The sequence below is a fragment of the Esox lucius genome, chromosome 11, assembly GCF_011004845.1.
Source record: "Esox lucius isolate fEsoLuc1 chromosome 11, fEsoLuc1.pri, whole genome shotgun sequence".
NCBI classification, from domain to species: domain Eukaryota; kingdom Metazoa; phylum Chordata; class Actinopteri; order Esociformes; family Esocidae; genus Esox; species Esox lucius.
This window is the reverse complement of record NC_047579.1, coordinates 22,444,890-22,961,168: the sequence shown is the minus strand read 5'-3', so window position 1 is coordinate 22,961,168 and position 516,279 is coordinate 22,444,890. Positions and strand designations below refer to the sequence as shown.

General features: G+C 44.1%; 10 protein-coding genes across 24 annotated transcripts; 3 read left to right on the top strand and 7 right to left on the bottom strand.

Annotated features, from left to right (window-relative positions):
- Positions 1-142,061: 142,061 nt before the first annotated feature.
- LOC105021652 (platelet-derived growth factor subunit A) lies at positions 142,062-165,065 on the bottom strand. 4 transcript variants are annotated; one of them, XM_010889453.3, is made up of 7 exons: positions 164,279-165,065; positions 163,192-163,291; positions 157,579-157,698; positions 155,527-155,714; positions 145,302-145,428; positions 142,973-142,982; positions 142,062-142,742 (listed from the first exon to the last, which is right to left on the bottom strand). In XM_010889453.3, exons 1-7 carry the CDS (start codon positions 164,339-164,341, stop codon positions 142,622-142,624), a joined length of 729 nt encoding a protein of 242 aa, XP_010887755.1. In that variant the 5' UTR covers positions 164,342-165,065; the 3' UTR covers positions 142,062-142,621. The 4 variants fall into 4 exon arrangements, 3 of the variants coding, with proteins under 3 accessions (XP_010887755.1, XP_010887757.1, XP_010887756.1); XM_010889454.4 differs by having other exon boundaries at positions 142,619-142,770; XR_828843.3 differs by adding an exon at positions 143,755-143,886 and having other exon boundaries at positions 142,678-142,982.
- Positions 165,066-182,990: 17,925 nt separating this feature from the next.
- prkar1b (protein kinase, cAMP-dependent, regulatory, type I, beta) lies at positions 182,991-280,506 on the bottom strand. Of its 2 annotated transcripts, XM_010889451.4 has the most exons (11): positions 280,324-280,506; positions 279,000-279,191; positions 260,667-260,837; positions 250,178-250,269; positions 218,716-218,777; positions 211,633-211,679; positions 204,189-204,347; positions 198,776-198,836; positions 193,142-193,263; positions 184,195-184,276; positions 182,991-183,368 (listed from the first exon to the last, which is right to left on the bottom strand). In XM_010889451.4, the coding sequence occupies exons 2-11, from the start codon at positions 279,171-279,173 to the stop codon at positions 183,196-183,198; spliced, it is 1,143 nt and encodes a 380-aa protein (XP_010887753.1). In that variant the 5' UTR covers positions 279,174-279,191; positions 280,324-280,506; the 3' UTR covers positions 182,991-183,195. The 2 variants fall into 2 exon arrangements, with proteins under 2 accessions (XP_010887753.1, XP_010887754.1); XM_010889452.4 differs by lacking the exons at positions 279,000-279,191; positions 280,324-280,506 and adding an exon at positions 262,780-263,377.
- A 1,171-nt stretch (positions 280,507-281,677) lies between these two features.
- LOC105021650 (dynein assembly factor 5, axonemal) lies at positions 281,678-317,343 on the top strand. Its single transcript, XM_010889450.3, has 13 exons — positions 281,678-282,233; positions 282,635-282,819; positions 284,540-284,664; positions 284,793-284,911; positions 288,077-288,309; positions 289,086-289,310; positions 293,775-293,918; positions 296,472-296,640; positions 298,858-299,005; positions 310,659-310,809; positions 314,036-314,192; positions 314,326-314,517; positions 316,612-317,343. Exons 1-13 carry the CDS (start codon positions 281,705-281,707, stop codon positions 316,749-316,751), a joined length of 2,517 nt encoding a protein of 838 aa, XP_010887752.2. The 5' UTR covers positions 281,678-281,704; the 3' UTR covers positions 316,752-317,343.
- A 36-nt stretch (positions 317,344-317,379) lies between these two features.
- Positions 317,380-323,052, top strand: LOC105021649 (glycerophosphodiester phosphodiesterase 1-like). Of its 2 annotated transcripts, none has more exons than XM_010889447.3 (6): positions 317,380-318,046; positions 318,748-318,923; positions 319,729-319,834; positions 320,727-320,819; positions 321,130-321,341; positions 322,490-323,052. In XM_010889447.3, exons 1-6 carry the CDS (start codon positions 317,786-317,788, stop codon positions 322,635-322,637), a joined length of 996 nt encoding a protein of 331 aa, XP_010887749.1. In that variant the 5' UTR covers positions 317,380-317,785; the 3' UTR covers positions 322,638-323,052. The 2 variants fall into 2 exon arrangements, with proteins under 2 accessions (XP_010887749.1, XP_010887751.1); XM_010889449.4 differs by lacking the exon at positions 322,490-323,052 and adding an exon at positions 321,579-321,824 and having other exon boundaries at positions 317,442-318,046.
- Positions 323,053-323,403: 351 nt separating this feature from the next.
- On the top strand, positions 323,404-331,187 carry LOC105021648 (protein FAM195A-like). The gene is given in 5 exon segments (NM_001304145.1): positions 323,404-323,853; positions 324,032-324,101; positions 324,883-325,022; positions 326,268-326,384; positions 330,736-331,187. Coding segments are annotated over 5 exon segments (453 nt in total). The 5' UTR covers positions 323,404-323,798; the 3' UTR covers positions 330,807-331,187.
- A 154-nt stretch (positions 331,188-331,341) lies between these two features.
- Positions 331,342-344,523, bottom strand: trap1 (TNF receptor-associated protein 1). The gene is made up of 18 exons (XM_010889444.4): positions 344,338-344,523; positions 343,595-343,816; positions 343,308-343,390; positions 343,031-343,171; positions 338,442-338,513; positions 338,075-338,235; positions 337,848-337,957; positions 337,522-337,595; positions 337,290-337,445; positions 335,879-335,999; positions 335,641-335,710; positions 335,389-335,536; positions 334,428-334,613; positions 334,137-334,275; positions 333,652-333,737; positions 333,274-333,419; positions 333,013-333,085; positions 331,342-332,276 (listed from the first exon to the last, which is right to left on the bottom strand). The coding sequence occupies exons 1-18, from the start codon at positions 344,456-344,458 to the stop codon at positions 332,175-332,177; spliced, it is 2,211 nt and encodes a 736-aa protein (XP_010887746.2). The 5' UTR covers positions 344,459-344,523; the 3' UTR covers positions 331,342-332,174.
- A 799-nt stretch (positions 344,524-345,322) lies between these two features.
- Positions 345,323-401,944, bottom strand: crebbpb (CREB binding protein b). 5 transcript variants are annotated; one of them, XM_020051050.3, is made up of 31 exons: positions 401,085-401,944; positions 377,839-378,443; positions 374,540-374,677; positions 369,029-369,287; positions 367,815-367,928; positions 365,256-365,516; positions 364,267-364,351; positions 363,799-363,936; positions 363,490-363,607; positions 363,172-363,358; positions 363,005-363,067; positions 362,461-362,582; positions 361,746-361,937; positions 361,317-361,634; positions 359,588-359,764; positions 359,266-359,461; positions 356,712-356,830; positions 355,498-355,737; positions 354,803-354,891; positions 352,738-352,848; positions 352,566-352,622; positions 351,947-352,024; positions 351,755-351,822; positions 351,453-351,603; positions 350,992-351,138; positions 350,757-350,870; positions 350,474-350,639; positions 349,973-350,140; positions 349,631-349,789; positions 349,247-349,528; positions 345,323-348,727 (listed from the first exon to the last, which is right to left on the bottom strand). In XM_020051050.3, the coding sequence occupies exons 1-31, from the start codon at positions 401,170-401,172 to the stop codon at positions 346,382-346,384; spliced, it is 7,356 nt and encodes a 2,451-aa protein (XP_019906609.3). In that variant the 5' UTR covers positions 401,173-401,944; the 3' UTR covers positions 345,323-346,381. The 5 variants fall into 5 exon arrangements, with proteins under 5 accessions (XP_019906609.3, XP_028978968.2, XP_028978967.2 ...); XM_029123135.2 differs by having other exon boundaries at positions 352,738-352,818; XM_029123134.2 differs by having other exon boundaries at positions 359,266-359,458.
- Positions 401,945-402,421: 477 nt separating this feature from the next.
- On the bottom strand, positions 402,422-457,953 carry LOC105021646 (adenylate cyclase type 9). Its single transcript, XM_010889443.4, has 10 exons — positions 454,103-457,953; positions 414,332-414,510; positions 412,421-412,531; positions 411,723-411,985; positions 410,462-410,564; positions 409,515-409,729; positions 409,235-409,394; positions 408,693-408,835; positions 408,321-408,344; positions 402,422-408,099 (listed from the first exon to the last, which is right to left on the bottom strand). The coding sequence occupies exons 1-10, from the start codon at positions 455,952-455,954 to the stop codon at positions 406,479-406,481; spliced, it is 4,671 nt and encodes a 1,556-aa protein (XP_010887745.2). The 5' UTR covers positions 455,955-457,953; the 3' UTR covers positions 402,422-406,478.
- An 8,765-nt stretch (positions 457,954-466,718) lies between these two features.
- On the bottom strand, positions 466,719-491,703 carry srl (sarcalumenin). 4 transcript variants are annotated; one of them, XM_010889440.3, is made up of 7 exons: positions 491,630-491,703; positions 476,051-476,158; positions 472,877-472,972; positions 471,670-471,705; positions 469,476-469,592; positions 469,076-469,309; positions 466,719-468,843 (listed from the first exon to the last, which is right to left on the bottom strand). In XM_010889440.3, the coding sequence occupies exons 1-7, from the start codon at positions 491,685-491,687 to the stop codon at positions 468,029-468,031; spliced, it is 1,464 nt and encodes a 487-aa protein (XP_010887742.1). In that variant the 5' UTR covers positions 491,688-491,703; the 3' UTR covers positions 466,719-468,028. The 4 variants fall into 4 exon arrangements, with proteins under 4 accessions (XP_010887742.1, XP_019906162.1, XP_019906163.1 ...); XM_020050603.2 differs by lacking the exon at positions 491,630-491,703 and adding an exon at positions 490,248-490,310; XM_020050604.2 differs by lacking the exon at positions 491,630-491,703 and adding an exon at positions 488,165-488,229.
- A 5,436-nt stretch (positions 491,704-497,139) lies between these two features.
- Positions 497,140-515,348, bottom strand: tfap4 (transcription factor AP-4 (activating enhancer binding protein 4)). Of its 3 annotated transcripts, none has more exons than XM_010889436.5 (7): positions 514,131-515,348; positions 509,018-509,228; positions 507,580-507,678; positions 504,452-504,640; positions 503,954-504,061; positions 500,151-500,318; positions 497,140-500,001 (listed from the first exon to the last, which is right to left on the bottom strand). In XM_010889436.5, the coding sequence occupies exons 1-7, from the start codon at positions 514,217-514,219 to the stop codon at positions 499,846-499,848; spliced, it is 1,020 nt and encodes a 339-aa protein (XP_010887738.2). In that variant the 5' UTR covers positions 514,220-515,348; the 3' UTR covers positions 497,140-499,845. The 3 variants fall into 3 exon arrangements, with proteins under 3 accessions (XP_010887738.2, XP_010887739.2, XP_010887740.2); XM_010889437.5 differs by having other exon boundaries at positions 509,063-509,228; XM_010889438.5 differs by lacking the exon at positions 503,954-504,061.
- Between the last annotated feature and the right edge of the window lie 931 nt (positions 515,349-516,279).

The following is a 516,279-nucleotide window of genomic DNA, read 5'->3' as shown; positions in this document are numbered from 1 at the left end:
GAAGTTAGGCTAAATAACAGTTATGTTAGCTGACCTTCAAGATGGTGTGACATGTTTTCATTTGCAATAAGGTATTTGAACATTTATGTGAAACAAGGGGGAATTTGATTGTAGTTCCGAGACAACACAATCAGATGTATATAATAAAGTAACTGTGATCTGGTTAGATGGTGAACTGAGAATTGTTCATGAACTACTCTTTGTGAGTGATACTTCAATGTAAGCAAACTATCTTAACAGCTACGAGCGGAGTCAACCCTGGGGTGATGTCTACAGTGATGCCTGGTTCCTGAGCTGGACTAACTCTAGTCCTGACGATTCTGCCATGAGATGGAGAAGGCAACCTCCAACCAAGAGGATGGAGGCGAAGGAATGCTCCCGTTCTGGACGACATTTACGGGGGCGCGGAAAGACCAACTGCACGGCATCATGCCACGCTGATTGGGTCCATACCAGGTACAACTCATCTGCTGTCCAGGTAGCTGAGAGAGGAACCTGGGGTTGACGACACATGCCACAGGAGGGCTTCGATGTTTAAAAGTTAGGCACAGTAAATTGAAGTCACTGAGGGAAAAGTGCATTTTCTGGTGCTAGTAACCATCACTTCAGACCCGGCCTGCAGCTATAGAGTCTTTAGCTAAAACTGGTCATCTTGGCATTCACAAGGGAGAACACACAGATTCTCCTGACCTGGCTCATAAAGCACCTTGGAATATACATCTGACTTTTATGTTCTGCTACACCGGCCTGCCAAAAAATGGTTCATAACTGACTGTCTGACTTTTGGATGAGCAGAACATTTGTGATGACTTTGGAATTACATCTAATTTGAACCATGAGCTCACTTTTCAGTGAATCAAGCAATTGGCATGAGAGGACTTTGTACCAGTGACAAATTGAAGGATGTATTCAGTGATTGGCGTTAATACACCCACGTGTCGATGATACATATCCCATACTTTCAATATATGTGTCACTTGAATTCATTTCCTTTGACCAATGATTTTAACATAAATTGTTTTGCTGTACTATGTTATAATTCTGTATAATGAAAATGTGTGATCTTGGAGTTAATACGAAGGTAGTGGTCTACGAGAATGTAAATGAGGATCCAGACATTTCAGATTTGTTCCGTTCTGTAATCATTAGGGTAATATCGACAGGGTCAGGTTGTTGAAGAGTACTGTTTTGTTGCAGCCTACATCTTAATGAGTAAACTGTTTAAGGATTGATGCCAATCAACTGAAAACCAGGAACTGAAATAGACAACATAATGACTTACAAGAAACAGGTGTGTGTGTGTGTGTGGGTTGCGTTTGACATTGTCTCCAGCCAGCAGTTAGTACACCGGCAAGGTGGAGCACCGTAGAGGGAAAGAGCACACAGCACCATGCGGAGCAACAGACCCAGCTACATGTGTGTGTGGTTAAGTGAATTGTGTGTTGTGTTTTGACAAAATGAGCCCTCTTTTCATGCTTAAGCAATCGAAAAAACACTGTAAAATTTTTCTATGCTCATCTATGTTCAATTCAACTTCTAAAAACTGTTGATTAGTCTTGGAAGCTCCTCCATTATGTGTTAAATGTTTGAAATGATCAGAGTTGCCTTTGGGTGTGCGGCAGTATGTGTTGTAATTTCACATGGGATTAAAGCCTTATTTGCAATGGATGAATGACACCATGCCATGAAAGCACTGTAGTAATATCTGGTTATGATAAATAAGCTTGAAATCAGTTTGTCCCCCCTTGTGTAACATATTGTGCAACATTTGGAATGTGAAAAACATGTTGGCAATTATAAACAGGGAATAGTAAGACTGTGGTGAACAAGGGCGGCATCAGGACTCTTTCACGGGGATTACTATAGGATTCCTTTATAATACCATGCCTGTGAAAAAAAATTTTGTCCTGGGAGGGGGTGTCAAGTTACTCGCTCATTCTGAGCTGTTGCTACAGTACACGATTGTACGGCTATTTATCTGTGAAATAGGGCAAAGAGGAAAAATGCTGATGAATAGGAAAAACAGAAATAGTGTCCATCTGGTCAATGCATTTTTTTTTTAACTTGTACTCTTAAAAAGTTCACAGCACACCAAGAGGACTGGCCACCCCTCCAAGTCTTATTCCACTTTAGGTTTCTCCCTAACTTTCGACCCCTCTTAGGGAGATTTCCTTAACAAACTGCCCTTCAACACTGTTGTTGCTTGCTCCTTGGGGTTTCAGGCTAGGTGTTTTGTAAAAGCACTTTAATACAACTGCTGATGTAAAAAGGGCTTTTTAGATTAATTTGATTGATAGATTGATCTTGAAATGATTTACAGATTCTCTATAATCAACCAGTACATTTTTTGGCTGTTCACAGAGCTCTGTGTCCAAGCAGATTAATAGAGAGGCGAAGGGAAGGAAAAGATGTGGTAGAAAAAGGTGTACAAGCAATAGGGATAACCGCACCATGGACAGCATTGTGAATCAAAACCCATTCAAAAATGTGGGAGAGATTCACAAAGTGTGGACTGCAGCTGGAGTCAGTGCTTCAAGAACCACCACGCACAGACGTATGCATGACATGGGTTTCAGCTGTAGCATTCCTTGTGTCAAGCCACTCTTGAACAAGATACAGTGTCAGAAGCTTCTCGCCTGGGGCTAAAGACAAAAAGGACTGGACTGCTGCTGAGTGGTCCAAAGTTATATTCTTTGATGAAAGTCAATTTTGCATTTGGAAATCAAGGTCCCAGAGTCTGGAGGAAGATAGGAGAGGCACAGAATCCACATTGCTTGAAGTCCAGTTTTAAGTTTCCACAGTCAGTGATGGTTTGGGGTGCCGTGTCATCTGCTGATGTTGGTCCACTGTGTTTTCTGAGGTTCAAGGTCAACGCAGCCGTCTACCAGGAAGTTTTAGAGCACTCAACCGCATCAGCCCAAAACCCACCAACATTTTGCAGAAACGCTGCATTTCAAATTACTCACAACAGAAGTGCTCCAGACCACTAGCTGACCACTAGGTGACCGAACCCCCCTGCCCCTACAGAGGAAGACGAACAAGGCGAGAAATGTTTGCTAACAACGATGGACTGTGCAGTTTCTGATCCAATCTAGACGCATGATTACTGTGCAGGCCAGAATTCCGCAGCCCTGGATATGGCCTTAATATTGGTGAATTAGGAGCAAGCAGGAGAAAATCAGGAGCTTCAAACAAAGCTGGAAAACCTGACAACACAACGCCACTTTCGTGTACAATGGTTTACTGTACATTTGCGACCTACACCCTCCTGGTGGCATACTGGGATCTGATTGAGGTCAGCAGACACCAAGTTAAGAGTCACCAGTGCAAACACGTCCAAGATAAGTGTTCCTTGACCAAAAACATTAAGTGACAACTCCATTGAATACATTACTTTATATGGAATATGTATCATACTGTTATTTTTCCTTCTGTTTAAATCTATTATTCTTCACTTCATTTGTGTTATGGACCTAACCCAATGCAAGGGGAATTTATTGTACTAAAACGTTTTTCTTTTTGTTTAGTCACTCCCACCAATCAATGAGTTTTTCTTGTTGGGTCTGGGTCTGAAACAGAAGGATTTTTTTACATCCACCAGTCAACAGTGATCCTGTTAATCATGTCTTGGGCCAACTTCTTCTACTTCCTGCTTGGCTTAGTATGGATAAGGATCCCCAAAGATAACATCAAAGCCAACATGCCACCCAAGTTCAATGATCTAATTATCTAGACACCAAAGTTGTGATCAACTGCACTGAACTTTGCTGCCAGACACCATCTTCCCTACTCCTGCAAAGTGAGGTGTTTTCTTCACTCTGTACCTTCAAGGGCATGTTGGGAACGTCACCACACGGAGTTGTCACTTTTGTGTCCTCTTTGTATGCTGGTTCTGTGAGTGACAATGAGATTGTTATGCAGCCAGGAATTCTTTCCTTACTTATCCCTGATCATGGCCTTTATGGTGGATGAGGGCTACCTCGTGGATGATCTTGTTCCATGCGGGATATGTCAGCCAGCTTTTCTGCAGAGGCGCCACAGATGCCAGCGCATGAGGTTAGGGAGGCCCTATCCTGTGCCAGGCAAAGGATGCATGTTAAAAGAATGATTCAGAGAGTAAAGGAGCACAAGCTGTTTGACATAGTCATCCCTCTGATTGTCTTAGGAAGCATCAACTAACTATTTGCAGTCGTGCTTGCTGGTCAATCAAAATGGACCTTTGGTCAGAGCATGGACCAAGCTGGTATAAATGTACATTTGTTTTTGCTTTGGGTCACTCTGACCATGCAGGTTCTTTTTTCAAAGATAACCAACTGCATTAAGCAATAGTTACCTATAATTAAATGTTTATTGGATATTCCCAGATTGTGTGCCTACCACAAATCAGGTAAACTTCACAAATGTCAAAATATGAAATGTATAATTTGTGGATTAAATGTATTAATAACTTGTTACACTTCAATGCATATTAGTTGTTTGTGTTGATCTTGTATTGGCCTTAATAAGGAAATTTGTTTTAGTAAGCACCGAACAGAAAAAATGAAAGATTCAACAGCATGTCAATGGAATACAGAAGATTTACATTTATTAATGAATATTAACTATTATTTGTTGAACTGTTGAAATGATACACATTAAAATATTCTTCATACAATCCATAATTTATTTTTCTTTACAGGAACACCAATACTTGTTTTGAAAACTGAGTTTCAACAGGTGCTAAAATATAACAACTTCAAACAAATACTAATTCTTAATATTATTTTGTAATAACTGAACTAGCACCCAAGCAGGGGGACACATTCAGTTGTGAAACAGACTTTTCTGCAAGCAAAAATTTGTGTTCAGCCTTCTCTCTAATAGTGTTTGAAACCTTAAGAACTTTATATATCCTCTCAACTAGAATGTCTTTTATGTGACATCTTGTAGGTTGTCTCTAATGCTTAGTCATGGAGCTGCTCTTGATGAATAAGGATGTAGACACACTGAGAAGATGGAAGCCTGCAGCCATCTAATGGAAGTGGTGGTGTAGAAGGGGCATCAGGTATCTTCACAATTTAATGTATTTTTGCCAGTAGAGGTTGATAAGACACTGCCAGCTTGCACTGGCCCACAGGCAGACTTAATCAGTTGGCTGGCATGTCCACAGTTGTCACACAAGGGGCAGTTAGTGGAGTGAAGTTAGCATATGTTTCTGAGATGTGGAGAAGGTCCATGTCAAGCATTTTTCCATGGAGAGCTTTGTAGAAGGAACTCCTGCAAAACATTTTTAGCATTTTTTGGGGCATAATTGATGGCTTAAATGGGTAAAAGCTCAGTGAACATGAAATAACATGCATTATAACAGATTTACAAACTCCAAATAGAACATTTCTAAAACATCAATTTGAGGTGTATCTAACCTTACCTTATTCTATCAGCACACAAGTTAGTTGGTTTTCTGAACCTCCATGCTATCAACCGGACCAGGCTTCACACCCTAAAGAACAACGAGTAACGATCTTTTGCAACAGACTTACTATTACATAGGATAACTTATGTATGTGCATTGTTTTGGGCACTGTTAAGATTCACAAGTGTTCTTTGCTTGTGCCAACGTTGTTCTGTCTTTGTGCAGCTGTGAGCAGGTGGTGCAGCAAGAGTGTTGAGTAGTGAGAAGTTGAGTAGTGGTAAAGCACATGTAATTTACCACAATGTATCTGGGTTAAGACTGACAAGGTGCACAACTCAGGCCCTCAAGGTAGGCCATAAGGACAACTGGAGCAGGTTAAAGGTTTTGTTCCTTGTTCAACAACCCTCAGTTATGTGAGCTCAAGAGAGTGATACGATAATATAGTGATAAGATGAAAGGTAAACACTGTCTCCTACATATGTTGACCAGAATTAGTGTCCTACAGAATAAGTTCTTAGCAATGTTGCTAGTATCTACAGTATCTATCATCTTTCCCTACTTGCATGCTGTGCGGCTTTAAGCTCTTCCTCAGGGACTTGTGACAGGCAGCCTTCCCTGTCAGTGTACACTCACCTAAAGGATTATTAGGAACACCTGTTAAATTTCTCATTAATGCAATTATCTAATCAACCAATCACATGGCAGTTGCTTCAATGCATTTAGGGGTGTGGTCCTGGTCAAGACAATCTCCTGAACTCCAAACTGAATGTCAGAATGGGAAAGAAAGGTGATTTAAGCAAATTTGAGCGTGGCATGGATGTTGGTGCCAGACGGGCCGGTCTGAGTATTTCACAATCTGCTCAGTTACTGGGATTTTCACGCACAACCATTTCTAGGGTTTACAAAGAATGGTGTGAAAAGGGAAAAACATCCAGTATGCGGAAGTCCTGTGGGCGAAAATGCCTTGTTGATGCTAGAGGTCAGAGGAGAATGGGCAGACTGATTCAAGTTGATAGAAGAGCAACTTTGATTGAAATAACCACTTGTTACAACCGAGGTATGCAGCAAAGCATTTGTGAAGCCACAACACGCATAACCTTGAGGCGGATGGGCTACAACAACAGAAGACCCCACCGGGTTCCACTCATATCCACTACAAATGGGAAAAAGGGGCTACAATTTGCACCAATTTGGACAGTTGAAGACTGGAAGAATGTGTCAGAATTTGGCGTAAACAGAATGAGAACATGGATCCATCATGCCTTGTTACCACTGTGCAGGCTGGTGGTGGTGGTGTAATGGTGTGTGGGATGTTTTCTTGGCACACTTTAGGCCCCTTAGTGCCAATTGGGCATCGTTTAAATGCCACAGCCTACCTGAGCATTGTTTCTGACCATGTCCATCCCTTTATGACCACCATGTACCCATCCTCTGATGGCTACTTCCAGCAGGATAATGCACCATGTCACAAAGCTCGAATCATTTCAAATTGGTTTCTTGAACATGACAATGAGTTCACTGTACTGAAATGGCCCCCACAGTCACCAGATCTCAACCCAATAGAGCATTTTGGGATGTTGTGGAACGGGAGCTTCGTGCCCTGGATGTGCATCCCACAAATCTCCATCAACTGCAAGATGCTATCCTATCATTATGGGCCAACATTTCTAAAGAATGCTTTCAGCACCTTGTTGAATCAATGCCACGTAGAATTAAGGCAGTTCTGAAGGTGAAAGGGGGTCAAACACAGTATTAGTATGGTGTTCCTAATAATTCTTTAGGTGAGTGTATATATGGGTTGGACACTAACTCTAAATCTTCAGTTAACTAACAATGTAGGCTAAATTGATAGTATAGTCTGAGGACCATAAACAAACATTTGGCCTTTTTAATGGCTCACCATAAATGTGTGGAGCTCAGAGCTTCAGGAAGGGGAGTTAACTCGAAGTAGCCTATTACTAAGGGTTTGTAGAATCTGAGCATTAACAATTACAATATGAATGTACGTTTCATTGGAAGTGAATGTGCCTAGATAATGAGAACAACAGAAACACCTCTGTTTAGATTATCTCTCAGTAGGTAGCGCTCTAATGACAGGAATGTTTACGATGGCCATATGGCATGGGGGTTGACTTCTAAAAAGTTAGAAATGCCCTTAATGTATAGGCTAGCTGGTAACCAACATTACAGTGAGAAGAGATTGACTGAGATGAGATTGAGGTTGTGTAAGGAAGACCATGTCCGTAACCTCATGAACAAGACTTTCTAATGCTGCAATAAATAATATACTTTCTCTCTCCCTTGACAAACGGGTATGCTAATTATTACAACCACTATACGAAATGGCCGATTTCTAACATGATGCTGCCGCGACCCGATGGATATGTTTTAACGATTCTGCTGAACTTCGGTTGGAGAGCTTAGGGGCTCGATTTGCAATCATGAGGAAGAAGTTGTTTTCCCGGTTACTGGTTGCTGAAGACAACTGAACAGTGAGACTTAAAACTACGCCATAGAACGAACTGTCAAGATTGCAAAAAAGCTTTAGTTTGTCAAACAAGCCCTATGACGACCCGACTAGGCCGTGATTTTTATTGCGTGGAATCTGTCTGCAGGTGCGGACAGTCCGTCTCAATTTGTTGGGGCGTTGACCGGTGTGCTTCAGGGCTGAACTGTATTCCATGTCGCCATAGTATGATGACACTCCATTTTCCTTTTCGGGATTAGTGTGTGATATTGTATTTTTCGGCAATTATACAGTGACTTGTACAAGTAAAAATATAATGCCGTCCAGTTGTACAAATACAACAAGAGGACTGCAGCCTCTGACGCGCATGATGCGTTCATGTTTAAAAAGCAAGGCGCGAATAGGATATCATCAAGAACGAAAAGGATCAATAACAACGATGCCTGGACTCGAAATGGACAGAAAGAAAAATAAAGTTTTCCGGCTAAACAGGATGGATTCCGAGGAAGTTGTATATGGACAGATGGAGAGTGTGGTACAGACGAAGAGAGAAGACAGAGGAAAGTTAAGATGGCCGAGAATGGACAACAGTCGAAAGGCGCAAAAGGAGACAATCGAAATGGACGAAGATTCATTCTGTTTGACCACCTGGCTGACCGACAGTAGTCTCAAGATGGAGTCTCTCTTATGGGATCCTGGAATCATGGACAATACTAGGAACTGACGTGAGCTTTCATAATCATTGATTCAGAGTTCTTAAATGTTTATTTCCTAAAAATGTATCGTACTTAATCATTAAATGAAGCTGGAACTTATCAAGGAAACCTGATCACCTTCCTCGGTAATAGCCAAGCTTATTTAATTAAATATTACATGTAGTTTGAGAAGCAATTGAATGTTATATAGCATGTTTTAATAGGCATTCGAAATAGCCTGTTTTGTTCTGTCATGCTTGAACATGTTTTAATAGGTATTCAAGGAATAACCTGTTTTGTTGTGCTTTGTCATGTGTACTTATGTAATTTTGAGTCAAACGTATTTACTGCGTTGATGATAATGTTTAAAACCGTAAGGCCTCAAGGGGGGTCTCACGACAATGTAGGTAGGCCTTAATCAAGGCCCACCACGTGGTACTTGTCTGTTGCTTGCTGAGCTGTTCGCTAGCACAAGTGAGTATGTCTGAAACCTATGATGAATTAGGATTTTGTTCAATGATTTTCTAATCTGGTAAAATAGTCTCAAGGTTGTCTTACAAAAAGGTTAACGTATTGTGTTTTCGCTCTCCTTATATATTGTATAAGTTGTAGGATGGAGAATCCACATGGTGATAGAGTTGTACGTTAAGGAAACATGCAGTGTCCCATGAGGACTGAATTTGAATCCAATATAGTCATAGCCTTAAAAAAAAAGGGTAATACAGCTGAAGCGAGTATATTCCCCAACATAACAATTAGATGTATTTTAAATGCTGAATTGAGTTTGGTTAAATAATATAGTTTCTCTTATTTGTATTTACCAACGATAACTGGGATAATGCTTGTTTTCAAAACCAACACCTGATACTCGTTAATGGAGTTCAAATTCTAAAATGGTAAATTGACTAATGAACAAATAGAGTATTGATGTAACCGTGTTTAAGGCCTACATTGAGTTTCCTTTGGATTACTTATTGTACCTTGATTGTAGTGACGTCATACATCTGTTTTCTGTCTGGATTGCCATTCTTAAGAGTTTCTTAATTTCCACCCTAATGTTGAGTTGTTGTATAGATCACATTTTTACAAACTGCGAAAATATTAGATGGGTTGGACACTAAATCAAAATCTCCAGTTAACAAAGGATGTTGGCTAAATTGATAGGATAGTCTGAGGACCATAAACTAACATTTGGCCTTTTTAATGGATTACCATAAATGGGTGGAGCTCATAGTAGCAACCTTTCCCATTACATCAGAGTAGCCTATTACTAAGGGTTAAATTCGAGTGTTCAGTCTGGTCTCATCTATGGTAATTTTATCAACAAAAGCATATACAGTTTTGGGATAAACAAACATTAAGTGAAAGCTAAATATATTTTTCTCTCATTAGCTTTAATGTTGAAATGTATGATTTTGAAACCAACTGAAGTGAGGGTAGAGACCAAAAGTCATCCCCCATTGTTGATGATAGAACAAAGAAAAAGCATAAAGTTGTGATTTAAGGTTTAGCTGACCGCCACTATTTGGAATAAAAATGAATCAAACTTTGCGAATTTCCAAAAATTTAGGAGGTTGCTCAAGACACTGTGTTTTTCACTAGGTAGTTTGGCCATTGCCTATAAAAATTCTAAAGTTGTATGCTGTCGCTATGCTAATACAATTGCCCTGGTGGTTGCAACAGGTAAACCACTGCACATGGGCTGGAGTTTTTCACTCCTACAATTTAGTTACACAGTTCATCCCCTGTGGGCCAAACAATTTATTTAGGCATGTGCCAAGAAACTACAGGATATTATAAATGCATGATAGCCAATTTCACAGACCTGTGTGATGGTACTGTGGCAAAGACACATTTGAGAGCTGTTTAGCTATGTGGTAAAATTTGTTAATGGGTTATATGGTTTATAATTCCTTCGCACAAGCGACCGTGTTGCACATTGATGTCTTTGTATTAGTGAATGTTTGTGTTTTTTAACTTGTTCACTTTGTTTTGATGAATATACAGGATGCAACTCCTTATCGAATTATAGATCCATCCCTACTACCAAATCTCTATTTTTCATGTCTGTCCTGAAAAGATGGCCAGTGTGGGTTCAGGATGGCGCCTCCTGTAGCCTTATTTGTCATTGTTCTGCATTCACTCATGGTGTCATTTTCCATTGACTTAATGAAGTGAAGGCAGGGGGGATGTATGATATGATAATTGATTATGATTGGAAAGAGTTGAGCTTAGGGCTCAAGGCAAATCAAATTGGTATTTATAAGGAGTTTTGTGAAAAAATTAGTTTTTCCTCTTTGCATAGTTATAACGGAGCATTGGCATCTGTTATGTTTTACATTTTCCATTTACAGGATGTTTTTAATTGGTTTATTTGGAAATTGTTTTGTTTGATGTAAGGTCTAAAATTTTAATGGTTGAATAGTATAGATCTAACCATTTCTGATTTGGCTAAGCAAAGTCAAGTCTGACAATTTGATTCCACTGCTAGCTCCTATCGGGCATTAATATAGCACAAGGAGTCATAAAACAACCAAGCCAGTTCTGGATGGGAAAGGAACTTTGACATAAACTTTTATGGAAACTTGTCTGAATAGAGTGTACACTTCACTCTTATGATGGAACTTCTGAGATCCACAAGTTTCCAGGACTGATCTATTGTCTTCATTGTTGGGAGTTGACGGAACCATACCCAGTGGATGAAAGTCCGATGGACTGTTGAACCACACTAATCGTTGTTTTGCAGGTATACTTTCAACAGATCAGGACATCACAACCCCTTTTCTGATGATACATCACGTCACTGACTGGACACAGACAACTGAGTGTGTGAGCACCAGCAACATGTTCAAGAAGGACTTCTACAACCACATTGGTTGAATCTGTTTCGAATTTTCCTGACCACTCACATGGCAGAACGATGCCAGGGTCAGATCACTTGGCTTCACAATCCATTTCTAGTTGAATCATCGACAGCGAGATGAGGAGAATCCACTGGAGTCCTGAAGGACTACACAAACTACAAGTCAGAGTACCACGGGCCAGTTGACTGGAAAGGTCACATGGTCCCAACACAGTGGAAGACACTGTTGTGGTGTTAATCTTGATTAAGTGAAGTGTTGGAAACTCACTGTTCCATTATACACCTACACTGACTTGTTAGGACAACCAGGCAATTTGCTGGGTCCACATCACACTGACTGCAATAACTGATATTGGAACTTTCATCACTGATGCAAGACAAAGACAACTGAAGACAAGAACTGAAGGACACTTGATTGGAAACTAACTTCTTTCCTTACAATTTGAGATTTTCCTAAATAAACTGATATGGTGATTTCATATGTATGAAGGTTTGTTTCTCGCAAGACAGGTGGGAAACTCTGTACGATGACAATCCCAGTATTGGACTTCAGCATATTTTTGATGATGCTTAATGATCTACATTATGATGACTATCATGGTATGTTTGGACAGGGAAGTGTTCCCTATTATAGGTGGTCCCTGTCAAAGGTAGATGTTTTCCCTATTTTATAGGTAGAAATCTGTCACAGGTACAACAGGATATGCATAAGTCTTTTGTATGATTTTGTCGCATGGATCATGATACGGACAAGGGGGGTTTTGATTGTTCAATGGACTTTGGGGGAAATGTTTTAATCATGATGTCATGTTGAGTCTGGTTTTCTGCTGAACACCGTTAACACTGATAATAACCTGTTGATGTCAATGTTTCTTGACCTTTATAATCTGAGGTGGGGACAGGATTGATGACTGTCATACATTGAGTTATGTGTCGGAGTGTGGTGTGTCAATTATCTTGTTTACATTAATTTTCATTTGAGGAACAATATGACCTGATTGGTCAGATACTCCTTCTGTTGTTTCATCTTAGTCATTTGTAAAATAAGTGTATGGGCCTTTTCTTTTCATTAGGAATTGAATTGTACTTGTAATGTTTTATCAAACATGTAATGTTTTTCTTTAAATGTTTGATAGGGGGGACTGTAGAATCTGAGCATTAACAATTACAATATGTATGTACGTTTCATTGGAAGTGAATGTGCCTAGATAATGAGAACAACAGAAACACCTCTGTTTAGATTATCTCTCAGTAGGTAGCGCTCTACAGGAATGTTTACGATGGCCATATGGCATTGACTTCTAAAAAGTTAGAAACGCCCTTAATGTATAGGCTAGCTGGTAACCAACATTACAGTGAGAAGAGATTGACTGAGATGAGATTGAGGTTGTGTAAGGAAGACCAGGTCCGTAACCTCATGAACAAGACTTTCTAATGCTGCAATAAATAATATACTTTCTCTCTCCCTTGACAAACGGGTATGCTAATTATTACAACCACTATACGAAATGGCCGATTTCTAACAGGTTCAATTTGGGTGTTCAGACTGGTCTCATCTATGGTAATTTTACCAGGACAAGCGTATTCAGTTTTGGGATAATCAAACATTAAGTGAAAGCTAAATGCATTTTCCTTTCAATAGGTTTAATGTTAAAATTTATGATTTTGTAATCAATTGTTGTAAGGGTGGAGACCTAGAGTCATCCAACCTTGTTAATTGCTAGAACAATCTTGATGTCTTTGCATGACATCTGCATGAAAGTAGCGATTCTGTTGAGAAAGTTGAGAAAATTCCCTAGACGTTAGGAGGTAAATTGAGTCATGGTGTTTTTTTGGATGACTCTAGGTCTCCACTTAGTTTGGGCATTGCCTGTGGAAATGCACATTTTAATATGCTGATTTGGGCTATAGGTTTTATGGGTTCCTTCACACGAGTGACCGTGTGGCACATTTATTTAATTTTTTTTCATTTGTGGATGTTTTTATCATTTTCAAATTTGTTTTTGTTAGATGTTCAGTTTGCGACTTTTTTACTGAATGAATGTTAGATTCCTCCCAACTATCTATTTTCTTTTCATGTCCGTCCTGTTATGGTTCTGCTTTCACGCTTGGAGTCATTTTCCGTTGACTCTGTTGTGAAGGCAGGGGTGGATTGTATGAAATGATTATCTATATTGAAAATGAGTTGAACTTAGAGTTCAAAGCGTAATAAATAGGTATTTAAAGAGTTACATGAAGAATTTTGTTTTTCTGTTTCCATTGTTATAACAGAAAATTGGCATCTGTTAAAATCAACATCCCTTAAGTGTCCGTTCACAGTGTTTGTCTAATTGGGTTTTTGAAAAGTTTGTTTTATACTAAATCTAACATGATTATGGTTGAGTAGAATACATCTTCCCATTTTAACTTGGTTTAGTTAAGAAATAACTAATTTGATGGGATGACTAAGTGACTATGGGATTGTTACTGTTCAGTATCTTTTGATATTTGATTAGAAGTCATCATATTAAGCTCTTGAATTATGGAAAAAGTAGGTAAAAATGTGCAGGGAGCACATTTTGTTATTCCTTACATGTTTACAAAATTTTGCCATGTTTTAATTGATACTGAGAAAGTAATTCTGCATCACGTTGTATTCTAGAAAACCAAGTTGAGAAGTCTTACATAGTCTAAATTGTAAAGAGAGGAACAGACACCCTGGAGCACTCCACTCACTATGGTGGGGGTGGGGGGGCTGTTTGAGATGGGTTTTTAACTTGTTTGAACTCTTTAGAAGAGAAACAGACATACTGGTGAAATTAGAATTAGAATATCCAATTTTGATAATTTAATTTCTGTCCTAGTAGGCAATCATTGGAATGTTAATGTTAACAGAAGCTTCTTTGAGGTGTAAGGTCGGCTTGCTATTGTCTGGCCTCAAGATAACACCACTCTGTCCTATGAGATTGGATTTATCCTTAGGTTAGTAGACCTTCCCCCACTCCAGGGTGAGCTCTGGGGAGATGGGGGGGGGGGTCATGATTTATGACAGGATTACAGTGTCTTTGATGTGCTAGGATAATAAGAAGAGACTTGGAGAAATTCACACTGAGTTTCATCTTGTAGAGAAGTTAGGCTAAATAACAGTTATGTTAGCTGACCTTCAAGATGGTGTGACATGTTTTCATTTGCAATAAGGTATTTGAACATTTATGTGAAACAAGGGGGAATTTGATTGTAGTTCCGAGACAACACAATCAGATGTATATAATAAAGTAACTGTGATCTGGTTAGATGGTGAACTGAGAATTGTTCATGAACTACTCTTTGTGAGTGATACTTCAATGTAAGCAAACTATCTTAACAGCTACGAGCGGAGTCAACCCTGGGGTGATGTCTACAGTGATGCCTGGTTCCTGAGCTGGACTAACTCTAGTCCTGACGATTCTGCCATGAGATGGAGAAGGCAACCTCCAACCAAGAGGATGGAGGCGAAGGAATGCTCCCGTTCTGGACGACATTTACGGGGGCGCGGAAAGACCAACTGCACGGCATCATGCCACGCTGATTGGGTCCATACCAGGTACAACTCATCTGCTGTCCAGGTAGCTGAGAGAGGAACCTGGGGTTGACGACACATGCCACAGGAGGGCTTCGATGTTTAAAAGTTAGGCACAGTAAATTGAAGTCACTGAGGGAAAAGTGCATTTTCTGGTGCTAGTAACCATCACTTCAGACCCGGCCTGCAGCTATAGAGTCTTTAGCTAAAACTGGTCATCTTGGCATTCACAAGGGAGAACACACAGATTCTCCTGACCTGGCTCATAAAGCACCTTGGAATATACATCTGACTTTTATGTTCTGCTACACCGGCCTGCCAAAAAATGGTTCATAACTGACTGTCTGACTTTTGGATGAGCAGAACATTTGTGATGACTTTGGAATTACATCTAATTTGAACCATGAGCTCACTTTTCAGTGAATCAAGCAATTGGCATGAGAGGACTTTGTACCAGTGACAAATTGAAGGATGTATTCAGTGATTGGCGTTAATACACCCACGTGTCGATGATACATATCCCATACTTTCAATATATGTGTCACTTGAATTCATTTCCTTTGACCAATGATTTTAACATAAATTGTTTTGCTGTACTATGTTATAATTCTGTATAATGAAAATGTGTGATCTTGGAGTTAATACGAAGGTAGTGGTCTACGAGAATGTAAATGAGGATCCAGACATTTCAGATTTGTTCCGTTCTGTAATCATTAGGGTAATATCGACAGGGTCAGGTTGTTGAAGAGTACTGTTTTGTTGCAGCCTACATCTTAATGAGTAAACTGTTTAAGGATTGATGCCAATCAACTGAAAACCAGGAACTGAAATAGACAACATAATGACTTACAAGAAACAGGTGTGTGTGTGTGTGTGGGTTGCGTTTGACATTGTCTCCAGCCAGCAGTTAGTACACCGGCAAGGTGGAGCACCGTAGAGGGAAAGAGCACACAGCACCATGCGGAGCAACAGACCCAGCTACATGTGTGTGTGGTTAAGTGAATTGTGTGTTGTGTTTTGACAAAATGAGCCCTCTTTTCATGCTTAAGCAATCGAAAAAACACTGTAAAATTTTTCTATGCTCATCTATGTTCAATTCAACTTCTAAAAACTGTTGATTAGTCTTGGAAGCTCCTCCATTATGTGTTAAATGTTTGAAATGATCAGAGTTGCCTTTGGGTGTGCGGCAGTATGTGTTGTAATTTCACATGGGATTAAAGCCTTATTTGCAATGGATGAATGACACCATGCCATGAAAGCACTGTAGTAATATCTGGTTATGATAAATAAGCTTGAAATCAGTTTGTCCCCCCTTGTGTAACATATTGTGCAACATTTGGAATGTGAAAAACATGTTGGCAATTATAAACAGGGAATAGTAAGACTGTGGTGAACAAGGGCGGCATCAGGACTCTTTCACGGGGATTACTATAGGATTCCTTTATAATACCATGCCTGTGAAAAAAAATTTTGTCCTGGGAGGGGGTGTCAAGTTACTCGCTCATTCTGAGCTGTTGCTACAGTACACGATTGTACGGCTATTTATCTGTGAAATAGGGCAAAGAGGAAAAATGCTGATGAATAGGAAAAACAGAAATAGTGTCCATCTGGTCAATGCATTTTTTTTTTAACTTGTACTCTTAAAAAGTTCACAGCACACCAAGAGGACTGGCCACCCCTCCAAGTCTTATTCCACTTTAGGTTTCTCCCTAACTTTCGACCCCTCTTAGGGAGATTTCCTTAACAAACTGCCCTTCAACACTGTTGTTGCTTGCTCCTTGGGGTTTCAGGCTAGGTGTTTTGTAAAAGCACTTTAAGACAACTGCTGATGTAAAAAGGGCTTTTTAGATGAATTTGATTGATAGATTGATCTTGAAATGATTTACAGATTCTCTATAATCTACCAGTAAACATTTTATATACAGGTGCTGGTCATATAATTAGAATATAATCAAAAAGTTGATTTATTTCAGTAATTCCATTCAAAAAGTGTAACTTGTATAATGTATACATTTATTCCACACAGACTGATATATTTCAAGTGTTTATTTCTTTAAATGTTGATGATTATAACTGACAACTAATGAAAACCCCAACTTCAGTATCTCTATATCTATTTGAATATTGTGAAAGGGTTCAATATTGAAGACACCTGGTGCCACACTCTAATCAGCTGATTAACTGAAAACACCTGCAAAGGCCTTTTAATGGTCTCCCAGTCTAGTTCTGTAGGCTACACAATCATGGGGAAAACTGCTGACTTGACAGCTGTCCAAAAGACAACCATTGACACCTTGCACAAGGAGGGCAAGACACAAAAGGTCATAGCTAAAGAGGCTGGCTGTTCACAGAGCTCTGTGTCCAAGCACATTAATAGAGAGGTGAAGGGAAGGAAAAGATGTGGTAGAAAAAGGTGTACAAGCAATAGGGATAACTGCACCCTGGACAGGATTGTGAATCAAAACCCATTCAAAAATGTGGGGGAGATTCACAAAGTGTGGACTGCAGCTGGAGTCAGTGCTTCAAGAACCACCACGTGCAGACGTATGCATGACATGGGTTTCAGCTGTAGCATTCCTTGTGTCAAGCCACTCTTGAACAAGATACAGCGTCAGAAGCATCTCGCCTGGGGCTAATGACAAAAAGGACTGGACTGCTGCTGAGTGGTCCAAAGTTATTTTCTTTGATGAAAGTCAATTTTGCATTTCCTTAGGAAATCAAGGTCCCAGAGTCTGGAAGAAGATAGGAGAGGCACAGAATCCACATTGCTTGAAGTCCAGTTTTAAGTTTCCACAGTCAGTGATGGTTTGGGGTGCCATGTCATCTGCTGATGTTGGTCCACTGTGTTTTCTGAGGTTCAAGGTCAACGCAGCCGTCTACCAGGAAGTTTTAGAGCACTCAACCGCATCAGCCCAAAACCCACCAACATTTTGCAGAAACGCTGCATTTCAAATTACTCACAACAGAAGTGCTCCAGACCACTAGGTGACCACTAGGTGACCGAACCCCCCTGCCCCTACAGAGGAAGACGAACAAGGCGAGAAATGTTCGCTAACAACGATGGGCTGTGCAGTTTCTGATCCAATCTAGACGCATGATTACTGTGCAGGCCAGAATTCCGCAGCCCTGGATATGGCCTTAATATTGGTGAATTAGGAGCAACAGGAGAAAATCAGGAGCTTCAAACAAAGCTGGAAAACCTGACAACACAACGCCACTTTCGTGTACAATGGTTTACTGTAGATTTGCGACCTACACCCTCCTGGTGGCATACTGGGATCTGATTGAGGTCAGCAGACACCAAGTTAAGAGTCACCAGTGCAAACACGTCCAAGATAAGTGTTCCTTGACCAAAAACAGTAAGTGACAACTTCATTGAATACATTACTTTATATGGAATATTTATCATACTGTTATTTTTCCTTAAAATCTATTATTCTTCACTTTATTTGTGTTATGGACCTAACCCAATGCAAGGGGAATATATTGTACTAAAACGTTTTTCTTTTTGTTTAGTCACTCCCACCAATCAATGAGTTTTTCTTGTTGGGTCTGGGTCTGACCCAACCAGTCAACAGTGATCCAGATAATCATGTCTTGGGCCAACTTCTTCTACTTCCTGCTTGACTCAGTATGGATATGGATCCCCAAAGATAACATCAAAGCCAACATGCCACCCAAGTTCAACGATCTAATTATCTAGACACCAAAGTTGTGATCAACTGCACTGAACTTTGCTGCCAGACACCATCTTCCCTACTCCTGCAAAGTGAGGTGTTTTCTTCACTCTGTACCTTCAAGGGCATGTTGGGAACGTCACCACATGGAGTTGTCACTTGTGTTTCCTCTTTGTATGCTGGTTCTGTGAATGACAAGGAGATTGTCATGCAGCCAGGAATTCTTTACTTACTTATCCCTGATCATGGCCTTTATGGTGGATGAGGGCTTCCTCGTGGATGATCTTGTTCCATGCGGGATATGTCAGCCAGCTTTTCTGCAGAGGCGCCACAGATGCCAGCGCATGAGGTTAGGGAGGCCCTATCCATTGCCAGGCAAAGGGTGCATGTCAAAAGAATGATTCAGAGAGTAAAGGAGCACAAGCTGTTTGACATAGTCATCCCTCTGATTGTCTTAGGAAGCATCAACTAACTATTTGTAGTCGTGATTGTCCGTTCACAGTGTTTGTCTAATTGGGTTTTTGAAAAGTTTGTTTTATACAAAATCTAACATGATAATGGTTGAGTAGAATACATATTCCCATTTTTACTTGGTTTAGCTAAGAAATAACTAATTTGATGGGATGACTAGGTGACTATGGGATTGTTACTGTTCAGTATCTTTTGATATTTGATTAGAAGTCATCATATTAAGCTCATGTATTATGGAATAAAAATGTGGGTAAAAATGTGCAGGGAGCACATTTTGTTATTTCTTACATGTTTAAAATTTTTTGCCATGTTTTAATTGATACTGAGAAATTAATTCTGCATCACGTTGTATTCTAGAAAACCAAGTTGAGAAGTCTTACATAGTCTAAATTGTAAAGAGAGGAACAGACACCCTGGAGCACTCCACTCACTATGGTGGGGGTGGGGGGGCTGTTTGAGATGGATTTTTAACTTGTTTGAACTCTTTAGAAGAGAAACAGACATACTGGTGAAATTAGAATTAGAATATCCAATTTTGATAATTTAATTTCTGTCCTAGTAGGCAATCATTGGAATGTTAATGGTTTACAGAAGCTTCTTTGAGGTGTAAGGTCGGCTTGCTATTGTCTGGCCTCAAGATAACACCACTCTGTCCTATGAGATTGGATTTATCCTTAGGTTAGTAGACCTTCCCCCACTCCAGGGTGAGCTCTGGGGAGATGGGGGGGGTCATGATTTATGACAGGATTACAGTGTCTTTGATGTGCTAGGATAATAAGAAGAGACTTGGAGAAATTCACACTGAGTTTCATCTTGTAGAGAAGTTAGGCTAAATAACAGTTATGTTAGCTGACCTTCAAGATGGTGTGACATGTTTTCATTTGCAATAAGGTATTTGAACATTTATGTGAAACAAGGGGGAATTTGATTGTAGTTCCGAGACAACACAATCAGATGTATATTAGAAAACAACTGTGATCTGTTTAGATGGTGAACTGAGAATTGTTCATGAACTACTCTTTGAGAGTGATACTTCAATGTAAGCAAACTATCTTAACAGCTACGAGCGGAGTCAACCCTGGGGTGATGTCTACAGTGATGCCTGTAGACATCACCCCAGTCTACAATGATGCCAAGCGGACTGCAGCCCGGGTGGTTGTGGAGGCAAAAACTCGGGCTTGGGAGGAGTTTGGTGAGGCCATGGAGATTCGAAGAGATTCTGGCAAACCGTCCGGCGCCTCAGGAGAGGGAAACAGTGCCCTACCAATGCTGTTTACAGTGGAGGTGGGCAGCTGTTGACCTCAACTGAGGATGTCGTCGGGCGGTGGAAGGAGTACTTCAAGGATCTCCTCAATCTCGCCGTCACGTCCTCCATTGAGAAAGCAGAGGCTGAGGGCTCAGAGGTGGACTCGTCCATCACCCGGGCTGAAGTCACTGAAGTAGTCAAGAAACTCCTCAGTGGCAAGACACCAGGGGTGGATGAGATCCGCCCTGAGTACCTCAAGTCTCTGGATGTTGTGGGGCTGTCTTGATTGACACGCCTCTGCAGCGTCGGGGACAGTGCCTCTGGGATGGCAGACCGGGGTGGTGGTCCCTCTTTTTAAGAAGGGGGACCGGAGGGTGTGTTCCAACTACAGGGGGATCACACTTCTCAGCTTCCCCGGGAAATTCTATGCCAGGGTACTGGAGAGGAGAATATGGCCGATAGTAGAACCTCGGATTCAGGAGGAACAGTGTGGTTTTCGTCCGGGCCGTGGAACACTGGACCAGCTCTATACCCTCTACAGGGTGATGGAGGGTTCATGGGAGTTTGCCCAACCAATCCACATGTGTTTTGTGGATTTGGAGAAGGCATTCGACTGTGTCCCTCGCGGCATCCTGTGGAGGGTGTTTCGAGAGTATGGGGTCCTGGGTCCTTTGCTAAGGGCTGTCAGGTCTCTGTACGACCGAAGCAGGAGCTTGGTTCACATTGCCGGCAGTAAGTCAGACTTGTTCCCGGTACATGTTGGACTCCGGCAGGGCTGCCCTTTGTCACCGGTTCTGTTCGTAATTTTTATGGACAGAATTTCTAGGTGCAGCCAGGGGCCGGAGGGTGTCAGGTTTGGGGACCATACGATTTCGTCTCTGCTCTTTGCGGATGATGTTGTCGTGTTGGCCCCTTCAAACCAGGACCTTCAGCATGCCCTGGGACGGTTTGCAGCCGAGTGTGAAGTGGTCGTGATTAACCTTTTCATGCGTGAGTTTCAAATATGCCTTAACGGCCCCCCAGAGTGAGTTTTTTTGCGCGTGAGTTCAGCACTCACTCAGAGTTCCAGAATTTGATTGTGACGTCACAAAACATTTAATCTGCAGCTTCCCAAAAACACCACGCTGCTTACTAGTTATGCATCTAATTTTTTATTTAAATTATATTAACAAACTTCTACAGGTAGTAAGGTTAAAAATGTATATTGAATAATTATGAACCAATCTTAAAAATGCTGTCCTATTTCTAAAGATCGCGGCGAGAAAGATACTGAAACGCTTCACTTGTATCAATAAAACATACGCAATCTATCAGGCAATAGGTGGTGTGTAAATAGTTTTACGTAATTATTCAGAAGCTCTCAAAAAATTATAGATTCCGATTCTTGCATTTAGTAATGGACAAATGCGATCAGTGAAAAGGTCGATTTTTGAAGATTACGAGCTTTTTTCTCAACAAAAGTAGTGCTGTAATACTGTTTTAGTTTGTGCCATCGGTTTGCTACTAGATCTGCCAATTGAACTATTGTGCGTGAACCCTACCAAAACAAACTGACTGGATTAACCCCACGTTAGCTACATGCATTGAGTGGCGTTCAGACGGTTGACATGAAGTCACTTTGCCAGGTAAGGAACACTAAATACATTGCATTGCAAGCTTCTCTTTTTGACTCAAATTCAAAGAGCTGCAAAGAGCTGGTTTATGTGTAAATGTAGCTAGCTAGCAAACGTCAGCTAACCGCTAGCAAACGTCAGCTAACCGCTAGCTAACAAAGTTTGACCTGTAATGCAGTGCAGCTAAAATGAAGATCATAGTTTTCCCAGGATGGCAAATCTGTCCGAAAGACTGGCAAATGTAAAATGACCATCAGGTCTTAGAGTTACTCACCTTTCTTTATCTTTGATTGATAAAAAGCATAGCAGCACCCTCAACAGGTAACGTAACTTGAAAGTTTTTACACAATGATTTTGACAGGTTGTCAGCTCTTTCAGGAAATGGTTAGATGCTCTATAGTAGTCGCTAATATAATTCGTTTTTGCGTATTATGTTTATTGTAGAAAATCTAACTTCTAGTGTTGGCTACCTGTTGGTACGTAAGTAACACTTTTTTATGCTTGCTACCTGGTTAATAACATAGTGTGGTCTTGAAACAATTACAATCAGGAAATGAAGTTATAAACGCTGTTTGAGCTAAATGTGAGTAAATAACAGCGCGGTCTGACCAGCCATTGTTACGTCACTCGTACCTAGGCGTTCTAATGATGCGTTCTAAACAATACGTTCTAATCACACCGGTGTGATCGTACGCTTCAGGGACCACTCTAGACTGATCACACCGGTGTGATCGTACGCGTCAAAGGGTTAAACTCAGTACCTCCAAAACCGAGGCCATGGTCTTCAGTCGGAAAAGGGTGGCTTACCCACTTCAGGTTGGTGGAGAGTGCCTGCCTCATGTGGAGGAGTTTAAGTATCTAGGGGTCTTGTTCACGAGTGAGGGAAGGATGGAACGGGAGATTGACAGACGGATTGGTGCAGCTTCTGCAGTAATGCGGTCAATGTATCGGTCTGTCGTGGTGAAGAAAGAGCTGAGCCGCAAGGCGAAGCTCTCGATTTACCGGTCAATCTACGTTCCTACTCTCACCTATGGTCATGAGCTTTGGGTCATGACCGAAAGAACAAGATACCGGATACAGGCGGCCGAAATGAGCTTTCTCCGCAGGGTGGCTGGGCGATCCCTTAGAGATAGGGTGAGAAGCTCGGTCACCCGGGAGGAGCTCAGAGTAGAGCTGCTGCTCCTCCACATCGAGAGGGTTCAGCTGAGGTGGCGTGGGCATCTGTTCTGGATGCCTCCTGAACGCCTTCCCAGGAAGGTTTTTCGGGCCCGTCCCACGGGGAGGAGACCCCGGGGAAGACTTAGGACACGCTGGAGGGACTATGTCTCCCGGCTGGCCTGGGAACACCTCGGTGTCCCCCCGGAAGAGCTAGAGGAAGTGTCTAGGGAGAGGGAAGTCTGGGCATCTCTGCTTAGACTGCTGCCCCCGCGACCCGGCCCCGGATAAGCGGAAGAAGATGAATGAATGAATGAATGACTAGGCACCTGCACACAGTGCCAAAACTACCAGTACCTGGTTTAAGGGCCATGGTATCCCTGTTCTTAATTGGCCAGCAAACTCGCCTGACCTTAACCCTATAGAAAATCTATGGGGTATTGTGAAGAGGAAGATGCGATACTCCAGACCCAACAATGCAGAAGAGCTGAAAGCCACTATCAGAGCAACCTGGGCTCTCATAGCAACTGAGCAGTCCCAGAGACTGATCGACTCCATGCCATGCCGCATTGCTGCAGTAATTCAGGCAAAAGGAGCCCCAACTAAGAATTGAGTGCTGTACATGCTCATACTTTTCATGTTCATACTTTTCAGTTGGCCAGCATTTCTAAAAATATTTTTTTTGTATTGGTCTTAAGTAATATTCTACTTTTCAGAGATATCGAATTTGGTATTTTCATTAGTTGTCAGTTAATCATCACAATTAAAAGAAATAAACATTTGAAACATATCAGTATGTGTGCAATGAATTAATATAATGAACACGTTTCACTTTTTGAATGGAAATACTGAAATAAATCAACTTTTTGATGATATTCTATTTATATGACCAGCACCTGTATTAGATGCATGTTTGTTGACATGTTAAACTGAATGATTATGTATAAACAGTGGGAAAACCTGAGCATCCATTGATATTTAACTTAACATTTGTTTAATTGTTAAGGGTATTTTCGTAGCAAGGTCTGACGAAAACCTGAACATTGTATGTGCCATATGCAGTATCTAACAGTGTCAGTAACCACTCAGATAAACATCTACAGATACAACGTTGGACTCTCCAAATTAATTGAAAGACAACTGAATTCAGTAAATGATAAACATACTTTTATTTTATATCGATTCACACAAGTAGCCTTAAAGAAACACAGTGAAACTAAAAAGACAGTTGAAGTGAAAAGACAATTGAACATTTCATTGCATAGTCAGGACAGTTAGTACCACTTGTATGCTCTGGCCATAAGGATAAACCTCTTAACAAAATACAACAATTAGGAAGTCAGGCTTTCACTCAAGTATTTTCTTTGAGGGCTGATTTGCTGATCTAATTCATAGAGTAAGGTGTACGCCATTAGGCACGCCATTCATCGCTCAAAATAATGCTCTACCGATTGATGATGGGAATAAGGGCTGTTACAATATCAGGTTTTCACTCCACGATTATTGTGGACAAAATAATTCACGGTAATGATATTATCGTGGTATCTATAGACATTTTGGAGAAACAAAATGCTATCAGTCAAATTCATCTTCATACAAAAGCATACAAAAAGACCAATTACACTTAATGGTTAGTGAAAAAGTAACCAGATGAACTGATCAACAAGACCTAACACCAAGAGAAGGTTATGGGGAAAAAATAACAATTGGTTTTGAGAATAGGTACCAAGCAATGATTGACTTCCTTCAATAAGAATTTCCATGAGATCTGAGAAAACAAAAAGAAAGGATCCAAAAAAACACTTCATACTAATGTGTTGTGTGGTTTTGCCACCTAGACACTTTTTAGCTAACAACTGAATCCTTTCTCTGAACTATGCATTGTGTGATTGTCTAATGTCTTTGAAAAGTCTTCCAAAGATTTCATCTTTCTGCCCAACCACTGAGTCCACTCAAAAAACAAAGCTGCGGGCTCAGTGCCTTCTCTGTACCATTTGCCCTAAGACGCCACACCTCTTTCTTGTAGCTCTGCCAGGCTCTCTCTGTGTTCTGAGTGTGGCATCCTGTAAGAGGACCTACATAAGGATCACTGTGGTTTACCCTGAAGTATCTTTAACCCTCCTGGGGAAGACATCGAGCATAGGCTTGCCATTCATCATTTAAAATAATGCTCTGCCGCTTGATGATGGGAATTAAGGCTGTCACAATATCAGATTTTCACTACACGATTATCGTGGGCAAAATAATTCACGGTAACGATATTATTGGGGTTTCTATAGCAAATGTAAGAAAAAAAAAAAATGTTTGGCAAATTAATTGCACTAAAAATATGAGTGTATGGAGGAGGAGTGTCCGTAACCATAACTGTAAAATAAAAAAAATTAAAGCATACAAAAATACCAATTACACTTAATAGATAGTGATAAGGAAACCAGATGAACTGTTGAAGAAAAGATTCACAAGGCCTAACGCTTAGAGGAGTTTTTGGGAAAATACAAATATTTTTTGCCTATTGAATAGGCCACGAAAAGGTGTTAACACTAGTGTATAGGTCCAGACTGCACCTGTTTTAACTCGTTACCTGTATAAAAGACACCTGTCTATACACTCAATCAAACAGACTCCAACCTCTCCACAATGGCCAAGACCAGAGAGCTGTGTAAGGACATCAGGGATAAAATTGTAGACCTGCACAAGGCTGGGATGGGCTACAGGAAAATAGGCAAGCAGATTGGTGAGAAGGCAACAACTGTTGGCGCAATTATTAGAAAATGTTCAAGATGACGGTCAATCTCCCTCGGTCTGGGGCTCCATGCAAGATCTCACCTCGTGGGGCATCAATGATCAAGGTGAAGGATCAGCCCAGAACTACATGGCACGTGTGGTCCCAGCTCTCTTCAATTACTTGAAGAGAGCTGGGACCACAGTCTCAAAGAAAACCGTTAGTAACACACTACGCCGTCATGGATTAAAATCCTGCAGCGCACGCAAGGTCCACCTGCTCAAGCCAGCGCATGTCCAGGCCCAATGACCATCTGGATGATCCCGAGGAGGAATGGGAGAAGGTCATGTGGTCTGATGAGACAAAATAGAGCTTTTTGGTCTAAACTCCACTCACCATGTTTGGAGGAAGAAGAAGGATGAGTACAACTCCAAGAACACCATCCCAACCGTGAAGCATGTAGGTGGAAACATCATTCTTTGGGGATGCTTTTCTGCAAAGGGGACAGGACAAGTGCCCCATATTGAGGGGAAGATGGATGGGGCCATGTATCGCGAGATCTTGGCCAACAACCTCCTTCCCTCAGTAAGAGCATTGAAGATGGGTCATGGCTGGGTCTTCCAGCATGACAACGACCCGAAACACCAAGCCAGGGCAACTAAGGAGTGGTTCCGTAAGAAGCATCTCAAGGTCCTGGAGTGGCCTAGCCAGTCTCCAGACCTGAACCCAATAGAAAATCTTTGGAGGGAGTCTGTATTGCCCAGTGACAGCCCCGAAACCTGAAGGATCTGGAGAAGGTCTCTATGGAGGAGTGGGCCAAAATCCCTGCTGCATTGTTTGCAAACCTGGTCAAGAACTACAGAGTTGAAGAGTACCTATGATAAAAATTCTACATGCTTTGTAAGTGGGAAAACCTGCAAAATGGGCATTGTTTCAAATACTTGTTCACCCCCCTGTATGTATGGCCATCCATGCAATATTCCTTTGATCGTCACGAACTGGTTGATGATGTCTGTTATTTTACATTGTATATCATCAAAATGAGAACAAACTGAAAACTAAATTCTATGGATTTATTTTTGAATAATTTAATTGTTGTGTACTTTTCACTTTGTACATTTGTAGGGCCTAACAAACAAATGAAAAAACTATAGCCTGTGTTCTTAGAAATAATCATTAAATGTATTCTTTTTTATTTCTTTCATAATGAACAAACAAATTCTGTAATTCATATTTTTTGTATACTATTCAATGTAGTTTGATGACAGCCCAGTAGATGAACTGATGCTCTGGCTTGATGGTGATGCAGAGGAGAATGTGTATGCTAATAGGGCTGATTCCTATGCTAATGATAAGTGACAGCGTTCGGCTCTGGCTGATACTGTTGGTCTGAAAGGCCTGGCGGTTCTATTGTTAAAAAACTCTGCGGGATGTTTTGGGTTATAGTCCATCTGAAAAAGTGAATCGCTGTCCAATCAACTTCGCTGAATTTGTCTCAATCTGAGCAGACAATAATATCCCTATACCCTTTGTGGAATCTGAGCATTAACAATTACAATGTGAATGTAAGTTTCATTGGAAGTGAAGGTGCCTAGATAATCAGAAAAACATAAACCTCTCTGTTTAGATTCTCATTCTGTAGGTTGCACTCTGATGACCCCAGGAATGTTTACACTGACCATTTGGTATGGGGGTTACTTTCTTGGAAACCTGATCTTTGCTAGGTAGTGTTAGAAATCGGCCGTTTCGTATAGTGGTTGTAATAATTAGCATACCCGTTTGTCAAGGGAGAGAGAAAGTATATTATTTATTGCAGCATTAGAAAGTCTTGTTCATGAGGTTACGGACCTGGTCTTCCTTACACAACCTCAATCTCTTCTCAGTCAATCTCTTCTCACTGTAATGTTGGTTACCAGCTAGCCTATACATTAAGGGCGTTTCTAACTTTTTAGAAGTCAACCCCCATGCCATATGGCCATCGTAAACATTCCTGTCATTAGAGCGCTACCTACTGAGAGATAATCTAAACAGAGAGGTTTCTGTTGTTCTCATTATCTAGGCACATTCACTTCCAATGAAACGTACATTCATATTGTAATTGTTAATGCTCAGATTCTACAGTAGAGACACCCTTCAATGTATATATCAGCTTGTAACCAACATTACAGTGAGAAGATAATGGAACGTTCACCGAATAACATCTGTGCTGCAATTTTCCAATAAACCTGAGCGAACTTCTCCCTCGAATTGATATTCATGAGTCTTAAGTTTGCACCTTGGGGTATTTGCTCTCATGAAGTATTCTCTTCATGGTAGACTTTGATTATGATATGCCTACCTGCTAGAGAATGTTCTTCACTTGGCTGGATGTTTGAAGGGGTTTTTCTTTACCATGGAAAGGATCCTAGGATCATCCACCATTGTTGTCTTCCATGGACTTCCAGGCCTTTTTGTGTTACAGAGCTCACCAGTGTGTTCTTTTTCTCTCAGAATGTAACAAACTGTTGATTTGGCCACTCCTAATGTTCCTGCTGTCTCTCTGATGGATTTATTTTGCAGCCTAGGGATGGCCTGTTTCACTTGCATTGAGCGCTCCAATTACTGCATGTTGTGAGTTCAAAGCAACAGCTTCCAAATGCGAATGCCACACCTGGAATCTAGTCCAGATGTTTTATCTGCTTAATTGATGAAAGATTAACAAAGCAATAGCCCACGCCTGTCCATAAAAGAGCTTTTGAGTCAATTGAAAAAGAGGGGGCTACATATTAAAGAGCTGTAATTCATAAATCCTTCCTCCAATTTGGATTTAAAAACCCTCAAATTCAAGCTGACAGACTGCACTTTAAGCCCATATTCATTATTTTACTGTATATTTTTTTGGCAAACAGCCAAAATAACAAAATATCAGTGTCCAATTATATCCGGGCCTAACTGTATTTAGATGAAAAATGGAGAAGCCCCAAAATTTGCTATTTGGAAGCATGCATTTCAGATATTAGGAAGTGTAACATCTGCTCCGTGTGGCATGGCAGCTCTCCCTCTTCTCCAACTCTCCACCTCGCCGGCGTACTAACCACCGGCTGGAGACTGATGGCAGCCCTGCATCCCAAGGACGTACCTTTTCCCAATCACCATTTTCTTGTGTATGTACGTGTTGTCTCCCCCATGGACTATTGTTTGCCTGTTCGCTTACGTGAGGTGCTGTTTTGCCTTAAAGTAAAACCTGATTGTTATTCCTTGTTTTTCTTTCCTTTCTTTTTTGCCTCACCACTCGTTCCACTCGCACCGTTACAGAATAGTCTGTCAATATCGAGGCACTTTTTCCCTGTCTCGTTCTCTTTTTGTTTTTGATCGTTTTATTTTGGTTTTTTACTTTTTCCCGTCACACCGCACATCCGGGGATGAGCCAGGGCGGGCATGATGGCGAGTCCGGGCTTCCTGGATGTGCCCCAGAGCTCGAGGATAGACTCCATGCCATGGAGGGACAGATCGCCGGATTAGTTACAGCCCTTGGCGAAATTATGTCATACCTGGCAGCACGGCAGAGAGAGGAGAGCCCTTTTGAACTGACCAGTGCGGTGCCTCTTTCCCTGTCTTGTCTGGATTCTAGCTGCGCCCAGGATAGGGAACATCGGAGAGCCCTGCCTGAGTAGTACAATGGCAATCCGAAGGGTTGTTGCGGTTTCCTTATGCAATGTGAATTGTATTTTACATTGCATAAGGAATTATATTTGGGGAAATCTTGATACCAAGCCAAGGTCAGGTAGACAAAGAAAGATTTCAGCAAAAACTGTTAAAAGAATTGTTTGGGATACAAAGAATACCCACAGGTAACCTCAGGAGAAGTACATGCTGTTCTGGAAAACGGTGTGGTTGTTTCAAGGAGCACAATACAATGATACTTGAACAGAAATGAACTGCCAGAAAGAATACAATATGCCCGACAACACTTTGACATGCCTCACAGCTTCTGGCTGTTACGCACGCCTCCCGGAGTGGAGAGCGCAACACCCCGCTACACGTAAAACACCCTATGACTTGACAGAATGGGTATGGGGTCGTGGGTGCGAGAAGGGATGACAGAGACAGGATTACCGTTTTCAGGACTATTTAATGAACGTAACGGTAAATCAGGGAAAAGGGGCTGGACGGAACCAAAGCAAAGAACATAAAGGTAAACCCAAACCCTCTAAACCTACCTTACCTGTCAAACCAAGAACTTACCTAACTAGCACCTCTTGCACCGGTGCTCTAACCAAAATACAGGGGGTGGTCCGCCCAGGTCTTACCTAGTGGTTTTAGACAGGTTAAAGCTATGGGAGGTGTATGCCCCAGGGCCTCTTGCCTAAAGCACAATGGCTTTCCCCTTCCCCCTGGAAACAAATGGAAAAGATTTAAACACAAACAAATGCCACAACACACAATGCACATAAAGTTTGAACACAGACACTTGCCACAACACTCAATCACAAACGTTCCTTCTACCTTACAGATAGCAACACAGATCAAAAGCAACAGCATGTGTCTCTCTTTGAGACACTAGAACTGTGGCTTATAAGCAGGCTAAACCAGCTGTACCCACTGACGAGCTGGCATAGGGGCTATCCAATCAGCCCAAATCCGACCAATCAGCTGCAACCGGCGATCAGGAAGCCAATTAGCCTGCAACCACCACACAGAACACAAAGGGACAAAACCACATACGAACACAGAGCAAAAGAAAGCACTGGGGACGTAACACGCCCAACCCAAAAGATGCAAACCCTAGGTTTGCAACTATAGCAAACATGCACAACACCTACACACAGTGAGTACGCGATAACGTGTCGGCAACCACATTTGTGGAACCCTTCACATAATGGATGCTTAAATTGTACCCTTGTACAATCAGAGCCCACCGCATGAGGCGACGGTTCTGGTTGTACATCTGTCTGAGAAATGTTAACGGGTTATGGTCTGTGAAGACCATAACAGGCACGGCGCTAGAGCCGACATAGACTTCAAAGAACTGTAAAGCCAGTAATAGCGCTAGCGTCTCTTGTTCAATAGTTGAGTACCTTGACTGACACGTATTGAACTTTTTTGAGAAGAAACTGACCGGCCTATCAATTCCCTCTTCATCTTCCTGTAGGAGGACTGCACCCGCCCCTGCCATGCTAGCATCCACCTCCAACTTAAAAGGTTTATCGAAGTTAGGGGCAGCTAGCACTGGGGCATTACAAGCAGCGCTTTAGCTGACTCGAAGGCCGAGTCACATTCTGCTGACCATTTATACGGTACTTTGGGACTAAGCAAGGACGTCAGGGGAGCAACTACCGCCGAGAAGTTCTTGCAGAAGGTGCGATAGTACCCCACCATTCCTAGGAACCGACGCAACTGACGGCGAGTAGTAGGAGCAGGAAAAGTAGTTATCGCTTCCACCTTGCTAGCAATGGGGCGCACCTGACCACCTCCCACCTGCTTCCCCAAATAGGTTACAGTTGCCTTGCCGAACTTACATTTGGCCAAATTAAGGGTTAGCGAGGCCTTAAGGGTCGTGCCAGGCTGCAGCACCACCGCAGCCACGCTGGAGACAGCGGGCTGAACCGGCAGGCTGAGGGAGCTGTCAGTGGAACACCGTGCATGATATGGCTTCAACTTCTCTGGTGTGACTGACAGAAGACTGTCTTGCATCTGGGGCGCGACTCCGCTTTCCCCTTTCTGAGTCTGTATGGGACTTGACACCGTAGACTTAGCAGAAGGACTGTTTGATTTTGGGTCCTCTACCCTAACATGCTCGAATATGGAACCAGACAAATCCACCACGTCACCCAGTTTGCGAGACTGGGCTCTCGTTGGCACACAAGCCGGAAATACCTGGGGAAATGCTTGGATCAAGTTATCATCCGTACTCTCAGGTCTTGGGCTGTCTACCACCTCTAACACTGGAGTCACGTGACCACCAGCGATGTCGTTCCCTAGTAAAAGTGTGACCCCTTTCACTGGTAGGCTATGCACCACACCAACACGGAAACGGCCTGATACCAACTCAGATGTCAAATGAAGCCAGTGTAACGGCACAGACTTTGGCTTGTTCTCTAGGCCTAGTAAGAGGACGTGTGAGCCGCAGTACGTCTCAGCAGACCAGGGCAAACTGTCTGTGAGAATGAGTGACTGCGCTGCACCGGTGTCTCGAAGTATCCGAACGCTTTTCTGATCGGTTGTTTTACCCGTTACCGAAACACAACCGACTGACACAAACGGAGCGTAAACGGGATCTGGCTTAACTGTGTCCACAGAGACAACCGACGTGCCCGGTAAACGACGCACAGTCTGAATGAATCCAACACCTTTCGGTTTAGCGGACGATGGCGGGGACTGTTTCGGTTTGCCTTTTAAAACCGGGCAGTCCGATATTACGTGGCCTATTCGGTGGCAGTAAAAACACTCGCGGGTCTCAGGCGAAGCTTTATTGTCACCGGATGAGAACCGAGGTGAACGAGACGCTGTTGACGTCACTGTTCGGTTTTCAAAGCAAGGCCCGCCAAACACAGTTTTGTGGGTTAAGGAATACTCATCTACCAATACAGCTGCCTGGGACAACGTCGCCACTTTCTGTTCATTTAAATGAACAACAACACGATCAGGAAGGTGGTTTTTAAATTCCTCCAGCAGGATTAATTCCCTAATTTCTCTGACAGATGTAGCTTTGCTGGCTGCACACCAGCGATCAAATAGAGATTCTTTGTCTCTAGCAAATTCTACAAAGGTGCGATTTGAAGTTTTTTTGTAGTTCCTAAAACGCTGCCTATAGGCTTCTGGAACCAATTCATACGCCCTCAGTACTGTTGCCTTTACTAACTCATACTGTAAACTGTCTTCCAGGGAGAGTGCGGCTACCACTTCCTGGGCCTTCCCAGTTAATTTACATTGGAGGAGGTGAGGCCAAACATCCTGTGGCCAATGTAGTGCAGCGGCCACGCGCTCAAAGGCGGAGAAGTAGCTATCCACTTCGGCCTCCCGAAAGGGTGGCACCAAAGCAATATTCTTGCTTACATCAAACTGGGCCTGCTGACGGGAAGGTGACATACTGAAGCCTGCCTCTAACTCCAGCTGTCGAATCCTTATTCTCACCTCTTTGTCAGCTTCAGCCTCTATCTCCTTCTTTCGTATCTCTAATTCAAATTCCATCCGTCTGGCCTGTTCCCTGTCTTTCAGCTCCCTTTCCAACCGGGCTACCCTCACCTTGAGCCTGGCGGTTGCTGAACCAGATCCGGAACCATTCGACTGAGGAGACAACGGGTCAAACTTAGGCAGTGTCAGGGGGGCGCCAATAACTCCCTCCCGTGCACCGTCCTCCGACCGTGCAGGGGAGACAGAAACAGCAGCTCCCTTCTTACCAGCCTCCTCTCCAGAGTCCAAGCCCTCGCTTTCCTCGTCCTTTAAGGTCAGCACGCCTTTTTCCACTAAACCCTGTCTGACTAGTGCCAATAGCTCAGCCTTTAGGGCCTGTTTTGGCACGGAAATATCGTAGTGGCCAGCTATTGCGAAAAGGTCAGCTTTCCGCAGCCCTACCAGTTGGCCAACAGAAGGCGCCTCACAAAACGTAGAGATGACCGAGGTAGCCATGTTACGCACGCTTGCCTACAGACCTAGACCTGGCGAACGACGATACTGAACACCAATCTCACCACCACTGCCGCCACACCACAATCCCACCAAAACCACAGTGGCGCTCAGTGTAGCGAGGTCGTATGGATCGTTTGGATCCCGGACGAGCCCCCACGTATGTTACGCACGCCTCCCGGAGGAGAGAGCGCAACACCCCGCTACACGTAAAACACCCTATGACTTGACAGAATGGGTATGGGGTCGTGGGTGCGAGAAGGGATGACAGAGACAGGATTACCGTTTTCAGGACTATTTAATGAACGTAACGGTAAATCAGGGAAAAGGGGCTGGACGGAACCAAAGCAAAGAACATAAAGGTAAACCCAAACCCTCTAAACCTACCTTACCTGTCAAACCAAGAACTTACCTAACTAGCACCTCTTGCGCCGGTGCTCTAACCAAAATACAGGGGGTGGTCCGCCCAGGTCTTACCTAGTGGTTTTAGACAGGTTAAAGCTATGGGAGGTGTATGCCCCAGGGCCTCTTGCCTAAAGCACAATGGCTTTCCCCTTCCCCCTGGAAACAAATGGAAAAGATTTAAACACAAACAAATGCCACAACACACAATGCACATAAAGTTTGAACACAGACACTTGCCACAACACTCAATCACAAACGTTCCTTCTACCTTACAGATAGCAACACAGATCAAAAGCAACAGCATGTGTCTCTCTTTGAGACACTAGAACTGTGGCTTATAAGCAGGCTAAACCAGCTGTACCCACTGACGAGCTGGCATAGGGGCTATCCAATCAGCCCAAATCCGACCAATCAGCTGCAACCGGTGATCAGGAAGCCAATTAGCCTGCAACCACCACACAGAACACAAAGGGACAAAACCACATACGAACACAGAGCAAAATAAGCACTGGGGACGTAACACTGGCACACTGTAATTTGGAGTGACGAGACCAAAATAGAGCTTTATGCTCACAACCATAAGCGCTATGTTTGGAGTGGGGTCAACAAGGCCTATAGGGAAAAGAATACCATCCCCTCTGTGAAGCATGGTGGTGGCTCACAGATGTTTTGAGGGTGTTTGAGCTCTAAAGGCACTGGGAATCTTATGAAAATTGATGGCAAGATGAATGCAGCATGTTATCATAAAATACTGGCAGACAATTTGCATTCTTCTGCACGAAAGCTGCACAAGGGATGCTCTTGGACTTTCCAGCACAACAATGACCCTAAGCACAAGGCCAAGTTGACTCTCCAGTGGTTCTGGAGAACCAAAAAAGGTTCTGGAGTGGCCATCACAGTCTCCTGACCTTAATATCATCGAGCCACTCTGAGGAGATCTCAAACGTGCAGTTCATGCTAGACAACTGAAGACTTTGCATGACCTGGAGGCATTTTGCCAAGATTAATGTGCAGCTATACCACCTGCAAGAATTCTGGGCCTCATAGACAACTATTACAAAAGACTGCACGCTGTCATTGATGCTAAAGGGGGCAATACACAGTATTAAGTACTAAGGGAATGCAGACTTTTGAACAGAGTTCAGTTCATTTTTTCTTTGTTGTCATGTTCTTTTGTATGATTGTGCCATTCTGTTGTGACCTACAGTTCAATGTGAATCCCATAAGAAATAAAAGATGTGTATGGCCTGCTCACTCAAGTTTTCTTTACAAATGGTACATGTATTATCAATTCTCCAAGTATATGCAAACTTTTGAGCACAACTGTTTGATCTGACTCCATATTGTTTGTAAACCCACATGATCTTAAGTGACCATAATATGTAGGTCGTTCTTAGTGAAGGTAGTGAATCCTTTCGTCACGAGCCTGTCATTAAAATGGCATGTGTTCCTGGGACTACACAGAATGTTACAAAACCTTGACTCAGGGATGACAAGTCTGGTCACTCTGACTTAAGTATATTTGTGTAATTATCAGTAGCCCTATGAACTCGAGTATGAAGATGAACAAGGAATGCTGTTGTAATCTGTATTCCAAAAGTAATACAATTTATTCCCATCAAGTAAAAAAGTTACAATACCAAACTAATTACCTACCAGCAATATTCAACTTCTTGACAAAATGTACCCAAATCCAGTAGTTATAGCATAAATGGAGAGGACGGAGGCTCTGCCTCGTGACTGGGACTAGGAGCAGGAACAGGTGCATGCGATGTCAGCAGGGGCCTCTCGCCCAATTCCACTGAAAAAGATGGCAGGGGCTCGGGACCACTTGGTGGATGCCACGACTCGCCTAGAAGGACCCCATATCTCGGGGTTCCCTCTGGGCTGGTCGCTGGTGTCTCTGCCCGGGTTGTCGCTGGGCTGGATCCAGGGCTGGCCAGCCTTCCTACGGGGGACAGGTCCTCCTCCTCTGAGTCTGAATCAGGCCAATCCGAAGGGTTCTCCTACTGGCCACCTCTACCACCTCTACCTCTGGGACACAGGCGCAGAGGTTCTTAAACAAAGGTTCTTTGATCCAAGTATTAATCAGAGACATGACCATCCCACGAAAACAGAGGCATTGCATGAAACAATGACCAACAAGAAACATTAGGGCAGGAGGATCTTAAATAGGGACTTAGCAAGTGATTAATGAAACCCAGGGGAAACCAGTTATCCTTACATAGTCGACATCCGCGGATCCGCGGACAGTGCTCATTTGCATAAATATTTAAAATATAAATAGAATCGACCTAATCGTCCAATTTCAATGGTATATTATTTGTAGCCACTTTCATGAAGCGTTCCGTGTATAATTTGGGTTGTCCGTGTATAATTTGGGTTGTCCGTGTATTATTTGGGTTGTCTGTGTATTGCTTGGGTTGCTATGGGAACTTTTCACCAGGCAACGACATTGACCATGCGTCTTAGAAAGTCTAATGTGAAGACAAGAATATGGATTACAAGGGTGTACATCACTATATATGATGTTTTGAACCATAATAAATCGTTTGTATTATAAATATGATATAAAAATAAATATTTAGTCAACATAGTATGGGGGTGTTCTTACGTTTTTGGGAAGAAGTTGGTAATTTTTCTGAGTTTATAAATTATATAAGTCCAATAGTAACTAGCGATCTAGTGCTGCCATCTGGTGGTCATTCTGCATCATTACATGAAAAAATAAGTGATATAAGATAATTATCTTTCATTTTATTGTGTTTTATTTCTAGGTAGAAGAACCACATTTTTTGGGGGTGCCTACATTTTTTACCTTCTATTATTTCATTATGTTCAACCCAATACAGTGTAATTTGATAGTAAAGGCATGAAAGTATGAGGAAATACCATTGACACAATTCTTTATAATGCTTTCAAAAAAAAAATCTTTATGCTGAATGGCAGAAATGTTTTCCGAAAAATATTCTTTTTGCCTTTCCAATAGATTAGTTTTTAAAATGGTGACCCAAAAGTCTGTTTTTATGTGTTTTTACTGAAGCCAAGGGGGTTGTGATTACCAGGATACATCATAATAGGTTGTATCTGTTACAGAAATGAATCTAGGACCCAAAATGTCCAAGTAGTGAAATCCGGCCGAAATCCCCATCGACTACTTAGGGATAATGATGAAACTAAACCTAGAAACAGGGAAACTAGAACTAGAAGCAAAGGTTATGCAGGACACCTAATTAACATCACCAAGGAGACTCTCTGTCGAATACTCTTCAGCTCTTCCTCAACAGATATACACTACGTAAGTCATTCAGTAGCAGCGATTGTGTAGTTGACTACGATACCTCAAATGGACTTGGAGCAGATGTCCATTTTGGTCTTTTACGTCAGAGTTCTTCAGTTCTTTCCTCAAGGAACACAAGCCATTCCATGTATTAATTCTATTCCAGAGCTAACACACCTGATTAGACTTTTCAGCTGGGGGCATGGGAGTGTGTTTAAGATGGAGCCCCATGTGCTCCTGGGAACATTCAATGCTTTAGCAATGTTTTCTAACCTTTCCCAGATAATCTCCTCAAAACGGTGAGTTCCTGGTACTTCATTGCATTGATTTTGCTTCGAAATGAAATGTGAAACCTTTTAATATACAGGTGTGTGCCTTTCTAAATCATATCCAACACAACAGAATGTGAATAAGGGGTCAGGATACTTTCCGAAGGCACTGTACACAGAGTTTATTGTAAAACATATCTTTGTAAGGTGTATAGCTGGAGAGTGGGGATTATTTTACAGGCCCAAGGCTGGAGAATGGACACTAAATATACAGAAGGTCACCGTAACAGGTTGGTTCTTTGCATAGTTTAAGTCTTTGTCCGAGGTGTAACAGTAGTGGGCAGCAGAGTTCCATGTTCCACAGAGCATGCTGCCTCTTCCCCTTTCTTTTTAGCAGACCACTTTAAAACACTGCTCACTGGGTCCTCAGTCTCTGGTAGGGATATTACAGTCGGAGTGGTGGCAGATCTGACTGACTGGGTGTTTAGTCCGAAGCTTTTGTGTGTGTGTTAATTCTTTATCCTAATCAGCCTGTCTGGCGAATGCTGTTGGTTCAGAGCTTTGCACCAATCGATGTGTGCAATCACATATAAACACAATAAAAAAAACACCAGCTCCTTATCATTTCACACCCAGCACACTGCAATCTGTACTCAGGCCCGGCTTCATGAAGCAACCACTATGTACCCAGAGGAGCTGAAGGAGAGAGAGGAGGGACGGAGAGAGGTGGGAAGAGGACCACCCAGCAAAGTGCTATGGAATGCAACGGGAGACGAGCAATATCTGTATGTGTGTGTGTGTGTGTGTGTGTGTGTGTGTGTGCGTGTATGTGTTTCTGCCCAATGACTGTCCACTGCTGCTTACAATTTCTCCCACTCTCTCTGCCCCCATATTGACATAAAACAGACAGGCCCAGAAATAACACCAACATGGCCAGTTTGGATTTGCCAGCACAAACGAGAGATTAGTCAGTGTCTGTGATTCGTCTAAACAGCAGGTACCCAAGCAGAAGGGTGCAGACAGACAGGAAATGGCCACAGACCTGTCTCCGTATTACCCAGCAGTTTCCTATTTATCGTATGTGCACGCTTAATAGGCAATCATTATGTTACTCCACCTAAGTAGCGTGTCCTCTAGAATCACAGCACCTGGGAATGAAGAGCATAAAGAACATCATGGTTGGCGTATCTAAGACAAAAAATAAATAATAGTAAAGATAGGTCTGGCTAGGCAGAGAAGAAGACACAGAGGAAGAAAAATAGGGTGTGAGGGTTCTGGCTCTAAATCTGTCCATTCTCAGAACAAGCACTGCAATGGGAAACAGAAAAAGGGACACCAAGAAGACTGAGAGAGAAAGAGGGAGGAAGGTACAGAAAGAGACAGGACTGTATGCTACAGTCATGTCAAGGTGAGGGAGTCCAAGGAGAATACATCAGAATAACAAAGGTTCCACTAATTATTTCAGATTAACGCATTTGTTTTCACCAAAGGAAGGCACCAAGAGAAAGTGGACTGAAATAGGGAGGGAACTACTGAAAGTTGTCCAAGAGAGGGAAAAAACACACAGTCTCCTTGTCCTTTGCAAAGTGTTTTGCTACTACATGCCTTATGAATATGACTCAGCAGCTCTCTCCATCTCCGATGATCACCTTTCCTCAGGCCAGCTGACCAGACCTTTCCATGACCCTGGTCAAGTCAGTGGCGACATCCAGTGACACCCAGCCACGGCTTCCACTGAACAACAACCTCTTTAAGGAGCCACATCTCGTCCAGAGCTCCAAACGGACAGTCAAGGCATTGAGCAGGGGGCTTGCCTGACTCAACTGTCCCCACACGGGTGTAACCCAAAGCCCCAGGTCAGTCCCGACTCACCAGTCCTGTTTGTTTACCTGCCTGTTTACCCTTATTACTCACATGACCACATTACCCAGGAGCCTCAGTGTGTTCCTAACTATATTTATCAGTTGAATAATGCTGAACTCCAGAGGGATTTTTCCTCCCGCGCTGTTTGGCTGATTCAGGACGGTTCAGCAGAAACAAACTTGTGGAAAACAGACTTACTGCCTGAGGGTCAGTGGTCAACCAAAACGTGTTAATGGGAGAATAAATAGCAGATAACATTAAAGAGGCCTGTGGAGGCAACTCTAAAGCCACATGAAGAGAAAGTGGCTTCCACAATGAGAGGACGAGGTGAAGGGTCCAAATAAAGAAATGCATGCGTTGGTATAACGGCGTGTTTTGTTGTCTCGCTGCGTGTTTGTGTCTCGGTCTGCGGCGGGTGACCCACACAGCCTGGAAACACCTGTGTTTGCTCTCGCCTGTGTGTGTGTAACTGTTTAACACGACCGCTTCCTCTGCCAAATTCACTGGGGTCACTGAAAGGTCTCTGTTATAAGAGATATTATATCTGACGTTAGACTCACCTGTTCTGGTCACCTATGACTCATGCCCTTACTGCAGCTCCCCTTAGCTCCTTCAACTAATCACTATTCAAGTGTTATTCATGCAGCTTGATAGCACTTACAGATATATTCAGAGAACAAGCTCAAACATTGTATTTACGGTAAGCGAAAGTGCACACATACTGTACACACACACACACACCCTCACAGATGATGTCATTATTCTGCCAGTGCATTAATGCTGCTATTGTTCATTGTGCCCATTTGTCCTTTATACTCATTTGAAGTCTTTAAACTTCAGTATTGTTTTCACGGGTGGAAGAGAGGATGGAAAGCTCTTAGTTCAGCTCCTGCATTTGTTTTGCTTAGTAGCAATGGATGTAGTGGACAGATGGACAGACACACAGGGACTCAGAGTGTGACGAGACACGAAACTGGGAAGAAACAGAGAAGAAAATGTCAACCCTTTAACTACCAAATCTACCAATGAACACATACATTTCGGGATGCTTTGTAGGCTGGTCTCAGCAGTAGCACACCCATATCTGGGACCAGGTACATTTTACCAGGAGTGACAATTTACAAGAACCAGATAATGTAATTATTGTTTTTATGTCTCAATGAATGGAATACTAACTAGAAGTGTTGATGCTGATCTCAGTATAATTATAGCACTGTTGCTTTCCAAGTTAAACTCCATTACCCAGAGATGAGACAAGGGAGGATGCTCTTAACATAAACAGTCTCCATTATGAATCGGCCGACAGACAATATTTAAACAGTCCATGTCTTTTTCTTCTTTCTGTTTCTCTCGCTCCCTCTCTCACTGTCTCTCTCCATCTCTCTCAATTTTTTCTCTGTGCCATTTGAATTATATTTTTATGGACTACATGTGCAGGGGAAGCATCTACTCGCATTGCCAATGCAATGTGAACAAATGCACATTTAATAAATAACAACAACGACAAAATAAATATGTGACTAAGCAGAAATTACACCAAATGCATTTTCATTTTAATATTAAAAGTTATATTCAGTGTAGTAAAAATTTGCAGATGGATATGAAAAAACATAAATAAAAAGATAAATACTGGTTAGGTTATGTTTATGTTCAATTGGTTGCCAAGCGGGACATTACTTTGTTATGGAAGTTTGAGAGTAGGTTTCTTTAAAATGGGTGTGAAATTGTACTGTTTTTGTCTGGATTTTGATAATTAGGGGGTGAAGTTCCAATTCTGCTTTGTACACATTTGCTTAGAGTTTTGTGTTGTACTCTCTCTTCTGAGCTTTGCCTTGTCTCCTTCTCTATGTCCCTCTACCTGCTTCTCTATTTCTCGGTCGCTTTGCTTGCTTCTCTGTGTCTCTGTGTGTCTTTCTCTCTGTCCCCTCTCTGTGATTGCTACTGACTGGATTTCCGTGTGTAGGTGGATGAAGTGTATCTGTATTTTGGGAAGCTGGTAAACATTCAGCCCTGGCCAAGAAAAGCTTAAGATGTTGAGTGTGGTGTTAAGTTAATTGTAGAGACCGGCTCTATCCCTGAATGTGCAGTTCAGACTTTACTGCATATCCCAGGTCTTTATTGGGTACCAAATGGAAAAAGAAACAGGACTACCTCATTTAAAAAAAATACTAAAATAATTAGTAATTTTATATTTTTTTTAGGCCGTGCGTAGCAGAATGGATTCAATAAAACAGTCCTAAAAGCGCAAACAACTCTCAGGTGTCTGGCAGTCAGGCCCAATTAAACCATATTTGTGAATTAAAAATATGATTTGAACCCAAATTAGAGTGTCTGGGCTCTGGATCGTCTCAGCAGAAGAGTTTCATGAAGGGAAGGATGTTACTGAAAGCTAACCAATTAGCGTGAATCAGTAGGACTGAGCGAGATTTTGATTGAGTTCTTTACAATGTCCTAAAGTTAGTATATCACTGTTAGGCTGTTACCTGGTAACCAAACACCAGCACATTGGTCGCCGAAAGATCCTAGCTTCAAAAACAGGCAATTCTCTTCCCCTCTGTCTTTTTCCCCTCTGTCTTTTCTCTCTGTCCCTCTCTCTGTGAGACCATAAAAGGCCAAGAGGCAGCGGGTGATGGATGGCAGAACAGACCACAGTCTCAAACTTGTCCACAAGCTGTGGAGTTCTGGAGCCACCCGGTATGGTCGATGCAGATCATCCTTTCCCTCCGTGTCTCTCTCACTCCCTCTCTGTCTGAATCTCTCTCCTTTTCCCTTTACATCTCTGTCTCCCATCTCTCTTTCTCTCTCTCGCTCTCTGTCTCTGGGTCTCTTTGCCATTCACGTGCAAAAAGGACAGGATGGGCTTGGAACATCCTACTGAACCATCACTTTTTCCCACATAGTTCTTTCCCTCCCCCGGCCCCGGCCCCGGCCCCCACCCCCAATACCCTGGCCCAGAACCTGCTGTTTGGGTCGGTACCATACACACCAGTCCCTGGCAATCTGTAGGATCTACCAGGCAAGTCCGTTACCTAGATTAGGGACCGTTTATTCATTTCCCACGCTTCAGGTACTGGACTCACATTAGCTTAATGTACTTTCCCCTCTTTCGCTCTTCGAAATAAGCTGTCACTGAAGGGGCGGTCACGGAGACCCCCACTACGCCACAGTCAAGACGGGAAATCCCTCGATGGCCAAGATATGATTTTCCCATTCGCAATACCTTGCAAATACGGTGTTGAGCCCAGTATCCATTTCACATGCTTTTCAAAGGCGATCAACACTAGCCATACCTTACAGCAGAGCACAGGCTTGCAGCCCGCACCCTAAAGATGAAAGTGACGGTTATACTGGTGCTGCTGAGGAGAATGATTTCTGTGCACCACGGTGTGTGAACCAAACAGCCATGGGTATGCAATACCTAAAACAGACGGAGTGTTAATCTGTCCTGTAACCCTCCACTGTCTCAGCACCTGCCTCTGAGCTGGGGATTAAGGCTGGGCCTGGGGGATAACGGACGGTGTGTGTTTCCACACGTAGGGTGATAGGGAAAAGGCTTTCACCATCTCCCATTGACAGGTTAGAAGAGCACACGAAAAAAATCAATCATAGGAAACAGCTTAGGAGCCTTTAAAATCACCTCCACGCTAGCTTTAATTTCAGAGAGGATGCTGTCACTGAAGTCTTAGCCCTGCCTCATGCTGGCACCCACATTTAACGCCAGTAAGGACGTTGTTTTCCTTTGAAAAAAACAAATAGGTTAAATGTCTTAAGAGCAAAGCATCTGCATCCCTCTAACTTTGTAGTGTAATGAAATATGTGTTTTGGAGAGTCTGACATTCTAATGTCACATTTACTTCCTCAAAGGAGCGGATATACAAGGTCGAGGGTCGAAGTAGGTCGACCTGCGCAGACGAACCAGGTGTAATGACGGACAAGCCAACAAAGTAATAAAGTGACATTTGTTGGATTAATTACAGTGTTGTTTGGTCTTTTAATGTTTGTCCCATAAATCCTGTTTGGAATGGATCTCTTTGTTTGAGATAAATAATTAAGTTATACCTTGATCTTGGAGTCTGTTTTTAAGGGATACTCCTACCGCACGTTTGGTGCAGTAGATTGCTTCAGATACTTGTGGTATACCTAATAGACATTTAGACGATTCAGGAGGAAACTGAATATTGCTGGTGTGTAACTAAGTGGTGTAATATGATTTTATTACTTGATTAGAATAAATTGTATTACTGTGAAACAGATTACAACGGCATTCCTGGTTCATCTTCAATTGAGAACCAATTTCCATATTCATGTTTGTAGACCTTCTGATAGTTAGACACACATACATTATGCAACTGATTTAAGGCTCTCAACCTTTACTGTACCCCACCTGCATGTTATGGTTGGTTATGTTAACTTACATACTTACACACATACGTCGAAGAGGCCAGACATTTCATGTACTGGGTTGCTACTTCTGTTGAGTAGCAGCCTATGAGGCATTTTTGTAGCCCTCAGGAACATCACTGTCTCCTCTGTAACGTCACTACCTGTCTCCTCTGTAACGTCACATCCTGTCTCCTCAGTAACGTCACATCACTGTCTCCTCTGTAACGTCACTACCTGTCTCCTCTGTAACGTCACATCCTGTCTCCTCAGTAACGTCACATCCTGTCTCCTCTGTAACGTCACATCCTGTCTCCTCTGTAACGTCACATCCTGTCTCCTCAGTAACGTCACATCCTGTCTCCTCTGTAACGTCACATCCTGTCTCCTCTGTAACGTCACATCCTGTCTCCTCAGTAACGTCACATCCTGTCTCCTCTGTAACGTCACATCCTGTCTCCTCTGTAACGTCACTACCTGTCTCCTCTGTAACGTCACTACCTGTCTCCTCAGTAACGTCACATCCTGTCTCCTCTGTAATGTCACTACCTGTCTCCTCTGTAACGTCACTACCTGTCTCCTCAGTAACATCACATCCTGTCTCCTTTGTAATGTCACTACCTGTCTCCTCTACCTGTCTCCTGCTCATTCACTCTGGGATCAATAGGTTCCATTCCTAAGAGTTTGTATTACATCTGGGTTGAAACACTTCTAACTCACTACTGCTATTTTTCCTGTCTTTTTTTAATATTAAACAAGCAGATAAGTCTGAGTACAGATCATTCTGGGAGTTGACAGCCTGTATTTCCCCAAATGGAAAGTAGTTCCCAACCACAAGTACTGCTGAAAACAAGCTCACACACGCTTTGTACGCAAAGCCTACACAGTCACCTCTGCCTACCAAGTCACCTCTGCCTACCAAGTCACCTCTGCCTACACAGTCACCTCTGCCTACACAGTCACCTCTGCCTACACAGTCACCTCTGCCTACACAGTCACCTCTGCCTACACAGTCACCTCTGCCTACACAGTCACATCTCACAGAAAACAGACACACTGGTAGACAGGCCTCTGGTGCTCCCTCTCTCCTCAGGGTTGTAGGAAAACGTGCAAACCCCTTCCTCACCCCTCCTCAGCTTTCACCTCCTCTCGCCTCCCCTTTCACTGCCCCACCCATATCCCCACATCAATCCCACTTACAGTGTCCTTTATAATTAATGGGACATTAAGCATTTCTTTCTATTTTGGTGCTGTACACCAAAGGTTTGGATTTTAAATCAAACCATTACTACGAGGTTAAAGTATAGATTCTAAGCTTGGTTTGAATGTATTTGTGAGGATATTGGTTTCAATGCACAACCCTGTTTACAAAAAAGTTGTGATGCTGTGTAAAATGTAAATAAAAACAGAATGCAATGACGTGCAAATCATTTAAACCCCGTGTTCAATAGAAAATAGTACTAAGACAACATTTCAAATGTTGAAACTGAGAAATGCTGTTGTTTCTTAGAAAATACATGCTCACTTAGAATTTGATGCCAGCAACTTGTTTCACAAAACTAGGACAGGTGCACCATCAGACTGGAAACATTGCGTAATGCTAAAAATTCAACCTGGTAAAATATCACAAAATGAATCAGGTGAATTGGTAACAGGTCAGTAACATGATTGGGTATTAAATGATCAATCCAGAGTGGATGGGCCTGTCAGACTGCCCATGCAGTCTTTCACAGAGTGGTAAACCCTGCCCCATGTCTCAGTTTTAAGATTTGATATGTTGTCTTTGTCCTGTTTTCTACTGAATGTAGGCTTTACATTTTACACAGTGTCCCAACGTTTTTGGAAATGGGCTTTTATATCTATTTGTACTTTTATATTAAGTCCCTGAAATTCAGGACACCGAAAGTACTGGGACAGTTTAATACACTTTATATAAAGCTTAACGTGTGGTTAGATATCTGTTTGGATGAAATCAGTGACTCATTGACCCCAGACACTGGATATCTCCTCTGGTGATGCTCTGCCTGGATAGAACCATCATCAGTTGATTGTTTTGAGTTTTCTTTTACAGGGTCTCATCTTAAGCAGATTAAAAGCATGTTCCATTTGATTTAAATATGCATATAGACCCATCCAAGTACTAAATATGCACTGAAATACTTCCAAATAAAAGATGAGTATCTATACTTTAAATGCATACTAACTGTTTGATTTCATAGCCAAACTCTGAAACACTGAATACAGCCAAAATGAGAAGAAATGCTGTATGCAACAACTTCCTCAACACGCATTCAAATGCACACACACACAAACTGATTTCAGTACCAATATGTTATTTTTTTTTAAATTAAAGCCCGATTGCATGTTTTGTTTCAATATCAAATTGTTTCTAAGTAAATATGAACTACCTTAATGTGATTTTTTAACTAGTGGGCAGAGATAACTAGATGAGTTGTTTGGAACTAATTTCCTTAGTATTAACCAATGAAATGCTTGAGGATGTCACCAGTCCACGATTCTAACCCACCTGAACATGATTAATTGTGCCAACTATCTTAGAACAGACTTTTACCTTTAGTTCCTTCACTGCCTGGCTGCTTCCCTGCCTCTCTCCCTCCCCAGGAATAATGACACTACTTCTTTCCCTTTTTATTTTCTCTTACTCTTTTCCTCCATTTCCCTCCATGTTGAATGTCATAGTTCATCCTCCCTGATATGCTAGCAGCCTCCCCCTCTCAGAACCTTGGCCAGGCAGTATGGCAGCAATCAGGCAGAGAAAACACTTCTAACACACTCAGGAATCCCCTCACTCCCTTCTCTGCTCAAATTAGGAGATTACCTTACATGATTTCAATGATATTACGTATGAAAGGAAGCCATATGTATCCCAGTGCAGCTCCATGCTCTTTTTGTAGTCTGGCCTAGTCTAGTTTAGTCCCCTGCGGTTGCTGGGCCCCTGTGTGTGTGTGTGTGTGTGTGTGTGTGTGTGTGTGTGTGTGTCAATGGGTGCGTGTGGGTGGTGGGGGTATGTGGTTCCAAGATGTTTAAATGTATACCTTCTAGAATTACCTTTTAATGAAGACCCCGCTGTGGCACTCACCCTGGTACTGAGCCATCACCGGGCTACACAGGCTGATATCGCGACATCACTGGGCTACCCAGGATGATATCACGCCATGACTGGGCTACCCAGGCTGATATCGCGACATCACTGGGCTACCCAGGATGATATCACGCCATGACTGGGCTACCCAGGTTGATATCACGCCATCACTGGGCTAGCCTAGTTGATATCAAGCTATGATCAGGTTTATCCTCGTTGATATTGAGCCATTTCTGGGATTACCTGGTCGATTTCAAGCCATCTCCGGGCTTACCTGGTTGAACACTGAACCCTGGGTTGGTGTTTGCGTGGCAAGGGGACCGAAATTCCCCGCCAAGATGGTAGATGATCATCCCAAGCAAGGTTTTGTTTAGGGAATATTGGATTTCCAGGATTTTGGTTTTTTGGGTTGAAAAACACTATTGGTCATTGTGTTAGAATTTGTGTTGCATTTAGGATTAGGTTTAGCATTAGGGCTAGGGTTAGGACTAGGGTTAGGGCTAGGTTAAGGTATAATGAAGGACAGAAGAATCTGATATGCACTGGCACAGGCAAAGTAAACCTGACAAATGCTCAAACTTTGTATAAAAATACTTAGGTGACTTTTATTTTTAAAAAATCATAAAACACTACAATATAGGCTGAACAGGCTTTTGAAACAAAATCAGGGTTAAAAATGCCAGGCACGGGCTTGGTTAAGTAAAATGAAGAACTGACAGGTCTGATAAGCTTCTTAGAGCTAGGGTTAGGGTTAGAGCTAGGGATATGTTAGGGTTAAGGTTAGGGTTAGCATTAGGGCTAGTGTTAGGGTTAGCATTAGGGCTAGTGTTAGGGTTAGCATTAGGGCTAATGTTAGTGTAAGCATTAGGGCTAGTGTTAGGGTTAGCATTAGGGCTAACGTAAAGTAACAAACAGACAAATCTGGTATGCACTGGCACAGGCAAAAAAACTTTCAAATAAATGGTAAAGCTGTTATACAGTGAGGAGAACAACTATTTGATACACTGCTGATTTTGCAGGTTTTCCCACTTACAAGCATGTAGAAGTCTGTAAAAAAACAAACAGAAAATCACATTGTATGATTTTTAAGTAGTTAATTTGCATTTTATTGCATGGCATAAGTAATTGATACATCAGAAAAGCAGAACTTAATATTTGGTACAGAAACCTTTGTTTGCAATTACAGAGATCATATGTTTTCTGTCTTTCTTGACCAGGTTTGCACACACTGCAGCAAGGATTTTGGCCCACTCCTCCATACAGACCTTCTCCAGATCCTTCAGGTTTCGGGGCTGTCGCTGGGCAATACGAACTTTCAGCACCCTCCAAAGATTTTCTATTGGGTTCAGGTCTGGAGACTGGCTAGGCCACTCCAGGACCTTGAGATGCTTCTCACGGAGCCACTCCTTAGTTGCCCTGGCTGTGTGTTTCGAGTCGTTGTCATGCTGGAAGACCCAGCCATGACCCATCTTCAATGCTCTTACTGAGGGAAGGAGGTTGTTGGCCAAGATCTCGCGATACATGGCCCCATCAATCTTCCCCTCAATATGGTGCACTCGTCCTGTCCCCTTTGCAGAAAAGCATCCCCAAAGAATGATGTTTCCACCTCCATGCTTCATGGTTGGGATGGTGTTCTTGGGGTTGTACTCATCCTTTTCTTTCTCCAAACACGGTGAGTGGAGTTTAGAAGCAAAAAGCTGGACAAGCGCTGGCTTGAGCATGGGGACCTTGCATGCACTGCAGGATTTTAAATCATGACGGCGTAATGTGTTACTAATGGTTTTCTTTGAGACTGTGGTCCCAGCTCTCTTCAGGTCATTGACCAGGTCCTGCCGTGTAGTTCTGGGCTGATCCTTCACCTTCCTCATGATCATTGATGCCCCACGAGGTGAGATCTTGCATGGAGCCCCAGACCGAGGGAGATTGACCGTCATCTTGAACATCTTCCATTTTCTTATTGCGCCAACAGTTGTTGCCTTCTCACCAAGCTGCTTGCCTATTGCCCTGTAGCCCTTCTCAGCCTTGTGCAGGGCTACAATTGTATCCCTGATGACTTACACAGCTCTCTGGTTTTGCCATTGTGGAGAGGTTGGAGTCTGTTTGATTGAGTGTATGGACAGGTGTCTTTTATACAGCTAACGAGTTCAAACAGGTGCAGTTAATACAGGTAATGAGTGGACAACAGGAGGGCTTCTTAAAGAAAAACTAACAGGTCTGTAAGAGCAGGAATTCGTACTGGTTGGTGGGTGATCAAATACTTATGTCATGCAATAAAATGTAAATTAATTATTTAAAAATCATAGAATGTGATTTTCTGGATTTTTTTTTGATTCCGTCTCTCACAGTTGAAGTGTACCTATGATAAAAATCACAGACCTCTACAGGCTTTGTAAGTAGGAAAACCTGCAAAATCAGCAGTGTATCAAATACTTGTTCTCTCCACTGTATATAAACACTTTAGTGACAAAAATAAATCGAAAAGGAGATTTGGGGAAAGGGGGAAACATTTCCAAAAGGCGATCTAATAACAAGATGAAAATTGAGGTTTTATTGGTTTGAGATCAGAGGTTAGGGTTAAAATTGGGCATGAAGGGTTAAGATTAGGGTCTAGGACCAGGGTCAGGGTTTGATTTAGGGCTGGGGTTAGGGGCCAGGAGTTCAGAGCTGGGAGTTAGGGACTGGGGACTGGGAGTTAGGATAAGGAGTAGGGGGTAAGGTTAGCGTAAGGGCAAGGGGTTAAGGTTAGGGATTGCCGGCTAGGGTTAGGGCTAGCATTAGGGCTAGGGTTAGCATAAGGGCTAGGGTTAGGATAGGTTCAGAAGGTTTTTGAGGTTAGTGGTAGGGCTAGGGTAGGGGATAAGTAACAAGTATTTCTGTGTTTTAGGTCTTCAAAGGGATAGAAAACGAAATGTGTGTGTGTGAGTCTATATTAAAAGCAGATAAATGTGATTAATTTAGATGGATTATTTTGATCATAAGGTTCAGACACCAGACATACTGTCTCATACGCTCACACCTGTGCCTGTGCTCCTACACACACAAACAGAGATAAGCTACACTCCTATATTAGATCAGATGATTGTTATATATACAAGAACTAAATAACCTTTAGGATTTTTGACTTAGCCATCCAACATGATTTAATGAGCACAGACGTCCAGAAAAGTTAAGCTGTTGCTTGCTTTCCCGGAGGGCAGGAAGTACCAGATCACACTTACACACACACACACATCTTTGATCTTTGTCTTATTCTCCTCCCATAGTAGTTCACTGCCCCGCCCTGACAGGAGTGATCTACTGCTCTTTGACCTTGCAATGTCCTGGACATTTTGTTCTTCCTCTTCATCCTCCCTCTCCTCTCTCTTAATCATCCTCACCATCCTTAACCTTTCTGGCCTGTCTATTTACTGTACCTTCCTCTATCCCTCCTGTATTCCTCTTTACTGTACTTTCCTCTATCGCTCCTGTATTCCTCTTTACTGTACTTTCCTCTATCCCTCCTGTATTCCTCTTTACTGTACCTTTCTCTATCCCTCCTGTATTCCTCTTTACTGTACTTTCCTCTAATACTCCTGACTTCCTCTTTACTGTAGCTTCCTCTAATACTCCTGACTTGCTCTTTGCTGTACCTTCCTCTAATATTCCTGACTTCCTCTTTACTTTACCTTCCTCTATCCCTCCTGTATTCCTCTTTACTGTACCTTCCTCTATCACTCCCTCTGTATTCCTCTTTATTGTACCTTCCTCTATCGCTCCCTCTGTCTTCCTCTTTACTGTACCTTCCTCTATCCCTCCTGTATTCCTCTTTACTGTACCTTCCTCTATCCCTCCTGTATTCCTCTTTACTGTACCTTCCTCTATCGCTCCCTCCTGTATTCCTCTTTACTGTACCTTCCTCTAATACTCCTGACTTCCTCTTTACTGTACCTTCCTCTATCTCTGTGCTTCCTCTGGACTACAGTTAGGACTATCCGTCCCAGACCCCTACCTCCCCCTTTCCTTTGGCTCCATTTCTCTTTTTCTCTTCCTTGCTCAGGGTTTTTGATATCCCTAAATCTGTCTGTGAGGAATTTTAATTTGTAACTGGGCTCATGTGAGTGTGACGGAGGGTCTGTAAGGAAAAACAGGTGCAGCCGGGTAGGGTTCCCCTCCTGCCCCGCACACAGACAGACTGAATTGATTGCCCCCATCGCCCCATTTTATCTGCCAAATATTTCTGAACAAATTGTCTCACATATGACCCCCAAAAATAAATGACTCTGGACCCTGAGCTGAGCCGTACTTTGTGCCGGGTAGGGAATAAGTGGAGGGCGTGAGAGAGATACAGAGAAAGGGAGGGGGAGATAGAGAAAGATAGATGGAAAGGAAGAATAAAAAAGAACAGAGATATAATGGGTTCCTTTAAGCCAGTTGAATTGAGGGGTAACGGCTGAGGTAGGGATAGAGCGAAAGAACCATTCATTTATGGGTGGTATTCCTCTGTGGTTCTGTGACTGGGACGATGAAGTGCAACAGGCTGGAACTTGAGGTGCATGTAGCCCGTCCCACTGCAGTTTGACAAAGTCAGCTCTTTGACTTCATGGACATGGGAGAGTAATGGGGGGGGGGGGGGGGGGTGTGAAGATATACGAAGGAAGACGTGGAAAACAGGGCGAGGGATAGTGAAAGAATGAGAAAGCTGTAAGATGAGTTAGAAAGAGAGAGAATGACCCAGAACAAGAGAGAAGAGAAGCTGAGAGAGAAAAAAAAGGAAAGAGCGATAAAGCCGGAGGGGCTAAAAAGCTTTGAGTGCCACGCCTGAGTAGGTGGAAATCCCCTTCTCCTCACAGAGCCACAGGGTACATCTAGAGAGAGGTGTTACTCGAAGTGTTTCCTGTTCGGTGTGGCAGCTCCACTGCACCTTTCCCTCCACAATAAAATGAACACTTTCCCTTGACTTCCTGTCAAGAGCTCGTTTCAGCATACTTTCACACGTCCGATTCGAGTTGATGTTGGTCGATAAGAATCAGGACATAATGCAAGAATCAAGAGAAACAAAGATATGGGAAATCATGTTTCTCATCGTACGCATCACCTAGATACGGTCCTAACACTAGCTGTAGAAAGGACATCCATGTGGTGTTAGGACGCCCTCTATGGATGAGTGACACGGTCCCTGCCGGTCCATCTGTTTGTTACGTCCTACAACCCTGACAAGAGATTAAAGGGGCTCTCATTCCAGATGACCCTCTCGAATGTTAACACCCCTTCTTTCACTCTGGCCGGCCCGTCTGCAGTCTGATTTCCTGGGAGGTCACATGGCTGTCAGGCGGATCTGCGTCTGTCAACACATGAACCTCAAATTGGCGGCTTGTCGGATGATCGGGGAGAGGGTTCTCTGTTGGAAGGGGATCGTGTAAGCGGCGGTCTTGGTGCGGGGGGTGGTCCCACCTACGGAGCTAAAGAGTTGAGGGGTGGTGGGGTGACGGGGGAGGTCAGGGATGTTGGGGAGGGTTAAATCAAAGTGAGCGGTGGGGCCATAGTTTGGCGATCTGGACGAGGTAATCCCATATCTTAATGAGTCTGCCCTGAGGCTTCATGCAGTGACAGATTGGAAGGGAAGGAGGAGGGCAGTGACAGGTGAGAAGGGAGGGAGGAGGGCAGTGACTGAGTGAGAAGGGAGGGAGGAGGGCAGTGACAGGTGAGAAGGGAGTGAGGAGGGCAGTGACTGAGTGAGAAGGGAGGGAGGAGGGCAGTGACAGGTGAGAAGGGAGGGAGGAGGGCAGTGACAGGTGAGAAGGGAGGGAGGAGGGCAGTGAGTGAGTGAGAAGGGAGGGAGGAGGGCAGTGACAGGTGAGAAGGGAGGGAGGAGGGCAGTGACAGGTGAGAAGGGAGGGAGGAGGGCAGTGACAGGGGAGAAGGGAGGGAGGAGGGCACTGAGTGAGTGAGAAGGGAGGGAGGAGGGCAGTGACAGGGGAGAAGGGAGGGAGGATGGCAGTGACAGGTGAGAAGGGAGGGAGGAGAGCAATGAGTGAGTGAGAAGGGAGGGAGGAGGGCAGTGACAGGTGAGAAGGGAGGGAGGAGGGCAGTAACAGGTGAGAAGGGAGGGAGGAGGGCAGTGACAGGTGAGAAGGGAGGGAGGAGGGCAGTGAGTGAGTGATGGCTTCTTTTGCCTGCTTTGGGCTGCTGGGCAAACTGAGGTTTCTTTCGTTATGTACTTTATTTAGATGCTAACTGTATTTTGTTGTACTCTACTTGTACTGTCCAATGACAATAATGTTGAATCCAATGTTATCTTTTGCATCAGAACACTGGTCCCATGTTGAAAAACTGCTATGAGGAAGTTTAGGGGAAGACATCGGTTAAGTTCAGGATTACGGTTTGGGTTACTACTAGGGACAGTAGGATGAACTTGTGTTCCACTGGGCCCTGTCAAACAGACAATGAAGAACTTCCCTGGTGTTGTCTGCCCGCTGGCCTCCTCTCCGGGCCTTTCTTGACTGATGGGTTTATTAAAGCTCTCACTGGCCAAACTCCTGGTGAAAAGGAGGAGAGGGGGAGGAGAAGATGGAAGAAAAGAGCTCTCTCTTCTCCACACAAGCTATGTTTAACACAGAAGGGGACATTTTTAAATGTGAATTCAGAAGGGGCCAAAGTGTTCCTCTGACTGGGATACAGCACTTACAGTGCACCTAGATTGCCAGTGTACCTTAGCGATGTGTTTAAGGCCTGAAGTAAGAACTATTCATTCCCTGACCTTTTCCCCTCCCTCCCCCCTTTTCCCCTCCCTCCCCCCTTTTCCCCTCCCACCCTCCTTTCCCCCTCTCTACCTTAATCCCTCCCTCCCTTCGTCCGTTCTGTCGTTAATATTAGAACTGAAAACAACTCCAAAATAATTTATCAAAGCAAAACATAATAAAGTTTGCACTTATGGAACTTTACTGTTGGACATCATCAGCAGACAGCAGATGGATCTGGCACAGTAGCAGCCGCATTTGCTCTCAGAGAAAAAAAAAAGTGTCCAAAAACAAAACCCTGTTTTCATTTATTTGGGGCTTTTTAAAACTTTCCAATTTGCAGTGGTGTGTTTTAGGAAAACTTCTACACGGAGCTGTAAGTCTGTTAACTGTGGAGGGAGTGTCGCAAAGGGAGATCCAACACACACACACACTCACACACTCAGAGGCACACACAAACACATGCACACACACGTACACACACACACAGGGGATCCTCTTTGTGCGTTGTCAGTCTCTAGCGGGACACACCCCTTTCTCACCCTGGCACAGATGAACTGCTGGAGCCACTGGTTAAAATCTTGTACTAGGGTGTACCAGGGTGTGTGTGTGTGTGTGCGTGTAGGCGTGTCAGTGTGCAGCAGACAGTGGACTGTGTGTTTGTGGGAGTATGTCTGTATTTAATTACATTTGTTACAGCTCACATGAGTCTGAACTTAGATACTGTATGTCAACACTGCCTCAGACACTGTAATTACTTTACTGGGCAAAGTCCACTATCACCGTTGTGAAGAGATACTGAGGTACTGGACACTGGGTTGTCTGAGGATAGGGAGAGGTTTTTGGAGAAAAAAACATTCATGTCCCATAGGTGGCGCAAGACAACCAGTTCTGGAGTAATCTTAGTATAAAGCATGTAGTAGTGTGAAGTCTCCTAGACAGAATTATCCACTCATCGTGGGTTTCTCAAATGTGTGTGTGTGTATGTGTCTGTGTGTTTGTGAAAGATTGCACTAGGTTTATGTGTGACCATAGGGGGTTGTATTTTGAATTAAATGACATCATTTCTGGCACCTCTCTGCCGTATTTAATGCGTGTGTGTACAGACTGTCTTGGTGTAACCAAAAATCCCCTCAAGGATAGTAAAATAAAAAACATTTAAGAGACATTTTGCTAGATTTCCTTAAGGAAAAAGAGTCTTGTGGGCTTTGGGGTAAAATATACAATTGGGGTTAAGTTTAGTGGGTGGAGTTAAGGTTAAGTTAGGGTTCAGGTTAAGGGTTCGTGTAACAATGATTTTGAATAGCAATTTCGTATCGGTCCGCTCCATGGGAGCAGTGTTCATCAAGGTAACGTTGTGGGTCAGGCTGACAAATATTTTCAGTGTCTGCATACTGATCCAGGATCAGATCCCTCATGTCCACACAATGACATTCATATTTTTCTAAAAGGCAAAAACGAGATCTCTACTATTCCAAGGGGCTCAAAAATGAATATGCACTCTGGGGTTTCCCTCTGAGGCCTGCAGGGGCTTAACGTGTGCAGGTCCTGAGGAGCTATTTGGTTTTGTTTCCACTGCCCCCATCTCTGAGGTGGGAGATCTTACTGTGGAACTTGAAACAAGCGGAAAACGAAACATGACAGCACCGGAGGGGAAGTGGGAAATATGGGTGAGGGAGAGGGTGAGAAAATGGGGGAGGACAGGGGTCGACAACATGATCCGTCCGTAGCCTCTCCGACTGCTCCCTCCTTCGCCAGGAACGAACGCAACCTTCGAGCTATGCCGGTGTCATCTTCTCCACCACCTCCTCCCCCACCTCTCCCAACCTCCCCCCCTACCTCTCCCAACCTCCCCCAAAACACACCATGCCCTTCAGCTCTACATCAGTATTGGCTGTACCACTGCATCCCTCCCTCCAAACCCTCCGTGTTATTGTGTGGGTGCAGCAGAGTAGCTCAGGCCTGGCTATCTTTAAACCCTGGTAATCAGGCTCTGTGAAGGAGAGCTGCAGTCAGCCACACTGGAGCAGGACCAGCGACTGGCGGTGACTCACCGTGAGGGGGTACGCTTTGCTTTTCAGAATGTCTTGAAGGCTTGAAAGCAGAGTTTGCCACCGACAGTTGACTTAGATCCTGAAAGTAAAGTCAGGCATGAGGAGTGTGTGCTTTGAAACATGCCACATTTGATTATGATTACAGGTGCGAAAATTGTAAACTTGAAAAACGTGTCGAAAACAAACAAAATTGTTAAGCTTTCAAGATCACATATTCCAAAACATCCATAGTTGTGTCTCGAGCCTTCTCTTTCCTTTCCTTCCCTGGGGGATCACCTGTAGGCGAGTTGCCAGGCTTCTTAATTCTCACAAGGCCTCGTGGGCATTTCGGCTAGGTCTGTTTGTAGCCCCAAGTTCCAGGACCTGTAAAACAGTGCCAGGGACAAAACAGGGAGTGAGAGGAGGGTGGACAACATAAGGGAAGTAGACAGAGGCAATCTTTCCAGAGCCGGCAAAACACTTTTCCTCTCCGCCATACTATCACCTTCTAGATGGACTGCTTGGAGCCGTGCCAGAATCCCAGGGCTGTTAAGTCTCATTTTAGCACTAATTTAATACCTCAAACAAATATTTCTTTCAGAAGAAAAGCGGCAGGCGAGAAGGAGGGAGGTGGGGAGAAGGTGAGTTGAGGGAGAACTATGTACACAGAAGCATATCAAAGCCAGTCAGCCAATAACGACACAAGCATCAAAAAGCTCAGGCTTTTGGACGTCACCCAAGAGGAAAATGCACGCAGATATCATGTTTCTTCTTGCGGTGTGTTACACAAGCACCTGAAGTTGACGTTTCTTTTTTTCTCCCTGGATTGGAAAATGTAACAAGGTTCAAAGAGGTTACTTTTGTGGACGTCAACACACCTGCAATGCTCTGAGACTAGTCGGATCAAAATGTACCTCTTGAAGGGAGCTTTACCTTAACTAACCCATTAATGCAGCATTCCACTGCATAAAACAAGGATTCTTAAGGGACAAAACCCAAAGTAGGTCCTTGCTTATGTGAAAGGTGGGTCAGAAACCAAAATAGGTTTGGGTTATGTGAGATGTTTTACAATTTTTTAAGCTCTGCAGTGAAGGAAAAGATGTGTGCAAGAAAGGTTGGATAAGGGTTAAGGTGAGGGTTCTATTTTGGTATTAGTTCTGAGTGTCAGTGGTGTCAGTCTTGAGTGTCAGTGGTGTTGGTTCTGAGTGTCAGTGGTGTTGGTCCTGAGTGTCAGTTGTATCAGTCCTGAGTGTCAGTGGTATCGGTCCTGAGTGTCAGTGGTGTTGGTCCTGAGTGACAATGGTGTCAGTCCTGAGTGTCAGTTGTGTCAGTCCAGAGTGTCCGTTGTGTCAGTCCTGAGTGTCAGTTGTGTCAGTCCTGATTGTCAGTTGTGTTGGTCCTGAGTGTCAGTGGTGTTGGTCCTGAGTGTCAGTGGTGTCAGTCCTGAGTGTCAGTCGTATCAGTCTTGAGTGTCAGTGGTATCGGTCCCGAGTGTCAGTGGTGTTGGTCTTGAGTGTCAGTGGTGTTGGTCCTGAGTGTCAGTGGTGTCAGTCCTGAGTGTCAGTTGTATCAGTCTTGATTGTCAGTGGTGTCGGTCCTGAGTGTCAGTTGTATCAGTCTTGATTGTCAGTGGTGTTGGTCCTGAGTGTCAGTGGTGTCAGTCCTGAGTGTCAGTTGTATCAGTCTTGAGTGTCAGTGGTGTTGGTCTTGAGTGTCAGTGGTGTCAGTCATGAGTGTCAGTGGTGTTGGTCCTGAGTGTCAGTTGTATTAGTCTTGAGTGTCAGTGGTATTGGTCCTGAGTGTCAGTGGTGTTGGTCCTGAGTGTCAGTGGTGTTGGTCCTGAGTGTTAGTGGTGTTGGTCCTGAGTGTCAGTGTTGTCAGTCCTGAGTGTCAGTGGTGTCGGTCCTTAGTGTTAGTGGTGTTGGTCCTGAGTGTCAGTGGTGTTGGTCCTGATTGTCAGTGGTGTCGGTCCTGAGCATCAGTGGTGTCAGTCCTGAGTATCAGTGGTGTTGGTCTTGAGTATCAGTGGTATCATATTATCTCCATACTGACAAAGCCTACTTCTCTTTCTCTTTGAGAGGTCCTGGGAATTAGGATTATGTACATCTGCATAGGAGAAAACTGGCCCATTTCATGACAAAATAAGGTTGAAACCTTGCGTTACACTTTGTTGGATCTGTTTGCGTTGACCATGGAGATCCCATTTCATACACAAACATGTAAACATGTGGACTGTCTGTCATGACTACAATCTTGCCACTTGATCAATCATCCCATATTACCATGTAGATAACCATCCAGAAGTATTGGTACTGTAAAGCCAAAATTGCTATTTTTGCTTTATACTCAATGGAAATGAAAATACGATTAAAAGATAAATATAACGCAAAAGAACTAACTGTCAACTTTTATTTCCACTTATGTTTCACCAACTAAGAAAAAAAGCACTGTCAGACTTCCATCACCCCATTTGATGTGAGTATAAGTATTGGGATATTTGGCTTACATGTGTTTCTAATTGAGCAGGTGTTTCCTGTCGCATTGATAGTTCACACATAAAAGAGCTATGAATGTGTAGTCACAGTTCTATACTTTTTCCTCATATGAATCTTTTAATGTTATGTTCATATGCTTTGAGTGTACATCAAAATTAGAACTCTTGACTTTAATGTGTCAATACTTATGGAGGGCACTGTACATCTCCACAGGAGATATTCTCCCCAATAGCTGCAGGGGAAATCTGAACTAAAAAAGAGGGAGAGAAAAAGATAGAGGGATGAAAGGGACAGAGCAAGAGAGAGGGGGGAGGGAGGGAAAGAGTGGGACAAAGAGGCATAAAAAGGCATCAATCTAGCAATAAATAGCATGAACTATGCATTCAGTGAAACTGCAAAATATATATATTTTTAATAATATCGAATCGAAATAACGGTAACTTTTGCCTTTATTTCTGGGAGAAAGATTTCAGCCAAAACTGTCAGAAAAATTGTTCGGGATACAAAGAAAAACCCACTGGTAAACTCAGGAGAGATACTGGCTGCTCTGGAAAAAGACGGTGTGGTTGTTTCAAGTAGCACAATATGAAGATACTTAAACAAAAATGAGCTGCATGGTCAAGTTGCCAGAAAGAAGTCTTTACTGCCTCAGTGCCACAAAAAAGTCTGGTTACAATATGCCCGACAACACCTGACATGCCTCACAGCTTCTGGCACACTGTAATTTGGAGTGACGAGACCAAAATATAGCTTTATGGTCACAACCATGAGCGCTATGTTTGGAGAGGGGTCAACAAGGCCTATAGTGAACAGAATTCCATCCCCAATGTGAAGCATGGTGGTTGCTCACTGATGTTTTGGGGGTGTGAGCTTTAAAGGCACAGGGAATCTTGTGAACATTGATGGCAAGATGAATGCAGCAAGTTATCAGAAAATACTGGCAGACAATTTCAATCTAGCAATAAATAACATGAAGTATGCATTCAGTGAAACTGCAAAATAACCTTTTTTTTAATAATATCTAACTGAAATAACGGTGACTTTTGCCTTTATTTCTGGGAGACTTGACAGATTCAGACCCGACTCTCAGATCTGCCCAGGGTTCAGTGAGGACTTGGTCCCTGGTGCTTAACTCCTGTCAATGTGATCAGAACACGTTAAACATCTGAGCGATCAGGTTTTGTTCTCTTGTAATAAAACATTCTTTGTCATATGTGGTCACTGAGATCACTGTTTGAACATTGTACCATTGCATATGGAACACTACCTTTTAATGAAAAATACAAACCCTTTAATTTCATTTTTGGATTGTTTTATTTCCATCTGTCCCGCTGTTGAGGTTTTGTTGGTGGTATGGTTATTCCCAAACTTTCTGGTTTTCTCTAGTATTATAGATATAAGGACATGTTGATGCTGTAGGAGGTAAACCATAATTAATTCAAACTGGCTTCTGTGTAACATCAGAACTAGCGAGGAAAGAACACCATTATATAACATGGAGCGTAGCCTTCTCCAAGGTTGCCACCTCAGACCTGTGCTTTTCAATATTTACAGTTTGCATAACCTGGCAGAAATTGTGAAATCTTGGCACTGATTTTGAAAATATGACTGATCATGCACAATTTTTAATTTAATTTAAGGCTAGTGATTAACAAAAATTAGCTATATGGTCAAGTTGCCAGAAAGAAGTCTTTACTGCCCCAGTGCCACAAAAAAGCCTGGTTACAATATGCCTGACAACACCTTGACATGCCTCACAGCTTCTGGCACACTGTAAATGAAGCATGGTGGTGGTTCACTGATGTGTTGGAGGTGTGTCAGCTCTAAAGGCACAGGGAATCTTGTGAAAATTGATGGCAAGATGAATGCAGCAAGTTATCAGAAAATACTGGCAGACAATTTGCAGTCTTCTGCACGAATGCTGCGCATGGGACTCTCTTGGACTTTCCAGCAAGACAATGACCCTAAGCACAAGGCCAAGTTGACCCTCCAGTGGTTACAGCAGAAAAAGGTGAAGTGGCCATTACAGTCTCCTGACCACAGTATCATCGAGCCACTCGAGCCATGTTTTGTTTTATGATTGTGCCATTCTGTTATAACCTACAAATGCCTGCTCTTTGCCGATGACCTGTGTTACCTGCGGCACATGGCCTCCTGGACCTACTAAAACATTAGTGTCAGACATGGGCTGTAGTGGTAAAACCCTAAAAGATCAAAATGTTTGGGTTTAAAAAGAGTGCATGCAGAGCATTCTTCTCCATTAAACTCTAGCTACAATACTTTTCATGTCTTAGAACCAGTTGTACTTGGTTGTAAGGGAGACCACATGCAAAATAAGATTTCAGTTAATGAGACCAGCACCCCATTGATGTGGAGATTTGTAATGGGCGTACATGTCCAGAGCAACATTACAAACACTGCATGTGGGTCGGAATCAGGCCGCTACTCTTTAATGATGCAAATTCACCAATAGAACTTCACTTTTGGAAAAATCTTAAATTCAGTGTCCATATCAATACCAAGAGTTGACAGACAGGCAGTCAGGCAGACAGGGAAATCGTTTTAAAAGAGGAAACGAAAATATAGAAGTGGAAAAAGAAATAGAGAGAGCAATAAGGAGGAAGAGTGTTAGAGCAAGCGAGAGAATATTTAAAAGAACTAATAAAGAGATGAAAATATAAATGTGTTAATCAGCATGTAAGGAAATACGCCAGGGAACGGATGCTGGAGTAAGACATCAGGCCTACTGCCAAGTTGAATGTGAGGAAGACATTTTGACTACTGACTCTAAATAGACACAGTTCTGTATGCATGTTGACATACTAGTAGTGGAACGAAACGCCAAACAAGTCAACACGGAAGGAGCAAACTGAAATGTCAATCTCCGCCGGTGTAAATTTGTGCTCCGGAACTGAGAGGTGCTTAGCTATAAAATCCTCTCAAGCAATTGAACTCAGTGAAATACCCATAGAGTGAATATCATTAGTTATTCATCAGTGTCTCTCTCCCTCGCTCTTCCTTTTCTCTCTTCATGTCTGTGAAGTTGCCTGTGCCGAAGAACCGGGGAGAAAAAAATCCCTGCCTCTAGCTTGGGTCATGTCATTGCATGTTTGAAAAAAAAAAGAGAGTAAGAAAGTAGAAAAACAGCAAAGAGAAAAGCCTAACTGGATCAGGGTACAAGGGTGCCTGATCTGCACCCCTTCCCCACACCCTTCCATGTTTTTCATCTCCTGAATCTGATGAGAAAAGCTTGAAATAACAATGTACTCGCTTTCATCTTATTTCTTCTCTTTCTTTTCTCCAGTTGACACCCATGCAGGTGTACTGGATATGTTGGACTGCTCAGACACACACAGAGACAGACACACACACTATTTCCCATTTGGGGCTTGGTCGAATGGAGTGGGAGGAATGTTGAGATAGGAAGTAATGTGCCAAGTAAAGCAGTGAAGCATGCTGGGTGTTTTTGATCCTTTTGGTGAAAACCTGAAAACACAGAAACCTGAGAATGAAAACGTCCCACTGGTAGACACAGGCCGCTGTTGTCTTCAACTGCAGCAAGTCGGCATTAGACTCAAGCTCTTACTGTCTCAACAACAAGCCCCTCCTTACAAACACACGCGCACACTCACCCACACACACACACACACACACGCAGTCATCTTCCTCTCTCTACCCTTCCTCTTCTCATACTAGGCTCTCCCTCAGAGCACAACGAGAGACACAAGGGGCCATGCGGACGTCTGGATGAGGATGAGGACCCGTCGACACAGTGGAGGTCACGCGCAGGGGCCAGGAGGCTGGCAAAGCTGTGTATGCCTGACGTCTCAGGAATCTGCCCAGCGCCACTCTGCCTGACCTCTGACCCTGTCGCTGTCACCGGCCTCACGACGGAACACGAGGCAGTGCACAAGACTGTTTGACTGTTGGGGGGCAGGCAGACAGATTAGATGAGGTTCAACTTTACTGTCATTGAACAAGTGCCAGTACAGTACAACGAAATGCGGTTAGCATCGAACCAGAAGTGCAAATAGAAGAGGGCAATGTACCAGAATTAAGTGTATGTCAGACGGAGACGGAGAGACAGACAGACAGAGACAGAGAGAGACAGATAGAGAGACAACCCAATATAAGGACAGAGAGACTGACAAAAAGACAGAGAGACAGACAATAAGACAAGCAGAGAGACTGACAAAAAGACAGAGAGACAGACAATAAGACGAGCAGAGAGACAGACAATAAGACAAGCAGAGAGACAGACTGAGAGAGTGTTCCTGCTCATCTAACTAACAGTAGCATTATGAGTGGCTGGATGATTAGTTGTTGCGTAATAACAGTGTAATTGGGCCACTGATAGGCTTTGTACCTGTTTCTACTTGTTTGTTTTTTCAGCATGTACCAGTGTGAATATGAGTGAATGTAATCAGTGTGTGTTAATGTTTTTGAGGATTCATTTGTTGGGAAAATTAAAGCGTTGCCAGTCTGCTTGGGTCTGCAACCCAGGATAGGTCTGGTGCTGTACAGTGGAAACATGAGAAACTGGATTTATTTTAAACTGTACAACAATGTTTATGGCTTCAAGAAATACACTGGATTTGGACGGTAAGCTCACACCCCCCATTTCTCCCCAAACACATGCACAGACAGATAGCTAGCTGGCACGGTGAGAAACAGAATGGTTTATAACTACAAAGAGTAAAACATGGCTCTCGGGCCTTGCTGCCTCACTGAACCGTTTAAATCTTACAGTGAACAAATGTGCACCGTCTGTTTCCGCTGTTTCCCCTGGCCCGCACACTTCTGTCGTACCTGTAATGTGTATAGTTTCTCTGACATCTGTACCAGATATGTAGCAGATGAATGTGAGGTCTGATTTCTAGTCCGTAAGGAGGGAGGGGGAGGGAAATGATGAGAGCCAGCGTGTTTGACGGTGGGACCTGCAGGAACAGGGGATGGGACCACCAAAAGGAAACCACAAACCACACCACACAACATATGACACCTTTTCAGGACACACACACACTTGTGTGTTAGCATTTCTTTATCCTAGTGGGCGATCAAATTATTTCATTATTTCACTTCAGTTAGGATTTCATGGTTGCTTTGGGCAGTTGATTAGGTCACTTCTGCAGGAGCATCAGGTGACCCTAGTTTGGTTTAGCCTGATGCTGAATGATAGCCTGATGCTGATGATGGCCTGATGCTGATGATGGCCTGATGCTGATGATGGCCTGATGCTGATGATGGCCTGATGCTGATGATTGCCTGATGCTGATGATTGCCTGGTGCTGATGATAGCATGATACTGATGATAGCATGATGCTGATGATAGCATGATGCTAGATCAGTGAATGCTTTAGTCAATACGTTTTTACTGTGTGGCTTTGAAGTCAGCTAAAGTGCTCAGATTTGGGACAAAGCTGGCTTATATGTTAGTGTGTGTTTAAGGGTTGTGGTGAAATGCTATAATATTGGATGTTATCTGTTTTGAGTCTTACATTTTCAAAGTGCTTTTAAGGTCATAGTTTAGAGTTTAGGGTTAACATTAGGGTTAAGGTTGAGGTTAAGGTCAGTTCAGGTTTTAAGTTTTGGGTTGGTTGAGGAATAAAAATGTGATTATTGAGGTTATTCCTAGGATAAGTGTTGAGGTTATTGAGGTTAGTGCTAGGATAAGTGTTGAGGTTATTGAGGTTAGTGCTGGGATGTGTGTTGAGGTTGTTGAGGTTAGTGCTAGGATAAGTGTTGAGGTTATTGAGCTTTGTGCTGGGATAAGTGTTGAGGTTATTGAGGTTAGTGCTAGGATATGTGTTGAGGTTATTGAGTTTAGTGCTAGGATAAGTGTTGAGGTTATTGAGCTTTGTGCTGGGATAAGTGTTGATGTTATTGAGGTTAGTGCTAGGATATGTGTTGAGGTTATTGAGTTTAGTGCTAGGATAAGTTTTGAGGTTATTGAGGTTAGTGCTAGGATAAGTGTTGAGGATATTGAGGTTAGTGCTGGGATATGTGTTGAGGTTGTTGAGGTTAGTGCTAGGATATGTGTTGAGGTTATTGAGTTTAGTGCTAGGATAAGTGTTGAGGTTATTGAGGTTAGTGCTGGGATATGTGTTGAGGTTGTTGAGGTTAGTGCTAGGATGTTTTGAGGATATTGAGGTTAGTGCTGTTTGAATGAAAAATCAATGTTAGTCTTACAGAGTTGTGAAAACATTTTGTGTATAAGTACATATTTGTGTATGTAAGTGTGTTTGCCAATATGTGTGTTTGCATGTGCATGTCAGACCCATGATCATCTTTGATGGATATCTACTATAGCTTCAGAGAGCCTAATGTATTCCAGCATTGACTCATGGTCGTTTTGACAGATGAATGGACCAATTTAACTCTGCTTTTGCCACTAGTGCTTCTGTGCGTCTGTGGATGTTCTCACCACTCTCACCATACACTCATTATTCACTGATGCCTGGACTGGAAAAGAAGGGAAGGAGCAGAGGTCTGGAAGAGGAGGAGATAAAATGTCTTCATCCATTAATTACATTCACACAAACATCCAGTATGTGGCAGTCCTGTGAGCGAAAATGCCTTGTTGTTGCTAGAGGTCAGAGGAGAATGGGCCGACTGATTCAAGCTGATAGAAGAGCAACTTTGACTGAAATAACCACTTGTTACAACCGAGGTATGCAGCAAAGCATTTGTGAAGCCACAACACGCACAATCTTGAGCTACAACAGCAGGAGACCCCACCGGGTACAAATAGGAAAAAGAGGCTACAATTTGCACAAGCTCACCAAAATTGGACAGTTGAAGACTGGAAGAATGTTGCCTGGTCTGATGAGTCTCGATTTCTGTTGAGACATTCAGATGGTAGAGTCAGAATTTGGCATAAACAGAATGAGAACATGGATCCATCATATCTTGTTACCACTGTGCAGGCTGGTGGTGGTGATGTAATGGTGTGGGGGATGTTTTCTTGGCACACTTTAGGCCCCTCAGTGCCAATTGGGCATCGTTTAAATGCCATGGCCTACTTGAGCATTGTTTCTGACCATGTCCATCCCTTTATGACCACCATGTACCCATCCTCGGATGGCTACTTCCAGCAGGATAATGCACCATGTCACAAAGCTCGAATCATTTCAAATTGGTTTCTTGAACATGACAATGAGTTCACTGTACTGAAATGGCCCCCATAGTCACCAGATCTCAACCCAATAGAGCATCTTTGGGATGTTGTGGAACGGGAGCTTCATGCCCTGGATGTGCATCCCACAAATCTCCATCAACTGCAAGATGCTATCCTATCAATATGGGACAACATTTCTAAAGAATGCTTTCAGCACCTTGTTGAATCAATGCCATGTAGAATTAAGGCAGTTCTGAAGGCGAAAGGGGGTCAAACACAGTATTAGTATGGTGTTCCTAATAATCCTTTAGGTGAGTGTATTTATCTAACTAGAAGTAGGGAGATACGTTTTGAGGGGTCCCCTTAATCTAGTTAGTTTCTGGGGAAAGAAATTGTTCAGGTGGATGTTTTTGGTCTTGATTGAGCTGTGCTGCCCATTTCTTTAACACCAGTCAGGTTAACAACTTTGGAACAGTGTGTGAATGCTGTTGGAGGGGTCAGCGTGATGTTAACATTTTGCGACCTGACTTTACATTCCAGGTGAAATAAATATTTGTTGTTGTATTCCAGAAACATTTTTGTTGTATTCATAGCAAAAACTAAGTGTTTAAATAATTAAATTTTTTGTATGAATAAAATTATCCAACACGAACCGGTTCTGTATGAAAAAGTGATTTCAGTGACAAATATGTTAAAATAGAGGAAATCAGTAAGGGGGCATAAAACTTTATCACAGCACTGTAGAACAGCAGCATCCATTAGATCGAGGCTGCCCCAATGGACATCAATGGCTGTGTATTAAAGGGTCTGGGCAACACACACAAACACACACACACACACACATGCTGTGTATACTCAAGTATTCACACATATACCTATCTATGCTTCATTCCTGTGATTCCAGGTAAGAAGATCAGACTCACTGCAATTCAGATTGTCTCTCATTCGGACTCGGACATGTTATGTACATTTCCTAACCAACAGCTCAGTACACAGACTGGATACCATCAGAATGACACACTGCATGGCACACTGCCTAGCTGGGAATACGGGCAACGTCATGATGGAGTCTCCAATCACACCGTGCCTCAGATACTATATGAAATCTTTCAAATCCTTTGAGCGTTGCCTTTAATCTGCCTGGAGTGCCATGTCAGAGTGGGTTTGCACATTGGAGATTTTCTCGATAGATTTCACTGCAGTCAAGCTCAACCAAAGCCCCGATAGAATATTATTGGTGGTTATACGACATATTTATTTTAAAAACTCAATAGACGATTACAAACAGGGAGTCGAAGCTACAACTATTGGTGCAGATTTAAATCTGTGGTTTAGGGGTCAACAAGTTCAGATCTTGGGTGGGACTTGAACTCCAGATCGGCCGTCCCCTGAGGCAATAGATTCTTTACCTGTGGAGAGCTTTACCTGGGTTGCCTCATTCCCTTTACAGCTTGACAAACACACTGGGTGTGTGCTCAACGGCAGCCTACCCCCTTTATAGTGCACTACTCCAGAAAAGGCTTCTGTTCTCTGTTCCAAAGCAGTGCACTCCATAGGGAATAGGGTGTCCTTTGTGGCAACACCAACGCCTCTCAAGACACTACGGCCTTTTGATAGTTCAAGGCAACACTTCAAAGACAGAGACACATACCTGAACAGGTAATCTGTACAATATATCCCTAACAGAGACAAACGCAAATGTTGGTTAAGGTTCGACACAGAGGACTTCATTTGAGTAAACCGACTGAATACCTCAGCTAATGCATACTTGAATGAGTCTTGTGGTTACATGTTGTGGTGTATGTAGTCTGTCTTGTAAGTCTCGTGGGCAGGCTACATAAACGTCAGTGGTCCTGTAGATCTGTCACGAAACAACGGTTTGTATGAGGTAATAAGCAGTATTAGTTCCGGTGCCTTTGGCAAATCCCGCACTCTGAGGAGTTTTCATCTTTGGATTTTCCAAATGAGAAGAGAGATCTGCCCCCTAGACTTGCAGGTCATTTTGACCTGATCTAATATCTTAATACGGGTCCAGAACTTAATCAAGCATTTGATGCTGACCAATAACGCAAGACTTTAGTTCTGGGTTAAATATGTGGCTTTATGTGTCTAAACCGAGATAATTATCCTTGTTACATTGTAATCATGCAGGAATACTGATGTAAATGCTAAATAAATGTTCACTGTTCATGAAAAAAATTCCTTGATGCCTCACTAGCTATCATTTCTAGAAAAGCCACATGGACAGATAAAAGTGACCCAGTTCTGCTGTGTAGTGCTGCACCATTTAATTGTGTAAATCAAATACAGATTTTATGTAATTTATATTTTAAGGGTCTTTCCAAGGTACAACATAAATGTGAAGATGCTGGTGACATTGATAATATTGTTTTATCTCTAATTGTTCTTGCATTGCAACAATTCTGAATGCATTGGTAAATACGCAGTTAGATTTTTTTTCTGATACTTTGAACAGATATTAATTTGATTTTAGACCTGGACACATACTTTTTATAGCTATTCCATTGGTTGTAAATGATATTACCAAAGGCTTGTCTAGGAAATTAAATAGTATTGCTCCATTTATTTAGTTATTTTTGATAGATTATTTATTTTTGAAAGATTTGATAATTTCCTTTTGCTGAAGAAACTGACCTCATAATGGATTGTCCATTTGCCTGTCTATTCAGAATTACTTTAGGGAAAGAACTCAGGCTATTGTAATAAATGGGATTAAATATGAATTTAATGTAGTTCACAAGAGTTCCACGTGGCTTATTTTTGGTTATTTTATTTCATTCTGCATATTAATCAAATATCCATTGAGGGGACCTTTCCCTGTATGTTGTCCTGCAACAACTGTGAGAGACACCAGTATGAGAAACAATCTTTGAATACAAATTTTTCAACCCTTCAAATGTTTATTGATGCATTGCATTTGGCCGTTTTTTAAACAGAAGGGTAATTTCCAGGAATTTCCTTTCGAGAGGTGAAAAATGACAACTGTCAAAAGTGCTTGGGCCATTGGTGATCACCTTAATCTTGAAAAAATATGGCGTGTGTGTCTAGAGCAACCTGAGTGTGTGAGGGATGCCTATAGTGTGTGTGTGTGTGTGTGTCAGTGAGACATGAGGATACACACATGACTGAGAGGCCACACACAAGCTTAGACATTCACAAAAGCACTTGTACCCCAGGGCTATAAATTATTGGTTATACACACACACACACACACACACACACACACCACCCTGAAGTACTCCTTTCTATACCATAATATATTCAAATAATTGAAAAATAAACTCAAGGGAAAATATAATTTGGCCAAAATATTGTTAGCTTTAAATTTAAGTACTTACCTACAGTCAGAACGCAGAAAATACCAAAGATTATTATTTTGACTGTCTGTGAACAGCAGCTAAGATAAGCCCAGAAATAAAGCAATATTTAGCTACTGCTGTAAAGAGAAGACAATTAATAAACTATTTTAATTATTAACAAAACAACTTGAGCACACAAGAGACTATCTTGGCCTCATCCATACTCCAGTATTTGTGCCTATTATTCACTTTTCATCATTGTGTGAGTGTTGGACATTTTACTGTATAAGTACTGTCTCCCCTTTTCAGTGGCCTTGACTTAATGGTTGCAGACAATTGTCTTTTAAATTCATATTTTTCAGTGTCAGCAGAAGCCTATAAGCTACCCTGTAATTTATTGTTTAATTAAAAAAACTTCTGCTAATGTCTCGGTCATAAATCTATTAGAATTGCTTGAAAAGTGTTAATTAAAGGCCAAAGATAAAGCCAAGAGACCTACTTGAGTCTACACCATTCACTGAAGAGTTATTTCATGGGGGGAAACAGATTGACTGTTAGCTTTCATGTTTGCCTTGAACATTTACAATACAGTTACCACACATGAAATATAGAGCAAAAATTCAGTAACCAAACAGTCAACGACAGAACGACAAAGGCATTTTCTTCCCCAAACACATATATACAATCGTCTCAGGGCAACATTAAGAGGTGACAGGATACAAAATAACTGGGCCAGTACTTCCTTTGTCCAAGTGACAATAAGTCTGCTTAAATCCCCTCCAGTAGGACCAGCCAGTTGGCCTGCAAACAACATGTTGCAGATGAATATAGTACACTTATAATGTAAGTGAATTACTATACTCATGTGAATGTAATAATTGTTTTATATTTGTTGTCAGTATATGTGTACTGTTCACACTGTGCCACAGACAACATTTCCCCATGGGGACAATACATTTATTAACTGACCTGTTGACTTAAAGGAATGTACTGTGATTTGGCCTGTTAGGATCCCAGACTGACCAAATGACTGAACGACAGACGTGCCGTGGATAAACAGACAGAAAAAAAGAAAAATGTTGCCAAAAAAACTGACATTGGAGTATTACTCTGTCCTAACCTCAAACACCAGTATAATGTACACTACATCCAAAACAACGGAATGACGAATCACGGCTGAGCCGCAGTGATTAGGAAACTAAGGCTCAAGCGTTTGCTTTGCCAGGACGATCCCACCTGGGTATCTTTAGTGATCATGGAACAACGAAATGAAAAAACATCCCTCAAAACACAGCATATTTCCACATTTCCCCCTCCCATTCTGGCTGACATCTACTATTAGAGAGACACCAGACATGTGTGTCTAGGTGTGTTTTCATGAAATAAACCCGACCACCCAGACATGCACACAATCTCCTCAGCAACTTCTTCCCAAGGTTGAATGCCAAACCCCAGTCCAGTTTGGCTGTTTCCCCTGGCCAAACCCACCATCATATATCAAAGACCATCCTCAGCTAGAGGGAGATAACCTCCATGTCACACAGTTCCTCCACATCTGCAATGAAAGCAATACTGCCTCTCTTACACTCTCTGGGTTATTCCTGGCTCAGGTTGGCAAGGTAGTCAGGACACCCATCTCCACACACCCAAATGTAGCTGCCCGCGGAATGCCTGAGTTAAATCATCTCTGCTTGTTTGAGGCAAATACTAAATATTCATTAGTGGTTTGGTTCCGATGCCTCAGATTCCTATTCATTATTTAGTGTTATGTTCTGTAATCTGCAGAGGGCATTTTATCCCTCTCAGTCCCCCAAAATAAGCTCATGAGCTAATATTGACGTGTGCTAAAGACGTGAGCTGCGGTGGCATAGTGGCTTGGAGAGGGTTAGAAGAGGCGAGGGGAGCCAAACCGAAAACCACACAGTTACAGAGAGAACTGAGCAAGACAGCAAGAACAGGGGTGACTGGTCATTAGGGGCAGGTGGGGCATAGCCCCACCTGTTGTAAACAGAAAGAACTGCAACAAAAGTATATTATTTTTATTTCTCAAAGATTACTTCCAGCTTCCTAACTTGCAAATAATTTGTGTTAGGATTTTATTTCATGTTCATTGGTCCCTGTCTTGCTGCATCAGACTGCATTCTGCCGATTCGAGTTCGCAGTAGTAGGCCATTGGCTAAGCGTGAATGTGGGGCTAGCCCCTCTCTCACAATGCAATGTACATTGTATGTGTGAAAATATTAATATGCATGCTCAAAATATTAGTGTGATCAATTTAGATCACACTAATTTGATGCCAAGTGGGGCTGACAGCCGGTAGCCCCACTACAGCGTCATTTTGTATTTCAGACCTGATTGGCTGTCTGTCTGTCTGGCGCCAACATTAGTCAGCAAGAAGAGCGAGGAGGGGTTACAAAGATTTGAAACATCTTTCTGAGAGGATTGCAAAACATGAGAGCAGCGGGAGTCATCTGGACAATGTTGTGAAATTGGGCTTACTTGGAAGGGTAAATGTTGCAGCCCAAGTTGACAGTGCATACAGGCGCTCCATTCAGCAGCATAACAAACATTTGGAGGAAAACAGGTACGTTCTCAGTCGGATCATAACGTATTAAACTGTGCGGAAAATGTGAAACCGCACTGCGGGACTCCCTGAATCCTGGAATATTCAGATGCATTTTCGAGACTATGTGTGAGGGCGATTCAAGACTTCAGAGGCACTATGACGCTCAGCCCATCTTCAAAGGAACATCTAGCACTGTACAAAACAAACTGTTAGATTAGCCAAGCAAGTGGACAATACATCATTTGTTGCCATACAGGCAGATGAGGCAATTGATGTCTCCTGTAAATCAAAAATGGTGGTTGTGTTGCAATACATGTTGCCTGACAATACAGTGACAGAGAGGTTTTTGGAGTTTGTGGAAGTCAATGCTGAGACAAAACAGAGACGCATTCCAAGGCCACCCAGTGAACGATGGAGCTTTAAAAGTAGAACTGTCAATGGAGTTTTGGGAAAACCGCGCCGCGCTGCTCCTGTGTATGGAGGACATACACACACAACCAGGATGGGATGAGGCCACCATAAGTGAGACATACGGCCTGTCAAAAAAACGTATGCCAGAAGTTAATGTTTTATACAACAATCTGCAAAAACGGAGCATCGATGCATCTGGAATTAGCAGTGCACTCACCCGTTTCAAGGAGAATGTCCAGAATATATGGAAGCAAACTGATGAATGGGCTGCCACTGTTTACGATGGAACAGACGAGCTAGGGCGATGAGTAACCAACACAGCGCGGGTGATGAAGGAGGCATGCGACACAGTCATCTCCCAGGTGGAGTAGAGGTTTTCACAAAGAGACCACCTGATCGCTGCCAAGCTGGATGACAGCGCGCTCTTCCCACAATTTGTCCTGTCATTACCTACATCTGAGCTTGACTGTGCGGTGAAACTATGGCCTCTAGGAAACGAGGAAAAGTTGAAGTCTGAGCTGACCACTCTGTACCGCCACACTGAGCTTCACATTGATAAGACGGCCCTGTCTCTGTTAAGATCCATCCATGAGAACAACCTAGAGGAGGCTCTTGCTGAGACTGTCACTTTGTTGAAAATTATCATAACAACACCTATCAGAGAGGAACATTTCCACCTTGAAGAGGGTAAAAACCTTCACTTGCAATACCATGGGATAGCGGCGACTCAACACATTGGCCATGTTGTCCATCAAAAGTCAACTGATTCAGCAGCTACATGACTTAATTCCCAAAGTCATCGAAAACTTTGCCCAGAGGAAGAACTGCCTTTCTCTTCAAGTGAGCCCTCAGCCTTGGTGAGTGAAAGCATATTTTATCATCCTGCCTTTGTGGTGCTGGTCCGTGCATTGGTCATATTTTTGTGCTGGATCGATTGATATAGCTGGTGATGAGTGTCAGTGTGTCCACGCTTATCTATTAAGGTTGTTGTCATCGAATGGATCTGTATCCCTAAAAAGTTGTCTTTCAGCTTCGTTGTGGCCTTCAGTGGTGTTGAGCTCATTGCTGTTCGCATATGGCTGCATTCCTAATTTAGGTTTGTAAATATGACAGGTAATTTTACAAGTCTGTCAGAGAGAAGGAGAGCAATTACACAAGAAGGTCTCCCTCTCTCTCTCTCGCTCTCTCTCTCTCCAGTATGTGTACTACAACACCTGGTAGAAGCAATCTATTCTGTTGTTATAAGTGTTTTGTGGAGCTATGCTGTTTATTGATGTGTTAAATAAACACATCAGTAGCATGAGGGAGTTTTGTAGCTTTACTGGTATGTATCCTATATTCTGAAATGGTTTGTGCCCCACCAATTTTTTACATATAAAAACGCCACTGCCGGGGATCCAACGTTGCATCCAAGACAACCTAACGTCAACTGCTATCCTCCTTCCTTTTCTCTCAATCTGTCTGTCTTGAGACAGTCCATTTTATAAAGATCAATGCCAGAGCAAACAGTTCAGATTTCCATTGGTGGTATCATTTCCTCAAAGCATTTCAGTCTGCCAAAATAAATGAGAACGGCTCCAGAGAGTATGTGTGTGTCCGAGTGTATATGTGACATGTTGGTGTATCATGTTTATCCATGACTGTGCAACATTGAAGAATACAAACACTGTTTCTACTGTATGTGGCCGGTGTGGTGAGGAGTTACCTGGTGGGCAGTCTGAAGAGTCTGATTACCCAGGGGACCTTTCCTTGCAGAGACCTGGCATCTGAGGAGTTACCCAGGGGACATTTCCCTGCAGAGACCTGGCATCTGAAGAGTTACCCAGGGGACATTTCCCTGCAGAGACCTGGCATCTGAGGAGTTACCCAGGGGACATTTCCCTGCAGAGACCTGGCATCTGAAGAGTTACCCAGGGGACATTTCCCTGCAGAGACCTGGCATCTGAGGAGTTACCCAGGGGACATTTCCCTGCAGAGACCTGGCATCTGAGGAGTTATCCAGGGGACATTTCCCTGCAGAGACCTGGCATCTGAAGAGTTACCCACGGGACATGTCCCTGCAGAGACCTGGCATCTGAAGAGTTACCCAGGGGACATCTGCCATCTGGACGCACATTCAGACGGTATGGAAGACCAGACAAGACCATGAACACAGCCCCATGTCACTAAGCCCCTCATCAACAGTCATCTCTGATAGTTCACTTATAACTGACTGCAGGTTATTGCTCCAGTAGAATACTGGGATTATACAGATATGTGTTTTTCTAATTAAGACAAAGTGAACTGTCACGATCAAAATCCAAACAGCCCAAAATACAGTCAAATTGTGAAATCTAATGGTCTTGACGTGGTTTTTATGTGGATTATAAGATTCCAACTCTCCTCACCCCTTTTCTCCATGTTATTTGAATCAGGGCGGATGTCCTCCATCCACTCCTTGACGCTTCCTTAAACCCAATCCCTCAAACCATCTCTGTCCCTCCCTCTCCCTCTCCCTCTCTCCCTCTCTCGCTCTCTCTCTCCTTCTCTCTCCCTCTCAGTTCCCGCACCCCCTTCTGAGAGGGTCACAGGCTGATTGTGATGAACACAACGGTGAAGCCCGACCGTGCCAACATGCAGGTGGCTGTCAATGGGGTTTCAATGACAGTATCTGCAATTCAAAGCATCGTCAAAGCAGAGGAGTGGGGGGACATAGGGGAAGAACGGACGGACCGTCATAATCACACGGCCTCTGCCTTTAAAGGGGCCGAAGGAAAAGAAAAGAAGAATGGGATCTGAGGGAGAAATACAGTACTATGCAGGTGCAGGCTTAGCTAAGTGGCATGGTGTGCTAATGTCAGCCGCAATGTAATGATCTTTAACCTATGGAATGAAGGAGTTTATTGCAAGCTAGGTTATCCTGAACAGAACAGGTTGTGTCTCACAGACTGCCCAGCGCAGGGAATGCAATTCTACCAGCGGGTATTCATGTCATGAGAAGGAATTCTCCTAGACCATGCCTACAAGTAACATTGTTAATTATCCGGGTCGTAACGTTTTATTTGATACCGACTATCGTAATTTTGTTTTACAGCTAAAGTTGCCATGACAACATCCTGTTAATTTTCAAAAGGTCCCGGGAACGTATAGAAACACTGTAGAACAGGGAAAGTGTAAAGGAATGTGTACACGAGAAATCAATAAATGAAATGTATTTAACCTGAAACCCTGTGTCCACATATGAGGACACTATGTTTTTGGCTCCCTGCACCATGTACTTCATTCTGCTTAACTTAAACCTACTGTACTTATTACGTATTAGAGATAGCATCAGGTCCAGCAATCCCAAGTAGCTAAGAGAATTTAAAAAGGCATACAATATAAAAGCTCAGGTCTAAGGAGGTTAATAAAGCCCTTTTTACATCAACAGTTGTACCAAAGTGCCAATACAGGTACCTAGCCTAAACCTCAAAATGCAAACAGTCCGCTTCTGGTTGTGTTGGGTTGTGATGAATATAGTATATGGCCTTTTAACCAAATGTCAAAAATACCTACTCCTAGGGAGTCAAAGTATATGTGAGTTGACTTTTCATTACCAAGTGTTCACAAATAATCATTGGGGTTATAGCAGGTGAAAAAAGGTGTATCCTCTGGGGGAAATGTAAATATTGGTTTTCACAGGCGTTAAGGTTGGCATTAAGGTGTTAAGGATGAAAAAACCGAGTCACGACCCAGTGGGAGGTGGGCAGTGACAGAAGGAGCAGGCAGAGTCTGTATCAGCAACATGACCGAGTGGACTTTGGAAAGGGACAGCTAGAAAACATTGGGCCCGGTAGTCCTGAAACACGGTGGCTCAGGACCTCCTGGAGAGGGAGAGAGACCTAGGAAATTAGACAGTATCTAAGATCCAACAGGATACCAGATTAGACCGGACACTGTAACATATGTGGATTTGTAGGAAATGATCTTTAGTGCAAACATTTTCTCTACCTCCTGGCAAAAGTTTTAATGTAAGGAATTAACCTTTCTCTGCCTAATTGTACATTTAGAAGAATTGCATGAAATTTGTTATTATATGGCAAAATAAATTCTCCACATTTTGAAATGTTTACAATGCAAACTACTTGTGGGAACCTACCCTTAAAACATTGTTTTGTGATCAAATATTTTGCAGTGAAGTGGCCTCCAACACAATCTTGCCTATAGCACCAAAAAACGCAAGGGCCATCCCTGTCCTTGTTTGAGTAGAAATTCTAGGAACAAATGAGTTACCCTGTGTATTGTGACCACCAGAGTACATTTAGATTCAGTTCAGAGGTATAGCGGTATATACTACTAAGTAGTATGCTTAGAATAGGAATGGAGTTACTACGGTCCATCTAGTGATATAACACTAATGACCAGCCTTCTTTAACCTCCTGACACCCTGTGTCCATATGTGTGGACATTTTAGGCTTCCTGCTCCAAAGCTCAGGTCTTAGGAGGTTAAGTCAATTTCCTAACGCATGCTGCAATTATCAAAATAAAGATTTGAACAAAACATTTAGGAATAAGGTAAATACTGTTCAGATTGTTTGAAGATCAAGTCTTATTTGTTCCAATTTACAATCTAGCTAATGTGTTTTGTGCACCAGTGATCCATATTGCTGAGTTTACATAACAAATGAGACCAAAGGGATTCGGCAAAACACACAAAGTTAAATATCTTGCAACAAAATTAGCAGCTCTGTTGCTAAGTTAGAAGATGTTGTGAGTTTTCATGTGGCCAGCTGCGTCTTGCATATGTCGCTGTTGCGGCCTCCAGTTAGGTAATGCCAGTAGACTCCTGTGTCAGCACCTGCTTTGCACAGCTGCTCCAAAGCTCCCGGTCATTGCTCCAAATGAGAATGTGTTTTCTGTCAGTCAATCTACCTGGTTAATGGTCAATATTTTGTTTTGGCCCTTTTTGAACTCTACCTCAGCTAATATTGACATTGTTGTTGTGTTAGCTTAGTTGTACTAACTAGGTACTTACTAAAATTAGTTGGCTTGATGGTATAACTAGTAGTTATGCCGTCTACCAGGCAACACCAGTCGGTTATGTTTATTGCCTTTGGTGAGCAAAACATACTGTAACTTGGAAATATTGGTCAATGTCTGGATGTCGTACTGACATGCCAATTAGTTAACGTCAAAGCAGTTGGGATGCATAACAACAAACTGGTGTGAATGACCAGTGTTGTATCAAGTTGCTGCCGACGGTGAGTTGCTTCTCACTGGTCAGTCAAAATAAGTTTGCGGGGAACAATTTTTTGGGGATTTCTTTTTATATAACTTCACTCAGTACTGAATGATTCCCTCCCATGGCCCAACATAGCAAGAAAATCTCCAGCTGGAATGTAACAACACTAGAATTTGTTTTATCCCTTCTAGCCATAACCGCTTGAGTTACTGGCTAACTTAAGAAGACTTGTGAGGTCTAGTAGTTCTGGTTTTGAAATAAGCTTATAATATTAGAAAGTTTGGTGTTAACTATTAACTTAACGAATTAGCTGTGCTTTTTGGAAGCAAACATTATTATAATTTGAGTGCTGCAGCCTTTCCATACAGCTAAAGACATATACAGTTGATATTGGTGAAACTTAGAAACTGGTTCACCCAATAATGTGTTGTGAGGTCAGAACCGTGACTAAGAGTGTAGTATGTGAAAGCTCTGTCTCAGCATTATGGTGATGTGGCAACACTTTAACAAAATTATCCCTAGGTCGACATGCCTATCAGTAATGAGAAATATCTATTATGATAGTTTTGTAATCTAATCAAGATTCATGTTTATTAAGTTTATTGAGTAGCCAGAAATAACAGCAAAGCAGTAGTCTAATATTTTTATGTGACAGAGATAGAAAAATGATGCTGTTGAAATATTTGCTCTATGTTCCTCTAGAGGGATATTCGAAACCAGAGAAATGTTGAGGTGCTTAACAAGTCTGTTGGAGACAACTGTACAACCAACAATATTAACTGGCAGATCTGACAGCAGATTTCTTTGATTCTTCTGACAAAAAACTGGGAAATGGGTTATGTGTGTTGTTTTGGTTTGCACAGATTGCCACCTGTCACATAATAAGGAGATATCCGATGTTATTAGAATGGAGAAGCAATTCATTTGATTTTAAAAAACACCGGTCAGAATTCTAAAGCTTGTTCTTAGACAGCCTGATGGAATGGACCCAGTCGGCTTCCGACAGGAGAAGGGGGAAATTAAGGAGAGGAGGGAATATGATGGAATGGTAGCGACGGCTTTGGCGATGAAGTAGGGGGAACGGGGGTTTGGAAGGAATATCTCTGAAATCGGGGGATTTGCTGGACGGTGATGGACGAGTGACACTGAGTGATGGAGAGATGAAGAAGACTGTCAAGGGGGTAGATAATTGATGAAGGGGGTTGACAAAGAGGGTGAGCTGGTGACTGGAAGCAATCTTTAGTTGGTACCCCCTAAAAAATCTACTTTGTCCACATTACTCACCCCCAAAACCAAAGGGAGAGACAGAGAGGAAGAGACAGATAGGGGAAAATAAGAAAGACAAATTCAGGAGTCCACAGTGAGGGATGCCCCGTGAAATCCTGTCTGTTCCTTGACCTCAGTGTTTCATTGACAGACCCGGAGAATAGCCAGAGAGGGCGAGAAAGCCCTCTGATCGGCTTAATGACACTGGACCAGCAGGTCCGATTAATGATTTGGGGGAAACCAAGGAAACGGGAAGAGACGGGCATTCCACAAGTGGTTTGTCATGTTACCCTCTGCTGTGACCCCCTGGGATGACCTTATACTCCTCATGGCCCCGGCACCTCTCCCCAGTCGTAGACTCATAGCTTCCATCTTCAGAGCGGAGCGCGGAAAACACACGAGTCACTTTGTTCTGACATTATCATCCTTTACTCAGAGGAAGGCATTGGCAGGGCTGATAGGTCCATTAATGGGAGATGGATGGGAACTTCTGACAAGTTCTTTGTTTTCTGAAGAAGGAGGAGGAAGGGAGATACTGATACCTGGTGAAGGATGACGTGACAGTCAAGGATGTTACGAAGTGGAGTAAATTGTAATGATCAAAAAAAGAACCACTGAAATAATGGAAACTAAAATACATCTGAAATGGCAGGCTATTGGCACAAATTTTAGCAAATTCACAGCTGATTAAAATAAATGTCTGTTTTAAATTACCCCGAGTGAATTAAAGGAAAAACTTTAAAGAATGAATAAAGAACAATGAAGGGAAGTTACATTGTTGGATAAAACAGTGGTTTAGTTTGACCAATAACAAGATCTTAAGGTGATATCTGAGTGTAAAACTTTGTAAGTTAGGATTGTTAAAACAGAGAAACAAATAGAGCTTTGTGCTTTAAGGAAATAGATGTCATGCTCAAATAACTCTCTCGTAAGCAACAGTTGTGGTCATTCATTGAAGCAAGAAAGGACGTCTGGGCTATTAATTAACATTTTACAGTGAGCCCCTTTATCTCCCATGGTGGACCGGGTCGGAATTGAATCCACTCACTAATATAAGTAGCTCTGGAGAAGGGGGTCAGCTGAATGATTTAAATGCAAATCTCCCCCAGGCCAACCCTATAGAGTGCCAATGTTGAGCACACAAGAATCAGTAGAGCATTGCTCCATGGAACTACAGAAGTCGTCGTTCCCTTGGGACAAACTATGGCACGACAGGGGAAATCACCTGCACTTTTTGACGCTGGTCCACCAATCAGAAAGCCGGCAACCTTTGAAAAAGAGGGGGGCGGGTAGGGTCAGAGGTCAGGGGTTTGGAGGGGAGAATAACCGACAGATAGGGTAGATGGATGCCTGCTGGCTAAACCTGAGCCCACTGGGTCTGTAGCTCTGTACCGTGGGTTAGTGGAAATCCGATGCACAACCCCCCCCACCCACCCCCGTCGTACCACGGCAACGCTCAACCCCCCCCGTCCTGTCGTGTCTTGTCCCATACTGTAAAGGGTCAACAAGGTCACAGTAAATGGAGAGATCTGACATATATATTGTTACATCCAGCCCCAAATTCCTACAGGGGGCATGTGGAAGGAGAGACTGTGTGTTTGTGTGTGTTTTGAGGAGTCGTAGAGGGCCTAGAGTGGTGGGTGGGGGTGAGAAGGGCTTGGGTATATAGAGAGTGTGTGTCTGTGTGTGTTTTGAGGAGTCGTAGAGGACCTAGAGTGGTTGGTGGGGGTGAGAAGGGCTTGGGTATATGGTTGAACTGTCACAGATTAAGTTACATGGGGGACCAATCCCTGAAACCAAAACACACAGTTGCAATTCCAAAATGGATTTTCAAAGATATCGTTACATGTTGCCAAACAGGCCTCAATGAGGGACCAGGCCAGGAAGAGGGGGCTTCTTTTTGTTGTTTATTTTGAAGTTTGCTCACCACCACTTCACCTAAGACCAGAGAGAACAACAGGGACGTGTAACCCAGACATGGCTCCCCCCTCCGGCTCCCTCCCGCCACCTCTCTCCCCATCTCTCCTCGTATCTCATTTCATGAAGTCATGTTTGTGGAACGTGAGTGGAATATCAACACAACCCAGTCTCAAGGAATGTGAGACCGTCGCAAATGTAGTTGCAAATGCAGTGTGTAGCCCATGCTAAGACGAAACATGTAATGATCTGTCTGAATCGGAACCGGGGAACGTATAGGCTTCTGTTTGGTCTCACTTCTTCTTGTGTCATTTACCATAAGTTAGCACCAAGTCCAGATGCAGAGGGGTGCGTGTGTGTGCATGTTTGGGAGTGTGTGTGTGTCTGTGTGTTCAGAGGGTCGCAATAGCCTGGAAGCCATTGAGGAGACTTTCGGTCTGGGTATGCAGCCATAAAACCAACTGGTATTGTAGCAACCAACAGACCAGCCAGCCTCTGAAGAACAGTGGAATCCTGGATAAAAATGTAATTATATTTACAAAAACAAAAATGTTAAGTAACATGAGGCCTTGTGTCGTCCAGCAGTCTGGGACGCTGGCTCTGATGCACTTGTACTGATGCAGCATGGCTTTCAATCTGGCTCAATGCTGTTTCAGCAAGATACACATTTCTAAAGAAAATGTTTGTCATAATTGCCAAACCAGGATCAGGTATTTTGTGTTGACTGTTTGTAAAAATATGGATTTAATAAATTATAAGTTGATATATAATATGGCATAACACAACAAAACGCAGAGAAAATGAAGGGAAAATATGAAATCCTTCTACAAAACAATGTCAAATAAAATTGTCATTTCACACCCCTAGCATTTAAAAATTCTCCACATGACTGGGGTACATCCAAAACAAGAAGAAAAAAGACAGAGTTTTGATGAACACATTTGATCCCGCTCACATGTCCTCACTAACAAAAGGGCTATTAATACACTTTAATGATTCGGTTACGCGTGCCCGAGGGACAGGGCTTATAGTCGGTCAGGCCGGACATCAGCGTCAGGCCATCGTACTCAGAAGACACCACGGAGGAGAAGAGTTGGGGTGCTGAACGCTGCCCAAACCAAAAGCCCTGATGAGCCACGCCTGAAGACTATTAGGACAAAAAGGGACTCCCGTACAGGTGAGGAGAGGGTCTGGAAGTGGTCACGTGTCACCCCACAGCACCCCAGTCTTAGTGTACGTTACTGCAGTCCAATCAGAACGGCACAACTTGACAAAAATCCCAGTTCCTATTGCATTTGCATATGCACATACATGCAAATACAAATAGGAATTTGTTTAACAGAGTGACACATTTAGTCTTTCATACTGTTGTGCATAGAAACGCAATGCAATACGAAGACTGTACAAAATATGGCTAAACAGAATAATTTTTTTGAGGTTTGTTTTTCAGTGCATTTTTGTGTTAGAAAATGTGTTTAAAAAATACAAAACATGACATCTGTGAGCCTCTTTTAGATTTATCTGTCGGTGTCTGTATCCAGAGATTCAACAAATCTGCATTTTTAAACAGTTTGTACAGAACGGATCAAGTCACACCTCGCGGGCGAGGCAGTCGAGTTTCAACTAGGCCTCTCAAAACTTTTTTATAAAAATTCCCTTTTCAAACAAAACCTAAATGTTTTAAAATGGCAATGATCCAAATGAGTTCATTTGTCCTATTTCCATGTCTCTCATTGGATTACTAGACGGGAATAAGGGAAAAGTGGTGCTTGAAACAGTTGAACCATTTCCATTATAACATTCTACAGCAAACATTGAAACCTAACAGACCTGCAAACAGCTAACCCAGTCCTCTCATTAGGTGACTGATGTCTGAAGAAAGGCCAGCAGGTTAAGACGCAACAGAATCACTTCCCCAATTACCTTCGAACAAATCAACTTTTTAGGGGTTGAATTTTACTGGAAAGGAGTGGAGCGGTGTTTGAAGCAACTGAATCTTTTCCGGATGAACTCTTTTGAACAAACAAACCAACAAGTTATAGACTTGAGCAGGCTGACCTCTGCCATTTCCAGGTTTGAGACAAGGTTTAGAGGTGTGGAGAACAGAGGAGCAGTGCTGTTTGAAGCCTGGCCTGGAGGTCACATCAGCATCCCTGGTCACTTCCCTGTGTTTCCTCTGCTGATTGGGCCTCTTTATCACATTAGGATAGAGGTCGAGGTGGGGGTCGAGTCAAAGCCAGGCCAACAGAGAAACTCATAAACAATGCCCAGATCCTCAGATCTTTTCAGAAACATGAGAAAAGCGTTTGGATGGAATTTCATTGTAGACGGGAAGGTAAGCAAGTGTATGTGGGACTTTTTCAGTGTTACTGGGATTCATAGTTGATCTTGTAGACCATTACACACACATACACACACACACCTCATCACCAACACAAACCTACTACTCTCCTTCTGTGTAATTGTCAGGTCAGCACTCCCTCTCCTGCCTCCATCCCTCAGATCACTGTGACAGGAAGCTTTTATCTAGACAGGGGCCCTATGTTTGTGTGGGCCTTTCACTGTGACCTGGGCCTCGCCTGGACTTACCCTGGGGCAGAGGGGCAGCACTCCCTGGGGTTGACAGGTCCGGGACCTCCCCTGGCCGGCCTAGTTGACCCTCTGGCTGGTCTAATTGTGTGTAATGCCAGGGCCATGCCCCCCCACCAGCCACAGTGTGGAAAGGCCTTAGGCTACAGGCCAATTATTTCTGTGTTGTTGACACAGACAACCTGACAGTGTCCCCTCCTCTCACTCTCTCATGCACCTCCCCAGTTTCTTTCTTTCTCCCGCTCTCTTTCTTTCTCTCTCCCTTCTCTCTTCTAGGACCACCTAGGTTTCCATAGCCTCTTGTACACATTAGAGGAATGGGCATCTTTTTTGTGCTTTGCACCCACACAAACACAGTCTCTGCATACCAGTGGAGAAGACGATTAACATGGCTGGCTGTGAAGCAAGGCCAGGATGGGTGTGAGAGGTCAAAGGGGAGCTGGGAATAACAGTGGCATGTGAACTTCTGCCCGACCAAAACAAAGTGTTTCTATTTGGGATGACAGGCATCAGAATAAGAAATAATTTTATTGCCAAGTAAGTTTCACAACACGCTAGGAATTTGTTCTGGCCATTGGTGCAACAAAAATAGTAGACTGTGCATTAATAAATTGCTAAAAATATATATAAAAACATGGGTAAGATTTTGTCCAGTTGAGAGTTGTTTGTATGTGGGGAGGGGTTATAGATATGTCCAGTTGAGTGTTGTGTGTATGTGGGGAGGGGTTATAGATATGTCCAGTTGAGTGTTGTGTGTATGTGGGGAGGGGTTATAGATATGTCCAGTTGAGTGTTGTGTGTGTATGTAGGGAGGGGTTATAGATATGTCCAGTTGAGTGTTGTGTGTATGTAGGGAGGGGTTATAGATATGTCCAGTTGAGTGTTGTCTGTGTATGGGGGTGCGGACTATACAGCGAGGGAAAACATTTTTTTATCCCCTGCTGATTTTGTAAGTTTGCACACTGACAAAGAAATGATCAGTCTACAATTTTAATGGTAGGTTTATTTGAACAGTGAGAGACAGAATAACAACAAAAAATCCAGGAAAATGCATGTCAAAATGTTTTAATAAGTATTCGATCCCACTGCAAAACATGATTTAGTTCTTGGTGGCAAAACCCTTGTTGGCTATCACAGAGGTCAGATGTTTCTTGTAGTTGGCCACCAGGTTTGCACACATCTCAGAAGGGATTTTGTCCCATTCCTCTTTGCAGATCTTCTCCAAGTCATTAAGGTTTTGAGGCTGATGTTTGGCAACTCGAACCTTCAGCTCCCTCCACAGATTTTCTGCGGGATTAAGGTCTGGAGACTGGCTAAGCCACTCCAGGACCTTAATGTGCTTCTTCTTGAGCCACTCCTTCGTTGCCACGGCCGTGTGTTTTGGGTCATTGTCATGCTGGAATATCCATCCATGACCCATTTCCAATGCCCTGGCTGAGGGAAGAAGGTTCTCACCCAAGATTTGACGGCACATGGACCCGTCCATTGTCCCTTTGAGGCGGTGAAGTTGTCCTGTCACCTTAGCAGAAAAACACCCCCAAAGCATAATGTTTCCACCTCCATGTTTGATGGTGGGGATGGTGTTCTTGGGGTCATAGGCAGCATTCCTCCTCCTCCTCCAAACACTGAGTTGAGGTGATGCCAAAGAGCTCGATTTTGTTCTAATCTGACCATAACACTTTCACCCAGTTCTCCTCTGAATCATTCAGATGTTTATTGGCAAATTGGCAATTCCATTTGCGAATAATCACACCAAATGTTGTCACCTTCTCACCAAGCTGCTTGGCGATGGTCTTGTAGCCCATTCCAGCCTTTTGTAGGTCTACAATCTTGTCCCTGACATCTTTGGACATCCAGCTCTTTGGTCTTGGCCATGGTGGAGAGTTTGGAATCTGATTGATTGCTTCTGTGGACCCTTTAAGAGTGTGCTCTAATCTCGCACGTTACCTGTATAAAAGACACCTGGGAGCCAGAAATCTTTCTGATTGAGAGGGGATCAAATACTTATTTCACTTATTAAAATGCAAATCAATTTATAACATTTTTGACTTGCTTTTTTCTGCATTTTTTGGTTGTTATTCTGTCTCTCACTGTTCAAATAAACCTACCATAACAATTTTAGACTGATCATTTCTTTTTCAGTGGGCAAACGTATATATTCAGCAGGGGATCAAAAAGAACAATCCCTCAGTGTAGTCAGTTTGGTTTCAGGGGCATGTTCATGAGCCCTACTGCAGTAGTTTTTGTGGTGACCTCAACCTTCTACCAGAGAGGAGAGTTCTGAATAGTCAATTTCCGGGGTGTGAGGGATCAGCCCCTATTATTGCCACTTGCTTCCGTATCCTGGAGGTGTGTAGGTTGTGTAGAGATTGCAGCCAATCACCCTCTCTGCAGGTCAGATGATGCACTGCAGCCTGCCCTTGTCCTTGGCAGTGACTGCAGCATACCAGTCAGGAGGGACTCTATGATGGCAGTGTAGAAATGTACCATCATAGTCTTCTGCAGGTTGAACTTTTTCAGCTGCCACAGGAAGTACATCCTTTGCTCTGCTTTCTTTGTAAGAGAGGGGATGTTCAGCTACCACTCCAGGTCCTGGGCGATGGTGGGGCCCATTAAGCAAAAGGACTCCACTGAGTTGACTGGGGAACCACCTAGGGTGATGGGCGAAGGGCACTTGGGCCTTTCCTGAAGTCCACTATCATTTCCGTAAGGGCGTTGAGCACCAAGTTGTTCTGACTGCACCAGGACACCAGATCTCCCATCATCTCCATCAGAAATAGGTCAGATGAGGGCAGTGTCATCTGCAAACTATGGCATGATGGCAGTGTTACTGTTGTCTGGTTGTCACAAGCTCTTTCCTTTCCCATGTTCTCTGTACTGTTTATTGCACTGTTTCCCTTTTTCTCTTTCTATGCTCTCTCTGTCTCTTCTGTCCAGTCGGGCAACAGATTTGGTAGCGGGAGGGCTCAGCCACATTTTACCATCACTGACATTTTTCAACCTAAAAGTTGGTTAATCACAAATGACTTGAGAACACCAAACTACTTTCCTCAACTTTGTTAAACAGAGATAGGATAGTGCAGGGTATTGATCTAGCTCTGCATAAATCCACCATATTCAGTGAATCTACCAGCCGTTAAAACAGTGGTTAGCTGAATCATGTGTTACAACATGGCAGAAACAAAAGCTGAGACAGTATGTGGTTCTGCAGTAGCAGGTTCTGTGTCTATAGCTCTCTGTGCCAGAGCTCTCTTTCCTGGTGTTTGGCACAGCTGTGCAGGGTTTCTACCTGGGCTCAGCAGCTGGCTGGATCTCTAACTGAGCTTCTCTCTGCGTCCTGGGTGCCTGGTTTCCTTTCAGTGCCTCTGGGCTTCTGGGCGTACTCCAGAAGTTCTTGGAAAAAGTTGGTCTGAAATCAGTGGGTTTTTTTAGGTTAATGCAATGCTGTCAGGAAGACAAAGTACGTACATAAACCTCAAGAAAAGCTCTGCATTGCTCAAGTTCGGATTTTGCAAGTCTGTATCTGTCATTGACCGCTGTCACTGTCTACTTTACATCATCCGTCATCGAATCCATAATGTCCTTCCTGTTTTCAGTGACATTGCAGAAGTCTACAAAGAGGCAGAGATCTGATTTACATCAGCGCATAATAGATAAACCGGCTGGGAACGGAGCACTGCTGACCTGGAGGCATGTTCTTCTTCATGGCTACTGGAGAGAGCTAATCCAGGGGTAAAAACAACAAGAGACTAAAGTATCCTATGGCAGCTGGGTTATGACATACACTGATCAGCCGTAACATTATGACCACTGACAGATGAAGTGAATAACACTGATAATCTTATTATCATGGCACCTGTCAGTGGGTGGGATATATTAGGCAGCATGTGAACATTCTGTCCTCAAAGTTGATGTGTGAGAGGCAGAAAAAAAGGGCAAGCGTATGGACCTGAGAGACTTTGACAAGAGCCAAATTGTGCTGGCTAGACGATTGGGTCAGAGCATCTCCAAAACTCCTGCCCTTGTGGGGTGTTCCTGGTCTGCAGAGGTCAGTACCTATTAAAAGTGGTCCAAGGGAGGAAAAGCAGTGAACTGGCGACAGCGTCATGGGTGGCCAAGGCTCATTGATGCACGTGGGGATCGAAGGTTGGCCCGTGTGGTCCGATCCAACAGACAAGCTTCTGTAGCTCAAACAGCTGGTACTGTTAATGCTGGTACTGATAGAAAGGTGTCAGAACACACAATGAATCGCTGTTTGTTGCATATGGGGCTGCGTAGTCGCAAGCCAGTCAGGGTGTCAATGCTGACCCCTATCCACTGCCTAAAGTGCCTACAATGGGCACGTGAGCATCAGAACTGGACCATGGAGCAATGGAAGAAGGTGGCCTGGTTTGAAGAATCACATTTCATTTTAGATTACGTTTATGGCTGGGTGCGTGTGTCGCTTAACTGGAGAACACATGGAACCAGGATGCACTATGGGAAGAAGCCTGGAGAATTCATCCTTGCGGGTATATTTCACCAGTTCCCACAAAATAACACTTTTTTAGGGTTAGGTTTAGGGTGAAAGTTAGGGTTGGGGTTAGTGTTAGAATTAGGCACAGTTGATAAGGATTAAGGTGAAGGTTTAGGGTTTAGGGAAATTAGGAAAAATAAGATTTTTTAGCAGCATCAACAGTCAGTTTTATGAATTGACTGTGTGTGCACTTGCATGCAAGCGTTTTGATATGGAAGTTGTGATCTGTTCCAACCATCATCATTCAAAATTAGGGGGAATGCCGAACCACATTATCCAGAGGGCGTGTCTGAGCGTGCGTGTGTGTTTGTGTGTGGGTGTATGTGTGTGCGTGCGTGCACATATGTATATATATATACAGGTGTGTGCGCACAACCACAACCATAAACACCACTCCCTCCCTCTGTGCCCCACCCAAACAATTAACACCTGTGGTCACGCCCCGCCCGCTCTGCTCATCCTATCACGACACCTCCCTCCTGTAAGGTCTTGCAGTGGGCTGTGGATGACATTTGGAGCACAGTGCGCACAGACAGAGCAGCCTCTATGTGTCCTGCCACTGAAAGACCCACTGTGACCCCATCCCACCACTGACGCCCCGTTTACAAACCTCAACAACAGAGAAGACACGTGCCCGCGTGGCCGAGGTGGCATTGTTCTCTGAACGCACGATTTCCTAAGAACACCCTCCCTCTCTCCCCCTGTCTGAATGTGTGACAGCCGCTGTCCGAAAAACCATGCGCTTCTGACCAGGTGTGTGTGTGGCGTGTAGACGCCAGCTCTGGGATTTAACTCCTCAGGTCTGGCGTTTAACGAGTCAAGAGCCTTCAGTATTTATAGAACCCCGGAGACACCCCTGATCCGGAGGGGCCCCGTCTGCCTCCGTAGCCCGACGACAGAGCCTGCAACTGGGGTGCCGGCCGTGGCGGCTGGGGCCCCTGGAGGTGTGACTAATGGGACACCTGAGCCAGACTGTAACGGGGGCAGTGCAGTGGACCCCCCCCCCCAATCACGGCAGTTAACCGTGGGACGCTCCGCCTGCCTGCCTTCCAGCGTCGGGTTTCAGATTCCACGGGGAAGGAGGCAAAGGTGGCCGTTCCGACCCGTGGAGGGCGGAGGAGGGCGGGAGGAGACGGGTCTTGGGCTCAGCTCGGCCAACACACGCACACACTTTTGTGTACATACACCCACATGTTATACAGCATACGTTTGTTCATAAGCGTAAAGTCATGGCCACGTACAGATGCTCAGACGGGGGGTGCACATCCACCCTTCTCACCTCACACCCCACAGCTTACACATCTGAGCCCCGTAACGGAGAGAGAAGCTGGGGTTACAGGCTCACTCCTAAAACTGCCCTGTGGTACTACGACCAGCTTCAGGCCAGATGACAGACAGGCCCTGCTGAGACGATGGCCAACACATAGGAATGTCCTGGATTGGGATTATGTTATGCGCCATTCAACGGCCGGCCCATAAACAGAGAATGTATAGGAGAGAATAAGCCAGCTGCTCAAGTCTTATGACAGTTTGAACTAATTTCAGAAACTCGCCGTGACCTTTTAAACTTCTCCCTTCAATAACAGGTTGAAGGAAGTGCAGAGCATTACTGTATTATTAGTCCCAACTTACACCAACGACTTGAATAAACACTTCCTCTAAATTTGTCATCGACCGATTCAATGAAGTTGAACCTGGCTTCTAGATCACAGGCCGTGGCTTTAGAGCTGGCGTACTCTGTAGTCTCTAAATTTGTCATCGCCGGTTAAATCCGGCCTTGCGGAGTACAGCTTGCGGCTCTAAAGCCGGCCTGTAGGCATGGTGCGGTGTGGGGCCGGACGAAGGCCAGTGTTCGGAGTTAGATGTCACTTAGTGACATAGTTAGACTGTTGACAAGACCCATAGATTGGTTACAGTGTAAATTGAATATCTAATAGCTTGGCATTTCTTTTTAACCCCTCGCTCTCTCTGTCCCTCTACCCCCCTTTCCCCTCTCCCGCCTTTTCCTTCTCCCTCTCACACTCTTTTTTTTCTTCTTCTTTCTCCTCCTCCCTCACTATTTGGTTATATTTCTAGATCTCCGCTGGAGGCCCGAGGGGCCGGGACTGAGGCGTCAAGAAAGGGGAGCGCCTGCGCCACCGCCGCCCCTTCGCCTCTGCTGACGGAAGACATCTAACGGCGAGGAAAAAGGAGGAAAGTACTTAGTTCACAGAGAGAGAAAGAGAGATCTCAGTAAACTGTGTCAACACCTGGCTGAAGCCAAAGCCAACTCTATTTGCACTTGTTTCTCCGCCCTAATCGCTCATCTAAACAAGCTCGGGGGTAAGAAAGGGGGGGGGCTGGAGAGAGAGGGGGGAGGAGAGAGGTTAGGCGGAAAGGTGAGGAGGCAGGGAAGAGGGGAACGGTGGTGGGCTCGGGTTTGCTAAATAAATGCATGAATGCTCTCTTTCATTGGCTGGCATCTTTTGAAGTGAGCTATAATCGCTGCGTTCCCATCCAGTGGCTGGTGACTGCCGCGGTCCAGGCCTTGGCTACAAGCCCTGATGTCTGTCTGAAACATTGGGGAAATGCTGGGGGAGCGACGGGGGGCAAATTCAAACAAAAGAAGCCAAACCGCAATTAAAAAAAGCTCTACTTTGTACAAATAAAATACCAGCAGGAACCTACGGCCATACAGATACGATGGCTGACATCAGTTTAGTATAAATGTGGCAGCTGTGTCCAAAGGCAGTTTTCACCTGGAGTGCTACAGTACATGGGTAGGCAGGGGTCTAATGACAGGAGGATTAACTCACAAAGACCCATTCACAGCAGTAAGTGAGTGGGTGAGAAAGTTTTACCCATTACCCAGAACTCACAGCTCAGCTCACCCTCAGGACACCGAAACGGCAGCGCAACCGATGTTTACCGATGCCGCGAGCCTCGTTGTCAGACCGAGCGAGAGCATTAGGTTCTCCCACGGGAACCCGGCAAGGGGAAGTGATAGAGTAACACAGAGTAATAATCCCCTTGATGTTGTGTTTCCAAACCCCAGCCAACCTCTGGTTAATGAGGATGAGACCCAAAATGGCCAGACAGTCCCAGTGCTGTGTGTGGTATGCATGCAAACCTGTGGGCCCAACTTTACACAATGCTCCATTCACTAGATGTTTTTCCCGCCCCCTTTCGGCAATAGCTAAAGGTATATGCGGTGAGCTGAGAGGTTTTATTCCCCAATGCGTCACTTTGCGTCAGGTTATGGATTTTTGGTTACATCCTAACTGTGTTCCTTATGTTACACTTTGCTGTGCCTTTGAATGTGCTATACATTTTCAACAAATTGACATGAAAATGGATCAGGGATCAGTGCATGCTGTTGGTGCAGCATGTACACACACACACACATCCAACAGTGCATGTTGGGGCAGAGTGCCCTGACTGGCTCTAAGGGGCTTTCTTGTGTTTGATTTCCTCATGTTGAGGACCAACGACTTGACAGCAAACCTTGTTTGATGAAGAGCTCTTTGGAAGCTGCTGCCCTGTAAGTAGGCAATTGTTGGATTTCAGGACCTGGGCATGGTGCCAAAGTATACATTCCTTTTCTCCAGGAGCATGGTCCCCTTTTCCTTGTCTAGGTGTGTCTGGTCTGGTTTGGTTTGGTTCGGTCTCGACTGGTCTGGTTTGGTTCATTCTTGACTGGTCTGGTCAGGTCTGGTTTGGTTCATTCATGACTGGTCTGGTCTGGTCTGGTCTGGTTTGGTCTGGTTTGGTCTGGGTTGGTTTGGTCTGGACTGGTCTGGTTTGGTTTGGTTTGGCCTGATTTGGTATAGTTCGTTCTGGGCTGGTTTGGTTTCATTCAGTCTCAACTGGTCTGGTTTGTTCTTGACTGGTCTGATCTGGTTTTGTTTGGTCTGGACTGGTCTGGTCTGGTTTAGTTTGGTTTGGTCTGGACTGGTCTGGTTTGGTTTAGTCCGGTCTGGTCTGGTCTAGTTTGATTCAGTCTGGTCTGGTTGTGGTGAATGAGAATGTCGGTCAGCCTCCTGTAGCTCCAATCATCACAGCTAGATCAATCCATCAGTCAAGAGTACTGAATTCACAACAGCCCTTTTCACATTATCCTCTTTCTGTGGTATTCAGTGGTATTCTGTGGTATTCCTCTTTCTATTGTCATCAAGCCATCAACTCATAATAACCCCACTGTTCTCCATCTGCTATCTGTCCTCCGCGCTAGTCTACAGTAGAACAGAAATGCTGCTCATCTCCTAGATCAGAAACTCGGTGGTCATGGACCATTTAAAAAAGCGTCTGCCAACTCTTCGTATTAAAGGCGCAATCCATAATGCTCCACAGGGCTGCCAATTGAACAGCTATGCATATTGCAGATTTGCACTTTTAATTAATTCTCCTGTATTTCTTCCCGGCTACACATCAGCCCTTGTTGATGTCTTCAAGATTGTGTCTATGTTGGATGGGCAGGACAGTCTCCGATGATATCTGGAGCAGATTTACACCCTGTTCTCATGCAAACCCCTGCTGAGTTGAGAGAACCCATGGAGTTGATGGTTTGGAATCTGGCAACTTACCAGCTGCCCACACACACGTGTTGTAGTGCACAAACTCAAACACACACCCATCCACACATTACAGTGAACCCAAAGCCCAGACCCCTGGGCCTCTCTGAACCAGACCCTCACCCCAGGAGCAGAGGCTCAATCTGGGGGGTGTAACAGATGCCTGGCCCCTCCACCTTCTGATCCACCGCATCCACTGGCTGCCCTGACACACACACACACACATACACACACACACAAACACAACCCCATGCACTCTCTGCACCCCATGGGTACCGTAACTCATTCTGACTAGTCTAAAATACTCAACCATAGTGCCCCCCCTGCCAACCCATAGCTCTCCCTCAACCACCCATATGGCATGCCTGACAGGCGTCAGCAGACAGGTGAGGGGGGTGAGGTTGCCACTGTCGTCTTCGTCCTCCCCCATCCACAAGACAGCCCCCTACCCAGCCTCCCACCCGTCCAGCTTCGGAGAAGAGGCTGAAGTTTCATTCAGACGTGCTCCCTCCATTTTCCACGCATGCCGGAGGGAAGAATAACACGCCTTAACCATTGGCTCCCAGGCTGCCTCGCTGTCTGCCAAGACCCAACCCCGCCCTGCCACCGCCTGCACCCCCAGACAACACATCATCATTACAGCTAGCACAGAGGAGGTGGGAGGAGAGAGATGTGTGTCCTGTAATCGCCGTAGGTAGAGATAAATCATTCCGGAGGAGAGAGACAACCTGAGAGGGCGTTAGGAGAAAACATGAGAAATAAAAGTGGAAGAAATAGAGGAGGATATGTGTCAGTAACATGTGGCCTTAACTCTGTGACTAGTTTGATGCAGTATTGAGCCAGGACACAGAGATAGAGTTACGCTGAAGCTCACTAAGCAACAGAAAGTAATGGACGGATGAGAGACAAAGCCAGGGAAAGATAATATAAGGAGAGAAGAGATGAGAGAGGGAGAGGAGAGAGGAGAGAGGGAGAGGAGAGAGGGAGAGGTGAGATGAGAGAGGGAGAGGTGAGATGAGAGAGGGAGAGGTGAGATGAGAGAGGGAGAGGTGAAATGAGAGAGGAGAGAGGGAGAGGAGAGAGGGAGAGGTGAGATGAGAGATGGAGAGGTGAGATGAGAGAGGGAGAGGTGAAATGAGAGAGGGAGAGGAGAGAGGAGAGAGGAGAGAAGGAGAGGTGAGATGAGAGAGGGAGAGGAGAGATGGAGAGGTGGGATGAGAGGAGAGAGGTGAGATGAGAGAGGGAGAGGTGAAATGAGAGAGGGAGAGGAGAGAGGAGAGAAGGAGAGGTGAGATGAGAGAGGGAGAGGTGAGATGAGAGGGGAGAAAGGGAGAAGAGAGAGGAGAGAAGATGAGAGGAGAGATGTGATGAGAGGAGAGGCGGATGATAAAAAGAGAGGAGTAAAAAAGACAGGCTGAGTAATGTTAAAGATTTTCATCTTAATTTTATTTTATTATGGCAAGTTAAAATAAAAAGTCATAAAAGGAAACCGACAGAGTGGCGAGAACAGGTACAAACAATATGTCCTTTCTGTGCATGCAACTTCCTAGCAGGTTAAAAACATATTTATTTTTCTTTCCAATTCGTTGGATTCATCCTGCCTCATCTGACAGATGGGCTCCATTTGCGCCGCTGGGCTGTTCCATTTGTTTCGTAGAACCAGGAAAGCTGTACTTGAAAGGAAGCAGATTACTACTCTTCTCCATCCCGTATCCCAATGCTGGATCCACTTTCCCCTTGAAGCTAGAAAAGCAGAGTCCTGTCTTTCACATTAACTATAATCAACGGTGTTGTCAGATGAAGTTGATTAAATGGGAGGAAAATACATTTAGACTATATATTTAATACTGTGTTCAAGCCAACGGTTGGTGAAATAATCTGTGTGTGGTCGATACTGATTAGGCTTTATGGTGGAAATCGGAATCAGACAGTCAGGGTATAACCAATAAATGAAAAATGTTAGTGTCACCGCTAGATTCACTTAAAAGGAATTTGGTAAGCGTGACACAGTTAAATGCAGTGGACGATACAACACTTTGCAACTGTGCAATCTCAAGCAGTCCAGTTGCTGCGGCGATTCTCTGCATACAAACGTTTCCCGGTGCTTAGCGATAGATCTACTGCAAATAGTTAACAGCGCACATTTAGCTGGCAATTTTGCAAAGGCCATGAAAACGGCAGTCATTAAGCCTCTGTTAATAAAGGGTAGCCTAGACCCTTGTGTAGTCAGCCACTAGAGACCTACATCAAATGTAGCCTTATTGGGTAAAATCATGGGGGAACAAACTCAAATGGTAACTATGACACTTTTCAACTGGGATTTTGGATCCATCACAGTGATGAGACTGCCCTTATTAAAGTTTTAAACAACATTTGTCTACCGGTGAACACTGGTTCTGGTAAAATGTCAATTCAAGTTTTATTTGGACTCAGTGTGGAGTTCGACACAGTTGACCACGTAATAAATCCAGTCTAGGTTTATTTATCAAATGCACCAAATAACACACCAAATAATGGGTAGAAGTAAAGCAATAATATACAGTAGAGAGAACAAGAATTTTGATACACTGCCGATTTTGCAGGTTTTCCTACTTACAAAGCATGTAGAGGTCTGTAGTTTTTATCATAGGTACACTTAAACTGTGAGAGACGGAATCTAAAATCCAGAAAATCACATTGTATGATTTTTAAATAATTAATTAGCATTTTATTGCATGACATAAGTATTTGATCCCCTACAAACCAGTAAGAATTCCGGCTCTCACAGACCTGTTAGTTTTTCATTAAGAAGCCCTCCTGTTCTCCACTCATTACCTGTGTTAACTGCACCTGTTTGAACTCATTACCTATATAAAAGACACCTGTCCACACACTCAATCAGACTCCAACCTCTCCACAATGGCCAATACCAGAGAGCTGTGTAAGAACAACAGGGATAAAATTGTAGACCTGCACAAGGCTGGAATGGGCTACAGGACAATAGGCAAGCAGCTTAGTGAGAAGGCAACAACTGTTGGCGCAATTATTAGAAAATGGAAGAAGTTCAAGATGACGTCAATCTCCCTTAGTCTGGGACTCCATGCAAGATCTCACCTCGTGGGGCATCAGTGATCATGAGGAAGGTGAGGGACCAGCCCAGAAATAGACGGCAGGACCTGGTCAATGACCTGAAGAGAGCTGGGATCACAGTCTTAAAGAAAACCGTTAGTAACACACTACGCTGTCATGGATTCAAATCATGCAGTGCACGCAAGGTCCCCCTGCTCAAGCCAGCGCATGTCCAGGCCCATCTGAAGCTTGTCAATGACCATCTGGATGATCCAGAAGAGGAATGGGAGAAGGTCATGTGGTCTGATGAGACAAAAATATATCTTTTTGGTCTAAACTCCACTCGCCGTGTTTGGAGGAAGAAGAAGAGTACAACCCCAAGAACACCATCCCAACCGTGAAGGAGGAGCAGGCCAAAATCCCTGCTGCAGTGTGTGCAAACCTCGTCAAGAATTACAGGAAACTTACAATCTCTGTAATTGCAAACAAAGGTTTCTGTACCAAATATTAAGTTCTGCTTTTCTGATGTATCAAATACTTATGTCATGCAAAAAAATAAAAAAATAATAATTACTTAAAAATCATACAGTGTGATTTTCAGTTTTTTTATTTTTTATTCCGTCACTCACATTTGAAGAGTACCTATGATAAAAATGATAGACTTCTACATGCTTTGTAAGTGGGAAAACCTGCAAAATCGGCAGTGTATCAAATACTTGTTCTCCCCACTGTATGTAACAATGTAAACTAGCAGCAATTTTAAAAAGAGTAGGATTGGGAATATGAATGGGTAGAAGTATAACATTTTATAGAGACTGTATGAATTCTATGTACATTGAATGGTCATGAAAAGACATCAGAGCAACTCATGTGTGATCAGGTCCCAAAGACAAGAAGACTGACAGAGTCAGTAATTACCTTGACACCCTTTCCCTTAAGACAAAAAGCAGTGTTAAATATACTGAGGTAATTATGGATTCTATTCTGAATGTCAATAACCACATAAAATGTATAAGAAAATCATCACCTTAAAAACTTAGCTATAGTTAGAGGATTCATGTCCAGACAAGATCTAGAAAAACCTCACCACGTTTTTATCTCTGGTAGGTTGGAATACTGTAAGGGCCTGTATTCAGGTCTCTCTAAGAAAGCCCTCAGAAAATTGCAGCTCATTCAAAACTTCAATTTCTCAATTTCTAACAACAACTAAGAAAGCTCAACACATTGCACCAATTCTTAGGTCTCTGCACTGGCTCCCTGTATCTCATAGAATTTATTTAAAAATACTGCTACTCATCTCTAAATCATTGTATGGTTCAGACCCAAGTTACATCTCCAACCTACTCTCTCAGTAGGATCCCTCTAGACCCTTTAGGTCATCAGGGTCTGGTCTACTAACCGTTCTGAGAATAAAGACAAAGGTTGGTGAGGCAGCGTTTAGTCATTATGCTGCGCGGAGTTGGAACCACCTGCCAGAAAATCATAGACATGCTCCAATATTCGCCACTTTTAATTCATCTTTGATGCTTCCTCTTTTATGTTAAATGTATTTCTACTACAGCTGATGTATTTTTTTCTCATGTAAAGCACTTTGAATTGCCCTGTGTATGAAATGTGCTATACAAATAAACTTACCTTGCCTTGTAGAGTTCCTACATTTTGAATTTGAGGCAATGGTTTGAGTCGTCAGCACTTGCTCATGGATTTGGCTTCATCCCTTCACAAAAAAAGCCAAACAAACAGAGCCCAACTCTAGCCAAAACAACACAGCATCCAGTGCAGCCTTGCTCTTCCCAAGATTCAGGCACCTAGCATCAGGCCCTCTACATCCCTCTCACAGGGCCGTGGTGCCCCATTCCATTATTCCCCTTTTACATGCAGTCTGATGATGCATCAATGGTGCTCCCTCACAGTTATGGCTCAAGCAACACAGAGAAAAAGAAAGAGGGACGAAGAGAGAGAAAAAAGAAAGAAAGAACCATGGGAAAGCAAGAGATAGAGAGAGGGAAAGAGAGAGGGAGGGAGGGATAGAAAGAGATTGAGTGTAGGCACTAACATTTTGCCTGGGTCCTGTGCGTGAGTGCACAGATGTGTTTTTCTGATGATATCTCATTGGCCGTAAACAAAGCTTGACTCAGAATAGGCCGTGGCCGAGGAATCGGTACACACAGAACATTGTTTTCCTCTTCTAGATTCAAGACTGTCTCAAACTCCTGCCTGTTTTACCGCCACTTTTCTTTCTTTCGTGCCCCTTTTGCAAACATTCTCTTTCGTACACATGTATTCTCTTAGTCCTTCTCTGCCTGTCTCTCCCCAAACTTCTAAAGCAATTGGTCGTCGTTGCTACCTGTAGACACTATCACTGTAATCTCTCTCTGCTTGTCTCTCTGTGAAGACCAGCTGGCACCGTGTCACTCAACCCCCCATCACATAGCTTTGACTTACTGTACCCCCCCACCAGTCTCCACCCCTTCCCAGATATCTCTGTTTAACCAACCAATTCCTCTCTTTTACTCCTTCGCTTCTCCGCTCATCTTCCCACTGATCCCCTCATCCCTCTCTTTTACCTCCTAACCTCTCCACTCATCCTTCCCCTCATCCCTCTCTTTTACCTCCTAACCTCTCCACTCATCCTTCCCCAATCCCTCTCTTTTACCTCCTAACCTCTCCACTCATCTTTCCCTCATCCCTCTCTTTTACCTCCTAACCTCTCCACTCATCCTTCCCCTCATCTCTCTCTTTTACCTCCTAACCTCTCCACTCATCTTTCCCTCATCCCTCTCTTTTACCTCTTAACCTCTCCACTCATCTTTCCCTCATCTCTCTCTTTTACCTCCTAACCTCTCCACTCATCTTTCCCTCATCCCTCTCTTTTACCTCCTAACCTCTCCACTCATCCTTCCCCTAACCCTCTTGTTACCCCTTAACCTCTTCCTTTATCCCTCCCCTCATTCATCTTTTCATCTCCCTCACCACTCTTTATTCTGCCTTCGTATCTCTGGCAACAATTCTGGCCCAGTTAATTCCAGATCCAAACCGGACTTTTCATATATAATGTAATTTGGAAAATAACTCCTATAATTACTACATGTCTGTGTGTGTTTATACAATATAGATTTACAGTACAGTTACCATAAATATGTAGGATATACACCATAAGGAGTGTACACATTCTACCTGCTTAAGTGAATGTTGTGGCACTCACATCTGGAGCCATGAAATGGTTTGAAAGGCTGGTCATGGACCAACTCCTATCTACTCTACTGCCTCAACAGATCCACAGATGACGCGATCTCTACTGAAAACAACACGATAGCATCCAACCTCATCACTAAGCTCAAGACCCTGGGAAAGAACACCTTCCTCTGCTACTGGGTCCTGGACTTCCTAACGCTCCCAGGTGTGGTGAGGGAAGGAAACAACGCGTCCACCTCACCCCCCATAAGAGAGGGGTCCCTGATGGGTGTGTGCTCATTCCGCACCTGTGCAATTTGTTCCCCCACAACGGCACAACTCCAACACCGACATCAAGTTTTTGGGCAACACAACTGTAGTACCTGGTCACAGATGGCAACGAGACAGCATGTAGGAATGAGTTCAGGGACCTGGTACGGTGGCACCAGGAACAAGCTTTCCCTTAACATCAGCAAGATGAAGGTCTGATCGTGGACTGGAGGGAAAATGGGGGAGAGACAGGGCTGAAGTGGAGCAGCGAGAGAGCTCCTCTGTGTTCCCATCGACGTACATGGTCTGCACACGCAGACTGTTAAGAAGGAAGCGTGTCCGTGAATGAATCTCCACTTTCAGGAGGCTGAGAAGATTTGTAAGGGCCCTCAGATATTCAAAACATTCTACAGCTGCACCTTTAGAGCACCTTTAGAGCAGGGGTGTCCAAACCGTTCCACGGAGGGCCGAGTGTCTGCAGGTTTTTGGTTTTTCCTCTGAATTGGTTCCCAGTTCACACTTAAACAACCAGCTGAGGGTAGAAACTAACCAATTAGTAACCTAATTAGTCAATCAAGTACAAGGAGAGAGTGAAAACCTGCAGACACACGGCCCTCCTTGGAATAGTCTGGACACCCCTGCTTTAGAGGTTGCCTCATGATATGGTAACTGCACCACACCTTGTTTTCAAGGCACTTCAGAGCGAGATGCCAAGGGTAACCAGGGGCCAAGCTCCCTGTCATCTAAACCCTCTACACAAAGGCAGTGTCCAAGGAAGGCCCTAAAGTCCATGACCCCAGCCACCCAAGACCATTCTCTGTACCAACACATGGCCTGTGTGGCCAGGTGCAAATCCCTGAAGTCAGGAACCCCGCACAGCTTCTACCCTCAAGCCATATGACTATTAAATAAAAGATGATCAAATGGTTATACAGCTACCAACATGTCTCCCTTTCTGTGTTCCTTTAGTATTAATTATGTGAACACACTTAGGACTCCACCCATACGACGCCCACAAACATTTACACTCAGGCAAACACACTTCCCACACCACACAGGATTCTGCTTCTGTGTAATATCCTTTCTTCTGCCTATTTTTACATTAACCGAAATAACCTGCACCACCACCTTTCGACTCTGTACTGGTTTTTAGTGTATATATACTGTACATTCCACAAATTCCTTGTGTTTCTATTTTCATTCTATACTTTTCTTAAATGTACTTTTATCTTATCCAGGTAAAAATGTCCCCTGTTAACAAAGCACATGAGAAACACGTTTTGATTTGGTTTATGTCTCACTATGAGATCAGTGTCAGTAATGCATGAGGTCGACTAGACAGTCTAAATCATCCATTCATCACGATACCACAGCCGCTGTGATCTATAAGGAATGTGTTGCAATAGTCAACAAATATTTCCTGCCAGGCCCATTTTCACAACTATTTGCTTCAGGATTTCAGTATTTTGTTTGGTGCCTAATGAACATGTCTGGTTTGTTTGATGCTGCAGCGTGTCCATATGTTACACGGAGTCATGACATTTTCAGCGCAATTTCTCAGTTTATTGTGTTTTAAAGACCCACTCATGTTATTTTTGGATATTTACATCGCCATTTAAAACATGAAAAATCTATATTCCACGTATACAGTACGTAAATTGGCAAAAGTGAAAAAGACCAAAAAAAAGGAGATATGTTCTTTTCTCAAGGGACATTCTGGGTTTAACAACTCAAGGGCTTGGTATGATGGATGCTTGCTCAAGTCACCAACCACCCCCTTGCTTGAGAGAAAGACAAAGCAGCAATTGTGCCACGCGATGAGTGTACACGGACCACATATTGAGATAGACGTTTTCTCAATTAAATGAGATGATAAATGAAGCGCTGGGATGGTTGGAGGGGATCCTTCAGTTCACCATAGCCATCAAGGTTATTTGGAAGTCAGATTCCACCAACACCTTTCTCCTATTACTGAAACGCTACAGTAAGGCGTTCTGTGTCGGCCTGCATGCAATGTTTATTGTCTATGCGGCTCAGTTGTGGCCAGTTTCGAACTGCAACCATTTCTGAGGTTCCCATCTGAGATTAATCAACTACTGAACTTATAATGAACTCCTAATTTCCTCCATAGACATTCTTGTAGAGTGATTTACGTAGATGTCTCTTTCTGCAATGGGGGAAAGGTGTCTGCATGTGTTCCTGAGCAGAGGTGCTGACTAACGTCTTGGAGAGGATTAAAGCATATTAGCCACTTTCTGCTAGGTAAAGGCATTCCTGAGTGTGTGTCTGTTTTACCCCTTTCGCTCCCTCTCTTCTCACATATTGTACAGTTTAGAGGAGTCAGCAGGGTCATATAGCAGGACTCAGCTCTTTCCATTTCCCTCACCTCTCCATCAAAATGAGGATGATGATATTATACACAAAAACGGAGGTGGGGGGGGTGGGTTGGAGTTGGTGTGGAGACACGTTTTCACATTACTGAGCGGAGCCAAGCTGAGCCAATCTGGCCTTGTTACTTTCACTGTAGTTTCTGCGGCTTCATGGAAAGTAAGATGTAAAAGGAAATCTTCCTAGCCAGCGCGTATGGTCTGATAATGTGAACAGGGTTTCAGACATGGATACGGTGACTATTGTGGCTACTGGTCAGTCTGTTATCCCTTTAAAGAGGGAGACATATCCTGATTGGCTCGGGACAAAGTCTAGTGTGTGTATGTTGGAATCTGTGCAACAGACTGTTAGGTCAATTAGCATTAGATGACAGAAACTGATTTATTGGGAGCACGTATATCTGTATGTACCGAACGGCAGACTTCGCCCTTCATGGTATGCTGCATTTAACCAGAGCCCACAGAGGTCTGATCTAAAGAAGTACACTATTTACAGAATAGTGTTTGCAACACAACCTAGGACTCATATGTTGAGCTCCAACAGGCCAACAGTAAATCCATTCATATGGACAGGGAGCTGTATGGAGAGTGAAAGGACAACCAGGTAGCAGTCAGGGAACAAGAGAAAGAAGAGCAAAGACAGATTTTAAACAGAGTAAAGCAGGGGGACTGGGGAGCAGAGACAGAAATGGTGACGGACATATAGACAGAAATAGAGATTGGGGGTTGAGACAGAATCAGACACAAGAGAGCAGAAACAAAAGTAGAGACAAGACAGAAGAATGGAGACAGAGTTGTGGAGACAGACATAGAGACAAGGGAGTAGAGACAGAGGAATGGAGACCGAGTAGTTGAGACAGACATAGAGACAAGGGAGTAGAGACCGAGGAATGGAGATGAGAATGAAGACAGAGTTGTGGAGACAGACATAGAGACAAGGGAGTAGAGACCGAGGATTGGAGATGAGAATGGAGACAGAGAAGTGGAGACAGACATAGAGACAAGGGAGTAGAGACAGAAGAATGGAGATGAGAATGGAGACAGAGTTGTGGAGACAGACATAGAGACAAGGGAGTAGAGACCGAGGAATGGAGATGAGAATGAAGACAGAGTTGTGGAGACAGTGGAGCTTGAAGTAGAGACAGCAGGGTAGAGATGGGGATGAAGACAAGGGGGTAGAGGCAGAAGTAGAAACAGAGAAGTAGAGAAAGGGGAGTACATACAGACGTTTCATGTTTTGACATCAGAAGAATTATGGAATGTTTTCACAATGGAATGTTTTTCCCCAGACATTACTGTAACCAACTAAGACACAACATTCTAATGACGTTGTTAACACTGCTTCAACTATACTTACATTGTGGCTGGGCCTTCAGAGCAGTGGAGACTAAAGATGTCTTTGTAAAGGATAAATTATAGTCATTTATTCTCATCTTTGACAATGCTGATTATTGGTGGGATGCCTGTCTCCTCCAGAACCAGACCTGTCTTTTAGGGTTTTAACACCACTACACATATATTTCACAAAATGGATCAAAGAAATACAAGAGCCGTTAGATTGTTTTTTGATATAAACTTTCTAGAGTAGAAATTTCTAGTAAATGGCTCAAATCGATCATTACTCAGAAATGCTGTCTCCAGGCCTGCTAAATTGATAAGAAGCCTACCATTAGCGCCCTCAAAAAAATGAATGTTTTACAGTGCTCTCCAGAATTCTTGGCATCCTATGTAAATGTAAAAGATGATGCAATTTATTTTTTTATCATACTGTATATTACCAACTTAATCTTACACTCTTACACAATGTTAATCTTACACAATGTTTAAGGTTAATCCGATCAATACTTTACATTTTAAAATAACTCTGAATAGTCATCCATGACATTCTGTTTCACTGGGGTTTAAATGTGAGGTGACAAACAGGCTCACATTTTTTGTCCTCCATCAACATCTGAAAGGCCAGAAACCTTCAAAAAGCAATCAATGAAAATACTAATCTCCACCATTAGGGCAATAATTCAGAAACATAAGGCCACTGGAGCTATGCTGAACATGCCGGGAAGAGGACATGTGTGTTTTACCCCCACATACAGTAAGAAGCATGGTTCAAGTGGTAAGATAATCCTGTTCCAAGGATCACAGTTGGAGAATTGAAGAAGTTGATTACATCTTTGTTTCATGAAGTCTCCGAAACTATAATTAAACGCCACCTCAAAGCCAACGACTTGTTTGGAAGAGTTGACATATGAAAGCTTCTGCTCTCCCCAAACTACAAACATGAGCACTTGGAGTTTGCTAAAGGTCATAGGAACTTTGACTGGAACCCGGTTCCATGGTCTGATAACAATTCAACTTTTTGGCAACAAGGCTGGTTTCAGCATAAAACAAGCTATGGTGATGCAGAAAATAACCTAATACCCCCTGTGAAAATATGTCAGTGAACCTGTGAGGTTGTGTGGCTATTTTGCTGCCAAAAGGCCCTGGAAACCCTGTTAGAACACATGGCAATATGTACTCCATCATGTACCTGGACATTTTTGATGAAAACCTGTAAGCCTTTGCCTGGCTAAAACTGGGTTGTTGTTGAATCTTCCAGCAGGACAACAATCCTAAGCATACCTCCAAATCCACACAGAAATGGTTTTACTGGCTGTAGGATCAAGCTTTTTCAATGGCTGTTGCAGTCCCCTCACCTAAATACCATTGGAAACCTTTGGGGTGCGCTGAAGAGGTGAGTCCACAAATGAGGACCAATGACTCTGATGTATCTGAAGAGTTTCTGTAAAGAGGAATGGACCCAAATCCCTTCCTGTATGTTCTCCCACCTCATCAGATATAATAGGTAAAGACTGTTATCTTGGCAAAGAAAGTACCACAAAGTACTGAAAGCTGGGTTGCCAATAATTATTTATTGTATTTTTTCTTTGAACAATTTTCTCTTAAGTTAAGGTTAGATTCATATAATATTTTGAATGTAAGATAAAGCTAATAAACAATGAAATCATATATTTTTTGTTCATATTCATCTAAGTTGCCACTAAGTCTGGTGGAGGGCTGATCGATTTCTGTCAGCTTATTTTTCTCTAGCAAAATCATATTCTCATGAACAAGCTGCAGTTGCTCAATGAGCTCAGATATAACATTACATAACCGTTGTGCCTATTCAGGGAGGAGATACATGAATCTAGCCTTGGCACCCTCCGTTTTGTTTTACCCCAGGTGTAAGTTGATTACATTTGTTTTAGGACACACTTTTAGGGCTGCTCCAGTGACATAAAGCATTGGCTTATCTGTAATGTCATAATGATTCTAGGTTTAGGTCATTCTGAACCGCACTAACGGGACTGTTTGGTAGCAAACGGTTGTATTGAACGGCTTTTTGTAAAACAGCATTTTTGGCTATTATTGATTGCATAGACATGACATTATGTGGTGGTATGGGTCAACATTCCAATCTGCCATTCTCTTTCACCTCAAGGCCTTAATCTCGTCTACCGGGGCTTGTAGCTTACGTCATAGATTGCAAGCAGCAATATGCAGTTGACAAGCTACCTCCACTGTCTGCACAAGCGAATGATTCCAGCGAATGATTCTGTTCTTGCGGTTGTTCAGAAAAAATGTAAAGATAACATACCCTCATCAACAGACCTGCAACAAGAACGGATCGAGTGGTACTGGTAGAGATCTGTTCGTTCGAGCTGGAGTAGCTTTTCACAGCACAGCATGCCCTCACGCCTCCATGTGATCCCAGGCTGACTGAAGAGGAGTATGGGTAAGAATATGGCAAGACGCCTGCTATTGTTATTCGGTTTTGTGTGGCTAAAAATACATATAGTTACCTCATGTATGAGAAGACGTGGACAGTGGATAATTGGAACTTACAAGTAGCACCATGCACACATTCCTGGTTTCAAGGCCCGATCCCTCTTTCAGCTCGTCTTCTTGTACACGCCAATGTGAGAGAAAGCACCCTGTGAATTATAATAGATAAAATATATGCAATTTTTTCTCAGATTTCGGTCTTGCTAACCCTCTCTCATAGTCTGAAAAGGTTTGGAGGAGACGGACCCTGTCTGGTGGTTGCCGTGGAGAGAAGGGCCACTGCTGTCGGTTTTACCACCCCAGCGTCACCCGATATATCAAGTGAAATCAGAAACCGTCTCCGCATAGCTTTGTTACTTAACTGTCTGATAAGGTGCCTCTTCTCCCCACAATAAGAGAATTATCTCCGTAGTAGCCGACACCCCCAAACAAGAGCCAGATCGTTTCCAGACTGTTTTGATCTGTTCAGTTACTTTAGGTAGCTATCTCTTCATCTAAGTCAGATAGCCGCGTTGTCTTGGACACCTAAGTCGTCTCATGTGTCACCGGTTGCCGTGGAGTTGTGTCAATGTTTTTGTTGATTTGGAGTATCTTTCAGAAAGATGCACCAGGCAGTGTCTTGTTTGTGTTGTTTTGAACGGGGCAAATGATTAGTTAGGCAACTCGCACAAAAAAAACATCTCCCCACACTCAGAATTAGTGCAACTTTATTTAAAAGGTCAAGATTTGTGTGAATTAGTACCTATTAGTACCTGTGTGTTGGTCTTGAGTGAATGGAGAATTCATTCAATGTTGTCCTTTATCTCCTGCCCTTGTGCTACAATTGCGTGTGGAACAGTCGCTCTCAAGATAGTAAAACCCACACCGACATGACGGCGAAATAACCAGTCAGGTCTCAGAGGAGAAAATGTGTTTTGATGAAGGACAGGTTTAAATCTAAAGACACCAAAGAGCTACTGTATTCTGACTATTACCTTTCCTCCTTCCCCGGTTCGTCACCACACGTTAATCACCTTCTCTCCCTCTTTCATTTTCCATAAAACCCTCTCACATCTCCATGTGTTTGGATAATGGCCCCCCACCTCCCTCTCTCCCAACACAGGAAGCCCATTTTGGAAAACGGGGCTTGTGTGTCAGTCCACTTAAAAGTGAGGAAATGAAGAAAGAAAATAAATAAAAGGGGGAGAAAGTAGCCGCGGGAACAAAGCGTAACAGAATTAGCGGTGGAGTGTACAGAGCCAGTTGGGTTCCTGGCTGATGTCCATGTTGATAACCACACACACAAACACACACTTCTGGGAGGACGGGGATGTTTCAAAGCAGCCGTCTCTGATGCTATCTGCGACAGAACTATTAGGTTGGCAGGATTACCACAGCTATTTTGATTATGTCGGGCAGTGTGTAAGGCAGCCTTTCGGAATTTCCTGTTGCCTGCTGGATAATCGTGTTGTAACCCCACAGAGATTACTTTCCATGGGTGCCTGCAGTGGCCATCAGAGGATTGTTTTGCCTTTCTTTTGCTATAACTCTTGCGCTTACTTTCTTGCTCTGTCAATCTCTCTGTCTGTCTGTCTCACTTACTTTATTTTCCCGCATTAACTTAAGAGGACAATGCCAAAAGGTGATCATAAAGCAGATTTGGATAATCACTGTTGTGTTGTGATGATTATAGAGTGTTGTGATATGATAGTGCTGCTGTGTATTGTGGGTATTGTAGGAGGGTAGTTTCTTAGGTACATGAGAGCTGATTACAGAAAGGTGTGAATTGCTCCTTTAATCAAAGAATAAAGAACTCATAATGATTGCCTCGGAGACAGATGACAACCTCATATCAAAGAGACAGGAAAATCATTTGATAGTTTGAAGTGAGCAAAAGCACACCCAAACACACAGACACAAACACAAAAAGACCTACATGCAGAAGCGCAAACAAGAATGCAATAAACCCACATACAAGCAAGAACTGGATTAACAATCCCAATTAAATGATTACATGACATACAAAAACAATTATTACGCTGGATTCTCAAGCACAGTTAAAACCTGGTTATGTGACGATCATCTGAAATCACAACGTTGCTGCTCTTGACATAATAATGCCCAGGTTCTAACTGGCGACTGGTGGGTGGATGCACTCCTGACACACAGAAGCCGCTTTCACTGCTGACGTCTGACCTGAAATTCTGTGAGCTCACTTAGACCTAATAAAAATGGTGAGCCTGGTTTAATTCACGAGCATAAATGAGAGCCGGATGTTCCCACATGAAGAAAAAGATGCCTGGGTGAAAGGTTTGACCAGCACTACCACTACAAAAGCCACGGATCAGCCCTCCAAATGTCTTACAGGGTGACAATGATATCCTACAGCAAGACTTAAAATGCAGAGGACAGGAGTGCGAGAGCTCAGGTGAAAGTGAGATATCCCCCCTGACAAGTCTTAACGTCTTTGTTTAAAAAAATATATATAATAAAGTCTTGAGGATTTATCTACCGGAACACTATAGTAGAATCCCACCCTGCATATTTAACAGCAACAACAAAAACAGTGAGGGCATTAAAAAGCTTGTATGGATGCAAAGTAGGTGGTTTGCTATTGGTTTGGGCCACACACCGACGTCTTCACACGTATGACTGCGCTCCCGGGTTTTACCTGCAGCTTTGGATAAACCCGACTGCCTACACCCTAAACACAAACACAAAACCACCATCCTTTTGACTCTGAACTTGTTAAGGGAACTGATGTAAAGGTCCACTCACAATATAAAAAGAGAAGTGAAAGAACAAGAGGATCACTGTTGCCTTTGATCACCAGCTTAGATGTTGAAGGATTACATTGTTTCACATTTCTCTTTGTCCGTTAACCCGCCTGGAAAGCATCATGGTGTCCCAACAGATGAAGGTTCTCCTCACGTGGTCGTAAAATGATGTAAAATAGACGATCAGCGAGATAATTGAGCGTGAAATCTTTCTTTCTCAACAGGTGTTAGGGATGTACTGGGCCGGGCTAAGTCCAAACAAAACCTTCCCTGAGCTCCTAAGCCACAACAAACCTGAGATGGTCACGGTGTTTAACTCCATCAGCCCATTAGGACTGCACCTCTCTAAACCACTGGTAAATCACACAGCCCCTCTCCCTTCTTCCCCCTTTCATTTCTCAATCTCAGGGGGAGGGGTTTGGGCGTCTGCTGTGGAGAAGGTTCTGCCCGGGATATGTGTCTTTGGAGGGAGGGGGCGGGGTGTGGATTCAGGGTCAGGACCGCTGACACCAAGCACTACCTCTCCTCCTCTGGGTCACCTGATCCAGACTGGGGCCTGTACAGGGTTGTGTTTAATAGGAGGCCAACATGACATAGACATGGGCCAACAGTATGAAAACCACTATATGGCAGGGCAACCCTAACCCACATTTGAATTTCATGTCATTGATGGACCACCTGACTTGAATTACCAACTTTGAATTAAGTCATTATCCTAGAGCTTTACATACATTGTTCCAGTCTATGCTGTTTATGTTTGATTCACGTGTTCAATGGTGACATGTAAAGGTACACATTTCTGAGTGTTCTGCGTCAAATCACTCTGTGTTTATCTGTTGTAATGACTTAAATGAAGATCCAACTGTATTTAAGGAGCCATTTAAGCAGGTATGTAGGTTATTCATAATTGCAAAATGACATAACTTTGATGTAACACAAAGAAACCTTTAAATTCTATATGAGCCCAGCTGCATCCCTTCATTTCTGTCTCGAGCCACCCTCGTCCTAACTGTCTTCATACCTCCACCCCAGGGGAGATGTGTGGGAGGGAGGGGCATAGTGAGAACCTCCAGCCACAGCATGGCCCTTGATGACAGTATCAAGTGTTTATAAGTACAGCCTGTCATGTTTGCTCTGGGCTTCGGCTGGTTGGCGGAGTCTCAGCATAGTTGTGCCATTCTAATGCCCACAGGGTTCATTTGACTTTTTTGAAATCCTCAAGTATGAATTTGGAATGAATGAGAATGCATTTTCAAAGGCATCTGATAAACTAATCTAAATGATAATATTCTGCTTGTAATATATTGACTTGTTTGTAAAGGTTCTGAGCAAAACAAATGTTAAGCCAACTTTTTTTATTGAGTGACAAAATCTCACCTCTTTAACAGCTGATAAACTACTTACAGTTTTCAATTCCTTTAGAAACACCCCATACATTTTTTATGGGATCACTGGGCAGTAACGACAGCATACGTTTTTATGTTATTACAGAATTAATTAGGAATTTAACCAACCACCACATCCTCCTGGTTTACCCCCCGGCCACCATGCCCAACCACGACTCCCTAGCGAAAATATACTTAACATTTAAAGCAACATGCATATACTACTGCCCCTAGTGGCGGTACTTACTGTCAAAACAAAATGATGCATTTCACACAGGGAACTGTATAGTTCTTGCACCATACACGCATCCAACATACATCTGCCCTGGTCTAGGCTTTAATGAACCTGATCAGTTGCCTGTTCCAGTCAATTCCTACAGTACACCTCCCAAGATTTCCCTCTTTCTAAATAAGGTGTGCGTGTGATGTCATGGATAAGTCTGACAGTTTATTATGATAGACAATGCCAGTGGACCACAATAGCTGTGCTCTAATACTCGTCAAACAAAGTGATGTTTACTTTGATGGACAAGGAAGAAATAGCTTGTAATTTGAACCAACCAGGTGTCACATCAATGAACTTTATAGTTGACGTTATAGTAGCGAACATTATTGCCCTCAGGACACAACAACCCGGGCACAGCATCCATTGCTTTTGCTTGACTTGCTCTGTGCTGTACCTCAGTAAAGCAAGGAAAGTACTGTAATGAATAGTACCAATGGAAACCGTAATAACCCAGGGTGAGTTTGAGGACAGTGACATGTCTGATTTAGGACATCACGTCATTGCCGGAACTATAAACGATGGATTTTAGCTGAACTATCTGACTGGACCTTTACGGGTAAGAGTGTATATCAGACATTTTTCCTAATACTCAACGTTAACTTACAACAAACTAATAAACCCTCTGGACCTGAAAGAAAGCTGTCCAACAAATAAGTTTAGATGTACTTTTGATTTAAATTAACTAACGTGTAAAAAAATACATGCAAACCAGTTGTCCTCTGAATACACAAACAGTCACCCACAAAGTTTTATTGACATTGCCCAAAACACAACCATGTGATGTAAGGGAGACAACAACTTCACCACTAACAGACGAGCCATTTCACACCACTGAAACTTAACCCATATTGACCTCCTTCAAACCCAGCAGAGCCCAGCTGATTGTTCCAGGTCAAAAGCATCAATCAAACAAGCTGCCTTGATTGCCTGACTGCCCACATGCCACACAAACCAACGGTTCTACACAGTATCATTGCCATTGCCCAGAGAAGATATCGCCCTTGTGAAACTGCTTCAAGGTGTCAGGACAAGTGACGTCACCAACTGAAATCCTACCAGCCTACGCTGCTAACTTACTAGCCAATGCACACTGGTTACAAAGGGTCTGAGTACAAAGATAAGAATGGCGTAATTTGATGCAGCTATTTTACTTTTTCACAGCTTAGGTGTTTTGTTATGATGCTAAATTCAGGCATTTTGTGACAATATGTAATGTGGAAAAAGATTTTGAACCCAAACAGAATTTGCATGTATCGCCTTAACAACTAACTAGAAAATAACTATCCAACTACAATGTTTAGTTTTGAATTCCCATTTTTGTAGCCTGTCCTGACTGTGGTATAACTACAACAAAGTGAACAAATGCTTTTCGTTCACATTTCCTAAGTTAGTGCAAGCTTACAAAAACACATATTGTAGCTTACTAGCCAGGTAGCTATCTTGCTATTTACATGTAGGTATAGCTTATCTGTCACGGATAAATATGGCTAACAACTAAATGTTAAGGTCAATATCAGGACATGTATTCCAAGGTCACCTGAAAGCTATCCCTATATTTATTTGAGTTTTCTCCACAGCTTTATACCATTTTCTGTGAGACTGGCAATGCTACACAATGACTGGACCAAAATAAACAAGAGAAAGAGAAAAAGGGAAGAAGAAAGTAATTGGGAAGATGCTGAATCTACTGAGAGCAAATACACTAACTGTGAAGTCCTACATTTTAAATAACATATTTTCTCAATACCCTTAATAATGTAATTAGCATTTTTCTGCATTTGTATGGGGGAAATCTTACAAATTGCTCATTTAACATTCCTATTTACAATAGGTTATTTGAAGGCATTTACTGCAGAAAGAGTCTTTGGTTACCATGAAGAAAACTATATTCAAACCTGACTAAACCTGCCAAAGAGAACACATTTATTTTTGGCAAATTAGCGAAGTAGAAGTTCTACATTGAGGATGACAAATAAATAGCTTAATATTTTATGGACATTTCATGACTTGCCACTTTTGCTTTTTAGGAACCGGTTGCATATGAGCTCATAAACTCTGGTTTGTTATGATCAACCTGAAAGAACCATGGTCTTAATCGAATGGATTTTGACAGCAACAGTCTGGTGGGACTAGAAAAAACACTACGAGGGTTCTCTGAGGGGACATTTTCATTGGGTACTTTTAGCTGAGGCCTCCTTGTTTCTTTCTTTTGATAAAGTAGCAATCTGTCCTAATTAGCCACTCCAAAATATTTAGAGTGAATAGTAAGAATATGTGTGAGAATATGGAAACGTGTTGATTGAAAGAATAAAACACATTATAAACATTGTAAAATCAGTAAATGTGTAACTTTATAGTCGCCAGGAATGAAGATCAACAATTGTACCCCCACATTTTCATTGGGTAGATTCTGGCCCCCAATAAATGGATAAAGGCCATATCGCTGAACATTTATCAACATTGCGACAACATACTGCTGATATCTGGTAATACATCGTGGCGCAGTACATGATATGACCGAACAAGAAGTGAAATGAAAAGATTTATAGGCAAACGTTGAGTCAACATTTTGCAAGTTACAGCACACACACAACATCCCCATTTGATTAGATGACGAAGAGAACGGTTTTAGAGAAGAAGGGCCACATTGCATGCTGGGCTGTCGTGTCAGTGGAAGCCGAGTTCAGGCTTAGATATTTGAGTATAAATAGCATGAAAAAAGGGGTTGTGCCAGACAGGAATGTCCTCCTCAAGGGCATCTGTTGGCTGGTGCCCAGAAAGCCATCATGGGTGCTAACATTTACTGGATGCCAGCCAAGAAACTGGGGGGAAGAAGGGAGAGAGGAGACATTCCTGCCAGAGTCCCGGAGCCTCTCTCTCCTCACATTGTTTGTTTCGTTTCTCGCCCCTGTCTAGTATCCCCAAGTCTCCCTTCGTCTCCCCTTAACATACCCTCGTCTCCCTTCACCAATTCTGAGTGAAAAGATCTGGTGGGGGGGGGGGGGGGGGGGGGCGAAAAGAGAGGAGGGGAAAAAAACTTTTGAGCGAAGGGGAGGAGTAGAGAAGAGAGGTCAGTGGGTAAGAGGGGAATGAAGAAGAGTGTGAATAAGTAGAAACATTTTTTTTTTAAAGTTAGAAGGAAATAGGGAGGGAAAAGTCAATAAGAGGACAAGAGGTCGAAGAGGACATTGGGAATGAGAGGAAAAAAGAGAGAGGGAGGAGAGGAAGAAAGTTTAGTGTGTGAAGGAGGAACGGAGGGAAGAGTTTAGGACAGGAGAGGTGTGAACGGAGCCAAAGATGGAGTATTTCACACTTCCTGTTATAATGGTGTTTTGCCCTGGCAGCAAATGATCAGGTTTCTGTGGAGCAACATGAGCAAAGGGCAGAGCAACGCATGGGAGTCACTTGTCAGGGGTGCCCATGTAAACACACATTAACATGTCTCATTATCTTTTCACATTAAATCTTTTGCCATTTATATATATATTAAATGTATAAAAAATTCCATTAATACTACAATACTAATGTTACCAAAAACATGTATTTTAGTGACCACCAGAGGTTCGAGGACCACAGGTTGAATACCACTGCAGTACAGTAAGCCTTGTCATTTTCCCTGATTTTTTCCTTCTCTCTCCCTTTCTTCATTTTGTTAAGTTGTAGACAGACAGTTCTGTTATATCTGCATAATGTGACTCATTTCAGCAGCCACAGCCTGGTTATTAAACTGCATGACAGAGATCAATTTAAAACCGAAATCTGGACAAATTACCTCAGGGAAAGTAGCTGGACAAGCTATCATCACCTACTTCTCACATAGCATGTAAAATTATTAACTAGGTATTTCAGGTATTGCACGAGTGTGTGTGTGTGCAGTAGTTTGTCACACTTGTCATGTGGTACCCTTGTACCCACGTTAGTACCAACATGAGCTCCTGTCACTCAAAAGATGACCCCTCTCAGAGGTCAGGGGTTAAAAGTCAATGAGGTGACACCAAGTGTGTAAGGAAAAAACGGGTGCTGTGGCAGCATCTCTCGAACCCCACCCCTCCAAACCATGGAAATAGAATTAATTTAATGCTATGTTTGAATGAGAATGTATGTCCTAATAATTCTATTTCAACACCCGGAACATGGTGTGACTTTATCTTCAGGGAGCCCACTGTAAGAAATTAAGTTGCCGAGCGATTTAAAGAAGCTGTTAGAAAGAGGCAGGGAAACTCTGGTAATAATTCGTTAGTAACCAAGGGGTCAGACATAGAGACAGAGAGAAACAGAGACAGAAAGAGAAAAAGAGAGAGACAGACAGAAGTGTGGTCATTTTGCCACCTCAGTGAAACAGAGAATGAGAAATGACCAGAGGACTCAGCGGTGCATTCCTCTGTGACTGGGCTGTGAATCATTGTGCTGACAGGGACGAGACAGCCTGACTCCTGAAGGAGAGAATGAAAAAGGAGAGAGAAAGAGAGAGAGAGGTGTGGTTAAAGGCCAGAATAAGAGAGGTAGGTTAACAGAGCAGAAAAGAACATAACAATTCCCTGTGACGTTAGTCCATGTCCTCAGGACATCATTATTGAAAATCAACCACTATGGGCAGCGAAGAGGGCTATTACAGTTACTACTTATGGTTAATGGCTTAATGGCTTGTCTTACACACTCAGATTTACACCTTTAGAATTTTGTTGGTTTAAGACTATTAAATGTTAACCAACAAACAACTGAACTTAAACAACAATTGTATTACTTTATAAGCTGATATTTGATGATTGCTCCCTCTGAAGAAGTCTATGGAATAAGAGGAACTGTCATCCCTGATTCAACTTGACCACACATAGAAGTTGTGTCCTCAGTTGTATTACACATATCTCTAAATGTCTGTTTCTAGAGAGACAGTCTCACACTTGTGAAACCAAATGGTTTTTTTTTTCTGAATGTGTTGTCCTGCTAAAACCTCACTGTTACAATATCTATATGTCTATCTATTTCTCTATCTATCTCTCTATCTACCTATCTATCTACTGGGATCTACTGGGATTTTTATGCATAACCATCTCTACGGTTTACAGAGAATGGTCCAAAAAAGAGATATCCAGTGAGCCGCGGTTCACTGGGCGAATATGCCTTGTTGATGGCAGAGGTCAGAGGAGAATGGCCAGACTGGTTCAAGCTGAAAGAAAGGCAAAAGTAACTCATTACCACCACTCGTTACAACCAAGGTATGCAGAAGAGTATCTCTGAATGCACAATGCGTTGTAACAGATGAGCTAGAGCAGCAGAAGACCCCACCGGGGGCCACAAAATTGGACAATAGAAGATTGGAAAAACGTAGCCTGGTCTGATGAGTCTTGATTTCTCCCGCGACATTCAGGTGGTAGAGTCAGAATTTGGTGTAAACAACATGACAGCATGGATCCATCTTGCCATGTATCAACGGTTCAGGCCGGTGGTGGTGGTGTAATGATGTAAGGGATATGTCCTTGGCACACTTTGGGCCCCTTAGTACCAACTGAGTATCGTTTAAACACCACAGCCTACCTGAGTATTGTTGCTGACCATGTCCATCCCTTTATTACCACAGTGTACCCATCTTCTAATGGTTACTTCCAGCATGATAACGCGCCGTCACAAATCTCAGATCATCTCAAACTGGTTTCTTCAACATGACATTGAGTTCAGTGTTCTCAAATGGCCTCCACAGTCACCACATCTCAATCCTGTAGAGTAGCTTTGGGACGTGGTGAAATGGGAGAGTATGGTCCAAAATCTCTGAGGAATGTTTCCAGCAACTTGTTGAATCTATACCACGAATTATTAAGGCAGGTCTGAAGGCAAAATGGGGTCCAACCCAGTACTAGCAAGGTGTACCTAATGAAGTGATCGGTGAGTGTATATATATTTTCACTTAGGGACGTACTCACTTTTGTTACCAGCGGTTTGGACATTAATGGCTGTGTGTTGAGTTATTTTGAGGGGATAGCAAATTTACACTGTTATACAAGCAGTACATTCACTACTTTACATTGTAGCAAAGTTTCATTTCTTCAGTGTTTTCACCTGAAAAGATAAACTCAAATATTTACAAAAATGTGAGGGGTGTACTCATTTTTGTGAGATACTGTGTATATATATATATATATATATATGGATATATATATACAAACCCGATTCCAAAAAAGTTGGGACACTGTACAAATTGTGAGTAAAAAAGGAATGGAATAATTTACAAATCTCATAAACTTATATTTTATTCACAATAGAATATAGATGACATATGAACTGTTTAATCTGAGAAAATTTATCACTTTAAGGGGAAAATAAATTGATTTTATATTTCATGGCATCAACACATCTCAAAAACGTTGGGACAAGGCCATGTTTACCACTGTGTGGCATCCCCTCTTCTTTTTATAAAAGACTGCAAACGTCTGGGGACTGAGGAGACAAGTTGCTCAAGTTTATGAATAGGAATGTTGTCCCATTCTTGTCTAATACAGGCTTCTAGTTGCTCAACTGTCTTAGGTCTTCTTTGTCGCATCTTCCTCTTTATGATGCGCCAAATGTTTTCTATGGGGGAAAGATTTGGACTGCAGGCTGGCCATTTCAGTACCCGGATCCTTCTTCTATGCAGCCATGACATTGTAATTGATGCAGTATGTGGTCTGGCATTGTCATGTTGGAAAATGCAAGGTCTTCCCTGAAAGAGACGACATCTAGATGGGAGCATATGTTGTTCTAGAACTTGGATATAACTGTCAGCATTGATGGTGCCTTTCCAGATGTGTAGGCTGCCTATGCCACATGCACTCATGCAACCCCATACCATCAGGGATGCAGGCTTCTGAACTGAGCGCTGATAACAACTTGGGTTGTCCTTGTCCTCTTTAGTCCGGATGACATGGCGTTCCAGTATTCCAAAATGATATTCAAATTTTTATTTGTCTGACCACAGAACACTTTTCCACTTTGCCACAGTCCATTTTAAATGATCCTTGGCCCAGAGAAAATGCCTGCGCTTCTGGATCCTGTTTAGATATGGCTTCTTTTTTGACCTATAGTGGTTTAGCCGGCAACGGCGAATGGCACAGTGGATTGTGTTCACCGACAATGTTTTCTGGAATTATTCCTGACCCCATGTTGTGATTTCCATTACAGTATCATTCCTGTATGTGATGCAGAGCCGTCTGAGGGCCCGAAGATCACAGGCATCCAGTATGGTTTTCTGGCCTCAACCCTTACGCACAGAGATTGTTCCAGATTCTCTGAATCTTTGGATGATATTATGCACAGTAGATGATGATAACTTCAAACTCTTTGCAATTTTTCTCTGAGAAACTCCTTTCTGATCTTGCTTCACTATTTATTGCCGCAGCATTGGGGGAATTGGTGATCCTCTGCCCATCTTGACTTCTGAGAGACACTGCCACTCTGAGAGGCTCTTTTTATACCCAATCATGTTGCCAATTGACATAATAAGTTGCAAATTGGTCCTCCAGCTGTTCCTTATCTGTACATTTAACTTTTCCGGCCTCTTATTGCTACCTGTCCCAACTTATTTGGAATGTGAAGCTCTCATGAAATCCAAAATGAGCCAATATTTGGCATGACATTACAAAATGTCTCACTTTCAACATTCGATATGTTATCTATATTCTATTGTGAATAAAATATACGTTTATGAGATTTGTAAATTATTCCATTCCTTTTTTACTCACAATTTGTACAGTGTCCAAACTTATTTGGAATCGGGTTTGTATATATATACAGCTCTGGAACTCATTAAGAGTCCACTGCACCTCTTTTATTCCTTTCCAGAAAAGTAAAAAAATAAGGTTTTGAGTGAGGAACAGAAGGGTTCAAATTAAGAGACCACTGCAAATTGAACGCTTCACACAAAACCTTCCTTTTCAACTTTTTTGGAAGGGAAAGAATAAGGTGCAGTGGTCTCTTAATTTTTTCCAGAACTGTATTTATACAGGAAACCTTGCATGCCTAGTTCAGCCGTGGCCTGCAATAAAAAGCTTTGATCATTGTTGCCCCCCCCTGTGATTCAAAACCAGATCACCAACTTGAAAGGCTGTGTCTTTAACCACTATGCCGCCAAGCTATACATCGCCCAAGTGTTGGTATAGCTTCTTGACAACTTTTAATTCTGTCACAAATTAACATTACATCAAGTTTGAATATTTCTTTAGACACCATTAACCATTGTGTTAAACTGAGTAACATTTCTTATGACCATAGACAGTTTTATTGCGGCCAGCAATTTAAATGAATAAATATCACCATCCTCACTGGATTTGAACACCAGTCGCCCAAGAGAGTGGCACTGTCTTGAACCACTACACCAAGGTGCTATGCATTTTATGAGTCACTAGACACTATTCAGCATTGTGTTAAACTGACTCATTATTTTAATTAAGTTTACCTCTACTAAAAATAGCGTCTATGGACTATGGCTTTTGCCACTGGCAGTTTTAACAGCTTATTAGCCAGTAATAGGTTTACTAGTGTTTATTAACTTTCTAGGAATAGTCACAGGAATTAAGCAGTTACTAACAAGATCGAAGATTAACTTTTCCCATTTCATGGCACAAAAAAAAATTTTTTTCTTTCATTCGTGAATGACATTGATACAATAACTATAGGTGACGATAACTGACTTTCTTGTCAAGTGAAAAGATGAGAGAATCGTGCCCAAGGAGTTTTGATAACGCCTATATTATTACCCCCAAATGCATGCACAGAAGTGTACCTTGGAAAATCCACCAGAAACAGTCGCAATATAACCGCAAACAGTTTTAGTTTGGGCTAACTATAATGTAGCTACAGAATGTTGTATGTAGCCAGCAAATGTTTTGTCTATCCTGACCCAAAAAGCATGGACGGATGCGAACTTCGAAAATCTTCGAGAAATAGTCGCAATACTGTATGACCGTAAGCAGTTTTTGTTTAGGCTTACTATAAAGTAGCTACTGAATTTAGTAGCCAGCTAAGTTTTTGTCTATCCTGACCCAAAAAGCATGCATGGATGCGTACATCGAAAATCTACCAGAATCTGTTGCAATATTACCGTAGACAGTTTTATTTCAGGCTTACTGTAAGGTGGATACTGAAGGTTATAGCCAAAGTTTTTGTCTATCCAGAACAAATCTAAATGCATTGTTTTGATTATGAGATTTGATCGCAGAACCTGTAGCTTGCAGGTCCACTTCTCTAACCACTACGCTATTTAACAAGGTAGGTCAGACAGTCAGTCAGTCAGTAAGTAAGTAAGAGACATTCACTCTTCTAGGGTGGCTCCGCTTACGCAGTCCGGCAAAAAAAGCATAATACAACTATGGCATGATGGAAAAATACTGTTATAAATGCACTATGTAGTTCAGCTAACCACAGCCAGCTTTTTGCGCTATACAATTGCAACTTCAGCATAGAAAAACAAAGTTAATCGCCATTTAATCCATAAAGCACTGCATCAGAAACGTACTCATCAAATTAATCATCAGTTCAATCATACATTTTTATCTAGCCATAGACAAACTTCACAATCTAACATCAAATTGTGAGATCATGTTGAAATGAAAAGAGAGTTCCTGAAGTGGCTAATTTGTTAAAGGAAATAATACCCTTGTCCAACAGGTTGAACAATGGCTGACGCGGACACACACACTTACACACACTCTCACTAGAGGTCAGCATCAGAGGGAGTCAGAGGTAGATCTTCAATGGCAAGATTTCTGTGGAGGAGAATGTCCTGGGCTCCTCATGCTGAGATTTGTTTCATATGGCTCCTTACAAAAGGCCTGCGTCAACACTATGCTGAATGGGCAAAGCCTACAGAACATAAAACAGCTTGTTGGGAGCCTAGTCGCTCTTACAATGGCACCTCTGTCATTAGTCTGGAGGACGTGTTATTTATCTCGTACATCCCAAGAATCGAGTCACAGATAAAGAACTTTAAGAGTTAAGAGTAATGCCAGTTCCATATAGGCCTATCTCTAGTCGGTTTCCTGTGTTCTGTTGCTGATGTTTTGATGTGGTTGTTGTTGTTGGGAATCATCGTGTCATACATTACTGTGGTTGTCTGTGTACCTGGGGTTGAATGTTTGAATCAAAAGACAAGCTTTCAGTGGCTTGACAAAGTTGCTGACAACAGGGATGGAGGGAGGAGCTCAGGAACAAAGGACATGGAGAGTGGGCAAGAGAGCGAGTGAGAGAGAGTGAAGACAGAGAGCTGAGTGGGTCAGAAACCGAGAACATGGAGAGAGGGAGAATAGGAGAGACAGATGGAGGTGAGAGAGCGAGGTATATGGTTAAGAAACAGAGAGAACAGAAAGAGGGGAGGAATTGTGCGTCCCCAAGCTTTCATGTAGCAACACTGCTCATAGATGTCTGTTCAGCAGTCCTGAAGTCATACATCTTCCCCTCCCTTTCTTTCTCTCAATGACGGCCAGGAGAAGGGTACAGCGCTTGACTTGTCGCTCTCATTCTTTCACTTCTATCTTTATTTTTCACCAGCTCTCTTTCTCTTGTCCCACTGTAAGAGGAACTAAACAGAGCTAATGGAGCCCCACACAAAGATCAATATCAGAGAATAGAGAAATCTCAAACCAGAGTGAAAATCCAGAGAGCAAATTGAATTCAGATCTCATGGAATACATTAGAAATGCACTTTCAGTTGCTAACTGAATCATACATTTCTACATGGAATACTGCAGACACATGGACCTTTGGGAGATGGTGGAAAGCTCCAACTGCTCCAACCCCCTGAGGCCACAGAGTGAAGCGTCTATCCATCAGGCTAGGCCCTGCTCTGTTAGCCAACCACCCTGCATTAAAGCTGCCTGGGAATAGACGTCCATCCCTTCTGTCATCCGGCCCCATGGTGAGCCTGGAACACAGCCATAGAGGTAGCCTGAGATGCAGCCTGTTGTTGCGAAACACTGGATCTAAATGGGACTCTCTGTGTCATTGGGTTAGGTCTCCCTATGAGCCTTTAACGGACAACCGCATCACGGCGCATGCGCAAACAAGGACGCAGGGAAAAAAATGCACAATTCCCTGAATAGATCTTGCTAAACTCTCCCGACATCCACAGCACCCACGTACAGAAACACGTGCACAGATGGAACAAGAAGCCCCTCTCCTTTATAAAGCCACCAGCAGACACACTTGATGAAGCCACTTGTTTCTGAACCTACGGCCGGAAATAGGGGATGAAGAAGAATGTATCAAAGAGAAAACAACATCGGATGTTGCTTTTCTCGTCAGTTGTCAAAGAGTATTTGATTTCACGTCTGTATACTCTTATCACTACCGCCTTAGAGAGAGAGAGAGAGAGAGAGAGAGAGAGAGAGGGGAAAAGAGAGAGTAGTGTAGGTACGCAAGCTTGCAGTGTCAATCTCTTTCTCTAATCAGTTCTTTCAGTCACCCTGCCAGGTGAGGATGGCTTGCCAGTGAACTGGGGAAGCAGCTGCATCTTCAAACAGACCGAACCCCCCACACCCAACACGCTCCTCGCTCTCACACGCCACCCACTGCCTACCCACCTGCCCTTATTTAACCTGCATGACGGCACAAGGTATATCCGTCACTTCAGCCATTTGCCCCCCCAGTCCAAAAGCCCCACCTGTTTCTATGTGAAAAGCACATAACCAGTCTTGAAGGTTCGCCTGACTGTCAAGCTTTATTAACATACCAAACATTCACTACGTATATGGTGTGGATGTACAGAGCTTTATTAACATACCAAACATTCACTACGTATATGGTATGGATGTACAGAGCTTTATTAACATACCAAACATTCACTACATATATGGTATGGATGTACAGACCTTTATTAACATACCAAACATTCACTACATATATGGTATGGATGTACAGAGCTTTATTAACATACCAAACATTCACTACGTATATGGTGTGGATGTACAGAGCTTTATTAACATACCAAACATTCACTACGTATATGGTATGGATGTACAGAGCTTTATTAACATACCAAACATTCACTACATATATGGTATGGATGTACAGAGCTTTATTAACATACCAAACATTCACTACGTATATGGTGTGGATGTACAGAGCTTTATTAACATACCAAACATTCACTATGTATATGGTATGGATGTACAGAGCTTTATTAACATACCAAACATTCACTACGTATATGGTGTGGATGTAGGTCAGTAATGCAGGTCGCGTCTTTTCCTAACCATCCCTTGTTTTTGGCCTCAGTCTCAAGCTGCCCCTTGGGAGCTCTTAAATACGCCCAGTGAGACCCCTGGAAGATTCTGGAAGCTGCCTGCTTTGTATGGGTGCGTTGGGTTTTCTCACCAATGGAAATGTTTTGCTCAATTAATTCTCCTAACCAATGCAAATAATTTTCTCCTTGTGCAAATTCAGTTGACATCTATGTATCCTATCATGTTACATTTGGCATGGAGCCTATAGAAATGTGTCTTTTTTCAGATTCCCCAAAAAGGAATTTACAAATTTCTAGGTTTCCAGTGGATTAGCCAGATTGACCCTAGTCGTTTGTCTTTTTGCATACCTGACTAGTAACATTGTAGTGATGGCCATTTGAGGCTTCATTAGCATTATTCTAGCAGCAGGATATTATGCTGACAGCACTCTTTTTTCTTTATCACAATAAAAGCCATCATTGAAATTTATAAGGCAGTATACTGAACAATCTAGTCTGTGAAAAAGAACAGAAAAGAATAACATTACGGACATTAAACATAAAATGTACAGACTAGATTGTTAACTATTTTGCCATATATTCCAATTATGGCTTTTATTTTGAAAAAGAAAATCTGAGTTAGCGCTGCTAGCATAATATCCTGCTGCTAGAAGAATGCTAATGAAGCCTCGAATGGCCATCACTAGTAACATGCATTGAAGTCGCTAAGCACTAGCTGGTTGAAGTTAATGCTATTGCCAGCTACCCAATCTGGTATTGCTAGCTTGGATTTGCTACAAATGTAGCTACCTATCCAATCACACTCAACATGGATAGTTGAAAATATGTTCGCTATCACAGCTCTGATCCTAGGAAAAGGCTGGTGAACATTTTGCCATGTTTTGCACTGCATGTGGATTCATTGCAGTTGGTAAAATCTGTGTGGAGACTTTTTGTGTAGCGGGCAATAGTTTTTTGTCACTTTGAAGTGTTGTCCATATTACTGAGGATAAAGTGAACGCTTGTGGCATCGGATGAAATGTTAGAGCAAAAAAAAAAGAAAAATGGACTTTAGTCATTGACCATAAATGGGGTTCATATATTGTTGGGTGATTAAGATTATACTTAGCATACTATCATTTTTTTATTATTTTGATTTGATGTCTAGTTTAGAAGCACTTTACAAGCAAAAACTAAAACTTTAAAAATAAATAAATACGGTCAACGTTATGCATATTTTGTGCATTCATTTTTTGGTTTACCAATACCAGCATTAAAGGTGATTCTGAAATCTAAAACATATCCCACAATGGACCTGGGGTGAAACTGTGAAAACCAGTTTGTTCTAGTTTGCACTGAATTTCTGAAACCATGATGTCATCCTATCATAGCATATCACATATCCATGTTCTTTATTCCTATATCATTATCTACTTGTGCAAATGTAATCATCGCTCCCCTCCCCCCTTTATGTCATTTTCTCGCTTTCTTCCTCTCGCGTAAACACCGATCAATGTTTCAATCCGAGGTCTCGAGTGAAGGCCGAGCTGAAATGAACACTTAGCCCACTGGCACTAAAACAACAAAAGACCAACACAGCTAACACTGCCTCTGTTGTATGGGGACAGTAAGGTAGTTATCTTAGCTACACTGGGAACAGAACAGCCATGAATAGATGAATAGTATCTTTATATCGGCACCAGAGGTGATTTGAAAGACTGCCACTGGACGTCATGGCGGCTTACTCTGAAGTGTTGTCTTTGAAACGGACAGCGAAAAATAGAACTAGGCCACAGGGTGAAAATGACTAAGGGGAAAAGGAAAACATTGAAAATGGGAGCATTATTTTATTATGGGCATGATTTAAAGTTGTTAAATGAATGTGTGTCCAAATGATATGGGAATGAAACCAGGATAGAGCCAGGGAACTTTGACAACTCAACAGAGAGAGTTCGTCTTGTTTTTATTTATTAGTTGCCATTCTGATGAGCCAAAAACACCTTTGGTGACCTAAACCAATCATGCAGCCACATTAAATTCTCTCAAGGGCCATGTTAGACTTACCACTTAGACACTGACCAAAGCAGTTTCTTAGATGCATTTTAAGGAATGTAAAATGCAGAGCTGTGCTATTTACAGAATGTTGAGTTCTCTTTATCTAACAGTAGATTCATTGCTTTTTACACAATTACCTCCTGAATGCTGTGTACTCTCTGAAGTAATCCATTAATTTAGCAACATAGTGTGTTATCCTCTGTTTAATCAGAGCATGACTTCGGTGAAATCCCCTTGTCATTACCGCAGGGCTTTCTGGGATTTTCGTTGGCCCAACTTCTGTTTATTTGACTCTCACTCATGACTGCTTCCTGTTTTCATATCACACTTCATATAATTAGTTGGAACCACTTCCTGCTTCCTGCCCGGCAGGTAAACCAAAACATTATGTCACCATCGTCTCAGCGACCACACCGGACCGGGGCCTTCCAAGGGAGGAGGACAGGGTGAACATTACAATGGCTGGCAATGGGACCACAGTTAAACCCAGTTAATTACTCAGAGCCTCTGTGACCTTTTTAATGAGCTATAGTGGTTGAGCTGCATGAGGAGTAGCTACAATCTGTTTTTAATGGCCGTTAACGCCCAGTTAATACCTGTTGGCCCAGTTGTCTCCAAAACAAACCGGCTTCTTTTTTCACCCACACTTAATATTGATAGGTGCCTTCGAGGCAGGACTTAATAAAAAATCTGGAAGTGTGGCATCATAATTATGGCATGAAGACCAAGAAAAGAGGACAAAGGCGTTACGTTTGGAGACGTAATGTTAAGAAAACTGTTTCTAAATCCGAGTCTGCCAGAGGTACAATTCTGAAGCCCTTTGGTCCGCTAGGAATTAAAAAGTAAAGAGTTTACTGAAGGAGACATAGGGGGTGGTATCTCTAGTTTCATGAAGGACTTGTCCCTGCCTGGGTGCCTGGGGGCTACTCTTTTAGGAGGTGTTCTGGGGTGAAGGTACTGGGGGGGGTAACAATGAAAGGCTATGGCAGAGCTTTGTGTCTACTCCTGAGACCCCCTGCGTGTGAGTGTCCAGGAAGACAATGACTCAGCAGCAGAAGCAGGACCAGGGGACCGGAGTCGGAGGGTTCTCTCTCTCTTTCTCTCTCACTGGAAACATCACTTAATCACTCAGCGATTGACTAGGGGATTTAAGGCTTTAAATGTTGCCCACCACTCTCTAGAAACACACACATATACACACCACCTCCCGCAGGAACTCTCCATCTGATAGCCTATTCAGATCACCCCCATCAACAGCTACCTTCGTCTCTCATCTCCGCTCATTGTTAGTTATACACTGCAAAACCACACCCATGTTGGTCGCTTAGCTTGAAGCCCAGTTGGATGAGGGTTTGCTTCACTAAAGAATGGGTGGCCCAAAGCGAAAACTTCCATTTGAAGACGCAAGTGCTTTTTGATCAATGCCTCAAAAGAGAGTTATCTTCTTTGGTCAAATAAATAGGGATTACACGAGTATGTGATTCCAGCTGATGCTGATTTCTCCAGGGACGGTCAACACAGGGGCGGCCACACATTTAAATAGGGAAGGGGGAGCAAGCTTTGCAAATGAACCCTGTGTCCTTGAAATTATCGATTAGATCAAGACACTGGCTTCCAGGGTCTGATGTTAGCCAGACCCAGATGTGAAGTTCTATCTGTCATTATTTGGACGCAATGTGAATCCTGGGACAGTTAGGCACTATGCCCAGATGAGGAACACTCACTCAGGATGAAAAACCTTGGGATTATGGCCTTAACATTAGTTCCCCAATGGATTAAACAAGGTGCAACACACTGTGCCTTGGCATGTCAACAGGCTCCTCTCCATGGTGGACCAAGTGACCAGCTGAAAGGGAACATGGCCATATTGATCTTTGCCAGAGCAGGTCACTGTAGCAGAGCAAGCACCAGCTGTCTCAGCCCTGGGTAGAAAGAGGGAGGAAGAGGGGTGAGTGGGAGAGAGGGGGATGGGGGGGAGATCTGGTTCGGAGGGGGAAAGAGGAGAAGAGCGGACAACCATAGCACCTGAATCATATGGGTCATTGATCCTCATTCTAATAAAACATTTAGAAAAATTATAAATTGTATTTCTTGTCAGACACATCTAGAAAGTTCCTCCTTGTTACACTTTGGTTCCACACAGTCCAATTCCAAGATATCTTCCCATAGTATAAGGCTTAGAAGGCATTTCTTCTGATGAGTGGATTGGTTTGGATGTTTCTTTTGTGTGTGTGTGTGTGTGTGTGTGTGTGTTTGCCTTGTCTTTGCTCCATATTGATGATGTCATAGGCTGAGGTGACCTCCCAAACAGTACACGATGAATCTCCCCTACAGAAATCTCTATGGTAGCTTTTTTAAAGAATAAAATATCTCAGTGATGACTTTGAAGTTTAATCTAATAACAGAACGGAAGAAAACCTAAACCACAGCCACAGCAACTCTATTAAAGAGATAGCTCAGGATTTTGGCAATGAAGCCTTTTATCTAAAATCTGATCAAATCCAGAACTATCCCTTTAATGGGTTTATAATAGAGTCTTTTGACAGAAACCACAGAGGGCCGAAAGGTTATTAGGGAAGGGGGCGCGTAGGGTGGTGGGACACATCAAGCCAAAGAACATCAAGATGAAATGCCGATCAAGACAAAAAAGAACACGAAGAGGGAGAATAGATAGAACGAAATGTAGCAGAAAGGAAAAGAGAGAGGTCTAAAGAAAGAGATCTTGTCTTTTTGGGGCAGTGGTCAAAAAGAACCAACTGAGTGCTGTGATGTTAACAGGCTGTTGTTGATCTCTTAACACCCCCCCCCCATCACCACCACCACCCCCCCCCCCCCCCTTTTTACTCTCCCCCCAACCCCTTCTCCACACTAGAATGACCTTTCTACAGAAAACCCACACAAACTGGCCTCACTGAACTCACATCCTCTCCCACCCTCACACCACTTCAAAGGCGCTGAGTCTATATATGAATGTGTATGGAAGTGTTTTACAACTAATTCTCTCTAATGGACTTCAAGCGGACACACGCGCACACACACACACACACACACACTCACACTGCATCACACAGTAGCCTTTTAGTTGAAGGATTTAAGTGGGAAAGCTTAAACATGATGAAGCTCCTAGTCCAGTAACCTTGAAGCTAATGTTCCCCACACCAGCTACCCAAGGTCTTTAGGTTAAAGGCAGGCTTGTTAAAGAGTCTTAACACCAGCGGCTGGAATCTGTGGAAGATCCTAATGGTTATAGAGTTAAAGCCTACCCTCTTCACCTGGAAGCATCCTGTCATGAAGTCCAGGACCCTGTAGTCGAGGTGTTCCTTCTCAGGGTCTGGAGCTTAGTGATGAGCTTGGAGAATGTAGTGGTTTTGAATGCTGAGCTCACATAACTACTTGTTTTGTCGAGGGCCATGCGGATATATGAAACAATTTCAGTGTTTCTATATTAATTCAATCGGCCACCAGGAACATCACCCCCTGGTGGTATTAGTGCCTTCATCAGTTTGCGGTGGGACATAAATGTCAGCGGGAAAAATGGTAGATTTGCCGATAGCTACTTCATTGAGCATTGGTATGTATCAGTGACGTCTTTGGTTGATTGAGCCAGCTGCCTGATCTGAAAACAAAGTCATGTTTTTAGCAATTATTGGAACCTTGGTATTTGGCTGATTGCTTTATCACACTAGCAGTGGGTAGATATTGTTGTCCATGTTCAGGTGAGGCCTAGATATTGCAGGGTAGCATGGTTTATTAATTTTCACTTTCTTTGTAAAGACTACAGCCGTACAGAAGCTGTTACCACCCTTAACAGTGGGCTTTTCAAAACAGGGCTGGTATTATTTTTTACAGATTTTCAAGTGCTCGCTAGCTGGCTAGTCTTTTTGAGGACACGAAAAAATTGCTTCTTCTGATGATTCTTCATTACAAGAAGATCTAGACATTGCCATGAATTCTGTATATTGTGACTTGCTTAGAACCAGGAAATGAGTGAAGATGGTGCATTTCAATATATTTCAGTGAAAAGCCTAAAAGCTTGTATTTCTGATGCATGAGGACATTCACAATTTTGATGACACGTGATATGTTAATACCACATTAACAAATAGATATAGCTAAATGGAACAGGAGTGAAATTTCCAATACGCATTCATGGCCCTGTCTCATCGCAGCAGCAAGGGAAAAAAGGCCTAAATCATTGGTCGTCATGGTATGATTTTCGGTGCAATAATACCTGCTAAAACTGAGAAGAGGCCATTGAATTTTTAAGGTAATGTTAGCATTGCTCGCTATTTTTAGAGACGTTGTTAGGTGAAAGTTAATTTGATGACATAGTGACGATGCCAGTTATGTTTCATTTTCTAATGATGGTATATTTTAGCAATATTGTTTTAATTCCGAGCTTCTAATTATGTTGAAACAGTAATTCTTCCCTGTTTAAAGTAATTAGCCCAGGTTCAACTTCTGACCATCAGTATGCAGGATAGGACCAAGTGAATGACAGAGGAGAAACCCATGAATTGACTCACTGAAGGAATCATTCAAGGCGAGGCAAGTTCATTCGTATAGTGCATTTGCTACAGACGGGCAACTTTTCATTATTAGGCCAAAAAGAAAATCCAACATCAGGCATACTAGAAATTAATTTAGCATAAAAGACAAAGCTTGAATATAATCACATCTAATAGGGCTGAATGATTATTAAACAATTTGAACTATGTAGGCCTGCCTGCACATTGTAAAGGAGACAACATTGTCCCATATTGCCCAGCAGAGGATGTCTATGTTTCATGACAGACAATGATTATTTTTACAGTGATTATCCTTTTTATTTAGAAAATGTGATTTTTTTTATTGATACCTAGAGTTTGACTAGACCCTGGGACAATAAATAACAAACTGCCCAACAGAGCTGTACTCGGCAACTCAGAAGCTTCACATGTCTGCTGCACATTAACAGAATAAACATTCCATCATTTCCATGCACAGTAATAGCGACAATCACAAACATTTGAAAATAAACATGCATGTATTAGTGGAAAACTCTCACTGTTCCCCTATCATACGAGGTCTCAGGGTGTTTATTCATTTCCTGGCTCCCAGCGTCTCTTAACAGAAATCGGCCAAAGGAGAGATTCCATAGGACCCTTCTCGGTGAAGGTGCTTTACTGAACCCAAACACTCCTTGATTTCTGTCAGCACAAGCAAGTCTTTGTGTGTGTCTCCCATATCTAAGGACAATAAAACCATCGGTGAGCTTTTAAGATAAGAAGGGAGGGTGGTGATGGGGGTGGTGGTCGGGGTGGGTGCGTGGGAAGGGGGCAGTGTGTGTGTTTGAGTGTGTGTGAGTGAGTGTGTGTGTGTGTTCAGGTTAGGTGGTGCAGCTAGGTGGTCTTATCACAGAGCAGTGAATTATGGGTCCTTTTGAAATAAATGCAAGCCTCCCTGATGGGTTGAACTTCAGAGATAGTTCCAGAGCTTTCAGATGGAGACCTGGGGGATTATGTCGATGACGTGAGGGATAACACTCTCACAGTCAGCAACTTAACAAAGCTTCCATTTAGAATCGGACACTTGCTGTTTCTGGGTGTCTGTACATGTACGACAATGGGCCTCTTTACACCACAATTGCTTTATTTATATTTGCAGAGATTTCCATCAAATGTATTAAAAAAAATGTATTGTGTAAAAATGTACATTGTCACCTTCCGGGGTAACTTGGAACACTTTCTGCACACATACCGAGGTTCAAAGGTGTAAACATGTAAGACTCATCTGTATTTGAGACATGTTAAGTAGTGTTTGTTAATGAATGACCCATGCGTTTTGCTCACAGCCTGAATTTATTTACCAAAAATCGATCATAGGATGTTTTTGCCGGATCACATGAGTAGAGCCGGCCAAGAAGAGCGATTGTGTCTGACTGACTGACTGACTACCCATCGTAAAATAGAGTAGTAGTTAGAGATGCAGTCTGCCACACAGAGATTCGAATCCGCCCAGGGACAGAAAAAAAATTGATTAGTTGAGGATACACTGAAACATCACTGGCAGCAAGCTTCAGTAGCTACATATAGTAAGCCAACAGTAAAACAGTTTATGGTTATACCGATATGTAAAACATCATAAATTGCTTAAAGTCTCTGTCTTGAAACACGTTGCTCTCTCACCCAGGATGAGCAGTTTAGAGTGAGGGCAACAAAACATATTAATCTCTTTGAAGTAATCCACTTGATAGATCTTTGTGAAGAAATACATTAACTACGAGAAAAACAAACAACAAAATATATCATATTGATTGACAAACAAGTGGTTTACATATTTTTCCCACCACTGATGCTCTTACAGTTGTATACAGCAATCTGTAATTAAACACATGAAATGTACATTTTCAATTCACAATGACATTCCCTTCACTAGGTTTTGGATTAGCACAGCAACAGATTATTGGCCACTTCTTACAACAAAGCTTGGCCCCTAAATAGCTGCTCTTCAAACCTCCTCCTTTGTTCATCACAATCACTTCTACTTGCGGCCTCGCCAAACTAGGCTTGCCTTGTTTTTCTTTCTTATTTTGTCATTATAAATAGAATTGTTTGTTCTACCACAATCAAACATCAGTTCATAAAAATAACATAATATACAAGAAACTTAACAAGCAAGCTAGTTAACTGTCAAACCTGGCCGCCCCAAAGCAACAGACAAGACTTTGACGGGGAAGGTGCCAAGTGCACATGTTTTCAATCATTTCTCATTGCAAGTGTAAATACAAAATTGTGTTCACATACTATGTAAATGTTATTTAATTGAAATTGTTGATATGTTAACATCAGTTGTTGCCATGTAAATACCCTCTATACTTGTGAGGAAAGTCTGTCAAAAATAGTAACTCAAGGAAAATCTGGTGAAGTGTGTAACGTATTAAAAAGGACATTTTAGGCATGGGGTCAAGGTTAGTGTTTGGGTTAGAATAAATGGTTAGGGTTAGGTTTAAATGTATGCATTTGGGTCAAAGGTTGAGGGCTACAGTAAGGGTAAAAGAACTGTCACCAAATAACTTTTGCAAGGATGGCAAAAGAAGTGCATTCATGAAAGAGAAAGAAATACAGAGAGAGGAAGACAGACAGAGAGACAGTGAGGTAGAGGGAGAGAAAGAATAGCTCAGACAGAATCGTTTATGCTTCCCAAATGTTTCCTGTATCAAAGTAAACCGTGATAATTGTTCTGCTACTACTAATAGTACAGCCCTGGAATGCGGGCTGGTTCTTTACACAGCCCCCCCCCCCCCACACACACACACGCACGCACACACATATCTCACACACATATAAACAGACACACACTCTTTCAACACACACCCACAAGGACACACACTACTTTATCATTTTTCAATGCCGATGACACATTCCTGCCTTTCTTCTTCCCCTAGCACCATAAACCAAACACGCCTTCCTGCTAATTATGGACATCTGATCTATTTGATCTGTGGATGTCAGATTGGCCTGGGAGCACCGCCCCTTCGGAAGATGGGAAACCCATAAACATTCACACACGCGCCCGCACACGTGCACATGCCCCCACATACAATGCACAGAGAGAACCCCTGTCATTCCCCATAGAAGTCAAACCTATGGCCACCATGTGTTCATAATAACCAGCTGTTCTAATGAGCAAACATGTTGTGCACACAGGAAAGTACAACATCAACTTGTTCACTGTCTTCACAATAATGCCACCCGTTCCATGATGTAAATTACCATTCCAGAACATTGTCCCATTTTGTAACATCGACTTCCATTCCAGAACAGCTATTCCCATTCCTGATAATCTGCTCCCATTCTAGAACATATACTCCCTGTTATCTTATCACTCATCTCACTCTGGAGAGCATACCATTTGCTATAGCTCACTCTTCCTCTGATGCACTCCCGCTCTTTCGTCCTGCCTCCCTCCCCCCTCCTTTCTCTCCCCTCTTTACCTCCCTTTTACAAAGGCTTCCATCTTCATGATTGGCCTGCCATGCCCCCCAGTCAGGCAGTGTGTGGATGTCAAATGGAGAGCAGAAACAAAGAAAAGAAGGGGAACAGATCCTTCCGTCTGCTTCTGCCAGGGTTTATTTCATTAACTAAAGTGGTGAAAAAAAATTCCCATCAACAATCTTTTCTTCCTGATGATGATGAGACAAAAATGTATCTTGGACATTAAAAATATAGTTTTATACGAGATTGGAAATAGCATTTTAGAAAAGAAAGGAACAAGTAAAAGCCTATGACATAATGTTCCATTGGGAAGAATAGAGGGGCAACTTAACCAAAAGGAGGGGGCATCTACCTCAGTAGCTGAGCAAAATGCCACCTTCCTAAAATGTTCTTCAATAACAAAAAAGCTACAGGCATCTTCCTTAACAGTTTGCAACTGCAAAGCATGGCCATTTACATATACAATTTTTTTCATACTTTTTTTGGTCAGCCAATTAACAATGATCTTGGTCCTGGTCCTCGGAGCCCAAAGGGTTGTTTTTGTTTTTGCCCAGCACTCACACACCTGATTCAAATTAAAGACTTGATGATTGGTTGATTACGTCAATCAAGTGTGTAAGTGGTAGTGCAACATTTGAAACAGGTGTGTGAGTTCTTGTGCAAAAACAAAAACATGCACCCCTTTGGGTCCAGAGGACCAGGATTGGGAAACACTGCCCTAAATGGTAAATGTGTATGAGGTATCAATGTGAAGAATGTGACATTGTCAATTTGGCTTGAATAATATATTTTGAATAAATGAAAGGATTTTAGTTTTTTATACATTTATGAAACAATAAAATAAGTCAAAAAACATTGAAAGGCAATGAAATTAAAGTGTTACTGTTATGCAATAATATAATTGAGAGAACGACTGAAAGAGAAACCATGTTCTCCTTTTTCATTAATTATCCTGTTTTGTCGGAAGTATTATTTGCTACACCAGTCCCAAAATTGGTAACACTTCCAATCAATTTCCAAGGTAACCCCTCTCTGTTTTTGTATCTCACACACGCCCACACGCACATACCCCCCCAGAGTGTCAGTAGGTAGTGCTGATATGAGGGTCCTGGAGTGTGACTGCATGAAGAGGGGATAACATCCCATTGAAAAGGAAAAGACTTCGGCCCATCTCAGGTTTATTGGTAACTACAATCACCCCCAAGGGAAATGGGTCTGGTTTCATCAGGCCTTCCTAATTGAGAAAAGGATGAGCCAGGCTTGCTGACATGTGACAGGAGACTGCCTGCCCACCTGCACCATTGCCTGAGTGTCAACGGTTTAGGTTCAGTTGTGGGTGGGACAAGGAAGAGAGACAGGTCTGCATGGGGTTTAGTTGTTAGGTGACCCGGTTCTTCGTACGGTTCAGTTGTTAGGTGACCAGGTCCTTCATGAGGTTGAGTTGTCATGTGACCTGGTTGTTCATGTGGTTGAGTTGTTATCTGACCTGGTTCTTCATTGGATTGTGTTTTTAGGAGAGTTTTTAGGTGATTCGTTTCTTAATTGGGTTGATTTGTTAGGTGACTTGGTCCTTCATGGTGTTGAGTTCTTAGGAGAACCGGTTCTTCATGGGGTTGATTTGTTCGGCTGACTTGGTTCTTCATGGGATTGAGTTGTTATCTGACCTGGTTCTTTATTGGGTTGAGTTGTTAGGTGACCTGGTTCTTCATTGGGTTGAGTTGTTAGGTGACCTGGTTCTTCATGGGGTTGAGTTATTAGGTGACCTGGCTCTGCATGGAGTTGTGTTGTTAGATAACAAAGTGTAATCAGAAGAAAAAGAAGATAGAAAAAGTCTGTATGTCTGCTCATATATTTACATGTGTGGGACCTGTCAGTCTGCTCAGGTGAAATTGTAGGACCTCCCTGCCTTCTGAGGTGTGTGTAATACTTAGGTTTATTACAGGTGCTAGCTACAGAACTCACCACTGTAGTTTGTATTAAAGTGTGGGCTGGACTTCAATGTCCTTGAGAAGAGAACATCATGCTCTCGTTAGTCTATAAAGCACTTCTAAATAAACTACCTTCTTATTTATCATCACTTATCAACATTAGAAATCTCATGAAACCAGATCTCAAGCCTGGATTACACTTGAGGCCATTGCAATCTCAACAGAATTGGGTATGACTGCCTTTTCCTGTTGCGCAACTTGCATATGGAATAGTCTGCAGACAAAACGGGAGGATTTTTGTTTCTGTGTTGCTTGTAACTTAGGGTGACTACATTTTCAACCCCCCCAAACTGGGACCCTTGTGTAACCGCACGTTAATGCACGCGCACATGTATGGGCTTTATGCACGCATGTTGGTCATCATGCATGCTTGTGGTTGGTGGAGCGGGGTGCGCTTTGATGACAACTGTTGCTTTGCTACGCAGTTCTATGCAGCTCTTTGTTTGGCTCTGACTCATATGGAAACATTACAGTATTATTATTAGCCTATTATTTTTTTTAATTGTGGTGAAAACCGGGAACATTTGGTAGTGAATGTCAAAACCGGGACATTTTTGTGTTTTACATATATTTGTCGGCACCCGGGACACCCAGCATGAAACCGGGACAATCCGGGACGTCTGGTCACTGATTGTAACTGCTTTGGGTTATGCACGTTCTGTGCTATCAGGGAATAACCTCTGTGTAAATGTCAAAATGTACATCTGCTGCAATCTTTGTGTTATCTCTGATTCTTTTTTTTTAACCAAAAATGATTTGTATTTATGTGTTGGCTGTCTGTGATAATTTTAACTGATTTTGATTTGTGTTTTCTGTGCACTGACAAAAGTATAAATTCCCCCGAGTGGTACCTCAGGCATGCTCTGATTGTGCATGACTATTATGTAAAACTTGATAATACATGCTTTGTACATTCAGGGGTGTTATATGTATTTGATATATACATGTATGCTTTGAAAACAGGTGCACTGTGTTTGTTAAGTACACCTAAGGGACAGCATAGACCTTGCCAGGCCCAATACTTACTAAAAACCTGAGGTCACTGAGGGAATAATGATGTTTAAACCGATGTACTTTGTCTTATGTTTGAGCGACTTGTTATCGGTGTCTTGTTTTGTCTGTACACTGTGATTTTTTTTGTTTTTATTAATTGAACCTAAACTGTATGTGTAAACCTGCATACGCAGGTCACAGCTGTAGAAGAGACCTTGGTCTCAGTCTGTGTTCCTTGTTGAAATTATTTAATAATGTTTAATAATGTGCTGGATATGTTTTTGAGCTGTTAATAAACCATCCCACTGAAAGGATAAAAAAACAAACATGTTCTGGAGTTTGGGTTACAGAGAGTAGGACTGCACAGGTCAAAACAATGGTACATTACTAACCCCATGGACACCCTAAACCCCCCCCCCCCCAAACCCTCTCTCTGCCCACCAAACCCCATTTCTGCTAACCAAAACCTCTCTCTGCCCACCAAACCCCATTTCTGCCAACCAAAACCTCTCTGTGCCCACCAAACCCCACTTCTGCCAACCAAAACCTCTTTTTGCCCATCAAACCCCATTTCTGCTAACCAAAACCTCTCTCTGCCCACCAAACCCCATTTCAGCCCACCAAAACCTCTCTCTGCCCACCAAACCCCATTTCTGCCCACCAAAACCTCTCTCTGCCCACCAAACCCCATTTCAGCCCACCAAAACCTCTCTCTGCCCACCAAACCCCACTTCTGCCAACCAAAACCTCTCTCTGCCCACCAAACCCCATTTCTGCCCATCAAAACCTCTCTCTGCCCACCAAACCCCATTTCAGCCCAACAAAACCTCTCTGCCCACCAAACTCCATTTCTGCCAACCAAAACCTCTCTCTGCCCACCAAACCCCACTTCTGCCAACCAAAACCTCTCTCTGCCCACCAAACCCCATTTCAGCCCACCAAACCCCATTTCAGCCCACCAAAACCTCTCTCTGCCCACCAAACCCCATTTCTGCCCACCAAAACCTCTCTCTGCCCACCAAACCCCATTTCAGCCCACCAAAACCTCTCTCTGCCCACCAAACCCCACTTCTGCCAACCAAAACCTCTCTCTGCCCACCAAACCCCATTTCTGCCCACCAAAACCTCTCTCTGCCCACCAAACCCCATTTCAGCCCAACAAAACCTCTCTCTGCCCACCAAACTCCATTTCTGCCAACCAAAACCTCTCTCTGCCCACCAAACCCCACTTCTGCCAACCAAAACCTCTCTCTGCCCACCAAACCCCATTTCAGCCCACCAAAACCTCTCTCTGACCACCAAACCCCATTTATGCCAACCAAAACCTCTCTCTGCCCACCAAACCCCACTTCTGCCAATCAAAACCTCTCTCTGCCCACCAAACCCCATTTCAGCCCACCAAAACCTCTCTCTGACCACCAAACCCCATTTATGCCAACCAAAACCTCTCTCTGCCCACCAAACCCCACTTCTGCCAACCAAAACCTCTCTCTGCCCACCAAACCCCATTTCTGCCAACCAAAACCTCTCTCTGCCCACCAAAACACTCTCTGCCCACCAAAACACTCTCTGCACCCAAAATCCCTCTCTGAACCCTTTCTCTGCCCTCCCCCCAAACCCTCTCTGCTCCTGTGGTCCAATCAGGCAGGGTCATTCTAATCTACTGTTTACATAAATGCTCTCCTGTAATGACACACACATACACATCGCTCTACCCAAAGCTTTTTTCACAGGAGCCAAATACCTTAAATACATAATTAGCAGGGTCATCCTGGCGGGGGCCCCACGAAAGAGGCCGAGCGTGTCGGCATGAGGGGGGCGAAAGGGGCGGTAGGGGGGCAGAGGCGGGGGGCGATTGGACAAAGACACACATTCATGACTGTGGCCCCGGTCAAACTCCCCACCACCATCTTCAAAGGGCCACCACTGCCTGCATATCCTCAAAACCAGAAGTTTGAACAACTTAAATAAGAAAGAGCGACGGCGGGATGATGGGAGGGAGGGGAAAGGGGTGTAAGTAATGAAACAAGGTTATAGGGGCCGTAATTTTGGGGAAGGAAATCGTCAAGGCCAACTAGCCAGGTCGTGACTGAAAGCTAACTGCTGTTGTCAGTCAAATTCCGCCACCGCTGTCAGTGTGCATCTAAACCTTATGACTAGTTCTTTATTTACCATCCATCAGGGATCTGAAGGGGCAAGCTTCGGCGTTAGCCTCTAAAACCAAGTTCCGCCAGAGCATACGTGTGTGTGGAGCGGAGAGGGAGCGGAGTGGCTCAATTTGACTGGAGCGTGGAGTGTCAAAGTATAATACCACTCAAGTAGCACTCCGAGTAGCACTCCGAGTAGCACTGAGTTCACATAGTCAGATTATGCACCACCCAGCCTGCATTTTGTACTTGTGCTGGGATACTTGTGTTGCTTAGCTCGTTGATTAAGCTGTTGGAATTTGTTAAATAGTTTTATTTATTTTTTAAATCATAAAACACATAGGTGTAAACTTGGGCTCCTTGAGAATCAAATTGTGTTTATAGAGGACAAGTGTCGGTAGCAACCAATTCTTGGAGAATAAATACCTTACAATATCATTATTCTGCATGGTGGGAGGGAAAGAGACGGAACATTTAACCTTACCAAAGTACATCCATAGGTCCTGGTGGTGGGACTGACTCCACTTTATAGGATTTCACCTATGATGGGCATAAAGAACTGGAGAACGTAGGCATGAATCTCCCAGCAGTGTCAGAAATACAGAAACCATTTTCTACCACGTCTAAGCCAACAGACATTTCTACTTTTGCAGAAACACTGTCAGAGAACTTCTCCAGTTGGCACTGGCACTACTATAAAAAACAAACAGGGTGGATTTTGGTGTAATATTTATTTAATTTTAAGCAAGTACACTTTGTTTTTTTATATTACACAGCCTACATGCAAAGTGTTGTTTCAACGCTGAAAGTGAAAGTTCCTTGATGTTGATGTTGCAAATATTTTATTCTTTCTTTATAGACTATAAACTGTATATACTTTCAATAATAAGCTAGTAACATAGCCTAACCTTTTTAAGTGTATACATTTTATTTAAAAGGCTTAGTCTAAGTCATATGGCCCTTTGAAATGTGCTTAGGGACACCTTTTCATGTTGTTAATTAAAATAGGCCCTAGGCTTCAATGAAATCATACATGTTTTTGTTTCAATATTTCAAAAACTGTTGGCAAACATAGTCAAATAACGTAAGGATTATGTTTAAAGATTTACTTTAGATGAATGTAGCAAATTTGAAGCAGCGTTTTTTTTCTCTGCGAGCAAGGAGTGTTTCTTAGCAGGGAAAGGCGTTCCGAGAACACTGAGCGGGAATTCTGACAGCTAGACTCTGATCACATAGTATCTTACATCAACAGCCTGTGTCTGACACACTTTATGATTATAGCTGGGGGGATCAGAGTTCGATAACAGGCTTTGATCCGCTGATGGTGGGGAGGTGGGTAGTTGTTAGAAACTGTTGTTTCTGAAACACGGATAAGAAGGGATGAGAGTAGGTTGAAATCAATACAGAACATCCAAAGATTGACACCCCTTATTTAGAAGAGATAATTATTTAATTGATATAGTCCATTGGTTAAAAACAAATGCAGAAAATTGTCATTATTGTACCATGCTAATTAGCTGCAGGGTAAATTGGCGGATGAGTATCTTACCATGACAAATAGAAAAGGTTCTCAGATAAGAGGCTATGATGATAACATATGTAAACATTTCATATTCATTCTCCCTGTGACCTCAGAGGACAAAGTAATGTGGATTTATTATGCATACTCGAGGAACTATAAGAAGCAAGTAATTCAAGTAGCTCTTAGTTGCTACGTGAATCTTTGGAATCTTTGGATCATATGCCCAGAGATTCTTAAAGAATATCACCTACTTGTCTCATGACTTTTTTCCGACTGTTGCAGCCCATTTGAACCCCAAAAGGTTGTTTCAATCCAATGATATAAACAAGGTAAATGGAAATGACACAAGGTGGCCCAAAATCCTGTTTAACCAAAAAAGTAATGCGTTGTCACGTTTTGCTTTCATAGGAACCTAAGAGCAATTCCATTTCTACACCCCTCATTTTTTTTGCCAAAACACAGGTTGAGTGAGAGCTTTGTTATTGTAAAAAATGAGGATAGCAGCTTTAAAACCATAATCATTATAATGATGAGGTCAGCAGGGAATTTGATCCCAGACCCAACAGGCTATGTGTTTCAGTTGTTAACACGCCAAAACCTGTTCTTTAAACAATATAAAGGAAACAGGTCATAGGTAAGCTCATTTGAGTTTTGGAAAAACAGATGGCAACATTAGTGAGGGAGGGGTAGAGAAAATGTATGAATGGGAGTTGGAGGAGGGAGAAGATGATCTCTACTGACATAAGTGACTCTACCTGACCATGTTTTTATGCATGATAGGACAACATACATGTAGAGCCAAACCTGTCGCATCAATTGTCTGGAATTTCAGAAATGAAAACAGGTAACTGTGAACTTACCCTACTAGTCTGCCGACCACCCAGTTTTCTGTACTTTTAATTTGAATTCATTAGCGCACACAGAACAGCATAGGAAAATGATGAACTTGAGACTTTCATATTAATGTTCTATAAAATTTATATTGTTTTTGTAGATTGTGGTTGACCATGCTTGATTTCTTAGGCCCAGGAACTAGCTATTGTTAACATGGTTGTCAAAAACACTGTTATACATTCAGTGGAATTTTTAGTAGTGTGTTTATGGTTTCGAGAAACATAATACCCATTTGGGTTATGTGTGTTCGCAGTTGTAAAACTGTGAAAATGGTCAACTTTCATTGGCCAGTTGTCAAGTGACAATAACATTCTGTGGGACTGGATAGAAGTGTCATTTGGACTGGGAATGGTTCCTCCTAGATCCCAGATATATTCTTCTAATACATGGCTTGAGGAAGAGGGACACATCACAACAAGGCCCAGTGCATCAATCAATGTAGGCATTGGAAATGGAAGCTAAGCTGCAGACTACCAAACAAAAAAAGAAAGAGAGCGAGAGAAAGAGCGAAAGAAGCGGGAGGATAAATGATTTACAACGCATTCAACAACTTCCACTTTGTGTCCCCTCCCAGCTCAGTGCGCCCCTCCCCACCCCTGCTCTGACCTTCTTTACTATGAACCCTGACCCTCACATTGTTGGCCAGTCAGATGACAGCTTGTGTTCCACAAGGGGCAAGCATTCCAACGGCCCATGTTCACGCCGCCTTGGTTTTGTTGATCGCCACAAAAACCCATACACACACATACACACATAAACACACATACACACAAATACACACGCACACACACACACAAACACACACACACCGGCAAACACACGTACACCGCACTGCACCCCTCTTCGCACCTTGCCAGCCCTGAACCCCCCCCCAGGCTGCGTTTATGAAACCATGTCCGCTTAGTGATCTTTTCTGTCTGGTTCCTTCCCCCCCCCCCCCCCCGGCTACAGCAGCAGCGGCCGACCTCGTGAGTCCGGTTGCGGGGTGTTCTCCTCCAGCTTTCTCCTCGTTTGGGTCCTCTCTGCCCTCTTCCCTGTCAGGCTTACACATTCATCATCCCTCCTAAATTCCTCATCTTCCACTTTAGCGCCTTTTTTCTCTCCCTTTGGCATATCTCTCTCACATTTTCCTCGCCGCATCCTACTTGAACTCTGGCTTCCCCTCATCCCTGTCCTCCATCCCTCCTCCCTCTCTCACTCTGTGAATGAACCCCTTCTGCACCCCCTTCTGATTAATATTTTTTTGGTTTTTTAAAAAAAAACAAAATGAAACCTTTGCCCATCTATCTTCTCTTCTTTGATTCATTCCTTCGTTCCGCTGGCATCAAAGCTGGTGCCCCTCCTGTGATCCTCTTTCATCTTCCCTCCTTTCTCCCTCTCCTCTCAGGGTAATAAGCAGGGTGTGTGTATCTGGGGGAAATCGTGGGCAGGGTGCACTTTCATGTCCCCTAAGCCCGGGATTAGGGTTAGCATCTCAGGGAGAGAGTAATAAAGTGTCCCTCCTGGCTCTGGAGGATCCTGGAGAAAAGCCCAGTCGCAGCTTGCTCCACTGGCCCCGGGAAAGCTCACATTTCCAGCACACGCCGACTGCTTGTCCACTGCACGCCATTGGGCTACTGGTGGATATTGCTGTCATATCAACAGCTCTTTTTCAACGGTTTAGAAATAAATTTTCTCTCATTGAACCAATCTGTTATTTTCCCTAACTTGACAGGTAAAACATATTCATGGTGGAAGCTGATAATAATTTTGTAATAAAATCAAAGCCAAAATTCTGAGGACAGTTCGATAAGCAGAAATGTATTTATTATTGAAAACATAAATATATAAATTATAATCATTGCTGTTTTCATTCATTGGAGGACCAAATGAAGAAACACAAAAGCTTTTAAGAGATAGTCACTGTAAGCAATGGTCCCTGGTCGAGTGAATAAATGAATGATTGCATGCGTTCCAAAAAGGTGGTCAAACTTCTGATTTCCTTTACAAATGTACCGCAGATCGAATCCTCTTGGAGGTCTGTTTACCGCAGTTGAACCTGTTACCCCAACATAAAGCAGTAGACAGTGTGGTTTCTTCTCTACTCATCTGCTTTCCCTTAACATGCCTTCACCCCGGGCCTAGTTTCATAAAGCCTTTCAGAGTAGAATCATTCAGGGACGACCTTTGCATTTCCCATCAAATTCATAATGAATAAGATTACACGAACAAGAGAAACCTAATCTTAGATCAGCACTCCTACTCTATAGACTTGAGTGTGCCAAACACCCTATTTCCAATGTAGACTTTCAGGCCAGTGACACTGCCCTCAGGAAAAGAGCTTTCCTGTCAGTCTCTACATGACCAGTAGGATGGTATGTGTTATCTTATCTTTCACTCATCCAAAGTGGAAGTCTTGATCACAGTTCAAACACCTCGAACCAGGACGACTGCCAAGCGTAGGAAAACTATGTTCAGTGTGTAACGTGTTGGGCTGTGTAGAGTGCATTGCTATGAAGGAAGGGTGGTGCTTTGAAGGACAGGTGCTCAAAGAGATTTGTTAGCTTGCCAATGGAAAACTACTGCTTTGTTAACAAGGAAACCATTTATCCACTAGTTGGTTTGTTCACACACATACACTCTCATTCAAGATGGACTTTGTACTTGGTAAGAACAGCTTGTGTGCTGGACACCATCTTATCAAGTGTGAAATCTGTGGAAGTGGCTTGCTGTAAAACGGCACTCTGGTTTGTGATGGATGGGTGTAACTTTTAACCAGACAGATAACTTGGTTGAAAACACAATTCTGTGAGAGTGAGTCTTTGTCAGCCAGCTCGGCCTCAGTCATACTGTGTATTGGTTTTCTGAAGCGGTGTTCTGTCTGCCAGTTCTGAGAGTGCCACTTTCTCCTCCATAACCATTGTTAAGTGAAGACTCGCTTTTCCGCGCGGAGCTGTTTAATTCTTTCAAAACCTGTGGCGATGTTCAGTAAAAGCAGATATGCAATTTGTTGTATCACAACACAGTACACCGGATACTCTTAGTCTCAAACGGTAACCAAAAAAAAGAAGTCTATTCATTTTCATACTCTGTTCTGCTTCTTTACACTGGGTCATTTTATAGGGTACTGTCGGAGGCGCTTTCATATTTTTACACAACCAACATTTCGAGAATGAACGTTCCAACATGACGGCCATTCTAAAGCCCGGACAAACTGCCTTATGTAAGGCTTTGATTAACACAAACCTGATCCCAAATATCTTGGCTTGCCAACCAACATGGGAGTTGATCTGTGACCCAGCTGCATAGATATCACAGTACAGCAGAGCCCTTATCCATTTCTGAATTCCCATTCCTGCGGAGTTTCCATGGGTTAAATACAAGCATACAACCACAAAAAAAAAGAAAAGAAATAACAAACGTATTTCCTGCTTGAATATAAGTAAGCATAATATATTTTTTAACGAAAATAAAGCATCTTCCTGAACTTGTACTGATTCCGTAATTCCATCCCCTCGTTAGGTTAACGCTACGTGTCAATCCTATACAACTAGACTTGAAGTCGTTCAGATAACATACTGTCAAATAATAATGCAACATTGAACAAGAGTAAGAACATCACAACTACATAACATTCTGACATGGGATTTGCTAATAAAGGATTGGACAGACCATGACTTACACATGTCACATAAATCATAACAATGTCTAGGAGGGAGGGAAAGAGGGAGGGAAAGAGAGAAATGAAAACATTCACGCGTATAAATAGTTTATTAGTAGCAACAAATTTGTCTTCTGTTCTAAGTCATTCTGTACTGTACATGGCGACTGGCACAATTGCCACAGAAGCAGACAGGGGGACTTAAGAAGGAGAAGCAGAAAATTTGGGGACAAAATAGTTTTTGTGCTTCCAAACAAATGTTCAAACACTTTCTCCAAAAGAGACAAAATGGCGGATATTCAAGGCGTTCTAGAATGTTCACATGTTCCAGAACAGAGAGTCCCCAAATACTGAGTTACAAAACCCAGACTTACTACACCTCCCTTTCTCAAAATCTCTCTCATCCTCTTTCTTCTTGTCCCTCTGTCTGTTTTTGATTGTCCAGGTAAGAGTGACTTAGACTGACGGCCAGAGGCATGAAAGTCGACAAAAGTCCTGAAAAGGTCCATTAATTGTCCACTTAAAAGTTCAGCTGTGGCGGTCTTTGTGTCCTTAAGGCTTGAGTCAATGGATCCTCAAACAAGGCTTAATCCAATGATCCTTCCTGGCTAGCCCCGTGATCGTAGTTTTGAACTGTTCACCCAAAGTTCTTCAGCAAGGAGAAAAACAAACAAGTCCTCTTATCCTTCTCCGGTTCTTAGGCCTCTCTTCTCTGACCAGCTCTTTATCGTCCTCTTCATCCTCCTCATCCGTGTTCGATTGGTAGGATCTGCTGCTCTTGGCAGAGAGAGTCTGCATCACTTTTTATGGTAATAGAAAAAGCACCTTTGGCATTTTATTCACTTTTAAGTCTTTTCGTCTCTACAATATCGTGTGTTTTTGCAAGGCGGTAGGTGGGCCTGGGGTGGGTTCAAGGAAGGGGGCGGGACAGCTGTCCAAAATGTGACAACTTCCTCCCTTTGGCCCCTCCCACACTAAAGTCCCATGCGCTGTTAGTCTCACCTTACATCCACTGTAGAGAAGAAAGAGAGCTAGCGTTAGCCTTTAGCATGTCATTAACAATACCATCATAATTATCATTAGATATAGGATTAGAATTACAATCATCCTATTACCCTTGGAACATAAAAGGTAACAGGAAAACATGCCCCATTTTGTTGGATTCAGATGTGTGTGAACTCATTAGGCCAATTGTATTGGCATTATGCCCATTAAAATCAGGATCCAAAAACATAGCAATCAAATATACAGGTCATCATCACAGTCGCATAACATGCATTTCCACTTGGTGTGTAGGTGATTGAGTTCAAAGTACAAGCAAGTGCAAATGTGTGCATACTAAAGACCACAAATAGTTACTCAGAGGGACAGACAGATACCGACAGAACCTTGGACAGACAAAGATAAGATAGGAAAAACAGGAAAAACTGTGAGAAAGAAAGAAAAGTGTCATTAAATACGGGCCGACATCTAAACGTGTTTGAAATCAGACACGAAGACAGGTCAAAGGCAGGTCTGCATACAAGGTGAGGTTTGAATACTCATTCATGAACTCAGAACAGGTATTGGAGTACAACACGTTGATATGTAGCACAGGCAAGCATCACAATTACACCAAATCATGCAGCACCCTAATCAAGAGTGTCGCACTGCCTCTCCTAATGCTAATTGTGCGCGGCGTGATTGTGAACGTGATTGGTTGCTGCTTCCTCCGCCCTGATTGGGCATGTGACAGCCAGTTGGTGATCGGCGGTACAGCCATGTTGGTGCTAAAGTCCTCCTACCTGCTGGACTCGCAGGTTCCGGCAGCCGGACTTTGGGATAATGTGTGAATGTTTATTATGTTGCCAATAAATCCTTGTTGAGCTTTAGTTTATTAGGTTTCCTTTTTTTACCATTAGCCCTAGTATGGTGGCCTGAAAACACAAGTTGGGGTGGGAGGACAGGGGGACAGGGACTGGGGTTAGCAGCAGTGGGAAGCAGCAAGGTTTATGATACAGAGCAGATAGTATAAAATAAGTATAAAATAAAAGAAGGTAAAAGCCCCAGGGCAGAGAGAGAAATGTTGAAATGGATTTGAAATGATACACTAGAAGTTGAGATGGCTTATCAGTTCACAGCGTTCCTGTTATCTCTTCCCAACGGAGGCTTTTGATCAAGGGGGATCATTTCTACTTATCGTCAAAGCCGAGCAGCCATTGGATACCCTTCCTTTACACAACACAACCACACACACACACACTGTTAGAAGAGTGTCTCATAACACTAAAATGAGTGGCAACTGAGCTGCCACCAACTAAAGAGACAAAAACTTAAATCTGCGGTACTTGAAACAGCATCCTGAGATCTTCTGGAACATTTTGGAATGTTCCATGCTGGGTTTTGGAACGTTCCATGTTGGGTTTTGGAACATTCTAGGGTGGATTTTGGAACGTTCCATGTTGGGTTTTGGAATGTTCCATGTTGAGTTTTGGAGCATTCCATGTTGGGTTTTGGAACATTCTATGTTGGGTTTTGGAACATTCCATGTTGGGGTTTGGAAAATTCTATGTTGGGTTTTAGAACATTCCACAGTGGGTTGTAACATCACTGAATGAAGTGTTGTGAAACGCTTTGTCAGGGTGAGCTCTAATGGCACACATTAGACACTTTCGCTTTTGTTGCTTTTCTCCGAAGCTTCTAAACACAATAATGATGTATTAAATCCTGCCTAGGGCAGAATAGGATCAATTCATTTGGAGTATTTTAATGTTTAATGTTGATTTGGTACCTGATCATTTGCCAGCTTTACCCATTTTAGTGGACATCGCAGGATGTTGTATTTATCTTTGCAATGGAAGGTTGAAAACGTCAGATTGTGTCGTCTCGTCAATAATGTCAGCTGATCGTTATACAATAAACCCTACTTATGTTTTGAAACATGCTGAAAATGTAAATTCTCCTACCCTGTTCTGCCACTGTAAAACATTAAAAAAGATATATTGAATAGAAAATCAGGACTGTTTAGAACCACCTCTTGTGAGGTTGGGGATCATTCCACCTCTACTGTGTTTTTAAAACACTTTCTGTCTTCTAACACGTGCATGTTACATTCAAGCATTCTCTACTTTTCATGATTTCATAATGCGACTGTGGGGATTTGAGTCTTTAGATTTTAAAAGCAATAGACAGTTGGAGCCAGAGAGCCAGCAGCCAGTCGCACACACAGACAAGACAGGAAAGCAGAAGAAGCAACGCATGTGCGCCAGGGACATGGTAGACATCAAACCCGGCGTTCCCGTAGCGTGACGTCATAACGCCGTCATTCTTCCCCCAGGGCGTCCGTACTCACCCGTGTCGGCATCTGTGTGCTCCGTCACGTGGTGGTGTGACGTGCACACACACTCCAGATGATCTTCCAACTTGACGAAGACCTCCTTCAGCTTGGGTCTTCTCCGCACATACTCCACCTTCGCCACCTGAGAGAAGGACAGAGAGAGAGAGAGATGGAGAGAAAGGTAAACAACACATCCACGACCACGTTCCCATCCAAGACCACGTTCCCACCGCCGCTCGCTCCTCTGATTCCTGTGACCTACAGTTTTCTTCGCTCTGCCCTCTTTGACAGATGAAGCCGCATTCCATTGGGGCTGATGTATTGTGTCATGCTACTTCCTTCTATGGCCTCTTGGTCAGGTGTGTCAGTACTGAGCAGAGCCTCAGACAATGGGCAGGGAGGGAGGAAACATGCCCACGCCAGGCCCAGTGTTGGTCTACCTGAGCTGGAGACAGACGCCGGGGAGATCCCCCTGATAATCTTTCATGAAAAACTCATTTCCATTGCACACCCGCCTAGCAGTGCACTTGTATGCGTGTGCAGGACGAACATTAGTCTCCCGCGCTTGACCTTTGAACCCTACAACACTGGGCCTGAGCCACTCAAAATCAACCTCCCCGTACATTCTCAGCCGGTTAGCGAGGGTTCTGTATGGCCGTAGTGCAGCGCAGGGCTGTGTGAGAGGGCGTGAGACATCGTGACACCTTTTTTTGATCACTGCTCTAAGAGCCAGGTACACCCCTGCCGCGCACACACACATACTCTGGGACACATGGAAACAATATCTCAGCTTCTGTGCTCTTCCTGGTCGTGGCACGGGACAGGATATTGACCGACAATCTCCCGACGCTTTGTGGTGTTATGAGCAACGGTGTTATGAGGTTTTTACAGCTCACGCACACACACACACACACACACAGAGAGACACACACACACAAAGACACACACACACACACACAGAGGGATGTATTTTTCGTCTTTAACACACCCACAGGAGAGAAGGAGAGTTCTTTCAGAAATCCCATTCTGGCCCCCAGCCAAGTCAGGCTCTACCCAGTGAATTAGTCACGAAGACCAAATAATACACCGTTCCTTACCGATACTACATAACCTTGTAACGCTTGTGCCCAAACAATGGCCCGACAGTGACGTAACGTCCCAGCAACGTTAGCCAAGGGTGAGAAAAAGATGTAGACTCAACCCGGACAAGAAAGGAGGCCTGGGAGAGAGGGAAGGAGGGAGTCAGGGAGCACAGAATCCACAGTGTCTTGGAGAAAGGGAGGAACAGGGGATGACCAGGGAACGAAAGAGTGAAAAGGGGATGGATGAAGTGAACAAGAGGGTAGGTAGAGTTGGTATTCCGTGGGCAAACAGAGACAGAGACAATGGGGTCGGAATGACTGGGAGACGTACAGAACAGAAAATATGGTGAGGGTGGCTGAGAGACAAAGAGAGACAGAGGGAGAAAGGAGAGGGATAGAGAATGGAGGGAGTGGGGAATGAGAGAAGGAAATTGGTAAGAAAGAAAGAATGTAGGAGAGAAAGAAGGATTAGCAGATTTGTGTACTTTTCTGGGACCGTCCCAACGCCATTAAGGGATGACTTGTGTGTTTTTTGGAGGGGGGGGGGCAACACACTGACCGCAATCATGTCTAGGAACAGGTCTCATTCATAGGTAACCCATTAAAACCAGTCTAGCTCTCTATCATCCTCAAGGACATGCTGGTGACTAATACAGACAGGCAGTCACCCAGTTAGCAACCGAAAACAAGTTTTCTCCCTGATTGATCTGAACGAAACAGTGTGTGTGTGTGTGTGTGTGTGCGGGCACACGTGTGACAGGGAAATCAGTGCTGAATGCTCACTGGGCTCACTGGGGCTGCAGCTGTCTTGGTGCATGGCTCCGCTGCCGTTGGTTACCAGAATGTCTAGGGGTCAGGGGTCGGGGGTCGGCCAAGCAGAAACAAGGAGAATCAGTGGTGCCTGACACATAATACTACGGTGGATCTAATGACAAATGAACACACACACAGACAGTTGCACAAACAAAAACACATTGACGGGGGGATAAAGCAATGTGTGTGTTAGTGTGTGTGTGACAGAGAAGCCAAGTAGCAGGCCTGTCACTCTATCCCACACAGCAGGGTTAAAGACACACACACAGCTACCAAAAAAAACTATTTGCTTGCGTGTGTGTGTGTGTGTGCGCGCGCGAGTGTTTTAACATCTCTTCCACAACTACACTCAGCTCTTCCCACTTTATTAATAGTAAGCTCTTCTTCATGACTTTCTCTTTCTGTTCCTTTGTAATCCCCGTCATATCTATGGTCATAGTAGGAGTGTTTGCTGATGCTGGAATTAGCAGGAGAAAAGGAGGAGGAGGGGTGTTCAGTTCAGTAGTGGGTCACATCCTAACCCCCTGAGCCCCCCACTCCATGTGCCCCTGTCAGCATGTCTGTAAAACCGACTCCCCACACATATTTACATTCATCCTAATTTCAACGTTCCTTCAATTTAACCCAGTCTGTTTCCCTACCAGAGCCCACCAACACAGCATCTACAGCACCCACCCACACACACGCACACGCGCACACACAGGCACACATGCACGCATGCACACACACACACACACACACACACAGAGCACCAAAGGAACACCGCGCTGCAACCCAAGGGCCCCACGCACCATATATAAATCATCAACCTATAAACTCCAGCAGAAAGAATCCCCAGAGCGGTTCTGGAATGACATCCGATCCAGCCAGAGTCATGGAGGGTTTCTGGAGGGAGCTGTGGGATAGACGAGGGACAGGGCCTCCCTGGTCTTTCGAAGTCTGTCCTGGACTAACCTGCTCTCTCTCCCATTTCCCATTCATCCCGGCCTTGATCCCAGTCCCTATCCTAGAGCTTGTTACCATTACGATACAATACATTCGAAGGAGACGCTGGATTATTTTTCCTGCGTGAACTTGCATATGACAGCTCGAGACGCCAGCTTCCGATGTAGCCTGTCCCACATGATCAATACCGGAGGCTGGCAAGTGTGAAAGCAATTGTGTCAGAACTGTATCAGGTTTCTGTACAATGTACACGGGTGCCTCTCGATTTTCCCTCGATTGACGGCCACAATCTTCAACATGCCGGTGTAAATTCAAACGCTATGGAAATGACAATGCAAACCAAGATAAGTCTATCTAGGGTTTTATTCTCTCTCTCCAGATATAAACAAGCCCCTAGTCTTTATCCTAGACTTCATCCCGGAATTAATTCTGGCCTATATCCTAGTCTTTATCCTAGTCTCCTCCAGTTCTGTGAAGATGATTGTCCCTGCTGAGTTAATTGGGAATTCCCCCCATCAGGAGCGCCAGAGTGTGGAAAGGAACATTTCGGCTCGGAGGTCCAAGAAAAACAAGGATTGGATGTGGATGTGCACCATGGGTTGTTAGGAATGGCAACGACATCAATAAAGGAAAATAAATAAGATGGGGGAAGGAGAGGGGGCCAGGCAATTCATCTGTCACTGGCTAAATTAAGTGGCCGAGACCCAACGCCACACACACATTTCAGTTGGGACCCCCTCTCCCCACACACACACACCAAAAAAAAAAAAAGCTGCAACCCCCTTCTAAGCCTCCTCATTGTGAGCTACCATGAGGGGTTGAAGGGGGGGGGGTGGATGGGTGGGGGGGTGTAGGAGGGAGGCAGATAGACGTGCTGTTTGTCCGTCTGTCTGTCTGTCAGCCTGGTTAAATGGAAAAACAAATAGACCCCAGACCCTCCTCCGCTAAGGAACCCAATGACCAGGGGCTTTGAACGTGACGGACAGACACACGGAGAGCAAATCCCCCAACGCTTTCAACTCTGAGAAAAGGGGGTTGAGGAGGGGTGGATGTGGGGGTTATGAGAGGTGCTGAGCGGGTTATGAGGGGTGCTGGGGGGATCGGAGGTGTGGGGGTGTGGGGCTGAAGAGAGGAAACAAGAAGAGCATTTATCATGTGGCACACAGGCAGGAAGGAATGCCAGTGGAAACCAATGGGAGGGCAGACAAAAAGCACTTCTTCACACCAGTCAGTCATTCTCTCTCTTTTCATTTATCCCTCCCTCTCCCTTTCTCTCTCTCTCTCTCTCTCTCTCTCTGTCTCTCTCCATCTCTCTCCCACAGATTTCAGTGTGTCACCAGATGTGTGTGCGGGGATCGTCTCCACCACAGACCAAGCCGGCCTCTCCTCCCTCCTGAGACTAAATGCGATGACCGTCAAATATCCAATATCAAAGCATCCAATAAGAGATGCGATCAGCCCTTCATTCCTGTCCCGCTCCCTCCCATTGCAGAACACACACACGTTCTGTACCATCTCCCATGAGACGGGTTTCATTAGTCGGGCTGTGACTCAGAGCACTCGTTCTGTTAAGGGAGTGGAGTCTGAAACCTACCTCGAACTGAGAGCAGAAATTAAGAACTAAAAAACATTCCTAAAGAAGGGGGTAACAATTATTGGAATTATAGACAAAATAGCAATTGCTGTACACTTCGGGAGAGAAAGGTAAACTGGGATATAGAGATGGAGGGAGGGAGGGAATGAGGAAAAACAATACAGAGCAATATTTCATTTAAAAAGAGAATGAGTGAAAGGAACATTGGTGGGGCTTTGGCATAAGGGGTAATCAGAACTAGAGTCTAGAAGTTAAACCGCTAAATTAAATCCTGGTTAGGGCTACTGGTTTAAAACTGGGTTAGATCTGAGTTAGAGAACGGATCGCCTCATGTTACAGTGTCTTTCTGCATTTCTATTTTCTGACTTAAATTCAACTAAAACTTTTTGTTTTGTTATAAACAAACCAATTCAACAGCTTGTAGTTGAAAACTAAGGAGAGTATTGCAATGGACGGTTTTCCAGTGAGGCTGGGCCCTGGGACATTAAGCAAACATAAAGGCCCTGACATCAAGTCAAACCTCTCAGAGCTGTTAAAGCCGAAAGACTGACATCGAGAAGAAATTGATTAAAATACTACTGGAAAATATGTCAAATACTTTAGCTGTGCTTGAATGAGCTTGCCTGTTGCAATGGAACCAATCGAAAAGTTTCACAAGAGCAAACCTAAATGACCTGGCAAGCAGGCTAGAGCAAGTGCTCAAAGTATTTGAGATATGAAATAGTATTTAAAGCCAGCTCTGCAGAAACGAACTGGAGGGTGAGACACAGGAAGATGAAGTCAGAGGGGAAGTGAAAAGGGGAGGACAAGGGAAGAGGAGTGAGCTTACAGTATGGGAGAAATGGAAGTGAAGAAAGAGTAAAAAGAGCTTCTAAAGAAAACATTCAGCTACTTTACTTATTTCAGTAGACGCATTCCAGACGGTCAGGTTTTGGCTCAAATTCTAGAATCTGTCCAGCTTTACCCCCCCTCAACCACCACACACACACACACACACACACACACACACACACAGACACACACACACACAGACACACACACACACACACACACACACACAGACACACACACACACAGACACACACACACACACGCGCGCGCACGCACGCTTAGCAGAAAAGCTGCGACCAAATCAAAGAGAAAATACTTTACAGCTGCCCCAACTTCAAACAGGGACCACTCTCTCCCTCCTCCATCCTCTCATCCCTCTCTCACATAATCCTCCCATTACGCCTCACACTAACATTAATCACAGTGACCGTACGGTCGTCACTCCGTCCTTTTATTTATGAAACACCCAGTAAATCTGGGTCCCACGCGGCCACATGCCCAGGGTGGGAGCTACTAGCTTCCGTCCTGACTGACTGCCATTGAGATGAATGGGGGAAAGGAAGTGTGCGTATGTTGCGAGCCTGCTCGCACGTGCGCTTTTCCCATGCATGCGCACTTCCCGGTCCATGTAGAAGTCAAGAGGTCGGCGGAGGCCTGCGTCCTCGGCTCCTTAAAGTCACAGGCTGTAGTGAGACGGGCTGAGGCTGCATCCGCCTGACCCTGAGCCCCACCCCCAGCCGCCCCACCCCCAGCCGCCCCACCCGAGCTTTGATCCAGCAGCCATCAACACTTCATTACTCTGCGGCCCTCCTCCTGACAGGTCCCCTCAGTAACACTCCCATCACTGCTACTGATGGTTACACTAATGGCCCTGTCCCGGGGGAGGGGCGGAGGGCACACACTGTAACCCGGGGATCACGCACTCCCACCCAGACAGTTAAGATAAGGTAACCCTGTCCCAATCTTCCACCATATCCCACTAGACCCGTGTAGTGTCTGTCTGTCTGTCTGACTGTTTCTGTCTATCTGTCTCACTGTCTGTCTCTTGTTTAGGGAGACAGGGGTGTGGCGACTGGCCGGACAAAAAGAGATTTGTGTTACTGTTTGCTTTGTCGACATGGGGTACAAACACACGCAGGAGACGGTTCTCGGTAAACCCTGTCTTTAGAGTTCTGACCTTCTACCCAGAAGCACCTGTTGTTCTATGGCCGACCAGCCAGCACACACAACCATCAGGATCCCACAATGCATCACCACGCAACACACCGCCTCACACAGACACGCATCACTACACACAAACTCACACATCACTACACACACACACACCACCAAACACACACACACACACCACTACACACACACTCCTGGATGTACTAGATTCCCAGAGGAATTAATCAATGATTTTTCCAAACTATAAAGACCACAGTGTCAACTCTCTGTGAAGGTAGGTAATGGTAAAAGAAAAAGAATACATTCAAATAAGAAGGAATCACCCTGGAAAGTAGAGGAGAAAGCCTTTTGGAGTCAATGAAAGGGCAGAATGATGTAGAGAGAGAGAGAGAGAGAGAGGGAAGGAGAGCGGTGGAGGCTGCAGGGTAAATAAGAGGAGAGTTTTGGGAACGCTACGACGATGGAGCTGAATACTTCTATTTCTCCTAACCATTTGTTGACATATCTAACCAATGAATGTGATCTACAGCGGTTCTACAAACACAGACGGAGCCTAATCTGGCACAGTGCTAGGGTGGGCTATTAGGCCTCTTCCACCTAAAACACACAAACACACACACACACACATTCTGGCTTATCGGTAATGGACCAAAGTGCAGGACAGAAAGAGAGGGATACAGAGAGACACTAGATCTGCCAGTACTCCTCAGGCCAGGCCTATTTAAAGTAGCCTCTTTTATTACTTCACCGCTGAACAAACCAGGCCTGTACAGCATCGCGGGCTTGTACAGACGTGCTTTTTTCTCGAGAGCGGCAGAAAGAGAAAGGAAAAAAGGGGAAAATAAATAAAGTGCATTTAGCTCCAATACTCCAAATACATAACGGCAGAAGGTGGAAAGAAACACACAGAATGTGTTCTTTTCCCATCCCTCCATCCCTCCAGTCTAGCACAAGTAAAACAAGTCTGGCCTGAGAGACGGACATAATGTTTAGCCTCCTGTTAAACCCAGAGGCAGAAAGAGAGAGAACCCTATTCAACTTTATTCGTGAAGACGGGAAAGGAAAAAACTTGGCAGGAGGAGACAATGTTCCTCACACACAATGTCCCGAATGTCTGAGAAACCGGAGTCACCCCCGTCGGCTGACCTTTCCTAGGATACAGGCGCTCTCATTCTCAGCTTCTTCACTGGTCCCACATGGAAAAACATCACCAGAAAGGGGCCGGCCTGCGGCGGCTGGCTTCAGCTTTCCCTTCGCTGGTGTTAAGAACGTTAATTATCTATGGGGGTTTTGGAGGTTGTCAGGAGGGGAACATGGAGGCTGACCACATAAGACGGTGTTCTGATAATAGCCAACACGAGACCCACTGTCCATTTTGGCTCAGAGCTCTGACAGACAGATAGAAGGATGGAAGAATAAACAAGACGTTAAGCGTCATGACTCATCACCACTGTACTTCAGACTAGACATGGATCCCAAACATTCACACAAAAATTCACTCCATTTCCATCCCGTTCTCATTTTGGCAAACAACCAAAAAATCCTCAGCTGTGCATCTCTAAATAAAAACAAAATACTTTAATCTCTCAATTTAGCATGTGTGAAAGCTTTGTTAGGGGCTACTCTTAAGACAACACAGAGCTTTTAGCTTGCGTTAGCTAACATATTTTCATTGCCCAGCAGATGAAGATATGTAGAGAAAAAGTTCTTAAATTGTTAAGCTCTTACGGTTCCTTGAAGAACTCTCGCCCAATAAACTAACCTTTTTGAAGGATTACCTTTTTCAAAGGACCCAACCAATAATGATTCTTCAGAGACAGTTCTTCATAAAATGGTTCCCTTATGACATTGTTCTGAAGAACAACATTTAGTCACAACTTGCACCTAGTTTTATCAGTGCAAACAAAAAAAATAATTCTAAATGATATGTCCTCCTTAATCTACATAGAACACAAAAATAACTGTACCACTCGTTCCTGTGGACACTTCATCCTGTCCTGAAACTGACCATTTGACTCCCCCATCTACACAAATTCTGCAGGACCCGCAAGACCCACAGGAGACCTGTTCCAGTGTCAATCTCTCCATCAGACACAGTGGACCACTTGTCCCCTCCCAGTCCCTCAGTCCCCTATGTGGAACGCTGGACCAGTTCTGAAACCGCAGGGCAGACAGAACCAATGTCCTCACACAAAAAAGCTAGCTATCCCTTCGAGAGCTAGCAGTGCCAGGAAACCGGTGACAGTGTTTTTGTTAACATCCTGGCCGGTGGTTATCGCGGCGGCATTCCAAACCTGAAGCCCTGGCATGGTACGCCAGCGGAGGTTTGCATGACAGCTGATAACCACGTCTCAACAGCCTAGAAGCAGGGCAAGATGACAACGATAGACATGAGATATACAGCGCTGTCCGCTCTGTCCAACTGAAGCACACATACATGCACACACGCAGTGAAACGACACAAACCCGTGCAGACACACACACACACACGCAGAAACACAAACGCTGAAATAGGGTGAGGACATACACACTGGAGAAGTATTTATGGCTAGAATGTGCTCCTATTCTCCCCTTATTCATTCTCAGTCACCCAGCAGAGCGCAGTGCTTTGCCCGCTTCCATTATACATTAACACAAATGGCCCAGAAGCACTAACACACTCAAGAGTAAATAGACCAGGAAGACATGTCAAGTGTAGCCAGAGGTGTCTTGTCTGAAGAGAAACAGAGGTAGGGTGTTTTTACAGACATGCCAACTAGCGTTGGTTACTGTACAACCCAACCAGAACACCCCTACTCTCTGTCCCTCTCCTCTTCTACTCTTCTGTGTGTGTGACTCTCTCTGTGACTCTCCCCCTCCCCCCATCTGTGCCAGCCGAGCGGCTGCTTCCGGGGGAGACAGACAACGGAAGACAAACAGAGAGTCTTGACGGTAACCTGCCTGCCCTGGACACGTTAGACATAGTCAAGATGCACAGACAGCAACTGGGTCTGCTTGACAACCTGTTAAACACACACTGCTGTGTTTCTGTCTCGCTCTTGCTGTCTCTCTCTGTTTCTGTCTCTCTGTTTCTGTCTCTCTGTCTCTCTGTTTCTGTCTCTCTATCTGTTTCTGTCTGTCTCTCTCTGTTTCTGTCTCTCTGTTTCTGTCTCTCTCTCTCTCTGTTTCTGTCTCTCTCTCTGTTTCTGTCTGTCTCTCTCTCTGTTTCTGTCTGTCTCTCTGTTTCTGTCTCTCTCTCTGTTTCTGTCTCTCTCTCTGTTTCTGTCTGTCTCTCTCTCTGTTTCTGTCTGTCTCTCTCTCTGTTTCTGTCTCTCTCTCTGTTTCTGTCTGTCTCTCTGTTTCTGTCTCTCTCTCTCTCTCTCTGTTTCTGTCTGTCTCTCACTCTCCTGTTCTCTTCCTCTGACTATTTCGGCCTCAACATTTCTTCCACTCCCTACCTTTCCCTCTCCCTCCCTCCCTCCCTCCCTCCCTGCCCGCCCGGCACCGAGTATCACAGACACTGGACCAAACAGCGACCAGAGGCTGGGGGGGTCAAGGGGGAAAGGGAACCAGGGTTGAGGGGGTGCTGGTAGAGAGGTCAAACAAGTGTGGGAGTGTACGGTACATTTTTGAAGAAGGCCAAAGTCCTCCTGGAGTTGGCAGAAGAAATAGAGAGAGAGAGATACGCAGTCCTGAGCAGGGCGGAATGACCCAGCCCTTCTCCCTAAACCAAGTGGTTTACAGGAACATGGAGGAACATGAGTTTGAATGTATCTAGTCCTGGAGGTAGGGTCAACTCAACAGAAAACACTGTGGGGGTTGTTACCTTAACAGTGCGGTGGTTCTTGCGCGAGGGGTGGCAGCGCATGTTGCTGGTGTTGCAGCATCCCGTGCACCTCTTGACCTCCACACACGGCGGCCAGATCAGGAAGTTGGCGGAGGTGGGGTCCACCTGGCTGCGCGGGATCTCGTAGATCACCGTCCGCGTCTTACACACTGCTGGCACTGCCTCCTCTGTGGAGAGAACGATAGAGTTGGGAGCGAGACAGAGGGGAGAGGGGAGAGATTGAGAGAAACAGACAGAGGAGGAGTGAGATGGGCAGAGAAAGAGTAAACTAGAGATTGGAGAGGGGAGAGAGAGCATGGCCTTGCTATTGGTAGAGGCCATCATAGGCAGACCTAGATCTCAAGACAAAACGGACTATGTGCACACTGCCCAGAAAATGAGGTGGAAACCGAGCTGCATTTCATAACTTCCTGCCAAATGACCACATTAGAGACATATATTTTTCTCAGATCTTACAGAACTACAAAGAATTTGAAATCAAGCTCCCATATCTGTAAGGCAAAATACCTAAATTACAATCACAGCAGCCAGATTTTTTATCTGTTCCCATGAGGAAAGGTGAACCAGCGGAACACAAGCATTGTAAACATAACCTAAATTCACATCATTTTATTTTTCCTGTCATTTTCACTCATACCTATTTGCATTTTCTTAACATTGTAAAAGGCATCTAAGTGACATTCCAAATCCTTTTACATTTTTTACCTTATTTTTTCATTTTTATTTTCCCTTTTGTTATTAACTAAAGCTTTCTTATTTTCCACTTGCTTTGTCAATGTACATAAAAATCCCATACTGATGAATTTAAATTAGAAATTGAGAGCGCAAGAAGGCGGGGAGCGAGAGACAGAGCGTCACTGAAATGCATGTGCAGACATACAGAATGCTATCTAAAGCCACCTCGTCACTGACTGAGAACGTGGTCCTCTGACCTACATCGGTACTTGAAGGTCTGTCTGTAGGGCTGATCTAGGACGAAGCGTAGCAGCCGACCAGACCAACCCACAGTCAGATAGTAGTAGTCTTTCTCCACCAGTCTTTGTGTTACTTATCACCTGGGGAGTTTTAGTATTAACTGGTGGGTGGAGATTGTGGAAAAGACTGCTCCTTTGTTCTGGTCCAATGCAGCTATGAAGGGCCAAAAACACACACACATACACACACACACACATCTGCATATATGGCAGAACCCGGAGGAGTTCCAAATACAATGTAGGGGCCGGCTTCTCTAACCCTCCTGGCTGTTCTAAAAACCACTGACACGTATGTATTCAGAAAACAGCCAAGGCATGACTGGCCATTCACTTGAGAGGAGATGCCTCGAGAAGGAGCGCTCATGCCTGCGATATGTGGCAGAAGGAGGATGTGTACAGTACAGTACGCCGGCGTTATGTAAAGCCCATGGTGCGTGTGGGCATACAGTAAGCGGGTGCTGGGTGGACACAGTGCTATCCATCGTCTTGGTGCAGTGTGCGATGCAACCAAGGCCTTGAGACGCTTTGGGTGACGTTGCCTGGGTACTGAGGAGTTTAGAGGTTTAGAGGGTTAACGTTGTCTTGAGGTTGAACAGAAGACCTGGGTCCGTCACACAAGCTGTTGTTCAGGGTTCCATCAGATATTCCACTGCACGCTGCTCTGCCTAGTAAACTAAGTAATCAACCTGCGTGCTGGGACACGAACACTCAATGTCTGGAATTTCCTTGCTCAAGGTTACATTTTTCTTCTCCCGGCACACGTGTTTAAGATCTACACACCCCAGGCAATCGCAAAGGCGTCCCTGCACCGGTAACCCCTCCCTTCTGTCATCAACTTAATCCTTGCATGATTCCAAGGGGAAATGTTCAGTCTTTATTAAAAATGCACCTGGTAAACCAAACCAAACCAAAACCAATGCCCGTCACAACCTAGAAACGTTCATGCCTTGATTCAAACACTATGTGTGAATCCTAAAGGCCTGGATAGAGTAAAACAGTGAAAGAGAATGTGTTGTAGGGTGAAGACGGGTCACACCATGTTGCGCTGCAGACCTACCGATGCTTCTCTTGCGTCGGCTGTGTATCTGTGAGCTCTTCAGGTCTGAGTAGCCGTGGGAGTGGTTCTTATGATGCTTCGGCATCTGCTTGGTCTCTTCGATGACCTCATTTCCCGTACCTCGTCAAAACAAAAGGCAGCCGTGTTAATGGGATGTCTCACGCGAAGAACGTACATTCATCTGACATCCATCCATGCACACACAAACACACACACGCATATAGAGAAAGGCAGCTTACGCAACCAAGCAAGTTCACCACCGTTTTACCGCTCAGCCATTAGGGACACTTTACAAGCCCACTAGAGCTTAACGGTGGTGACATAAACTGGGGGGGGTGTGGCCACTGAGGTCCTCACAGAAAGACTCCTTCAATATTAACAGAGCCGGCTTCTCCACAACAAACAACGTTTGCCTCCCCCGCCTTAATGTTGCAAATGAAGCGACGAAACCGCCTTCACTTGCCTTGGCAGACGGCTGGTGATGTCATACCTCAGTAATCACCGTCATCGTCATTTGGCTGCGGTACACGTTGACCTGCTTCCTCGCCTGGGGCGTTCAGTTAAACGCGATATGGATAGGGTGTTTTCAATGGCACCACAGAGCCCAGTGTAATTACATGCTCTCTGTGTCAGCCTGTGTCACCCATTACTGAACACAGGGGGGAGGAGGAGGGGGATACTTTCGCGAGAGCAATGCATACTGGCTACAGGTGAGTCACAACGGCGGCCATCTTGAAGCGTAAACCAAAGGCGGTCGTTCCACAGGTGGTCATCAGACCCGTCAGCCAAGTAGCCTAGAAGACTAATTAGTGGTATTACATGGTTATTTATGGGAAAATGTTCACTTTTAAATCGACTCTGCGCTCATTTGGTGGCTTTAGAGTGCAATTACACTGAGGACAATTATGTTTAGTCATGGTGCCACAAATACAGTGCACCGATGTTAGCTAACAGTACACTAACAGCTTGCTCAGCTTATTCCAGTCATGGTCATCTGATAATCCCAGCTGGTTTTGGTCCCCACCCAAACTATGCACTTTACAAGAGGACATAGTGCCAAAGTAACACACACTCATCATACAGACCACAGGCATACACACACGCTCACACATGCAGACCAACACCACACACACTCGCAGGCACCAGTAAAACAAAAGGAAAGCAGGAATGAACCTAATGACTTTCTGAGACACTGTTTATAGAATAGAGGGCTCCTCTCTCTAGCAACCCAAATGATCAAGAAAACAACCCTGTACCTGCCACGATAGACACACACACAAACACAACCCCAAACAGACATCGGAACTGGACCGGCTATCCTCATAACAATGTCAAGCCCTGTGTCAACCGATAGACAAAGCCTCCAGGTAAACATAAAACCTCCACTTATCCAGCTCCATTGTCCCATGGACCGGAGTTATTCAGAAGACTTTGCTTCTCCTCTCTCAGGTCCATTGAACCCTATGTTTACTCGCTGGTTTACATTCGGATGCTGCTTTTGTCAAGACTTTAACCTAAACAGTGAGAGTGGAGCGAGAGGGAGAGAGAAAGGAGGCGGTGGGGGAGGGGGGTGGTCGTGTAAAGGGAGGCGGGTGGAGAGGGAGTTTGAATCTCCCTGTCAGACATTCAGTTGGAGAGCCGTGACCCAGAAAAGTCATCCCTTGACAGAGGAAGTGTCCAGTGTTTACATGTTCTGCTTGGGAGGGAAGAGCCATGTCATTTAGCCTCACACAAAGCATTTAGCTTTTACTGTTTCAGGTAGGGTTATGTATGCTAACAGACACACACACACACACATAGATACGCACTCTATCAGAGAAACGCGTACAAGCACGAACGCGCACAACATACAAGCACACGCTCACACACCATCATTCCCGGCAGCCCCCCTGTCACTGAAACAGGTTGTGACAGCTGCTTGATTTCTAAACCTAACAACCTTTTAACGCTGTGGGTCACTGACAGAAGATCCCCCAACGCCGTGCTCAGAACCTCTGTCTCCATTTATCCTTCATGTTCTCCCTCTCTCTCTCTCTCGCCTTCTACAATCTCCTCTTTTTTCTCTCTTCAGCACCTTGTTCTCCTCTATTTTTTTAAACTTGAGAGGAAAAATGATGAGAGGAAAAAAGGAAAACAAGAGAGGGAGACGGGGGGAGAGGGAAAGAGGGTGAGTGAGTGAGGGAAGAAAGGGAGGGAGACGGGGAGACAGAGGGAGCTAGAGGAAGAAAGAAAGAAGGGGGAGAATAAGGGAGGGAGAAAAATACACAGTAGAGGAAGGGATAGAAAGATAGAAGCCGGGAGGTCCGTCACGGCAGTGGCCATCGGGAGGAGACATGTCAGAGTGTCTGAGCAGAGAAAAGGAGACGCCAAATAAAGGAGTCCTTTATGGACTGACTACTCCTTTTTCACTGTCACAAAGGGACCTTTTTGTTGTTTTTCTTTCTGCGTGAAGAAAGCAGGCTGTGGGGAGCGGGGTTGGATAGACAGTTTAATAAGGGAGAGAGAGAGAGAGAGGGATGGACAAAGAAAGGGGAAAAGAGCGAAAGAAGGAGACAAGACGCAGGCAAGAAGACCCAGGTAGACGGAATGAGAGCTAAGGAGACGGACATAAAAACAGCCACAGGGAGAGAGGACCAGGGAGAGAGACGGGTAGAGGAGAAACTGGGACAGCTCGAGAGACAGGCAGAAGGAGAGGAAAACCCAATGAAATCGCGAGCGAGAGCCACCACTGTCTGGCAAGGTTAAGGTAAAGACAAGGTAGTGAAGACGCGACAGCTGTCTAGAGCCTCCTTCTCCTCCTCAATCTCGGGCCATGAATCACACTGTCTCTAATTACTCCTAGATGATTCCCTCGATTAGCTCAAGCTGCATGCTCTCATTCCTCTCCCTCCTCTCCCTCCTCTCCCTCCCTCCCTCCCTCCACGTTTCACTCCCCACTTTCTATCACCCGCTACTTGCTGAGTTGACACATTCAGCGCCACACTTTATTAATACACGACCCTGTTCCTAAAGTGCGTGACAGAAAGTGTGATGGAGAGGAGGTCCTTCCCGTTGTAGGGATCAGTGTTAAACGCTGACGTCTGTAGTTATAACAGGTTACGGCCACCGAGCCTCTATGGGCCTGGGGCTGAGGGTGACTCCGGTCTCTGTGTGTCTGAATACTATTCTAGGCAGGATCAGGCCGCCCCGTTGTCCATAAACACACATTCATTAAGATGTAAAATAACCAAGGATCAACGTTACTCTTTCTCTGAATACTGTCCCTCAGCTGTCGGCAAGTCTGTGTAAACAGGCCAAATCAGAGCTGCAGGTTGCTGTTGCTCTTTCCTCCGGAGTTCAGTGCAGACATGAATACAGCGACAGAATAGACACTGCCTCCACCTCTGCACCCCAGGCTCAGATGTCAAGAGTCAGGTTCCCCTTGCTGTCAAAGTCCTTCAGTAGAGAGATAAGACCAGATCAGACCATGAGACCAGACGGGACAAGGGGCCAGACTTCAACAAGTCATCTCACCCTGTCTGAAGAGACTGACTGCTCCTCACTGATGCAGACACACACACGCACATGCACACGCACGCACACACACACACACACACACACACACACACACACACGCACACACATCCCCCACGAGCCACCTAAACCCCAAAGACTGCTCTCAACGCTGTAGACAGACATATAAAACACACCAGGGCCAGATAAGTACTGAAGGCCTCCTTCTAAATGACAACGCTGGCTTCTCCCCAGGGTTCAATGCAGTCAGAGAAGCTGACAACTCCAGTCTGTAGAGCTCAACAAGTGGCTAGGGGTTAAGGGTTAAGGATCCCATGGCTTCAACATTTGCTGCAGGCATACCTACGGATAACTGTCCTTTTTCTATCTCTGTCTTTCCGTCTCTGTGGCTGTTTCGCTATCCCTTGCTCTTTCTCTGTCCCTATCTAAGTTCCTCTCATCCGTGTGGCAAACTCTTTAACTCTCTCTCTATCTCTCTCTCTCTCTCCCTCTCTCTCTCTCCCTCTCACTCTCAAAGACAGACCCCAGCCCCTTGTAAGGTCTGCCTCCCCAGTAACTAAATTAAATGTCTTGCAGGTCGCAACAAAAGCTCTGTAAACACACCTGTGGCTAGCGTCTAATGTCCTTTAAATGTCCACCTGGAAGCCTATTGAACCTTCAGGCAGTCAGCATATGTATCTGCTGGTGATATTAATTAGGGTGGCGCTATGGTTACTCAGGAAAACCTGCAGCTGTTTGAAGATATTTTCATTCGTTAAAAACATCTCATGCTGTGGCTAGCTGATATAACTACTTCCCATACCTCAACCTCTTTTAGGCTCCATTCAGTCGCACCAATACGATGTCCATCTGGCTAAATGAATGTCTAAACACTAACATGTCCAGCGAGCTAAAGGACACCCTAACCGATAAAATGACACTCTAGCTGAAGGAAAGTCTAACCAGTAAAATGGCCAGCTCTATGAAAGTCCAACAGATTTGACACTAATGACACCAATGATTTGTATCTGTATATCAATGTAGCCTACAGCTTTCAGTGTTGTGTGAACACTTCATAACAGAAAAGGTTTTATGGACCGATATGGGTTGAGGATTAGAAAATATGCACATTCTTCTAGGAGACATAAACCTACCACCAACATGAATCATATCAACTATGGTTACATGTAACTGTAGTTGGCATATGAGGTAGTCCTTCCCATACCAACACAGGTGTTTATGGCCAATTATGTAATTACCCATTTCCATCCACAAACCAAACTAGGCAAAAGCCCAGATTTGATATGTGGCAAGTAGCCTGTGTAAATAGAGGCTCATGTGAATGCAAACAGCTTGTGCCAGCGTACCCTTGTAACCCAATTAAAAAAAGCTGGAGACAGACAGCTAGATCTCTCTCGAAAAGAGACAACCGCCTTCAGAGATCACGACTGTGGTAGGCACGCACGAAAAACGTGTGCGCTGTGCCGCAAATGCCGCTGTCGGTTTACAACTGCAGCACCGCGGATATGCCATTGCATGTCATATAGCCAGCACGTTGCGAGTGACAACCTCTGAAAAGAATTCGGGAAAATAAACCCAGCAGTGAAAGTGTACATTCTATCATATCACACGTGTAGGCCTATGCTAGCCTACGGTAACCTACTGGCGGGTCCGACAGGTTTTATTGCACTGTTATTTCCATTACTAGTTTTTAAGTTGGCAGCAGTACTTTCTAACCTGGCCTCCTCTCCTACAGCGAGTAAACTGATTTAATTGCAACCGTTTAAGAAGGATGCTGACTGGCTAGTGGAGCCGGGGAAAGTCTGCAAAGCGCCACAAGCCGGAGATTCCCCCATTCATTGAAACTACATTATCCCCTATTAACCGAAGCCTTATTAGGGGAGCGACCATCTAATATAAATATTTTTAGTAGGCCAATTTAATAGCTACATATAGTCGTTTTGCTCTTTTGTTTGATCACACCCGTCAAAGTACTTATAAACACAAATGAACAACTTTGTTGTACCACGCAGAGCGAGAGAATGGGTTTTGAGCAAAGTTCGGTTCAGTAGAATGGAGTTGTGTCATTGTGCGTAAAAGTAATCAAGACGCTGAATTTACCGACGGCAGAGTCTATTTCGGAGTCCAGTAGCCGCTGGAGGTCGCTGATGCTGTGGATTTCGCTGTGAGACAATCTCTCTATCAACTCCTGCGGGACTTCCTACACACAAACACAGAGAGAGAAATGTTCAAGAACCGGTAGAAAAAAACATATATACATATGTGGATTGTGTAGGCACGTTAAAGTTGTACATGACTAGTATATATTAATAGAGTTATAGTCATTCATGACATTGGAGAGAAACAAGACTTAACGTGCGCATTAGCTACAACATACATGTTCTACTCTCGGTGGTGTTCACCGGCCGTTCGTTACACTTGCACTTGTTGCGGATACAAAGTTTCTCTCTCAAGCTGAGTAGGTCTGTTTCGCCTCACAGCGACATAGCCTATTTATATCGCACCAGTGCGGTTCCCAGGAAAGCATTTGGCTGGCTCAACCATAACGTTTTCACGGTTGGCATGCTTAAACAGATTTGGACAGAGTGCCAAAAATAAGTCGAATATGTTTCTTGGTGCGGTTACAATGTTTGTTCTGTGTAATGCATTCGCGAGGCAACTTGTGGTGCTGATATTGAAACAACAAAAAAATGAGTGCCTTAACACTACAGACACTTATGGTTTGTTTAACGCCGATTCAACAGCTCTAAAAGCAATTTGCACCTTAAATATGGCAAAGTCAGCACAATGGTGACATGTACAAAAGGATTGTGTTTGTATAATCGAAATGAGTAGCATATGCAATTTAAAGTATATTTATCCCTACTTTGTAATATGTTAATTATTAGCATACTACATTATTTAGTCAAATAAATTATTTTGTCCCGCAGCTTGTAAAACAATATGTAATAATGCCGACTGCTGTAACAAGAAGCCACTGCTGGAGAAATTCGAAGCACAGGGACCCCAAAGTCTCCAAAACTCCCCCTACCTATACGCACCCACACTCAATCCCCACATACCCACAAAACGACCCCCCGCGCCAGCCAGTGACAGCGACAGAGGCATACATGGCCTGTAGCATGCCTGACGCCATACAGCCATTCATATAACACCGTATAAAGTGATTGCAAAATGTATTTCCTACCTCAGCAACGGCATTCAGCAGGTACGACGTGCAGACCAGGAAGTAGCAAAGTACGGGTCTCATCTCCCTTTAATTTAGATTTTCCCCAAAACAAGAATAACGTCTCCTGCTGTAGGAGCCGCAAAGTCGCTCCTGCCCGCGGATGATCCAGAACCATCCCTCGGGGAGACTAACGTGTGAGTAGTCCTTCCAACCGCTGAGGGAGCCGATAACTCGGAGAACACTCGCTTGGGGAACTCTGCGGATATCTGATGTGGTCTGAAGTGGACTAGTTGACTCTAGTTCTATAATGCAATTCACATTCGTGCGCGTTTGCAGCTCCGAGCCCTCTCTCCCTGACAGAAGTAGAGCGGACAACAGGTCGACATGGCTGGCTCCTTAGACCAGTGGAAAAGTAAGGCAATCCCAACCGAAGACCATGACCCCCCTAATAATGAATCGTTTGCTAAGTCTTCTTCGGAGCTTGCAAAACACGTGAAATAGTTTATTCTACGCTGATGTTTTTGATTTCTATAATGAAATTTGAATATGTGTACGATTACTACAATCAATATCCATAAGATTTCAATATCTATAAAACCTTGTTTTAAAGTGCGTCGTTTTGATATTGTACAATCCCAGATGAAGGTCCTGCAAAGGTAACCCAAAATAGAGCAAGGAAAATAGCTCTGAAAAATGTTCCGTGTGTTCTATCCAGTGCTTAGCTTGCAGCTGTAAATAGATAGCTCGACAGGTCCGTCTCTGTGTTGGACTCTGGAGTGAATGAAGTCTCGAGCGCGTCTGAGCCGCTGAATATAGTCAGCTCGAGCGGTGTGAACCGCGCGCCCGATGCGCCTCCCCTCGAGCTCGGGTGGTGATCTCGCATCAATTCACCAGAGAGCTGGTTGGTTGGCGGATGATATAAGAATAAACCCCTCCACCTCCTAACACTATCCCCAAACATGACATGAAAAATAAGTTACTACCAAACAAAAACATTAATTTATGTTGATAATAAAAAGAAAAACTCCCTAAAAACGTAATTTTAAAGATAAACCTCATGCATTTGATGACAGTCAAAACAGTATGATGCATGAATGATTCATCTAACGAACATTTATCTGCATATATCTGTGCCAAATATTGAAACAGAAACAACCTCAGTTTAACCAAAAAAAATGTCATCATCCAACTGTCTAGTTAACAAGACACTGACTGGTCTTAACTTGCTCAGAGGAAGTTACCATTACAATCTAGAGGGGTGGATTTCAGAGGTTCTGACTGGAAAAGCCCCTTGGGTCATGGTTAAAGTCTCCCACAGGACTGGACATCACCATTGGCCACAGGGGATCATAACACTCAGGGTGGCCCTCTATTTACATCATTCACTACATTAAAGCTATGCTGTCAGAGCACACGTTCCCTAGCCTGGAATTCAAACTGAAGGTGGTTCTGTTCCTCCAAGATACAACTTTCCTCCACTCACACACGTGTAGCACATGAAGATGTGAGAAACATACTCTTCACTAGTCTACATTTGCACCATCTATCAACAGAGGAGTAGTCTGTATTGGGAAGCAGAGCGCAATGGGTTCGAGCCACACGGTGGGCAGTCAAGCAGCAGGGGAAGAAGTTCTGGCTAAGCAGCACTCGGTCCATTACACGCACACCTATGTTATACTCTGGGTTGCCACAATACCCCCTGTTCAATGCGCACAAATTTTTTCCACCAGGTTTTGGGTCGTGGTCAAGGCAGATATTGCGAAAGTCAGGCCCATTGAGAGTTGATGACAGTTGATGGGTTCGGGTGTATGACTAATGACTGACGAGAAGGTTCCTCATGCCCTGCATAGTCGTCAATGGTTACACACTGTCATGCCATTCACATCACAGTTCAGCGTGAAATGGACATCCCAACGAGAGCCCCGTGTGAATCACGCACCTCTGGCACGGACCCATGGCATGGGAGCATTATACGTATAGCGCGGTCAGATAGGCACACTCACTTTCTCCTTCGCGCACACAGAGGATATCTGTAGTAAAATGGAAAAGGAGAAGGGATACATGAGGAGAGGAATGGAAAGGAGGAACGGGGGAGCGTTAGCTGCGCGTCTCCCCCCCCCCCACCTCGCGTTCTCTCCTATCACTGTTCCCCTTCCATCTTGGTTTCTCCACAGTCTTCCACGGCCTGTTAAACAACATGTTTACTGGCAACTGAGGTCTGTGTAACTAACAACATCAACCCTAATAAATCGTTTTATGGAAGCTGGCTGCACTGTAAACCAGTGACCATAAAGACATGGTGGAGGATTAGACATGTTTTCTGAGTAAGGAGGGGGACTCCCGTTTCTCCCCGGGCCACACATACCACTGCTCCCGGCTGGGAAGAGCAAATGGGAATAGGAAAGAATTTCTTGTCGGGAAGGAGGTGGATGAGGTGGACAGGAGTCTGTCTCTCTGGCTGACCTGTGAGTGTGGAGGGGGATGATAAGGGACGACTGCCGTACACTGTTCATAGTAGCCCGATTAAAGAAAGGCCCTTTGTTTTAATATTCCATCGGAGCAGTTCAGTCAGGCCATCTCCAGGGACAGGACATGTTTAGTCACTGGTGCAGGCGGCCCATGTTTAACAGTTGCTTTGGAACTGAACCACTTCCGAACTGAGCCAAAGCCTCTCACAAGTAAGAAGTGTCAAAGACGATACAACCAATAAAAGAAAGGAATGCTGTTTCTAGACAGGCAACATAATACCTACACGGTCATGACAGGCAGTATAAATACCGTTCATAAATGTCTACTTTGCAGCAGTATCAAAGCAATTGACCTTGGGAGGGCATTTGACCCCCTTTCCATTACCTACAGCGATCTAGAGTAGAAATGACGTTTTGAGGGTGTAGCAAAACAGACGTCGTATAATGTTTGAACAAAGAAGAATGCAGACAGAAGAGCAAACATCCCCTATCAGATACATGTTATGGACTTGGGTCATTAGGCACTAAACTGACTGAACAGTACTACCAGAACCTCCATTTGCAAAACTCTTTGAACCCCAAATCAACACAAACAAGATGTTCCTCTCTTCCAGTGTTGCCTATCTGAATGCAGGCCTGGGTGATCAACTGGGATATATTGGACAACATCGCTTCCTGCCTTCTCCCTGGTCTGAACTAGCCTGAAACCAAAGCTTGAACCCTAAATTATTCTGAGTCTGTGATGATAACGCTGATACCATTAGTGGTTACTGTTTTGACACGTAGATGGATTTGGGTACTATTTAGCAGCGTTAAACACCCCACTGTCTGCTGTTACAGGCCTATTAGATACAGTAGGACCGCACCTATGGGATGACTCAGAGCTATATAGATGATTCAGGTGTTCCCCTGAGCAAAGGTACATTCCAGCCGTAGGTGTTCTGCATTCGAAGGAATGGACTTAGAAACTATTAATGTGAGTATTATTCTGGTTATCCAGGGCACTTAGCACTTTTTAATAATTCAGCTGCCATGGCAAGTTTGTTATCTCTCTTTTCCCAACTCACACTCTCTGTCTCTCTCTCTCACACTCTTGCACGCACGCACACACACACACACACACACAAGCATCCTCCCCCATTCACCCTCAATCACTCTTCTTGCATTAATTAGTTCACTAACCTGGCTGGCACGTGCAGAATAGAAGCCAGGGAGCAGTAGAAAGGGACAGTTTGGAGTGGTTGACTGTGCCATGCATCCTACCAAGCCAAGCCAAACACACACACGTTGGTTTTATTATCAAAGTGAGGACTGGCAATTTAGTACCAAAAAAAAAAGAATTACCTAACCCCAAACCCATAAACCTAACATCTAACGCCTAAACTAACCCTAATTCGAGCACCAACCCCAACAAGTGAGCTGGAAATACTATTTTTCCTTGACGGAGTCCGTCTCAAAAACACACAGGTACCATGCGAAGCCAAACATATGCAGCTGGCCGTTTATGAGGGTATTTATGTATAACTGGTCTTCCATTCTGTCATAGTTACCTGAGCAGGGGGCTCTTGGGGGGGGGGTCCCTGTTACACTTGGGCCCATGGGAACACCAGGTGAGTGGTATAGTATGGGGGGCACGGTCGCTGGACCTCCAACTTCTGGGATGTCTGGAGCATTTAGCTCAACACATACACAAACAGTGGCTCTCAAGTGTATTCACCCCATTTGAACTTTGCCACTGATCAACACAAAACATTTCTGTAAAGTCAAAGTGAAAAATATAAAGGACCAATTGTTCTAAATGACACAAAATAGTAAGGAATTGATTGCATAAGTATTCCCCCTTTTAGTCAATATTTGGTAGAGGCACCTTTGGTAGCAATTACAGTCACAAGTCTGTATTAGCTTTACACAAATGTACACAGCAATATTTGCCCATTGCTCTTTGCATAATTGTTCAAACTCCTTTGTCTAGGCTGTGTGCTTCAGGTTGTTGTCATGCTGCAAGATAAATATTCACCCCAGTCTGAGGTCCTGAGCACTGGGGCAGGTTTCCCTCAAGGGCTTCTCTTCATTTAGCTCTGCTCATTCATCCCTCCTACCGGGATACTGTCACCACCACGATTCACGGTAAGGATGGTGTTCTCAGGATGATGTGCAGTGTTAGGCTTGTGCCAAACACAGTGCTCGGCATTGAGGCCAAAACAATATACTAGACAATATATTCTTCCATTTGGTCTCAGAGTTTCCCACATGCCGTCCGGCAAACTCTTGCTGAAATTTGGACGTGAGTTTCTTTCTTTTTGCCACTCACCCATGAAGAGTGACTGTTGTGAAGCACCTCAGCTTTGTTGCAGTATGCGCAGTGTAACCCAGCTCAGCCTTGTAAGACAGGGGTTTTTGATGGTTTCCATTGGCCTCTTGGTGGCCATCCTAACAAGTGCTCTTCTCACCTGGGTACTCTACTGCACAGATTCAAAGTTGTGCCATATTCTATCCATTTCTTAATAATGGACTTTACTGTGGGGATATTCGATGCTTTGGAAATGTTCTAATATCCTAACCTTAATTCACCTAATCATGTGACTTCTAAAGACAGTTGATTGCTTTACAGCTCATTCAGGTGTGCCATTGCAAAGGGGGTGAATGCAAGGAATTTTTCGATTACATTTATTTTGTCAATATGGACTTTTTCCAGTGGTGATCAGTGGCAAAAACTCCTAATTAAATCCACTTTAAATTCAAAATGTATAAATGTGCAATGGGGGTTTGAAAACCACTGTACAGTGCTGGCTCTTGACTTTTTGGGGCCCTATGCAAAATTTCAGTTGGGACCCCATCTCCACAAACACACACACATACACTATCCTTGGCAGGCTACTGGGGGGTTGACCAGTACTGCTGTCAAATGTTAGAAGACACTTCTCATTACTGGGCCCAGGTAAGTGATGACAGCTTCTTCCACATGCAAAGCTCCCTCCCTGTCAGCCTGTAGTCTTCGCTCGTATTACCTCTCCTGTAGCTTTCCACAGCCTAGCCAAGAGATCAACGAGGGCTAGAAAGAAGGACGCCTGTGTGTACAAAACAAAATGACAGTTTAAGAATGGAGAGAGATGCAATAGGAATGTGTGTGGAGGCTAGGCCTTTGTGTTTGTTTTCTGCTGGTGCCGAGGACCAAGAAGCTGGTCACAATGGCTGACCACAACACTGCGGTCAAACAGAACTCAAGCCTCAGAGCTGACCACCGCGCATCACACACACACACACACACCACACAAGCATGTGCAGCACACAGACAGACGTAAGCACATCTACACACACATCTACACACTCATACACACAGACAAGCAGACAGACAGGTGGACATACAGAAAGGTAGACAGGCAGGCAGAAAGGCAGACAGACAGGCAGACAGACCAGGACAAGCCTTGACATGTGGTTCCCAATCCCTCCCCGTGTCCCTCCTCAGTGGGTCTCACACCCTAAAACACTGCCTCTTTATTCGCCGCCTGGTTATGAAAACACACAGTCACACACACAAAAAACAGGGGAACTTCCAGCATTAAAGAAACAGAGAGTAGCGGAGGGGCTCGAGACATAGCAGTGTAATTGCTGGTGCTCTGTTGTCTATCAAGGCCTGACCTTTTCAACATGTGTGTGGCTGTGCAGAGACGGCTGGGAACCGGATCAGAGGAAGACAGGGGTCCTGGGTCTCCCCGCTACCCCATGGTGGTCTGACCCCCCCCCCTCCCCCCCAGCCATGGGAACTCCCCCACTGAGAGAGTCCACGTGCTGAGCGGGGCTGGTTGCTGGGTAGGCGCTACAGAGAGGGGCCAGGGAGGCTGGAGAGGTCTGGAGGATGTTCAGTAGGCTACCTAACTGACGAACAATGACCCAAAGAGAAGGGAAATGGGGAGGTACAATCACAACCTTTCTGCTTAAGGAGGGCAGAAATGAACAGAAACCTGTAGTCTTAGCCGTTTGGTCCTGGATAGAGCCGTAGAAGGCTAACAAAGACGTAGGGAGAGTGGGATATCAGCATTTAGAAACCTGGTTCCAGCTATCGATGTTTGCAACAGTTGTGTATCTTTATGAAGTTGAACACACCATCTGAACGGTCACTGTCGATGGCAACATTTCCATCCACCTGTGGGTTTTTTTGGGTCCAAGACCATCTCCACTCCCAGGTGCTTCCATAGCTGTCCTCAGCAATGTATTAGGTCTACCTAAGCCTTTAATGACCCCTCCCATTGGCATGTCAGGTGGGGCTTTCACTCCATTCTCCTGTTTTCACTTTTTCTTCCCCTTAAAATCCTTCTGTTCACCGGTCCCCTAATGGCGTTGGTGTGCTGGGAAGGATTAGGGAAGGATCTCACTTTTAAGTTTCACCGGTGCCCCGCTAGGCTTGCAGGGAGTGATAAGACCACAACACAGAGCATAGAAGAGAAGAGGGGTGGGAGCGAGAGGAGGAGGAACTCAGCAGATTGAGTAAATATGACCAAAACTCTATTCCTTCACAGGGGTACACAGGACGTCGAGACAAAGGGATTTTTTCTCTCGGTAATCTCCATTTTGCACCACAGAAGACCAGCTGAGAGCGAGGACGGGAGGAGAGGGGAGATGATGGCGAGGAAGAAGATTGGGTGGTAAAGAGCAGGAGGGAGGAGGAAAGGGCTGAGCTCAACCGACTGACCTGAACAGGATTTCATTCCTCGGGATTTAAAGGTGACTCTACAGCTAGTTGATTGATGCGAGAACCATCAACCCCCATATTATTTGGTCATGTCGATGTGGATTATTTTTTTAATGAACATCGTATCCTGGAGGAGAGGAAGGGAAGAGAGAATGAGAGGTCAAGTTAATGGGAGGGGAGAGGATATGAGGAGCACAACCAATCAGATTTAATGACAGCCTGACTCAAGTTGATCTGCAGCGGCACACAACCGGTTGATTGACATTTGAACCAGCGTATCATTACGGCCATGTCCCCTCAAAGCCATCTCTTTTTTACGTAACGTACAGCTCTTATTGCAGAGTCAAATACATCTAAACAACGACAGATGATGAAGACTTTCTCACTGGACGTCAGGCAGTCCATCCTCTTCCCTCCCGTGACTAGTGAACACCACTGTGGTCTTTGGGTTGCAGCTTTCCCTCCGTTATATCATACCTGAGGAAACCATGGAAGCGCACAGAATGAGAACCACCCCACTATGTTTAACAGGCCATGCCATGACCACGCGTATTGTGCTAATTATTGACTCTTTCTAATGGGATTCCCACCCTCAGAGGGGAATTGCATTCAGTCCTCTAGAAGCTATGTGATTCCGGCTGCCTTAAAAACAAATAATACGTTTTGGCTTCTTTCTTTTAAGAGGAGTCATTAAGTGTGTGGGGGTTATGCGTGCCTGAGAGAGAGAGATGAGGTAGGACCCCCCCCCAACTTTTTACGAACCCCTCAGCTGGCGCGGTTATCATCTGGTGTTTTGTGGACCACGTTGCTGTTTGAAGCTGTGGGTTCTGTTTAGGTGATGTTGATGTAGGGCGGGGGAGGAAGCGGGCACCGTGTGTGTGAGTGTGTGTTTGTGTGAGTGCCTGTGTGTGTGAGTGTGTGTTTGTGTGAGTGTTTGTGTGTTTGTGTGAGTGTGTTCGTGTGAGTGTGTGTTTGTGTGAGAATGTGTGTTTGTGTGAGTGCCTGTGTGTGTGAGTGTGTGTTTGTGTGAGTGTGTGTGTGTTTGTGTGAGTGTGTGTGTTTGTGAGTCTGTGTTTGTGTGAGTGTGTGTTTGTGTGAGTGTGTGTGTGAGTGTGTGTTTGTGTGCGTGTCAAATGGAACAACGAAAAGGTGAAAAGAATTGTTGGCAGGTGAACCACCAATGTCCTTCACATAAATGAACATGCCGGTAGGAATAGAGTTGGTCCTTCTTTACTTTCTCTCCTCTCTCCATCTCTCCTTCCTGGCTCCTTCACCCCCTCTTCTCCTGCTACACCCCACCTCTCTCTCTCTCTCTCTCTCGCTCTCTTTCTCTCTCTCACACACACACACATTCACACACACAGACCTCAAAGTGTCAAAACCTCAAGAAATCAAAACAAACTGATTAACAACAGGAAGTGAAGTGAGTTGCTCCATTATGGGCTTAGAGAGGGGTGCTCTCTGGTTACAGCGCTCACTCATATCCATACATTCCATCAGGGTTTAAGAGGGGGGAGCTGGCTTTTGCTGTACCCTCCACCACCTTTAAAACCCAGCCGAGGGGGCATTGATCAAGATCCCTGGAGTCCCAGGGGAAACCGGGGAACAGGAGGGGGTGAGGGGTTTGTCAGGGGTGGGCTGACAATCAGGGAGTCCACTGACAGGCAGTGTCATTTGAAGTAAGACACCTGCACTTAGCTAGAATTACAGTATGGCATCCATGGAGGGAGGGTGGGAGGGGTCCAATCCACTTCGATTCATGGCCAATTGCCGAGGGATTTCTGCACTGGAATGTCATTCAAAGGCCTGAAACATGTTGATTTAGTTAGCGGAATACTAGAGACTATATCAAATTAAATGTTCCCAACCTGAAGGCTTTTCAGGACGGCTTAAAATGTGGCCAGACAGATTAGTTGGGACCATCACTACCCGGATATCTAAAAATAAATTCATGACCCGAGTAAAGCTGTCAGTTCCAAAAGCCGGAAGCATTGATTCAGACATGTTTTAATGGTTTCAGTGAAAAACTGCTCTTGACCCGTCTGTTCTTACTGCTCCCAGTGGACCAGTAGCTCACTACACTCCGGAGACGGTCCACTAGGAAATCAAACACAGCTCAATTATCTCCATCACCTAATGGCATGGTTTCTGACCAGTCTGGACACTTCTATGATCCACGTTTGAACAGTTAAACCTTGGTTCTTTGTTCCTGAAAGAGAAGGAGCTCCAGGGACTCCCAGTTAAAGATTGATTCAGGCAATCACTTGGCGGTCTCCCCAGGGCCCTCGAGGCAGGATATTGTGTGGCAGTGTGTGTCATCATGTTTGCCTGCGTATGTGTTTCTGTGTTCACACACATTGCTCTGCATGTGGCCAGTTATGTCGAGTCATATGCATCAAGCATTGTGGAAATCGAACTATTCAGAATGATGACATCATTTTCCTGCCTCATAGAAAAGGCCTTGTATCGCCCTTCATGTGTCTTTATATATCACCCCCAAAGCTGGTTCTTAAAGATGTTCAGCAATGGTTTTTAAACCTTCTGTGATAGTTTGTATTTACATAGCACTGACAGAAGTCAATGAAGGAACAGCAATCTTCAATTTGGTCCCACACACACAAACAAACACACACATATGAGCACTCGCAGAGGGGGGTGGTTTGGTTGGCTCCCAGTGATGAACATGTACAACATGTGAATTATTTACTTGTCGTCCAGCAGGAAATGAGGAACGATAACAAGCTTGGGAAAGAAAGAGAGAAAAACAAACAGATTCTGTCTTCAATCTTTCATTCTTCTTCATTTTTTCCATCTCACTCATTCCGATGTTTTAGACGTTGGTCATGGTCAGGGTTAGTTTGAAGACCTTTCGACATGACAGCATCTCTACTCATCCCTTCAGATACTCCAATCTGATGTCACCAAAGGCCTGTATTAAAAAGTAAGGTAGAGGAGTTAGTGAGATAACTTTTGTCAAATCTGAGTCCAAACCATGGATAAAATGTGTCTCACCAGATATCTTCACTTTCTGAATTGTGAAATTAGATTTCAGGACCAATTCACACCCCTACCTGACTGGGGAGTGGATAACAAAAACAGTAATTGTAATTCGTTACATTACCAGCAAAAAATAAATAAATGCAACAGGATTACAAATACTTAAAAAAAAAATTTTTTATTTAATTGTTATAAAACATTGTTATTCAAACCAAAATGTTGTGCCCTTGGGTGTGATCAGCATGCCTGCAAAGGTGTGCACGCTTAACAAGATGAGGGACGGATTAAACACATTTTCTCAAGTTTTAGCTGGTAAAAACAGTGTAATATCTACATTAATATTTGCCTACCCATAAAAAAATTTGGTTTTGTAATCTCCCACCGACACATCATTCTCAGAACAATAACTGTCTTTATCTGGTATTTTATGTTGTTTTAGAATTCGTATAGGACTTGTTGAGGCTATTAGGCAAATATTTGTCTACAGAAGGTTGTAACATTTCGCGGCATCTGTCCGGGGATGACGAGTCATGATCTCCATTCGATACCAGCTTGAACGCAGGTGTAAATCACAGTTTATTTCTGTAATTTGCTATTTGAAAAACAATCTTTTGGGGCCCTTATAATCATAGGCTACATTCACACTTGTTTATGTGCCGGAGATCACGTAAGTTCATAATTGCGCACGTGCATGAGCGTGACAGTTTTTTTTGCCGGGTTTCTGCGAGCAATTTAGTGGTTCTTGGACAAAAGATAATTTAGTGTACACGCGAACAAATGTAGAGTACATGCGAACATCTCTGAATATCCGTACAATTATTTAAATATCTTTTTACAGAAATTACCATTTCTTTTTCAAATTTCTTTTGGGGAATAAACACAAAACCGAATGGGCAAAAACATCCTTAGATTTCGGGTTAAGTTAATATAAAATGTGAGATTCTTGAAGATCAAGGGTTATTAGATAAATTAGAATGATGTACAGATGTAGCCCAGTCGTAAATAGAAAGCAATGGTTCAGAAACATCCAGTGCCCTGGGAAAGTATTTAGCTTTTACTTTATCCAAAAAAAAATGGTGTCCTTGACTCAATTTATAATTTCTTTAAATTGATTTGCTTGCCTTCAATCTACACAACAATATTCCATAATCACAAAGCAAAAACATGTTTTGGAAATGTGTGCCAATTTATTGAAAGTGAAATTTCTCATCTAAATAAGTACCTAGACAATATAATCAGTACTTTGTAGAAGCAACTTTGATCATGATCACAGCCTCAAGTTTTCTTGGATATGTGTCTACCAAGTTTGCACACCTGAATTTGATGCTTCCACTACCAATTTCAAAGTACAGAGGGTGTTAGCCAAGTGAAGAGCGTTTCCTTGTTGTCTCAAGAAGTAGTTCTTGGTTTTCAGGCTTAATAATTCTGTTATGTTCTCATCCACCCATATTATCTTTTTGCTCTTGTTTTTTGAGTCCTTCAGGTGGCATGTCATTTGCCTTTTACCTGGGAGTGGTTTTCATCAAGCCACTCTACCTTATTAATGGAGTGCCTGATTAATGGAGTGCTTCAGAGATGGTTGTCCTTCTGGCAGGTTCTCCTGTCTCTGCAGAGAAACCCTTCGCACTCTGTTAGAGTGGCCGTTGGATTCTGTGTCACCCACCTGACCAAGGACCTTCTTGACTAGTTACTAAGATGGCCAGCTCTAGGAAGAGCCTTGGTGGTCCCAATTCTTTTTTGTTTCACAATGATGGGGCAGAGTGTGCTCCAGGGAAGTTTCTAAAGTTGAGCAATTTTTTTACAACCTTCCCCTGTCTTGACCTAATTTTATTTTGGATGTCTACAGAGACATTTTTGCTGTGGGTTAAGAGGACCTTATATAGACAGGTGTGTGCCTTTCTAAATAATGTCTAATCAATAGAATCTGCCACAGATGAACTCAGATCTAGTTCTAAATACATCAAAGGATACAGGATGCATCTCACCTCATTTTCTAAAATGACTCTATTATTGATTGAACCTGCAATAGGCATTCTCCAATTGGTTACAATCTTTTTTTTTTCTTCTAATGTCTCTGAACATGAAAGTAATCTGATTACGTTACAAACTTTAAGTAATACATAAATTACGTTACTAATTACAACTGTGGACATTGTGTAACTGTATTGACTAACATTTAGGAAGTAACCTATCAAACCCGGCTCCCTACCTATCAAACCCGGCTCCCTACCTATCAAACCCTGCTCCCTACCTATCAAACCCTGCTCCCTACCTATCAAACCCGGCTCCCTACCTCTTGCAAAGACTGACTCCATTGTTCTATGAAACGTCACATAGGTTAACAGCAGAGAAAAAAGATTTGATTACATTTTTAAATCCATTTTTATGTTAGTTTTAATATTGATATAAAAATACTTGACATTACACACATAGTAATGGGAAAAAAGCTATTTTGCAACACAGAAAACTTGACATGTCACTGACGGTCAATCGGCCATTGATTGACGGTTCAGTGCTTCAGTGAAGTAGAGTTCTGTGTTTGACTAGCCACGTTGTGACAGGCATGGACATTTACAAGCCAGATAGAGTTAGTGACCGGAGGAACAGCAGTATCCACCCTTCAGGTGTGGTTGAAGCATGAGCTGGAATGTGAAGATGACTGAATGTATCTAATTAATTAAAGCATGGGTAGATCTAGCCAAGGTACATAGCACACACCTCAGGTCATGATGTTTTCAGCAGTACCGAGCATTCATACAATTTGGTCACCTACCATCCTTTTAAACACGCATTACAACTCAACAGAATCCCCACATTCCCATTGTGACCAACCGTCATATCAAAGGAACTGCTGAGATGGTGGGGGTGGAACGCTCAACTGGACCGGCTTGTGGTTAATCTTCTGACCTGGTCCCCCACCCCGACTGGCTGGGACCCTAACCGCTCCCCCAGCCAGACCTTCCATCCCTGAACACTCCACAATCCCATCAGCTAGTCCTATGCTCAATCACCTGTGACCCCAGCTTGAGCGTTGAACTCTGACCCTGTAAGGTCAGGATTAAAACCTCTATATGTAGAGCAGGTTGACCGGGTTAGCCGGAAGCAGGAAGAGATGCCCACCACGGTCCAGCCAGGGTTAGCTTAGCTCTGGCCTGGGAGAGGGATTGGCTTGGAGGTCACTAACTTGGTCTCAGCCTTTAGAGCCAGACCAGCCGTATGACACTGTCAAAGGACTGGTCATTAGCAGAGACGGTTGGGGGTTCATTTTTTTACAAGGGGCTGGAGGTTGGAGGGGGAGGACTGGTAGAATCTAGTCTGGGTCTCTAAGTCCCCTTATGGTCTCTTTAGTCCCAGGTCCCCCTCCAGCCTCCGGTATCATTAGCCTCAGGTCGCCATCTCTCCCTCCTTCTGGTTCTCTCCTGCCCCAGGTCCCCCTTCCTCCTTAGGGTATCTCTAGCCTCAGGACCCCTTCCTCATCTGGGTCTCTCTATCCCCAGATCCCCCTCCTTCCTCTGGATCTCTTTAGACCCAGGTCCACCTCCCTCCTCTGGGTCTCTCTAACCCCAGGTCCATCTCCCACCTGTTGGTCTCTCTAGCTGTTGTGGAAATTTCTTAATACAGTGTATTTTTTACTGATTAAAGGACTAAGTCCCTCTGTTTAGATAGATAGATGAATGTGAGGGTTCTGGCATTTGCTTAGGGGGCATCATAGAAATTGCCATCACATAGCCCCAGGTCCACGACCCTCCCCTGGGTCTCTCTAAACCCAGGTCCATCTCCCCCTTGTTGTTCTCTCTAGCCCCAGGTCCACCTCCCTCCTCTGGGTCTCTTTAACCCCAGGTCCATCTCCCACCTGTTGGTCTCTCTAGCCCCAGGTCCACCTCCCACCTGTTGGTCTCTCTAGCCCCAGGTCCACGACCCTCCTCTGGGTCTCTCTAAACCCAGGTCCATCTCCCCCTTGTTGTTCTCTCTAGCCCCAGGTCCACCTCCCTCCTCTGGGTCTCTTTAACCCCAGGTCCATCTCCCACCTGTTGGTCTCTCTAGCCCCAGGTCCACCTCCCACCTCTTGTTCTCTCTAGCCCCAGGTACCCCTCCTTTCTCCGGTTGTGGTGGTGAAGGGGCACACAAGGCCAGAGACAAGGGGCAGTTGGAAGAAGAAGATTTCTTCTATGGGAACCGAAGAGGAAAACTGGAAACAAAAGAAAGGGGGAGAGAAAGGGCCAGCGTCCAGGCCTGGGGGCTGTGTTCACTAGTTAAAACTAAAACTGAGGTACAAAATAAAACATTTTCTCACGACACCGAGGCTGTGGTCTGTTTTTAAGAATGCAGCAACTAGATGTCACACTCACACACACACACACACACACACACACTCACACACACACTCTTAGTTTCTTCTATGAAGTTAAAAACATTGAGATGGATTTGGGATGGATGTGTCATTGAAGTGATGATGCTACAGATTATAGGGACGCTTATTCCCTCAAACCAATTATAGTGTCAGTGTCATCTGCTTTAGTCTGACCAAGCAATGTTACACCAACAACAAGCTTTACAGCATTGATTAATCCTGGACTTAATCTACTCAAAAATGTACAGGAATACAGCAGGTTCCCCCAAGGGCAGACCACTTAACTCAGTTTAACTTTTCAGATCAACATAAATAGCTATGGATAGGTACTAGGTCCACACTCCTACTCTATATGACGCTATGGGACTATAAGCCAGGAGCTTCAGTTTAATGAATTAGTCAGATATTAGTTAGATATTTCAGATATTTTTCCTCCTCTTCAATTCCCTCCCTCTCTCTCCCTCTCCTCCTTCAGCCCGTTGTTTGTGAGTGATAAGTGCCATTTGAGTCCCGGGCCTCTGCCCTCACCGTTCACAGGCACATAGATGACCCAGCGTGGAAAGGCTACAATGAGCCTGGGTCCATAGTGCATCCAACTACAGCCACAACAAAGAGCGGCCCCGCTAACCCCCAGGACACAGCCACGCCACTTCAGGCAGGAGGGAGTGGAGGGAGTGGGAAAGGGGGAGTGAAGGGACAGGGAGGAGAACATGGGAGGGAGAAATACAGAAGTAAAATGAGAGAAATAAAATGAGAGATGATGGATGGAGGGAGAGACAGAGGAGAGACTGAGAAGGGAAAAGGGAGACAAAGAAAAGAGAAAGAGGAAGAGAGTTGTTGATCTTCTTGACTGGGGTTAGCAGAAATGTTTAATGATTCAGATCCTCTAAATCCCCAAATTTCTCCCCCTTCTTTCTCATGCTAAAGAGGAACAAGTTAAGAGCAGCAGGAAAAGCCATAAGCCAGCAAAGCCCCCTGCAATAGACTCCAGCAGTATTTGTTAGGTGAATGACAACCCCCTTGTCTGTAATCTTAAACATGGAAAACAAAACACTTTTTCACAATGGTGCCTGGACACTATATAGTGTTCTCATTCCCAAAAGAAAATGGAAAAAAGTTGGTCTTGAATCATCCTTTCATGTTCTAATCTTAACGAGAACCTGAATTAATATGATGTGTTAAAGCGAAATGTCAACAGTGTAATTTTCAGTTCTTGTTTAAATCGCGCCCTTGTTTCATTCAACAACATTAATTCTTGTCAGGTTGAGTCCTGGAGGTTTCAGGGGGCTGAGGTTTCCATTATCCCAGGGATGGATGGCTTTGACTGGGCATGAGCTGCTGCCGTCTTGGCCTGGGTAGATAGAGTTGGATGACTGCTTTGTGGAGGAATGCTCTCTATGTTTCAGGTCAATGATCCTGGTCACCCTGTATTGAATGTCCAGGTGGTGTACGTGTGTCAAGACTCAGAATATTACTACTGATATGAGATTAGTTTGGCCTTTTGGTCATAATAAATTGGATTCTATGGACAGGGGAGTACTACTCTGAGATGCTCTATGAACACACGCCCAGATCACAACCTGACCAAGACCCAGAGGGCTCCATGCAGGCTCCACTGAGGACACAGTCGGGTTGGGGATGAACAAGAAAACCAGGCCTGTTCAGACAAAAACAACAGACAATGAAGCAAAGGGGCGTATTAAATTGATGGAGCCCTGTCTTTGTATTGTAGGGTGAGTAATGTGAACATTTGAGAAAATAGAATTGGACATTTAAGCTTTGTAATGGAAATCTTTGCTTGTGTCCTGTTTCCACAATACTCACCTAGCCTGTCTTAAACAGTGAACGATTCCTGTTGCAGTAGGTAATGAAAAGACAGCTATAAAATGATAGGCTCTTAAACACTCCCGATGGACATATGCTTTCATCTTGTCTTTGATTGGGGTGGGCACCTTTAATGGTGGGTAGGGGCCATGGAGACATACACTGTCATGTTTTATGGACCTCCGGAAGAATAGCTGCTGCCTTCGGCCTTTGGGGAGCATATCAGCTTTTATTGTCTTAATTGTCAGTGTGAGTTGTGAGCTGTGTCCTCCGCTCTGGTGAAGATATATTTTCCTCTGCTGTCATTGTTAGTCCTCTGAAACCATCTTAGTGAACCTCTTCATTATCCCCCCATCTCCCAGTGGGGTGATAAGACCAGAGAAGAAGGGAAGGAAGAATTAGGCGGACTAGAAATAAAGTTTGAGTCAGAAAACCAGAATCCTAAACAAGGGGAAGGAATGCCAGCTGAAAAGAAAGGAGAGGGTGGATAAATACGGTGAACTGTGGAGATGGACTGAGTTGCCGGGGGGCTAGAGTCCTGGTGTAGTGACCGAAACAAACCACGACATTCTCACTGAAGGCTCGGCTAATCTCCGGGATTTACGTTATTGTGTGTGTCTGTGTGTACGTCTTAGTGTGTGTGTCTATCAATGTCTGTGCGTATATAAATGTATGCACGCTAGACCATTTGTGTGCAATGGGAGCTAAACCGCGTTCTCTCAGTTCGGGGTGCATTCCTCAGTTGATTTAGCAGGCTTTAAGATGAGGAGGAATGTGTCAAGGCTTACTCAACACAGCAGAGTGTAAACTAGCTGTGAGAAATCCTGAGGTCCCGCTTTGCACTGATGGTTGACTGACACCTGGCTTACAGAGGGAGAACGAGAGAGGAGATAACCAGAGAAGAGAGAGAAAGGAAAGGACAGAGAGACGGATAAAAAGTATGAGATTGTAGCAGGTATAGAAAGAAAGAGGGAGAGCAAAAAGAAATAGAGAAAAAAGACAAAAGTAGTACAGGAAGACTGGGTAAAGAGATGGTAAGGAACACTGGCAGTGGTCTATTTTTACTGAAACACCAGCAAAGAAGAAACAAACAAAGTAAAAAGCGAAGGAATGAAATCAGTAACCAGGGACATCAAGAAACAACCCAGTGGAGTTTATAAGCTTGTCTTTTATTTGCTGAAGAGGATGGAATGATTCAACCAATGACAGTGTGGAATACAGAAAGATTATGTCCTATAGCTCAGCTCCACGAGAAATCTGCCATCGGTCAATTGTTGGTGCAATTTTGAAAAAAGAAAGATCACAATTTCTAATGATCTAGAGAGTGAGCAACTTAACTATTCCTCAAAACACTGGAATAACATTTAAATTAACGGCATAAAAAACCGCTGTTTTCACCAAAAGCCAGGAACTGTAAAGTGACGCAAAATACCTCACTTATCAATCACAGACCAAAATCAGATAATAAAGCATCCAGGGTAAGAAATTTGTATGGGAACTGATTTTATAATCCTGAGAGTGATACAGAGACAAATAGAGAGAGTGTGTCTGTGTTTGTGTATAAGTGTGTGTGTGTGTGTGTCTGCGCCCGTGTGATTGTGTGTGTTCAATAAAACTAATAACACTATTGCGCCTTTGGAACAACTTACAGATTAAGCTTTAGACGAACCTCAAAAGAAAACATCCGAGTCGAGAATGCTTCCAAAATAAAAGCCACACACCACTCCACATGGCACAGACACAGCATCCATTAATAAAATCCCTAAGTAGGACTTCTAACAGGCACCACTCAACACTCGCTCCGGCAACACAAGCACAGCCAAAAAGTGTAGAGATCAATAAAACAGCCAAGAATAAAAGTTGCTTTCACGCCTATCTCTAGACTCTACGTTAACGAAGGTGACGGGTCTGCTCTGACATTGAATCGGCGGCCACGACCCTAACGACCTGAACCCACACGCCAAAAGGCGAAAAATAAAAAAAACGTCAGCCAGTGCACAAAGAGACATCCAACTTCCTCCTTTTGCGTAAACCTTGACCCCCCCAGACCTCGGCCCGTTACTTACCCTGACCTATACTAGCGGAACCCACCGACGTTCTCACCGAACATGCATCATATACAGTTACCACAACGGATGACATAGGACCCAAACGACACACATGTGACCCATGTGAAGTACAACCTCATAACCCGCCACCACCACCACCGCCACCACCACCTCCACCGCCACCACCACCGCCACCGCCACCACCGCCGCCACCACCACCGCCACCGCCACCGCCACCGCCACCGCCACCACCACCGCCACCACCGCCGCCACCACCGCCGCCGCCACCGCCGCCACCGCCACCACCGCCTCCACCACCGCCACCACCACCACCACCACCACCACCACCACCACCACCACCACCTGATTCTGACATGCCTTTCACTGTTGATGTAAAAAAAAGCTACACTGACACCGCAGGTCAAGTCAAAGTGCACGAGAAGATTGAAAAAGTAAAGAGCAGAGCGAGCCAAATTGAAGAAAAGAAAGGCAGGAAGAAGCAAACGCCCTGTCGTCATACACAACCCCCCCCCCCACATCAGTACACCAGAGGCCCCTCAGACGGTGAGAGAGATGAAGCTGTTGTATCTCTGGATGTTCCTCTTGAGGATCTCTGAGCAGGGCCCCAGGACCCGTTCGAAACGGGGCCGGTCCAGCTTCACACACTTCAGGGGCCCCCGGGCCACCACCGTGGCCGCTCGTGGTCTGTTGAGCAGCAGGGCGATCTCACCTGGAGGACAGGGCGGGGTCAGAGGTCAGCGACCATTCAGGCTTTCACATCGATAATAATTATAATCATATTATATATTTATTTTAATGAGCATAACGATGACAGTGTTTTTAGTCCTTATATATTTGTTGGGTTGGTTTGAATTAACGGGAAGTCCTTTGGACCCAAAATGTTTTGACCTCATTAAGTTCAGTCAAGGATTTAATTCAAAGCCTAAGTAAAGGCCTAACTCAGGCATGGCTATTACTCAACTGTTTGTCTGTGTAATTTAGGGTTTTACTTCTGGTTTGGACATGATGCTTAACATGCATGTGAAACATGTCACTAGGAACTCTTGGTGTATGATGTGAGGATGTCAAAATGAAAGGGCTGTAATGCCGAGTTAGTCAAAGACCGTTTGTGCGTGAGCGGGTGTGTGTGTGAGGGTGTGTGTGTGGGTGTGTGTATGTGGGTTAGGTCTTACTGAACTCATTGGGACCCGTGAGGCAAAAGTCAATTTCCGGCTCAGGGTTTAGGTTTAGGGCCAAACTTACAATTGATTTTATAGTTAGAATTGGGGTTTCTTAAAGGTCCAGGTGTTGTTGGTTAAGTTTAGGGTTAAGGTTAGGCATAACATCTAGGTAAAGTTTAGACATAAATGTTACTTTATTGAGGTTAAGGTTAGGGTTATGTTTAGGGTTAGATTATGGTTGGGGTTAGGTTTAGGGTTAAGATTAGGGCAAGGCAGCATGCAATTTCTATTTTCTGGTCCCCATGAGGGTAGCTGTACAAACACTGTGTGTGTGTGTGTGTGTGCGTGTGTGTCTGTGTAATGGCAGCCACTCACCAAAGTAGTCCGATGGTCCCAGACGACCAACCTCCACATACTCTTCATTGTCAGACCTACGCTGGAGAACAGAGGCTGTACCCTGGAGAGACAGACAGAGAGACAGACAGAGAGAGACAGACAGATAGGTTTTAAAACGTCCTATATGGACATAAAGCCTTCTGCAGACTGTCTGACCCCACGGTGTCAGTGGAAAGAGAGGGGGAGGACAATAACAACAAAAAATAAACAGAATGAGAAAGCGAGAATGACGGCGAAGGGGTGAGTAGGGCAGGGGAGAGGGAGTGCGAAGGAGGGAGGGACGAAGAAATGAAAAAAAGGTCTGTTATTTAGCTGGAAACCACCCGCGGGATTAGCCTGAGAGGGACATTCTTCACTTCATCGTTACCGCAGGTGCACAGGATTTAGACCAGTCTAATGTGGGACACCTGCTCTCCATGACCAACAGACAGAACCGACAGGAACACAGGAAAAACGCCCAGAGAGACTGACCAACTGACAACAAGGTATCACGCAAGCGGTTCAGAATAGAAGCAGACATGCAGGTGTCACCCGGTTGGCGTGTTTGATTCCCGCAGGAGGCGAGCAGGAAAAAGTCATGAGTTCAAAAGGAACACACTCACTACTGCAGGTTGCTCTTGATGTGAGGCAGAAAGACTAGAGCCACAGACATTCAGAAGAGACCCAGAGCCTTATTTCTGTGACAGGGAGAAGTGTCCATTCGTTGGTTCCGTAGCTGCTGTTTCTATTGGTCAAGACACATCACTTAATCCCCTTTAGATGTGCATTCATTTACACCCACGCGCACACGCGCACACATACACAACCAGTAGTGAGGGCATGGAAAGCCAACACACAAACACACACCCCAACACACAAACACACAAAGACTATCCAAGGGCTTTCCATTGCTGCATTCCCAAGCCCCCTTGTGCACAATAAAAGGCAGAGCAAAAACAAAGACACAGGTCACACACACCCACACAGTGCCAGAAAGACACACACACAGACAGACACAAGCACATTCCCAAGAAACCAGACTTGCATCCAGTCCTCACATGAACACAGACACAACCAGCTGATGTCTGCGGGACGGCCTAAATCAAATCTAACCGTCAAGTCTATCCGTGTGCGTGCGTGTGCGTGTGTGTCCGTCCAGCCGAATAGCACAACGGAGAAAAAAAGACTAAAACACGACTGATCCATCGGCCGCAGCTGTTGAAATGTTTTAGGGTGTGCGTGCGCAAGCTAAGTCGTCGGCGTATGAGCAGTACCGTACTGAATATACGCCAAGAACGCTGCCAGGTGTGTACATGCGTCGCCGTGTTTCTGCCGCCTTACACATGTTGCAAAGCGGGAACGTGTATGTGACGGCACGACCCGCGCAGGTGATCGGGCATATGTTTGTGCTCCAGTGAAGGCAGAACGTATATAACAGGGAAGTCTATGCCTCAACATTTACCTTGACCCTGTTAATTGCTGGCAGGCTACGTACGCTGTGGGCCCGCGTGGGCTTCTTTAATGCCACGGTCGCACTCCGCCGGGCATTCCCTAGCGAGGAACTAAGCAACGGTAAACACGTGCGCGGCATAGCAACGCCAGTGGATCTGTTGACTAGCGCGCCGGTTGTTGACTAAGAGGGCCCGTGGATTTGGGAAACACTTAGTCAGCCTGGAACAAGCTCCATTTCACGGGCGGCCGCTGACGGATGTCGCCGGGTCGTCCAAGGTGGCCCAGCCACGTCGGGCCGCGTCCCAGCTGGCAGGGAGTCGCCGTCTTCTGTCCTGTGTGGTGTAGAGCAATCCTGCGTCCCAAAGGACCCTTGTTCCTTTAACGCACTACTTTGGACCTGGTCACTATGTAGGGCGCAGGGAGGCTGTCCGCGTGTTCATTTAAATGGAGCTGATAGTGCCGGAGATCTAAGTCTAATCCCCAGCTCTCTGCTCTGTTCAACTCTCCCTTGGCTCCATCTTCTAAAAACTCCTAATAATCCTCAATATAAATATAATGAGTCCAAATGAGAGGTCCCACCAGACCAGACCATTTAGCCGGAATACAAAAGGTGTGGTTGTGAGAATATTGCGTGACTTTGCGAGTGTGAGCGCGTACACGTTTAACTGCACTTGCAGGGATAAAAAGTCCTCAGAAGGACATTAAAACAAAGGGGAAGCTATTTCTGGATTAAGGGTTACGTTTAGAGTAAACGTTAAAATTCAGGTTAAGGTTAGGGGTTAGGAGTTAGAGTTAGGATTTGCGGTTAGTGTTATGGGGATGGTTTGGGTGAGGTTCAAGGAAAACAGGATTTTGAACATGAATAATTTTTAAAGTTCCCACAAGGATTGTAAGAACAGCCTGTGTGTGATTAACAAAGACATAATGTGCATATAGTTCAGTACCTTCTAAGCTGTGGTCTCAGTTCCCTGTGATCAGAACAGAACCATTCCCACTACACTGGTGTTGACAGTGGTAGACAGGGGGGGTTCCTGTACACTAGGTGTCTTGGTGGGGGCTAACGAGGCTGTGATGCTCTGAAGACCAGCTGGAGCTCAGCTGGGGAGAAGACCTCTCTCTCAGGGGGAGGATGACATCAGAGGCCCGCCCTGGCAGTGCCAGACTTAAATTAGTCACTTATTAAGGAGACGAGCACATGGGCAGGCAGACAGACAGACCGGTGGAAAGACTGACGGGCAGACAGGCAGGCAGACAGACAGACCGGTGGAAAGACTGACGGGCAGACAGGCAGGCAGACAGACAGACCGGTGGAAAGACTGACGGACAGACAGGCAGGCAGACAGACAGACCGGTGGAAAGACTGACGGGCAGACAGGCAGGCAGACAGACAGACCGGTGGAAAGACTGGCGGACGGAAAGGCAGGCAGACACACACAAGTAAGGGCAGACAGACCTTACAGGCTAAAGCTTCGGTGGGAGAAGCAGAGGCCTGAGCTAGAAAAGAAAAACCTATTATGGAGAGGAAAGGAGTGAGAGGAAAAGGAGAAGACGTTGGGAGGACAGAGGACAGGACGAGGTAGGAGAGGAGTCTTACGGCACTGTGAGAGGGACAAGACAATGGAGACAGACAAAGAAAAAGTGATAGGGAGAAAGGGCGCGGGGTGGGGGGGTGGTGAGGGGGGGGGGGGGTGAGTGAGAGAGCAGGCCCACCTGAGGACTGCCAGACAACATCCATCACCGGGCTACATTCTAAACCTCGAGGAGAGATCACTGGGCAGATAGCACTCTGTGCTGTACAGTTCATACTATCTGTGTGTGGGTGTTTGCTGAACCTTTGCATTCTGCATTTGTGTGCGAGTTCCAACACCATGGATGAAGGAGACGAAATAAAGAGAGGGGGAACAAAGAAAAATGAAGACGGGATGAAAGAGGGACTGAGAGGGAGGGAGAGAGAGAGAGAGTGATGAGATGAGAGAGTAATATGATACTGTGAGTAGCTCTTCCAGACAGATAGACAGATACACACAGATGTGTTTCTATCCTTGTAGAAAAACAATTCCCTATTGTTGGCTTGCTAACCCTACAACTAATCCAAATCTTAAACGTAACCTTAACCTCAATAACCTAACCTTAAACTGAATAAACCTAACCGTAACCTAAATAACATAACCTTAAAATGAATAACCCTAACTATAACCTCAATAACCCTAACCTGTAACCCAATGACCCTAACCCTAACCTCAATAACCCTAACCTCAATAACCCTAACCTCAATAACCCTAACCATAACCTCAATAACCCTAACCTCAATAACCCTAACCTGTAACCCAATAACCCTAACAGTAACCTCAATAACCCTAACCATAACCTCAATAACCCTAACCTCAATAACCCTAACCTGTAACCCAATAACCCTAACAGTAACCTCAATAACCCTAACCATAACCTCAATAACCCTAACCATAACCTCAATAACCCTAACCTCAATAACCCTAACCTCAATAACCCTAATCATAATTTCAATAACCATAACCTTAACCTCAATAACCCTAACCTCAATAACCCTAACCATAACCTCAATAACCCTAACCTCAATAACCCTAACCATAACCTCAATAACCATAACCTTAACCTCAATAACCCTAACCATAACCTCAATAACCCTAACCTCAATAACCCTAACCATAACCTCAATAACCCTAACAGTAACCTCAATAACCCTAACCATAACCTCAATAACCCTAACCATAACCTCAATAACCATAACCTCAATAACCCTAACCTCAATAACCCTAACCTCAATAACCCTAACCATAACCTCAATAACCCTAACCTCAATAACCCTAACCATAACCTCAATAACCATAACCTTAACCTCAATAACCCTAACCTCATCTGTTGTCTGTCTCAGCCCTATGGGAGGGCAGCTCTCAGCCCAGTTAAAGGTGTCCTCTATCTGTGTACCCCAAAAGGGGGAACCAGCATCTACTTGAGGCCAGGACAGCAGAGTCCCTACCCATTTCTTGAAAACTCTTGAAACCCTCCATTTTTAAAGAGCATTTCAAATAACTCCACAGGAACTCCGTCCTCATAGCAGCAGTAGATGTCATCGTATCACATTGCTTTTCCATGTTGTTGTTATTTTGCTAAGGTCACTAAGGTTAGTGGTCAAAGGTCATCAGCCACTGGCCCTCTGGAAACTGATTACAGTGACTGGAGCTATGAGAGGAGGTGGGACTGAGACAGTGTCTCTGGGTGAGACACAGTGCTCTGTAATTCAGCCTTAAATAACCCGCCTTGATCCATCCTGTCGGGTTACCCGCGTGACGACCCAGAGAGAAGCAGCTACCGTTTGGCGTCCGGTCCTCTCAGAACCCACTGACTCAGCACCACCAAAACACTCGGACCTATCAGGTGCTCCGGGAGTCCCCAAGCGCACTTCAGCTAACAATCTGACGGATCTCTGAGGTGAGGATATTAACACGCGCCAACCAGCGGACGCCTCCATCCAAAGACACTTCCAGTTGAAGGGATGGTTCAGTGTAAAAACCCCTACTGGACCCGAGGAGAGGGAGTGTCCACTCTCCTTAAAAAGGCCATTTTGAGTGGAAAAGGGTGCGTGTGCATGTGTACGGGTACAGTCGTAATGTGATCTCAGGTCTGCGCGTGCACGCCGTCTGAGTGCGTGTGTCAGGACATCGGAGGATAAAGGCGTGATCAGTGAAACCCTCCCCCTCCGTTTGAGAGGCGCGGTGGTCCTCGCGGACTGCCAGTCTGTAGAAAGGCTTGTTTGGACAGTGGGAGAAGAAATGTAAACACACAACTTTTCATCAGGGTCTTATTCCCTCTCACCACTCCTCCGGGAAAGAAAGTGATGTCTTTATCCCATGTCCCCCCCCCCACCCCCCCACGTACCATATAATTAGGGACTGGGTTTAGTTTTTGGCAGAGACGGACCAGGGAGAGGGGGAGGGAAGGAGAGAGAGAGATGGTGGCGGAAAGAGGGCAGCAGGGAGGGAGGTAGAGAAAGAGGCAAGAAGAGAGAGGGGATTTCTTCCAAATGACCAAAGGGATGAGAGAGATGTCAGAGCTTACCTAAGCATGGTTGGGTGAGAACAAAGGGATAAGATGAAGGTCTGATGACAGACAGGACAACCATGTGGTGTAGTATAAACCCTCCCCAATCATCCCCAGTGTCCTCTGCCTTCTTCCCCTTCCCCCATATGTACCTTCCTCATCCCATCTCCTCTCCTCCTGTCTTCTCCCCCTTCCCCCATCTGTACCTTCCTCATCCCATCTCCTCTCCTCCTGTCTTCTCCCCCTTTCCCCCATATGTACCTTCCTCATCCCATCTCCTCTCCCGCTGTCTTCTCCCCCACTTCCCCCATCTGTATCTTCCTCATCCCATCTTCTCTCCTCCAGTCTTCTCCCATCCTTCTTTGACTCACTCATACAGTTTCTCCATTGCTCATGACGCATCTCTCATCCCTCCAATTATTTCTGCATCGCTCATCCCTCCTCTCATACCTTCTCCTCTCATCCCTCCTTCTCCCATCCATCTTTGTCTCATCCCTCTTATCATTTCTCTATCTCTAATCCCTGCTTCTCTTCATATCCATATAAATAACACAGTCCAGAACAGTGGTCAGATGGACATAAAAACAACCAACATTTTAATAACAATGATAATAATGTGGAAATTGTAACATTATTAACCGCAACTAAAACTAAATCAAGACAATATAAATTAATCAAACCAACATTATTAGAAATAAATAAATAAATAATTATACAGTAGGTCTTCTATTGTCATGTTTCAAAGTAGCTCAGGCTGTTCCTCTGGTCATGGCAGGAGGTCATGTACTGCTTCTCTCCCAATACATAATCTTTTTTTCATTGTCCATTTTTCAGTAATAGTTCTACAATCTTTGTAATAACGGATCATTTTAGGAAACAATGTCTCTCCCCGTGAGCAGAGCATGGCATGTCCTATCTTTGACGTCCGGTCTGTACCTAGTCAGTATTTTCCTCACCTTTCATTGGTCACAGTGGTCAGATAGCCTTCCACAATGTACGGTCTATTCAGAGCTAATAGCACATATATTCTGTATTATGGCGTCTTTTCTATATGTGACATTTGTTTTCATGTTGCTCTGTGATAATTTGTCTGGGACAGATTACCGTCTCAGTTTTAATTAGGTTGTTTTGGGTTATGGAACTGAGCATCAATCAACTGGCTTAGGGGAGTGTTCTCCTTTTTCATCTCTTGAAATTATATCTTTTGGGTCGCCTGTTTTTAGATTTTGGGGCTATTTATTTCAATTTATTTAAGGATTTGGTCCAATTCTGATCTTCAGGCATTATTTTTTGTTTTTCTTTGCATTTGCAGTATAGTGTATAGTCCTGCAGAACTCTGCATGCAGTGACGACAGAATTTGATGCTGGTCCCATTTGGTAGATCCATTATTGACAGGACCCCATAGTTTGCTGCCATATGAATCAAACGGTTCGATAACTGAATGGATGATTCGGAGTCTTGTCCTTTGATTTAGCTCATACATTGTTGACATAGAGTTCGATAGTGTGTTCTAATAGAGATAGAAGAACTTGATTCACGGAATATCACTACATTCAGATTTCTTACGTTAGCTGTCAAAGGCCAGGTCTAGTAGCCGCTGTATACCCTCCTTGGCGGGAGATGGCATGGCTACGTCTCTCTCTCTCTCTGTGGCAGAGTTAGGAGCAGCCTGACTTTCCCAGAGTGGGGCGTTTGACTGGTGGAATGTGGCTCCGCTAAGTTTCACACGGGGTCAGGAGAGCCAGCCTCCAGGGAGGGAGAGGGAGAGAGAGGGAAGAAGAAAGGAAGGGAGAGAGAGAGAGAGAAGGGGAAATGGAGGGAATGAGGGAAGGAGAAAGAGGGAGGAAGGAAGGGATGGAGATGGAGAACGGGGGCAAAGACAGGGAGAGAGGGACTGATAAACATGCAGTCTAACACACAAAGTGATACCAGAGGAGGTAGAGAGACAGAGAGAAATGGAAAACATTGGATTTCTACACCGTTACTAAAAAGAAAGGAATGAATGAGTCAGAGAGAGAGGGAAAGACAGGGTAATTCTGAGGAAGACAAGGAGCCGGTCTCACTACACAATCACACAAGTGACAGACAGCGTTGGTTACAGTGGGAAATTTCCTCCACTGTAATTTCCCCCATTTTCTCGGGGCTTTAGACATGACACCAGACGCCATGTTGTCAGTGAGGTCCTGATCCGTCAGAGACACAGGGACCACAGAGTGCCCAGGGGGCTGAGGGATGGACTGACCGGGCTGGGGGCTTGCTGGAGGGGAAGTCCGACTCTGTCTCTGCGGGTTTCCGTTTGCCCCATCTCACACTGAAGTTGCTTTATTGGCATGATAAACATTACATAAATAGTGCCTCATTAAAAAGGGATTCTCCTCCGCTCTCTCTTATCAGGAGTGGAGTGCGCGGTGCAGCTTGGCTCTTCTGTGGTGGGAGGACAAGGGGGTGGTGGGGGTTAGGCTGCGCTCGCGGCCAGGCATGCAGGTGGAGAGGGACCAGGAGAGGTACTTTACTCAGCAGTCTGATAATGCCCCCCTCCAACCCTCCGGTCTCAGCTGCACCGACTGGGGCTCACGTAGCTCCGCTGGCTAGCCAGCTCAGACACTCGTCTTGACCCCCAGGAAAGTATGGACTTAATGAAAAGTGTGTTAGGCTGACTGACTAGCTGTCAGGTGGGTGGGGGTGGGGGGCTGCTCCATACAGCCACAAAGGCAGAAATGTGAGTGGCCATCAGGACCACCACAGACCCGAAACCTCATTCCCTCACTCAGACACACACACACACCACTCAGTCCGTCGACCAATGAAGGCAATGAGGACGGAATCAGTTGTGATCTCCAGCTAAGTGCCCACCTCCGTCTAGGGATGATGACATGTACACCGCCCCACTGTGTCCCCATCTGATGACATGTACACCGCCCCGCTGTGTCCCCATCTGATGACATGTACACCGCCCCGCAGTGTCCCCATCTGATGACATGTACACCGCCCCGCTGTGTCCCCATCTGATGACATGTACACCGCCCCGCTGTGTCCCCATCTGATGACATGTACACCGCCCCGCTGTGTCCCCATCTGATGACATGTACACCGCCCGGCTGTGTCCCCATCTGATGACATGTACACCGCCCGGCTGTGTCCCCATCTGATGACATGTACACCGCCCCGCTGATGACATGGATGTGGTCATGGCCTGGGGATGAAATCCAGCTCAACACACTAATGATTCATAGACCACCTGGATACACGTGACCGCGGATATACAAAGACATACACACATTCTCACACATGCACACACACACACACACACAAACTAATGCAGACACTCTCTCACACAACACACTCTGTTACAGACATGTGGACTGATGGATTAAAAACAAGACTGAAAGTAGCACATACACACACACACTCCCATACCTCTGTGATGATGAAGAAGTCGTCTCCGGGGTCTCCCTGCACCACAATCTTCTCTCCGTCCTCAAACTGGACGGGCTCCAGAGAATCAGCCACGGTCAGACGCTCCCACTTATCCAGAGACTCTGCAGAGAGACGAGACGGTCAATAACAGGAAAACATACTAATACTGAGCCGTAGACACACACACACACACACACAGCTGTCTGGAGGGACGCCCTGACTGGCATTATGCAGCCGGTTAACTGACTAGCGCGATAAGAGCCTGGCAGCGTTCAACAGTGCAGACCAATGAGAGCACAGCAGGCCAGCCAGGCCGACGGCCTCTCCACTGTGAGCCATAGTCAACATGATCCACACACCCTCTGAGAGACAGGGAGACTAACGCTACAACACGATGGTTAAAAAGCCATTTAACTGATGTCTTAGTATTTTCTTGTAGGCTACGAGAGAAAACACAACCCTCCTGTTTTCCATTCGACCAGTCTGGATAAATATTAGAACTGGGTGTAACGGCCTTTAATTAGGTTCAATTATGTTTTATATTAGTAATCATTTAGTAATTTAATTATTATAACATATATATAGTCCTCGACCCCTCTGATCAAAAATAGATGTTTGCTCATACTAATCCCTAAGGGACCCATTTTTGCTGCGGAATGTGTGTGTGTGTGTGTACATGTTTTAATATCCTGGTGGCCAACCTATAGTCCCACAATGTCAGGAAAATAAGGACCTGACCCAGTGGGGAAACTTCGCTGGTCCAAACCAAAACATTTTTGATGTGGGGGTTCGGGTACATGCATTCATTCTGTATCCAACCAATGGCTTGCCTCTAAAGGTCAGGAGGGTCGGTCACGGTCCATCCCTGGATGGGATACCAGATGCTGCTGGAGGTGGTGTTGGATGGCCAGTAGGGGGTACTGTTCCATCTACTCTAAAGATCAGGTCCCAGGGCAGTGAAGGAGACATTTCAGCGCCCAGGATGCTGTCTTTCTAATGGCACCAAATACACTCACCTAAAGGATTATTAGGAACACCATACCAATACTGTGTTTGACCCCCTTTCGCCTTCAGAACTGCCTTAATTCTACGTGGCATTGATTCAACAAGGTGCTAAAAGCATTCTTTAGAAATGTTGGCCCATATTGATAGGATAGCATCGTTCCGTTGATGGAGATTTGTGGGATGCACATCCAGGGCATGAAGCCCCCGTTCCACCACATCCCAAAGATGCTCTATTGGGTTGAGATCTGGTGACTGTGGGGGCCATTTCAGTACAGTGAACTCATTGTCATGTTCAAGAAACCAATTTAAAATGATTCGAGCTTTGTGACATGGTGCTTTATCCTGCTGGAAGTAGCCATCAGAGGATGGGTACATGGTGGTCATAAAGGGATGGACATGGTCAGAAACTATGCTCAGGTAGGCCGTGGCATTTAAACGATGCCCAATTGGCACTGAGGGGCCAAGAAAAGTGTGCCAAGAAAACATCCCCCACACCATTACACCACCACCATCAGCCTGCACAGTGGTAACAAGGCATGATGGATCCATGTTCTCATTCTGTTTACGCCAAATTCTGACTCTACCATCTGAATGTCTCAACAGAAATTGAGACTCATCAGACCAGGCAACATTCTTCCAGTCTTCAACTGTCCAATATTGGTGAGCTCGTGCAAATTGTAGCCTCTTTTTCCGATTTGTAGTGGAGATGAGTGGTACCCGGTGGGGTCTTCTGCTGTTGTAGCCCATCCGCCTCAGAGTTGTGCGTGTTGTGGCTTCACAAATGCTTTGCTGCATACCTCGGTTGTAACAAGTGGTTATTTCAGTCAAAGTTGCTCTTCTATCAGCTTGAATCAGTCGGCCCATTCTCCTCTGACCTCTAGCAACAACAAGGCATTTTCGCCCACAGGACTGACACATACTGGATGTTTTTCCCTTTTCACACCATTCTTTGTAAACCCTAGAAATGGTTGTGCGTGAAAATCCCAGTAACTGAGCAGATTGTGAAATACTCAGACCGGCCCGTCTGGCACCAACAACCATGCCACGCTCAAAATTGCTTAAATCATCTTTCTTTCCCATTCTGACATTCAGTTTGGAGTTCAGGAGATTGTCTTGACCAGGACCACACCCCTAAATGCATTAAAGCAACTGCCATGTGATTGGTTGATTAGATATTTGCATTAATGAGAAATTGAACAGATTCCTAATAATCCTTTAGGTGAGTGTACATGTGATCAATAATTGAAGGCGCTTTTGGGGTTTGAGTTGGAGAAAGGTTCGGGCTAAGGAAAGGTTTTCAGGGGGAGGTGAGGTTTAGCGGCTGGGGAAAAGCAAACTTAAAATTGGAATAAGGTTTTGGGTCCCCAAAAGGATAGAAAAATGTGTGTCCCCTCTGTGCTAGCCTTAGATGATGGCTCCCATTGAAACACTTCTAGCTCTCTGGGCCAGTCCCCTCCGTCTTACTAAACCATAGTTACACGCACGCCCACACACACACACACACACACACACACACACACACACACACACACACACACACACAGGCACTGGGCTACAGTCAGGGCAGAATAGATTTAGGTCCCCCAGAAAGTCCTCACAAGTAAACGAACATGTGCACACACACTCACACACACCCGAGACAGTGCAGAGAAGACTTGGCTGGATCTCCATATTCCTGTCTCCTATTCACCTCATCTTCTCCCTTTTTCTCCAGTTTCTAAGTAAACAGACAAGACTAGCAGCTCCCATTCATCCAGTATGGACCACATGAGGCTCCACGCCAGAGCGGGGCATCGGCAGGTACACAGGGTTCTGAAGGACTGATTCAACACGCAGGATATTTCTAGAAGATCCAGGTATTTGCAGAGAAACCCCAAAGACAGGTCTTGGCTATAAAAAGCTCTTATGCTTGGAAAGTAACTGAACACATACAAGCAACATTGGGGATATATATGGCATAGTAAACCATCAATGAGAAGCACAGTTAAGGATGTGAACTTCAACCCTAACGTTATTATTTAGTATTGGGGAGTGTGTGTGTTTCAAAGTTAGGTGGGGCCGTGCTGTCTGCATGCCCAGCCCAGAGGGATGTCTGTCTCTCTCTCCCTCTCTCAGCTTTACTCACTGTTCTACTCACTCCCACTATTCAATACGACTTTATTGGCATGGGAAAACTTTTTTTACATTTCCAAAGCAAATCAAGTTTTTTTTCTCATATAGAAATAAACAAAAAGTGGAATAAAACGACAATGTTAACGGAATAAAATGATATTACACACACAGATGTCTGGCATCTAAGATGAATAGCTATGCGTAGTATTGTCACAATGAGTGAAAAGTTAGTGTATGAATGTTATAAGAACATACAAATCCATTTTGGTTATGTTTACACAATGGAGTCTGAGCACCACTGTTTGCCCTTTTCTCAAGGCAATGAGGGACTGTGCTGTGACTGCACATCGAGATATTTCGCATCAAACACTGAGAAAGATACAAGACTTTCTTAATGTCTGATTTGATTTCGAATAGTTTGTGGGTCCAAGCGATCTAAGACAAACATATTCCTCTGAGGTTTTACTTTCGGCAAGCGATTAGGAAGTGCAGCTCCCTTTCCACTTTATTTTGTGTGCAGCGTGCACAACTTCTCTCTGCTGCCAGGTCTTCTTATGGCGGCCTCTGTCGATACCAAGGCCATGTTCATGGAGTCTCCACATAGTCAAGGTGATTCATTCATTTTTGGTCCATCAAAGTGGTCAGGTATTCTGTTGTATTTTTTGTTTGATTCTTTCCAGTGAGTCAGACAGTTATCTTGAGGTTTTCTAGAGATTTAGTTACAATTGAGCTGTTGTTGTTCTGGTGCTCTGTGGGGGGGTCTGTCTGTGAGCAGGTGGTTGGGGGGGGCTCTACTCTCACTCTCTGTCTTAGTCCAGTCTGTACCTGGATCCTCTAGGAGATGTTGAAATGACTGTCAGCAAGCTGGGGCTGTATCCTCTAAGGGAGCTGAACTGACTATCAGCTAACACGGTAGTAACTTGAGCCTCAGTCTCTCAGCTCCTTTAAGTATCAACATTTCACGCTCCGCAGAGCCTCTGCTCCACTTAACTAACTCCCGTCACTGTGGCCGACACTAAGGTGTTTGTGCCGTGAGTGCTCGTGCGTGTGTGTGCCACGTTTATGTGACCAGATGTCCCCACAAAGCACCAAAGCCAGGAGAAAAGGTTTCTTGTCAAATCCCCACAAAGGAAAATGTGATTTTTGGCTTTAAGGTTAGGGAAAAATAATTAGGCATATTGTTAGAATTGGGTTGACTTTCAGGTTTAGGCATTACCAGTTTAGGGTTAGGGTGGGGCATTATTGCTAGGTTAAGTTTAGTATAAAAGTGAGGTTAATCTGGCTAAGGTTAGGGTATGGTAAGGACAGGGAACATGGATTTCTGGGTCAGGGTTATGTCCCCACAGAGATAGAAAAACAAACACGTGGGAGAGTGTGTGCGCATCTGCCACTCAAGTGCATGTTGCCCTTCCCTTCTTTTCCCCCAAATGACATCAAGGGCCGGTACCCAATTTCATGGCTATCACCAAAATCAAAGCAAACAAAAACAAGCCCGCCTCTGTCCCTCCTCCCTTCCTCTTCAAAAACAGGAGGAGGAAAGAGGTGGGGGTTTGAATGCATTAGCTGCGTCTGTAAAAGGAGGGACGGGGGACCAGAGAAAGAAGGGAACAGATCTGAAGAGCAGTGTGTTTTTACTCAGCCAGTTAACACACACACACAAACTCCCACTATTACCCAGGAATGATGTGTTCCTGGGGTTCCAGGGCGTACACAGTGGATGGATGTTAGCGGCAGAAAGAAGCTCCTTTTCTAAACTGGAATGATGTGTGGTCCCTCGGCAGACAGTGAGAGGTCCCCCTCAGGGAGGTGAAGGGTGGTTATGACTCCACAGACAGGACTCTGTGGGCCTGTGTTTATACGATGTGGCCGGCAGCTGTAACTCACCCTGGACTGTCCAGCCTCTTACATTAAATGCACTGAACCAACGCACACACGTACGAAAACACACAGACATGTACTAGGGATTCAATGGCACATGTATTCGTAACAGTGCGGTACGTCAGGATCTATTTTTTTTCTTTCTTATTTAAAGAAAATAGCTAGATACGCCGTGTTGAATGCCTCTTGAATAAATATGATCGAGCTGGAAATAAAATACATTATAATGTATTCCGTTTTACCAAGAGCCTGTGCGTACATCAGAATACAAATTATAACTGTTGCCACTTTTCAAACTCTTGTTTCGTGACCGGTACTTGGAGGAACTGCTAGTTTTGTTGAAATGGCGAGTGGTTGTGTTAGTTAACCTCCAGCTTAGCTTAAATGTCAAGTTTGACAGCGTTTTGGCTACGGTGATGGACAGAGTCCAGAGTAACCGTAAGTTGCCAGTGCTCGACGACAGAAGCCTACTCAGCTGCCAACACCCCGAACACGTTGAAACCGAACCCTGACTCTCAAACCGCAACACGCACCGTACGGTGGGATAGGCCTACCAATACACCGCTGTTACGCACCGCAGTCACCCGACAAACCAGCGAACAGACACCAGCGAGACTACGTGGACGGGCACGCACTCACCGAGGATGGAGACCTTGCTCAGGAACTCTTCGTACATCTTCCTCTTTCTCAACGTGCTACCCTGTGGAGGAGGCGATGAACAAAGTAAGAAAATGGAAGGGACAGGAAACAGAACATAGAAACAGCAGACAAACACAGGTGTCTGTGTGTGTGTGTGTGTTTGTGTGTGTTTGTGTGGGGCCAACGAATGTGCCCGAATGAATGGGGCCAGGAAACCAGGCCGCCGTGTGTGCCCCATCATGCCTGGCTGTAGTGTATTGAAGTAATACAGCCCCAGGGCCTGAGATTTATGGCCAATATCCCACAGTCAAGGCATGTTCTTAGGCACAAAGCATCTAATTGTGTCTGTAACCAGTTTATAGGAGCAATAATACCTGGGTTTGTTATATACTGTCAATATACCAGGGCAAAGCTCTGTTTCTGGGTACTAAGTGATGCGTAAGAACAGCCCTTAGCCTTGGTATACTGACCATGTGCCACACCTTGTCGTGCCTTGCAGTGTTCCCCCCGCCATCCCCACCCAACACCACCAACACTGAAGGGGACTTTCCTCCCATTTTCACTTCCACTACGATCAACAGGTGTCTTTGTGCAAAGTCTAGACCCAGTCCGCCTCCCTTCACTCTTTTCATCTCCACCATCGCCCCAGCGGGGAGAAGCAGAGAAGAAGAGAGAGACGGCGAGATGCGGAGAGATGACAGAGACAGATGAGAGCGGGAGAGAAGAAAAAGGGCGAGGGAGAACCAAGGGGGGGGGGGTTCTAGAGAAAAAGATTGATGGAGAGCCCCGGGACAGCGGGAGAGTGAGAAACATGGGTAGACGGCGTGGCCACAGTCTGCTTCCAGGCAGGAGTCAGCCTTTAGTTTGCATATGGAAATGATACAGTGGAGACCAAGGGTGTCTTTAGTCTAAGTGTGTGATGATGCCTGCGTGCTGCTGCCTCTAATTTAATATCATTTCACATTTTCTCCTAAATGGGGAGAAATGTTCCCAAGCATTGATGCGTTCATCTCCCAAGGGTAAACAGCTTGATTAAAGGAATTCCCTGGCTCTCACCACACACTCCCTCCTGGATGTGTGTGTGTGTGTGCGCGTGTTAAGAGTAACATATTTACAGTTTACACTACAGATTACAACTGACGCCTGATTTCAGAAACTCTGTATCAGCAGTGACAAATCGATGGGTTGATGGCTCCAAACAATCTTCACTGACTGTCCGACCACACTAGACACCATGGAAGTGGAACGCAAGAGCATGTTTTAAGAACGTTTTGGCAACATTTTCCCAAGACTCCACCAGAGCCCTGCAGAGATGCAGACACCCCTGGAGGTCTTCAGGGGTTAGCGTGCTTACATTTCCCAGCACGTTGACTAACTCATGGGGTTCTGGGGGTGAGGGCTGGTCTGAAAGCAGGTTAATGTCTTCAACTTTGGTCACAACATGAAGACGAGGATGGAGCCACAGTGATTTCTTTTCATTTTTGCGTTCTATTTTATGTGAAGTTATATGTTCAGGCTTTTGAAGGATTTATTGGACTGGAAAGCGGTTAAAGATAGAAGCGAGTGTTTCTTTGCGGAAAGAGCTTGGGGCCGGATTCTAACCCATGCTTCAGTGGTACATGTGCACCTCACGCAGCGATTAAGACCACCACATCATTCTAGACCATTCTTTCTCAATGTAATTGTTCTCCTGCCCTGTAGTCAGTTTTATATTGATGTTTATATGTTCTCTTCTCAATCTCTGCACACCCTTTCCTTCTCTCTATTCAGTTAAATTCAAAGAGCCTTTTTAGGCTTGGGACACATTTATTTACATTGCCAAGGCTAGTGGGGGAAAATGATGTAAATGTGTATATAGAACAAAAGTGATATAATGAGAATTACTAAGTAAACATTACCCAGAAAAACCTCCCAATGGATAAACACATTTACTATGTTATATTAATAGATGTGTACAGAATTTTGACAATGTGCAATGTGCAAATATGGCAGTGGAAAATAAATATGAAGAAAACAGATATTGTTTGTTTGTAATGCTGGTTGCCCTTCTGTAAAGCAATGGGTTATGAATCTTGCTGCTGTGACTCCACATTGTAGTAGTTTGTCTAACAGACATGAGAGTTTATCAATGTTTCATTTGTTTTGAAATTCTTTGTGGGTATGTGAGATCTGTGGGAAATATAGTCAACTCCCTAAATTATTTATCTCTTTATTGGAGCACTTTGAATTTAAAATGATAGAATGGGTATAATTTTTATTTGGTACCCTAAAATGAGGGGGCTATGTACACAAACCTTTGATTCTTTCACCAAATATGGATGAAAATAGAAATAATAAAGCTGACAGTTTACACTTCAACCAGTAGCCATTGTATCATTAAAAACTTTCCTGTGGTCTTTTTCAAGCTTAGGAGGACATGGTCCCTTGGACCACACCTCAGGACCACTTGGCCCAAACGGCTTGTGGCTGTCCCTGTCCAAAGTCTTCCTGGATGTGTTGCAGATCAGGTTGCTGCCTGATGATTCTTGTTGCTACTGCCCACACCCCACCTGATGGTCCCTGTCCCTGTCCAGCCGGTTATGAAGCTGACTTCAGATTCCAAATAAGACTTTGGACACAGCCCACATGCATTTTAAAGATACCCAGACTTAAACCCCAAAGAGCAAGCAACAAGGCCCAAATTTAGGAAGAAACCTAGAGAGGACCCAGACACTGAGGGGTGGCCAGTCCTCTTCTGGCTGTGCCGGGTGAAAATGATATGACCTTTTGGGCCACGTCAATGTTTTCGCCACGTCTCCTTCATCTTCGTCCAACATGAAACACAGACTTCTCCCTCCCTCTCGTCCTCTGTATCCATTACCTTCAGTTTATTTGTTACTCTGTTTGGCTCTTTCCAGCTGCATCTGTTCCTGTGTGTGTGTGGTGTGTGTGTGTGTGTGTGTGAGTGTGTGTGTGTGCGTGTGTGCGTGAGTGTGCGTGCGTAACATCAAACGGGGAGAAGAGGTACAACAGAGTAGGTATTGTTTTGGGTGGTGGCAGAGACAATGGAATATCTGTTTATCCAGGGCAAAGCTTTACATAGTTAACCAGTTGGAGGCCAGAGGGAGAAGAGGTGGGGACGGAGGAAGGGGGAGGAGAAGAGGTGGAGAAAGAGGAGGAAGGTGGAGGAGGCTCTACCTTGTTCTTTTCATGCACCATGTTTAACATCCAGGCATGGCTTTAGGAAGTCCCTCCTCTCTACTCCTTCCCTCCATCCTCCACTCTACTCCTTCCCTCCACCCTCCACTCTACTCCTTCCCCCCATCCTCCACTCTACTCCTTCCCCCCATCCTCCACTCTACTCCTTCCCTCCATCCTCCTATCTACTCCTTCCCTCCATCCTCCTATCTACTCCTTCTCTCCATCCTCCACTCTACTCCTTCCTTCCATCCTCCTATCTACTCCTTCCCTCCATCCTCCACTCTACTCCTTCCCTACATCCTCCACTCTACCCCAGCCCTCGATCCCTTTCTCCTCCTCTCAACTCAACTCATCCCCTCCATTCTCCTCTCTACTCCTGCCTTCAATCCTCCTCTCTCCTCTACATCCTGCTTACTACTCCTGCCCATCCACCGCTCAACTCCTCTCTGCCCCTGACCTCCATCCTCCTCTCTCCTCATTATCTCCGTCCTCCTCCCTCCTCCTCCAGGAGATGAAATATAAAGAAATATATATATATATAGAGGAATATAAAGACTGAGGCATGGAGCTCAGATCATGTTCCAGGGCCTTTTACTGACTGAACAACCCTCAGTAAATCCATAAGTTAAAGCGAATGAACATGAACTGAGCAAAGTAATTCCTTCATAGACCTGTAACAACCGACTTTGTCAGCTGAATCCTGGTCAGATCAGAAAGTCAGGACTTCCTCAGTGGTGTTGAGGCCCGACATCAGGGATGTGTTTCGGTCGGTGTTAGCACTGTAAGTCCAATGAGTAGCCAAGCCTGTACATTAACAGAACATGTAAACTAACAGAACACTTGGCAGTGTGAAGGTGAACCTTTTGGATCAGTCAGCTGGCACAGCCCTACTGAATGAACACTAATGGCCCTTTCAGACCACCTCCCTGGTAACCAATCTCCAGTGGGCGCTCTCTCTCTCTCTTCCTGCATCGCACTCTCTCTGAAATCCTTCTTCTTTCTCTCACTCTCTCTGAAATCCCTCTTCTTTCTCTCTCTCTCTCTGAAACTCATTTTCCCCCTCTCTCTCCTATTCCATCACAAACCCAACCCCCCCCCCCCCAACACCATCACACTCTCTCCGAAACCCCCCCATTCCTCGCTCCCTCCAGTTTGCTCTCCCCCCAGTCTCTCTTGCATGGCTAGCTCCCTTTTTCTTTCCCTCCCTTTCCTCTGTTCTCTCTGACTCAAACAGCAGCAGAGTCCAGAGTGAGAGAGCAAAGCAGAATTAATTTATGTGGACCTGCTCTTAATTACCGCTGTCAATGATTTGTAAAGCTGTTTTTATAAAGTGTGTGGTATTCTGGCAACCGCTCCGGCCAAAACAATGAGTGTGCTGCTGAGTGTGTGTTGTCCTCCTGTAAACTGGGGTATGTTGATTGCCTGTGTCTGTAGCTATTTAGTGTGTAGCCGCGTATCCCCACCTTAACTATAATGCCTCAGTGTTCCAGCTGTACTTTCAACTTCACACACATACACTTGGGCTTTAGGTAGTAGGTTCTGTCTCGAGGTTACTGAACAGATCAGAGGATTTAATAGCAGAACACACTGAGACACTGACAAACGGACCGGCGAAAAGACGCACGATTAGTCATCTTCACACGACCAGGCGGTGGTGTCTGTGTGATGGCGGGGGCAGAGCACCTTGTATTTCTAGTTTAAACATTTAGACATTCCTTCACAGATAAGGTCCAGGACAGGCAAGTGCAGGCATTACTGTCACCCCTGTACTTCATGTGTGGTGTGCTTCCTCCCTCCATATCTCCCTCCCTCACTCCCAGCATGTGTCTGTCTGGGCAGAGGGAGGGGAGTCAGACAGACAGATTGTCTCTGCGTATTAGAGATACGAGCAATGTATCAGGGGAGCATTAAAACGTGAAATAAAGTGGTAAAATGTGGCCAGAATTGGTTTAGATATTTTTTTTCTTGTGTTTTGTTTCCAAACATCTGCTGGTGTATTTTATTAAGTTGTCTGTCTTTGTTTACTTGATGTTAGCTGTTTACGGTTCCGTTGTCCTTATCCATACTCGTTATCCATACTCAATCAATTTGGCAACTTGATGGGATTGCTCTCTGGTGGACATGTGTATGTAGCTATTAAAACCCTGCCGCTGATGTAACTCAACATGCAGATATATCTCCAGTAACGCGTGTCTGTCTGTTTCTAGTTGTGTGTGTGTGTGTAGGTTCATACCATAAGGATGCGTCGGTAGCTGTCTCGGTCGATGCCCCACAGCTTCATGTCGGTCTTGGCCTTGACAGTGGCGGCTCGCGGGGTGCCGTATATCAGGGCCAGCTCCCCAAAGCTGCCCCCTTCTCCTATACTGGTGACCCACTCTCCGTTCACATAGACCTGGAGACACACACACAAAACACACCCACACACTCCGTCACAACCACGGCCTCCCAGAGCGTAGGATACCTCCCAGCATACTCCACTCGGCCAACCTACTGTGCCTTTGGAAAGTATTCAGAATTCCTCACTTTCTCCACATATTTTTTGCGGTACAGACTTAATTTATTCATTTAATCAAAAAAAGATTTTGCCATTCATCTACATACAATACCCCACAATGACAAAGCAAAAACACCTTTTTTTTTGTGTGCCAATCTGATAGAAAATGTTTATCTCTTGTATATAAGTATTCAGACCCTTTATTCAGTACTTTGTAAAAGCACTTTTGACAGTGATCACATCAAGTCTTCTTGGTTATGTCCCTAGCAGCTTTGAACAGTTGGATATGGCCAGTTTCTCATATTCTTTCTCATAGATACTCTCAGATTGGAAGGGGAACACCAGTGAACTATAATGTTCAGGTTTCCCTACAGATGTTCTGTGGGGTTCAAGTTCGGGCTTTGGCTGAGCCACTCAAGGACATTCATAGACTTGTCCTGAAGCCACTCCAGTGATTTTTTTGCAGTGTGCTTTCAGTCAGTGTCGTCCAAAAAGATTTTCACCTCATAATGCTCTGGAACAGGTTTTCTTTAAGGACCACTCTGTATTTTGCTCCGTTCATCCTTTCCTCAATCCTGACCAGTCTCTCAGTCCCTGCCACTGGGAAGCATCCCAATAGCATGATGCTCCCACCACCATGCTTCACTGTAGGGATGGTATTAGCCAGAATACTTTCCAGAGGCACTGTAGGTTTATCCTAATCTTTGGTGGACTGAACGCGTCCTCAAAAACTATACTGCAGTTCTGTCATGACACATCTGGTATCGCATTCAATCTAATCGATCTCATCATGCTCAATACATTAGTTGCTTATCACAATTCACAGAAAAAGCGTGATTGGACTCTGAACTGTCTTCACCAAATTCGCCAATTGGAGAGTAAACCAGTTTAAAATTCAGGACCATGTGATGTAACGTCCAGATTCGGATTAGAGCCTTGTGCAGTCGTACATCACATTGTACTGTTGTTAGGGACATTGGGCTGCAGTCCACTCAGATGGATCCAGGGCCTGTTTGTAGTTCTTTGTAGTGAGGTGAATGAGGTCGCTGAGTGTTGGTTGCGGTGGGCCAGGCTTTAGTTACAGACAGGGTGCAGGGTGGAGGTGGACATGGGTGTGAACAGGACACTCTCACCACGGCCCATTAACCTCCATTAGAGGGTCAAACACACTGGTCCCACCGACGGTCGTCTCTGTTAACCCACCTCCTCTCTACTCTCTTAACCCTCCACCACCCCAGTACTCCTCTCTACTCTCTTAACCCTCCACCACCCCAGTACTCCTCTCTACCCTCTTAACCCTCCACCACCCCAGTACTCCTCCCTACTCTCTTAACCCTCCACCACCCCAGTACTCCTCTCTACTCTCTTAACCCCTCCACCACCCCAGTACTCCTCTCTACATTCTTTAACCCCTCCACCACCCCAGTACTCCTCTCTACTCTCTTAACCCTCCACCACCCCAGTACTCCTCTCTACATTCTTTAACCCCTCCACCACCCCAGTACTCCTCTCTACACTCTTAACCCTCCACCACCCCAGTACTCCTCTCTACATTCTTTAACCCCTCCACCACCCCAGTACTCCTCTCTACACTCTTAACCCTCCACCACCCCAGTACTCCTCTCTACATTCTTTAACCCCTCCACCACCCCAGTACTCCTCTCTACTCTCTTAACCCTCCACCACCCCAGTACTCCTCTCTACATTCTTTAACCCCTCCACCACCCCAGTACTCCTCTCTACTCTCTTAACCCTCCACCACCCCAGTACTCCTCTCTACATTCTTTAACCCCTCCACCACCCCAGTACTCCTCTCTACTCTCTTAACCCTCCACCACCCCAGTACTCCTCTCTACATTCTTTAACCCCTCCACCACCCCAGTACTCCTCTCTACATTCTTTAACCCCTCCACCACCCCAGTACTCCTCTCTACATTCTTTAACCCCTCCACCACCCCAGTACTCCTCTCTACTCTCTTAACCCTCCACCACCCCAGTACTCCTCTCTACATTCTTTAACCCCTCCACCACCCCAGTACTCCTCTCTACTCTCTTAACCCTCCACCACCCCAGTACTCCTCTCTACATTCTTTAACCCCTCCACCACCCCAGTACTCCTCTCTACTCTCTTAACCCTCCACCACCCCAGTACTCCTCTCTACTCTCTTAACCCTCCACCACCCCAGTACTCCTCTCTACATTCTTTAACCCCTCCACCACCCCAGTACTCCTCTCTACTCTCTTAACCCTCCACCACCCCAGTACTCCTCTCTACATTCTTTAACCCCTCCACCACCCCAGTACTCCTCTCTACTCTCTTAACCCTCCACCACCCCAGTACTCCTCTCTACATTCTTTAACCCCTCCACCACCCCAGTACTCCTCTCTACATTCTTTAACCCCTCCACCACCCCAGTACTCCTCTCTACTCTCTTAACCCTCCACCACCCCAGTACTCCTCTCTACTCTCTTAACCCTCCACCACCCCAGTACTCCTCTCTACATTCTTTAACCCCTCCACCACCCCAGTACTCCTCTCTACTCTCTTAACCCCTCCACCACCCCAGTACTCCTCTCTACATTCTTTAACCCCTCCACCACCCCAGTACTCCTCTCTACATTCTTTAACCCCTCCACCACCCCAGTACTCCTCTCTACATTCTTTAACCCCTCCACCACCCCAGTACTCCTCTCTACTCTCTTAACCCTCCACCACCCCAGTACTCCTCTCTACATTCTTTAACCCCTCCACCACCCCAGTACTCCTCTCTACTCTCTTAACCCTCCACCACCCCAGTACTCCTCTCTACATTCTTTAACCCCTCCACCACCCCAGTACTCCTCTCTACATTCTTTAACCCCTCCACCACCCCAGTACTCCTCTCTACACTCTTTAACCCCTCCACCACCCCAGTACTCCTCTCTACATTCTTTAACCCCTCCACCACCCCAGTACTCCTCTCTACACTCTTTAACCCCTCCACCACCCCAGTACTCCTCTCTACATTCTTTAACCCCTCCACCACCCCAGTACTCCTCTCTACATTCTTTAACCCCTCCACCACCCCAGTACTCCTCTCTACACTCTTTAACCCCTCCACCACCCCAGTACTCCTCTCTACATTCTTTAACCCCTCCACCACCCCAGTACTCCTCTCTACACTCTTTAACCCCTCCACCACCCCAGTACTCCTCTCTACATTCTTTAACCCCTCCACCACCCCAGTACTCCTCTCTACATTCTTTAACCCCTCCACCACCCCAGTACTCCTCTCTACATTCTTTAACCCCTCCACCACCCCAGTACTCCTCTCTACATTCTTTAACCCCTCCACCACCCCAGTACTCCTCTCTACATTCTTTAACCCCTCCACCACCCCAGTACTCCTCTCTACTCTCTTAACCCTCCACCACCCCAGTACTCCTCTCTACACTCTTCCCTGTTTCCTGGGTCTTAGATCTGATGGCTGGACCCTCCTGAGCACTTGATCCTTTCTAAGCCAGAGGAAGGGACCCTGAAAGCCTTCTATCCCTCCTATATCTCCCTCCGCTGGGTGTGTGCATGCGTGTGTGTCTCTTCCCTTTGATTTGCCCATGGAGGAAGAAAAGCTGTGGAAGACTTAAACACCTAATTCCTTACCTCTCCCTCGTTCTCTCTGCCTCACTTACAATCACCTTAGAACTGCACTTACTGGACTGGCTAATTAGAACACACACACACGCACACACATGCGCACACATACACGCACACACACATGAACACACACGCACACACACATGCACACACACACACGCACACACACGCGCACACATACACACACACGCACACACATGCACACACGCACACACACACGCAAACACATGCGAACACACACGCACACACACACGCACGCACGCACATGCGCACAGGTACACACACACACATGCACACACACGCACACATACACGCACGCACATGCGCACACACACACACAATATGGCCTCACAGAGCCCATCTCAGTGTATGGATACAATTTCACCTGTTGACACACTATCCACTTGTTGACTTAATAACACTGAGAGGGGCAGGGAGGGACAGAGAAAGAGAGGGAAAGATAGAGATCTGAGAGCGGGGCAGCTTTTAGATCCACAAGAACTCATCCCCTGTCTATCCATCTGATGAGCTGCTGAATGGCCAGGATTCCTCTAGGGCCATTATCTTCATTGAGAGCTTATGGAGGAGTGGAGGTGAATGATCTCACAATGATCCCATGGTCCACAGCTTTAGCCCTTTGGAGAGCCATCGGAGGTATGAGAAGGGTCAGCCAGGGTGTAGGGTATTGGAGGATGGACGCGGGGGATGGCAGCGGGTCAAGTCGTGTAGACGCTCCGATGCCAAACAGGAAGGCCCCGCCGCACGCTGAAGATCCTCTGTGGTGTGGTGAATGAGCGGAAACATCCAGCACTGGAATGACTGTGGCTTTTTACCTCACCCGCCCTGATGTTTCATGTTTCATCTACAGCGCCGTATATGTTTGGTTAGTCTGTCCAGGACAGATGAAGTGCTTCCTTACTTTTAACGGGGCCTGGCAGGGTCTTGGCTGGGACTGGACTGAAAGAGAGTGGGCCAGGGAGCAGGCAGATGGGAGGCAGAGACACAAAGAGAGAGAACAGGAAAGAAGAACAGAGAGAGAGAGAGAGAGAGACAGATGAGTAGAGGGGAAGAAAGTAGGTACACAGGAGAGAGAGAGAGAGAGAGAGAGAGAGGGAGAGAGAGAGACAGTGAGACTGAAGGAGTGAGAAACACATCTCTGAGGTCTGGGCTGGGTGCAGGCAGACAGGGCTTGGCTTGGGGAGGGAATGCTCCACATTCTCCGGTGGCAGCCAGAATGCGATGCTGGTCCCTAGCCACCTCTGGAGCTCAGCTATGAAGGTCTGGTACTGTGGCTTATTACAGGGGAGGTGTGTGTGTGTGTACACACACACACACACACACAATGAGATGCACTCTAGCAAACCGCAATTGGTTCTATGAATGTTCATCGCTGTGAAATCTGGAGGAAAAAACAATAGGGATCTACCATATTGAAATCTGCTTTGTTATGCTTTCAGGAGCCAGACATTAACATGCTGCCAAATTGTAATCATAGTTTAAACTTTAATATAACATGCTCGTAATGTTCATGAAATGTTCTGAGGACCTCAAAGGCAATATGTTTATTGCATAAACATCTATGGAATACTGTGTCAAAATGAACACATACTGAACACTGTATGGCATGACAATCACACCAACTGACTTCTTTGGAAATCGTTCCCCATTTTGGGAATGTTCTTTGCAATCTTTCTGAATATCATCAAGAAAAGAGTGATAACAAGAAAACTCCCATAACTTAATTAATGTACTGAAAACCTACAAAGTACTTGGACTGGGAGTTCTGATAACACTCAGAATGTGCTATGCATCCTAACTTTATCATGACGTTTTGGGAAACATGTCATGCTCCCACTTTTACCACAACCTAATGAAATGTTCTGGGAACATTTAAAGAACTCTGAAATGCTGTTCTGTGAGCCCTAATACACTATCAGCAAACTGGACCGTTTTAGGATTTATGGGAACCTCTTTTGTCATATCCTGACAATGTTCCCACAACCTCAACAAATGTTTTAGGTTCTATTAAAGAACTTACAAAGGTTTTCTAGGAGCGTTTTTGCAATCGTAGGCAATTGTTCTTTTCCAAGCTAATAGAAACATTCCAATAATCCACTCAATTAACCAGTGCTTGTGTTTTGGGAACATATCTTTTGTGATTTTCATACCAGACGTTGTAGGAAACTTTTCGTAACATTAGTTTAATGTTTTTTTGCTCCATAAAAGAAACATTGCATAATCATCCCCTACACCTAGACTAGTTTCTATGTTAGGAGACAACACGCTGTAACCTAAAAAAAGGTTCTGAGAACTTTCACATAACAAATGGCTGTTTGCTGGGACAATTAGAAAGAGTAGCCTGACTAAGGAGAGGTACAAAATATCCCTGAGGGCCTCCTTCACCATGGTGTCAGAATAAAAGTGTAAAAAAAAGAACAAAATAAAAGGAGGGTAACATAAACAGGCAGGTTACAAAACAAAGGAATGATTGTGCAATCATTGTGTGAAAAAGGGATGCAAGATCTTGCTGTTCAGATACTCTATCAACCTCCTTATCAGGTTTTTAAAACAAAACCTTCTGGGATTTTCACTGTTGATAGCCTGAGTAAACAATCCTGTTTCAGCCAGTGTTTAACCGCCACCTACAGTAAGACAACTGGGTTAGGTTCATTAGGCAAAAAAAGTAAAAATAAATAAGAAACCGGGAAACAGTGTCCACTAATAAACTTTACCCAAGCTCCTTTTGACACAGGCATGGCTGTTGTCGCCATTCAACCCGGGAAATAAATACATGAATAAATTACATTTAGCACCAGGTCAGGGGTCCACCCTGTGCTTTTGACACCCCCAACATGTTTTCTGTCAGTATTCATGGCCAGCATATCCCCTCACCCCTCTTCTCTCCCTCCCCACCGTGCCTCTTCCTCTGGGTCTGACCTGGGCTCTCCGACACGCTCGGCGGAGCTCGCCTACCGGGACCCACAGTGCTCTCTGGTTACCCGCTTTCGACTATCACTCCGTCCCTTCCTGTCTCTTCCTCGGTGAACCGATAAGGCTGCTTCCTGGTTGACTTTTGGTGTGCTTTTTTTTTTTTGCTTCGTGTTTTTTATCTCTCCACTTAACACTATCTCCCTGTCTCTCCTAAAACAAAGACGTGTTGTCTGCCTTGTCTTCACTGCGGGTCATTGGGAGAGCATCGGAGACCCAGACGCCGCCAATGGACCTGAAGCCGACCGGAACCTGCCTTTGAGGAGGGAGGTGATTGAACACTACCTACTATTGTTCTAAGGGCTGCTTGATCTCAAACGATCTGGATAGAGTTGTTGAAGGAGAGTGATGTTGCATAAGTCTCACCACTTACACATAGGCCAGGCAGTGCAAAGCCCTCAGCATGAGAGAAGTGATGGTCTTGTATTCCACTCTGGTCTTTCCCAACTGCTCCAAAACACCACCTTTATTAACACTTATTGTACCAGGGACTGAGATTGACCTGGAGAGTTGTAGGAGAGAGTGGTGAGGACTGAATCAATAAGCCCATTGGAAACTTACATCCACTTCTCCTTGGTCAATCACATAGAAGTTGTCTCCTTCATCACCTGAAGGGGAGGGAACGAGAGAAAGGATGAATGTGACAGAACATGAAAGAGAAGCAAAGATCTGCGACTTAACCAATGGCGTGTTTGGCAGGTGGCCTTAACCACTCCCATTGTATATTTCTCAATGGTGAAATGGTGGATTTGAACGTCAAAAATGTGCAGGCAAACAGTGAAGTTTATAAAGAGCTTATATAGGGCCATTTGTAAAGCACTTAGTCGCCCACTCCTGGCTTCCTTCGCTTTCCTCCACAATCTACACCATTCATAATAGCTGGATAATAAGCAGAAAATGATTATGATGTAGACTGATACACACACAACCATACACACACAAGCGCATACAGAAAGGGAGGCAGGCTGGCAGGCACGGACAAACTCAGAAAACACACTTTATCTACCCCCACAAACCCTCCCCCTCGGGGGAAATACAATGAGGATGCCAGCCACTCTCTCTGTCCCCCCCTTCTCCTCGCAGAATAAGAAACAAAGGGCTGTTTTTTTCTTCCCAAGGCATTTTAAACCGAGGGCTTCTGGCAGCTTTAGGGCATCAACAGCAGCCAGCCAGCCTGCCTCTGTCTTCTCCAGAATGCATATTTAGCCAGCTCTGCCAATAGACATCGTTAACATAGAACACAATCAGCACAAAGCATGTTGTTTCATTCCTGCTAGTTATGTGTGCAGTTGGGGGGATTTTTGTGTGTTTTTTGAGTGTTTGTATGTGTGTGTGTGTGTGTGTTTATGACATTGAGTGTGAGCCTGTGTAATGTTGGTCCCGGACACTTTCACCCAAATACGCACATTTTGAGGGGACTCGGTTTTACACTTTTTCGTCAGCCTTACTTACAGTTGAGAGAGTAGCAGTTATTTCTTTGGGGGTGTGCTGCTGACTTGTTTAAGCTGATTTGGGTTTTATTAGGCAGAGCTAGTGGGTAAAGAGTAGAGGAGAGGTTTTGCTTAAAGAGCAGCGCGCCAGGATGCAATCATGCTACAGAGGTACATGTGTACTGGAGGCAGCAGGTTGGCCCACTACACCGCTACATCACTACTCCGCTACATCACTACACGCTACATCATTACACTGCTACATCACTACATGCTACACCGCTACATCACTACACCGCTACATCACTACACCGCTACATCATTACACGCTACATCACTACTCTGCTACATCACTACACGCTACACCGCTACACCACTACACCGCTACTCTGCTACATCACTACACCGCTAAATCACTACACGCTACACCACTACACCGCTACATCACTACATCACTACACCACTACATCACTACACCGCAACACCACTACACCGCTACATCACTACACTGCTACATCACTACACCGCTACATCATTACACCACTACACTGCTACATCACTACATGCTACACCGCTACATCACTACACCGCTACATCACTACTCAGCTACACCGCTACATCACTACTCCGCTACATCACTACACGCTACACCGCTACAACACTAAACTGCTACATCACTACACCGCTACATCACTACACGCTACACCGCTACATCACTACACCGCTACATCACTACACCGCTACACAACTACTCCGCTACATCACTACACCGCTACACCACTACTCCGCTACATCACTACACGCTACTCTGCTACATCACTACACGCTACACCGCTACACTGCTACTCCGCTACATCACTACACGCTACACCGCTACATCACTACATGCTACACCGCTACATCACTACACCGCTACATCATTATACCGCTACATCACTACTCCGCTACATCACTACACCGCTACATCACTACACCGCTACATCACTACATGCTACTCCGCTACATTACTACACCGCTACACCGCTACATCACTACACCGCTACATCACTACACGCTACATCACTACACCGCTACATCACTACACGCTACACCGCTACATCAATACACCGCTACTCTGCTACACCACTACACCGCTACATCACTACACGCTACACCGCTACATCACTACACTGCTACATCACTACACTGCTACATCACAACACCGCTATACCGCTACACCATTACACCGCTACAACACTACTCTTCTACATCACTACACGCTACACCGCTACTCTGCTACATCACTACACGCTACACCGCTACACCACTACTCTGCTACATCACTACATGCTACACCGCTACATCAATACACCGCTACACCACTACACCGCTACTCTGCTACATCACTACATGCTACATCACTACACCGCTACATCACTACACAACAACACTACTGTACTGCAATACTAAAAAACAACACTACTACACTACTGTACTGCAATACTAAACAACAACACTACTACACTACCACACCACTACTACACCGCAACACAACAACACTACTTTACTACACTACTACCCAACAACACAACTACACAACAACACTACTACACCACGACTACACCTCTACACTGCTACACCACTACTGCACCTCTACACCACCCTTGGATAACATCAGCAGTTTTTAGTTCTTAGTCATTAAATTAGCCCAATAATAATAATAATCCTAGTTACATTTGTCAAATTGCTTTAGAAAGTTATCTAAACATCTTTTTCTGACTCACCGAGTAGAAATAACTGCTCAAGAGGCTCATGAATAAAAATAAATTGATCAGAAACAGCAAAAACATTAGGTATGCCAAAATCAACTGTTTCATATATTAACAAGAAGACAGAAAACACTGGTTACCTCAGCCATAGCAAAAGACCTGTACAGTGGATGACCAAAGAATGCTGACCACAATAAAGAAAAGCAACAAAGAACAATTTCGATTTTGACCACTCTCCTAGATGTAGATGTGAATTTGTCAGCCACTTCCATTCACAGCAAAACTAGAGAGGCATTTTCCTCAAAAAGAAGAAGCCTAATAAGTAGCTAAAAGACCTTGCAGAGTTCTGAAGAAAAAGTATTGCAGACAGATGAGACAAAGATGAACATGAGTGACAGTAAGAAGGTGTGGAGTGAAAAAGGAATTGGCTTCCCACCTCATCTGTAGAAGTCTTGTGATTTGGGTATGTATGGCTGCCATGGGAACTGGTTCATTTGTCTTCATAGATATTGGAACTGCTGACTGAAGTGAACAGAAAAATATTGTCTGCTCAAATATCATTAAATGCCTCTAAACAAGATGGATGGCGATTCATCATGCAGCACGGCAATGACCCTAAACACAGGGCCAAAAAGAGTAATGTTCTTGACAGCCATTTCAATCCCATGATTTATAAGACAGGACTGAAAGCAAGAAAAGCCCAGAAACAAACAGGACCTTAAGATGGCTGCTGTCCAGGCCTGGAAGAACATCACCAGGGAAGATATCCAGCGTCTGGTAGGGTCAATGGGTGGCACACTTCAGGCAGGCACTGCATTCAAAGGATTTATGACCAAGTTCGAACACAAGACATAAGGAAATGATCAGCCATAACATTATGACCACTGACAGGTAAAGTAAATAACATTGATAATCTCATTATCATTAATACCCATCAGTGGGTGGGATATATTAGGCAGCAAGTGAACATTCTGTCCTCAATGTTGATGTGTTAGAAACAGGAAAAATGGGCAAGCGTATGGATCTGAGGGACTTTGAAAAGGGCCAAATTGTGATGGCTAGGCGACTGGGTCAGAGCATCTCCAAAACTGCAGCGCTTGTGGGGTGTTCCCGGTCTGCAGTGGCCTGTGCATATCAAAAGTGATCCAAGGAAGGAAAAGCGGCGAACTAGCGACAGGGTCATGGGCGGCCAAGGCTCAGTGATGCACGTGGGGAGTGAATGCTGGCCCGTGTGGTCCGATTGCTGAAAAGGTTCATCTTGGTACTGATAGAAAGGTGTCAGAACACACAGTGCATTGCAGTTTGTTGCATATGGGGCTGCGTAGCCGCAGACCAGTCAGGGTGCCCATGCTAACCCCTGTCCACTGCCGAAAGTGCCAACAATGGGCACGTGAGCATCAGAACTGGACCACGGAGCAATGGAAGAAGATGGCCTGGTCTGATGAATAATGTTTCCTTTTACATCACGTGGATGGCCGGGTGTGTGTGCTTCGCTTACCTGGAGAACACATGGCACCAGGATGCACTATGGGAAGAAGGCAAGCCGGTGGAGGCAGTGTGATGCTTTGGGCAATGTTCTGCTAGGAGACCTTGGGTCCTGCCATTCATGTGGATGTTACTTTGACATGTCCTACCTAAGCATTGTTGTAGATCATGTGCACCCTTTCATGGCAACAGTGTTCCCTGATTCCCTGATCCCCTTTCAGCAGGAAAATGTGCCCTGCCACAAAGTTGTTTCAGGAATGGTTTGAAGAACATAACAATGTGTTCAAGGTGTTGACTTGGCCTACAAATTCCCCAGATCTCAATCCAATCGAGCATCTGTGGGATGTGCTGGACAAACAGGTCCAATCCACGGAGGCCTCACCTTGCAACTTACAGGATTTAAAAGATCTGCTGCTAACGTCTTGGTGCCAGATACCAAAGCACACCTTCAGAGGTCTAGTTGAGTCCATGCCCTGACGGGTCAGGACTGTTTTTTCTGCAAAAGGGGGACCCACACAATATTAGGCAGGTGTTCATAATGTTATGGCTGATCGGTGTAGAACAACATAATATAATACTCAGGCCAAAATTTAAATATTTTACATTTAAATTATCTTTCAAGCATTGAAGTCCTTAGCCAAATGTAATGCTGTATGAGTAAGTCCTCTGTAAAATAACCCCATTAATTACAGACTTCTTGAGTTATCTTCTTTATTTTCTTCAAGGCTAAGTGATGTGTTGTCGTTGCCAGGTAACACAACGACAGTCCTGGTAAGAAGCTGCCAAATGAAAGGACTGGCTCAAATTAAACGATGACAAAAACTTCCTTAGAATTCTGCGGTCACTCCAGCTTGGGCCAACTAAATGTTCGCAATAACTTGGTGACGAGATTAGCGTTGAACTTTAATCCACAGTATGTGTGTGGGAGTCTGACCCTGCACCGATGTAGGCATAAACTTATGTTCCTAAGACTGTGAGCGTGTATGTGTGCGTGTGTGAGCGTGTATGTGTGCGTGTGTGTGTGTGTGTGGGAGAAGTTGAAAGGTGGGCCGTTCTCCATGCCAAGGGTTCACAGGAGTTCACACAGCTAATTAAGACTGAGCGCAGAGGCTGGGATCGTTAATCACGGACACATTTATCACTGCAGCGGACTGGGTGTGTGAGTGTGTGTGTCCTCTTTGTCCCTTCTGTCCGACCTGCTGCAACCTGGCCGAGGCTTCTTCAGCTATCTCTCCTTCTTTCATCTCTCTCTCTCTCTGTCTTTCATTCCATGCTCCATCTCTATTCTCTCCACTCTTCCTGTCTTTTAGCACATAGGCTCTGAAGTCTTTGTTTTCCCTTCTAACCCAACCCTGAGCACCAAGAGCGCAGGCAAATATTTGACAAAGACCCACACACACGCACGCGCGCACGGCTTAGAGCACACACGCACAAGCACGAGCGCGCAAACGCAGATGAATGCAAGCGGATGCACTTGAAACGCACAGCGAACAAGTTTGTTTCGACATCGGGTAAGTGTAACGAGCTTTGCGGCTAACGCTCTTTGACGTCCTTCAAACAAAACAAAGTAAAATAAATCACGCAGTGGTTCTCTGCTGCGTCCCCCAGCCACACACGGCATTGTGTCACCTGGCTGGAATGCTCCGTGCAAACCCACGGCGGAGGAATGCGCCCATACAGCAAAGCAACTGTTACTAGGAGGTTTCACAAAGCTTTTCATATTTCCTGTTTATAGCGTTAACGCAACACTCTAAGATGTGAAACATTTGATCCGTGTTTCTTCGCACTTAGAAATTGTGTGTTTGGTTTTGTGTGAGAGAACTGTGAGGGCATTTTCATCCTTTTTTTTAAATTTTTTACCTCAAATCACAGAGAATAACTTTTGAAACTGATGAATATCACAATGTGCCTGGATGATACATACACCCGCTTACACTTAGGATTCCTTGTTAGCACAGAGAGTATCTAAGGATATTTAAGAAGTGCCTTGCTCAACCGGACCGATTTCTTTTCACCATGTTGGCTCAGAAATTCGAACCAGAGACCCAGTGTTCTAACTTCTATGCTAACTGCCAACCAACAGGCTAACATACTGTAACTGAACAGAGGTTCATATAGTTTTGTATAGTAATGTCCTATAATGTCTATCACACAAAAGAGTGATATCAGAGGTTTGTAATGTGTATTGGAGGCCGGTCCACCACCTCAACTTGGACCTGCTCTTTCTCAAGGTTGAGGCCTGTCTGCTCCAGGACCTCCTCATCACGGGTGGACCGCTCCACTGTGTCCCCCTCCCATAGAGCAAACAATCTTGGCTCGACCGAGGCTGTTGTTCTCCGGAAACGTCCAGGCGGTGACCTGCTCTCTACGCGTACCACTGAAACTCCCCGTCAACCCTTTCCTACTAAAGCACTGCCTTTCCTTTGGCACCGACTTCACCCACAGCAGCCTCAATGAGGGAAGCGGACCCATTACTGCCGGATTCGGGTCGTGTGGTCCCCCGTGTTGGGATGAACGCGCTAGCCTTCCGTGGATAAGAGCATCTGCTGAGCGACTACAATGTAAATGTCTGGTAATGGACTGTATAAGACACAGTGGAGTGTTTCTGTCTCTCCTCCGGGTTACCACCAAATTAGGACTGATAGTGGAACACCACAGGACCGCTGCCTGGGCCGGGGGGGGGGCTACGTGCGTGCTTATGGGTGTGCGCTTGTGTGCGCCATCAACGTGAGTGTGTGTGTGTGTGAGTAAAAGCTTACATTAAGCATGTTTGCTTGTCTGTGTGTCTGTGTTTGATAGGGAGACTGGAAAAAAGCATTGTCCGAACTCTGTTTAGCTTCAAAGGCTATGGGAAGGCTGCACAGAGGCCCTTTACTGATGTGGACTGGGAGGAAGTGAGGGCTGACGGAGTTGTGTGTGTGTGTGTGTGTGTTGAGTTGTGTGTGTGTGTGTGTGTGTGTTGAGTTGTGTGCTTTACTTACCTTGCTGGATAACAGTCTCCCCGGCTATGTGTGTCACAGGGAACATAGCATCAAAGATGTCACTGTTAGGAAGAAACAGAGCGGCGAGGGAGAGGCAGGAATAGGGGTGGGTGAGAGGGGGAGGAAGACAGGGAGAGGGGGGAGAAACCAGGGTTAGTATTGCCATAATTCTGTCTCACAAACATTGACATACACACACCGCTCAACGCAGAAGTGATGTGAAGCAGCGCTCTGTGACGGAGTAAGAGCACTGCTAGAGTTGTCATCCCTGCACTTTATGGGCCGGATCGGGCCGCAAACAAAAAACGTAGCCACAGAGACAACCTCCCAGGACACACACCCACACACCTCAGCCCAGCACCAGCCCAGCCAGACCACTTCTAACAATATTACATCTATATACACCTGGCCCAGAAGGCCACACTAACCCTGCTAACTTCACCTCATCCCCACGCCAGCTCCCACAATCCACCTGGAGCTGTGTCATCAACTCAACACTGTCCAACGCAAACACCTTGAGTCCGCCACATCCAGTAGAAACATGGCAGTACAAAACATCAACACGTTCTGCTGGATCAGCTGTAACGGGAGTTATCCTAGCCTGGCACACTGCGCCTCAGAACATGCCCCTTTAAGGGCTTTGGTGTTTTACATTGTAGAACACATCGTCAGGGATCTAAGAGCATTTCTCCGGGAAGAACATTTCCAGATCAGATCTTCGGGAGACTCAGGGAATGAGCTGGCTGTGCTTCCTTCATGACATCCCACTCCCCATGGCAAATTATGCGTCATTACCTCAAAAATCTTCGGGAATTCGGAGGAATTCTATGTCACCACTTTAAAACTGTAACACACAGGTTTGCCGCTGCGGGCACATTTTAACAGCTGACTTACATCTGTGTTTGTGTGTGAGAGAACCAGATGCACCCTGAGAAAGGGCACTGAAATGCACAGCCTTAGTTAGTGGTGCGAATACAGTGGGATGGGTCAGGACATGACAATCGCCTTCACTCCCACTCTCTCTTCTCCTCCGCTCTCTCTTTCTCCTCTCTCGTTCTTCTCCTTCGCTCTCTCTTTCTCCTCTCTCGTTCTTCTCCTCCGCTCTCTCTTTCTTCTCTCGTTCTTTCCTCCCTCACTGTTTCTCTTCCTCCCTACCCCTCGCTCTCTTTCTGTCTCTCAGCAGAGTGTGTTTATCTATTCAATCAGCTGCGCATACCATCCACCTCATAGTGAAATATAAAATAACAATAAAACAAGCTATGGAAATCAAAAAGCTACAGAGTTCCTAGTATCCACTGAGTGACTGAGGGGCAAGACCCAGCCTGCCTACTTTTGACAGTGTGTGTTTGTGTGTTTGTGTGTGCATGTGTTGCAGGCTTGTAAAAGACCAGGGTAAAGGAGTCGGTCTTGGTATTACTTCCGTAGTAAGCCCATCTGTTTGGAGAGTTAGTTAATATAACCTACGGTGTGGGACCTTTTCGATATTTACATCCTTCTTGAAGTGTAAACTTGATTTGTGGATCTTAAAAACAAACATTTGAAATGTGTGTGTGTCTGTGTGTGAGAATGTGTACAGCAGTAGGATATGGGAATATGACCATGTAAAAGTGTGTGTGGGAGGGCTTCACACCAGACTTGGCAAACAGAAAATACAGTGTATAAACTACCGAATAAACAGAACACTGCGAGTTGTGTGTTTCTCACTAGTGTCTATTGGACGACGGTGACGGGTATGACACTATAATATTTACCTGCTGTATATACTCTACATGCTCTGTATATCCATGCTCAGGGGTGTTAAGTAACTAAGTACAACATGCTGTTTTTACAACTTTTACTTCACATCATTCCTGAGGAAAAGAATGCAGTTACACTGAGCATTTCCCCTAACACCCAAAAGTACCACTTACAATTCACACACTTATCAAACGAACATCCCTGGACACGCCTTCCTTTGTTCTGGCAGACTCACAGAAAAATCCTTCCTTGTAAATGATGTCTGTTGTTATGAGTGTTGGAGTGTGTCCCTGACTACAACTCCCAGCCCCCCCCCCCCCCCCCCCCCACACACAGACTTTTGACAGTGAAGTATATATAAAACTCAATCATACTAAACTTACTCAAATAGTCTTCTACTACACACACAACAAACACTTGTCTGTGTATGAGACCCGACATCCAACTGTCCCACACACAGACAAAACAAAAGGAACACACACAACCGCCTGCGCAACCAAAATAAAAACAACACACAACCTCCCATGCGCACACATGCAAAAACCCTACAGTACATTCCTGCAACCACATAAAAACAACACACAGGCACCATCCCACCCAGCGTCCGGCACTCCCCTGGGCACCTGAGACCCAGTACCGTGCCACCAGCCACTTACCGGGCTGAGTCACAGCAACATCTGCAGCGCCGCGGCCAACAGCTGAGCTACTTCATATCAGGCTGGACCCTTCAACGGCTGATCCCAGGTCAGGTCACAGGGTTCTAGGGAGGAGGTTCCCGAGTGGACTGGGTGGGGGTGCATCTCAATCGAATATTCACGGAAAATTCACACGAGCACCAACCTTCTCCACCCGACGCCCACCGAGTTTCTCCCGGCACCGCAGCAGAACCCTGGTGGGCGTCGGCTACAGAACGCACGTTCCTCTGTTGTGCTTAAAATGACGTGAGGGGAGGCTGATTGGGGGTCAAATGTTGTCGGACAGACTAATTCAGACTGCTCCCACAGTTATGTCATTTGTCCTGCACTCAAAGGAAAATCAAATAGTTCCCACAGGTTGGTCATGACATTATCCCATCTCATTCCCCTTTTGAAAATGACTATATATCAATATTTCAAGCCAGTGAAGATAAACAAGGTTAATAAGACTCCTTTTGGTCGATGAGATGGACCCAGCATTAACCCGCATTCCCACTAGATACCGTGCAGCTGAGCACTCTGGGATATGCAGTCCTTCACCTGGTTGGTGTGTCACACCTGGTTGCGGTGTGTGTGTGGGAGTCAGAGTACAGCCGTGATAATGACGATGATGAAGAAACGTGCCCAGTGAATGGAAGTGTCAGGAGAAGATGCAGCCCTGGTTGACTCCGCCCTCCGTGTGGGAGGAGCAGATGGAGCCATGTCACCGTGACGGACAGATCAAAGACACTACCTGCCCGGGGTAATTACCGTAACGCACCAGACATCCTTTCTTCACTCGTTCCATCCCTCCATCCATCCATCTCGGGGGACGCACCGTCAAGCACAACAAAGGCTGCTTTTTCACATAATGACTTCCTCTTTCTCTCCTTCCACCTTTCTCCCTGTCACTCTCTTTTGTAGCTGAACTCTTCTCTCTCTCTGATAGTCTTATTCCTCCCTGCCTTCCGACATCTATGCACTTATTATGGCTATCTGTCTCTGTCTGTCTCTCGTTCTCAGTCTCTCTATCCACCTCTCTCTCTCTCGTTCTCTCAATTCAATTCAATTCAAATGGGCTTTATGGGCATGAAAGTTACAACTGAGCAATAGTGCCAAAGTTACAATGTAACTGTCTCTCTCTCTCTATCTACCCCTGTCTCTTTCTTTCTCTGTCTCTGTGTCTACCTACCTGTCTTTCTTTCTTTCTCTGTCTATCTACCTCTGTCTGTCTCTCTTTCTCTCCACCTCTATATCACTATATATCTATGTCTCTCTCTCTGTCTTTCTTTCTTGCTCTGTGTCTTTCAATTTCTTTATAAATATATGTCTGACATCCTTCTCTTAATATCGGACATCCTCTTTCTCTTTATACACGACATCCTCTGCCTTTTAACATCTGATAATCCTCTCTCCATCTCACTAGTCTTCTAATCTCATGTGATAATGTACCCATGTCCTTTTCTCTTCTTCCACCCACACTACACTCTATCTCCTCCTTTTCTTCAGCTCAACCGATTAAGCATACTGTGTCCTTCCAACTACCTGTAGTCCAGTAACCTTGCCGAGCACCTCACAACAATGGCCGCCCTGTTCTGAGAGACAGGAGGGGGGCAGAGAGTCTACTGAAGCTATGGACCAAACACTAGAGGCCAGGAAGTTCACCTACACCCTGGGGAGGGGAGGGGAAAAATATGGATATGGTTAGGTGTCTCCTGTAATAAACAGGTACGAAGAAGGAGGAGGAACAGGGGCCCCTCTGGTAAAGTCTCTTATCTGACTACCATCAGTCTGACTTCACTGCCTCAGCTCTTTAGAACTACACAGTGTCTTTAATCAGTAGACAATACACACACACACACATACACACATGCGTGTTCATTACTTCGGGACAATTTATTTGTCAAACCCTGAACCTTATCCAAAGACTAACCTTATCCTCTACCATAACTATAACTTTATAAACTTTAAATAACTTCTATGGCTAAGCCTAACTTAGAGTCCCAACCCTACACAAATAACATAGAAAGCATTGAAAAAATTCAAGTCTTTAAAGTCCTGACATTCCATGTCCATTACATTTCTGTGAGGATTGGTCCTGAAATGGAATGGAAACAAATACACACAGACAGACCATAAATCCCATTTACAAGTCCAGGACTGTTGTGTGTACACCCATGTAGAAGGTGTTGAATGTGAGTCAATGTAAGTTCAAACAGATATTGGTTAAGTGTCTTCTTGCAGCAGTTCAACCTGGTTTCATTGGAAATGATAAGGTACTCATGATAATGATTAGACCACAGCTACAGGACAGTATATGGCTTCATGTGTCATATATTTTATACCATAGCTTCAGACAGGAATGTGTGTCAGGAGTTAAATCAATGAAGACAGGCCTTTGATGTTTTAAGGGCGTACCTTGGTAGAACACATGCAAACACCCCTGCTTACACACCCACACACAAACAAAGTCACACAGACACACAAACCCGTTTGGAGGACAAAACAATCAACACATACTGTAGGGTCTTTGGACTAGTAGCTAAAATAATGTGTGAAATTATTTAATGAGTTGAACTAAAGCCATGTATGTGGCTATTGGTAAAGAAACAAAAAAGAGAAAAAGAACAATGTGTATAAATACATATATGTATACACAAAATGTGCAAAAGCCTTAGGCTATTCTCTAAACGTTAACTTAATTTTATTAAATATACAAAGTATAACATTGCAGAAACCACAAATAATTTTTTTTTAGAAAACTAGCAAAAACAAATCAGTATTCTCGCAGGATTTGCCATATCTCTTCTTTTGGCTTTCACTGAGTCTTCAACTTGCCCGGTGACCTCAAATGACTTCATGACATTTCTCTTAACCACCTCATAAGATATCAATGACCTGACAAGACATTATTGTTCATTTGCATTATGTACTCACTGTTCCCACGTCTGACTGAAACATCTCCACAGCCATTGTCTTGGACTGCTACCAGATAAACGTTTGCTGCTACGTTCCCACTCAATAATGACAGTTTACAAAGTCTGAATCCTCAGACTGAATGGTGACTTGTAGGTCTGGGGAAGGGGGTGAAGGAAATCGCTATATCGTTGAATGTTTCCAGGTGTCCCCATCAATTTTAAATGGAAGAAGTGTGGAAGCACTTCCTAGAGCTGGCCATCCAGCCAAGTAAATAAGGGCCTTGGCCAGGGTGGTGATCAAGACCCCAATGGCAATTCTAACAGAGCTTCAGTCTCTGCAGGGATGGGAGAACAAGGTAAATCATCTCTGCAGCACTATGCTATTATGCCATTATGCAAAAGTGGCAAGGCGGAAGCCACTTCTGAGTAAAAGGCATATGACACAACACCTGAAGCATATGAGGAAAAGATTGTCTGGTGTAATGACACCAAAATCTAACTATTAGGTCTGAATGCCAAGCGCAATGTCAGGCGAAAGCAAGATACCGCTCTGAAAGGTAGTATTTTCTAAAATTCAAACTTTGACGAGAAATAAGCTCTCCTCAATGTTGCAATACTAATCGACACTGGTCTTACCAGTAGTGGAAGGAGATTGCTTTAAATGGACGTACATTATTATACAGCTTTGCTTATATTATTGTTTCATTTTTTGTCTGGCTTTTCTTCTTAATTCTCGCTACTTAGTTGTCGGGTGCCATGTCACAAGAATTTCATTGTGCAGGACGACGCTGGGTTGTTCAGTGCATTTGACAAACAGGCCTACCCCTTGAAACTTGTAATGACATATCAAGTTCAAGTTCAAGTTCAAGTTACTTTATTTATACCCGAAGGTAGATTTTGTTTGCAGTAGAGTCCTCACACATATCACACATCATATCAATCATCAACAAGAATACAAAAAAGAAAAAAGAAAAGAGAAAAGAGAAAAAGTTCTTACTGGTCCAGAATAAAATAAATACATAGGCTACATAGAATAAAGTTAGTGACAGTAGAGTCCACATACTCAAGTATGAAGTAAAATGCATAAAAACTAAGACCACAATGAAACTAGAGTTTATTTCTAAAACTAATGGCTGCAGGGACGAAACTGTTTTTGTGTCTTTTTGTTCTACACCTGGGGACTATGAACCTACGCCCAGAGGGTAGAAGCTGGAACTCTGTGTGCAATGGATGAGAATTATCATTTAAAATCGAGCTAGTTATTCGGTGTAGCTGTTTTATGTACAAGGTCTCCACATTAAGCTGGGGATCACCTATCAGCCGGCTGGACCACTTTACTAATTTATTGAGCGAATTTTTATTTTTCAAGGTGAGATTCCCAAACCAGGCTGCTAGCGCAAAAGATAAAATTGACTCGATGAAGGCATGATAAAAAAGGGTCATGATGGACTTATCAATGTGAAATTGATTCATTTTCCTCAAACAGAACAAACGTTGATGCCCCTTTTTACAGATTTGTTCACAGTTGGTACCAAATGTAAGTTTGGAGTCTATAACCATCCCCAGGTATTTATACGATTCAACACACTCAACATGTTGACCCTTGATCGATGTAATTTCTTGTGTTTGAGTTGTTTTTCTCCTAAAATCGATAAACATGTCCTTTGTTTTAACTACATTTAGTTGAAGGTGGGACGCCTCACACCATTCAACAAAGTCATTAATGACTGGGCCGTGACCTGTTTCACTGCATTGGAGCAGGCTAACAATTACTGAGTCATCTGCATATTTAATTATAGTCCTGTTTCCCCACTTGCTCTGGCACATATTTGTGTACAGGATAAAAAGAAGAGGTGAGAGTACGCATCCTTGTGGGGAGCCTGTTGATGAACAGACTTTTTCCGAGAGACTGCCATTCACTCTCACTCTTTGTGTCCTGTCCGTTAAAAAGTTAAGGATCCAGCCAACCAGGTTTTTACTTAAATCAAACTGTTCCAGCAGCCTTGTGGTTAAAATATGAGGTTGAATTGTGTTAAAAGCCGAGGAGAAATCAATAAATAAAAGTCTGGCGTAAGAGCCATTGTTATCTAAATGCTTAAAAAGTAAATTAAGTAAAGTGACTGTGGCGTCTTCTACCCCGCTACGGGGTCTATAAGCAAATTGCAGAGGGTCGAGTGAATGCTCCGTTTTTCTCAATATTTCAGACCTCACTAATTTTTCAAAATGTTATGTTGTGGTTCTTACAAGGCTTTCCCGTTTTCCGTAACTGCAGAAAGCAATGTGCAGGATGTCAGAGCAGAATTTCATGTAGTTTTCAGGAACTTCAATAGTTTTAATAGCTGTATGAACGAGCTAGCAAAAGCCAACATGCTCATGTCTAACATTTGGTTAGTAAGCAAAAAGCAATGAAGATTTGTTGAATTGTCAAAACAATTCCTATTTTCTGTCAAGTCCCCTGCATTTCGTGGAAACATATTTCCTAGTTCTGGGGCTCATCTGGGTCATTCTAACCCACCAAAGTGTTGCTTGAACCAATGCAAGGACAATGTGAACACCGGACGCACAACAAGCTTGGTGTTCTGTGTGCCAGTGTTCTACCAAAATAAGTGAATCGCACTGAACATTTATAGGCAAAGATACCTAATATTCATTGTGATTTTAATGCAAAGAAATATAAATATGTTTGTGATACTCTCTCATTGTGTGAACCCACAATCAGCTGATTTAAGCCTGATTGAAAGTCGTTTCAAGACAAGCTAAGGAGGGAAAATCAAGATTCCAATAGAGAGCAGAACATTCCTCACTGATTCTAATCTCATACTGTCCAGCTTGGCCAGGGTGACTACGGTGATGTCATATCTCAATGAAATCCCCCAGAAAAGCATAAAAAAACCTCTAGGATGTTCTGATAATCATCAAATGATATAGAGGACCCTGTGAAGCAATATACTGACTGACTGCAGAAGGGATGACCCGACTCTCTTGTCAGTTCAATGCCATCATTCTTCTCGGTTAAAGTATCTCTCAGTCTGTCTCTCTCTGTGCTGACACAAATACAACCCCAGGCCCCGACATGCACGGAAACGCTCAGTGCCACAACACTGCTTTATATTGAATGGGGGAATTTCAGCCATTTAGGAAATCAGGCTATTGGAGGGGTTGTTGTTTTAAGCTCAGGTTGGCCGTGTTTCAGTACACACGCCCTCTCTTCCTCGTCAGTGGTGTTTATTTGCTTTGCAGACGCCTGATATCAGGGCGGCGGGGTTCTGCTGCGGCGCTCTGCTTACATTGCCATCTATCAGAGCGTTAACACTAGTGGGTTTTAAGAGGCCGGGCGGCCACTGTGTCTTTGGGTTACTTAATGGACCACAGCGAGCACAGTAACCCACACACAGCCAACTGCCTGTGGGGGGACGGATTTGGCTCCACACCGACAAATCCCCCAGAATAATGAAATCACCTAATTACCAATACTCAACACCAAACTAAACCCTCAGCGATCCATCACGTGCTCAAGTGTTATACCAAGTGACAGGCTTCGGGTTTGAGGCAGAGGTTTCAGGGCTAATGGGGCGGAGCTTCTCACCGGCGGAGTGAGAGGGCATCTTTGATGATGCCCTGCCCTCTAACCCCGAGAGACACAGAGTTGATGGGAGTCAAATGCACGGTAATCCCACTATAAGGCTGTGGTGTACAGCAGAATAATAGCAGTGCCCAGCATGGCGCTCTGTGACGAATTATCACACGGCAGCCATGGAAAACACCTTCATGGCTCTGTTCAGTAAAGTCCTTTATACTGGCTAGCCAGAACTGGCCACAGCTACTCACATGGAACAACTCGCTCATACTGATACACATACAAGTAATGAATACACACACACACACACACACACACACACACACAGACACACGAAAACACACAAATGCACGCCTCTGGAAAAACGTTCGGCACTGGCATCATTTAGCTCCAGATTTGTCTGCTGTTCTGGACAATAGGCTGCAGTGTGAGTGCCTCTGTGAGGATAATGGAAGGTTTAATTATAAAGCAAAGTGGTTCAGCGAGGAGGGAAATGTATGACTTGAAAGCAGTTGGTGCGTATTCCCTCATTCTCCCCCTCCGTCACCAGGAGGGCGAGGCAAAATGGAGAACACGGGCCGTGCCAGTTTTACCCCCACCTCTCCCCATGACTCGCCGCCTGCCGCCACCACAAGGGGAAATCCCTCCGAGGCAGCAGGCGCAGATCAGACAAGACACACTGCAGACACCCCACAACTTTACAAACTAAACAGTAGCCCCTGCCCCAAACTATTAGCAGACTACGACAACATACATTACTGGACTGCGCCCAGGCCTGGCCAAAACACAAAAGGAAGAGTAAGAGAGGAGAGTGAGAGTGCAGAAAAGAGCTAGAATAATGACTGACTGAAGATAAAACTTCAATGTGAAAGAGTTGGTGGAGCCATAGCTTCAAGCACAGACGCTAGTTCCGATTTTACACAAAACAATTCACATCTGCGGGATACCCTTTAGTGTTCACACGCTGTAAAATGGCTTGATCAATATTAGCCATATTTGTTAATTCGCTAGGTTAATGTAATCTAATGCACAGTCAAATGTATCCCAAAACCTTAACCTAAAACCTTTCAAAAAGAGCCTTTCAAAAAGTGAGGACTGAACAAAAGGTTCTGACTTTTCTATATTTGTCTTGGATTAGTACAGAAGCTGAACTTCACCACGCCCCTGAGTAGGGTAACACTGCCTTCATTCCAGTATTAAATTGTCTACTTCACTCATAACCCAACAAGCAGTATTTTTGGGGTCTAATTCTATATTTACGTTACAAGTTATTAAGACTTTCTTCTGCCAGCTAGCTAACCCTGCTAAGATGTCAAAATGTTGTTAGGTGACCGTTTTCTTTTGACAAGTCAAAGAAAAGACAACTAAATTAAGTTAATCAACTCCCCAAGAACCATAAAAAGAAACCTCTTGGTTTCAAGCTATATGCCATGATGATGATACCTTAATGTGTGTTCAAAGCACTTCATCACCAGTCAGCTAATGCTAGCTAATAGATGCACTTCCCTAGTATCCAGGCAGTCTCAGGTAGTCCTTCTAGGTGTTTATAGCTGGGTGTCAGAGTGTACTGTTGATCAGAGTTACCATTATTAAGGGTCAACAGCAGCAGGACCTGGGGCCAGCAGAGAAGGATTTGAGCTGTGTTGTGCACCCCTCTTAAAACCTTTGAAAGCGTCCAGGCTTTACACACTTAATGCCTTGTCTGGCTCTTTCCCTGAAGCTATTAGCTTAACCCAAGGTCTAGAGTTAGTGTGGACTTATTTAGTGTGTAATTGTGTTAGTGGAATAGAGTTAGTGTGGACTAGTTGTCTGTGGACTACTGTTTGGACTAGTTTTAGCACACTAGTTTAAGTATGGATTAGTGTTAGACTGAATGGCGAGTTATGATGCTGGTTAAGCGATCTTACAGAGTTCAGTGTTAAAAAAACCGAGGGCTGGTTGAAGTCTGTCATTATGCTAATATGGCTGGCCTTAAACCCACACACCTGCTGTGTTTTATAGATGGTGTAAAGACGGACCATCCTGCCAGGACAGAGGCTTAGATAGGAGCTTCGGCAGGACGCAGCATTTCGGAAAATGTAGATATGCTACGTATGTAGAACAAACATGCCTCTCTGACATGTTGAAGCAGGAATGACGCCAGCTCTATTGATGGCGATGCTATCTGCAGTGTTGGACATTCGGCTACTGAACGTGGCCCGGGGCGGATAAGACTGGTTAGGTGGCCTAAATGCTTGATCTACCATGTTCTTTCACTAGGATGAGAGAGAAATGCAGTGTGTGTGTGTGTGTGTGTGTGTGTGTGTCATCCTGGGGCACCTGAGGGCTGTGCGTTCGTTGGGTTAACCTGTGTGACCCGCTACACCACTACTAACACCTGCTGACAGGCCGGGGGAGATTTACACACAGCCGGACCACCTGTGCAGAGCGAGGGGCCTGGCCAGAGGACACAGGGCTTAGGTTAAAAACACACACGGACACACATCCTAAATCACCACAGCCCCATTCTCAACCCCAAGGCAAGTGTCAGCAACAGCAAAGAGTTCATCTGCCATCCACCGCGCTGGTCCCATTCTGGCTGTGAGTACCAACCTGTTCCCTCATCCAAAACAAACCTGGGCTGCAGGACTGATCCAAAGGGCAAAGTCAAAACTGATAGCTGTAATAAAAACAACCCGCTGAAAGACAGCTCACGCCGTAACGCTGCGCTGGAGCTTTACCAACCATAATAACCACCGTATCAGCCAGCTAACTAAGAGCCAGCAGCGAATGGGAAGGACCCAGTGACTTGGACTGCCTTGGACTCTGCCAATCAACAACCTGTCTGTTTGCACTAGTCACTGTTTCCACTTTCCCGCTCTCCTTTATCATGCCCTGGATCAGCGGATGCCAAGCTCCCCTGTGTTTATCCTCACAGTGCCACCCCGTCGGCATGGAGACGGACATGACGCGTCTGGAACGCCGGTGTGAGCCGCTGGCCTCGGCGTGAGTTCACGCTCCATTCGCGAAAAGGATGTTGTCAAGTTGAAGAGAGAGAAAAGGGGGGGGGGGGGTGGGGGGGGGACAAGGGGGAGAGAGGGAGAGAGGGACAGATGAAGAGAGGGAGAAAAACGGAAGAGGGGCAAAGAGAGGGGGAGAAGGAGGGAGTAAGAGAGAGAGAATTCCATTGAGAAGACATGCTTGTTGAGAGGCAGCCACTTGAGGCGGTTTACAATGAAGCTGAATACCAAACAGCTGAGGCCCTCATCTCCCACTGTCCTTCCCTCCTCACACTTAATGAAGTCCACACTCATTCACATTCTCACACGCATGTACACACACAAACAGGGCTGGCCTATTAAAATGTGTTTACGGCCCTGACGACCCATTCCCCTGCTCGGACTGGCCAGGAACGCAAAACGTCCCACCTCGCACGACCTCACTCGCCGCCGGAATACGATCGGTCGGCCTCTTCAGTCCCAGTCAGGCATGTCGAGGGATTTAACGCTGACTTGGAGGCACAGCCTCCCCGATCAAGGAGTGTGCGGGACACTGAAGGGGCATGGGCTTAAGGCTTCCTTTGGGGGAAAGAATTTAGTGATCACGCAACCTGACCGGGAATAAGTGTTTCTCTGTGTGGTTATGGCCTGGCCGGGTCAGGCAGTCAGGCGGTAAGTGTCCGGTCATGTCGCAGAGCTGAGAGGGCATGCTGAGAGGGTGATGTAGAGACTGTTGTGCCTGAGGATCCCACAACAGACAAACAGACAAGACACAACACCTGACTAACACATGATGTCATCACGCGAAACATCTGTCTCACCAGACACCATTCCCCGTCACGCACCTCTGTCTCCGTGACACACTTTTGCATATTTTTTTTTGACCTCATTATTAGCAGTTCTTGTCTCTTACACTTCAAGGCGCTTTATTGGCATCATGAAATGAATTCTACGAGTCCTGTAAAAGTGTCCCCCCACCCCCAAACAAAACTTTTCTCTCCTCTCTCGGTGTCAATGAAATGTAAAGGGCTTCACCGGCATGGAAAACATGAGTTTATGTCGATCGCCCTCCTCTCACTGTGGTGTGATGTCAGAAAAAAGCAGGATTCATCTTTTTGTCTTTCATCTCCCCATGAGAGAGAGGGAAGAATCATGTGTTGAGCCTCTACCTCTCTGATGTGCCTACATGGTGCTTACTGTATAAATAGATAGAGGGATGGGGGTTGTGGGTGGGGGGGTAGTGTGAGAAGAATGTTAAGAACCTGACCTATACACAGATATTGACAAACATCTACCAGACAAGCTAACCATAAGCCTAAAATAGCATTTTTCAGAATAGGGACCAGCGAAATGTCCCACACACACATATCTGAGGAATTTCTATGTTTGTGCTACACCAAGTATGCCACAATTCAAAATCCCTATTCCCTAACCAGTAACCCAAAACTACCCCCCCCCCCCCCCCCAAAAATAAAAACGAAACCTTATTGTACGCTTTTGCCTAAATGTAACCCATAAGCCGGAAATATCCTTGATCCTTTTGGAGATTGACGGATGTTTCCCACAAGGTAAACTGAAATGGGCCTTGTTTTTACCAACCAGACAGTAAAACCTGATTTCTCTCACACACAAACACACTGCTAAAGTGCAGGATCCAGTAAGCCTACAGTACACATTTAGGTGAACTCTGGCAAGTTCATACACACATACATTACATATATCAGTCAGACACACAAAACCCCACTATAGGAACGCAGATGGGTGCGAAGACTGTCTTGCTATATCTTTCTCTCTAAACACACACACACCCTGACACGTTGCTAAACTTCACACACCAGGCCGCTGGTCCCTGAGGGCATGTCTTTTCCTCATCCTCTATCCTTTCCCTCTCTTGCTCTCTCCTACAGTGGATATAAATATCGACACACCCCTGTTAAAATGCCAGGTTTTTGTGATGTAAAAGAATAACTGGGGATGTGGCTGTGTACAAAATACAAAATAATTTCCAAAGCATTAGATATACCATGGAACACAGTGAAGACAGTCATCATCAAGTGGAGAAAATAAGGCACAACAGAGACATTACCAAGAACTGGATATTCACCTTTCAGCACGACAACGACCCAAAGCACAAAAGCACCAGAAGAAGATTAACATTTTGGAATGGCCCAGCCAGAGCCCAGACCTGAATCCAATTGAACATCTGTGGGGTGATCTGAAGAGGGCTGTGCACAGGAAATGTCCTCGCAATCTGACAGATTTGGAGCGCTTTTGCAAAGAAGAGTGGGCAAATATTGCCACGTCAAGATGTGCCATGCTAATAGACTCCTACCCAAAAAGACTGGGTGCTGTAATAAAGTCAAAAGGTGCTTCAACAAAGTATTAGTTTAAGGCTGTGCACACTTATCCAACCAGGTTAGAGTGACTATTTAATTTTACATTTGTCCCCCTCAAAGATTTCAGTTTGTTTTTCAATTGAATTGTTCACATCATAGGTCATGGAGCTAGCTGACATTTGACTGATGCAACACCTCCAGCCCTGTTCACTCAGCTTAATTAAAGTGTCCTCGTTGGGGTTGAAAAACACACTGCTGGGAATGAAGGGAGGGAGGGGGAGGGGGAGAGGGGCAACTTATGGGAACATGGAGGGCAGGCATGAGAAGAGTGAGGAGAGGAGGCATTAGAGGGGTGTAACAGACGGCACAGAGAGACTGTCAGTGTTGCTCCATAGTGGCCTGTCTCTGGCTGACTGGAATCCATCACACTAGAATCCACACCGGAGGAATGTATACAATGGGAAGCTACAGAATTCATGAGCGCTGGGCTGTTCTATGCTATGTTAATGAGTGTGTTCTTATGTGTGTGTGTGTGTGTGTGTGTGTGTGTGTTGTGGGGGCAAAACTAGCCTATATAGACGCACTGGAGGGTGGCAAGAGGAACATTGTGTGCAGGCACTTCAGCTGATTAGGGACTGTCACTCACTCACTCACACACAGACACACACATACACACACAGACACACACATACACACATACATGGCTGAACACACACAATTACCCATACAGTCAACACACACAAACAAATGTTTGCATACCGAGATTTTTTTCAACCTCACACGCCGTGAAAACTCAAGGACACGTGCGTGGGGACACGTACGCATGCACAGGGACACCGAGGCAACAACTCGCAGGCCCATTTTATAGATTCAGTTTGGAAACGGAACTTGGACACAGTGTTTCCCCGCAGACGCCCACTCTCTCCGCTCACATGGACTGTTTGTCGTGTCTGATTGCATACCTTCCCCTGAAACCATGTGACACACACACACACATGCGCTTTGAGTCAATAAGTGTCTTGGACAACACTGACTGAAAGTCCAGTCAGACAATGCTCTCTGTCTTCGTTTCAAACGTCTTCCTGTTTCCCTGCCCTCAGGGCCTGTTTGGGATACCACTCGACCTATTATATACCTGGTTTAGATTTAGTGGTATTTTATACTTCTTAATGACATGACAGTAGGATGGAGAGCCTAAGGAGACCAGTCCAGGTAAACCCGACTCCGGTACCTCCCAATCTGAAGGACAGGACTATCTGCATAGAGCTGGTTCACAGAACCACAGGACTTCTCCTCCATTGGATTGAAAAAGGACTGGATTAAGCACATGTTCCTAAAATGATTAGGTACCTGGTATGTCACCAAGAGGCAAACACGATGAACTGGTTCAACAGCAGGATGGCAGGCCTGTTCTGTTGGAACACAACATCCCTGAATGAGAATGGCACTTTGAGGTGCTTCGCATGTTGTAAGTGTTTCCTTTAGTCTCGAATGTTCGAAGGCACCATTTGCATACTAGTCTTTGTAAATGTATTGCTCACTGACCATCAGTCTTGAATGCAAAGTACTTGCTGCCATCTTTCACGTGTTGGATCCCCGGTACCTACAGTACTGTACAAAAACCAGTACCATCCTGTTTTCAGAATTGTAGCATCAACTTGGTACCAAAGTATCGGTTCTTGTGACATCCCTAGTTTGTAGACCAACCCACTTCAGTTAGTAGATTCCTAAAGTTTATTTTATTTAAACAGTACAAATGTTGCTTTCGGGTTACTAATCTGATTCTTGATATCTGCATCCCCAGTTGGCGTATAGAGTGGGACAGCAAGTGTGAGTTGCTCGCATGGTAGAGATGAGACGAAACAAGACCTCGCATTGACTGGAAATGATACCACCTGAACACACAGAATTCAACCCACACACATAACAGGGACTGGAGCAGAGAACCCCACCAAACAAACATAAAAAGACACCCCACTACAGGAAGGAGAAAGACACTTCCGCAGCACAAATACAGGGCACAAACAACCTAGCGACTAGGAGAGACGTGGACAAACACAGTGACTCTGTCTCTACCACACGACCCTGCTTCCCGGTCCTTCTCTTTCTAGTGCTCCTCACAAAGGTACTGAGAGGGTTTATCACTTAGTACACAGAGACACACACAGACACAGGCACGATGCAGACACAACGTCCTGACAAACAACACATAACATAACCCAACAGATGAGCCATCTGCAGGAAACATCAAATGCCAGATCGCCATTAACCAGCCCTGTGAATCACAACTCCTACACTACAGCACACAGTCAACAAGCAGATGGAGATACAGGACCTGCAAAATATAAATGTATTTTAAAAAAAATTATATCCCTTGAGTTTTCTATTACAACACCGTTTCCAAAAAAGTTGGGACGCTACGAAAAATGTAATACAAATATAATGCAATGATGTGCAAATCATTTATCCCTGTATTTAATTGAAAATAATACAAAGACAACATATCAAATGTTGAAACTGAGAAATTCTATTGCTTTTGGAACAAAAGAAGGCCATTTGGAATTTGATGCCAACAACATGTTTCAAAAAAGTTGGGACAGGGGCATGTTTACCACTGTGTTGCATCACCATCTTCTCTGTAAGCCTTTGGGAGACCAATTGCTGTAGTTTTCAATGTGAAATGTATTCCCATTCTTGCTTGATATAGGATTTCAGGTGCTCAACAGTTTGGGTTTTCCTTTGTCGTATTATTTGTTTCATAACGCGCCAAATGTTAACAATTGGTGACAGGTCTGGACTGCAAGCAGGCCAGTTTAGTATCCAGATTCTTTTTCTAACGAGCCATGCTGTTGTAATTCGTGCAGAATGTGGTTTGGCATTGTCTTGCTGAAATAAGCCAGGCCTTCCCTGAAAAAGACGCTGTCTGGATAGCAGCGTATGTTGCTCCAAAACCTGTATATATATTGTTCAGCATTAATGGTGCATTCACAGATGTGCAAGTCACCCATGCCATGTGCACTAATGTACCTCCATACCATCACTGATGTTAGCTTTTGAACTGTATGCTGATAAGAAGCTGCATGGTCCCTCTCCTCTTTATTCCAGAGGGCGCGGCGTCTATGATTACCAAAAATAATTTCCATTTCACTTCAGTCCATCTTAAATGAGCTCAGGCCCAGTGAAGACGGTGGAAGTTCTGGATCTTGTTTATCTATGGTTAATTCCTTGCATGGTAGAATTTAAACATGTATTTAGATTAGATTAGAGTAAACATTGTTGACATTGAACAGTACAAGTACAGTACAACAAAATGCAGTTAGCATCTAACCAGAAGTGCAAATAGAGGAGGGCAGAAATGTTACAAGTATTTACAAGAATTAAGTACAGTGGGGAGAACAAGTATTTGATACACTGCCGATTTTGCAGGTTTTCCTACTTACTAAGCATGTAGAGGTCTGTAAGTTTTATAAAATACAGAAAATCCCATTGTACCATTTTTCAATAATTAATTTGCATTTTATTGCATGACATAAGTATATTACAATAGAAAATCTTTGGAGGGAGCTGAATGTCCGTATTGCCCAGCGACAGCCCCGAAACCTGAAGGATCTGGAGAAGGTCTGTATGGAGGAGTGGGCCAAAATCCCTGCTGCAGTGTGTGCAAACCTGGTCAAGAGCTACAGGAAACATATGATCTCTGTAATTGCAAACAAAGGTTTCTGTACCAAATATAACGTTCTGCTTTTCTGATGTATCAAATACTTACATCATGCAATAAAATGCAAATTAATTATTTAAAAATAATACAATGTGTTTTTATGGATTTTGGTTTTAGATTCCGTCACTCACAGTTGAAGAGTACCTATGATAAAAATACCAAAATAAAATAAAATAAAATAAAATAGAAACACACAATAACCTGGTTGCATAAGTGTGCACACCCTTAAACGATTACTTTGTTTAAGCACCTTCTGATTTTATTACAGCACTCAGTCTTTTTGGGTAGGGTCTATTAGCATGGCACATCTTGACGTGGCAATATTTGCCCACTCTTCTTTGCAAAAGCACTCCAAATCTGTCAGATTGCGAGGACTTCTCCTTTGCACGGCCCTCTTCAGATCACCCCACAGATGTTCAATTGGATTCAGGTCTGGGCTCTGGCTGGGCCATTCCAAAATGTAAATCTTCTTCTGGTGAAGCCATGTTTTTGTGGATGTGGATGTGTGCTTTGGGTCATTGTCATGCTCAAAGGTGAACTTCATTGAAATAACTGACATTGCGATATTTTATTTTCTGAGTTATATAATGTGATGTGAAAAAATACAGGATGTCTTCACCAGATGACTTGAAAAGCTCTATTGGAGAATAATTAATTATTCTAGAATGATTGGGGTAATTTTGTAGGGAATTGCATCTTCATGGAGAACAAACATTTTAAATGAAACTGAAAATGACCGTTTACCTTTTGACTTATTTTAGTTAAATGTATTATATTAATTAATACACTGTTTAATTCACCATGGTTCTATTGTATTCATGTAATACCCTTCTATCAATTCAGGCCAAAGTCAATGATCTAACATGTTATGATATTAATAATGCATGTTGCTTACCCTAAAATAAAGGGGCTCATTTGTGAATGAAGAGGTGTGGTGTCTGTAAGGGATCCAGGAGATTACAGGAGGCTTTATCTCAGTACTCCAACCAGGTTAAAACAGAGCATTCTCTACAGAGGAAGTTTCATTATCACAATAGGGAATTAATGTGAATGACAAAATCAAATCAAAAGTCATTTAACATTTTATAACATTACAAATGAAATTACAAACCTCCTTTTCTATAAAAAGAAAAATATTTTTTTAAATTAAACCATTTGTAAAATGTAAAAGAACAGCTATACACCAATCCTGAGTGGTTTACAAAAACCAAATACAGTGTTTAGAAAACAAATAATTTGTAATGATAAAAGCAAAACCTTACTAATAAATACCAATGAACTTAACATGAATAACAAATATCAACACAGAACCATTGTATTTCACAAACTTTTGTTTTTAAAATAAACTTTTCTTTGCAACAGTGCCAAAGGAAAACAGTGTTGATCATCATGGCTAGACAAATGCTGATTAAATTCAACTTTTCAACACTATAAAACCTGGTTTCTTTCTAAACAGAGTATCTAGTAAAATAAATACATTTCTTTCTCACCACTGTAGAATAATATAGTAAATCTAAATTCTATTCAAATATAATAACTTGACTTTAAGCATGTATACATTCCCCACTCAAACTTGAAGGTTTTTTGCCAAGAATACCAGTCTATTCACTATTACAGGCTTGAGACATGACCGTTGGCAAGTGACAATGTTGCCACTTGTACTGAAAAGCCTCTCTGAGGGGGAACTTGTAGCGGGAATGGATAGATACTTGCGGGCAAGCTTGGCAAGATGTGGAAAGCTTACTCTATGTGTTTTCTACCATGTAAGTGGATCTTCCACTTTGTCTATGGAAGGTGCTAGTTAGCAGGTAGTTGTTTAATTATGCTTCTACCGCATCCTTGTGGGTCAGAGAGAAATCACCCTTTGCTGCAGTTCCGCTCTGTTTAAAGAAACTTCCCAAGGACTTCTTGGCTTTCTTTGCCTGGGACGTATCAGCAACTTCAGGCTCCACTTCAGTGCTGCTGCTTGATGTCTCCTTCTGGCATTCCATAATTTCTGATGCCACTCTGGCCTTGGCTTGGGGCTTGTTGTCTTCACTGATGAAGTCCATCTTGAACCGAGGGTCCAAACAAGAAGTCGCATCTAGCAGCTCCTGAGTAGCTTCATCTCTATATTTCTCGTTGATGTAGTGCAACATCTCAGTTTTCAAGGTCTTGGTCAAGTCTGTGTCTCCCTCTTGTATTAGCAGAGGTGAAGAACTGGCTTCACATATGAGACACTAACATAGTCTTCTCCTGAGAGTGCATCTGTGAAGTCCAGCAGTGGGCCCAGTGACTTACTGACAGATTCCAGGATGTCCATATCTTGCCAGGTTAGAATTAGATGCTATGCCTTCCTGTCCTCAGACAGGACCTGAGTTATAGCCTTCTGCTGTTCTAGTATCTGCTGATCAACTTCTGTCTGGAACCCCATCTTGTTTGGCATTCTGATATGAGGGCATCTGGGCAATATGTTTCGGATGCCTCCAGAACGCCTTCCTTGGAATATAGGGGCATTTAATTTCATCGTTTGTTACTGTAAACAAATGCAACATTTACACATAAAAAAGATTGCAGAGATATATAGATATGAAACATTAATGCCATAGTATATCAGCCCTGGCATTCAGAGCTTTGGCTATCAACCTGACAGTCTGTATCCTTCATTCTTCCCCAGCCCTATCCTCTACAATGCAAATATATGAAACTCATGAAAAAATTTATAATTCAGAACAGGTTGCTAGGTAATAATATGCAACAGAAATAGTATAGCAATAGCAACAGTAGTAAAATAGAATGCACAGTTGGGCATAACTTACCAACTGCAAGATGCAGTCTGTGGCCAAAGCACTGCAATCTGGTCCACTTGTTCAGGTGCAGCCTTCGCCATGTTCGTGGCATTGTCTGTTGTTATACAGACTAGACGACTCTCATCTAGGCTAAAGATCATCAGCTAAAGATTCTCTCATCCCTGTTGCGATGTTCTCACTTGTATGATCCTCTGGGAAAAATGCAGTTTGCAAACAGTGACTTTTCAGGTGGAAGTCTTCATTAATAAAGTCTACGGTCAGACTTATGTAGGGCTCCGTTGTCCGGCTGTACCACAGGTCCGTTGTTGCTGTATAATATTCCACTTGTGACTGCTCTGTTTCAACTTGTGCCTTGCATTTCTCGTACAGCTCTGGGATGGCAACTTGAGAAAAATTGTTGCGTGATGGCATTACATACCGCTTGTCAAACGACCTGATAATGTTTTTAAAACCCTCTTGGGTAACCTTGTTAATTGGTACCATGTCTTTGGCGACGTAAATGTAACTGAATCTGTGATTCTATCTGCCGGTTGGAACATTTCTCATATGGTGTAATACTGGAAAATGCATCCGAAATAGATTTTTGATTTGGACGGCATTGAGATGCTTTACACTCGTCATACGAAGATTTGTGGTGCCGCCTTAAATGATCAAACAAATTGGTTGTGTTTTGGCAACAATTGCAAGGCACTCTCGACAAAGTACCTGTTTTTGGTCAGCATCATCCTGTCTGTAGCCGAAATATTTCCATATAATTGACGATGCATTTCTTTTTGCAACCAAATTCTCCATTTCATTCTTTCTTTTTTGCCTGTTCCTCGTTCCATCATTTTGTCACGTGCAAGCAGAGCCTGCATGTCAACCACATATATGTGTTTTGAAATATGTTTACTGTGAGGTTCTGTTCCATTTGGTGTTCTGTCTTTGCCTGTAGCCTGTTTTGTTTTTGTCTTTCGTTTCTGAATATGTTCTGTCCCTTCGCTCCTGATTGATTTCACCCGTTTGTTGTTTAGTTCTTGTTAGTTCCCTATAAAGTTTGCCCTCTTATGTTAGCCCTTTGTCAGTCATTGTGTTTTTCTGTTAGGTTCATGTCCGTCCCTCTACCAGTCTGTTTTTGCCTGCCTGCCTGCCCGTTTCTTGTAGTTTTCTTGTTTTTGTTACGTTATTAAAAACCTTTTTCTTTACACTTTGTGTCCGCACTTGGGTCCTGCAAAACGTTACATTTACCTTACTATTATTATGGATGCATACATCGCAATGTCGATGCTGAAAAGATATATCGTGCAGCCCTATTCATACACAACCACAGTATCGTGCACCTGTATCCGCTGTGTTTTCAAGTTATACTGTATATAGATGTCAACTATTCACCTGTATCTGCTGTGTTTTCAAGTTATACTGTATATAGATGTCAACTATTCACCTGTATCTGCTGTGTTTTCAAGTTATACTGTATATAGATGTCTACTATTCACCTGTATCCGCTGTTTTCAAGTTATACTGTATATAGACGTCTACTATTCACCTGTATCTGCTGTGTTTTCAAGTTATACAGTATATAGATGTCTACTATTCACCTTTATCTGCTGTGTTTTCAAGTTATACAGTATATAGATGTCTACTATTCACCTTTATCTGCTGTGTTTTCAAGTTATACAGTATATAGATGTCTACTATTCACCTGTATCTGCTGTGTTTTCAAGTTATACAGTATATAGATGTCTACTTTTCACCTGTATCTGGTGTGTTTTCAAGTTATACAGTATATAGATGTCTACTATTCACCTTTATCTGCTGTGTTTTCAGGTTATACAGTATATAGACGTCTACTATTCACCTGTATCTGCTTTGTTTTCAAGTTATACTGTATAGAGATGTCTACTATTCACCTGTATCTGCTGTGTTATCTGCTGTGTTTTCAAGATATACAGTATATAGATGTCTACTATTCACCTTTATCTGCTGTGTTTTCAAGTTATACTGTATATAGACATCTACTATTCACCTGTATCTGCTGTGTTTTCAAGTTATACAGTATATAGATGTCTACTATTTATAAACCCTAACAACACAACATACTACAAATAAACCCTAACAACATAACACACTACGAACAAGCCCTAATAACAAAATGCATTATAAATGGCCCTAATTACACAACACAGTATGAATGGTCATCATAACAAAGCAACAGGATGCAGACATCACTATTTGCTCTGTGCTGCTCCAGATTTCATAGTATAGATACAGAGAGATAGAGTTACAAGGCATTGATGTAGGACTCATTTGACTGGTCTGATACCAGAAGATCTGATCTGAGCTAATCAGATCCCATAATCACCCTGAACTTCCTTACACACATCAGTTTCCTTCTACATATGGTTTCCATCTGCTTATCCTCTTCCTTGTTAGAATATCCTCCTATCTGTCTGTCTGTCTCTCCCTCTCGCTCTCTCTCCATCTCTCAACAGTCCCAGAGAGACAAGTTCTCCCTGCTTCTCTCACGCTAGGATGTTCACCGTCTGTCAGCAGGGGCCACAAAGCCCGGAGTCAGGGGAGTCAGAGGTCAGGGGTCAGAGGTGGGAGGTTAGGAGGTCAGTCCCTCCATCAACTCATTACTCTGCCTGTTAATTTGATGATAAAACGATCAATGGCTTTCCTGAAAGACTCATTTGCTGTACAGCAGAAGTACTTGGAGCCTATCTAATATAGAGCATAACAGCCTAGCAGTTGATTAAAGCCTAGCTTAAGGACATTAAACCGAAATAATGTCTAGAGTTAAGTACTGGCTGGATGCCCATAGTATCCTCAAGAGAGGATATAGTTCCACTATGTGGCTGTGTATGGATATTAACACTGTGGTTGTGTATGGATATTAACACTATGTGGCTGTGTATGGATATTAACACTGTGGTTGTGTATGGATATTAACACTGTGGTTGTGTATGGATATTAACACTGTGTGGTTGTGTATGGATATTAACACTGTGTGGTTGTGTATGGATATTATAACTATGTGGTTGTGTATGGATATTATAACTATGTGGTTGTGTATGGATATTAACACTGTGGTTGTGTATGGATATTAACACTGTGGTTGTGTATGGATATTAACACTGTGGTTGTGTATGGATATTAACACTGTGGTTGTGTATGGATATTAACCCTGTGTGGTTGTGTATGGATATTATAACTATGTGGTTGTGTATGGATATTAACACTGTGGTTGTGTATGGATATTAACATTGTGGTTGTGTATGGATATTAACACTGTGGTTGTGTATGGATATTAACACTGTGGTTGTATTATGGATATTAACACTATGTGGTTGTGTATGGATATTATAACTATGTGGTTGTGTATGGATATTATAACTATGTGGTTGTGTATGGATATTAACACTGTGGTTGTGTATGGATATTAACATTGTGGTTGTGTATGGATATTAACACTATGTGGTTGTGTATGGATATTAACACTGTGGTTGTGTATGGATATTAACATTGTGGTTGTGTATGGATATTAACATTGTGGTTGTGTATGGATATTAACACTATGTGGTTGTGTATGGATATTAACATTGTGGTTGTGTATGGATATTAACACTGTGGTTGTGTATGGATATTAACACTGTGTGGTTGTGTATGGATATTAACATTATCCACTGATATATGTTTATAAGAGATATAAGATATAAGTGATGAAAAATGTGGTTTGAATACCACTGTCCTAGCAGGTCCACAAGGATGGCACAACTCTGACAAATTACCCAGCAGCCTCCTCTCCCCTCATCAACGCTGAAAATAACCAATATCACAAATATAGCACAAATATCAAAAATATTTACTTTAGATCCAGCATTTACTGCTCATCGAGGCTCCAAATAAGGGCCCTGTATGTAAGGCCACCCAAGGGTCCAGACCCTCCCCACAAAGTCTGTCCACAACAGCCGAACCCTCCCCGTTCTCTGGTCCTGTTCTCCCCAGTCTAGTCAGCCCTCTTCCACCTGTTCTGAGGGGGTTTCAAACACACGCGCAGGGGGAAAACAGAATGCTCAGAAATAAACATGAAAGAGGCCCAGTTCTCCGCCTCTGACTCCCAAGTCATGACCAGTCATATTGATCTGACACACCTGGAAGGGCAGCCGTGACCTCTGACCTCCCTGTGCCCACAGGACGTATGGTTCTAATTGCAAACAGACACGTAACTGTTGATGCCAGCACTGTAGACACATACACGCACCTGCAACTGTAGCCCTGTGGCGTGCGTGTGTGTGTGTGTGTTTACCGAACTATGAGGCAGCAGCTGTTGCCATACAGACAATGACTACACACACACACACACACAAAGACACACACAGACACACACACACACACACACAAAGACACACACAGACACGCACACAGACACACATGCACACAGACACATGCATACAAAGGCTGCCAAATGGGAGGTCAGCTAGTTTGTCGGCCCAGGTGTGCGGAAACACATGACCCGGCCTTGTACAAATCCCAAGTCACAAAGCCCCTATCACGACGGTAGGAAGTCAGATAGCAACCGGATATCAACCAGGCAGATAACCTAATCGGACCCAGGACCACACAGTACCGCTGATAACCGGCCCAATCAGCCCCGTGTGAAGACCGTCGGTAATGGACCCGAGCTGGATTAATGTACAAAGCGAGTGTTGCCGTGATGGGGGCGAGTACGACACACAGGTAGAGTACACACACCTGTCCACTGAACCAGACTGACCCCTGCTCCTCAGCCTGCTGGCCGTAATCACTCCCTCATTATCTAATCTGAAGCCCTCACCTCAGCATCCAATTATAACAGCACGCTGGAAGACGGCCTGAACTGTGAGCTAATGGTTTCAGAGATAAGGCCCGTTTCTCTGGGCATAACATCACTATGTCACAGAGAGCAGTGCCTGAGCATGCATTGGTTGATAGGGGTGTGTGCGTGTTTGAGTAGCGTGCTTGGGTGTGTGTATGTGTGCGTGAGAGAGTGTTATTGTCGTGGTACAGTAGCCACGTTTAGGGCAGGCCAAGGACTTCTGCTCTTTTAGCGCTTAGGTCACATGGAGAGGCACACAGACACACATGAGGGCTAATGACTTGTCGATGTAGTTGTCTTCCTAGGACACTGTATGTCTGACCTGAATTCCACAGGTCATGACTTCCAGACTTTAAAAACATGTAAAGGTCATGACACCCAGCCCTTATAAATACAGGTCACAGGTCACGGCACCCAGTGCATACAAACATCTACAGCTCACAGGTCACGACACCCAGCCTTTATAAACATCTACAGGTCACGACACCCAGCCCTCATAAACATCTATAGGTTATGACACCCATCCCTAATAAACATCTACAGGTCACAGGTCATGAGACCCTGCCCTTATAAATACAGGTCACAGGTCACGGCACCCAGCCTTTATAAACATCAACAGGTTACAGGTCACGACACCCAGCCCTTAAAAAAATCTACAGGTCATGACACCCAACCTTCATGAATATCTACAGGTCACAGGTCACGACACCCAGCCTTTATAAACATCACAGGTCACGACACCCAGCCATTATAAACATCTACAGGTTATAGGTCACGACACCCAGCCCTTAAAAAAATCAACAGGTCATGACACCCAGGCTTTATAAACATCTATAGGTCACAGGTCATGAAACCCAGCCCTTATGAACATCTACAAGATGAGCAGTAAGCCAATGTTTGGGTGTTGGTACAGGTGTGGGTACAGGTGTGGGTACAGGTGTGGGGTACTGGTGTGGGTACAGATGTGGGTACAGGTGTGGGTCCTGATGTGGGTACAGGTGTGGGTACTTGTGTGGGTACAGGTGTGGTTACTGGTGTGGGTACAGATGCGGGTACAGATGCGGGTACAGGTGTGGGGTACTGGTGTGGGTACTGGTGTGGGTAGAGATGTGGGTACAGGTGTGGGTCCTGATGTGGGTACAGGTGTGGGTACTTGTGTGGGTACAGGTGTGGTTACTGGTGTGGGTACAGATGCGGGTACAGATGCGGGTACAGGTGTGGGGTACTGGTGTGGGTACTGGTGTGGGTAGAGATGTGGGTACAGGTGTGGGTCCTGATGTGGGTACAGGTGTGGGTATTTGTGTGGGTACAGGTGTGGTTACTGGTGTGGGTACAGATGCGGGTACAGATGCGGGTACAGGTGTGGGGTACTGGTGTGGGTACTGGTGTGGGTAGAGATGTGGGTACAGGTGAGGGTACAGGTGTGGGGTACTGGTGTGGGTACTGGTGTGGGTACGGGTGTGGGTCCTGATGTGGGTACAGGTGTGGGTACAGGTGTGGTTACTGGTGTGGGTACAGGTGTGGGGTACAGGTGTGGGGTACTGGTGTGGGTAGAGGTGTGGGGTACTGGTGTGGGTACAGGTGTGAGTAAAGGTGTGGGTACAGGTGTGGGGTACTGGTGTGGGGTACTGGTGTGGGTACAGGTGTGAGTAAAGGTGTGGGTACAGGTGTGGGGTACTGGTGTGGGGTATTGGTGTGGGTACACGTGTGAGTAAAGGTGTGGGTACAGGTGTGGGGTACTGGTGTGGGTACAGGTGTGGGTACAGGTGTGAGTAAAGGTGTGGGTACTGGTGTGGGTACAGGTGTGAGTAAAGGTGTGGGTACTGGTGTGGGTACAGGTGTGAGTAAAGGTGTGAGTACTGGTGTGGGTAAAGGTGTGAGTACTGGTGTGGGTACAGGTGTGAGTAAAGGTGTGAGTACTGGTGTGGGTAAAGGTGTGAGTACTGGTGTGGGTACAGGTGTGAGTAAAGGTGTGAGTACTGGTGTGAGTAAAGGTGTGGGTACTGGTGTGGGAACTCACAAACCTGATGTTGGAAGGGCTCACCAACCAAGCCACAAACAACCTCTGCAGGGCCTCTGAACTCATCACACTCTCCTCTTGGCATTCTCCCTCCATCCTTTCTGCTCCTCCTCTCCTTCTCTCTCCTGAACAGTTGTTCCAGGCAATGATAACTCTCCACTAAGACCTTGTCGTGCCACGTCCTTAACGACCAGTAGTACAGAGAAAAAAAGCTAAACCTGAGAATGAGTGTTGCCTGGCAACAGCTGTCAGGTGACTGGCGGCACGCTCTCAGGGGTGAGGAGTGAAGGAGGGTGAGAACCAAAGGGGTGAGTGAGGAGCCCTGGCAGGGCAGGGGGGCACAGCAGGTGCCATGGTGCCAGGGCATGGAGGACAGGGCCCCACCTGCGCGTCATGTAGCACAATGCCAGGAGGGGTCACAAAAGGGCATCTGTATTTTGGGACAATGGCTGCCTTTACTCTCTCTCCCTCTCTCCAACTCTCTCACTGCCCCTCTACCGCTCCCCTTCCCCTCTGAACACACACACGAACACACACACAGTCACGCTGACTACATAGACACAACGTATTCTACCCTCAACACACACACACGCAAACACACTTCATCTCACCCCCCCCCCCCCCACACACACACTTCCCGAATTAGTCACAGGACGACTTGTGGAAACAATCATGAAGGCAACAGAACATGACCAACGTGAAGGCCAGTCACTTACAAAGGATTCCCCTGCAGGGCATTACTCTGACTCCAAACACATAAAGACACATTATTCTCAAGTCTGTAGGGGAAACTAAATATGTTGTTAGAGATCACATATAAAAGACAACGTTCTTTGCTTCCTTCCATCTTCAACACACACACACTTCCTTCCCTCTTCCCCAGCCAAAAGGGCCATTCATTGTGTCATCTCTAGGTTGGTGGCTGATGATTGCATGGATGATGCCATAATAGGGTGATAATTGGAGGAACAAATCGCTGTCCGTTCAGCTTTCTGAACCGCTGACTGACTAATGACAGAGGCTGTTACCTTCTCCTTGTTCTTTCCATGGCTCACCAAACAGACCCAACCCACGACTGGCAACACCAGCAGATGACAGACGGTGTTCGGCAAGGCTTAGCAATGATGGCCCAGAGCCAAGCAAGAACAGCAACATCTCAGGCCAGAAACGTCAGGTTATCCCAGCCTCAAAGACCACTAGTTACTCAGGCCGTCTCACCTGCAGAGTGCGGACATCGCTTTACGAAGACCACAACCTCACAGACCAATGGCACAAAGTTAAGTCAATTTGCCATGGCAACAACGTAGCCCCCCAACCGCTCCAGCCAATCATGGCCCATCTGTCACTGGCAACAGCCAATGGTGTACGGCGGGGCCATGTGACCGTCCATCTGTGTGACACCAGCACTGTTCATCACACACCATCTGCCCACCTGCGTCAGCCCATCCTGTACCTCGGACCGCCTCAAAAACCCTGCACCAATTCTGCCCCAGCCGTGCTGAAGAAACGGACCTGCAAATCCACTGGCTGAGTCTGCCGACAGACTCTTCGGCAGATCAATCACTGACTATCAAATACAGTAGGCTAGAGTCGTAGTCAACTGATCTGTGTTGTTTTGAAATCCCAAACGTGTTCCCCCGAGTAACTGGGATCAAGGAGAGCAAATTATACGCGCATCAATACATGTCGGTTTGTCGGCACGTCAACCACAAAGCTACCGCAATGCATCCGGGCGCTTCAGCTGGAACCAGGGGAAGTCACGCCACCTGTGCCAGCTACTACGGCTGATTTCACACGATGTGGATCCCTCATCATGGCGGTTTCCATCACTCATGACAAATGCAACATCCTCTACGTCTGTCCACGGCTGGCGGGCCACGGCAGTAGCCTTTGTGCCGACAAGACAGCTGGTCATGCGTGTTCAGGATCGTGCACAGTCCTGGCCGTGCCAACCTCCGAACACCGGCGAGGTAGCTGGCACCGTTTGAACCCTCTCTCCGCCAGCCGTCCTCCTGCCTGTGTGCATGACTCCACCGGATCACATGTCTCCTCCAGGCCCGCCACTGCTGGGCAAACTGTCGGTTGCAACAACACATGACATGCAATCAGACCCGAGCCCCGTGCCAAGAAGTGGGGCGGCGAATTGTCAGCTGATGAAAGACTGGAATAACGTGTGTTTTGAGTTTTCCCTGGGACCATGGGGAGAGTAGGAGCCGGGTTTTCCCTGCTGCTCCGTGGAGGCATCCTGAGATACACAGTAATGGATTCTCCCCGGTAATGAAACAGTATTCCGGCTGCAGAAAGAGGAGGGGAGCTACCTGAAAGACTTTCCCACAGTGCAGTGTTGGAGATTAGGGAGGAAGGGGGGGGGGGGGGGGGTGAGAGATAAAAGAGCCAGGGAGAGAGGGAGGACAGTATGGAGAGCGAAGAGATTAGGTATGTTCCAAGACAAATGGACAGACGGACAGAAACGGGAAGAGTCTGGTGGAGAGGAAGGTAAGGGTCAGGCATGGGATGAAGGGTAGGGACGAGGGCGGGCTCTCTCTCGCTGTCGTTTTGTGTTTGTGACATCCACTCGGCTTAAGACCCTCTCTCAGAGCCGTGGCGAATTGCGGCGTTCCGAGTAACCCAATTCCATCCACATTTGAACAGACTTTACATTACTGTCTAACTTTCACAGGCAGCTTGTTTTTTTTGCTAGGTTGCCATGGCGGTGGACAATAACAGTGCAGAACAGTACGGACCACGCTGGGTTTTGGAAGCCCTCCCTGGCTGTACCCCGTCACCCTCCACCCCCTCACACCCTCTGTGTCTCCCCGGACCCTTGGCCTCTTCTCCTCAGAGTACATCTGACCACTCTCCATCCAGCAGCATGGCGGACAACACTGGCCCACTGTGGCCACTACAGCACACTGCTCAACACAACACTGTTGTCCCTGTCCAAAGTCCTCCTGGTCGTGTTGAAGATCAAGACGATACTTGACGATATCAGCTGCCACTGTGCTGACGCCTCCTCCCTCCCATGTGTTGTCCCTGTCCTTGTCCACCTGGTCATGCTACCGACCTGGACTAAGTTTAAATAGACTCTGCCCACATGCATTTATTAATTATTACAATTTGTACAATTAATATGTTCACCCGGCACAGCCAGAAGAGGACTGGTCACCCCTCTGAGCCTGGGTCCTCTCTAGGTTTCTTCCTAAATTTAAAGCACTTTGTGAAAACTGCTGATGTAAAAAGGGCTTTATAAATAAATTTGATTGATTGATTGACAGGCAACCACAAAAAGCCTCTTTGTTACTCTCCCAGTCTCTCAGACCGTCAGTCAGCCAGACATTCAGCCAGCCAGTCTCTCAGACCGTCAGTCAGTCAGCCAGACATTCAGCCAGCCAGTCTCTCAGACAGTCAGTCAGTCAGCCAGGCATTCAGCCAGCCAGTCTCAAAGTCTGCTAGTCAGTTAGTCAGCTGGCTGGCTCATCAGTAAGTCAGTCAGTCAACCAGTCAGTCAGTCTGTTAGCAAGTCCGACAATTAGTCACTCACTTTTTTTATGTTCAGAAATGCTGCTAACAAGCTAAATAGCTGCAGTAAGAATACATACAAATACAATACATACAAATATGTACATTTGTTGTCTCTTGTCTACGTAACACCGTGTTCTTCAGCACTTTTCCGATGGGGGCCCGTTTGGTCGATCAGTTTGAGGGACGCCACCAGACAAAATAATGCAACACTTAATGCAATGGCGGACGCATCAAGGGACGCACAGACCACCAGGGTCCATCCGCGGCCCGCGGGCCTTGCAATGAACAACACTAATAATGTCTAAACAAAACGATTTTAGTCTGGGGGCCGTAATGTAGACGTCAGTGTTGCTTACCTCCTCTCGTTGTCATCCAGGTGAGCAAACAGCACGTTCTTGGAGATGGCCTTGGCCAGAGCGGTCATTGTCTTGTAGTCCTTAGGAATCACCTGAGGAGAAATCAACATGTTTTCTCAGGCAGGAATCACACTACATCAACTGCATCAGAGACAACAGAATTACAGGGAATGAACTACATTCATGGAATTAAAGTCAATACTTCAACTCAGCGTTTTTTAAAACCAGGTCACCATACCGACACCAGTCAGTGAAGTAATGCATGCTGGCCTACTACTTAGAGGTTGGCACATGCATGTCATTGGTTTCCCACTTTGATGCTTACAAGCTGTGTAGAACACATTAAGGGGGAACTGTGATTGCAAAATCACAAATTAAAGCAAAGTTTGTCTTTTCGCAGAGTTTTTCTTGAACATCCCTAAACCATTTTGATGCATTGGAGTCACTATAAACCATGGAGCAAAATCCTTTCAGATACACATTTTCTTTACCTAGTTTTACATTGTTGTGTTAATTAACATAATAGGAGGAGCTTAAGGACAAATTGTGTCTTTTATCACATAATTGTTTCCAATAGCCCCAATGAAACTGCTTGATGGATCATTTTTTGACTAGATTAAAACAATTCATCGTACTGTTGAAAGAAAACTTAAGATAAAATGTTTAAAAAAAGTTATGTAATGCAAGTGGTCCCAAGAGAAAGGAGGCCATAACTTTCCCGTCCCTTAATAAAAATATGTTTTAGAAAAGCAGTTCTAAACATTGTATGCCTATTTGTCATGTTGTTTATCTTTGACTAAAAAGTATAAAAAATGCCTAAGATAGGGCCAGTTGAAAAGAAAACATGGGAGCCTTGTAAGTTAACTTTCTATGAAGCAACATACATGGGCATAAATCAAAACAGCTGAATGCAGACATAAAAGCAGAGTTGGGTACATTTTGAACCCTCGTGTCTTTACATAATTGAATGTACCTCATCTGTTTTACTCAGTTCAGTGTGTGTTTGTGTGTGTGTGTGTGTGTGTGTGTGTGTGTGAAGCTCAGCCCAGCCCTTTGAGTTCACAAGGCCGTATGCTCATTCATAAAACATGAATTTTCATGTCTGAACCAAAGGACTGTGTGGTGGGATGAGGTGGCTGGCCACATTTCTTCAGAGCCCACTACAAAGACTAGTGCCTCTCTATCTAACATGATATTCTAGGGAGGGAAACACAAAGCTCTAAAATGTGCAGATGGGTTTCTATGGAGATTGAGGGGAGAAGAGTCAAAGAATAAGACAGACTAGAAGAGAGAGAATAAGAAAGAGAGCAAGAGAAGCCAGACAGAGGTCATTATCTATTTTAGCTTTCCTTATTTTCCCACTAGCTTCGGCAATGTAAACAAACGTTTCCCGTGCAAATAAATCCCATTCAAATGAAAACTGAATTGCGAGAGAGACACAAAAATGAAAGGAAAGAAAAACAGAAAGAGAAAAGTCTTTCATGGGAGCCACAGTCAGTAAGTTGTAATTAACCTACAGCAACAGATGGCTCGGCGTGAAGAGAACCACAGCTACGACAAGAGCTGTAGTGGTACTGGAACAGCAGCAAGATGGCTGAAACCTTCATGATGCCACAGCCATTTAGACTCTCTGTATGGGTAGTGGGGTGAAGATTGGCCTTACAGACAATAAAGACTAACCACTTTAAAGCAAGGAAGGTCACAACAGAGAGGATGGAGAGGAAGAGGATGTAGCCCGTTTAAGGGTATGTGAGGATGGGGAGGAAGAGCATTGAGTTTGGCGGAGAGAGATAGAAGCTGAGAGGGCAAAGCCGTTGTAGAGACCTGTATTTCACAGAGCTTCTCCATTTGGACACTTGGTCAAAACCAAGTTCACACAGTGCAAAGCCCAGCCACACACAACACACAAACAGAAAGGCTGTGGCGTCAACACACACACATGAAACATTAGGATATCTTGCTAATCAACTAAGATTGGTCACATCAATTGTCAATGGAACACATATTGCTGGGGAAGGAAGAACAACTATCAAAAACCTTTAGCTACCAAAACTCCCTCATTATTGTTCTTAAACAGGCCATCAGGTCATTGGTGTTTATAGAGCCTGTGTTGTTATCAGGTTATTGGTGTTTATAGAGACTGTGTTGTTATCAGGTCATTAGTGTTTACAGTGCCTGTGTTGTTATCAGGTCATTGGTGTTTATAAAGCCTGTGTTTTTATCAGGCCATTGGTGTTTATAGAGCCTGTGTTGTCATCAGGTTATTGGTGTTTATAGAGACTGTGTTGTTATCAGGTCATTGGTGTTTATAGAGCCTGTGTTGTTATCAGGTCATTGGTGTTTATAGAGACTGTGTTGTGATCAGATTCATTGTCTCCCTCCAGAACTTCGGAGCTACCAGACCAAGGTTCAAATACCATTTGAAATGTTGCTTGCTAAGGCCTGTCTGAAAAGTCAGGTTGGCAGGGTCAGTCATTTAGAGTTTTCTATTACAACTCGTTTCCAAAAAAGTTGCTGCGTAAAATGCTAATAAAAAATAATGCAATGATGTGCACATAATTTAATCCTTTTATTTAATTGACAATAGTACAATGACAACCTATCAAATGTTGAAACTGAGACATTCTATTGTTTTGGAAAAATATATGCCCATTTTGAATTGTCAACAACATGTTTCAAGAAAGTTTACCACTATGTTGCATAATCTCTTCTTGGTTTTCCCATTATTTTTCCCATTCTTGCTTGATATAGGATTTCAGCTGTTCAACAGTTCAGGGTCTTCTTTGTAGTATTTTTCTTTTCATAATGCGCCAAATGTTTTTTTATTTTTATGAGTGACAAGTCTGGACTGCATGCAGGCCAGTTTAGCACCTGGACTCTTTTACTAAGCAGCCATGCTGTTGTAATACGGGCAGAATGTGGTTTGGCATTGTCTTGCTGAAATAAACAAGGCATTTCCTGAAAAAGATGTAATCTGGTTGGCAGCATATGTGACTCCAAAACCTGTATATTGTTCAGCATTAATGGTGGGTTCACAGATGTGCAAGTTCCTGTGTGTCGTAGAGAAAGGTTTCACTGACAATGGCTCTGCAGTCACTCATAGTTTTTTGCTTATTACTGTTTATATTGTTTATATTTTTGTTCATCCTGCACTGTCACTCATACAGTATGATCGACTAGCAATTTTGGAAATTCGTTCATCGCTGAATACGGACCTTTACACGACTTACCGGAGCGCTTGCCACCGAACTGTTAACCAATACACGGACGGAGGAAAAAGAAGAGAGGCAAATGTGCCTATCCTATGCAGATCTCGGACAAGACACTGCAATCCGCAATTACAGAGCATTTTACTCACAAATGTTCAATCCCTGGACAATAAAAGGGACAAACAACACGTATGGATTAACTTTCAGCGGGACGTTGCAAACTGTTGTGTGTCGGCGTTGATTGAGACCTGGCTGGACCCTATGGTGCCTGACTCGGCCATCACCCCTGCTGGTTTTTCCATCTACCGACAGGACAGAACGTCAGAGTCAGGTAAAAGTAAGGGCAGAGGGGTCTGCATTATGGTTAACTCTCGCTGGGGCCCGGATGTTGCAGTACTCTCAACACACTGTTCACCAGACCTGAAGCTACTAACTGTAAAAGTATGGTCCTTCTACCTTCGGTGGAAATTCAGCTCCACTATAATCACAATCACAATCCGCAGGTAGATAAAATGGTTGCTGGAGGACCTATACAGAGTAATATATGGACAAGAGGACACTAACCCTACAGCAGCTTTCATTGTTTTTGGTGACTTCAATAGGGCAAATATGAGGAAAGTATTGCCAAAATACCACCAGCACATTAACTTTCCTTTTTTCAGACTTGTGACCATTGTCATTCACAAATACGAAATGGTTAAAAAAAACTCCCCTGCCCAGCTTTTGGTAAGGCGGATCCCGTCGATTCTGCTCCTCCCATCCTATAAACAATGCCTAAAACAGGATAAACCGTGTTTTCGTTCAGTGAGAAATGACTCCCCAGGACGGCTTTGAAGCAACAGACTGGCAGATGGTCTGTGATGCAGCTGCAGCTGGGGGATGCTGATGAATACACAGACTCTGTCTCAGCATGTATCTCCAAGTGTATCGATGATGTTGTCCCGAGGGGAAATGTTTGGACATTCCCCAACCAAAAGCCCTGGGTTAATGGTAATGTCCGTGCTATGCTCAGAGCACGGCCCACTGCCTATAGTTCCGGGGACCTGGATGCTCTGAGGAACTCCAGTTATGACTTACGGAAGGCTACCGGGATAAGTTGGAGTCACAGCAATGATGCCCGCCTGGCTTGCCGCCTCTCTCCCCGACTGGCTCAACTCCTTCTATGCATGGTGTGAGGCGACCAACATCATTCCTTCTGGAAGGCTTGCTGAGGACCAGGACAAATGCACTCTGTCCCTAACTGCAGCTGATGTGAGGACAGCTTTTGAACGAGTGAACACTCCAAAGACACTAGGGCCAGATGGCATTCCAGGACTTCAGGGGGACCTCAGGGGGTGCGCCAACCAGGTAGTGGAGGTTTTCACCTCTATATCCAACCTCTTCCTAACTCTGTCTACAGTCCGCACCTGCTTTAAACAGAACACCATTGTCCCTGTACCGAAGAAACCTTCCATCAACTGCCTGAATGACTACCGCCCTGCAGCACTGACCTCCATCATCATGAAATGCTTTGAGCAGCTAGTCAGAACCCACATCTGTTCAACCCTTCCTGACACCTTGGACCCCTTTCAATGTGCATACCACCCCAATAGATCTACGGACTATGCAATCGCCCTGGCGACACACGCTGCCCTCCTACCTGGAAAAAGGCAACACATACACAAGGATGCTGTTTGTGGACTACAGCTCAGCATTCAACACTATTTTGCCTTCTAAGCTTGTTCCTAAGCTCAGGATCCTGGGACTTAACACCTCCCTTTGCAATTGAATCCTTGACTTCCTAACAAGCAGACCCCAGGAGGTGAGAATGGGCAACCATACCTCCTCTGCACTGACCCACAGGGCTGCGTACTCAGCCCCCTCCTGTACTCCCTGTTCACGCATGACTGCGTGGCCACACACAGCTCAAACGTCATCCTTAAGTACGCAGACGACACAACCATCCTAGGTCTCATCTCCCACAATGATGAAACCGTTTACAGAGAGGAGGAAAAGTACCTGGCTACATGGTGCCAGGACAACAACCTCTCTCTCAAAGTCTGCAAGACTATGGTCGTGGACGTCAGGAAGTGACAGAGCGAAGAGGTCATGCCACCATACAAATCGATGGAGCTGAAGTGGAGAGTCTCTGACTATAAGTTCCTCAGTGTGTTCATCAAAGATGACCTCACTTTGTCCAGGCAAGTGAACTCGGCAGTGAAAACTGCCCAAAAAACGACTATACTTCCTGAGGAGACACAATATGTTTGGCATGTCTGAAAAGAACTCCCACCAACTTCTACAGGTGCAATATTGAGAGCATCCTCTCAGGCTGCATTACTGCCTGGTACGGCAGCTGCTCCTCTGCGGATCGCAAGTCCCTCCAGAGGTTGTTGAAGTCATTGGCTGCCATCTTCCCTCCATGCAAGGCATCTACCATACACATTGCCTTAGGAAAGCAAGGAACATCATCAAAGACTACAGCCACTCAGGCTATGGTCTGTTCACATTGCTGCCATCTTGAAGACGCTAACGGAGCAACCAGCCACACACTTCCAGACTCACAAACAGGTTTTTCCCTCAGGTCATAAGGCTCCTCAACCAGCAACATTTATCTATGATCATACTGATCACACATGAACATTCCAAATGCTCTGATGTCTTTTATGTACATTCAATGTACATTAGAATATTCATTTGTATGTACCATTCATGAGCATATTACACTTTATTTATAATATTCAATACTTCTACCCATATTGTTAATATTCCCCAGTCTACATTCTTTAAAATTGCTGCTAGTTTACATGGTTATTTACAGTATCAAACAAAAGTGAGTACACCCCTCACATTTTTGCAAATATTTTGATTATACCTTTTCATGTGACAACACTGAAGAAATGACACTACAATGTAAAGTAGTGAATGTACAATGTAAAGCATGTATATTCAAAATGTCCCCTCAAAATAACTCAACACACATCCATTAATGTCTAAACCGCTGGCATCCCCTAAGTGAAAATGTCAAAATTGGGCCCAAAGTGTCAATATTTTGTGTGGCCACCATTATTTTCCAGCACTGCCTTAACCCTCTTGGGCATGGAGTTCACCAGAACTTCACAGGTTGCCACTGGAGTCCTTGTCCACTCCTCCATGACGACATCATTGGAAGTTAGATCTTGCGCTCCTCCACCTTCCGTTTGAGGATGCCCCACAGATGCTCAATAGGGTTTAGGTCTGGAGACATGCTTGGCCAGTCCATCACCTTTACCCTCAGCTTCTTTAGCAATGCAGTGGTCGTCTTATAGGTGTGTTTGGGGTCGTTATCATGTTGGAATACTGCCCTGCGGCCCAGTCTCCGAAGGGAGGAGATTATGCTCTGCTTCAGTATGTCACAGTACATGTTGGCATTCATGGCTACCTCAATTAACTGTAGCTCCCCAGTGCCGGCAGCACTCATGCAGCCCCAGACCATGACACTCCCACCACCATGCTTGACTGTAGGCAAGACACACTTGTCTTGGTACTCCTCACCTGGTTGCCGCCACACACGCTTGACACCATCTGAACCAAATACGTTTATCTTCAGACCACAGGACATGGTTCCATGTCCTTCGTGTGCTTCTCTTTAGCAAACTGTTTGTGGGCTTTCTTGTGCATCATCTTTAGAAGAGGCTTCCTTCTGGGATGACTGCCATGCCGACAAATTTGATGCAGTGTGCGGCGTATGGTCTTATGGACGCCCCACCCCTTCAACCTCTGCAGTAATGCTGGCAGCACTCATACGTTTATTTCCCAAAGACAACCTCTAGATATGACGCTAGGCACGTGCACTCAACTTCTTTGGTCGACTATGGCGAGGCCTATTCAGAGTGGAACCTGTCCTGTTAAACTTCTGTATGGTCTTGGCCACTGTGCTGCGGCTTAGTTTCTGGGTCTAGGCAATCTTCTTATAGCCTAGGCCATCTTTATGTAGAGCAACAATTCTTTTTTTCAGATCCTCAGAGAGTTCTTTGCCATGTTGAACTTCCAGTGACCAGCATGAGGGAGTGTGAGAGCGATAACACCAAATTTAACACACCTGCTCCCCATTCACACCTGAGACCTTGTAACACTAACGAGTCACATGACACCGTGGAGGGAAAATGGCTAATTGGGTCCAATTTGGAAATGTTCACTTAGGGGTGTACTCACTTTTGTTGCCAGCGGTTTAGACATTAATTGCTGTGTGTTGAGTTATTTTGAGGGGACAGCAAATTTACACTGTTAAACAAGCTGTACACTCACTACTTTACATTTTAGCCAAGTGTCATTTCTTCAGAGTTATAATCAAACTATGTGCAAAAATGTGAGGTGTGGACTCACTTTTGTGAGATACTGTATATTTTTGCTATATTTTTGTTGTTTTATTTCTTAATTCTTACTGCGTAGATGTCGTTTGCCATGTCACAAGAATTTCATTGTTGAATGACGCTGTGTTATTTTGAAAAACTCCCCCATGCCTTGTTCAGTAATGCACGGTGCCATCACAGATGCTGGCTTTTGAACGGTGCCCTGATAACAAGCCGGATGGTCCCTTTCCTCCTTAGCCCAGAGGACGTGGCGTCTATGAGGTTTCCACATCGCCTCAGTCCATCTTAAATGAGCTTGGGCCCAGAGAAAGCGACGGCGTTTCGGGATCTTATATATGGTATCTTTGCATGGTAGAGTTTCAACTCCATTTGTGGATGCAGCAACAATCTGTGTTCACAGACAATGGTTTCTGGAAGTGTTCCTGAGCCCATGCAGTGATCGTGTCTGTTTTTAATACTTTGCTGCCTGAGGGCCCAAAAATCAACCCTTAAATTGTTACACTATTTGCCCACGCAGGCTTTCACAGAGTGGTGAACCCCGAAAGACTAATACTCTCTGGGATGCTCGTTTTATACCCAATCATGTTGCTGACCTGTTGCCAATTTAAATAATTAGTTGTGAGATGTTTCACCAGGTAATTGTTTTTAGCATTACACAACTATTCAACAATAAAATGTCTCAGTTCCAACATCCGATATGTTGTCTTTGTACTATTTTCTTTTGAATATTGGGTTTAAATCATTGCATTCAGTTTTTAATTACATTTTACACAGCGTCCCAACATTTTGGAAATAGGGCTGTAGTTTCATTGCAACACACAAGCTCACTCAAGCACATACACTGATCAGCCATAACATTGTGACCACAGACAGGTGAAGTAAATAACACTGATAATCTCATTACCATGGCACCTGTCAGTGGGTGGGATATATTAGGCAGCAAGTGAAAATGTTGTCCTCAACGTTGATGTGTTAGAAGCAGGAAAAATAGTATAAGGATCTGAGTGACTTTGACAAGGGCAAAATTGTGATGGCTAGACGACTGGGTCAGAGCATCTCCAAAACTGCAGCCCTTTTGGGGTGTTCCCGGTCTTCAGTCGTCAATATATATCAAAAGTGGTCCAAGGAAGGAAAAGCAGTGAACTGGCGACAGGGTCACGGGCGGCCAAGGCTTATTGATGTACGTGAGGAGGAAAGGCTGGCCCATGTGGTACGATCCAACAGATGAGCTACTGTATCTCAAATTGCTGAAAAAGTTTATGCTGGTACTGATATAAAGGTGTCAGAAAACACAGTGCTTCGCAGTGCAGTTTGTTGCGTACTGGGCTGCGTAGCCGTAGACCAGTCAGGGTGCCAATGCTGACCCCTGTCCACTGCCGAAAATGCCAACAATGGGCACGTGAGCATCAGAACTGGACCACGGAGCAATGGAAGAAGGTGGCCTGGTCTGATGAATCACGTTTCCTTTTACATCACGTGGATGGCCAGGTGCATGCTTGTCGCTTACCTGGAGAACACATGGCACCAGGATGCACTATGGGAAGGAGAGAAGCTGGCAGAGGCAGTGTGATGCTTTGGGCAATGTTCTGCTGGGAAACCTTGAGTCCTGCCATTCATGTGGATGTTACTTTGACACGTACCACCTACCTAAGCATTGTTCCAGACCATGTGCACCCTTTCATGGCAACGGTATTCCCTGATAACATTGGCCTCTTTCAGCAGGATAATGTGCCCTGCCACAAAGCAAAAATGGTCCAGGAATGGTTTGAGGAACATAACAACGAGTTCAAGGAGTTGACTTGGCCACCAAATTCCCCACATCTCAATCCATTGAGCATCTGTGGGATGTGGTGGACAAACAAGTCCGATCCATGGAGGCCCCACCCTCACAACTCAGAGGACTAAAATGATCTGCTGCTAACATCTTGGTCCCAGATACCACAGCACACCTTCAGAGGTCTAGTGGAGTCCCTGCCTGGACGGGACAGGGATCTATTTGTGGCAAAAGGGGAACCTACACAATATTAGGCAGGTGGTCGTACTGTTATGGCTGATCGGTGTGTACCTATATTGTAATGATTTCAAATGGTATTTGAACCCAGGTCTGCCAGCTACATATTATTGCATCTAGGAAATGCAACAGCTGTTTTCTGAAGAACACAGCCTTCAATCAAACAGCTAAACCCCTCATTTCATTTAAATCTGCTGTCAATACTCTGAATTAAGTGTGTCCGTCACACTTGTAGCTCAAGTTATGTGAAGGCATGTTTGTTATAGTCTGATTGTGTGTGTGTGTGTGGTGTGTGAATAGTGCTGCAAGAGCATGGATCACTGACTTGAACAGTTGCTTGTTAATTGGGTTATCATCCATAATAGGATCCTAAAACACACACACACGCACGCACACACACACACGCTCCAGTAGCCAGACGATTAAAGCGTGGTGACGAGGGTTCAGGCTGTAATGTCATTAACGAGCAAATAACTCTGTGTGATATTAATCACATTCTAACGAGCACAGTAATGATCTGAACAGAGGAGGGGGGGGGCTGAGTGCAGCAGACACCTTTTTCTAGATGGATTGGCTTGGGAGGCAATGGTCATCTACATGCTCAACCTCTGTGGTTATTGGGTGGTCAACTTGTGATTGGTCAGCCCCTACTGTGACAGCTTGGTCAGCATGTGATTGGTCAGCCTCTATGGTGATAGCCTGGTCAGTATTTGATTGGTCAGGCTCTGTGGTGCCTGCTTGGTCAGCATGTGATTGGTCAGCCTCAGTGGTGATTGCCTGGTCAGCGTGTGATTGGTCAGCCTCAGTGGTGATTGCCTGGTCAGCGTGTGATTGGTCAGGCTCTGTGGGGATTGCCTGTTCAGCTTGTGATTGGTCAGCCTCTCTGCGGTCCATTGCATTTCCTATTTAATTTGCACGTGTTTCAGCGTGTGTCTGACCTTGCGGACGTAGCTGACGGCGTCCTCTTCCGTATAAACCTCAGCGCTGACACCCCCGCGGCGGCGCCGGGCCTTGACCACAGGGTTGGGTGGCGGGGGGGACACCTCGTCATCATGGCTGTCCGACTGGGAGTTGGACTTCTGGCGTGCCAGGATCTGCTTGCACTCTTCCTGTAAGGGGAGGGAGGAGAGGAAGAAAAAGAAAGAGGGGGGAGACAAAGAGAAGTTTCAAAATACATGTTACAGTGAAGTGAAGTTAAAGGGACAGTGAACTTAAACAACTGTATGGTCGTGTTTGATTAACTAGTACACTGTAAATTAAATCCCAACATATTTTGCATATCAGCAAACACAGATTGAAGGAAAAGGCCTTTAATGTGGTGACAAGGAGTCTCTTGTAGAGCCAATGACATGCTTCCCCATTCCATGATTCTACAGGGAGAGACGGTAGCAAGAGGTACTAGAGCCAAGCCAATAATATAGACACAACGGCGAAATGTGTGTGTGACTGTGTGTCTGTAACTGTGTGTGTTTGTTTTAAGGCCTGCACTTATGTCTGTGCACCTGTGTGTGGGCTGGTATGTGGTGGTATCAGCGTCATTGTAATTATACATCCACTTCAACGTGTTGTTTTTGTTTATGCTGTGATAATGAGTGGAAGCACTTTGTGAATTGTGTGTGTTACAACAGCAGCCGATGACAGACAGACAGTCAGACAGACAGACAGACAGACAGACAGACAGACAGACAGACAGGCTGTGGACCAAGTGTCGCCCTAGTCCCTAGAGCACTAAAATTACCCTGAAGAACACTAGGAGGGACACCTATACCACTTCATGGGTACCACTTGGGACACACAGCTGTCTCCACTAAAGACACACACGGCTTGGGCATGAAGTGTCTCACACACACACAGACACGTAAAAACATTTGAGTAAACACACACACACACACCAGTGAACCACATCCCCTAACAACGACCTCCACTCAGAACAAATCGGACAAGATATCAGGCGGAGCTGCAGCAGAGATTCACAGGTTTCAGTAGATAGTCCTGATAATCTTGTCAGTTTACATCTCCTTGCGCTGTAGACGACCAAATACAGGTGATCTGACAAAAGACCGCTGAGAGACCCGTTTCACAGCACCACGCTGGAACACTTCGAATGATGTGGGTGTTCGGCATATTACCATATTCCCTTGGTTTGCATCTCATTACCTTAATCAGCATGACTAATTAAATAGCTCTCGTATGGACGCCAGAAGCCCCCACTTCAACCTCTTAATAATGCATCCCATCTGTCAGAAGCTTGTCATGGATGCATACAGTTATTTCCCCAAGTCCAGAATTGGAACCCACCATCCTGTCTTTTCAAGAGCCATGCTGTACCGAATGAGCTACAGAAGACCTCGGTCAAATCTGTTTAAATTGTCTATCTGTTTAAATTGTTCCAGAAGTTGGAACATCATACTGTAAAGGTAAATCTTGAAACCCATGCTGATGTAGCTGAATGCTGTAAACAAACACAGCTTTGAGCACGCACATAGACATTTGAACACACACGTACACACACACTGGTACATTACGCAGAGTCACTCCCTCAGGGAACAAAGCCAGCGGGGGAGAAAGAACGAGCGAACGCCGTCAGCAGGGTACACACACACACACGGTCACACACACACACTCACAGAACCCACATCGGCAGCATTCCTCCCCGGTGTCCACCATTCAAACCAGCCATCTGACATAATAAATCCAGACAGTATCACAACATCCCGAACAACGAGTCGTTTCTCCCAGCCTCACTTAGCGCTCCAAAACCCTCCTGTCAGCCTCGGTCCTGCCTCCCTCCACAGACACGTAGAGTAACATCGCCACCAAACACCTTCCCCCGTGGACACACCGGCCCACATGTCCGGGAGAACCAGCCGCCAGCGACGCCTCCTGCCAAGTGGAAACCCCTGAACCTAGAAAAACCTCTCCTCTCCAAGCGACTCAACTCGTCAACACAACCTCGGTCGCTCACCGCGCTCCAACCACTCGCTGACACGACACCCCCCCCCCCACCAGCCCCGGTTAGCGCCAAAAGCCGCGGAGGGAGCCGGTGTTTACCATGCCGTGGAGGGTCCGGGCCAGGTCTGCGTTGTGTCCCTCAGCCGGGCCCCCGGGATCTGCTGCTCGTCATGCGTGTCCTGGTGTCAACAACAACACCACTCCGGTCCTACAGTCCTGCCGCTACTCCACCGGGACTACTGACATCACTGTCCTGGACGCTCTGTGAAGATGCCCTCTGCCATGCTGACCAGCCCGACGGTGTGTGTGTGTGTGTGTGTCTTCAGAGAAGTTGTGGTAATAACACAGATCAAAACACAGCAGGAAGCCTCTCTCCTCATCAGCCCTGCGACACCAGGTCCCTCTCTCTCCCTCTCGATATCTTCTACGTTTCCGCTTGCGCACACACTCGCGCAATCAGGATTCTCTCGTTTTCCACATCACCATGACAACAGAGCGCTTTAGCATCCGTGACCCTCTGGTTGAGAAGCAGAATGCCAACAGCTCGTGCGCGCGCGCGCACACACACAGACACACACACCCGCACGCTCGCTCGCTCACACGAACAAATCCATCGAGTCCATTCTTTGCCAAACAAAAGCGGTTCTGTAGTGTTACCATGCAGTTCTCCTCTCTGATACTCCCGGGTGCTCCCAGAGAGGTCAGAGTGGTCTGAAACGGGCCCAGTGTCCCCAGCCCTTCGCCCAATCCACAGACACACACACACACACACAGAGGACATTGATCCAATCAGTGACGCAGTTAGGGATCCATGACATCACAGAGACCCGGCGTGTACACTGCTTGCCTATGCTCTGTCTCCTTGTCTCCGTCCTTGTCTCCGTCCACACTCACTGTACTGCATGTGTTTTCTGTTTGTTACCAGTCAGTTAGGCTATGTCCTTCCAACCACATTTCTCAATCGGCTCAGTACATCCCCACAGCATCTCAGCTCTCTATCTCTCCCTCCTTTCTCTCTCTGCGTCATTATCACCGGCCGTCTGCCAGGAGAGAGGGAGGAGAGGGGAGGGAAGGAGGAGAAGGAGGACATGGTACAGGACTGCCACTCCACACACACACACACACACACACACAATCTGACACCCACTGACACACACAGAAAGTAAAAGGCATGAACAAAAGCCGGGCATTCACTTTTGACACGACGATCCTCATTGATATTCATAGCTTTTCTGATGATCACAGATTATGGTTGAATAATGGATGCGTTTGAACGGGTTATTTGACAAGGCTCCTTTTCTGACAGTGGTATTAACTTTAATAAGGACTCACTAATTCTGTGATTCATGTGACATAGAGGAACCTGTAGGCCTTGACTGATGGCCTTAGTAGGTGCTTCAAAACCTGCCAAACAAACACTGGTGAGGTTCAACAAAAAGGAAACAAGCTTATGTTTCAGCTTTTCACTCTTCCTTTTGTAATTGTGTGGCATGGACTTCCACTCCGTGACGTCCAGCGCTGAAAGTGAGCAAACCAAAGCCCTTCTCTTTCACAGTCAGCGATATGTAGCCCAACCAAGGGACCTCCACCAGTCAACCTGACAGCCCAGTCTGCTCATCTCTCTGCACACCATTACCGAGCCACAATGAGCGCCTAGTTTCAGCTAGCACTGTGTTGCGTCAGTGTGTGTCTGGGAACTGCCTGTCCGGTGATGTGAGGGCCAGGTAGTCTGTGTGGGGCTTGGACAGGGCTGTGGGTGGTGATAACACCTGTCACTGGGGTGATGTTGGGTGAGCGAGTAGAGTCTCAACCACAACCACAGCTTAAAAGACACACTTTACGAGGAAGGGCAGACCCACTTTCTCTCCTAATTCCTGAGTCAAAGACTCTACACTCCTTTTACATGACAGGACACACAAAGAGTTCAGAGGCAATCCAGGGAGGTAAATAATACGTGGTGCCATTGGTGGACAGAGAGTACACCATTACTGTCACACCACCCACAGACAGCTAGCAGGCTAACAGAGCAGAACCAACTTGTATAGCTTTAGTTTACATCGGTGATGGACACTGTACAGGTCTGTTCAGAACAGAGGACCACACAGGGTCTCCTCAGAGGTCCTCACTCAGACCAAACCACTCTCCTTCAGAATCTCGACCGAACCACCCTGTGCCTATCCAGGACACAACCTTCTGACACACTGTACCGGGGATGAGACGCTACGCATGTCAGCCCAGAGTACCCCTGGAGTACCCCCTTATGAGTCTTAAAACACGTATGATCTCGAGTCTTACCTGCCCTGCTCAACCCCAAACGTACATACTGTGCCACCAGAAAGACACATACACTCCTTCTGACTCGGCCGACCGACAGAAATACTGTGCATTGTAAAAGCCCAATAGTCTAGGGCTTTGACAGTGATGGTGCACTCTCTGGCCACCAACGGCACCAAGTCTCTGTATTCTATTTCTAATGGGTCTAATTATTTTTCCAGTTTATCCCCTTTCGTCCTCCAACTCTTTACAGTTATTCCCTTGTCCTACTCCAAACTCCCTGTTCCATTATTCAGAGGGACAGGAGCCAAGTGAAGAAGAGGACAGGAGTGTCGAGGACATGAGTGAACAGGAAAATAGAGGGGAGGGGAGGACCGGAGTAGAGGAGATGACAGAAGCGTACAGAACCAGAGAGTAGTGGAAAGGACATTAGTGGGCAGGAGAGTGGAATACAGGAGAGCAGAGGACAGGAGAAAACAGGAGAGAAAAGGACAGGAGTAGACAGGAGAGTAGATGACAGGATAATGAAGGGAGCAATGAGCCTAACAGGGACCACCGTGGTGTCAGCCATCCAGGGGGAACCAGGGTGACCTCTCTCCCCTGAAGCATGATCCAAGGGGCTGAGGCCTGGGAAGCAGCGAGTGCATTCCTGGAGGGACTTGAAGCTGCTGCCACCAGACAAAAGGCTGGTCACCGGAGTGCCTTCAGGTAAGTGCCCTCAGACAATGATCATGACTCATCTCATGGACTGTTCCCTCGCTCTCCTCTCCAAGACCTGCAGTCTCTCTGTCTGCATGTGTTCTGTAGTTAAACAAATAGGCAATACCCATAAACACCCCCCCAGGGCAACACTAAGATGCTTGATACTCACTGTACTACCACTCAGAGGTTATCCTCTCTGGTCATGCTACATCAGACTTGGGTGGAGGTGGGAGTGGAGAGGGTAATCTAGTTTTATGGCCAATTCTCCTAGAAGCACTCTGGACTAGCCCGCTTCACACTGAGACTCATTTGACAAATTGTCAGTCAAGGGTCTTTGAAGGCCCTCCGCCTGGCCAGCCCGCCTTCTGTAATGATAAGACTTAGTAAAGATTAAGAACAATGAAAAGAGTGTAATAATTCAGCAGACTGGGAGAGAGACAGAGGAAAGATATTCCCTTGGAAAGGAGGTGATTTGGTGTGCAGTGTTAAGAACAGATAGAAAACAGGTACCTCCTAACACACAACAATATAAGGAATCGCTGACTCACACAATGACATCTGTACATAAACTAAATGCACCTGTGTGACTTTTTGGTTTTCTTACACCACATTTGACTGTCCAATTATATCCAATTTGTGCTTCATCGCAGCAGCACCCAACAGACTCAGGACAGTCGATGTTGAGACATGTCTTCCGAAGCACATCCAATGTGGTTCCTGTTCTTATAAAGCTGCTTGCTCAACTAGGACGTCTAGAACCGTAAAACTTCTGCACCGGAAGGGATGTAATCTCCGGCCATACACTTCAATTGAGCTTGCAGGTGCCCTACAAACAAGCAAGATTTCTGGCTCTCACAGACCTGTAACTTCTTAAGAGGCTTCTCTGTCCTCCACTCGTTACCTGTATTAATGGCACCTGTTTGAACTTGTTATCGGTATAAAAGACACCTGTCCACAACCTCAAACAGTCACACTCCAAACTCCACTATGGCCAAGACCAAAGAGCTGTCAAAGGACACCAGAAACAAAATTGTAGACCTGCACCAGGCTGGGAAGACTGAATCTGCAATAGGTAAGCAGCTTGGTGTGAAGAAATCAATTATAAGAAAATAGAAGACATACAAGACCACTGATAATCTCCCATGATCCGGGGCTCCACGCAGGTTCTCACCCCGTGGGGTCAAAATTATCACAAGAACGGTGAGTAAAAATCCCAGAACCACACGGGGGGACCTAGTGAATGACCTGCAGAGAGCTGGCATCAAAGTAACAAAGGCTACCATCAGTAACACAATACGCCGCCAGGGAATCAAATCCTGCAGTGCCAGACATGTCCCCCTGCTTAAGCTAGTACGTGTCCAGGCCCGTCTGAGGTTTGCTAAAGAGCATTTGGATGGTCCAGAAGAGGATTGGGAGAATGACATGCTTCGTAAGAAGCATTTCAAGGTCCTGGAGTGGCCTAGCCAGTCACCAGATCTCAACCCCATAGAAAATCTTTGGAGGGAGTTGAAAGTCCGTGTTTCCCAGCGACAGCCCCAAAACATCACTGCTCTAGAGGACATCTGCATGGTGGAATGGGCCAAAATACCAGAAACAGTGTGTGAAAATCTTGTAGTATCTTGTAGAGTATATAACAAAGTATTGAGATGAACTTTTGTTATTGACAAATACTTATTTTCCACCATAATTTACCAATAAATTCATAAAAAATCCTACAATGTGATTTTCTGGATTTTATTTTGTCTCTCATAGTTGAAGTGTACCTATGATGAAAATTAAAGGCCTCTCATCTTTTTAAGAGGGAGAACTTGCACAATTGGTGGCTGACTAAATACTTTTTTGCCCCACTGTAGGTTATTGTGAGGGAGTGACTTTACCCAGTGTGAACTGTACATAAACCATTCCTGTACATAAACCAAACGTGTGAATCCCTATAACAGTGCATTTTCCCTCCCCCCTTTGAGGTATTCAGAGATTAAAAATGCAGTAATTAGAACACAGCCACAGGCTATATTATCTGAAAAACTATTTCAAATTTTATAAGCCTTTCCCTTCACAAAAGGCCCAGAAGAAGCTAGAGAGACCATATCACCTCACTAATTTCCTTTCTCGTCTGCATTGATGAGGTCACTTGTAGTCTCGATTGGCCATAAAAAGTTAATGTCACAGCTGTTTTTAGGTCTCTATAATTTTACAGATTTTCAGCTAAGACTATTTTACATTTCAAGTACCCTCCCTCAAATGCCTGTATCAGGATTGCTGCTTGTTAAGCTCCGCCCCCGGTGACACAATAAACCAGGTTTGATTTCTGTCTGATCAAAGAAATCATGAGAGGCTTGACATTTTGACAATTTTCATTTTCACCTGTTTCTACTATTTCTGGACAATCAGAATTGAGGCTTGTATTTCAAATACCCATTTTCAGTATATGATTTTGCCATGAGACGTCAATGAGGCTAGTTCACTTGTGATCCATTGAGAACAACGTCACCTATTGGAAGAGAGTCCTCTCTTCGGTCTGCCTCCCACAGCTCACCGCTTGGGATGTTGAACACAGTCGAACACACACAGACTGTTCTCAATCCTTCCTAAATCCTAATTACTGACCTTGGATGGTTCAACCACAGTTCAACCACCACACCAGCCATAGAGGGACATCGGATATTGCTTCAAACAGCAGCTGGCTGGCCCAGCAGTCTCAGCCCGTTTCATCTCTCTGGGCAAAAATTAGAAAGCCAGTGGGAATTCTTGTGGACAGAGAGTGACTGTGAAGTACGAACAAACATAGGAATGGGAAATCTGGTAGAAATGAAAAGAGAGAGTGAGAGCGAGCAAGAGAGAGAGAGAGAGAGAGAGAGAGAGAGAGAGAGAGAGAGAGAGCGAGAGAGAGAGAGAGAGAAAGGAATATCGCTATGCGTGGAAGGATGGAAAATAAAAGAAAGGGCAAAACCATTACACCATCAGAGGACAGAATGGATGGTGGGATGAATAATGGAAAGAGAGAGGGAGGGAATGAGGAGTGTGTTAGGAGACGGTGTCTGTCTTACATAAGACAGGCCTTTAAAAATACACCCATCCACAGACAGACGGGGCTTCTTCACCGCTCTGCTTACCAACGCTGCTCTGCGTCTCTCTTCCCTCACTCTCCCAGTGCAGCCGACTGGGTGTCAGCGGTCCTGAGATGGGTCGAACTCCATCGACAAACTCACTAATTAAACTTAATGTTGAAATCGGCACGCCACTAACACAGATGGAATCGGATGTTTCATCGGATGCGTGAAGCGTGTACCCCCACTACCAAAAATGGACATGACAGGAAGCCTGATGGAGGGCAGCAGGACTGGGCTGCTATTCTGACATGTGAATGCAGATTTCGGTTCCCAAAATTAGAATGTCCGCAACATAGTGGATGTCAGCTCTGAAAACCTTCCTGTAGCCCGTTTGTTTCATGGCGGTCTTTTTCGGGGAGCGCACAGAGCAAACAGAGTTACGCACACGTGCACGTCACAAAGTAGGCGGTGCCTAACAGAAATACGCAAACACATGCTCTGGCTGCTGTGTGTTTTCCCTGCCTGTGGGCTTTTCTTATCACCCAAGCAATAAAAGACATCAGCCAGACCGCAGATACATTTATTTAGAAGAAGGTGTATAGGTGTACATACATTGGAACCACAGCCATATTCTGCACAACATCATCCATCTTACAGTTATTTGGATCCCCCTGTTTCCTTGCCTTTATGACTGCTCCAACCCCCAACGCCCCCAGGTCAATTTCAGAGAGGCACTACCCACTGTTCTGTTGATGGGAACCCAGAGAGCTGCAGGCTCCAGGACTCATGACGGCCCAGGTGATCAACTGACTATCTCCTGCAGGGCCAGCCAAACCCTGTCTCTGGGTACCTCCATAGTATAGAGAGCCAGATGGGAAAAGAGAGAGGGGAAGAGATATAGAAAGAGAGAGAGGGGGAGAAAAAGATCGGGATGGGGGGGTGGGATGGGGGGGGTGTATAAAGGGGGTGGGTAGCGAGAAGTGGGGAGAGAGAGATAAGGAGAGAGGGGGGTAGAGTGAGATAGGGAAAACCGAGAGGAGAGAAAGAGAGAGAACAGAGAGATAAAGGCAGCCAGGAGGCTCACTGACTCTATGACGCACAACAGGGACCTGAGGCGAGCAGGCCTGGTGAGGGAGACTGTGTGGATGACATCCTGTGCAGGGAAACATGTCTGAGCCGTGGGTGGGTGTGTGTTTCAGCAGACGCACACACCGGCCACCTCAGAGGTCTGGAAAAGCATCTTCGTTCCATTATCCCCCTAATTCCCTGCATGGTTTTCTGAGTAGACACAGCAAGGACAGCCACAATCACGGGATCCACCTCCACTCTGTTTGACTGGAGCGCTCCAAAATGGCTGATCTGCCGTTAGAAGCCACTGAACCAGAGCTGCTTGTCTCCGGACCGGAACCAGAAGTGTGTCGGTCACGGGCCTGCTTCTACTTACCCACAGTAAGAGCAGCTACGAAGAAGCCATAGAGAGCCAGAGACTGACCACACACAGATACAGGGAAATGGATATATACACACATTCAGGGAGGGAAAGCTGTGCTGGAAAGTACTCACGCACACACACGCACGCACGCACCCACACACGCACACACACCTTTGGAATATAGCCCAAATAAATTACAGTGAGTATAAAAGTCTTACTTTCTGTTGCATTACAGCCATAAATCTAAATACATAAAATCTTACTTTTTCCTGCATCATTTAACCCACAACATCAAAGCGATCTTTTTTTAATTTTAATTACTTTTTTTTATTAAAACAGTAAAATACACTTTTAGAAGCCCATTATTCTGGAAGGGGTTACAAAGCCATTTCCAATCAATTCGAAGTATATAATTTTACTGTCTGACAGGTCACTTAACATTCCAGACCGACTGGCTATCTACAGAAGTCATGTCAACCCACCAACTTCAGCCCAAGAGCTGACTGAAAGATGCTAACAGAAGTATCTAACAACCTCATGGTAACATCAAGAGGTCTACATGCCTCTCTTGCCACACTCCTCTCTTGCCACAATCAATGTTGAAGTGCATGAGTCAACTGTGAAAAAGACACTGCACAAACCTGGCCTGCATTCGAGGTCAGTTAGGAAAAAGCCTCTGCTCACAAAAAAGAAAAGACGCAACTGACGTTTAACTGGGTAAAGACCAAAATTACAGGAACAATGCACCCCGGACAGGGGTTCAAAGATGGGAGTTGTTTGACCACAATGCCAGATGCCATGTTATGTGAAAAATAAACACTTCCTTTGAACAAAAGAACCTCACACCAACTGTAGAGCATGGAGGTGGTGGCATTATGGTTTGGGGCTGCTTTGCTGCCTTAGAGCCTGGTCAACTTGCCATTATTGATTCAACCGCTAATTTCATTCTGTACCAGAGAGTTCTTCAGGGGAATGTGAACCAAACATGGATCTTACAACAGGACAATAACCCAAAATACACAAGCAAAGCTACAAAAGAATGGCTCTAAAATAAGAAATGGAGGGTGATGGAACGGCAGAGTCAAAGCCCAGATCTCAATCCAATTGACAAGCTGTGGCGGGACTTGAAGCGGGCTGTGCATGTTAGAAAGCCCTCTAAAATGACATGGTTGAAAAGTTCTGTGAGTTTGGAATGACTCCTCCAAGTCGATGTAAGAGACTGATAGTTACAAGAAAAGGCTACAATTCAGCCAAAGGGGCTAAACTAGCTATTGATGCTTATTTTTTCTGCACCAAGAAAATTCATTTATGTTGATTTCAGAGTAAAAAATGACTGAGAAGTACAATCTTTCAGTGTCATTTGATAAATTAGGTTACATAAATCTGTCAACAGTGTTGAAGTGAAGATTACATATCCATATGTCCAAATATGGTGATTTATTTATCCTCCATATACTGTAGTTAAAATAGTGCACTTCGTAGGAAATAGAGGTTGATTAGGATTCAGCCCTGGCTGCACACAGGGTTTATAAGAGTGTCTAGTACTGCGGCATAGACCATCAATAAACAGCATTAAAATGCATGAATGAGTCTGGATGAAAGGGAATGAATGATGCCAAGCAGTTATCTTAGGAAGCCCTCCCAATGTCAGCCAGGGAGCTGAGCAGCCGCATAGAAACAGATGCAGATCCAACCACTCCCACTGTGTTAGCTGTGTGTCGTGTGGTTGAGTGTGTATGAAAAACTGAAAAAGATACTGTGTAGTTGCCTAGGGTGGTCCAGCGTTTTAAGCTGCTGCCTCCGGACCCGCGATAACCAACCAGTAAAGAAGCTAAACTGACGTCAGTGTAATTATGCATATTTGTATTTGATTGGCTGATGCAGAAGACTAGGCGGAGTTGTTGAAACCGGGGTGGACCTGTAAAGTAACAGCACCTCCCAGGAACATTCCAGGGAACCTTTGTCCTTTCTGCCTCGTATTGACTGAAGGAGAATTAGGAGATTTCATAGAAGACATCACTGCATTAGCTGTCATCAGTGGAATTATGGACAGTGGTATCTAGGTGAAATACCTATTTGCGCCTACAAGGATAGGAATGTATTGTAGACTTTCTTAATTCCTAAAGTGAGGACAGCTATCCTTAAAGTAGGTTCAGAGGGAGTCCAACAAGTGGGATGATAAGGGCATCAACTTTGTACAGGCTAAATCAAAACACAACCTTGGAAATAAAGACATGCTAAAGCAGGTAAATGCAGTACCATTCAAAAGTTTGGGGTCATTTAGAAACATCCTTGTTTTCAAAAGAAAAGCACATTTTTGTCAACTAAAATAACATAAAATGTATCAGACATACATTGTAGACTTTGTTAAAGTTGTAAATGGTTGATTTTTTAATAAAACATCTTCATAGAGTTTACAGAGACCCATTATCAGCAACCATCAGTCCTGCGTTCCAATGGCATGTTTTCTTTGCTGATCCAATTTTAAAGGCTAATTGATCATTAGAAAACCCTTCTGCAATTGCGTTATCACAGTTAAAAAAAGTTGTGCTGATTAAGAAAGCAGTAAAACTGGCCTTTGGACAAGTAGAGCATCAGGAGCATCAAGAATTGTGGGTTCGGTTACAGCCTCAAAATGGCCAAAAATAAAATGATCAGTCTATTCAGAATAGAAAGAGGAGTGGGAGGCCCCGGTGCACAACTGAGCAAGACGACAAATAAATTAGTGTCTAGTTTGAGAAACTGATGCCTCACAGGTCCTCAACTGGCAGCTTCATTAAATTGTACCCACAAAACACCAGTCTCAATTTTGACAGTGAAGAGGCGACTCTGGGATGCTGGCATTCTAGGCAGAGTCAAAGAAAAATATATGTCTCAGACTGGCCAATAAAATGAAAAGATTTGATGGGCAAAAGGACACAGTCACTGGACAAAGGAAGATTAGAAAAAACTGTTATGGTCAGACAAATCTAAGTTTCAGGTGTCTGGATCACAAAGAAGATTTATGAGATGCAGACCAAATGTTAAGATGCTGGAGGAGTGCTTGACACTGTCAAGCATGGTGGAGGCAATGTGGGGGTCTGGAGGTGCTTTGGTGGTGGTAAAGTGGGAGATTTGTACAGGGTAAAAGGGATCTTGAAGAAGGAAGGCTATCACTCATTTTGCATCACCATGCCATACCCTGGGGATGGCACTTGATTGGAACCAATTTCCTCCTACAACAGGACAATGACCCAAAGCACAGCTCCAAACTATGCAAGAACTATTTTAGTTCTTGCATAACTATTTTCAAATTCATTTCATGTATGTTTTCGTGGAAAACAAGGATATTTCTAAGTAACCCCAAACCTTTGAACAGTAGTGTATTTAGGTCTAAACTTTGTCATCATCATTATCATCAAATTCAATGTATATGGAAATGTTGTCATTAATGTAGCAAAATGTATTAACATGCTTTACAGACTACTAAAACATGAAAACAGATTTTAGGTAAGATTTCTTTCAATGATGTATGGTACACTGAAAGTGTAAGTTGTGTGTGTGTGAAATTGCAGCCTTTAATTGCAGCCCTATTTAACAAAATACTTTCTGACCAGGACCGATACAGTAAATTAAATATGGTTCTATTAGATATTTAAAGTCAATGGGCAGAGGGAGAACCATTAGAGGAGAAAAGTTTAGAGGACTACTGAATGCAGAGCTGGAGGCTATCCATTCTCCGGTTGCCTAGGTAACCCCTTGAAATGGTGTGAGGGGAAAAAAGTAGAATAACACCCTGATAGACGTCATCAACTACTGTTGGAGGACAGCTGGAGAGAAAAATAAATGAAGTGATAGATAAAGAGAATACCCTCCTGTGTGATGTGTGTGGGTGGGTGGAAGAGGTAGCAAACAATTGTGAGACAGATTTAACACGAGAGAGAAAGAAATCACAGGGAGGAGTCTGGAAACACAGACCAAGCTCAAAACTCCAGATTACTTGACCCTTTAGTAGAATTCAGATTTAATCCTAAAACACAAACCCCAAACTTACTGATGTTCAAGCCAATAAGCCTCTTAACCAACGAGAACATCCATTCTGCATCATTTTAAGGTCATCTACATGAATGGCGTACAGAGAATCAAGTGTTCCATCCAGATATACACACACCAATAACTCCCCACAAAGCAGCCTACCCAATACTGTACTAAAACTCACCCCAAACAATGATTAGACCCCACAATGTGGTTGGAACAATTCGTTACTAACCTTATCAATCCCAGTCTTAAAGGCTCTGTGGGTCAGCAGCAGGAATGAACTGGGCTGTATTGTCCAAGCGGCAGCAGGTATTCCCCCTCCTCCAAGGCTCCACACTGGAGTAGTTCTACTGAGAACAGACACACCACTGGGAACCTCTACGGGCCATTCAACCCTCAGACACTACAATACAGTACTACACTAGGAGGAGGACTGGCCAGCTAGCTATGTAAGAAAATACAACATTGATTATTAGGCATGTGGATTATTTTTTATGAACTGTTAGCTACAATGCCAAGTCAGTTAGCCATTATCCAGTTAGCTGCTAAGGCTATCTAATGTCATAAATAAATGTATTCTGCTACTCCCCATGTAGACGCTAGGGGGCATTCTCCTTAATCGCAAGACAAGATAATCCATGATAATCGTCTACAATCTCATAAAGAAGCCAGTCAGATTATCTGTAAGCATAAAACATGATCGATTGGCAGCATCTTCAATGTCGCCACAGTTGTTGTCACAGTTAAACACATGGTACTGTAGTCCAAGTAATCCGATTAGCATTCCACTTTACACCCGCTCAGTCTGCACCATTTTCTCTCCTCCCAGACCCAGAGCTAGTAACACACTGTTTTACACCATGTTCCGCTGTTTCCTTGACAACAGGGTCCAGGGCAGGAGCACCATCAATAACACGTACACTGACGCACCTACACACAAGACACACCTCTATGAAACATAGCACAACATGGTGGTAGGTCAACCATAATCATGTAAAGCACGAATCAAAGAGCAGGATTGTAATTGGTGGCCGGCGCCACCAGACTGATACTGCATACTTCCCCCTTCGTCACGTCACAACGCACAGATGGAGGACACAGCGCCGGCTGCCGCCACAGTGCATCTCTCATACACTTGTGGATTCATGGATCCAGGCCTTCTTTAGAGCCACTGCGGAAACTGAACCCCTTCTCTTCACAAGCGGCGACAGCTACTAACACTTACGGCCCGTCCACTGGACACAAATAAAGCCCAAATAACCCTCCTGGTGGAGATTCGCCAACAGACACACTTTTTAGTCCTGCACTGGAAACCAGCCCTTTAAAAAAGCATTTACTTACTGTCATCAAGTCATCGGCTGGATGTTCCATGTATTTGAATTTGCTTACTGGAAGCGGCTGTGTCTATTTGAGAAGATTTGTCTCAGATAGCTGGACCACAAGGTTAATATACGGGCTAGTAAGCCATCCGACCCTCCTGTGGAAATCAGCGCTGCATCGTCTCCCTGAGATCAACAACGCAACTGGGTCAGAGGAATCACCAGTTAGGCTACTGTGTCGTTCAAACCCCAGTATCATCAGATGACTCCTGGAATTTCAAACAGGGAATCATCAAGCCTTACAGACGCCAACCTGCACACATGGACACGCGCACACACACACACAGATCCCGAGGCTCAGTCCTCACTCCTCACATACCTCATCCTGTCTCTGTATCTGATCCTGCCGCACAATCACTTCTTGTGTTGGGAACCTGGAGTCGCCGTGGGCTACCGGGCTTACAGCAGAAACCTCTGTGTTGCAAATCGTAATTATGGTTCTGACTATTTATTGTGATGTTTGCGCTTGTGTGCGGTACACGCACTAAAACCTCATAGCTTGTTCAACATCTTTTTAAATAGGGAGCCAATTTGTTTCACTTATTTCCATGACTGATAAAACCTATTTTTCTCACAGCTTTCTCTTGTCCCTCATATAGGTAAGCAACATGCTTAGAACATCAAATGGCAACGGAGTTAAAGAATTGTATTCTGAGACACATGGTATCGAGACCTAAGTATCTTCATAATACTGTGACGTGACTGGCAATTCTCAGCCGTCATCGTATGATACCTCTTAACTACCCGCTAAAAAAAGCCTAACAGGCCGGTATTTTAACAGTTGCCTGCACTTTTAAGGACTGAGGGGCACCAAAGTTTATTAGAATTAATTGAAAATACATGTCGCTATGGAGTCACCAAGCTGAGCTAACACATTCTGCAAAAGAGAGAGGCAAATAGAGAGTGAGAGAGGGAGAGAGAGAGAGAGAGAGAGAGAGAGAGAGAGAGAGAACATTGTGCAGTTGGGCTAAACAGAGTGCTGCCTGGGAGATTTCCACTCCTCTTTGCATCAGCTCTTTGGTCTAACCTCTGAGATATTCACTCCATTATTTAGTCCTACATTCTGTCATCCATTTCCACGCAATAGACAGTAACAGGTGGGCCATGGTTTTTCTCAGAAATATTAAGAAACACCCTGTCCACTCTGAGCCTGCCTGGCTAGGGTTGGGGCCCAGACAGACCCTACAGTGGGGAGAACAAGTATTTGATACACTGCCGATTTAGCAGGTTTTCCCATTTACAAAGCATGTAGAAGTCTGTAATTACTATCATAGGTACTCTTCAACTGTGAGTGATGGAATCGAAAACAAAAATCCAGAAAATCACAATGTATGATTTTTAAGTAATTAATTTGCATTTTATTGCATGACATAAGTATTTGATACATCAGAAAAGCAGAACTTAATAATTGGTACAGAAACCTTTGTTTGCAATTACAGAGATCATATGTTTCCTGTAGTTCTTGACCAGGTTTGCACACACTGCAGCAGGGATGGCCAACTCCTCCATACAGACCTTCTCCAGATCCTTCAGGTTTCGGGGCTGTCGCTGGGCAATATGGACTTTCAGCTCCCTCCAAAGATTTTCTATTGGGTTCAGGTCTGGAGATTGGCTAGGCCACTCCAGGACCTTGAGATGCTTCTTACGGAGCCACTCTTTAGTTGCCCTGGCTATGTGTTTCGGGTCGTTGTCATGCTGGAAGACCCAGCCACGACCCATCTTAAATGCTCTGACTGAGGGAAGGAGGTTGTTGGCCAAGATCTCATATACATGGCCCCATCCATCCTCCCCTCAATACAGTACAGTCGTCCTGTCCCCTTTGCAGAAAAGCATCCCAAAATAATTATGTTTCCACCTCCATGCTTCATGGTTGGGATGGTGTTTTTGGGGTTATACTCATCCTTCTTCTTCCTCCAAACACGGCTAGTGGAGTTTAGACCAAAAAGCTCTAATTTTGTCACATCAGACCCCATGATGCTTTGTAAGTAGGAAAACCGGCAAAATCGGCAGTGTATCAAATACTTGTTCTCCCCACTGTATCTCCCTGCCCCTAGTGATCCCAAGCCAATCAGCGAAGGTACCCCATCATTGTGTTGTAACGAAATAATCTATCTTCCTTTTAAAGTGGCAAAAAATATCATCCTCTATATCCACATCGCTGAAATAAAACCACAATAACTGCATATTTTAACTAATGCTTCAACATAGCATTGTCTAGCGATAAAACTAGTTTTAAGCACTTGGCAAATTGGTGTATTACAAGTCAATGAGCTTCCAACAATGCAAACCACATCACAAACCTAGATTCTTGTGTAGCCTAATCAGCTGAGATGTTGATCATTTAGAAAATCTATGGAAAAAGTGTTTTTTATTGTAATCCAAATGTTTTAGAGCCTTTAGTGCTATTGTGCATTAAAGCAGATTCTATGAAAGGTTTCCACGTTTTCCATAAAACATGGAAGAAAATTAAGTTTTGTTTAGTTATTTACTGCTTTGCCTATTTTATATCCAAATGATGGGGGGGGGTATTCATTTTTATTTTATTTTATTGTTTGGGGAAATAAAATGTTTTACGCTCATTGTCCATTTTCCCACAGCGCACTGTGCTTACCCTTACCATTATAGATGTCCCAGAGCAAAACAAAAACTATTTGCTTTTTCCAGAGACTCAACTGAATATAGAACATATTTTTTGTATTTCTCAACATTTTAGAGGAATTTATTTGTAAGAACACCTGATGAGGATGATTTCCCACTGGCTACTTAGCTTAGCTTTTGTTTGATAGCATGGCTTTTTGGAATGTTAGAGCAAAACTAAACACATTCTCATGTTCAAAAGACTCTTGATTCAAACTGAGCTCCAACCAATTGGTTATGGTGATTGTCTGTGTGACAAGAAAACCGTCACTGATGACTGCAGATGGATTTGATTATTTCTAAGGCTCTGTGTTACTAAGTGGAAAATGGCAATGGACAGTGTGTTCTCGTAGCCCTTTAGACTGATGCATACCGGGCCTTTGTCTCAAATCCGGTTTGATATTAACAGACGTTTTAGTGATCCCTGTCTCGTAAGGGCACCCCATCTCTGCAAAAAGACAGCAAATTATGCATTCTGGTATGTTTTTAACCTAATGGCTAATATCGCCTGGTTTACCAGACAAATGGCGCTGCTAGCAGAAATATAATGGAATCAAGCAACACATAACAACTTAATTCGCCTACGAGATGATAAGACTTGTTTTGGTTAAAACAGTAGTAGTTCATTACTAGTACTGCACATCCTAATTGTATTTCAAAGCACAACACAGGTGCCATTCTGAAGAAACAATTCACTAAAAATGACATTCACAACCAAAACAAAATACACAGTCACCAGTTGATTCAAACATCCTTGTCAGGAAATTGCTCTTGTAACAGTGCGCAACACTTAGGGAACAAATGTTAGGAGAGCTTAAGTTTACCAACCTTCTCCAGCTTTTCAAAGTGCTCACGAAGGAATTTCATAGGACGTTCGGGCTTGGCAATGCAGAGGTTGACAATGCACTCTTTGAGGATCTGCTGGATGTTGTGCTTCTGCACGAAAACTTCACAGCCCTTCAGACTCTCATCTTCTTCCAGATTAGTGGAGGAGGTGGCCATCTTCTTTATCTTGTTTATCTGCAGAACATGTGAGTGAGGGGCAGAGAAGATTGGGGGAGAAGAAAAGAGGAGTGAGAAGGGGATAGATTAAAAGAAGAGAGGAACAGGGGAGAGAGAGAAGGAATATGGGAGCGGACATAAGACAAAAATATTAGGATTTGGATGAAGAGAAAGAGGGAGAAGAAAAGGAGTAGAGAAGATGGAAAAGGAAGAGAGGGACGGGGAAAAAGAACAAAGGAGAGGGAAAGAGGGCTTCTCAGAATGTGGAGAAACATCTGAAGCTGGTTGTTTGTGTCCCTGTCTCTTCGAAGGACCACAACAAAAGAGTTACTGTCAGCATGTTCATTTGATGTGATAGATGAAGACCTTAATATGTGGATATGAGATGCTGATGCAGTGATATGTGCAGCCAAACCCTCAGAGCAATAACTTTACTTAGGTTACACATTTCATAAACAGTACCTGTGGCAGGTGGGAATCACAATTACAATGTAATAGACAATGCAGTCTACCCAGTACATACTTTTTAGTGTCTATTATGCTGTGTTGTTGTTACCTTAACATGCACACCTATGCAAATAGCTAGTGCACTACACCGTATTAGAAAGGAACACTGCCTCACTGTCAAAGGATGCATTCTGAAATGATCAACTGTCAAAGTTTCTGAGAAGAAACATGTAGCATGCAGATATAGAATAGAGATAATAAGCAAAGCCTCAACACATTCGCTTCCGCTATCTTCATTAGAAGGAAACATCATGGTTGATTTGTGAGCTAACGTTAGCCACTGAAGCTTAAAATACAGCAAGCTAGCAAGCTAGATAGGCTAGTAACTTAGCTAGCTACCATATTCCTAATAATCTAAAATATTTCCCTTAAAGCCTACTTTAAGACAGCTTATACTTTGAACAATTTAAAAACTGTATGCTACGTGATATAATTTGCTGTGAAAATCAAACGTAATCTAACTATCATTAGAGCACCTGTTTACGTGTTCTGGGCACGAGCCTATCTTTAATTTCTCACAGTCAGGAGAGAAGAATCCCATCACAACCATATCAAAACAAGCCCGTTTAAATGTACTGATATATACGCAAACAGGCTGAGGTTTAAACAGATAACATCTTCGTCGTCGCATTTGGCTTCTTACCGTTATTTCCTGAGGATGCTCAGATCAGGTCCCAGGTTAACGGATGTTGTTTGCAAGGTAAGGCTACTCTAGCTAGGAGGATGCTCTGCTGCAACTGCTGCTGCTTCTCTGTTGGTGCTTTCCCTGAATTGCGCTCTGCGACGGTCCCAATGACGTCAATCTGTCACTTTTTATTCAACCGCAAAGCTGCTCTCGACCGCTCTGAAGTCCTTTTATTAATTTGCCATGTTTGAATAAATATGTTAGCATTCCATTCCATACATTTTCAATACACTTGTTTTATAAGAACAGAGCAGGTGTTATTTTTTTCACACCAATACTGAGAAACGTTTTTATCAGCTCTCAAGACCCTGAGGTTCTGACATTTAGTGAAAATGTCATAAGTCAGATTTGATCATAATTACGTTAATTTGTTAAGTTTCCACAGACTAGGAAATGAAAATGATGTTGACATATTTTAGAATAATTAGCGCAAACAAATGTGAATGTTTTCGTTATTTTACGAAAACATTTACATTTTACTGAGAACAAATTCAATAAAAACATTATCAATTATACGTGTAAGATAATGTTTTATGCTTACGGAGTCATGAAAGAACACCCCAAGCAGCGCGTAAATGGAACAATAGCTATTAATTATAACGTTTTGTAATTTTAGTGATCTATCAAATGTAATAATGATCATTAATAAATTGCCTTGCAAATTAATTTAGACACCCCCCCAACCAAATACCTCATATTGCTGAATTACCAATGGTACACATTTCGTTACTTGATATTTTTTAAAACACTGAAAAAACACTGAAACTCAACAGCCCCCTTTCGCTGTAATAGCAGAGTAAGTCGTTTGGGTTATGTACCATGGCCCTCCTGGCAGATTTTCTCCAGGTTGGCTGGACAACGCTTGTAGTCAGCAATTTTCATTATGAGACTTATAACACTGAAACGACATATTCTTCTCAGCTCTATTTGCTTTGGTAACCGTTATAGGAATAAGGCATCTAGGTGTGTAGTACATGTCCAATACAAGGCTATGCTGTGTCCTGACTATGCGTGGTGTCGTGACTAATTACTAAGAACTGCTCTTGCCGTAGCTGGCTATTGTTAAACAAGAGTATCATAGGCTATGCCAAACCCCTCATGCTTTATTGATTATTTATGAGACAGATGTGTGTCATCATGTCAATATTCAAAATATAGTCTTCGTATGCCAAATGTTTTCAAAATATAATTATGTTTTCGCCAAGTCGTTGAAGAGCAGCCAATATATGTTGTGAATTGTAATAAAGTTTTTACGGTTTGAATCAGAGCTATCGTAAAACAAGGTATGTTAGTCGCAAAGCTGTTGGTTGCCATAGCAACAGTGAAAGTGGCAACAAAGATGGCGGCGAAAGACGAGCGTGCTGCTTCTGAAGTTTTGAGAGCACTTGCTCGACATCTCAACTGCCTCAACGAAGACAGCAAAACTACAAGAAAAAGAGCCCTTGAAGCAATTAAAAGAGAGACTATCGATAAAGGTCTTTCTAGCGGCGTGTTGCAGGAGATTTTCACTTGTCTGCTAAAGGCGCTACTGAAATGCCTGTCAGATCCCATGGAAAGATGCAGGGAGACTGCCATACACATGCTCGGAGACTTCATTCGGTGTGTTCCTCAACCGGAGGATTCGTTGCCTTATCTCATGCCCGCTTTGACACAGCGGCTCGGCGGTAAAGAGATCCTGGAACCAGCGGAGGAACTTAGACTATCCATGGTGGAGGTGCTTACTCTCACGGTGGAAGTGTGTGGTAGGCACCTAGCTCCCTACCTCGATGATATGATGAAGATATTGCAGAGAACAATCGTGGATCCTTTCCCAGACGTCAAAAGGGAGAGCTGCAAATGCACAGTTAATTTTGCAAAAAGGGTGCCAGGTAATTTGGATATATGTACTCAATAACGTTACGCTTGTAAACCCGCAAGGTAATCTAGTTAGCGTTAGCTTTGTAGCCAACTAACGTTTGTGTGTTAAGGTTGTCATGGTAGCACACTGTGGTGCCCTGTCTAAATAAACGGACACCTGATGAAGCTTTCAGAGAAATGTTTTTATCGGTTCTTCCAAGCAATTTTGTGACTAACGTTTAAACACTCAACCACGATGTACGTTGAAATACTTCCATTCTATATTGTGCCATATAGAATTATGGTATTTCTGAGTTCATGTGCAATGTTGAATATATTAAGGATTAGGGATGAGAACTTACCAAGGAGTGGTAGCTTCTAATACTGTGGGATGGTATCACCTTGGCGGAAATGTTTATCACTCTCTCCCCAGAACATTTCCACATGCAGGCAGAGAGCTTGGTCAAGCCCCTGATGCAGACCATCTCCCACCAGCACTCCCGTGTGCGCGTCTCCACCATCGAGGCCACTGGAGCAGTGATCCAGTACGGCGCAGGGAAGAACGTGGACGAGGTGCTTTCTCACTTGGCTCAGAGGCTGTTTGACGACTCGCCACAGGTTAGATTTGGGTCATTCCATTTAAATTCAGCAAGTCATAAACTAATTTCTGTAGTTAGAAACAGGACCAGCAGTATGTCTTCAACATTGTATAATTAATTGCTTTGATCTCTTAGAAATTAAGCAAATAAATGTCACCCAATGAATTAATAGGATCACAGCATTCCGGCGATTCCCGGGGCCCTAACATAGGGCTATGTAAATTGGCACTGTGATGCCTGGTGGAAATGGGTGGGTGGCCAGACGGTGGTTGCCCATCCTGATTTATTATGGCCATACTCAGGAAATCACAAATTTAGGAGGGGAAAAAAATTGCTTCTCAGATTAAGTACTGGAAAACCTTGAAACTATTACCTCTCAGTATAGTCCTTGGAAATAATTGGAACAGCTGTCCTGTTCCAGTGTACGTCGGAAATAATTTTATTACTGTACAGTGAGATGTAAAAGCTGGTTCCTGGCTGTGTCTGGGATTTGACAGATGCTTCGCCAGCTGTGCTGTGCTTGTTGAAGCAAAACCGCATAGGGACAACACAATCTAATCTCTACTTCAGCTTGTCTTCCCATTGCAAAAGCTCACTTTTCTTTCACTTTTTTCATTTTTATTTAGAAAAAAGTGATAGAAAGTCTCTTTTTAGTGCAGTTGTTTTGTTCACTAAAACTATCGTAGTAGAGACTTCGACTTTGAGTACGCGTGATAAGCTAACCTGCCACACATCCACAGACCAGGCGAAATTTTCGAACATAATATTTGAAAGAAGACTGTTGAATGAGAGTACATTTCAATTCACCTGATAGAACCCAGAGCACAGGCCAGAGGTATAGGCTTCGCTGTCTTACCTAACTGCCATAGAAGAATAACAGCATAGCTTCATTGAAAACATTTGAACATGCTGGTGTGACTTCAAAACATATGGAAATGATTATGAAAAGATAAGTCTATCTAGAGTTTTGTTGTCTTTCTCGTAATGTAAACAAGCCCTAAAACTGGTGTTAAGTGCATTTTATCTAATTAGATCTACCATGTCCCGGGTTGTTTTACATAAGAAATTAGCCTTTTTTGTTTGACATCAACAAGTTTAGCTTTAATGTTTGGACATTTAATGTCTAATCACTTATGTAAGAACAGGATGAGTGTTTGTAAGAAAGGATGAGTATGTGCAAAGTTAATTGAAAACTGAACAATGGTTCTATGTTATTCTGCCCCAATGACATGCAGGTCATTATGGTATTATTCCTGCCAAATTACAAATTGCATATCACCTTTTATGTCCGTTAACAATAACTGAGTGGGTCCTGGGTGGGTCTTGATTAAATACACATCCTGACTAGTGATGGGTCATTTGCCAGTAACAAGCTCTTTTTGTGTGACTTCTTTCGGTGAATGTCTGGCACTGAATCAAAACGGTGAACGATCTGTTCATTCTGCTCCCTAATCTACATAGGGCCTGGTAATTGTTTTTACCTGAGATAAAGATTACCAGCTAAACTATTCACTATTTGACAATCTGACCATTACCTCAGAACTGATTTATGTTATATTGGCTGTCAAAACCCTCTGGCTGTCAGAAACCTTTTTTGTGCCTGTCTTCCTGATTTGAGAAATTAAGAAATCGAAGTATAATAAAGGCTTCTATTACACCATGAGTCACCACAGTAACATTGAAGAAGTGCTCTGGCTGAACCAACATGGCGCCCGTTGCGTTGCTGGTCTGTCCTGCAGGTGAGAAAAGCTGTGACTACAGTGGTGGGGCAGTGGCTCCTCCATCTGCCAGACAGATACTCCTACTTCCACAAGCTCCTCCCCCTCCTGATAAGCAGCCTAAGCGACGACATCCCCGAGATCAGGTACACGCTGGGCCCACCCGGGCCTTTCATTTTGAATGTTGTCCTTCCATTATGACGGCCCTGTTCCCGGGGTGCTGGATGCGCATTACAGTTGGTCTTGTTTCTGTTTCTCTCTCTCTCCCATTCAGTCAAGTAGCCACTGACCTGTGGAGACAGACGGGCGCTCTCTGGGAGCAGGAGAACGAGGACGACCTGAAGGACAAGATGGATTTCCTCCTGACCCTGCCTGGCCTCTACCCTGCTGGGGGTGAGTAAAATCCGTCCCTTCCGCCAGAGAGAGAGATGGGGAGAGGTGCAACTCAGCCAACTTAGTTGGCGATGAGAAAGACAGAGTGACTGTCTCATGCAGTGCATTATCTTGATGGAAACGATGAGTATGAAAGTTAATCAGTGATACAGACTGAACCACACCGTAATCTCTGGAACTTTATCTGTGTTACTCTGCCACACCCCTTTCAATTCCCGATCCATGTTTTCTCTCTTCGCATCAGCATTTTCCTCCTAAAAGTAGGTCAGATGCAGCATTGGGTTCAGACACCTTAATGCTGGTCTACTGAGGGCATGATGTATCTGGCGATGATTTATGTGAGGGAGAGAGCTGGAGGGGCTGGGAAGGGATTTTTCTGCTAATGCTTACTGCAGTACATCGAGGCTCACACCTCCTTTTGTGTCAACAGCAGAGCTTGTCTTACATTTGAGACTCGATCTAGTGGAACGACGCATCAAGGCAGTTCAAAGCCACACTGACTGACCTCATTTTAAAAGGATGTCAAAGCAGGTTAACGCCTGAGCGTTAGAAGGACAAACTCTGTCCGTGTCGGTGCAATGTTTCACCATCTACAGCAGGGAGTCCTTCAGCTAAACCCGCCACACACGCCGATATCTGTGTGTGTGCGTCACAGATTATATGATCAAATAAGGATCAGGCCCTGACCCCATGGTCTCCTACTGCTGTCACTTATCTGCCACTGAGCAGGGAGACTTGGAAAAACATTCGAATTCGCCCACGTTTCATTTTACTTGGACTGAGCTGAAAATAAAACGACGACGACGCAGGAGCTACGACCGTGAAGTGACTGGTTCTATTCCCGGAGCGCTCTCCATCACAGCGCGATTCCCAGCCTCCGTTTCATTATGGCCTCATGTGGTCCGTATGGGCCTGCAGGTTATGTGTTCTGTAATTAAACCTGCTCCTGTGACACAGCGCTTGACTAACAGCCGGTCGCTGTCCACACCCTGCCCTGGAACATCCTCATTACTAAGACTAATGTCTGGATGTGGATTGAAGACCATCCTTGCCTTCAGAAGTTCAACGTTTAAGAAATGATCTTACATGAGTAATGAGAACCCTGAGGGAGCCCGGGGGGGGCCCCCCCGTGCACGCGCGCGAACACACACGCAACCAGGAAAGGCCACGCTAGGGGCAACTCTCAGCCTGCATTGCCTCCCTTATTAACAGCCCCTGTCAGCTGCAGCACTGGCCTGAGGAATGAGGACGGCCTCCATCTCTCCACGTCCCCGCTGGGTTCAGGAAGGACAGCTGAAGTCCGCCGTTGGTCTTTCTGTCTGTCCTGCCTTTAACTTTCCAATGCACCAAGCAGGCTGCACCCTTTTTGGCTTTTTCCTGTTGACCTGATTTCTGTTTGCGCAGACTACAGTGGGAACACGCTTTGTTTCCCTGACGGTCACCCTGGCCCACAACGTATTAGCCTGCTCCCACAACCACGAGACGGCGTGGAGGCAGTAACCGATCTAGTGGCCAGGTCATAATCTATGGGGTGGATGGTGTCTGTGTCTGTCTGTCTCTCTGTGTCTGTCTGTCTCTCTGTGTCTGTCTGTCTCTCTGTGTCTGTCTGTCTCTCTGTGTCTGTCTGTCTCTCTGTGTCTGTCTGTCTCTCTGTGTCTGTCTGTCTGCGTGTGTCTGTCTGTCTGCGTGTGTCTGTGTCTGTCTGCGTGTGTCTGTCTGTCTGCGTGTGTCTGTCTGCGTGTGTCTGTCTGTCTGCGTGTGTCTGTCTGTTTGCGTGTGTCTGTCTGTCTGCGTGTGTCTGTCTGTCTGCGTGTGTCTGTCTGCGTGTGTCTGTCTGCGTGTGTCTGTCTGCGTGTGTCTGTCTGTTTGCGTGTGTCTGTCTGCGTGTGTCTGTCTGCGTGTGTCTGTCTTTTTCTGTGTGTCTGTGTGTGTATCTGTAACTGCATCTCAATCTGGCTTCGTAAAATCTCAACGGGATCAACTGTACAGTATTCATTAAGGGCAAATCGTCCAGCTGGCTCTCACCTGGAAGATGAACCATAAATGAACGGTGGGGAAGCTGGGTCATGTCTTACTCCCCGAAATGTCTGCCCAGGTCATGGATAGTGATCAACTTAATGGTGACAACCCCGTTAAAGGTGGCGGTTAGCCACAGGTTTGTTGAAGGGACTAAGTCTCATAGGACTGGTAGGTTTCCCTTGTAAAGAAGGCGTGGCTTTCCAGCCGTCTGTTCGGGCCTCACGACGGACAACTCTGTAGTGTTGCTTGTTCTTTCGGGTTTCAGGCCGGGTGTCTTTAAAAGCACTTTGTGACAACTGCTGATGTGACCAGGGTTTCTGAAACCCATTTTACTGATGGATCGAGCAACTGAGAGTTTTCTCATCGGAAACATCGGCACATCCTTTTCCTGTTTTGTCTGTTCCCGTCCGTTCGGTGCCAAATGATCGGACCCGTGGGTTGCGCGGCGTAGGCATGGGTCATTCTAATCACCACTGATGGAGATGGCACGGAGTGTGCCTCTCTCTGGCAGTCGTAAATCCAACCCCCCCCCGTCCTGTCTGAGAAGGTCAGTATCAGACAACGGAGGGACGACCCCGGACGGGGCTGGTCTGGTCCTGCCTGTCTAATTTATCACCCCCCCTCTCATTAGCAGCCTTGAAAAGAGACGGCGCGGCAGGGAGGAAGGGAGGGTGTGAGGACGGCTATCTGCTGGAGAATGTGCACCACTTGCTCCAACAAGTCCCCCCGAGAGGAAACTCAATCGTAAAACAACAAAAAAAAGTACATGTCTGGAAAACAGGATTAGTGTAGAATAGGACCACGAGGACAGTGAGAAACCCCCCCCCAAAGAATGCTGCCTACGGGAAAGTCATTTACTGTTTTCGTAATATTTTTTTAATTATTATTTTTTTTTTAGCAAAATGCTGCGTCAACCTTCGTCATAAGTTGGCCTGAGACCCCGTCGCTAAAGCAGTTGCGCAGTTAGAAATCAAATGCCGTTACGACATTACTCGTCTACCTCGGGCGTGTAGATATAGGCTGAAAATGTAAAGAAACGCGACTGGTCCGTCGGTGTGATTAGCTTTCTTTAATAGACACCGGCGTTCTCAAGGCCTTTCTAACCTCAGAACCCCCCCCCACCTCCCCTGTCCTTTCACCCCCCAGTGGAGCGTCCCGGCCTGGGCTGCAGGGAGCTGGTGGTGAGGAACCTCTCCAAGCTGTTGCCGGCGCTGGCCCGCGACGTGGCGGACTGGGTGGTGGGCACGCGGGTCAAGACGGCCCAGCTCCTGTACGCCCTGCTGCTGCATGCCGAGGACCACTGTACCCAGCACCTTCAGCTGCTGCTCTCCATGCTGTACCGCGCCTGCGCCGACCCCGAGAGGGACGTGGTCGCCAACGTGAGTTGGGCTTCCCGGAAAGCCTTTTAGGCCCCGGACTGTATTCCTTTGAGCCTGAGCTATGTAGCCATCCTCTGCTTTATAGTGGCACCGGCCTCTGTGGTAGTAGCAATTAGTACTCTGCATTTTTCTGTAGCTACATTTAGCCTTAATTTGTTATTTTTACCGGATTGGTTCTTTTGTCAAGCAGCAGTAGACAAGTTGAACCGGCTTCATCTGGGCCAGTTATTTAAATAATTGACAACACACACAGCCTTTTTTCCATTCTTTTGTCCTTCGTTGTCATCCCCGTGTGCTATTTTAATTGACAAACGATTTCCCCCCAGAAACAGATGTTTTCAAGTGCCGTGGCTATTGGCTTGATCTGGATGGTCCTATCGTGTGGAGAGGACACACCTGCTGGCTTTACAATAGGCTGTGGTGAAAAGCACTAGCAGGGCTGTATTTGGCCTATAGATCTTCTGGCTCTGAGGCGGTTTGACTGGGTTCACCATGAGGACTTGAGATGCACCTGTCCCCAGAGGAAGTCCAGGAGGCCTCCTCTGATCCGCTGGCCGATCTTGAATTATTACTCACTTCCTCATCTCTTATCTTGATTATCATTATTATTTTTTGCTCTCTGATCGTCTTTTTCATTCTCTTTTCTCTCCGTTCTCTGTCTCACAGTACTCGTTGCTTTTCCCAATCAAACCAGGGTGTTTTATTGGCATGGGGCGCATTCAGTAATACCGCCAAAGAATGCCATAAACCAGTGTGCTATGTCTCTCCCGCGGCAGTGTCTGAGGTCTGCCAAGCTGCTGGGGACTTTCGTCAGCCCCGAGGTCTTCCTCAAGTTGCTCCTGGCCCACGTGGATGCTCCCTCGTCGTCATCCTCCCCCCACACCCCGGTCATGGTGCTGGGCGCCGTGCTGTCCGGCTGCTCCCGGGACCTGCTCAGACCACACCTCCAGGACATCGCCGGTGTGCTGGTCCAGCCAGATGTCTGCCAGGAGTACCAGCAGGTGAGCGTACTGCCCGCGGTGTGGAGTAGGAGGTGTTAGTAGAGTAGCAGACACCAGTGGTCAGGGTCATCCGGCCAGATGGTCATGGTTAGGGTTAATGCACCTAAACTGATCCTTGATCTGGTTAGGGGTTAATGGACAGGTCTGTTATCTTGGTTTGAGTCTTGTTCCCGGTCTGCGGAAGTTGGACGGAGACAGACGTGAATCTTAACCATTTCTGAGGCTCTTAGTCCCTAATACAGCTAATATTATCATGTTTTATCCCTTTATTACGCTACAACATGAAGTTTTGAGATAAAATGCATTATGTATATCAGGAATGTTCTAGTAGCTTTTCTAGGGATTACTGGACTGTGAGTTCAGGGGGTTTGCCATTGTTTAACACACAGAATACAGACTCCTGACACCCAGCAGGACATGTTGTTTTCCCAAATCGTCCATTTAATTTCAGAGTTTATCTATGGAAAAAAACATTGGACTTGACACGCAACTGCTAGTGTCCTCTCGTAACTTCCAGTGCCAGCCGACCCCAACATAATATTTTTTTTAGACCAGAGAGCAGCTCTTTGCTCTCGCTTCCTCTTCTTTCCTCTTGTCCCACATTTAGCTTCCCTTTGAAATCAAAATAACATTGCTATTTACACACAAACTCACACACACAACACACACACTATCTGTCTCTCACACTGCTGGCTACAGCAAATCACCCGTACCCATGACCCCCCAGTGGGACCTGGAAGAATTTCCTCTGGACGGGATAATAATAATAAAAGCCCCTAATTTCTCCTGACCCCTGCATGTCTGGTCTGACCCCGAACCCCCCCTTCCGTTTTAGAAAAGACTTGTTTTTTTAATAGCCAGTCTTCAACACTCCCAGTGTGGAGCGAAACAGAGCCCAATCCCCCTTCAAAGCCCTGAGATTCCAACGTTTCAAAGAGGGACCGTGTCAGGCTCCCAGTGACAGATAGACAGGGGGGGGGGCCCTCCACCTCACCACTCAAGCGGGGGTCAGGCCGGAGCGCGGTCTACGCAGATGGAGACAGACCTTCTGGTCCCTGATCCATCTGGCTCAATAGCATCAGCAGTCTCAGTGGGTACTGAAAGGAAGCTCCTGCCTGGCTGGTTTGCTGTGCAGACACCAACACACCTGCAGCAGTCATTCAAAACAAGCAGTCCTAGACACGCAGTCCAAGCAGGCCACCGTTGGGCCCTATATAAAACAGAAGAACAGGGAGGAGCACCTGCTTTCCTGTGGAAACACACACACACACACACACACACACACACACACACACACACTGACATGAAGTTCAGAGAGAGACAGTCAACACACACAGTTTGAAGTTGAGCCAGTAGCCATAGTGATCACGCTGCTGAGGCTGTTTATAATATGAGCGTGGGTCTTCTGGACCTGGGGAAAACATCACGGGCCCATTGGGAAGAGATACAGAAGACCCCACCTACATGGCAGACGCTCACGCTGCGCCTCGAAAGTAAATGTCAGAAGATGAAAACAACCTTGGCATTTTTGATCGTCCGGACTTTAGAGACTCCTGTGGAATAACGGAGAGAGGTTTGTCTTGGACAAAAAAAAGCCTTCGCAAAAGCCCTAAAGAATCGAGGCATAAATAATCTTCAAAGCGGCGCCACTGAGCATGCTGTTCTGCGGAGAGAGGGAGGGAGGTTTGGAAACTGATATAGTGCTGGGGCTCTTAACCTCTCGGTCTTCTACGGGCCGGGTCCGGTGTTGTTTTTCTTCCAGGGAAACACCCGATGCACCGGACCAAAATAAACACCAGAATGATGAAGGGGGATCCAGTTGGTCATACAGACCCAGCCTGTAGCTATAGGACCCGACGTAAATGAACCACACACACGATTAACCCTGTGGACACCGGGTTGTTGTTTATCAATCACCGCGGCCCTCCGAGAAGCTGCATTCGGCTGACCCCGCGCACGCACACACCACTCGGCTCACACTACAGCCAAAGGCTGTTTTCACGCGTGGCCACGGAGGCCGAGGGAATGGCACATTCAGAGCTAAATCTAACAGCGTGAGAGCTGGGGGGGGGGGGGGCTCAGGTGGGGGGAAGAATATTTACAACCCCATAGTTAACAGACAGGACATGGCTCAGCGAGGCGCGGTTAAAGTGCCGGCCCACAGCGGCAGAGGGAGGGGGGTGATGGGGGGGGGGGGGGGCACTTATGTCATCCCGTCGGCTCTGTAGATGTCAGGCGGAGACTCGGGAGCGTCTCATCGGCCCGACGTGGCGACATCGCCGTCTGCCAGGTCCCTGTCACTCCGAGGGACACACACGCGCGGCGACAGGCTCCCTCTGCCCTGTGTCCCGGCGGCCGCCGACCTGCGTGTGCAGGACCATAGAACCAGGTGGAGCTCAAGCAACAATAAGCCTCTGTTTCCACCCTCCTTCAGCCCCTTTCCCCTGCCCTGCCACCGGCTGTTAGGGTGGGTGTGGAACATCTCCTTGATTGGCTTCCCTAGTAATATCGTAGCTGAGAGAAAGCTTGAGGGCGTGGGTATCCTCAGTCCACACACACACACAATGTGAGAGAGCACGTTCACACTCAGCAAGGGGGGAGTGAAGTGAGGAAGGGCGTTGGGGGAGGGGGTCTGACTCATAAGCCCTGGGAAAGGTGAGGGGGAAGCCCAGGGATGTCCTGGCCGGACAGGGTGCCGTGGATTGGAGAGGTTTCCCCTTGACACTTACATTTCTGGAACAATCACTTTCTTTTAGAAGTTGAGTCACCATCGGGCTTCCTCATAGGACATACCGTTCAGACACACAACAAGCCTTTTCCAACCCCCCCCCAGGTCAGCGTGTCTGTATGACTAACTCTCCTGGCTCGCTGAACTGTATTTGCCTCGTATCTCCTCCAGCCCTGTCAGGGACCTTGGGCTTATTTACAAGACACATATTCTGAGACTTATCGAAGAACACTCCAGACACTAGATTATCTTGCGTAAACTCAGGAGATGGCGATCGCTCGAGACACCGGCTTTCCTCGGTAGTGTACGCCACATTTTCAGTAGAACATGCCGCAGTGAATTCCGTGAACGCCACAGAAATGATTATGCAAACGAACATAAGTCCATCTAGCGTTTTACTGTCTTTGTAAACTAAATAAGCCCCTACATGGTGGTCTCCAACTTCTGTATTTTCCTTTTTAACGGAAGAGGCCTGCTTCTTTGTGGCTTTAAACCACAGTGTGTTAACGCTTCTCCCAGTGTCCGCTAAGAGCACTGGACATCTGTGTTGTCCTTATGGAGAACTGAGGCGAGAGGTATGTGTGCACATCACTGTTAACACACACACACACACACACTCTCTGTCCCTAACACACCACCTCTCTGTAGGCCTGAGCAAACACCTGGAGGTGGCCTCCCTCATCTCTCCCTCTCCCCCCTAATGACAGGCCACAGGAAAACAGGAAACAAGGCCGTGTTCCCAGTGATGGCATGGAAATTGGCCTGAGTGGAGGGCCTTTGTCTAAACATGAGCTCACCCTATGGAGGGAGAGATGGAAGGGAGGGAGGGGGGAGACGGGGACAGGGAGGAACAGAGCCCAGGAAGAAGGAGTGACAGATCAAAGGAAGACATGAAAGAATATGCACTGTCATTTATTGGACTGATGGGACACCAATGAGATGTTGATGAGGGCCAGGTCTGGTCAGCTGTGGGTTGTTGATGGGGAGTGGATGGAGATGGGAGGCTATGTGTTGAGGGGAGAGGCCAGGTTGGAAGGAGCATGAACAAGGGGGATGGATGAAAGTCGGGTGGGTCTTTTATCTTCTCTTTTTTACTGTGTATCAATGATGGAAAACACTAACACACGTTTATTTGATTCATATCCAACTCTCTGAGTCAGTGTTAGAAACACCTTTGGCGGCAACGTCTGGGAATCTCCTTGGGTAAGCCTCTACATGCTCTGCCCACCTGGATTGTGCAATTCCATTATTCTTTCCAAATGTTTTCATGGGGCTCATGGCCAGAGAGCAGTGTTCAAGTCTTGCCATAGATTTACAGTCAAAACCTCAACAATTGCCCATTCTGCTGCATTCACTGTAATCTTGGTTACCAATTCCAGTGTAGATTTGGCTTTGTGTTGAAGGTTACTTGTCTTAAAGGTACATTCCTCTGCTGGTGTCTGGTGTCAAGGGTTTCCTCTAGGCTTTTCGCCTGGGCTAATCTGCATGCCATATTTGCTAATATCAAGCATACCCATACCATTACAGGCACCATCATGCTGTACAATAATAAGCGACTTACTTGCGAATGTGTTGCTTTAGATTTGTTTCAAACCCTTTGCGTTTAAGCCAGAAATGATATTGCTGTTACATGTTGTTTTTTCTGCCACTTGTGCCCCAGGTGTGAATGCATAACTGTGTGAGGTACTGTATTGGCCCACAAGCGATTATGTCTGTCTGTCTGTCTCTCTGGACAGACGGTGTATCTGGAGCAGCTGCTGTCCTGTGTGGATGTCCTGTTGTCTCTGTGTGAGGAGGACTGTGGCTCCATCAGTCTACAGCTCCTCCAGGTGCTGATCACTGTCCACAGCCTCTCTACTGAGCCACAGCTCACTGACCAGGTAACACACACACACAAACACTGTTCAAGTAAGAAACACTAATGAGGTACAGTCATGTAAAAGTAAGTACACCCCCTGGAAATAATAATAATTTTTTTGGACATATGGATATGTAATTTTCACTTCAGTAGTTAAAGGTAAACTAATTGAGTGAAAGATTATACTTTGCAATCATTTGTTCATCAAAAATCTACAGAAATGCAATTTCATAGTGTGGAAAAAGTAATTAAACCTCGGCTTCAGTAGCTGGTCCTGTCCCCTTTGGCTGAAATATCGGTTGCTTGCATCAACTGGGAGGAATCTTTGCCCACTCTCAGAACTTTTCAACCCTGTCATGTTCGAGGGCATTCCGGCATGCACAGCCCGCTTCAAGTCCCACCACATCATTTCGATTGGATTGAGATCTGGGATTTGACTCGGGTCATTCCATATCCCTCAACTTCTTTGTTTTGAGACATTCTGTTGTAGCTTTCTTGTTTGTTTTGGATCATTATCCTTTTGCAAGATCCATGTTGGGTTTAGCCTCATTAAAGACTGGCCTTACATTCTCCTCAGATATTCTCTACTACAATATGGAATTCATGGTTGACTCATTGATGGCACGTGGGCAAGGCCCTGAAGTAGCAAAACATCCCCAAACCAATAGGCCAAGCTTGTGCAGTCTCTTTCTGACAGTTGATTCATGCACTTTGATGTTGATTGTGGCAAGAAAGTCCTGTACATCCCTTCATGTTACCCTGAAGTTCTTAGAGAATAATGTCAGCATTTTTGGTCAGCTCTTGACCTCTTATGTAGATTGCCAGTGTTCTGGAATGTTCTCGATTGGTAGATGATCCGTCAGACTGTGCAATGATGTGCTTTAAATTGCATGAAAATGGCTTTGTAACCCCTCCCACACTCATGAGCATCAATAATCTTTCTTCTGAGGGCCTTGAATGGGTATTTTGATCTTGACACGATGTGTTACCACACACCCATATGGTTCAGACCAAACAGACTGTTTCTGATCTTTATGGAAGGCAGAACCCTCCACAGTTACTCTAATCATTTGCACCTGCAAATGTGATGGGAATGGTAGGGCTGTACTTGCTTTTTTGGCATAGGGAAATGTGTTAAATTGGGTTATCTTTATTAATGAATCTGGTTTGAATTTAGCTCAGATATCCATTTGTCCAAATACCTTACCAGTAAAAAGACATACTTACCCTGTCACTTGACTTACTTTTTTACTTGACTGTAAGACAGACTGACTTGTGTACATACAGCCTTACCCATTGGCTCTAACTAACAATCCCACAGTCCTCTCTGTTGGTCTGCCAGGCAGCCCTCCCCTTGCCTGTGGGCTAGATGTTTATAACCCACAATCCACCTCATCTCCTTTGTTTTTACCCTGTCCACTTTTTCCATTTCCTTTCTTTTTTCCCATTATAACTCTGTTTTTTAAGGAGCTATTTGAAGAATGTGTGTTAGCCCTGGTTCAAAGCGGGCACAGTGGAACTTAACTCTACTGTAATTACCCATTTAGTCAGAAATTGCACCTTTGGAGTGGAACTAGTTTAAACCATTGCCGTGGCTGAAAGAGAAGCAGATCTGGAGGAGAGAGCGAGAGGTCGTGGAGCGTGTTGCGTCTCAGCAGGTGTGTCATCATCACGACAGCCCCGGCACCGTCCGGCCTCACGCCCACTGCAGATGACCGCCGTTGCTCGCCATGCGAGCTCTATCCTGCCGCTAACGACACACCTCGGGTTAACGTAAACGGACTCGACACCGACAAAGAAGATGACGCGTGTTGATCCCAGTAAAGAACAGTCTGTGTTGTCTGCGCTGGCTGTGTCTGTGCATCGGTCTGTTCGCACGCCACACTAATAACTGGTCTGAACCGGAGGAGCGGAGCGGGAAGTGGAGTTGCACTCAGACCAACAGATGACTGACCACACTGGGTGACCTTTGTGTTTAACTGTCTGTGTTTCTCTGTGTGGAAACTGGAATGAAGAATCGGGACCAGGGACTGAGACATGCAGATAAAGGGGCTTGGGGTGGGGGGGGGCATGGCCTTGGGCATTCCCGGACGCTGTCCCGCCTCCCAGGGGGAACTGCAGGGTTCTTTTTCCCAGAAAAAGGAGATTTCTTCACTTCCAGTCAGGACTGGGGGGAGAGTTGTCTAACTGTGCCGGGAGGGGGGGCGGGGGTGACTTGAGAGACTGGAGACAACTGTCTCTAAGATACCCTCACCCACACAAGGAGACAGTAACGCGCCCCTCGAGGTCCCTTCTTCTGTCCGGGAGAGACGTCTGTCTGTTTGTTTGTTTGGTTTGAGCCTGTCTACATTCCGTTCTTCTTTCCATGCTGCGGTCGATGTTTCCGGATGTAACCGGGACTGGAGATGCGGCCGTAAACATTTAGACATGTTGACATCACAGTCTTTCACCTTCTCTTCCCATTTTAACACTTTCATCCCCCCGCCATCTCTTTTTCTCTTTCCCGGTGCGTGCGTGTGTGCGTGCGTGTGTGCGTGTGTGCGTGTGTGCGTGCGTGTGCGTGCGTGCCTGTCAGGTGGAGCGGAGTGTCCAGTGTCTGTGCAGGGTCCAGGCTCTGCCCACAGTGACAGACCTCTACAGGCAGCACATGACTCAGCTGCTCCAGTGGCTGTCGGCCTTTCACCAGACCTGGACCAGCTACTCCACCCAGAGACTGCAGCTTCAAGTCATCGTCACCCAATCAGGTGAGAATTTGCAGCCAATCGGGCAAGACTACCGCCTGTTTACATTTTCTCTGCCGTTTTATGCATTAGTTGACAGAAAAGCATGTGTTTTTGAACCCTTGCTGTGTGTCGGGGGCACTTAACCACTGAACCAACCGAGGCCACTATTAACTTATTTTCCACACTGTCATTTATGCCTTAATGCTTTGCCACTTGAGAGGAATCAAGACATGAACTCAGGGTCCTTGTGCAGAACACTCTCTCAGACTCTGAAGATAACCTGCCATTATCCATCTACACACACACACACACACACACACAGTCTGTTATTACAGCCCAGGTAGCTTAGTGACTGGTAACCCTCCCACTGTCAGTGGAGCCCAGACCTTTAGGAAGAGTTGGATGTCTCTGAGCCTCTCAATGGTACTAAGACATCACCCCATCCCCTTAATCCTCTATCATCAAAGCCTTGCATGCGTGCGTACACACACACAAACACTCACTCACAAACTTTCATCCTGGATTGCGTGTTCTCTCTCTCTCATTCAGTCCCCTCTCTCTCTATCATTCAGTCCCCTCACTCTCTCTGACACCAGACCTATACTAATTGAATGGGAACTGCCATAAGCAGCTGAGGTATTTCCCACTAGTCTCTTAAGCCCCCCCCCCCCCGTCATAACTGACCGGTCCATTTAAAGGCTGTGGTCCGCCCTCACTCAGGTCACAACATCAAACGTCAACCCCGAAGACCAAAGTCAAGCCTGTTCTTCACCCACCCGTACCCACCCCCAGACCACTTTGAACCTCTGAGTCTTTGTGTTCACTGTGCTTTTTAGAAGTACTCCCTGCAAAGCTACTCGCCGTTCCGGGGTTAACCCTTGACCTTTCTGACCGCTGTGGCCAGACGGACACCACGGCATTCTGGGAATATGGGCCCTGACAATGTCACTACATGCTATAATCTTTCATCTCTTCTTTGTGTTGTTTGAAATCTGAGTGTTCCATTCTTTTACTCCTCATGGTCAGCTCTGACCAGCTATTTTCAGACAGACTTTGCCCTCCCATTTCCTCTTTATACTGGCATCGCTGTTCTTTTTCCTTCAGAGAGAGTGTGTGTCTGTGTGTCCCTGCATTGTCTCTCGTCTGGTTCGCCTGTCAGAATAAATGTCTGCTGTGTGCGTCTGTGGGCTGAGGAAGACGGGACACTGTCGTCACTTAATGAACTACCAGACTGTCATTATGGCACTGCTGTCTGCCGCGAGTCAGTGTGAGGAGATGTCTGCTCTGACTCCTTCACCATGCATGGGACAGGAGGCCCGGAGATGTCTGCTCTGACTCCTTCACCATGCATGGGGCAGGAGGCCCGGAGATGTCTGCTCTGACTCCTTCACCATGCATGGGGCAGGAGGCCCGGAGATGTCTGCTCTGACTCCTTCACCATGCATGGGACAGGAGGCCCGGAGATGTCTGCTCTGACTCCTTCACCATGCATGGGACAGGAGGCCCGGAGATGTCTGCTCTGACTCCTTCACCATGCATGGGACAGGAGGCCCGGAGATGTCTGCTCTGACTCCTTCACCATGCATGGGACGGGAGGCCCGGAGATGTCTGCTCTGACTCCTTCACCATGCATGGGACGGGAGGCCCGGAGATGTCTGCTCTGACTCCTTCACCATGCATGGGACGGGAGGCCCGGAGATGTCTGCTCTGACTCCTTCACCATGCATGGGACGGGTTTCCCACAATTCCACTGCATGACATTTATTCAATTTCTTTGTCTCCCTCTCTCTTTCTCTCAATTTTTATTTCCTATCCTCTGTCTTTTCTCATTCTCTCTCTCTTTTTCCCCTCCGTTGCCCTTCTCTCTCTCTCGTGCCCTCTTCCCCCCCCCTCCCTCCCCCCTCCCTCCCCCCATCCCTCCCTATGTGTCAGTTTCAATGGCCGGCCTTTGCTCCGGGGGTATCTCAGGATATCCTGTGTCTCGTCTCTACAGCTTGTCACACACTTAGTGTCTGTCTGTGTGAGAGCTAGGAATACTTTCCCTGTGAATTTCCCATCCAGTCAATGACCCTGTTTAGTAACACCATTTACTGACAAACACACTCATACCGTTTGCGCACACGACATCTCTTTTTACTCAAGTGTTATTTCCGTGTCGCTGTGTCACGGTCTGGGCGTTTTTTCCGGGACGTTCCGCGTCCGTCACTAGTTCTAATAACGGGACCGTTGTGCGTTTAGGCCCGGTCGTCGGAGAGTTCCTACCCCAGCTGATGCCCCTGCTCCAGAAGTGTCTCCACCCAGACAGGGACCCGGAGATGAGACTACACGTCTTCACCGTGCTGTCCAGACTGCTGCTGGACGCTACACACACACTCGACTCCCAGGGGTGAGTTGTCCACGCACGCGCGCACGCACGAAACGCAACTGCGCTCCTACGCCCTCAGGTAAGTGTCAAAGTGAACACTGGACTGTGTTCTGGTGCCCCAAAAGGTGAAAAGTTCAGTAATGGTATTAAGGAGAGCACGCCCTCCCCAAAACATACCCCTTCCCTCTGCCAGGCGGGAGGAGTACGGCCCTGGGTGACTTTCCATGGGCTCGTTAGCTCGCGCTGACGTAAAGCTCTCACGTTTGTTTTCATTTCTCAATAGTGTCCCGAATGCGGTGCGTTTCCCCCTCCCCCTCAGACGTTCTTAGCAGATTTAGCGCCACTCAATGTTTTCCCCGACTTCCTCTCATTAACTGTGAAATTAGCAGCACGGGAGCCCCATCAGCAGAAGTCAATGATCTAGTATGTCTGTGTTGGCTGTGTCCTTTCAGCCTCTACAGACCGGAGAAGGTCAATGAGTGCAGTTACCAGCACACAGTAATGCCGTTACTGTGAAGCGTTAGATTAATGTTTCATTCACATTTTTGCGTGTTTTACAAGAATTACCTCCCTATTATTCCTGTCGACATTTCAGATTTCAGAAGTCTGCCTAACTGATGGGACTTGCAGAAAATCTGCAACGTAAATAAAGGTTCCGCCGGCGGCGACAGTGTTACCATCGGAAAGGCTGATTGATTCCGACATCAGACATATGAGGTTTCTTTGTGAACAACTTTATTTCAGTTCTTCCAGACTCTCTGAAGGGGAGGTCATGCATAGGGGCTGGTGCTAGTGTTACCAAGCTGCCGCCCGGTCATTACCTCTTCCTCTGACCGCCCCACGCTGGACTCAATGCCAGTGGTCCTCTGACCACATGACCACAAAACTTGACAACGTTCCAACCAAACGCGGCCAAGTTGATAGCCCTATTGGCGTCATTTTGAGCTAACGAATTTAGACATTTACTATTATGTCATGAACATATTTACATATTATATTGCAATGAAGTATTTCTATGAATTTATAGTGTAATAGTATATTGCTTAATCGGCCTACTATTGCAAGTTTAATATCACTTTTGATGTTATTGTAAACACACTCTCCCTGTATTCTCTATGGAGCTTAGGACCATAGATTATGGCTGCTATAGGAGATTGGTCGTGACTGGATCAACCAGTCTTCTCTCAGCATTCGTGACTGAGTGGCCCCTGAGGAATTGAGGAACAGACTTTTAACGGGTGTCAGATACCAACTCCAATTATCTGGATGGACTTGACCACCATAGGCATCTTGTAAAGTCTGGGACATACCATCATTTGTGTGGGTGTGTAATGCAGTAAGTTACAGTGATCTCCATCCTAGAGTCCTTACAATACCAATATGATGGTGGGTTGAAGTGCATTGAATCTGTTATTGGAAAACCTTATAGATAAGAGAATAGTATTGAATGACAAAATGGCATTTATTTTTTTTAATAAAAAGAGCATAAGAAAGATACATGCAGTATATGATTCTTAATTGGATGGGTTCAATTGATTTATCTTCATCTCCCCCTCTCCACTGTGCATCTCTTCCTGTGTCTCACCCCTCTCCCCCTCTCCACTGTGCATCTCTTCCTGTGTCTCACCCCTCTCCCCCTTTCCACTGTGCATCTCTTCCTGTGTCTCACCCCTCTCCCCCTTTCCACTGTGCATCTCTTCCTGTGTCTCACCCCTCTCCCCCTCTCCACTGTGCATCTCTTCCTGTGCATCACCCCTCTCCCCCTCTCCACTGTGCATCTCTTCCTGTGTCTCACCCCTCTCCCCCTCTCCACTGTGCATCTCTTCCTGTGCATCACCCCTCTCCCCCTCTCCACTGTGCATCTCTTCCTGTGTCTCACCCCTCTCCCCTTTCCACTGTGCATCTCTTCCTGTGTCTCACCCCTCTCCCCCTCTCCACTGTGCATCTCTTCCTGTGTCTCACCCCTCTCCCCCTCTCCACTGTGCATCTCTTCCTGTGTCTCACCCCTCTCCCCCTCTCCACTGTGCATCTCTTCCTGTGTCTCACCCCTCTCCCCCTCTCCACTGTGCATCTGTTCCCCGTGCCTCACCCCTCTCCCCCTCTCCACTGTGCATCTGTTCCCCGTGCCTCACCCCTCTCCCCCTCTCCACTGTGCATCTGTTCCCCGTGCCTCACCCCTCTCCCCCTCTCCACTGTGCATCTGTTCCCCGTGCCTCACCCCTCTCCACTGTGCATCTCTTCCTGTGCCTCACCCCTCTCCCCCTCTCCACTGTGTATCTGTTCCCTGTGCCTCACCCCTCTCCACTGTGTATCTGTTCCCTGTGCCTCACCCCTCTCCACTGTGCATCTCTTCCTGTGCCTCAGCCCTCTCCACTGTGCATCTCTTCCTGTGTCTCACCCCTCTCCCCCTCTCCACTGTGCATCTCTTCCCCGTGCCTCACCCCTCTCCCCCTCTCCACTGTGCATCTCTTCCTGTGCCTCACCCCTCTCCCCCTCTCCACTGTGCATCTGTTCCCCGTGCCTCACCCCTCTCCACTGTGCATCTCTTCCTGTGCCTCACCCCTCTCCCCCTCTCCACTGTGCAACTGTTCCCCGTGCCTCACCCCTCTACACTGTGCATCTCTTCCTGTGCCTCAGCCCTCTCCACTGTGCATCTCTTCTCCATGTCTCACCCATCTCCCCATCTCCACTGTGCATCACCTCCCCGTCTCACCCCTCTCCACTGTGCATCTCCTCCCCGTGCCTCACCCATCTTCCCCACTCCATTGTACGTCTCCTCCCCATGCCTAACCCGTCTCGCCCGTCCCAGACATTGTTTAATCCAAGCCCTGGCCGTGTGCTCTGTGGTCTAGCTGTGGCTCCTCCAGTCCGACCCACCAGTTGTTCTGTCACTCAGCGGTCAACGCCACTGCTCTGACTGCAGCTTGTCCCAGCCATGCTGGAGGAATCTGTCTGGGTGGGTGGATGGATGATGGCTGGGGTCATGTTGAGGTCAATCTTCTGGAATACTGTATGTATTCTTAGAATCTTTTGGAGGACAGATTCTAAGAATACATACAGTATGTTATGGGTTGTTTTATGGGAGTTTGTATAGTTACATCAACCCTGTGGCCACTTTATTTGGTACACCTGTGCAATATTGGGTAGATGTCCTCCAGAACAGAACATCGGCGTGGATTCACCAAGGTGCTGGAAACATTCCCTAGGGATTTTGGCCCTGCTGACTGCAGATTCTTTGGCCACACATTCATCTTGGCAACCTCCCGTTCCACATCATCCCAATGGCTCTCTATCAGTCTGAGGACTCGGACAGGCCGTTGGAGTTAATTAAAGACACTGTCATGTTTGTGGAAACCGCTTGTTATGAGGTGTGCTTTGTGTCATGGCGCGTTGTTCTGCTGGAAGGATAATTTGAAAACTGTAGACTGGGGCCATAAAGGGATGCACATGGTCAGCTACTATGTTTAGGTAAGCTGTGGCATTCAAATGATGCTTATTAAGGGGCCTAATTTGTGTACATCATTACATCACTGCCACCAGCCACTACTGTTGACACATGGCCGGATGGATCCATGGATTCATGCATTTCATGTCAGATTCTGACCCTACTATCTGCATGTGGCGGCATTCATTTAGATTAATCAGACCAGGCAAACATTTTCCAATCGTCAGTCATCCAGTTTTGGTGACCACATACCTGCTATAGCCTCATTTTCCTGTTGTTAGCTGACAGGTATGGGACCCATCATGATCTTCTGCTGCTGTAGCCCCATGTTCCTGTTGTTAGCTGACAGGAGTGGGAGCCATCATGGTCTTCTGCTGCTGTAGCCCCATGTTCCTGTTAGCTGACAGGAGTGGGACCTATCATGATCTGCTGCTGCTGTAGCCCCATGTTCCTGTTGTTAACTGATAGGAGTAGGACCCATCATGGTCTTCTGCTGCTGTAGCCCCATGTTCCTGTTGTTAGCTGACAGGTGTGGGACCCATCATGATCTTCTGCTGCTGTAGCCCCATGTTCCTGTTGTTAGCTGACAGGAGTGGGAGCCATCATGGTCTTCTGCTGCTGTAGCCCCATGTTCCTGTTAGCTGACAGGAGTGGGACCCATCATGATCTTCTGCTGCTGTAGCCCCATGTTCCTGTTGTTAGCTGACAGGAGTGGGACCCATCGTGGTCTTCTGCTGATGTAGCCCCATGTTCCTGTTGTTCGCTGACAGGAATGGGACCCATCATGGTCTTCTGATGCTGTAGCCTCCCATTCCTGTTGTTAACTGACAGGAAAAGGGAACCTCTTCTGCTGCTTTAGCCCAGAAGACCACAAATTCAGAAATGCTCTTCTTTAAATCACTGTTGTAAGGAGTGGTTATTTGAGGATTTGTGACATTTGTTAGTTTAAACAGGAGGCCCGGTCTAGCCACTCTCCTCTGACCTCTGTTATTAACAAGGTGTTTTTACCCACAGAACTGTCGCTCTCACCATGTATTTTTAATCCCACCATAGCCTGTAAACTCTAGAGACTTTAGTGAAAGTCCCAGAGGGTCAGATGTTTCCTTGTCTGGCACCAACAATCATACCAAGGACAAAGTCACTTCCGCAGTCTAATGTTTGGTCAAACCACAACTTAACCTCTTGACCTTGTCTGTATGCTTTATTTATATTGAGTTGCAGCCACATTATTCACTGTTTGGCTATTTGTGTTAATGAGCAGGTGTACCAAAGAAAGTGCTGGTTTGGGGATAGTTTTACAGTAGTTTTTATGGTATCAATCAATCAAATGTATTTTATAAAGCCCTTTTTACATCAGCAGTTTTCATGAAGTGCTTATACATGTACCCAGCCTAGAAACCCCAAACAGCATGTAACACAGAATTGATGCCAGTGGCTAGGAAAAACTTCAGAGTAGGGTTGAAACCTAGAGAGGAGCTAGCCTCTGAGTGGTGGCCAGCCCTTATTTGACTGACATGTGAGATTATAAGTATACATTTTGACCACATGCCTGTTCAGATGGCCAGCAGGTCAATAAATACAGTGTCCAGAGTTTTATGGATAGTTTTAAAGTAGTTTTATGATTGTTTCTATGGAAACAAAGATGGCAGTTTACGGATAGTTTTATAGTAGCTTTTCATTAAAGTTTGTAGGGTGGCTTTTATTTTTAGTGCGCATATTAGTATATTGCAGTTTGTATGTTTAGCCTGCATGGTAGTTTCAGTAGTGGTTTGTATGGTTGTATGTATGTTTAGTTTGCATGGTAGTATTTGGTCGTTTCCATGGTAGTTTTTATGTTTAGTTTGTATAGTACTTCCCAAAGGAAGATTGTATGTTTGGTTTGCATAGTAGTTTGTATGTTTGGTTTGCATAGTAGTTTGTATGTTTGGTTTGCATAGTAGTTTGTATGTTTGGTTTGCATAGTAGTTTGTATGTTTGGTTTGCATAGCAGTTTGTATGTTTGGTTTGCATAGCAGTTTGTATGTTTAGTTTGCATAGTAGTATAGTAGTTTGTATGGGCTCTTCTGTCATAGGAGTTGATTGAAGCAGTCTGATACCCCGACTAAACAGCTCCAAAATTCAACTGAAAGGCCTACATCTTGTTCATAAAGAACCGACAACAACCAGTGCCTCACTGCTCCAACTCTCTGTTTATATCACGGGCCACCTATGCCGCTAAGTATTGGCGTGCTTATAACCCAGGGCCTCTCAGTAGTTAAGTCATCTTGTGAAGATTAGCGAGTGATCAAGCAGTATATCACCTTTCATCTAGGGGCACCAAGTCTGACTTCCTTGAATGAAGGGAGACGGGGAAGTAATACTGTTCAGAATTCATGTTGACTTAATATCTTCTCACATACTGTTACTCTCAGTGTAGAATGTTGGCTATGAAGCCCACACACCCGCAAAAAAAACACTCAGACACACACAAACACACGTCGACACAATCCATCTCATCAAAGCGACAATGATAATGATAGCTAGTATTTGTCTGTTTCTTTGTTCCTGTATCAGAATGCCATAATAACACATTGGCAGCAGAACAGAGACTGGGGAAGGAAGAGTGTCTCCCATAACGGGCCCTGTTTCCACTGACACCCTCTGTTTCATGTGGATCTGTAGGCTGCTATTAAAAGGTTAAGGTGAAACACAAGTAAAGAGGAATGTGTTATGTGTGCCAGAATACACCCCGCACGCCATGAAAATGGCAGAATTTGGAGGTGTGTGTGTTTTTGTTGTGCTCTCTTAATGAGGACCACTACAATAGTAAAACAAGGAAAATCATGCAAAGTACAGATATTTGGCCAGAACTCACTTTGACAAGAAGCTTTAATTGACTGGGGTTAAGTTTAGGGTAAGAATTAGGAGGTTATTATTGGGTATTAATGGTGAGGTTATTGATGTTAAGGTTTGGTTTAGATTTAGGTGTTTTTTTATTACTCTAAATTGCTGGTCCTCACTAGTAAAACCAATGTGTGGGTGTGTATGTATATATCCAACATCTGGATGTGTATTTGAGGGAGAGAAAGTAGGGAGAACAGAATACATGGAGTCCACTAACTGGCTGATGGCTGTGTTAGTGGGAGATGGTCTCCCCCTACTGGGAAGCAGCTGGTACGGCCGTTGTTCCCATGTGATAATTTTTTGCTCTTACAAAAACCACATGGCTATGTCGGGGAGAAATGGGATGTCAAACTCCTAAACGAAGGACCAGAGAAGCTATGTGCGTGTGTGAATGTCAGCGTGATTGAATTGGCTCGGAAAGTAGGGAGTGAGTGTGAGAAGAGGAAAAACGAAGGACATCCAGATGGTCCTCTCTTCCTCCTCTGCTCCGTCAGGTTCAGGACCTCTACTCTGTGGTGACCGGCTTGTTGGGCTGGGCTGTGAAAAACATGGTTACAGAAATGTGGCAGAGGTTTGCCACTGTTCAAGGCAACCATGTCTGGCTGCCTGGCTGAGGGAAATACGGCATATACTCTCACCAAATGCTATAGGCCAATTAGGCTGCTTTCTGTAAATGTATCCTGACTCTACCCAATCAGGGTGGAAGACTGCTGATTTTCTCTTCTACTTGAGTATTAATCCCACCCACCTGGTGTCCCAGGTCTAAATCGTTCTCGGACAGTTAGGTAACCAAGGCCCTGTTGTGAACTAGCCCCTAAATATGGTTCAGCTGTTTAAAATGCTCCGGCAACTCAGAGGTAGGGCTGCACGATTCGGATAAAATATTGAATCGCGATTTATTTGATACATATTGCAATTAATTACGGTTATGATTTGCGATTTTCAAACATGGGTGTAAACAGCGTAGATAATCTCACTTTAAAATAGAGATCATAGCCTACATAACGTGATATTAAACTCAATAAAAATCGAGTTAATGTTTAGATTTTTCTATTTTACACTACCAATTTGAAGGTGAGGCCTGTGTCGAACTATTCGTTTGTTGCAAATGTTTGTGCCGTTGCCATAGCTGGTTAGGCGAAATTTCTCAACCCCTGAAGTATATATTTTTCCTATATTAAAGGAAAGGTTCGATTTTTTTCCCCCGGATGATCTAGCCTAATCCTAGATTGTGGATATTGATATGTCTCCAGATGCTCTCCTGAAAAATTGTGCCAAAACGAGCTTTGTATCAATGGTTATGTTCTACGTGGTTATGTTCTACATTTTTCATAAACAATGCACTACCTCACAACACATGTTTCAAAACAGTTCAACTACGCCTATGGTGCTGACCTCATTGGAGTTTACTACCTTACAATAAGCACAATTTACGGACATTTATCAAAATGTTTAGTGAATGTGCAGTCCCCTATTGTGTTATTAAAATGAAATCTAGCTAATTGTCTAAAAGACACCGTCATTCCGGAATGTTATCTGTCAGGGAAAATAACTGGCATGGCCGTTCCCAACACAGTATCAAAATCGTGCCAATGTTCCGTAGTAGTAATGTAATGTCAGTACCTCTCCATACTATTCATGCAGAACGGGACTTGGGTAGCAATAAATCCCAAACGTGAACTACAGTTTAGTAAACAAAGCCGGTTGCAGGATAAATCCTCCTTGCAGACACATTCGCATTCGCAGCTAATACAACATTTTGTTTGAGCTCGTAGTCTACTAGCTAACTTGAGCTACAGGTGGGTAAACAAAGCCGGTTACGGATACGGCCTCACAGAGAGATTCGTCCGCGCGGCAGCTGCTTATACATTTTCCAGAAAGAATAAACACCGATAACCATTGATGTAATGCTCGTTTTGACACATTGTTTTCGGAGAACATACAGAGACCTATATAAATATACCCAGGCCTTCCCGTTTTGGAAAACTTAATGTATCGTACAATTTCAAACGCTATATCCGTTGCCCCGTTCACTTTAATTTTAGCCGGGAGAGGCTTCCTTTAAAAAATCGTAAACTCTCAAACCTGTTATGTCGCCATAGTCCAGGGTTTGGCTAGATCATTCGAGAAAAAAAAAATTGAATCAAAAACGTACCCTTCCTTTAAGTTTATTTGTAGGCACCGACATTGAAGCGGAAACTTAGAATAACCAATATCTGGTGCCACTCGCTAACTGGAAGCAGACGTCTTCGCTACACTGTAGCAGTTGCATTGTTAACTCAAACTAACATTGAAAAACAGTCAAGTAGTAAAACAAAATTAGTCCAAGTATTTAAGTAATCTACAAAAATATATACAGCACCCACATGCAAAACAATTACGTTGCCTCGCGTGAAGCGCATATTCACCTTTTCAGGAGTTGAAAATCGCGTAAGTTGGCGATTTGAATATTTGAAATGTCCTACTCTGAAGATGTACATTTCTGCATAGAGGGCAACCTCGGGGAATCTAATGACACTGTCTTTGAAATGTAATCTGTTGAATTTTCAGGTAGAATGCATCATAAGATGACATAAACCTTTCTAAGCCCCTGTGGATCCCCCTGCTGAGTTTTAGAAATCAACATGGTTACTAAGCCTGTAAATTAACCTGCTCAGTTTTTGTTGTAATTTTTAAATCCATTCAAACTACTCCAGTAAAGAAATGAAACTAACAGAATAAAACTGATGTGAAAAATCCAGTAGACATTTGAGATATCTGAAGAGATCAGTAGGCGTTGTTCACTGTCTTATACTGTTTGAGGCGGGCTCTTAGTTGAAACACGACCTGTCACCAGCCCTGGAACGTTGTCATTATGTTTCCAGCGTTATGACCTGAGCTCTTCTCTGCTCGTGCCCACCTCCAAAAATGATGTGGAAAGACAACACACTTAGTCTACTTTTAAAAAAAAGGCCCCTTTACATTCATTCTCACTAGTTCTTCTTAAAATGAACGTGTAACGTTTTGCTTATGTATTGACAATAGTAATGGTTGTTTATGTAGCTTGTGCAGAATTGGTGAAGCCCAGAAAAAGGCCTTTCTATGTACCTGAAGTAGTTGGGTGACACTGATGGGGAGCAGCCGGTCCATGCCGTAGACCCAACAACAGAAAGCCAGGAAGACGAGGCCTGCAGCCTCCTCCCTACTCTCTTTGGCACATATGGTCTTGTCCACCATCATCTTCCACAGAAGGTCACTGGCCCCTGCTGCCTTCCCACTCCTGAGCTCAGCTACTCGGTTTCGACGTGTTTGGAGGCTGGCTGTAGCCTCTCTGGTTTTACAGTGCAAGGCAGGAGCATCTTTGTCTTTCTTTTGAATAACCATTGCTTTTCTGGGTGCTGGAGGCCTTGTCTGCACCAAAGGGGTTGCAAGCGGGAGTACAAGTATCTCTCCAGTGCTATTGTACGATCTGTGTCCTGTGGTCTCATTGGTCGTACTGGCGTTTTCAGGGCAACTATGTGAATTGTGTCCTGTGGTCTCATTGGCTGTCTTTGCGGCCCAGGGTCCCTGAGGGAAGTTGACAGGAGCCAGAATGCTGTACAGGTTTAGTTCATGATGAGGCTCGCTGGCCCCCTGCTTGATGCCCTTGGGGGTTATCAGAGCATTCCTAAAACCCTTGTATTCCGGATGGTGTAATGACGCAAATAAACATATCAATCAATCAAATTTATCTATAAAGCCTGTTTTACAACAGCAGTTGTCACAAAGTGCTTTTACAGAGACACCCGGCCTTAAACCCAAAGGAGCAAACAACAGTAGTGTTGGATTTCAGTGGCTAGGAAAAACTCCCTGAGAAGGCCGAATTTTAGGAAGAAACCTACAGAGGACCCAGACTCAGAGGGGTGACCAGTCCTCTTCTGGCTGTGCCGGGTGAGATATTAAGAGTCCAATTGGAATAATTAATGAATTTATCTGGGCTGAATCCAGAGTCTGTTTAAATTTAGACTAGGTCAGAAGTATGACCAGATGGACAAGGACAGGGACAGCAACGGGCCCCCCAAACCAGGTACTCCGCAGGTGTGGACCAGGACCTCATCTCCTCCTAAAATTTAAAACGGGAGACTGGGAAAATTCAGAAAATGCATTCCTCATATCAACAACGATTTATAGTGGAATAATAATAATAATACCATCAAATGAATGCAGATAGTGTACAAATACATTTCTCTTCAGAAACATTCACTTAACCAATTGAAAAAGCAACCGCTTGCTACAAAGATAGGTGAGTTATGGTGTGCCAAATGACATCACAATATGGTCAAGATGAATGTGGATCCTTTAAATTAGTCTTTTTTATTTCTATAATTCTTTTATCATATTTTGAATGCTTCCAATTAAAAAACGGGTAACTTTATTTTATTTTAATTACACTGAACAAAATGTTAAACGCAACACTTGTTTTTGCCACCACTTATCATGAGCTGAACTTGTGATAGTTCAGCTCATGATAAATGGGTGCAAAAACAAAAGTGTTGCGTTTTAAATTTTGTTCAGTTTAGCACATATTTGAAATATTCTAAAGCAGAGACATTGCCGATAGGGTTGATTAAAATGTTGATTATTTTGCAAGGGGGAGAGATGGAGACGTTTTATTCATTCAGTTTTCTGTGGCGTGACATCATCCGGTGACTGGCCAGGGAATGACACGGTTGACGGAGGAAGTCTGTTTTGAACGTTGCTATTTTACGGAGTGTTCAGAGGGCTTTACGGTTTCCACTGAGTCAGGCTTCACGGGCTGATCAGCGGGACTTGCCCTCCGTGTGGCCTCATGCCGGCCATCACCAGGCCACCCCAAACCACAGTAAACTATATCAGAGTCGTTTCCCAAACACAGCGGTTTTGGCTGCCTGTTTACACACTTACTCTGTCGTTCGTCACCATGGCGTTTCATTGTTTTTTTTCATGTTCTTTTGAAATTTCTCATTGATGGATTTGATTGTTTCTTGGAAGTGCAGGAATTAAGACTGGGGGCTAGAGAACATCTTTATTTTCTTAATGAATTATATCTAAAAAAAAATTATATATATTATAGTATGTGCCGGAACAAGGTGTCATCCTGCTAAGTATAATTTTACTGTAAAGGGAGCAAAAGGAGTTATGACATCTCAAGACACATTACCAAAATTAGCCAACATTTAACCAGTTATATTCACTGTTTTAACCCTCTTTTAATAACTTTTCAGTTGGACTCATCATAAATGGAGTGCTTGAACATTTGGGACTGGAGAGTAGTATCAAATCAGCTTTAATTGTAGGTGGTTTAGTAATCCTCCTTACCTCCCTCTCTCTGTCCTGCTTTCTTTCTAGACGGTTCTGTGAGCACCTGGATGTGTTTCTGTTGGATCTGTTGCTTCCTAACCTGGTGTGGAGGGCAGGCCGTACTGCCGCGGCGATCCGGACCTCAGCCCTCAGCTGTCTGCTAGCTCTGCTGCAGGGCGGGGCCATCACACCTGGACAGGTGAACACTCATTTACATCAGTCATTTAGCCGACGCCCCTGCCTACAGCCACTTACAGAGGCAATTAGGGCGAAGTGTCTTCTTCACTTGACTGTTTTAAAAAAAAATTCTCATTCAACCACGAATCGAAACAGCAACCTTTCGTTTACAGCGCTCTAACCACAAGGCTGTGTGTGATGCCCCGCACATTAGTTAAGCAACAGCACATGTAATTACACCCCCCCCCCCCCAACACATAGTACACTAATACACACAGATATACAGCTCCGGAAACCACTGCGCCTTTTTCTTTCCTTTCCCAAAAAATAAAAAGGAAAGTTTTGAGTGCGGAACAGAAGCATTCAATTTGCAGTGGTCTCTTAACTTTAACCTTTCTGTTCCTCACTCAAAATCTTCCTTTGCGACTTTATTGGAAAGGAAAGAAAAAGGTGCAGTGGTCTTAACTTTTTCCGGAGCTCTATGTAATACATGCTGGCACAGGATTCACACAAAGACCCACAGACATGGACATGGAGAAGCATACTGTATATTAGATATACTTTCCCTCATTCTGACCTGCACTGCTATCTGCAGAAACACTTGACTGGAGGGACTGAGGATGTGTTACTGCATATTTCCTTTCCAACCATCAGGAGAGTTCATCTAGACCACGTTAGCTTCCCTGCTTTTTCCATTTACCTTCAGTATAGCCTTTTGAGGTCTCCCTTAACTATATAACTTTATTATGGATGGTCTCTCTTAATAATCTCCCTTCATTATGGATGTCTCATTTAACCATTTACCTTCATAATGGATGGTCTCTCTTTTCCATTTACTGTGGATTTAATAAGTCTACACACCACTTTTAAAATGCCAGGTTCTTGTGATGTAAAAGAATGAGACAAAGATAAATCATTTCAGACATTTTTCTGCTTTTAATGTGACCTATAATGTGTACAAAAATAAAATCCTTACAATAACCTGGTTCCATAAGTGTACACACCCTCTTATAACTGGGGATGTGGCTGTATTCAGAATTAACCAATCACATTAAAACTCATGTTAAATATAAGTCATTACACCTGCCATCATTTAAAGTGACTCTGATTAATCAAAAATAAAGTTCAGCTGTTCTAGTAGGATTTTTCAGACATTTTGTCAGTTGTATCTCAGAGCTAAAGCCATGGTCCGCAGAGAGCTTCCAAAGCATCAGAGGGATCTCATTGTTGAAAGATATCAGTCAGGAGAAGGGTACAAAAGAATTTCCAAAGCATTAGATATACCATGGAACACAGTGAAGACGGTCATCATCAAGTGGAGAAAATAAGGCACAACAGAGACATTACCAAGAACTGGAAGTTCACCTTTCAGCACGACAACGACCCAAAGCACACGTCCAAATCCACAAAAGCATGGCTTCACCAGAAGAAGATTAATGTTTTGGAATGGCCCAGCCAGAGCCCAGACCTGAATCCAATTGAACATCTGTGGGGTGATCTGAAGAGCGCTGTGCACAGGAGATGTCCTCCCAGTCTGAAAGATTTGGAGCGCTTTTGCAAAGAAGAGTGGGCAAATATTCAAGATGTGCCATGCTAATAGACTCCTACCCAAAAAGACTGAGTGCTGTAATAAAATCAAAAGGTGCTTCAACAAAGTATTAATTTAAGGGTGTGCACACTTATGCAACCAGGTTAGTGTGAGTTTTTTCTTTTTCCCCCTGAAAGATTTCAGTTTGTTTTTCAATAGATTTGTTCACATTATAGGTCAGATTCAAGGTGGGAAAAGTTCTGACATGATTTTTCTTTGTCTCATTCTTTTACATCACAAGAACCTGGCATTTTAACAGGGGTGTGTAGACTTTTTATATCCACTGTACCTTCAATATAAATGGTCTCTCTTAAACATTTATCTACAGTATGAATCGTCTCTTAACCATTTTTATTATGGATGGTCTCTCTTAGACATTGAGCTTCTTTATGGATGGTATCTTCTCCATTTACCTTCCATTTGGATGGGTCTCTCTTCTCCATACACCTTCAATATGGATGGTCTCTCTTGAATATTTTGTGATACACTGTCCCTCTCACTCTTTCCCTCTCACTGTCTTTCCCCCTCCCCCTCTCTCCATCTCTTTGACTGTGTGTCTGTGTCTTGTCTGGGGCAGGGCAGCAGGTGTGTGGGGGTGTTGTGGAGTGGCTAGGAGGGTTAGCCAGTTCACATACCTTCGTCCCACAGGAACAATGCTGCCTCTGTCTCGGTTCCATTATTGTGGGCCACGACCATCACTTAGACCGGCCCCCACACCTGCCCTTGGGACTGCGTGCCCAGCCACACACATTCACACTCACTCGACCGCTGTGTTTGTCCTTGCATCTGTCGAGTGACCATTTCATGGCCGGTTCAAACAGCACTTAGCGCTTGTACCTCTTTGAAAGTTGTGTTTAACAAGGCTGAAAACAAACAGCGTGGACACTGAACGCCCGACGCATTATGTCAGTCTGTGAGCATTCCTTTCCTCAGGCAGATAAAAAAATGTCTTGGTCTTGGGAATATTGTTCCAGCCCTCCACTCCTTCCTGTGAAAACAATTAACTGCTCCATTTACTCACAGGCCAATTAGATAGTAACTGATGTCATGATAGATCACTTTACCACCAAGCCTTCTCTTTCTCCACCTTCCTGTTTCTCTGTCATGCACACATACACCAACCAACCCACCCACCTACACCCACACACACACACACACCCACCTACACACACACATTTTTATCTCTTCCTGTTTCTGTTGTGCACTCAGTGTCTTTCTCCCCTTTTGTTTAGTTTGAACACATTAAATGAAGGATATGACCATTCTGACATGCTCATATATTGTGAACGGGGTGTTTGTTGGGATCTTGTCCGTCTGTCTCTGTAAGCTGTTGGGTCTCTTTTGCAGTTGTGCAGTGTTTTCCCCATCACTCCCACATTCTGCCTGGCTGGGAATGGGCAACAACCAGTACTTCCCAGTGTCTCTGATTTTTATAGGGTTTGGAGAGGAAATTGGTGAAGCCAGAAGGTCTTCGGTGTCAGAACAATGTGTAATTCACCTGTGAACATAACATGTATTAAATATCAGTCGCTTTGAGGTCAGCTTGTACTGTAGTAGTTTTAACGTGTCTGTAATTGTAACGTGTCAGTGCGTGTGTCTGTAGTTGTAACGTGCGTGTTTGCGTGTGTGTGTGTGTGTGTGTGTGTGTGTGTGTGTGTAGCTGCTGGGTGTAGAGGAGAGGCTGAGCCCTCAGGTGTTGTCATGCTTGGAGGAGGACTCCCAGCTGTCCCGTCTGCTGGCCTGCCAGTCCCTCTCCACCCTGCTCAAACTGACTGGAGCCAGCCTCCATGCCGACGCACTCAACAAGCTCTACCCCGGTACTGGCTTTGTCTCTCACACACGCACACACCCTTACAGTACAGCACCATTCACTACTCCATTATCTTGGAAACAATTGGCTTAGCCCAGGTAACACTGAGTGTGTGTTGTTCTTCGCATGCATTTATTTAGAGGTGCTGAAACGTCTGGACGACAGTAGTGAGGAGGTAAGGGGCGTGGCCCTCAGTACTCTAGGCCAGTGGCTGGCCACGCTGGGGAAAGACTACAACACCCAGCTGTACAGCCAACACCTGGAGTTCCTGTTCCAGCAGCTGCTGCTGCATCTGGACGACCCAGACAGCCGCATCCAGGACACTGTGCTGGGTGAGACACACAGACAGAACAGACACCCGGTGTGTGGTGGTGGTGGTGGTGATAGTGATGGCTAGTGAACGTGGCGTGGTGGTGATTATGAGGTGATGTTGATAAGCCAGGTAGGAGCAGTGATGTTTCCAACAGTGATCCCTCCATCGAACAGAGTCCACACACAACACCGCTGAATAACATCCAGTGAATACACACACACACACACTCTTGACAAACCTCCTGGATGACTGTTGGCGTGTAAGCAAAGGTCAGTTCATTATTGTGATTTACTCCAGAACTGGTGAGCGTCCCGCGGTCAAGGTTACCGATAAAACACCCGACATCGCGGCCTCAACAAAAAGGCTATTATCTCTGGGAAAGGATTCAAAGGACCTGATGGGGAGCAGGGATACCATACTATAGAAGCTGGGGCTGCATCTGCTCAGGCCGTGGCCGTGGTCCAAAAACCACCTTGCACCCTACCCTGTGCACTATGACCTTGGGCCCTGGCTGAGAGTAGCGCGCTATAAAGGGAGCCGGGTTGTGATTTGGACTACAGCCACTGTTCAAAAGGTCTCCTAGTGTTTGAAGCATCAGGGCTCACCGGCCCGCCTGTCATAGGTAATCAAGGGGAAACATTCATGAGAGTGAAACTCCAGCGGGCCTCCCAGCTAAGCCCCCAGGAAACTACACACAGACTGTGCACCAATAAATAACAGAGACTACCGTGCACACACCGTGGTACATACACACACAGCCAGGAAACCACAGAACTGTCGTGCCCTGTCAGAAAATACTGGCAACAGTGGAGGTGGTGGAGGCGAGGTGAAGAGGGCTGAGGGATGAGCGATAACGGGGAGAGAGAGAGATTACGTGCGTGGTGAGGGACAGGGACAGAGGGTCCTCCATGTGGCTCTGATTAGACGGATCTCCTCGGTGGGGGGAGACAAGCTCACATTAGGTCCACCGAGGGCTGCCTGTCCTGGCGTGCGATGGCTGACCTGGGGAGGGTGTTGAAAGGAGGTTTTTGAGGGTTAAGTGCATTTCAATTTCAATTCAGCCAGTTGAAGAGGTTATTCCAGATCCTCTGTCCAGTTTTAGAGAAATCCTCCCGGATAGACTGGGTTGAAATTACCGTGTGTGTGTGTGTGTGTGTGTGTGTGTGTGTGTGTGGACATAGGAGAACTAAGATGAGCTCACTGAGCTGACTGATGGCTGAATCTTACCCTGCACCTCCAAAAACCATAAACACGGTCCATCCCGCCCATCTCCTTTGTTTCACGCCTGTTTATGTTTGAAGCTCCTTTACTTTCTCCCCGCCAGTCGCTCTTTCTTTCCCTCGTCGCCCTTCTTTCATTCTTGATCCCGTTCTTTTATGGTTCTTATATTTCAAAGTCTCATCTCCCGAGCGCTTGATGTCTGCAGCTACCCTGACAGTATGATAGACATTACCGCCAACACCCCCACCCCGCTCTCATTCCTCTCGGCATACTCCCATAATCCCACAGTCCTGGCAGCGTGTCTGACGCTTCCTGCTCGCAAACACACACACACCACACTTGGCACACACATTCAGGGAAATCACCAGATCCCTTCTCATCATCAAAAGTCACCATTGTTCTCCTTTGTTCCAAAAGCATTCAGAGAAAAGGGGGGGGGGGGAAACCACTGTATTCATACAAACAAGCCATTAAAAATCCCCTCTGGTTGGCGCTCTTGGAACAGAGCGAACAAAGCGGATTCCGGCAGGCTTGGAATGACGACTTGACCTGAACAAACGGATCCAGGCTGGCAGGGTGTCAACGCTGTACGGCGTCACTGATACCGTGTGGTTTGCCCCAGCGGTTTAGTGTTGACACTGCTTCAAGTCATTCCGGAGCGGCACTGGTGCCATTTAACTGAACTGGAATCAGTCCTGCCTGGTTGCGATGTAACTGTGTGATGCAACACTGCCATCTCATGGATAAAAGTGTATGTGGTTTTTGTTGTACAGTGCCCAGCGGATTGTGTTGTTATTTTGTTGACCAGTGCCATCGATTGGTGTTTCTAGAATTGTTGTTGCTTTTCAATTTTTCTGGTCCACCGTCATAAGTTGTCTGTTACTTTGTCCAGAGGTCCTGAAGATTGGCAGTGCTGTCCATCCTGTACTCCTCAAGCAGGAAGTGGAAGCGGTGAGGGATAAACAGCGCAGCCCTGTCTACTGTGACAAACTACTCCAGCACATCCACTCTCTGCCTAAGGACACAGCATAGAAGTTCATTGTTAAGACAGATGGACTGATGTACAGCCAGGGAAATGAACCTGCAACTCTCACCGATGGTCAAGCATGGACTCTCATTAACACACACACAGCTGTCACTAAAACAATGGTACTGTTCTATAGGCAACAGAAGATTTTACTTGAGACATTGGATTACAATGTATCTATGTTACAGCACTATGGTAGATACCCACACACTCTTTACAAAAATAAATTGTTCATCTGGTTAGGTTTTCTCTTAGAACTAAAACTTTTACCATTTCATTTTTAATATCTCTGAGAAACCTCCCAAAACCCATGTTAATGGTAATTTATGTTATAAATTGCTATGCTTTTTAATGGATTCCCCTAAAGGTGTTTGCATTGAATTGAACTTGTGTTGATTGTTGATATTTCATTCCGTTTTGACCCTTTGATTTATTTTATAATTATAATTCATATTTGGTTCATTGGACTGCAGTTTGTATTCATTGTTACTCTGGTTATACAAGTATTCCAATGTCATAGTGAGCATTCCAATGTTTATGCAGGGTAATGAGGTCTGATACTCTAGAAATATAATGCAATACAGTATATTATTGGAATTTGGTGAATGTATATTAATTTAGTGTATTTTTGTCTTTACATTTGATGCTATTCCTGACGTTCTAACTGCAGCCATCTCCGGACCCACACGAGGCAGTGTTACCTCACCTCTCATATCTACTTCTCCATAGCGACGACCTCTACATCCGCGTAATCGACTGCTCCTTTGCTTGCACATTTTGGATTCTGTATAATCCTAGCATTGTAAAATGATGTTTTTGTTTTTTTTAGGAATAGCCTATGTCTAGATTATGCTTAAGTAAGTGTTTTTTGCTGTGTCTGCTGGTGGGTGGCTCCACATGTCTCGGTCGGATCTTGACATCTGACAGTGGAAAGGAACGGTAGCAAAGGAATGCGGTAATCAGTCATAGTATATGGGTTAACTTTGACAGGCAGCTATTGATTTTACTACTGGACACATTTAACGAACGCGTCTTAACAATGTTACAAATTGGAGACGAAATGTATTTGTCGGCGGTATTTCTTCTGGTTCTACTCGGAACCAGGAGCACAATAGGAGCGTCGTCCGTAACCGCATCCCTTTACGTGTTTATCGTGATGTTTCGGTTCCCACAAGTACCAGCGAACCAAGCGAGTCAGGTACTGCGGCCCAATGGTCCCGTGAGCGCCGGCGTTCCCGTGGTTGCGCACCGAGGAGGAGGACATGATGCTCCGGAGAACACTATTGCAGCGATCCGAGAGGTGAATAAAGGATAGAAATCTAATGCTGTAGATGCATATAAACCACACACTTTATCTGCAAATATAATGATTAGAAATCAGTAGAGTTTAGGTGTGGAGGGTGAAAGGAGGCATATTTGATGAAAAGCAACGTGCATCCCTTGTCTTAAGACATTGTTTCATTATTTTTATAAATCGGTGTTTTCACTTACTATTATTCAAATCGGTCTATTTATAGAGCACATTTCTTGCAAGGGATTCGTTTAAAAATGCATGTGACAAGAAGATAAGAAAGATCCAAACCGGGTAGCTTTAAAAAAAACTATCTGTTGTGCCATGGACAATGTCATGCACATCAGGTTTTCATCAATCACATTTATTTCAATCAATCAAATGTATTTATAAAGCCCTTTTTACAACAGCAGTTGTCACAAAGTGCTTTTACAGAAACACCCGGCCTTAAACCCCAAGGAGCAAACAACAGTAGTGTTGAGTTTCAGTGTTTTCATCCCCTCTTTAATTTCGACCACCGTTTGTCTAGGCCTAACTTAGTCTATCGCTGTTATAGCCTGCTGCTTGTCCCCTCTGCCTATCTATCCCTCCATTTCAGATCTTTATCTACTGCATCTGGCCCCCTGTGTTTCTCCATCCCTCCCCCCTGCTTTTTATCCACTCCCCCTCTGTCTCCCTCCTCCCCCTGCTTCATCTACCACTCCCTCTAGGCTAGCAGGAATGGAGCCACGGCGGTTGAGCTGGACCTGGGCTTCACCGCGGACGGGGTGGCTGTGCTGATGCACGACCAGACCGTGGAGCGCACCACCAACGGGACTGGAGCAGTGGGCACACTGGACCTGGCAGAGCTACGGACGCTAGACGCCACGGCGAGGCACCGGCTGAGGTGGGCGCGGGTGGAGGTGGTGCGGGGAGGTCTGAGTCTAAAGAAAAGTCCCGGTTAATATCCATTAGGCGCAGCATTTAAGAATTTGGACTGAAACGGGTAGGAACTACCTGGGCCTGTCCAGTCAGAGGTTTTTGTTCTCGTCGCACGCGGACGTGTTACGTCTCATGTTTCCAGATGTGAAGGAACACGAATTTGTGTGACCCCATATTACATAGATAAGCTTGTGCCGTGCGATCCGGTTCCTTTAGTCCTGCGGCGTTGCTAGGCACAGCATCTGATGCAAACTCTTAGTGAAGCTGGCCGGGTGTCCCATCAGCCCTTGACATTCCACCGCTGGCTTCACTGGTGCCTGATGTTGGAGGGTCAGTGTAGGGGTCTGCCTTTTATCCTGACCCTCAGATCCCAATGCTCCAGGGCTGTGAAGGGGTTATGTCTCCGCATATCCCATGGTACTTACGGTGAAAGTCAGGTTACTAACCCTGGGGTCCTGGCTACATTTCCAATCGAGCCCTCATATCATGTCCACCTAATCATCCCCAGCTTTCGGATTGGCTCACTCATACCCAGTTGTCGCCTATAACGAAAACAAGTTCATTTGTAAAGTACAATATTGTATGCAATCAGTAATACATGTATGTATGTCACTCTGAGTAACAGCATCAGCTTAATGATTTAGATTACAATTACTGCAAACACACTGGTGGGGAGCGTGGCCTGTGAATGGTTACATATATAGACGCAGTCTCGGGAAATGGCCACAGCACAAATGTCTGGGTGACCAGGCTGGCCTTTGTGTCTCCAGGGAGAAATTCAAGGGGGAGAGGGTGCCTACACTCCAGGAGGCGGTGGAGGAATGCATCAAGCATCAGCTGACCATCTTCTTTGATGTCAAAGATCAACCTGATAAGGTATTTGTCCTGTTCACAAATGACCACTAGTCCCATTTCTCTAGCACAGGGCTATAAAAACCGCTTCCATGGAGGGCAGATTATTTGCAGATGTTAGTTTTTTCCTATAAATGGTTTCCCAGTTCAGGCCTGAACAACCAGATGAGGCTAGAAACTAACCAATTAATAACCTAATTAATCAAGTACAAGGTGAGAGCAAAAACCTGCAGACAACTCTACCATAGCACTTACTGGAGAGGTTCATGCTATATAGTGATAGTTCCATCCTGTTTTTCTGATTTGGTGGCATTTTGCTGTACAACACTTCCAATTCTGTCAGTTTTTCCCAGTTATCTTGGGTTCAGATACAGCTATATTTTTTTCCCCAAGCTTTCTATGCACTGGTCTGATGTGGTAATATACAGCTGCATACATATACAGCAAAATTGTGAAAATGCATTTCAAGATTGTTTAGTAAAGATAACATGGTAGTGTAATGTGTGCAGAAACAGGCTACAGTCAGTTAAACCCCAGCTGTTTGAGGCAGTAACCCAGGAATTCCTACCCCACACGCTGGTCATACACACACTCACAGCTGAACCACAGTTGGTCCTTGAGGAATTCCATCCCCTGTCACAGTGTGACTCTGCCCTCTGACCTTTCCCATTTCCCCAGTGTTGTAGGTGGATGTTCAACCAAAGTCACCTACTAACCTTGTTACACATGGAGCAAAGCAGTCAAAAATTAAATACCATAGGGACAGTTTGGGACTAATGTTTATCCATGTCCTTGAGTTATGTAACGGAGGTATTTTTTGTTTGTTTGTTGGATAGTATTCAGTAAGATACCTCACACTGACAATAAGGTCATCATACTGTATGTAATCATACACATTTTGCCTTCTTTCCACCAGGCGGCTGCAGCTCTTGGGGAGTTGTATCAGAAGTACCCAGTCCTCTACAACTCCAGCATCGTCTGCTCCTTTGAACCCAAAGTCATATACAAGGTCACCTTCAAAACGTATTGCTCATTTCACATTCAAGCTTGTAAAAAAAACAACTTTAAATTTAATTTTAAACTCTAACAGAACAATATTACCTTTCGGCGGGCACCAAAATGTCAAAGAAATCATCTAAATCAACTAAGACATCCACTTCATAGGGCAAATCAACCAAAACGCAGGACGTTACAGTTGCTGTACAGATTTCGCTCCAGGCTGCTTGTAATCTGTGTGAATGTGTTCTAAGAGAGCGTTATCAGCCACGTCATCAGAACCACGCGTCTCCTCCTCTAAACTCACCGGTCGACCTCTCCAGATGCGTCAGGCAGACCCCGGGGTGGTCACGGCCCTGACCCACCGGCCCTGGAGCCTCAGTCGTTACGGCGACGGCACGCCCCGCTCCCTGTCATCGTGGATGCACTGCTGGCTGGGCGTGCTGGACGTGCTGCTGGACTGGGCCCACCACCACCTGCTTTGGAACCTGTGCGGCATCTCGGCCCTCCTCATGCAGAAGGACTTCATCTCCCTGTGAGTACAACTCCTGAAGGGTAGTTACTGGACTGGATGCTACCGGGCTGTAGCACTGTGTTCAATAACACGTCCATAGCAACTGACAGGGATTTATTAGGGAGAAAATGGAAACAAACAAGGCTTATCCAATAGAAATCTCTCTCTTGTTTTCCCTAGCATATATTTTTTTGCTACATTGTGTGCTAATGAACATGAGCACGGTTTGAAGCTCACAATTGTATCCTCTCTCAACAGTCAGGAATGAGGGGGTTGTGTTATATGGCCAACATACCAAAGCCACATCCCCCAACCTCGATAAAGCGACTTCATACCAAAAATCACACCCACCATGCGTCATGGGTACTGGGGTCATGTGAGGTCAGATATACACTACCGTTCAAAAGATTGGGGTCACTTAGAAATGTCCTTGTTTTTTAAAGAAAAGAAAATCATTTGTCCATTAGAATAACATCACATTGATCAGAAATACAGTGTGGACATTGTTGATTTTGTAAATGATTGTAGCTGGAAATGGTTGATTTTCAATGGAATATCTACCTAGGTGTACAGAGGCCCATTATCAGCCACCATTACTCCTGTGTTCCAGTAGCATGTTGTGTTTGCTTATCCAAGTTAAACATTTTAAAAAGCTAATTGATCATTAGAAATAAAAGACGTGTTTTGCCTGCTCACTCATGTTTTCTTTACAAATAGTACATATATTACCATTTCTCCAAGGGTATGCAAACATTTGAGCACAACTGTATATTATGGGATGCGAACACTCCATCTGTTTGATCTGACAAAGATCCAGCTTGAATCAAAACATTGTCAATAAAGCAGTGAATTCAGAGAGTTGACATGCACTATGCATTTTTTGCCATGCCATTCCGCTTTACACTGCTAGGTTGGGGCCCTGACCGACATCCTAGCCATCCATCCCGGGCGGTACTGAGACACTTTGTGCTGCCATCTTTGGGACTCCCAGTAGCTGTCTTAAAGATGCAACCAGGATTTGAACTCCTGGCCTCAATGGCACAGCTGTACTGCATGGCAGTGACCTGGGCACACCTGTACTGCCTGTATTCAGATTATATTGGTTGATGAAGAAAAACACGTGTCCCTGACTGGCACCACTGACCAAACCTGTCTCCACCCCCCTACAGAGACTATATCCAGTACTGGGCAGGGCGTGGGGTGGAGGTGGTTGGCTGGACTGTCAACACGGCAGTGGAGAAACAGTACTATCAAGACGTCCTGAAGATCAGCTACATCACTGACAGCCTGAGAGAAGACTGTGAGCCTCACTACTGACCGAGGGAGACAGGATACACACACAAACTCGCATACACTCGACATTATAAATTGCTACCTGACATTGAAACACACCATAGTTGTACACGGACTGAGGCCTCTGTGATATGATATATATAGCCCCCCCCCCACACACAGAAATTTTTTTGTTTCACTGCTCCTCTAACACATACCGGATCATGTGATTATTGATTTAAACACGATATCAGGAGTACCAGCATCTCAGAAATACTTCCTTGGACCAATACTCACACCACCAAATGTTATTAACTTCATGACAGGTATACAGATCCACCTTGGACAGTTTACATAATTTTTCAGATATTTTCATGGAAATAGTATGTACAATGTGAAATGAAACAGGTTATTTATTATAAATACTGCAGGGCCAATTAATAAATATTTCCTGTCCTAATTTGCATCCAGACTGGTGCTGTTAGTGATTATTGTAGTCATTTATTATTGTGAATCAGTTCTAAACATTGTTGCATTGTAAGGTCACTGTTGTCTATGGGGCTATACCTTGACCTACTTAGCACCGTTGATGATGATGCACTCCCATCTTCAGGTATGTACTGTCTTGCGGATACTGTCTCTTTAAACATTAGCGGGAAGCGTGTTGCGGTTGCCACTCCCACGTTTGTACGTTTGCACGGCGTGCGCTCTAATATTAAGGTCAATGTGGTCGCCGCGTTAATTCTGGGTCCTGCTGCTTGAATTAGATGGCTGGTTGAATCAGAAGTGACACTGCAAGGAAGACTCAGACAGATCCAAGGACCTGCTACTTCACACTGGATGCAGGGCAGAGCTCTTGACACAGGGCCTGGGAAAAGCAGCTACATATTATTTTGGTAGATTTCCACCTAGACTCATTTTATACCGAAAGAGAAGAGCGTGATATATTTGCTCGGTGGGTTGACATTAACACTTGTCAAGTTTTTTAAATGAATTCCGATATCACGTTGAAACAGAATTTGTAACTGGAAAAAACAAGATTACTTTTTTTATTCATTGTCTTCATCAGGAAAACTTGCACGCTAAAGGAATATTGCGAGAACTATAGATAGTGTCTATGCCCTATCAACTCTACCATAACCGGCCTAGCAGTTTATTGCTGGACACTTGAGTGCCATACTGAAGTCCTCAGGAATTTGCAAACACATGATGTACACAATTACAATAGGTCCTAGTAAACTTGTTACACAGAGACGAACAGGTGAGTGTCGAGATTTTATCTCGCTTACAACTGTCATTGTTAACGCGGTAAAAAAAATGTATATGCTGTTTTGACTTAATTAATACATGTAGCGTGGCATGGCTAATGAATTTAGGGGCATTACTTACAGTTTATATATTTCCTTTTAACATAATACTCATGCCCTTTTCAATTCCAGGTCCAACGCAGCAGATTGACAACCAAATAAACGACTTCAAGCACAAGCAGACGCCCTGGTCACTTCCTGAGTATGTTCTATTATTGCATACAAGTATTGTAATATACTGTTATTGTGTTCTGTAATGATGTTTTGGGATAGCTTCGCTTCACTCCGTAAGCGTGTACTGAAAGTGATTACGTCACACATTGCGAGTTGTGACATTGTAAAACTCGAGTGTGTTGGCATGTGCGTAGTATTGTGTAAACGAACTAATTAAACATATCCCAAGGCCCCTTCAAACCACCTGGTTTGTGTCATTGAACTGGGACTTTACCTTGTGTGTGAAAAGCAAGGTTATGGGCGATCTGTTTAGTGCCAACACGAGCATGCTAATTTAGTGCTTTTTTTGTCTACTGTACTTTGTCTCTAACCAGTTTCAAGTAAATCAACATGTAAACGTTTTTCATTGTTCAAGAAATACTTAGAACGGTAAAGGAGTGGAAAAACAATCTGCAACACATAATCATCATGCAACTTTTATTCTCTGATATCTGTGGATGTACATAATCACCACATATACATCCCTGAAGTATGATAATGGACGTGGTTCCTTTGGGTGACTGCCTTTTCCTAGCTCAGAAGTGAACCCTATAGCATGTCATTCATTTGTCATGAATGGCAGAGAGAGCATCGCTATTCAATAATTCATGAAACCTTTTTAACAGGAAAATGCTGCAAACATGCCAAAGATTAAATTATATTTATGAATAACAGATACCTTACAGAGCTGTAGACTTATATTGCTTTAGATTAAAAATGCTCCCACGACTAGTATTGGTTGTTCAAAAGCATATTTTCTTGTCCTACAGTGCTCCTGCACTCAAGATCGTGTTTAACCGATTAAACCGGAAGAAGATCCTCCACACTCCACCGAATGTGCAGTTGGCCCAGCAGCCTGATGAGGGCTTCTCCGCTGCACACCAGGACAATGTCAAGTTTGTGTATGAAGGTGAAGGAGAGGGTTTATATCCATGCACGTGATTGATCATATTTGATTTGTCTGAGTAGTCTACAATTAGTTTTTGGTCTTTTGACATATCTTCTATGTAGTGTCTCTTTAGAGCTAACAATAGGCCATGTCCTGGACCCCCCCCCAAGGTCTTGTGCCACCCAACTGCAGACAGTGTCAGTGTTGAAGCAAGAGCCAGGCCCAGTAACACAGCTGCACCGACACTGATAGCAGGCAGTTCCACTGAACTCACACCCATATAGGAACCTTCCGCCAGCACCTGGTCTGTGTGTTGTACTTAGTGTAACTCTACATTAGTAACCTCATTTTAAAATACTGTATTTGAACATAACCGCCCCTAACCAACCAAACTGTATTTGTATTAATTATCTGGTCATTTCTCCCTAGCCAATGTGTTAGACCATTTGTCCTTCCCACTGAAAGTTTGTCATGGCAGCACATTAACTACATAACCTTGCTCAGAGTTAGCAAGGACAAAGAGTAAGCCTTGCCCCTGGCAAGCGTTTTACAGAGCGAGGTACTGGAAATGAGGATTGCAACAAGATTTACAGCCCTAACTCACTAATCACTAAGTATACATATCAGGCCTTTACAGTTAATAGTAACATTTTAGTTGTTGGTTTAAGACATTTGAAAGACTGTTTAGTGAAGGAAGCCAGATCACAAATCTCCATGGATTAGATGGGTCGAAGTATCGTGGCTTGACAGTGCCTTCGCCATGGTTATGTGTGTAATGTAGGCCAGTTTGATTACCACACACTTTGGCTCAACCACCATTCACTTGTAATTTGGAATTATAGATTTGGACTTAAATCTAATTAATCCACATGACAGAAAGCACTGTTTTTATTTTATAACTGTCCCTATTTGAGTGGACCAGGCTCTTGTTGCTGTGGGAGTGACGGGACAGGACCATTGCTTGTGAAAGTTTTTACATTAGGCACTGTGGTGCTCAGAGGGTGCAACAATAATGCACTTTAAGATGATCACTTTTGTACACATTTCAAGCTACGCCTTGTTTTGCATTGTTCTGTGGGGTCTGTTTAGATTTTACTGAATAGACAACAATCTTGTATCAGTCTTAAACAACATGAACAGCATTGGTACAGCAGAGCGAAAATCCTATGCTCTGTGTTGCCAAATACTGTTCAGTATCTGTTTATATTCAGGTACACTGTTTCAAGGCTGTGTCCCCTGGTAACCAGCTTTGTGGTCCTTTTGTAGCCTGGCAGGATGTATTGCATCAGGTGGAGGAGGGAGGAGCAAGAGACGAGACAGGAAGTGCCCGTGTTCAGGGACCAGTGGAGTATTCAGAGACCAACCCCAGCCCAGCCTTGAAGAGTGAGTCTTAACCCTTGTCACTTATTCTCTGTGTATCTTTTTGTAGATACACAGTGATTAAGGTACAGTGGATATAAGAAGTCTACACACCCCTATTAAAATGTCATGTTCTTGTGATGTAAAAGAATGAGACAGATAAATCATGCCAGAACTTTTTCCACCTTTAATGTGACCTATAACATGAACAACTCAATTGAAAAACAAACAAATCTTTGAAGGGGGAAAATAACCTGGTGGCATAAGTGTGCACACCCTTAAAATAATACTTTGTTGAAGCACCTTTTGATTTTATTACAGCACTGTCTTTTTAGGTAGGAGTCTTGACGTGGCAATATTTGCCCACTCTTCTTTGCAAAAGCTCTCCAAATCTGTCAGATTGTGAGGACATCTCCTGTGCACAGCCCTCTTCAGATCACCCTACAGATGTTCAATTGGATTCAGGCCTGGGCTCTGGCTGGGCCATTCCAAAATGTTAATCTTATTCTGGTGAAGCCATGCTTTTGTGGATTTGGATGTGTGCTTTGGGTCGTTGTCGTGCTGAAAGGTGAACTTCATCTTCAGCTTTCTAACGGACGCCTGAAGGTTTTGTGCCAAAATTGCCTGCTATTTGGAACTGTTAAAAATTCCCTTCACCCTAACTATGGCCCCGGTTCCCGCTGAATTAAAACAGCCCCAAAGCATGATGCTGTCATCACCATGCTTCACTGTGGTTATGATGTTCTTTGGGTGATGTGCAGTGTTGTTTTGCACCAAACTTACCTTTTGGAATTATGGCCAAAAAGTTCAACCTCGGTTTCATTAGATCATAACATTTTCTCACATGCTTTTGGGGGACTTGATTTGTTTTTACGAACTTCAGCCGGGCTTTGATATTTTTCTTTGTAATAAAAGGCTTCTGTCTTGCCAACCTACCCCATAGCCCATTCATATGAAGAATATGGGAGATTGTTGTCGCATGTAACACACAGCCAGTACTTGCCAGAAATTCCTGCAGTTCCTTTAATGTTGCTGTAGGCCTCTTGGAAGCCTCCCTGACCAGTTTTCTTCTCGTCTTTTCATCAATTTTGGAGGGACATCCAGTTCTTGGTAATGTCTCTGTTGTGCCATATTTTCTCCACTTGATGATTACTGTCTTCACTGTGTTCCATGGTATATCTAATGCTTTGGAAATGTTGTACCCTTCTCCTGACTGATATCTTTCAACAATGAGATCCCTCTGATGCCTTGGAAGCTCTCTGCGTCCATGGCTTTTGCTCTGAGATCCAACTGAGAAAATGTCAGGATAATCCTACTAGAACAGCTCAACTTTATTTGTGATTAATCAGTCACTTTAAATGATGGCAGGTGTGTAATGACTTCTATTTAACATGAGTTTGAAAGTGATTGGTTAATTCTGAACACAGCCACATCCCCAGTTATAAGAGGGTGTGCAGACTTATGCAACCAGGTTATTGTAAGGTTTTTATTTTTCATTTTTCCCCCTCGAAGATTTGATTGTTTTTCGATTGAATTGTTCACATTATAGCTCACATTAAAAGTGGGAAAAGTTCTGACATGATTTATCGTTGTCTCATTCTTGTACATCACAAAAACCTGCCATTTTAAGAGGGGTGTGTAGACTTTTTATATCTACTGCAATATATAATATTTATATCATATACTTTTTCTTGACCCAAAATTGAACCCATGCTCTTTCCATCTTACCCTTTTTTAGCCCTTCCTCTTTTATCAACCATTTCTAAAAGTTGTCTGTCAGCATACTCACACTAATATTGTGAAACAAAATGCGATAAAAAATATGTTGAGAATATGACTCTTGGGGGAGGTGGACTCTAGTTACACCATTCTACTGTAATGGTCAAGCGTAGTGTGAGTCACTTGAACAACACAGTACCTGCCACTCTTATTCCGCTTACATAAGTGACCAGGTTAACGGGCCATATGTAAGATGTTCACTGCACTACTAGTGTAAATAAAAGCTTTAATGACATGACATCTGTAGTTCATTTTTAATTTAATGTTTTAAAGTTATTTGTTTTGTTTTTTTGGGACAGAACTGTTCTGAGTGCTTGAGATATTCTGCATTTAAACTTTCCCGCAAGTCTTTCTATCAGTTTGCATTGACTTATGTTCAACTCGCTTTAGACACTTGCAATATGCTATCTGCCCACCCTAAACCACCCTGGACTAGCTAATACTAATCCAGCCTCGGGGTGGAGACAAGTTGTCATTGGTTAAAAGTCAGTCTAGTTAATGTAATGGCGCTTTTCCACTGCATACTACCAGCTCGACTCGGCTCCACACGGCTCGCCTCGTTGGTTTTCCACTGCAGATACACCCTGTACCAGCCCATAGTGACATAGAATCACTGGAAAACTACCGTAACGCTTCCTCTAAAGCAACACACACGGGAATATTAATGGAGATATCGTACATGATACCGGCGAAAAGCCAGCATTTGCAGGTTAACGTAAACCCTGCAGTGAACAGGAAAATCTATTGAATAAACTCCATCAAATGTATTTTGAAATTGACAAGCTGTGAACTTAAAGTGGCATATCAAAAGTAAACTAAATCTGACCCTGTTTGAAAAACTGAAAATGTAGAATATAATTATCGCCCTGCACCATATAAGATTACGTAACTGCAATGTTCTGTTAGATGTAAGTGTATACACCTTTCAACTCGACACCAACACATTTAAAACAACCTACATAACCTCTCCATCTCGATTAAAAGATATAATTAAATGCCTTATTAATTGTCGGCTATAATACCACGTCTACTAACTCAGAGTAGCCTTCTGTAAACAAGACAGCGTTTATAATGGTAGTAGCGAGGAAGCATGCGTGAGCAGCAACTTTGGTCTTAAGCAGACTGCAAAAATAGTTAAATATTGCTTGGCTGTGTCTGTTTGGCTTGATATTACTATTTTGACAGTGCAATGTATGCCAGATTGCCTATAGAAAAACCCTGGTGGAAAGAACGAGGTCCCTTTGTAGGCTACAAAAACAGCGCGTAATTGTGGGTCTCTCACGGGGATAAGGAGTTGATTTCAACGCCAGTATATAGGTCCAAACCAAGAAGAGTTTTGGGGAACTAAGATGGCTCAAATATCGAGTCTGGTCTTATGCACTGGCACTGCAATTAACGCATTCAATGCGAGGACTCCTGGGACAGACCCGCAAAGACGCGCCGTACTCGTATCTGACAATAGACTGCTAAAAAACTGCTTATTTTGCTTTGCTGCACGCTTTGAGTCACTCTTGTCCAATCAGAAGTCCCTTCTTCGTCACTTTTGGTATCGCCTCAGCTGGCTTGGAATCTCGACGAAGCCGGTACTAAAAAAGTATCTGGTACCAGGTACTATCCCAACTTTTGACCAGTGGAAAAGCAAAAAAGGCGAGCCGAGTCGAGCTGGTACCATGCAGTGGAAAACTCCCAAAGTTTGTAGAGTCGAGGCGAGCAGGGACCCTGCAGTGGAAAAGCGCCATTAGAGGCAGGATTCTGCACAGTGCACCTTTAATTTTGGTTGACTATAATCTGCAAGGACACTAATCAGAAAGACAAACCGGGTCTAATGGTGTTTTTAAATCACTGACTCATGTGGCTTTGGGCAGACTTTTGCAGACAGGGGTACCATTGAGGCATCTTTTTATTTTAGTTTATGTTTGGGTAGCCCGGTGGATTTTAGTAATACTGTGTAATTGTTTCTTACTGTATGCCTGCCCTTGGAGAGATGCACCTTCCTTCTTAAGACACACACACACACGATGTATGACTGTGCCATTCATACCGTTTTCAGTCTTAATGAGTCATATTAGGAATATTTAGACAGGTCTTATGACCAACCACTACATTGGCACTGTTAATGAGTCTTAGTAAATTCATAACTTATTTCTTACTTCTTAAAAAGCTTTAGTAAATCATGAATTGTTTGAATGATGTGCTTCTGAAAAGGAGCATATTTTTAAACAACTACTTCTAGTCTGATGGTCGTGACCATCAGTTTTCCTATATCACCGTATTTGCAGTTGATTTCATTTCCAACTTTACATTAGTATAAGCTACTAATTATAATCACCACAGTCAGTATGGTGGAGTGTATCATTTTGGGCCAACAAAGTGAAATATTCTGTTCTGTTCCTGAGCAAGACTGTTAGTTCCAATTGCTCCCAGACTGTTGCTGTAAATAGTATCTGTTCTTAGCATACATACCCAGTAAAATTACGGTAAAACGATGTGGCTTTTGCCCCATTGACATCTGTTTGTTCACATTATCCCCCTACAACACTACTGGCTCTGCTGAACTAAAACCTGTCTTTAAACTCCCATAATGTTCTGTCCCCAGACTTTGTGCCAATCGATCTAGATGAGTGGTGGGCTCAGCGCTTCCTGGCCACCATCGACAACCTCTCTTGATGACCTCCAACCCCTCAGGCTTCAGCAGACAGTGCCTGACAAAGGGGCCTGCAGGTCGGGGTGAGAGGAAAGCTCTGGCATGGTGGGACCTACTGAAGGTGTATGCTGGTCTGGATCTCCTCATTACAGGATGGTGACATTACAGGATGGTGCTTGGCAAAACATTGTCACCGGGAAGTTGACCATGACATAGCCATGGTAACCTCACCTGAACTCCATTTAAATAACTACTGGAGAAATGAAATGGCACAACCAACCAATCATGTTCTCTTGGGAAGCTCAAAAGGAAGTATATATTTTTTCACCTTGTTAGCTCATGGTGTTTGTGGGATGAACATGTCAAAATGGTTGTATGAAAATGCAGTAAAGATGTATTTTCCCATTCTCAAGAGGTATATTTGACTGTGTTTACCTGCCAGAAATGGTTTCATAATCTAGATCTGTACATGAACTAGCCAGTGTTACCCTGACAACTACCTCCCTATGAGTAGGATCAGAACAAGAGGCATGTATTAAACAGGGCTGTAGAGACCAATTCACAAAATGGGTTTTATTCACAATTGAACAGCATCATACTTAACAGTATGGCTCTTAAATGTCTGTTCTTGTTGAGCCAAACATTAATACCATGCTAGGATGTCAAATTCAAACAGATAAAATATTGAATATTAATCTCAGGACAAGAATATGGTTGATGTTTAAGCCACAACAATCAATATCAGAGTAAGATAGGGTCAAATATTTGGAAGTAACAACAATGGTGCAAAATAGGAAACCTAATCCTAGTGACAAGAAGGATCAATGATTAAATATACTGAAATCTGATCTATATTGTATGCACATTATGGAACAGTATTACACCAATCAATGGAAAAGAGGCTTACTTGACCCATTCCTCAGATATTACATTTCTTACTTGGTTATGGCGCACATAACTTCAGTCAAACCTGTACATGTCTCCATGACTCAACAAGAATAAAAAATAAAAAAACTGACATGTATTGGAGTACCAGAAAAACACCCCCCCTGCCTGAGCCAGGTCCTGGACAAAACCTGCCAGTTCTCCTTGAACAAAGAGCTTATGTTGAAGGGACTTTTCTAGGTTGTAGCTGGGCAGGCCTGAATGTGTAAAGGTCATCAAAGAAGCGCTTTATTGATGGGGCAATAACTACAGTGCGTAGAGCCAGTACACATGGTCACATGACTATGTAGGCCAGCCCTACCTGGGTATTTTGACCAATGAAAACATCTGTGTCCAGCACACCCTACAATTCCGAGAAATCTGAACAGTCGCTCTGGGCAATGCGGCTAACACAGTGACTAAAATGACATGTCTGTAGACCAGACAGGTGACAGGAAGTGATAATCTCAGTGTTTCTCCAGCGCTCTTGTCAGCAAGTCGTTAAGGCGGGCAATCATGGGTCGGGGGTCATCGTTGAGGCCGGCTGCAATCATCGCGTTGTCGTAGATCTGGAGGACAAAGATAAGAAGGGGTAGACCAACAAGAAAACGGGTGTGTTGGGAGTTGTAAGCCTGACAAAGTCGACTAGAACACAGAAGTCAGAGTGAATTTGGGGAGGTGCAACTGTGACAACCAGGTTGACAACCTCTATAGTGACTTGGCTCAACATTGATGCTATTGCTCTTGAAAGAAATTAACCTGTTGCTGATACCATTTTCTGTTTCTTGACTCACTCAACATCTTTTGTTGAGTTGAGCAGTGTAGACTACTGCCAGCATGAAGGTTAGCTGAATAAGCTCCTGGTACACAAGGGCACTAACCACTTCACAATGGCTGTCAGTAGCTAATATCCCAGGATTATGGCATGACCAGCCGAATCTGTCAGAATTATGTGATTAGGAACAGCAGTAGCTCCTGTTTTTGTGTCATTGATTATTTGGACTAATAAGGAATGGGTGAAGTTTTCACTAGATTCCACAAACACAATGTGAAAATGTACACTAAAATAAAAAACATGATCGAAATTAGCACAAGGGTGGATTTTAGTCAAGAATTATTTTCACTGTGGAAGGGAGAGAACTTTGGCCAACAGTCTTCAGTATTTGTAATGGCATTTCCCCTGTAGTAAAATGAGAAACTGTTGCAAGATAATTTCACATCTAGTTAACAGATGAAACAAACCTTAAAGGCTGACTTTGGGTTATCAATTGATGCAAACAGCCTCTTTATTCTTTCAAATCATACCTGTTCCAGCAACAGTTGAGCGAGTTCAGAGTCAGACTCCTTCAGTGAGTGCATCTTCTTGATGAGATCATGACTGAAAGGTTAACAGGAAGATTACCATAAATCATACACACAGGGAGGTCACAGGTTAAGGGTCACCCACATTTTCTGTGAACCCTCACTCTCTAGGGTAGGCTGCAGTACGCAGGCCCCCTCCACACCCCTCACTCCACCCTCCAGATCCCTCACTCAGGCCTCCACTCTCTACAGTTCCTCTCCTACCCAGCGTTGATCTCTAGAGTGGGCTGCAGAATCTGGGCTCTCTCCTCGTTGCTGCGGGCCATCTGTTGGGTTCGCAAGAAGTGGCGTGCGGCACCCATCTCCAGCACCGTGATCATTGCCGGGTGGGTGTCCAGACGAGGTGTCACCTGGGAGTTAGGGTTTGACAGGGACTCTCAGTCAGTCTCTCAGGAGACTAGCAATACTAGACACAAACTATGTCAACCCAATAAAGTGATATGCTGTTACATATTGACTTAGAACAGGTGGCGACACAGGCTGGATCCAGTCAGTCATGGGTCAGGTGACTATGAAGAGGCCATTCCCTCTATGGCCGCTGTGTGACAGAATCCACTGGGATGTTGGCGTGGCTGCTAGTACCTTGATGTTTGTGACTCGGTTGCCCAGGTTGTTCCTCATCCACGAGATCAGATCCTCAGACTGCTCCTCTGTCAGACGCTCAGATGCTTCAGACACAGGAGAGGACACAGAGTCAGGATTAGAGTACTTTATATTTATATTTATATTTGAGAACCGAGGGAAAATCCCATTTTAGGATTTGGTCTTTATCCTTCAGCCAAAGAGCTCATTTTCATTTAGGCTAGGCAGCAGCATTGCTACACTTCCAATCTGGCCCTGATATCATCATGACCAGTTTTGCCACCTAATCATCCACAGCTTTAAAGTGGCTCATTCCTCACCTTTACTTCCACCATAACTTAATATTCATTCATCAATAAAAAGGAGATATTCAGTTGGTCACAGACACCAAAGCAGATCGAAGTTTGACTCTGAAGTGGAAGAAGAAAGCATCCACTCTCAAAGAAACTGAACTTGACACAGCGTTAAATGGTGAGAGGTCCTACCTGGCTTGCTGTCCTGGTACTTCTCTTCCTTGTAGTGGTCCACCACAATGTCCGTTTCCACAGAGATGAGTTTCTTCTTGTCGAACTCTCTGAGGTGCAGGAGGGTGAGCTCGTCAAACTGTTCATAGCAGAAAAGCACCTGGAGAGAAGGAGAGAAAGGTTAAGATACTTCCAAGAACTAGAGGGAGAAGTGCTTGAACAAGTGGGAGACGCTCTACGGACCAGTGACACCCTGGCTTGTCGCCTTCTCATTTGAAAACCAGACTGGTCCTAAATCTCGTCTGGACTCACCTCCATGTCTTTCTGTTTCATGGCCTCGAAGTAGGGCGAGTGTTCAGCCAGGTGGCGGTTGGGGGCACACAGGTAGTAGATGTTCCGTGTCCCGGCCTTCATACGGGAGCTGTACTCCATGAGGTTTGTCTGCTGGCCTGCGGGTAGCGCCGACGACTCAAACCTCAACAGCTTGCCGATGTCCTCCTGTACAGACCAGGGGGAGAGAACGGGATAGAAAAGGCCCAAAACCAAAGCAATGATTGGCCGGTGTAATGACAACAATAACTCTGCTACAATACCAAGAGTTGGTAACGCATACATGTTCATTTGATTTTTATGTCTGTCACGGAGAATGGTTGAGTTTGGCCTTTTCTAGTCAATCCAGTCTTCTATTGGCTTCTCAGACCATCCAACTACATAGCAAATCCCAGGGCTCCCCCTGGTGTTGATTAAAGGCTGATGCTGCTGAACAGCTGCCCAGACATGAATGCAATAGGCATGAAGACAAGCTAAATAGGAGTCATAAACAGTCATGTGGAAAAGGTAAGAAGAACCCCTGGAAAGTTGTAATTTTAACATATTTAGACGAGTGGAGAAGTAAAATTCCAACCATATTCATTGACAAAGGTAACGGAATTTAACCAATGACACCTGAAGTTAAACATTCAAACTATTTATGCAATGCCGAAAAGCAGTTTCATAGGGCTGTCAAAGTACTTTGGTGTGTGATTTATCAAAAAAAAAAAAAAAAAAAAATGGGTTACCTTTATCACGTGGTGAGAATTCAACTCCAGTACCCATGTGTCTAAATAAAAACAGACAACTCTCCAGGAGGGGCACTTTCTCAAACGACCACAAGAGATTCTGGTCGAACATTGTGTGGAAATAAAGCCAGAAACGTCCGGACAGGAGCATAGAGTAGAGTTCACCGTGTCAGGGAGGTCTACATGTACGGGACACCTCCCAGCCCCCACCTCACCCTGACATCCTGCTCCTGGGTGGTGACGATGCCCTCCCTGATGAACAGGCCATAGTCCTCGAAGAACGTGGCGTATTTCTCCGGCTCCTTTTTACTCTGGTCCAGTAGGAACTTGATGATCCTCTGCTGCAGTACCTCCCTCAGCTTCCTGTCAGCGGAGCGTCGGTAAGGGCCAACAAAGACACGCTATGAAAGCTAATTGAAACCCCACCGTCGGGAAACAGGGCGGACGTTGTAGGGTGCCGGTCTCACCTGATGAGGGCGCTCTCCTGCAGGAGCTCTCTGCTCAGGTTCAGGGGGATGTCCTCACTGTCCACCACGCCTGAAACAAAGAAAACTGTTACCGGGGTACGTCTGCGTTTCCTTTGGTTTCGGGTGCATGGAAAAGGGATTACAGGCGAGAGGGAAGACGGGGGGAGTTGGAAATGGATGAGAAGGGAAAACAGTTCAGTGAAGTTGCAGGTCTAGTTTAAGATGGCAGGGGACAGACCTCTGAGGAAGCGTAGCCATTTGGGCAGGATTTCTGTGGCTTTAGTCTGGATCAGAACCTTTCTGCTGTACAGGGCCACACTGGAGCCCATCTCTCTGCTCACATCAAACATGGACGGCTTCTGTTCACACAGTGACAAGCGGTGATTGGAGCAAGTGATACGAACCAGTACATAGTGTTTATAATATCTACCATAAAGACGCTTAGCCCTAAAAACCATCATTAGAGAATAACTAAAAAGCATTGAAAAAGGATTAGGAAGTGGGTTCATTCATTAAACAGTAATCGAAATGTTTCATTAAATATCCTCACAAACCATTTCCTAATGGTTTTTATTTCTTCCATGGCCACATCTAATGTGTGAACAAATTGCACTTTATTAATATTGAGCACTCAGTGTCAGTTCTCACTAAGATTGACATGCCATTGGTAGACATTACAGCAGTTCCTGATTCTCTTTCACAAAAGAAAAAAAGAAAATGGATGAAAAATGCTGCTGTAAAACTTTCGCAAGGACTTGAGTATGAGTTGTAACCTGTAACCTTTCTTTAATGCCGTCAACCTCTTAAATGTGAATCATAAAACAGGGATTTGTAGACAATACACAACAGCCATCCAAACCAGACAGCTTTTGTAGTGGATTTGTGCTTCTTTGCTACTAATGTGTGACTGCGGTAGAAATCTTGCACATAGAACATTAAAATGCTTCCAGTGCTTCAGTCTTTATAGAGCGTAGTTTGGCAGCAGACCCAGAACTAAAACATTTGTTTTAGAAAAAAAATCTCTAGTATTAACCAAGATTAGACTGCTCTATGGCGTGACTGCAGTCCATAGTGTGGTTTTGCTAGAAAAGTCCATGTCAAGAAATGCTTACGTTAGCATTGTCTGACAAGACAGTTTATTGTATTCAGCACTGTGTCATATCCCTATTAAACCAGTGTGACTAACCTGTTCAATGTATTTGTTCCAACCTCCTCTGTATTGTGTTCTTATTACCTGACATGTTCTAGGGTGTTTGAGACCTTAGGGATCATTAGGTACTAATGTCCACCAATGACTTGTCCACCTTATGTGAATTAACACTGGGCACTCAAATTAGCTAAGTATTTAGGAAGAATCGAGAGTCCACAGTTGATGTGCCCACACAAATACACTTTATTAGTAAATGGTTCATGAGGACCTATATTAAACCATCTCATGAGTAATCCTAAGTACTTAATACTTCAAAAGTTTCTAAACGTGGCTCAGTTACTAACATTTACCAAAAGTAGAAGTAAAGATTAATTGAGGATTAACAGATTTATAAACTAGAAATTCTTTCCATGCAGTCCCAAAACTGAACACCACTGGTTTTCTACCATTTCCTCTGTAAGTGTCTTTACCCCCAACCCTTCCCTGTTCCTGCTCTCACCACTTCTGGGACGTAGAAGATGGCGCGGATGTTGACTGGAGCGTCGGCGCGGTAGTGGAGGGTGTAGCGGGGCTTGTCGTACGACTGGGCCACGTAGCGGTAGAACTCCTGGTGCTGCCACTCGCTGATGGACTTGGGCTCCATCGTCCACAGGGCCTGGTGGCGGGGAGGAGACCGGTCCATACGGGCAACACGACAACAACGGGGACATTTTCGATTTCAAAGGCCGTACCTGAAGCGTGTTGAGTCGCCGTCCATTCAGGAAAATGGGGAAACTGACAAAGTTGCTGTATTTGGTCACCACCTCTGGAACCAAAACACCAGCTGTTAGCATGTCACTGGGCAGATAGCACACCTCAATGATGAATTCACAGACATCAGATGGTTCATTCGGGGGTTGTTAAACAGCGAACATTGAGTTTCATTTGGGTGGGAGCTCCTTCATATTACCGAAAAGTTGAAAAAATATCATCCGCATGAATCAACTAAAGAAGTGACATAACCTGGTGTTGGGATGACACCAAGTCCCGTGTCCCGGTAATCTTGCATGATGCGTACCTTTGACTCTGTCCTCGGTAGAAAACTCCTTGCAGTCATCCTTCAGATGCAGAACGATCTTAGTGCCGGGTCGGACGCCACTGGCCTCGGCTATCTCAAATACTCCAGAGCTGGGGATTCACACAGAGAATAGGCTTTAACATGTCCATCAGTGTCATTACTTGGGTCACGGCCATCCTGCGACCCGGTTTACTCCTTCCTCCACTCCTCTCTCCGCCCTCTCCTACCCGTCAGAGGACCACTTGTATCCAGGGGAACCGGGCTCGGCGGACTGGGAGTAGACATCCACCCGGTCGGCCACCATGAAGGCAGAGTAGAAACCCACACCGAACTGACCAATGATGGAGCTGCTGGCCTCCGCTTGGTTCTGCAGGGCATCCAGGAACGCCTGGTGGGACGAACGTTATGAAGTGAATGGGAACGTGACTATCAACAACAGGGAGATAATAGAAATCGAATAACACTATTGAATACTGAAAACAGGGCTTCCTGGCTGGCAGAGAAGGCTGAACCATCCTCAGGTGAACTCTATTAAACAGGAAGACAGACAACAGGGAAAAGGGATGGTCACACCGGTAAGAAAACAGAGTATACCTTGGAGCCGGAGCGAGCAATAGTCCCAAGATTGGCCACCAGCTCCTCCTGGTTCATCCCAACGCCAGTGTCCTAAGAGGAAGGTACAGGACGATCATGACAGACTCTCTGCTAGTCAGCACCAGTGGTCAGCACCAGTGGTCAGGGGCAAAACCAGTATCTTAATGGAGACGTTGAGCAAATCATTTCATAACAACTAAATTAATCACTCCTAAAATCAAACGCTGGTAGTTTGCCTTTCATGTATTGTAGTTTAAGACACCTCATCTCAGGGCACGGGTCTGCCCTTCAGTCTCCAAAATCAAAATATTGTCTGTGAACAATCATACATACCAGTGTACTATTGTTCCAGCTAACAATGTAGTTTCCTGCCAACTTTTGGTAAAATAATTTGACAGTATATTGCTTTGCCTAAATATTTCAATGACATCCTGTTGGTATACTGGGAGCTAAACCTTGGTTGTTTGCTGTTACTTTCTTCTCCTCCATGTGTTTTTACTGAGCAACAGATCATTATGAAAAGATCTCAGCTGTAAGTTCTAGATTAAATGTCAGAAGTGAAACGTAGTAATCCTCACAAAAGCAAAACAATATACACAAGTAAACATGTCTGGAACAAAATGGATTATACATTTAATTCATAATTAAATTGGACTAATTATGTGCAAATAGATGGTATGTACAGGTGTGCTCTGAAATGCTCTCGGAGTAAAAATGCAATAGCTTACCTTTGAAGGACAGGTTTACAGAAAATTATTTGTATGGGACTATAACTTTTTCACATGAATTATTTTTTTTTAACACAAAGACTAACTTTCACATGGTCATAATAAGCTACAATAGACAGCCTAGTTTGACTATGGTGATTTAAGAATAACAAAACGTGTTATTCTGGAACGCTTGGTGGGTCCTCATGTGGGACACGCCGGGGAGATCGCCCAATCACTACTCAGCAGCTGTTTTGAGTGCTGACTACTCACCTAGGCCCCTCTAATAATCTTGTCTCCAACAGTACCCAATGGTTTTCTTAGAGTATGGTTTACATGCAGTTTTAGTTTTCAATTAGTTTCATTAATTAAAATACAACCAGTTCTAAGATTTAACCTCTTCTCTGCATTTTGGGTGAGCCCGTTTCATATTGTGGGTAAAGCCTTCTACATGAATCATTTTTTGATTCAAATAATTGAATTCTAAATGCTAAATAATAACTATGCATCAATCTATTATAAGATGCATACTGCATGTATCTCGAGAAGAAGATTCTAGCCTGGTACAGTCACCTTTATTTAGCAGAACAGCAACCAAGTCAGTGTTTCCCAATCCAGGTTTTTTTTTTGCCCTAGCACTCACACCAGATTCAAACTTAAGACTTGATGATAGGTTGATTACATCAATCAAGTACACCAATCAGCAAATACATTATGATCACCTGCCTAATATTATGTAGGTTCCCCTTTTACGTGAAAACTCCCTGACCCGTCGAGGCATGGACTCCACTAGACCTCTGAAGGTGTGCTGTGGTATCTGCCACCAAGACGTTAGCAGCAGATCATTCAAGTCCTGCAAGTTGCGAGGTGGGGCCTCCATGGATCGGACCTCTTGGTCCAGCATATCTCACAGATGCTCAATGGATTGAGATCTGGGAAATTTGGAGGCCAAGTTCACACCTTGAACTCGGTGTGTTCCTCAAACCATTCCTGAACCACTTTTTCTTTGTGGCAGGATACATTATCCTGTGAAAGAGACCAATGCCATCAGGGAATACCCTTGCCATGAAAGGCACATGGTCTGCAACAATGCTTATGGAGGTGGTACATGTCAAAGTAACATCCAAATGAATGAGAGGACCCAAGGTCTCCCAGCAGAGCATTACACAAAACATCACACTGCCTCTGCCGGCTTGCCTCCTTCCCATAGTGCATCCCGGTTCCATGTGTTCTCCAGGTAAGCGATGCACACACACCCGGCCATCCACGTGGGCGCACGATTCATCAGACCAGACCACCACCACCATCATCATCATCCATTGCTCGGTGGTCCAGTTCTGATGCTCACATGCCCATTGTAGGCGCTTTCAGCAGTGGACAGGAGTCAGCATGGGCTCCCTGACTGGTGTGCAGCTACCCAGTGAGCCTTGGTCGCCCATGACCCTGTCACTGGTTCACCGCTTTTCCTTCCTTGGACCACGTTTGATAGGTACTGACCACTGCAGACTGGGAACACCCCACAAGGGCTGCGGTTTTGGAGATGCTCTGACCCAGTCGTCTAGCCATCACAATTTGGCCCTTGTCAAAGTCACTCAGATCCTTATACTTATCCATTTTTCCTGCTTCGAACACTTCAACATTGAGGACAAACTGTTCACTTGCAGCCAAAATATACCCCACCCACTGACATGTGCCATGATATGAGATTATCAGTGTCATTTACTTCACCTGTCAGTGGTCATAATGTTATGGCTGATCAGTGCATGTAAGTGGTAGGTCAACATTTGAATCCGGTGTGCGAGTTAAAGAAAACCGAGCTTAAGGACACATTTTGCCACTAGGTTTTATGGGAATTATGACTGAATACTTGAAGGATAACTGGCTGGCCATCATTTCAACTGCACCTCCCAGAACAAGTTGCCAGAAATTCCGGAGGGAAAAAAATGGGGTCCCTCAAAGTTTGAATAAAACTGCATTTCAAGAATCAAGAGTGATCAACTATGACTGCGATCAGCATACTCCTAATTTAGTAGTGGATTCCTGAAAATTTTCTGAACTAGAGTGAGCTACAAGTTCCAAGAATGCGCAATTGATAAATTTTTATGACTTCACATGAAGTTATTTGTATAATTGTACTATGCCTGTGAGAATGATTAGCCAAGGCAAGCTTGATTAGGCTTGAAACCCCTCAAAATCAACTCAGAACATTGAAACCAGTTCCACTCAGTTCTTTGTCATTGAAACACTAATCAGAGACTAATTTAGACCGGGGCAACAGGTGGGTTAAATTAACGATGGCGTAGAACATAACCAGTAGACTCCAGCAGCCACCACAAATTGTATATAAAGCGTGTTCATTTGGCAGCATGTTCGGTTGAGTTCGATGCCTTCAACATAACTCACTCATTTGAAGTGAGCGCAGGTCTGTAAATAGCAGATTAGTTGTTCTATTCTTTCATTTCAACAGAACAGTTACAAAACCGCTCGTGTTTCACAGAAAAAATATTGTCTGGGTAAGTCTTCAATGTATCCAATTCAGACGGCAATTTGGTTATTAGTTCTTTTAAATATAATCAATGTTTTTTTCATGACTTTATTCAGAGGTGAATAATGAATAAACAGGTTTTTAATATTATTCAGAGGAATCACATTTAGAAACAGAACATGTTGATGTTCATTTACTATACAGTATAGGCCTAGTTGACAGAAGAAATATTTCCCTGCTTATATACTGGAACTACCACAGCATCAACACCATTATCACCTTCCAATGGTGTAGTGGTTAGTGCATTTGTCTTCAGATCCATACATGGCGCGGTCATAACTTATGCTCTTATTGTTTTCATGCATGTCACAATTCAATTATTCTCCTAAATATTCTTTGACATTCATTGTATGACAGAATGGACATTCGGTTGTGTGAAATCTATAAAAGTACAGAGTTGAAAAACATTTCGGAGACAAACATTTGATTGTCAGAGAGGGGAAATGAACCAGGGTCAAAATGTTAACTTAGCATGTCAAAATGAGGAATGTCCCCACAAGACCACAGGGTCTGCAGGATTAGTAACCTTCGTATAGTCTCCAAACGCAACTTTAACCCTCGCCATTAGATTTTTGCTGAAATACAATGTAGGCAGAACGTTTATTAACAGAACAAAAGAGGATTCTCGTGAATCCCCAACAAGTCCCAAAGTCCTGTGCGCTTGATTTGAGTGCCCCCTGTAGTAATTTGTCAATATAGCTCTAAAGGGCCAGCTACGAGTTTATTCATGCACTCAGGAAATGGTCAGGGTAATTTGGGATTGAATGTTGGTTGTCCAACAGGGAAGAGATTCCACCAAAACACAACAGCAACATCAGTCACTGATTCTAGACAAGGGTCATAACGTTGTCGAACTAGTCAACTGTTTCTCAAGCCTGAATCGCACTGCTCAGCTGCAAAAATCACTTGTCAAAGCTCCATTTGAAATGAATGGGAGCTTGGCAGGTGTAGCCGCGTACTAAGTTCAAAACTCCGGCTACACCACAGCTTTTGCCAAGAAACAAACATGGATGTGTTCGGACCTCTACAATGCAATAAAATAAAAAGAACTCTTGCTCAGAACCAAAGATAGTGTTTCTGATGCAGATTCACGTGTCTCCAACTCTATGAAATCTACAAAAAAATGTGTCAGAGGAAATAGGCAAATAGGAAAACACAAACAGCAGGTTAGGAGTGTCATGGCTAGTGGAGTAGAACAACATAGAATAAACTAAATGCCATATGGACAAGATTCAGGTTATTACCTCCAAACAAATTTAGAGACATTTTGTAACTAGGATCGCTATGTCACCATCCCACAGTACAAGTCGCCTCAGTGCCTCCAGGTTTGGACCTACCTGAATGGTGAAGGTGCCGTTTGCCTGGTCTGTCTGCAGGTGGATCTCCATGGGAGCAGTATCACCCCCTCCTGTGATCAGCTTGTGGCGCAACTTCTCCAGGGCATCACTACCATTGGAGATCAACTCACGGATGAACACCTGAGCAATAGGCCAGGAGGGAAGGAATTATACACCCATAATCTCATTAACCCTCGATAAGTGTTAGCAGGCATATTCCCACTGGTCTGTCTGTTAATAATTTACACCAATTCAAATAGTTCAGACCATCTCTCACCTCCTTCTCAGAGTACAACGATCTAGCCACAATGTCTAGTAGCTTCTTTGTCTCAGCCTGGAACTCATGTTTGGAAAAGGTGCCTGTAAACGAGATGGGAAAACGTTTAGCAAAAATGTTAGAGAAACTAAAGGCACTAGATCTACTACAGTATAGGCTAGCAACACAGAACACTGTATAGGTCTGCCATCTTTTGCCATATTCATTTAGAGCAGCCTTTAGTATGAGATTGAAGTTCACATATGTACAAATTCAATACAGACATGTCCACAAAAACAAAAGGTCACCTTGGACATTCTCTGTGTCTTGAATAATAGTGTGCAGGGGTTCTTCCTCTGGGGCTTTATCCTGTGCATCTAGAATATTTTCAGCTTCTGGAACCTTCTCTGTCTCTTTCTCAGCTTCCTTGGTGCTGTAGTAGGAGTACTGGGTGAGACCGAGGCTTGGATTGCTGGGATTCCACATGTGGGTGTGGGACCACTGTTTCTGTTGTTGCCTGACTTGGGCATCTAATGATGTACAGAAGGAGATACAAGGTGCGTTGAGGTGGAGCAACTGTCATTTTGTTTTCAACTATGGGTGAAATTTCCAGGGGTCAACATTAACCTTTTAATATTTTTCTAGATCCTACTTTGACTTGTCTGATGCAACATGCATTTACCTTAACATCAGATTTGAAGGTAGACTAAAAGTAGATCCTTAGTAAGGCACTGTTGGTCCATTGCTGTACTACCAGTTGTACAGCCATGTTACGGCACCGTACGACTGTCCCCCATGGGCATGCCTAACAGTCAGCCATTCGGTCAGCAGGTACGGCAACAAAACAAACGGCTATCTATCTAGCAACACCAAATAAAAATACAACCGTTGGAGGGCTAGTAAGTTGGGTGGCTCATGAGCAGCATAGACTGCTTAATGATAGTGATCTTGAGTATTAATAACACACTAGCCATCCTAATGCCTTGCAGTTACAACATATGTATAGCACCAAGCTGTAATAAACGTCAGCCAACAAACATCAGCGGCTTACCTTCCCTGAACGTGCTCGTGAAAGCCCTACAACCCAATCCTCGCCCAGAAGACAGAAACCTGCAATGGGCCCTTGGCGAAGAACCCAGAGCAAATTTGAACAATTTGAGGCACCGCGACATCTTTCACAAGAGAAGTCGTTTGACCTATTCAGCACACGCAGAGCCGAACTCCAAGTTTAAATAGGACCTATTTCAGGCGCGTAAAAATGACGCAACGAAAGCTATCAACGGATTGCCTGTTCGGAAATGTGAGAAATCTAAATCACATTCGCCTCGATTTCATTATTAATCGATGAAACGAAAACAAAAAACGAACGATAAGCGTAATATTACATTTACTTTAAAATACTAATACAGTATATACAGAAACGTTGAAAATATTCCCTTTTCCAAAGTTCACAAAAACCAACAAATGGATATGTTATAGAGCCTGATGAGACTGCTCCCTACCGTAGGCCTTAATAGAAGCTTATTGTTCGAGGTGGAATCGAGCAGACATTTTGCAGCTTTGATGACTCAGTAATGATATACTGTAACCTTTGGCAAAGTAAAACATAGATTGTTTGTTAGTGCATGGCTAATGTATTTATTGTGCAAGCGCAAATCAAAAGTAGGCGTTTTCTAATATAACTATACTGCCGAAAGGCATCTCCCTGCCTCATTGTCCACCGACTTCCCAAACGTTCTGACCACTACGTTTGCTATTACAAATCTTTAGTCTACCTTAATTGAGGGTCATTGGTGTAGACCAATCAATGTCTGTGTGCGGTAACTCTATTTGAATTACATTTCCACGTCTTGATAAGACACATGTAATAAACTTACTTGTTGGGAAAACATTACGTAACTCAGAAAATACTAGGTAGTTGAAGCTTTTTAAATCCTAATTTGTGGTTTCAGCACCATCTCCATGCACATAAGAAATACTGACCATCCAGAATAACATCAGTCGTCATTTAAAATAAATGATCAAAGGAGTCATAATGAGTCTGTTTGCACACAGTTTATTTAACAATATGGTATATAAGTACGAAATGAGTCATTTTTAACCAGTTTGTACAGTGATTCATTCTTTTTCTGCATATTTACAGTATTGTCCACCTGCATGATTTACAATAGAGAACAGTTCCACCTCAATTCAAGTTTAATGCAAGAAGAAAAAAGATGCACAGAACGCTCTCTAAGCACAAATCAGCAAGCAGTTCAACAGGTACAGTCCCACCACATTTATGTCATGGGTATAAAGATTTCAATGAGAAATCATTTGATCGAAGGAGAAAAAAAAAGCAACAAAGATTTCCAACATCCGAAAGACAAACACCGGCTCCAAGCCAGTAGAAAATTAACATTCCGGCACCTGTGGAAAAACAAGCGTTTGTGCGAGTCTTAGTCTTTGCACACCTGAATGTGATGTTTTTGTGTGCAATAGTTCTTAACTCTATACAAATACGTTAATCTCCCCCCAAAAACGTCTGCAGTACTTAAAGAAAATAAGTATCTCCCAAAGGCATGTCCTTTTTGAAAGATGGTACATTAGAATAATAAATTAGCCAGGAATGAAAAGGGAGCGAAGAGGCAAATCCTGGCACAAAAAGTTCCCAGACAAATTTATCTTAGTCTTCTCAACACAAAAATGCTATGATTTCTTTTTTTTTTTGCAAAGGTACAAAATAAAAAATTGAATAATAAAATGAAAGATCTTTGTTTTGAGAAGGTTTCTCTTTAAAAAAGTCCATACCAGAGAAGAAATAACAAAACCAAAAACAAATTAAAAACAAAAAGACCAGGAAAAATTATTTTCATGGCTGGTCTGAACCAAAAAATATATTCTGTGTTTTTTCTCATTCTCCTCTTTAAACAGCAATAATTATTCAAATCCCTCTGTTGGAGGACATAGCAGTTAAGGAAACGTTCACAGTCCTTAGGCCTCATGACTCATTTCTTTGCATTTCTTTTGAAACTTTTTACAGATCAGTCAGTACAAAATGTTGTTTGTGAAAAACAGAAAACAAGGCTTTTAGAGTCTCTTTTGTTCACAAAATGCTACAATCCTTCAACAAACTTCTCAAGTGTGTCCCCTGTGGCATCCCCAACCATGCTCAAGTCATTACTCAGCCCGCTACGGTTGGGAGTATTAAGCTGCGGTAGCATGGCGCTCTGCTCGCTTGAGCCCAGGTGTCCCTGGTCCATTGAGCCGGGCATTGGGCCGCCCAGACCGGGGTGGGGCGAGCCGGAGTGGAGGTTGGCGTGCTGGGGCGAGGGTTGTATCCGGGGCGAGGGGCTGGAATGTGGGGGCTGCTGCGACGGGGGGTGAGGCGACTGAACCGGGGCCGGGGACCTGACTTGGTTGCCCAGGGTGTTGGCCATGGCCTGGCCGGGCAGGTGTGCTCCTCCCTGGGGCTGTCCTTGGAGCATGTGGGGCTGGGGACTCATGGAGTTGGCCTGGGCCGGAGAGACCATCTGCTGCTTCATCATCTGCTGCTGCTGCTGGAGCATCCTCTGCTGGATGAGGTTCTGCGCCTGGGGCCCGTCCATGCCCATGCCCGGCTGCCCCATCTGGGCCATGGGGGGGAGTTGACCCATGGGTCCCTGCTGCATGGCCATCTGCTGCATGCGGAGCTGGGAGTAGCTGGGCGCGCCTCCCTGTTGCTGGGCAAACTGGCCCGGGTGGCCCTGAGGCATGGCTCCCTGTTGCTGCATCTGCTGCATCCGGTGTAGCTGCCTGCGGTAGAGCTGGGAGTTGCCGTTGTGCGCCGCCGCGTTCATCAGCTGTTGCCCCTGGGGGCCCATGGCGGCCATGCCCTGGGGGCCTCCCCCCTGCTGCGGGACTGCCTGCTGCTGGGGGGGCATCCCCGGCCTCTGCTGCACCGCTCCGGCCTGCATGGCGGCAGCCATGGCCTGCATCCCGGCCTGACCCGCCAGCATGGCCTGAGGGTTCTGCTGCTGCTGGGGGTTCTGCTGCTGCTGGCCCGGTCCCTGGCTGGCCTGGTACTTGGCCGTGCGCTGCTTGATGAAGGCGGCCATGAGGTGGGGGTTGGACTTGAGGATGTTGAGGACCTGCTGCTGCTGCTGGGGTGAGCTGGGGGACTTTAGCGTCCTCAGGAGGTCCTGGAGAGCATTGGGGGCGATGTTGCCCGGAATGCCCCGGGGCATGCCCTGCTGCTGAGAGGGACCCTGCGGCGGCATCTGGACCCCGCCGGGCATCTGGAGGACCTGCTGCATCATGGGCCGCTGGGTAGGGTTTCCCTGAACCTGCTGGGGCGCCATTGGGCCCCCTTGCTGGGGGAGGTTTTGCTGCTGAGCCTGCTGGACAGCCTGAGCGTTCTGGAGCGTGTTCTGCTGCATGCCCTGGGGACCCCACTGGCCCTGCTGCATGGCCTGCATCACCTGGGGCCCCCGGGGCCCCATCATCTGCTGCATCTGCCCGGGTCCCATCTGGCCCACCATGCGGGGGTGGTTCATGGGAACACCGTTGGGCATGTTCATGTAGGACTGGGGCGCCTGCTGCTGCTGCTTGGCCTTGGAGACCATCTCGATGTGTCGGGACATCTGCATGCCAGGCAGGGGGGACTGCTGCTGCTGCTGCTGTTGTTGTTGTTGGGGCATCTGTTGTTGTTGTTGCTGCTGCTGGGGGGATATGTTGGGCAGGGGCGACTGCACCTGATGCAGAGGGGAAGACTGTGGCCCCGGCTTGCCCCCTTGTGGGACGGGCGTCGGCGGCTGGCTGTTGCGACCATTGTTGGGGAAGCCTAGCTGTTGCTGGGCCATGGCGGCAGTCACGTTGGGGGCCTGCTGCTGCTGGGGTTGGTTGACGGGTATAGAGGGCTGGGGAGTGTGGGTGGGAGTGTTGGGCGTTTGCCCGCCCGACGTGGGGGTGCCGGGGGTGGCTGAGGTAGGGGGCGACGGCAGGCTCTGGGGCCCCATGCCACGGCCGGCCATGGTGGCCATGCGCCTCCTCATCATCTGGGCCTGCTGGAGGCGATGCTGGAGCTGCTGCTGCCTCAGCTTGTGCTTGATGTTCAGGCAGAAGGGCACGGGGCACTTGTTCTCCTGGCAGTGCTTGGCGTGGTAGCAGCACAGGGCGATCAGCTGCTTGCACACCGGGCAGCCGCCGTTGGTCTTCCTCTTGCAGCCCTTGGTGTGCTGCACCACGCGCTTCATCTTCTGGCAGGACGGCAGGGAGCAGTTGGCGTTGCGGCACTGGCAGGCATGGACCAGGGACTGGATGCAGCGCTGGATGGAGAGACGTCGGGATTCTTGGGGGCTCTGGGTGGCCTCGCCCCCGGCTCCGCCTGCTCCGCCGCTGTCGTCGTCCAGGCCGAGGCCCCACTTGACCATCTTGTGTTCGTGGCCCTTGGAGGCGTAGCAGTTGATGCATAGATCAAAGTCCTGCGAGACAAAGAGCACAATTAATCACAGTCTAACTCATGACATTACTTCTATGGTTCCACTAAAAGGCAATTACCTTTTAGTACAAAATGTATTAAAATCCTTTGACAATTAGGCAATGATCTAATTTGCATAATACTCACCCAACATTAACATGTACTTAGAATATACACACAACGAATTAAGCTTTTGGCTAGTGAAGAATCATTTTGGCGCCAAAACAGCTTTCAAACTGCCGCACAGTTTTTATTTTCAAACCGGTTTCTCCATCAAAAGCAAAATGCAAGCCAGTAACAAAACCGTTAGTTAAATTAGATTTTGACATACTTTATCTAATTTTACGCATTTAAAACGGAGCTGGATTAATAACCCCCGACACCTGGAGTACACAATATATCAAACTACCCAATTAAACCAGGTAATATCCGATATGAACATAAAACCTAGTTTAGTCTGAACGCTGAGCCGACGATACCATGTCCTAAGAGCGAACGGCTCAGCGTCACCCCCTGGCTTTACCTCACAGACGGTGCAGTGCCAGCGCGTCTCCACGTGGTGTTTGCACTCGTTGCAGGTGTAGACGAAGCGGTCCTGGCCCTGGTTGTGGAGCTCCACCAGCATACACATGGTGCTCCACTTGCACCGGCGCAGAGAGCTGAACTCCCAGTGCTTGTCCCGGGCCAGGGTGAGGAAGGCGTCGCGGCCGTCCATCAGGTCACAGGTCAGTAGAGGGTCCGGGTCCATAATGGGGGGGAGGGTGTTGACAGAGGGCCCGGCGTGCAAGTGGATGACGAAAAATACCTGCGGACCGGGAGGGAGATGTCAGGCCAAAGGCACGAGAGGAAGACGCGAGCGTTACTGTCTGCATAATGTGTAGCGGTGGAGTGACAGAGTAAGACACACCTCCTTGTGCTTCTCCAGGGTGGAGTACAGCTTCTGGGACAGGTCATTGGCTACGTTGGGCATGCCGGGCTTCTTCTTATTGGCCCGGCTCACGCTGCTCTTGTTTTTATTGGTCTTCTTGTTGTTCTTCTTCTTGGCGTTCTTGCTGTCGACAGCGTGCTAATGAGAGACAAAACATTGTCAACAGGGACCAAAGAGTGGCTGTGGAGGAGTTGGAACACTAACATCATATCTACCGCAAGATCATTAAACAGCATCTACCCTCTTCTATCAAGTATTCCTTCATCTTTACTCCAGCACTCATCCCTCCAACCACTTTCCCCTCCCCCCAGTCCAACATACCTCGGGGGTCTCACAGGAGGCCACGTTCTCCTCTTTCTTCCGCTCCTCCTCTTCCTGCTCCAGTTCCTTGATGCTCTCCTCCAGCACGTTGGGCCAGAAGTCACCTTCGAAGTAGGGCATCTCGTTGGCACTGGTGATACGGTCCTCGGTGGCCTGCTTGAAGATATCCTAGACAACACAGACAAAGCTTTTCACTTAAGCTGCACAGACAGGGCAGATGGAGGGCCACAGAGTTCCACTCACACAGACATTTTAAGAAAATCATTTGGAGAGTTCTAAGTGGCTAATTTCCCAATCCTGTTTTGTGGAATACCCCAGGGATACAGCTTTTCAGACGGCAGCACGGGAGCGAACGTATGTTTCATAAGGACACAGGACGGAAACCATTTAAAAAGAACATTTCTAAACATCATTAAGTTCAGCATAATCCTGCCGTGTCCCAGTGCATTTGCCTTCCATCTGGGGCTTAATGAACAGGACCGGGGGCCCAGTGGGCCTCACCTTGAAGTCGTGCAGGATCCTCTCAGCGAAGGCCTTCTCCAGCATCTTCCTGTACCACTCCTGCAGTCTCTTGGGCTTGGGGATCTTCTGGTCCTGCGGGTGGCAGTGGAAGATGTAGTCATCCCCTTCACTGGGGGGGCACGCCCAGATGTGACCATACACATACCTGCACAGGACCAAGGAAAGAGAAGACAGCTTTTCAGTAGTCAGAAATGTACTCATTTCACTAGTCAGGTTTGAACTTATAAAGAAAAAAAGAAAAATGAAGATTTTCAAGACCCACCCTAGTTTCTTGACATACTCCAGGTACCCTATCAAGATCTCATGGTAGACTGCAGTCCTCAGCGCCCGGGGTTTGAAAAAGTGAATACTGTCCAGGTACGATATATAAACTCGTCTAGGAAGAAGAAAAGAAGTGTTACAAGAACTACTATAGTTCCCTGGTCCTCCTGGCAGGGAATCATTTAATTACTCAGGTAAAGTGTTCAGAAGTTATGACTACGTTCTAAAGTGTTCACCTGGTGTTGGGAAAAGCGCACTCGGAGCCGTACTCCTGGACGTGCATGCCGAAGAAACACACATCCACACCGTCAATCTCCTCAAACGCAAAAAGTGCTTTGGTTCTGTATGGGAAGCTCTCCTGCATCTCACCCGTGTCTACAAACCTGGGTGGGGGCAGTAATGAATCATTTATTTAACGCTTTACATAGTATAAGTGAATAGACCTCAGCCACCAGCAAAGGAACATCAATGATAGCGGTCTCACCGCCACATGGAAGTTCTAATCACTCTAATTCACCTCTGACTTGAAGAAAACGTTTTACAGGGGTTGATGCCAAATTCATTAGTGCACGTTTTGCAAAGAAGCTTTTATTATTGGATAAACTTGTGCTTTCAGTCCGTTTGGGTGACTAATGAATGCAACCTAGATGCAGGTAAAAGCTGTATCATTGTTGCACCAGCTGTAGTCCTTCATTACCTGGATTTCATGCCAGGTTTGACCTCAACTGTTTTGTCAGAGCTGGCCACCACTCGTACAAACACCTCCCCTGCCTCCGGGTGGTTCTGCCTCTTCAAATACTTATTCACCCGGTCCTCGATGTATGTTCCCAACTTCGTTGTCTGAAGCCCTGAGACAGATACAATCAAATAGGGAGTTATCACACAGACACAGATCATGTCAAAGCACTTTAATAATCCCAAGTTCCAGGCATATCAGAATGGGTCTATGACTGTGAATCTACTCGGATCGTGGCCGTTATTCCGCCAGCTTAAACATACTTTTGGCGGCAAACTTGTTCTCCTTTTTCGACTTTCCGGACTTCTTCAGACAGTTGTCACAAATAAAGCTGAGGGGAAGATGAGAGTACGTGTCAAAAAGTTTGCTGATGTTCAACATTGGTCCCAAACACCAGAAGTGTGGACATTTGGGGGCGTCAGTCTGTAACGGGGAAACACCAGACCAAGTCTTACCCCGAAGGCCAGATGACATCATAGTGCAACACACAGATCTGGTGCATTTTGCGTCCACAGTCTTTACATTCAACAAACCTGTGGGAGTGGGGGAGAGAATTAATTATATTGCAGAAGAAATGTTGGATACAGTTGACTGACTAGACAGCCTTATGACTATTGAAACAGAACTGACCCCAGGACAATTTGCTCTCCTTTAAATAAAAAATAAATTGACAGAAATAAACCTGAGTGACTGAACATATTGTCGTTGGTTATGCAAGATGTCTTTAGAATTTACACTGAATTCTAAACACTTTTGGGCCAGCCAAGGTGTCAATGGCAGTCTTCATTCTTATCTCCCAATATGTGCTTAAATAAAAAACTGAGCAAGAGAACAGGACATTCACCATCAAAGGACCATTGATTTCATTTGTTTGATGACACCTAACTAAGCTCCAGACCATTATAATTGTCCAGGATGCGTCAAATGAATCCAATATGGAGGTACATGTTATACAAGGCACAACTCAGTACCAAGACACGTCTCAGCCAACTGATCTAGCTGCTTTAAAACAGCATAAAAAGAGCAACAAGTATAATACAATTATATGTTCTGTAAAGGCAATCTTGTACTCACGGTTCAGGGTCCAGCATGTCATTTTTCTTCTTTTCAAACTGTTCTTTAGATATCATACTGATGGATGGAGAGACAATGTTGGACTAGTTACTATTAGTTCCTTGGATTCCCCACAACATACGGCCCTAATCTGAATCCAACCATCACTGTCACACTTTGCCGAAACACTTACGTCTGCGACTGTGCCGGGTCATCTCCCAGGGTGACGCTGTTGCCCTGGATCTCATTGAAGCACTTCTCACAGAAGTGGTACCTGTCGGCAACAAGGCCATATTTGGGTGAGCTGAAGCACACAGAAGCAGTAGCAGCAGCACAGGGCAAGTTGGCAAACCGGCACCGGGTGGGTGGGGGGGGGTTGGAGGAATGGATTGGCACAGCACAACACAGGCGATGATGCGGCGGGGCAGACGGGCAGAGACAAGCAGACACGGGGGGGGGGGGGGGGGGGGGCAGGGCGAAGGTAGAGCAGGTTAGTGGACATCGTAATGATGATGACACGGTCAATTCAAAAGAAACCACACGCCAATTGTGTTGGCCATACAAACCAATGTGTTAATGTTGCCAATTCTAAAACAGATCCCCTAACTGTGGGCTGGTTCGCTTCTGCCAGCTCAGGCTTAGAGACCTGGAACACTATAAACCCCTGGGTATAAAATCACACAGCTAAGACCTCTGGCAAAACTTCTAAATTAATTACAGATTTCTGGAGTTACGGTTAACTTATGTTCAAGAGCTAAGGGTTATTGTTGCTAGGTAACAAGCTGAGATTCCCGATAAGAAGCTGCCAAGGAAGCCAATCTGCTAAAATTAAATGACAAATACTTTACTCAGTGGGTAACTCAGAAAACTGTATGGCCACTCCTAATAAGGCCCACTTGAAGAGGTTGATTTACCAGGCTTATATGAGCCGTTGACCAGGTCGGCTACTTTTCTGAACTACTCAGTCCCTCCAACTCACCACATGAAGCATTAGTTACAGGATGGGTATGGATTACATCAAACGATAACGATGGTCATGCCAGCACTGGGACAGGGTTCTCAAAGCATCTCAGGTGGCAAAAATCGGGACAACGTTGTTTGCACATTGTCCATCAGTATGATCTAAAAGTCCAAAGGGAGGCCCTCCCTCCTCTTGGTTCTACACTTTCTTCCTGTTTTCATCAGGCCAGGTAGGAGAGGGGAGAATGTGCTGGAATAGCCATGGGATGGAATTGAACGCATGCTCACACCTTTACATGCATTTTTGAGGAAGAGGCTTATAGCGCTAGAACACCTCAGGTCCCAGCACTACAGCTCTGAAAAGCATTGTGAATACTAGCTGTGGATATAAGAGCATCTGCTACCTGACTCTAATATAAACACGTTCTGTAGGTACCCAGAACACAGCACAGGCATGAGCAACCCGAGGAACCTCATTTTCTGATCGGTTCACTATTTGGTAAAACTTTTTTGTGGAACCTGGTTGCAGAAAATATGAAAGTGGACTTCATTGGGTTTTGCTAAGAATAACTGTACTTTATGCCACTGCGATTCATTTGAATAGATGCAATAAAGGCTCACACTCCCCAATAGTCCAGGAAGTGAAATGGCCAGTCATTTTTCCCAATACACATTTGGACAAGACTGCTGGAAATTGTGCTCCCAAACATTGAATAAGTACAGAAAAATGTGGGGAAAACCATTAATTGAAAACATTACAAAAACATGACAAGACAGAGAAAAGGATCGCAAAACAACCATTTCAGTTTTCTCCATATCTTTGAATAAATGGTTCACTAAGATTGTGGTTCCTGCCACACATTCTGAATCACGAAAAACCAGCATATTTGTTGAAATGTGTATGGGGAAAATAAAAAGCTGTTTTTACTTCCCAAAGCAGAATCTTGGAAATGGGGGGCGGAGCCTGTGAGATGACACGCATTAACAACTACTTAACACCAGGGGGAGCAGTGGTGCTGATATTGAAGCACATCTGTCCTGCAGGGAAACCCAAGACCCTGCCAATGTAAGCTACACTTTACTGGACACCATGTAAGACTTGCAGTATTTATTATGCAGTATGTGCCATCAAATTTGTAGACAAATCTCAGAAAACTCTGATAATGTGTTTCATTGTGTTTCATGTAGCCAAACTCTCCACATGAAATAGCATACATCATCCCATTCTCTCTCCTTCCTTCTAAGTAGCACCAACCCTGCCTACTTCACCCTGGTTTCTGCCCAGCATGTGGTCCTACCTGTTCTGGTAACTGTAGTAGGTGCCGTCTCTGGAGATGGTGCACAGCTGCTTGCCATAGCAGCACAGGGTCTGGGGTGAGAACTCATACTGCCAAAGAATGGGGAGAAAGGGTTGGTCAACACCAAAGCAAAAACACTATCAGCACCAATCCATTTCAACATTGTTCACCATTTACACACTTAAAGTCCTCAAACTGCCTGGTTCCCAGGTATTCACTGATAATCAAAGGTTCAGGCTTAATCCCCCAATAGCCCCATACTCACTATGCAGTGATCTTATTTGGGCTCACATAGGACAGAGGTGCCTAACCTTTGTTGCTGTCATTTGCATTTCAAAAACGTTGCTAATTATATTATCTTTTTACAGAAAGTGATTGAATAATGGACACTGAAACCTCCATTTAATTAAATTATCTTTGCCAGAAAGTGATTTGATCAAACAATAGCAACGTAGAAATTATACAAAAGGGGTCCAAAGTCACATTTTTCAAATCCCCAAGTAACTTTCAGTTAATTTTCTGAATAACAATAATAAATACAGCCCAAACCCTTTTTGTTGGTCCTGGAAAAGCGCCAATGGCGAAACGATTACGTACACAGAGTGGATGTTTCTTCTCATCACAGCGCTCCCTACTACGCACTACTCATATGCACACCGCTGGATGACCCAATCAGCACTACACCTCCACCTCACCTTCCGGCCGCAGCAGTAGCCGAGGCTCATCATGACCGGGTCGATCTCGGCCTCGAACACCTCGGCCAGCTTGGTGCAGTACTTGTAGACGCGGGACGTCTTGCGGTTGTAGATCCAGGCATTGTTGAACATCAGCCAGATGTCATCCACATACTGCCAGGGCTCCTGGTACTGACCTGTGTCCAGCTTACGCTTTATGGTGGACAGGTCAATAGGCTTCTTTACGATGTCAAAGTAGTCCTGGAAGGATGGAGATTTATTAAATCACTATCCAGCAAAATCAATGAGATACGGTTACGAGGGAACACCACCATCAGCCGTAGAAGGAAGGCTTCTTTTGAAAGAAATGAAAGCTGTTATACTGCCTGAGGTTGAACTCTCCATGGAAGACATGTCAGTTCATTCAATCTTTTGAAGTGAAATAATGAGGGAAACCTGATGGTTGGTTTCTGGTGTAAAAGGTAGAGCGTTGCATTGACACTACACTGTTGGTGGGCTGCTGGTGTAAAACGTAGACGGTCACATTGACACTACACTGTTGGTGGGTTTCTGGTGTAAAAGGTAGAGCGTCAAATTGACACTACACTGTTGGTGGGTTGCTGGTGTAAAAGGTAGAGTGTCAAATTGACACTACACTGTTGGTGGGTTTCTGGTGTAAAAGGTAGAGCGTCAAATTGACACCACACTGATGGTTGGTTTCTGGTGTAAAAGGTAAGGCGTTGCATTGACACTACACTGTTGGTGGGCTGCTGGTGTAAAACGTAGACGGTCACATTGACACTACACTGTTGGTGGGTTTCTGGTGTAAAAGGTAGAGCGTCAAATTGACACTACACTGTTGGTGGGTTGCTGGTGTAAAAGGTAGAGCGTCAAATTGACACTACACTGTTGGTGGGTTTCTGGTGTAAAAGGTAGAGCATCAAATTGACACTACACTGACGCCAAGGATAATGAGGGTACTGTATTAGTGTGAGTGATACTGATAATGAGAAATTAAATCTACAATGAAAACTGCATTGTGTTCTGATAGTTATCACATGGACTTGGTTATGGGACGGATCTTTAATCGTAATTGAGCAACATTGTATCTATGGAATCTGCATATACAATTCAGTACTGAGTCAATTTCACAGATCATTTTCCAACACGGAATCAGCATGAAAGATGTAGAATATCCCTGGGTGTGTCCAATAGGCGTATGCGTGTCCACTCACAGGGATCCCGAGTAGCATGGGGTCGACAGGCTGTCTGAAGGGCAGAGACTCTGGGTCTTGCCTGTAGAGGGCCTCTAGTGTGGGCATCAGGGCCTGGCGCAGCTCCTCAGGTTTAAAAACTGCAGGGAGGACAGAGAGCATAGAGGTTAAAATGCAGGTCCAGAAATCCAAATCTCCATGAGCCCTTGATCAAGGCACTTAAGACTAAATTGCATCTGGAAAAGAGCATACAGCACAGGAAAGTAACACACATTGTTTCTGTATTCCACCCCTTTGGATTTGAAACAAAAATATTGTGTTGCGTAATTGGACAATTGGCTTCACAGCTGCATCTAATCTGGCAGGTGCGTTGGCATCATTAGCACATGCACAAGAGAGCTGTCAAGTTTTTTGCATTGGGAGTAGGTAGCCGGTGTGTGTCAACCCGAGGACCAAAGAAATGTCAATGCCAAGCTGGCCATTATGATGCAAATGAATCCCAAATGGATCAGAGGCATGGCCAAAACTCCAGGCATGATGAAATCAACTGTTTTGTTCACGGGTTGGCTCAAGGAAGACGTCTATAGTGTTTGACCAAAGAGAGGCTGACCATTATGAAGAAAAAACAAAGAACTTTCAAACAGATTACCAACATTTTCTAGGAGGTAGGTGTGAATGTAAGCCACTAGCATTCACAGAATGCTTGAAAGAAAAATAGGAAGGCCTAAAAATTACCAAAGAGTTTTGGAAGTTTTGGAAAAAGGTATTGTAGACAAAAGAAAAATACTAACAAAAGGAAAAAGTGTAGAGAAGGAAAAAAGTAAGGGGGTGTTGTTGGGCATGTTTGGAAGCCACTGGCTCACTTGTCTTCATTGATGTAACACCTGACAGCAGTAGAATGATGAACTGCACTGCGTGCTAAATCACTGAAATGCTGGGGTCAGGGATGAGTTTATGAGGGTTTAATGTACTGATGTTTTCCATGACAATGTAATGAAAAGATCAAGATTGATTCTGTTCTAGAGCTGGATGATAATTCAATAAATATCATTAGAGTTAAAAAAAATATTCAAAAATGAAAATACAAATAACAATTACTTATAATAATTTATATACTTAATCAGTATATAAAACAAAAAAGGTTGTGTTAAGTAAATGTTATGATTATATTGATGACATAGATATACAAAAATATACCGCCATTAATTTCATATATAAATGTTAATATATAATGATGTAAGTTTTGCGCCAATATGTGCCAATACACAATATATGCCGCTCTACGTTTACAATAGCCAGTTCATTACATAAATCACTTGGTTAAATAACATAGATCCCTCCTACTGACAGTGAGTCCTGTAGTCGTGGCTAGCTATATAAAGCAAGGCAGAAAGGCATTCAGTTACTGCTTGTTTGAATGCTATAATGGGTGACCGATATATCTTAGCGTGTGGTATGACTGTTGGCACAGGAGTTTTTGATTCCAGGTTCCCAGAGACGACAACCCTCCTGGTCACGTACAACTGTGTCTAAGGATTCACAGAGAATGGGGCAACAAACAAAAAAACACCCAGTCAAAGACAAGCGATTAACAGCTCAATATATGAGTGACGCACACAACAGCATGTCATCACACTCATCTGGTCAGTCCTTGGGAGGGGCTACTGAAGCAGACCACCACATCGGGGAAGGCGGCTACTAAAGCAGACCACCACATCTTGGATGACAGGCTACTAAAGCAGACCACCACATCGGGGAAGGCGGCTACTAAAGCAGACCACCACATCTTGGATGACAGGCTACTAAAGCAGACCACCACATCTTGGATGACAGGCTACTAAAGCAGACCACCACATCGGGGAAGGCGGCTACTAAAGCAGACCACCACATCTTGGATGACAGGCTACTAAAGCAGACCACCACATCGGGGAAGGCGGCTACTAAAGCAGACCACCACATCGGGGAAGGCGGCTACTAAAGCAGACCACCACATCTTGGATGACAGGCTACTAAAGCAGACCACCACATCTTGGATGACAGGCTACTAAAGCAGACCACCACATCTTGGATGACAGGCTACTAAAGCAGACCACCACATCGGGGAAGGCGGGCTACTAAAGCAGACCACCACATCGGGGAAGGTGGGCTACTAAAGCAGACCACCACATCGGGGAAGGCGGGCTACTAAAGCAGACCACCACATCGGGGAAGGCGGGCTACTAAAGCAGACCACCACATCGGGGAAGGTGGGCTACTAAAGCAGACCACCACATCGGGGAAGGTGGGCTACTAAAGCAGACCACCATGGCCCAAATAATTCAGGCTGTACTAGATGCAAGCAGGGGTCCCATCTGGTTCTAGATGGTGGCCATAGAAACAATTGGCTACGGAGTGCATGTAATACCACAGTTTCAGAAAAAAAACATGGATGTAAGTATAATTTTTTTTATGTGGCTGTAGGTATAACTAATTAAAAGCTGGGGGGGGGGGGGGGGGGGTAGGGGGCGTCCTCAGAAACAAATCATGAGAAAATCAAGGCTGTAAAAGTACAGTTCAATTAAAATTCAGTTCTTACTTTTTTTGCGGTTCTGGTTGGGAGAGGTGGACACAGCTGTGCTGATGGCACCTCCCTCCTCCTCCTCTTTGGGTTCTGTCTTTATCTCCGGCTTCTTCTCCATCTTTGTCTCCATTGGCTCTTGCTTTGGCTCCACCCCGTCCGGCTCCTCCTTCTTGACCATGAGGGGTTTGGTGTCTTTTGTGTCTTCGTCCTGCTAAGGGGCAGAGCTACATTTAGAGTGCGCACTTGAAATAAATAGAGGACACTACACTCAGAAATAAATAATAGGAGTTCATACTCCTAGATCTTTGTTGATAGTATATATAATATTCTGGCTGACCTCCATTTTGAAGTCACTGGGCTGCTTCTTTCCCGAGCCACAGTCATCGTCCTCGTCTTTGAGCTCAGCTTTGGGCTCCGTTTGGGCTGTGTCCGGCAGGGCCTGCTGTGAATGGACCTCGGCCACAGAGCCCGGGGTGGGCACACGGTTATCTATACTGGCCGCCGAATGGGACAGCTGGAGGGGAAGATAGGGGTGTATACCAATATTATAACAATGTCATTAAAAGTCATTCAGAGCCTTCAGGTGAAATCAACACCGTACTGCCTGCTTATTTAAACTTTATTATTACTCCAAGTACTCTGTCGCTTCAGTACATTGTTCTGAATGAGGAAAAGTTCCACAATAGCATCAAGGTGTAATAAAAGTAGCAATGGGTGCTTTCATCACAACTTTGGCTTGGTAAAGGCTCAGTGCTGACCTTTCTTCCACCTGTACCGTTATCGAACAGATCAATTAGTAGGAGATCAGAATTGGCATGTATCTGTAAACTCCACCAGTGATTCCCTCTTATTGTAATCAGAGCAGGGCACTGCCAATCTGTAAAGTGCATCCACAGAAAAACTTTTACCAAGCTGAGCGCAGTTTACTATCGCATCAGCAAACAGCAACTGTGTCCTGCACCCGATGTTCGGAGTTTCAAGCTACCGAGTGAAGTCAGAGAAACGCAACTGGCTATGTCTGTATTAATGCACTCGTTGGGGTTGAACTATCATTAAGTGGCGGTCACATTGATGAAAATAAGGTAGCCATCGTCTGAGCGAAAACCAAAGAAAGTAGCTTGCAAGCTAACGGTCACAACTCGATAGCGACAATCAGTTACAAAAGACAAGTGTCATACAGGCTAGAGATTTGGCAGCAAAAATAAGACCTACAATTGGCCCATCAACCTTTTTGGAAAGGAATGAAAAAGATGCAGTAGTCTCTCCAGAGCTGTATAATATGTAGGGTGTAAATTTTCAAAGGCAAAACTGCACAGAAATGTTTTAAACAAAACAAAAATACTTATTAAATAATACTTGACATAAGAATAATCCTACTTTTATATCATAACTGTTATTAATCTGCCTGTGCTCATTAGCTTTAGAGAGGGATTGTGTTCATAAAAAAAAAAATGAAACCCTCTTTTCTTCCACCCCTCCCCGCATTATAATGTACAAGGGATGGTTTCTACAGGAAACGTATTCAGTGCCGTGGTGAGTGTATTGTAGGAAATACTTAGGAGTGTTTGTAAAGTTACAAATATAATGGGAAATCATGGGGCAGTGTGTGTGCTACATCCAGCAAAAATACATTTTCTACCCCCTCTTTAACCCCTGTCCAACACAGTTTTATACCGTACATGGAATACATATTGCCTCATTTGCTCATAGCCTGTTGCTTTTATTAAGAGTCTGAGAGGCAATTCCTTGAGATAACTTAGGTTATTATTAGGGAATTATATTAAGAAAGTATTGTCAAATAATGTTAAGAAAATAAAGTTGACAAGCTTGAGAGACTGGTGGAGAGGGAGGACGTTTTTGCCATATATAAAAAATAAATTTGTAGCATTTCACACATCAAGCCTTTTGTGTTGTTGAAGTGAGCCTGTTGGCGCACCACCCCTGTCCCCCATTGGGAAAAAAATGTAGGGGAAACGCTGTCAACCCTTGTAGTCTAACCATAAAACATCTAGTGAGCAGACACACAAGGAGTGGATATAGGAGTTATTCCTCAGCGGTTGTCTCACCGGCGTGCTGGGGGGCTGCGGCTGCACCGAGCTGGGCTGCTGCATCTGGCTGGGAGTCCCTGGCGGCTGATGCTGCAGGGGCGTGAGGGGCTGGGAGGGGGCGGCTGGGGACTGCATGCCCAGGGTGGAGGGCGGTCGGGCGGGGAGGCTGCCGCTGGGGACGTGGGTCGGGGTGGAGGACGGCGACTGCTGAGGGGGCTGGTGGGGGTGCTGGAGCTGCTGCAAGTTAGCTGAGGCGTTGGGCGGCGGGGTGGCGCGGGGCAGGGGGGGCTGGGGGCCCAGGGAGCTCAGGGCGTTCAGGTTGGAGTTCTGCTGCTGCTGGAGGGAGACCGGATATTCACACCCCATCAGACGCAGGCATATTCTAACACCACAATACGCTGAACTGCCAGCAAAGACTAACCACATCATTGTGTTTTCCCTCCTCACCTGAGTGACAGCTGCCTGTGACTGGCCCATGGGGCCCATGTTGCCGACCCCCATCCCTCCAGGGGCAGCGCTGGGGGGGAACTGGCTCTGGGGCAGGAACTGGCTCTGATTAGCCGTCTGGCCCACCATGCTGTTAGCGTGCTGGCCCATCATGCCTTGCGCCTGGGGCATCCTGGACGGGGACATGCCCATCTGGGGAACGAGAAGAAAAGGCAGAGACACACATTAGAAAGGGAGGCAACCGCGCCACATTGAGTCAATGCCAAGGAAAACAAAACAGACATCTAAATGGTGTGGGGGGGGGGGCAAGCCAACCCGACAACACTCCATATGGAAGGCCTGGGGCATAATCAACCAATAAACAGCATTGATTAAAAACCACAAGGCAGAGACGGATGAAAAGGCAGAAGTAGAGGAATATTAAACAGGACAAATTCACTTAACGGACAAAACCCAGCAGAGCCCATTTAAGAAACGCCTAGTTATAGACCAAGGGGAGAATCAAACAAGAGACCAGAGTCCCTCTCCTCCATTCAATTGTCCACCATTCAGAGCAACGTGTGTGTGTGTGTGTGTGTGTGTGCGCGCGCGCGCGCGCGCGCGCGGGGGGGGGGGGGGGGGGGGGGGGGGGGTAGGACAGGGCAGGGAGCGAGGCAGGGTGCAGAGACGAGGAGATAAATGAGGGGGTTTAGGGTGAATGTGGAGGACGTCTCACCGCTGGGACAGAGCCCATGTTCATCTGCTGCGGGTGGTTCATGGGGGAAGCGGCTCGGGTCCCCATGGGCGCCTGGGAAATCTGCACATTCTGCATCGCCATGGGGTTGAATTGATTGATTCCTGTGGGGGACAGGACACACATCCTATTAGAGTCGTGTAGGCAGCCCTCTGAGATGTAATTAATTACCCTATGCTCTGAGGAGTCGGAGTCATTTAGGAGCCAGGTCATTAGAACGTTTCTCCAACGTGTTCATTTGCACTAATAATGCAAGCACACAAACAAACATGTTTGGAAGTCACAGGTTGGTGAGGAAACTGTATTAGTGATGTACTACTCCTGGAGAACCTAAACCCTTCTGGTTTTCATCCCATCATGAACTAATTCAGATTAGGAAGAGCAGGTAGAACCAGTCAGTACGTCTCTCCTCCAGGACTAGTTAACCCGGATCTAAAGCCTGTTAAAGAGCCAACTGGTCACCATGGGGAGGACAGCGAGCAGATGAGTGTGAATGAATGAAAGGGTCTAGGTGGAGGACAGTTACCTTGAGACACTTGCATGCGGGGCATGATCTGATTTGGCACGTTAGGCATAGGCACAGGTCCATCTGGGGGAGAGGAGGATCAGAGGAGGATCAGAACAATGAGGAGGTAGAAATTAGACCAATGCCTGGTCACTAAGACAACAGCCTCAAACAGGGAGAATACTCACTGGCTGGTCGTGCGGCCTGGCCTTGGCCCATGGCGTTGAGTTGCGGGGCCATGCCGGCCTGCTGCTGGACCCCTTGGGGCCCCCCTGCTAAGGGGCCAGGCTGCTTCTGAAGCCGCGAGCGCCTCTTCTCCTCCAGCTCCTTCTGGATCTTATAGATCTTCTCCGCCAGGAAGTGATAATACTCGTCCTGTAGGGTGGGGGGTAGGAAGTGAAACCCAGCGTAAGCGCCCATGGCTTTGTGAAAGGCCAGAATGGGGCCATTGGATGTCAAGGATGAGGCCACAGGAGTTTCAACATGCTGTCAGCCGTGGGACCTACCCTGCTGTTGGCTGACTCGTACATGTCCCCCTCCACCTTGCGGGCGTACGCCACCAGGTTCTCCATGCGCCTGTCCTTCAGTGCTGCCGGGTCGGGGGTGGGGAATATGGCTTGTACACTGGAGGGGGACAGCATGAGAAGGGATAGTCAATAAGACCGTCTCAGTACCCTGCCAATGGCCCGGACTTCCGTAACGACGCCCTAAGGCGAACGTGACGGCCCGGGCCCAGTGGTCCGCCCAACCACGCGACCCTGACGGTCATGGTGGCGGCGGATTTGGTGGCGGAGGTCAGGGAAGGCTCTACTCACAGTTTGTGCACCAGGTGGGTGCGCAGGTCCTGAGTGACGTGCTCGTGCCACGCCTTCCTCACCCCCGTGGCAGACAGAGGGTTGGCACCGGGGAGGTTGCCCATGCCCCCTGTGCCCGGCCCGTCTGACATCAGCTGACTGGAGGGAGGGAAATGTAGGATGTGAGAGATGGCCTAGATATGGTGTCTATGTGGAAAACGGCTGTATATCCTCTGTGACTAAAGAGGGCTAATGTAGTTATCGACAGTCTTCTATTATTTAATCACATGTAAAATAATACGCATGTAATACAGCTATCGATGGTCTCCTATTATTTAATCACATAAAATAATACGCATATAATACAGTTATCGACGGTCTTCTATTATTTAATCACATGTAAAATAATACGCATATAATACAGTTATCGGCTTTGAAAAAAGGAGGCGGGTTAAAGACTAGGAGACTCCAATGGGCAAGCAGACTCACTTGTTGAGTGACGAGGGTAGCGACGAGTCAGAGTGCATGCCAGCGTCTGAAGGCACACCCATTCCTCCGGACATGTTCATGTTGCCTGGGAACAGCCAACCAGTCAGCATTAAGACCACATGAACCCTGACCACTAACTACACCGTACTGTACATGAGGCTCTTCCAGACGAGCCCTTTACCTACACCAAAATGAATGAACCAGTCAAGACAACGACAAATGAAGTGTTTTCACGTAGCCAATGTCTGGGAATTAAATATTTACAGACTCTAATGGCCAATTATTTTTTTTAATATTATTTGAAACAACTTCATGTATCAAACCCAATCCAAATGTCTTAAAGTTTTGAATAATACAGTAACTTGGCCTCCACCAACGACACTGTCCAGCCATGAAAATGCACACCACACATGAGTGTTTTACTGATAATAAATAATGTTCATGAATAAAATGGTTCTCATGCAAAAATATTCAGCTGGACATACAGAAATAACAGATGGACTGTTGCTGTGGTAACCTTCTCAAAACTTTGTATCATTTAAGCAAGATTAACCACACACTGCTGCTTCCAATTGGAGGCTACTGAAGTCAAGTGGGAAGTAGCTAGAAATGTAGAGACAAGCATGATCTGGCGAGACCCAATTGGCACGTTTTAGCATGCATGTGTCCACTAAACTCAGCTTGCACTCCTAAACAATGGAATAAGGCAAAACATAGTCCACTCTTAACATATTCTGTTTAGGAGCAGAAGACTGTATTGAGATAGAAAGTTTCACTGATCAGAAAACATCTCTCTCCTGTCTATAATCCACCCATCCACTGGGCTTCCCCTCCCGCTGGGGGGTGGAAAATAACGCTGGCTTCAGACTTCCACATCCAGCGGACCATCGTTCCCCTAGTTCTACCTGTGATCTCAGTCAGTGACTCTCTAAACTCGTGCTAACATTACTACTACCCCCCCCCCCCCCCCCCCATGTTCAGCCCAGTACCTAGAGCATTGATGGAGCGCAGCTGTTGGTGCTGCCCGGCCGGGGTGGTGTTCTGCCCCCCAGGTCCACCCTGGGCTGGGGCCTGGTTGCCGTAGGGGAGTCCCAGGGCGGCGTAGGCCCGCTGCATGGAGCTGGGGTCGATGTGGCCACTGCTGGCACCGCCGCTGTTCATGGAGGAACCCGGGGAACCGCCAGGAGGGCCCGCGCCCACCGTGGCACTGATGGCACTCTGCAGGCTGGCGCCGGGAGAACCCAGCATCGCTGAAACGGAAACAGATACTTTTTTTTACGACATGCTGCTTTGACAATACAGTCACTTCGATCACCCCGGTAAGGAATGTTTTTAACGAATTGAACGAAGAAGAGTAGACAGAAACTAAAACCTACTATACATCGTTTTGGGTGGAGGATACAGGCAGCAGAGGATTGGAATCACACTACATTGCTTCCCGTCTGAGAAAAAGGAACGGTGTCGGCTGACCAACAAAACTGTCTGAGGGTGTTGTTTTTTTTACCGTACTGAGTATTATAACAATGTAACAGTCCCCTACATATGAGTGACTGGAGTTGTTTCATACTTAACTAGGATCAAAAAATTAATGGAGTCATGTTTATAGCACTTTGTGGCCGTGTGCTTCGCTGGTGTCCCAATCACACTAGCAGTGGGTAGATATCTTTGTCCTTGTTCAATATTGCCATTGGACTTGTCTCAACAGTGTTCCAATCAGCCACAACATTGCAGGAGAGCCAGGTTGACTCATTCTATCTGGCTTTGAGAAGACTACTGGGAGCCCTGGCCTACTGGGAGCCATGAACACAGAGGCTTTTCAAAAGACAGTAAGAGCAGCAGTATGAACTACTAACAAAAAATCCCATCTGGACATAGCTTCCTCCCTCATATCTCTGACAAAAAAGCAGAACAAAAAGATAGGACTTTGCCAGGCCCAACACTGATAAAACATTAGTGCGCCCCTCCACAACAAGGTCTGTTTTGTGTTACTTTCGATGAAAATCAACCTACATACTTTGCCAGAATTCTTTGGCAAAGATTAAAAGTAAAGTAATATTTTTGTCATGGAAGAAATCTGTACATCCTATCTTTATACATTTTCACAATCTAAAATAATCAATTTCCCTGTCCCAGAGTTCCACTACAGCTGTATGACAGTGTGTTGAACAGTGAGCATGAGAGAGCATGTGCACGAGGCCTCTGTGGGGGATTTAAATCTGTCACTGCTCATCTGGCCAATCAAAGAAGGGGATCTCCGTCAGCTCCTCCCCCACTGATAGCGGAGCTCCCAAGCCCCTCCCCCAGGGTGTCAGATTACAGGCCCTGCAATTCTACAGGAATCCTCTGCTGCTCATGATTTTACGGCCAACGAGCCAGCACAGAGCAACACAGAGCCAGGGGAGATGGCCTGCAGGTGGCGCCCTGGAGACAACTCGGCCCTCAGCAACACCACAGGCTCTGATGGAGGATTCCAGGACTATCCTTTCACCATGCTCCTCAGAGAACCTCAGAAAATATCTCACAGGTTTCTCTGGATAAAGGTATATGCTATTCAATGTGTAATAACATGTGGAAGGCCATTTGTCAACATAATACAATCAATACGTTTGACAACACACAGATGGCGAAACATGCTAATACCTGTGCACTTTTCTAAGTCATTTATTTAAAAACATTTCAAGATTAACATCACAGAACCAACAGTATCATTTTCCATTGGCAATGCGGCCCAGCAGCTACCTGCTCTAATTCTGCAATGTTTCAAAGGTGCCCTCCACAACTTTCTGTTTTCGCCTTTTATCAAGTTATGGATATGATTCAGATATGGACTCCACTGCCCACTCTAGAACACTAACATATATCGATGGTCTTTCTCAGCTGCTGTTAATCTTGCCAGAAGGCCCAGTAACTAGAAGGACGACCCAGTGATGGCAAACCGTCTTGACCGTTAAAATGTAAAACCCCTACTAATAAGCTGATTCCACAAACCCGCACACATTCAAGGTCCCCTCACCCAGAGCAAGCAAAGCAGCACCAGAGCAATAGCAAACCTTCCCAATATTAAATTGAGACCATTAGTTTCATTGAACTCATCACTTGGTCATCAGTACACTGCGTTAATGTGAATTCCCAAAAAGCTGGAATATTGTTTAACTGGGCCACAAAACATTTTACTTAAAGATGCCGGTGTCAAGCCAATACGGGTCCCCAGAAATGGTGTAGTATGTTAAGCAAGTCATCCAATATGTATTGACTTTCACACATGGAATATCATGGATAAGAGGTATGGCAGTGATGCCAACAATAGAATGTGCACATACAAATAACTTAGACAACCAGGCCAAAACGGAAGGTTAACATAACAGTTTGTTATTCAAAAAAGGCCAAGATAAATAGATCTGCTTCTAAGACATTAAAAATACACAAGAGAGTAAATTCATATTTTTATTTTCACTGAGAGAAAAGTGAAACGTGCCCAGGTGTCTATATGCCTGGCTGCATCTGAAAGGTCTTAAATGTCTGTGACAGTAAATGGCTCCGCTACTTACGCTGCTGGTTCCTCTTGTCACTGGCGTTCTTCAGTGGCAGGCAGACGGGACAGTCGTGCCGCGTGCAGTTCTTCCAGTGGGAGATGATCTGTCTGGACGACGCGCAGTGAGCCACTGGGGGAGGGACAGAACGATGAGAGGAGAATGAGGAAGAGGGGTAGACAGAAAGGGAAAGGAGAAAAAGGTGAAAGCAGAAGTAAAAAGAGAGACAAGAGAGACAAGAGAGGAAGAACTTAAAGACTCACTAAGGTAAGTAGAACATCATGTCCAAACTACTTAAAACGTTATGAATAACCACTTGAGCACATAAAACCTCATAAATCATCAGATAAAACAATTATTGACTAAGGTAACTCTGGCCTAACAGGCTCTGAGAAATAAAAGGAAATTATTACCAGAGGGATTACAGTAGCATGGGAAAGTACTCAGAGCTGTTCACTTTCTCCATGTTGTGTTCAGACCGCACTTTTACAAAAAGTTTGCTGTAAATCTATATTCAATACCTCTTTTTTTGTATTCATGTTCGCCAACTTTTTGAAAATTCCAAACTGACAGTATTGTATGTAGATTTATGGCAAACATATATATCAGTTAGAAATTAAAATGCAGAGAAAGTAAACGGGTCTGAAGACTTTCCCAAAAGCACTGTATATGGTGTTAACCGTCAGGCAAAGTACACTGATACGATATTCAGGGGCATTAGAGAAATGTGGACCTTAATTCCACCTATATCAAAGCTTGACTTATTTAAAATGTAACTGAAGCGGAAGTCAGGATTTTCTTCTTAAAGGCTACAAAATGGGTCATTCAACCTCTGTTCCCAAAATAAGCTTGTCTTAGCTAAAGACAAACCTTCCGTATTTGAGTAATCATGAAGAAGGCCAGCCTCTAAATGACATACAAGATGTCAAACCCAGCCCAGATCTGAACCAGCAAATCCAAACAAGGCATCGTATTGGTTAAAGGTCAGAATTCATTGACCTACGCAGGCCCTTAAATGTACTGTAAGCCGTGCAGTCACCCAGACAGAGAGACTCAGCGTGGCGACAACAGCCACTTGAGGACTTCCATTAGGCCTAAGCACCAAAGCAGGCATTTAAACAAGTCCCTGCGGGTGTTGTCCCTAGAAACCATATGTACCGGGGGACGGGGGTCCCAATCTGTAACTAACAGGAGGGAGGAGACCCAACCAGTGGAGCAGGACAGACTCTCACCCTGGCAGGACTTGCCGGCCTGGCAGTGGGTCATGTGGTTGAGGACGTTCTTCATGGTGCGACAGTGGGGCAGGGCGCAGGGGTGCACCTCCCCGTTGGCCTGCTCCCGTCGCTGGCACTTGTGGGCGTGGAGAAGGAGGACCAGCTGTTGCTGGATGAGGGTGCGCTTCTCCGGGTCGGCCGTGGGGCCCGTCGTCGCCGCCGCCGACCCCCCGACGCCGCCGGGTACCATGGAGGACGCCTGCTGTTGCATTTGGCCCTGGGGAGGGAAACCGGAGGGTTTGTTAGGAGTGTCACTTCGCCAGACCCCTGGAATGGAACGGGACTTGGAAGTGTGTGTCGAAATGGAACCAGCCCGTCCCTGTAATTGAGGGTATTTACTTAGTTCCAGATTAACAAAACTGCAATTCATTGTCTGATATTCCGTAGTGAGGCATAAAAAATAACCCAAAAATATCTTCAGAGGGATTTTAAGGTATACAAACTACAGCTGTAAAAGTTAACGTATTAACGTATTGCACTTTTCTTGATTGAGCCTCAGAATCATCCATAGTTAGTGCTCGACTTGGGCAAGAGCGGTCACTTATTGACTTGCAACAGTGTACGGGTAACTTTACTGACTTGCAACTGTGTACAGGTAACTTTACTGACTTGCAACAGTGTACGGGTAACTTTACTGACCTGCAACTGTGTACAGGTAACTTTACTGACTTGCAACAGTGTACGGGTAACTTTATTGCCGCTTGATTTTGAAACCAGCCTAAGTGTGTTACCATTTAATAAACATACACATATTTGGTTTTGGCCAAACACCAATTAGAAAAGCGAATTATCTCCAGGCCCTCACATGAACCCCATTCTAACCACATTTTAGCTTAAAGATCTAAGGCCAAAACCACGAAAAGCATCGGTGTGATTCAGTGTTGGAAAAAATGCCTGCAGCTTTCCAGATAGGGGGGCTGCTATGTGTTTTGTACAGAATCAGGGCTCAACAATAATGATACGCACCTTGCAGCACTTCATTGCGCGCTGTTAGCCAGTCAAGAGTTGAGCAGTGATGTGATGTGTCTGTCTGGTATTGTTTTTCAATAAAACTTTTAAAAACTTGCATGAGATACTCGATTGAAGGCAGCGAAGGATAACTACGAGCTAAAATGAAAGCAAACATTTACCTCAGTGTTTGCCTACGGACAATTTTTGCTAATGTTTTGTTGACTTGTCATTTCATTCATTTTTAGAATTAGAAATGTGATGAAATACATTTTTTTTTTATGTTTTATAAATCCAGAATGCATTTCATAATGGATTAGATATGTTAAGTAAAAAATATAATATGCTGTAACATTGATCAATTAAAACTTTTGGAAGAAATTGTGGCAAGTAAGTTTCAAACCATCCAAAACATTTTAACGTTGAGCTCTGAGAATCCTAAAATAACCATTATTGTACTCGGTGCCTTGATCAACAGCACAATTGCAGGAGATGGTAAAACTACTGCAACTTTCTATTTCAGTTTACATGGGCAGCAAAAAGATTCTGCCAGTCATTGTGGTCATTTGAGGGGAGAAATTTAAGGGCCATGACCAGGTTTCTAATGGACCAACTTGGAAAACAAAGCTCCTGCACTTAATTTAAAATCAATCACTGTCCATTGTTAAAAAAACAAAAAAAACAATGTCTTAAACATAATGCATTGCTTCATAAAAAGAAGTGTTTATTTATACAGATTTGAGCACATTCAAATATGTCGATTATTTACGATTAACTACAGAAGTTTTTGCAATTAATTGCAATTAATTATTGTAATCATTTGACAGCACTAATAAAAACAGCTCAAGAAATATGTTTTATGAATGCATTATTATGATAAACACAAGTTGTATTGTAGCAAATATAAATGCTCCCAAAAACTGGTTTAAAGTTACAAAAACACTGTATACAGTGGGGAGAACAAGTATGTGATAACCTGCAAAGTTGGCAGTGTTTCCTACTTACAAAGCATGTATTGGTCTGTAATTTTTATCATAGGTACACTTCAACTGTGAGAGACAGAATCTAAAACAAATCCAGAAAATCACATTGTATGATTTTTAAATAATTAATTTGCATTTTATTGCATGACATAAGTATTTGATCATTTACCAATTCCGGCTCTCGCAGACCTGTTAGTTTTTCTTTAAGAAGCCCTCCTGTTCTCCACTCATTACCTGTATTAACTGCACCTGTTTAAACTTGTTACCTGTATAAAAGACACCTGTCCACACACTCAAACAGACTCCAACCTCTCCACAATGGCCAAGACCAGAGAGCGGTGTAAGGATATCAGGGATACAATTGTAGACTTGTACAAGGTTGGGATGGGCTACAGGACAATAGGCAAGCAGCTTGGTGAGAAGGCAACAACTGTTGGCGCAATTATTAGAAAATGGAAGAAGCTCAAGATGACGGTCAATCTCCCTCGGTCTGGGGCTCCATGCAAGATCTCACCTCGTGGGACATCAATGATCATGAGGAAGGTGAGGGATCAGCCCAGAACTACACGGCAGGACCTGGTCAATGACCTGAAGAGAGCTTGGACCACAGTCTCAAAGAAAACCATTACTAACACACTACGCCGTCATGGATTAAAATCCTGCAGAGCACGCAAGGTCCCCCTGCTCAAGCCAGCGCGCATGTCCAGGCCAGTCTGAAGTTTGCCAATGACCTTCTGGATGATCCAGAAGAGGAATGGGAGAAGGTCATGTGGTCTGTTGAGACAAAAATAGAGCTTTTTGCTCTTAACTCCACTCGCCGTGTTTGGAGGAAGGAGGATGAGTACAACCCCAAGAACACCATCCCAACCGTGAAGCATGGAGGTGGAAACAATACGACTGCACCGTAATGAGGGGAGGATGGATGGGGCCATGTATCGCGAGATCTTGGCCAACAACCTCCTTCCCTCAGTAAGAGCATTGAAGATGGGTCATGGATGGGTCTTCCAGCATGAAAACGACCCGAAACACACAGCCATGGCAACTAAGGAGTGGCTCCGTAAGAAGCATCTCAAGGTCCTGGTGTGGCCTAGCCCATCTCCAGACCTGAACACAATAGAAAATCTTTGGAGGGAGCTGAAAGTCTATATTGCCCAGCGACAGCCCCGAAACCTGAAGGATCTGGAGAAGGTCTGTATGGAGGAACGGGACAAAAATGTGTGCAATCCTGGTCAAGAACTACAGGGAAACGTATAATTTCTGTAATTGCAAACAAAGGTTTCTGTACCAAATATTAAGTTCTGCTTTTCTGAAGTATCAAATACTGGCAATAAAATGCAAATGAAATACTTAAAAATTTTACAATGAGATAGTCTTGATTTTTGTTTTAGATTCCATTACACACAGTTGAAGAGCACCTATGATAAAAATTACTGACTTCTACATGCTTTAAGTGGGAAAACCTGCAAAATCGGCAGTGTATCAAATACTTGTTCACTCCACTGTACATCGTCAGTTTAAAGAACATGCTACATAATTACCCTCAAAAACCCCAGTTTACATGGGAATTTTACTTCCGTAATACTGGGCACACACTTCTAATGATGGGTTCCAGATTCCTTATGGTGAAGAAATGGATGTGTGTAAAGCCAACGATGTTAGTCAACAATCCATGCATTATGGTGATACTGAGCTCTTTGGCAGCCCCGATATTTACACCACTACTTCTCAAAAATAGAATTTGCTATGGGAAAAATGTGCAATGACTAAACAGAGATAGGCCAAGATCAAGAAGGGGAGGTTTGATGATGATGAAGATAGGGAGGTTTGTCTAAAAGACAAAAGAGTGGGGGAGGGGAGGGTGAACAGAGAAGAAACTATTCTCAGTCTATGAATAATGGGACGAAAAGATGTAAAGAAAAGCCAAGAAAAAAAGAAGTCTTGGTAAACAGCCAACTATTTCACATCCAACTCCTTTAACCTTTTACCAAAATAGAAACGCTTTAAACCATTTCCTCTGTAACATGTTCATTAGCCCCTTTCCTTGCTCCTGGAGGAGAGATTTGCATGCAGTATTTACTCTGTGCCTTGAAAGAGCCCCCTCTCACTTTCCCTTCTCCTTGCACAACTAGAATAATTGCTCAACGATATTCTGAGTGGACTGACTTTTAACAAATGTTTCCACCTTCCGGCACACACTCTCCCATTTTGCATTCCAGGCCTGGATTTTTGGAAGAGAAGAGAAATATGTCTGACTAATTGTTACAATACTTTAGCACTGTAGAGACCACTGGATTGGCGATCAACAGTTAAGACCAGGGATGGACGAACCTTTTGGCTGGAGGACCAGATTGGGATTTTGAAGGCCACACGCTTTCACAAGTTTTGTGATGTACAATTTGTTTGTCAAAAATAATTTGGCCAGAAAAGGGCAGTTAATAAAGGTCCATCATTTCCACATACTTTAACTCAAATCGTAGCTGTTTCAGAGTAGTCTGATGTGTTTAACCGCTGAGAAAATGTTACTATTACTTAATAACCTACATTGAGTAGGGCTCCTTGTTAATACTTAATGTAGATTCAGCAGGACTCATTATTAATAATTAATCTAGACTGATTAGGGCTAATTATTAATTTCAGTAGGGCTAGTAGGTAATTCTAAATAGTCTAGATTGAGTTGGGCTCGTTGCAGGGTATCTGCAGGTTTCAGCAAGTTAAATTTAAGACATTTTAATGCCACTTCGAATTAAATTTAAGACCAATTTCACAACCCCACGCAAAAAATAGATAAGGACACCACTTCGACTGAAGTACCCACCGTTGTTAGGGAATAAGCCTACGGCTAACAATAACGTTACTGGCTGTACTGAGAGGGACCTTCGTCTGTGATACGACCAAACAGAACTGAGGAATGCCGGGAATTTGTTGGAGGCTTTTCGTAGTGTTTTTGTGTTTCTCTCACTTCATATGGGATTCCACAGATTTAATTCCCATTGTGCAATAAATGTAAAATTGTAAGGTATTTTATTTAGTTAGATTAATTTAAAGACTTTAAGGACCAACGGACTAAGTTAGTCATTCTAAATCATCTAGATTGAGTAGGGCTAGTTAGTCATTCTAAATCATCTAGATTGAGTAGGGCTAGTTAGTCATTCTAAATCATCTAGATTGAGTAGGGCTAGTTAGTTATTCTAAATCATCTAGATTGAGTAGGGCTAGTTAGTCATTCTAAATCATCTAGATTGAGTAGGGCTAGTTAGTCATTCTAAATCATCTAGATTGAGTAGGGCTAGTTAGTTATTCTAAATCATCTAGATTGAGTAGGGCTAGTTAGTTATTTGTAATTTGAATGGAGGGGGGGTATGTTGCCTCAGTTAGCGCCTCCAGTCATGCTGGAAGTGTGTCCGCCTCTCCCTTGACTGCTTTACAGCCTTTAAGTGTGGTTCAAATGACAACAGACCCTCCCCCTGCAGGCCACGGGATGGCGTGCTAACTAAACACAGCCCTTAGTTCTTCTTTTCGCCAAGATTGAGGAACTTACCAGGTTTGGCACACTGCTGGTCCCCTTCAAGTCGCTGGGGAACGGAGGCAGGCTATTGGCGAGGGCTGCCTTGTTCTGGAGCTGCTGCTGGACCCCTCCCTGGCTGTACTGAGTGAACGGACCACCAGGCATACCCATCTACAGAGAGATACACCGAAACAGAAAGGAATGACAGTTAGGACAACCACTAAAGAGACCGGGATCTCATGGATGGATCATGGCAATGAATGCCTCATCCCTCACTTCCCGACAATTTGATTCAAATAGAATTGGGTGCCAAAGCTGCAACAGGTTTCCCTTCTCTATAAAATAGCACTGATGGGACAGAGATTCCGTGTGAAGTGTGTCTTGTGGGGGAGATCGTTGATGTGCCGCGGCAGGTCTGGTGGTTGACAGCTGCCTCTGTGCTTGAGATAAGAGGAACTGGCCACTGTTACAAGGCCTCTCCAAATCACGCCATCTCGTCACCACATTAACATCTTATAGTAAACAAGGAGATGATCTAAAGCAAACAGCACAGGCCAGGCATAAATGGTCTAAATATAACAGCACAGACTAAACGGGAAAGGCATAGACAACCTAAACCTAACAGCAACAAGGAAGCACAGGTGCAAATACACTGCTTGTAAGGTCACTTGTTGAAGATTGCCTATTGTATTAGAGCTTGTGAAGAAGTATGAAGGTGCTCATTTTAATGGATAACAATAAGACAGTTAGTATGTAGATTGACTCACGTGACTAATTACAATATGTCAACTTCACACATCTATATAAAGGCCAAACCCAAAAACAGAGAAATACAGCTCAGAAAACAAAACAATAAAACTGGAAGGCTGACAATGAATGAATGTATCTACAACCAGTGAAAACTTCATGAATGTCTTCCCAATTAGAAGAGAACAAATCCTAGAGAAGACACTAAAAAGCCAACATGAGAGCCAACAGGTTGTGCGGAGACAGCTGCAAGTATAGAGAGAACAGTTCAAATCACTATTGTTCATCTGAAGCTACAATCACCAGAATAAAACAATCACTAGTGTTCAGCTGAAGCAACTATCATGACATATAAAAAAGGGCTTCAGAATAAGAGTCTTCATACCAAGCAAGGATGACCCATATATAACGACCCTGGCTGAATGGCTTAATGGACGAAAGCAGGAAGGCATAAACTATTCCCAACTCCAAACTGGACATTGCCCCCTTTCCTTATGCAGCCCATGCCCACACCCCTCCAGCAGATTGCTGCTTGCTCCCGGGCCTGGTCTGTGCGGAAGGGGCCCCGCTGTCAGTGCTCCAGCAGATGAATGGGCCAGCCCAGCCCCGGTGCAGAGACCTGCAGCCACGCTCACCAGCTGAACGCTAGCCTGCCTGACGCCAGCCCCTCCCCCCTGCACGCCGGAGCGCTGACTCTCGCGCCGTCTCTCACGTACGCTTCAGCTTGTTTCCCTCTCGCTCCATTCTCTCTCTCGCAGCCTGTCTGGCGCACGGCACGAAACGCAGCGCTGGCTCATTGGCTACTCCAGTTAGAACGGTCTTACTCCCTCACAGGCACAGTCTAGTGTTCACAGACAGGAACAAAGGGCTGTGCAGGAGCATCAACTCCACACCACCAACGAAGAGCCAAACATTAACTACTACCGGACGGCTAAGGACGGGATGAAGTTTCTGCAGTCTTTCCTTCACACATCCTCCCACTCTGCCCCTCTTTCTCCCACTTCTCCTTGCTTTCCTTCCTTCCCCCCAACAACACAGATCCCGTGAACATGGTTTGGAGCCAGTGGTGAGTAGACAAAACGAGAGTTATATGACAAAAATGAGTGAAATCTCAAAAAACATTTGGTCAGTCAAAATATCATGTCTTTTAACAAACATTTTAACACTAAGGCAGAAAAAGATGTACAATTACTCATTGTTTATTTGTATTTTTTTGCACACTGCTTGCATCTGAGGATGGTCAGACAAAAATATGCTTACGCAGCTCACCCATGTATTTAAATAGCAGGAAATTCCCTTCCACTACTATTTTTGTGAAAAGCACCAGTAGCAGTACTGAAACTACCAGTGAACCAGAGGAGCCCTTCTGGCTGAGATTCCCCCACATTGTTGACAAAGACAAACAGCAGCAGATGAGGCCTATTTTAATTGAGGTTGGGGGGGGGCAGTTTAGAACTCATTCCCTGAAATGCTGTGTGTTCACTTTCCTCCTTTTCACAAAGTCCAATTAAGGCTTATAAAACCAGGTGACAAATCAATTAACTTCCACTGGAGCACAGTAAAGCGCACCACCTCAGTCACGTTACAGCGGAAAGGAAAGCCCCAAAAACACAGAGCTTAAGTTGTGTTGGACCGCAGCGCGTCTGCTGACGGCTGGTCTGACGCTTCCGCGTCGGCCGCACTTGAGCGGCACGTGCTAGTCCTGTGGCAGCTGTGCAATGTCAACACAACCAGAGCCAGTTCCCGTCTTTCATCTAGCAACCACAGCCTACCCAATGTGCCACAGGACAACTCCCCTCCAGGACTCTTTCACTCCAGGCATTAAGTTAGAAGGGGAAGATACACCCATGATGGAGCTCACCCAGGCCTCACTCAGCTAGAGTCGCAGCAGTGGCAATTCCATGCCACTCCATGCCATTACAGTTTACTAATCATTTGATATAATCATGACTGGCAAAAACAAAAGGACAATTGTCGTATACGTCCCGTCCCATCTGATACAAACGTAAAAAACGTGTAATTAAAAGAAGTCTGTATATGATGGGCAGTCGTCTGCTGATCCTTGTCTTTCTAGAATTATATAAAGAGCCTTGAACTGGAAAAGGCCTACTTACCTACCTATTTCCCAATAAATATGTCTTAAAATGTGAAAAATCCAGCATACTTATGCAACACATTTGTTTTCTATCTGTGAAAGCTTGGAGCTCCGCGGCGGTCTAATACGCTGAATCAGAGACTAGGCACTGTGCCACCGGCAGTGCTAAGAGACCCAGCGCTGTCCAGGCAGGCGATAAGGACCCAGATGTGGAGATGCATTTACAAAACCATTGCTCCGAGCGCATGGGAAGCCTTCGGAACACAGTAAGCATGGAAATTATTTGTCTGTGCCAAGGCTGGATTAATATAACGTACCGGGAATATCAAATAATGAATATAATATCAAATGCACGTTGAATTGTATTTAACTCCAACTGATTGAATCCAGTTTCCCATTCACGGGGCGAGGCGTTGTCCCGAGCAGACTGGCCAAAAGGCCCCAATGAAGCCAGACATGAAAGTGACAGAAAAACAGCACCGACACTCACCTTGTTCATGTTACCAGCCTGCTGGGCGTTCATGGCGTTGTGAGCCCCCATCTGCCCTCCTCCCTGGGCCAGAGTGTCTGCCAGGACGCTGCCAGCCGACACCGTGCCCCCCGGGGCCCCCTGCATGGCCTGGCCCTGGTACTGCTGCATCCCCTGCCGGCCCCGCCCCGCCTGCCCCAGGCTCCCGTTCATCAACTGGCCCGGCATCCCGTGTCCCTGGCTGTTCATCATGGCCTGGTTGAAGCCAGCCATGGAGCCGTTGCCCTGTTGTCCACCGGTGGGGCCTCCTTTCTGGGCTTGAATGGGCAAGCCTTGGCCCATGGGGCTCTTCCCCATCATGGGGCCCATGACCCCCGGCCCAGGGCCACCCTGGAGGCCCCCTCCTAGATTCGAGGCACTGCCTGCCCTCAGGAGCTCCGAGAGCTGCTTGTGCTTGGCCGCCGCGTCGGGGACCATGGAGCTCAGGCCTCGGTGACCGCCGCCCGGACCCCCTCCTCCCCCGCCAGGGCCACCGTTAGAGGGCATGCCCATCAGGCCGCCCAGGTCCCCGTTGGGGATCAGCTCGTCCGGGAGGTCATTCTCCAGGTCGAACAGCGACACCAGGTCTAATGGGAGAGAACAGGAGAAAGAGTTTAAAACACGTCTTATTAGCAGGTTTCAAAAGATACAATAGACTCAAAACAGGCAGTAGCATTGCTTTGTGAAAGACAAATTCCTGACAACAGGCTGTCAAAATCTAATTCTTGTAAGAGAAAATTCCTCACAGGTCAGCCCAGAACCGTATCCAACAAACAGATGGTTCAAATGGTCGTCAGACTGAGTTAAAGGCTTTGATCAGTTTACTGCGAGCCTGCCAGACACTGTTTAGCCTGGCCGTCACACCAGCCAATTCTCCACTCCATACTCCAAACAGAGTCAAGGAACTGAACAGTAGACAGTAATACCTTGGCCAGGTCAGACCACACACACACACACACAGTACCGGCAACACTAATGGATCTGTCATTAGTTTGAGGTGATACCTGTAAGGAGAGAGCCTGTGATGTACCAACAAATAGGCTGACAATATCATGCCTCGGCCACCCTGGGTGGTGGAGGGGCTGAGTGGGTCTTTAGGCCGACGGCCGCTGGGCAGGCTGAAATGAACGGCCACTGAGACATGGGTCATGTTCAGCAGGGAACTGAAGAGCAAAATGTGTTGCTGTGTATAGCAAAAATCGACCAAAATAATTGACTGACTCAAGTGGCCGTTGAGAGAATCAAGTGTGCGTGCATGAGAGAGCAGGAGAAACACTGTTAGTTGCTGGCGAGGGCCAACGGGAGGAATGACACGCGCACCACTACTGAGGCCAGGAGTCAAAATCACGTGCTGACATCAAGGTCACACACACACAAACACACACGTAAGAGCCTGCCTCTTTCAGAGGGGGAGTGGCCATAGAGACCGCCCCCTTACAGGTTCTACCCGTCTGTGACCGGAGCAGTCAGAAATCAAAAGCAGAAGTAGTCGGTTTTGACATACACCGAGCGAGCAGCTGGAGAGAGTAAAACAAAGAAACCAGCCAAAATACTGTAGTGACAGGCGTCTCCCCCCTTCATCCTCCTGGCACTCATAGCTAGATTACGCCAATAAAATTACAAAGCTCCTTTGACTCTGGGGTTATCCAAACAACAGCAAGTTCTTTCTGGCAGTCTGCCCCTGAAGTGAGGTGGCTGGCCACCAGCGATGATGATTCACCCTGGACTTTGTCGTCTACTGAACCTGAGAATCCTCTAGGTAATTACAAATGGACTCAGCACGTGGGCCGTGGGGGGGGGTCGACCCAGACCCAGGGAATGGCTCTAACAGTTACCATGCGTGGATGACTTCAGCTAATAGCAGAAACCTACAGGTAACGTTTTAGCCTGTCCGGTTCCACACCCGCTCAGAAGAGAAGTCTTTCATAAAAGACTACAACTACAACGCTGCAGTCTGCTGCTGCCCTCTGTGGTACAACCAAGGTCCTGGGGACACACCTCTCTGAGCAGTGTCAGGGCCCATTTGGTGAAATCAACAGACACAAAAACTATCCTCTCTGATGGCTGTTTACTGAAGCATCCATTAAAAGGGAGCGACTTCTCATAAGACTCCGCTGAGCCCCAGCCGTGCTCTTCGTCCAGTCTGCTGATCTGCCTGGCCCAGACACAGGGCCGGGTCACAGAGAGGCAGAGACGGCCCTCTCCGCTAACTGAAACACAGTGGAGGTCTACCTGAGCCCTGTTGAGTATGAAAGCATCTAGTCAAGTGAGGCCAGTAGTCAACCAAGTTTCAAATGAGGAGCGTCCGCCTATCTTGGGCAGTATCACCCCTTGAGATGTATCCTGACCAGACGCTAGACTGACAGGACCGCGATCTTTAGGCCGGGACCCATTCAGACCCACAGGCGTGTTCACACAATGATTATCCCTCGGACACAAACCAAAGCAGAGCTGTGGGGGAGGTGGGTTGGCACTGGTACTAGTTGTAATACAAACGGGGGTTTGATTGAATCGAACCATTACACAGTTTGGCACTCCAACCCCTCCCCAAATCCAGCTCAACTTCAGAAACGGTAAACCGTTCCTTGATTAAATCCTTCCTCTGGCTCCTGACAACAGGCTCAGAGAGCGGAGGGGAGGAAGAGGCAGCGATGGTGGCGCTGGTGGGACTGATTAGATTTAAAGGGCCAGACACACAGCCACCACGGCAACAGCAAACTCTTCAGCAGCCAATTAGCCTCTGGCGTGTTTGCAGCTAGGCAGAGGGGGGAAGGAGCACAGGGAGTCTCAGAGCGGTTTGGTTGGCGCAAAATGGCCAGTAAGTAAGAAAAATGTAAAGACAAAGAAATGCAATTAACTAAATACGGTAGTGTGAAAACGGTCACATTAAGGAGATAGATTTATAGTGGATTTAATGAACCATCTCATACATTAATGCCTTGAATGTCTACTGCTATCACATTCTAAAAACATGTAATATGAAAAAAATATGTCAACAATAAGATTTTTATTCACTAATGCCTGTTCCGGCATGTGAATTCCTAAAACAATTTAGTGACAATGACCAAGCATCAACCGATTGTTAAAAAGGTACAGTCATTTTCCTTAAGTAAAAAGAAAAAAGAAAAAGTGATTTCCTTTAAGTTGTACGTTGTTTCTTTAACATGGTGCCACCTGAGGAATGAGAGAGGTAATATCTCCTGAATCCATCCCACGTTACCCCTGGTCACCATCCGGGGGTACAATCTGTGCCTGTCATGTTGACCAGGCAGGTATTCCAATGAGGTGCCATGGAGGGTCACAAAGGCATACAGAGGAACAGAGAACGCCCACCATGGGGTTTGGATTGGGTAAATTAAGCTGGTGTGCATATCTTAGCCCCACAAGTGTTACTGTCCAGGTAATGTCAGAGCGAATAAAGGAACCATGAAAGATAATGACAAATGTGTGGTTTCCCCACCCAGGGTACTTGCAATGAGACAGGCAGGGCATCATTGTGCAATTCCATCCTGAGAGAGCTGAGTGACCACCACAGCCCTAGATGGGATGACAACATTACCAGAGGCAACTGCAGCAGTGCCAAGTGAAGAGAGACAGGTGGACCCCAGGGACTAGTTTGATACTTGATTAATCTGACAATAACTACTCCGATTAAATCAGATAATGAAAACCAATTCCAGGATGTAACGCAGGTGTTGTTTTTTTATTATATATTAAATTCTAGTTCTAAAACCAATATAAAATGTGTGTAAAAAAAAATCTATAAAATAGTTTTATGAACTACATGAAAAAACTTTTCTAAACCTTTTTCATAAATGAAACAAATAATTTTCTAAAAAACTACAAACATGTTTTTGATTGTTAAAATTCAGCCAGAATTGAAGTAAGGAGGAAAAGAAAATAGTCTTTCCATAGTATGGAAATACAAATTCTATTCACAGGCTTACCAGACACAGCACTGCATGTTTGGTAGCATTTTGTCAGTAAGACATTGCTGAGAATCTTATAAAAGTATAGCCTGAAGTACACAATCAACATCCCTATAATTCAATAAACTGAGGTTGACTGGTGATTCATTATGCGCTAAGACTCTATGACAGTCAGGGCTTGATCCTTCAAATCAGTAACTGATTTGAGTAGACTGGAAACCAATTCCCTATGCACAAGTAGCCCACCGTAGCTCAACAATAAAATGTTTTACCCTAAACATTTAACTATGATGAGCTCCTCGACTGTAAACAAAGGCCACATGCGCAAGCAGCCAGCTGGTTTAATGGTGGTTACATTAACGCACAACTCAACAACGCATTCAAGAAGAAAGATTCTCCACTTCAACAAACTTATGGCATGCCATGTTGTCTAACTAACACATGCTATGTATGTTGTGTTTAATTTGAATTTAAACAGAGTAGGGACTGTAATTTGAAATGTGTTGGTGTGATCTCAGTTGGTTATACAGTCTAATGTGCTGTCGTGTGGCTCCATTACGAAACTGCTATTACAGCAATTCCAGCACTATTTCACCACATTCTGGTCAAATAAAGCACAGAAATGTCTGAACATACAGTACCGGTCAAAAGATGACACACATATTCACTTGAATGGTCTACTGTCCAAATGTTTGCCTGGTACTGTACATCTTAAAAACTAGGGGTGGAACGGTACACCTAAAGCAATTTCTTAGGCTTGAGCACCTTACTGCTCTTGTCATTTCTTTTTGCCCGGTTAGGCTGATGCTAAGTGTTGCATGAAAGCATTTGGCAGATTAAGTTGTGTTGGTGTAGTGGGTTCCAGTTTTATTTTCACTGGTCTGAAATCTACTTGCCCGAACTGTATTTTTACAAGCCCGAACGGAATAAAAAAAAAGAATGTACAAAATAACTGTACTTTACTGATATATAGTATGCAAATATCATATCAGAATATTGATTGATATCACAGATTTGAACGTTATCATCATTTCATGAAAATGATTCCTCATTTGATTTCACATAATATATTTATGGTAACAAACATGGTACAATACAGTACTTGCACTAGTTGATTAACTGGCTTCTTGTGTGTGACTGCTGGCAACCACCAACTCGGGCATAGTTAACATGACACTTATACGAATATTAGTGGTCAATAAGACAACACCGGTACTGTACCACACCAAGGGGGGGGGGGGGGGGGGAGAGAAGAAGCGCAACAGACATTTTAATGCGAGAACAAGCGAAAATCAAAGCGGGAAAAGTCACAAACATGACAAAAAGGTTTTAATACTATACTATGGTCCGACGTTAGGTCGTGCGTTAATGCTGAACCCTAGTCTTTGCGTTTTTGTATTGATCAAGGTCTGTGAACATGTTTGAGGCGTTAGCAGTTGCGCAGGCTACTTTTGTCAACATACACTAAGGGGAACAACAACGAATATCAAAGAGATTTATAATTTAATTAATTCATCGCTTTAGGTGTTGGACACTCTCTCTATGCAACCAACACTCACTCAGAAAGAGCAGGGTTGCGCTAACGAAACATCGGAGGGTTAAATAGCTCTCACCCCATAAATGTGATTTCATAGAACTGTGAAATAATGATTATCGATGTGAAATACTGTTCTGTCACAGCAAAAGCATAACATTGGGGAACCCCAATCCATTGTAGTACATGCAGTATTCATGTGGGTTCATGCGTGAACGGTCAAGACACAATATTGTTAGGTATGGTAGTGAGAATGTCACCTTAACAGCCTTTTAAACAAAGAAAATGTGCATTATAATTACAAAAATACATTATAGGCCTTCCGGATATTTCATCTGATGAAGGAACTTTATTTAACACCAAGATGACCACCACCTGTCTAGATAGGCTTAAACACTTTGCTCTTAGCGGACGAGTGGCTGGGAAGCATATCCCAAAGATGTCTTGCTAATTGCAGTTGTCAATTTATGAGCGTGTCCCTAACATGTAGAAATGTCTAATCAATTTTGACTATTCCTAAAATTCCCTTAGGGATAAAAAGGATGTCCGTATGAATTAATCCGAGCTACTCCTGTACACTCCCATTAAACTTTGTCCTGTGCCTCCACCCATACCTTGATAAAAATACACTCACCTAAAGGATTATTAGGAACCTGTTCAATTTCTCATTAATGCAATAATCTAATCAACCAATCACATGGCAGTTGCTTTAATGCATTTAGGGGTGTGGTCCTGGTCAAGACAATCTCCTGAACTCCAAACTGAAAGTCAGAATGGGAAAGAAAGGTGATTTAAGCAATTTGGAGCGTGGCATGGTTGTTGGTGCCAGACGGGCCGGTCTGAGTATTTCACAATCTGCTCAGTTACTGGGATTTTCACGCACAACCATTTCTAGGGTTTACAAAGAATGGTGTGAAAAGGGAAAAACATCCAGTATGCGGCTGTCCTGTGGGTGAAAATGCCTTGTTGATGCTAGAGGTCAGAGGAGAATGGGCTGACTGATTCAAGCTGATAGAAGAGCAACTTTAACTGAAATAACCACTCGTTACAACCGAGGTATGCAGCAAAGCATTTGTGAAGCCACAACACGCACAACCTTGAGGCGGATGGGCTACAACAACAGAAGACCCCACCGGGTACCACTCATCTCCACTACAAATAGGAAAAAGAAGCTACAATTTGCACGAGCTCACCAAAATTGGAAAGTTGAAGACTGGAAGAATGTTGCCTGGTCTGATGAGTCTCGATTTCTGTTGAGACTTTCAGATGGTAGAGTCAGAATTTGGCGTAAACAGAATGAGAACATGGATCCATCATGCCTTGTTACCACTGTGCAGGCTGGTGGTGGTGGTGTAATGGTGTGGGGGATGTTTTCTTGGCACACTTTAGGCCCCTCAGTGCCAATTGGGCATTGTTTAAATGCCACGGCTTACCTGAGCATTGTTTCTGACCATGTCCATCCCTTTATGACCACCATGTACCCATCCTCTGATGGCTACTTCCAGCAGGATAATGCACCATGTCACAAAGCTCGAATCATTTCAAATTGGTTTCTTGAACATGACAATGAGTTCACTGTACTGAAATGGCCCCCACAGTCGCCAGATCTCAACCCAATAGAGCATCTTTGGGATGTGGGGGAACGGGAGCTTCGTGCCTTGAATGTGCATCCCACAAATCTCCATCAACCGCAAGATGCTATCCAATCAATATGGGCCAACATTTCTAAAGAATGCTTTCAGCACCTTGTTGAATCAATGCCACGTAGAATTAAGGCAGTTCTGAAGGCGAAAGGGGGTCAAACACAGTATTAGTATGGTGTTCCTAATAATCCTTTAGGTGAGTGTATATATTTAGGTCTAGCACAACACGTCTCTCCAAAAGGCACTCTCTACCACTAAATTGGGTGCTTTCATTCATTTGTTAAAAAGGCTATTGTTTGGACACACATTACTATGCCCTTTTCATGGACCTAGGTTTATATTTACACCCACAGGTTTTACTTTAATTTTGATTGCAAATTATACAGCTTGCAATGAAAAGGCTTCTGATCTTGTGCAAAACCTTTTCCAGAGCACATCCATGGAAAAACCCAATTGAAACAATGTTTAAAGCTCACAATATTGTGCTCCAACCAGAGAAGAGACTATGTCGGCAGGCATACAGGGAGAAGAAATGAATGCTGCAATAACCTCTCCAGAAACCAACTGCAAAAACAGAGAAAATGTGAATTATATGATAAAACACAAACACACTATATCATTAAGACAATATTATTTTGGGTACAGTCAGTATTTCACAACACACCGATTCATGGCCACCAATCTACATTCGATCACAGGCAATTGGAAATATACCTAAAGACCTCTAATCCATAATTAATTACGGAGGACGACATACAGTCACCCAAGTGATTGTCAAGAGGAGTAATGGCTAATAATGCCGCATTTCCACTAGTGCTTTGCCCCGGTACCAGGGCTGCACTGGTGATTTATGAAAATGTAGGCTCTAGACTTTCCTGTTCCCACTATACGTTTGGTACCAAGAAGTTAAGGAGGGGCTCCAATGGGGAGGGAAGTGTAAACTACCAACGCAATTTGGCTTTCCGGTTATGAAAAATAAAAGGTGAGGTTATTCTGGCAGTAAAAATAACGCCATGCTCAGTGTGTTTACAATACGGAGTCTCACCGCCCTGTACTTCCACTGAGTCAATGGCATCGTACCACCTCCGGTCGCTCCTACTCTTTCCGCTGTAAGGTTTTGCTTCCCTGTACTGCTGCTTTATTTCATTTTATCAAGGATCTGTTTGTTAGATCAAATGAAACCCATCAAAAGTCTGAGAGTAAGCAAATGAAACACATCGCTATTCAAATAGCACAACATGCAGCTGTTCACAGCATGTAACACGTCATCCTGCAAACCTAACCCTAATGCCTGATGTCCACCAGACACGTCAAACTCGTCAGGTTGCGTCGGAAGCCATTCGTTGTCAATTGAGCAATCCCAAAAGGTACTTTTCCAATGTGATGTTGCATTGCAGTGCGTTTGGTGTTACGCATTCAGTATTTTCAACTTGCGTGGGTTCACTGTTGCAGTGGTACGAAGGAAGTTCAAGTTCCCAATAAAAGAAGAACGTGGCAACGAGTGAAACAGAGCAAGACAATAGCCAACTAATAAAAAAAAAAGCCAGGTTTACCAAATGTTATATTATTTACTGTCAAATCTACACTGGTCAAGATTAATTTGATAATCTGCTAAATAAGATTATTCAAGTGGCTACAGTACCTAACCAACTCAAAAACTAAGTAGATACAATCATAGCAGACTCTCTCATTGAACTGCGCTAACATAACTGTAGTAGGAATTTTTTGGAGTTGATGTCCCAGTACCTATATGCACTTTGGTTGTATAGAGCATGTTCCCGAGAGACTGCAAAAATAATCTTCTCTTCCCTGCTTCCAACAGTATTGCCTTGCGAAAGCACATGTGCGCCAAGTAAAAAACAAAATGTTTGTGTATCTAGTGGACGTCAGGCGTAAGTCCTAATGTCTGGGGCTTGGCACCAAGTCAGAGCAGGGCTACTCAAACCCGGCCTACTGGCATTGGTCCGTGTCAATGGAAACAAAACATAGTCTGGACTTTGGGGTAAAACACCAGTGTTTGGCACCAGTGGAAACAAGGCATAAGCGACACTAATCTGCAGAGTCAAAAGACCGTCCACAGCTTCTAAACATCACACCAGGCACTGTAGGACCGAAGCCTGAAGTCTACCACTTACCTAGCCATGTAAAATCGCTCCCTGTTCTTTCCTTTGTGCAGAGTTGCCATTGTCTGCCAGTACAGAACATTACTGCTTCAACAGAAATTGCTTTAGAGGAATGGGTAGGGTTTGCTTGTATGCTCATATCTACATTTCTCTGATCATCATCACTGATAAGATAATCCTTTCAGTGGTTGAGAAATGTATTCTTTGTGAGAAATCAATGAATCTCATACAGGGTTTTTCTGCTATAGAAACTCTTAGGCTAGCCAGCCTAACGAAAAAAATACTAATTCCATTAAGGCTTGGCTTTACAAATAAAAAGCTTACTCAGAAATTGTGTGGACACTTTCAAAAGAATACCGTAATCTCCCCAGCAGTCTGGAATTATCAAGAACGAAGTTAGCCAATGGTGTTCCCCAGGAACTTGGCTGGAACTTGAAAAGGTACTAGCTAAAAGTTAAGATGGAAATTACTTTTTCTTAAGGAATCCCTTGTGACTCCTTTTGACTTAACTTAGACAGCTCATTCAAAATGACAAATCACTAACTAACAAGTGGTTATTTCATGCGCACCATGATCACAGTAGCTAATAATCATAATGAACTACTGCTTTGATATGCATTGTTTATGCATTTCCTCTAATAGTGGCTTAAATAATTGCTTCTTGAAAAAGTTTTCAATGCAATAACCATAGAATGTTTAAAATGAGATATTATTTCAGGAAACAAGCATGTTTTTTTTATTTATTTTGGTGGGAATTTTCTAGAAATGCCTTGTTAAATCAGGCAACTAGCATTCAGGGGTTACAAAAATAAATCAAATTGTTACAGTTGACACAACAACAGTTAACTAACAATGGTGTTGATCACAGTAAGACAGCAACCGTGGAAAACAGAAATAAAAATAAATTTAAAATAAACGAACTTCTAAATACGCTGGGCTTTATAACGATGCTACAGTTTGAGTATCAATTTACTAATTATTTCAGTCACCCCCAACTCTTGTAAGAAAGAATCAGATTAAATGGCTGGCATGCAGATGTTAAAAGTTTACAGATAAAATTTCTAAAAACTGCGGTGAGTGCACAACCACAACGTGTGCGTAGAGGTAAGGAAACATGATATGGACCTTTTTCTGCCGGATCCAGGGTGTAGAACAGGCCAATAACCAACAAATCCGCAGCTTCAGGGTCCGTCACCCCAGTTTGTTTGTTCGTTCAGCTTTAATTGGAAAGAGACGGTAGTATAAAACTTTAATATAACGCTTTATAAGTGCGAGGGGCAATGACTTCAAGATGTAGAGAATTAGTGGCGCTCTAAAATTACAAACCTGGGCTTCACTCCGAAATGCATTTGAGGCATCGCCTATATAAACAAACCACAAAGCCAGCCATTCAATGAAAAACAAGGAGTGAAAAATCAAGAGACAGAGCTGAACTCAGCTGCCAATTAAAGGTCTAAAAGGCAGGTGAGGTTTTTCACTGTTCTTTTTTTACAGACACACAGAGGTTTAAAATAAAATGCTCCTGTTGATCACCAAAATCCTGCTTGCTTCAAATTTGACAGAATTAGCAACCCTCAACCAAAGCGGGTTCAGAACATAGAGGACTGAGCAATGTGCAATAGAGATGGGCCGGTCCCGCTCTCATTCTGAGGGGGACAGTCACAGTTGTGCCCTCCTCGTCCCCCAACACCCCTCCCTCTTATTCAAATCAGTTCCACATCAGCCGATACATTAACCCGCACAGCGAGGGCGCCGCCTGTGCTTGTTCCCTTGTAGTGGGTGGAACTAAAGGCAGTGTTTCTTATGCTCGGCTGTCACTGTATTTCTACACTAATGCTAACACGGGTGGAATAATGCTCACCCACCCAGGGGTTGGTGCCAATTGACCGAGCCCAAACAAAGGAGCAGAAAATGGAACTAGGTAACGTGTGTCTGATGGATACTGGTCTGAAGCCCATTTCTCACAGCGAGCACCAAAACACTTTGTGAACACACCTACTAGTGCACGAGTAAACACAGACAGACACTAACCTTCTGGCGAGGGTCAAATCCATTAACTCACAAACATGAGACAGCAAAGCCTTATAACAATGTCACACATTGACACTCAATGACAATCAAACTCAGGTAAAAAAATTAATAAAATAAAAATACTACTGTAAGTTGTCTCTCCTGCACAGGCTAACAAGCTTTGAGGTGCTCAGGGATGAGTGGGGAAAAAAGCTTGTTTGCTGCCCATCCGTTATTGGAACCACAAATGTGATTTAAGGCAGCCAACCCCAAGAACGAAAAAAAAAAACACCACACACAATTACACAGTGAAACCATAGACGCTGTTGCCATAGTATTAAACATGTCTGTTTAAAGCATGAGGAAATATATTGCATGCTCCTTAAAAACAACAAAGTATTGTGGGAAACAAACAGCCTCGGTGGATAATACCTCATGGCTGCCCAAACCTGTTACTGGAGAGACACCTTCCTGTTGGTTCTCTCTTCAACCCTAAACTGGCACACCTGACACCAATAATTACCTGGATGAAAAGATAAATCAGGTTAGTCACAAATGGAGTTGGAGAGAAAACCTACTACAGTTATCTCTCCAGGAACAGAGTCGGGCAACCTTGCATTACCTTTTCAGCTGTCAAAACATGAGAGCTAAACTGACACAGATCACACAAAATGAAAAACTGTAGGAAAGTGTGAAAGCCATCTTCAACACTTCCAAGGGAGCGGTTTCTTCTACCCTCTCCTCATAACCCATCTGGCCCTGGCACACTCGTTCTCACCAATGGGTTGAAGCATGAGGGGCGGGTTAAGAGTGAGTAGGAGAGAGAAAGGGAGAACAGGGAGGAGGAACTTCATTCTTCGCGGGCCTACACATGGAATTTCTGGGAACTGGCCCTTTTCAGCTCCAAAACACTACTGTGGCCCTGCTGCCATTTGCAATATGGCGGTGTGAATCGTCTCGGCGCACACAAGGGAGCGCATGTCTAAGGCAGCCCGCTGTGCCTTGCTGGGCCGTGTGTCGGTGTCAAACGTGTGTGAATTGAGGCTGAGTGTGCCTGGCCAGGCAGCACGCTTTGAAGAGGCAGCAGAGTGAGTGTCACACCACTTGCCCAGCGACAGCTCATCGCCCCGCTGAGATGAGCCGGGGCCGCTAAGGAGCCCATGGGGGAAAACATACTGCAGGCCGGGAAACAACGAAAGAACAACAGAAACCGTCAACCTGGTAGTTTTTCCTCATTCTACAGGCACCAACAAGAAAACGGGCTAAAACGGAAAGGGACCCTCGGCACTTGTCCAATAAGTAATGCTTGTTTTCACTGTCAGTCGCAAAACAAGTTGCCACAGCAGGCTAACATTGTGACCTAGGTGACAACTTCTGTTGAAGGTCTTGCTATGAACAGTATAGAAGAGGAAATTGGGTGATAAAAACGCCAAAAGGTCAAATACAGGGCACATATTTGTCCTGTTCCACAGACAATTACATAGAACGCTCTCCCTGTCATAACAAAAAGAATAAAAGGCAGTGGTGGTTGACATAAATCCCTAAATTGGCATCACTTGTATTGAAGTGGGTTGCATTTTCCACGTTTGATGTGGCGGATTATTGAGACAGTAATTCAACGACACACCAGATGTATCCCCTCCAATCACATCCCTTCAGTTGAAGCAGCCTGGGCTCGGCCAGTACACTATAAATACAAGTGTACCAACAATCTACAGCTTTAAATACAATATTAGAAAATTTGTAGCCAAATAAAATGTTATTTATCAGCAAAACATTAGAAGTTAATACAAACCACTTCTCTGCACGTCCCTGGGCTTTGATTATTCTGATACTTATATCTGAGCGCGGCGGCATCATCGCAATACTTACACCAAATTAGCTAACTGCAGGACAGTGATGCAATGTTGCTTGTGTGAAAGGCATGGTGCCAACAGAGTTAAACTGCTTAGTATGAAAAGTAACATGGCTCATATAGGGAAGATTGTGACAGCGTCATGGTTTTAGAATAACAGACAGACAAATGTTATAGCCCCAGGCAGGATCTGGGATTCTTGTGATTTTAGAGGTAAGGCTGTCCTCAAAGGGTCAATCCACCTTGAGGAACCCTGATCAGAAACTGCTGATCCATTTTGTGATTTTACGTTCAACAAGTGGGTAAAATATAATTTGCCAACGTGAGGATTATGTGACCCATCATCTGATTTGGCTTGGTTGGAGAACTTGCACATTAAGAAATGCAGCAGCCATGACAAATGACATTGGTCTTGTTGGTGTGGCTTAATGTGGCGCTCTTGGTGTGTCAAGGATGCACACACCTGTTTTTCAAAACCTTGAAATCTTGTCAAGAACCAACTGTTTGGACCTAAATAATATCAAATCATGGATAGCTTTACTACCAGTGAGGGCAGCGAATCAAGCTTTGTTACTGATAGAAGTGTTGAGGTGGAGGACTTCTCCTCCCCAACTAGTTATAAACAGCTAAAGTTTTTAGTTTTTAGATGCTCAGGCACCTTACAATGAACATGTAGCTACTGATGTCAATGACAACAGGGAAGAGGATGTGGGAAGTTGTAGAATGGTATTAAGCGTATAACCTAGCATTGCAATTAGCTACACTGTAAAAAAAAAGTTATTTTATGATGATTTACTTTAAATGTTACATGTAATTCTCTGCATTTCAGGATGACAGTAAAATTCTGTTTTAAATTACACATTAAAACCTTCATTTACCATATGTCCTGTAAAATAACTGGAAAAGTCTGTTATCAGACTTTGTGGCAGTTCATTTTGTTATTGTTTATTGTAATAGATATGAAGGTGATGGAGCTTTGTTTAGTTTTTTGCCATCTTGATCTTTATGTACAGTGTTACCCTTTGGAATGTTTTTTGGGGATTATGGTAATGTTTGTATGCCAACCATAGAAAAGAAGACGATTCTATTTGGTGTGATTTGTAGCTTTATATGAATTTTGGAGAATTTGGGGGAGAAAAATGACTCTTACTGTGAAATTACATCAATATACTTTATTTGAAGTAAAGTACATTTCTGTATTTTTACAGATTAATAATGTAATTTTACGCTATGTAGTTTTACAACAAATCTGTTTAAGTGTATTTCCCGGCACACTTTTATTTATTTTTTTACAGTGTACATAAATTGGACAATAGTCCAAAAAGTGGTAGTCACTTCATGGAGTTGGGACAGTCACAGGTGTGCGTTCCTCATCCCCCAACACCCATCCCTCTCATTTGAATCAGTTCCACATCAGCTGATACATTAACCCGCACAGCGAGGGCGCTGCCTGTTGGGCCCTGTCCGGGGCCTCCCCTGGATAGGGCCACAGTGCCACTGCACCCATGTCTCAGCCCCAAAGCTTTACGCTGCTATATTATGGTGCCGGGGGAGTACGGTCAGTCCTTCTCCACTGTAAATCCTTGTTAATCTAAGGATTGTGCTTTTTAAATTTTCCCTGCCTCCTGGCCCGTTTGAACTTAGGTTAATATAAGTTTCTTTAACAGTCTTTATCCGCGTGAGCAGGGCTGTAACGGTGTACATATTCATAAATGTAAGGTAAATCTTAATCTTGAATTTTCTATATAAATACATAGTATGCTTTGTTGAATGCATCTTCAATAAATCTGTTTGAGCTGAAAATAAACACTAGTCTCACCTGTTCAAACGAGCGCCATTGTAGGCGTCGTAACCGAAATTGCAATAATTGTTGCTGCATTTGCAACTGTTTTGTGAGCCAAAGTCAAGGAGGAACAGGTAGCTCTACAATGGCGAGTAGTGGTATTGGTAAACCAAAATTGTCGAATCCTCCAGCTTCATTTAAATCTTCAGTTAAGGACCAATTTGGCTTTCCAGTAAACTACAACGGTGAAGAACAGAACTATTGAAAAAACATTAACTGCATGCTGCCACTGCTTGATGAATGCTGCCGCTAGCACCACCAACATGTTAACCTCTACACATCTCACCCATTATCAATAATCCTGGAGCAACATGGAAACACAAAGAAACAACAACTAGGGCTGCAACAATGAATCAAATTTATAACATCTAAATAAAAAAAAAATAGCTGCCGAACAAATTACATAAATGGAATGGACAGATCATTAAAGATGCGGCACAATTTCTGTTTTATAAAATATTAAAAGATGGAGGCTGCAATAAATTAGTCTACAACACAACTGGTTTTCATAGAGCTCCATAATATTTAGACATCAAAACATATGTTCTGTGTTGAAGTGAAAGATCTTCCTTCTCGAATACATTATTCAGTACATTAACATAATACATTTGCTTACAGTTGGACAGTGCATGCTAGAAAAGCACTGAAGTAAACAAGCATCTCAAACGCATTGAGTAGTGCATTGACTTGATGTTCTCTGGAACACCACCAAACTGGTAGGCTACTTATGTGCTTGGAATTCGTTTACAGTTGAACATGCTAAGCATTCCCCACATCACAAATGTGATGGATCACACTATTAGCATTGTAGAAACTTTAAGCAAAATGCATCGTCCAGCCGACCTCAATTTATTGCATTATAGGCATGTATTGTGTGTACAGGTCATTTTTTAGGCTGTCTGTAATAAGATTCTTAGCAATGTCTCATCCTTTCCTTATTCCTTGTTACTGGAATTCTGGGTGAATAATGTAAATCAGTAAAACAGCACCTTCACAACTAGAGTAAAATAGTGGTAAAGTTCATCAAATCCTTTATTTTTGAGTGATTTCTATGTAATTTGAAACTGCTATCTGAAGCTCTTTTATGAGGCATGGTACAAGATCAAGAAAACAAGGAACCAGGCAGGCCAAGTTCAGCCGGCCCGCAATAGAAAGCGTTGCCATCGTGAGATTGTCTCTATCCCAAACAAATCCTCTTTTGCCATTGGCTGTTTTAATAGTTAATTGGCCAATTGTGAATGAAATTGACACAGTTAAACTGACAAAAGTTTCTTACTAAGTTTACCTCCACCACAAATAGTCTACATATGGCATTTGCCACTGGCCGTTTTAACAGCATATTAGCAAGGAATAAGCTTTTCCGGTATCTACTAACTTACTAGAATAGCCATAAGAATTGAGAAATTGCTAGCGAGTCTGCCAAAGCTATTTAATTTCATGGAATAAGAACTTTTTTTCTTTCATGGCAAAATACATTTATTTCATTCATGACATTTATACAATAACTATCAATAAAAGGCGACAATAACTAACCTTATCATTAAGTGAAAAGACAAGAGAATCGTGGAATCTACCAGAAATAATTAATAAATGTTGTTGTTGCTCCCAATAGATTCAAACTTAGGTCTTCCACATAAGAGGCACAGTCTTGAACCACTACGCCACTGTATTACACGTTTCACTAGTCGCTAGACTCCATTGAGGATTGTGTTAAAACTGACTAAAGTTTCTTATTAAGTTCACCTCCACCATAGTGTCTATGAACTGTATTGCTTTTGCAACTGGCCGTTTTAACAGCTTATTAGCCAGTAATATGCTTACTAGTATCTACTAACTTCCTAGGAATAATCAGAAGAATTGAGCAATTGCTAGCGAGACTGAAGATGAATTTTTCCATGCCAGAAACAGCCGCAATATAACCGTATACAGTTTCAGTTAAGGCTCACTATAATGTAACTACTGTATCTTAAACCAGCAAATGTGTTTGTCTGTCCTGGATGCATACTTTGAAAATCCACAAAAAACGGTCGCAATTTAACCGTAAACTGTTTTATCTCAGGCTTACTATAATGTAGATAGTACAGGTTTTAGCCAGCAAAGTTTTCATCTATACAGAATAAATCATAATGCGTACTTCACCTCGCCCGCGAGGAGATACGACCTCAGGACCTATAGCTCGCAAGTCCGCTTCTCTAACCACTACGCTATTTAACAAGGGGTGGTCAGTCAGTCAGTCATTCATTCATTCACTCAGTAAGACATTCGCTCTTCTTGGCCGGCTCTGCTTACACGGTCCAGCAAAAACTGACTGAATACATAAATGTAATTACATCTGAACCCTTTTAATTTTTATTTTCTGATTAATTGCAATAATAAATAGATTAATAGATTATAAAAAGAGCTGTTAATTGCAGCCCCAAACAAAATTGTTTACCCAACGCATTCTAGCAGCAATTTGATTGGGGTGAAGACATCACAAAGGCAATGAATGTGGATATAGCTGCAGACATACACCCGTAGTCTGTGATTGAGAAGAGGATTTTTAGCACCTTGTAATTTGCTAAAGCAAATGTTACCAACATCTCCCTCCTACCTATTTCAGCAAACATGTAGTACCCACACTACATACTTGCAAAAAACGTTGTGCCATATTTACACTTTATTATATTTTATATAATAATTGGGGCTCCATGCAATATATTTTGTGTCCTCTCATCAGGCATTATACAGTTGTGTTCAAAGTTTTGCATACACTTGGAGAACTGGTAATATATGTACCATTTGCAAAGAAAACATGAGTGAGCAGGCAAAACACATTTCTTATGGGATTCACATTCAACGGTAGGTCATAACAGAATGGCACCACCATACAACAAAACATGGCAATAAAGAAAAAACGACCTGATTCCGGTTCATACCATTAGCTCAATGACAGTGTGCAGTCTTCTGTAATAGTTGTTTATGCGGCCCCAAATTTTCACCGGTGGTATAGTTGTCCATTCGACATTTTCACCTTTGTGTCACCTTATGTGTCTGTAACAAGGCCATACTTTCAAGGGTATGTAAACTATTGATCAGGGACATTTGGGGGATTTCTGTTATCATTATGATTTAAAAAGGAACCTAATAACTATGTGATAATAAATGGGTTCATATGATCCCTATACTTAAGTTTTTTGCATGATCAGACTTTTTCAAAATCAATGCCAAAATGTCACAATTTCTGCAAGGGTATTGTTAGAGAAATTTGTTGCACTAATGTGTTAGTGCCTTTTACAGAATGCCATCACAGTATGCAAACTTATGAGCACAACTGTATATACTTTCTGGAAGTGTAAAAAATATATAGATGTTATTGTACCAAATAAACAAAGAGCAAATCAAATCTTCTGTAACTTCTGACCATATATTTCCGCACTGCGCCAACACAGTACTCACTTGTGAGATACTATACATTCCAAAGAGTGACTGGTATTTTATGCCTTGTGCAGCCAGTGTGGCCCCTCAAAATACACCAGACAGTCTGTGAAATAAGTAATAATAAAAAAATACTGTACACATCCCAAATGGCATGGGTCCACGTCAACTATTAGCATGATATCCCAATCCACAAACCCCCACAATCTCAATTTGTTTCTAAAAGTCACCAAACCGAATTTAAGATTGAGATAATGCCATTCAAAATTGATTTAGAATGACTGGTATCGGAAGCTTTTTGTAATTAATGTAATTTTTGAATTACATTAGATAATGCTGTATCCAACCTTTACTGCAAATCTGAAATCTGCTGTATTAAAAGCCTATTTCTGGTTTGTGCTTCCTGCACACCCCAACCCTGTGAATGGCCTATAGTAGTATATTTGACTGAACAGCGTTGTTAGCTAGCTAGCAAAGTAGAATGAAAGCCTAGTTCAGACGGCCCACGATTAAAAGGAATGCCCTGGCTGGATTAGACAGTGGAGAGAACAAGTATTTGATAACCTGCAAAATCGGCAGTGTTTCCCTCTTACAAAACATGTAGAATACTGCAATTCTTATCATAGGTACTGTTCAACTGTGAGTGACGGAATCTAAAACAAAAATCCAGAAAATCACATGGTATGATTTTTAAATAATTAATTAGCATTTTATTGCATGACATAAGTATTTGATACAGCAGAAATGCAGAACGCAATATTCTCCTTAGTTGCCCTGGCTGTGTTTCGGGTCGTTGTCATGCTGGAAGACCCAACTACGACCCATCTTAAATGCTCTTACTGAGGGAAGGAGGTTCTTGGCCAAGATCTCACAATACATGGCCCCATCCATCCTCCCCTCAATACGGTGCAGTCGTCCTGTCCCCTTTGCAGAAAAGCATCCCCAAAGAATGAATTTTCCACCTCCATGCTTCACGGTTGGGATGGTGTTCTTGGGGTGGTACTCATCCTTCTTCCTCCAAACACGGCGAGTGGAGTTTAGAACAAAAAGCTCTATTTTTGTCTCATCAGACCACCTGACCTTCTCCCATTCCTCCTCTGGATTATCCAGATGGTCATTGGAAAACTTCAGACGGGCCTGGACATGCACCGGCTTGAGCAGGGGGACCTTGTGTGCGCTGCATGATTTGAATCCATGACGGCGTAGTGTGTTACTAATGGTTTTCTTTGAGACTGTGGTCCCAGCTATCTTCAGGTCATTGACCAGGTCCTGCCATGTAGTTCTGGGCTGGTCCCTCACCTTCCTCATGATCATTGATGCCCCACGAGGTGAGATCTTGCATGGAGCCCCATTTCAAGGAAGATTGACATCATCTTGAACTTCTTCCATTTTCTAATAATTGCGCCAACAGTTGTTGCCTTCTCACCAAGCTGCTTGCCTATTGTCCTGTAGCCCATCCCAGCCATCTGCAGGTCCACAATTGTATCCCTGATGTCCTTACACAGCTCTCTGGTCTTGGCCATTGTAGAGAGGTTGGAGTCTGTTTGATTGAGTGTGTGGACAGGTGTCTTTTATACATGTAACAAGTTCAAACAGGTGCAGTTAATACAGGTAATAAGTGAAGAACAGGAGGGCTTCTTAAAGAAAAACTAACAGGTCTGTGAGAGACGGAATTCTTACTGGTTGGTAGGAGATCAAATACTTGTCATGCATTAAAATGCCAATTAATTATTTAAAAAACATACAATGTGATTTTCAGGATTTTTGTTTTAGGCACACTTCAACTGTGAGACGGAATCTATGATAAAAATCACAGCGTCATCCTGCACAATTAAATTCTTGTGACATGCACCCGACAATTACAAAAACCACATAGTAAATGCGGAGCCATTGTCAGTGCAACCTTTCTCTCTAGCACTGGAAGGATACAGTACCTATAATGATAACAATGACTCCAATCACTCCATAGCTGGTTTGTTTCTTTAGAAACCAGTGACAGTTGAATAGCCAACCACTACGCTATGTGAACCACACTATGTAAATCAAAAAGGTCCTTGCAGGTGCAGTTTGTCCACCACAATATAACCATAAACAGTTTTACTAACCAAAAACAGGTATAAAATGGATTGCAACAATACATTCAACAAGTCAAATTAAAGTTTATTGTAGATGGCTAGCTAATAGCTATACCGTACCTATAATTAAAACAATGCCCCTGAAATGGGCCTTGTCGGTGCAGAGCGTCTAATGCAATACAACAGTAGGCAGTAGCTTTTAGGCAGCAAAATGTTAGCCTATTCTGAACAAATCCTAACGCCTACTTTGTTTGATCAGTGGCGAGGATCGAATTCGGGTCGACTACGTGGCAGTCTGCGTCTCTAACCACTACGCTATTTAACGAAGGGTAGTCAGCCAGTCAGTCACTCCCTCAGTAAAAGACATTCACTCTCCTTAGCAGGCTCCACCTACGCAGTCCGGCAAAAATGTATTCCTTTCGGCCAAAGTGGCCTTTGTGCCCATGGGCTGGATGTAAAAATAAAACTCCTCCTGACAGAATAGTGAAGACACGGATACAGGGCTCGACACAGTGTAAGCGTTTCACTCACGTTTATTTTTATGCTGTTTAGTTTCATAGCTGGACTCCGAACCCTCTAAAACTTTACTCTGACATAATGTAGCCTAGTTACATGGACCGTTAACAGATTCATTTCTGGATGCTCTGCTTAACAGCTATTTATATTGTAACAATGACATGCTTTGTGGCATTTCAGTGTTAGTTTGAGTTTAAACTGCAAGCTAGCGAAGACATTAGATTCAAGCTAGTAGATATTTTCCCACAGACGTCAGTGCAAGTAGCTCCATTAACACTGTTACCTTCTGCCCTTAGTGGCAGTGGAACATTTGTCTCTCAACTGAGAAATACAGCACATTAGGTGAGACTAGGAATGTGTCTTATTGGATAAAACATTACACAGTGAACTTGCTCAATTTCAACATGTATCACAAAGCACAAAATATTTTTGGGATGATCTTTTTATTTTTGTCTACTTGTAATAGTGGCAGATGGACCCAAAAGAATAGACTGCACTCACTCGGACCTCAATCTGGAATCACTAAAAAAATGTATTCCTGTATACATTTATAGACAGAATTTTTTTTTCACCAAATGGATGGCCGATTTGGTGATCACAAAAAATAAACTCACCAAAAAGGAGAAATGTGCAGAAAGTCATTTGCATAAGCCATACTAGCAGTGTTAGCAGATACACCAAAAAAGCCACATCAATGTGAATCAAAACATCCCCACAACAATCTCTAAAGACATTACATATCTCTGTGGGCAACACACAAAAAATCCAGCATGAGGCTGTACAATTCTGTGCATACGTCTTGTTTTTGGCCAGTTTCAGTCGCATTTATGCTTGTAATAGTAGAAATTATGTTTTGATATTAACATGCATGTATATCCTAAACATACAAAATTGCTGTGTTTTCTTGTCGAGACATTTGAGCACATTGTGAAGAGTCCACACAAAAATACCTAGTATGGCACATGCAAGAGAGCAGACCAGTTAAAGCAGTACATGAATAGAATGCCAACCAAAATCTAAATGCTACATCACTCAAAGACAATAACATGCAACAAAACCTAAAAATCTTAATTTTAACTCTTCAACCATTCAGCATGAGACACAAATAACATTCACATGTCCCTGCTTTCCTAACTTCAAACTGCTATATTTTATCATTTATAACTATATAACTAGGCATAAAAGTACAAACCAATAAGTATTTAACTAGGCATAAAAACATTAAGTATTGAGCCATTTCGCTAGAGACACCAAACCAACATGGCTATCCCAGTGGTGGTCCATTCCTCAGAACCCCTCTAAGCCACATGTTTTCGTTATAGTCACAAACAGCCTGATTGAGGTACTGAAGATGAGTTCTCAAGGTTAATATCAGCCCTGGGATCGTCCTGGGCTATATTAAAAGTGTGCTGTTGGGGCTAATGGTCGACTGCAGTTGGGGTGCACTGGGCTATCCTATCAAATCACTATATCGTTTTTAAAAAGCTACTTATTTCCAAATACAAACAATCACTACCATTACTACAGCAGTCATAACGGCAGAGATTAATAATACAACTTTATAAAAACAAGCTAGCAATGCACAACGTTTACTTCAGCAAAATGTAAGTTTGTTCAAACGTATAATACTGCAGGAGAGAAGCCATTCGCCTGTTTAACGTCTCAATCTGAACAGGCTAATTTAAAGTTTTCTAACATCTTGTCCTCGAATTTTGGTAGGCTATAGCCCATTCCTGGTCTAGGGTAGCTTGGTTATACAAGTTAGACAGTAACAAGAATTCCAACTGCAAATTACAGTAGAATTGCATGCATTTCTGTAGCTTATCAATAACATACATTTTTCATGTCATTCCAGATGTGACAATTTACTTTAGAACAGATGAAGCAGCCATTACAAGTGTCCCAGTCACTAATTCGACAGCGTTGCGTGCTCACTTTCCCAAGCACTCGACAATGACATTATCTATGACACAGGAGTCATAAATCAAGGCGTAACTTAGCCAAGGAGCGACACATCAGCACATGGTGCAGTACCAACAGCGCCAGTGGGCTGACTTTACAAACGAGCGAATGAGGCGAGATTGGAGATTAGATTTCGTGACAATCGGGTCTTATCATTCGTTACCACTAGTGAGCTCCTAGAGTTCGAGATCACCGCCGTTCAAGAGTGCATGCAGCCAACACCAGGCAAACATTGAAGAACATGTTCATTATTTACTAGAACTGATGCATACCTTTGTATACATTTACGTTAACTTTAATGACAAAACAGCCCCTTCTTACCTGTGCCATCTGACGCTGAAAGAGCAGGTGAATTAAGCTTCGGTCGCTTTGCGTTGGGAGGTCCGACGTCCAGCAAATTGTCAGCCATTCTGATCGATAATAGTTACTAAATATTGATGCAAAATGAAATGTCAATCCTTCCAGCTCGAAAACGTAATTGACAACAATTAACCTGTAAGTTGTCTTACTCGCTCGGGCAATTAAACCAGTTAACGTTTGCTGGCAAGATAGAAAATGCTTGCACTGCCACTAGCCAACCGAATACAGTAGAATGTTTCAAAAGAAAGGCAACAGCGCCACGCATCGCCACTGACAATCACCCCATGATAATCCAACACCCAACACCCACATAATTATCCTTAATAATTACCCCAAAAATGTATTTCAGTTCAAGGAAAATAAATTAAAAATAGTAAAAAAAATAGTATATAGAGTGGATTAAGTCCCTTTCTCCATAAATCCCTAGACAGGCATCTTTAAAGAATCGTTTTTTTCCCAGTCCAAATGAAAAGCTTTAAATTCCATTTTCGATTCCAATAAAAAGAAGAAAATTCCAAAAAATATTTTGTATACACCGATTTATTTTTTCTCGATACTGTCTCCGGGTAAATACATTGGCTCGGAACGGAGATACGGAGAAGCGGCGCTCTCTGAAGGGGAAATCAAATATACGAGGGGCTCTCCAGACGACAAAAACCGATCCAATCCCCGTTTTTTCTCAATAATTATATTCGAAAGGATAAATACTTCGAGTTTTTGCAGAATAAAGCCGTTTGAGCACGGTCTAAATGGCTCGTTTCGGTTGAAAAATTAGTGCTCTCCCGAAATCCTAATTCCGAGCCGCGTCAAGATGGCGGCTGTTGATTTCTCCGATACAAAAAAAAGTTTTTTTCTTTCTAGCTAGACTGTGGGGGGGGAGGGGCTGTACAATCACGCCCTTACGCAAACCTATGTCCTGCCGTGCGTCATGTGGACGTACATCAACTTGCCTCTAGGGGTGGAATAACCCCAAAAAATGATAATTTTTTTAAAATTAAAATGGGAACTCTTACCTTCTTATACGCTACTCGAAAATCGATTATCAAATCACTCCCTAACGCATAGCGCTAAAGAACAACCTGTAATTAAGTAGTTGGCGTGGCGTATATTGTGCATTTTCCGGGCAGTCGTCTACAATCTCCATCAAACCATTCTGGTTTCCATCTGTTAATATGTTTGGATATATTTAAGGTTAAAAAACACATGTTAATTGCCAACGCACAAAATCATCCAGTTATATTGACTTTTGTTAATAATGGTTAAATCTCAAGAAACACAAACAAAATCATCAAAACAACTCAGATTTTTTTCCTTTATTCTCCTTTTTAAATCTTAAATTGTAGACCCATCCTAAAATGCAGTGTGCTATAGGTTATACAAAAGCCAGTCGGAGAGATGCCAAAGATGTACCAGCAGCCACAGAGTAGGCTTTATGTGGAACAGGGTCTGAATACATGGACAGAAATTTAGCAGTGTGATTTCACCTTATATTGACAGTGTAGCCTGGTCCCAGATCTCTTTGTGCGGTCTTGTCAACTTCAACGGTTATTTGGTGTTACATTGACCATAGGAGCTGGAAAAGAACAAATGGATCCGGGACAAACTAAGCTACAAAAGATGGGGGAATAGCAAGACCTATATATAAGCAGTGGAGGCAGGAAGTCTTTATAGATCCATGTTACTGTCAGAAATTGACATCAACATACTGTGAGGGACAGACATGTCCAGCTTCAGGCAGCACACACAATCCTAAACCTACAGGTCACTGAGCATTACTCTCCCACTGAAACAATCATAGTTACACAGACAACCACACAGGTACACAGATACGCGCAGGCAAACATACTAACATTATTCTAAACACAACACACCCCACTTATTCCTCAACAGTTCAACAATGTCACAAACAGGCACATGCACCTGTATAAATATTACAAAATGATCAGACAATATACACTATAAACACGTATGTACAGAGTGAGCGCTTTGTGCAAATGTATACAGTGTGACCCAGAAGAGAGTAGCAACAACCCATCATTGATATCCAAAACAACCAAGAGCAAATGAAAAGGCAGAAATGAGACAAAACATACATCAATTAAATGACACTCTTTGGCATCAAAATAGTCCCAATGTAATGTGCCATGGTGGACTGGGACCAGAAATTGGCTCGGGTGTTTCTAACATACTGGGACATTTCTTTCCATTTGGACCCACGCAACACCCAAATGTATCCCTGGAATACCTGTTATTAGCCAGACAATTATAATTCTACAAACCAGAAAACAGTGAGGTCCAACAGGCTAAAGATGGACCAGATATACCAGTTCAGTTTTAGACTATTGGACAAGTCTGTTTTTTGTCTACTCCTCATAACATTTTATGAATAATATTTAAATTGTGAACCTATGAAGTTCTTTAAGCAGTTAAGACCAGTTATTACAACAACAACAAAAACTATTTTGAAGCAGGGAGACCGAATGCCTTTTTCACATTACCAATCTAAACTAAGCAGAGCTTTTCTGAGCTGACCTATTAACCCATCCACCATAGGTTGGGTGAGTCAGTTAATATCAGACCTGGAACAGTACCAACCAGCCTGATAGTGTGAATCCGGCACGAGATCAGACTCCAACATCTCTCTCAAAGTAAGCCTTAAATGAAACAACCTCTTTATTATAAGAACTACTCTTATCCAGCACAGACAAAATACAACATCGGGAATCCATAGGTTGATAAGCAAAGTTTCTCCAAAGCAATGAGAAAAGCTGTAGATAATATCAGCGTTTTATCTTCCTTGTGTGTGTCCAGAACTCAATTAAGTAGTTCCCCTTCCTCGGGACATTTAGTAAGATAACGCTGTGTAAAGTTTATTTCAACAGATTTTTCCAATATATTCCTTTATTGAAGTAGATTGAATTGGCGTATTGTACAAGAAGGATTGTTCGCTCAAAATCATGAAGAATATTTTTCCCCTGTCACCCATTCAAAATGATGCCCTTTGTAGATTATTGCACTTAAAGTGGCCTAGCTCCATTCAAGCATTTCTACAAAATACAATAAAAAATTATGAAACGATATTTTCAATTTTAAGTCCCTTTTCTAAATCAATGTCAGAACAAATATGTGGCGGCCAATGAATGCACCAAAAAGTTGCATCAGAAATTGGAAGTATGGTGTCACTAATATCAGTCAATCTAAATGTTGGAAACAATTGCCCATAATATCACATATTAGAAAAGGCACGGTCGAATTCATAACAGAACATAATTTGAAATATGTACTAATATGAAAAACGTGCTCTGCATATAAGCAAAGGTCGACAAAAAAAGGGATTTCTTAAATTATTTAGTTGATCAAAACAGCTTTTGTATGACTGAAAAGGCACTACTAGCAAACTGTTGCACTACACGCAAGGAGACTTGGGAAAAACAAAAGCCTGAACTACAAGAGAATTTCTGAATGTTTAGATAAGCATGTTTTAAACCCAAATGACAGCTAGTATACAGTACGAGCATCCCCATCATTTTAACTGAAGTAAAACCTGTTGGTTTATAGTATTTAACAAAATAAATGCATTTCAGGATTTACACTCCTAACAGAGAATGCTTTTATACTGTACCTTGGAGGTTACAAAGCAATGTCGCTGAGAACAAAAATAACATTTTCCGCTAAGTACACAACCCATTTTGCCAAAACAAGAAAGCGACAGGAACAGAGATGACCCCATTTGCAGTTTGTGTATACCCACTGTACAGCTAATCACATGACTTATCCTCAAATGAGTCTGCTTTTAGTTGCACATGATGGAACATGTAACAGTTTAAGCAGATTGTTATTGCAAGCAAGAGAGCACGTATATAACAGCACGTATATAACAGCACATATATAAATGACACATTGGAAGGCCTACCTATAAAGGTCACAAGAGTAGCCTAACTACAGATTGCATTCCTGCTGAAGCCTATACTACGAGATTACTGAACATCACAAAAACTGTGTCACTAAATGTTTGTTTTATTGACTTGGAGAGTCAATGAAACCCTATTATTTCTCTATGTCAAAGAGGGAAGGTTCCTAACATACCAGATTTTCACATATTAATTATTTAATGTCAAGACTATTACTTAGAAAAATGCAACTTATTTGGGAGTTAAGATTCCCCCTTGGATTTCTGTTTGTGCGGTCCAGTTAAGAGTTTGAGACTGATGTCTCTGGTAAGAAAGTGGTCCTTAGTCATAACTAGGGCTGGAAAAAACTGTCACATCAGCAAAAGGGATGTCATTATTTGTTGATTATGTTCCAGACTTTCTTAGTCATTCAACAGTTTCATCAGATTGAGAATGTCAAATCACAGCCACCCATTCACCTGAGGCTTTGGATGTCAGTTATCACTGTAGGCAATCACTGTAGGTGTGCGCGCACACACACACACACACACACACACACACACACAAGCACACTCACATGCACGCACACACGCACCCTCCCACCTGATTTTCTTGTGTTTGTCTGGTAGCATTGTGCTTTTCTTAGACACTTTATAGTGATTCACTGTTAACATGAGCCTTTTCTGCTTTCCTTTAATTCACCCTTAACCGTGCCATTCCTCAATTGCTCTCAATTAAATGATTGTTAACTCAATTCCTTAACTAAGGACAAATAAATAACAGTTGCAATGTCATAGCTACACAGACCAAAGACAACTGACTGAAACAATGCTTTTGTCCTAAAATGTATACACAGTTTGCAGTTTTGTACTACACAAGTCTTACGCATTTTTTATTTATCTTTGTGTTTCTTTTTTGTAGTCAAGATCAGCTCGGTCTACATACGTATTTCATGCTAAAGGCACTTAATCACTTAACCTTGAAAAAGAAAGGCAAACAAAAAAAACTGTAACACACCAAAAATAAGAACAAAAGATGTTAGTTGGGATCAGGTAAATCATAGGATGCTAATTATTAGTGCCCACTGTGCTTTCCGCATCTTCAAATCTCCTTCCTGTGATCCATACAGTCCCACAGATTGGAAATGTCCTCCACAGACATAGAAAACAGAATGGTACTGTTGTGCAATATAGGAATGCTTGTTAATCGTTACAAAAAGTTTTACAACAGCGTGTCTTATTGAACTAAATATTGGAGAAGGATTGAAAACGGACAGGACAACGGCTGGTTTTAACCAGTCAGCAATCTTGGTGCTTCCCTCCTCTGTCTTCTTGTCATGCCTCTGTGTTCTGAGCACATACATGCAAGCCTATTCCATAAAAAGCTTAAACTGCCAGGAAAGCAAGACCGACAGTGCTTAAAGGGCTGAAGGCAAATGCAAAAATCTCTACGGCATGAATGGCAGTTAGAGTTTTGTAAGCTCCCCGATGATTTCATCACAGTCCTCTTCGGTGTCTGTTTTCTCCAGGACCTTCCATGACTCAGGATTCTGAGGGGAGTTCGGCTGGAGGGTGGTGGTTGACGCCACAAGGTTTGGTTGTCGGAGGACATTCGTTGAAGGATGAGCCCCACCTAAACTAGCCATTGAATGATTCGGGGGTTGGACCTTTGCGGTAGTTCCTCCACTTACGTTAGTGATGGGCAAATTTTGTTTTTGGACATTTGTCGATGTCTGCGGAAAACCACCAAAGCTGGTGTCGGGTAGACTTGTTTGTTGGACTGTCAGGGGAACTCCAAGTAAACTAGTGACGGGCGGATTCAGGTGTTGGACTTTCAAAGTAGGTTCCCCTAGACTAGTGATGGGCAGGGATGATGGACCAACTTGGGAAGTGGTGGAAGAGGAGGATCTGGCGGTGGTGTTCTCTGTAGTAGTGGGGCTACAGTAGGACTGTCCCCGGGCGTCTTGCCTATCTCCAGCCTCAACCACTCCAGTCTCAGGCCGCTGCAGACTTACGGACACCCCAGGGTTGATGGAGGTAGTGGGGTTACTGAGTACACCAGCCAAGGAGCTGGGCATGATGTTAGAGAGCTCGTCCGTCGGTGAGCGCCCGATGCTCCCATCAACCTGCACTCGGATCTCCGGCGAGACAGAGAGCTGGTACTGAGGCACGGGCGTGCCGCTGTCAGTGCTCTTGGGGAACAGGAAGGTCTTCATTTGACCTTTGCCCTTGACGTTGACCGTTCCGCGGTAGTCAAACTCGTAGTCCATGGCGCTGAGTGCACAGTAGCTCTCCTCACTCACCTGAACGCGGCACTCGACGCCCGTGGTGTCCATGCGGCTTGCGATGTTGACGGTGTCACCCCAGATGTCGTACAGCAGTTTGGTGGTGCCGATCACCCCCGCGGTGAGCGGCCCGTGGTTGAAACCGATGCGTAGCTTGAACTTGAAGCCCAGCATGTTCTTGTTGAAGTCGTCGACCACGCGCATCATCTCCAGGGCGAAGTCGAACAACGCCCGCAGGTGTGCGTGTGGGTGTGGGGCCTCGGCGCACTGCTGGGTGTTCAGCCCAGCTGCCGCCATGTACGTGGCTCCGATGGTCTTGATCTTCTCAATGTTGTCGAAGGCCGGCTTGCGAAGCAGCTCGTCGAAATCGCCAATGAGCTCGTTGAGGACCCGGTAGCACTCCTTGCCGCCCTCGTAGCTCTCCTCGTAGAACTCACTGAAGTTGACGATGCTGGCGAAAATCACGCCAACGTTGTCGTGGTTCTTGGAGTAACTCTGGGTCACTTTGAGCTGCTCCGCCACATGGATGGGGATGATGTTCCTTAGCAGCCAATCAGCTTGGTCGCGCATATTCTGGATCTTGATGCGGTGCTGGTCGGCCTCCACGTTGCCGTGGTAATGGAGGCGGTAGCTGACCTCAAACTCGCGGTTGAGGAACCAGACGAGAAGGAGGAGCAGGAAGAAGGCCACGCCCACCTCGGGGCCCAACAGGTCCTGGGGGCGAGGCAACGGATCTGAGGCAGCTTCAGGCTCACCAGTTCCACCGCTGCTGCCATTACTGTTGTTGGTGGCATCATACGACCTGACGTAGAGCAAGAGATATGCAGTGAGGAGAGATGGAGAGAGAAGTAAACAAGGAAGGAGAGGGATGGAGTAGACAAAGAAAAAGGTGAGGAAGGATGAAGAAAAGGGACAGAGGGAGAGAAAGATGGAGGAACACGTGAAGTTGAGAGACATACAAAATCAAAGAGCTATACGACTAATGACGGATTCACAATGCATAAAAAACTTTATTCTACTCACCAAAATAATACACTGTTGGCAGTTCTAGAGACAAAAAATAACACAGGACACGGTTGGATGAGATGGAGTCCATGAAAACACAGTTAAAGACATTGTCTAAGGGCATTAGAAAAGTCCTACATACTAAGAATGATATTGTGGTCCTATTGTATCTAACATTCTATGAAATCTTGGTGAGAGCAGAGGTATGAGGGACAAGGTGCCCTGTATAAGCCCTGTTCCTCAGCCGTTCACCATAAAGCAAAGATGTGACTGCTTTGTTAACTTTCCAGCCATAAATGCCATTTTCTATCAGACCAAAAGGGCCATTAAAGTGCTGCAACAAACGTATGAAAGCTATCCGATGTAATGGTTAATATGAACGCCTCCAACCTGCAGGGGGGGCTGAAGAGCAGTGCCAGGAGCACCAGTCCCACCACGGTGGCCATGGCCGAACGCATCCAGCAGCTCAGCTGGCAGAAGTTACAGTACTGGATGATGGCAATGATCACCGCACAGCAGGTGAACATGGTGAACTGGGAAATAGAAAGAGAAACATCAGTTTTAGGCAGACACTTATGGGGATATTAAACAGAAGAGAAGCTCAATCCTCTTGCCCACACCCCAACCCCATCTGTCCCTCACTCTATTTTTAAATCATCCATCCCACTGTCTTTCCTGTCTCTAGGCTTAGCAATATGCTTTGAAAATATGTGACCAGCGTCTTGCTCAATGCTACAAGACAAACATTTAGGACTTGACTAGTGAACGGTAAACCGAGTTAACTGGCTGTGGATTCGTTCTGGCACTGCAACCACAAAACTAGAACCCACCTAAAGACGGAAACTTCGTCATTACACATCAAATCCTTTGTCAAACAGCACAAATGTATTTCTCTCTCTCTGTCTCGCTCTCTGACACGCCCCTGGCCTCACCTGTATGGACGGGCGCATGTCACAGGTGACGTGCGAGAAGACCGACACAGCCGGCAGGGAGACCAGCACAGCCCCTGCCAGGTGACGGGGAACCCAGCCGGAGATGGTCCTCAGCAGGGTTCTGGTGCAGCTCAGCACGTTGTTCAGGTAGAAGGCCACCCTGGAACAGCCGGAGCGGAGGTCAGACCCACCGCACAGCACACCCCTCTCCTCCTCGCCCCTCCCCCCACCACACACACCCACACCTATTCCCATGTCTTTCGTCCCTCTCTCGTCTCACCGTATGGACAGCACCAGGGCCAGAGCCTCCAGCAGAGCGGCCAGCGAGGCCACGGCGAGGGCCAGGACAGGCGGGGGGTACACGGAGGGGGACAGCAGGGGCCGGAGGAAGCAGGCCAGGGAGAGGGCCAGGAACACGGAGCAGCACAGGACCATGTCTAGGAAGGAGCTGAAGGTGGGGCTGGCGAAGGTCTGGACCACCGCCTGCGTCTCCACCTGGGGATGGAAACCACCAGGTTAGATGAAACCCTAACAGATCAAAGGAAACGTCTCCATTTGAGTTTCAGAAGCCGACTGTACACACACAGAAGGGGTGCAGTTCTATGAGTTTTGTGCCTTGCTTAAATACACAACAGGAATAGTTCCTGGTGTCTGGTTGGAGACTAAGTCCTACCATGGTTAAGACTAGAGGTATTCTAATAATGCATCGTTCATCGCGCCACCATTCAAAAGGCTTTTAAGACTTAAAGTGAACACAGCCCAAACACACGGCAACATCAGTTAAAGTGTTGAATTTCAGAAAACTACTTAATTAAAACATAAAGCATAACTGCTTTACTGTCGTTACACACATTTTTACTTTACATTCTGCAGCTAAATTATAGCTTGTTTTCACATCCACTGGCCATGTTTTCAATGTGAATCCTCAATGCACTAGTCCCCTGAAGGGTAAGAGGGAGAAAGAGAGGAGGATTGGGAAAGGCTGAACCAAGAGAGTGAGAAGGAATGTTGAGGGAGAACTGAGAAGAATAAGGATTGGACAATAATAGAAAAATTAATGTCTTAAAACAATATCCAGACATATATTTGGAAATGCAGTTCCCATCTAACCAGTAGAGGGCACCATAGGCTAAGACAACATTCCTACTGAGGTCCTGCAGTGATTTCCCTGGCTTTGCCGCAGTCCTAGCAGGCAATACACAGACACACACAGACAGATTGACAGACCTCCTCCTGGTAGCTGGTCCTGTAGGCCGACTCCAGGGTTCTATCCAAAAAGGTGTGGCTCAATTTGTGGATGGGAGGCTTGAAGAAGTAGTCCTTCATCAGACTGGAAGACGGACAGATAGACAGTCAAGTCAGATTACACAGATCAACATTCAGTAAGTCAGCCAGTCAGTCTAGACAGATCAACAGACAGTCTGTAAGACTTGACCGATTAACAATCAATCATACTGGACAGAAAAACAGTCAGTCAGTCAGTCTAGACAGATGAACAATCAGTCAAACTAGACAGATCAACAGTCACTAAGTCAGTCAGTCAGTCAGTCTAGACCACAGGGGACAAACCGATTCCACGGAGGGCAGGTTGTATGCTTGTTTTTGTTTATTCATTTAATTTGGTGCCCAGTTCAGACCTTAACAAGGGTAGCTAATTAAGAATCCTAACTAATTAGTGACCTTATTAGTTAATCAAGCACAAGGTAAGAGCAAAAACCTGCTGACACTCAGCCCTCTGTGGAACTGGTTCGACATCTGTGGTCTAGACAGATTACCAGTCAGTCAGATTGGACCGAACCAGAGTCAGTCTGTCAAACTGAACAGATCAACAGTCAGTAAGTCAATCATTCTGACTGGACAGATGAACGGTAAGTCAGTCAGTCTAGACAGACCAATAGTCAATCATTCAGACTGGACAGATGAACGGTCAGTCAGCCAAACTATAGAAAGATCAACCGTCAGTAAGTCAGTCAGAATGGACAGATCAATAGTCAGTCAGCACAGACATTCAGTCGGGAGGGGCTAACACCACCCTGGCCTGTACGCTTGGCACCAAATGCTTACAAATATTTTGCAAACAGAAAACCTAAGTGGACATTCCAAACAGTGGGTCCACTGTAACAGTGTATGACCCTATCCCAGGGGTGTATTCAGTGGGGAGGAACAGATCAGTCGGCAGAGTGGGTTCTATCCTGCACATTGTAAAGAGACACACGGCACAGAAAACAGACCGTGCACATGAAAGAGACGTGTGGGTTCGCTTTTTACATAACATTTCTATCTTCAGCTTTCAGAATGTTATCCTTGAACTTAGCTTGGCCTCATACCTCTTGTGCTGTCTTGCTAAGTTAACTACACGTCGCTGGCAAGACTAAAGAAACTAGCATATTACTTGATCACAATAAAGTAACCAGCATCCAGTTCTTTTCATCTGGTTTATTCTTAAGAGAGACATTATACAAATCAATCATCCCGCGCATGCCCTCACCTGTCCTCTTTGATGACATCCACAAAGTGAGCGTCGCTCCTCTCTCTGAAGTTCTTGGAGCGCAGGGGAATGAGGACAGAGTGGTCCATGCCTGCCCCCATAGCCCCCCCGCCCCACTTCTTCTCCTTCTCCTGGAGCATCTCACAGAGGGACGTCTGGCTATTGGTCAGGGGCTCCTCCAGTCTCGGGCTCAGCAGACCGTTCAGGGTTTTGGGACCGTGGCCTACGGTGGCCTGGGAGGGGCATTTGACAGATGAGGTGTCCTGGTGGAGTTAAGAAGAGAAAGGTTGGTGAGCAACTCTGTGAGATACTGATTGACTGTGTGTGTTGAAACAAGTGGAGGGAAGTGTGACATGAGTCAGTTCTGAGGTCTTGGATAAAAGTGATTCATGACTCAGCGGCACGTTAAATTCAGTTGAAGTTACATAAATCAAGACATTTCCACATGGCTGCCTTCTATTAAGTGGTGTTAGGAATGTCCCCGTCATGTCATTCCATCATGTGATTTATGGTGATAAAAACAATCTATGGAAATGAAACGGGATTATTCTAAGCCTAACTTGAGACACCAGACTTGATGGTCTGAACCCAAGGTTGTTGGAGTTAAGTCAGTTGGGGATTAGTAAAGGTCAGAGAGGTTCAAAGGCCACATATTCACTGGAGTGAGGTTAGACAAAGTCAGGTGAGGCAAGGCAAACCTTGCTGCTATTGGTCTTGTGGTCGTCATGGCAGCCGTTCTGCACCATACCCTCCGCCAGAACTTGATCCTCCCCTGGCAGAGGAGCCACGCTGCAGGTGGGACAGGAAGACTGTAAAGAGAGGGGAGGGCAGAGACAGGAGGGAGCGACACAGGGAGGAACACAGGGAGAAAAAGGGACGGGGAGAGAGAAAAGGGGAGGGGAGTGACCGAGGGAGAGAGAGAGAGAAAAGGGAAGGAGAGTAAAAGATTAGTCTGTTGGGGAAAAGAGATATGGGATGAATAAAGATGGATGAATAGAGGGAGGGAAGAGAAAAAGAACAAACAAATTACAGGAAAAAGAACATCTGACTGGAACAAGACAAAGACAGAGAAAGACAAGAGACAGTGAGAGAAACAGACAATGAGAGATTAGGAAAAAGACTGACAGGCTCATTGGGATTGATTGAGAGAGAGAGAGAGACACACACACACACACACACACACACAGAGAGTCAGCACTTCACACAACGACAGATGCAAAACTCATTTTCCGGCCAACACTGGACAACATAATCAGACTGAGAATGGAGACAATGGCCACACCACGGTGGCAGGCCCACAGAGAGAGAGTGGCTGAGGCTGGAGAGGATGAGAGGTGGCGAGGGCCGGGATTGGAAGAGGCGGGTGTGGGCTGAAGGTCTTTGCTCTCATCCGTCTCTCTCCCCCTTCCTCTCGCTATGTGAACGGACGGTGACTGAAATACACTCATCCATTGAGTGGGAACTGGCCCTGACACCGGTGTGTTCACGGTACTCTGTGACACCGTGAGGCGGACGCACGTGCGCGTACGAGCGCTCCCAGCGCAACTCGCGGCCTGGCAACAGGCAGCCGGACACACTGACTCCCGTTCAGGTGACACTCACACGCAGTGCGCACACAGAGAAAACACGCCAACGCGGACTCGCTGACAGAAACGCAGACAAAACACTCCCATTGATTCATATACACACACACACACGCGTTTTACGTTTTTCTATCCTCGTGGGGGACCTTCACATCATTCCCATTCGAAATCTTACTTTTACCCAAACCCATAACTCTATCCCTATGCACAACCCTCATCCCAAAAACCAGAACACACACACACACACACACACACACACTTTGAACACCTGTGAAATAGCTCTGTGTGGGTTTCCACATTATTCAGACGACCCAGCTGTTTGTCCTCACACCAACCCCTCTTCACTCTTCCTGTCATCCAGCCTAACGAGACGTAAACAGCTAGCGCTGACAGACCCAGTGTGCTAATACAGGGGGTTTATAGGGAAACTGTGGAGTGTTAATTAGCATCTATACAGGTTGTTTGGTGTGGTGGTGGGGGGTTATGGGTAGAGGAATAGCAGCAGTCTCCGAGGTCTTTAATCTAGATGGGTGTTCATTACTGAGCCATGACAATGAAACCCACCATGGGGCCAAATACGATCTACTCATGTCAGCAGATAGCCTAGTGGTGAACTCATCCAGTTAGTTACAGAAAGGTTGGCGCTTTAAAGCTGACATGGTGAAAAACTCTGTCGACATGCCCTCAAGCAAGGGACTTCACCCAAATTGCTCCCGCAAGTCGCTCTGGAAAAGAGTGTCTGCCAAATGGCCACAAAAAGAACACATTCACCCGGGATCAGTTGATCCATTTAGCTCATAATGAATACTGCAGTGTTATATGGACAGGGGACCTGACACTAGTTCAGCACTTCATGTGTAACAGAGTAGTGAATTGTCTCTGTCCCAGGATAGCTAGTGTTGTAGCCCGGCTTGTTATTTAAAAACCCCCAGAATATCTGTCTTTGACTATACAGACACCAGTTGACAACGGGCCCACCTGTTGCTCCGCCTTTCAGTTTCCCCAGGCAGTTTGACGTGACCTCACCTTGGCCCTGTCCGAGGCTCCTCCTTGGTTCAGGCCGCAGGCCGAGGGCGCTCCGTCTGGACCGTCTGGGGTGTGGGCGCGGGTCCCGCCCCCGGGCTCCAGGCCTGCCAGGCCCAGCTGGGAACAGCTACAGTGGCAGGGTTCCACCTTCCTCCCTGAGATCAGATAGGTCTTCAGCCCTGAAGGAGACAGAGAGCATGTCAGCTCTGGTGACGCTTACCCACGGACCAACACCGCAAATGCAGAAAAGGGATATGGAAAAAGGGGTAAAAGGCAATATGCAAAGGCACTTCACACAAAATCACACAATGACCCAGATCACCAGAATGCCAACCCCATGTAAGCTGTTGTAATCCCACCGATACACCTGAGATAAGACCTGTGACCTGAGGGGGGTTTCTTCACTGTTATGTAACCAGGCAAGTTGATTAAGAACCAATTCTTATTTGACAGCAACGACCTGGGAGGAATGTTACAGGGAGGAGGAGCCATTAAAATGAACCTAAGAGATACATCTGTATGACTGATTTCTGTTACAGTTAATATCTGTAACCTAAGAGATACATCTGTATGACTGATTTCTGTTACAGTTAATATCTGTAACCTAAGAGATACATCTGTATGACTGATTTCTGTTACAGTTAATATCTGTAACCTAAGAGATACATCTGTATGACTGATTTCTGTTACAGTTAATATCTGTAACCTAAGAGATACATCTGTATGACTGATTTCTGTTACAGTTAATATCTGTAACCTAAGAGATACATCTGTAAGGTTGAGATCTGTTAGTTAATATCTGTAACCTAAGAGACACATCTGTAAGGTTGAGATCTGATACAGTCGATATCTGTAACCTAAGAGATACATCTGTAAGACTGATTTCTGTTACAGTAAATATCTGTAACCTAAGAGACACATCTATAAGGTTGAGATCTGTTAGTTAATATCTGTAACCTGAGAGATACCTCTGTAAGGTTGAGATCTGATACAGTCGATATCTGTAACCTGAGAGACATCTGTAAAGTTGAGATCTGATACAGTCGATATCTGTAACCTGAGAGATACATCTGTAAGGTGGAGATCTGATTGCCAAGCCAGGCCAGGATTATAGTGCAAGACACCGTAGCAAAACATTTAATAACGAAATACACATTTTGGATCTGTTACTGAAGAAGTCTAGGTAGTCCCGCCCTGTTTCAGTGTGTTTTCTACTGTTTGGTACTAATGAACATAACCTAGCTAAACTCCTCTGACCTAATGAGTCACTGCTTCTGTCAGGTTGATGGCAGCATATACAGTATCTAACGATAGCATTGAGGGTGAGGAAGAGAGGATACTGTAGCAAACGCATTGTAATTTATATACAAAGCTTAACAAACCATAGTGAGCTGTGTCTGTTCCAAACTGTATCAGGCTTTTCAAAAAATTGTGGACTAGATTTCTTCCACCCCAGTTTCCCCCTACCCACATTAACCAAACGTGTATGCGTAAACGTAACCTAACCCTAAACCTGACCCCTAATGCCACAACCTAAAACAAACCCCAATTGTTTGACCCTAAACTTAACCTATACGCCTTTTTCCTTGTGGGGACTAGCAAAAAGTTTCTTTCTGGCGACATCTGGTCGTGACACATAGGGTAAAACCAGGATCACACACACACACACTTCATCTTACTTGCCACATCCATAAAGTATTCAATCTTTTCACTGATGCATTTCTTGCAGAGTTCTGTTCTTTCCATTTGTCTGTCTGTCTATGCGCCTGTTCTCTGTGGCCCCAGGCCAAGTCTGCGATGTCGAGTCAGGGCAGTTCAGCACAGAGCTACACCATAACAGTCCATTTATTGTCTCTAATGACAAACAGTAGTTTTCCTCAACGACAAGTAACAGTTACATTTCAATAAGTGTCACCCAAAATGGCTGTGATTTGGTCAAAGGGTTTTACAAAAAAAGAAAGTGAGTCAGCCTCTGTCTGTTTGCATGTGTCTACACACGGTGATGTGTGTGTGTGTCCTGGGGTAAAAAAAAAGTCAGAGTGAGTATGAACCATCCCGCCTCCAGTCACTTGATGTGTCTTCCTGTCAGTCACAGACACCTGATGGCAGCCTGGTAAAAGCTTGGTGGCTCAGGTAACCTGTACTTAACCACATAATTCATCCATCAATAAAACCACAAGCCTTGAGCCTCGTCCACCAAGAGAGCTAAATACGGATCCCCCAGAATGGCTTCACGCAGGGAATGGGCTTGTATTCAACTGAGCAGCCCCCCCGTAACAGACTCTGCTTCCACTCAGAGTGTGTGTAAGACAAGACTGCGTAAGACTGAATATCGATGTGTACAGTCCAAGTGCACGTCCCTCTGCGCGTGTACATGAAAACACGTACGCGCCTGTGTGCGTGCGCGTGGACGTGCGTCAGCAGCCATGGACAGATTTGCACTGGAGACGGGTTGCAATCTGTGCCACTGATCATGTTTCGGACCACGTTCAAGTGTGTCTGATTTGTTGATTGGCGTAAAGCATTCAAAACGTGTGCGCCTGTGCGCGCGTCCAGACGGGCCGTCGGTGAGGGTAGCCGGTACCGGAGAGGTTCAGCCATGAAGCCACTGGCACCGGCTAAACATCCAACAGAGAACTGATTCCCTGCACCAACGAGGCAGAGGAAGGGAGGCGGAAGCACGGACGGCAGACAACCAAGAAAAGCTTACGGAGGGACTGCCTCTGAGAATGTGTGAGGTGGGTGTGTCTGTCTGCGTGTGGGCGTGTGTGAGGGAGGGGGAGAGAGTAAGTGCGTGTGAAAGAGGGAGTAAGGGAGAGCGCGAGAGAGCGACTTTGAACCGCGTCGCAGTGGGGCTGATTCAATTACTCGCCAGTCATTATCCCCTCTCTCCTCCCAGCACACTATCAGACACATTGACTAATCGACTTCCGCTTTGTCTCCTTGAGCCGTGTGCTCCTGGTGCGACAATAGCTGCTACATTCCCCTCCTCCTCGCGTCCTCCTTCACCAGTCGGACCCGGTCAAGAGGAGGTGTCTTAATGGCCTTGTTATCTAATAGGGCTAATAAGACTGTAACAGTGCTGTCATAACTAGCTCAACTACCATGGCAGGACACAGGGCAGCTACACCCACCAAGAGAAAAATCTATGAGATCCTGCCGTTAAATTGTGGAAATAGAACAGCGAAGCCAATACTCTGCTCTGTACGTTCAGATGTTCCTGAGACAGGAAAAACACATCCAGCCGTGAGTGGAACTAATGGGCCCATTTTGGGAGGAAACCGGCATGTCAGAACCACATCAACAGTCAAACCGAAGAGATTTCTGAAAAGAAAGAAAAATAGGCCTAGTGAGTTCAGACCGCCCAAAGAAAGAGGTACGAGAGGTTCCCTTTTTTCTATCGTGTGTGTGTGTGCGTGACACTAAAGAGAGAGAGTTCAAAGCTGCTCAACTGCATCAGACAGGAGTCGGAGAGTGTGCGACTGTGAGGACAAAGTGTGAAGTATGAAGCAGAATGAGAATGAGATGTACAATTTCTATACAACAAAGAGAAATGGAGGATGAAAGACAGGGGTACGGTGAAAAAAGGGGAACGCAGAGACCGCTAGAAATAGGGTAAAGAAAAAGACAGCGTTTATATCTGCCGGCCTTATATAGCACAAGGCCAGACTACAGGTCCTCCACAGCAGCTGGACCAATCACACACAGCTGCAGACTGGGTCAAGGTCCTTCCAGATTTGCACGAGGAAGTGTGCCAGATATCACGCTAGTGAATGAACAGACACACACACACACACACAGGTGCATGCCTGCTCACTAGAGTGTTGAAATGACACCTCACTGATATATTTAAATAGCGCCCTACTTTATTTCTACGAGCGTTACCTTGACCTGGGAAAAATCAATACAAAGCTCCCTCCTCTGCATTTCCCTGTCCAGACCTCTCCAGAGCTCTTACCTCTTTTAAAATGAAACAAGCTACAGAGGACGTGGCATGAGGAGAATCCAAAACTATGCAATCACTCTCCCAGACTGGACCTATTCTGGCCCCGCCTGTCATAGGGACCGACATACAGACATGAGAGAAACTGAACGCTTAGCTAATCATTGGAACAGAATAGGGGACTTCATGTGTCAGAGCTCTGTGTCTGTGGCAACCCATCATTGCACTAACCATCCACACACTCTGTCGCCCGGTCGGTGGAGCATGGCGCTTGCAACGGCAAAGGACATAGTTTGGATTCCCATGGGCCGACCAATATGTACAATATAAATTTGCATTACTATATAGGGCGTAGAAATACGAGTAGAGATACAAGGTGTGTGTCTGTGTGTGCGTGTGTGTGCGTGTGTGTAGACATCCATTGACAGCTGTACAGTACTCCTTTGGTTTACAATACAGGAAGTGATTTAGGGAATCTAAAGCATCCTATTCACTGGCTTAGCGGTTCAACCCAACCCATTCCCAAGCGGTCCCCTCCAGGGTTCTGACCTTTTCCTGTGGAGATACGTGTCAAACATGGCACAGCCCGGACCAGATCATCAATCCTATTGACCGGGGGGTTAACACAGACTTCCTTTGTGTGCGCGCGTGTGTGTGTGTGTGTGTGTGTGTAACTGGACTTCAGGAAGAAGGTCAGTGTAAAACTGGATACTCGTGCTGCAGGGTTTGGAGACTGGTGAGAACAGCCACACTTCAATGACCTGTGCAATCAAGCTGGAGGAAAACTTGGATGGACACGAACTGACACTAAGACTGAACCAGCGACTGCTTCTGTGACCCATGGTCTAACATCCCTTCCTGAATCGGCGGAAATAATGCACAATATCAGTCAGGTGCAGCTATGGCAGCCCTTGGACTGGTCTCAGGGTGCAGGGACTCTGATGGTTCTGGACTAGTCTCAGGCTAAAGGGACGCTGATGGTTCTGGACTAGTCTCAGGGTACAGGGACGCTGATGGTTCTGGACTAGTCTCAGGGTACAGGGACACTGATGGTTCTGGACTAGTCTCAGGCTAAAGGGACGCTGATGGTTCTGGACTAGTCTCAGGCTCAAGGGACGCTGATGGTTCTGGACTAGTCTCAGGGTACAGGGACACTGATGGTTCTGGACTAGTCTCAGGCTAAAGGGACGCTGATGGTTCTGGACTAGTCTCAGGGTACAGGGACGCTGATGGTTCTGGACTAGTCTCAGGGTACAGGGACACTGATGGTTCTGGACTAGTCTCAGGCTAAAGGGACGCTGATGTGTCCGGACTGGACTCAGGCTACAGGGACACTCATGGTTCTGGACTGTGCTGACAAGTGTCTCCACCTACATGCATAAGAATGCAACTAATGACCAGGACATTATTACCTTCTACCAACAAAATACAAACACATAATAAACCCTTATCTGGAGAGAATTATCTGATAGATACATCTACTAATTAACATATCCCCCAGAGACCTTTGTTCACTGGCATATCAACTTCCTGGTTGAACAATTGTACTGGAATAATATGACAATTACATTCATTTATTTCTGTAGATATCTTTCCACGTAAAACCTCTGACACACATAAAATCCCTCTCCAACTGAGGTGAGAGCAGCACTTTATACACACAACCCCATCATCCATTTATCTAAGGTCCCTCCCTCTCTGTCGTTCCATCCTTCCATCTCCTCTCATCCCACTTGTGACACAATGGGAGAATGGAGGCTCATGACCTGGGGATGAGCCCATGTGACAGAAAGGAGATGGATGTATAGATGGAGACAAGTGGAGAGATTGACAGAAACACAGGTGGAGATGAAAACAGATCGAGATATATAGATGTACTGTAGATACTACAGTTGCGCTCATAAGTTTGCATACCCTGGGAGAAATTGTGAAATGTTGGCATTTATTTAGAAAATATGACTGATCATGCAAAAACATATATTTTATTTAAGGATTGTGATCATACGAAACAATTCATTATCATAGTTGTTTGGCTCCTTTTTAAATCATAATGATAACAGAAATCACTCAAATGGTCCAGATCAAAAGTTTACATACCCTTGAATGTTTAGCCTTGTTACAGACACACAAGGTGACACACACAGGTGAAAATGGCAATTAAAGGTGAATTTCCTACACCTGTGGCTTTTTAAACTGCAATTAGTGTCTGTGTACAAATGGTCAATGAGTTTGTTAGCTCTCACGTGGATGCACTGAGCAGGCTAGATACTGAACCATGGGGAGCAGAAACTAACTGTCAAAAGACCTGCGTATCAAGTTAATGGAACTTTATTAAGATGGAAAAGGATATAAAAATATATCAAAAGCCCTGCAAATGCCAGTCAGTACTGTTCGATCACTTATCAAGAAGTGGAACATTCTCTTGATACCAAGCCACGGTCAGATAGATCAAGAAAGAGTTCAGCCAAAACTGCCAGAAAATTTTTTGGGGATACAAAGAAAAACCCACAGGTAACCTCAGGAGAAATACAGGCTGCTCTGGAAAAAGACTGTGTGGTTGTTTCAAGGTGCACAACACAATGATACTTGAACAAAAATGAGCTGCATGGTCGAGTTGCCAGAAAGAAGCCTTTACTGCGCCAGTGCCGCAAAAAAGCCTGGTTACAATATGCCCAACAACACCTTGACATGCCTCACAGCTTCTGGCACACCGTAATGTGGAGTTACGAGAAAAAAATGTAACTTTACAGTCACAACCATGAGCGCTGTGTTTGGAGAGGGGTCAACAAGGCCTATAGTAAAGAATACCATCTCCACTGCATGGAGGTGGCTCACTGATGTCTTGGGGTTGTGTGAGCTCTAAAGGCATGGGGAATCTTGTGAAAATTGATGGCAAGATGAATGCAGCATGTTATCAGAATATACTGGCAGACAATTTGCATTCTTCTGCACAAAAGCTGCGCATGGGACACTCTTGGACTTTCCAGCTCAACAATGACCCTAAGCACAAGGCCAAGTGACCCTCCACTGACCCTCCAGTGGTTACAGCAGAAAAAAGTGAAGGTTCTGGAGAAGCCATTAGTCTCCTGACCACAGTATCATCAAGCCACTCTGGGGAGATCTCAAATGTGCGGTTCATGCAAGATGACCAAAGACTTTGCATGACCTGGAGGCATTTTGCCAAGATGAATGGGGAGCTATACCACCTGCAAGAATTCCTGGGCCTCACAGACAACTATTACTAAAGACTGCACGCTGTCATTGATGCTAAAGGGGCCAATACACAGTATTAAGTACTAAGGGTATGCAGACTTTGAACAGGGGTCAGTTCATTTTTTTCTTTGTTGCCATGTTTTGTTATATGATTGTGCCATTCTGTTATGACCTACAGTTGAATGTGAGTCCCATAAGAAATAAAAGACATGCTTTGCCTGCTCACTCATGTTTTCTTTACAAATGGTACATACAGTATATTACCAATTCTCCAAGGGTATGCAAACTTTTGAGCACAACTGTATATAGGTGGAGATAGATAAGTGTAGATGAAAGCTGATGGTGGGGGACATGTCCTTAATGTCCATCCCAACAGCTCTCTACCCAGATAAAAACACACTGTAATTACATGACCTTTACCATAGCTATCTGAGTACACTGGGACAAAGAGACTTCCCAACAGACTTCCCAAAATACATAAGCTTGGACACTGTCACTGGAAATTAGGTAAACCTATTACAGTAACCTTAAATCAACTGAAAGGCATATAGGAGCATTGTCACTGGGAATGAGGTAAATATATTACAGTAACCTTAAATCAACTGAAAGGCAGACAGGAGCATTGTCACTGGGAATGAGGTAAACATATTACAGTAACCTTAAATCAACTGAAAGGCAGACAGGAGCATTGTCACTGGGAATGAGGTAAACATATTACAGTAACCTTAAATCAACTGAAAGGCAGACAGGAGCATTGTCACTGGGAATGAGGTAAACATATTACAGTAACCTTAAATCAACTGAAAGGCAGACAGGAGCATTGTCAGTGGCAGCGACTGAGCAAAATAAAAACACTACCAATGCTTTTAACTTGATGAATGATCATCAAGACTTCATATGACTTAACAAAGCAACACTTTATATTAGGCTCTAAAAGGAGTGAATATAAAGCCAAGACACACCACAGGATTGAAGACCACAAAGAGAAAAAGAACAAAAGCATGTTAATCCATTAAAGGAGTGACATAAATGGAGATAACAAAGCAACACTTTACACTGCAGTTTAGCTCTACTCTAGAGCATACTATATTAACAATACAAAGAAAGCCCAAAAACTGAAAACAAATATATATTTTATCTCCTTGTAAATCCCAGAGAAAGAAACAATTATACAAATACAAGAATACATGAATAAAATACAAATCTATATACACAACTGAAAATTAAAATGAACGGCGCAATAGTAAAACATTAGATCATGTGTTGGACTTTTTTATGAAATTATTTTTTTCATATGAATTTGTAATTTGTAATAATCTTTAACATCACCCAGATCAAATGAAATAAAAACTGTATGACACATTTTAGAAAATAATTTCCCAATTCTGCTTTTAATCTAACAGGCCTGTACCAAGAAGAGAGCTAAGTCAGCCCCCAGTGTGCCCCTGGTCATCTGATAATGACAAGAGTTCAAGGCCAGAGATTGGACAGGTAGAGGCAGGTGAACAGGTGGCACCAATAGCTGCCAAACCTGAAGCCAGTTGGCGGTGCAAGAACCAAAGATGATGACTCTCACCCCCCCATCCCCTGCTGGTGCCAACCTCCACTTCCAGGAAGCACATCCTGTGTGTGTGTGTGTGTGTGTGTGTGCGCGCACGCCAGGACAGGAGGCAGCATGAGGGCCAGGAACAGGAGGCAACCTGTCCGGGTGACAGGCTCATTAAGTGTGGTAAGACTTGAAGAGAGTGGGAAGGAGAGTGGGGGGAGAGAGAGAGAGAGAGAGAGAGAGAGAGAGGAAGAAGGAGGGGGAAGGAGAGTGGGGGGAGAGAGAGAGAGAGAGAGAGGAAGAAGGAGGGGGAAGGAGAAGATAGAGAGAGAAAAAGACAAGGAGTGAGAGAGAGAAAGATACAAAAGAACAAGATACAAATGCTTTCCATTATTTCGATGTGAAGAAATTTCCTTTGTGTTGTCCTAATCTGACAGGTAAGAAAAGTGACAAGAGGTTTACAGATATACATTTTTCATGAGAGCACCAGCAAATGTATACAGTATCAATTTCTGGCAGTAAAATCTTTGTGAGGACTGAAAGGGGAAGTGTGGAAATATTGTTAGGCTTGTTTGGGGTTAGTAGTTATAGTTTTTTTGAGTCAAGGAATGTCATTTTATGACTATTTAGTCCTCACAAAGATAGAAATACCTGTGAGAGTGTGTGTGTGTGTGTGTCAAATCCAACAACCTTCCAAAACACTGCTGAATCATTTCCCTGGGCTTTGGATTTTTCAAAGGCATTTCGGCGAAACCTTTCTGAAACCTGAAAGTTGGAATTATTCCAAAACATCACAAAAACCACAACAGAATGTACAAACAGCTATTTCCCTGGACAGTTGTCAGAGGATGTCAGACAGTGTTCAGAGCGCTGTGAACACAGGCCAGCGGGCCGAGGTGTTTTTCTACCCACCGTTTTGACGCACGCCGACCTGATCTCTGAATGATGCATGGGTACGGGATGCTTCACACTCTGCTAAGTGTACCGGATAGGTGCAGTGTGTTTGGGCGTGGTACGGATGTATTTCAACCTGTGTCTCTTCCCTCCACATGCTCTGTAACCTGATTAAACTCAGCCTCAGCATGTCGCTACAGGGGGTGGCAAAGTACTCAACACAGGAGGTTCTCAGCTCAAATCCAGGCACTCTCCCTTTCTCTCCCTCTCTGGCTCAATCTCAATGGCACTGTCTGATGCCTTCCTTTTTTACTGTATATGAAGAGGCGGCCCTTTACTTCAGGCCTTCGTTGCCAGCGCATGTTGGCAAGGAGAGAATGAGCAAGAAACTGGCCGAACGCACGCATGCACATGCACACACACATGCACACACACACGCCACCCTGCCAAGGTGCCCTGCTGTTCAGACTAAGGTCAGGAACGATTGGACTTACTCACACTTAAAAAGAGATTACGGACCTGAAAGCGAGCAGTGCATGAAGCACTGACTGAAACTCCACAGAAGATTGGAGAGAAGGAACATCTGGTTCCAATTCCAGACAGGGCCCTCACACAGATCCTCTGTCAGTTTCTGATTGGTGGATAACAGACTGTGTAGGGTTTGGCTATATGATCATAGACTGCCTCGTCAGGCATAAAAGACTATGTTAACCTTTTAATTATTGGAGAATATGCAAGACCTAAAGACGATCAACATCATGGACTCATGCAAATAAATAAAGTTCTGCCCTGACCTACCGGTTTTATGATTTTGTTCATGGATCAAAAGTGGACAGAATCTAACACAATCTCCCACTCTTTCACACACACACACGCAAGCACGCACATGCAAGATCTGACCGTATTTGTCAGTGAACCTCAGTGACTCGACAGTACCATATGGCAAAAACCACATCCACACTGGGGTGCTGCTGGGCTCCCGATGGAACCAAGCGAAAGAGAATGGAAGAGTGCGAAACACCACCTGGGTCTTGTCGGCGTATTTGTATAATAAACAGTACAGAGAAAATGGGATTGCTGGAACTCCAGTGTAAACTAGCACAGCTCCATTTACAAACTCCTTGACAAACACAGGCTGTGTGTGGGCTTCACCAAGCGTATTCTTCTGCTCCACTCGATGTCCGTGTCACCCTTCAATCCTGCGTTATTCCTAACAATCAATCTCTCTCCCTGCACCTCTTTCTGCCTCATATTCCATTTGCCATCGTCTCCCTGTCAGTCAGTACCTTTGTCTGTGGACAACCTGCCCAGGTAAAACATTGTTGCACAACCCATTGGTCTTTCTCCTCTCAGTTAATCTCAGTCAATTCTCTTTCTGTCTCATCATCTCCCTTCCCGCCAATAGCACATTTTTCTTCATGGTCTCTCCTGTCTCTCTTCCATTCTATCGGTCTCTCTCGTTTTCTCTCGGTCTGCCTCTCTTGTCTCCAATAGCCTCTGTTGTCATCATTACAAAATATTGAACTCCTCTTCCATTTCTATACTTTTCTTTCAATCCATCACACTCCTTCCATCCCTCTTTCAGTCTCTCCCTCTATTGGTCATCTCTCTCCATCTCCATCTCAAGCATGCATCTCCGTCTGTATCTCCCTCTGTCCACAGAGATTGACAGATGGTCATTATGGTGTCGCTCTGTACAATAGCTAAGTGATTAACATTCCTTTTTTCATGCCTGACATAAGTCGGTGTATGTTTGTGCCTGCATGTCCATAAACTACTATGTAAAGGAGAAACAACCATTTCGAACTACACATTCAATTCAGAACCACTCAACACAGGTCAGAAAATCAATCAAGATTCCATTAATATAACATAAAACTTAACCAACATTTTAAAGGTGGACTTCACTAGCCATTAATTGAGGTTCGATTTGTTTCCATCTTGTTGTGTTGTTTTATCCCAAATGGCATCCTATTCTTCCATAGTGCCCTACCTTTGACCTGAGCTCTATTGGCTGTTCAATAATAGTGTGTTCTTTGTGAGGCCCCGATCTCAGTGTTTTATTTATACAATTCCACTAAATCACCCTTTTAATTTGCAGCCGCCAGTAAACAACGATAAATCCTATCAACCTTTCTCGCTCGGATTCATCGCCCTCTACTACAAGTGCTGGCACGCGCCTCCGCTTGCTCAGCGTTTTTTGCTCACTGCCCGTCCTTCTTCCCTCCCTCCCTCTCTCCATTCCAGCTCATCCTAAGCAGGATCTTCATGTGGGTTGATTATGAAAATGGATTCATGGCGAGGCATTGCTTGTTTCTCCCCAGGCGCTGCTTATCTCTGCCTGATTAGCTATAGCGCTAATAACAAAATGGAACAAAAAAGAAGCTTTTTAACACTTAGCGACATCAGCTCTACTCGGCTGATGGCGATTGTGTGCTTACGTGACCGTGCGCGCAACTTGTTCTACCTGAATCCATTTCTGTCCGCTAACTACTCACCGTCTCTTCTGTGTTATCCAATGCCGTCTCCCTACCTGGTGCTGTAATCGCCTCTCGCCCCACATTAGCCATTTTTAAGCTTCTCAAATATGAAAATGTAGTGTGTATGAGTTCATTAAATGTCTGTGAACACGTACACTGTTTGAACTTGCCCTCCCGTGAGAAAGAGTGCATGCGTGATTTATTGTTTGCATGTTGATGTCACTCTGCCAGTGGCTCAACGTGACCATGTCATTGACCTGCGTGCATGTGAGTGAGTGCCATCCATTCTGTTTCTCTCAATTGCATCAGTATTCAGCGTATTCCCTCTTTATGAGCCTGTCCTCCTGCTCGCTCTCGCTCTCTCTCTCTCTCCCCATCTTGTTTTTTTCTCTCCTTTCTCTGTTCACCAAATACCCTTTGTAAATGACAAAATCTTCGATGTAATTTTGTGTAAATGTCACCTATTTATTGCTGGATTGGTTTCCCCCCAATTGTTTACAACTTTATATGTTGCAAAAAATTCTAAAAAGACTGCAACTAACACGCTGAAATACATTGTACAAATACAATGCCTATACTGAAAAACTAAAATATCACATTTTACTGTTTCATAAGTAGGGAAAAGGGATTTAAATAACTGCTTTTATAATATACAAGACATACTATAAAAGGTATTTTTTATGACCATAAAAATACCATAATACTTAGTGGCAATGCAAAATTGGCACAAGGTGAAATTTTTTTTGTCTGCTGCTACTTTCCAGATGTTCCAGCAATCCTGTTCCAGCCAATCGCCTTCGCGATACGGGCTTTTCTCCTTGGTTTATTTTGTGAATGCGAATTTTACCTGGATGATATACATTGCATAAGTACAAGAGTGAAGTTCGCTTACTGCAAGAAACTATAATGGCAGCTAGAGACAAGAATGACAAACTGCCAATTCCTCACTTGTCTACTACAGCATACTCTACGAAAACTGCAAAGAACCGAAAGAAGACAGATTAGCCCTCTATAGCTAGCAACCAGGAACCCTAAGCTAACGTTATCAAGGCTAACAATAACACTGATCTGAGTTAGCGCTTTTTTTGTAACAAGGAATTCTATTTTTCATATTATTATTATTAACTTCTGTCTCTATTGGGAATTGGTGCGGAACCACTTTCTGACCGGTGATTAACTGTAAAATGTTATAACTGTTTTTGCCAGACCTTGTAAGCAGAGCTGGCCTAGAGGAGCGAATGTCTCTTAGTGAGTGAGTGAGTGACTGGACTGACTGAATGACTAATTCTTGTTAAATAGTGTAGTGGTTAGAGACGCAGACATCCAAACAACAGGTAACATGTTCGACTCCCGTCAAAATAAATTATGCATTAGGATTTGTTGAGGATAGACAAAAAGGTTGCTGGTTACACGATTCTCTTGTCTTCTCACTTGATGAAAAGGTCAGTTACCGTCACCTATATTGATAGTAACTGTATCAATGTGATTCACAAATGGCTAATAAGCTGTTAAAACAGTCAGTGGCAAAAGAGGATTTGTTCAGGATAGATAAAAATGTAGCTGGCTACAACCTTTAGTAGGAATGTTATAGGAAGCCTAAAATAAAACTGTTTACTGTTATAGTGTGACTATATCTGGTGTATTTTCGAATTATGCGTTAGGATTTGTTCAGGATAGACAAAAACTTTGCTGGCAACACGATTCACTGTCTTTCCACTTGACGAAGAAGTAAGTTATTGTCAACTATATTGATAGTTATTGTATCAACGTCATTCACGAATGGCTAATGAGCTGTTAAAACGGCCAGTGCCAAGAGTCATACAGAGCATAGAGGCTATTTGTGGTGGAGTTGAACTTGATAAGAAACGTTAGTCAGTTTAACACAATGCTTAATGATGTCTAGCAAAATATTCAAACTTGGTGTGATGTTAATACGTGACAAAATTATTTAATGTTGAAATGCTATACCAACTCTCATTTTTTACTGAAGTTTTACTGAAAGGTTTTTTTCAGTAAAAATTCAGTAAAACGTATCTAGTGCAGCTTTAACTACAGTGGCAATGGGCAAAGTTTATAACTTCCTACTAAATTAAAAGAAGTGTTATGTTTTGCATGTCTTTTTCCACTGTACCATATCGGACCGAATTGTGACTTAACATTTTTGGTACATACTGAACTATGATTTTGTGTAACGTTACAGCTCTACTATTTAGTGCCCTTCATTTTCAACCAAGTACATGGAAGGAGGAAAAACCTGCAGAAACTTGGCCTTCCATGAAATTAGTTTTACACCTCTGCTCTATACACTAGGCTCAGTGCCGTTCCGAAATTCTGTTCATTGATAAGATGCATTCTTTTTGCAACAATTTTACTCTTTTCATAGTACAGCCAATATCTTGCAATGTTTACTGTAGAACGTCTAGTTACTACTGGTAGATGTTTTACTGCGTTCAATTAAACCGCCCAAAGTAGGTTAAAATTGCCAGATTTGGAGCATTCAAATATTCCAGAAGAAGTCCAATTCTGATTTCAAACAGCCAAAATAGTATTTTCAATCATTTCTGGTGGGTCTCCCTGGCCTTAATGGCAACAAGTCATTCAGGGCAAATGGGACAGAGCCCAGTCCAAGTTATTCTGGCATTAATTAGTTTATACAGTACAATGTGGTACGGTTCGGTTCTGTCCCTTTGGTCCTGTCCCTTTGGTGACACGGTTGGTGGAGTGTAAGTCAGGAGGTTCCATCAACCGCCCCGGCATTTTTACTTCATCTATTTTATCCACAATGTTTATGGCTAAATGAAAACTTCAAATACCTAGAGCAGGGTTCTTAAACTTTTTGATCCCGGTACCCAAATGAGAATTTCTGTGCTTTCCTGGGACCAAAGCTCAAATATGCATTTTTAATTTTAGTGGTCCCCTGCTTGACGTCTTAGAGTTATAAAGTTAATTTCATGCAATTCTACTTATTTTACAATGGGGCATTGAGAAAACTTTGCAGTTAAAAAACAAGTTTCTGCAATTCTACACATTTAAATCCTTCCACAAAGTTTGGGATGACTTATGTTAGTGGTTTCCATTATCATTGTTTGTATGCCTAAAACAAATAACAATGAAATACCAATATTAATATTTCATTTTAAAAATCTATGTTTTTTTAAATAATAAAAAATCTTGATCCATCATATCAGCTGGCAAGCTTCATTTGGTAAAGGTAGCTAGCAAATGTTACCTAACGTTAGCATATTAGTAGCTACAGTTGTAAGTTTGGCCACCCCTTAACAAATGTGATTTTACTATTGAAAACATGTACAGGCAATCCCAACAAATGGGAAAGAACCCCACACTAGTCAGCAAACATTAATACATAGTTACTATTTACAATCCTGTTTCCAAAAAAGTTGGGTCACTGTGTGAAATGGAAAAAAAACAGAATGCAATGATGTGCAAATCATTTAAACCCTTTGTCCAATAGAAAATAGTACAAAGACAACATATCAAATGTTGAAACTGAGAAACGTTATTGTTTATGAAAAAATACACGCCAATTCTGAATTTGATGCCTGCAACACGTTTAAAAAAAGCTGGGGCAGGGGCAACAAAAGACTGGAAAAGTTTTGTTATGCTATACAAACAAGAAACCAGGCAAGCCTATTTCAGCCGGCCCACAATAGAAAATATTGCCCTCTAGAGCCACAAAGGGCGGTGGCGTTAACCACTACACTACGGAGCTCTACATTTGTCGGGTGTCAGTATAGCCTTGTGTCTATCCTGAACAAATCCTCTTTTGCCACTGGCCATTTTAACAGTTAATTGGCCATTCGTGAATGACTTTGATAAAGTTAAACTGACTAACGTTTCTTACTAAGTTTACCTCCACCACAAAAGGCATCTATGCACTGTATGGCGTTTGCCACTGGCCGTTTTAATAGCATATTAGCCAGTAATAAGCTTTACCGGTATCTACTCACTTACTGGAATAAGAATTGAGCAATAGCGAGCAAGTCTGCCTAAGCTATTTCTTTTCATGGCATAAGAACATATTTCTTTCTTTCATGCCATAACAACGTATTTCTTTCTTTCATTCGTGAATGACATTGATACAATAACTATCAATAAAGGTGATGATAACTAACTTTTCCATCAAGTGAAAAGACAAGAGAATCGTAGAATCTACCAGAAATAATTGATAAATGTTGTTGCTCTCAATAGATTCGCACTTAGGTGTTCCACATGAGAGACAGTCTTTAACCACTACGCCACCGCATTACACGTTTCAGTAGTCGCTAGACTAACGTTTCTTATTAGGTTTACCTCCACCATAGCGTCTATGAACTGTGGCTTTTGCCACTGGCCGTTTTAACAGCTTATTAGCCAGTAATAGGCTTACTAGTATCTGCTAACTTCCAAGGAATAATCAAAATAATTGAGCAATTGCTAGCAAGACTGAAGATGAACTATTCCATGCCAGAAACAGACGCAATACAACCGTATACAGTTAAGGTTTGCTATAACGTAACTACTGTATGTTGTAGCCAGCAAATGTGTTTGTCTATCCTGACCCAAAACGCATGCACGGATGCATACTTTGAAAATCCACCAGAAACAGTCACAATATAACCATAAACTGTTTTATTTCAGGCTTACTATAATGTAGATATTTTAGCCAGCAAAGTTTTCGTCTATACGGAATAATTCGAAACGTTCTACGCTCTGCCTGCGAGCAGATATAAAGGAGGAGATATATTTTACAGGTCCGCTTCTCTAAGCACTACGCTATTTAACAAGGGGTACTCAGTCAGTCACTCAGTAAGAGACATCCGCTCTTCTTGGCTGGCCCCCGCTTACGCGGTCTGGCAAAAACCAGGTGGAACATCTCACAACTAATTAGGTTAATTGGCAAAAGGTCAGTAACATGACTGGGTATAAAAAGATAATTGCAGAGAGGATGAGTTTTTCAGAAATAAAGATGAGGAGAGGATCACCACTCTGTGAAAGACTGTGCAGGCAAATAGTGCAACAATGTAAGAATAATGTTTCTTTATGTACAATTGCAAAGAGTTTGGGGATCTCATCATCTACAGGACATAATATTATTAAATGATTCAGAGAATCCCGGGGGAAATCTCTGTACGCAAGGGACAAGGCTGAAAACCAATATTGGATGGCCATGATTTTTGGGCCCTCAGACGATACTGCATTAAAACCAGACATTATTCTGTAGTGGACATCACTGCATGGGCTCAGGAACACTTCTGAAAACCACTGTCTGTGAAAACAGTACTTCGCTGCATCCACAAATGCAGGTTAAAACTCTACCATGCAAAGAAGAAACTATATATAAACAAGATCCAGAACCTCTGACGCCTTCTCTGGGCCCAAGCTCATTTAAGATGAGGAGAAGTGGAAAACTGTCCTGTGGTCTGAGAAAATTTAAAAAATGTTTTGTGAATCATGGACGCTGCAGAGGGACCATTCGGCTTGTTATCAGCACACAGCATCCGGAATAGTATGGGGGTGCATTAGTGCACATGGCATCTGTGAAGGCACCATTAATGCTGAACAATATATAAAGGTTTTGGAGCAACATATGCTACCAACCAGATCACGTCTTTTTCAGGGAATGCCTTGCATATTTCAACAAGACAATGCCAAACCATATTCTGCATGTATTACAACATCACAACTACGTAGTAAAAATGCCCAGGTGCTAAACTGGCCTGCCTGCAGTCCAGACCTGTCACCCATTGAAAACATTATGCGCATTATAAAACAAAAAATACAACAAAGGACAGCCCAAACTGTTGAGTTTCAAAACTACAGGTATTGGTCTCCTCACTCCCCAAACGTTCCAGAGTATTTTTAAAACAGGTGATGCAAAAAAGTGGTAACTTTTTTAAACATGTGGCTGGCATCAAATTCAAAATGGGCATGTATTTTTTCAAAAATAATAAGATTTCTCAGTTTCAACATTTGTTAGGTTGTCATTGTACTTTATCCCTTTATTCCATTAAATAAAGGGTTAAATTATTTGAACATCATTGCATTCTGTTTTTATTTGCATTTTACAAAGCGTCCCAATGTTTCCAGTTGGGACAAAGCATCCAAACTGGAAACGGGGTGGTCATAAATTGAACAAAAAAAACACAAAACACAATTGTGGCATGTGCAAAGATTTGGACACCCTACAGAGTCAGTACTTAGTAACACCCCCTCTAGCATCACAGATTGCAAATGCTTTTTGCAGCCAGCAAAAAGTCTTTCAATTCTAGTATTTAGGATTTTTTCCCATTCTTCCTTGCAAAAGGCTTCTAGTTCTGCAATATTTTTTGGGCGTCTTGCATGCACAGCTCTTAAGATATACCCACAGATTTTCAATTATGTTTCAGTTAGGGAACTGTGATGGCCATTCCAAAATGTTCAGCTTACATCTCGAGTTAGTTCATGGTGTATTTCTCTTGAGGTAGTTCATAGTGGATTTCTCTTGAGGTAGTTCATGGTGTATTTCTCTTGAGGTAGTTCATGGTGTATTTCTCTTGAGGTAGTTCATAGTGGATTTCTCTTGAGGTAGTTCATAGTGGATTTCTCTTGAGGTAGTTCATGGTGGATTTCTCGAGGTATGTTTAGGATCACTATCCTGTTGTAGAAGCCATCCTCTTTTCAGCTTCAGCTTTTTTACAGACAGTGAGATGTTTGCTTCCAGAATTTGATGTTATTTAGTGGAATACATTTTTCCCTCAACATGTGCAATGTTTCCTTTGCCAATGTCTGCAACACAACCCCAAAACATACCATAATGATGTTTTATTTTATTTATGACATGAAAAGTATCTCTGCATTAATGTTTGCTGATACGATTGTGGTTCCCCCCCCCCCCCCCCCATATCCTACAGAGACTCTGTTTAAATCTTTTCAGTTAAGAAAATCACCAAAACATGTTATCTGTCAAGGGGTGGCCAAACATTTGCACACAACTGTATCTTGTTTTGGCTTACATTACATTAGCTAGCAATCAGTGTACAGGAAAAGTGTTTACACATCTAACGTTATTACTTTCAAACATAGTAAAGTTAACTGTTAGTACCCATATTTCTTCTAATTGTCACCTTTTAACGCCTTGCTAGCAGACACTCTTCTGCTGGCAAAACATTGTTTCCTGAATGTGTCTGAAAGAACTCCCTGTGTTTGCCTTCGTCCTGATGTTGGGGCAGGAGGTGTTGTTCTAATTTGTTCATTTTGAGGGTCTCATTACTAAATACAACCCCACAAAGAACACACTGGTTGTGCTCCTCGTAATTATTATTATTTTCTTTTTTTTTATGAAATCAAGCGAGAGTAGGAATGCGTGACTGGCAGCAAATCGTTTGGTGCTACAACAATGTGGCAATGTGTTGCAGAGTGATCTTCAGGAAAAAGGCATAGAAAAACAAGGTCTAACCGTTGCTTATGGGCATCTTCGTCCCCCTCGCGTAGCTGTGCACAGAGCGCACTGAACAGACATTGCAGTTGCACTTGAGCGAATTCCAGTGTTAATTCAATAATTTCAGTTGTTAGAGGATGAACTTCAGACTTTGCCGGGCTGGGAGGGCCAAAACAGTAGCAGGAAGAATTGCTTTACGAACTCACCAGTAAACCAGTATGCGTTATATGTTAGCTAGCTGGCTGCTCATATGCTGATAACCGACAATGTCACGTAGCTGCAACAGACGTACCCAACTTGAATAACCAGCTAACCAGCCAGTGGGCAGCGTATTAAACACAAGGGGCGAGGTACGTTTGAAGTTAGGCATATCCATTTCGAAGAAGAGGGCTGGTCTGTTTTTCGACTTTTCAAGTTAATACGTACTCTTTGGTTGTGTTTGGAAAAATAAAAACATTATTTTAAAAAAACATTCCCACAGAAGGGCACGTTGTCAATGATGGGGCGCCGTTGCCCCCCTTTGCCCCTGTCTGCACACATGCCTGCTTCAATGCCATTTAGTGACTGGAAGATTGCCAATGTGAAAGCAGGGGTTGGCAGGAGAACTTTGGCAGGTGTGAGCTAGACAGCAGACAAAGTTCAAACATGGGTCAATTGTTACCTTGCTGAACTACCACAAGATCTTAAGTGAGGTTATTCATCATCATACACATCCTCTATTGTGTTTTTTTTGTTAGGGCTGGGGTACTGTGACAACAAACAGCCAAGTTCCAGTTGAACAATGGTTAAGGTCAGGATTCAGATCTGCCATTGAGTGATCAGAGATTCTTAACGTCTGTATTCCTGCTTCACTAAGAATTATCTCCATATTTTCTCCAATAATAGATGTTTTAAAACAAACACACACACACACGCTGGATTAATACTTCAACTTCCCATCTACTTGTCTCTGCTTCAATACCTGGATGTGGCCCATTGAAAGGCTGTTAAACTGACAGGTTTAGTTTTTTTAGTTTTGCAAAGATGAGGTATCAGTGCCTCCCCATGATCATCAAGCTAAGGTACATTTGTGAGATAGGGGTTTGCTTCAATCCCTTTATAAGCAGAAAAAGGTTTTACTGCATAACAGCAGGGACAATTCTAAGTTGTATGGCTTGTGTAGCAGAAAAAACTGCAAACGCATGTAAAAAGAGAAACAAATGGCCCTACACAGAGATCCGCACACTCATTCAACTGCCACTGTGCGCGGAGATGGTATCACACCAGCACTAAGCTCATCCCACAATCAACCTGTGTTGTAGGATGCAAAACCCATATTCAAATCAGTGCAGGCAGAAGGATGTTATCTAATGCCAGACAAAAAGAGGTGGGTGGACCGGCCGGCAGCGACTGGTTACCTGTCATGATCAGAACACATTCAGAATTCCACATCCATTTATCACACAAGCGCCCCGCAGTGCACACTAATGAGCAGTGACGAACAGCGTTGGTCAGGGCAGCACAGGGAGAGGGACTGGATGTGGCCATGTGTGAGAGACAGACAGAGAGAGGGACAGACCGATTGAGAGAGACAGACAGACGGAGGGACACAGAGGTAAAGTCTGCTGTTAGACCTATTATTTCAATGACCCCCCCCCCCAGTCCTACATACTACACACACATTACGCAGCTGAAACATCCATTCCAGAGAGATACTCCAGCTAAAATATGTCAGCCCCTCCACTGGTTGCTGTTGCCATGACGATTACCTTCTCTGGGACCTCAGGGAAGAGGGGCGGTGTTCGGGTGCTCCCATGGTACTGCCATGGGAAATGCCCTCCTCCCAAGAGCTCGGTTTCGCTGAGGCTGACATTTTGACGGGCACTGCTGACTCGCTGCCAGCTGAGCCAACACAGAGGGCAAGTAAACACCCTCCCGCTCTCGATAGAAAGTGGTGCGGGCTTAACAGAAAGCAATGAACCGAGATGGTCTGGAGGTCCTATTCTATTGTGTTTACTGAGGGGTTGGCTGGCGGTGCTCACTGATAACAATACTGCACCTCATTCCCTACATAGTTATATTCCACTATATATTTACAGTCTCTACATACATTTGAATGAAGCACTAGGTTCTATTTGGGCTGGGTTATGGCGCGGCTCCCTCCCCTGTCTGAAATACTGCCGTTTCTCTTCCTGATAATAAACTGCACAAGACAGCTGTCCCAGGTCTAAATCAGGCCCTGATAACGGAGAGGAACAATCTTTTCAAAAACGGTGGATACAGGAAAATATTTGTCTTATTCTGACAATAAGGAAATAAAATTCATTTTCATTGCAGCCCACTGGCCCATGATAAAGACCAAATGTGGCCCCCGAGGCAAAATTTGTCAGAGATTGCGGCTATAAACTCTTCACCTCATAATTACCGGATCATCTTTTATTTTCAGTATATCAATACCAAGGAAGGTGTCAGAAAGGGAACCATTCTCAATGTAAAAGCGGGCAGACAGAAAACCCTACTGACATGATGCATTCAGTGAAGAGAAAGCCAACTCAACCGAAAATAATATTGTGTGTGTATTTTACTCTATGTTCAGATAAGAATGAGAGGATATTGCTTGTAATACCAGGGGCATTCAAACTCAGGGTTGTGGCCCCAAAATTTTTTTTTACTTTACTTTAAGAAAAAGTAAATATTATTATATGTAGAGGGACAATAACTATCGGACTGAGACAGCTCATTGGATAAAAACAACCCAATGATTTCATTGACACTTCCTACAAATAACTATTTAGCAGTTGGTACATGCAGAGTTTCCATTTCACTCCAACACATTTGACTCCAGTTTTTGAAGGGTTTACCTGTCAGCTATTATGATCCCTTAAATTAGCAGACTCCATGAACACATACATGTCTGTTTCCCTCTATTATGCTTATAAGCTTTATGGGATACAATAACTGGGTTGGGGTCAAAATCGCAATTGAAAGCAATGCATGTTAATGCAACATTTTAATGAACTTCCGAACACCATTTTGATTTGGTTTATCTACTGAAAGTTTTTTATTTAGTTGTATATATTATAAATCATACAGAGTTTTCCCAAGCCACTGTGGATCAACATTTTGTTGTTGTTTGCTCTTTGGGGTTTTAGGCTGGGTATCTGTATAACCACTTTACGAAAACTGCTGGTATAAAAATGGAAACAATTATAATGGTACAGTAGTAGCCTAAAGCTAAAATATACTTTCTTTTTTATTAAGACATTATAGACTCTAATATTTGCATATTGCTTCCTTTGGAAATTTATGAACAGGATTTTGCATTTAGTTGACACTAATCCTGAAAAGGATAACTTCTAGATATTAAACGGTGAAAACAGCCAAACATTTCAGAATCAAATGTTTGTAAACCACACAATCAGCCTGTCAGAGGTTTTTTGGAATATTGCCAAGGCCTCGCTGTCCTAGCTTCAAGAGGATGCTGCTCCCATTGTTATGGGGCCAGGATCAGGGTTATAGACAAACAGTTAGTCGGCTTTAGATTGATTAAAATAAATAAAAGGCCAGTAAAATGATTAGCTGCCAGACAAATTGTCTTGAAGAAAATAAACCCAGAGATTAAACAGAATTAACAGCATTTTAATTAGTTTATGATACTGTAGGCTGTGTGTGTCAGGTAAACTTCTGAAATTAAATGCTGTTGGTCATATCTTCCTGTGACACATTTTTAGAAACCCTGGCCAGGACAGAGAGGAGCTTGGACAGGGCTCAGGTAGAGATCCCATCCCATAGGGCTGGGAAGGCCAAGACACCAGAGGTGGTAGAACAAAGAGCTGGGTATGGATTTAGAGTTTAAGCATTGCCTTAGGGTAAGGTGGGGCATTTTCCCATATATCAATAGATTACACAGGGACACTAGAATCTTATGTCCACCCCAGGAAATCGCCTCCAATTGTGGTCCAAAGTATTGGCACTCTTGCACTAACATGAAATACCACACAGTCTCTAAAAATAAGCAGAAATTGAACAAAGTATTTGATGTCAACAATTCTTCATTTCAATGTTATTATTACAGAACTTTTGATTTTTACTCAAAAACGAATATATGTTTTTAAAACAGATGATAAAGGAGGCACTGACAAAATGATTGAGACCCTAGGCTCAATATTTGGTAGCACAGCCTTTGGCTAAAATATCTAAAATCAAGCACCATGCATGAGTGTCCTACACCTCTATACTGGCAGATTGGATCACTCATGTGTAAACTGCCCCAGTTCTCTAACATTTGACAGATGCCTTCTAACTTCTGTTATCAGAACTTTTTAGTCTTCAATGGGATTTAGACCTGGATTGTAGTTCACTTCAAAAGAGTCCAGTGTTTTGTCTTGAACCATTCCTGGGTGACTTCTGAAGTGTGTTTGAGACCCAAGACATTCGAGAGAGACCCAGCGAGTTGAAACTGCCGAAACTCATGTCTGAAGGTCAGCTTGAATCAGTGTGGCAGTTGATAGAAGTACTTTCTCCAATATTCGAACAATCCTTTGCTGTGATCTTCTATCAAGGTTGTCTTTTAGAGCCACGTCCAGGGAGGTTGGCTACAGTACCAAGGACTTAAACTTCTTAGTAACATTATCTACTTTGGAAACTGAAACATCAAGGTCTCAGGGGAAAGTAGCCTTGAGATCAATGCTTTGGTTGTCTTTTTCTCTATGCACATTGCATGGCAGACAGTGAATCATGTATTGCAGACAGTGAAACAAAGACAAAGGAAATTGTTAGTAGCTGATCTGGTTGGATGTGTGGTTTTCATATTGCAGGCACTTGCAACCAGATGAGTTTGATTCAAAAGCAAACGATATTAACTTGCTTGAAATCATATAATTTCTAACCACTTCTACAATGTGCCAATAAAACTGACCAGGCCGTTTCAGGTCTTCCTTGTGGAAATAAGTTAAGATTTAGTACAATGTAAATTTTTGGTATCCAGATATACTGTACATATTTGGATAACAAAATATTTTTTTATTTCAAAATAAGAACTGGTGGCTTTCCTTGAGTAAAGGGCATGGGTGCCGCCATTTTTGGCCATGACCGTATGTCCTAAATCATACGATACTTCGCTTGTTGAGGCCTGATCTAATGACCCTCAATCTATTAAAGGACCATGCATACACTGTAACAACCCATTTCAGTCCACCCACTGATTTATAGCCTAATTACAGTAAAGTTAAATCTCCGTCCTTGTGACAACAAAGCACCGCATGGCTGCATTACATTAGTTCCACCCTCCAGTAGAAGCCACATTACACCTACATAAAGCATGGTTGTCCTTGGGCACAGCTAGATATTTTGATGATAGACATCTTAGGTTAAGTCCAGAAACCTACTTCTGGTGCTCAAAGTGTAAATACATTTTTACATGTGGCCTAATTTTCCCTATTTTAGTAGTTCATCACCAAATGAGCAGAATGAGTTACTGATGTAAAAATCAGTTGATTACCAGAGTGGGTGAGTGTTTTATTTAATCTTTATAACATTAGTCAAAGGCAAACGTGACAACACATCATCTCTCTATCAGAGTGACTTACTACATTTTCAAGAATGAAAAAAGTACATTTACTCTATTTTAAATAAAAAACACACCTTCAATAGGTCATGTATATTAAATTATGAACATTGAAATGTCAATTTTTAGCATGATCCCAGATTACCCAAATGTAATATGGCACAACCAATATAAAAAGATATATTTTTCCACATTTGAAAATATATTTATATATGATAATTGACAGCCTATTTCAAATGCATACACATTGATATATTTGATAATTACTTTCTTGCAAGCAACAATATTGTGGTTCTTATTAAGTAACATACATTGGGCAATTGTCTATGTAGATGTTTCTGGAAACAAAGATTAAAAGAAATCTAGATGAATGAAGGGGGTTATATTTATGGAACTGCAACATTATGGAATGCAAAAAGATTTGTCTAAAATGCTAAGATACAAGACCTAAAGATGGATTCAAACCAGAAAAAAGCTGCCCTTTTTTTGGTCAGCAATCACAGTATATAGGTTCATATGAAGCAAATGTAACCCCTCTTCAACTCATAGATCAAAAATATTCTATTTTTATATTAATACCAGGTTTCCCTTTGAATTGCAGAGGACAGTCTTTGAAAGACATTTTCGAAATAAATGAAGCAGATCTAAAAAGCCATACCTACATTTGTGACAGGTACATGATGTGCTGGTATGACTTGAGCCTAATTTATTTATTTGTTTGTTGGTAATTGACTTTAAAGGTTAAAACATGTTCAGGTATTTCTAAAATAGTTTGACAACCCTGTTTATAGGCTTTTATTGATATATTTCACCATTCAGATTTTTAAGCTATGAAGACTGGATGTCTGATGATAGGGAGGGACACAAAATGTAGGGCAACTTTGTGCACCTTTGTCTCCTGAAAATTTCGGAATTCAGTTTGAAAAAGTTGGGCCTTGTTTCAAACAAAAAATGGCACTGTCAAAAAAGTATTGAATTAAAATTAACAGAGAATAGTTACAGGAAGAGGTTTTGGTAACGGGAATATGAGTCCTAAAAGCCAGCACATTCAAGTTGAGGGGTACATATTCAATCCTTCCTTATGAAGATCTCATCCAGCCATCTGTACTACTGATGGAAGACTAACAGACACAGCCGACAGCAGATAAGCATTCACTAGTAAACAAATGATGACCAGGGATAATAAATACTTAGAAGATATTAAGATCCATGTAAATAATGTGAATTAGTTTAATCACCTGAACCCAAGAATAACAAATTAAAAAGCACGCCAAAACACTTACAGCCGTATCTCAAATGACAGACCCTAAACCCTGCCTGCTTTACAACCTGGCTAGAGAGCCAGAAAGACCATGCTACGAACAAATACAACCGAGATGAGAGACACACACGGCTGGGTTGGCAGCTTGATCCGTAAGAATCACTGAAGGTACTGGAGCAGCTGGTACCCTCCTCCCTGACGCTGGGTAATGACGGCCGGCTCCCCCTCCCCATCTCAACCCCTGCTGCCTAACCAACCAGCAACTCATGGCCGACCGACAGACAACACCACTGACTTAACAACACCAGATATAAAATGTCTGCTGTACGCTCCGTCTCAGCTGAAGGCTTCTCGGGCCTTCCTTAGAGGTCACTGGGCTCACCGACCAAAACGTCTCAACACACCGCGCTGCCTGGGGGCGGGTCCTGAAACGCGAGGTGTTTCTGCGCCTTTAACTGACAGGCGGAAAGCCGTGCTCTGATTCCGTCTGTCAGTCGGTCTCACTCCCCCTCCGGGTCCCTCCTGACGCTGATGGTACAAACAGGCCAGCCCGCTTGAGAGCTGTCCTCTACTGTTGATTCAGTTAGGGGATTTCTCACATCCACAGGCACAAAGACACGCACATGCCAGGAAGTGTGCACACACACATACACACACGCGCACACACACACAGCCTACTTCATCATCTCTAGTTCAGACACACAGGAGGGGAACAGGGAGAAGACGAGAGAGAGGTGCTCGGCTCCCGATGCAGTCCCATCATTATATTACTGCATGTTTCTGCTGATCTCTATAAGTGAACAGGGAAAAAGCCAACCTTGCTTGAACAACCCCACTGCTGAGAACAGGTGCTAGGCTGAGGTGATATTGCTGAGCAATGTCTTTGTCCTATAGCCCGTGACAGTGACACAGCACAATAGAACCACCAGCATAGTAAAACCCAAGGCTAAGTCAATTTCCATATCATAACATTGATATATCCTTGGCTGTACGTTAACGGTTGCCAAAGTCACCCAGTGTGACAGGCCATTTTAGCGGAGTTCTGGGTGGGCAAACTGACCGTAGCGAAACACTATACAGCAGAAAACCTAAAACCCACACAGCAATAACATAAGATCCGGTAGGACAGTTCAGTAGGCCATTTTCCTGCTGAACAGGTCCTGGCAGATTGTTGTTATGTCTGGAATCAGTTTGCCGTGGGGGTTGGATGTCACGCTAGTTAGTAGATACGACACGGAAGAGGCCTGTTCAGGAGATGCACGTCGCAGAAGGGATAATACCGTCTGCCGTACAGAATAGGGAATCATTTCTATCCACGCCATACCGGAGGTTTCTTAACCCCGCCCCCCGGTCCTCGGCTGTGTTCCAATGAATCGTGTCTCCTGCAGGTGTGCAGCCTGTCTGTCACCCCGCTCCTGCTCTCGCCACGCCTCGGATGAAAGACGTGCCCCGTCTCCCGCCGCTTGCAGTGTGCAGCGTAACAATAATCCCCGGTATCGGTTTACCCTTCGTCTTCCAAACAACACGCCACCGCTGCCTCCTCGGCTTATTACAAGGCTCAACCCCAGTCACCGTCCCTTCACCTAGGTCCGCGACGGCCCTCTTCACCCTGACCCGCAACTTGTACGCCTCGGGAGGCCGCTCTTACGTTATATGATGGGGAGTGCGCAGGGATTTGAGTTCTAACAGTGGATGTCCACTGGTCCGGCGCTCCCCACTGCCTCGGACGGATTCAATTCATTTTCTATGAACAGCATCAAGGCTTGGTTGACGGTTGCGCAAAGCATCTTGGGAAGGCAGCACGACCGTTTGAGCTGTTCTGGCGCGTGAAGAAGCTGGGCCACGGTCAATAATAGAAAAGTAGAGTCTTTCATAAACAAGAGACGGTCTTCCTCGTTGGTCCATCTTTGTACTGCAATGGCACATGTGAAATATTTTTGCTCCATGTGAAAAGTGCTGCTACCAACTGGAGGAAAAGCTAATTATTATGGGGGACAAGCGCAATTATGCTTGAAGGATGGTGGCAGATATTGTTGGTGTCTTGGAACAGTTTTATAATTTAGCACTGTGTTGCTAAATGTGCTGTGTTTATTTAGCATAGAGTTGGTTTTTCTATATGGCAGCAGCACAGAAATACATTGCCTGCTAATATAGTACTCATTATAACGTGAGATTTTTTGTTTGGTTTTATGTTCACGAAGGGATGTCAACACAGCCCTCCCCTGCCGAAAAACAAACACCCATAGCGCTTACGCCATATGGGGCAAGGCAGCGCGTTTGCAGTCGAATTCGTGTCGGAACACTGGACGTGCACCGTAAGGCTTTGACGGAATCCGAGGTGTTCCGTCCAGGTTCTTAAGCGTCTCTAACAGAATCACGGCGGAGGTTAACCGTTGCATGAGACTAGCATGTCTAGTTACACTGTAACCCAGTTCCAGGCAGCGTGGCTGCGGTTCTGAAATATTCTGCCCGACGACCCAGAGGACTCAGCCAGCGCAGCCGTATGGCCGCCCGGAGCCACACACCACAGCTAATAGACCATGCTCCAATTCTCCCTCCATCTATTTCCAACCCCCCTTTTTGTCCCTCGCTCCATTTCCACCCCTAGGCTTTTCGGAGAACGACCTCTGAGCGAGCGTCGTTTTTGTCAAGGTCACAGGTAGCTGCATTAGATTGCCTTGCCATGGTGTGAGAATGACTCAAATTACAAGCTGGCACTGTGGCAGAGAACTGTGGTGCAGATCCCTGTGTACTACTGTAGAAAAGGGTTTAGGTGGCTTGCCTTCGGGCAGGGTGTGTGCGCGTGTTCACGTGTGCACTGAACATGTGTGTGGACATCTGCCACACTCTGCCTCTGTGCACAACTCCTCAGCAGAATAGTCGTTATCAACCTGGCTTCTATTTTCATCTGAAACCGAATGTTGGGACTCCACTCAGGTGTTTTTTTTTTGTATTTTTGGCTTTGTCAGGTCCCCAATAACAAGTTTCTGCTCCACGGTTCAAGCCAGTGAGGTCGTTGTGTGCAGCGATGCAAGTACACTCATCATCTTACCACAGGTCCATTCAAATGGAGCAAATCAGCTGCACCTTACCGTTCCAGATGTGTGTGTGTGTGTTTGTTGAGAGAGACAAAGGCAGACAGGTGAGAGGGTAAGAGGCAAATGAATGACACCCACCAGAATACTAATTCAGCGTCTCAAACCTCTCTTATGTAGTAGTTTCCTTGATGGAATCCATAAGAGGTCCTCCATTTCCCTTTCGAAACACATTATCTCTTTATACATTAAATCATCATGGCAGTCCTATTATAGAGAATCAATATTTGTAATGATACATACTGATGAATGTTTGATGTCTTTTATGTTATTAGTGAGAAATATGTGTTGAATACCAGGGCTACGTCCAAAATGGCAACCATTTTACTATCTAGTGCACTTCTTTTGACCATAACAACCTATCCCACGTGTTGCACTGAGAACAGGGTTGCTTGAGTGTGGGATCCAACCTAGGTCTGTTGCGAAGATAGCATGACGGCAAATTACGGGCATTAATCACTTCAGCAAAAATGAGATTACCCAGTCTTGTTAAATTAAAACTGTCCACAGAGAGAGGAGAAAAGGTTGAGTAGATGAGAGCCACCCCCCCTAAAAAAACACAGGATAGGTCTAAAATTGTAAATCATTCCCATCACTCCAAGCTGTCAAATAGCAAACAATGATTTTGAATAGTATTTGAACCCAGGTCTCTAACAGAAAAATAGTGGGGTATTTTGAATAGTATATCAGCCCATGTCTCTAGCAGAGAAACAGGAGGGGGATTTTGAGTTGTATTTGAACCCATGTCTCTAACAGAGAAAAATTGAGGTTGATTTTGAATGGTATTAAAACCCAGTCCTTCAGCAGAGAAAAATGGAGGTTGATTTTGAAAAGTATTTGGACGGAGGTCTCCAGCAGAGACAAATGGAGGTTGATTTTGAATAGTATTTGAAGCCAGGTCTCTGGCACTGCACCACCGAGCTCAGCAGTGAGGCTGGAAAAGGTCAAGGTTCTACAATCAACAGGAATATGATAATAGCCCTCCTCACCTGGATGTGATGACAGTACATAATGTAAACTGTTTTCCATAACGGAGGTTGGAGCCAAGGAGTAGGTACATGAAGGGTTCAAATCACAACCTTTTATTGAATGTCTAAATAAAACGCTTGTTGAGACAGCATGAGATGACAAACCCCACCAATTCCTAACTAATAGACATCCTCTTGTTCAAATGCTACAGTGAGGACTCAAATCTGTCTCACTGCTCTTTCAGCAAAAATATTCTTACCGCTACCTTTCACCCACTTTCCAGTGAAATAAAGCCTTCAAAATATATTAGAAATAATACTTTCAATGACTTCATGTTGCACACTTACACAAGAATCAACAGAATTCACATTATAACAGAATTATAACCAAATTCAAGCAACACTCCCTTTTGCTTTGGAACAAAGTTACAGATAACTATGGTACAGCAAAATGCCAGACGAATGGGATTTATTGTCAAAACAGAACAGTATGGGGAATAGAATGGGGAACAGAGGCCCATGGCAGAGCGTGGACAGCAAAGAGAGGCTGCCTTCCCCACCAAGCTCACAGCTGGCCCAGGCACACATGGAAGACTGACATACAGAAGACAAGACTGTTTTTGGTCTCTGTGGAAAGAGACCACAGGTGTTACTGGCCCAAATGGAATATAGGATTGTGGCTCCGTGCTTCTACAGCCTAAATGTCTAGCCTCACCAGCCTCATTCCGGGTCACCCTCCTTGACATCCACGGATTTTGTTGTAGATCTACTAAAACTGACACAAAATCTCAAACAGAAGACCACTGCCAAACATCCTCACGGAGCAAGGACATACAGCCGGGACGAAGATGAAAAGCCAGTCTGGGGGATGTTTACACTCTCTGGGGGAGTCTGCCTCCTCTCCAATCCATGTTTGTACAATTTAATTTGCTGAAACTAACTCCTCCCAATGAATTGAAGATGCCAAATAATGATGCCTACATACGACTCAAAACCTGCTTTTCAAACCCCACCCACCGACTGGCTTTCTGCTCACCTCCCACACTTTCCTGTAACGATTTTACTACCTGAAATTGTCATATGGATTCTTACAGACAAAGCCAACTACTGTATATAGACACAACTGCAAATTAATTAAAGAGAAAATTGAAAGCTAGACACTTTTTTGGGGTGTTTTCTCAGTCTTGAGGTGTTTCAGACTTAATTATCAACCACAGCAGTATTTTTTTAAACATTGTGCCGGGAGAGGTCAACCAATGATGTGACTTTTTTTATCGAGTCAGTTGTCTGATCTTTCAGTGAATGGAGACAATTTGTAACAATTATTGTCCTTAATGCAGGCACTAAATTCCCACATTCTTTGGAGTTGCTGGCAAGCTATCTAAGCTTGCAAAACCACGGCTGATTCTGGTAACTGAACATCTCTGAAATCACTATGAACTCTGGTTTTCAACCAGGAAATGTAGACAGCCCATTAATGAAATGACATGGAATAAGTTACCTGATGTACTGTCCTACTGGCAATGTGTCCCATTTCTCAGCAACTGCCTGCTCAAATTCTTCCATGTGTGTGGAGTACCCTCCACAAACTGCTGTTTTCAACTCTACCCATAAGCTTTGGATGTGATTCAGATCTGGAGACTTAACTGGTCAACTATTATGGGCAGTATCCCATGGCTATATCAACCAATAGGGTAAATGTAGGTGGAAGAGAGCGGAGTCAGAGAAATACCGAACACTTTCTTTTGACACAGGTTTTGCATACAGCCATACATCCTGCCTTTAAGGAACAAAGGCATTTTCAGATGAAGAAAAATAGCCTATGGGATATATATTTGCTTCCAGGTAACGTTGTAAACTTCTATAATGAAATGATCTCGGTCGGGACCTTCAGGTCCTTAGGGCATTCCATGGCAATGCAGCCGGCTAATACATTCTGCTTCCAAGAAGCACAAGCAGCTCTCTTCAGTGTACTCTAGTAATGTAATTTATTCTATTTTTAAATGAAGAGAGCCCTTTAGAGTAACTACTGTATATCTACGATCCTGATATTCTGTTCCAACTACAGTCTGATTTTCCGCAGGTGCCATCTCTTCAAATTAGCCACAAAGGCCCTACGAACACACAGCCGGGTACTTTCCAGGGTGAGAGCCAAATATAGCTCCCATTTCCACCCAAGTAAACACAAAGCACAACAGGGGGCCAGCCCGGCTTTGTAGAACGACCAGAGGACGGACTGGAGGGCAGGAAGCAGGAGAGACGGAGCTGGGTTAGGGTATTGTAGAGATACACAGTTGGGGAGGAGATTAAAAAGTCCCTCTTTTGAAGAGGTTCTCTCTGACAGCTCTTGTCAGGGATTTAAATCTGATCCCGGATGATACCGCACTCCATAACGATGGGCTCTTACCTTTCCCAAGGATTCAGTCATCTCTGTCAGGCTTCTTTAGCTAGGACTGCATTGACATTTTAACTGACAAAACACTGCAAACTGTCAGCAATTTTAAGGCAACCTAAGTGTGCGTATACATGAGCAGATCCAAAATGGCAATTCTTAGAGGGTCAAGTGGGGGGCAGTTCATCCTGAACAGGATGACATTGAACCCTTTCGTGACATTGAACCCATTCAAACCCTTGTTAAACTCAAGACACCCTTGACATTGAACCCTTTCAAACCCTTGTCAAACTCAAGACACCGGTGACATTGAACCCTTTCAAACCCTTGTCAAACTTAAGACACCCGTGACATTGAACCCTTTCAAACCCTTGTCAAACTCAAAACACCTGTGACATTGAACCCTTTCAAACCCTTGTTAAACTCAAGACACCTGTGACATTGAACCCTTTTAAACCCTTGTCAAACTTAAGACACCCGTGACATTGAACCCTTTCAAACCCTTGTCAAACTCAAGACACCTGTGACATTGAACCCTTTCAAACCCTTGTCAAACTCAAGACACCCGTGACATTGAACCCTTTCAAACCCTTGTTAAACTCAAGACACCTGTGCATGAAAAACCCAGGAAGACGTCTGTCTCTGAGGTAGTGGAACTGGGGCAACAGGCCGAGGAATCATACCATTATTAAATGATACCATACCACCATTTTGATCATACCATTATTAAATGATACCATACCACCATTTTGATCATACCATTACTAAATGATATCATATCACAATTTTGATCAAACCATTATTAAATGATACCATACCACCATTTTGCTGATTCTAAAAGTCAGTCCAACACTAACACAGGGCCTAGATGACTGTCTGCTTTCTTTATAGAGCAAACAACGGCCACACGACTCATGCTGTTTGTAGGAGCCATCCATTTTGTGAACTGGGTTGCGTACCTAATAAAATGGCCACTGAGAATGTATTCAATCTTACAGTATATACAGCCTGCCAGTGAGATTCCAGCAAGCATGACAAAATGTAAGATTTCCCCTTTAAATACCTTTTTGTAGATTTAACATGAAGCCTGTCAATGGGGTGAAGCATGTCACTAACGACAGTCTGGTAACACTCACGGCTCCATGTTCGATACCCACTCATGCCCTTCACCTGTGTCTCCAATTCACCTGTCTCCCTGCCATTCCTCGCAAAAAGCTCTGCCAAATTACACCAAAAATAAGGTGAGGGTCAAAAAGACCGTGCAAAAGAGGTTAACGTTATATTTTTCAAGATCTTTTAAAGGCTTGTACACAATCTTGGCATGTGAAAGTGATGGGGCTTTTAAAAGGTGGCGAGTGAGACGACTAACTCAAAAGAGCATGGCGAACACGGAGGAAGTGCAGTGGCATAGCGATTAGCGCCTGGGTCAAAGCCATTTACTCCCACGGCCAGACGAGCGAAGAGCTTCCACATTGGCAGAATCAGCGAAGGAGCACAACTCTCTCCTTCTGACAGCATGCTCTCTCAACGAGCCAAACAAATCTAGAGGGAGGATAAATCTAGAGAGGAGAACTGAATAAATAGCAGTGGAAGAAGAGCAGATGGGGGGTGGGGGTGAATAGCACGTTATCCGGAGGGAGAAAGAAATAGGAGAGGAATGAATAGAGAAACTCCCTTGTGAATCTAGAGAATGAGGGAAAAATGGGGCTGGCTCAAATCACTTTTATTAGGCAAAGGGCTCATGGCCTACTACTCCAAAAAAACGAAACCATACTAAAGTAATACTAAATATTCATCCATTTAGGGAATTAACAGCATGTCTTTGGCTGTTGTAATTTAAAAGAAATGTATACTTGAATAACTTAAACATGTACTCATAGATTGCATTGATTTGTCCTGTATTTTTCCTATAAGCAGACAGAAAGCAACACGATTGGACAGTAAAACTCACAGAGCTGAAAATGAGCCCTTACAAAAGATCAGCTCATCAGCACAAGTCTGATTATCACTTTTTTCCCCACACAGAAATGTCTGACAAACACAGGATTCTTTACCCCAGCCAGAGGGACAAAGCATGTAGTGGGTTGGACAGTGTCTTCAGAAGCCCTACAGTTGATAAGACTGTAAAATCACCTCGTTTCCATACACTGCAACATGTTCATTTAGTTAAGGCTGTCGGGAGTGATGTGTTTATCATCAACTTTACTAAAAACCTATTTTACCGGAGGGAGGTGGAGAGTTTTGAGCTGTGTGCGTTGTGGCCTGCCTGCGTGACCTGCGATTTCCCAGAATCTGATTGGCCAAGAAACACACAGAACATGCAGCAGGTCTCCAATGGGAGGGATGGAGAAATTGAGTTGAAAAATAATGATGCAAATCGGTGCAGCAAACAAATGCTGTGGCAAATTCTGCCCTGGCACACCTAAAAATATTTAATATGACAAATGTGTTGTAATATATATTTTGTTCAAACTATTGGCAATATTTGAATGTATTTCCTTTTCTTAACGTTATGATATCACAGTTGTTTAAACAATAAAACTCATCAAATCATATCTCTAATGTGGAATCAATCAATAAGGATACCAACTGTACTTGGTATGCCAAATGCACTAACTCCTAGAGGGTTTGGCCTGAGATAGGAAGTTTGGGGGTTTAAAACACAGCAGTCATCCCAAGATCTGTAAAAACGTACCATTTCTTTGCGATTGATTTTCTGCATTGAGGTCAAATGCAATTTCAATTTGCATGCAATTTCAAAATGCAATTTGGTCACAGCTTGCTGAATAAAATGTAAATATCCCGGTGGCAGACGATTTGGCACCCAAACCAAACTACACAATACCTTGAGGTTTTGCGCTTGTCGTGCTACGCTACAGTGGCGTTCCTGTAACCATGAGAAAAAAGAAACGTCATGACAGCTGAGTAACAGTAAGAGCAACTCACACAAAGATTCAGCCTGAAATGGCCCTAACGGACGGTATCGCAGGGAGCGGATGGGCAGGAGAAAGGATGGAGTAGAAAGGAGGCGAGGATGATGAGAGCGTGAGGCAGCCAGATGGGAGAAGGCCAGAAGATGAGGTGAAGGGGGGGGGGGGTCTGTAAAAATAGGAAGAAAGGGACGAAAAAATGGACTGAAAACCAACACCGAACAGGCGGTCTGGGGAAGGCACCTGGGGACCTATTATAAAGACACCGATATCCCTCAGACGGAGAGAGCATTACCGGGTCAACGACTTGACAGAAACCATGGCTGGGTCTCAGGGTTTCGCGCCTGCTGGCTGTGGTCTCCATCCATCTGCCGGCAACCTACCAAACACTCCCCAAGGAGCGCCTGACAAACAGGAGCGGCGGCGTCTCTGACAGGGACCAGTCTCCCTTCCTTCCTGAAATCATTTCCAGCTGACCGGTTGCACCTGCTTACGTATCAGCCCCCACTGGCTTCCAGCCGCAAGCAGCCACCCCTGCGAGTGTCCTCCAGCCCGTGATGAAGCCATGATGACAGCACTGCCATCCATTCTATGCACTGGGACCACACAGGTATTTACTCTGGTTTGCACTACTTGTGATCCAACGTAGGTCTAAACACACACTTCCCTATAGCCACACACTTCCCTATAGCCACACACTTCCCTATAGCCACACACTGCGCAACAGAGAGTCAACAACAAGCCAGTGACTCTACCCCTGAAAGGCATTAGAGGGAGGGCATCCCAGTGGTGACGAGAGCCCACCTGGCAAGACAGCAAGGATGGACTTCCCTATAGCCACACACTTCCCTATAGCCACACACTTCCCTATAGCCACACACTTCAATCAATCAATCAATCAAATTTATTTATAAAGCCCTTTTTACAAAAGCAGTTGTCACAAAGTGCTTTACAGAGACACCCAGCCTTAAACCCCAAGGAGCAAACAACAGTAGTGTTGAATTTCAGTGGCTAGGAAAATCTCCCTAAGAAGGTCGAATTTTAGGAAGAAACCTAGAGAGGACCGAGGCTCAGAGGGGTGACAACTCCTCTTCTGGCTGTGCCGGGTGAGATATTAAGAGTCCAATTGGAATAATAAATACATTTCTCTGGGCTAAATCCATAGTCTATTTGATTTTAGACTAGGTCAAAAGTATGAGGACAGGGACACTAACGGGCCCCCCAAACCAGGTAATCCGCAGGTGTGGACCAGGACCTCATGTCCTCCTAAAATTTTAAACTGAAGGAGACTGGAAAAAAAAGTTAGTAGTGCACTCCTCATATCCCCCAGCACATTAATATAGCAGCGTAACACCTTGGAACTGAGACGGGGGGGTCCGGTGACACTGTGGCCTTACCCGGGGGAGGCCCCGGACAGGGCCCAACAGGCAGGAAATCAATCCACCCACATTGCCAGGCATCAACCAAAGGGACACCCACCAACCGCAACCCCCCTGAATGAGGGCCGAGTATTGCTAGCAGCGTACAGCCCAATTGCACAAGTGCGCAACAGAGAGTCAACAACAAGCCAGTGACTCTACCCCTGAAAGGCATTAGAGGGAGGGCATCCCAGTGGTGACGAGAGCCCACCTGGCAAGACAGCAAGGATGGACTTCCCTATAGCCACACACTTCCCTATAGCCACACACTTTCCTATAGCCACACACTGCCACTAGGGAATTACATACAAAAGTAAATGTGAGATCCCGATTAAATTAATAATTTCCTGATAAAAAAGGTTTATATTTTGGAGTGATAAGTACTTCGCTCAGTTTCAGGGTAGTATTTCATCTAACTGAGCTTAATGACTAAAATGTAAAACGCAAGTAAAACTTTAAGAATTAAGAATTTCAGTCAATCATATTTCATAGCTTGTAGAACCTACTCACAGAGCTTTCTTTAATGTTTAATATGTTCTATGATTGGTTTATATGACATGGACATTTGAACATGTCTGATGTCAAAACTTAAATCATGTTAAAGATGAAATACCTTCTAAATAAAAATTATAGTGCTTGGTCAGCAAAGCGTGACAATGGAAGGTACACAAGCAAGATGGGGGAAAAGGACTGGTTTAAGATTTATGGCACTTCTTTGGATGGTTTTTAACCTAGTGGCAAATTTAAGTTAGAGCAATATGTTGGTCCAAATTAAAAGTCACATTAAAACTAAATACAAAAATGAAGGTCAGTCATTCAATCCAATGTGATACTGTTTACCAACTGTAGTGTGTTGCCTTCATTTTGTAGACAACACTTGTTGTTGGTACATAACCTTGCTGAAAAAGACATGCAATAGTTTTTACTTTATGCCCTTGTATTTATTATCCACAAAAGCTGCAATTCCAATCCAGCACTCATCACAGCAGCAAGCTAGGAAGTCCATTGCTGCCAAATTCATCACTATCTGCTCCTCTATGCTTTTACCAAGCATGTCAAAGTTAACGACAGTTTGTGTCACTGGACAAAACTAACTCTTTGCACCTATGAAGCTTCCAGAGTGCTTAGGAGACAGTGATGGCAGCTGAAGGTTTCAGTAAGAATGATAGTACAGTCCATCTCAACCATCACAGAAACAGTGACATTTGTAATATGCCCATTCTTTGCCACCTTGTCAGCATAGCCCAACATCATAGCCATGGTCTAGACAAAATGTTCAACATGAGTCAGGTCATTAGATACTCAAACACAGCACATCTTCATGGATCTGATCCTATAACCTGTAGTACAGGACAATGGTTTGAAGTGCACATGATTGTCTGGTTCCAGTGATAAATTTGGATCTTATTATGGATCGCAGTGATGTTCTCTGCAAACGATTGTGAAAGACAATAACTGAAAGGTAAAATGCACTAAATTACACAAGGACTAGTGAAGGAAAGAAAAACATCCCTCTCATGTCCAATGTCTTCATAAAATTAAAACAACGCTCCCGAAAGCAAAAATAACAGTGCTTTCACCATTTTCACCAGGAAGAAGGTTTACTGGTAGTAGGCAACAACATGTCCGTTAGAGACGTGACGATACCCAATTACACACAACAAAGCCACTGACAGAAAACACGCTAAGCCTAGCATCAGTCGCAGTGACACTAGTGTAGCGCTAGCCTCTTCTACTGCTAAAGCTGGAGAGAGAGACAAGTGAAGACCAGAACAAAAGTGTTTTGCATTTATGCACATTTGAGTGGCAGTTAAATCCCTCAGCCTTTCAGACACAGCTCCCTTCAAAGCCATAACTTCATAAATGCATCAAACAAAAGCAAATTACTATAGTCTCTAATCACACCGTTTAGCAAAGAGAGAGTGTGTGTGTGTGTGTGTGTTTGTGCGCGTGTACATATCTCAGGCTGAACACAACAAGGCAGATGATGAGGGAGATTGGGGTGACAACAGCCCGTCTGTGGTTCAGGGTCACATAAAACCAACACTCAGTCACCCACAGCGCGTACATTCCCAGAGACTGACACCCGTGGCCTACCCACCTGCCTCAGATGTATGACATACAGCACGAGGCTATGAAGCAGGTGACGACCGTGACCCGCGCAAGGCCCCACTTATCCCCCTGGCACGGACCCCAAAGGGAGACCCACCAACCACCACTGATATAATGGCCCTCTAAACTAACTGGAGCCCTGTGCTGCCGCACATAAACAACTAAACTATGTGAAAACAAGCAGCCATAACATCCTTCTTACGGCTGCTTGCGTGGAGACCATGAGGACCTTGCTGAGAGAGGTTGCAGACAGGCCCTGTGCTGATTTGTTTCGAATTACAGATCAAGAAACATTGTCTCGGTATGGAAAACGTTCTTACACGAAAAAACCCAAACATTTCAAACATACGACTTCATGCAATTCAACATTGTGTCTAAGGTAAAACGTATGGAAAAGGTTACTTGTTTATCAAAACCATTCTAGTGTAAATAAACAATTAAAGAGAACATTTTGCAATCACAACAACTCACTTTTTGTGTTTAACTCCTTCTGGCCGACAACATTAGAAAATAATAATATATCTAACAGACCCCTTTTCATCTAACCCTGCACATACCTTTCAACTGGTCCGCCACCACGCTCTGTCCAACCCTCTCTGTGACCCGCCCGTCCTCTCGCTGGTACCGGTCATCCAGGAAGTTGGCTGTGGCCTCTGATAGGTGCACCTTCCCGGCCACTCCCAGTTGCTCCATCAAGTTTGCCAGGTTCACGTCGTTTGACCACACATCAAACTTAAACCGCTTCATCCCAAGGATACCGCATAGGACAGTTCCTGTATGGACTCCGACCCTCATGTTGACCATTTCCCTCTTCTCCTGACAGAACTGCTCGATGGCTTGGATCATACCCAGGCCCATCTCAACACAACAGTAGGAGTGGTCCGGCCGAGGTTCAGGGCAGCCCGCCACGCAGTAGTAGCAGTCCCCAAGGGTACTGATCTTCTCACAGCAGGTCAGCTCGCACAGCCGGTCGAAGCGTCCGAAGAGGTCGTTTAGGAGGCCGACCAGGGCGTGGGCCGACTTGTTGGCGGACATCTTGGTGAATCCAACGATGTCGGCGAAGAGGATGCTGACGGGCTCCATGCGTTTCATGTTGAAGGGTCTGAAGATGATCTGACCCCTCGGGATGGAGGTCTTATTCCTCTTGCTGTTCTTGGGGCTGGAAATGACGGCTGCCGCCCCGCTGCTGGAGTAGCGCTTGGCAGTGTTCTCGCCCGACAAGCCTTCCTCGTCCCCTTGCTTCATCAGGTCGTCAGCCACCCTGCGGGGCATCACTGAGTGGATCATGCGTTCTTTCAGTGCCTTTTCCACCTCCAGGTCCTTGCCGTGCATAATGGCCTGACCCACCTTAAGGAAGGTACTTCGCGATCGCACCTCGGACATGATGAAAAGATGGATGCCGATGGCGTGGGCGCACAGGTGGAGCAGGGCTTTGGCCGGCGCCAGCCAGTGCAGAGTGTCCCAGTCTAAGTTTGCTCCTCCTGAGGCCTGGCTCCAACTGTACCCGACAGCATCAGTGAGGTGGAGCCATCCAAGAGCCTCAAAAAGAACAGAGTAGAGCAGTCCCAGCAGCACAGAGGCATAGAGTCGGACATGGAGGACGCTGTAGAGTAGTAGCAGCACTTCCATGCCTAAGGAGAAGGTTCCTACTGGAGATAAGCATGGGGCCCAGCCACTCCCCATGGGTAAGTCCTGGTTGAAGGTCACGTTCCTAGGGTCCATGCCACTGAAGTCCCCCGGGTCTTCCAGCACATCCTCCGGAGGAAGGGTCTCTAGGTCCCTAAAGCCGGCAGTCTGGATCTGAGGTGCCAGGGTGAGAGCAAAGGTCACCACTATGAGCAGCAGTGATGCCTGGTTGTAACAGCGCACATAGAGCCGTGTGAACGTCAACAGGAAGAGGAGGAGGCAGAAAAGGAAGAAGCAGGCGGTGGGGATGAGGAAAACTGTCTGGTCACATCTGTCTGGGTTGGCGCCAAAGTACAGCCCCCAGAGGAGACTGGCAGAACACAAGTAGAAAAGGACATAGCGGAACCTCCTCTGGGTCTGGGGGAAGCACCTCTCTCTGCATGCCTCTTCTAGGATGGGAGAGTCAAACTTAGGGTCCCAGAAGTGCCCGGCAGATCTTTCGAAGAGCTGGGGCATCTTCCTCTGGGTCCGCAGACCCTTGACCGCAGGCCTGCGAACTCCAGATTCCCCAGAACTACAGCTAGAGGAGATGCTGTATTTGCAGTGTTTGGAACCTCCTCCCATGAAGCCACCTCCTCCCATGCCACCCAAAGCCCCAGTTCCTCCTCCGTGCTTGTGTTTGGCGCTACTGCTGATTCTCACGGAGACGCCACCCTCACCGCTCGAGTCACAGCTCACTTCTGTGTTGTGAGGCAGCAACTGCTGGTGTTGGGGGGATGCCATGCTGCTTTTTAATCTTAAAGAAATAACAATGGTAAAGCTAACGACTATTTGCAAGGCAAGGTCATTTACAAGGTAAGGCAATAAAGGCTATAAATGTATCCACAGTGCAGCCCACTCTAGACTAGAATGAGTGTAAAATAAAAAGGCAAATAAATCTAATCATACATAAATAAAAATCCAACACCAAACTTTCTGGTTACAAAATGCTAAATGAGCCATTTACAAACAAACTACTCTTCCAGGATGGAGTCATTTATTATTGTCCCATATGACGTCAATACTCGCATTCCTCTAACTTCTCCTCTGTTTTGACCAACATACGCAAGGTTCATCCAGTGCCAAACTGCTTTTTTTAATGAATTTGAAAGGATTGGGGACCAGTCCAAATCTTATTGAATATAATGTTTACTGTAGAAGTCTTAATTTTGTAAAACAACCTCATTACAATTGCAAAAGCTCTCACCTGAATAGTATCTTACTACACTGGAGTGTTGTGGCAAATTCTGAAGAGGATTACATGACTGTACTGAAGCATTGATCCAATTCCCTAATGCTGGCACCATTAGGCTGTCTATATGACCCTTCGTACATTCCCTGTGAAAATAATACTCTTGATTTTAGATCCCGGTTTTATTTAAGTTAGTCTCTAGACAACAGTCTAGCCTGCCTTCCTCTTATCCATGCATTATGAAGGAATTTAAATACAGGTTTTAAGGGAGAAGACAAAGTTATATTGCATGTAGAAATCATCTGTAAAGAATATTTTCCTACTTCATCCGTAAGCCCTTTGCTGTAAGTGTGTGTATTGCAGACCTTTATCTACTACTGTCGGCGTTTTTGTATAGCCAAAAAAAGCTAGTTATGGAACTATTGCTTGACATGCCGGGTGATTTAAGGCAGAAATGTCCTCCCATATATAATAAAGAAAACATTAAACTGAGGTCAAAAACCCATTACGCTCTTTGCTGTTCCAGTGAAAAGGCCTATTCGTAAGTATTCCCATGTAAGGAGCCCCGTTCTTTCCTGATTTTCCTCTACGGAATCTTCACCATTGCGCCTCCAATTTCTGGGGACTCGCACTGAAAGAGGAGCGCAGTTTGAAGAGGACCCGCTAGCACAGTAGAGCAAAGCTCTGCAAAAACTGTGTTCAGAGGAAATCAAGATCAAGTGATTGCCGCACGTGCAAACGCCTACGCTTCTTACTTGGATCCAAACCCTCGATGCTCACCGTGTTGAGTAAATCATGTTTTGATAATATAATCTAACAATTTCAGTTAACAAAATATTCCCTTCAATTTCTTGTGGCCGACAATTAAATTGTCAGTAAACTTCAATGTCAGTCACCCAAAACGGTACACAGCTAAATGTAGTCTTGATTGTACGTATCCGAATTCCGTTCTCCTTCCCTTGTGTGCTGGAAACTTTTCCCACGCTACTATTCTCCCCATTAGGTCGCAGACAGCGGTGAACGCGTGGCCAGCCCGGGCTAATTACAAGTTTTCTCCCCTGCACGCATCCCCCGGACACCGAGAGTCCCCACTGAACAGACAAGTGGCTCCTTGATCCCAGTTTAACTAAATTGCATGAATGCGCAGGACAAGGACGCAGGCGTCTTTTTTCTCTGTCCAAAGAATTCCCTTTTATTCAAGTCAGATATGAGTGCTGAGCTATTTCATGTTTTATCCTTTCCCATCCGATCCTCCAGCTCCCCGGTTCTTCATCGTTTGACATTGTTTTATTTTACCCGTTGTCAACCCATTCACCAATCGTTCAGTCGAGAAGAGATACAATGGATATCGCTGTAATTCGATGAGTCTGAGCTACCCAGACACAGTTAAAACAAAGGCGGCGCTACCACCACCATCTTCTCGGAGCTTTCAGAATCCGCTGTTCATCTGTATGTGTGTAGATGTATGGGGCTGCGTGTGCCAGAGGGACGAGACCACAGTCGCTGACAGAAGAGAGGGAGGTGTTTGGGTGCGTGCACGCACATTGGATGAAGGGAAAGACTGGAGGGTGGCGAGCACGTATTTCGGTGTAGGTGGGGTGTTCCCCCCCCTTAACCCGCAGTGAACGTGTCCGAGCGCGCTCACACACATTCTCGACGAGATGTGCGCTCGTTTGCACAACTGAGAACCACCGTTTCATTGGTAGTGTGGTGGTATTCTTACTGGGATATTCTTATTCGTGGTACCATGCCAAAGGCTTTAGGGCACGCAAAGCCTTTAGGGCGGGGTGCGGTCTTAAAAAGACAGCTGCACACCTAAGAGAACAGTATCCTTTGCTAATATTTGAAACAAATTATCACAATTAAATTTCATTAGAAATTCTTGCAGAATAAATCGATATAACCTTGCGTTCTGATGGTTCTATTTATCATGGGCTCCTCCCTATGCATTAATTATAGACTTGGAAAGTGATAGTGGAAAGTTTTTTATAGGCGACTGCTCTGTTAGCCACAGCTGTAGTCAGTGATTCAACTTCGCAATAGTGTACTGAGACCGTCCTCGTAATGAGATTTTCCATTTGATATTTTCTTAACATTTGTTGCCTATTACCTTGAATCGACATTTTCACTACTTTAGATGTTGTGCTGTTGACGAAGAGCTAATAGGGAAGTTCACTGTCTTGAGTTATTTCGTCCTGAATGTGGTTGCATTCATGGGAAAAACAAATAACCTGCCCTGCATTTGGTTGTCAAGCTCTGCATCCCACAGTGACAGAAGAGAATGATGTAAGGGTTCCAGCCACATGAATCTCTAGGCAAACTAACTCCTGCAAAACAACCAAAGGGACATTTCAGTCAACAGAAGCCAGGAATAGGCCTTCATTACAACAACAAGCACTAACTGTATTATGAGCAACTCCAGTTAGCAAACCCTTTACTAGTGAATATGATGTGATTCTTATAGCCCCTGTTTATAAAATAGTTTTCTATGAGAATAATCAGAGGCCATCTGGAGTGCAATTGATAAGAATGTGCTGAGCCCTGGCTTATTTACCACAACCACTGAGTTTTCTGGCACTACAGGACCCAATATGCTGTTGGTCATTGTCAAAACAATAGACCTTGGCTTACTTTCAGGTGGACTCTGAAGCACAGTGCTCTGAGACTCACTGAGGTACATAATCATTTGTAGGTTGAACAGTTCGGCCCTGAGAGTTGGTTTTGTAAGAAGACCACTTAGAGAAGAAAAGTCAGCCTCCCCTAGGCAGTCTACTTTCGGATTATGTAACTTTATCGTTTCTAGTTCACACGGCTGCAATTCAATACATGAATGGCTTACTGTCGGATTCTGAAGAGCCTGATGGACAAGCTGATAAAAAAATACATTAAAAAAAACAGGAGGTCTCTACTACAAAACACTGGCAGAGGTGACGTTGTCATCCAGTCTTGGGGGTGAGACAGCCACCCTCTGAGAGTATTCATGTTTGATGTGACATTGTGACACACACGTCACACTCCAACTCATTCCTTCTGAGACCACCACTGACAGTAGACTGAGGGCTCAAAATGTATTCGTGTGTGCAGGTGTGTGCAATGAAGAGTTGATACGTGTTTGTGTCAGGCTGACAGATCAGGCAGGCAGAGGGATTCCTGTCCCATGTGGGGTCTTTCCCACAACCCTGGGAACAGCTGAGAAGAGATTATATTATGCAGAACAGTGGAGAACCCTTCATGGGACTCACTCGAACCTGCATCTATATTGTGGAGATGGATGAGGATTAAAGAGAATAGTTACAGGCCGACACACATGCACTAGAAACAGATGGACACATGCACGCACACACACAGACACACACACACACACCTCCTCATAATGTTTAAGTCACGACGACAGACTGTTGGTGCAATGCAGCTGCAGGTTATCCCAGTTATCAGATCAGAGTGAGAGGAAAAACTCCTGCCCATCCAGCATGTTCACACCAGACACGAGTTGAGACAATTTTCACACCTCAAAGTGTATAAATACGCAGCATCACAAGGTGGCAGAAGGAGACGAGGGAAAGGGAAGATGAAGGAGAAAGACAGATGAGAGAGGAAATTAAAGGAAGCAAGAGGGAGAAAGACAGGGAAACAGGGAGGGCGACTGAGGGTCATGTGAAGAACTATAAACATGTATTTGTTGTGTGTACAGCCAGACATTGACATGACCACAAAAAGTTATTAACAACAGCAATAATTTTATATATATATATATACACATCCCCTAAAATGACCAGAAATATAGGATAAACACACAGCATCATGTCAGTCCATAATGGCACAAACAAACAAACAACACGTCACCATGCAACTTGTTCAGAATGACACACACAAACAAACACACGTCACCATGCAACTTGTTCAGAATGACACACACATCACTGTTGTAAAACACAATGTCCATGACAGAGAATGCTTATTTAAATTCAACTTTATTGTAAATGCACCAAGTTGTTGGGCCTTACCGCTCTTTCAAAGTGTGTTTCTACTACATGACCTTCGGATCAGGCAGAGTTAGTGCACAATGTGAGCATATGTTGGTTTGGGAGAAAGCCATCAGGCTACAGTATTGCAAGCTACGTGTTGACAGTATAGCTATTTATACAGCTCTCTCTGCTGGACCTGCCATGGAACTACAGCGTTAAATTGAGCGTCTAAAACCCCAAAACAATTGTGTTCAGCACTGTCCATGCCAAGTAGAGTCGACACGCACACATTATTGTACACCTGTTTCATTTTGGTTGGTAATTTTTCTTTTTCATTGCTGCTATTCACTTTCATGTTTTTTTAAAAAATTATTCTTCCAATAAAACATTGAGAAGGCCTAGTGGATAAAAAGTGAATCAGTGGTTAGCAGATCCAATAAATATGATGGGGGAAAATGCTGTCGTTTTGTTATCGTCCAAAGTCACATCACAGCCTCTCTTTTCATTTCCTATGGAACCAGGAACATGCAGTAGATGCGGCAACTGCAGAAACGGGCAGTGAGTGAAGGGTGAGTGAGTGATTTGCTAACAGAGTGGACTGCATGTCTACTGTTGTCAGTGAGTTCTACACTTTAAACAGCATCAGTTGTCTGTTGAGAAAGATGTGGGCTAACAAAATGTTAAGTATGAAATATAATTGATTAGCGTGGAACTAATCTGATCATCTGGCAGACAAGGAATGTGTCAACTCCATTCCTTCTATTTCTATCTGCAAACTTTAGCATCAAAGACTAATCCTTTGTTATTGCCCACCTGGCTGTAGTGAGAGAGGAGAGACGTCAGGTGTGGATTTGAGCTTACCCCCTTAAGGTTTGGGTTTGATGAACACAAACCTATCCTAGATTTGAACCTGCGGGGGAATCCGATCTACAGCCCTCTACAAACTTCTGCTTGCAACATGGGGCCGTTCATTGTCATTCTGCAATGTGAAGTGATGGTCGTGGATGAATGGCACAACAATGGGCCTCAGGATCTCGTCACGGTATCTCTGTGCATTCAAAATGCAGTCAATAAAATGCACCTGTGTTTGTTGTCCATAACATACGCCTGCCCATACCATAACCCCACCGACACCATGGGCCACTCGATCCACAATGTTGACATCAACAAACCGCTCACCCACACAACGCCATACATGCTGTCTGCCATCTGCCCTGTACAGTGAAAACTGGGATTAATCCGTTAAGAGAACACCTCTCCAAAGGGCCAGATGTCATCGTATGTGAGCATTTGCCCACTCAAGTCGGTTACAACGGTGAACTGCAGTCAGGTCAAGACCCCGATGAGGACGACGAGCATGCAAATGAGCTTCCCTGAGACAGTTTCTGACAGTTTGTGCAGAAATTCTTTGGTTATGCAAACCGATTGTTGCAACAGCTGTCCAGGTGGCCAGTCTCAGACGATCTTGGAGGTGAAGATGCTGGATGTGGAGGTCCTGGGCTGGTGTGGTTACACGTGGTCTGCGGTTGTGAGGCCGGTTGGATGTACTGCCAAATTCTCTGAAATGCCTTTGGAGATGGCTTATGGTAGAGAAATGAACAACAGCTCTGGTGGACATTCTTGCAGTCAGCGTGCCAATTGCACGCTCCCTCAAAACTTGCAACATCTGTGGCATTGTGCCGTGTGATGGAACTGCACATTTTAGAATGGCCTTTTATTTTAGCCTGCCTAAGGCACACCTGTGCAATAATCATGATGTCTAATCAGCATCTTGATATGCCACACCTTTGAGGTGGATGGATTATCTCGGCAAAGGAGAAGTGCTTAATAATACAGATTTAGACAGATTTGTGAACAATATGTGGCAAGCCCGGGGGTGTGGGCTTCCACGTCACCAGCACAATAACACAAGCCGGCACCAGGAGTACAGTTGAACACAGTTGGAAAGTTTATTAAGGACAATTCACATCGTAGGAGGGGATTTTGCCACTACTTCACCGTCCACTGCTTCACGGTCCACACTCCGTTCTCATCGTCTGCTATCCACGGGGAGTCCACACGTAATCCACCAACAGGTCCTCATCCAAATCAGTTCAGTGGTTAGTCAGCCAGTCCAGGTCACACCAAGTAGTCACACAGTTCTATATTTTCTCGTCACTTCTCTCTTCACACTGTCCCACCTTCTTCTAGCCTTTCTCTCTCCCTAAAACCAGCTGCTTCCCTTTTACCCTCCAATACCTAATTACCCAATTAATCCCAGCCTGTCTGTGTCGGAAGAGGAAGTCCATATAAGGCTCGGGGGTGGAGCCAACGAGCCGCAAGATACCTTCCTTCAATCACCACTCCCCTCACCTCTCCTTGTAATCTGCCACACACCCCCCCCCCCCTCAGCTCCGACCCAGAGGGAGGCACGGTCCAGCTCCCTAGAGCATCCCGCCTGGACAGGGCATCGGCATTGCCATGGGCTGCCCCGGACCTGTGGATGACAGAGAAAGCAAAGGGTTGTAAGGACAGGAACCAGCGAGTAACCCGAGCATTGCTGTCCTTATTCCTTGACATCCAAACAAGTGGCGCATGGTCTGTTACGAGGGTGAAGTGCCGTCCCAGCAAGTAATATCGAAGCTTCTCCAGGGCCCATTTGATTGCAAGACATTCTTTCTCCACTGTGGAATATCTTTGTTCCCGTGGCAACAGTTTCCGGCTGATGTACAAGATTGGGTGTTCCTCACCTTCTTGCTGCTGTGATAGGACAGCACCGACCCTGGTTTCAGATGCATCGGTCTGTACCACCAGTGGTTTGGAGAAGTCTGGAGTCGCCAGTACGGGTCCAGAACACAGTGCTGCCTTTAGGTCCTGAAATGCTTTCTCCGTCCCCTCTGTCCACACCATCGGGTTGGGCCGGCAGCTCCTGGTCAGATCTGTTAGGGGGCCGGCTAGAGAAGCAAAGTGGGGAATGAATCTGCGATAGTAGCTGGTCAAACCCACAAACGTGCGTACCTGCTTCTTCGTAAGGGGGCAGGGCCAGTTCCGAATCGCCTCCACTTTCTTCACCTGGGGTTTGACACATCCCCTCCCAATCGTGTAACCGAGGTACTCAGCCTCTTGCAGACCGAGTCGACATTTTGTGGGGTTAGCTGTGAGGCCGGCCTCCCTTAGGGCCTGTAGAACCAAGCTCACTTGGTGCAGATGGGTCTCCCACTTCCTTCCGTGGATGACGATATCGTCGAGGTGAGCCGCCGCATACTCCTGATGGGGACGGAGTACTCTGTCCATCAATCTCTGGAAGGTAGCTGGGGCCCCATGTAACCCAAAGGGCAGTTTTTTATACTGGAAGAGGCCATCAGGGGTGGCAAACGCCGTTTTCTCCCTCGCTTCGAGAGCCTTTTGTGAGGTCAAGCGTGCTGATAAAACGGGCGGTCCCTAGCCTCTCAATTAGTTCATCAATTCGGGGCATGGGGTAGGCGTCAAATTTGGAGATTTCATTAACCTTTCTAAAGTTATTACAGAAGCGAGTCGTGCCGTCTGGTTTCGGGACCAACACTATGGGGCTACACCACTCACTGTTTGACGCTTCGATCATATCCCCTTCCAACATCTTTTTCACTTCGGTCCGGACAGCCTCTCTTCTTGCTTCCGGTATGCGGTAGGGTCTCAACTTTACCATTCTCCCAGGTTCAGTGATTATGTTGTGTTCTACCAGATCAGTGTGTCCTGGTTCACTGGAGAACACATCCCGGCTCCGGTTGACCAACTCCATTAGCTCTTGCCTCTGTGCTGGGCTCAGCTGATCTCCTATAGGTACCGCTGCTGGCTGGGTCTCTGTTGTAGACTTCTTTGGGGCAAAAGAATAGAGTACATCACGTGCATTCCATTTCTTCATAAAATTCACATGGTATATTTTGGTCGAATGTCTACGTCCCGGCTGTCTGACCTTATAGTTAACATCACCCATCTTTTCAAGCAGTTCATACGGTCCGTTCCATCTAGCCAAAAACGTACATTCCGAGGTGGGGATCAACACCAATACTTTATCTCCTGGCTGAAAGTCTCTTGGTTTTTCTCCTCTATTGTACACCCGGGATTGGGCCTCCTGGGTGTCCCGCATATGTTCCCGTACCAAGGGCCACAGGGTTGCCATACGGCCTCTCATGTCTTCCACATGTTCCACCATGGTTCGATGGGGCGATGGTTGCTGTTCCCAAGCCTCTTTCGCCACGTCCAGCAGTCCTCTGGGTCGTCTCCCGTACAGGAGTTCAAAGGGAGAGAACCCTGTGGAAGCTTGGGGCACTTCCCGAATCGAAAACATCAGGTACGGTAGTAACTGGTCCCAATTCCTTCCGTCCGCCTCCATTACCTTTTTAAGCATCTGCTTCAGCGTTCTATTGAACCTCTCCACCAAACCGTCTGTCTGTGGGTGATAACCCAGTTGCTTACCTCAGTGTATCTTCATTATATAAGGCTCAGGGGTGGAGCCAACGAGCCGCAAGATACCTTCCTTCAATCACCACTCCCCTCACCTCTCCTTGTAATCTGCCACAAATACTTGAGAGAAATAGGCCTTTTGTGTACATAGAGAAAGTATTAGATCTTTGAGTTCAACTCATGATAAATGGGGGCAAAAACAAAAGTGTTACGTTTATAATTTTGTTCAGTGTAGTTTCAACCAGGGTTTTCTTAATATTAGCGACTTTGGTCTTCTTTTTTCAGAGTCGCGTGGAAATATTGTCTGTCGCAGGTTGCATTTTTTTGGGCATGTTTCCAAAATGCACATTCTTATTGGGCTTTTGTATTGTTTTGACCATGAGGCACACTAAAACTAAGAGTTTTTTAATAAAGCTATAAAATCCCCATCTATTGAACACCTGGGCTACTGCTGGCTAATGCTAGCTGTGATTGATTACTGCTGGCTACTACTAGCCCTTCTCCAAATTAGTTCATTGGCTAGAGGTACATTCTATCAATTCACTTTGGTTTGCAAACAATGGCAAATACATCTCCGTTAGCTTTATTCGCCATCATTGTGTTCACAAACATTTTGGAAATATAGTACCAATCATAGGCGCCGATTTATGTTTTCCTCCGTGGGTGCTCATAGGCGCACGCCATTTATATATATATATATTTTCGTGGGTGCTCGCTATTTTCCGTGGGTGCTCGAGCCCCGGAGCACCCACGGTATCGGCGCCTATGGTACCAATGTAGTAGACCAGTGAAAGAACTGTTGGCTTGAAATGTAGTTCCACCTTTAAAGGTGTCCCATGCCGCATTTTCCATTTAAAATATCTAATAATAACCTTTACATTGCCTCAGTTAATGTTAAAAAACTGTCTCTGGCAGTGTCAGGACTGACACTATCCCCAGTGGCATGGATGCAAGTAAAATGGAGAAGGTAGAAGGGCGGGACGCGTGTACATCCTTGAAGGTGTGTGAGGTGTTACTAGATTGATGACATTTATACTATGTAGAAAATCATTCAGAGTTCTTGTTTATTCTGTTTGTATGAGGGCAAAGTCTTTGGTCAAGACAATAAGTTAACCAGCTAAGTTGTGTCCGAGCAAACACTCTTTGATTCAATTTCTTGCAGGAAAAGTGTGTTACAACCTGGTGTTCTCTGAAAAAAATTGGCGAAGTGTGCATATCATTGTTCCAGCAAGCACTAGCTAGCACGATAATTGTTTCATGTTTGCTAGACAGCCAACAAAAAGTCTCTGAAATATGGCAATGCATCTAACGCAACAGAATGCCCAGGTTATATTTTGATTGGTTTAGTATTTTAAGATCGGACGTGAAAATCCATTTAATGATTGTAGCATACACTTTTACCATGTTTGAAGAATAATTTTTCGTACCATTGAATTTAGTTTCTTCATGCTATGAAATATTTCATTTACGTTTTTCTTTTCTTACAGCCAATACATTTGAGCTTATTTTGGCTCCGTTATACAGAAACTGAGAAAATTAGTATTGATATTTTTTATGCCACTTGAATGAAGCAGCGAATTGACTTTATTATCAACTCTGTGAACTCAATTCTGTTACTGATCACTAATCTCATAAACAGTTCATTTCTTTATGAAGAATTAAAATGATAGGATTCTCTGATACATGTTGCGATGGCTGATACTTTGATCGATCCAAAAATATATGTGCAATGTTGTTAACATTAAGGAAAATAATTTTTGTAGAAAACATAGGGATTGTCCCGGTATTCAAGTATCCCTAATCTATGAGTCAAACATGCTACATTTAGCAGTGACGGCCTACTTGCGTAATCAGGTACCTATTTAGAGTGGGGCTGAAAATTGTACATTTCAACAGTAAGTGGATAAACACATACATCTGACACTCGGACACACAGAACTGGATTTATTTACTGTCACACCATGGAAACGTTGTTTATTATTCATGATTCACTTTGATATCCTGTTGGTCATTCTGATAAAAATAGCTGGCAATCTTATATTTAAAGGAAAAAGAACACTTTGAAAAACAATGTTGGATTCCTATCAGACATTATAAAATGTGTAGCAAGATCTAACAAACTCCTGTATATACTTTGTCTTGCATTACGCCAGGAGGGTTCTTGGTGACCAGGCTGGCAAAATAGACTCAAACAACAATAGGAAAGTAGAAATGAAGCAGAGCGTACGCCCCAAACCCCGCACCCCTCACCAATAGGATATAAAGGTGACTCCTGAAGCCTGACTTCTGCTTTCAAGAGAGTGCTTATACCACAGGCTGTCAAAAACAGAGAATGAGAATAAGCAAATAAAACAAAGTTGTCTGACCGAGTAGCCATCTTACTGCACCATAGGTTTTGTTGGGTCTGCGCCATAAGGTTTGTCAGAGGGTTAGGGTAACATTATAGTTAGAAATGAGGAAGGTAAATACATGCACCTATAATATTATCTGTTATTAAACTCCATCCGATATCATGCAGTGTTAAAATCGTAACAATATTATTAGACCAATAGACTGAGCTTATAATGCCTTCACAGGAGAGGAAAAAGATCAAGCTCAAACGTCTTTTGAAAAGACTGAACCCAAACTAATACTTCAAAAGAAAGAAAAAGAAAGTTGCAGAGAATTGTGACCTGCTGAAATGCATTTTTGAATTAAGATTTTATAAAAACAAATTGGCAACTCCTGTTTCCAATTTCCCATTTTATTCACATACAAAGGAGCTGGTGGTTGACTGTGTCAGTATAATTTTTATACCATTTTCTTTCCCTTTTTGTTTATTTTTTTCTCCACAAATATGTTCGCCCCCCTCCCCTCCCAAAATCAAAGACAGTTCATTGTGGTTGTGCAAAGGAGAGAGGAGGTAGATTTGTTTATTTGTGGCTTATTTCTTCTGTAATCTTCTCATCGCTCCTAGCATCAATTTCTCCTCAGCTGCCAAATCATACTCACAAACGCTCCCTCCATCTTCTCTTCTCCCCAAACCCTTAACACACCATCACCTCTTTTTCTCCTGAGAAACAAAATCATCTAAAAGAAACCCCGCCGTTCTCCTGTCTCCTCAAACAATGACAATACAGGCTTCTGACAAGCATGGGGTTTTGCAAAAAAAGTAGCTGTTCCCCTTTCTCTTTTTCACCTAACATTTCTACACACCTCCTTCTACCTCCTTCTCTTCCCTTTCTCTCTCTTGTATTCTATCAGTTTTTACGATAGCGATTCTTAGGCTTTTCTCCGCATCCGGTGGTCTCGCAGGAGGACAGACCGGGAGGAGGTTTGCTGGGGTTGATGCTGCCCAGGAGACCCGGGAGTTCGCTGGTGATGGCCTTCTCGATCTTGTCCAATAGACAGCCTCCAGTATAGGAGCACTGGGCAGACAGAGACTTGAAAGTGTTGATCGGGTTCACTCCGAAGAAGTCCTGGTAGGCTTCCCGGTTCGGCAGGTCAAACTTGCTCACATTTGTCTTGGCCAGGATGGACTTAAAGATGAAGAACTTGTCCGGGTCATCCACAATCTCCTTGAACACCAGATCAGGGTCGCTAAAGTAGCTCATCTTATCCTTGAAGGTCTGGACATAACGGTCCACCAAAAGGGCGTGGATGCGAACCCGGATAGCATGTTGGCGAATGAAGGCGATCTTGTTCTCCAGGCGGTTCTCAATCACCTGGTTGAGGTCTTCTAAGAGGGAGATCTCCTCGCGCTTGAAGAGGTCACGACTAGTGTCAGGTGCATATTCGTAGGGCCAGAAGGAGCTGACATAGACCCTTGGGGGCTCAGTGACATTGATTAGGGGTGCAAGTGACCAGAAGAGTGCGCCATAGACACGCATCAGGTCCTGCGTTGCCAGGTTGTCTGCTTTGTTGAGGATAATGCGGATCTGGGACTCACGGCCCTTCAGCTGTCGGAAGAGCATCTCCAGCTCCAGACCTACATCCAGTTTGGTGGGGTCAAAGGTCACAAAGATGAGGTCAGCGCGGTCGATGAACCACTGGCACACATCGTTGAAAGGATAGCCTGTATGGAGAGATGAAAGCGGGGGCATTTAGCATCAATGTCTTGGGACAGTCAGCAGTCATTGTTAGCCCCTTTTACTCAATAAACGTATTATTCAGATAACCAATACATATCCAATTGTGTTACATGAGGTCATCCTGTTTACGTCATTTGAACCGATGACACAGTAGCATCTTAGAAAAATATTGTATGCTACAAGCTATTCCACACGCCGCCTCTCAATGTGCCTCACCTCTCTCTTGCTGCTTGCGGTTCTCAATGATTCCAGGCGTGTCCACAAAGGTGACCCGTTCCAGCAGCTTGTGGGGCATCTCGATGCCAAGCAGCTTCTCCAGGAAGCTTTGGCCAAACTTCTCCAAGGGTGAGAAGGAGCGCGAGCTGTCCGCAGCCATGACGATACCCTCTATGGAACGGGTCTTCTCACCGTGCATGATCACAGTGAATTCGGAGGTAGTGGGCTCAGCACCTGGAGGATGGAAATGTGGCAGGGGGGGTCAAAGAAGAACGGGAAAGACGTGAGGAATAGTAGAGAAAGAAAGAATATGTAGGTAGTCTAGTGAAGATTTAAGAATCAGAAACCAGGTAGGGGGGAAAAAAAGGTCTGAAACAAGGTGTGTTTTATAGGGGCTTACCTGTGTACAGCTGGTAGGGGCTGTCCTTTAGGCCAAGCAGGTAGTTGATCATGGATGACTTGCCTACACTCCAGGGCCCAAGGAACAGCACCATAGGCTTGGAGGTGATCTCCCCATCTGTCAGGCAGCAAGGAGGTTAACATGTTTAGAGCCATAGAAATTCACAGGAACCATGATGACATGAAACACATGACACCTAGAACATGCACATCAAAAACGTAACTTAATGAATCGCGAAAGGTTCACATCATGTTCAAAATGAACAACTCCCCTTTGTACTGTAGAAAAAAAACGATAACAAATCAAAGCAACGGGTCACGTCTCTGAATGTTAATAGATGTTCCCAATATGTCAAACAGAAGGTAGATGTTGAACAGCTGCAGGACAATACAGACATGGCAGCATGCGTTGCAGAGGTTCGAGACTTTCCTGCGTATGACAACATGTTTCTCGGCTGTAGGGATCAGGACCCTGTGCATTGTCCAATTAGATGCAGGCTTGTGGTACCTCAGCCACAGGCTGTAAGTTACACATGCTTGTAGGTGACAGCCAGCTGGTAGCTTTCAGTAGCACAGCAAAGCTGGGGTCAGGTGCAACCACAGACATTTTGATTTCACAGAAATTGCTTTCATTGGTTTAATTTACTGTAGATGCTATCTAATAAATATATTTTGTTGCATAAAAAAATTTATATTTTCATTGTACGCTACACATGCAGTTGTGACATTTGTTTTATTTTTCTGTCTGACACAGAGCTAAGACATATTTGACTAAATGCATTTCTCTAGTCTGAAAATAGACAACCAGCTGAACAATTATGAAGATACAGTAAAACTGTGGTCCAGAACATCTCTTCATGGAGTGGGGGAATCTTTGAGTCCTTGTCTAGGTCTTTGTCTGAAATTGTACCACATCTTCTCTATTGTGCATTAAGCTCACATAGGTCTCTGCTCAAAACTGTACACTATATAGAGTACACGGTGCTATTTTGGATGCATCCCAAGCCTGTGTTAGGCAGAGTACTTCCTAAACATGGTAAGACAGATAGTAAAACCAAAAGAGCTCACTACAGCATAATGTCAAAATCCTCAAACATCAAAATTGAACATAAAAGAAGCAGAGAAACCACACGACCAGAACCATACGAACAGGCACATGAAAGGAATGGCTTTTACAGCAAGCTAAAGGGTGAGAATGAATGGAAACTGTGTTTGTTGGCGTCAGATTTATGTTCTGTCTATTAGTAATTCCATGTCACAGGTAAAAAGCAAAAACCTTTAATAAAAGACAACATATAAAGGAGAGAAACTGTCAAAAAAGAGAGACAAAAGCCTCAAATGTTTTTTACAAAAAATAAAATAATACCACTATCTGGATGGATTTCTCCAAAACATGAAAAAATTCAATAAATGGCCAATTTGAGCTCACTACAGAGTACTTTAAGATTATCCAACGACGAACCAATTACTCCCAACGATGCCATAACAGTTTTTCTCAAGTTCCTAAAAGCTTTTCTTGGAATAGTTTTGTAATTTGTCAAAACAGTGAATAGAAGATACAGAACTCTAAGGCTGCCACAGACTAGTAGAGGTCTGATTTTCAACAGGAACCAGAAAAACAAGGCCCAGTTTGAGAGTATAAGGAAAAATAGGTTTACAGTATGTATGATATGATGTATAGTATAGGTCTTCAACCACACCAAATCAAGGTCTGAAATGAATGATTGAGTAGCCATTTAGGACCAGCCAAAGTATCTTAGTGTAACAAACCCTAAAAGTGCAAAAATCTTTTTGCAAAGTATATAAAATGTTCCCTGACATTGTATATGATGGAACGCTGATAGAACATTTTAACATTGTGTGCTCCTGTAGATTTCATTAACAGAAACACTGAAAATTCTAGCATTTCTTCGCTTTGAATAAAAATGTGTTAGTATTGTGTAAACAGATATATATAATAGAAGAATGAACAGGAAATCTTGTATTCATTGATGACATTTGTATTTTAAATTTTACACAGTTTAGAAAAAACAGCTTTGAACTATTGAGAAAAACTGTTAAATGTCCCTCTCTCCCACCCTTACCTGTGCTCCCTTTGCTTAAGCCAATGCCTTTTTAATTGATTAGTGTGGGTCCCCGGAGTGGGGAGAGCACCTCAGCCAGTGCCATGCAAGGTTCCCCCACATCATACCAACCTGTGTTCCCATCACCCAGTGTTCGTCCGGGGTAGGCTGTTAGGTGAAGCGGTGGGGATGAGGGATGAACAGATGGTAGAAAAAGGGCAGAGTGAGAGGGGAGGAGAGATATCGGGGCATTATCACATTTTTGACTGGAAATGTGACCTAAAAAGGGATGAGGTCGAGGCTTTACAGCTGATGGTAGCAGTAGGATTCACCGAATCCATTTACACTATTCCCATCTGAGCACTTCACTCCACACGGTTCTATACTCTGCATGACAAACTTTAGCCAACTTGTGAGGGAAGCATGACATCTTGGAGAAATTTGAATAATCAATTGTATCTAGGCCTGTAAAATGGCATGATTTCAGTAGGCCTATTATTCTGATTATGACTGGGGCAGGTGTGTGGTTGAACGACCATGCCATGCCACAAGAGGGCAAGCTTTGTTACAAAATGGGTAAGTGCAGTTGCTCCTGACTAAAATATCATGTTCTGCACAGGCTGACCAAAAAGGGAGTGAAAGCTAAGAGAAAGAGAGAGAGCAAGAGCTGTAAGCAAAAATCAGCACCGCAAAAAATGATTGGGCTGACCACTGCTTCATTTTTGTATGTGGGGCAGTAAGAGTGTTGCATTCAGTCAGATCAAAACGAATTGCAATTTTGAGTACTTTGACAAGTCAGCAGTCAACAGTCAGTCAAGTCTTAACCTGAGGTCTGCTTATGCAACACACACACGTAGGGTTTACTATCAAGGTTAGAACTGGCAATTTAGTATAATCTAAAATAACTATTATACTTAAACCCTCAACCTAACCTTAACCTAATCTTAACCCCTATAACCTACATTTTATGTCTAATACTAACCTAACCCTAACTCCTGAACCCTCCTTTAATGCCAAAACTTAATCCTAACCCTAATTTTAAACCAAATTCTAACATTAACCATAACCCCAAATCCGATATAGCTTCTTGTCAAGATAGAAAAACCGGATCAGGGTCTCATTAGATAGTAAAACGAGAACTCACACCAAACACACTCTCTCTCTCACACCCACACACACTCTCGCTCACACCCAAAGATACTCTCTCTCACACCCAAACAAACTCTCTCACACACATACATACCTACACAAATAACAGCACAAACAGATCTAGGACCAAGCCAGCATACACTAAGAAATGGAAGCAATAGCAAGGTGCCAGGCAAAGCCCTCACTGTACCTGAGATCTCATGCGCTCTGAGTTCATTGTACTTGTAGGCCTGTTCCATGGGCTTGATGGCTGAGTGGTAGATCTTACGCAACTTCTGAAGAGCAGCTGGAGGGGGAGATAAAGAGAAAGAACGAGGGTAGGATGGTGAAAACCCAGTTCAAATGGGGGTGGGTAGGGCGTCCCTTAAAAACATAAAATGATCTAAGCATACGCCCCCCCAATATATCTATATATTTTTTTGAAATATATAAATGTTGGGCACCCCCGAGCGGCTTTGGGCAACCCCAAGAGTCGATGTATTTGAAGTGCGGTATTGGGCACCCCCAGGAGTCCAACAGTTTGAACCCTGGGACCAGGTTAAGGAGTGGAGATGGAGTGACAGAGTAGAAGGGTGGCAAAGTTAGTTCATTTGACAGTGAAGGTATGAAATGTAACAATAATAACCAATGGGTGGGAAGAGGCGGGTAGTAGAGGAGGGGCAGACAGAAGAAGGGAGGAGTACAAATGTAATGAAAAGGTCATAATGGAATGAGAATGAGTAGGGAGGTGCAGAGTGAGAGATGGGGGGAGAGAGGGAGAGGGAAGGAAAGAAAGAAAGGAAGGAAGAGAGAGGGGAATAAAAGTAAAACAGATTAAGAATAGAAGATTGTGAACTCGTTAACGCTAACGATGTCACCCATTAGCACTGATGGAGAAGAGGTCCATTACGACTCCGGCTCCGTGTGGTTCTGTATCTCACATTCAAGCCCACTCCGCATTCCAAATGGTACACTCTTCCCCACAGATCCCTTTTTCAAAAGTGCATTCATTAGGGAATAGGGTGTAATTTTGGAAGCCTACATGACAAATGTCTCTAAGACCCCAATCATTATGTTTTATTATGTGATTCATTAACCCATGGATTAGGCAATAATAACACTTCTGGCATTTATATATACTGAATGTGCTATATATAGTATATACATTTATTATTTTCACTGTCATTTAACCATGAAGTGAGTCACTAGACAACCATTTGCATTTTCAGAACTGCCATTCACTGACAAGAAGACAACACAAAGAACCACATGAATTATGTAATGAATGTAAATATCAATATGAATAAAACCATGGAAACACACTCAATAGCGATAGTACATTATTAGCACCAAGACACATTTTATAGAATTATGAAGAAAGATTTTATGAGAGATTTTATAATTCAATAGGTGCAATTATCAGATTATCAGGTGTTTTTTTTTGTTAAAGGATTGGGTTGTGATAAGTTAAAGGATCTTTTACTTCCAATTATTGGAGAACTGAAATTAATGTAATGTAAAAGATTGGAACATGAAGGGAATGCCTATCAGTTCACAAAAAACTAAACACAAACTACAAAACTACTAAAAACTAGATATTCACTTCATTTTCACAGAACTGGCATTCACCAGAAATAAAGTTAGGTCCGGAAACTGACAACATTTTCATAATTTTTTCTCTTTACCCCACCACAATGGATTTGAAATGAAACAACCAAGATGCAATTGAACTGCAGACTTTCTGCTTTAGTTCAAGGGGTTGAACAAAAATATTGCATTAAATGTTTAGAAATTGCTACAATTTTCATATACAGTCCCCTTATTTCAGGGGCTCAAATGTAATTGGACAATTTGTCAAAGAAAATTCTAAAACAAAATGTTATTTTATAATACTTTGTCACGAGTCCTTTGCAGACAATGACTGCTTGAAGTCTGGAACCACTCTGGAATCACTTATCACTGGGTTTCTTCCTTTGTCATGCTTTGCCAGGCCTTTACTGCAGCTGTCTTCAGTTGCTTCTTGTTCGTGGGTCTCTCTGGTTTAAGTTAGGTCTTCAGCAAGTGAAATGCATGCTTGATCAGGTTGAGATCAGGTAATTGACTCGGTCATTGCAGAATATTCCACTTCTTTGCCTTAAAAAACTCCTGGGTTGCTTTCGGGGTATGTTTAGGGTCACTGTCCATCTGTAAAGTGAAGTGCCGTCCAATCAACCTAGCTGAATTTGTCTGAATCTGAGCAGACAATAAATCCCAACCCACTTCAGAATTAATCCGGCTGCTTCTGTCACATCATCAATAAACACTAGTGGCCCAGTGCCATTGGAAGCCATGCATGGCCATGCCATCCCACTGCCTCCACCATGTTCTACAGATTATGTGGTATGCTTCTGATCAAGAGCCTTTCCAAACCTTCTCCATACTTTTTTCTTCCCATCATTCTGGTACAGGTTGATCTTAGTTTCATCTGTCAAAAGAATGCTGTTCTAGAACTGGGCTGGCCTTTTTAGATGTTTTTGGCTAAATCTGGCCTTTCTGTTCTTGAGGCTTATGAATGATTTGCACCTGGTGGTGAACCTTCTGTATTTGCTCTCATGAAGTCTTCTCTTTATGGTAGACTTGGATTATTATATGCCAGATTGTTCATCACATGGCTGGATGTTGTGAAACTGTTGATTTGGCCACTCCTAATGTTCCTGCTCTCTCTGATGGATTATAATTTTTTTGGCAGCCTAAGGATGGCCTGTTTCAATTGCACGGAGAGCTCCTTTGACTGCATGTTCTGGGTTCACAGCAACAGCTTCCAAATGTGAATGCCACACCTGGAATCCACTTCAGACATTTTACCTGCTTAATTGATGCAGAAAAAACAAAGGGATAGCCCACACCTGTCAACAGCTTTTGTGTCAATTGTCCAATTACTTTTGATCCCTTGAAAAAGAGGGGGCTATAAATTAAAGAGATGTCCAGTTAAAGACAAAATGCACTTGGTTGACACAGCAACAATACAAGTGCACATTATCTCAAATGCCCAATCAACAAAACTGCTGTTCATTTTCTTGTTATGTTTTGTTTGTTTGTAGTGCGTTACGGTGAGTTGTCTGACATTTGATAATGACTACAATATTTGAAACTCTTCAGCTCATTAACATGTTTTCATACTTGATAGGACTCCTGACTTGCAGTATAATCCCCCCATCCTAAATCACCCAGGACTAGCTGGTACTACAATAGTCTCCGTCTGTAAGGGAAGACGAGGAGGAAACCAGTTGTGTCTTTGTTTAGAGGCAGGATTCTACACAGTATCACTTTAAGGCCCAGAGTTGTGTATTCAAGAACTTGATGCATATTTTCTTTTACAGAAATGTACTTCAACTGAAAAATTCACCATTATAGCTTTCTGCTGCGTTGTCGTCAAAGGCCAGCCTCAGGGTCTTGTCGATGTGCGATCTGTCTCTCAGGATGTTGGTCGAGGCGATGACGTCTTCTTCCTCCTCTGTGGACAGAAAAGGCAAATCTGCAGTCAGTCGTAGTGGATCTCTGCACACAGGACAGGTTTAACAGCCATGGGGTATTTGACGGCGGGTAGGGCCTACTGTAAAATTCCATTAATAAACCCATCCTTTCCAATCATCCCTCCACCAGCCACTGCATGTGACTGACATAAGACACATAGGAAGAAGACTGATGAATCCATTGTAAAGGACCTCTCTCTTCCTACACAACATTCACCTTTCACAGGGACCTTTGTGTTAAAACAAGGTTTTCAGTCATGGGTGTGATATACATGGATTTACTGGTAGGTCAAAGTCTCTATAACATCTATGTCATTAGCGTACTGAACGCCTCATTCCCCATATAGTCCCCTATATCCTTTTGATAACAAATCACATTTTGGCACAAATGTTTAATTGCATATTTACAGCAGCTGTTAATAGATATACATGCTGTTTGGAAAATCTGGTTGGGGTGCCAAGGAGTAGTGGACATGCTGTCATTTGCCATTTTTTTATATGACTGCTTTTTATGAGTATCTGTGTGTGTGTGTGTGTGTGTGTGTGTGTATGTGTGTCTGTGCACGCGGGGAAGGGTGGGTGAGTGAGGGTCAGTGAGAGAAAGACATTTTCATTACTGCACAGCTCATAATGTTTAAATTTTATTGTTGTTGTCACTCTGTGTTAAATATTATATAATAAATCCATAATAAACCAAATCCAGTGATGAGATAAGATAAGTTGCATCTGATCAACAAAGCCAGGGTATCAGAGTGATTGTTAAGTATTAGGTTGTATTCACTGTGAAATAAAAATAAGCACTGTGACCTTTCCTCAAACTCAGATACAGTTGTGTTCAAGTTCTCTCCAAAAAGCTGTGACATTTATAGACATTCCTGTCAACATTTATCTTAGGCCTGGAGAGATACTCTAAACGGAGAGGGGAGGCGACATTGAATGAAACGCAATATATGTGAGTATTCTCCACAATTAATATTCATTTATTTCATTTGAGCAGAGCTGCTACTACAGTAGGATCAGCTCTTTAATTAGATATCGCCGGGCTATAAATAAATAAAGACATTTTATAGATTTTCTATAGAATAACACAACAAGATGTGCATGTATTAGGGGATTCCCCAGTATTATAACAGTATTATAACAACAGGTTGTGTATGTAGTAGGGGACTCCCCAGTATTATAACAGTATTATAACAACAGGTTGTGTATCTAGTAGGGGACTCCCCAGTATTATAACAGTATTATAACAACAGGTTGTGCATGTATTAGGGGACTCCCCAGTATTATAACAGTATTATAACAACAGGTTGTGTATGTAGTAGGGGACTCCCCAGTATTATAACAGTATTATAACAACAGGTTGTGTATGTAGTAGGGGACTCCCCAGTATTATAACAGTATTATAACAACAGGTTGTGTATGTAGTAGGGGACTCCCCAGTATTATTACAGTATTATAACAACAGGTTGTGTATGTAGTAGGGGACTCCCCAGTATTATAACAAACCAAAAATTAGTGTTCTCTGTCTGTCTGTCTCACTCATTCTCTGTCCATCTTTTTGTAATTCCTCTTGTCTGTTTCTAATTGTTTCTGTGACGGTCTTTTCCCCCGTTTCTCGCTATATTGATGGCAAAATATGGATGTTTAGTAAGCTATGTAGTTTTTTCTCATTAATTCTCTCCCCTTACTGTTCATGAATATGTAAGCAAGCTTTGCATCCTCTACTTGCTGTCTGAATGTGAGTCTCTGTTGGACTGTCCTTGTGTGGCCAATACCCAATAACAGACATAATTTCATGGCCACTCACTGTACTGTAGGTAGGCCATAGATTAAGTAATAGATCAAATCTGTCCTACTGAGTGGATCCATTCACTAGACTTTCAAAATGTGATCATTCCATTTATTATATTTCTATGAGGGACAACTGGGATGTCAATTTGATTCACACTTCCAGGCTGGGGGTCGTTGAACCCAGGTACAGCCTCTTAGATACAAATTCTAAGAGGATAGATACAAATTCTGTAACTGACTCATTGCTCATTGACTGAACTACTAGGGGCCAATTATGGCTAGTCTAGGACTAAAATCCAACTCAATCTGCATCTGTGAAACCAACTTTTAGTGTACACAGTTATGGATGGTTTTGCAGATGCAGATTAGGCCAAATCTTGGACAAAAAAAAATAGATCAAATTAAGGATCTCCATCAAGTTTGACGCTTGAGTCCAGGACTAGCCTTAATCTGTCTCTTAATGTATCATATAATATTATTGGATTATTGTAATTAAATCGCCAAACAAATAATGAAGTAAATCCTGTCAACAAGTAGTGATCCTAGGAGGAAGTGTTGCATATTCCTCACGGTGACCAGGACAGCCGTCACGTTTGAGTTCTCATCCCCATGTCCAACCAGGAATAGGAACCAGCCCATTCAAAGGAGGTGGTCGCTAAGCAGTCCATTCCCGTCCAATTATTCAGTACCTCCTCACCACTAGTCACCAAATGTTCCCTCGGAAACACAGACTTCAAAAGCTCCACAAGAGTCTGGTGCCCTGGGATGTGTAAGGCAAATGTCTGCTCACTTTAAGATAGGCTGAACAAATGACCAAAGGGAATAGTTAGATATGGGTATTGCTTATGGTCTGGGTCTCGATCCTCAGCTGGTAACTCAACTATGAGGGGGTCCTGTGCCTGTGGCATTGAGGTCATGCCAGGTTACTTGAATAATTACCACAGATCACTTGGCTGTTGGTGACTGAACTGGTTCAGCAACTCAGAGAATACCTTCACCATAACTGGAGTAAAAGACTGGACTCTTACCGGAATACACAACTTAACTCATAATTCAGATTGGGTCAGATTGGGACATTTTTCTTTGGTTAGATTTGATGTTATCACTGCACCTAGTAGGTACAGTGAATATCTCTTCTGCAAGGTTCTAGAAACAATCTGGAGATATTATCCAATCTAGTACATTACAATCTAAAAACATTTGCAATAGACCTATTATTATAAAAGCTTGCGATTTATTACCTGCCGAGGCAACACAGAAGAAACCTAGGGGGGATATCTCAACCGCCATCTCACGCAAATGTTGCTAGAATGTTGAGAGGAGTCTGTTTCCAGATTATCAATAGGATCTTCTTACTGTTCTGAGGTAACCAACGTCATGGTATCTGGCCATGGGTGACAGACTGGCACCTGGAACTGTGCTCCGTTTGAAGCACTATTCCAGCAGGTCTTCTCCCTACTTGGCGACACTTGACGGCCTATTCTCTTTAAATTCCCAAACACATCTGTCGACTAAAGCCACATGCAGCAAAACGACCAGAATAATTCAGAACCCTTGTGTCGTGAGGTTTACACTTAGATCACAAATTAGGGATTCTACAACCTAACTTTGTAACCTTCCTAAGTGATTATAAGAGCCTTTCGGTGAGTACCAGAGTATACCGTATCCTCGCAGAATTAACACAGAAATACTCGGAATGACAGGAGCTGTATCCACATCCTGCACCATCGCCAGGTTCCGCCGGCCCTGCAGGATCTCAGGTTTGCCGTTCTAGAAAGAACCGGCGAGGATTAGGTGTAACCTCTCAACACCACTCCACTTTACTGGGTGAAATATGCCTCATCACCAGCATTCAACACATTACGCCGCTCTCCCCTCTTCACACACGCGGCATGTGACCCCTCCCCCCTTCCTCAAGCCCCCAAATGCTGAAGAGATCCTTTGAATAACTGGACTCCCACTGGTAGTAAATGCTTCAGGTCATTTTCTACCATTTGTGGTCTCATAAACACAACCGTGAGTTATGATTAGCTAGCATTCTCGGTGGGGTATGAAGTTGTGGACAAGGGCTTTCAACTCTCGCTTCAAGGCTTAGACTTAATCGATGTTACTGTATACATCTATTTTTACATTGGCACAATCTGCCCATACAAACTCAATCCGAGGGCTACTGCTCACTGTGTTCCACCGTGGCTACATATGTGTTGGCCAAGATTCAAAAGGATGCCGCATCAAATTACCCAGAAAGAACAACCTGCCACAGGAAGGTATTAATAATGAACATATTCTCCTGCTCAAGTTTAAAATGAACCCCAGACCGATGCTCCTTTCAGCGCCAGGAAGCTTATGACACATGTTGGCTGATTAAGACCTACTTGGGCACTGCCAGAGCTTGCAGAGTCAACCTGCTAAAAATAAAGTGGACGATGCTGCTCCCAGAACTACCCAAGAACAACCAACAACCGAAGGTTAGCAGCGGATAATAGGCCTGATATGACAAGATACAATGAAGTTCCCCAACAACAGCATATTGCCGATGTAAACATGACACAGAAAGAAGGACGAGGCCACAGGACACTCGATGACACAGCAGGCAAAGGGGGTACAAGCTCTAAAAGCACAGAGAAACATTACAGTTACTGGTTAAAGGAACATGTACTCTGGTTTGGTACGGCCTGGTCAGATACAGTGACCAGGTACAGAGACCCATTACAAGCAGCTGATACAGAACACTGGTCTGGAAGGGAAAATAACGTGACCTGGTACAGGGGCATAATCATGATCAGGCAGAGTGGTTTGGCACAGCGGCTTGTTAAAACGGTCCGGTACATTGCCTGGTTAGTCAATGATGGCCAGCGAGTCTCCACACCGTCTAAAACTCCAAGCCCTAAAATAGAGTGAGCAGTTCTATTCCCCCCTCTTCTTTCCACCCGGAGCCATTGTGGGGCTATTTCGGGCAATGGGGGGGGGGTACTATCTTCTAAAGCTATGACACCTGCCACCCAACCCCCATACTCAGTGCAGGCCTCTGTATTTGCCCATGCTCCCTTGACCCTGGGTTGAGTGGAGAATCGAACATGATCCGTTTGTCAGCCATACTTGTTGTAAGCCTGTAGAGGACCCACACAAAAAGGTGCTCATCCCTTTTGGGAATGAGAGTTTTGCCCATATTGGGCTTAACCTAAAGACTATTATAATAGGATATATAATCAAATGGAAGGAATGTCTTTTACTTTTTTCTGTGACAGTAGGCCTAAGTCAGGGTCTGACAATCATCTGTGGTAGGTGTGGATGACAGTATTCCAGCCATTGTAGAATAGAATTAGTTCTGATAGTGATGCTGCCCTCCATTATGGACACCCCATGGCCTTTATGATAACCTGAAACCGCTTTTCCCACCACGCCCCTGACAGGATATTCCGGTTTTCAGGTCAACTGGAATTTTGTTCTGGAGTCAGATCTTCCCCAAAGGCAGACATTTTGTGATGGTTTCAGTGTTCAGGACGGACATTCCATTGCAAACCGGTTGTAATTTCAAATTTGACCTGGATGTGTTTTTCCCTACCCATAATCCTTATCCTAACATTAAATAATATGTACCTCCAAAACAAGAATAATGACAAAAAAGTCTAACTGCTCACCATGTGATACGACTTGTGCGTAACAAGACAACATAACAAATCAACACTCCATCTCAACTTCTACACCACATTAACTGGATCGGTTGAACACTGTATGGAAAGAAAACCTCCACAGACATTTAGTATTCTTTTTGTCAGCATCTTGAGTGCAGGACACTTCTCAGGCGTTTTATGAAACTCATGGCCCAGGGCAAATCCACAGGGTTCACAGAGAGATCAAGATCTAGCAGCCTAATTATAGTGAAGTTTATTCAATTTTCCTCCCCAATGTTGAAGTGTGGAGAGCAAAACTCAATCTCTGGGTTTCACACTCTGCTCAAACACTGTTAGTAAAACACACAGTCACACACTGAATGACTAGAGTCTGTAAGCTCCATGCTTATGTGTGACTTTTCCACATATGATAGTACTACAGCATGTATGGTCATATATAGCATAGTGGTCTATACCAACAAATATCTGTCATTGCTTTGCAGGCCCAGCTAGATTATCCTTATCCGACATTAAGCTGAACCCAAAATACTTTCTTGATAAATAAAGTTTGAGAACTTCATGAAACATTAGTTCTGATATGGTAACATAACTTACTAAAAGGTACAGATTAAGGAATTGTATGTTCACAGCATCAGGTGATGAATTAGACACTCATATCAAGAGGTTTATGACATGTGATACCATTGGGTGCAAAACTCAAATTCTGAACTGCTTTAGTTAAGGTGTGACACAGAACCTCCCCACCTAAGGACATTAAGGCCTGGGGAGCATCAGTCTGACCAGACCCCCAAAACCCCAGAGCCTACTAACCTATAGCATATCATCACCTACAGCTCTACCGACAGCATACCGATATACCATTATTATCATCATCCACAGCTCTTCCAACAACATACCGATATAGCATTATAATCATAATCTACAGCAATATCGACACCATACCGATGTAACATAATGATCATCAACGGCTCTACAGACACCAAACCGATATAAAATTATCATCATCTACAACTCTACCGACAGCATACCGATTGGGTGTGCCGTCTGCTGCCGAACGGAATGTTTCTCCAAACTTAACATGGTTGCTGGGCGACAGACTCAATGAGGACGGACACATGGTCTGGGCGACTGGCTTAACGAGGACATACACATGGTTGCTTGGCGACAGATGTCCTGGGGTTCATATCAGAAGGTTCTTCCGGCACCTTAGTGGTTCATTTAGAGAGTGCAAGGATCCAGGGAACTGATGCGAGATACGGACATCCTGAGGAAACAGGCTGGAATGACCATAATACCTTGGGACTAAAAGGTTCTATCTGACATTTGTCAAATACAAAATCTTCACAAAGTTGTTCTTTATGATCTCCTTAACACGAAAAAATAGAATTGTTTGGGGAAAATTCTATTTACAATGACTCCTGCACAAACCTATTTGAACTTTCTGCAAATCTAATCACACCATTCTGGGATGTCAATACATTTTTAAATCTATGCAAAGTGATGTGCAGTGGCTCTCAAAAGTATTCAAAGCTCTGGACTTATTATTAACATGAAATCAATAATGATTTTCTTGCCTTATCAACACATAGAAATCTGCAAATTGTCCTGAATTAATAACAAATACAGAACAGAAAATAATTTATTGCATAAGTATTCACCCCCTTTGCAATGACATCTGATTGAGTTGCAACCAACTGTCTTTAGAAGTCAAATAATTAGTTGAATCGTGTCCACCTGTGTGCAATTAAAGAGTTTCACAGGATTTCAGGTTAAATAAACCGGTCTCTGGGACGTCCCACTTTTGGTTAGTACAATTCCTAACAAGAAGTACACTATGAAGACAGGAACATTCAAAGCAAATGCGGAAGAAGGTTCTTCAAAGCATCAAATAGGGATTGGATATAAGAACATTCCCAAGGCATTGAATATCACAGACCATAGTAAAGTCCATGATTAAGAAATGGAGAGAATATGGCACCACTGGGAATCTGTCTAGAACAGATTGCCCTCAAAAACTGAGTGTCCGGGAATACTCCGTCAACTTCTCTATGTAAATGCCTGGAACGCATCTGTGTGCAAAATGCATGCAGAAAAACCTGCTGAAATCTGCAAGAGATTTGGGACTTGGGAGAAGATTAATCTTCCAGCAAAACAATGACCATGAACCAAACATAAAGCCGAATATACACCGGAATGGCTTAAAAAACAAAAAGATAAATGTCCCGAGGCCTTTACTACGAAGTAGGATTTGGGGTTAGCGAGCTAACTTCAAGTTGAACCCTGGGTTGTCAATGTCACAACGGTGGTTCACTTGTTACCAGATTACATCCGGAGCAGGTTATATTCGAGATAACAGATCAACATGTATAAAAGCACCGCCTACTGACCAATCAATTCTTGTTGAAAATTGCGTCACCTTTCTTCGGAGATCCCTTGGAGCTCTGTGCGCAGATAGTGAGAAGCAAGAATGTTTTTCTTTGATGAGTATCTTTATGAAATATATAGATTCTCATCAGAGGGAATTACAAATCTTTGTCAGGTTCTTGAGCCGTATGTTTCCAATGCGACACATCAGAGTCGTGCGCTTAAGTGCTCCACAGACTGTATGCATAACGTTGCGTATTTTTTCTACAGGTAGTTTTATGTATGCTGTGGGTGTTGCGGAGAACTCAAGCATCGACATGGTCTCCCGCGCAATTCGCAAGGTGGTTCTTGCTCTAACAGAGCAAGTTGATACATTTGCTGTGTTCCCAGGCCACTTGTCCACGAAGTCTATTAAAGAGGGCTTTTATGAAATGGCAGGTAGCCTAGACAATAACTTACGTTGACAAGTTAATCTATAAATAATGTAGACCCTATGACGTTTACTGTTATATTAAATTAAACTCTGGTTCCCCTGAGTGATCGGTGCCATACATTGCTCCCATATTCAAGTTACAGCATCGCTAGGTGGGAATGAATGCAATTGTGTTAATCCCAAGTCATTCCACAGCATCAATGTTCAGGTAAAGGAAAAATTAGGATAGTCATTGTTTGGTCATACTGATACACTGCCTGCATGTGTAAAAACTAAAGGTTTTCAGAAAAAGCAGTAACCTGGACAATTAGAGGTCATTCCTTTTTAGCACATAGAAATATTCACACAGCACAGTTGGACTGTCTTTCTCCCCACCATGATGTTTCACCTTCTAACTTGATATATTTTTTTTTATTTGCTCCCAAGACTGCTTAACGCTGACAGGGTTGCAACTGCGTACTGAGTGCCGCAAAACATTTCTTACACGCCATAAGAATTCCTCTAAGCAGAAAAGTAATTTAATGGAGTAGCCTACATAATTGTAATTATAGTCAGACCGTGTGCCTTAATCATGGGGCATTGACATTGATAAGCCTTGTAATTTAGCTACGCATTTACAGAGTCGGCAGTTTTTTGCCTGCTTTCCTTACTGCTTTTGGGAGCAGCAACTGCTGCTTATATATATAGATTTAAATATACTTCATATTTCTCTAAAATTATTGTTTGCTCCTCTTGAATGGTAGTGATTGCCAAAAGAGGCTTCATTAGCGTTATTTTAGCAGCAGGATATTATGCTGGCAGTACTCAGATTTACGGACATTACACAAGACGTATACACGAGATTGCTAACTATACTGCCTTATATATTTCAATGGTGGCTTTTATTTTGAAAAGGAAAATCTGAGTTAGCGCTGCTAGCATAATATCCTGCTTCTGGAAGAACGGTAAAGAAGCCTCGTATGGCCATCACTATTGAATGGTAGACTTGGGCCCAATCCCTATGTCCCCCCTAAACCCTCAGATTTAATTTACGTCACCTGGTAAGTGATTGAGTGCAAGAGTCTGCAAGGGCTCTAAATGCTATAAATAGTAATGGGACAGCACTTTGCGACTATCATTTTACCTTGACGACGCTGAAACGTGTTGCCCACTATTGTGGGTTTGGGACTTTTTATTTTTACTTTCTTCGCGGCCAAGGTACTTAATTGACCGACTGCCTGATTTGTCTTGCAGGCTCTTGACCTACTGAGTGGAAAAGAGGTAATTGTCAATAACAATCTATATTCATCCATAATCAATGAACTATTTTTGGTCAAACCAGCATTAAGCAAAACTAAAATAAATAGTTGAATATACTACGTGATTCCTGTTTTCATGTGTTCTATGTGCCATCATTGTTACTGTAGTTTAGTTTACCGTTCTTCTCTTATAAGGCGGGTTTGCCGGGATATTTCTAACGCTACCCCTGGTAACCCCCGTGTTTTTTTACGAAAAGGGTGCATATAAAGGGCCCAAAATGTCTGCGAAAGAGCCCTTGCGCACTTGACGATTTGACAGTTGGACAGCCCTAAGCCCTCGTTGCTCTGTCTGAGTGTGGACATTGGGATTAGGGATTAGGCCTTGGTCATATGGTGCAAACACCTCACCTTTTATGTGAACGCGCTCGTCGCTAGGCTGGGAAAACCTGTGTAGATAAAACAAAATTAGAACCACCGTCGTGACAACGCTTATGCGGGATTGCGGTTGTTACGTTTAGCGAAGCCCGCTATTTCTGTATTAATTTAAACATATTATAGATTTTATCTTTTTGTTTGACATGATGGTCTTTTTATGTGGATCAGTGGCTGAAATTAAATTAAATCAATTTAGAAAAAAACGCTAATTAAATCCATTTTGATTTCATTTTGTAACACAATGTGGAAAAGAATAAGGTGGTGAGTACTTTTGACGGTCACTGTATAGTAAAAACAGATAATACTCAAGGCCAAAGTACACCAGGGCTGTGAAAGACTTACCTCTCCTTAAACTCTGTGAGCTGCAGTTTAGGAACTCAAGGTGGTCAATTAAATGTACTACACCACAAGCAAAAGTGAAAAACAAAGATTACATTAAGCAGTTTCATTTTATGCTTGTCTCTAAAGCTACATTGAACAATTAGAAAATTCACCCTGCACAGATGTGAATGGATTTTTATTGTATTCGAAGTTTTGGAAAAAACTAGAAAAATGCTGAATTTTGTCATGAATGAATAGAAAGAATGCTTCTAGTTAGAATATATATGTTAATTGACTTCAACTTTGTTTTCTCTCATCTCTGCTACGCTTCAAAAAAGGAGTTGAGGAATAACTGCATTAAAGGGAAGTCTCATTGCAACCTTTTCAACGGACATCAGTTTGATGTTTTAAAGACTTAAGTAACACCATAACATCCTTGGCATTTCCGGGTAGTAAGACCTATCATGGCTAATCTTTCCTAACCGGCCTGTCTTCAGTGAGCTGCTCCACACAGTTGTTTGTGTCTCTCTCTGACCGACAGTTTAGAACTATAAATAGGTGATATGTTGGCAGCTTCCATTTATAATATATTTTCAACATCATAGCCTCAGGATTTATATTTGAATGCACTGTTTAGCCTTCAAATTGTAGGTAGCCCACCATCGGGTCAGCCCTGCTTTGTGTAGATTTGCTTATAAAAAAGCATATTGTGTTCAAGTAACACCAGAGACAATCTCTGCAATTGCTTTACTGCTGTTTGTCTCGCCACATTTCCAGTGTAGCATCCCAATAACTTTGTTGACGTTGCTACAACGGCATGCTGTTGAGCCAGACTGACGTTTGACTGATGCTGTTAATCTCCTGTCTGTGCTAGACATGCTAACTGCCTGATGACACTTTTGTTCTGCTCAACCTAAGATTTGGGTAAATATAAATATATAAAACAATTGTTTTCAGATTTTTTTCATGTGTTCTTGTCGACACACACAACAAATTCTATATATAAGTTATTGGATAGAGACAGTGAGTTAAATAGAGAGGAGGGTGTGCTGAAATTAGCGGGGGTTGGATTCAAAGCCATGCTGCCGTGATATGACGTAGCTACACAAGAGGTAGCTTAGACCACCAGACCACCGCAGGCTTTAATGTAGCATTTCTATTAAAACATTCTCAATACTAAGCAGATACCAAATCTCCTTACTGTAACCTCCTAATGACCAATTACAGTAACAAAATATAACGGTCATTGTGTCCACCTTTCCCAGGCATCACACATACTCATTACATACCATAAACACACTCAAACTCCCATACACTATCGATAGTTTAAAGCCAATGTACGAATCCTTACATAGACTCTGATTGAAAGGGCAAACCAATTTTCGGCTCGGGTCCAAAATGGAGTCGCAAAGTCCATGGTATTTTATAGTTCTAGAATGTTTAAAGCACTACAGGACAGGGCTGTTTTTAGGACCAAATCTTAGAGGCCCGTCATGGCTTAAAGGCTCGCTCGCCAATGTCACAGGCTTCTGCATCAACACTGTCTGGAGCATGGCTGTGTAGGCTGGGTGCTTGGTGGTGGAGGGCGAATTGGAGTGGTGATTCCTCAGGAGAGTGTGAGGATCAGTCTGAGGACACACAGGGAATGGGAGGAGGAGCAAAGGGAAGCCAGGAGGTTGTTGCAAGGGGGCTTTACTCTGGGGCGTTGAGCTGAATCGACTATCCCGGCCCTCCTGTCACGGATCCAACGGGACTAACCAAGTGACTGACCTTGAGGCTAAGGAGCATGTCTTGATTGAAGGGGGTGGGGGTTCCAGAACCGGAGGGATGCCCCTGGCCCCTTCAATGGGGGACACAAACTGTGAGAGTGCCCAACAGTTTTGTGTATTAGCTTTTTGCCTCCTCTAGTTTAAAAACACATGAACACAGGAGAAAACAGCACCTACAGAACATTTGAAAATCAAGATAAAACATGATAAATCAAGGTACCATTTTAGTCTCTTTTTTTTTACTATTTTGCATTCTCTGAAAGCATTGCAGATACACTGGAAACATTAAACACAATTTATAAAACGAAAATATATAGTGCCATTTTATATCAAGTTGACATTGTGTTTTTTTTTTTTTTTACACTACCGCTCAATCGCAAATAATGCAAGTTAACACAATTGAAAAATAAATATAGTTTGACAGCCTTTAATTTAGCACTTATTCCCCTTTAAGGATGGTTTCATATACACAGTCTAGTCTAGGACTAACTCCATTGAGATTTTGTTTCCCTAGACTAGGCTTAATTTATTACCCCTTAATCTGGCCCTTAATGTATAATTTATCTATAAAAAGGATTCAGCTTTAGGTAGAAAGATAACAATTCTCCAGTTATTAGTGCAGTGACTGCTGGTTAAACAGGTGGCTACTACAGGCCAAGCACTGACCCCAAGACATTATTTTAACAAGGGTTGGAACAACTGGCTACTAACTGATCACTAAATCCACACACAAAACCAGCAGTCCAAATCTAGAACTTTCCAGGCCTTCAAAAACACCATATCATGGTATAGTCAGGATAGCAAGTACATCTTTGTTGAACGAATCAACTAAATTACTTGTGCGTATATTTATAACATAAAGACAGCCTTGCATACCAGGACAATATCATTGTGCTTTGCTGTGTTCTGGCCCTTCCTCAAAATGCAAGTCTACTTTTAACATTCAACAAACAGTTTATAACTTTAAGATTCCATGCACTTTACAATCCTTCACTGACTTTGCTATTAAACTGTTTGATTGAGTACACCATTTTGTTGCTATGACTGTGATTTGGTGTGGTCCCACCTATTGGTCTCAAGATGGACTTATAGCAATTTTCTCTGGATAAGAACATCTGCTAAATGAAAAGTGTATGTAAATTTCTTAATTAATTAATGGATTGATTGAAATACTGCAATAATAAAATGTATAAAATACTGTACCATATAACCTAATGAACCTAGATAGCATGTCATTTTTGTCTGGACTCTTAGAATAGAAAGGATCCGTGAGGTCAAGCAGTGGATCCAATTTCCACATTGTAGGATTCCCTCAATAAAATATACTGTTTCCATTTGAAATTACAAATTCATTATTGGGTCCAATTACAACACAGCTGAAGATGTGTAATCAAGAGAGTTCTAATAATAACTTGATTAGCCCAGAGAAACTTGCTTTTCTTTTCCACATAAGAAAAATCAGGATGGCTGAATCATCTCAAATCCCACCATAACAACAACAACAACATTATCCTGCAATGGTGCTCTATGGAGTCAGTATCCCATACAAACAAAGCTGGGTTTAAACAGTTGCCTTCTTAACTTCAGCAAACCTTGGCTGGCACAATAGGATCAATGGAATATTCTCAAAAGTGCCAAAGTTATTTGAATACTGTTTACATTTTCACCTACAAAGCCATCAAACCAAATCAGTGAAACACAGTATTATCCACATGGCTTTGCTAATCAACACTAGTCAGAAGATCCAAACTTGCAGGCCATGTGTGCTCCTGCTCCGGCCCCTCCTGTCTGGGTAATGCATGCCCCTATAAGGCCGGTTGCTGGGAATAAATTGTGATTGTGACAGTGCAGGGGGACAGCAGCTGTGGATGAAATGTGGCTAAAGGGTAGCACTGGGCCTGGGAGGGGTGGAGAAGAAGAGGGATGGGGGATCTATAGTGGACAGTGTCCGGTTACAGAACGCCTGCCTTCCAATCTTAGACACCTGACGGCAGGCTGGGAATGGGTTAGAAAGGCCTGTCACCCGGGGGCTGAGAGGAACCCAAGGACATACAAGGGTAATAGGCAGCAACTGAGCTACTCACAAGGGATCTCTTTCTCTCTGCAGAGGGACATCTGGATGTAACCTACGGGTAATCCTGACGTTTCAATTCAACACCACTTGTGTTGTCTGTAGTCAAAGAGAGATAAAGCTATTGGCGCAACTGTAAACAATTAAAAACAACAGCATGTGGTATTTGAATGAATCCAATTGAATAGCAGCTAATCAATACAGAGGCAATTGTCCAAAAACCTCCCTTATCCATTCATCTAAAATGACAGAATCAGAGAGAGAGAGTGCCAGTGAGAGAGAGAAACTGAAGGATGTGAGACAGAGGGAGAGACAGTGAGAGAGAGAAACTGAAGGATGTGAGACAGAGGGAGAGACAGTGAGATAGAGAAACTGAAGGATGTGAGACAGAGGGAGAGACAGTGAGATAGAGAAACTGAAGGATGTGAGACAGAGGGAGAGACAGTGAGAGAGAGAAACTGAAGGATGTGAGACAGAGGGAGAGACAGTGAGATAGAGAAACTAAAGGATGTGAGACAGAGGGAGAGACAGTGAGAGAGAGAAACTGAAGGATGTGAGACAGAGGGAGAGACAGTGAGAGAGAGAAACTGAAGGATGTGAGACAGAGGGAGAGACAGTGAGGGGGTGTGCTCTCTTCCCTCGGTACTCTCTAGTAGTTTTGAGACTTTCCATCAGCTGGTGAAACGTTTAGGACAGCTGGCAAAGCGTCCCCGCGCCAAAGCTTCTGGTGTATTTCAGTCACAGCGTCTTTGTGTTTGTGTGTAGTAAAAATCTCCATGAAACTTAATAAAGGAATATGTGCACACCTTAAAAATAACAAGAGACTACGTGACATGCCAAGTTTGCACCGCCAAAAAAAAGGACAGAGGCTTTAAATATTCTGTCCCAATTAAACTCAGTGGTCTACCAGAGTAAAGCCTTTGATTTTAAATGGCATCGCTAGGTAGCAGAGACACGGGTGTATATGCACATGCACAGGACCCCTTTATGTCCTCACTTGTAACAGCAGAAATAAAACATTTTCCTTCTCTGTCCTTATGAACCCACATAACTGTTTGACAGAAGAATCCATCTTTACAAGTGTTAAAGACCACCATGTTAAAAGCAAAGAATGGCCACAAATACTTGCAAAGAGACCAAGCTACGTTTCCTGTCTGAAGTAAAGTTGATCCAGTCAATGTGTCTGCATACAAACCATCACATTTACATTCACCCAACCGGGACATTCTGCTTCTGATACATTTGAGTCCTGAGCTGTAATATACCCCAGCACGGTGCTTTTCATTACCGTCTTATAATGACGAATACCACTGACAAGCCCAAAATCACACATCCACGCAAAATCACGGACATTCGCAAGAACATGTTAAACGGTAAACGACTGAGGCCTCTTACCTGCTGAGGTCAGTACCAGCAGGCTGACGAAGCAGCAGAATGAGACTATGCCCTTCATGATGGCTGCCAGGAGAACTCTGATAGCCTCACTGGCTATATATACCAAGGCAGGAAGGTCAAAGGGTACGGGTTTTAAAAAATGGGGGGGGGTGGAAATGAGAGAGAGGGCCTGTGTGTGTGTCAGGATCGAAAGGCGTCAGAGATGCCATACAGGAACCTGTGCGTGGAAGCAGCTGACTGTCTATTTGTCTCAGGCCGTTTGGACACTGACGTCAACGCAGTAACAGAGGCCCAGCCTTGTTAAATCATTCCTAAAATTATAATACAATTGTGTATGGATTTACTAGATTAAAATAGCATGTAATATCAGATACTGTACAAACTGTGCGTCCAGACATATGTATATGGTTTGGTGTTCCTTGAATAAATTGGTAAACTCATTTGCATTTTACACCCACTCAACTATTTGTGATTAGGTTAGTACAAAAACAATAATAACAATTAAGACAAACCTAATTCGAAATTAGATTTTTTTAACTCATTAACATGAAAATGTAACGACCCATATCACCATGCCTGTATAGCAGAATGTCAATTTGCAAATACCGCCACTGTGACCGTCATTTTCACTAGAGAAACCACTCACTAGAACGAATCGTTTCTTCGTTAACAAGGTTGATTCTGGCGCTAAAATTAGCAGTCAGCTTCCCTCTCAGTGTGTTCAAAAAGAATTATATCTTGTTTAAGGTTTTAGGATGAAATGACTGTGGAGATTTATTGATAAATGAGGGGGCACATCTAATTCATATACCATTTGCAGTGTTTATGGGGAAAGAAACTGGGGGGGCACAGATTCTATCTGGAGAGACAATGCCCGGCTCCAAAAGTATGGATCTCCAATGGATCCGGGCCTGGGCCATGTGAAAGTGTGTGTTTGTTTTCTTTACTAACCTGGTGGACCATAAATCTTTGCGAGGAAATTGTAAAACAAGGTACATTTAAGAGAAACAGGCTATTTTCAGTTTATGGTTACGTTTAAAAATGTAAATTGAGGTTAAGGTAAGAATGAAGGGTTTAAAGTTGGGGGGTTGGTTAAGGAGTACGTGGGAATTAGGATTTCAAATGAGATGAATTGCTGTGCTCTCCACTAGGGTAGTAAATGACAAATGTGGGTGTCTGTGTGTGTTGACTGGAGTGTTGATGGAGGCTTAGGGCTTTATCTCCATGAACCAGACACTGTTAGGGAAATAATCTGAACTCGTCAGTCAGAATTAATCTCTCACTGCAAATTAATCCCCAAGTATGCAGAGTTCAAACTGTTACAGGGAGATCTCTTTTCAGAATATATTAGAGGAACATTTGTTAAATTACCTATTTCCGTGTTGCTGTGCTTCAGTGCTCTTTAAAACCGGTGGAGCTGATGGTTTTTGGTTTGGACATGTTAGTTGGGTGCTGGTTTGATTAAATCTGCGTATCACTGGAGGAAATGCAGAAATGTCTCCACCGCAGAAAAACACATCTCACGGATTTAGAGCGGCTTAGAGAACTACATTCACCCCATCTGAAGAGTGTGAGTGTTCTAACCTGTACCCACTGGGCAGAAGTCACAGAGCACTACATACAGTAAATGCTGTAACTGTTTCTTGCGTGCACCCGATGTGATTGTCCCATTTAGGTAACTTACCATGAATGCACAAAGACACTCCGGATAAAGGTCTTAAATTGAACATTTTAAATTATTCACACCACATTGTAGAGTTGCAACATCTTATCAGAAACCTGTACAATAGTACCATCCACTGACACAAAACACCTCTTAGGTGACTTATGCTGGGTAGGTGAATGATATGAGTCAGGCTCGAGGTTATGGTGGGCAGACAAAGGTCTGCTAGATATTTATATAGGCAGGATAACCCACTTCCTGTCATCTATTACTATCTCCACCATTTACCTGTCCTGCTAGCCATTCGGGCTGGATAGACTATGTCCTGTCATCTACTATTATAACCACTACTACTTACTTATACTGCTATTCAGGCAGGATAGACTACATTATTCCCCCACTACACAATGTCTGTAGCTCTGACGCACACAGGTTCTCCTGGCAGTCCCTTTACAAATAGAATACCCAGATGACATTTGACCCAAAGATAAAACTTGCTGTAGAAGAATGGATGGCTGACAATAAAGGGGAGCTAAGCATGGTCAATCCTGACTGAAAGTGCGTAGCGCCACAACACATTTGCCCCATGTCCATTCAGCTTAGACATCAAATATTTGACCTTGAGTCGTATAAATGTGAATTCTAAAGATTCAGATACGTCAGTGCTGTGCCCCAATGACTGTGTGCTTTTAAACATCAGAGATCCATAAGTCACCGTAGCTATTTGGTTCTTTTCTGCTCAGGTTTTTTTTTTATTTTAACACCATGGCCAATCTCACACATTTACACAAAATGAGAAGACTTAAACAGAGAAAAACCCATGCCCATTGTCAAATACAGAGGATCTCCAATGTCATGGTTGTTTGGCTTCCATTTGTCCTGGGGTCATTATAAAGGTCAATGGCAATTTGAAATGCAACCGATACCAGGAAATTGTGGCCCAAAAACAAGTTCCTGACCGACATCAAAATCCACCAACAAATAGTTAAATGACCAGAAAATTGCAATGTTTAAAATTAAAGAGGGTAGTTGTGACACACCTGGCTCACATCTCGCTCCCGCTGATCAGGGGCGCATCCACCAAAGGTATTGAGAGCGCAGACTGTAAGGGTTTCTAGAAGCAGCTGTAAAGATCTAGAAGCAACTGGAAGGTTCTGGCGGCAGCTGGAAGGGCCAGCCCCACCCCTCCACAGCTGCCTCTCATCAGGGGTGACGGGGCAGCTATAAAAGAGGACGTAGAGAAGGTAGCAATGCCGGCGCCTCGAAGTCCGCCAGGCACATAGTAGCCTTGTGTTTGGTTTCTCTGTTTGTGTTTGGTTTCCTTTTCGTTCTCAAGTGTTTTTATTTCCATTTGATTTAACAAGTTTAAGTTAATGTGTCTCCCCTGTCATCCTGCCTTCCTTAGCTGTGCCCTGTGACCCAATTAATAAGCTCAGGACAAAGACTTTGAAATATTCTTTAAAAAGTTAAAATTCTCTTGAATGGAGCCATAATAGAATGGCTATTGGTGACTGCTAAATATACACATTTGAAGAACACATTTGTGTTTCCTAATGCTAAAAACACTTTAATTATCCTGATTATCCTCTCTCACATTTAGATTTTTACTCTTGTGTACCAACAGAGAAACAAACAAAATCTTGACCTGGATTCAACATTTACTATAGCCTATTCCTCTATGTCAATCTCAGAAATATTTTGTAAATTTTTGGGTTGTCCTTCCATTTAATGGTATGGCATTGTATTATTTCCCACAGGGTTGATTTTTGACAGAGCTCTGGAAAACATTAAGAGACCACTGCATCTTTTTCTTTCCTTTCCAAAAAAGTCAAAAAGGAAGGTTTTGAGAGAGGAACAGACAGGTTAAAATGAAGAGACCTCTGCAAATTCTGTTCCTCACTCAAAACTTTCCTTTCAACTTTTTTGGAAAGGAAAGAAAAAGGTGCAGTGATCTCTTAAATTGTTTCTGGAGCTGTATATGGTTTATTAGGATGTGTCAATGCAAATAGACACAGTGGTACGTGACCCCTCAGGCTAAGAACAAGTGGTATTTAGTTAATCGACCCATTGTTCGATAAAACACACTTTCCATACATACAACTAGTTCAGACTCTATTTGTAAGTAGAAATTTAGGATTGTTTATACGCAATATTGACAAATGAGGCACCAGCATACGTAAGTCAAAATGTGTACTTTGGTTTGATCATTTCTAGTTATACATCTCGTTAAAGAAACACATTAAATCCCTAGAGAGTGATTTTGACTAGAGCAGAATTTTCAATTACAGCTTGAGCGAACGAAAGGAAACTATACGCCACTGAGAACACTTCCATGTGACAACCAGACTTGCCGTTTGACAGCTGCTAACGTTCATCCAAACAACATGGACAGTTCTTGTCATAACACGGTGTCACTATGTCCGCATAGGAGTGTGATTCACAGTGGGTTTGTCCACCGAGACACTTTTAACATTTCGGAATTCCATTGGGGCATTTTTTGGTCCTCGCATATCCAGTGTGAACCTGTCAGCTTGACCGGGCGAGAAAGAACGACCGATTGACTGAAAGAGAAAGGGAGAGAGGCCACGAAAGAGCGAGAACGAGACTGAAAATAAACACCGCAGACACGCTGGATAGTAAGCTTCCGGGGAAGTGCCGTACTACCTACTGGAGACATCCGTGTAGATATTCATCCTGTGTCACGAATGCCACTGACGGTGGGCCTTCTTTATTTAGCACTCAACCAGCCAGTCTGAGGCTCGATCCAGGGGGTGGAGGGCCGGTCACAAAGGGACACTCGTACCCAAACCTGGAGGTTGGTGGACGAGCCAACGGGAGAGAAGGCAGGAGACAGAACCTGGTAAAGGATCTCCCCCATTTCTTGACTACAACTCGTGCCATATCAGACATTGCATTCCCTTAGTCGTATCTAGTTTGAACCACTGCAACAGTTAGAAAACATTTAAGTAAAACGCAAACACACTTGCAAGGCAACATACACCAATCAGCCATAACATCATGACCACCTACTTAATATCATGCATTTCCCCCTTTTGCCGCTAAAACAGCCCTGACCCGTGGAGGCATGGACTCCACTAGACATCAGAAGGTGTGCTGTGATATCTGGCACCAAGACCTTAGCAGCAGATCCTTTAAGTCCTGTAAATTGCAAGGTGGGGCCTCCATGGATTGGACCTGTTTGTCCAGCACCTCCCACAGATGCTCGATTGGATTGAGATCTGGGGAATTTGGAGGCCAAGTCAACACCTTGAACTCGTTGTTGTGTTCCTCAAACCATTCCTGGACCATTTTTGCTTTGTGGCAAAGACTAGGAATACCCCACAAGGGCTGCAGTTTTGGAGATGCTCTGACCCAGTTGTATAGCCATCACAATTTGGCCTTTGTCAAAGTAGCTCAGGTCCTTATACTTGCCAATTTTTCCTGTTTCTAACACATCAACTTTGAGGACAGAATATCCACTTGGTGCCACTATAATGAGATTATCAGTGTTATTCACTTCACCTGTCAGTGGTCATAATGTTATGGCCATAACAATAGCATTCACAGAAATGAGACAAACTTGTAAAAAACAAAGTACAAACTTTATTATTCTGTCTTTACAAAGGCACAAGCCTCTTTATCCTCGCACAAGTTTTTTCTTCTTAAAAAACAACAAAATATAATAGCTTGTCAATGACCGTGTGGACTGACTGTCCTTCCAACAAACATTATCAAGACCAGAAGAAATGGGGGAGGAAAAGAGGGAGAGTGATGGAAAAAAGGAAAGGTGATGGAGAGAGAGAGAGAGAGAGAGAGAGAGAGAGAGAGAGAGAGAGAGAGAGAGAGAGAGAGAGAGAGAGAGAGAGAGAGGAGGGAAAGTAAGGGAGAAGGGAGAGGGTGAATGAGGGAGGGAAGACAGGATGAGTGTCATGTTGAATACAGACAGAGCGATGGAGATGGGAAAACGTGTTTCTCATTAGACTGGTTCAGGTAGTACCTCTGTTTCAGTCCATTTGGTGGATATAGTGGATATATGAAAGGGTCAGACACAGGGACAGTAAGGGATACACAGCTGTGCGGTTTTACTCTCACAGCATATCAAGAGCTTCAGCTGAGGAGAGGTCCCCTTTAAAAAAAATAATAAGGGGAACCCTCCAGCCATATTGAACAGTAAGTGCTTCAGAATCATACACCTCCCCCCCCCCCCCCCACAATGTCATGTCCATGTATGCATCTTACAGAATATCTAAGAGCGGTAAACAACATACATGAAAAGTAAATGGGACAGTGCTTGGCTTCAGCAAAATAAACGTTTCAATGTGGTTGCTGAGAAGGGTACGAAACGGTTTCTGTAAGCATAGGAGAAAGCGTAACCAAAACAACATCCGCGCATTTTGTTCAGCAATCAATCTTGAGGCCTGCCCCGCCTCTCTGATCCATATCACAAGGTTTATAGAGGACAGACCTCGACAATCACTGGCCATTCCCAAATAATGGCAACTAACCGGTATAGGCATCCCTGTAGCCATGTCTGTTTGCCTCCTGGGTGAACAGTGGAGAGGTTCCAGGCGATACACAAAAATCCCCGGCGATGTGTGTGGTTTGGCGGGCTATCACAACGAAGTGGCTGTGAACTGTGCCAGATTCAATCAACTGTTGAAACCAGCAAGGTTAAAAGAGAGATGAGTTCATAAGAAACGGCCGTCTGTCCAGCAGTGTAAAGGGCTCCCTCAATATGTAAAGGGGCATATCAAACAACATGCTCACAAACTCACATCAAATGATTTGACATTAACAACAGGATTCCTTTCTGTTTGCCAGCATTGTGCCCAAAGAATAATCCCTGGGAGAACAACTTTTGGTTTTTCCCTTGCGAGGTGCCAGTTGAAGATGCATAACAATACAGTAGAATGTTCTGGAATGTCCAAACCGAATAGCCTTTACATTTCCTCATGTAAACCAACAAACTGCAGTGGAACATATGCCGGCACTTGCGTATTGGGAGGGTGAAACGGGTCTACATTATCCGTCATATTCGACGGTGTTCAGGTTTCACTGTGGGTGTAGCTAGCGTCTCCCTGCGCATTACCAGCTGTGTTAAGGCGAGCCGCTGCCCCTCCGTCTCCATCCACATCCCAGGAACTATGACAGAGGACATTTCAGGTGGGCATATTCTGCACACCATCTGAAGACGTTTTAAGGACCTGACAATGTGAACTAACTCCTTGCCCGTCAAGGCCCCGGACTGTCTGTCCGTCTGCATGCAAAAATGTGGTCCCTGTGAGGACAATGCCACGAGGCATGACCAAAACACCTCAGAAAGAACCCTTACATAAAGAATGGCAAACATTCAGAAACAAACATGGAAGCGTGACACAGAGATATAACAAAAGCAAATGCATAGAGCGAAATGTGTGGTCGACCAACATCACTGAGGATCTAAAAGCCCGAGCTACAGGGAGATGTTTCCAAAAAGGATAAACGATGTCACCACTAGCCTGGACAACATGTACAATAGCTGGAACACACTGAATGATATACACAAACACTATATGGGACTCACTCAGAAGTGCCCATCGATTAGCTTATTCATTAAGCTAGATGCCGAAATGTGTTAAGCAATGAACGAAAAAGGCAAATTCGTGAAACAGATTTATATCTGAGGGGACCGACATACTTTTTTTAGTTCGGGGAATGCACCACCTAGATGAGTGTCTCCTGGGAACCCAGCCCAATGGAGTGTGATGTCACAACACAAGGGAATTGTCTCCCCGTAGCAAGCTTAGATGGAGCTGGGTTTATTACCTCCAGCTCCAACAACGTGGTGCCTTATATGTCGCCACATGTCAATCACTGCAATTCACCGTCCAGGGAGTCCGCTTAGCGGAATACAAGACGAAAGGGAACGTCTGTAATGTGAAACTCGGACAAAATCTCCCGGAAAACGTTTCCCGTTATTTAGGAGCCTAACAGGTGCGGTGCAGCTGATTTCCAAAGTCTCTTTGAATGCTCACAGTGTTTCCTCACTCCATGGAGCTGCTCCTCTGGGCAGATGTGGTGGAGAGACAGGAAGTGGAAGATTAAAAAGAGCTCTGGAGAGATGAGTGCTAATACTGGTGGACCTGTAGGGCCACCTGGTGTGGGGGTTGTGGTGCTGATTGGTGTCCACCCATGCCAGGGCAGTCTCTTCCTGGCTAGGCATAAGTTGCTTGGTTGGTTGCGGAGTGGGTGAGAAAGAGTCCACGTTGGATGAATGAGCAGGAGTGTGAGACCTCCGTCCTCAGAAAGACTCCTGGAGCAATAGGACCCAGATTAGAAGACCTTTCTATTGATGAATGAACAAGTCTTTCATGTCCGGTTTGAAAAAAAGCAAAATAGCAGAAAAGGAAACAGAAAGAGAAGACAGTGCATGTGTGTGTGTGTAAGCATCCAGTTACGGTAGCCTATCCTAGTGTGTGTGTGTGTGTGTGGGGGGTCTGATCTGTCTATCCAATCTAATACATCTCCATGTAACCAGAGCATTGTGGGTAGCCCGTGCGGGTGATAGGATGCCTCAGGGCAGTGAGCAATCCTCTAGCCCCTCGCAGTCAGACGCCGTGTCTGACCCCGCCGTTTCTGTGAGGGCGTGGCCTGGGGTGACGATCACTGCCCGCCTCTTCTCCTCCTCCTCACCCACCTTCTCCTGGATGCTCTCAATGTGCTGGATGGCCTGGAGAGAAAGGCAGACAGTCAGGGGGAACACTGACAGACGCAATGACAACAGCACCCTCTGGTGTACACGTGGGGAAATGCATTTGTCATACAAGTGGCAGCTGTGGTAGTTACACACCGACTGAATGGATTTTCTGGGCGTCTCACCTGCACAATGGTGTCCAGGTTCTGGCGAGATGTGGACACTGTGTTGATGACTGAGGCCGGGCCCATGGTTACCACATTCACGTGATGGGGAAGGGGGGCAGGCGCGGGAGCTGGGACGATGACTGTGGCATGGTGGGTGGGAGCGGGGGGCGACCTGGGGGCCCGTGCCTGGGGGGTTATAAAACAACTTAACACTGTGCCTGTGGGGGACTAGAAGAATCGGGGCTATGAATCATACTGCAATGCAAACAAATATACATTCATGTCATCAAGATTAAAGTATGTGCCTTGCAAACTGGTCCCCTTAAAATCAGTCATTTGAATCAGTCAATTTGAACATTAATGGTTCTGTCCTGAATGACAGACTTAGAAGTTTGGGATTGTTGTCATCATGGCAACTACCCCATTAATGTTACTCATCACAACTTGTCACACTAAGCAGACAGGTGTAAATGGACCTTAAAGACTGTCCAAACTTTAAAAAAACAAAAATCTCCAAAAAACCCATGACTAAAAAAACAACATTTGTATAAATGCAGCCAGAATTAAAACAACAGGCTACATAAGTGTTATGTATGTAGTAGCGCGAAAATTGACATCTTCTTAACAGCTCTTTCTTAGTAGCTTCTGGTGCCCTCTGGTGGACAGCGTGACCAATGGCTGTGGCTTCAGCGGATAGTGAATATTGGGCCAACTTAAAATGCAATATAAAAGGGATTTCTCTTCATTTTTCCATAAAACCTCATCCACATTTTCAAAGTTAAGTTGCAAAAACAAATCCCTTCTCAGATAACATTTTAAGTTGGGTCTCACATAACCGGTTAGGTGATCATCTAAGTTCAGGTGAATAGAATAAAATGAGGAATTGAAACAAGGAGTTTCACCCTCACCCTATGCAAGTTACAGGCTAGTCAACAGGCTACATTCCCCTTCAGAAATGTGAAAGACACAACATTTTCATTACCTGTACAAAGCACCAGTACTAACGCTGCTTGTCCTGTCAGCCATCCCACTCAGGACAGTTCTACATTAGCATTCATGTTCATGCCTGTCTTCGGGAGAGGATGTCTACTGTCGTAATGAACGATAGAGAAAGGTTGAGAGATGGGCAGACATCAGCGACCTGGATTCCAGGGCTGTCAGGGACGCAGTCGGAACATAACGTGATCTGTACTCTTGAAGTGGAGAGGCGACGGTAAATGTGTCAGGACCGTTGACAGCCACGCTAAACCTACAGCTCAGCTGTATGTCACGCTCAGAAAGGTTATGTTACGGTCTGCCGATTTGGCGTCTTGACGCCGCCTGACATAATAGTGTCACATCGGTGATCAGTTTCAGTTCCTGCTGCAATTCAGTGCTTATTTGACTAAGAATACATGTAAGCAGGATTTGAATTTCCTGTCTACACCATGGCCCACTGCATACAGAGCACTACAGAGTTCCTGTTATGTCCTGTCTAACATGCATTGTGTCCGAAATGCCTCCAACATGACTGATTTCATTAGGTGGCTTAGAAGACTATAGCAAACATCAAAATATACTGGAAATAGAGCAAATAGGCTAACTAGATGGGAACATAAACCGCAGCGAGAATGCATGACTCCTCTAACAGCTTGTTGTATTCCGATAAGACCCGTCACTAACAACACGAAATGCAACCGCGGGGAAAGCACAGAGCTCTGCTGGCCTCTATGTAAGATCCCTGCTTGAATTGGCCTATATATTCCTCAACAACTAGGTCATTGGTGAGATCACTTTCAGAGGGATCTTACTCTTAACCTCCAATTACAAAACATTGACAACCAATCAAAAACATGTTTTCTTCAGAACCAGAAAGAGTTCTTGGAACGTTCCTGAGGCTTTTCTGAACAAACGGACGAGCATTCCAGTTGATGCTGACTACATTACTACATGTTGACTTGGGAGACAATACGACAGCAGTTACACAAAAGAAATAAAACACAAGGCAGGATCTTAGAGAGGAAAGTAAGAGCATGTGCTATGGTCTGCCCTGAGGTCGATGAAAGCTGCAGGTCAAACGGAGCCTGTTGTCTAACTGCTGCATCTAAAAGACATTTGTATATAATGTTTAAAGGCACGTCAACCATATTACTTGCCGTTGAAATAGACAAGCTGATATTGGTGAATAGTCTGTGAAAACAAAGTGTGTACCGGGATGCCTGGAGCATCAAATTCAACCAGGTGGAAAGGGGAGATTTGGAAAGTGTCCATGAGAAAGGAAATGATGGCGTGTTATAGTCAGATTATCTAACATGCGTCACGCACCACCGCATTTTGGCAAGGGATGAGCACATTCCTCAATGCAAAGCTGCGTTTGGCCTGCAGCACTGAGTTTCTTTGCATTCTCTGTGGATTCACATGTTAAAAAACCTGATACGGGGGGGAAGTGCATGGCTGCCCCCATTTTTGTAATGGGGCAGTAGAATTATTTTTCCATTCTCCAAAGTGCACAAGACAGCTGTCCGGAAAAAATATATATACTTGGCCTACTGAAAACGCAGGTGTATGCTAGGCCTTTAGAACATCACATTCATTTTCAAGTTCCACATTTTTATATTAAAATAAACCCACTGCCACAGCTCATCTCTTCTCCACACCACACGCTCACTCTGCTTGTCTGGAACATCCCCAGGTTGGTGGATGTGGCTTGAGTTCTGACACATGTCAGATGCCATCACACACACCCATATTGGAATGGGATGTTAATCTATGTTTGAACGGGTAAACTGGAGACACACACTTGGAAACATGTGTGAGTGATGTGTTAAGACAAAGGATCTATTCTGTGAAAACGAAAATGAAACAGTGAGAATAAGAACTGTATTTGAAGCACCTCTGACTCAGCCCTATTCTCCTGCATTCCTACATACTTCTGAAAGGTCTGTGTTGAGTCTTTTGAAAGGTATCCAGACCCCTGGTTTTTTGTTAAAAACATGTATGGTGTCTATGGAAACACACACATTTAAAAAGGGGTACTGATCAATTGGACAGAAAAATCTCTGTCAACCAAAATGTATTTTGGTCTGGGACAGAAAAATCATTACACCCCTAACTAAGAGTGGAACACACAAAATATATTTTTAAAAACTGTGATCTTTTTTTTTACTTATCAGGCAACAAAATGTGTCCAATCAACTTAATAGGCCATTCAGCTGATGGCACTGCTGTTCTTGCAAATTGGGCCTAGCAGTAAGAATGAAGCAATTTCAGGCTGCGTAAGTTGATAGAGCAGCTCTCAAAAGTATTTCCCTCCCCTTGGACTTCACATTTTACTGTGTAACAACATTAAATTAAATTGAATCAGTAGTTTAATCTGTAGTTATTACCACTGATCAGCTAAGAGTGATCAAGTCAAACCAATTAAGAAAGAGTAAAGGTCCACATACAACTTGACAAAGTTTGAACAGTTTTCAAAGAAGACTACACATCTGTATGGAGCAGATGTTGCCCAAAGCTGGTAGACGTATCTACATAGGCTCATGGCTGTAACTGCTGCCAAAAGTGCATCTACAAAAACGGACTAAAAAGGGTGAATACTTATCCAATTTTGTTTTTCTGTTTTGTGTTTGTAATTCATTTCAAACAATTCATAGATTTTATTTTTTCACTTAGACATCATGGAATTGTTTGCGTTGGTAATTCACAAAGACTCCCCTTAAATCCATTTTAATTTCTTGTCATATCACAATATGTGGAAAATACCAAGGGGGTGAATAATTTTAAGAGCCACTAATAAATATGTGTATGTGTGTGTAAGTGAGTGTGTTTTTTTTTTTAATTACCTGTGGGCTTCGGGTTGCGGTGCTGGCTCTCTCCTGGTGCTTGGAGTTAGTTCCTAACCCATGTTCAGGCAGAGTACCACCAGCACCACCCAACACCACACAGCGGACCTGAGGGGTTAACACAGTTGGGGCTCAGCCTGGAGACCACTACACCGTCACTGTATGGGCAAAACTGCTAATGACTGTGGTTTATTAAACCTTGGATTGGAGAGCAGGGTCTCCTTGGTTCTCATGCAAACAGAAAGAAGTTGCGCCTGAAAAAGTTACCCACAGCTTACATTAGCCCAAGAAGCTAGAACATGACAGTAAATAGGATGTCTGAAAAATTGGGAATTTGGGCAAATTTCCTCAATGCTGCAACCCAATGCAGGCCAAATACTAGCTTATCGCTTAGCTAATATTGCGTGTGACTCCAGTGGTAGTCATTAGTTATGCACCGGGTTTGGTTACAGTATAATGTGTGTGATGCCTTTTTCTCCCAGGTTTTTGTCTCGTTACCTCTTCCTGTCGCAAGTGTTCCTCCAGCATCATGCGGACTGAACGCTCTTTATCCAGCTGCTGCCTCAGCTCAATCATCTCCCTCCTCAGGTCCTCTGCCTTTTCCTCCTCCAGGATGTCCGGGGAACCGATCCCTTCATCCTTCTCCTCTGCCCCACGCCTCCTCTTTGGGGAAGAGCTGCTGAATTCCTGTTGGAGGGAATAGAGATGAGGGGGGAACGATTCAGCCACAGGAGATGTTATGGTAGGCTGGAGATTCCTTCTATTGCATGTATGCATATAATAGTCTATGGCTATGAGCTTGGGAAGAGAATAACTTGTTTGTTCTCATCTATACGGTTGATTCAGTAAATGACAATGCCCTGGGCAGCACTGCAGACCGAAATAAGGAACATGCTGCTCTGACACAGCAACACAGATTTTGGGCAGGTGTACAGGTTCATTTCACTGACACCGCCTTCAAATGCCATATTGAGTGGCCATAGTCTGAGGTGTTAAGGCTGCATTCAGGCACAGTCTCTCTGCAATAAGCGATGGCAAATATCATCCACGAGGTATGCAACAAAAAGAGATAAGCAGGGTGGTTGAGGGTGAAAGCCAGCTATGGTTCTGATGGAACCCCACAGGATGTCTTGGACCAGAGCCACCCCATCACAGATTTGAGGATGTGGGAGTGCCCATAGGGTGTCTGGAACCACAGCCACCCAATCAGAGATTTGAAGACATTGGAGTGCTCAAAGTGGAGTATTTCTGGAACCAGAGCCACCCAATTACAGTCTGAATAATGTGGGAGTGGCCACAGGTTGTCTGAAAACAGATCTGCCAGGGCACAAAAACAAGCAGGCCATTAACCAAAATATCCATGTAAGTGGATTCAGACCCAAAAACAAGTATTTGATACACTGCCGATTTTGCAGGTTTTCCCACATACAAAGCATGTAGAAGTTTGTATCATAGGTACTCTTCAACTGTGAGTGACAGAATCTAACAAAAAAAATCCAGAAAATCACATTGTATGATTTTTAAATAATTAATTTGCATTTTATTGTATGATAAGTATTTGATATATCAGAAAAGCAGAACTTAATATTTGGTACAGAAACTTTTGTTTGCAATTACAGAGATCATATGTTTCCTGTAGTTCTTGACCAGGTTTGCACACACTGCAGCAGGGATTTTGGCCCACTCCTCAATAAAGACCTTCTCCAGATCCTTCAGGTTTCGGGGCTGTCCCTGGGCAATACGAACTTTCAGCTCCCTCCAAAGATTTTCTATTGGGTTCAGGTCTGGACACTGGCTAGGCCACTCCAGGACATTGAGATGCTTCTTACGGAGCCACTCCTTAGTTGCCCTGGCTGTGCGTTTCGGGTCGTTGTCATGCTGGAAGACCCAGCCACGACCCATCTTCAATGCTCTTACTGAGGGAAGGAGGTTGTTGGCCAAGATCTCGCGATACATGGCCCCATCCATCCTCCCCTCAATACGGTGCAGTCGTCCTGTCCCCTTTGCAGAAAAGCATCCCCAAAGAATTATGTTTCCATCTCCATGTTTCCTGGTTGGGATGGTGTTCTTGGGGTTGTACTCATCCTCCTTCCTCCAAACACGGCAAGTGGAGTTTAGACCAAAAAGCTCTATTTTTTCTCATCAGACCACATGACCTTCTCCCATTCCTCCTCTGGATCATCCAGATGGTCATTGGCAAACTTCAGACGAGCCTGGACATGCGCTGGCTTGAGCAGGGGGACCTTGCGTGCACTGCAGGATTTTAATCCACGACGGCGTAGTGTGTTACTAATGGTTTTCTTTGAGACTGTGGTCCCAACTCTCTTCAGGTCATTGAACAGGACCTGCCGTGTAGTTCTGGGCTGATCCCTCACCTTCCTCATGAACATTGATGCCCCACGAGGTGAGATCTTGCCTTGAGCCCCAGACTGAGGGAGGTTGACCGTTATCTTGAACTTCTTCCATTTTCTAATAATTGCACCAACAGTTGTTGCCTTCTCACCAAGCTGCTTGCCTATTGTCCTGTAGCCCATCCCAGCCTTGTGCAGGTCTACAATTTTATCCCTGATGTCCTTACACAGCTCTCTGGTCTTGGCCATTGTGGAGAAGTTGGAGTCTGTTTGATTGAGTTTGTGGACAGCTGTCTTTTATACAGGTAACGAGTTCAAACAGGTGCAGTTAATACAGGTAATGAGTGGAGAACAGGAGGGCTTCTTAAAAAAAAACTAACAGGTCTGTGAGAGCCGGAATTCTTACTGGTTGGTAGATGATCAAATACTTATGTCATGCAATAAAATGCTAATTAATTATTGAAAAATCATACAATGTGATTTTCTGGATTTTTGTTTTAGATTCCATCTCTTACAGTTGAAGTGTACCTATGATAAAAATGACAGACCTCTACATGCTTAGTAAGTAGGAAAACCTGCAAAATCTGCAGTGTATCAAATACACTGTATCTCCTCACTGTATCTTAACAATAACAAGGAATATGTATGTACATTTCTGTGGTTTGCTGTCTGCATCTACCTCATTTAACCAAGTTTTAAAGTGCTGAGAAGAGTAGATTGTTTCTGCTACTGAAATTTGCGATCTACTGAAATAACAGTATTCCAGAGATAACACTGATGGTATTGGCAAGAACCAAAATTAAAACAGAATGACACAGCAGTGCAAATCTGTTTGTAAACCCATAAGCTTGTTTTATGTATTTAAATCGCGTAATATATCACTGACAAGCAACGCAATCAATTATAGGTGTTGTTTTTCTTTTGCCCTCTAAATCATAGCTTTTTGTCTGACCAGAGTTGGTCATTTTCATGTAAATTTTGCATTTGAATGAATTTATGCGTGTCTCATAGCTCTCCAATGACCCCTTGGGGTAGGTCGGAGGACAGCAACCTTGATTGTGGTTGTTAGTTGGAGAATGCGCTCTCCTCCAGTTACTCCTATGGTGAAATACTTTTGGGTAAAATTAATGTGATAAGACTCAAAATTACTTGGTAGTATGTGCAGAGATAACCTGTCTTGATCTTGTAAGTTCATGAACACACTGTGAGTTGCTATAATTGCAAATCTGGGAGGGAAGTGAAGGGATAGGGATTAAACCAGTAAGGCAAAATGACCTGGATGAAGCGTTTAAGCTGGTTGTTCTGCTGCAGTAGCCTTGTCTTCTCTTGCTCCAGAGTGAAGATGTACTCTGCTGTCTGCTGCAAAATGGCCGCCTGAAGAGGAGTGGATACAATTACAACCGCAGCAAAATTACACATTCGCAGTAGGACTGCACGATTTAGATAAAATACTGGATTGCAAAATGTTTTGCCAAAATTACATTTTTGATGGTGATTTATTATTACCATTATGATTTACGATTTTCAAACAGGGTGTTAACAGCATAGATAAAAACAGAGATCATAGAAATCATAGCCAACATAATGTGATACTAAACTGAATAAAAAACTGTTAATGTTAAGTAGTGTGGGGGGACGTTACTACTTATAGTTCACAAAAAGTAACAAGTTACTTGCTGTAGAAAGTTACTTAGCTGTTACTTTAAGATCAGTCCTTTGATTCTATATTCACATGTTGGGTACTTTTAACGGGACATCGGATAATTACGTAGTCAGTGTCACTCACCAGCATATTACATTATCAATCATTATACAGCAAGAGTGACCAATCCAATTATCTCAAGAAATCATATACCATAATGACAAACAATATTTTGTCAAATGAACGAAATGAGTCGAAAGATGCGTTTTTTTCACTGAATAATTCGAAAAGATCCAAATCAGTAAAGTGACTGGAACTTCCCATCACTAGTTGTTAATGGAGGATAGGAAAGCTATGTAGAAGCTGTTTAGGTTGCACTGAGGGAAATTGAGGAATAAATTATTTATTTGAAAAAAAAATGTGTAAGGGATTACTTAAATTAAATAACTTACGTTACATTACTCATTACTTTGTAACGCATTACCCCCAACACTGATGTTAAGTGCCTTTAACACTTATTAACGTAGGTGCACCCTGTTTCAAAACTTAATGCAATGGCATTTGCTATGTTTGTTCTGTTGCCACAGCTAGTTACTATCTCAATACTTGATATTTTCTCCCATATTATGTATGTTTGTAGGCACCTGCATTGAAGAACAAGCCTGACAATCTGACAGACATCAAGTATGTTGCTACTGTAGACTTTGATCAACTAACCCACTAACTGTCCCTCTCTCTACCCTACGTCTTTGTCGCTTCATGCTGAGCGATCCCTCCAGCGTCCTCCCAGTTAAAGCTCTTCTCAGTCCTGCCACCATAAATGTAGGGCCAGCCTCCCCCTGACATTAGGACAGCAACCATAAATCTTACTTAACTCAAAAAAGAAATATCAGCATCTCCAGACTTTGTACTTGTTTATAATGACTTTTTTTTTCCTTTTTTTTTTTACTTACTGCATTTCTGATATGTGGTTGTCGCACCTGGCTGTCTTAAGAAGAATGAATTAACTTGCTGTGGAATACCGTGTCTGCTGAATGACAAAATTGTGAATCAAACCAAAGTCTGACCTACCTTGCTGAGCTCTCTCTCTCCCTTCCTTTCCTCCCTCTGACCCACCTTGCTGAGTTTCTCTCCGTCGCTGTGGGGGATGAGCGTCTTGAGGGACTGGAATCCTGAGTTGATGCTCTGCATGCGCCGCCTCTCATTACTGTTGGCGATTTCCCGCCGGATTCGCCGTTCCTGATCACGCGCCGTCTCAGGGGTCAAGGGAATGTTGGCCAGGCTGGGGGGCGATGACGGCGAAAAAAGCGAAGGTTTAGATGCCAAGCAAACACACTTAATTACCTCGAATCACAATTTAACCTTTTACAATCTGTTTTTAATGTAGTAGGAACTTTTACAAATGAACATTGTGTGCAAGTGTGTGGTTACATTGTAATCAGAAAGTATTCAATCCCCTTCACTTTTTTCAGATTTTAAGAGCGAATGTCTCTTACTGACTGACTGACTAGCCCTTGTTAAATTGTGTAGAGATTAGAGATGTGGACTGCCATGTAGGGGACAGGTGTTCGAGCCTCACCGCAGTCAAAGCAAATTATGCATTAGCATTTGTTCAGGATACACAAAAACTTTGCTGGCTAGCACCTTTAATAACCATGTTATAGTAAGCCTAAAATAAAACTGTTTACGGTTATATTTCGACTAGTTCTAGTGGATTTTCAAAGTACGCATCCGTGCATGCTTTTTGGGGTAATATAGATCACATGATTCTCTTGTCTTTTCACTTGACGAAAAAGTCAGTTATTGTCACCTATATGGATTGATACAATAACTATGTCTTTCATGAATTAAAGAAAAACTAAAATTGTTGTGCCATAAAATGAAATAGCTTTGGCAGTGTAAAGTGAATCTTCAGTCTTGTTAGCAATTGCTCAATTCTTATGACTATTCCAAGTAGTAAATTAGATACTAGTAAGCCTATTACTAGCTAATAAGCTGTTAAACAGCCAGTGGCAAAATCCATAGAGTTCATAGATGCTATGTATGTTTGAAGGAAACGTCAGTTTAACACAACACTTAATGGTGTCTGGCAAAATATCCAAAGTGATGTTAATGTGTGAAAAAAGTATCTAATGTCGAGATGCTACACTGACACTGAACACACATATAGCCTAGTGGTGAAGTGGTTTAAGACACAGCCATGTAACATGGGAGACCCATGTTTGAATCCAGTGAGGGCAACAACATTCATCCCTTGTAATTGTGGGCTAGCTGAACTAGGCTTGCCGGATTCCATTTCTTGTTTTTATATGCCATCGCACTACACAAAATACCACACATTGAAAAAGCAAAAAAAGTTGTTTTGCACCAAATGTATTGACAATAAAATAATGAAATATCATGCAGATAAGAATTCAGACCGTTTATTAAGGACTTTGTGGAAGCGCCTTTGGCGACAATCACAGCTTCAAATCTTCCTGGGTATTTCTAACAGCAGCTATACACACCTGGATTCGGGCAGTTTCATTCGCCCTGGCTGATGCGCTCAAGCTCTCAGACTGGATGGGGAGAGTCAGAGATTTGCTATCTCGAGGTCACCCCGCAAATGTTCAGTATGGTTTAAGTTTTGCTGGGCAACTCAAGGACATTCAGACTTTCAGTCCCAAATTTACTCCAGCATTATTTTGGACTTGAGGTTGTGGCCGTGCCTAAAGAATCTTCAAGGACCTGCATTTTCCATTTGTCTTTTGTCAATTCTGAACAGTCTACTGGTCCCTGCCACTGAGCAGCATCAACATAACATGATGTTCCAACCACCATACTTCCCTTAAGGGGTGGTATTAGCCAGGTGATGACTGGTACCTTGTTTTTGCCAAATGGAGCACTTGGCATTCAGGCCTAAAGCTTTGTTCACATGGTAGGCCCTAATTCTCAAATCCATATTATTTTTAAAAGCAATTTTGAATATTAACGGTTCAAACTGAATTTACAAATGACCAAACAGTGAAGTCTGAGCTACACGATGCGTTAGAGGTTAATGGAACGTACTCCAAACAATGGAAAGTTCATGCCAATAGGTAGAATTGGAAAAAGCCCTTTGGGATAAAAAACATACAACATACAACATATCTCCAGACACAGGACACATACCCAGATATCAGATTTGTATTTGATTTAAAACCACCTATGAATGTGGTTTTGAATGTGCATTGACATCTGAGGTTCAGACGGCAGACAACTTCAAACTGCCAGTGTGAACAAACTGTAGTTCGATTTTGGTGTAATCAGAACAGAGAATGTTCCTAGGATTTCATTGTTTGGTTTTTCCTCTGACATGCATTGTAAAGTGTGGGACCTTATATAGACATGTGTGCCTTTCTTAGTCATGTCCAACAGGGCTCAACCATACAACAATTTCACTTGCATATTAAACTAAAAATGTTTGTGCGCGAACATATGAAATAAAAAAATCGCTCATGCAAGAGTGCCAATTTCAACCACAAAGATTACAGCTAAAATGCACTTATACACATCAAACACTGTAGGCTCCCAGCTACTATCTAAGAAACATTGTTTACCAACTATGGTCTTAAAAGCAAAGCCAAACAGGATGTCCAGCAAATTCATTTTCAGCATGTTTCTTATCGTCTGTGGTGAATTTGATCATCAGCTGAAACGAGCTACCGGGCGTGTCTATGCATAATCTGTAAACATTAACTCAGTGCAGCAATTGAACCTGAGTTAATACATCATTTACATATATTTCTTATTTCTAAAAAACAGCAGCAGCAGTAGGCTACATTTATCAAAGACCACACATGTATTTTTTGCCAGAGGAGCAATGAAAGGCCCAGATTCAATATTAAAGGATAATGTTCCAGAACTATATTTTTGTGTTTTAATAACTGAAATGGACACTCATTTATGTATAAGATTTTGTCAGTTCTGTTCTTGTCCATAATTCTTGTGGTTAATTGACAGGACAACAATTAAAACTTAATTGTGCTCCTAAATGTGTGATCACAGAATTTTCAATTTTCCAAAATGCCAGCGTAAGGCCCTGTCCAATCGATTCTAGAAACGCCCCAACAATGCACACAGGATGCATCGGAGCTAAATTGAGTGTCATGGTGATTAATTAAAAAACGTACATACGTGAGATATTCCGTTTTATCAATTTTCAAAAAATCTGCACAAATGTATTAAATTGTGTATTTGCTTTAATGTTATGGGATATTGCATGTAGGGGTCCAAATTCTTTCTGAAGGGACTGTATGAAATAAACCATGGCAGAGAAAAAATCTCTGTTAAAGTTTAAAAGCAGATACTTAAAATACAATGAAAGCTAAAATTCCATGTCTTTAATATACCAATCTTGACTATGCCCAGAGAAAACATGAGAGTGCAGAACAGAAGAGGCTTTGCTAAGGGTTTTGCATAAAACCCCAGCAGACGTCTTTGCACAGCCCACTACACTATGTTGACGTTCCTGCTAGAACCCAGGCCAAACTCTATTGTCTCCAAACTCAGATATCCACATAGAACCACAGTGTGAACCGCACAGACTGTGAGAATTCCAACCATGAAATCATTCATTATTCTGTTTTGTACACTATGACACCCACACAGATTCGATTTTGGAGGAGACATTTTTAATTGAACTTCCTCTCACTTCCTCTGTATCAAACAGGGTATTGCTCGGAAGCTTTACAGTAGCATGGCTCTTATCAGTAGTGACTCAGCTGCCTCAGAGCAAACAGAGAACAATTGTGCAGACACAGATGGGGAGAGAGACCTTGTCTGCTGCTTCCTTACATCCCAGAAACCAGACTCTGCCAAATCACGACTGGCCCCATCACAAATACAACCAGTATAGCGTGACAGACTAGACCGGGAAAAGCATATTACTGGGTTACTTTAAACATAGTCCTTGATTAATATAAACAAAATGCTAATCATTGCAGTGCAAGCATAACAAACAAGATATTAATGGATTTTCGTAAATACATGTGGGAAAATATAAAATGATGGGTTTTATCATATGCCATGGCCACATATTCCTAGCAAGAAGTGTTACGAGTACAATTTCAACTTTGTTATCACATACATTCGGATGTGTAAAAAAAAATTGAACTACATTTCCCAGACCACGCGCATCGACTAATTTATCCCTCCGCCTCTCTCTCTCGAGAAAAGGTTGCAGACGCATTGACGGGCCTCATGACACACACCCCCTTATTAAAAAACACAATTTATTTTTCAATCGATTGCGAATGCAGAATTCTTCATACAAACACCGGATAAAATCGATCGATTTAAATGTAAACACGGCAAATTCATTTCCACAATTTACGCAACCCCCTACATTACAGGTTTCAAAAACAGTAATCGAGCCCTCCGCCATTACAACAATGCGAATTCGCTTCCTCTCCGCCTGTCCATGCGGCAGCATGGCTGAGCTGCGGGATAAAAGACGCAGTGCAAATTACACTAGAGTGGATGAAAATATGGCCAAGAATACCAACAAAACCGCAATGCTATCGCATGAATATGATTGCTTGAACTTTCACGGTTTGAATTTCCCGTAAATTATTAGGAAATGTGAAGGTACCGGTGGCAAGACGACGGCAGATGCCCCACCACTTTAGCACAAGCCACAAGCATGGCCGCACTGCCCACAATAACTTCAGCGCGCTATCCCCAACGAACTGAGCAAACAGTCAGTACCCCCGTAGGACTTGAGAGTGGGAGCTAAACTCTGGTTAACCGTTGGGATAAATACAGCTACTCCTGTGTAATATTGTAGCCATCCCTAAACATAAATCAAACAGTTGTGAAAATACCTAAACGACCAGGAATCACTCGCAACAGATCAGCGTGTGCATGTAACCACGTGGTTTATGTTTGTTAGCTACTAAATGTATCGACTTCGTAAATAAATAGATAAAGTAACGGTAAAATTACGTGACCCAGCTCTGAACCTTATCATCTCCTACCTACGTTTTGTAAATAATCGCATTTTAATATAGCTAATAGTCGTCCCGTCCATGATGTGGGTCGTGTACACAATAACAGAGAGCTCAAATCAAGCATGTTGCCACACCACGGTCGCTAAGTGCGCACCAGAGCAGAGATAGCTGGTTAAACACATTCATAAGGTGAAATGGATAAAGTGCATACACACCTGCAAAGACCCCCAATGACTTCTTTTTCTGTTTTTCTAAAATGTTGCAAGGAGGGCACCTTCTGAGCTGGTACCATAAAATACTCCATGCTTTCCTCTCCAGTTTTGATTCCCCCAAATCCTGTTTCAAAATAATTCGTATTTAAAAAAAAAAAAAAAAAAGGGTTCCAGTCTTCAAATGCAAATTCCTTTGCTTAATGATCTACCAATTATTTCATAATAGAAATCCTTGCACGAAGTAGCTGAGTGCTCGGAGTTGTAATGTTACTCTACTTCCAGCTGATGGGGTTCCCTCGTTGTGTGTGGCGCTCTATCTATCTATCTCCCTCCCTCTCTCTCTCTCCTTCTCTCTCCTTCTGCATGTACTTGTATGTGTGTAGTTGCAGCTGATCGGATGTCTTTCAAGGCGGGAAACAGCTGGTAGGAATCACACAACTCTACCAAAAGCCTCCTTCCGCGGAGAGAGGGACTGCATCATGTAAACAAAGGACTATTTAAATCTACCTTTGAGCAGGCAAGGCACGTAGTCTGCTGGATTACATTTTAGTTCACATTTATAATGTTCTGCAATGATTGATTCTAAGGAACGTTTATGGAATTTTTCTAATACTGATCAGCTGAACGACAATTATGATGAAAATATATTTTCTCGATATATCATGTTTCTATACATTAACCCTATATTTGAAGAATGAAAATGTTGGCATGGCATAATATTATTGTTATAAATGTTATTTGAAAATATTTTCGAAACGTAAATTTTAGAGCGGATGATAACAGACTCTTGTAGGGGCGTGCACTGGTGTTTCTTCGCGGCTGTGAAGTGAACCAGCAGGATCAGCTGACGAATTGGCAATGCTTATAAAAACAGCAACCAAACAGGGAGGGCTAGAATCGGGAGAGTAAAGGAAGGAAAAGGCGCCGAGAGAGGTTGACATTGAACAGCTGAACGTGTTCACCATTTTGGGTTAAGGGAGGAGGACAATTTTGAATTACCTAATCGCTACTCCTGCCTTATTGGTGCGTGTTGTAAGGGCAGAACAGACCCTGAGCTACAAAATGGGAGCGGTACCCTTGCACCCGGAAATGTGTAGTCCCTAACGTTTGTAAATGTGGTCTCCGGTTGTTTGCTGTAGCAACAATTTGCAAAACACTTGCTGCTCCTGCTGTTTGAATGGTTGCTTATATGTTATTACTGCTTTATAAAATAATCTGACCCCTCCGAATTGGGAGCACTCTGCCAGTTTTGAACAGAATAATGACTATTTATTTCTTGAAATCGCCAACAATATTATGTTTCTTATAGATTGGTTATTTTTGTCATTTTGCGAAGGCTCCCGCCCAGAAAGACAGTATGCTGAATGCCTACTTCATATTCTTTCACATGTCCTCAATAGAAATTGTACCCTCAACCCTGGCGTTGCAAGCGCCATGATTTGTGGTAAACCAGACAAAATCTCTATAAAATATAGATTATATAAAATCATGACAACCTCAGTGACGGTCTGAATAAAAAGCCACCCGTTTATCGCCTGTTTTGTGCTCACTACAGATGTGTAGAAACTCAGGGTGGAACATTTCTGGTATAGTTTGGCGGTGTATTCACGTGTGTTGTGCCAGCCATGCCAGACCCGCTGCTCTGTTAAGGAAAATGTAGCTACACCTCCGACTTCGCTGTGTTCTACAACGCACTGCTCCCCAACGCCATTGCTTCAGGATCATATTGTGGTGCTGAAAGTCTGTGCAAACTGGTGGGAGGGTTGATGTCTGGAACGGGCGGGTGTTCAGAATAACTTCAAATTGGAAGTTTTACGCCATATCCGATACCAATCGATTTTCTCTGAAGTCTTAACAGGCAAACACGACAGGGATATATTAAAGTGAATTTCAAAAGTATACTACAACCCCATTTCCCAAAAATGTGGGATGCTACGCAAAATGCTAATAAAAACAGAATGCAATAATGTGCAAATCATTCAACCCTATATTTAACTGAAAATAGTACAAAGACAACATATCAAATGTTGAAACTGAGACATGTCATTGTTTTTGGAAAACATGCCCATTTTGAATTGCAACACATAAAAAACAAAAATTGTAACAGAGGCAACAAAAGACTGGAAAAGTTGTGTAATGCTAAAAAAAACTA

What these genes read in the sequence shown, in the direction of transcription:
- LOC105021652 (XM_010889453.3), bottom strand. Translation starts at nt 164,341, where the DNA reads ATGAGACCCGTACTTTGCTACTTCCTGGTCTGCACGTCGTACCTGCTG. An exon ending in TGCTGAATGCCGTTGCTGAG is followed by an intron (nt 163,292 to 164,278) that starts GTAGGAAATACA and finishes GTTTGTGTGTAG; the next exon opens with GAAGTCCCGCAGGAGTTGAT. An exon ending in CGAAATAGACTCTGCCGTCG is followed by an intron (nt 157,699 to 163,191) that starts GTAAATTCAGCG and finishes TGTTTTGACGAG; the next exon opens with GTACGGGAAATGAGGTCATC.
- prkar1b (XM_010889451.4), bottom strand. Translation starts at nt 279,173, where the DNA reads ATGGCCACCTCCTCCACTAATCTGGAAGAAGATGAGAGTCTGAAGGGC. An exon ending in CCGTCAGCTACGTCCGCAAG is followed by an intron (nt 250,270 to 260,666) that starts GTCAGACACACG and finishes ATTTCTCCTCAG; the next exon opens with GTGATTCCTAAGGACTACAA. An exon ending in GAGCAAGGTCTCCATCCTCG is followed by an intron (nt 193,264 to 198,775) that starts GTGAGTGCGTGC and finishes GTCTCTCTGCAG; the next exon opens with AGTCTCTGGATAAGTGGGAG.
- LOC105021650 (XM_010889450.3), top strand. Translation starts at nt 281,705, where the DNA reads ATGGCGGCGAAAGACGAGCGTGCTGCTTCTGAAGTTTTGAGAGCACTT. An exon ending in AGCCACAGCTCACTGACCAG is followed by an intron (nt 293,919 to 296,471) that starts GTAACACACACA and finishes CGTGCCTGTCAG; the next exon opens with GTGGAGCGGAGTGTCCAGTG. An exon ending in GGGCCATCACACCTGGACAG is followed by an intron (nt 310,810 to 314,035) that starts GTGAACACTCAT and finishes GTGTGTGTGTAG; the next exon opens with CTGCTGGGTGTAGAGGAGAG.
- LOC105021649 (XM_010889447.3), top strand. Translation starts at nt 317,786, where the DNA reads ATGTTACAAATTGGAGACGAAATGTATTTGTCGGCGGTATTTCTTCTG. An exon ending in AACCCAAAGTCATATACAAG is followed by an intron (nt 320,820 to 321,129) that starts GTCACCTTCAAA and finishes CGACCTCTCCAG; the next exon opens with ATGCGTCAGGCAGACCCCGG. An exon ending in CAGAAGGACTTCATCTCCCT is followed by an intron (nt 321,342 to 322,489) that starts GTGAGTACAACT and finishes ACCCCCCTACAG; the next exon opens with AGACTATATCCAGTACTGGG.
- trap1 (XM_010889444.4), bottom strand. Translation starts at nt 344,458, where the DNA reads ATGTCGCGGTGCCTCAAATTGTTCAAATTTGCTCTGGGTTCTTCGCCA. An exon ending in GTACCAGGACAGCAAGCCAG is followed by an intron (nt 333,738 to 334,136) that starts GTAGGACCTCTC and finishes CTGTGTCTGAAG; the next exon opens with CATCTGAGCGTCTGACAGAG. An exon ending in ACTCTAGAGATCAACGCTGG is followed by an intron (nt 333,086 to 333,273) that starts GTAGGAGAGGAA and finishes TTAACCTTTCAG; the next exon opens with TCATGATCTCATCAAGAAGA.
- crebbpb (XM_020051050.3), bottom strand. Translation starts at nt 401,172, where the DNA reads ATGGCTGACAATTTGCTGGACGTCGGACCTCCCAACGCAAAGCGACCG. An exon ending in AGGCTGGTAACATGAACAAG is followed by an intron (nt 374,678 to 377,838) that starts GTGAGTGTCGGT and finishes ATCTCTCTGTAG; the next exon opens with ATGGGTATGCCTGGTGGTCC. An exon ending in ACATGGGCTCTGTCCCAGCG is followed by an intron (nt 361,938 to 362,460) that starts GTGAGACGTCCT and finishes CTCGTTCCCCAG; the next exon opens with ATGGGCATGTCCCCGTCCAG.
- LOC105021646 (XM_010889443.4), bottom strand. Translation starts at nt 455,954, where the DNA reads ATGGCATCCCCCCAACACCAGCAGTTGCTGCCTCACAACACAGAAGTG. An exon ending in GCCCTGGTGCTGTCCATACG is followed by an intron (nt 409,395 to 409,514) that starts GTGAGACGAGAG and finishes CGGCTGTTCCAG; the next exon opens with GGTGGCCTTCTACCTGAACA. An exon ending in ACATGCGCCCGTCCATACAG is followed by an intron (nt 408,836 to 409,234) that starts GTGAGGCCAGGG and finishes TCTATTTCCCAG; the next exon opens with TTCACCATGTTCACCTGCTG.
- srl (XM_010889440.3), bottom strand. Translation starts at nt 491,687, where the DNA reads ATGAAGGGCATAGTCTCATTCTGCTGCTTCGTCAGCCTGCTGGTACTG. An exon ending in CGCAGCAGAAAGCTATAATG is followed by an intron (nt 472,973 to 476,050) that starts GTGAATTTTTCA and finishes CTCCCCCTCCAG; the next exon opens with CTGCTCTTCAGAAGTTGCGT. An exon ending in CCCCTACCAGCTGTACACAG is followed by an intron (nt 469,310 to 469,475) that starts GTAAGCCCCTAT and finishes TCCATCCTCCAG; the next exon opens with GTGCTGAGCCCACTACCTCC.
- tfap4 (XM_010889436.5), bottom strand. Translation starts at nt 514,219, where the DNA reads ATGGAGTATTTTATGGTACCAGCTCAGAAGGTGCCCTCCTTGCAACAT. An exon ending in GTCATTGGGGGTCTTTGCAG is followed by an intron (nt 509,229 to 514,130) that starts GTGTGTATGCAC and finishes ATCGCCCCCCAG; the next exon opens with CCTGGCCAACATTCCCTTGA. An exon ending in GAGAGAGAGAGCTCAGCAAG is followed by an intron (nt 507,679 to 509,017) that starts GTAGGTCAGACT and finishes ACTCCTCTTCAG; the next exon opens with GCGGCCATTTTGCAGCAGAC.